The sequence below is a fragment of the Aythya ferina genome (assembly GCF_964211825.1).
Source record: "Aythya ferina genome assembly, chromosome: 2".
Taxonomy (NCBI): Eukaryota; Metazoa; Chordata; class Aves; order Anseriformes; family Anatidae; genus Aythya; species Aythya ferina.
In genome coordinates, this window is record NC_140297.1 from 28920512 (window position 1) to 29483051 (window position 562540).

A 562540-nucleotide genomic window follows, 5' to 3' on the forward strand; every position below is an offset into this window, starting at 1 on the left:
TTTTCTAACACTATATATCAATGGAATATACTACTTATATATGTATGTAAATCTGAAATATGGCTGTTTTACTTACATAGATACATAGTGTATACAGTCTCCATCCTTCAAAGATAAAGTCCCAAGCAACCTCACTTGATCTCAGGCTGACCCTGCTTTTTTTTCTCTTCTAAAATTTTCAACAACTTAAACATATACAGACTTAAATGATATGATGAAGGATCCATGCAGCACTTCCTCAACACTGTGCATTTTCCCATTGGCGTGTTTCTCAGAAATTTAGTTCTAGCCATTTAAAATTTCATCCTAGGATTGAGAACTACTTTTATCATGGCTTTTCTCCTGAAATAAGGAATATTCTCTGACACCCTCTTTTTATTCCAGCTGGCACTTCTGTCAACAAAATTTCTGTTTGTCAGAAATCCTGCGGTTTGGAAATCCTCCTTACCCAGACCATAATTTTGAGTCTCACTTTGATGACTCCATTACTTGATGATTACATCTCCATTACAATGAACGATAACCCACTTTTTTCAGACAAATTATGTATTATGGTTTAATTTCACTTATTTCTTCTCTTTATTATATCCCTTGTCTTACCCAAGCTGACACAATTAAATGTCATTGAGTTCTGGCAGTGAAAAAGAAGTTCAGGATCTTTTCCCTATTCCGCTGTGCACAAGTACTTCTCTACTGACAATCAGTTTTGAACCTTAGGAAATTGACTGACCTCTAGACTTTATCACAAACAACACAAGCTTAAACTTGCAAGATGATACATACACAGTATTTCTAAAACATAATGAAGTCTCTTATATATACTTCGGAAAGAAATCATATTTTTGAGTTTATGACCAGTGTGCAATAGAGCACTGATAAGGTTGTATTTTTCTTGTATTGCACTTTTGTTTTTGTACTTTCACTTATCAAGATAATTATTTTTGCATTTCTTTATCTCTCACCATAGATGAAAATTATGATAATTACCAATAAAAAGAGCTGTAGAAATAATGTTTTAAACCAGTGTTTTAATCTGTTAGGCAACATCAGCTGTAGCATTTAACTTGCTTACTCTTTTTCTTCAGAAGGATGACTGTAAGTTTTTGTTCTGTAAAGACCTGCCTGTCTCACCCTGAGAATGGAGATACTGTGTTCATGCCTCATTGAAACCGTGGCTGCAAAGCTCTTCTAGTAGCTACCCTGTTCTGTGATTCTGCAGATGCTTTTGGTCAGTGTTTCATTAAACCTATGTAAGCCAAATACTATGTTAGAAATATAGTCATCCCAAAATATAATCTACAGTGTTTCTACGAAGACTTGTGACCTATTTTTTTTTCTAGGAAGGAAGTAAAAGTTATCATTATAAAATTGTATGTGTGTTTCTGCTTTAGGGTATATCTTGCATAGTCTCCTTTTAAACTAAGATGTATTCACCTTTTTATGATCATTTGAGAGTTCGTCCATGATGTGTATAGCATCTTAATAAAGCCTGAGGTTTTAGTATTTGTTAAAGAAGAGCAGTGTAGCATAAGGTGGTAATTCTCCAGCGAAGCTGTAACCTCGGCAGCTCTGATTCAGCTGAGGCTTCCTGACATCTTTCCCTTGGGTCAGGTCAATTGAGACTAAAAACATTGCAAATGTCACATATGGAGGGCTGTTGAAGACAGATGTGACATTTATTTACAGGCCTTTGGTGGCTGGCTTATCTTTGAAGCGCTATTGATTACCTCATGAGGAGAAGGCTGTATATTCTTCCCCTTCTGCCAACACAAGGTAAGTTATGTGGGCACAGGTAATGGAAGTGATGAATTTGGGGAAAAACAGAGCTATGGATGAAGTCAAGTACCACAGGCACTGATGTCAAGAAAGGTGCTGTGATAAAAAGGGGAACAATCAAAGCTGCCAAGAATTCTTTGGAGTTCAAACTATGCTAGCATGTCAAGCAGTGGAGCCATTCATATGACAGATTATTATATAAACTATCTTTTTTTGCCTTACTAAATTATTCTATAACCATGCCCTGAGAGAAAGCCTGTTTGCTCTGACATTGTATCACCATGGCAGAGTGACTCTAAAGACCTGTGGCTTGTATGTCTTTTTGCAAGTTTTACATGGCAAATGGCTGCCATATCACAACATGCCAAGCAACAGCATCATTAGGAAACCGGGCATCCTGCCTCCCATTCACCTCTCTTAGCATGTAAATACCATAATCAGGGGTAATCCTCCCTACCATGTGACCATGAGGCTCCAGTCACATGGTACAGCTTTCAACCCTGGTACATCAACCATAGAACCAAGATCACATGCTGGCTCCTTCTATACTGCTAGCAGCATGTGTATGCTACAGTTGCATTAGGCATGCTAAAGCAGCTGGGCCTGAGGTAGAACATCACTAAAATCCATTCCCTCTGCCCTCATCCTCTTACCACTCTGCCTCCTCTCCCCACATCAGCTGGGTCTGTTCTTGATAGTGCTTATTTCTTCTGAATCAAAATATTTGTTTTGTCATCACATGAAACAACACTGAGCTGACAGTTATGGGCAACATTTTTCAGCTCCAGTTAATTTATTGTATTAACCTATGCTAAGTAACATTGGTTAGGTGAAGTATGTTGGCTCTGATTCAGTAGAGGCTGCAAGCTTTCCCTAAAAGCTTTTCATGTTTGAAGAAAACAATTCTGTCAATAATCTAGTCAAAAATCCTTGTATAGTCATAAATTCTTTATTCATTGACAGCTTTTCTTAGATCTGTAATACAGTGTTACCCATCACTGCTCCTGCTTCTGAATCTAGATCTGCAAAGCCTTTTCTGCCATAGACTACTCTGAAGCAGAGACAAACGTTGCTTTAATTTCTGAATTTCATTTCCAAAATTTCCATAAATCGGAATCGGTTTCCAATGCTGACAAGTCTCTATACAGAGTTAGATTTGCTCTGGTCCACAATGTGAGTGTGCATGGGCCTACACACACAGAAATACACAAAAATATGTGTGTATGTGACCATTTCCTTAATTTTTGCTTAACTGCATGCCACGAGAAATATTATGTTTTGTTTTTAAACTATATTACAGAGTGATTTAATTTGTAGTGGGAGCTAGAATTTTAATTTCTACTTTGAAAAACTTCTTGGTTTATTTATACGGTTGTCTTCATGAGAAAATAAGAGCTTAGGGAAAAGTATTGTTTTTGTAGAGTTGCTAATACCGTCTTCCAATAGTGATAAAAACTAACATACTTCATAACATCCTAGCTAGTGAGTACTCACAATGAAAACATTTAGAATGTGGTCAAATTACATTTATGTCATAAAGAAGTTGTACTATGATAGAGCTATAATCAAATCACAATTATTTCCATTTGGCAAAAAAAAAAAATTCAAACTCTTGTTGTTTATCAACTTAACTTTGTTAATTGAAGGAAATGGTTCGTATGTCCTTTATAGGACATACAAAGCACATTTGTATTGCCAAATCAAGTTTTTCAAGACAGTTATAAAGTAGTGTGTAATGGCTGTTAAAGGACAAACAGCAGAAATAGTTCTTCGGCAATTTAAGACTAACTCTTTTGTTTATTTTCTTATGTAATACACAATCCATCATATTAATTCAACTTATATTTATAGAAAACCAAGTGATTAAAAAAACTGACAACAAAGTTTTTTTATGCTAATTATACAGTGTGACCAGAGAGGTGCATATAATTAAGGACAGAATATACTGTCATTCTCTGGCTAATTTCCTTATATTTATTATGCTTATCCATAGCAACTCTATAGAATAATAGGGCCACAGCTATGAGAAATGGCATGAAGTTGTTTGCTGCATATGATAAATATCCAGTTTGTTTACATGGAGAGATTAAAATGAGAATTTTGCATGCTTAGGAAGTTGGGGAAACAACATGTTTCTTAGTGTGATTCTGATTTTTTTTTTTTTTTAAGTTCTAATCTAAAAAATTACTTGAAGCATCTATTTTGACTTTAGACATTTCTTAACTATGCCAGTCACTACACAAAAGATTTTTCATTCCCTTGTGAGATAATTCAGCAGAGACTGATTTTAATAGCATCAAGTTTTAAACCAAAACATTTTGATTTCCATACTACCACTATTTATCCCAGCAGGAAAGCTCTTATTACTGAATTTCCCATGGAACTAGCTCTTGTACTTGCTAATTGCTGTACCATTTCCCTGAAGCTTATCTTGACTAAGATCTAAGTTTCTGGTAGAGAGGTTGATTCTAAGGGAAAGCTCAAATAAAGGATGTTTTCCAGTAAAACCTGGTAAATTATAGACCACAATCTCAGAATGCCTGTTATCCTGTAAATATGCAACGATGGGCACACATGCTGTAGTTACATCTGAAAATGCAAAAGAAGTTATGCATTCTGGTGATGTTTTCTCACTTACTATTTGGCTGTTTAATGGTGTAGTATGAACAGCCACATTAAGGGGCATATAAAAACTGTACAGTCAGGTCTTGAATATCAAAGGATGAAAATATATCCTTGTATTTGAATATATGACAGGGCATTCTATTTTTATGTCGGTAACATAAGAAATCCAAACAAGCATAAAGTGAAGCTGTGAAGATTATTAATTGGTTAAAGCTGTTACATGGGGTCATATATTTAATATATATTGTTAAGTTACATACATTATGGGGATATTATTTTAAATATGTCATATTTGGACTGTGGTTGCACCTTAGAGCTTAAGCTCTTTTATAAAAATCATAGACAGTTTTATTTTTATTTTTATTTTTATTTTTATTTTTATTTTTATTTTTATTTTTATTTTTATTTTTATTTTTTTAAGTCATGTGGTAGGTATTTTAGGGGATTATGTAAGGCAAGAGCAGACCAGACAAGACTATTTATCGGCTATTCATCTTTATTTATAATATGCAACATTTAGGTATATGTTTCATTATATTTAGTAGATAATATGAAATGTTGATTTTAACATCTCTCAGATTCATCCCCAAAATGTTTTCTGCTTTACCATGTACATTTTACATGCAGAGATAAAGGTTTGGGGTTTTCTCCTAATAGTTTTTTAGGAATTTAAACATCATATATTCAGGATTTTAATTTTAAAACATAATATTTAATTTAATAATAGTATATATAATTTAGACAATATGAAAAATGTCTTCCCAGGAATACGTTTAATGCTTTCTCTTTATAGACCTGATTTTCCATGCAGCAGGTTGATCTCTGCTTAATCACCAAAATTAAAATTTTCCAAATTCTGAAAGTTACTGAGTGTCACAAAGTACAATGAGTCCAGAAACAACATGTTGTAAACTGGCAAAGCATTGCTGAAAATCAGCCGTCAGTTTTATTTAACTGACATGAGAGCTCCAGGACTCATGGTCCTTTATTTGTAATTGCTGGCAGGAACAGAGGGGAATAGGTTTTACAGTATATTCACTACAAATGTTGGATAATAGCTGTTCCTACTGTTCAGTTTGGTTAGGATACATGTATTTCTCTTAGAAATCTAAGAGTTAGAAATTGTTCCTGGACTGTATACTAGAATGTGCTACTGGGCGTACTTAGTAATTCACAAAGTAAGTTATTTTAACCTAAGAAGCTTTACTGAAGACCTGGGGTCTTCAGCAGTCCCCTTTGTTCTGCTCCCTGTGCAAGTCAAGTCAGAAAGTCACAAAACACAGCTCTGGCCCAGGGTGTTTCTGAAACATTTACTAATATGGTTGCATCCTATCACATTCCAAAACAAGGATTTGACAAGGAGAGTATATCTGCTGGCACCATTTCTTCCACTGAGTTTTCCTTGCTCTCCTCACTATATTTTTTTGTATTTCTCCTGCTAGTTGTAGATGGTTAGCTGCAACCTCTCTGCCATTTTGTTTTGTCCTCTTAGATGCCTTCCTTCTGGAAGGTAAAATTATATGTCCCCTGTAATTTTATAGGGTCTTGGCATTTAGACTTACCTTATGAAATGAGGTTTTCTCATTATGATTGTTGTGGTTTTGAAGAACTTCTGTTCTATCATAAAACAGGTAGAAAATTAAGGAAGCTTCTGCAGGCAGGTTAGATCCGGGGACTAGCTGATATCAGGTATCAGGAGATACCAACTGGATTCTTCTTTTAAAATGATGTGATGAAATTACACGAATTACAAGAACTGTACCCTGAGGAAAAGTGCTTTGGATGGAGACCTTTCTTCAGCTGTTGCAGCATCAGAGCTATATCTTTATCTTCTCAAAAGATGGAGAGACCTGTTGATGTGTCCTTAGTGAATGATAGTAGGAGAGATCTTTTGATCTCTTGGTTTGGAGTACTACCTAAATAACTGTATATCATGTTTGAATGGTTATGAGAATTTTCCTAGTAGGTAAATTTTTTATTTTCTGCCTGTTATTTAATCTTGGCAATAAATTATTCCTTATTGAAAAGTAAATAGAATTTTACTACTTAATTCCTCCCATCACTAGAACATTTCCATCACCTTTCTGCTTGTTTCACTGATCCTGAAATGACACCATATTAATGAGTTTAAGGGTTATTTTGAAGGAGAGCTTTTGTATGCATTGCCTATCTTCTGTTTAACAAATAGGCATTTTCTACTTTGAGGACTGGACTTTATGTACCATTTTTATTTCAGCTATTTCACCATTAATGTGATCAAAAAGATGGTTAATATGCAATTTCAGGAGCAGCTAGAGAAATCTTGTTCAAGTTTCATTCTTGGTCTTTGGTCATCTTCTATATAAACTGCTGAATTGTGAAGGTATTTTTGAATGTGTGTTAAGCAGGTCATGTCAGTCAGTGCAGTCAGATCAAATCTTTTCTCTGCTGCTGACATTGAACTGACCCATGGTGATTTCATGATTTTATTTTATTTTATTTTATTTTATTTTATTTTATTTTATTTTATTTTATTTTATTTTATTCAGCCTTTGTAATTTTGAATGGGTTTGTCTGGTATTGTTTAAGCTTCCTTGTTGCAGTGATTCAGGGTGGCTTTGAAGAATGGCTGCTTATATATCAAATACATAGATGCTTTATTAAATGCCTAGAATAGGCTATACTTTCATCTTTAGTTATTTTGAAGACTCCCCAGAGTTCCTGGTTTTGGTCTTAATTTGCTTTATTCTTTGGAAGCTTCACTGGATAATATCTAATTCATGATACAAAACACTGTACCGTGTGCTAATGGTTATATATAGGTATGGATATATACATATTTTCTTCCCTCAGGGAGTAAGTGGTAAAATAGGGATTTCTCATAGACATATTGAGGCTATCACAATTTTATTTTATTTTGTTTTGTTTTGGTATCTTTTTAAATTTAGCTCTTGGATATGATTGTAGGTACAAATCTGTTAAATTCCTCCCCACATGTATACAAAAAAATTGTTCCATTATTCCACAGACTGTCAACCCAGACTCTATGGGTGTTTAAGTGTGTAGCTTGTCTTACATGAATTTGATGTATTGGGTTTCATTGGATAGTTGAACCCCCAAAGTGGCTCTTGGCACCTGAGGACATGACTAGGGTTCAGTGGAAAAGTATTTAGTTAATGTATGGAGTGCTTTGCCATTTGCAGGCTCCAAGTCTTTCAGGGATTTAAACGCTAAAGTTAAATAGGCAGCTAGTTAACTTAACTGCATTTTGAAAAATTATATTAGTTTTTACAGAACATTGATTTTGCACATCATCAGAATTGTCTGAGGAGTCCAATTTAACTGATCACTTGCACAGCATTTCTAGGTGCAAGCCTTCTGAGATAACACCTAGAAGCAAGGAGAGACGTGTTTCAAAACAACACTGGCACAAAGGGTTGAGGGATTACTGTGAGTGGTATTGCCAAGATCATTTCAATAGTATGAAAATGGCTGATAAAAACCATGGAACAAACCTGCAGTCCCCAGTTCACAGAAGCCTGCTTGTCCAGATAGGCTTGAATGGCTGCCAGTGGGTGAATCAGATGTCACTTGGGTTTACGCATGAGGAGACAATCTGTTCCAGCAGCACCAGAGCCTGAAAAGAGGGAATGAATCAATAGGAAGAGACTCCACACACAATGTCCTTTTCATGTTACCAGAAAAACCAGTTTTATGCCAAATTACTCTGGGATCAGGATTGTGCCATTTACCTTATTGGAAAGCAATAGCTCCCCTTTATCAGTCCGTACAGTACTCATTTTCATTTACATCTTTGCTTTAAAGAAAACGATATGGTTTCTTTGAGAATAGCATTGAATTGGATTCCATTCTGTGAGGACATGCAACTGTTGATTAATTCTATTTGCAGACAGTTAAATCACTGTTGTTTTCATGATAAAGAGAGTTTAGATTTTCTTTTGAATTAGTGGAAATTTTATGGGTTGCAGGTTCTGTTCTGTCCCTGGGGCACTGTCTGCCCCACTTATAAAATGCCAAATTAAATGAGAGCAGAATACATTAATCTCAATTCTGTGATTTGAAGCTTTTCTTCTCCCCCAGAAACTCACACATGCACACACACACATACACACACACAGTCACCATGCTGTCACTCTGAAAAGTGATTTTGGTCATTTGAAGGGCTGCAAATGGCTTGAATTATTTAAAATGGCTGCTGGGGGACCCAGTAAGCATTTGTATTCAGCAGTGGATCTTAACTGTGTTCCTTCTCTGGCTCTAACACTCCATCTTTTCTACTCAGGTTTGTTTTAAATGGTTTTCAGGACTCTTAAATATATTCATTAATTTTCTCCCAAACTAACCTTTAAATAATGGCCACTTTCTCTTAATCTCTCTGTAAAATGTTTATATTGGATGCAGTTACAAAAGAAGGACTTTTAATAATCTATTCTGACATTCTAGGATAGACCATCCCCATGTTTAAGTTTCTGAGGAGAAAGATTCCTGCTGCGTGATAAATTTGTACTTGATACTACCAAGTAGTGTTTGTATGGAAGCAGCCAGTACGATAGCTAGTGGTTCCTGAACAGGGAGGCATGACACAACTATAATTTATTGGCTCATTGCAGAGCACTGTTATCCATTCCCATTGCCTATCTTTCTAAATAAATTTGTTGCTCCAGGTAGGTTATTTGCTAATCAGAAAAACTGCTATCAGGGCAGAAATGAATGGTATGTAAAAGAAAGGAAAGCTTAATTTAGTATACCAAATTAATCCCTTTAGATATTTTTCAAAATACTTTTTTCTCTCGTACCACCTTCATAGCATCTTCATGTCTTGCCACTCTTTTTAATAATTGTCCCTCTTTCTATGCAGCACTTCTCAAATGTTTGTCCCCTGTGCTTTTTTTTATGCATATTTTGTCTGTGTTGCTGATTTGAGCCATAAATATTTCAAAAGCTCTAAGTTAAAAAAATCAATGATGACATACATGTATATGCCACATTCATAATATTTGAAGACACTGGTCTGAAATAGCTATATCAAAGTTCTGGAAAATAAATCACCATAATATTTATTATACAACTGTCTCCTTTATCAACATAATTATTATTGATATTACTATAGGCATTGTATTATTGTAACCTTGTGCTTTTTAGATGGAAGCCTGTTTCATAAGTGCAGACCAAGTTTCTACAGTGTTTTTTTTTTTTTTTTTTTGCCAAGTGTGTGAAATGCAGAGATGTATTTGGGCTTAGCTGCATAGAGGTGTTCCTATGTCTTCCTAATTACTATTTTACTTACCAGTGGTAGTTTCTCCTTTTGAGAGGAGAAACAGAGACCTTCTGTGGCATTGAGACAAGGGTACCTTCTGTTGCCCTGGAAATGAGGGTTGGGACACAATTACCAAATAGCTGTGCAGTGACCATGTTGCTCTTGTCTGTAGGTGCAAATGAGTAAAACAACAGAAAGCATATGCTCCTTATGGCCTCCAGCTCTGAGGTCTCTGAAGCATAAGGGTGACACAAAGGAGACTGTGCTGAAACAGGGCTAGAGCAATATTTGCATATCGTTTCCGGTTGCAGGTCTTTGGTATCACACTTGTGACTCCAAATGCTATCATGAATAAGTGAATCTCACTCAGAGTTGCATTTCCCTTTTGTCATCCCATTCCAGGTGATAATTATGAATTTGGATCCCCTGGGTAAAAGAATATCTTGGACACATTAAAAATGCACATTCTTTTACTGCCTCAGCTTTTTTATTATCTATTTATTTATTTATATAATAATTTATTTATTTTATTATAAGTAAGTTGTCAGGGACTATACTGGAGTTCATTTAGAACTGAATAGTTATCTTTTCCTTTTTTTTTTTTTTTTTTTTTTTTTTAATCTCCAAATAGCTTTACTAGTTCTGATTTTGTGATTCCACAATGCCAAGGCTGAGAGACACCATTTGCCCAGACTGAAAGAACATTTCTGCCCCACCTGGCTTAGTGGAGTCTATATGGGCTGTCTTAGCAGGCTGGAGCAAAACACAGATAGCTCTGCCAGCTATAGCTCTATTTAGATGGATATCCACACTATAACCAACTATAACAATAAAAACGTGCAAGTTATTCTGTAGGAGGAGGACCAGCCTGGTTGCTAATCCTAGAAGTTTTGTCCAGATTTCCTCCAACATGTTCCTCATTTTCAGTAGCAAAGGCTTTGCATCTCAAATTATGCATAAATTTATTGTATTATAAATTTATTAATTTATTATGATAAATTATTATCTTGATGCTGGTAGGTTATATCCAGAGAACTATTTGTGTAAAGATGTCCTCAGAACAGTGATTCTGAAGGTCTGAGATGGTTTAAACCTCAGGAGTACCAGGAATGCTTTGGAGTTCAATGCTAATGGAAAGTTAACAACCTACTGAGGTTTGGTAGCTAGAAATACTTATGGTCATAAGCAAAGAATTATTGTGGATATAAAGCCTCTCAACTTTTGGTAGGTCAGTTTTGAAAGTTGACACAGAGAGAAGTATCTGACAAAGGGATGATGTAAATAACCCCACAGAAAGGTAAGTGATGAAATTTTTATTTTTCATGCACACCCATCAATTCAACTGTTAACAGAGCTGACCAAACATAATTTTCTTTTCATAAAATGGTGAGATTGGGTAATCTGTTGTACTTTCTCAATTAGTTATAATGAGAGACATTTAACTATATTATTGGGAAACTAATATAATTATTGGATGCTGTATTGGAAAATTCATAATGATTTGAAGCTGCTGGCAACATTTAATGAGATTTCCTGTTTTGCTTTCATTCATTCAAGTATGTCCTTTAGCAGTCAGATTGGTAAAGGCTGAAATAGTTTAGCAAGAAAGAGTTCCTTAAATGCAGAATTCATGTATAGTTCATACCCCAAACCTAATCTGATTATAGTGGAGAACCTTTTTTGGCTTCTTTTTTATCTTTTCCCTCACAATATTTCTGTCATTTATGATGAGAAAACTAGATTTTTCCTGATATCAGATTGCTATTTATTCTGCAAATACAGAATGAAAGAAGAAAAATAAGGCTTTATTGGAGGATTTAAATGTTCATAATCTTTTTCTTCAGCGGCAAAAAGGGGCAAATTTAAACAAAACAAAACCCCACAATATTTGTTGTATGCACTCTTGGTTTTAGATTCTAAATACAGCCAGGGACTATACAATGCTATAAGACAGACTTCAAGACTGCATTTAAACATAATGGTAATCCACAACAAAAATATATTTATCCTCTGTTAGAAAAATGACTTGTGAAGAATAAAAATTGTCTCCAGTTTTGAGTAAGCTGTATCTTTTAGTGTAACTTTGAGGTAATTATTTTTATGTTGTATAATGTGACCCAAATATTGTATTTTTGTCAGCATGTCTAATAGGTTGCTCAATACCCTTGTTCTGTACAGGTCATTGAGCCCATTCATGTTCAATGATATATAGTATGAATGTTCATGGGTAGTTTGATACATCTTTAATAGAAGGTGAAAGAAATGGCACAGGTTTATTTTTTGACCTTCTAGAAGTGTTTTCCCTGCTGGAGTGAATTGCACTTCTAGTCTGATCAATGGGAAGAGAAATTCTGGAGAAGAAAATGCTTAATTACTGCAGATAAACCTCTGAGAGCTGGCCAGTCATTTCCTGTGATTACCATTATAAAACAAATTAAAGGAACATTTGTTTTAGATAAATTATTGTACAAAATGAAAGGTCATCACAAGCATTTTCCTCTAACTTCTGAGTTCTTGGATTAGTTTATGCTGCTTTAATGACCTCATCTCTGCCCTCAATGCAAAATATCCTGTATAAGTAGTTCTGCTCAGGGCCCTTAGCTTAAGATGACATGAAGGAACTCTGAATACTCAATCATAATTAATATATATATAAAAGTTTTGTTAATGGACATTAAAAATGTTAAAAATGGACAACTTACTTTTTAGGATGTAATAACATAATGTGTGAAATCATGATGAGACATAATATGAAGATTAAAAAGTCTGTCTAGTCGGAAAAAATGCATAATATATTGAACAGACAAAAAGAACCCCAAAGGTCTAGGCCGAGATGACAAACATTCACTTTGTTAATGTAGAATGAAAAATATTAGTGGGCATTCTGGCCCATTTTAGAATATCAAGTTGCACAAAACCAGATTCATGAGACCCAGGAGAGGCACTCCAGTCATGTTTGCCATCTTTGATGGAGTCCCAGCATGGAGCTGGATAAACTAGTGGTGATTATCTGAAGGAGGGAGATGCACTCTCTGGCTTGTCACTGAGCTGATGGTTGATAGAATTAGTTGGAGCAGCCTGGTGGAGTGTGACTGTCAATCAGGCAAACTGGGTTCATTGTCCATCTCTCAATGGTAATACAGGCTTGATAAGCCTGACCCCATGTGCAATAAAAGAAAAGAAAAATAGATGCTTCTTTGGTGTACCGCTTCTGTGGCAGATCATTGGGCTGTGTCTTCTTGCTGTGAAAACTGTTGTCAGAGGACTGTGGAAAATGTTTAAGGACATTAATAAGACTTGTAGTATTTTGTGTCAGTGTACATGCACATAGCATAGAGGTGTTTTAAAACTTATTGGAAGTGCAATGGCACATAATCTAAAAGACCACTTGATGTGTTCATGTGTTGGAGTGCAGTAGAATAACACGACAGGAAGAAGCACAGAACATAAGTCCATATTTAAGTGTCTTTCAACAGGGTGTGTCTGAGGATAACATCCTGTGAAAAAGAGGTCTTTCCCACTCAGGGCACCATGTTTCCACCAAACAGACACAGCAGGCTGATGGAGAGCAGATTTCACTAATACTTGTATCTTGCATGCAGGGATGTAAGGAGCGGGACAGCCTGCAGCAGCATACTGCAGAGTAATAGCTGAGAATGTGAAATGAGTTAACAGTGCCCCTATCAAAAGTCTTCAGGAAACAAAAGTGAGTTTGATAAAGGACTGATTTACAACTGGGTGATATTTTGTAATGCTTGTAACATTTTAATGTTTTTAACATTTATAACAATTGAAGTAACACTGAGGAAGATGGCTAATGGGCAATTCCGTGACACTGCAGATAAAAACATCAGTGATTGGTTTTCATTTTATGGAGAAATTAGGGTTATGAGCAAGGAAGAATATACATCAAGAGAAAGATATCCCAAAAAACTACTAAAAGGCTGCATACCACTTAAGGACAAAAAGAACAGAATATGTAGAACAAAGATTGCCTAATTACATTTTGCTGAGATATAATGATCAAATATATTGTGAAGCTTGTTCTCACCTTATCTTTGTTAGATTTGTGCTTGGATGTGTGCTCTGCGGTTCTTAGTGTATTATACATTTGATTTCCAACCTAATTGCAAGGGGGTGGCTTTTCCTTAACTATTTATTATTATTATTATTAACAACGATATAATTTATTAATTAAGCCACATTATATTGTAGGCATTATAAATCTTACTATGCACATGTCAGTGTCCTCTAAATTAATCTTATGGACATTTATGTTGAATTTTTGCCTACTCCTTTGTCCAGTTTCAATCTTCAGTGTGTTTTTCAAGCTAGGTTCAATTTCACATTTTAATTTGTTGTTAATTATATAAGACTGACTTAAAAGTCTACTTATAATTGCACTGTTATGTTTTACAGGGCTACTTAATTATTTAGGGGTAAAGTGTTGACAAATTGTTCGCGCTTCATTTTAAAGTGACATTTTTGAAAAGTTTCAAAACCAAGAGTGAAATACTATTTATGGTGGGAATAAGACCAGTATTTCACTCAAGATGAGATGATGCAATAATTCCCAGGCCTTTATTGGAAGTAGGTATAAGAGAAATTACTAATCACCTTGATAATGTTTTGGGGAGGTATTAAATTGACAAAGAATGTTACAGGAGAAGTGGACTGTGTGTGGATGGCCGTATGCGGACATCCCCATAATAAATGAAACACAAGTGTGCAGATTCATTTTAAGAGAGAAGACATTCTCGCTCTGATTTTACATTTGGTGCAAGGTCTTCTGGAACCTAATTGATTCTGATGAGTCCAACTGTGACTGGAACACCTCTCCTCTGAGGAAAGGCTGAGAGAGCTGGGACTGTTCAGCCTGGAGAAGAGGTTCAAGGGGAATCTTATCAACATCTGTATAAAAAACTTTTTTGGGGGGTTTGGTTTTCGGTCATGGTTTGGAGCTGTCAGCTTTTAGGTTGTTTAGGTTCCTGAAGGAAAGGAACAAAGAGAATGGAGCCATGGTATTTTCAGTTGTGCCCAGTGTCATGACACAATGGGCACAAACTAGAACACAAGATGTTCCATGTGAACATCAGGAAGCACTTTGCTGAGCAGGTGACAGGACACTGGAACAGGGTGCCCAGAGAGTCTTCCTCCTTGGATACCTTCAAAGGCCATCTGGATATACTCTAGATGTTCTAGAGCTGGGGGGTTGGACCAGATGACCTCCAGGTGTCCCTTTCAACCTTAACCATTCTGTGATTCCGTGATTCTTTGATCTTAACTTTCCTACCTTTGCACTGCTATAAGAGTCATGGGTATTGGCTATGAGCACACCAAATGAATGGCTTTCTGGACTACATGTTTCACAGGCCCAATCTCATCTGATGTGTGTGGTGGGGGTACCATGGGACTAAAATTAATTCTTTTCTCTTGGCTTTACCAGACTGGTTACTGATTTGAATCAAGAGATCTTTTCTGAGCCCAGGGACTTCACATGTATGTAACTGCATGATCATTAAATAGATGTCAAAAACATTTTTGGTCCCTCGTTCCCTTGATATTTTTTTCTTTTATTTCACAACAGAATATTGGTTGGCCACATACTGAGTTTCTCACTCATTGCAGCATTTAGCAAGAATACTCTGGCAGATAGACTTGGCTTATGAATTCATTTTCATAATGTTACAACATGCACATCATGGCTTTTGTCTGACAAGTGGGAGATTTAAAGAATAATAATAAAAAATAAGCACATTATAACACAGCAGGAAAGATTGTTGCAAAGTTGCATCTTAATGCAGGAACTACATAGTAGGAGACTTTTTAGGTCACTGTAATTGAGCTCTATGGTTGGCTTGGGTTTTGTTTTTCTTTTCTTTTCTTTTTTTTTTTTTCTTTAATGTCTGATATAATTTGATAAACTATTCCATTTATGGTATTTCACAAAGACATCACAAAGAATTAGCAGGAACAGAAGATGCACAACGTGGTGTCAAACTGGAGCAACAGGAATTTGTGTATGTATGTTTTATCTGAGAGCAGTGACCCTCTACAAAGAGACAAGCATTCAAAGAAAGTACTGTGTAAGATCACTTTTGTGTATAGATTTTAGAAAAGCTCGCTGCTGCAGTGTGAGGCAGTTAAGAGCAATCATATTAAACAGAAGGACCTGCAGTGCACAGGCTGGAGAGATGCTGCAAGTTTATATCACGCACAGGAGAAAACAAGGCCGTTATCCTCACAGGCAGTCTCCTAACATATTTGGCCCTCTTTTTTCTCTTAGGGAATGAAGCCATATAGAATGGGGGTAATTAAAGCTTTTCAATGTTTAAGGAGATTTGCAAAGGATTTTACTGATTTATAGGCTCTTTCTCTTACTCAGAAAGTCATCAGAGAATTCTCCTCATCCCCCAAAATTATGGGAGCATACCAGCAAAAGCTGTGCTGCTGGCTATTCCTGCCACAGTTCAAGTGTTGGGCATATTTCCACAAATTGGCAGATGAATTTCTCTCTTCTCCACAACCTTGCTGAAACAACTGGAACAACAGAAAACCTGTCTTCTTTTCACAGAATCACAGAATCACAGAATTTTCTAGGTTGGAAGAGACCTCAAGGTCATCGAGTCCAACCTCCAACCTAACGCTAACAGCCCTCCACTAAACCATATCCCTAAGCTGTACATCTAAGCGTCTTTTGAAGACTTCCAGGGATGGTGACTCCACCACTTCCCTGGGCAGCCTGTTCCAATGCCTCACAACCCTTTCTGTAAAGAAGTTCTTCCTAACATCTAACCTAAAACTCCCCTGGCTCAACTTAAGCCCATTCCCCCTCGTCCTGTCACCAGGCACGTGGGAGAACAGGCCAACCCCCACCTCTCTACAGCCTCCTTTAAGGTATCTGTAAAGAGCAATAAGGTCACCCCTGAGCCTCCTCTTCTCCAGGCTGAACAAGCCCAGCTCCCTCAGCCGCTCCTCGTAGGACTTGTTCTCCAGGCCCCTCACCAGCTTCGTCGCCCTTCTCTGCACCCGCTCAAGCACCTCGATGTCCTTCTTGTAGCGAGGGGCCCAAAACTGAACACAGTACTCGAGGTGCGGCCTCACCAGAGCTGAGTACAGGGGGACGATCACCTCCCTAGCCCTGCTGGTCACGCTGTTCCTAATACAAGCCAGGATGCTTGCCAGGGGCATCATCAATGTCAAAAGGCATTAGAAGAGCCCGCAGAGTCTGGTATGCAGGACATCACATGTGTACAAAACCATCAGTTGTGTCTTCATACACTCACAGTTAAAAAGACACATTTTAGGAGGAGATGCTTGCAGAATATCTTTATTTTGGTAACATCACCTACCCTTTAATTTTGCATTGAAAAACATATTCTGAGCAGTCTGAACATGTAGATTTAAATTATTCACTGTGTTTCTTTCAAATCAAACAATGTAGCATGGCATATAATGTGGTAAAGTGTCACATTTCTTCTGAATGTGTTTTTTTCTGTGTTTATAGAAGGCGTGGCGCAAGTGGTTATGACTAACAAGTTCTGACCTGTACTTTAACAACATCTACTTGGACTACATTGATAGAAATCATAAACAATACATTGTAAGAGACAGATGGTTTTGCATTTTTGCTAAAATAAGTACGGTCAGACTTGTTTTAATGGTGACTGAGAGTGGTGATACAATATGTTCTAAAAAGCTGATGTGTTTGTATGTTTTTTTTTTTTTCAAGAAAAATGTGCCTTTTAAGAGTGTAGAGGAAGTACAAAAAATCACAGAAGTGTCGGTGTAAAAGATGTAATGAATTTATGAGAAATGTTGGAAGATATGAAGGTCTGTAGATTGCCATTATTATAGATACTGTAATGTTTTGCTTATGTTCTGTTAATATTTTAAAATATTTAGAAGTGTTTTCATTTCCTCCTCTCTCATTCTCTAACAAATCTGAAATGAAATAAAAAATGATCAAGACAATTTTGTCTTAGCTGGTTCCAGAAAACAGACCTTTCTAGTCTGAAAAGCCTTCTGCCCATCTGTGTTGCTTTTGGTCTTTGGCATCTTACCCATTGTTACCAGTATGACCTGTAAGTAATTGAAGAAGTAACATCCCTAACCTATCCAAACCTTGATTACACTATATGTGAAATAAATATAGGAAATTTAGCAGAATTAAACTTTTATAAAAGCTCTGTTATAGAGGAAACATTTTTAAGTGTGTGTAAGCAGTAAATACAGTGAAATCATCCCTTCTCCTTTGTTTTTCACACTAGCATACACTGAAAGACTCAACAGAAAAAAAAAAAAAAAAAAAAAAGAGTTTTTTTTTTATTTAAAATTACGCATTTTTCTAACAAAGAGCTGGTTCAGCTAAATTGTTTTTAAATATTGCTGTTTTTTTGTTTGTTTGTTTTTGTTTTTTTTCCCTTTGTGGGTTAATAACACAAAAAGAAATTATAGGCAATAAGGGAAATTCCAATTTATAAATTTATAAGTGGAAGGGGTATCCCTGCTTTTCATTTTGTATTAACAAAGATGACACTCTCAAAGGGCATACTCTTAAAGCAGAGCTTTTGTTCACACAGGACTTCATTTATAGCACTCCAGCTCCTACTAACATTAGTAACTCAGAAATTAGGCAGGTAGTCTTCCTTTGAAACAAAGTTCTGTCACATGAATAATTCATGAATCTTTCTAGACAGATGGAAGTAGAAAACAAAAACTTTCCTTGGCTCCACAAAATGTGCTTCAGAATGAGAGAGTCAATGGGTTATTTTCTAGAAACCTGGCAAAGAATGCTGCATGTTTTGGGAGAAAAGGTCAAGCATTCAGCATACTCCCACAGTGATAAAAAGAAAATTATTATTACTTAATATTAGGAATGATTTTTAAGAACAACTTGAAAACAGAAGTTTCACCTTGAAAAAGTATTCAGCAGTAATCATTATAGGCTTTGATTCTGTTCCACGATAGAGTAAAATTCTTTTTCTATTTCAGGAGGTGGTAAGGGAATTTCATTCAAAGTTCAGAGAAGTTAAAGCAGAAGTAAGCCATCTGAATACTTACCGGAGGTGTGAAAGATTTAAATCATTTCTCTGCTAACTCAGAGAAAAAATACGAAATTTGTGAGTATCCCAAGTCTGCTTTTTGTCACCAGTCTATGCTCTCTGAAAGTGTCCCCTATTCACTCTTGTTAAAAAACAGTGTGTTTCATTTGGAGTGTTTTTCTAGATGATTTGACATTTTCAACCAGAGGAAAAAATTAACCAACCAAAAATTCCCAGGCAACACCTCTGTTCAGCTCCAGGAACTATCTCTAATCTAAAATAGGAAAAAAACACATCTGGTGACGTGAATTGTATCTAGCTAACTCATGGTATTTTGATGAGTTATGTATTTTATCCTATACTGACAAAAATAAATACCTAGAACGTTCCTGAAAATGGAGGAATAGTTGTATAAAACAAGTAAAATATTATAGAGAAGGCATAGCCAAGATAGGGGTTGTTTCAAAGAAGAAATTATTGAAATAACAAATGTTGAAATTGTTCTTTTAACATTTTGGAAGATCTAGAAACTTTCTGTTCAGATGAATTAAGCACATAAAACTCTGCTTTGTGCCTACCCCCATCCAACTGGGAAACATCTGGAAACATCAGAGATCATAGCTGTGCCAATAGAAAATTCTGAGAGAAATTATGTTGATTTAACATTTGTCTTTACAAAGGATGTAAAGTGTCTTTTCTTAATGATGTTTCAATTTCAACGAAAAGAAGAGGAGAGGAGAGGAGAGGAGAGGAGAGGAGAGGAGAGGAGAGGAGAGGAGAGGAGAGGAGAGGAGAGGAGAGGAGAGGAGAGGAGAGGAGAGGAGAGGAGAGGAGAGGAGAGGAGAGGAGAGGAGAGGAGAGGAGAGGAGAGGAGAGGAGAGGAGAGGAGAGGAGAGGAGAGGAGAGGAGAGGAGAGGAGAGGAGAGGAAAAAGGGACAAGACAGTTCAGCACATACACAGGATATTCTTTGAAGTTCTTCAGCAACCAAGGACAAACTTTTGCCATTAAATCATGAGAAAAGTAATAATAAAAATCCACCACCACCACCACCAACAAAAAAACCATCAAACTTTTACAGTTAAAAACTAGAAAGCTTTTAGATGTTGCAAACTGCTGAGCCCCATGTCAGGACAATAACAAAAATTTTTTGCAGCCCTTAAGTCCAAGCTAGGACATAGTCAAATTGATCTCAGAAAGTCTGGAGAGTCTTGAAGGTTTCAGAAATTATTTTCTGCTAATGTTTACCTCTAGTCTTTATAGATGGCTTTTATCCATGCTTCAGCATGGTTGCTCTGTTATGATCTGTCTTAGGACTAATATGAACTTATCCTTTGGTACAAATGTTCTTTATGTAAATTGTAGAAGGAAGAACAAGGTTTCATATCCTTTTATTGCTTAATGCTTCATAATATGGAACAAAGATTTTATATTATGCTTTGGAGATGCTGATATGAGGAAAAGGATAAGAATGTAAATAAATACATCTTTAACAGTTATGGTAATTTATACAAGGACAAATGATATTGGTGTTTGTCTCATAGCCTTGCTAACAAGTCTTTGTGAAATTATTTTAAGTTTCCTATTTAGAGTCAAGCATACTCTCATACTGTTTTCTCCTATGCTGGTACTGCAAATTCCATGCAAGCAAAATATCATTTTTCTTCCATAACTTCGTTAGCATCTGGAATTCAAATAATTTGTTGGGCAAAAAATCATTAATTTTTCTTTATTTCAAAATATTCTGTAATTTACCATAACACTAAATGGTCCTACCAACATCTTCTGAAGAATCCAATCCTTGTTATAGAACAAGACAAGAAGTATTTGTAGATTAATACGACACTCATCAGGGATAGCTCTGAGTAACATGTTCTCATATGTTGCCACTACTTACTGCAACAGTTTTACCATAATTAAATTATTGTTATATATCATTATTACTCTTTGAAAACTAGTAACTAGATAAAGAAAGTATGCATGTCCAAACCTGTCTGAAATAGTTTAGTAGGTTTCAATGGCAATGGTCTGATAGGATTAAAATTATACAGTTATTAATTATATGACTAGTTACACAGTAGTGTGTAGTATATTATTTAAAGAAAAGATACTTGTAGCTTATTTTACATGTTTGCTGCTAAGACACTGAGAGAAGAGCTTCCAGACAGGAATTTTACCATTTTAATGTATGGACATTTTTTTGGGGGGGGGTTGGGGGGAGGAGGAGAGGTTCAAATGTTTCAGTTTGGAGACTGAGAGTATGTTTTAGTATGTGAGGTGCAAAGTGAAATATCCTCACATCCTCTCAGGAAGAACAATTACTGGTCACAAGGTCACAACATAATTAAGATATAAAAAATTATAATCTAGAATCTAGAATGAAATCAGAGTCTGCTTATAAACAAAACTTTCCAAAATACAAAAAAAAAAAAAAAAAAGCTCTTTATGTTAGCATTTTGAAGCAGGAAAAGTGATCTGAAGTGAAACACAACCAGAGACTTGAAAAGGACATAGCAAACCAGTCTAGAATGCTGAAAAGGAGAAGAAATGGTACAGTAGAGAAACAGGTTGCCTTCCTCTGCTTGTTTCTGTTGAATGTATTGACAAAGTACATGGGATTCAACCTCCTCAGTAATTTTCAGACCACCAATTATGTCTGCAATTTTCTTCTTTCTTTCTTTCTTTCTTTCTTTCTTTCTTTCTTTCTTTCTTTCTTTCTTTCTTTCTTTCTTTCTTTCTTTCTTTCTTTCTTTCTCTTTCTTTCTTTCTTTCTTTCTTTCTTTCTTTCTTTCTTTCTTTCTTTCTTTCTTTCTTTCTTTCTCTTTCTTTCTTTCTTTCTTTCTTTCTCTCTCTCTCTCTCTCTCTCTCTTTCTCTCCCTCTTTCTCTCTTTCTTTCACTCTCGCTCTTTCTTTCTTTCGCTCTCACTCTCTCTTTCTCTCTCTCTCTCTCTTCCTTCCTTCCTTCCTTCCTTCCTTCCTTCCTTCCTTCCTTTCTTTCTTTCTTTCTTTTTTTTTTACTGTTTTCAAAATATCTGGTGCTTTGAAGTCAATTGTTCTTGGGATTTAGCTTCATACAAAGGTAAATGTTACAATGTGCTGAAACTACGTGTTTGCTTTTTGTGACATTGTTTAGTAGTAATGGGCAGGTATTTCAAAATGAAATGAATGAAATGTGGCACTAAATAAATGAAACTGGCATTATGTCAGTCCCAGAGAGTTTGCTACCAAATGCACTGATCCCAGTCTGATAGTGTCTTCTCAGGATTAACACTGGTATCAAGAATGGAAATGAGAAAAAGATTAGGTGAGATTGTTTAATGCAACTAGATAAAATAAAGAGAAAAGGGTGACTAAAAGCGATTACAGATAGGACTGCTGTTTTGACAGAAAGGTATTTTCAGAAGCTCCTCTGCTATTTTGCCACTTAGTATATTGGGAGAAATTAATCTTGATGTAAACCAGTATTTCTGTGCCTTCAGAAAGTCTTAAGAAAGTGATAGAATAAATTGTGTAGTACACTGGGACAGTTTAAAGGGCAGCATAGAAGATGCATAGGCAAAAATACAGGAACATTAAAGGATGACAGTATGATATGTTTTATCTTTAATGTCTCTGAATGTATGTGTATCAATACTGAATTAAAATATTTATAATGACATTTTTTTAATTATTCCTTCCAAACAGGCAATTACAATGTCTTCTTGTTGTTCATACTCTGTTTTAGATGCATCGTTTGCAAGAATATTGTTCAAACCCCTCACTGTTCTTCCTTTGAAGTTTATTGTACCAAAAAATATTATACGTCCAAAACTCTAGATTTATTACTGAAGTTTCCACCCAGGGGAATTTTCTATCAGACATCTCAAAGAAGTTCTATTTGTTCTGGCTAGTTTAGCTTTTTCCTACTTTGTGGGTAAAATGAAAGACTTTTCTTTTAAAAGCAATTTTCTCAAATCCTCTATAAAAGTCAAAATCAGTGGGTTTAATGATTCCCTTGGCAACTGGCTCCTTAGGCAACAATGTAGCAATTATAAATAATATTAATATGTTCATTTGATGGCTTTAGATAACAAGTCAATTCAGCATTCCTTTTTTTTTTTTTATACCATGGGGCACTGGTTGTTGAGAAATGCAGTAATATCTGTATGAGTTTTTGCATGTGAGAGAAGAAGAATTGATTTGCATACTGAGCTAGAATATACAACTAGAAAGACAGGATCAGAAATTCATTTTAATAGACTTACTTATAGGGATTTTATGACCGTCATCTCCAAAATAGAATAACAACAAGCAACTAAATCTAATTAAAATGACTTGGTGTTCAGTAAACAGACCATTTGAAAAAAAAAAAATAATTGATTTACTATAATATAAAGTGGAGAAATGTCATGATCAAGGTTTTCAGAAATAACCTGGATACTTCCATTTCTCTTTGGCACCCAGCTGGCAACATCTTTAAAGGCCGTGATAATTTACTAAAGGGGGGTCAGAGATTCCTGGCTTCTGTATCACCAAATCTGACTGGCACATAATTAAGTGCTCATACTTGATAAACAAAAAGAGTCCAGAGGAGAAAAGCTTGAAATCCACATTCTTGAGCCTGCAATTGTATCATGTTGGCTGCAAAAGAAGAGGCATAGATGTCCATGGTGACTAATAAAGCTTGTACAGAACAGTATACAAAGACCTGATATTGTGTAACACTTGTGCATTCAAGAGCTATTATCTGAAGTACAGCTAACCTTCTTTCATTCTTACTGTATAGTTTAGAAGCTTTTGCTGAATTACAGAAGTTAAAGTACATAGAAATCTCATTTCAAATAGCATTTCAGTAATTACAACTCTTAGAGTAAATATATTTATGCAGAACAAATATAATCTGTACATTACAGTACAAACAGTACTTCCATTACTACATGGATGTATATTATGTAACAAAATGCTGATAATAAAATGTTCGCCCACCTGTCTTCTTCAAGCTGTGCATACACAATCACTTTATAGAGATATTGCTCTGAAGATTGGTAGGGAGAAATTTCCTTCACAACAATTAAAGTGATTTTATTGAATGCATAGGTCTTAAAAGAGGTTTCATCTCTTGCCTAGAATTTTCATGGACTCAAACAGTAGCTGATTGATTGAATCTGTATATCAGTAGTGGCTGTTCATCTAAATGAACTTCTACTGTTGTTTCCCAGCCCAATGTTTTGTTCTCATCTCCAGCTTCAATAAGCAATGATTTTCCATGTCTTCTAGTTAACTGCCTGAAGTCATTTAGTACTTTCTAGCCAAAAACAAGCCCTTCAGGATCCAACTAGATAATTAATTCAAATTAACAATTAATTTATTATTACAGTAAAAATTAGCTGCATTGTTCACTTATTTTTAAAATGTTTATTTTGTAATTCACACTATCAGTAAGTACCAAATCAGGCACCTGACAGAAGACTGAGAAAACTTAAAACAGATTAAGTGAACTCAAAACAGATTAAGTTAATTTTCATGGTGAAATATTGAACACCCCCAAAAAACATATAGAGTAATGTTATCTTGACTAGGTAACTTAAAGGGTAACCATTTATCTAAAACTTGCCTTTAAACTTTCATTAAAATAGGAAGACCCCTCTGAAGACAGCATTTTCAATGCCCTGTGCATACATGAACAAGAAGAAATCATGGTCTTCTAGATTAAATGAGAACATGCCACAACTTCTGCTTCCCAGTAGTATACATCACAGTAACACTGTGATAAGCTGTGGGAGATGTTGAATTTCATAGAGTTACATCTCTGTATGTCAGCCCTCTGTCTCAAACAGTCAATGAACCAACCATCATGAACCATGATAAAGATTGTCTTCATCTTGAGCACAGATGTAGGTGCGTAGGTTTCATGTAGTTTGCCCAAACTGACTTAATTGGCGGGCTATCTGGAATGGATAAGGAGTGCTAGAAGTGTAAAGCCTATGTTATATTATGTCAGAGAACAACACAGATTATTCAGGCTGATACCTTACAGGATAGCTCAGATTCAAAAATCACCAATATAAATGAGAACTGTTTCCAATGAGTTTTACAGCATCCTATTTGAAAAGCAAAGGATTTAGAACAGCAACAACAAAAAATAATAATTCTTATTCAGCCCTGTTGTTGATTTCTCCTGTCAGTTATGGCTGTACATAGTGAAAATCAGTGATGATTGTGTTTCTTTTCATTTCTGGATTTCAAGTACTGCAGAGGAATATTTATTTATTTAAACCCAATTGTTATCTTTTCATTGCTGAATGTGGTGGGGAGGGAAAAGAAGTAATTTTGTTGGTTCTGATGTTGTAGTGATAGGCACTGCAATTTCCTCAGGGAAATGACTAAATAGGTTCTCTGAAAGCTTTTAATGCCAGGCAAGGGAAGATTTGAGGCTTTCAAAAGCAGTATGAGATAAGAAACTGAGAAGTAATATGTTCAGAACTTCATTAAAAAAATAATAAATAAAATAAAAAAAAAAAAACGGGTTTATTACTATTTATTTCTGCAAGTCGTTGTTCTCAGGAAGTCATCTCCAACCTCTCCACCCCCCCCGTCTCCATAGGCAAATGCTAGTTACATGTTGTAAGCAACAGAACACACAGGTATATCTGCAGAGGCTTTTGTTTCAGTGCGTGACTGGGATACTTCAGGAAGAGGCTTCAGGAAGAATACGTAAGCAACAAGGAATATGAATGGCTGAGAGAACAGAGCTATTTGCTAGTTAAAGAAGAAAAAGGGATACGTGCAGAAGGTGTAGAGATTATGAGCTATAATCTAGGCTAAATGGGTCAATTATGATGGGTCAATTAATCTTAGAAATGTAAACAAAACATGGAAAATACGGAGTTTCAGGGACCAATGTGCTTTTCCTAGGTATTTTGGGAAGTAATGTGTACATCAAGGTACACGCCCTTGACACCACTGGGCTATGTGTGTATGGGAAAGAGATAAAAGAAATTACTGAAGAAGCAGAGAGACAGGTTTCAGACAGAAGTTGTAGTCTGGCGGAGTTTTGGTGCTGAAACAAGGAAAACAGTATTTAGTAGTTTGTTATTGTCTGTGCAAAGAATGCAAGAATTTGTACTTTCATATAAATATACTGAATTACAGCAAATATAAATGACTTAATTACCAATTTATCTTTCAAACTAAAATAATTCCCAGAGTGTTTCTATCTAACCTGATTAAAAAATAAAAACTAAAAACAAGAATCTCAAAACAATTTTTCCATGCAAAATTGATTAAAGTTTAATTTAAGGGGGCAGACATGATAGTGTATTATGTGTAACCTGATTGGCTAATCATCTGCATAATCTACATGAGAAGTATATTCCATCTATTGCTAGTGGTTTTAATTATCCATAAAGCACAGGCAGCTGTTTAAATTGAAATTCAAAAAGTAGAGAAAATATGTTTGGAAACTCTTGTTCTGCTACTAATAGTTCATGGTACTACTACATATAAACATTATTAATATGAGCAGAACTAAATTTCTTGTGAATATACTGATACTGTGTCTGAACAGTGCATGAAAACTCCCTTAAGAGTGTTACTCCCACTATTTTGGATTGTTTTATTCAAAGGGATTCATGTGTTTCTGATGCAGATTGGAATGCACTCAGATGATGAGGAAAACCTGCTAAATATTCCCAGATAAAATGTCTTGTAAGACAAATGGTTAAAGTAGTTATGAAGTCTTATTTGTATATAATAGCCCATATATAAAGAAAGTAACTAACAAGAGTCATAGAGTGTCAGTAAACACCTAGATTAAATTTGACCAGTTCAGTGGTGCTAAACCTGCAATAGTACTCTCAATACTAAATGTTGAGCATGCTGGAGCACCTTCACAAGTTGAATCAAGCCCAGAAGGCAAGTCTTAAAATTCCTACAGGAAAAGGTTTTCTCAGTTCCATAATTTACAGTCTTTGTGTTTTTTCTTCTTCTTTCTTTTTCTTTTTCTTTTTCTTTTTCTTTTTCTTTTTCTTTTTCTTTTTCTTTTTCTTTTTCTTTTTCTTTTTCTTTTTCTTTTTCTTTTTCTTTTTCTTTTTCTTTTTCTTCTTCTTCTTCTTCTTCTTCTTCTTCTTCTTCTTCTTCTTCTTCTTCTTCTTCTTCTTCTTCTTCTTCTTCTTCTTCTTCTTTTTCGTGTTTCACCATCATTAGTATATTTGAATGCCATTGTTTCCTAGATGACTCCCTGATTGAAATGGGGACCATGTTAGTTCTCCCCATGACCCGTCAGAGATAAAGAATTTGTTTACTGTAAAGTGCTCACCACTTACTCCTATGCACCATCTGCCACACTCACTCACAAAGAGCTGCAATTCTAATAATATCTCTTTTAAGAAAAATAATGCAAGATGTCTCATGTACATGCATAGGATCTAACTGCAATTTTAATCTTACTGGTTGCTTTATGCTTCAGAATTAAAATATGATTTAATATCAATAAATTGATTTATTTTTATATATGCAATCTTTTGCGTAATAGTCAAGGTTTTGCATCATCAAAGAAAATAAGGAAATGAGTATTAATTTGCCCCTAAATTTGCCTCAGCTGAACTTATCTGTACATTTAGATTTCATTAACAAATTAATGCCTTTTAAATAGTAATAGCTTTTTCTCACACTGTATCTGTGAAGTCATATTTTAAGAACAAGGAGATAAGATATGGAGAAATAAGTGCTACATGTAGTAGAATGATGTCTACATGCTACTTGGGTGCATAATGAGTGTGTATCTGGTCCTGGGGCAGAATCCAGACTGATTTAGATGTCCAAGAAGGATTAGGAATGGGAACTGAAATGGGAACTGCCATCCTATAACTAACAAGCAAGAGAGATTGCAAGGAGCATCCGAATTCCTGATCATCTCTGCAAAACTTAGACTCAAGATCAGGATTGGTTGGGAGTACTTCTCCCTACTTAGCATCCTTAGTATATAATTGTTTATATAACGTTTCCTTTCTCATATATATGTATATATTAACAACAAAACCTATCAAAAACAAAACAAAACAAAACAAACAAAACACCAAAATTAACCAAACAACCAACCAGACATACAGAAAAAAAAAAAAAAATCAATCAATCAATCAAACAAACAAACAAAAAAAAACCCACCTTGAATAGGCTTGCCTCTTTAAAATGTATCCGAAAGAGGAAAAGCTGCTTCTAGCTTCTTGCAGTCAAATTCAGGCTGTTCTTTTGGTCTGATAGAACAATCACTAACAACCAGAAATAGCATTGTTGGGTGCTGCCACTGGTAATGACAGCCTCTAGCTTTATATCTGGTAGCCCCTCACTTGGAATTGTTTTTTGTTAGTTTGTTAGTTTGTTTGTTTAATATATATATATATCACTTTTGGCAGAAGCACTACAGATTGGAAGAGCTCTGTTAGACTTGAAGTGGGACATTTGGGTTCATATTCTTTCCTGGCTTTTCAACATGGCATCTCCAGCTTCTTTTGGAGTCTTAGTAACTCTGAGGTTAGGCCAAGTGTGCGCATTTTCCACTCCTTTTTAACTTAGGGCACTGAAGCTAAGTACGCAAGTTAAAAATAGCCAGTGAAAAGTAGCTTGAGTAGACAAATGACATTACATCATTTGTTATTGCAACTGGAGGCTGTTTTGTGTGTTTCACAATATATAACCAACTTTATTAACAGGACAGATTCCTCTCAGGTATTTTAATAACAAATCTCCCAAATAGCAAAACTGAAATGGATTTGGTGTTTGTGGCTGTAAACTTTTTCTGTTGTTTGGCTAGTTTTATATTTCTGTCCATGTTTGCTTAGTAGGCACTGCCTGAGGGAGCTGAAGACTGTGAGTTTTTTGGAATTCAGTTGAAGGATAAGGATAAAGAATTCACGTTTATTTATTCACTTTTTTATTCTCAGTATTCATTGTTTAGGAATGATATATGAACACAACTGCACTAATTTAGCTGAGCCATTCCTGTTCCAAATTAAGCTGCTGTTTCTTAAGGTTTTTAAACTTCAGATAGCTTCTGACTTCCTTAATACTTTTTTTTTTTTTTTTTTTTTTTTTTTTTGACAGAAGTTTCTACAGCTTCATAAATATACACAGTATCTTTCTTTTTTTTTTTTTTTAAACCATCTCCCAGTCTTATCTAGATTTAATTCTAAAACTTTTATTTTTTCAAAATCTCAGTGAACTAAAGCATTTTCATGTGATTTTCCTTGAACACCATAATTCTGCCATCTGTCACTCTTTCAAAATTTTTGTCTTTCTTTTGATATTTAGCACATTTTAGTTCACAAATCACATTTTCTTCATTTATTTCATAGTCTTTTTGTTCCACATTGTCCAGGGCTATATATCTCTTAAGCTTATTTCTCCTTTCTTGGAAGTCATTTAATTGACTGTCTATGTGTCATAACGAGATTTCTTTTTACTGTCTATCCAACTTTTTTTAATTTTTATGTAATAGAAGCATTTTGGTTATTCAGCAAATTTCTTTCTGTATTTTAGCTTTTTGAGACTTATTGTTTTCATCTTTTACATATTTAGTCTCTGAAGAACCACAAATATGTCTGCTCAAACAGATTATTTTAATACTTTCTTGTTTGCAGAATTCTCTTTTCCTATTTGAAGTAATCAGCATTAGTTAAATACCATTAATATGAGCTTTGATTTTATGTACAGTGTCATAACTGTTGCAAAGACCCCAAAATGTGCCAAACTTAATATAAAATATATAAAACCCAACTTGTACTGTATCTCCTTTGTTTTCAAGAGCCTAGGAACCATAAATGCAGGTAAAACAAACTATGTTTCCCAGTTTTATTGTTAATGGTTAAAGTTTCATATTATGTATTTTTCAAAACATCTATTGTAGTGCTGTCTGGACTCATTATGCATTTGTAGGTGCTATGTTCCCATTATCACCTCTTGATGACAGAGGGAAAGTTACTGTGCCTGCCTGAGAAACCTATTTCTACCAAACTGTAAGCTGAACTTAACTGCTGCCACCCTTTATCAAACACTCAACAGGATATATTAAATGCTACATGGATAAAGAGCTGTGGACGATCTGATCTTTAAAGACAGCTTATGTCATTCTTTTTCTAAAAGACAGCTTATTTTCCTCACATCACATAAATCATTTTCCTGTGAAGAGTTCTGTTGATTACCTTTTTTCACCGCCGTTCACAGAAAATATGTCCATGTGATAAAGTAACTTAATTGTGGGGAGCTTTTATTACTGTTTTTCATAAGAAAGGTACAGATGTTTATTGTAAAAATACATGGGGCATCTCTAGAACATTTATAAATGGAAGTCCAACTAAAAAGGACAGTAAGTTAGATTGATTTGATTGATTTGTCTAAGGACAACCTTCACACCCACTTCTGGTAAAGCACCAGAATGTCCTAAGTCTTGAATCTTACCTTCATGTGGACAGGACATCTCTTTTTTTGTTGAGTTTTATTATGGACATCATCAGTACATAATGTTAAAATAAACATAGCTAGCATAGAAAGATATGTGCCTCATGGATACATAAAGACAATGATGAATCATCTTTAATTACAGAAAACTGACATAAAATGGATACTAAGTATATAATGAAATGTACTTAGTACATGAATGAAATGTCACTACTTCTTAATATTAATAAAATAAGTTAATCCATGTTAGTTTAGCATTGAGATGACAAATGCATAAGTTATATTGTGAAACTTGTATTTCTAGAAAAAGAGGTGTAGTCATTTGGCTACATGAAAGTGAAATGCACAGACCGTAAGATGCACTTACGAGTGCATCTTACTTTTCCTTTTATGCCTTATCCTTTTCCCTAAATAACTCCAAAACTATGAATCCTCTGAGTCTGAGCATAACACATATGGAGTAAGAGATGTAAGTCACTTTATTATACTCCTAAAAATAAATCTAAATCTACCAGTTGAAGGCTATACAGCCTTCTTGGTACAGACCAAGAACAAACTGCAATTTTCAGGTGAGCTCAGCCAAGGTCCTGTCTTGTGTTGATTGAATTTGCTCCTACCAGATTATTTTTGACTTGATATCTTCCCTTATTGCCCTTTCTAATTGACTTGGTTACTATGGATAGGAAAAATTATTTCTTGATGAATTAAAATTTAATTTACCAAGCTCTAATAGTAAAAAAGAAAAGCATAAATAAACAAAATAAACAGAAATAATAGAAAACCTAATAAGTAATTGACAAATCAATTCTTTTTCTTAACATTAACTTATTGCTGTGGTTATGATATGATCTACCACAATTCCTCTAAGTCAATCCTTTCCATATTTAATGCCAAAAATCCATGACACGGGTTGGCCACCACTACAGGTTTGCCTAACTGCACACAATGTGGAGACAAAATAATTTTTTTTTAGATTTTAATTTTGTCATGCTTCACTTTTGTTGACTCTCCCCTGACTTATGTGTTATTGATCTGCATCTACCCTTCTCATTATCATCTTGGTTGTCCCTGTTGACCTGATGGCTTGGGGTTTCCTAGAAGCTATTGGGTTTAGCTCAGATCTCTGATCATTGTGTGAGTTTTTATGTTTGCTGGAGTGCACTTGTTCCTGGTCATCATTCTTGCTCTTTCTTTTCTATTGAGAAGTAAGCCTTTTCTATTGAGAAGTAAGCACTCTACAGAGTCCACATGCCTTCATAAGTGGTTTTAAACACTCATCTATATGAAATACTTCATGTTCACAGGTTTCAACCTTAGCCCACTGTCTCTAACACCAGGCAGACTTAATCAGTAAGAAAAAAATAGTTTTTCAGGTCTAAAAGTCTAATTATCAATTGCCAGGATTGGAAATAGAAAACACAATTCTGTAGTCCAGTTGTTTAACTTCTCATGAGCGTCCCTGGGGTTTTAACTCCGTCCTCTCTCTACACTTCCCTGTTTATAGTAGCCTGGATTCTTGCTCAAAACTGTAGACAATGTTGATGAATTACATGTCACATCTATATTGTCATTTCAAAACATGAACTTGGTGGCCTGTTCTTGAAGCCAGATCCATTGGTTATTCATAAGTGACTTCCTATTCTGTCACACAGCTAATGAGACAACCAACTGTTTCTCATACAATATATTAATTTTCACCCTTTTTGTAAGGCTGCTTGCACCTCATTTTAAATATGGCAAGAAACATCAGTTATAAGTACTTTTTTATCACTTTGATTTTTTTTTTTTTTTAACTAGTTTCTTATAGAAACTATGCATGATATTTCACTAATACAGATGTAAACTTCAGCAACAAATTGTTATTCCATGACAACATAATGGGAGCTTACACCATCCCCTTTCCTCTCCTGGTGTCCAGCATGATATCCATTACCCATTGATATCCTTATCCATTTTCTGTTACAAGCAATCAAGATTTTCATTTGCATTTAGGTGAGCTTTTCCATGTTTCTAGTTGTTTTGCCTTCTTCTGTATTCTTTGTACAATGCATTGAACGCCCCTCCATGCAGTTCTCTAGACCACAGCTCCTTCCATATTTAGAAAAAGAAATCTCACATAACTCTTCAACTCTGAATGGTACAAATGCTGGGTGAATAGTAATTAAAGCAAAAACAAGCAAACAAAACCCAACAGTCTCATCAGGTATTAGGCTACAAATTTCAGGCAAGTTTAACCTGGATGTTGAAGAATCATTTTTAGTATTTAAGTATTTCAGGTTTTGCTTTAAAAATGTTCAACTCCAATATATTTATATATGATATAATATAATATAATATGTAAATATAATGATATTAACAATACATCAACTTTAAATGCTTTTGATTTTTTTTTGTACAAAATATATATTTTTTCAGTATCTACAAGAATAATATTACAGCATAAATATGCATTATGCATCTAAATTTTAAATATAAATACATATATGTACATATGTGTGTGTGTGTATGCATTTATATGAAGTCCTTCCTTCATCCAACCTTGATTATATCATCTGGATTTTTTTACCTTCCTCCTGCCCCACCATTGTATATTGGGTAGATATTTATTATGCTGGCAATGTACTACTGAGCTTTCTCAACAAAATATCTGGGAGATCACTGCTATTCTTTTAATTCCACTTTAACAACAATTTTAAAAACAGTTATGTATAGTCATTGCCTTTGTGATTACAGCAGAATGTTCTCATTCTGCTGTATTGCTCATTCTGCTGTATGTTGCCTATCTTCAAAATGATTCTTCTAAAAATTAAGCTCCTTTGCATTAAAATATTTGCAGTGATCAAATCTGAAAATTAAAACAAACAGTCTTAAAGCATGTGGAAATAGGGAGAAATATAAAGTATTTTTCTTTATTTTACCAGGTTCACAAAGGGGAAACTAATTTTTCTTTCAAAGAAAATGCAGTATACAAATTCTTCCAAAGGAAGTGTTATTTTTATTATGCTATTCACTTGATTTACTATACACAAAGGACTTAGAACAGAAGCTGGCCAATGTATAAGCCAAAATGCTAACTTTAAAGAGGTTCTTTGGCTCTAATTCTTACTGTCCTGTGCAAATCAGCAGGGAATATTGAAAGCACATTAAAATTAGTGTTTGAAAGTTAAATCTGTAAATATAAAACATATATTTTTAGTGAAACATATTTTGTAAAATAAAATCAAGCATTTCATTGATATTTTATGTTATTTTTCTTCCGAGAGGAGTAAGAAATGCATGCTACTTATCCTTTCCTATCTTTTTCAGTGTTTGTATCTTACTAATTACCTTTTTGTTTTGGAGGAAAGGGTAAGAAAAATATTAGGTCCAATCTAACTTCATTTTAATTTGGCTAAATATAGTAATTGTAAAAAGATGGTAATTAGAATTCCTAAAAATGATGCAACATGAAGAGGGAAAATGTCATCAAAACAAAACAACAACACCAAACCTCTGAGACAGTAGGAATGCTGTAGGTTTTTCTTAGACTATGGACAATCTTCCTAAGATGTTTCCTAAGGCAAGTCATTTACTCCTTATTACCTCAGTCTTCCAACCCTTAAGTAAGGAATATATGCTGCTGTATTTTAGAGATTGTGAAAGAAATGCCTACAGACTCTTAGAGGCCTTGGATCAAGTATGTTGTAATTGAACAATGCTCACTTTTGCTACTGATTGATGATAATTCATCAGAGAGAAACTGAGGACTTATATACCGAAGTTTTGATCATATTATTTATAATAATTTGTGTTCACACTATTCTTATCAAATAGAAACCGCTGACTTATTTTGTTCCAAAATAGCAGAAACCACTCTTGCCCTGTTCAGTAGCATTTCTTTATTTAACTCCTGAACCTCTCACTAAACAAGCAGTGAACAGGAGGTAAAGTGTTCTGCTTCTTCCAGGACTTTGTGCTGTCCCTCTCAAGAACTCAGTCCCTCACCATCAGCATCTCTGGAGGATACCAATTGGGCCAAAGGCAGCCATATCAGGGCTCATGGCTAGCATGACTCTAAGCACAGCCAGGAATGTGGCTTTCCATAGTCAGTATTTGCTTGAAGCCAGTCCTTACAGGTACCAAGGACTGAGTTGTTTTCTTTATCATGCTTTTTTTCTATACCTGCTTCCCACAGAAGGAGGTTTTAAATTGCCAGAGTTAATAAGGAAGCAGTTTAATAATTACTTTTGGAAAGTGAAAGTGCACGTGATTAGGCAATTTCATTTTCATTTTGAAAATATGGTTTATTTCTATTGTTTCTGAAAAAGGAGGTTGAAATTATGCTTGCATTTAGCTGAAATTAGTTTGTGTGACTGGTTAGGTATTTGATTATTTGAGCATCTGTCTTTAATAGCTGAGATAGTGATGTTGCCTTAAGCAGAAGTCAGTGAGGTGAGAACAGATAGTGGGAAAGAGACAAAAATTGCTCTCAGGCTACTTGTCACATTAACAGGAAGTCTAGTTGCAGCAGACAGAATCTGTTGGACTCAAATGGTGGATGTAATGGGAAAATCAGAGAGAGACGCTTCTAAAGTGCACACTTTTGCAAGTAGAAGTAACTCCAGCTGGTAGTAATCCAGTGTGAATTTTTCCTTCCCTTAGATGTAGCACCATGAAAGTAAAGAAAATCCATGATAAAGGAAATAGTAGATGAAACTTTAGTGAGTACCCCTTGTTTTCCCATTTTACAATAGTCTCCGATGTGTGTAAATGGACAACTTTTCTTAGAGTATGGCCCTTTGAGGACTAGCTATTTCATCTAATTCCTCTTACCTTTTTCAGGCCACATGTTCCCTGCCCCACAGGAACTTAACAGACACATTAGACATTGAAATTCAATACTCAGAAGAAAAAAAGTGATTTATTGTTATTTTAAAATATTTTAAAATCAATGTCTTCATATTATTTTTCTGTTTTAAAGAAATCAGTTTTTGCATTCATGGAGCAGATGATTCTGGCTATAACATCTCCTCCCTTTCTTCCAGTGTAGGTCACTCTTTTTTTTTTTTTTTTTTTTAATTATTATTATTATTTTTTTTATTTCCAAGTCCCACAATCACAAAATGAATAAGGACAAAGAAACTGACAAATGCAGTTTGGCAGCCTCTCCTAGTAAACTGAGCTCAGAGCTCTGCTGATAATCCAGTTTTTTACAGACTTGACATTTTTTGCCCTCTGCTAGGATTAGATGTTGGATACATGGATCAGGAGTGTGGCATGGGAGGTAAGGAAACAGGTAAGCTGGTAGTGTGGTAGATGTACTGGGTCTGGCTGGAATGTTAACTTTCCCTGCAGCAGCCCATACAGTGCTGTACTCTGCACTTGTAGTTGGAACAGCACTGATATCACACCAGTGTTGTGTCTACTGCTGAGCAGCAGTGGCACAGCATCGGGCCTCTCTCTAACCCTCCTAGGGGGTGGGCAAAAAGTGAGAAGAGAAACATCACCAGGGCAGCTGACCTAAACCAACCAAAGGGATATTCCATACCATGTGATGTCACACTCAGAAATAAAAGGTGGAAACAGGAAGAAGAGGGCAGGGGTGGGCTCTCATTGTGAAAACATCGGTCCTCCTCCTGAACACCGGCTACATGTGTTGAGGCCCTGCTTCAAGGACGTGGTCAATCATCGCTCATTTCTGGGAAGTAGAGAGTAATTTCTTTCCTCTGCACTTCCACATAGCCTTCATTTATTTTGTTTATTTTCCTCCCTTCTTTTTATTTTCCCTTTCCCTCTCCCTTTTCCCCTTTCCCTTTTTATTTCCCTTTAGTTAAATTGTTTAGTTCATAATAATCTTTATTTAATTATTATTATTATTTCCCTTTAATTAAATTATCCTTATCTCAACCTGTGAGTTGTTCTTTGCTTTACTTATCCCCCTCCTCATCTAAAAAGAGGGGGAGTGAGAGAGCGGTTGTGGGGTTTAGCTGCCCAGCATGGTAAAACCACCACAGTAGATCAAATGGGAGAATGCTTTGCTCTGTTGGAAGAATGAACTGAAGAATATAGCACAGTCATTGCTATTCCTCATACAGAAAAAGCAAAGCCTGAGTAGATGATAGTTGTAAGATCATGAACATCCTAGCTGGGGTGGGAAATACATCCCAAACGAGCCAGAAAAGGGCAATTTTTGTGGTACAGCTATTCAAAAGATTTTCTTTGCAGAAGTGAAGGACAACACCCCCATGACTGAAAGGATATGCCGTCTGCCAGCCCAGCATCTGCCTTCTGGCAGAATCCCCAGGACCTTAACCTTCAGAAGCCAAAATATCTGAGAGGGAGAGAACATTCTCCACTTAGTAAGACAGCGAGCATATTTGAGTGATAACTAAAGTTTCTCTTTACAGTTCATATAACATAGCTATCCTGCATCAAGGGAAAGGACAGAGTTTCTCAAAATAAAGCAAATGATGCATGAACAGCAAGTAAAATATGCCATGTCATTTCTGTCCAAACCTAGGAGTATACCATGCTTTGTTACACAGCGTGGTACATTTCTTTTATCTCCTCTAGAAGAATGGCTAAAATGTGTGAAATATAACAGAAGCAAAATTAGTGTCCTCAAATCCTCATCTTTCAAAAGTGCCACAAAATTAAATGGCTCAGCTGAGACCCACTTCAAAAAAGTTTGATGCAGTATCTCTCTTATACAAAGTAGTAGTATCTCTATTATTTGAGAAGCTATTATTTGAATGTCATTGTAAGTTAGAACTAATAAAATGTAATATGCAGCCATGAAAACTTTCCATTACCAAATGAATAGTCCTGTACGTGAATGGTCCAGAAAATAATGAATTCTGGTGGTAGTTTTTTTTTTTTTTTTTTTTTTTTTTTTTTTTTTTTTTAAGTTTTCCATATAGTATCAAAGACTATCTGTAAGTAGTGGAGAATATATTCTTTCCTTTTCCTTTTTCCTTTTTCCTTTTCCTTTTCCTTTTCCTTTTCCTTTTCCTTTTCCTTTTCCTTTTCCTTTTCCTTACTTTTCTTTTCAAGGAAAAATAAATTTGATCACATTTATCGTTAAATTATGGCTACTAATATATATTCAGCCTATTATCTGCAACAAAGGAAGCCATTAACTGGTATGGTATGTGTTAAACAGAAGCAAACCGTTTTACTTTCCTGGGAAGCAGATTGGAATTGATTGGAAAATAGATAGTAGGCAGGTGGGAAGTGTATCATTACCTAAAATGCAATTTCATAAGTGTCAAACATAGGCAACTACCCTACAATCCTCTGGCTAGCTCATATATTGTCCCAAGTGAGTGTCTATCCACCAGTCCAATATATCTCCTAAGTATCAATGTTCTCTTGCACTTCTGTCTTTTGCAAATGCTTGCAGCCTGTCACATACAATAGGGTAGTGAAATAAACTATTAACGACTGCAAAACCATGATAACCCACAATACAAAGTTCCCTAGAATTTGTAAGGGAATTTTCTCCCTCCTCCCCCCTAAAAAGAAGGATTATGAAGAGCAGAAACACTTACCAATCACAAAATGTCCAAAAGAAGTAGCATACATTTGCAGATAAATCATTTTAGCTCAAAGGGACATCTACATGATGGCGATACAACATGGAACTTCTTTATCAGATATTTTGCAAACTGCATTTACAAACATACTGAAAAGAATGTATGGTACCCTATTGCTTTACATTTGATAACACCTGAATTTTACATGTTTAAATTGATTTAGGAATGGAGAGAGGGGTCACATGAATCACTGTTGTATCTATATCATTGTTTTAAATATCCTGTGATTATGGCTAAATAAATAAATAAATAAATAAACAAACAAATAAATAAATCACAATCACCCATTGAGCTGTACCCAAAGGCCTTGTTGGGAAATATTTTTTCTACTACTTATCTGTGGTGGGACCACGTGGCCCAAACACCCACACAGCTGCAATAAATCTTCCAGACCATGCTAGTGATCCTAGCATGATGAAGTTCTGGTATTTCAGTGAGTTTCAAGTTTAAAATAAAATAAAATAAAAATGCATATAGCAAGAAAAAAATAGCATATATGTTTTGGTTTGTTTTTGTTTTTTAATTAATTTATTTATTTTCCTTAATTTGTCCATTTAAAAGACTTTTCTGGCTTCTTCTAAAACCTATCTTTAGACTGGAAGATGCAAATTGCTGTTGTTTGCATCACTGGTTTCTTCAAAAAAATTATGTGACAAGATTTCTGCTGGAGCATCGATCTCACCCCAGAGTTCTGTGCTGAGGTTGTGCTGAGGCTTTGAGACTTAGTCTTGAAATGACAAAGCACTGGTCAACCACTAGAGCTGTCCAGATGACTTCTTTATTGATGACACAGTTTTTTAACACAATTCTGCTGCTTTTGGAAAAGAAAAGGTCAGCAATGACTGTTTAGTTTCCTGTCTGGTTCTCCCTTAACTGTTCTTTTGATTATTCTGGAAGTTGGTATCAAAGAGGGAATCTGAAAGACATATAACAAGTTTGTCTCTACAGGTACGGGGGCAGGGGAGTGAGTGCAAGCATCATGCTCTAGCAGTGATAAATACTATGATTTCCTAATTCAGTGAGTGAAAGAAGAGCCCATGTTTCATCTGCAGATGTTTTACAACTGATTTGAGGTTAATTGACATGCATGATAGCTAACTTTTCTAAATCACTTAGAAAATGGAACAAATCTCCTAGTTCTCCAAGCACTTCTAGTATTTAAATATTTGTTTGACAGTTTTTTTGTTCTTTCTGCCTCCCAGCATCTTTCTAAATTTCTGCTGTACTGGGCCTGTCTTTCACAGAACAGGACAGTGGTAAAAACCCAGCTTTCAGTACAGCAGTTCATTAGCTAAAAAATGCTAATGGAAGCAGTCAGACATTTCGTCTGCTTCAGCATAAATTGAAAGAATTTCAGCCTAATGCTTGTCATGGCTCCTTACACAGGATCAGCTAAATCAAAGTATCTATGTTAGACACAGACTTTTCAACTCAGTGACAGGAATTGATTTAATGTTTAATCTGACTTTTTAATCTAAAGAAAGAACCATGTTCACTTTTTTTTTTTTTTTTTTTTTTTTTTTTTTTTTTTTTCTTCCTCAGTGCTGTTGCAACTATTAGGGTGTAGGTATTTGTTTATTTTTTTCTTCACATGGTGAATTCTATTCTCCCTTTTTCCAGGGTGATGCATTAGGATTTCTTGTGTAGTTCTGTTTTGCTTTGGCATTAGAGTTGTCATAATTGTTCCTGTGCCAACCTGTAAAGCTCTCACTTGAATTACAGGATTTATGAAAGTGCAGAAAGCATTCAGCTGATGGCATATGTGAAACTCCAGTTTTCCATGACTGAAGAACTTTTTTGTTTTGTTTAGGTTTGTTTTGTTTGGGTTTGGTTGCTGGAATTTTTAGAAAAAAAAAAGTAAGCAACCAACCAAGCAAAGAAATAAAAAACCTCCTCTATGTCTAAGGGATGTTAAATCCCTTTTCTTTTTGTATTTCTATACAAACTTATAAAAATGCTCATATTTTTATGGGCTACTGATGAAAAACTTTATAAAAGCATATTAAAATGGCAAAAACAACTTTATGTATGAACTTCTTTTCCCTACACGTTTAATTTTTCAAGTGCTCTTAAAATAATTACTGAGCTGTTCTATCTAAATGTATTTTGACATATTTAAATGCCTAACCATGGATTTAGGTGTTCCATAACATATCTGTGATACTGGTAAGAAAAATACATCCTTTTCCAAATGAATATTTTCCTAAGTAGCTGCGTGGTAAAACATGTTTCATATTTTTTTATGTAACCTTCCCTAATAGTTATCATATGCTTCAAGTAGCTGCTTTCTGCGTTGTCAGCTTGGAGTGACATAGCAGCCTCCCTGGCATCCTGGAACTGCTCTTTTACCAACCGCCTGGGCTTGTTTTGCATTCATTACCTTTTTTGAGTATATTTGGAGTATATTTGGAGAAACAAGAACAGAAGAGGAAAAAGGATGAGAAGCAAGCAGATCCACGTCATTTATTTCTCAAAGTCAAGTGTATACTGCTCTCTTGTGGAACTTGGGAGGTAGTTACCAGCACTCGATAAAGATGCCCTTGACTTTCTTCTGTTTTATCTTGTTCCATTGAATACTAGTAAGGGATATATAGTGCATATGATGTAGCAGGATTTTTGTTTGTTTGTTTTTGTTTTTCCCAAACTCTGATATTAATGCCAATCTTTCCTATTAAAATACTTTATTGTATTTTTTCTTTGACAGTCAACATATATTTTTGACACAGGTCTGTGTGCTGCTTTTGGAATTATAACAGATCTGTGCTGTTTTGCTAAAGAAAACAAAACAACAACAACAAAAAACCACATTTGTTAGTATTGGGAAATTGCCCTTTCTTTAGGTGACACTGAAATACAACTGTAGCTTTCTCCGGTTTGCTCTTTTAATTCAGCTCAGCAAGAAAACTAATGGCTTAAAATGGCATAAAAACTGTGTATTTGGCTTTATGATTGTTTATAGGTGTGTTGTTCTAATTTTAGACTCTAAAATGTTAGGAAACCAAGTGCTGAGTGCAATTTTTAGATGAACTCTGCAAAATGCATCATTGTCCAGTCAAAGAGCAGAGGAGGTCTGGTCACATATCCACTGTCTCTGGCCGAGCTCCACAGGGCAGGGGAACTAATGCCTGTTTCCCTGACAATTTATCCTAAATGAAATCCCTGCTTGCCTAAGAATATACGTTCTTGAGTTTACAGGGCAGCTGCTCCATTATTAGGAGCATCTTGCTATCTTGCCATCCATTTTTCAGACAGAAATAGTTGAGGTTGTTGTCTTCTGCCAGATATGGCCAAAAATGTTAATTGTGATTGAGGGCTAGGGCAGCAGAGCAGTTTTATTACCTTGTTTATAAAGAAAACATAATATGGATCTATTTGTGCCTGAACATGTTCTACTTGTTCACATGACACATATCACATGGCACATTTTATCCAGCAGGAGACCAAACTTCCCCCTTCTGGCTCACCTGGAGAATTGACTGCAAACCTTTATCCCCATCTGTTTCTGGAAAGGCTACTTGAGCTCATGTGTGCAACACATTCACAGAAAAACACGGCTACATAGAAACACTTAATTCCCCTGATACAAATTCTTGCTGCTGAGAAAACAATTCTCCTTAGTCCATGTACTTATCCCCACGAGCAGCAATGATTTTTAGGGCAAGTTATGTAAGAGCATCACAGTCCTGAAAGTCACACCAGCAGTTTTAAGCAGGCTGAATTTACTCTTACGAAGTAAGCCTTTTTCAATAAGCCTGGTATGAATTCGACATTTGCTCTGCTCTCACCCTTGGAGGAATACAGACCATATTCAAAAGGAAGCATGTAAGGCCCTGGAGGTATCTTTAGTTCAAACTGTGCTTCCATGAGGCATCACTGCAATAGCCAACGCACTGTAAATGCAGCCCTGAGCTTCCTGCACACCAGCTTCTCTGTGTAGACAAGCCTTGTATTCTTTTGCTTGTAGACTGGGTATTCTTCGGTGAAAAGAGGGTGTCTGAAGAATGAAATCATAATCAGTGTGCTTTTGTGAGCCCTGTGTAATAGAGTGAGGGTTACAAAGGAAAAGCAAGTAGAATCTGAGTGTACAATATTTCAAGAGAGATTGGGAGAGGGTGTTTTTACGATATTCTATTATGTCTCCTCTTTAGAGAGAAGCTAAGCCAGTGCCAAAGGAATAGTTTCCCGAAGTGCTATTTGTTCGCAGGATGGATAGGAGCTGACAAGCCGACCATCAGAACAGCTTCTTTGTCCTTGGAGCTCCAGGTGGTTTAACAGTATAGAGAAGTTGCGTGTTTTTACCAAAATGACTGCTCATTCCTTTTTAGATGGCTTTTCAGCACTTTTCAGTGTATTTTCAAGGGCTTTTAAAGGAAAAAATGAAGTAGTATGTGAGAGGAGGGGGGAAGAAAGGAAGGGCAAGGTAAGATGGCATACATGTGCCATGGAGAGGGTTTTTCTTGCCCTTCCCAGAAGAAAGTGTGTCTGGAGAAGGCTCAGGGGTAGAACTGATATCTGTAACCATAATATTGATAAGAATCATGGAAGAATCATGGAAGAATCAGCTTTTCTAGCATCAGGATTAACATGGCTGTATTGCATTCTGTGCACTTTCTGAAAGCATATTTAAGGATGTAAATAAAAATATCAAAATTATGCTCCAGAGCCTTGCAGAATTTTCTTTATAAACATAAATTTTCTTTATAAACATTATTGCTTATCAGTTTGAATAAAATATTTCGAATTGCAGCCCTTTACAACAAGTAAAGAGAATGTGATAATTACCTAATGTAGAGAACAAACAACATTGTTTGCACTCATCATTTCACTCCATGTATTTTGTTTTATTACTATTAAAGAAAGAGGAAACATGCTTATGTAATACTTTTGGTTCTAATTCTGACCATGTTGAAGAGATATAAATCCAGAACAGTAACTTGTATGAAAATATTACTTAACATTAATATAAACTGTCTTGAAGGTTTTATTAATTTGTTTTGTTTATAGATCAGTTGAAGATAGCTAAAGGCTTGTCCCAAGTACCCTATGGTAGTACCAGCCCACCATTTTAAAACAAAAATCAGCAAACAAAATAGTGATCTCTCTGTGGTGTTGTTTATCATGAAATGGGCAGGCAAAGGTGGTGCAATGACTGCAGGTGAGGTTTCAGCAGAATAATGGATATGAGCACATTTTCATGAGCATATTTCTGGTCCTTATTCCTTTCTTCCATTTATTTACAGAAACTACTCAATAGTGCATATGATTGAACCTGCGCTTCATCAGCAGCCTGAGCTGTGCTGTGCTTTGTACCATTTTGCCAGAAAATTGCATTGGATTCTGTTTCCGTCTGTCGTTTTAAAGCACATTAGGACTCTTCTTCCATGAGGAGTCACTATTGCCAATGCATACGCACAGCCAATACATTATCCTTCTGTCTTTTTAGAGCACATTAATAGGACTGAGACTTCTCCTTGAAATTCCTGTGTGTTAACTAGGCTCTTACCATGTGTGCCAATCTGATTTTGGATGGGAGATGTACACACATGCTGATGATTTACACGTCAGTGTTTGTAGGGGTGCTGTATCAGCAAAAGAGGAGGCGGCAGTGGGGACAGCTAAACCCAGACACAACAAGAGCAGGGCAAGAGCAGGGATGTGCCCGGTGCACCGCAGCAGGCAGCGCAGCTCTGTGTTCAAAGCCATGTGAAAGGAAGCAAGAATAAAATAAAATAATAAAATAACATAAAATAACATAAAATAAAATAAAATAAAATAAAATATAAAAAATGGAAATATCGGTCTCTGCTGGGACTTCCCAGTTCCCGGAGCGGCCCTGCCCGCGGCCAGCGGCGGGGCAGCAGCGACACCAGGCGGGGAGGCACCGCGACAGCAACGCGCTGCACCGCCGGGCGCTGCCGTGGGGACAGGGAGGCACCGAAACCCGGCAATTCATCTATCTATCTATCTATCTATCTATCTATCTATCTATCTATCTATCTATCTATCTATCTATCTATCTAATTATTGTTTCACAATATAATATTAATATAACAACAATAGTAATAACAATAATAAAGACTAGAATTATTTAAAGTCAGATTTCATAGGATTTTGCAAAAAGTAGGACTTCTGAATTTGCTACGTGATACCTACTTATATTTCTTAAACTTGCTCAATACTACCTTTCCCTTCCCTTCCCTTCCCTTCCCTTCCCTTCCCTTCCCTTCCCTTCCCTTCCCTTCCCTTCCCTTCCCTTCCCTTCCCTTCCCTTCCCTTCCCTTCCCTTCCCTTCCCTTCCCTTCCCTTCCCTTCCCTTCCCTTCCCTTCCCTTCCCTTCCCTTCCCTTCCCTTCCCTTCCCTTCCCTTCCCTTCCCTTCCCTTCCCTTCCCTTCCCTTCCCTTCCCTTCCCCCTGTTTCTCTCTGTCTTGTTTTCCATAGTTAATTGACACTGTAGATTACCACCTTGCTGTAGCAGAGGGTACTTCTGTAGCACTGAGGGGACAGTTTCCAGGAGAGCCAGACAAAGGCAGTGATCTGTTCATGCCAGACCCCCAGCATGCCATTTACATTAAAGCTCAGGGTCATAAAAACTCAGGTATTGCAGTTAAGTGGGGAGGACAGGTAAGGTTGGGGGTGGGGAGGAGGTGGCGGGGGGACACAACACGACAACACATTTCTAAGAATACTATTAAAATATTTTATCGCTTCCAAAATATTCATCACCTAGGGTTGGTGATGAATACTGGGAAGGAAGTTTTTCAGATACAGCCAAGGTGTTTTCATGATGGAAACTTCAATACTTTTCAGATGATAATGATGCCCTCTGATATAAATCTTCACACAACTGTGGAATATTTTCGTTACCCTTGTGTTCATTTCAGCTCTCAATTTTCACATTTTTCTCTTCTCAAAACACCAAAGCACATACTGCCCAGAGTCTTATGAACTCTGTCTCTTGTTTTTATTACCTGCTCTTCTTTCCTCCTATTTAAATCTAGTGCACATTTCAGTGTCAGTGCTGTGATGGCACAACTAGCTCGGTGAAGTTTACCTTAGCACCTATTCACTGTAATTTGTCATGAAGATTGGAGAGTCTTCAGGTTTTTTGACAGCTGCTTTGCAGTCGATCAAAAGTAGAGGCATAATTTAATTCCTGTGTCCTTGCTAGAAAAAGCACTTTCACTCTTATACAGTGGGAATAGCACGGGCTACAGAACGAGGCAGGGAACAGGACAGACGCTTCAGTTGTGTAGCTTCCATCCAAGCATGTGCCCTGTCCATTATTTGTGTGCCCAGTACAGGAGGTCTCAGACCCATCTGGTACTGAGTAAGGAACTGGAAATAGCTGTTGTGCTTTGGGATGATTCTGGCACAAGGAAAGGGTAACAAAACTCTGCAAATAGTGTTAATAACTGTAGATTTTATATATAAAAACAGTTCATGACTTTCAGTTCTCTAAATAAGTTGTCAAAATAAATGTTCCACTCATGTTTCTCTGCTGCAGGCTTATTTTCCTAGGTCTAACCTCTTGCAAAGGCAGGTTTATCCTGTCCTGGCAGGACAGTGACCACCCCACCTCTCACCCCTTGCTCCAAGGGAGGCTGTTCCTTGGTCTTAACTTTAATTTGGCACATGGTACACGTGAGGCTTTTGAATTAGACCAATTTAGTCGTTGTGGCTTTCACTCTGAGTTGGATAGTGCTTACTAGTGGTAGTAAAAAGAGATGTTCCTTTGCTTGGTAGTCATTACAGTTTTATTCCTGAGAGAGATTATTTGATTTTTAAGATAAGAGAAAGATGACTGTAAAAGCAGACAGAGATCCTCACTGGTAAGGTGAAGCTTAAAAATAAGTAATGATCTTTCTGCTGTTTCAAAAAATGGCCAGCAGCTTTTCCTGCAGGTGTAACTACTTCGTAAGCCCACAATTAAAGCCAGGCAGAGCCAAGGAATGCCAGGCCGCCACCTGGAGGCTCTCAGGTATTGGGTGCTTCTTTTACTCTGCACAGAGTGAAAATGTGGCTGTTGTTATAGTTAAGTATTCAAAGAGGAAGCAAATGTCTTTGAAAAAGCATTGTCCTCCACGTATCTCAAAAATTGCCTGATGTCTTGGGCTTGGGAGCTTCTTACCTCACTAGTATCAGCTCACTAGCTTAGACAGCTGGTGGTACTGTTTGCAGTTCCTTTTATTAATGGTGTTGTTAGTAGAGTTTCCATAGCTAGTCCCCTAGAAACAGATGCTGGACATATGCAGACTGAAAATAGCTTATATATGTAGAGAGGGTTCTGATTAAAACCCTTTCTTCTTTCCCCATGCTCTTGTACCAAGTTATTATAACACATTAGTAGTTCCAGTGTCTCAAGATGTTTTTATCCTAGCAGATCATGTCTAAAAGATAAGCAAACTTTTTTTTCAACAGCCCAAAGATCATAATAATTAGCACTTGGAAAATTCCACAAAGTTTTTCACAATTCATGTTTTGATGTGTAAAGCCTAATGTTTATGCTAAATGCCATGCGAGAGACTCATTGCTTTCATTTGCACCTCTACTTGATTAATCATTATTTTTCTTGGACCATCACTTTTTTGTTTGTTTGTTTGTTTTCTTTTTCATTAGTTATAGTACTTTGCTCTTAATTTAACATCTTTGATGTCCTGCTTTGATTCAAAGAAATGAAACTTGGATGGTAATGTTTGAGAAGGTGCTATTCCTCTTAAATGATGAAGTCATTCTGGTTCAGTTTATTCAGTGCTAGGTCTCCTTTTGGCTAATTGGCCCTATGAAATGTAAAAGTGGCTAGTAGACACCAAAAAGTGACAGAAAAAGTGTGTCCTTAATTTGTTTTAGTGTTCTAGTAAAGTTGTCTTAAAAAAAAAAAAAAAGTTTTTGTTTGTTTGTTTTTAAGAGCTTAGACATCAGAAGAAGGCCTTATTAAATTGTTTTTACCTCAGACTACAGGGGGTTTTAATAGAAAAGGGAAAAATGTTTGAAACTGTTGAATCTTTGTTCTTTTTACAAGGCACAAACAGTCCACACAACTGGGATTTAATAACTGGGCTTATTGCCTTCACATTAATGAAAAATGCCTGGGTACTGGGCAGTAACAGTTTACTGAACTGGTTAAAAGGATGCTAAGCAATCCCATACACTATATACTTGAAAAAGCATCTAGAAGTATAAATACATTAATTGTCAAAATGTTAATTAGTCCGGTAGGACATACATGTATGTAAGAGGTCTAAGAGGGCATTCACAGATTCTCTCTACATGGTATTTTGCAAACTTACCAGTACGACGGTGACACCTGGAAGAGCATCTGCATTTCTGAGAGTACCTGAGTCAATAATAGACCCTCTAGAGCCTTTGAGGATCCATCTAAGATGATGATGGACATCTAAGGTGTCTCCTTCAAGACTGAGAATAAGTAGCATGGCATATCTTGCACTGACAGAGTTGCATTTTCCCCATTGTCTCTCCTTTAAGCAACCACCAAGAAAGCCATCAGGTCCCAGAAAGACTTTGTGCATGCTGCCTTGTAATGGCTGTGCTGTGCCTCCATGTATGCCTCGGCACTGCCTGGGAAAATGCTGACTGCCACAGGGTGAGTCATCTTTGACAGGCAGTGCACGGCCCCTGTACATAGAAGGTGGAGTGTGAACCTCTGCGGTACACAGCTAGGGTACCTTGGCACGAGACAGAGCAGGAGCACAAGGATATTTACAGTATATAATTTTGAGTCAAGAGGCACACATTCTTTACTAAAAATCTTTTAAGAGTTGAAATTAGCGGTGTCATGGAATCAGGCACAGCACTGATTTTTTTTTAATGACTATTTCTTCCCTTACATTGTGGTTTAACCAGGCAGGCAGCTCAGCACCAAACAGCACTCATTCCCCCCCAGTGTGAGGGGGGAGAGAATCAGAACTTGTGGGTTGAGAGAAAGAGTTTAGTACAACAGAAAACAAAGGGAAAATAATAATAATGATAAAAATGTATGCAGAACAAGTGATGCGCAATGCAATTGCTTACCACCCACTAACCAATGTACAGCCTGTCCCCAAGCAGCAGCAGCCACGCCCCTGGTCAATCCCCGGTATTTATTGCTCAGCATGATGCCATATGGTGTGGGACATCCCTTTGGCAGGTCTGGGCCAGCTGTCCTGTCTGTGTCCCCTCCCAGCAACTTGTGCACCCCCAGCCTCTTCACTGGCAGGGCAGCACGAAAAGCTGAAATGTCCTTGACTTAGTGCAAGCACTGCTTTGCAACAATCAAAATACATGTATTGGTGTGTTACCAGCATTATTCTCATCCTAAATCCAAAACACAGTGCCATACCAGCTACTAGGAAGAAAATTAACTCTATCCCAGCTGAAACCAAGACACTTTGTAATTGAAATAAATGCTTCATTTATTCCCCTCTAAATTAAACAGTTAAGATACCATAGTATTCTCTGCAGACTCTATGTTAGAATCATAACTAATGAATCTGATATTCTCTGGTATTGCCTCTGGGAGGAGATGGTTGAGGTTTTTGCACTAGTCTGTCCATGTTCTTACTGTTTCTTACATTTCTTCTTGAAAAATCACTAGTGTTGGACAAGAAAAACATGCTATTTTGAGAGTTCTCTGTGTCAGGCTTTCTGCCTGGTTGGCTTTTTCTACTGTTGCTTCAGGATCTCATAATGCTATTGTGCTCTGAAGGCTAGAGAGATTCAGTGTTCACTTCAACTGCAATTTCTAGTGCATGCTGTAAGAACAAAGCCGATATTATGAACAAGTTGCTTGCCTGTTCCTTCATTTCTCATATCATCTGTCAGCTCATCTCCTGAATCCTGAATCATTTAAGCTCTTCTCAACCTGGCATTGTGTGGTGGTGATGGCCATTGTGTGGAAAAGATGACTCCAGCTCAGACAGACCCAACACGCATTGCTTTGGTAATTTCTGTTGTTTTGCCATGTAACCAGGCACCATCATTTGTTACTTTTATTTATGAAACAGAAGAGATCTGCAATCATAAGTGAGTTTGGTGCTAGAAGGTTTTGTGAAGTTTCTATGGTTACCTAGGTGTCTTCTCTGCTAGTTTAGTTGGAGTCAGGCTGAACAGTGAGTTTTGTTCATCCTTAATTCAGTGAAGCTGGCATCTTTTTCACCCTTTGAGTCATTAGCTATTACATGCTTCCTACATATTTGTATTGATGATCCATCCTCTGCTGTGCTACTAAGTGTGATGTTTTCATCCTAATGGACAGGTAAACACCACCACAACTGCTCTCTCTCTCCCACTCCTCAAAGGAACTGGGGCAAAAAATATGATGGAATGGGCTCAAGGCTTGAGATAAGGACAGGGAGATTGCTCACCAGTTTCTACCATGGGACTCAGCATAGGGAGATTAATGTAATTTATTGCCTATCACTAGTGGACTAGAACAGTGAGAAACAAGCAGCAAACTAAAAACACCTATCTCTCATTCACCTTCTTCTAGCTCTTCCCCCCAAGTGGTTGTGGGGAACTTGAGGGCTGCGGTCAGTCCCTAATGCTTCATCACTGCCTCTCCTTCACGGTCACTCTCTGTCCCTGCTCCATGTGGGGTCCCTCCCACAGGATGCCATCCTTCCCAAACTGAGCCTTTTGGGGCTGCCCACAGGCAGCATCTCTTCAAGAACTGCTCCCACATGGTTCTGTACCATGGGGTCCATCCCCCAGGAGCAAACTGCTCCAGCACAGGCGGCAGCTCTCCCCAGGCCTCCTGCTCCTGCGTGGGCTCCTCTCCATGGGCTGTAGCTCCTGCCCGGGGCCTGCTCCTGTGGGGGCTCTCCATGGGCTGCAGCCTCCTCCAGCCCACATCCACCTGCTCCACCGGGGGCTCCTCCATGGGCTGCAGCGTGGAGATCTGCTCCATGTGAGACATATGGGTTGCAGGGGGACAGCCTGTTCCACCAGGGGCCTCTCCAAAGGCCACAGGGGAACTGCTGCTGCATTCCTGGAGCACCTCCTGCTCTCCTGCTGCACTAACCTTGGGGTCTGCAGGGCTGGTTCTCACGCCTCTCTTCCAGCTCGCGTTGCACATCATTTTTTTTCCCCCTTCCTTAACTCTGCTCTCCCAGAGGCCCAACCAACATCACTCCCTGGCTCGGCTCTGGCCAGCAGTGGGTCCCTTTTGGAGCTAGCTGGAGCTTGCTCTGATCTGATATGGGGCAGCTACTGCACTCTGCTCACAGAGGCCACCCCTGCAGGCCTTTTCTCCCTACTCTCCCTTCCTCCTGGCCTTACCATGTAAATTCAATACCATAAGCAAAGCAGTTTTCCCCTAAATTTTTACTCTTTTTCTACTTGTATGATAGCTTACAAATCATTCCAGTGTTGTGGCTCTAGATTTATTTTCTGTAGGCTTACACAGTTATGCTCCATTTCACTGTACACCTGGACTTAGATCTTGTTACCCAACCATTGTGTCTTTGCCCTGTGTTCACCAGACCACAGGGAAATTTCTATCAGAGACAAAGCTGTGTGGACCCATTCTGTAGCTTCAGACTTTATTTTACCTCAAGGTACTATTTACTTTGCCTGGCACACCAAGGCATGAGAATGCAGAGTATTAAAGAGGGCTTGAGACAGCCACACCAGCCATTGTTACAGGTGGTCTGAGTGAAACCAAACCAGTAATTTAACAGTTTATCTTGCAGCGTTATGGTAGAGAATAGAAGAAACAGATACAAGCCTCTGAGCATTCACTATTCTAATATCATGAAATTTATATATATATATATATATATATATTTTTTTTTTTTTTTTCCCCAAAGACATCATTCTGATGTAGCTACATACTCTTCTACTGAAATCTCCAGAAAATTTATATTGCCCTCTTAGATGAAGATAAAGGCCAAGACTGGAAAACTATCAAAGTGTTGGCTGAATTTGTTAGCTTATTAATGCATCAGATTCTCCATCCCAGAAGTCTCACATATGTTTGTTATAAAACCAGTGTACAGTGCGTGAAATAGCCTACGCTAATTATAATCTAGACAATGCCGGGAAATTGGAGATAATTCAGATAACTTACTATTAAGTCATCTAACGTGGCAGTATATGCCGTGAGATAGAATTGCTTGGATGCAGACTGGCAACAAGGGAAATATTATGTGTATTATGTGGCAAGATCATGCTTTTTTTTTTTTTTTTTTTTTTTTTCTTCTTTCAGCCAAGAAATTAGAAGCTCATTTGAAAAGTCAGCTTAATTTGATATACTGATGTGGTGATGCCAACTTGGACAGCATTTAGCTCACAGGAAGCAAATCTTGTAAAAGCGAAGCCCAAAATCTGCAGCGACAGAATGTAATTATTTTGCAATCCTATTTCATTTTGGTGTCTAAAAATCTACAGTTGTTAAGCTATAACACCTTTAGGTTGTATTTTCACTATACTTTAGGTCCATTTTATAGGCAGTGAATAAATATGCTTCTATATTAAACAGTGTATGAAAGAAGTTGACCTCTCTGGTTAATTGAGAATCTGGCAAATGGACAGATACAAAGGCTATATAAAATATATTAATAAATAAATAAATAAATAAAATAAAAAAAATAGATCATGCAAAAATTTGGGCAGTTTGCAGCTGTGTTCCTTGGTTGCTCTGCTGTCCCATTGCATACTAGGCCGGACTTTCTGATTTAGGACTCCTGAATTCTCCTCTGAAGAACTCTGTCTTGACCCAATGCATCCAATGCATTTGGCACTGTATGTAACAAGTTTTGCTAAAAGGTTGCTAAAACCTTGTCCTTTCATTTTAAAGATTCTTTTCTTTTCTTTTCTTTTCTTTTCTTTTCTTTTCTTTTCTTTTCTTTTCTTTTCTTTTCTTTTCTTTTCTTTTCTTTTCTTTTCTTTTCTTTTCTTTTCTTTTCTTTTCTTTTCTTTTCTTTTCTTTTCTTTTCTTTTCTTTTTTCTTTTCTTTTCTTTTCTTTTCTTTTCTTTTCTTTTCTTTTTTCTTTTCTTTTCTTTTCTTTTCTTTTTTCTTTTCTTTTCTTTTCTTTTCTTTTTCTTTTCTTTTCTTTTCTTTTCTTTTCTTTTCTTTTCTTTTCTTTTCTTTTCTTTTCTTTTCTTTTCTTTTCTTTTCTTTTCTTTTTCTTTTTTCTTTTCTTTTCTTTTCTTTTCTTTTCTTTTCTTTTTTCTTTTCTTTTCTTTTCTTTTCTTTTCTTTTCTTTTCTTTTCTTTTCTTTTCTTTTCTTTTCTTTTCTTTTCTTTTCTTTTCTTTTCTTTTCTTTTTTCTTTTCTTTTCCTTTCCTTTCTTTTCTTTTCTTTTCTTTTTTCTTTTCTTTTTCCCTCATGCTTTGATACGAAACTCCTGTCTAAAGAAATGTACTAAAGACACAAAGAAAAAGACTCTATGATCATACTGTTTGATATACCCCACACAGATAAGCTATGAGAGAGAAAGCCCTTACTAAGACACATGTTGGCTTTTAAAATTTGGAAAAGTAGATGATAAAATTATTTTATTTTTCTCCTTTTAATTTAATATTTTTCCTCCCAGAGATCTTAACTTTCTATGATTAATTCATTAATTTTGTACAACAATTTTGAATATTTTCCAGACCCGAGGAGAGTACATCCTAGCTTACTCATGGGTCTGAGAAATGATGATATTGCTCATGTTTACACCTGGGAGTATTATGACCTGTAAAACAAAACTTATGATCTCTGTTAATCTCACTAAGACTTACATGAATCCTATCTACCTCAACATCTGAACAAAATGCAGTCATACATGGAGGCAAAAAATGTACATATTTTAAAATACTATGAGTTATATAATCTCATAGCATTGTTTTCTTATAGAATCCAACCTTTGATCACTTCAGATAGTTGACAGTTACAGTTCCCTTCTCTGCTTCTGCTTCTCAGTTTTTATCCTCCTCCTTACATTTATCTTTCCTCTTGCCATTATGTCCTCTTAACCTTCTTCTGTCTCTTTAATGTACAATGCCAAAGAAATCTTGAAGGAGTTCAGCTTCCAATGTTCAAATAAGTCTCTTAGACAAGCAGGAAATGAAGAGAATGAAACCTCTGTCATTTTTCCTGATTTGAAAGATTGAAGAAAGGCTGGTTTTGATGTTACGGTCAGTTCCTCCTCACACAGTTCCCCTGTTCTGAGTTCTTCTCCAAAGTGAAGAAGCAGTAAGACTTCGTAAGAAAAGGATTGTCCTTTTTTTTTTTTTTTCTCTCTCTTTTTTTTTTTTTTTTTTTTTTAATGACAAAGTCTATGTTATCCAATTTTACCTGAAACTTTCAAAAAAATAAATAAATTATAAAGGTTAAAGAAGGTAGAAGTAACTGAAACAAGTTGGTATAATGGCAAATATTGCACAGCCTGGACTCAGAAGTGTGGCACTGCCTAGTGACAGAGACTTGAGTGCTTTCCCCTGGCTAGCAGGATTGCCTGTCTCAGACATGCTCCTCTGATACAGGTATTCTTGCCCTGGTGCTTTTTCAAGGTTATATATCAAAGTCTTTTTTCTCTTCATGCATGTGTATTGCATGTTTTTGCTTACCTTATTCTCCATGTACAATGAGTATTTGAATGTGTTGGGATTTACTTCTGTTCTTCTTTCTCATTCCTTCAAAATCCTCCTTTCAAAAGACTGTTGTTAGCTGTCTTCAGCTCAGAAAACTCTTTCAACCATGCTGTTGGTGGGCAGACGTTTCATCTGTACACTGTGCTGCTCAAGGAAGAGCCACGCTGTGAGGAAAGAAAAGGCAGCAGCTTCTGCTTCTTGCCATTTGTGAACATACAGCAAAGGTACCTGCTCTAGACGTACCTTAGATCTACTTCCTACTCATGCACACTGGAATTATTAGAAGAGTAGTGGATGCTAGGAGGCAACATAAATTCAAAAGCAAATTGTTCGCTTTCATGGAAGAAAAAGCCATCTAAATCCACTAGATACAGTGGCTGACATACAACTGCTTGCCCGGCAAGTGCTGAGCCAAATGATACTTGACTTGATAGTGTAAATGCAAGAAATCCCTCCTGGATGTTACAAAAAGAGGCATTTTTGTTGTTGTGCAAATATTCATTTCAAATTTCCTACCCATTAGAATCTTTTGCTAGTCAGCTGTTTCCTAAAAGAAGATGCTGTGCTCCTACTTGGCAAGTAATGCTTTGCTTATGCTGTCCCTGTCTTCCCCAGCTGTTTGGTTTTATAGTTCAAGGCACTATTTGACTATTTTTTATTGCAAATATAAATTATTTTGAAATCTGCTCTGCTCTTGGGGCAGAGAAGCCTCACAGCACATGCTTTGATATGCCTTTGATCATATCAGATCTTGCTGTGGTTCATTGCTTTATGACATATTTTTCTTTGCTCTTATTTGTCCCCCATTGCTATCCTGCAGTTTTTTACAGTGACTCCTAGTCACTCTTTAGCTCACTCCAGGCACTTCTTTGTTCCAGTTGGTCAGAATTTTACTACTTTCAGTATCTAGCTTACAGGATCCTTTACCATGCCTGCTCAGTATATATGTATAATTTTAATAGCATTATAGCAAGTTCTTTATTAATGTGTCCTTATTGAACATATTTCTAGTGTGGTGTGTTAAGTGAACAAGATTAGTTCAGTTGGTTATCCAGGTGACACACCATCTGCCATCTTGATATAGATAAAAACCGTTGCTTATGGTAATGCATATTTTAAATATTTCCTACATCAAATATCATTGTTGATTTTTTTTTTTTATCATCACATTGTTTTATGTACAGTATAGATTTGGTCAACTTAGGATTTTTTTTTTTTTCAAATGAAACGATCTTAATAAACTATATTAAATTTCTCCAGTAAAAAAAAAAAAAAAAAAAAAAAAAAAAAAAAAAAAACAAGACGTGTCCTTAAGGTAATAACAATCTTTGCTTTCCTTTTACATTTTTTTCTAATGACTTGAAGTCAGAGTGCTTCTATTTGCTATTCTATATGCTCTATATGCTCTTCCGTTTCATATTTAAATTTGATGTGCTAAGAGTGCACATTGATGTTCATATAACATAAAACTGTTTGAAGAATTAATGCATCCTTTTTTATTTTTTTTTCTCATCCTTCTGTCTTCTCTGCTGCAGCAGTTTTGTTACACTTAAAACCTTGCTTATGGGCAAAGAGGTTGTACACCTTTTTATCTAAGTAAAACTAAGAATTTATTGTTAGTATAACTGAAATTGAAGCAGTCTAATATATACATGTAAATATTTTAATAGTGTTTATTTTTTTTTCTTGTTTGAAAGCAAATTAATGTATGATTAAAGTATAGTGAATCTGCTGGAAAAATCATCAGTCTTGTTGCAAATGTGTTTCTTATATACATAGTTTAATATAGTTAATGTGGGTGTTTTGCATGGTAATTGGCAGCTGCTGGAGTAGGACTTAAAAGCTTTAAGCAACAAAATAATAATAAATGTTATTATAACATATCATTTTCTTATGATCTCTTAGTATTATTATAGTTATATAAAGCCTTAAGTAATAGCAGAAATCGTTATACACTATAAGAACTTTTTAAACATAAATACAGTTTTTAAGAATTGGTTGTCAGGCTTTTTTTGATGAGGTACATGAAGTATTCTGGAGAAACAAATTGCATTGCCATTTCATTAATCTAAGGTGGCAGGTGTAAGTCTTGTCATCTTCAGTACCACGTCATTTCAAAGAGAATGCATTAACGGGAGTGGTATTTAGTAATTTGTAATGTAAATAATGTTTTGTGTTTCTGAAAGGGCCCATTTACAATTTTGAGGCTATTAGACTTTTGCCCCAGCTTTTTTAGCACTATTATTCTGCAATGAGAGACTAGAGAGCCAGTTTGAGATTGACAATTAAGTTCTTGTTTGTGCTGGCAGAGCTTCCTTTTATATTTCTGTAAAACTGAGCAAAACGCTGCTACTAATGTTTTGCTTATCAGCTAGCAAGTGGAGGCCATTTAAAGCAGAAATGTAGAGTTTAGCTCCAGCTGCTGTTCTAATGTTGCAGAAAGCTTTTGCTGCAGTTCATTAAATTCAACTTCAGGCAGTCACAAAACTGCCAGCTAATTATTTTTTTCTTTCTTTTGCTGAGTGAAACCTTGTGTCACCAATTTCCACTTGTAAAATGCAGCTACAGAACTCTTCATTCTTGGAGAGTGAAAAAGCAGAGCACCAAGGAAGACAGCAATATATTCCTTAAAATAGCAGTTAGCTTTGAGCTGAAGAAACTTTATTTTCTCTCAAGTTGTCAGACTAATATGGGACTACATTTGCTTTGTATAGGACATTGTTTCCTTGCTAGTAGGTAACATTAATAACTAGTATTTTATGGCCTGGGGACTAATAACTAGTCATGCTAGCTCTCTGTGCCCAGCTAAGTCTGCGTGAAGACAATGATTTCAGCAAGAACTGGTCCTTGCAGAAGTCAGTGAGGGAAAGAAGAGAGGGCAGCGTTTGCATGGCCTCCTCAGCCTCCTAGAGATGTGAGGTCAGCTCTCTGGTTCAAAATGAGTAGGTCTACAACTCAGAATTAATGTTCTTCAATGTTCTTCAAATAGCTGGAGTGTTTTAGTCTCTATTATCTTGGTTCAGATCAAATTAAATTACAACAATCTCTTTCCTTTTGTGGAATATCAATGATATAAATCCAAATCAAAAGTTTAAATACACACATGTAGAGATTCCTGTACTGACCTTAAGTACAGAGTATTTGCCTGAACTGAGCAATGTGTTATCACATGTAGGATGATACGCACTTCTGAGATATTGTTTTAAATATCCCTTGAGATCATCTGTGCTATGTGCAATTTTAAGTTGTTGTTATAATTTATAGAGAAATTAACTAAAAACAAATAATCAATTTGTGTTTAGGGTAACATTCAGAAACATGAAATGTGAGTACAAATCCTCCTGCTATGGAACTGCTCATGGCAACAGTCGCCTTGATTGAAGTTCTGCAGTTGATGTAGTCTTCAGGGACTTCACAAATATGTAACATTTCCAAGCTAATCCACCATGCTTTCAACCCAGAATTATCAGAAAAATAATAGATATTGAGTGTGCTGCTATTAATGAATGTTTATTGTCATATCACAGTCAGGTTTCCAAAGGTGTTCTCCATTCTACTAAAAGGGTACTGTCGTGGTTCCGCTCGAGTGGGCAGCCGACCTCCACCACAGCCGCTCTCTCACTCCCCCTCCTCAAAGAGGAATGGGGAGAAAATATGTGAAAAGGGGCTCAAGGGTTGAGATAAGGACGAGAAAATCACGCAATAATTATTGTAACGGGCAAAACAGACTCGGCATAAGGAGATAGTACGATTTATTGCCTATTACTAACAAGCAAGAGAAGTGAGAAAACAAAGGAAAAAAACAAACCAAAAGCACCTTCCCCCCCATCCACCCTCTTCCACCTCCTCCCCCCGAGTGGCGCAGGGGAACGGGGGAATGGGGGTTATGGTCAGTCTACAGCAGTTTTTCTCTGCCGCTCCTTCTCGGTCACTCTCGTCCCCTGTGCTGTGGGGTCCCACCCACGGGATGCAGTCCTTGATGAACTGATCCGGCGTGGGCTTCCCACAGGCAGCAGCTCTTCCAGAACTGCTCCAGATATGGGTTCGTACCACGGGGTCCATCCCTCAGGAGAAAACTGCTCCAACCTGGCTCCCCCACAGGCAGCAGCTCCTGCCAGATCACCTGCTCCTGAGTGGGCTCCTCTCCATGGGCTACAGGTCCGGCCCAGAATCTGCTCCGGCAATGGTCTTCCACAGGCGGCAGCCTCCGTCGGTGCAGGGCCACCCGCTCCACCGTGGTCTCCTCCACGGGCTGCAGCATGGAACCCTGCTCCACCGTGGTACTCCATGGGCTGCAGGGGGACATCCTGCTTCACCATGGTCCTCACCACAGGCCGCAAGGGACTTCTGCTCCGGCGCCTGGAGCACCTCTCCCCCTCCCTCTACACTGACCTTGGCACCTGCAAGGCTGTTTTCTCACTCCCTTGACTCTCCCAGCTGCTGTGTGGTGCAGCGTTTTTTTCCCTGTCTTAAATATGCTCTCACAGAGGCGCAAACAACATCGCTTATTGGCTCAGCTCTGGTAAACAATGGGGCCCTTCCCAAACATGGGGTAGCTTCTAGATCTTTCTCACAGAAACCACCCCTATGGCCCCCGCTACCAAAACCTTGCCACGTAAACCCACTACAGGTACATGCAGAAGAGACAGCCCTTACTATGAACTTACAATGAAAATCAACATAAAACAAGTATAACAACCAAACAGTCAAGAAAAAGTGTATAATAAGAGCAATAGAATGGTGTGATTGAAACTTAAATATGTATAATTAGGTATCCCTAGGTTTCAAAATATGTAACCACCAATTTGTTTGAAATAATAGAAAGAACAGATGATTTCAGCCTCAGAAATCACATTTTAACTGTGGATATTTTTGCATTTGGTAGCATACCTGTAAGAGGTCATCTGGTAACTATTGTTCCCTAACCATGATCTTAAGAGTGAGAAGATGCATCAAAGAGAATTAAGACTTTGACAGCAATCAGTGAAAATCAGAAAAGTTCCAGGTAAGGATGAAGCCTTTCATTTATTTCAAGCACCTAGACACAATGGGGACATAGAAAGAAGGTAGTTAAGGGGATTAGGTCTAGAGTATGAAAGCAAGATACAGTATGGGACTTGTCATCCTTTGTTTTTCTGTGCCTGAATCCATATTATTTCTGTGAGTACATGTTATTTAAATAAGTTTGTGGTTGGTCTGGGAGGAGTTTTGTAGGACTTCATTAGGCAGCTCATAAATGTAATATGTCCAGACTGGATGGCCACCAAACTGTGAATGTACATTCACAGATCTGTTAACTAACTCTGGTCATGGGTCCAAATTACATTCCTATCTCAATGTATGCATCTCAGCGAGCAGTACTGGGAAGAATTAAAAGCTGAGATTTAAGTCGCAGCTTGCTGTGTACAAGTAAGAAGGGTTTTTGTTTTTATAATTGTTAAGTGAATGAAAAAAATAAGACTTGCTTTCAAACTCAACACTGAATTTTTGACTATAAATATTTTTATTTGTAAACTAGCAAACTATATTTGAAGTTAATTGAGAAGAAAACAAGTGATACTCTGCCACTTTAAAGAAATACGATAGTACAAAAGGTATTTTTGAAAATAAACAAAAACTCATTCATCTATTTCAATTTCAGAATAGAATTCTAATAAACTTCAGGACTATGTTCTGAATACAATTCACTAAATGTTAAAACACATGTGAACCACCAACCCTTCAAATAGACAAGTACTGAATCTTGACTTTCTCTGAGAAGATAAAGGATTTGTGAATGCATAAACACACAGTAATAATTAAACAAGCTTAACTTTGAACTGTTTGAAATGTGATTTTTTTTGAATATGGAAAACAGTAATAGCCATGATCATAGACCACTGAAGTTTTAGCTTCATTATAGTGATGACGTGCAGAGCATTTTTTCTTACACACTCTACATGTTGTTTACCTCATATGCCCTCAGATGATGATTACAAATATCAAGGTGCCATAAACCTGATTTTGTTGTTATGGCTGAAATGGTTAGTTTAAAACCTGTGGACCGCGGTGCTTCAGTAAAGTCAGTCAGCAGTTTGGAATTAATTTGTGTAGCATGAATGAGAAATATATCTGAAAAGTTTGCTATGATGGTCACTACACTGGTCATTGTCACCATGTGATTAAGGAAAGATGATCCCTGTAATGACACCACCTGTAAACTTCACTGAAATTGCTGACAGGCAGTTTGGAAAAGACGGTCTACTCAGACTGACAAATCTATTATTAGCATTTGTGCATTCTGCACTATTTTCCACAGAAAAACACTCCTACTTTTTCTAACAGGAAATCCACCCATTTCACTGTCAAAAGAACACCCTACTGTGATAAAGATTATTAAAAATACAGCAACCCACAGATGGCAAAACACTTCAGGGACAGCTGCAAGGGCTATTTCAAGACATGTGAAAAGAAACCATACTAAATAAAGGCATTCAAATATTCAGCAGGAAAACATTAACTACTGCTAAATGATGCACACCAGAACCATTTACCACTTAGCAGCAAAAGCCAGGACAGCTGAGATCTTGAGGAAGCAATGAAGAGGCAATACCCTGGCAGATTGGCTCCATGCTGGCCCCACAACAAACAAAAGAGTAAAGGCCACCTACTCCTTGACATCTCCTCTAAGCAGTCCTGCACTCAGGAATCCCACAGAGAGCTATACTCAGAAACAAGAGGCACTAAGTGATTGAGAGTCCTCAGATATAAGAGCACTTGTGGCCCAATTCTTGCTGTTACTGTTAAAGTAAATTGGATTATTAATGTGGAAGCAACATATATTATGTAACACTCCACTTTGGTGGCCCAAATGTTATATAAATGAGTTAGTTTAGGCTATTAAAATGATTCTGAGCCATTAAAATGATTCTGTATCATTAAAATGACACTACGTCTATCAGTCTGTGTCATTAAAATGACACTACATCTCAAGTGAAATGATTGAATCAACTTAGGAAGTCTAGCCACAATTTTCTTTGTCAATAATATGAATGACCTGCCTCCACATCATCTCAAGACTATTCCAGTACAATAATGACAAATGTGTGGCTTCAAAAGACAGCAATGTCCAGAAATGGAAGAACAATCTGAAGAGAGGTTTTTGGAAGCTGTGTGTGCCACTCTGGGATGAGTTTGGCTCCATCTTCTCTAAGACCCTCTCTGCGTAGAGGAGGACTGCAACTAGGTCTCTTCTGCAGGCTAAACCTTTTCATCCCCTTGGGGATTCCATGTGCACTGCGTGCCCTAGTCCCTGACCATCTCTTCAGCTTGCTGGTCTCTCCCTTGTTCTGGGCACCCCAAACTATACACAGGGCTCTCCACAGAGCCTTTTGAGGGCTGACATGAGGGGACTAATGATCTCCTTCAAGCTTTCAAGCTCTTGCTAATGTAGCCGCATGTGCAATTACCTCCCTCACTGCCAGGATCAGCAATAGAGTCATGGTCAAGTGTGCTATTCCCCAGAAACCTCCCCCACCCCCAGGTCCTTTTCAGCACACCTTAACCAAGGCATCCCCAGCAGGGCCAAGGGCATTAGGCAGCAGCCAACAGTATCAGCTTGTCAAGGCAGCTCAGGGTATTAATAGTGGAAATGGCTACACATGGGGCTGAAAGGGTCAATTTAAGGCATGGCCATGCATGAGTAGCAGCAGACCAGTGCTAACCCCCTGCCACTCAGAGACCATTGCGCTCTCACAGTACTCAACCCTTTCCCAGTGCAAAGGTGCCTGACAGCAGAGAACACAAGACAAAACCTAAGAACACAAGACATCTGTCAATGTGTGCCTCACAGTAAGCCTCTCAGCTTTTTAGATCAAAACAGGACTTAGGCAGGATGCCAGTTTTTGCAAGCATGGAGATTTTTCACTAGCATGTCACCAAATACCAACACTCTCCATGGCCAGTGGCACTGCCCAAATGAGGGTAAGCAAAATAACTCACATACTCCTTCTGTCAAAACATAAGCAGTCAAGTAGAAACAAAGATCCCCCCGACCCCCACCCCACCACCCAAGCCCATTTTTTCCCACTCCAAAAATTCAAATTGTTCATTCATCTGCCTGACCACTAGCTGCTATTTGGATACATATTCAGCTTTGGTATGCCTAATAAAACAACTAGAAGACTCAGAAATAACCTTTTACATTGCCAAATTGTGATTACCGATGCCAGACAGATCCTGAACGGCTGCTTATGCTTATTACTGTTTCAGCGAGACAATTTTTTTGACTCATTACTGTTGATCTTTACATTACTAGAAGGCTAAATTATGCATAGTGCTTATGTAAGCATTCTGACTTAGATATTTATTCATCTTCTTTCATTATGCTTGTATTGGAAAATTATATTCTATTTTTTACATAAAGGAAAATTCCAGTCTGTAAAGTCTGTAAACCCCAGTCCGTAAGCCATTACTTTTGAAGTCTTGCAACCAATTGTCAAAGTCCTATTACAAGTTGTCGTTACTGAATGTGAAGAACTTATGATCTTAGCATACAATAGGTAATTCTCTTCCACAGAGCTGAAACGGGAATTTTATTCTTGGTCTTCCAAGTATTATTTTTTAACTGTTTGTAGAATTCTGTCTGTACTGAATTGAACAGCTTTAAATGACTTAAAATCTTCATTTATTAAATTGCAGATGGAAAGACAATTTCTAATGCTTCTGTAGATTCCAGCAAAAGAAAATAATGTAGATAGTAGGAACTTTTGGAAATTCTGATACGCCTCTAAAATCAGAGTTGTGTGCTCTCAAAGTTGGGTTGAAACCTGTTTAGGGTTAGCATGAAAGAGTTACTGGGGAGGTAATTAATAAAATTGGACTGAAGTCTGGCATATAGAACTGGCATGTAAATATATACTATTGATTTATTGGATATACATATATTGATCAAGTAAATATGCATTGTAAACTTTTATGTGAACAAGGACTGCAGGAATGGGCTTTGATCGTATATCAGAAAGTATTTTTCTTTCTTTTTTAAGACAAATACTATTTTAAAGAAAGTACTTTACCAACTTCTTTCAAAAAAATAAGACTATTTAAAAGGTGGTCATATCTTGGCTTTTTGGATAGCTTTTATTGTTGCTCTATCCCAGAACAGTATACTTCATCCACTAAAAAAAAAAAAAAAAAAGACATGAAATGATTTTGTGTTTATATTTATTGTCAGCAATACATCAGTTATGTAAAAATAACCCAGATGAAAATGTAAGACTTGTTACATTTTCATGTCATCTGTATTAACTGAATAAAGCTTAGTGACAATACACACAAATCTGCAGTTGTACGTAAACATTTTGTGCTTTAAAAAAGAAATGTATATAATTTAAAAAATAAAAATGCATTACACAATTTACAAATCAACAATAACAAAAAAAAAAAAAAAAGTAAACATTCCTCAGACAGCTGCCTCCTTGTTCTACAAAATAAATATTCAAGTAAATTAAGTTAGGCAAAATAAACTCTTAACTTTGGGTGACCACAATTTACATAAAGGTAAAAAGACAGATTTCCATTTAATTCAAGGTATATTTTACAGTGATTTATACACAGAGTTTTTAAATTGGTCTCTTCCGATTGTAATACTGGAAAACAAACTTTATTACATTTTGACAGGAGGAAGGGAGCTTCAAAATGGATACTTTATACTAAATATAAACAAGCTTGTGCAGTTGCACCAAAGCTTCAAAAAGGAACTGCTCCAGGACTCAAAGCAGACACAGCAATCTAGAAACTACAGATTTAAAAAGGAAAATACAAACCACCACATCAACAGGAAAATGTCTACTTTGCTATTTTCTGAATGATTTATTTGATCACTGGAAACGTTACTTTCACAAACTAACAATCTACGGTAGTGGCTGCTTTAGGCACTGGATTTGTAGAAACACTCTGATTTTTAAAGCAAATTGCTTTTCATTCTGTACTGATAGCTCACCTATTATTTATTTCTGTGTCAGTGCTAAGGGGCTTAGTCACCTTTGCAACTTCTAGCTTTACATACAATTTCAGCCCTCTTTATAGCCTTTTTTTTTTTTTTTTCTTGATAAAGAGGGAAGCCATTCTGGCTTCAAGTTTCTGTGCACTTTGTTCATAAATAATAGAGATAAAAAATGCACTATATATTTTAAATGCAGCACTAGTATGATGCAGATGTGCATCAGCAAAATTCGCTGATCAGATATAAAATGTGATGCATACTAAAATACTTGCATGGATTGCAAAGGCCAAACATATTTAAATAAACTCCTATCCCTTTCTTTATTTTTAAGTACTATTTAGGGAGAAACAGGTATGCCTTTAGCTTCATTTTATTAACTTAGATTTTGGGCATAGAAATCTTCAAGGTAAAAACTAGACAACAGCTTCTGCTAAAACCAGCCTGTATAATGCATAAAGTTGTCTCATTGCCAATGAAAGAAACCCTGTTTCCTCAATTCACTATTAGTTCAATACCATTTGACAACACAAAATCAGACTTTTAAAGTACAGAAATAATGATAAAGCTTTTTGTTTCCACATTTTAACTATTCTTTAAAACTTTACAACTTTTTTGTCTTATTTTTTGCATGTCTGATAAAATAGGAATCAAACAGTTTTTTCTTGTTTCCTACTCAGGAATGCTGAAATAATTAAATACATGAAGATTTGTTTTTCTTTTTTTCTTTCCTATGGATCTTTACAGAGAAATGTAAGACTGAAGCCCCCAGTTCTGCAACACATATGTGAATGAACCACTGCTGAGGTAGGGGGCCATGGCACTTCACCAGCTGTGGTTCAAGGTGTAAAATGAGAAAATAAACATGTACAAAAGATTTTTACTATCATTCCTCTCTGCTTATTATTCCCATTCAGACAAGTACTTATGCAGTGGCAGTAAGATCATTTTCTTTTTACAGTAACACCACACTGGTAAGGTAAGTTAGCTTAGTTAAAGTAGGGCCATACTTTTTCTTGGACATTGCACAAAATTAACATTGGTTCTATATGGAATAAAAGTAGGTAATTTTAAAGATTGATGTTATCTGTTGACATAAATGAGAGTTGTCATTGATTTCAGTGAATACTGGCCAAAGTTTGCAAAGCTACAGTTTTATTCAGTGTGCAAAGACTGGTGCTTCTTGAGTACATAGTGCGATGAGTAGGCAGAAATGGTTTAGGTTATAAAAAAGACCTGAGAACCTAATACTGAGCTTTACATTTTTGATTATTTTTGACAGGTTGCCTGATAAAATTTTGTAATTGTATTGCTTAATAGTGGCACAGTCACTTATATGTTTGCGTCAGGCTACACACAGAAGCCATTTTATGAGAATAACCCTTCTCAGGTCATGAATCACATCTGTTAGAGGCATGTAGATACAGTGGCAAGTCAATAAGCTTCCTGTCAGAAGCGTAACACTGAAATGCCATAAGCATGGGAGAGGTTAACAGTGAGCTTTTATACTGCCGGAGTTTTAAAAAAAGTTATGACTATTAAAATGGCAAAACTACTATCTTACTGTTTACTTGCCAGTACACTCAAGAGTTTAACTGAATAATTAAAAGAGTCTATCCAATTATCCTAATTAGAAAAGATAAAAAAAAAAGGGCTCTGAGTATTGCACTGTCAGCAACAGTGAAAATGCTGTCATTAGTGAAAGAAAAAAAAAGCATAACCTTTTTCTTTTAGTTGAACAAACAATCAGAATACCTTTTTAGACAGTAAGTATGTCACTCAAGATTAGAGGGCAACTGCTTTTCTTTTTCTTTTTTTTTCTAACAAAGTTAACAAATATAAAAAATCTAGTCATAAACAGTTTTCAAAGTACAATTAGAAACCAGCAGAACAATCTATACTTGTATAGGTAGATGGGGCAAGAAACTAGACACTTGTATTACTGCCATGACATAGACTACAAATGGCCGCTGTGACGAGACATGGTGTATGCAGTACACGTCTTTAGCCGATTCCATCCAGTTGCAGTCCAAACTGAACGCTACTCTCTTCAGGATTCAAGACCAGTCTACTTGACACTCCTTGCACAAGATACATCATCATCCTTTCTGAAAAGAGGCGGTTTCTATGGCAATACTAGTTAAGTGCATATCATGCTGCACTAATATAGTGCAAAAAATTGCCTTACATGTAGCAAAAAAGATGCAGGCAACAGTTTGAGTTAGAGAAAGTAGAAACGTATTGTAACATTTACAATGGGTATTCTTTTTTTCCAGACAGCAACTGCTAGAAAATCTGAGAACGCCTCCTTTCTGGATGTATACGTGAGGCCTTTATACTTTGGAGTGATAACAGGACAGAATTTTGCAAGTGAGTCTTTGCCCTCTGAAATGCAGGTTAACACAAGTTATCATCAACTGCCAGACTGTTGAACTTGCTCGTGGGTTAGTCTCAGTTAAAAGTTAATTTTGTATTAAGCACTAAAATGCTCTTTAACAAGTATATAATCTGGTAGAGTAATACATATGGTTCAACTGAGTATATATGTTATGCTTGAATATAAAGAGTCATAGACAGCTTGGTACAAAGTCTTCATGCGTACTGATTATACTTGGTTAATGTTGCAGGGGCTTTCAACTGTTAATACAATGTCAGCTACAGTATTCTGGAGACAGAAGCGGTGCTTATAGCTTGTAAGATTGAGGAAAGACCACAAAAATCTCCAACTGCAGTGTCTATTAACATGATTCTGCCAGATTTCTCAGTGCTGATGGTCTAAAGTAAAGCAATAATACCTTGAATATCCATAGACATTATGAAATCCACCTGTCTTTCTCCGTGGTGCAGTTACCAAAAAGAAAGAATTAAAAAAAAAAGAAAAAAAAAAAAGAATTCAAAACACTTAATCCACTCCATAGAAAATCCCTGTGGCTTTGGATACCTTCTGATTCCAATCCAATAATTAAGACTCCATTTGTCACCATGAGAAGTTATATTCTACATATCTGCATCTCCATCATAAGCCAAGGTTAATGGTTTCAGTCGGTTGTTCTGCCTTCTCTGAGGCTTCTTTGGCTTTTTGCTGAAACAATAAGATAATTTGTAAATAGAACAAGAAACTGATGACATAGAAATGATGGATTTCATTCTTAAATGAAAGATGACTGTGTCATTTTAAGATAATGCATTCAGTTGTTCATTTGTAAAAGCTACATACCTAAAACCTTCACTTGAATCAACAATTATCTCTTTATCAACTAAAAGCAACACCTAATTCAAAGCTCAGTTGTCCGGAAACAGGCTGTTAGGGTGCTGACATGACTTTGGTGAAATCCTTGGCACATAATTGTGCAAGATCAGACAGTTTTCAGAAAAGCCCAGAGCAATATTTGGTCATGTATCAAAGCAGCAATCAGGTTCTTATAAATTATGTGATTCAAATCTTAAGTTCTCTTGTCATATCAAGGGTTTCCTCCTTAAAGTTCCATCTTGTAATTAGTTTTATGTCATTATACTCTCTATAGTAACTAAAGGTAATTCTAGATTTTAAAATCTCAATTCTCAATTAGAAGGAATATGGTTTTGAGCCATAATCCTTCCCTGTCTAGCTTTGAATTTGATTTTAATCCAGCAGTATTTCCAATACGTTTACCATAGTTTTAAAAAGTCACCAAGCCAAAGAAAAATGTGTAATATATTCATTTTATCTTTAGTTAGATTATGTGAGCTTTAGTTCTTGACTTATTTTAGACAATACTACAAGCATTTCTTTAAATTGGGCCTCTGTATCCTCATTGTTTTCCAAAAAGTTTATCTCAGCTATATCAATCAGACTGCTCAAATCAAAACCATTGTTTCCAAAATATGGGATTGCAGTGGCCTCATTCTGACAAATCTGCAGTGGAGCTGTAGGCTAATGGATTTTCTTTCCCTCAGAAAATACAATATTTTCTTCCTTACTTACAGATAAGTGAGATTTGGGGGAACATTTACTAAACAAATAACAAATCCAGAAGTCCCCCAAATGCTGCCTATGCAGTACAGCCAAGAGCCCGCTGTCTAAGACCATACTTCTCTCACCTTCTACCTTCACAGTCATTTGAATCAGAAATTCCAAACAGGATCAAAAAACTTCAGGGAGAGCATTCTCAAAAATTACTTGCTTTTGCAAAAAAAAAAAAAAAAAAAAAAAAAAAAAAATTCACTTACTCAGCCAATAAGATTTTCAACAGAATATGATTTCATCTATGAAAAACACATGAGAAAACTTCCAGCCTTATTGTGGTTGTATATCTCTATATCCTGTCAAATATCAAATCAGACTTGCCTGGTTATTAAATTTCCTTCTTGCTATTTTTCTCTTCACTTTCTGATACAGCTACAATGAAATTATCATGGACACAGTACAGTCATTCTTAACAGAGATAAACTAAGCAAAAATAAGCTATACACTGAGATATGACGTATTTGCAAGAAGTTCTCCTGACCTCAAGACAGTCTGTCAGTTTATCCATCATCTGGGCTACAATCAGAGTTCATGAACCTCAGCTTGGACAAAAGAACATGGGAATTTAAACATCACAGTTCACAGAAGACCCTGCAGTTGCTACAGCTGCATATATAAATGTTTGCATTACAGTCTGTGTGGGACTGCTTGCTTGTAAATAATTAAAGAACTCACCAGGCTAGATAGATCATAGAAACAATAAAGATGAGTAAAACAAATGCACCAGCAGCTACACCATAAACCCAGGTCTTCAGCCTCCCATCTAAAAGGAATGAATGTTAGTCAGTAGTGTTTGAGTTAGTCTTGTTGAATTATTAGTTCTGATATGGTATAGAAATACTTTTATAATCCAAAATAAATGTCTTCACAAGCAATTATAGCTTAATACTATTAAATTATAACCCATAATAAATGTCTTCACAAGCAATTATAGCTTAATACTATTAAACAACTGAGCAATAGCTTTTCTGTGTACTTCTGTTCTGCTTTTCAGCTGAAGTCTGGAAAATCCAAACGGAGCTGAGATGTGGGGCAGAGGCAGCGTGGCAGCAAGTGAGAGACCCAAGGAACCCAGTCCCTGGGCCCAGTGGTAACAGGCAATTCCTTCAGCAGGATGGCAATGCAGCATGTCAGCCTAGAGATCATTTATGCTTTTAACACTTTCCATTCTACCTCTGGAAATAGTTTGTCTGCTACTTTCATTCTTGTAGCTACTTAATTTTACATTTTAAAATATGTTTAATGCTTGTTTTACCTCATCAAAATCTTAGCTGCACATACACAATTTTCACCAAAGCAGAAAGTAATAATTTTTCAATTTCTTCTTATACCAAATGCAAGTTTTGTTGTTATACAACTTCCCCTCACAGAACAAGCCAAACATTACCAAAAAGGACAACCCATGCTCAGAAATAAAGCGACAGTCTGTTTCTAACAAGGACCGTACTTATGTGCTGCCTGTGCAGTTTGTATTTTGGACATGATGTCTCTGCAGGCTGAGGTATACATCCCCACTCTCCTGTTTGCCTTGATCCTAGATGCTTATCCTTGGAAATCTAAGGGAAGAATCGTGTGACTTTGTCTTTTTGTTTGTTTTTGTTTTTGTTTCCCTTTCTGAACCCCAAATGAGCAACCCAAGGTTAGAGCATGCTGTTTGACTCCCTACTTTTATGTGGCTAATTTTACACGCTGCTAAACTGCTTTTTGAAAATATGCTTTTACATGGGACTTGCTAGCCTTGTTGCACTGCCTTGAAAATTCCATTAAAAGCTGAAGTATTTCATTTGCAAGGGGCAAAATCATTATTCCATGAAGCCATGTGTATATTTGCAACATCACAGTAAGCAAACGCAGCTACTCTTTTTCTGACCAAATACTTATTGCTTCCTGATACCTCTGTAGAACCAAAAAAGACATAACCAATGCAGCTGATGTTTCTGCAATTTAATAAGAACAAAAGTCATGCAGACTGGCTTTGTTCAGATTCACAGTATTCATCGGTATTCATTCAGTATTCACCTCTATTGCTGTGCAGTTAATTTCAGGCTTTCTGTTCTCTAACAGTCATGAACAACTTGGTTAAGATTAATATAAAAACATTTTAGCTTCATTATACTCATCAAACTAATAACATTATAACTCATATAGTGGAAATAACTGATCCATTAAAGATGGATTAAACAATAGATTTGACCTGATATATCCACTGATATGATAGTAGGAATAAGAGGAATTTAGACTTCAGTACTTCTAAATAGGTAATTTTCTTCCCTCCTTGGTTTATTTCCATTGGTAAATGTAATGGGTTTGGGGTTGTTCTGGGTTTGTTTGTTTTAACATGTATTCTGTTTGTATGCTTGTATTATCTCCTTGAAAGAAGACTGACATTATTTTGTGTATAGATTTATTTAATTTTGTCAAAACAGGGAACTCTGTTAATGAGGTCATTCATATTATGCAAGCACATGCATCTAACCCAGGCACTCTCAATTCCCCTGGGATGGATTATTTCTAAGTATATGAGGGAATGGGTGTCTCAAACTCATCTGCTTTGGGTAATATATCAGCACAGACCAAGGACAGTCTAAATACCTTCCTTTCTGGAACTGCAATATAATATGTTAAAGAGTGTGAAAGACTTTAAAACTATTTAAGACTATTCTAAACCTAGACTTAGTAACTGCATGAAGAGGAATAATCACAGTAGAGTAAACCAAAACCTTTTCATAATTACCTAATCCTGGAATGGAAACAATCAAGTGTAAAACTTCGTCTGAAGTGCCAAATGTTTACTGTCTTACACATTTGCTCATACCTTCACTGGAGGTATTAGTTCTATTTAGTACTGTTGTTTATATATGAGCTGAGCTATGTCTCATCTCCTTCCTAACTCAAACCAGGAATTACTGGAAAATTGGTGAGGTTTCATGAAATCTGTCAACCATTCCTTGTTCCAAAAAACATGTGTTAGATGACTTGAGCATCCTCGTTCTATGTAGTTAAAGGAAACTATCTGACATTTGGTTATTGTCAGCACTCCTACTGCTACAGTCCACCCTATGGCATTTTTAAGTGGAGTTAGCTAGAGTGAATAAAAAAAATAGCATATTTGGTAAGATGTTACTTTTTTACAGGAGGACCAGAAAAGTTCAGTTTTCTTTTTTATTGTGGATTAAAGTACTAACTAGTTGGAGTAAAGACCATTTTATCGCAGGTATCAAATATAGTATCACAGTACAAAAAGCAGTCAATATTACTAGGACTAATGGGACCTAACTGAAGTACTTCTAACCCAAACATGATTTAATCTCCCTATTGGAAGTATTGCTGCAGTTCTCTACTTGCAGCATTTTAGGGATTATGCGTGTAAAGATGCTGTTTTCAATCTTCAGAATTCAAACATTCACAAAAGTTTCAGTAAGAAATAAATACTAAGACACAAGTGTGGAAGGATATTTAGCTCTATGTAATTTATATTTTATGAAAGTTTTATTTATATCAGTGTTAGTATCAGAAAATATTTACTGAAATTTGATTACATGATGGACTTTATCAAGTATTTTTTAGTGAGATAACTGTCAATATATTTCTTACCACTCAAGTGCTTGCTCAGCTCTGAAGAACACAGTCAATCATATGAGCAAATGTTGCCTATAGTGATTTAGAGCGTGTCTATGCTAAATATCAAGATTATGGCCAGTTTTTGTCTAACATGAATTAGTTTAGATATGGATATGGAAGAAAAGCATTACCATATCTATACTGATTGTTTCCCTGCAATTCTTGGCGCGACAGCAAACTTCAAGCAGCCCTTATCCTCTACAGATTTCAGAGCCTCCTCACTCCTTTTTCAACAGCATTATTATGATAGCATAATCAAGTATCCTGGCTTGCACTTTTGAAATCAACAAATTTCTAATTTCAAATAGACTCTGTGAATTTTAAGTAGCAGAGATTAAAAGAAATGTTCTGTAATACAAGATGTCATTAAATATATTGAGAAGGGTAGGGATTTACTTATGGCTCTTCCTCTGTTTTCAGTCAAGGCAGATGCCCGTCTTCTTAAATGAACATTTAAGGATTTTTGTTTCCTTCCTTGGCACCACAAAAATGTAAATGCCAGGCCCTGCAGCAGTAGTTAGCATTATGAACTGCTCATTGCATGACTTCACCTGGCCCAAAAGGCTGTAGAAACCAGGTCCTTCCTCGTCCTGACTGGTTACTGGAGGGCTGGGTAGGGTTCACAGCTCGACTGGTTTTCACATCTCCCTTTTTGTCCTCCATGGTGGGGATCACCACCACCGGGATGAGAGTACACTGTTCGAGTGTGCCATCAGAGGACATTACTTCAGTGTATCCATCTTCACAACTGCACGTTCTAGTCTGTAGGGAACAAGTGTTTTACACTGTGTAGCAGAAAAACAGTTTCCTGTGAGCTATAAGGCATAACAACATGGATGACTGGAAGAGAAGACTGTTTTGATGCCTGTTAGCCTGGAGAGTACCTCTTCATATATTTTTATGCAGGATTGCACCAAATCAACAGAGATTATTCAACATTTAATTGAAAGGTGGAAATTGGTCTGAGGTTGATTTTAACAAATAACGATTAGCAGAATCTCTGAAAATACTTTTTATTGGCGCAATCTTTAAAATGCAGGGTGTGGGAAGCCCTCATGGGGGTGTTTAATGCTCCAATGCAGTAGCACATACCTCACTGCAGTAAGCGTGGGGTTGACTGCACGGTGGATTACATGACCTGTCAGCATCTGGTTGGCGCATCACTAAACAGCCCCCTGTAGGACAGAAAATCATATTTTGACATGGTAACACCTCTCCACTGATGAAATTACTGATGTTATTATTTGCTACAGTATGTCATGGATTACCATTTTATTACTAATTTGAATTTTAGAGTCCTACTCTTAATTCTAGGTGAAATATTTTATTGGTAGAGTAAGGATACAGCTTACTTATTTCCACTCATGCGCATTTTAGAGAACTAATATTTGGCAACTGAACTTTTTTTTTTTTTTTTTTTTTTTTTCCCCCTTTGTTCATTTGCTGTTGCTCAGAAAAGTTTAAATGTTTTGTGCTCGGGGAAACATTTTTGTTTCCTAGGTCCCTCCTTAAAACTATCATATTAAAACTGTGCCACAATGAAAGGATATCTTTTATTTATATATTTGCCTATCAAACTGAAAACAAAATACTCATCCAGTTTATGAATGGATACCTGTTTTCTGATGCTCCTCATTACTCACTTTTACACATGCTATAGCTTTGCCTCTTATGAAGCCATGCTAGTCTAAGAGAGCTTTTTCAGAAAGAAAGAACACACACTGAATGCTATGGTACTGATATAACTGTTTGCAGACTTTCTTCCTTTTTATAGTATTCTAATTCTCATAGCTACATCTTTATGTACAGTGTAGTTATTGTTATGGACCAATGCACACAATCAGGCTTTCACTATCATTTAAGCCAGAATGACTTAAAAATATATTTAGAATCAGTTTGAATGTACCTGGCTTTCCTTCTATCTTTCAGAAGAGGAATATGTATTACATACTTTAACATTTATACTACAATGGGACAATTTATTCTGCATCTCCCAAATTAATTGCCTTTTTATACTGGTGTGATATGATAATGAAATCCTGATAGCTGAGATAGGTCACAACCATAGCAGATGCAGTTAGATGTGGTTACATAGACCCAAGTGTTAACAGGATGGCTGATGAAGAACAAAGTAAACTGCTGGCTGACGTAAGTTTTTCCCACACCCAGAAAGGAAAATTGTACATCCTAGCATACAAATCACATGCCTGTGAGCATCTATGAAATAAAATATCAGTCATCCAAGCAAGCTGAAGAAGGAAAGAGTTGCTTCATCGCCCATGGGAAACAACACCTTCAAGTAAAAAAGAACTATTCAGCACAGTAATATTATACAAGAAAATAAATAAATAAAGGCATTAAAATACCAGCATAATAATAATGTCTAAATTAAAATACACTATCTTAAAGCCAGATGCACAACAATAAGGCAGTAAAGAACTGCCTTAAAGTAAAGTCATCTAAGTAATGTGTTGATTCAAGATCAAAATAAGTAACTTCTATCTAAATCAATCATGTATGTGTACCTGTTAGTTTGATCTCTTAAATATTGCAGTTTATACAAAGCATTTTCAAAAACAAACAAACAAACAAAAAAACACAAACGTGTATTTACAACCTGCTTAACAATTATATACTTAATTCAGAAAAGTTCTCACAGAACATCATACCTAAGTGATTTGTTTGAAAACAATCAAGAATATAACAGAAATATATTTTGCATTGTATGGAAACAGATGATTACAGTTTCTGGAATTTTCCACTTGTCTTCATTTCAAATCAGAAAGGTACCATAGCTTTAAAAACATACAGGAAAAAAAAAAAAAAAAAAAAAAAGTAAAAGGAAAAAAAAAAAAAAAGTAAAGAGGAACACAATATAGAACCTAGATTTGTCTGCCTAGGAAGTCCTGTGAGGATTTAGTATGGTTCTCAGATCCTTTTTTCCATCTATGTAGTTATGGCAGTTTTTTGTTCCTATTGTTAACACAAAAAGCTATGAAGTATGTTTCAAAGTAGAGGATCTTCCCATCTTTTTCCCTCTTCCCATCTGTTTCTCTCTGAACACTTTTTCTGAAAATGGATGATCAAGATATTCATAGTATTCTGCAAAGGTCCCACCAACTGCAGGTAGCAAGAATATGAACTAGTACTTTTTCTTAATAATATTTAGCTTATTTTATTACTCATTCTTATAGTATTTCCACCTTTTTCATATAATATTATAGTCCTCCTCTGGGGTGAACATATTCTCAAATATTTTATAACTATGCTTTGGGCCATTTAATTAAATTAATAAGGTAAGACTTTGGACTAAGCAGGTTAACTTACCCTCACAACCAGCCATTCTCTTCTCAGTTTTAATCTGTTACAATCTGTCTTTCTGATAGTTTGTTATATGTTCTGTAATTTCATCTCTTTAAAACTGACCACTATAAATGCACAGGATAGCTCATCAAATATTTCTCTGATATTCTAAATAAACTAAAGCTACTACTTTTCCTTAGTAAATAGGCTATTTCCATATCCTTGTTAGTCTGATATAATATTCCTTTGGTAACTAAGAGTAATGTATTATTATTATTGTTGTTATTATTATTATTATAATTCCTATTTTTCACATATGGCTGTGTTTTATAAATGCCAGGTTATCATTTTTATTAAAAGAATTTTGAAGAATAAAAAAATGTTTAAATCAGAAAATAATGATGAGGCTATATTAAATACTAAATTAAATACTGCTAAACTCATGGAACTTACAGTACAGAAGAATGTGTTCCACTTACCCATTTATTTATGCTTATAAAGGAGAGAATCATGAAAAATCTGTCAGTAACACAAATTCATACATTTCTCTTTCCTGGAATTTATCACGTGGCTGTATTCAGTCACATGAGAACAAACTATTATTTATATGTGACTGACTGTGATTTATAAATATATTCTGCTTTTTAACATTTCAGAGCCATAATCTTCAAGATGCTATTTATTCTGAAATTCTATAGGACATTTAATAGATCACATATTACTCTCTCTTTTTGAGAGAGTAATATCACATATTACTCTCTCAAAAAAAATTCTGACTTAAAGTTTAACTTACCATATAAGCATCATAGCTAAGCAGGAAGCAATTAAGGTACATAAATAATGCCCCGTTCATTCAGTGCGATGCATTTAGTATTTCTGCAGCACAAGGTGACACTTGCAAAAGAGACTTTTGGCTATCAACTATTATTTCAATACCTTGTAAAAATAATACAAATGCTTTATTTCAGTGACAAAACAGATTTTTGCAGTGAATTCCATCATTAAGAAGTATGGTATTGGCAGTCCATCCATTAGAGCTCAGCCTCTTTGACTGACCTGACAATAGCTGGAATTGAGGATGTACTTACAATCAATCACCTTGGTTGATATCAAAGCTATTTAAACAACAAATGCATAACTCTCATTAAATAAAACCCTAATTCTGAAAAATAAATGTGTATGAAGAATTTATTGAATTCAGAGACCTCAGTCATTCTTTATTTATTGTGTTTTGTACTTTGGCTTGTATCAAAAGTAACTACATCTAAGAGCTGTCTATGGAACTATCCTGCTAAACATTTATGTCATTAATGTAAAGTAATACATTTATATCAGCATATTTATTAAAATCTGTTATTTTGTAATTATAAGGAGGTATATGATATGTGCCTGATATTATCAAGCTTTCTTTCTCTCTCTGCATTTGTATATGCATTGTGTAAAAGTTCTGCTTGTTGTAGGTCTTGAAATGTGAAACCCTAAATTTAGATGCATGTAAATGACTTGTAAAAATATACAATACAAAATATTTCAGGTCCAATATAGAAAACAACATTTGTATTTACTTTTACCATTACATGCTGTATAATTCTGGAAGAGAACTGACATCTTTAGTATGCAAAAATATAACGATTCAACAACAGTATATTGATTCATATATCAAGAATGAGTGTTTTTAGCAGATTCTTCTTCCATTCATTGGAAACAAAAGTGTTATCCACTTGTTTTCCAGGGTTTTGTGTATATATAAAATGAAGTTACCTGTGACGTTTAATCCATCTGATCTTTGGCACCACACAGTTCGAGAAGATCCCTTCCATGGGCTAGCCATCCATTTGTATTCATAGCACTGGCCATCTACAAAGAGAACATCTACTTTTCAAGAAAGTTGGTGATAAGGTTTTAGGCTACCACTGGCCACGCTCATCAGTAGACCAGATGTGTTAAATTTAATGCTTTTTACGGGGACCTTCCCTCACCCAGAAACTTAGAAAGGTACACTGTACACATGGAGGTCTGCACATAGTGGATACATAACCTGATAGACCAGACATCTTCTGGACACTAACTATAATGTTCATTACACTGTATGTGGAGTAAACCCAATTCAGTTAATGGGCAAAACAGACATTTCCAGACATTGTAATGGTTGTGGCCCATCTGTTGTGCAAGAGCCATTTAAGAGTCAGGTTTCTTTCCTGGTAAGCTGAGCTTCGGTCACTGCTCCAGTGAATAGTAAAGTAGGCTGGGCTGTATCTGGCTTCACATCTCTGCTCTGCTGTACACCTCTCTGGGATAAAACAATCAGTCTTAAATCTTTCTGTACCTGAGCTCACTTATAAAATTCCTTTTTGCTCTATATGTCTAGCATCTCAATGGACAGGAAATGATTTTTCTTAGATACTTTGTCCAGAACCAGCAGTATGGTGGATACTTTCTAAAGTCATTGTCATGTGATTAACAAAAATTCAAAGGGTAAACAGAATTCTAAATTCAGTTATGCATCAAAACTTAAAAGACCTTTTTTTTTATTAGGAAGTTATCAAGAAGATAAGGCAATTATTATTTTTTTTCCCCAAACCACACAAAGATATTTCATTATTAAAAAAGGATTAAAAATAACAGTGGTTAAAGTGGAAACATGTGATAGTTAACATAAGTTTTTCTGTTCGGAAAACAAAAAAATTGAGTGCATTTCTCTGTTCCCATAATTTCCCATATTTTCCTAATTTTGATAACCTCAGCAGAAAGAAAACAAACTTGCTGTAGCTCTGTATTTTTTTTTTTTCTTACAGGAAGGGTAATGGTCTTATGTGTATTTTGGTGCTTACCATTGCATGGTCTTGTTTCCAAAGCCTGTTCTGGACAGAGATGCTGATTCTCTAACTCCTGAATGATGACTGCTCGAGACCGGACTTGTATCCCTCCAAAGCCAAGATCCTCACCATTAACACAGGTTAGCTGACAAAGGCTCCATTCTGACCACTCTCTCAAATAACAGTCCCCTGTCAAGCAGTAATTTTATAAGGTGAAAAGTAACCAATATGTGAAGAGGTTTTGGCAATGAGTATGTCTTAGAAAAAAAAAAAAAAAAGACCAAATCCTCAAAACCTTTTATTAATTTTCCCACTTTAGGTGCTTTCATTCCTATTTTTAAAAATGACTTATACAAAAAGGAAAAGGGAAAGCAATTAAAGTGTCTATTCTGCCTATTCCATGCTATGGAGAGATGCAGGATGTTATAGCATAAAACTGAAAAATAAAATTCTACTGGTGAAATAAGTTAGTGAGTTTGGCTAAAGAACATTAAGGAAGATCTTAGGAAGAACATAAAAAGAGCATTTTGTTAAAACTGCAGTATAAAATGGAACTAGACTGTACACAGACTCATAAATAAACCTCTTAGTTCTCATTATTTCAGTGAAAGAGCTATTAAAAATTCATGCTACCTTGCATTACACTGATGACAGATACAATCAGTACTGTGTTGACCAGATGCCTGATTAATGAAGGTATTTTATTTGCTAACATTAGGAAAGCATGTGAAGAAATGAATAATTGAAGAACTGATGTATGCATAATAGGAAAGCAAGTAGTGATTTTTGGAAACATTAGTTGGAACATGTCATTAGCACATCCCCACAGGGCAGTTATCTGTACTGGCTAAATGTGAGATTGTTGAAGAACAGGTTACTGCTCAGCAAAATTTAAAATCAAGCAGTAAGCAACATCTTTTTTGTATATATATTTGACTAATAACAAAGCATAACAGCATTTTATTTTTCCAATTCTTATTTAAAAGGTAGAAATATGTGAAAATCATGCAGTTGGAATGCTGTGTATAGTCTAGATGAAAGATTCTATATAGTGTATGAAGCTTCTCCATTTTTAAGTACTTTGTATTGGAAAATGAATCTGAAATTAATTGGAAAATTGTTCTGAGAAAAAAGAGAGTTGCAAAAGGACAAGAATGTAGTACTGGAACAGAATGTTAGCTACATTAATACTGAAGGAGTTAATCACTACTTCTGAAGACACATCACTAATGACTCTGCTGAACAAGAGAAATATACTTAAAATTCTACAAGTAAGCATTTGAAATGAACTGGAAGAGCTTTACTAGAAATTAAATAGTGCTATAGGCTCTTAAACCTTCTCAGTAGCAGTGTCAGTAGGAGGGGATTCAGTCAACGTGCAGTAACAGTGAATGTCAGGTCCGCAGAGTTTAAGTACTAGAGACACTCAAATTTTCTCAGAGATCAAAATATTGCTTTCATTTGGAAAAGCCCCTTTAAACAACAACAAAAAAAATAAGACTCCGTAGCTTAATTTCCATAGACACCCATGAAACACATTGTGTTCTCAGCAACCATTAAAAGTGTTAATAAAGCTGTTATGTGGTCTTATAAGCTTAAAGCAAATACATAGCTGTATATCAGCATTCTTTCTTCAAGAGTTTTATTTCAAAATATTATTATGAAAAAAATACATTCATATTAGTTACAAACTGTGGCTGAGATGCATTTTATATTATTTAAAAAATGGTATTTAAACAAATAATAATATATTGTCTTTAAGCCATAATTCTATTGGTCATTTGATGGATTAGTCAAATCAGTAAAGCACATGAAAAGGATTTTATTTCCTGCTGCTCACTGAGGCACCAATAACAGTAAGGATACCTGCCAGTCTTGAAACACAACATTTATTTGAATAGCTTTCTTACCTGGACAAGGAACAGTGCAGGTTTCCTCAAGCACCATCTTCTTATTACCATCTATAATAGGCTCTATTTCTCCACAGAATTCCTCATCTACTACTTTACCAACATCTTCAGTGGATCCGTCAAAAACCACGCAGGAAATGTTCCTCATTCGTGTCCCCTCTCCACACTGAGCATCCTGTGGAAGGAAATACATGGATGCTGGACAGAGACAGTACCAAAAGACTAAAACTGGTCTGTGTGTCATTATCTCCTATTATTTTTTTGCCTAACTATACTACTCAGACATTCATTTGAGTAGGAAAAAGGCATTGTTCTTTACTTTTGAAACTAAAAAAATATTCTGCTGCTACCACTGTTAAAGTACTCAGCTAGCTTATGATTTTAAATTGAAACCACAATAGTATCTCAAGTGGAGATTTCTTCTAGTATGAGGCTTTTTCACTAAGGATGCTTATCTATTTCCACAGATATACTTTTACACTATAAGGATTTTGATTACTAGTAAAAATGCTGTGCAGCTACCAAAGTTTACCTTCATACTTTGAATATCTGTAGGGCATTGTTATATCTGTTGACAAATATGAACTCTAAGAATAAACCTTCACCTTTTGTATAAGAGATATGGAAGCAAATTGGTTACACTGCTTTGAAGCAGATATCCAAGCTTGTCACAAATGAGCCTAGTTATACAAGCTCCGTAACTTCAAAGTCCCCTATGGCTTTTACCTCTACTTTGCATGCAGACCATTGACCATATTGCCATCGATAACAAGGTTTTACTAGACAAGGTTTGAATTGCTCCATCTGAGAAGGACAAGGCCTCCCATCACCCTGAAATGGTTGATTTATGGTCCTTCTTCTGATCATTTTTCCTGTAAATGAGAAACAATAATATAAATAACAACAAAGTGATTAGATTGATTTGTTCTTCAAGATGGTTCTGTGTTGGTGAAAAGCATTGTGTTTTAATAATGTAATTTTTTTTTTTTTCATATTTGAAAAATCAGACTGTAAAGCAAATGTGCTGGCTCTTGCTTGTTACATGGATTTATATTTTCTGAGACAGACACCTTTTATTCAGTACTGCATGAAGAAGGATGTCTGATCAGGATTTCAGATTGCTCCTGTAACAGCAAACAAAAGTAGGAATTTCCTAATTCAGAAGCCTTGGGAAAAATACTTCTGAAGGTAAAGGTTTGTGGCTCTTCTGTGGATATTCTTACTGTTTATCTGGAATTTGCTCCTGTTTTTCCCTGAGTTAATACATATTGTGTTAAAACACAATACTAATTGTATGTTTTTTAACTGTGGGATCCCAGCACCAAGGAGCAGTTTGCAACTTTCCCTGTCCATCCATGAAGATTTTGCAGCGGTTCGAGGACTCTTCACTCAACCCCAAAGAAAAAAAACATAATAGGCTACATCAGCAGGACTAAGTAAACTTTGTCCCCTGCTGCTCCAAAGAAGCATTTCCTCATGCCTGCCTGTCTCTGTAAGCACTTTCTCCTCTCCACTGTTGGTGCTTTCCTTGCCAGAGTTTCTGTTTCCTTTCCTGCCTTTCTTAGCTCTTCCTGCAGTCTGGATGTCTTTCTCCCTGGGGATGCTCAGTGGCTCCCCAGAAAAATAATTGCTATGGCAGTCCCACTCAGTAACATCACTTCCTTTTCTAAGGAATATAGCATAGATAAGAGAACAAAATATAACAGCTACTGCCATTTTCTTATCTATATTTATACTTCAGGCTCTTCCATGAAGATCGATTTACTCTGAGCCTAGTAGCTGAAATGGCATTCCATACACTGCTAACTGTCCAATAAGGACAGTGACATATTCCAGATAGGTTGTGGAATAAAGAGGTTTCATAGCAGAGCTTCCTCCTTCCTATTTCAGCAGTATGTATATCGTAATTGCCTAGTACAACAGTACTTCTAAGTCTTCTGATACATATAAGTACAAATAAATAACAAGACTCCTCCATAACTAGAATTGCATACATACTGAAAAACTTGCATATTAATCAGCAACATTTGGGAAAAATCAAATTAATGTGATCACTGTGAAAGCAACTCTCTCCCCTGCTTCTTGTTTTGTGTTTAAAAATATGATATTTTTTGTGGTTCTTGAAGTTATCGTTTCTAATCACTATGTACTTCTACATGTTTTGTTGTTCTAAAATCACCACTGGTTAAATTCAAGAGGAAATCATACACCCTGTCCTCCCACTCCCTGAGAAATAAAAATATTTACCTCAATGTTTCTTTTGGTCTCAATATATCATTCACCATATCTCACTTTGTTCCTGGAGTCAGAAACTACTTTAGGCCAAATTCTCATTCTCCTGAGTATGATCTCATCAAAACAATATTTCCATGAATAAAGTTGATTTAGATCCCCGTCATTCACCCTAACTACCTACATTTTCTAGTTCTGCATAAAGAGATATTACTTCTTTTACTTAAAACAAATAAAATAAAAGAAAATGAAAAAAAAAAAAGCTGTTTTTAAAATATTCTGTAAATACATACAGACCTGCAAGGCCACATGTCTGAGAGCACTCAGACCAAGATGACCAGTCAGAGAGCTGGCAGTTTACAGGACATTCCACCACACAAGATGTATTCATTTGCCATGTCTTCTCCAAACCAAGCTAAAAGAAAACATTCAATGGTCAGCATGTAACATCCAGTATGTGTCAACAGTGCAGTGTATGCACTGGACAGGGTGAATCTGAAACAAATAAGCTTTAAGGAAACATGAAGTCATTACTAAATAAAAAGTAAAGCAATTAGGACATTTAGAATCTAACTTCATAGAATCATAAAATCATCTAGGTGGGAAAAGATCTTTAAGATCATTAAGTCCAGCCACCAACCTGACTGAACGAGTCCCATCATTAACTCATGTCCCTTAGTGCCATGTCCACACATCTCTTTAATACCTCCAGGGATGGGGACTCCACCACTTCCCTGGGCAGCCTGTTTCAAAGCTTGATCACCTCTCCAGGAAGAAGTTCTTCCCAATATCCATTCTAAACTTCCTCTGGTGCACCTTACACCATTTCCTCGTGTCCTATCACTTGTTACCTGAGAAAAGAGACTGACACTCTCCTCACTGCAACCTCCTTTCAGATCATTGCAAAGAGTGTTGAGATCTCCCCTCAGCCTCCTCTTCTCCAGACAGAACAACCTTAATTTCCTTAGTTGCTCTTTATAAGCCTTGTTTTCTGGTCCCTTCAACAGCTTCATTGTTCTTCTCTGCACATGCTCAAGCAAGTCTTTCATGTAGCAAGGGGCCCAAAACTGAACACAATATTTGAGATGTGGTCTAACCAGTGTCATGTATGAAGGGACAAACACTTCCCTAGTCACGCTGACCACGCTACTTCTGATGCAGGGCGGTAGAGAGTGTGATGATGTCTGAATGTCAATGATCACAGTTAATAAGCTTCTCTCTGACCTGTCTTAAATTGCATTTGCAATGTTGGAGTCCCCACATTCTCTGACAATACAATAGATAGAGGACAAAGCAATTTGTGAAGTATCATTGAAGTATTTTGAATTAGGAATATAAAAATACTGAAGTATAAGCTATTAACAGCTGAATTTAGTTCAAGGCTGCCCCTAGTGCTAGAGAATGCTATTCTGAAATTAGCATTATTTAGCAAGTGATGACAGAAGCCAGGTTCAAAACTAACAAAAGGAGGAGGTTGAGCATACATTTGATAGTCTGTTTGTCAAAGATGTTGCATATGTAACAAGTTTCTAAGAGCTTGAGAAAGACTGAAAAAGTTAATGGTAGAACAATCTGAAGGTTTAAACAAAAAGAAAACACATTTGGTGAGGACAGTCCAATAGCTGAAAACAGGTGCTTGAGCAAACATAATCTTGTTTATAAAATAATGCAGTCCCCACAGGAAAGATATAGTTCTATGTCTGTGCTTAGATACAGCACAGTGGGCTACATGGGCCTTTGATCTGACCTTGTAAAGCCACTTATAAACTCCTGTGCTGCAGATTTTCTCCATCCAAGGCGGAAGAGAGATTCCGGCTAACACACATGAGAATATATAATGCAAAATGGAATAGAACTGATGGCATAAATATTAGCATGACAATAACAATCTCTTCAGCCTGCACAGCTTCAGAATGAGTTAAAAGAATATGTTGATTATTAGGTGTATGATATAAAATGTGAAAAAAAAATCAGTTCTGCCAATATGAAGAGATATGCAGCTTCCCAGCATAAAAGACTGTCCTCTTCACTGGCTCTCACCAGTGAACCTTGATCACCATTGAGGCCTTTCATAATCCCAGACAGCCGTGGATATCTCCAAGGAGATGACTTTAAAGAAAAGGAAAAAAAAAAAAAAAAAAAGGCAAACTAGACTCTTCACAACTTATTAATTTTAATGACTGCAAAGGTTAATGGCATAAAACCCGCAGTTAAGACTTTAAAAAGGAAGTAAAACCAGAATTTCCTACTACATGCAAGCACAGAGCAATAATTAGGCACAACATTAACATATTCTCCACAAATAAACTACCACAAGTACTGTAAATGCCTCACCATGATAGACTCACCAAGTCTTAAATTTGCATTTGTAGTACGTTATATTGAGACAAATTAGATTTTAGACTTCTGTTCTGTTTTATACATCAAAGAACACGTTCTTGGCTTTTCTCTGTAGCACAGTATAACCTTGATTATCTAGCTGTCGCATAAAGTCAATACCTTAAACCTTTGGATAATCTGTAATTTGGATAATTAGGAAACCAGAGAATAGTCTTTGAAGTTGTCTTGGCATTTGGGTCATCTTCTGATGCAAAGGCTCAAAGCCTGCTGAATTCATTCCTGGCAATTAGAGAAACATGACTTCTCTCTTTTAGGACTGGCCTTCTCAGCTGGACTTTAGCAACTACAGAAGGAAAAGCCCAACAGAGGTGAAGAGGAGAAAGTCAAAGGCCAGATTACCCCTAGGGATCTGCCATTTGCACATCTTAGACGTTGATGTGCTGCTGAAGTGGATGTGGGGAACAATTTGCAGGCTCTAATTTGATATTAATCACATATTCTTTTCTCATCCCTCTCCGTCCTTCATTTTGTTATATATGTTCATCTGATTCGTGTCAGTATGGAACAGTGTTAGGGCTGCATGGTATAACATTTATAACAATTTGAAGGATCAGAGTTCATCTTGCAGACCTTACAAAATCCATCTGAGAAAACATTTGGAAAATTGTTCAGTAGTTCCCTTATCTGAAAGGGCTGCTGGATGAGTTCTGTATGAGTTGTGGTTTCTGATTAGAGAATGCCAAACACTGGAGTTACATTGAAATGCTAGTGCTGAGCATCCTGTACTCATGGTTATACACGCCAGGGGCAGCCAGCTGCCAGACCAGCATGTTCCATAAACCCTGTGATCCACAGAAAGCATCTATATTTGTTTCTAGGACTGTTTGGCACTGCAGATTAGCCTCTGATGGAGGTTAATCATGTAATCTGACAGGCAGACTATTTGTCAATAAAACAAAGTTTTTCATTTGCTTACTAATACAAATAAAACTGCTGCTTTTCAGGCTTTTGTGATCTTTAATTTCAGGTAAATGAACAAAAATAAGCCTATAAACATGACCAGGGCCAGCTTGCTTTAGGTGATTTTATTTTCAAGTATTCAAGGTAAAATGAGTTTTTGTCATGTGCTAATTTTGTGGAGCTAGAGACCAAGTAATGCAATATCACTCTGTCTTGAGAGTTTGAAGAGAAGTATGTTAACATAACTAGGACTTGGAAATAAGCTCTAGAAATTGATTTATCCTGGCACTAATCAGGATGACTGGTTAGCTTCTTAGCTGATTGACTGAAACAAACATGAGATCACATGAAATGTATTAGGAAAGCAATAACCACAACTCAGGAGTTTAGAAGAAATTTTAGACCTGGAGATGGTCGTACTTGAAGAGGGTGATAGTCAAAAGACAGTGTGAAGGGTGTTTTTTAATATATGGCTTTTATTAGTTTCTTGAACCATAAATTATAAAGCAAGTCAGACATTGCAGTCAGGGACCTTCATTTTTAAAGGGATCAGAATAGGTTTAGCTACTGTGATCTCCCTTCCTTGCATATATTGACAAGAATCTTAATTCTATAAATGTATCTACACATAAATTTAACAAAATGTCTGCTTTATTCAGACAGCTAATATAAAGTTCTATGATAGCCCAGGGAAATTTCATGAGTTAAATCATTACAATATTATCTCACCTTTCTCTTATCATAAGTCTCTTTAACCACACATACCTTACTTTGAGCTTAGTATTTCTGTACTACCCTTATAATGCAAAAAAAAAAAAAAAAACCAACAAACAAACAAAACAAAACAACAACAACAACAAAAAACACACCTGAAGGACCGCCTGTGATTAGATTACTGAGAAGTGCACGGTGCATGTACACGCATTTTGATTTCTTCAGCACTCTCCTCTCATGGCCTGGAAGGTCGCACAGTTCACTTTCACATCTTTAGAATGAAGGGGCTGGTAAGATCTGAACAGCTTGGCTTTCTTGTTAATCAGGTTAACAGGTTTTACTCCTCACAGTTATTGGTTCAGCCTTTGACCTTGCTGTACTACTGCTTACAAATCCATTATTCAATAAATAGCTTTAACAGTCTGACTTGGGTGTGGATAAGAGCTTTCTGCAGGAAGATGTATCTCTATATGGTCTAGCAAATCAACAGGGCAAATAAAATTGTATCACAGTGATGTCTGTTTGCCAGTCATTTACGGCAAGTTGTTTTTGAGATCCCTGTTATCTCTGTTGCCCTAATTAGTTCTCTGGGAATTAACTTTCATTTCTTCTGGAGCTGGAAAGCTCCAGAGGTTTTCTGCAATGAGATTTCAATGTATAAAAAAAAAATTTGTTCTAAATGTTGCTTAAATTAATTTTTTGGTTAACAATAGGAATAATTTAATGTCTTTATGGAATAAGAAATATATTTCCCCTAAATATCTAATAAAGGTCATTTTTTTTTCTGCTGAAATATTAATGTAGATGGATATTTTATATTATGTTTTCGTATGAAATAATCAATATTGCTGTCTCCTACAAATAAACCAAGAGCCAAAATTTTTATTTTAATGTATTAAAACATTAAAATAATGCATTAATGCATTCTGCTATTAACTTCAGAGAAACTTGCTGGCAGGTGGGCAGATCCTGATTTTTTTCCTGAGACATAAATTATCATATTACTAGATTTGATTTTAATCCCAAGATGTAAGGAGAAACTTGGCACAAAAGCTGGGTGCCAAGCCTCAGCTGAAAACTTCTGCCTTTTCTAAGAACCTATGAATTTAAGAATCCAGGATTAGGGAGGGAGTTAGAGAGGCCTAAATAGATCTAATACATTGCTGTAAAACCATAGTTCAAGGCACATGACTCCCTCTGCTTCTGACAAGACTCCTTTCTCTACAGGTACGTCCTGAAGAGCAGCTACTAGCCAGGAAGGTCCAACAGAAGAGGTGTCTGCACCAAAGCTGCTGTGGAGGGCACTCCACCTTAGTCCCCCATTGCAAGTGATTTTGTTTCTGATGTGGTGGGGGAATGGTTGCCAACGCGAGTTCAGTTAATTTTTACACAGATAAGACTTGTGTTGTTTTCCCCCTTTCCTTCATATTACTATCTCCATGTGACTAAAAACATTAGGATCGATGCACAAAATACCATAAAAACAGTCTTGTAAAATATGAAGATAATTTGAACATTTGCAAAATCGGTCTTTCAAAATGTAAGGGTTCCTATCTGCTGATTACCTCTCCTTTTTTTCTTCCATTTCATTAATATTTCATTCATGCTACACATTTTTTCACACTAGCTTGGGTACCTTTTGCATTGCACAGCTGGATACGAGAAGTTAACATTCAACCCAGCTGCCGAATGGCATGTGAGAAATATTTTCCAACACATTGAGTAAATGATTGATACTGGCAGCTGTCCAAAGCTCCATGCAGAAATTGTATCAAATTAGAATGATGATTAGTGTTCTGATTAAGATTTATTACCTTTATTCTACTTTATTAATTATTGTTTCTAAGTCATTTCCTTCAGGACATAATAATTAGCATACCTTCATGGAGGCACTTAAAAGGAAATTGTATAAAAATCACTGTTGATGGCACTGTTCATTTCAGAGGTACTTAACAATCCATGAATAGCTTTGTGAAACATCTGGCGATGATGGGTTACATGCTGTACAGCTTAGATGGCTCAGCATTAATTAGTACCACTAGAAAGGAGCTTACTCACAGGTACCCACTCACCTCTTCACAGTACTTCAGGTCAACTGATTTGCCATCACTGCGAACACAGTCGAGCATTCGTGTCTTGATACCATTACCACAGACAGCCTTCTCACTGAGCTGACATGTGCTCCAGTCTGCAAATGAGGAATTCATTAGGGCAGTAGAAACTTTAGATAAGACTCATAATGATCCACTTTCCCATTTAATTCTAATTCTGATGTCCTAAAACAGTCCTCATGGGAACTTTTACACATGTAAATGCTCATGGAAGCCAGCTGCTACACATTTTTGGAAGTAGCCACTGTTACTACAAATGGAATGTACAATGATGTCATCCTGAAAAGTTCATATTTGGTTTGATCTGCATGGATTTTGCGAAAATCACAAAACAATAATAGAAATTAATTTCCTGCAGTTACAGCATGGACACTATACCCAAGTTGAAAAGTCTCCAGTAATATATTGTCTAAATCAAATAAAGTGTATCAGTTCTTAGCACAAGCCCCATGGCTCACTCTGGATAAGACTGGAAAGCTGAAAAATACATCCTATAAGGTGAATGGAATTCAGTCATAGTCCTAAACTGTCACTACATATGAGACCCAAATACCTGTCACATTGTAGTCATAGTGGTAGCAGTTTTTGTTCAAAGTGCAGACTTCTGTCTCAGTGGCAGGAGGGCAAGACTTTCCTTCATCTGGTTGTCTCAGCAATTCAGCTGACCTTTCACGAACATTGCTTCCATTGCATGGCTTGAAAGAGAAATTGGAAAGAGCGTTGATATTTCAGAACCCTGATGCCTTTTCAGGGTTCAGATGCAATACTGTAACAACCTTTCAAGTATCTTCACAAAATGAAAATGTAAAATAATGGGCTCATGTTGTTGCCTATAAGAAAGTATTTCCTTGTTATTTCAGAAGGAATTTAGTCTGCTGTTTCACCTTAGTACCACCCAAGGTGAAATATACTCTAACTGGATAACACCTTGGTATTTTCCTAACTAGTTCATATTTCACTAACAATGCTTTGACATTATCTCATTCATAAATTCCAGATGCTCACTTTCACTACAGTGCACCAGAGTCTGAATACTCAGAGGTCCTGAAACCTTATTTTTTTATTATTTTTTTTTTTTACTTGGAGATTCCTCACAGAAAAGGAAGGGGAGACCCAGGATTATTTTTTTTGTGGTCAGTGTTAATCTACAGACTTTGCTCTTTACGGGATAGTGACGTTTTTAGTACATTGACTATACTCTCCTGCTACGGAGGGGATCACAGCTAGACACAAGCTATAGTTGAAGCTATTCCACCACACAGAACCTACACTACACTGAAGAATGCCCATTTGTGACATTTTTATTTAGTAAGAGGTACTTTTTGGGAATAGCTTCACTGAATGAAAGATACTGGCACAGTTCATTTGCAACCAAGTATCAATGATCCCAAAGATGACAGTAAATATAAATATTTACACATGTACTCACTGCTCAATTCAGCATCTTTGCACAGTAATTCATATATTTTTAAAGCATCCTTCTAAAACCATAAATGTTACACAGAATGGTACACTTACCAAAAAACATCGAGACCATGATCCCCATTCAGACATGACACAATCTTCAGGACAAGGTAAGATACATTTTCTAGCACCAAGTGGCATCTCTTCAGGATCACACAGATAGTCCTCCACAGTGTCAGAAGGACCATCCACAGTGTTTAGCATGCACCTGGAAAAAAGAACTGCACATAAACTGCATTTGCCATGGATTTTGTACAATTACTATAAACCGCAGGATTCTGAAGCTTTTTAACAGTTTGTCAGCACATAATAATCAAGTAATTGAAGTAACAGAATTAGGTATTAATCTATGAATATTCAAGCAAAGCTGAAGAGACAAAAATAATCCTTGTTTTTACAGATGACTGCCATATGACAAAATGCACAGAATTTACACATTTCTTGTCAATTATTTTCTGAGAGTTTCTGGGTAAGTGATTTACTTGACGTTAACCTACTTCCTAAGTCAGAATAATGTGAATCATGGATAGTTTAAAAATATTTTGAGAATGCTTCAATGAATAATTTCATATCTAAAAATATTAAAAATTTTGTTGTATATTCTTAGTGTTAATCACTAATTTACAGCATGAGCATATATTTCCTTCATGGAGTTAGTACTCTGATCCATTATGTGCTGATAAATGAAAATTTAGAGGTTTTTAGTCCCAGAGGGATGAAATCTTTATATTTCTTCATTTTTGATGATAGTTTTGAAGTCTATTTTTCAGCAGAAATACTGATTAATTCTGATTTTTCATACTGGAGTATTTTGAATATGGGAATCTATTTAGATGCTATTGCGTGAGAAGAGTTGTGCAGTCTAATGTTGGTCAAGCAAATATTAAGACTAGGACCCTCTGGAAGTTAATCTTTAAACTGAAGAAATGGTGTTATCTTGAACAAAATCTAGTGAATGTGCCAGTTCCTAAGTACTTGTGGGAGGAAAAAAGAGAACTTTTAGCAGTTCACTACATATAGTTTAAATTTGGGACCTTCAACATGGAATTCATCTTATACTTTATTATTCAAATATATAACCTCAAGTTGTGTGCCGTGTTGCAGTTAGCTATAAAACAAAACAAACAAAACAATAACAAAAAAAAAACAAACAAACAACAACAACAACAAAAAACAAACCACAAAATCTACTGCTTTACCTGCTGTGTACCATACCATGTGAGACTAATTTTAATTAGACTTTGATTAGAGGTCTAGGATGATGAGCAAGCATACAAGATGCTTAGATCAGCTTCAACAGATCACTAAACAATGGAAAATTTATGGACTCTTATTTTATTCTATTCACTTTTGCCACTCCTTCCTGTAATAAGCACAATTATTATTCCTGAATGTATATGTACTTAGAAAGTGGTGTTTTTTTTCCCCCTATATCATGGTTTCATATAGAAAGAGGGCCATTCTGAATTTAGAAAAGCACCAAAATTGTACATTTTATCATATAGATCATAGAAGTATCATATACTTCAGTTTATAAACTAGAAATTAAAGTTTGTCTTCAAAATCAGTAGACCAAGTTCTACTGCACCCACTGAAGGTTGCTGATTTATATGAGCCAAATGGACAAACTTAATGCTATAATCAGAATTACATCAAATTAAATACAGCCATGACTGAAAGTTAAGGTTCTTGAAATTGAAGGAGGAATGATATTGTTTTACCTGACTTTCCTTGTTTGAACACCTTCTCCACAGTTCTCTTTCAAGTCCACATTGGTCACCTTGCAGACACTCCAGGGCTCAGTAACCCATATGTACTGGCTGCAGTCACTGTGGCATGGCACTACCTCATATACCTGGAATATACACTGAGTGTCAGTTTTGTTGCATGCAAGCAATGTTGCATGCAATAGTGATCATGCTGACATAGAAGAAGAAAAAAATTAATGTTCTTTTTTAATAAGAATAACAAATGTAATTTGGCATCTACAAAAGTTGCTAATATGGGGGCTGTAATAATAATACAGATAAAGTATTCGATACAAAGCCACAGGAACAAAAAAAAAAAAAGTCAAAAGTTAAAAAATCATCCAATGACAGATTCCCTGATTTCCCTGATTTTCTCTAAACTCATGCTGTATCATTTCTACCAGAAACATCAATATGATTTACATATAAACTCTTATTTATTTATTTATTTATGGTAAACTTTCTCTCCCTTTTTTTTTTTTTTTTTTTTTTTAAGGAGAGGTGAGCTTAAGGTAAATGATATCAATATATATCAGCTCACTTCTACTCACCTCAAGTCATTCTAATATATTTTGTGTTCTAGCATTAGCATTACGCATATATTTGAATACAGACTTGAAATAGTATCTTGTTAATTTATATATGTTTTTCATACATTTTCTTAATAATACATTACAAAAAAAAAAAAAAAAGCAGATAATGTAAACAGTGGAGCACAATCAGGAAGCACATGTTAAGATTCTGTCTATTTTAGAATCTCTTACCTGAGCCTGAAGAAAGTATCATCATGAACCCAAAAGAAAAATGAAAGATAAAAAAGAAAGAATGATTAGAGTGAAACATAGGTATTTAGATAGTTTTTAGTCATTTAGTTTTTGTTACAGACAATATTCTATGACTTCAACTAAGACATTCTCTTGAATAAGTCTTTAATTTCTTTCCAGGACATTGTTTTGATGGAAAAAGGGCACTGATGGTTTGACAGTTTTTCAGTAAACCTGAAGTCACAAAAAAATCCCTGGAACAATAAATGTGCAGAAAATCTGATATATCACTACGTCTATGCCCAACAAAACCAGAATAGTCAGAACATTTGGGCTGTCTATGTAGCCATTAACTCAGATGTGAAGATCAGTGGTGTAAATGCATATTAAGCAAACTACCAGACTCAGTGCACAACTTGTAGTACCATGAGAAGTAGCACTGTATTTATTCTTTTAAAGAATTTCCAAAATGAAAATAGGGAAGCCTTAGTTTAGGGAAATGTCTGGTCTGTATACATCTCATATTGATAAGTGAAATATGTAAGAAATGAGAATTCTTCTTATAAGAATAAGAAGAAATACTTAAAACCTGCATACTCATCAGCTCTCCCAGTAACATAAACATTGGATTTCTTGCCAGAAAGCCAAAGCAGAACTGTATATTGCATTACATATATTTAGTGATGTTACTTGGACCCTACCTGCATTCTGTAACTATGACTGCAGGCCATGACAGTTGGTTAGCACAAGGATTGCATCTGCTGGATAATGGAGCAAATAATGCCTGAAGCCAGGGATTCACTTATCCTTGTTATTTCCTCTAACAACCTCAGATTAGCCTCTTCAATTGCAATCCTATGAAAGTCATCAATAGAATCCTATAAGAATCCTGACTATAGTATTATTGTAATTATGATGACTTTTAGCCTAGTGAAGCAGGTAGAGAGCAAGCTGCATTCAGCTGGAGAGTGGTTTGGGAGCCACCCTAGCATGTGTGGCCCAGGAGTGGACAGGAGAACACAGGCTACATGAGATATCTAGCATTCACTGTGTTCAGCCCCCGACAAAATACAGATGTCAGCCCTGACAGATGTTGAGTAACCTGCTCTTAAAATTTGACAGACATCTTAAGCACTTTATTCCCGTGTTCCACTAGCCTTACCTTTAAAAACTTTTCCCAAGGCTTAACCCAAATCTGTTTGCAGCAGTCAAAGCCTACTGCTTTTTATCCTATCCACGATGGCCATGGAAAATGGATTATTTCCTCCTCCTTTGCAACAGCCTTTTATGTACATGCTTGCATACTGCCTGCATGTTCTCTCCCATCTTCTCTTCTGTGGGCCAGACTACATGTTGCAGTCTTTCCTCAGAGGCTGAATTCTTAGATTTTGCCTACAAGTGTAGCCCCTCTGTACATCATCTCCCAGGTTTTTGAGCTAGCAAAGACCTAGTCTAACCATTATGTTTTGTATGTGTGCAAGTAAACATGTTATATATATATACACATATATAAAACTATATTATATTTAATAATTGAAATAAATATTCTGTAGTGTTACTAATTTTCCAAATGAATGGATAGTGGATCAGATTTGGATTAATTAATTAACTGACAGTTCCCTGGTCATTAGGATGCAGGCATATTCTCCTCCACACATTTCTGAGATGTCCCGACTTAATAATTGATGGTGAATGTATTTAAAATTGAAAGATATAGCCTCTAAACTTTTTGACATTACTACATTATCTGCAGGACTCCCTTCTCATGAAGTACAGTATTTCAATTTCATTTTACAGTAATTACATTTTGAATCATCTGTTATTGTTTGTTAAGCACCAAGTAACATTGCAACAACAGATTCGAGTTAAAGTACCAGTAGAGGGCAATGGTGTTGCATATGAGAGGCAAAATCACCTTCGATGCAAAAAAGATACTAGGCTATTATGTACTATACGAATATTAAAGGGAAAAGACTATTGCATAGACAATGATTTGTTCCTATTGAAATACATTCCTCCTATTTAAAAACATTTTTACACACTAACCAAAATCCAGCAACCTTCCTCCTAGTTTCTTTTCTGTTAAAGTAGATCACAAACTTAGTTTATCAGTTGCAGTTTAACACTTATTATTTTCTAAATTAGAAATAATTACATTCCCTAAAGTAAAAAATTAGATCAACGAGCCATTTCAGTCTATGCCAGCAAAATGTCAATAGGATAATATTAAGTACATGCATTTTATTCAAATGTCAATTGACAGCACACTTTTTTCCAATCTTTGAATATTTACAAAGAAGATCATGTGGTTGTTCAATATGTCTTGGTAAAGTGAATTAAATTCAATGATAATATGAATATAAATCAACTTTGAAAAGTGTAAGTTAATTGAAAAGGTAGTGTTTTTCTTTCTAAAGCTCTTCAAGCAAACAGGAGCAAAAACAAGCTTCAGAGGTTTAACTTGGATTAGTGTTAACTTGGTCCCACGGACTAAATGTTCATTACTGCTCAAAGCACTCCTGGTGTGCTCTGGGATCACGTCTCCTGGCTTAGTTTCATTTGAAGAGTTTTGCGCAGCCTGACTGTGCTGTACTGGAAAATCAAGCGTGGTTAGTGGGACAACTGGGATATTGAGTGCAGAAGCACATTCCTCACTGGAACTGCAAGTATGAGTGCTAGTGTAGCTGGAAGGTCAAGCTCCAGCTTGATTAAAACACCCTAAACAATACTGAGACAACACTCAGAGTGTTTGAGAAGTTTTTATTATTTTTCTGATCTAAGATGGTTGAAGAACATCACTAAGAATCTTAGCAGTTTTTGCATCTGTAATCAGACATTCTGTAACCATTGTAAGAGAATATCTCCAGAAACTTGGTTGCCACAATCTGCATTTAAGATTGTTTTACTGTCTCCAGTCTACACTTCAGATAATGTGCTAAACTCTTGCAGAGGATTAAACAGTGAAAGCAGATCCTACATGTACACTGACTGAGGAAATTTAAGCCATCTCCTTCTGTCTGCATCTGCATCATGCTGTGTAGTTTTTCTGCATCAATACCTGATACAGCTGAAAGGGTTACCTGCGGTATGGAAAAAGCTATATCAATAATGTTAATATGAATAACATTACCTGATTGACGTGATCTAACTTGGGACAGGGTCTTCCACCATTGTAGGGTTTTTCACGGAGCCATTTAGACCGAACCTTTACCCCACTCCCACATGATTTACTACAGCGAGACCAATTGGACCATTCGCTGAGCTTGCAGTCTGACGGACATGGAATAATACAGGCTTCCTCAATATAACCTGCATGAATGGAAAAGAAAGTAAAATCTCCTCAGTATGTCACTCTGTCACTTCTCCCTGAAGCCCTCGTCTAGTTCATTTAGATTGTCCGAAGTTTGACTTGACAGGACTGTGCAAATAGAGAGATTTCTTCATCATTAGGGCTAAATTAAATTCTGCAGAAAATTGACACATATAGGTGGAGACTGTGATAGAATAACAGCTGAGCATCCTCATTCTTATCTGATTATGATTCACATTCACCAGATTTCAGCACTCAAACTTTCTGACAGCCACAGTGTAATTGACACTAAACCTTCTCATTTTATCATTCTTATACCACAAAAACAATACTCTTTTGAATTAAAAATATTTAATTAAAAGATCCTTCCATCACTGAATACAGTAAGTCAATTGTAGTTATACATAAAAAATCCAACTGAATCAAAAGATATGCATCTTATCAGCCTGGAGTGAGGGAACTTAACACCTTGTGACCTTTCTAAGGCTAGAAAAAGAGAGTGGCCTGCCACGTTAATGATCTGCCGATTAACAACCATCTGCCCCCAGTAGCACGCTGAATAATAGCCCTGAATAGAAATGCAGCTGTTTGGTCTGGATAAGTCATTAGTCCTGAGAGGTTGGAAAGGGGTAGGACATGGTCTGCAGGGAGTAACATGAAGCCTCAATTCACTGAGCAAGTGAAAATGTCTTTCTTTCAAAGCAACATATGCCATAGCTCTACGATGTGTGCCATTTATGCCAATATTTATGGCAGAAGCTGTAAGACCTCAAAGAATAAGCTGGCCTTCACTGCATTTTTACTACAACTATATCCTAAACCTGTATGAACTCTCCCCTCCCCTTTCCTGTATCAGTTCTTGAACATATTTACTGTTGACAAATGCTAACTTTAAAGATTAAAAAGATCAATGCATACAGAAATGAATTAAAATCTTTGATGAATACAGTTGCAAAATTAATACACACATGGGTAAGATCACTTTCAAATGATTGGCATAGTTTCAAATGTTTCTCACATATCCTGATTTTTTATTTATTTTTTTTTATCTTGAAAGCAAGCACTGTCATTTTCATCACAGCTGGTGTTAGCATCTTTATGTTCTTAACCTGTACTTCTCTGTAAATTTATTCTGTCTCTTCTGAAAGCAGCCAATATCAACAATCGCATGTAATGTAAAAAATCAAAACACTTAAAAGATTTCTTTTCTGAATACCTATTTCTAACTGCTTCCATCAATTTGTGTTAAACACAAAAACATAAGAGTTATTTTTGTTAAACATACAGTAATATTTGGAATATTTTATAGTCAAACTCAGATAATGGTTTTATTCCAGATAGCTCTCCTCTGTTTGGAAATTTTACATAGTTAAATAAATATACAGATCACATCTTGAATTTGAGTACCACAGAACTACTGTTCATTAAATGTATCTTCCTTAATATGGCTAGAATGCTATTAGCTGGAATTACAAGCATGTTCATTAAATATTCCTCATAACCTCATAATTTGATGGACCAGCTCAGTGATATTGTATGAAAGGTACACTGTGTCAGACAAAATATATTTTTGAAGATCGTATCCTTGTGTACCAGAGGAGGTCACATAGACTGCCCTGCAGTAGTAGATGTAGAATTGATTACATTTCATCTTACCCAACATCTCTGAGTTAGTCAGAAATCAGATGTACCTGACCTCAAAGCACTTTTCTACACTGAACTTTGACTTCATAAATATCAAACTTTATCCTCACCAAAAATGAGCATTCAACAAGTCTTCTTAGATGCTATACAAAATCATCTGTACATACCATTAACAAAATACTGAATGAAAATGTACAATAACAGCAAAGTTAAAAGAAAAAAATAAAAGAAAAAAGAAGTGTTATTTACTGTCTCATGGAACTCTCAGAAGAGTTTACTGTTTATAAGTTTGCTTGAGATTCTGATAGGCCACAGTTTCTTTCAACATAACTTCTCAGTTTTTTTTTTTTTTTTTTAGCTGGAAAAGCCTGTCTCCTATAACACAATTATGCCATTTCACATTCATTAAATTTCTGTCTCTGTGATTAATGTCTGGAAGAACAAATTAAAGCTGCTTTAAATATATTGTACGCCCTTAAGTAGGGAACTTTGACAAGGCTGATTCAGGAAAACTTTGTTTTAAAGATTTGCCATAAACCTCTGAGCTATTTTAAACTTTAATTTAAATTAAAAGCTATGTTAATAGCTTTTTAAAAGCTATTTTAATCCATCTCAAAGAGATCTTCACAGTCTGTCACAGTCATATAAGATCTAAGATATCACTGTATTTTGGGACTTGGATAACTACGCCTATCAAATGGAGCCTGTGTGGGACATACTTAACTAAAATTATTGACAAATTATAAACAATTTTGCTTTATTTTCTTTCAGTTGATCCAAACAACATTTTAATTAGCTGTAGTTCAACTGATGCTACAAAATAGCAAATGGAACCATACCATCACAATGAATGACAGTTTGGGCTCAAAGGGTTATAGTAAAGGGATTACATTTGGCTGGTGACCAGTCACTAGTGGGGTTCCCCAGGGCTCCATTTTAGGGACAGTTCTCTTCAATGAATGATCTGGATGTAGGGTTTGAACACATACTAAGTAAGTTGGTGGATGTAACTACATTAGGAAGATCTGATGACTGTCTCCGTTGTAGAGAGATCTTGACAGTGTAGAGCGCTGGGTAATCACCAAGTGTATGAAATTTAACAAGAACAAGTTCTTGTTTAACAAGTGTTGGTTGATGGGATAATTCTTGATTATGCCTACAAATCCATGATGAGAGACTGGAGAAAAACCCTGCAGAAAGGGGTCTGGGGCTGCTGGTTGATAGCAAGTTGAATATGAGCCAGCAGTGTGCCCTGGCAGCCAAAAGGGGCAACCGTATCCTGGGATGCATCAGACATAGCATTGCTAGCAGGTCAAGGGAAGAGATTGTCCTGGTCTGCTCTGTGTTCCTGTGGCCTCACCTCAGTTAATACGTGTGGTTTTGGGCTCCACAACATAAGGACATAGAACTATTAGAGAGCATCCAAAGGAAGGCTATGAAGACGGCAAAAGGTCTAGAGGAGAAGACATATGAGGAGTAGCTGAGGTCCCTGTTCATTCAGCCTGGAGGAGACCAAGGGGAGTCCTCATGGCAGCCTACAGCTTCCTCACAAGGGGCAGGTGCTGATAATCTCTTTGAACTGATGACCAGGGATAGGGCCCAAGGGAATGTCATGAAGCTGCAACAGGAGAGGTTCAGGGTGAATGTTATGGAAAGGTTCTTCACTGAGAGCGTGGCTGGGCACTGGAATAGGAAGCAACAGGCCTGCCAAATTTCAAGAAGCATTTATACAACACTCTCAAACATATGGTTTGATTTCTGGGTAGTCCTGTGTGGATCTAGGAGTTGAAGTCAATGATCCTTGTCAATGATCCCTTCTAACTTAGGATATTCTATCATTCTATGATAGTCAAAACAGCAAAGGAGACACAAGAGAAGAGAGAGGCTAAGGAGGAATGAAAGAAAGGGCAAAAAAAAAAAAAAAAAAAGACAAGGGAAAGGAAGAGAAAAATAAATGGCTTAAAAATAGTCAAGAGAACAGTAAAGAGATACATTACATAGGAAGAGAAAAAGAAAGGGGGGAAAAGAAATAAACATCCTGCGAAAAGCAATACCTTGGTGATGCACAAACAGAATGCAATGCCCTCAAGAGCCTACTAAGGTATCTCCTGACCAGAGTGAAACCATTAAAAATGTTCCCACGATGAAAAAAAACAGAAGGCCAAGGGAAATAATAAAAAGACTGTAGCATCTAATTTGATTTCTGTAGGTGATTAACGTGCAGAATGAAAATGACAAGACCCCTGTTGTATCTGACATTAAAAAAATTTTGGCATATTAATTTCTTGGCATTTTTTCTTCCTCTCAGGCACCTCGCTATTTCAACTTCACTCAAAAGTCTATTTAGCATTTAGCTGTGCCACTGGACTCCCTTGGAAGCTAGGCAGAAGCAGACTTCAAATTGCTTGGAGATATTTCCCTAGCCAAGAAAGATATCTGGATTTTAAAAGTTACTTGTTGCAAATGACAGATCCCATTCCATTCTAATGTCACTATTGAGAAACTGCTTCAGAAAAGCATTTCATCACCTCAGACACCTTTCTGTGCATCTGATGTCAACAGATCTTAAAATTTCAGGATGATTAAGGATTATAATCTCCAGAAATTCATAGCAATCACCCTGAGAATCAAAGAAAGCAGATGTTCAGGAATTTTGAAAAAAATATATTTTTTTGTTGTTGTTCTGTTTGTATTATATTTTAGGTCCTTTCATATTTGTAAAGTTTGCCTATGCTGTAAACATTTTAGCAAGTGAGAAGAGGGCATACTGAGATATAGGACAATTACACTGAAAACACAGAAACATAAAAACCAAAGATTACATGCACATGAGACTGGTGATGCGGTACATAGCTTCTGATTTGAAAAGGACATGAATGGGCCTTTTTTCAACTTTCAGTCTTGTTTCCACTGATTTAATCATTCTTGAAAGAGTGCCCCTTGTGCTAGACATTGTAAATGCTTATTAAAGAAACAGTTCACTAAAGCCCAGGGATGGGCCGGATGTCAGCATGGTGGAATATCACACCATTATATCACATGTACAGAGTATGTAATACAACTACAGCAAGTGGCATGCTAGTGCGTTGAGGTTTAAAGAACAAGTAAGAAATTACTGAAGCAGAAATATGATAGATACAGAGAAAAGGAAAGAGAATGACAGCAGCGAAGTGGATGTGAAGAAAAACGGGAAAGGAAAGTAATAAAATTAGAGAGGGACAGTGAAATAGCAAACCAACACTGTAAGACTAAAGATAAGTTCACTGGACATCAGCGTGTCATGTTTTGCCTGCTGGTTTTCCTCCTCCTGACAGAAAACACTGCACACTGCCTGCAGCTCTTCTTTCTCTTCACAACATACAAGCGTTGTTGAAGAGATGAGATCTTGGGATACTCTGGTACATGTAGCCTTGTGTCAACATGGTCCCAAAGGGTATGGGAAAGAAACGTCCATCTCCTAAGGTCTATTCTTTTTCCCACTGCAGTTATTTCTCAATTATTTCAGCTCTTTATCAGCTGGACTTCACCAGGCTGTGAAATGAGCAGTTGTCTTTTGTGAATGAGATTGTGGCTAATCTATCATTAAATATTTATTACTGAACCATGAGTTAACAAATGCCTTAAACTACTACATGTATGAATTGAAATCATTATTAAAAGGAAAGGTTTACTGTCCATTGCTAATTGGCTATAAAATCTGGACTCCTAGAACAAAGTAATTAATAGATGTGATGGATAATGTATAATGGAGGACTTTAATGGAATTCGTGCTTAGTCTAATGACCAAGCAGGTTAAATAGGTGGATGTAAGATTCCAGTTTTTCCCCCACAAACTGCACCTTCAATGTATAAGAACAGACCCACTACTTGGGTTGAAGGGTGCAGACATAAAGAGCATTTTAATGTTTACATGAACTCTTTTGTCCTTAGGACTGACAAGAGTTCTACTGCTTTTATGTATAAAATGTCATGTTATGTTTCCAAGAAAAAAAAGCAGTCAGAGTAATAGCTATGTTCTTAAACATATTTTTTTCAAGGAAATACAAAGTCCTAGGATCTCATCTTCCAGGATAAAATAAAATAAAACAACAATTCTTTGTATTTCACCTGTAACAGAATATATATGTCTTTCTTGAGAATATTAATACTTCTGCCTAGCCATGGAAAAATAGATGGGACTCCAAATGTGCGTGTATGTTTTTTTTTTTCCTTTGTCCTTCCCCTCCCTCTCCCCAGCATTGTCCATCAATTGCTCAAAATCTGAGAGCAATTGTTAATACTTAACCCTATTCTTCATCAGCAGTTCTGTCTCTGCTGAACCAAACACAGGTCTTTGGGTTGATGGGTTACTGCCTCATGGCTGATGTGCCATTGACAGAGCAGACGTGATGGCACCATAGTGCAGAGGCCTATGCTAGTGCAGGGCAGCAGGCACAACAGTGTATTCCAAGAGAATACAGAATAGGATGGACAAATATGGCATCTATTATATATAAATAAAAAATAAAAAATCTTAGAAGAGATACAGGCTATGAAATAGCAAAGTATCCTATCATACCTTATTAGAAAGTCCTATGGGAAATACATCTATTTTAGAATAAACACTCAACAGAAAATCTCAGCTAAATTTTAACACTGTCATCATTTGTTGGTAAATTTGCATAACTTTAGGTTAGAATACCGAAAGTGTAAAAGAAGATTTTTAAGAAGTCCTAATACAAATAGATACAGCAAGTTCTAATTGTTATCTTAGACAATGCAGACACTTACAACCTATGAGAGTTTATTTTATCATGCACACAAGCAATTAAATACATAATTCCTTGATTCACATTGATACTCCCAGCAGCTGTTGTAAAAGTACTCACTGATACGCAGATACTCCTCTCTAATCCCCTGCCTTGTAGCCATGGAGGGCTTTGTAGAGTCAGCACAAATCAATGCATCTCATTTAATTAATGCTAAAGGGGGAAATAATCTCACACTAATAAGGCAGCAGACAAACTATCCTGGACTGGTTGACTGTGCCTAAGGTCTTAGCAGTAAACTGACATGAATTAAGAAGGGTAACACGACCTATATAAAAACACTGCATCTGTCTGTCATGCTACTGTGTTGCTTTTGCTATACACACACACAACCACATCCAAGCTTATGTGGGTCATGATTTACAATTGGTACGATGGAGGAAAACTAAGTATTGTAAACAGTATAGTTCATAAGCATGACAGTGGTGTGCGTTTGATTTTGGTGTCGTGAAAATTCCAAGATACACTTTAAAGGGACCATGAAGAGACTCTGTTTTGATTTTTTTTTTGTTTCACAAAGACGTCAGAACAGATTGTTGGCAGATACCTGTCATTACCCACAGAGCTCTAGTATAGTAGTGATGACAAGGATAAAGCTATGAAACCTGCTGTTTTTCTGATGGGAAAAATCAACAGCCTTAGACGTGAGTATCAAGTGAACTGTGTGTTTTAGTATTTCTCCAGTAAAATTACCTAGGTAGTAATAAAACAAAGAAGAAACCAAAGAAAGGGCAGTTCATACATACTCCATCAAGAAAAACAGGTAAACAACAGGTCAGTTAACATTTTGATCTGACACTGCCACATTTGCTGAAAAGAGTCAGCTGTTAGCTCCTGCCCACAGATTGCAGAACTGATATGGCTGAAAAATAACAAAGGAAGAATACTTTAAATGGCTGCTGAATGGTATTTACTTATTTACCAATAAATGTAGCTTAAGTTTGGAAAGAAAAAGAAATGAAAAATCAAAATATTAGGCATATATAATGCTGGAAACAAACAAACAAACAAAAACAAATAAACAAACAAAAAAAAAACAACACCAGATAAAAACAAAATAAGAAAAAATCATCTTTTCATTCTGCAGCTGAAACTTAAGTCTATTTACAGCTGTTAGTTTAGGATTTGTTCTGAAGTACTTGTTAAGCTACTGAAATCTAAGGACCCTATTTGGAAGGACTCTGCCCCTGTCCCTCCAGTGTTCGCACCTAGCAGTAACAACAGATCTAACCACACTTTGCCTTTCTTTATTTTATAGTTACAGGCACTCCAGAGTTACTGAGAAACCCATTCACACTTATGATTTTGTAGCTACACTCAAAATTGTGAATATTATTGCATGAATCCTCTTACAAAATTAGGGGCCTTCCTTGTGTTGCGCCCTTCCTTTAGTTCCTCAGTTTCTTTGAAACTGTTAGTTACCTCTTCTCAAATATTTTGAATTTAGATGTGTCAAGCAGTAAAAAGAGCTCTGAAGTATTTACTCTTCTGTTCCTGTTCACCTTTTCTTCTCTGAGGAAGTCAACTGAACTGTGATTAGAAACACACATTTTTCAAAACAAACAGCTTATGAATTTTTTGGCATTGCACAGTAGGTCTGTCTTCTGATTCGTCTCACTCAAAACAGCATGACTGGTAACAAAAACCTATTCATGGCTTCATAAATTTACCCGGCAGTATTTACATAAAACTTTTGACAGTCTTACAATTTGAGTTTCTTGTGTCATTTCAGTATATCACATGACATATTCCATAATATATTAATAACATCAGTGTGGGTATAGCTTGCCCTTCTTGTCGGATTTAGGGGATGCTGTCACAAATGAAGAAGTACAATTACCCCCATTTCCTACCTCATAATGTCATGAGATAACAGAAATTCAAGTAAAAGTTGGGCACTACACAAAAAACATTTCCCTTAAATAATGACCTTGATTTCTTTTCTAGTCCAAGCTAATTTGCAAAATCATATCCCATTTGTGATTACATACTGTACTACTTGGAAAAGAAATAAAAAAATCACAAGAACTAACAGTAAAACAGATATCTGAACAAAGCAGACAACATAGCAGACAAACCTTACTCTACCTTGGGCTAGGTATAAAATTAGTGAAAAATTCAATGCTACCATTTCCACAGGGAAATAAGCTACTATGTTAGAATTTACAAAAATAAACCAAGCAGGCTTGAGTTATGAGTCCTGTCAAGTTTAGCTTGAAAAACTAAAAGCAGATTGATGGGAAGTTACAAGGCACTTTTATTTGCTAGCAGGTGAGATAACCATTGTGATACCACAGAAGTCCCTTGTTGATTTGGCATAATATAGCTTTTACATTTGTTCTTAAAGACAAAAACATATAGCACACTGAAATCTAGAGATGGTGCCAAACTGAAGAACTGTCATATACCAAAGGCATGAAAACAGCAAGAAAAACATCATAAATACTAGAAAGATATAAAGTAAGATTTAACTGGCAAAACAGCAGCTTATACATGTTCAGGAAAATAAAAACAAATCATAACATAATCCATGAATACAAAGCAGATATTCAGAAAAGGCAGCAAACATACACTGAAAATAGATTGAAACATCTATATCATCTGTTCTAGACCCTTTTTAACTGCAAAGGTATGCTAAACCTTGAAAAATGCTGGAGGCAAAAAATAAATTAGATAAGTCTTAGAAATAGTCTGTAATGTATACAACACCTATCAATAATAGATTTTTGTTCTAGAAAGGCTACTGGAAAGGAAACCATAATTTTAGCAATATATTCCTTAGCATGAGTTCAATTCCTTAGCATCAGGGTCAGATTAAATATCTCATTTCCTGTACACCTGAAATTCCTGTCAAATGATTTTAGAATGCTCAAAGAATGCAGGATTTGTTCAACAGCAATTCCAGGCTTCATCTGCCTATGCATTACACCATGGATAAGAGAAACACAGTCACTCCCTTAAATGGAACTGATGAGAAAACACACATAGATGCCTTGTGCTTCACTACCAAAAACATGTAATGAAACAGGGAAAAAAATTAAAAAAAAAATCAAAGAACCAGATACCCTAAGATTTTTTTAAAAAGAAACAAGAATAATAAAAATTCATACAAAATCAAACACACACACACAAAGGAACGAAAACCAAAGGCTTCAGGCTTTCCAATCTAGAGTAAATATAGCAATGACTCTAAAACCTTTCCAGTTTACAAAGAGTAAAAAAAGAGACTTCAAATCTCCAGTGAGAAAAAAAATGGGGAAAATGGGAACTGTGGAAAAAAAAAATAAAGCTATTTTATGTTTGGGGAAGAGTCTCTCTGGGGTCTACTAGTGCTAATGGCATGTAAACGGTAGTCTTGGGTATAGCAGGTACAATAGGAATATTCTGTCAGTAGCTTTTCCACTGTTTCATTATTCATTGTGGTCACTGCGGTCAGTGTAGGGGACATTCACTGATAAAATCCATTAGAGTGAAAGAGTTATAACGGTAAACAAAAAATGGTTGAGAAAAGGCTTTATTTCCCTTTTTTCTTCCTTTTTCTCTCTGATTCTTGATACAGAATTATTTTTTTATTATTATTTTTTAAAGCTTTGGTTTAAGCTATTTGCTATCATTATGGTTATTGAAAAACACATTCAGCTCAAATTATTCTATAATAGACATTGTAAAGACACAGAAATATAGTTAAATATGTTTATTAATCACTGCTGCAAAGAGGAATATTGCAATAAAGGCAGGATGTTGCATACTGTACAGAAAGAAATAAAGCACGTGTGGTGGGAAACCTGAGCTGTGTAACATAAAATTCTGTATACCACAGTGTGTTGGTATCTGGAATATCCAACTCTCACCACCAGTCATATATTGTGAGATATTTTACCTCTCTTTGGGTTTATGAGGTTACTGCAAAAAAAGGAAGCAGATAATCATGTGACTTCCCATTTTGTACCACTGTGGCAAGCACCTCAAGATGCACTGCCAGGGTTCAAAAGCAGAAAAGTCCAGGCCTTTTCTATGCAAACAAACAGTTCCCACTTCTTTTTGCAAGTTACCTGAAGCAGCACTTTACCTGTCATGTACAGTACTCATAATTTGCCCTTGGACAGACAACTGCTGCTTCCCTTGCATGTTTTCCCTCAGCTGTTGTCACAAAAAATGAGTCCCTCCCCATTATTCAAGTCAACAACAAGGTCTTGCATTGGGCCATCAGCCACTCTGGCTTCCCATGGACTTCAGTTATTTTACCATATTCTTTCTACTTTTCACTGACCAAGGTCACTCTGGACTCAATGCTGAAATAATATGTATTTCTCACATGGGGTCACATTTAGTTAAAGTTAAAAAGAATAAAAAAAAAAAAAAAAAAAAAGGAAACAGTTTCAATGTTGTATTTTATAATGGTAGCTTCTGACCAATTCAGATTGTTCCACAGCTTTTTCCAGCTTTCACTACCAGCTTTCTGAAGACCTATCTAATTCCCTCAGGACAACAACCAAGCCCATGCACATTTGTGTTCACACAGCTGCTGGTCATTAGAGAGCATTTTTTTGGTTTGATATTTTTGTGGTACCACAAAGCTGGCAAACACTCCCACTCAGGCCTAGAAAGCTTAGCATGCTCTTTTAGACTATACAAAAGAACAAAACCAGGCCTAATTCTCTGTGGGCCTCAACACCGTAAGCAAACAGCTGAGAACATAACTAAAGAACACTGTACTCAAAGCTTAAAGAGAGGTTTCCTGTTCCATGAGAGTTTAAGATCTAGGTATTTACCTAGATCATCTGAATATACATTCAGATGTATTTAAACAAATTTTGATTGCTTATCCTTCAGTATATATTAACTGCAGCTAAAAAAAAAAAAAAAAAAAAAGAAAAAAAAGTAATAACGGGGTAAAATAAACATTGGAGAAAATTATTCACAAAATTATCTTCCAGTTTTGCTTCGAGATATTAAGTTGAATGCTTGCTTTTCCATCTAATCACAAAGATGCCACAGCTTGACTTCATGCATTCAGAGTTTCTAATTTACCCTAGCTCTAAACAGGAATTAATAGTGCTAATTAAAATCTCCTTAACTCATTCCATTCCTTTGATTAGCTATTTTAACTCCATTCAGGTAAATAAATGAAATTTCTGTTATCCTAATTTAACATATAAATTAGAATACATATACAGATTAAACTTATATTGACCTTTTAATGGCATTGAGACTAACATCCAATTTTTCATACCAATAGCTCAGATAAATTTTTGCACTGCAAGCAGGGAAACAAATGTACACAAAAACTCCACTGATATAAATTAGCACATTTCTGGGTCACTGAAAATCAGAAAATGCCAGTTTTGATCCTAATACTACAGATACGTCTTCAGGAATGCAAGTATTCCCTCCCAGAGCAATGTGAATATAAAGTCTTTAAGCAACCTACATTTACACATGACAGAATACACAGAGAAAGTACTGCATCCTGTTGAACTCAGGTCAACGCATATCTATTAAGGCACTAACAAGGAAAGGGTAGAGATAAGGCTATTTAAGGAGATTAAAGCTATCTAAAGAATCTGTGCTTATTTCACAGAAAAAAAATCTTTCTTTTCAAAACAGTCCTATGCTGCCTCTGTTTATTTTTTTGCTGTTCTGACTCTTCAAAGTGGTTTCATTCTCAAATTCACAGGTACAGTTTTCTGGAAAAATGACAGCATTAGCTTTTATTTATTAAAACACTTAGTTGGTATTTTACCATGATTTAACATTTAAATGTTACTCTGTAGTCATCAGTAAAAATAAAGTTTTGTGAGTCAGCAATAAAGTATCTTTGTAGAAGCTTACAGTATGTGTATTGTGTTTGAAGGTATCTTGGGATAAAACATAGCCTTAGCAATAAATATCAATCTGCTATTTCTACCTGTACAGATATTATATTAAATGAAATAAAACAGACAGATAAGTTGATGAAAGAAAAGAAACTTCTAAATACCGTGACTGTTGCATCGTGATGTTTCCACAAGTCGACTATTTTGATCATAGCATGCCATGGCCTGGTAACGATAGCCTTGTCCACATTCCTTAATGTCTCCTTGCATCTTCATTCCCAGCAATACTTCAACTTTACCCTCTGGTAAAATACAGTCTGACCAATTTCCCACAGGCTGAGCGCTATATTTATCACATGGACAAAACTGATTCTCAATCAGAGGATACAATTGAGAATTTTTGCATTTGTCTCTTTTCTTACTTTTTCCTGGAAAGAAGAAATAATTATTTTAGAAAGTTTGTATCAGTTTAAATCTCAGTTTAAATCAGTTAAAAAAAAAAAAAAATTAGCCATCTGTAAATTAAAGATAAATCCTCCAAAAAAGAAAAACCTAAGGCCAAAGTTCGCAAATCTAAGTTCTTCAAAATTCAATATGTGTTCCTAAAACTACTTACATTCAGTTTTATTTATTTAGGTTAATGACTTGAATTTCTTAAGTAACAAATGCCTACAGTTTGCACAAAGGTAACTTATGATAAAGCCACATATTTATGTTTACTTTGGATAAAAGTACATGGGGTGTACAAGCACTTTGAAAGCAGTTTGAAAAAGTTTGCAAATAAAGAAATGCATGATTTCCCCCTATTCGATCAGCGGCATGAAGTCCAAAATAAATAAATATCTGGATAAAACTTTCTCAAGTTGAAGAAAATTGCAAGAGGAAATAACATGCATCTTCGTTACAATAGTACCTTCTTCCAAATGTCAAAACTGTTTAAATTCACCACCTGTTACAACACATTTTGTTAATAATTACCATTCCTCTTCCCTATTAGAGAAGGCTCCTTCTGTGAATTTGTTTCTCGTCAAATATCATTTTTCTTCTCAAACTGCAGTGTGCCCACCCAACTCACCTCCCAACCCCCATTAAATTTATTTTTAATTTTCTCTATGGTTAACTTTGCTCTATTTTCCTTTCTGTATATGACAGCTCATGTGTATTAATTAAGAAGTCTCAGAAGCAGTTTTAAAAAATCCCTGCTACTCAGATGTTATAAATTATTATTTTACAGTATTTTCTTTGATTGTCAAAACTAAGCACTGGACACAACTTTGCAGCCCCTTTAGTTCTTATATTTACTACTGCCTTTATTTACAATGAAAAAGAGGGCATGTGAAGAAATTAGTTCCTTTTTCTTTTGATAATAAAACTTTATACTAAAAATATCCTCCTCATCATCATTTTCACTAAGGATAATTATGAATGCACTCCCAGTTACCTGTATGGTAGCTCACTGCAACAAAGAATGCACCATAGCACCTATCTGTGCTTTAGCAAATCTGAAGGGGTGACTTAACATACAGAAGGTAAGAATCTCACAGTATTGATAGTGTGGTAAGAGTCTATTATTTCTTGCCTTTTTTTTTTTTTTTTTTTAATTGTTTTTTTTTTTTCCCCATACCCCCACATGTGGCAGCAACCTTGGCATAAAGTTCATTGGCGTTGTAAGACAGTCAAGACAGTCACTATGAGCTATGGACTTACTGGACAAAGTCCATCAGAGAGCTATCAAGGCCTCGAGCACCTCTGCTATGAGGAGAGGCTGAGAGGGCTGGGACTCTCAGCCTGGAGAGGAGGCAGCTCAGGGGGATTCTTATCAATGTCTGTAAATACCTGGAGGGCAAGTGCAAAGAGGATAGAGCCAGGCTCTGTTCAGTGGTGCCCAGTGTCAAGACAAGAGGCAATGGACACAAAGTGGAAAGCAGGAGGTCCCATTTAAACATCAGGAAGCACTTGTTTGCTATGCAGGTGCTCAGTAAACCCATTTATGAAGTGTTTAAGAAGCACGGGCACAGGTTACCCAGAAAGGCTGTAGAGATTCAGTGATTCTGTGAACCTTCTTTACCTCTTTGTGCACAGGCTGCAGAATCAGGATGTGGAACAAGCAAGTTATGAAAACCTTTTAAATACCAAAAAGGTATAGCCCTTTTGCTGTAAAGACAATGGAGTACACAACAAAATGCAGGTAAAGATATTTTTTTTTTATTTCCTCAGACGCTGCATCAGATTGTTGGTTTATTATGCCGCCTGAAGTTTTCCGCCTCCCTACAACTAGAGATAATGTTGACTTATTTGTCAGAAAAAGAAATGGTCTGCTTTACACTTTACTATCTATACACCATAGAGCAGAAATGTCAGCCTCCTTTGTCTTCCTTACTTCTCTCTACCCACTTCACTATGATCAAGTGTTTGATACATAAAGCAGGAGTTCTCTGTTTTGTTGGTGTTGTTCCACCAGCTATATAGAGCATTACAGTATGAATGGGTCTGCTTTCTGTTCCAATGACAAATGTTGCTTGCTTGTCATAAGGGAGCCTCAGAACAACTAAGGCTTTAATCAAAACAGTAGCAGCAATTAATAAAAGATGCACTGTTTTTCTTGTTACTCTTACCAACAAGAGTGCGTTTTCTTGTTCTGACTCCTCCACAGTCCCCATTACAGGAAGAAAACTTTGACCAGTTTGTAAACTGACAATCATCTTGGCAAGGAATCTGGCACGTCTGTGTTAAGGATGGTAAGGGGCCAGCATATTTAAGGCACTCACTGATGTCAGCCTGTCCTCCATCTTGTCTGCGACAAGTAATTGCTGGAAAGAAAAAAGGATGGGGTTTAATTCAGCAGATTTTCATGGATGCCTCTAATTTAGTAAGTCTACAACATACTACCACAAACTCACATTGAAAGCCCATATATAAAATTTTCATATATATGAAAATATATTTCATATATTGAAAGCTATACGACAGCCTAATATTTTAAATCAGTTACATCTTGAATTAATACATTTGATATTTCTAACTTTTTTTTTTTGAGATTTTCTTTAAATTACTATTTATCAATATTTACCAGGAAAAAAAAAATAAACAAAATTATAGACAACTGTAAATATTATAAAGATCGCACCATGTTATCCATACTGTTGTATTGCTTTTCACATTATCATTTTTCCTACAGAGATAGGCTAATACTCAGGCATTTAAAAACTTGAAATACCATTTTAAGTAGCTGAGTAGTGCATAAGATATAAAATTGTATCAATAACATATATTTTAGAAAAGGGACAGACATAAAATTTAGAAATATATTCTAAATACTGCTTAGCCACTTGCAGCAGTATTTCTGCTCAATGTTCTTCAGAAGGTTTTGTTCTTGTAAAAAAGTTGAATGACTAATCATGTTTGCTGTGGGTGGGGTACCAACGTGCAGGGGCACAAATTCTTATAGGACAGCCACAACCTGAACAAAATCTTCTTAAAATATTTTTCTTTAAAAAAAACACAGCTGGCACAAAAGGAAGTATTTTGAATACAAGGATTTACAAATAGGGCTGTTCTGTTAATATAGGCTTTAACAATGTTCTATTGCTGTTCTTCATGGATTTTTTTTTAACATGGTTGCTTATCTATTATTCTAACCTAAGCCTCAGTAAATCTCATTTTATTTCCTTGCCCCAAAAACCATAAAAGTTATTATGCAGTAACTAGATTGGAAAGTTCTAGTTGTTTGTTTACACAATAGAATCATATTTATGCTTCTTGGCATCTGACAGCACACAGTATATGCAGTATCTCATAATGACTGTGAAAGTAATTTGGATCACCAATTGTTGCAGCAACATTACACCCAAACACAATATATCATTCTCTATACATATGACAGAATATCATGTTTTATATTACACACTGCTCCATAATTTAAACATAGTACTTCAATTGTACTGACAATAATTGTTTTATTGATATACGAATTGAAAAAAAATGTGAATTTTACCATCCAAACTATTATGGTATAATCAAGTTCAACTGTTGGAGAAGAAAACATGTTTGAATGCAAAGTTTCAAAATAAAACAGAAAATAAAACAGAAAATGAGCTATACATGATTTTTTCCTTCCAGAGGAAGGAGGAATATTTGATGAAACGCATGTATTTTTTTTTTATGATTGTTTCAAGGCAATTGGAGGTCTTTTGTGACCTGTGCAAAAACCTTTTTTTCTTTCCTGATAAAGCTTTTTTCCTTCTGATAGTTCTAAATTTCTACTTCATGATGACTGTAGGAAGTTGAACTTGATGACCCAAATGGTCTGTTTCAAACCTGTGTGCCTAGTAAAACATACCTAAAGGCCCTAAGTGAATTGTTTTTTCCACATCTGTGGTAAAACACCGTGAAAGAGGGGGGAGGGTTGTTCTTCTAGAGATACTAAGCAAACAACTTGCCTGATCCTTGACTGCCCTTTGGTGTAGGGCTGCCAGAAGTGTTTGTAATAGGCTCAGGACTGCATTAATTTGCGCTTACTGGGGGATCAACCAGCTGTACATTGTCTCATACAATTACTCTGTCAAATCATATTATTATTGGTGGATGTTATACAAAGAACCTCCCCCCCCCCCCCTTTTTTTTCCAGATATAACAATTCAATGAGCGAAACCAAATATCTAAAATTTTAAATTCCATATAACAACAATTTTAATGATGTGTGTGACCCATACCTCCTGTAGGATTTCTACAGTTATCCAAATATTACAAAAAAAGCATAAGTCAAACCAGTATTTTCTAATGCAGACCTGGATTATGGTTTGGGATTCTTGTGAGATACTCTTTCCAGCTAATAACATACATAAGATACCCCAGGGGAAAAAATAGTTCAGACAAGTTCTACTACGTAGAAATTTCCAGAGGTCAAACCTAAATCCTCTGTCTTGAATTTGACTTTTGCACTCATCAGCAAAACTAACTGCATTATCTTCACTACGTTCTCAGGGAGATACAAGACACCGTTTTTAGCAATGAAAACTGTATCTAGCAAAGGGCTAAAAGATTGTCCATTGATTAACACAACAACTTTTAATAACCAATCTCAAAAGTTTAATACCCATTCTAGATACCGCCTCTCCATCTTTGAGAGGCCATAAACACTGTCCATTGATAAACATTCTTTCTAGCTAAATTGAGTTTTTCTAAAGTCAACATTCATTCTATCTTCCTTGGTCATTAAACACTATGCTGAAGGCAGATATTCATCGTGTCATATTTTTTTTCAGAATCATATTAGTACATCAAATTTACACCAGGCAGACACAGGTGAGAAGTTCTTTTGGGGTTTATCACTTTTTTTTTTCCCCCTGATTAACTGTCAGTTGAACCGTAGCAATCAAAGCAGGAAAACTTCATTCTTGAGACCAAAATATTTCACCTTAATAACAAGACAAATTAGAAGACAGCTTGGCATACCAAATCAATTCCCAAATCTTAATTTTCAGAGTGACTGTACATAATTATTCATACTATTCCTATTTGACAGGACCTGGATCCATTTTACTGTTGTTATTCCACAGATTAGGGTATACATTTGAAAGGTTAATACTCCTTTGACTGTTAGAAGAGTGGCTCTTTTTTCATTACTTAAAGTCAGGATTTTGACCAATGCATACATACCATTAACACGCCTAGGGAGGTTGTGGAGTCTCCTTCTCTGGAGATATTCAAGGCCTGTCTGGACGCCTACCTGGGCAGTCTGCTCTGAGGAACCTGCTTTGGCAGGGGGTTGGACCCGATGATCTTTTGAGGTCCGTTCCAACCCCTACAGTTCTGTGATTCTGTAATTCTGTAATTATTTTGGCTAAATGTCTTGCTTGACATCAGCAATGCCCTTACTTTTAATGGAGATGTTAAGAGTACATTTTTCACACACAGCCTAATATGGGCAAATTCAGCCCCTGCATCTTTGATCAAATGCAATTCTGTAATTACATTCAGTAAATGTCACTGAGTTCAATGGTTAACTTATGGTTAACTTAGTATACAAAGCAATGTCTTCAACTACTATAAAGCCATGCAGTGCCAGACTAATTATTTTGCCTATACAACCATGTCACATTTATTACAGACGTTAGCAGTAAATGGAAAGAGTGCAGTTCTTCTGTTACTAAATTAAGCACAAGTAATTGTTAAGTGAAAACATAAAACAGGAGTATGGCTAACTGAAAAATCAAATTTAACAAGGAAACTATTCACTTAGGAAATTGTTTTGGTATTAAACAATTATTATCTCCCAGAAGAACGGTGTGAAATAAATGGCAGTCCAAATTTTCTGGACAAGGGACTTTGATGTAATTAAAACTTTATCTGATAGCATTGTTTCCACTAAGTCACAGGGGACTACAGGCTAATACATTTGTTGGTGGCATAATGAAAAACAAGACTGTATTTTAACAAGTCTTGTTATACACAAATTTATATAAAGATCTTGCCAACACTGTTCCCATCATTAATGTACTTCACTGAGATACAAGATTCAGTGACCTCACAGACACCTAAAAATAGCAGTACTTTGTAAAGAAAACTGACAAAAGAGTACGTTGTAAAGAAAACTTGAGGTCAAACTGACAGGCCTATAGTTTCCCGGGTCTGCCCTCCGGCCCTTCTTGTAGATGGGCGTCACATTTGCTAGCCACCAGTCAACTGGGACCTCCCCCAATAGCCAGGACTGTTGATAAATGATGGAAAGCGGCTTGGCCAGCTCCTCTGCCAGTTCTCTCAGTATCCTCAGGTGGATTCCTTCTGGCCCCATCGACTTCCGTACATCCAAGTGCTGTAGCAGGTTACCAACCATTTCTTCATGGATAGTGAGGGCCACATTCTACTCCTCATCCCCTTCCACCAGTTCAGGGTACTGGGTATCCAGAGAGCAACCAGTTTTGCCGCTAAAGACTGAGGCAAAGAAGGCATTAAGCACCTCCACCTTTTCCTCATCTTTCGTAACTAAGTTCCTCCCCCTGCATCCAGTAAAGGATAGAGATTCTCCTTAGTCCTCCGTTCTGCATTTATGTATTTGTAAAAACATTTTTTGTTGTCTTTGACAGCAGTTGCCAGATTGAGCTCCAGATTAGCTTTGGCCTTCCTAATTTTGTCCCTGCACTGCCTCGCAACATCCTTATAGTCCTCCTGAGTGGCCCGCCCTCTTTTCCAAAGATTGTAAACACTCCTTTTTCTCCTAAGCACAAGCCACAATTCTCTGTTCAGCCAGGCTGGTCTTCTTCCCCGCCGGCTCGTCTTTGGGCACGTGAGGATAGACCGCTCCTGCGCCATTACGGTTTCCTTCTTGAAAAGTGCCCAGCCTTTCTGGACTCCTCTGCCCTTCAGAACCACCTCCCAAGGGACTCTACCAACCAGTGTCCTGAACAGTTCAAAGTCAGCCCTCCAGAATACAGAGGTTTTACTGGTCCCCTTCCTGGCAGAATGGAGAACTCTACCATTTCATGGTCACTCTGCCCAAGACAGTTTCCAAACACCACATCTCCAACCAGTCCTTCTCTATTTGGGGCACCTCCCCTGTTAGGCTCACTAACCAGCTGCGTCAGGAAGCTATCTTCCACACTCTCCAGAAACCTCCTAGACTGCTTTCTCTGGGTTGTGTTGTGCTTCCAGGATATATCTGGGAAGTTGAAGTCCCCCACGAGAACAAGCGCTGACGATTTCGCTACTTTTGTCAGCTGCCTATAGAACTCCTCATCAGTCTCCTCATCCTGGTTCAGCGGTCTATAACAGACCCCCACCAAGATGCTTCCCTTGTTGGCCTTCCCACTTATCCTAACCCATAGGGACTCAACCTTATCATTCCCAGCCTCAAGTTCCGCGACATCGAAACTCTCTCTGATATAGAGAGCCACACCACCACCCCTTCCATTCTGCCTGTCCCTTCTGAAGTGCCTATAGCCAGACATTGCAGCACTCCAGTCCTGAGAGTGGTCCCAACACGTTTCCATGATGGCAACCAAGTCGTAGCCTGCCTGCTGCACGATGGCTTCCAGCTCCTCCTGTTTGTTACCCATGCTGCATGCATTGGTGTAGATGCACTTCAGTTGGGCCATTGCCTTCTCTCCCAGCCTTGCCATTGTTCCCCCGGCACAGCTCTAACAAGCCTTGTTTCAGCCCCATCCCCCTTCTCACCTAGTTTAAAGCCCTCTCAATGAGCCCCACCAGCTCCTGGCCCAGGATCCGTTTTCCCCTTAGAGATAGGGACCCATCTGCGGCCATCAGGCCAGGTGCTGAGTAAAGCACCCCATGGTCAAAAAAAACCAAAATTTTTGTGTTGACACCAGCCTCTGAGCCATGTGCTTATCAGGTGGGCTTTCCGCGTCCTCTCTGTACCCCTCCCTGCCACCGTAGCGATGGACAAAAACACCACCTGTACTCCCGCTCTATCCACTAACCGTCCCGGTCCCCTAAAGTCCCGTTTGATGGTCTTCAGGCTTCTCTCTTCAATGTCATCACTGACAGCCTGGACTATTAAAAGAGGATAATAGTCAGAGAGGCAAACCAGGTTGGGAAGCTGTCTGGCAATGTCCCTGACCCTGGTCCCAGGGAGGCAGCAGACTTCCCTACGGGTAGGGTCAGGCCGACAAATAGGTCCCTCTGTTCCTCTGAGAAGGGAGTCACCCACAACAACCACCCTTCTTTCCGCCCTGGTGGAGGCAGTCCTGAGGCGTGGAGTCGACTGCCTCGCCCTAGGCATCCTCCTGGGTAGACTTTCTACCTCTTCCTCAGCTACTGGTCTCTCAAGCTCCAGGGCCTCAAACCTGTTGCATAAGGGCACCTAGAAAGGTGGGGCTGGTGAGGGGGGCATCTCCTGCGATGTCAAGCAGGGATCTGTCTCTATTCCTCCTCAACTCCTAGGTCCCCTGCCTCTGCCCAACAGCAACAGGGCAGAGGGTCCACCCCCATTTCGGGTGTCTCACCCCGGTGCCTGCCCTTCAGGCCACACAGGGAGTTGCTCTACCAGTCTACCTCCTGCTCACACTCCCTGATATCCCTCAACCTCTCGACCTCCTCCTCGAGTTCTGCCATGGGGCAGACCAGGTCATCCACCTGCTCACACCTCACACACACAGTCTGTCTGCCCCCCGCAGGTGGTAGGTACAGGCTCAGGCACTCCCTGCACCCGGAGACCTGCACTGCCACAGTTTTGAGCGGGCAGCCGTTCTGGGTGTGTACAGACTTCCTGGAGAGCTCACTGTGCTTGGTGGAGACCATCACAGCTTAGCTAGCAGTAGACCGCCGTTAGAGGAGCTGTTTGTATGGGTGGGGGGCACACTCTGCCCTTCCTGCTCACCCTGCCTGCACCAACTGCCGCGCCACTCCCTTCTGACGCCCCATGCCCTGTTTGCCCTGGTCGCCACACTCCCTAGGGGCTGCTTTTGAACGGTCAGGGAGGGGGCGCTGCTGGCTCCGCCTACACCTTGTCAGCCTCCCTCGCAAGGCCTGCTGGGTCCTGGCGGCTCCCTCAAGTGGGCTCGATGCTGGAAAACATAGCCCTGCTTGTCCGATTCCCCGCTACGCTGCAGAACGCGTCTGCTTGGGAGCCGATCGCCTCAGCAAGTGGTGATTTTTATTTTTATATAAAAATTTTATATAATTTTTATATATACATAATATATATAAATAAAATTTTATATAAAAATAAAATTTTTATATAAAAATAAAAATCATGTAAATAATGCTTTGGAGCACTATTGTCCAGTTTTTTCAGTAAAAAAACCTGAAGCTCCCTGTTGTCATCTGCAGTGACCTTTTAGTCATACGAACCAGAGAAAAGGGACCTCATCTGTTAAATCTCGATGGTGTTAAAATGGTAGTTTATAGCTCCATCAAGAAGCAGCAGTCTTTGTCATTTTGTTTCCTTTATTGTGCTTTTGATGAGGGCATGCAAGTTTAAAAAAAGAAAATCCCCCCTCTAAGTAAGCAATACCGAGAGAGGTAGGCTACTGTCCCTACTTAGCTGCAGTGAGAGGAAAATGTTTTTGACCACCAGCTCTACCTGTGAGCCTCCTCACAGCTCAAACAAGTCTGCAAGGCCACCTCATGCTCACGGCAATCCTAGGAAGCTTTCTCCAATTCCCCTGCTTCACAACCTTTCAAATAACTCCAGACACATTCTGTGAACAAAGCATGGTGAGACGTCAGGATCAGACCTTTAATAATGGCCAATTCCCAGTGACATCAAATATAGCTATTCAGAGATATTTTGTCTGACAGAAAGGTTACATAAGCTTCTGCTTAAATTTTATAAATAACCTTCCTCTTGCTGTTACAGAATCTGCTGACAGATTTCACAATATTCATCCCATTCCTCTTATAAAACTCTGAGGAAGATTTATGGTGGCAAGGACTACAGGCTGCACATCCTTTTGCAAATCTCTTTTCAGTAGCCCTTCCCTGTGCATCCATCCATATACATCATGATGTGATTAGGCTATTGCGGTTTGGGCACTCTAGCTTTTTATCTGCTATACATCCTCTTCACTAGCACTGGGATGTGATCCAACAAACCCTACTTAAACCCACAGAGGCTACTGGCAGGACAACCTCTTTTATAAAGCAAGTTTCCTAGGCTTTCCTGTACAATTCAAAAGGGATTTGAACTGCATTTCTAAGTTCCTTCAGACTTTACTGGAGCTGAGGCTTACTGACATAGACGATTAAGATGAGAACATGACATCATGTATAACTGCTTAAGCTGAAGCTGTTCACAATTTCAAACTATAAATTAATCTATGTCACTGAGCAGACCTCTGCTTTGAAGTTATCTATGTGCTAATAAATGTTGGCAGTAAGAATTACAAAGCAGTCCCTCTTAGCACGCTAGCTGGAGCAGGTTCCTCTCCTGGTCCATAGTGAGTTTCATAGCCCACATCGCCATCAAGTACCAGAAGCCTGTTTTTATCAAGCATTTGCTCTCTTGTTCCAGATTCTGTATTCTGTATTTGCTAACATACCATGTTTCTCCCTCCTGGGTTTCAGGTGGCTCATCAAGACTTCTGGTCAATTTACACTTGTTAATTAAGAAACAGTTTACGATAATAAACACAACATAAATGCTGTTGCAGTAAAACACGGTTTCTCTCTCTACTTCTTGTTGCTTTCTGATAGGGTCAAGCAGACATTTCAAATTCCTTGCTGATGCACTCATAAGACCCTTTCATGAGGGTTTGGAATAAGAGCAAGTTAGAAGTCTTAAGTCACAATTACAGAATAATTCTTGCTCTACTTATCCATTGTTAAAAGGCATTTTAAATGCCTTTAAAAAAGGCATTGTTAAAAGGCATTGTTAAAAGGCATTTTAACAATGCCACAATTAAGACTGCAAATTTTCATTCATTATTCAGCACAATTATCATAACTATCTGCATTGTTCAAATAAGTTAATGACTACAACAATGAATTTGCTTCTCAAATATTAAACGCAATGTTACAATGCTTGGGTTTAGATATAAATAGTTTCCCAACATTTGAATAAGTAATTAACATTTTTTTTCTTAAAAAAAGTCTAAATAAAATCTGTTCATATAACAAAAAGCAAAAACACCAAACCCCTTCCTTCTCTTTCCTCTGCATTGACCCAAGTTCTAATTTTCTGACATGTTCATTTAAACTGACATGATTTGTAACAAAACCACCATTACACAAGACAGCTAGAAACAGAGCTATCTTTAACAATGAATCACAATTCTAAATTTTATGATTCACCCAAGCTTCTCTTCTGTTGAGCAAGACCAACGTGGCAAAAAATCTGAAGAATGGAAATGTGAATAGTAAAGCTGTTGTATAAAGCAAGGCATGCATACACTCTGTCTTTATTCAGACATTCTTAAGATCAGTCATCTAACCAGTAATTTTAAATGTTTTCTAACTTCTAGTTTTTCCTTCAGATGTAAACATCTTTCTAGATAACATATGAACAGTACAGACTATTTTGTTGAATCACAGAATCACAGAATTTTCTAGGTTGGAAGAGACCTCAAGGTCATCGAGTCCAACCTCCAACCTAAAAAATAAGCTGCAAATGACTGCATAGTCAGATGTGCCTATTCCCTGGTATACCTTCCTATTCTTTCTTATTTAACACCTTTGCTGTTACTATCTGTTACAGTGTTCTTGTGTAGGCAATCACATCAGAAACAGGATAAACTAATGGCATTGGCAATATCTCAGACTGAAAAAGAACAGAACTATTGTCACATACAGGAATGACATTACTGCTCTATTGACTATCAACAAAAAATGAAATGACAATCCACTGGAAACTAAAGGACTGACTTTCATAAGAATTTTGTTTCACTTCATCTTCAAAAGTAAGTTAATAGAAACAAATGAATGTGTGATTTCTACATTCACGAGCACCAGAAATTTCGAACTCCTTTTCCATTGATTTTTTTTTTTTGCTGTTTACATATATATTCATAAAATTGTAAACATTTGTAGAGAAATCAGCAACAAATGCTTAAATATACAGTTCAAAATATCTGTATTCAGTATCACATTATAAATGCAGTATCAAAATATTATACCAAACAGATTTCATATTTCATTGTTTAGCATTTCCTGATTTTGGGGTAGTTCAAAGGACTTGCACAGTAGTAGTTTTGTCTTTTTCTGCATCTATATCACAAAATAATCTTTAAATGAATGACGTATAGTACAGAACTTTTAAGAATATACTAACATACAAAGTTTTCCACAGCCTGTAGAAACTTTATATTTGAGAAGCTAAGTATTCAGGAGGTAGCTAAGAATCAACAGGGAGAACGGACAAAGCCTCTTCAAGAATCTTCCTTCAAAATCTCATGAAATCTTTCTAACACTCCAGAAGGCAGAACCTAATCACCCAGAAGGCTTGCATTCAGGTCAGCCTCCACTCATGGAGCACCCTGCATGAAATCAACTCTTGTAATGGGGATGAGAATAATGTGCACCACTAAAATTTCACACATGGCTATTTTCATGGCAGAAATTATAAAGTAAGAAGGGAGAGGGAGTACATAATACCCTGTGTAAGAGAAAACCTATAGAAATCTACCAAATCATACAATCAGTAATTCCAAAATCATGTATTGCTTAGTATATGTGTAATACACATGATTGAAGTTGGAGCTGAAAAAACAACAACAAAAACCACAACCAATCAACACGCAAAAAACCCTGAAACTCTCATGACATGGAATAATAAAATACAATTTGCACGCACAATAATTGGCTGTCCTTTATTAATGAGTTTGAGGCCAAGTCATTAGATTGAGGCACTGCAACACATCTATAGAAAATAACATTTTGTACTGAACTCCTACCGCCAAAGACAGAAATCTTATTTTCTCAGTGTGTTAAATGAATGTATCCTCCAGAGCTGCTAGAAATAGATTGCATTAGTGATAGACCTCTGAAAGAATTACCACAGTCAGAAGTCTTTTATATTAGCAGGCAATACCTTCGTGTTTCATTTCATGGTAAGTCCTAAATTGATCTCTTGTAACACCTTCTGAGTAAATGGTAGAAGTTACTAGTTTAAGATTTACTCTTTTCAAAGTATACCATAACCTCATTTAATACTGCAAGGAAATTAATGACCATAACATTTCATTTCTGCAGTTAGCAGTGTCCTTGATCAGGAATTCTACAATTTGCTGAGACAATATTATTTTAACAGATAGAAGTTTGCACTCAGCAAAGGCAACAGAAAAAAAACCTTCCTGAAATTCAGGGTTGACTAGTAGTTCAAAGCAATTCAATTACTAACACAGTAAGTAGGAACTGTAATTATTTTCATACTGAGTTTATTTAATGCACCTATAAACATCACCTTACTATAAACAGTCACACATACACAATTCTATTAAATCTACAAAATTCTCTGTGAAAACAGGTGACAGTAAAGCTGGACGTGGCTGTTAAAATTAATTTCTATTAAATGCAAATAGTGGAAAAACATTTGGGTCACTGGTCTTGAAGGGTCGGTGGTTTTGAAGACAAATTGGCAGCTGTTTAAGAGAGCTACACATCAGTGGTTAATTCCTGGGCCAATTCTGTTTAGCATCTTTAACAACATGCACAGAAAGTGCCCTCAGCAAGTTTGAGGACAACACCACTTTGAGAGGAGCAGTCAGTACCTACCTGGAAAGTCTGGCTGCCATTCAGAGGACCTTGACAGCCTGGAGAAATGAGCTGGCAGAAACCTCATGAACTTCAGCAGTGTAAATGCAAAGTCCTGCACCTCTTGTGCTTCCATTACTCTCTACAGCTACCTTCTTTATACCCGATTGAAGGGTATAAAGAAGAGAGAGCCAGAGTCTTCTCAGAAGCATATAGTGAAAGAATGAGGGGCCACAGACATAAATTGCAGCAAGTGACATTTCAAAGCATGTATTAGGGAAAACATTTTCAGCACAAGAGCAGACAAGCAGAGCAAGTACCCAGAGAAACTGTGCGATCTCCATCCTTGGAGATGCTGAGAACTCATCTGGACACATACCTGAGCAACCTCCTCCAGGCTGGGTGGGATCTAAGTTTAAAATGAGTCCTGCTATTGTTGGAGGGTTGGACAATAGGACCTCCACAGCCTTCCTCCAGCTCTAAATTATTGTAGGGTTCTCCAATCCTAATTCTTTGAACACTCCTTACAGGGAACAAAAGTCTTACATTTTGTCTAGCAGACATGCTTATAAACACGTCCAGAAAGGTTGCCCAGAGAGGCTGTGGATGCCCCATCTCTAGAGGTGTTCAAGACCGGGTTAGATGAGGCCCTGGGCAATCTGATCTATTGGTTGGTATCCCTGTCCATGGCAAGAAGGTTGGAACTAGATGATCTTTGAGGTCCCTTCCAACCCAGGCCATTCTATAATTCAACGTCTTCACAAACTTGCTACCTGAAAAATGTCATGTTTTAACAGGTGAAATTGCTCCTTTTTTTTTCACAAAACAAAGACTATAAAGTGACTTATTGCCTTTTTATTTTATTTTTTTAAATTAATTAATTTATTAATTACATTCAGAGAAAACTTTCCAGAAATGTGCTTCAGGTAAGGATGCTGAAATAAACCTAACAAACAATACCATGAATTAGTCACTGATGTAGTATCAGTACTTAAAAATAAATTAAAATTAATATTATATGAATAAAGCATTTGCCAAATACCAGTTCGGATGTACTCTATTATACTAGCATTCAATATTTTCCTCTGCTGAACCCCAGAAATTTAAGTAAAATTAATGCTAAATTACAATGAATTTTAGGCACTTCCCACAGCATTACAGCCATAGACATCTGCAGAATAACAATAGGTTCTAACCTCTTGCTTGTAGCCCAGGTCCACAAGTCTCATGTGCTCCTGGACTGTCTTGGCGCACATACCATGGTACTAGCTGGCACCTCCGCCACTTGTGGGTCTTCCACCTGAAATGAGGAGGAAATAATCAAGTAGAAACAATTCATCTAAATATGTAGCAATAAAAATCACAAATAATAAATTCCTTTGCCAAGCTTCATCTTCTTATAAATATACCAAAAATGTGAAATCAGGAGCAAAAAATTACCACAGACACAGCAAAGCACTGGGACAGTGAGTTTAAATGACTGCAATGGTGCCTCAGGAGATCCCAGAGCACTTAGGTCTAGGGTAGCCGGGTGGCAGCACCTTCAAAATGTGGAGCCAACCAAGAGATCCAATGCAGTGCATGGGCCCAGATCATATCAAAATAAAACAGTCAAGAAGATGTTGAAAAAACCTTTGATAAAAAGAGAAATATTGTGCTGCCTATATTATTTAATCAGTAATTTAAACTGCTAAGAAACTTCTACAAAATTCTATTCTAGTTTTGCAGAATACTCTAGGCCTTTAAATATAACTAATCCAGTTAGTGTTGCAACTCCAAAATAATCCAGAGTGTTTTGAACTACTCAGAGCGAGGGGGAAAAAAACTAAATCCACTGCTCAGATCATCTTCTGCTCTTTTATATATAGTGATCAAATCACTTACCTCAAGTTTCATTGTAACCTGCCTCTGCTGGCTAATATCTGAACTAATTCATGAGAAAATCTGAGTGGATGAGTCCACCTGTCACAGCATGTGTACAGGTCAGAAAGATACTAAAGGAAATATGCAGAAAATGTGTTCAGTATCAGTTCACGTCACGAAAATCAAATCACCTCATTTACCACTCACTAGCAACTCTAATTGCTACTTATGTCTACTTAGCACATCATCCTGTAGTAGCTCAGGTAAAATTTGGTACTGAAGATCCTAAACAGATGAGGAACAGACAGTATTTTAAAGGATATAACTCTGATGCTGGTATTGACTAGAAAAAGATTTCAAATTACATTTCTCTCATGCTTGGAGTACTCACTATGATAGCTTCCCAATGCTGTTTTGCATATTTTCATATCTTTCAGTTATATACAGTGTTGCCTCCAAATGAATTTGCAATGATAATTCTTACCAGATGATGAAAGCAACATATTACTTTAATCTCAATCTGTTTTGGCTAAAATAAAATTAAACTATATTTGCACCTCTGCAACAGAGTGTTTTCATGGAAGATAGCCTTATTCTCTATCCACTGGGAAAAAAAATGGCTTCCAATTCAAATACATAAATTATACATTAAAAATAACCCTCATATTTATTATCAAGTACATCTAAGCTTTCTCATGCCACTCAGAAAGATGTTGCAAAACTGCCCCAAAAGTTTTCTTAAGCAGTTAAAGTGGTATTCCCCACCTGCTAGAATTGTCAGCCTTCTCTGGTGAAGATAGGTCAACACTGTATGTTAGGGGATGTATCAATGGGCGAGTCATCTCTGGGTTGATGGGAATGGAAAAATGGAGGGTATGTTTCTGCATGGGAGAAGAACTGAGCTCTTCTAAATAAACTCTGCATTTCACTGGCTTAGATAATTTAAAATAGATTTTTTTAATCATATAGAATTTCAAATAATTGCAAGGCAAGATTTATCTTGGAAAGCAATTCTTATTAGTTGCAATGTTCATGCAAATAAACTGTTTAAATAAAAATTAAAAAAAAAAAAGAAAAAGAAATAAAAACAACATAATTTCCCAATTCAAAGGAAAGAAAATGTTGACATGTTGGTCTTGATACACTGAGCCTAGCTGAGTGTACATATCTGTTCAGAAACCTTGATTTAGCCATACATCTTATTTTTCTTAAGTGGAATTCAACAAAATTTAGAGGTAGGTAAAGGTTGAAAAATCATACATAAACTGCCCTTGGTTGATAAACACTACCTGTAGCTATAGCAGACGGGAGAAGCTTCACATTCTTTTTCCTCAAACAAAGTGTCTGGGCACTCACGACCACCATTAGCAGGGAGTTGGATAATGACTCGGTGACGGGACTGTTTTTTTACTATGACATCACCTGCAAAGGGTAGAAAAACTTGTTTCTCCTGCTACAGTAATTAGAGAAAAATAAGATTTAACATAACAGGTATTTGAGTCAATCATTATAATAGTGACATACTACTTTGTCCATATTCAGAAAATTAAGCATAATAGATAAAACACTTTAATCTCAGCTAAAGACCTAGAAGCAGAGTGAAACAGAAAGCAACAATGCTGTCCAAATGAATATATAACCGAAGTGAGCACACTGTTTAAGGGAACAAGAACAACCATCTCAGTTTGCTGCTACACATTAGTTTCAAAGCATAAATTTGCTTTAATCATCGACTTGCAGAACCAGAAACATAAATTAACAGCAAGAAATTATTATATTTCATAATTTCTCCATTCACTAAGTGTCTCAATCAGAAAATCTAAATGCCTTTTGCTAATCTCTACAGCCAGGAATATAACAAATTTAATTTACACTCCTGGTTATCTCCAGGATGGGCTTTAATTCTGCTCTTTATACCCTCAATTCCCACAAGCACCAAGATCCACACAATATTCCAAAAGAACATATTCTACGTATAACGGTGAACTTTTATTTTCTCAATCTAGAATTTACAGTTTATAGTTTCTAATTATTATAGTCATTCATTATTAATGATAAATAGTAAATAGTTCCCATAAGAATTTTGATTTCAATCAGCTTCAAATACCTGTGCTTCAGGCAGAACATGAAGGGAAAACCCACAAATTTGTATTAATTTCATAGGAATAGCTAATGCACAAATATTTAAGGTAAAAATCTTGGTTTTGGTGTTGTTTTATTTATTTTTTACTTATTTATTTATTTTCAGAGAGCTGTAATGCAGACATTCGGTTGACTGGACTGATACCAGCTTTGGTGGGTTACAACAGCAGCTGCAGCTTGTCTGAACACAGAAGCATACTGGACCATAGCCAAGCAATCATAATTAGGAGCAAGCAGTAGGAGAATCCCGGCAGTGGCTCTCCACCACCTGGCTGCTTTTTGGAATTGAGAAAAACCTCTGCTCCTGAGTCAGTCAGCTCCAGGAGAAGCCAGGGGCTGGCAAAAGAGACAAGACAGACGTGCTGCCCAAAGCCACTGCTGACACAAATGGGTAAAGCCCATGGAAAAATAAATAAATAAATAAATAAAAATCGTTTGACCCAGAGAGTAGAAAAAATGTCCATACTGGTTAACTAATACCCTATTTTATAGAAGAATAAATTGTAGTTTGTGGTCAATATTTATGAAAATACATTCAACAAATCAAGAACTTTCTTAAAATTGGAAAAAGGACAACATTTTTGTCCAAGATGATCTACCCCAACAAAACCATTTCAGCAAGAACCATTAATATTGATGTAAAAGAACATGGTATTTAATAATGAACAAGTATATAATAGATTCAGTTTTCATGGTCTTAATTATCTGGTGTTTTTCAAAGGTTATAAATTTAATCTTCCTAACCATTCTTTTATTTGTTAGAATGAACTAAGCTCTACTATGAATTACTGTGAAAATGACTTTGTTTGTGTCCTTTGTAAAGCATTAAGAATAGACCGTGACTGTGACATTTGAAGTACATATATTTAATGTAACAATATCTTACATTCTGATAATATGGTAGCTGTGAGTAATCATCACATCCCACACAGGGATTAGCACCCTGTGGAACAAGGACTATTACAGACTTTGTCCGTAATGGTAGATATTAGAAACATACCTCCTCTTAAGCTTAAAAAAGAAAAAGAGATAAGGCAGAAAGATGCAGGCAATATTAAGCCAGTCATCACTTCAACTTCATGTACAATTATAAGGTCATAAAAATTTGACCGATACCTGCACTGTTTCTAAGGGCTTTGCCAAGTGTATTAAAATTGCAATGCATGTTTAAATCAGACCATTAATACCAACTAAAAAACATCTTATTCTTATTAATTTTGCTTATTAACTTTTCTTCCGTTTTCCTTGGGGTAGAAAAAAACAGCACAGGCAAAAGTGAAAGTTTTGCCTAAACTATATAGATATACATATATATCTTAGGATACACAGCCTCAGGCTTTCTGATGAAGAAGCAATGTATGTACTTCTAAAGGCAAAATCTGACCATTTTATAATCTGATAATTCAAATGCAGTTTCTACAACTGCAGAAGTATCTGTTTTGGTGCTATACTAAGAGATATATGTTTACCCTGTGACTAGTCATGATGGTGTGTTCCCCCTTCCACCCCTTCTCGCCTGCAGTCCAATGCTGCCTTGCTCAAACACTGGCCACTACACCCAAGGCCTTGCCCCAAGGCCTTGTGATCACTATCTGATCACAGATAGTGATCACAACATTGGCTCAAGATGGGTACTGGAGAAGCTGACAGACAGATGTTTTCCTCAGCAGCTGAGGGCTGATGGAACATGCTCCGAAACAAACAAACAAACAAACAGTTAATATTAGTCCATCATCTTACCCCATAAACAATGAGCAGTCCAAGAGCCCTTTAAGCTCTTCTGCACACCATCTGGTTGCATGACAGGATCTCCCCTTGAGCAGGGATGCCTCTTAAAGTCATGCCTGCTGCAGAGATCCCTTACTCCTTGTGACAGATTTCTTGCCACAACAGATCCTCGGTAAGTGATTAATGGCTTGCTAAACGCTGTGAGCTTTGTGAAGAGTATATCTTGGATTGATTGTGCACTTATAACCCTCAAACTTTTTCATATAAACCACCAACTAAGTGGCTGAACAGCCCAAGTGACTTCAGCTCCTCATACACGTCTTCCCCTCTAGACCCTTTACCATCTTTGTTGCCCTCCTTTGGACACTCTCTAACAGCTTTATGTCTTATACTGCGGTGCCCAAAACTGCACGCAGTACTACTCCAGGTGCGGCTGTACCAGTGCAGAGAACTCCTTGTGCTACCCCTTCCCTTGACCAGCTAGCAATGCTGTGCCTGATACATTCCAGGGCCCTCCTGGCTGCCAAGGCACACCACATTTAAGCAGGAAAAATGGAAAAAAAAAAAAAAAAAAAGATGCTTATGGAAAATACGGAAAAATAAACAAAATGGAAAATAGAAGACATCCTTCAACAGGCCTTTGAGACAAGAGTCTCTAACTAGAAGTTAAAATTGATTTTAGAGGCCACTAAATAAATTTTCTACACTGTTCTATGAGCAGAAACACTACTTCTTCCCTGCAACTGCTGCATCAACTATTACATGTCCACTGTCAGAAGAAGGTGTGCATAAGCATTCTGCCAAAAGTGACTCCAGATCGGACCATACTTCTTTTCTTAAAATCTCTCTACTAGCACACAATGGATAAAATTACCATCTTGACATGAAGAAGGACACAATGTCCAGTCACTGAATGGAGTCACAATACAATCCTTCCTACAGGGAAGCAGACATGGCCTCACTGTTTCTGGTCGGAGATTCTCAGGACATCTGAAAAAGTGAAAAAAAGAAGCATTATCAAATAAACAATCATTCTGCAATGAAGTGGTGAATCATGAGAGATACTGAATGTCTGCAGGCACACGAGGGGAGTGCTAGTTGCCCAGAACTCACCAGGACAGATGTCAAAAACCCAAACCTGTTAGAATTGAAATATCTCTGGTGGAAGCAAGCCAAAACTGGTGCATTCTGCACCTGGATATTGAACTAAAAGAAGAAAAAAAATAATGATTCCTCATCTGCCATTTCAGACTCTTTCCTTTTCAGTGTTATTTTAAAGCTTCAATATTATTGTAAAGAAAAGTCATCTAGCTTAGTCTAGCAAAATACATTTCTACCTCTTCACAAAAGTACTAGAAGCATAAATTCTGGCAAGAGGCATATCTGGCATAAATAATACTGCTAACTCAGGAATATACAGGTATAAATTGGCCATGATTATGACGGAAACCGGAAGCAGTTTGAAACTACCAGATCAATAAGACTGTGGAAGACTGTCAGAAGGGACAGGAGACCTTGATTATTTTAAGAAGAAGCTTGATCAGTATATAAAAGGGATTATTAGACTGCCACATATGGGACTCATTAACCCAGGTCACTTTCCCAGTTCTGCTTTTCCATTTTTTTGTTAAGAACAAACAACCTTCTACACTATATTTTGTTTTCAAAAGATGCTATAGCTTTTGCAGAAGTACTGCAAGTCTTTAAAATAATTTCAAAATGGCTATTGCCCTAAAAGCACACAGAATGTGGACTGTCAGAGGATTACATAAAAAGGTATGAAAAAACATCACTTCTACATTTTGGAGCATGATTAAAAAACATTACTATGATTTTCGTCTTGTTGGCTGCCAGGCACCTTGGACCAGAGAGATAAGAGACCAATTTTATATTTGGATTGGATCAGCTGGGGAAGCTTGGGGAAGCATGAGGCATTCAGGCTGGAGGGACAACTGACAAGTTTAATGATGAGTTACCAAGAAAATGTGGCCTCTGTTGTTGATGGAGAACTACACCTGTGTCAGCAAGGGAAGAAGAACTGGCAAGAAGAGAAGAAAATTGGAACTGCAGCTTTACAGGAAAATATTCTTCAGCAATAACATTTGCTAGTTTACTGTCTGTTTCTGAGTTTTCCTGTCGATTCACATACTCCTTCCAAAGTATGCTCCATTCCTGTGAAGCTACACCAACTTGTTGCCCATAATGAGGCCTCTTGTAATGATATCTCCACCCTTTAAAGAAAGTTTATCTCCTAAAATACGAATGAGAAGAACCGTGCAAATTATAGCAATAGCAACAAAAATCTTCATAATGTCTTCATAAGCCCTGTCTATCTTTTTAAGCCAAATTTTGCCTTTTATTTTGTATGGGATTCATAAAATCAGATTATGTATGCATGGGTGTATTATATGTAGTGTCAGGTACACTTTAAAAAATGATCTGCCACCAATCATATACAGTGACTATGTTGTCAGGAATTTTCTCTAGGGACAAAATTCAAAATACTTCCGAGCAATACAGAACACTGGCTTACTAATGGTTTCTCCCTTAAGGAACAACAGAAATTTTAAGCATACAGAAAAGTCTGAGTTATATACTTTCACTGTTTCACTAACAACTTCATCCTTCAGGAGCACTGTACATTAGAATTCTTTTTCAGATCCTTGTACAAAGCAATTAGGTCAATTAGAACACCATTTCTATCTTTTTATATTGTTTGTATTTAGTATATGTGGCTTAAAGCAATGTATTGATTTTTTTGGCATTCCTTACTCAAGGTCAAATTAAACAGAAGAGATACAAGCTGAAGTCTGTAACTTGTGAGGTAGATAAGGCCAATAATATTGATTCTATCATTCCACAGTAGTCCTTTTTATTAAGGGAAGTTTAAAACAAGGTTCCTATTTACATTTTCATGTCAAATGTCTAGTTCTTTAAAAATGATTTGGTAATTTTAATGTGACAATCTGATGGATCAACCAATACTTTTTTCTCATTTCACAAAATCCATTTATGACACAATAAAATAGTCATACTCCCAAAAATTTAAGGTCAGATCAAAGGCGAAGGCATTACAAGATTTTCAAAAGAAGATAAAACATTAGAGTGTTTTTTGTTTGTTTAAGGAAAATGAGTAGTAAATAAAAGATATAGTAGCGTTGTGACTGAATAGAACACAACTTAATGTAGACATAGAACAATTTAGGTTACTGAATGGGCTGGTGTAATTCACTGTAGTTCCATTTAAAATAAACTAGGAATAAATCTACTGTTGAATAAAGCAAGAAATGGTAAATATTTAGTGTGAGAATAGCTGCCTCATGACCTTTCTAAAAGACCTCTGCTCTCATCTCTTCCGGCTCTGAATCTCTTCTGAACGGGATATATTTACAGATTGACAAACTGCATAAAGATACTATCAAATGCATTTTTTACTAGTAGCTAATCCATATTTAACCCTGGTTAAGAATTTAACCCTGGATGAGAATTTAAATCATCGGGCAAAAGGGATCTCTTAGGAAAACATGGATATGGGGGAAACAAACAAACAAAAAAAAACCAAAAACCTCACAAAGGAAGACTGTCAAACTAGTGTTTAAACTAAAGTTTCAAGCTTATGCTGCGTCAGAGCTGTACTATGCTTGACCTCTTTGGTCTGCTTCTGAGAATGTGCACTTTAATGGGTTGTACTGTATTCAGACACAGAACAATATTTTTATGTGGAATTGCATGAATCCATACACCACACCCCCATTTGGAACTAACACAAGGATCTCAGAAATGGTGCTGCACTGCACACACACACAGCCCAAGGAATTCACTTTGACTCAATTTGAAGATGGTAAGGAGCCAACTGGACTTAGCTGGTAGCACAATCACCACTCTAAATATCACGCATAAAAATCAAGTGTGAAAGGTATTTCACGGTCCTTTAGTAGCTTCAGTTTTGTGTTTTTGAAAGACAAATTGTTCCTTTATGAGAACACAAAGATTGGGAAGGGGTGGGAGTGTTGTCTCCACATGCAGTCACTTGCTGTATAAATTTAGATCAGCAAGATCCAAAAAAAAATTCCAGAATGACAAGATAATTTTTTAAGATCTTTACTTTTTTGGGCCCACTTGTCCCACGTTGACTCTCACACAGATAACTTTTCTTGTCTGCATCCCCACAGAACAGGTGGCCTCCCCATTCCAGCTGGCAGAGGAGTTGAAAGCAGACACAGATGCGTCTTCTATGCACTGTCCCCATGGGCCTGTCTGCCAATGATACACAGTGCAAGAGTGCTCATTACAGCTGCGGGTTTCCTGTAGTGCACTACTATTTGGACACTGTATTCCTCCTGGAACAATAAAAAAGGGCAAAAGTTCATGGAATGGAAGAAAATAAAGCGAGAAGAAGAGAGAAGAGAAAACCTGAAATCTTGTTAGCTATATGTTATCACTTTGATTACATGAAATAAGTGCTGTACTTCCTTCCTCCTCTTCATATGCCCAATACTCACTTCGGCAAACTTCAGTGAGCAGAACACACAGAACAGAATGTACATGGATGGCAAATGTGTATTATGAGGACAGTAAAATAATGATAATTTATATAACACACTAATGTCTTTTGAGTATTCTACAGAATTTTTATTTAGGGATTCCCTAAAAAAAAAGACTGTAAGAGATAACATAAGGAATTAGGATGGCTCTAGGCAGAAGAAATCGTTAAGCGTTCTAGTTATGCATGCCTGGAGACCACTGTTTATGTCTAATTCATGGATCAATTAAAAATATTTTTGGAGCTCTTGTCCTAGGTCCCAGTGGATATTTATCCATGTTACATAATTACCAAAGAGGGTGTCACAGCTGGTAATTTCTGGTGCAGATTGAGATAACAAAGGCTGTTTCAGGTTAAGATTAAAATGCATTCATGTGTCAATAATTGTGAAGAAAAGCTCAGATAATGCTATCTTTGTTGTGTCTGATTTCAGATAGCGTATTCAGTCTTTTACATTCAAGGTAATTTAGGCTTCTAATCCTACATAAGCAAAGAGAAATCTTTCTTACTAGACTTGATCATAGGCTACTAGATATCTAACATTGTGAGTATGTATCATATCTGCTGGATGCTACCGTGCTCTGGTGCTACTAGATATAGAGAATCTAGGTTTAATAATTTACATAAGTTTTCATATTTAGGAACAATACAATAGGACTCCTAAATCCATATGACAGAAAGCCAGGGAAAAGCTAAATAATATTTTATGTCTTTCCTAAAATACTAGATCTGTAAGAAAGATAACTGAACGAGACATTTTTTATTAGTTCCTGCATATGAACCATACATCGCTTTTCTCTGAAAAGAAAAATGTGTGTTCACACCAAGCACATATCAGAAAGCACATCAGCTTTTCTGTCCCACCACAGAACTTTAGGTTGACCTCTTGTCCTACAGACAAACAAGAAGGAAGTGGTTTTAAGCACTTATTACTGGTAGTGATTAAACAAACAACAAGTGTAGTAAGACACAATGGATACTTGAAGTTCTCCAATGTGAATAAGTGTCACAATTAGAATACATTCTAACTGATACCCTAAGCTGGATTTGTGAAACATCTAGTTCTGCAGCAAACACAAGGAAAGGGATGCTCTAATGAAATCACAGAACAAAATCCAAATCCTCAATTTTCTGTTTTCATTGAGATATTTTAAAGTTCTGGTTCAGGGCTAAAAATATTAATGCAACCAAGCAACAGTAAATATATTAACTAAGAAGTCATGAAAAAGACTAGCTATTCATAAGTTTAATAAAGGGGGGTTAGAAACACCTAACAACTTGTGAATGCAATTAAAAAAATACTAAAATTGCATTGGTTTGGGCTCAAAATTGATGCAATTCAAGTCCATCAGAATTGCTTTAAATATATTTTCATATGCACCAAGACAAAGCAAATTATTTACATTTTGAAAAAAAAAAAAAAAGAAAAAGAAAAAGAAATGATAAAACAAAATTATGGTTATGTGGTAAGTTTCAAAATGTTATTCAAACATCTTCCTTCGGGAAATGAAAATCCTTTCAAATAGCACCAGCAGATAGCAAGATAATTAGGAAGTATTGTAAATTAAAAAATAATAATAATAATAATGAGAAGAAGAAGAACTGTAGTACAGTCTCAAATTATTTTGCATAAGAGAATACTGATCCACAAGAGAAGGGGACTAGACATGTTCCACCAGTACAAGAGCTAAAGAACAGACAATCTAGAAGTGATAAAAGAATGTTAAACTACTTCTATCTGGTGTTACCTCAGAAGAAAATAAAAAAGGGGAGGGTGAGGGGGCATTCAAGGAAAATCATATATTAAAGGGAGAAGGTAAGGGTTGGGTGGGGGTGAATGTTTCCCAAGGAACGGATGCCATATCCATCATTTCCTAAGTTCCTAATGTATTAGAGAATAAAATGACAACTTGGATTCAGTTTTGACAGCCATGCAAAAATGTATATTCAGGGAAAAAGTGAGAGTGACATTGACTTGTAATAGAAAAAATTTGGGGTGTGAATGTCTGTAGCTCAGTGGGAATCCAGTTCTGTTCAGATAAAACCAATAGTTAAGAAAACAAAACAAAACAAAACAAAACAAAAAAAAAAGTGGAAATAATACTACTGAAATATGATGCAACTATCAGCAGTATTAAATAGCAGTATTAAAAGGAAAATATTTATGTATAAATCACTGTGCCATTCTCTTCAGGAAAATAACATTTGCTTGTGCACTCTCAAATTAAAATAGGTACAGGAAAAAAAGAATGGTCTAGAAAACTGGCAATTAGACTTGCCCTTTATAACATCTACATAGGGATAACAAGATCAGTGCTGCTAAACTTTAAGAACATTTCACTAAATGAATGTTCTGTAAAAAAATGTTTGACAGAAACATAAAAAAATAATATCACAGAAAAAAAATTATCAGAATACATGAAAAAGATTATACAATACTAAATACATGTTATGTTATACATGAATAGATGACTGTAAATAATTCCTTGGCAAAACTAAGTAATCATTTCAAAGTATAAAAACCAGTTGGAAATGAAGCATTTTTTTTTTGTTTCTGATTACTTAGACAAAGCACATTTGGAAATGAAACGTTAGTTTTACAGGGGGACTTGCACAGTACTTATAAAATAGCACAGATAAGATGGTAGTTTCCTTGAATGCTTTTAACAGAATTGTCAGTCTTAGCTTGCTTTTCTGCCTGATTTGGAGCTCATAACAGGTAAGACACATTGCTACAGGATATTCAAGGATTGGACTTTCTAAATCTTTTCAATGACACTGTCATGATAACTTACAAATTTTGAAATGCTTAACACTTTTTAAAGCATTTAAGGATCATTTTAATTAATCATTTTGCTATCACTCATTTTACAAATGCATGTAATTGTATATGTGCATTCTCAAACTTAAGGTTTGAGAAAAGAGATGTGACTGACATGCCTTTTTTGTAATCTAGACATGTGTTACTTATTTGTTTGCCCTAAGAATGAGATTAGGCAGTCCTTGAAGTAACTGTATGTCTTGAAGACACATGTGGTCAATATGTGCAGACCATAGCAGAAGACCCTGTTGGTGCCTACTCTTGTTCCAGTTCTGCTTCCTCACCCAGTGCATGTTAATTATACAAATCAAGCTGAAATACTCTACACAAGCAACTTTGAGAGACCTGACTTCAAAAAAAAACACAGGGTAGGAGTCAACATGCACCTATGGAAGAGGAGAAGTCTGTCCTCAAGTCTTTCTGTGTATAGGACTTGAACACCAAATCCCCGACACTAGGCAGGAATCTGAACTGAGGGACTTCTGAGTATAAGGGGAAGCACGGTAACATCCTTTTCCTGGCATTCTTTTGTGCACAGGTGCCAAATAGCTTTGCAAGTTTAGCTTGAAAATTCAGGCTTCCCAGTTCCAAAGTTATGTATTTTTCTTTTTAATTCCCTTTTCAGTTGAAATTAGTTATAATTTATGAACATATTTGTCTTATCCAAAACTGAACCCTTGGCAAATAGGCAGTCTGTTAGGAAAACAATTACTCAATTCTGCGCTCTCTGCTTTAATTACAAAGCATTATTATTTCAAGCTAGACAAATACAAAAATTAAAAACAAACCTAATAAGCATAGGAGAAATAAACAATTTTAAAAGCTCTAAGTATAACTATTTTTTTTACAGCTATGAAGTCAAAATGCACTGGAATTTTATCAGTAATAAAATTTTAAAGCATGTCAGCCAGAATTTTCAGAGTTCAGAAGAAATTTCTTTGTTCCAACTATTCCTTACAGGTTCAGTAAATCAGTCTTGTAGATATATGAGAAGTATGAGCTATTTGCCCCTGTCAAACAAAATACCTGATTAGATAGACAACTGATATTTTATGCTATCTAAGTCAGTGATGTTTAATAGTCTGTGATATATGAGGTCATACCGAATAGTGTTTCTGGCATAATAGTCTTTCTGGCTAATCTATGAATGTACAATAGCCACAGTAAGATATTGGCATGCACACGCATCACTGCCCTAAGAGAATGTTTTAAACAAAATCAGAGTTAGATGAATGTAATAAAATCATCCTTTTTATTTTATTATTTGCTTTTAATTTTTTTTTTTTAAATCTTTATATTTTGAAAATGAGTATCAATCATTTACTACTGACAAACACTTGGAACATATACCCATTAGTTTTATGCTATATAACACTACTATAATCAATACAGAATCAGTCTGCATATCTAAAACTAGACACATTTAGTAGTTTTTAGTCTGAGGTCGAGATCTATGCCAAGTAGTCTTAGTGCATATTACTAATTATATGATTTCCTGTAACCAGAAAATAAAGTTTAAAATAAATCATAAATAGAAAATAAAAATAGACAAACTGTACATTTGATATAGGCTGAAACGTGTATGATGCTTTTACTGGACTTCATATGTAAAACTATATGATGCAGCAGGTAACACCATCGTGACCTTTGCTGTCACTTAAAATTTGGAGACAATGATTTTCCTGAGTTTCTTACTGTACCACGAAGATGTATTTGACAGTGACACAAATGAGCCACCACTATAGGCATGCTCACAGATGGACAAATTTATAAATAATTTCATGTTTCAAACCTTCAAGTTGAGGACAACAATCTCAGAAAATATATCAAAAATTGTTATTTTGACACCTGTTTTCATATGGAGTCATCTCACAAACTACATACAATCTTGAGGAAAGAGACTCGTCTCTCTTTCCCTGTTACCCACTGGGTGCATGTAAATAAGCTCATCCTGGGTGGGCATAACTACACTGTGCTTGAGGCTCTGTAAGGTATTGTTTAACCACACAGAAGATATGTTATTCTGGATAAGGGAATGCTTCTGAGAGCATATACAGCAAAGGTTTGAGGAGAAGTTTGGGGCTGGAGGGGCAGTTGGTAGCAGGAGATGAGCTTATTAGAAAAGTTTATTACAACTGTAAATTACATATAGGTTCAATTTTCCCTGTGAAGCTATTCTTGTAACCTAGAAGTAATAACTACTGAATTATCTCTACTCTAAATAATCAAAAAATAGATTATACAGCAGCTCTTCCCTGGTGGTCTAACCTGATGGCTTCACTAAACCACTCCAGCAGCATAGATAACAGGGAAGTAAGAAGAAAAATGACAGCTTAAATATGAAATGCATAGCTCTATCACAGCATTAACAAGCAAAAAGAAAGTATATAGTACTTTTTATTTCAAAGAGGAGAGAAACTGAACAAAAATAATACCGTGGTAAGATGCCATCCAAGATCCAAATACAAGACCATATTCAATATGTTTTTACAGACCCTCAAAAATGTCAACAGGGTATTCACGTTTAAGTATCCCAATGAACAAGAATTAACCTCTCTGGATTGTAATAAATAGTCTGCATGCAATGCCTGTAACTCTTTGAACTTGCTAGGTTTGTAGGCTGAATTATCCATGACTAGCAGTAGAATGTGTATGATCAAGAATTCACAGAGATAAACTAGGACTACTTATGCCATCTTAGAGAACATATTTAGTGTATTTATGAGTTGACAGCAGACTTGTACTTTCTTTCATTAATTAATGTAAAATCTGATGTCATAGGAATTGTGTATTTGTATGCAAGAATTTTTATTTGTCCTACAGCGTTCTGAATTAAAACTCCCAAATATCATTGATATACTATACAGTATACTATACTACGAAATATCATCCCTAACCTGGCCTGGCTCTCATACCAGACATTCAAAAAAGGTTCAAAAATCCAGAAGGGAACACAAGTGGGACTGCTTGCCTGAACAGAACTAAAAGTTATTTTCAGGACCCAGTTTTAGTATGTAAATGGAATTACTGGTCTTATGTTTACTAAACTTGGGATTGTTAGTTACATAAGACACTTAAAGAATTTTCATCAACAGTAACATATTTTTGATAAGCTCTGAACAAAACAGAGAACCATATTCTGTGTCTCAGAACATAAAATGACCTCCCAGCACTAACTATGCAATCAGGGTTTTACATTTTGGTAACGTGGCTGATATCTGTCATGCAGTTCCAGAAGTGAGAAGTTATTCAGTTATTTGTCATTTGGAAAATCACTAAAAGATATAAGAGATTTAAGAGAAGAAAAATGACAAAGTCTAATTGCAGTGAAACATACACAAACACAAAACATAAAATGAAACTTTTGATCATAATAGAAGCAAGAGTGAAAAGTACATTGCAACCAGAGTTGTGACTACATTCTAGCCTTAGGTTCCTTTATTTATATATTTTTATTCTCTGGAGTTTTTACAGAGCACAAAGGACCAAGATGTGAGTGAATTGCTATAGTATAGATAGAGATACCAGCTTGTATCCTTAATTAATAAATAAATAAATAAATAAATAAATAAATAAATAAATAATATCCTCTCTGAGTAGTGGTAAGGAGGCCAGGGTTATAGGAAAACAGAAGTGCTACAACAGTTAGGTAACAAATTAGCTTTCTCAGCCATAGTTCAGGGCTCTCTTCACTACTGTCTGTGTGGATTGAGACCTGTCAATCTTCTTGGTGCCAATTCTAGTCATTGCACAACAGACATAAATAAAATTCCTATACTTAAAATTCAGCCTACACTTCACTGCTTTGCTGCATCTGCTGCCTTATATATTATACTGAGATGTGTTAAGTACCAAAGTCAGAATGAATAAAACAATAACTTTTTTTTTTTTTTTTTTTTAACAAAAGAAGCATAAGAACAGGGAGTCATTTTCTGGAGTAAATCAGATTTTCACTTCTGTGGCATGGCTGTCAGGATGTCAAATTTCTATCTCCAGTAAAACTGCATAAGTATATGGAAAAATCTATTATCTTGACCTATATGGAAAAGCAAGTAGCACATATATATATATATTTGCATCATCATTTGAAAATATAGCTCTGTATTTCCCTCAAAATGAATCCATTTGACACACTATAAAACCAAGGCAACATAAAAACAATTTCCTTTCTAATTTTAAGAGTATTTTCACTTTGTGGCATAGATCCATCTAAGTAATTTATTATCTGAATCACCTACTGAAATGAGCATAGTTCTGATTGCCTTTTACACTTCTAACAAAGGTCACTTTCAGGGAAAAGGCTGAAGTGCCTTTCTTGAAATTACCTGAATTCTGTCAAATACACAGTATACCTTGGCAATGAAATCAACTGTGTTTGCAAACAGAGAGGTGTTTTGATATACAATGATGCCTGTTCCTTTCCTTCACTTGTCAGAAAGGTTATTTGCCTGCACTACTTCCATATCTTACAATTTTGTATCTCAGCTAAATTTCATCTTATTCACAAATGAGGATTCACAGGGTAAAACCAAAGTTTCACAATGAATAAAAATGTTAATGTGGTGGCAGTAGTTACCCATTTGGGCTAAGAATATTTAAAGCCTTTTGTTGGTGTTAGAACCCATTAAAACTCTTACCTTTTCAGCATTTGGACTCATATCTTTACAAAACGTAACCAAAATTATAACTAGGGTTACCAACAGTCCTCTATAAATATCTTTCATTAAGATTTGCGTAGAACAAATAGAAAATAGGAAGGAAAAACAGTAACATTATGCAAAATATTAACAAAAAAGTAACATCAACTGAAATAAGTGAAATGAATCTTTAAAACAGTTTTAGGTGTTATGTTTAAATTTAGTATTTAAATTAAATTAAATTTAGGATTTAGCATTCAAATACTATTTCTATTGTTTAAAAAAAAAAAAAAAAAAAAAAAAAACACAAATGAACAAACAAAACCAACACAGCTCCATCCAATAATTCCAAAAATTGGTCAAAAAATTGCTTTGGCACTGCCAGGACAGATGAGAATTCACAATCAAACAAAAGTCTACAAAAGTATGTGACCCTACCTTCACCTGCATATGCTAAGATTGAGCGGGCACGCATCTGCTTTCCTTCTGTGGTTTTCCCGGAGCAGGTGTGTGAGCAGGAGGACCATGCAGACCACATGCTGAGCACACAGTCCTTTGGGCATGGAGCTTCACAGACAACAGGGATTGGGTAGATCGCATCTCTGCACAGCTGTCTGTCAACCTCTTCTCCTGGGAAAGAAAAGGCCAGTAGCAGTCTATCATTTGTTAAATTAACTTAAAATGAGCAATCTAGCCCAGATGGGCACACAAATAAATTAGATTCTGTTCTTCTATATAAACAAGATAAATAGATTTCTTATTACAATGACTTGTCTCCTCTGTCTTGATGTCAGAAGAACACACTGAAACCTTGTTTAATTTGATATTCTGCTGAAGCAAATACCAGCCTGGGTGGTCTTTAGGCTTTTGCTTTGTTATTGTATATTTGATTCCACAGAAAGTCCTCATATAAATAACACAGCATATAATACAGCTACAGAAAACTGCACATGTGGAAATGCAGGTACCTAAATCACTTAGTCTTTATCCATGTTTGTGGGAGAAGTGGAAAAATATCATAACTTTCAGCCAGGACAGTTTTATAACCCACAATTTATCCTCTGAATTGCAGTTGTGAATCAAAATATGAAGAGAGTTGCAGTAAGCTGCAGTCAGAGACTGTTGTTTGGTTATAAAGATCACCTTTTATTAGATATGCCAGTGACACATCACTGTCATGGAAGTACAAAAGGATCTCCACATTTATATTCTGTCACAGCAATGTACATATTTCATTCTAATAAAAAGATCCAGACTGGTATAAATTGTTTAATGAAATACTACCTACTGTTTAAGTACTGCTTTTATTTTTGGTAAATAAATCACACAAACTGTGTCTGAGATCTCTCTGAATAGCATCCCAATCACAAAGTGGTTACTTTTGTAAGGTGCCATATCATTTGCTGATCAAATCAGTTAATATCAATTAAGTGAGGGTAAAGGAATGACCAGATATTTGGAGGTCAAAAAGTCTCACTGCCAGTGACAATAGGCTGAGGAGAAATCTTCACTTCGGAGAAGGTACAGAAAAAAATGAAGAAAGGAGAGAGAGACTTGAATCCACTGTTTTAGAGTTATAGCTTTGTAATCATACAAACCAATTACAGAAATTGCTTTCCAAAAAAAAAAAAAAAAAAAGGATCTCAGTTCAAAAAAAAAAAAAAGGATCTCTGGGAATGGAGCAGTAGCCCAATATGTAATGACAGTTTCAAGGAACTTTGAAAAAGTTGCATCTGAGAGTGAAATGTATTTCTGAGGCCTTGTTAATCACATACAACCAAAGCATGGAAAGAGTCAGTCTAATTTATTAATAGGAAATCTGTTTTTCTTAAATTTTCTGCAAAGCATATCTTTTCAAAAGCAGCTGAATGCCTTTCACATTTTCTGGAAATAAGGATTAAATGCTCTATAATTTAATGATAAATACATCAGCCAGTGATAAAAATCACCACGTGGATTCTGAAATGCTAAGTCATTGAGAAATGTGGATGCCATAAATTAAGCCAAAGACCTTCAAACACTGCTTTCCCCAAGCCTCAGATTAGGCTTTCATTTCTTAACAAAATAATAAAATTCATCAAGCAGTAATCTAAAGAGAATCTACGTTTTTTTTAATTCAAGTATTACAGCGACTTAAAACCTCTCAAATAAACCTCTGATAAACTAAGGTCCTGAAAATTGGACATTCTCTAGTACTAGCAACATATCTCAATTCCCAGAATTATTAAAGACCAAATTCTTTAGAAAAAGGAAAAGATGAGAGCCATCCATCCAATATCCCTTTAACCAACAGCAAATGTTTTATTCACATAGACTAGTCACAACAGAACTGCAAAGATGAATTTTCCTTGGCCTTGCAAACCAGTGGAAGTCTTTTTTAAGCTCATGCCTTTAAAATAGCCTCAAGTAGTCATATTTATCTGAATTATAAAGATCTTTGTGATCAAACTAAAGGGAAAAAACAAACAAACAACAACAACAACAAAATACAATAGCTGTTTTTTCCCCTACTACAGGTAGAAATTTGAGCCCTGCAAAAGACTTCATGGATTTCCCACATTGTGTTCTGCTTCTCTTGTTCCTTCTCTTGTATCACAGGTCATTGCAGCCTGTCACCAGCACAGGAACGCTTCTTGTCTGCTTCATCGGAATGACACAGTGTTTATCTTAAAGTACAAGAGGGAGGAGCAGCCTGCAAACTCCCTTTCCAAATGAAGGAAGAAAAGGGATGAACATTACTCTCAGACTATTTCACCACCAGGTAAGTTTCAATGAAGTAAGTTGTGGGGTCACCTGCGTGTCTTGAAAGAAATACTACTATTACAATAAAGTTTGCCATAGTATGAATATACAACACTATATCAAGCTTATTTATCAGCTGCCAACTAAGGTGACTTTAACTCAAAACTCAAGCTTAATTTGGCGTCATGATGAGAAATTGTGTTTAGTTTCACTAGTTAATTAAAGGACTATACATTTAAAACTAAAAAGTCTTCACTTTCTCTCAAATCAAAGGTCTTATCTTTTCCTTTTACAGGGAAAGTATTCTAGATATAAGTATGTTGCATATTAGCATTTGGATTTTGTCAACAGTCCAATTCTTATCTGATGAAGACAATAGCATAGAAATGCAGCTGAAAAGAATATTCTATAATGGGTATGTCTTCAGGGAGATATCTTATTTAGACAAAAGTGTTTCTGACATTTCACTAATGATTTTATGAACTACTTGACCTTTGTTGCCTTCTTTATAAAGTACATAGTGTAGTCAACTAACAGGAATCACTCAATCATATGCTGGGAACAATGTCAATATAAAGATTAAAGCCACGTGGAAAAAGTCCCATTTGAAAAAGTTTTTTATCTCTAGTCTAACAGTTTAATAGAACTTTATGGGTATACGTTTATTTCACACAAGATATAAAGACAAACCTCCAAAAGCATGTGTCAAAGGGCCCTGCCCTGAATTACTTATGTTTAAACCAACAGAATGACAAACAAACAAAACAGAAAGAGAGAAAAAAAAAAAAAAAAAAAAAAAGAGTATGAAGTAAGAAAGCTGTTGACCACTGAGCAGTTCATTTGTCCTTTAACATTTCAAAGCAAGCAATAGTCCATATTCAGAAACAATGCTTATGTAGCAGAATGGCATTCCTCTCATGCAACAGATACTTTGAGCTAAATTCTCCAAACTGCACTAACAGAAGTAACTGCATGTAGAAATGGCTGGAGGCAAATGAGATTTTCAATGATTTTAAAATGTCAGAAATTGTTTAAATCTTTATTGTGATTTTTACAGATTTGTTCCATCAGTAAAGACTGCTGAGGAAATTTTATCCTTGAACTGTTATGCCGGCTCCAGCTTGACAAGCAGCAAAGTAAGTCACTACAATAAAACTTCCTTGTGGTCTTCATGGTGTAAAGACCTTCTAGTCTGTGTGCATGCACCAGAACGACTAGGGAACTACTGAAATATTTAACTGCTTTAAATAATAAAAAATAAAAAAATAAAAAATAATAATAAAACAACAACAAAAAAATGAAACTACTAGATAGGCTTTTTTTTTTTTTTTTGCAGATTAAAGGCAGATAGCTTGTGACTAACATGCAGGAGGAACCAGCTGTTTGTAAGTATCAGACTGCATTCATGTCACTGTTCTTGTTTTATTACATTCATAAAAGAGATACAGCATGTAAAAATTTGGTTTAGATGCTAAAGGCTGGCCTACAAGGAGGAAGACACATTCTGTATTTAATGTAATCAAACCATGCCATTCCTTGGTTTTATTTTAATTTTATTTTATTTTTACTCATCTGTAAAATGGGTCTGATATTTAAGTTTCTTGTAAAATGGTTTAAGATCTTTCCACTGGGAAGCATTCCTAGAGCTGGTAATATTAGAGAGATATGGCAAGGAAGAACTCTTGCTTCTTCTTCATCTTTTAATAAGGTACATGCTTCAGTGCACAGCAAAAACTTGCTGTCAAATTCTGACCTGTAGTAAATGGAAAGGCAAGTGCTTAACAGAGGGCAAAATTATTTTAAAGCTTTAAAATGGACAGTAAAATCACTGCTGGATTCAATGAGGCATGGAGAAAACCTGGGAATAAAATCAACATAAAAATGCTGTTGGGTCCTACGTAATAAGGCAATGAACTTGGCAAAGTCCTGTACGAGGAAGCCAGCTATTGTCTCTGAAATTCTGAAATATAACCTGATATAAATTGTCAAAAATTGAAAATAAAATCACAGTAAATGGGATCAAATCAAGAGAGGGCTTTAAACATTAACATTGTAAGTGATGTTTAAAACACCTGTGGAATCAGTAAAGAACAGGAATATCACACAGTGGTAATATAAACTGTACACTTATAAAGTTCATAAAGCAATTAATAACTGCAAGTGAACCTAAATGCTAAAACTGCAGACTTCAGCATCTGCACTACTTAGTCAAGTGTGTCAAATTTACTAATATTTCTGTGGCTAAGAAAAGGAAAATAGAACGATATCTTGTTTTTGTGGTTTCTGGTAGCCATCTATGATAGTCTGGTTTTAAATAGACCACGGGTTTTAAATAGACCACGGGAAGCTACAGCATCATTCAAGTGGTTTTAAATCTGCAAGTTTAAAATGAGAATGTAAAATACAAAATCATAGAAAAGATAAACAGTTCAAAGCACAACATGATATGGATGTACCGTTTATACATACTAGGGGATATATTGCATACATGTCACAATATCTATAACTGGTCTCTCTGCTAATACTTCTATTACCAATTTTCTTGTCTTGCCAGTGAAGTTGAACACTGTGTCATCCATTGGAAAACCTCTGTACACCTGAAATTCTTGGTGAGGCACCCCCTGAGCTTTTGTGGGTGACGAAGGCCTGGTTCACCAACTTCAGTAATGCCTCTACGCATGGAGGCTTTTTTTTTTTTCCCCAGCAGGAAAAAATGCATCTAGTTCATATGTTATTCTATTTCATGTTAAAATCTATGAGTTGCGATGGTTGTCATTTACTGTTTCCTTCCTTCCCTGTTCAGAAAAAGAATCAACAGAGAAGTTTTACACTGCCTTCTGTATGACTTGGAAAGGCTGAAACAGACAATGAGACTGCTCTTCATCCTGAATTCCCACACAGTTTTTCATATACATTACTCCCATATGAAGATTTGTATGTGTCCTTATGCTGGTGCCCTTTTCAGCCTTTGAGCAAAGCAGCTGAGAAGCTGTGAAAATATGCTGTATATATTCAAAGCTCAGTAAAATCCAATCTACACTATGTTTTTTTTGTTTGTTTGTTTTTGTTTTGTTTATTATTTTTTTCATATGGAACTTACTTCACAGAATCACAGAATGGCTTGGGTTGGAAGGAACCTTAAAGATCACCCAGTTCCACCCCACCTGCCACGGGCAGGAACACCTCCCACTAGACCAGGTTGCCCAAAGCCCCATCCAGCCTGGCCTTGAACACTTCTGGGGATGGGGCATCCAAAGCTTCTCTGGGCAACCTATGTCAATGCCTCACCACCCTCATAGTGAGTAATTTCTTCCTTATATCTAATCTAGACCTACCTAGTTTAAACCATTTCCCCTTGTCCTGTCACTACACTCCTTGAGTACAGTGGCCCTTCCCAGCTTTCCTGTAGGCCCCCCTTAAGTACAGTAAGGCCATAATAAGGTTTTCCCCAGAGCCTTCTTTTCTCCTGGTTAAATAACCCCAACTCTCAACCCCAACTTGCACTCCATGCCCAAAGCTAGTAAAGCATATACCTCTCCATAAAGAGTTTGCATATGCTACTGTTTTAAAATTTTTGCATTTCCTCAGATATACAAAGACAGCTTAACTATCTTTGGCATAAATGCATTTAAAAAAACACAAAACTTACAGTTTTGAAGTGCCTAAATATCTGTTTTAATTATGACTCAGGTCAAAAAATAAGCAAGAAAATACCAGTCATATATAAAGGCCTTGAAATTACAAGAATATCATAACTAGATTAAAATAATATATATATAAAGTTTTTTTGTTGTTGTTGTTGTTGTTTTGTTTTGTTTTTTAGCTACCATTCTAAAGGAAACATGAGGAAAGAACTTCAGGCAAACCACTGAAATAAAGGAAAATAGAAACTTGTTCAATTTTGAAGACTTTCATTACTAATAACCTTGTCTATACGGTGACTGATAGAATATAAAATGGGCAATTCTTCATGTAACAAAAACACTATTAAAAACATCATTAAAACCAGACGTTTCCAAATGATAAGGCACCTTGTATCTGCTAAAAAGGAAATAGTAATCAAACACAATAATAAACTAACATTATCATTTTCATTTGTAATGCTATTATACTAATTTCAAATCACCAAGCAATTATCAGTCCTCAAAGTTCACCAGAAAAGGGTAAATCCTGTCTCCAGAGCATGAACTGTCATAGCAATTTAACTTTTTCTTCCAAACCACAGTTCTGCAGCAGTAGTGGAGTGGGGATTTTTTTTTTTTTTTTTTTAACTCATCAGAATAAGTAGAGAACTATATTGTGAACTATGCACAGAATAAATGTGGAGGCTTGTAATACTTTCATTTAACTGCCCTTTTGGTGCTTGCCATACCTCCTGCTTATTCATGGCTTTATCATAACTGCTGAGTGCAAATTCAGTCACACATAGTGACTGAATTTGCGGGGAGGGGGTGTGTGGGGGGGGGCAATTTTTTTTTTTTTTCTTACACAAAAGGAACTAAGTAAAGCTGTCTTTCTCATAGCACATGTCTCTAAATAAAATGCATACACTATTGCAAAAGGCTGACCCAGATTTTCCTGTAGGGAGAATTTAGTAGTTAATCCCTGAAAACCTAATCAAATAAGCCACTAAAAAAGGGAAACAATAATATTTACATGCAATTCATCATTAACTGCCTTGTTTGGTAAAATAATCTTAAATAAGAGTATTTTGAGAAAAAAAAAAAAGGAAAAAAAAAAAAAAAGGCATGTGCAACAGTATCAGAATGACAGACCAATCTTATTTATTTTTGCTCTTGAATCAATTCAATACTTTATATATAATGCATACTTTGATAGACATGAGGAAACTCTGAAATGTTTTATTAATTCCAGCAGCCTTCATAATATCTTGACAGTGTGTATTTATATCTACCTCAAAGATAAAGGTTGTCAATGTAAGCTTTAATGTTAGTAAACCAGCAGTGTCCTTGAAAACAATAGCAGCACTACATTAGCTTATACATGTATAAAATTGGTTTCTGTTCTAGTCACAGGATCACCAGCTGCCAAAAAAATCTCTCTGCATGAGGTAGGTAGCATCTTGAAAATTTTTAAACCTCTCTAATTATTGAGCATTAAATAACATTAAAATATAATTCATGTTCTCAATGTATTCTACTTCATTAGCTTCAAGGTTTTTCAACACAATGTAAAAAGATGGTGCAATTATTCCTATTATTGTTCTTATTAAGTGAGGTTTCTGCATTCAGTTCTATTGCTTAGGTGCAGGTAGCTCTTAAGTGTTAAATCAGTTGGCAATTCCCTAATCACATACCTTTCTCTCAATTGGTTTTGCTAAGTAGCATTTGCATTTAATTAAGTATGTCTTAATTAGTTGATGGTTAATATTCGTGAAGTCTTTTTCTTCTAAGAAGCCTAAGTAGAAATGGCACTGATTTCAATGAAGACAAATACTCCAATATTTCTCACATCTGTTTGTTATGCAAAAATGTAAGAATGTTGCTCTAATAGTATAATGATATGAATGCATTGCTTGATCATAAAGTGACTGGGCAATTTGTGTGTGAAAATTTACTGTTGTTTTGGTTCTTTCTGAAATTTCAAGCAGTAACACACTATTACTTACTAAAAGAAAATTATGAACACAACACTTGAACTCATTATTAAAAAGAATCAACATCATGAATTTCATAAACAGGGATAGATTTTTCTTCAAATGAGAAACTTGCTAGCACAAGTACATAAACCTTCATATCATTTACATGCTTACTGTGATGGCACACACAAAACAGTGACACACAGAGAAGATTACTTATGACTTTCACTTTGCAAACACTAGAAGACATGAAGACCTTTAAAAATATAATTTTAAAATGTGTTTTTGGCTTTTATAAAGCAAACATTTGCAATTGTTCTGTTCATGGCATTGACTGTTCATGACATGCAAAAGGAAAATGGCTGGATCCTAGAAACCTACTACATTGAGTGTTTCTTAAATCAAAGATAAGAGCATGAGTTGAGAAAAAGAAATCTTCTTGAGATTTTCTATTTCTTAAAAACCACATTTTTCAAGCATGCAAATGTGAAGTAGTACATTTTACTAGCAATAACTTCTCAATGCTGGCCACGTGCAATCTTCACTGGGTATTCACCTTAGGCAAAAAATATTTTTGAGGAATGGAAAGGCAGTGACTTCAAGAATCCCCATACGGATGGGGAAATCCAGTTACAATCAGTATCTGATTGCTTCTGTTGCCTCTGTCTAAGCAGACCACTACATGCTACTGCTACACTTCAGCTCTAGCTTAATTGCTAGCCTGTCTGCTAACCTGCCTCGCAACACAGTGTATTTACAGCTTTGTAGAAAGAATGCAAATGCAGGTGGCACTATTCAGGTGGTTGATAGAAATACTGGAAGATTTGAAAGCCATTCTGTTATTGAGATAAGCCAGCTTTGGTTCTAAAAATGCCTTTCCTGCCCTTAAGCTCATCCAAAGTTTCAGTCATCCAATTTTCAAGAAAACGGAGTCACTGCTAAGAAATCCAGGTCAGTATTCTTTCACGCATCAAGTAAAGGTAAGGCTTTGCATCACATGCATAACAGTTACAGGAACAATCAAACCCAGAGCATTCCTTACTCTGAAATAATGAAAGCCATGAAAGGACAACTCTGAAACAAAAATGAAGAATACGTATATTTCCTTCTAATACTGTTGCAGATAAAAAATATCTCTGGATGTTGTTTAAATATGACTGGTTAAAAATAATGAACTCACACATTCAGACACAACGTTAATTCTTCCAGTAATCCCATTTTTACATCTAATAACAAAAGAACATATGTATCTCCAGTCATATTAGAGTCATCTATCAGGATTTCTGTCCTGTAGATACAGTCTAAATTTGACAAAGGGAAATAAAAACAGGGAAAGGAATAGTATTTCTTTATCCAAATAGTACTTTTACAAGTAAAATGCAATGCCATCTGTCACATGTAGGAAGGCCAGAGTAAACAGCAATATGAAACATATAATATTCTATAACTATGTTAGCTTGGAAATATATAGTGCACAGTCACCTGAGGTATTTGGCTGGGGAAAAACAAACAAACAAAAAAAAAAACAAACAACAAACACAACTTAGACTTTTCCCAAAACAGTGCAAAGCTCTTATTTATCCTTGAATTCTTTACTCAAGAAGAATGAAAATAAGCAAGAAGAAACTGTTCTGCTCTCTTTGTCAGCTAATAAGAAGAATGTTTTGTGGTATCTATGTTAAACTTTACTTATTCCTTTATATAATCTCTTATTTTTCGTTATTCTCTGACAGATTTTCTCAGGTTAAACAACCAAATTAAACACATTTCACCTAGAAAATATGGAAAACAGTTTTCCATTTCTGATTGTATTTACATACTGAACTTTTTAACTGGTAGTTGTGATAAAAAGGGCAGTATCAATTCCACAAAGCATGCAGAAATCACTTGGTTACCTGTGAAGTTTTATTAAACTTCAATTAAATAAAAAAAAATAAAAATAAATAAAAAAGAGGTACAGTGAAGGTGTTGTACAGCATATTTTGCATTATGCATGCTGTCAAAGACTCTATTATTGCAAATGATAACTCTGAATTTTTCACTAATTCTGATACCACTGAATATCCACCAACGAGAAAGGATGTGAGTGACACTGAAAAAAAAAAAAATGGTCTGAACAGGAATACTGAAGAATTAATCCAAATTAATTAAAATGTGACTTTGAAGGAGATTAGTTTAACTCTATTAACATTTTGTATGTGATCCTTATTCAGAATGAAAGAGAAAATTCTTAACATATAGAATTTAGGCTATCTTAATTCTGAATAGGAGGATTCGTATGAACATTTAATATAGTTTAACTGATATATTTTTGTATTTAGTTTAGATGCTTTCCTATGCATCTCCAAGTAAACGAGACAAAGTAAACAAAATCTGAAACATTGCAGAATGGTTGAGGGTGAAAGGGACCTCTGGAGGCCATCTGGTCCAACACCACTGCTCAAGCAGGGACACCTGATGTTTAAACAAAACCTCCTGCTTTCCACTTTGTGCCTGTTGCCTCTTGTCCTGGCACTGGGCACCACTGAACAAAGCCTGGCTCTATCCTCTTTGCACCTGCCCTTCAGGTATTTACAGACATTGCTAAGATTCCCCCCCTCCTCTCCAGGCTGAACAGTCCCAGCTCTCTCAGCCTCTCCTCATAGCAGAGGTGCTCCAGTCCCTGGATGGTCTTGGTAGCCCTCTGTTGGACTTTTTCCAGCAAGTCCATGGATGCCTTGTAGTGAGGAGCCCTAAAATGGATTCCAGTCTTCCAGGTGCAGCCTCAGCAGTACTGAGTGGAGGAGAAAGATCACCTCTTTTGACCTGCTGGCAGTGCTGCCAAATGCAGCCAAGAATACTATTAGCCTTCTTAGTGGCAAGGGCACACCACTGACTCTTATTCACTCCTGGTGTCCACCGGGACTACTAGGTCCTTTTCTGCAGAGCTGCTCTCCAGATGAAATGGCCTCCAGCACATCCTGGTGCATGGGGTTGTTCCACCCCAGGTGCAGGACTTCGCACTTCTCCTGGTTGAACTTCATGAGGTTATTGTTGGCCCATTTCTCCACCCTGTCACGGTCCCGCTGGACGGCAGCATGGTGTATCAGCCGCTCCCCCCCAGTTTTGTGTCCTCTGCAAAATTGACTCTATCCCATCATCCAGACCATTATGGAAGATGTCAAACAGGGCTGGACCTAGTATTGACCCCTGGTGTACCCTGCTTGTTACTGGCTTCCAACTAGACTATTACCCTCTGGGCATAGCTATTCAGTCATTTTTTGATCCACATCACTGTCTACTCATCCAGTTCACACTTCTCTATGAGGATTTTATGGGGAGGATTTAAAGTGTCAAAGCCTTACAGAAGTCCAGGAAGACAGTATCTACTGATCCGTTCTTATCCATCAGACTGAACATTTCTTTATAGAAGTTTATCAGGTTGGTCAAGCTTGACTTCCTCTGACAAAAGCATGCTGACTACTCCTGATGATTTTACTTTCATACCTGTTTCCAAAATTAGCTGTTCCACTGCCTTCCTAGGGATCAAGGTGAGGCTAACCAGCCTGTAGTCCTCTGTCTCCTCCTTCTCACCCATCCTGAAGATAAGAGTGACATTTCCTTTCCTCCAGTCTTTGAGAGCTTCTCTCAGTTACCTTAGTTGACCAAAGATTTTAGAGAGTGGCTTTGCAATCAGATCTGCCAGCTCCCTCAGCACTTGTGGGTATATCACATCAGGGCCCACAGACTTACAAATGGCCAGTTTGCTTAAATATTTCCTGACATGATCCTCTTCTGCTATGGGTACAAACATGATATGCTTTTAGCAGAAAATCAGCTGTACTTTAAGGCTGTACTTTAAGGCAAAACCTACCACAGAAACACTAGTCCAATATTGCCAATAAAGAGCCCAGTGGATAACCTACATACTTCCTAACAACAGAAGTAAGGTTTTTGTACCTTTTGACAGGTAGCTGCAGCATTTTCATGGTTCATTTGCTACTGTGGTCTTACTGAGAATAAGGAACAGAGAATGCAAGTGTATTGATCATAACCAAATGTGGTCGCCTTCTAGCATCAAATAAGCCAATCAAACATCATCTTGATATGAAAGAAAAAGTAAGTTCGATGACAGGCTATGGTCCCATTGAGAATAAAATCAATATTAGTCTTGGGACCAAGTGAGATCAATATGTCAGACCAATAGGCCATTTTAAGCTGAGTGGAGAAGGGAGAAGAAAAATACTGACAGAGCTATAAGGAAACAAGAAGACAGTGCAAGAAGATCAGATCATTTTAAAATTCACAGTGTATTTCTCAGAACACTTGGCAAAACACCAGCGCACCTTAAAAAGATACAGCTTGTCCCAAGATAAAATGGACATTCTCATAAACTTTTTCCAACCAAGCCACAATTTATACAGCAAGAAAAAGATACAAATGTATGGCCTCAAAAATAATAACAGTATTTAAAATACTATTTATATTTTAAAAGTATAAAAAAATACTCAATTTGTTCATAGAGTGTTACAGAAATTCTATTGTGTTTAACAGTGAAAAAAATTAATTTGACAGATTCTAGAAATATTTGTAGTGTAACTGTGAACTTTGGTCAGATTTAAAATGTATTGACTTTAAAATGCAAAATGTGTCCATTTTAGCATAGCACTATGTCTTTTTGTTTATTTAGAAAACGGGAAGTTTTATTATTCACTGGGAATTATATTATTATTTTTTCACTACTGGGTTTAAATCAATTTTTTAAATTCATCAGACATGGACAAGTAGAGTGTTGTACACTTTAGAAAGACTTCACATGCATTTTACTGTAAGCACTATTTTGGATATTTTGCCCTTGCCTCCAATAAGCTCAAGATTTAATGGAGAACAAGTCCAGGAAAGGCCATGGAATGCCAATGAGTTCAAATCAGTTCAATCGGAAATGACTTAATTTTGATGTGCTGATCTAAATTTGATTAGCATTCAGGAATCTGAAGTAGGAATAGAAGCATAAGAATGAGATAATAGGCAAGACTACAAAAATGGTAGCACAAAAACAATGTGACAACTCCACTAACGTCAGTAAAATGACAGTGCTTGCCACAGTCAATCTTTTCAATAATCCCTACACTGAGATGTGAATCTCTGTATTTTAAGCAGCTACCTTAAATGGACTGTTTTCAAAGTAACAGTAAATATCTATAACTTAAACGAATTTCAGGCTTCTAATTTTCTGCTTAAGTATGAATTTTGGAGTATAACTTTATAAATTTAAGCTCATAAGTTCTCAAAGTTGCATCATAAATTAATAAATTTCCTGGAACCCGGTCTCCAAAATTTAAATGTTCTTCTCTCTGATGCAAGACCATAACCCACAGCTGAAGAGAATGAGTAAGAACATGCAGTTGACAGAACATTACATGAACTTCTCAGTTTTTCAACTATCTAGTATTTCATTACTATAAAATGGTGAATTTGCAGTAAGTTAACAACTATACATTCATAATTACCTTCTTGCCACAGAAATATACCTGTAATTTAGAAGGCGTTTTAAGAGAAGAAGAAAAATTATTTTGCATAGTAAAAGATGATTATAAACATTTTCCTTTGCATTATTCATTCAGCTGTAGCTAGTCACTCTAGAGACTTGTCACTCTATATGTAATATGACAGCTCAATTCAATCACAGTTAAAACACAGCACTCGAGAGGTGTAAAGGAGATCACTGCCACTGTCATGTTTACACATTTCTGAGAAGCGGTTTTATAATTAATTTCATGGATACTTCTGTCCATGTCCCACTACTGGCAGATAAAATGCAGTCTTCAGAGAACATCTTTTTATCCATCCTGCAGTGAATATCTTCTCATCATTACAAGTGGAAGGCACAGCATGCCCTTAGGCTGCTCAGACTATGAATTAATTTTGCCTTTTTGAAATATTTTCGTAACTGATTCTTCCCTAGAAGACTAAAACTAACTTGTACATTTGCTTGTTTCTTTTGCCAGCCCCTCAGTATATGGATTCAGAGAAAAAGCTCTCAGGAAAGAAACCAGAGATAAATACCACTACATCTTAAAAATCTATACTAAATTAAAGAAATAAAATAATAACACAGCAAAACCAACAGAAACAGGAACACATCTGAAAATATAGGGATGTTATAACTTTACTGCTTTGGTAGTAAGTTATACCAGCAAAAAATAGTCACAGATCTCCCTACAGACTTGTACTTACTCAAGAAATCAGCTGTAACATGGAGACAAATTATATCTTCCCTCTGCTAGAAGGGTATCACTGGTTTTATAGAAGCCTCCCTCCAAAATTAAGAACCTTCTATCTAGCACTATTCTTTTTCCCATCTTTAAAAAATTATATACGCTCTGAGATAGAGTCTATATAGAACAAGGAATTTAATAATCTATTTAATATTTTTTCCTCTGGAAAACACTAATGCAGTAACTTGCTATTTATAAAATAATATCAGTACCAGTAAGTGATGTCTAAAATCGGTAAAATTTAAAGCCAAACATCCAGTATTTCCTAAAGCAATATTTATATTGTTAATCCATTTACCCCCAAATTTATATTAAGAAACCAAATAATAGTAAATGGTAAACTTGAAGTATTAAAGTTGCCTTTGTATAATGTGTTTTTTATTTTTTAAATTGCATAATCACATGCTTCCTATTTTTCCACTGGGCCTCTTCCTCCTCCAGTTCACTGACTGTAAACTCCTTAATGAGAATCTATTTGGTATTTTTAGTTCTATTCTCTTTGTTCAAGGCCTAGGCCTATGTTTTATTTAGCATACATTCATTAAAAGTGTTATTAAAGCAGAACTGGTAATTTTATTCTTAAGATCTTTCTATGATAGCACTGATGAATTTATTTTCTGAACACTCAAGATGTGGTAGGTCAGTATTATTTATATTTTGCTGATGGTGAAGAAAAGGAGAGCAAAATTAAATGAAGAATGAGACAACCACAGCTAGTTGTCTCAAAGACAAAGCATTCATTACTACAAAAATGCCCACTTAATCCCCAAAGGATTATATCCATTTCACAAATAAGTAGCAGGTTCTGTGGGGAAAATGTCATGTAAGCACAATTAAATAATTAAAGACTTCATCTGCTATATTTGCATAAGGATCAGACAAACAACCTAAGTTTCCTAATGTTTAAGGTCTTGACTCTGCAACCTAAGCCACTTAATTTTGACTTGGTATTTCTTCCAATTTTCTAGTTTAAAATAGAAACCAAAGGAAAAATAGTAACTCTGCCATGGGTATTAGACTGATCCTGGACACTGACTGCTCTGGCCTTATGGGACAAATGCAGAAGTAGACTGTAACACATTGTGTGGAAAATTGACTACCATCAAATCTAATGGGTGGATACTATCCTAGAACATTTTATCGTCAGTATTACTGATTTGCGTTGTGTATTTCCAAGAAAATATTTATTTTATAAATATATGACAATATTAGTATATGTAACACTATTATATGTAACATTATTTTTATTAGTATGTTTTGTAAAAAGATTTAAAGTATTTTTGAAGTCTGCTTCGAGGCCATTAACCCATGACAAAAACCCAAACCCAAAGAAGTTCAACATTGGTTCTATAAATCCAGTTTTATAATCCACCCATAAGTCCATAAATATCTTTTTTTTACTTCTTTCATAACAACATAATTTAAAATGACAAGGGGAAAAATGTAAAGCATTAAACTGATCTTCCCCCAAAACAAGTATTTTAAAATGTATCCACAATTGCCACTCTCGTATTCTCACTATGACAGTTTGGAGTCAAATCAGGATTGAATTTCTGCTTTGCAGACTGCTATGCAAATCAAAATTCAAGCATCAAAATTCCCCCTCCTAATTTGCCCACTGCTATTACTAGCAGTTACTGTAATAGCCTGCTTTTCCATCTGGTGATGCCATCAAAACCAAAAGCAAGTTACTAAGAGGGTACATCACATGAAACATGTAATTGCACTCTCTGTTTTACATTCGGAAAGTATTTGTTCGTCCCACTACAGCAACCTCTACTCCTTGATGTCCAGTAAATTTTAAGTACACCAATACTGCATTTTCTGTAAAGTTGTTATAGTAAATTTTATAAGTAAACATGCCCAAACCCAGCAAAATTATCTCACTACGGCAAATTATTATCTATGACAATAGAAAAAGATTTTGGTAATTAGGATGGCTCACCCATTTTTAACTTAACCATATTCATTATGAACATTAATGTCACTTATAAGCATTGTCCATACCAATCATTACATCACATTCCAGGCTAACTATAAATACATCATTTGCTTTCTCAATATCTTTTAAGTAGATATATATTATATATATATCTATATATATATATATATATAATAAAATCAAATAATAAATAAAATCATATAATAAAATCAAGTCATGTTCTTATACAAACACTAAAAGCATCCATTCTGATACAGAATTTAATAATTTCCACTTCTCTAATATCAAGATGAGAAACAAAAAGGAAATAGTATGACATACTGAATGTGACCTTTCATTGACAGAATTATCAATTATCAAGCTTCCTGACTACAGAACTGAAATGGGATAGTTTCAGCAGTACCGTGCAGTAATTTTTCCTTGTATTGATTTATATTAAATAAAGCAAATCTTGTTAAATAAAAATGTCTTAAAAATCCAATGCTCTGAAACAGAATGGCCTGAGAATATCAATTCTAAGATCCTTTAAACAGACAATTTTACTGTCAGTAACAAACTCTGATGTATAATAAGCATCCAGTAAAATACTGAATAATTTTTATGTTGCCAGACAAACCAAAAGAAAGGACTTAGTTATGCATTTTACCTTATATATTTACAGTGAAGAACAGAGTATGTGTCTTACATTTGTTTAAATGCCTAAGATGGTCAGCCTAAAAGCTGTCAGGAGGAAAAGAGCAGTTCCAATCAATTCTGTAATGACATTAGCTAGGAAATTAATATTGGGAAATGATGACTAATGCACACATAACCAAGTTCCTGTAAGCGTAAGGCAGTATGTGCTGAAAGAAACTGTCATTAGCCATTGTATTTTTCGACTTAATGACTGCTGAGCATTGGCCAGATTTTGATCTGGGTTCTCTTCCAGAAATAACTCAGTAATTCAATGTAATTTGAACTTGAATTTGGCTCTTCTTTCTTTTTAAAGAACACAAAGTGACAAAAAGTAGGTATTTTCTTTTTAAAATATTCATCAATAATCCAATCAGATTGATGATTTCTTCTTCCAATCCAAATAACCACATAACAGAAAAGGCAAAAGAAGTAGAATCTTTATAACTAGACAGTCCTATAAACTTTCCATTGATTCACTTATGAAACTGAATGAAGACCAACAGCTGCTCATTTAGCATATATGATTCAAATCCTAGCATATGTAATGTAATGATTTTAAACTACCCACAATATTTTAAGTGAAATTGGTTGTATTAGTATATTGGTTGTTTCTTTCCTGAAGGTTACTCTATATATTTAATTAGATGCCTATTGTAAGAAGATGTAAAGCCACAACCTAAAAATTAAGAAACAAAATACATGTGTTAGGAAGCTGTGAAAAAGAATTTAAAATACATGAAGAAATTTTATATGTTTTTCTGCAAAGTTAAATTCAGTAAAAGGAAAACAGTATTTCAGAAATGAGTATTTCTGAGTCTGGAGAAAAATAAAGTGACTAAATCCCATAGGACCATCATATGGCTGAAGGATGATGTCTTCTAGTCAGTCATGCTATCTGAGAATAACAGAAATAAAGGAAAATTACACTGTTCCACATTGGAAAGTGCAGTGTTTGAATCACTCTACACAGAGTAACTTACCTCATCTGTTTGAAATGTTCATATCTGAGTATCTTAACAAAATAGGCTTGCCCACTTTCTGCATGTTTTAATAAACTACCAACACCATTATTTTGCCTCTCAACACTGCAAACAGGGTAGCCCACCCCACATCACATAAGGATATTTTGTTATCACTGTTGTTGGAATTTGTACTCCAGTCTCACAAAGACCAGATCTGTGTCACCCACTTATGTCCAGATACCAGAAGAGAACTTGGGACACTCAGCTCAATGAACACACATCTCTGCCTACACAATTTAAAGAACAATTTTACTATTTCAAAGAGTTGCAAGAATTTGCACACACATGAAGAGCCTTGTTGTTACCATGGCTCCCTCTTCTAAGCCCAGCCATCTCACCCAGTTGAGAGACAGAACAGCAATGAGTCCTTCCCTCTCCCTGCAGAGCTAACCGTAACCCAATAATTACTGAGCTTGAACAAGGTCCAGAGGAAATTTGCCCTTCAAAAGTAAGATCTATTTTAGTGAAAGACATGTGCAGTGGTACAAAGCCCATTATGTTATAAAGGCTATAAACTGATATATTATTTAAACATTCCTACAAAACGAACAAATGATTTCATGCTAGTATCTGGGATTCAGAAACACACTGCTGACACCACAGCCACTGCTGGTACCCATGCTACAGAGTTCAGCCCCAAGGTGAAAACCTAAAAAAACATAGGGAGTGAACCATCATTCCACAGGCACTTTCAGCACTAGTAAATGTTGCAGATTTTAAGGAAATGCTGTCCAAATTAATTTTGCCCTATTTACATATTAGTAGCATTAAATGATACAGAGGGGAGAATTGGCCATCTTTCCTACCATAAAGACTATCTAACATACACAAATATTTTTGAAACAGTATTCTTCATAGATTTCCATAGCTACAGAGAAATAGAACAAATTAATCTACTGTAAAATCACTCTTCTAAACTGTATTAAAGGATTTAATAATAGAGAATATATATATATTTATGTGTCTGCATGGATGCAAGTACATCTTATAGATATTGCATACATATATAAACACCTGAAATAACTTTAATTTAAAAAATAAATCATCCTAAAACTAACCTGTAGCATGGAACATTAGCCACAGCTCTCTAATTATTACAATATTTTATACATACCGACAATTCTGATCAGTTTCTGTTTAATCCTGGAGTTTCTTTACCAGAAATTAGCTTTTTCCCTTAAAGGAATTCCTTTGTAAAATTCCCTGAAAGACTAAGAATAAATATTCTGCAAATGTTCTCTCCATAGTAAATGTTGAAGTTCCATTTATATAATAAAATACATCTAAGTTCATTATAGCCTCTGGAATGACAACCTGGAATACTGACTCTCTTTTTTTTTTTCAGCCTGAATGAAAATTCTGATTACCACTGTGGAAAGAGAATGACAAACACAGGCCTCCAGCAATAACACTGGAGGATAATCTATTGTTTGGTATGATCTCAAAGGTTGTAATGACTCTTATCTTTACAAGAAATTAAAGAGAGAAACTCATTCCAATTATATAAAATAACCTCACAAACACTGCCATGTGATTCTAATTGTAAAGTAAAACACCCAGGTCAAGTCAAGTCATCTCCACTGATTATGCTTTAAATGTATATAACAACGCAACAATCAACAGAAAGAGAAGATACTTATCAGTGTGGGGTTTATCTTACATGAAAGCAGTACACTTACAGTACAATGCTTATTCTGAAAATTAAAACCCCATCTTTTTTCATTTTATATAGCAAAAGCCTAGTGGAAAACACACTTTTGTTTTAATATACTGTAGTCCATTTGATTCAACTTCTCCTGTCCAAACACTGATTGGCTAATTAATTCATATGAACTCAAAGAAAAAAATATATTGAAGACACCGAAAAGTATTGTTAAGCAAAGATTAGATCAATTTTAGTATTTCTAACCCATAATAACGATTTTTTACATGTTTCTTTGCACATTCACTCCTACCTTTAAAAATGAATGAAATTTCCTTTATGTCATTTAGATTAAAACTATGGTAACATATGACTATTATGCAAATTATGTATCCACTCAATTGAACTGGATCAATGTAGTGCTCTCCAAAAATTGCTCAAAGGGTAATCAATATCCCAAACTTCATATGATGTTTATTTTAAACCATGATGGTTAGACAATGCAAGAGTAGTATTCTCCAGATTTTATTTTACTGCAAACTATCTTGCAGCCACAGGTCTTGATGTGAAATCACCTTGATTGCAAGGTGCTGCTCTCCTAGATTTTATAGAGCATGATCTAGATGCCCACAACGAGAGGGTTGTGTGCATTTAAGTGAGTATTTAAGAGTTGCATACAGGATTTTCAGTGGGGTGGGTGCTTTTGCAGGCAAATTAAGGAGATGCTTGAGAAGAGCTAGCTTGGCAGGACACCTAATGAGGCTGGTGGGTCCTTTCTTTGTTTCCTTCTACAGTATTGTGCTAATCTTTCTCAGGAGTGCCCTTAGCAAAAGCTGCTTGGCGATACTGGTGAAGATCACAGGAGATCCTTTACTAAGAGAAGGAAGGGATTACAAGGAAGAGTCAAGACAATCCACTACATTATCCTCCAATGTTTTTACACACCTATCACAAGCTATTGAACACATATCATTGTGGGTGACTGGATCTTTACAAAATAAACCATAACTGCAATTTGTTTTCTCCTGTTGCTGTAGCTGTACCCACAACTATTTAATCTGAAGGACTGACAGGCACATGGACAAAGCTAGACTTTTTGTTCTTAAGAGAAATTGTTGATATAGATAATGTAAAATGCCATATAATTCAGAAAGACTCAGGGAAAAAGAAAAGGATTAATACTGGGGGTAAAAAATATGTAACCACAAGTCTTCTAAGGCAAATTTGGCCAAATTCAGCCCATTCATTGCAGAGAATCACTGAATCACGGAATTGTGTAGGTTGGAAGACACCTAAAGATCATCAGGTCCCACCTCTGACCTAACACCTAACAAGTCCTCCAGTAAACCATATCACTAAGTTCAACATCTAAACGTCTTTTAAAGACCTCCAAGGATGGTGGCTCCACCACTTCCCTGGGTAGCCCATTCCAATGCCTCACAACCCCCTCAGTAAAGAAGTCCTTCCTAATATCCAACCTAAAACTCCCCTGGCGCAACTTTAGCCCATTCCCCCTCATCCTGTCACCAGGCACATGGGAGAATAGACCAACCCCCACCTCACTACAGCCTCCTTTAATGGACTTATAAAGAGCAATAAGGTCACCCCTGAGCCTCCTCTTCTCCGGGCTGAACAAACCCAGCTCCCTCAGCCGCTCCTCACAGGACTTGTTCTCCAGACCCCTCACCAGCTTTGTCGCCCTTCTCTGGACTCGCTCGAGCATCTCCATGTCCTTCTTGTAGCAAGGGGCACAAAACTGAACACAGTACTCGAGGTGCGGCCTCACCAGAGCTGAGTACAGGGGGACAATCACTTCCCTAGACCTGCTGGCCACACTGCTTCTTATGGATGCCATTGGCCTTCTTGGCCACCTGAGCACACTGCTGGCTCATATTCAGCTGACTATCCACCAACACTCCCAGGTCCTTCTCCACCAGGCAGCTTTCCAACAACTCATCTTCCAGCCTGTAGCTCTGCTTGGGGTTATTGCACCTCAGGTGCAAGACCCAGCACTTGGCCTTGTTGAAACTTCATAGAGTTGACCTCAGCCCATCGGTGCAGCCTATCCAGATCCTCCTGCAGAGACTTCCTACCCTCAAGCAGATCGACACACGCACCTAGCTTGATGTCATCTGCAAACTTACTGAGGGTGCACTCAATGCCCTCATCCAGATCATCGATGAAGACATTAAAGAGGACCGGCCCCAGTACTGAGCCCTGGGGAACACCACTAGTGACCAGCCTCCAGCTGGATTTGACTCCATTCACCACAACTCTTTGGGCCTGGCTATCCAGCCAGTTTTTAATCCAACGAAGTGTACGCCAGTCCAAGCCAAGAGCAGCCAGTTTCTTGAGGAGAATGCTGTGGGAAACGGTGTCAAAAGCCTTGCTGAAGTCAAGGTAGACCATATCCACAGCCTTTCCCTCATCCACCAAGCACGTCACTTTGTCATAGAAGGAGATCAGGTTCATCAAGAAGGACCTGCCTTTCATAAACCCATGCTGACTGGGCCTGGTCACCTGGTTGCCCTGTAAGTGCCACGTGATGACACTCAAGATAATCTGCTCCATGAGTTTCCCTGGCACTGAGGTCAAACTGACAGGCCCGTAGTTTCCCTGGTCTGCCCTCCGGCCCTTCTTGTAGATGGGCGTCACGTTTGCTAGCCGCCAGTTGACTGTGTGAGGAATTTTTTAACAATTCGTGTCCATAAAGAACAATTCTGTTTGAATCCTGTCTGCCTCTGGGCCCTGCACTGGCAATTTAATTCTTGAACCACAGATGCAGTGTGTCCCAGTCTCCCCCTCATTCTAGTCAATTTATCACTTCTTAAATTTATGACCCTGTTTGCTTTTGTTATTCCGGACTTCTATTTCTAACACTGCTATAGATGTGTCTGTGAATGGCTGGGGAAGAATGTTTTAATTACTCGTGTCTGGGAGTTTCAGAACAACTGATAACAACTGGTGACTGTTATGGGATACTATGTGGATCTTTGGTATCTGGTTAGGGGGGGCCGAGAGATAAAGAGGAAGGAGAAAGAAGCTGAAGGACGGCTGGGAGACAAGACTTGAAGAAGATGTTCCGTAAACTTGGGATGGTGCCCAGTAAGTACAAAGGGGGAGAGGAAGACTGCGAGCCTTCAGCATGGAAGACCCCTAGAGACCCCCAGAAGAGACCCCAGAGGAGACTGCGCATGCTCCAGTAGGAGGGACTGCACCCCGGAAGTTAATTTTAATAATCTATTTTTTTAGAAGTAGTAATGAATATGTATTAGTCTAGGAGCATAAAAATCAGCTGCTTGATGTAACTGGTGTGCGTCCTGGTGGAGCGGAGACTCCCGGTGCACCCAGCGCTGTTTGCTTACCTCTATTCCTTTATATTCTTTCAATAAATCCTATTTTTTTATTTAATCCTAATTTGAATCCTGAGCCATTTATAACAACTGGGACCTCCCCCAATAGCCAGGACTGTTGATAAATGATGGAAAGCAGTTTGACCAGCTCCTCCGCCAGTTCTCTCAGTATCCTCGGGTGGATCCCATCTGGCCCCATTGACTTGCATACGTCCAAGCGCTGTAGCAGGTCGCCAACCTTTTCTTGATGGATAGTGAGGGAGACATTCTTCTCCCCATCCCCTTCCAACAGTTCAGGGTACTGGGTATCCAGAGCAACTGCTTTTGCCACTAAAGACTGAGGCAAAGAAGGCATTAAGCACCTCCACCTTTTCCTCATCTTTCGTAAATAAGTTCCTCCCCCTGCATCCAGTAAAGGATAGAGATTCTCCTTAGTCCTCCGTTTTGCATTTATGTATTTGTAAAAACATTTTTTGTTGTCTTTGACAGCAGTTGCCAGATTGAGCTCCAGATGAGCTTTGGCCTTCCTAATTTTATCCCTGCACTGCCTCGCAACATCCTTATAGTCCTCCTGAGTGGCCCGCCCTCTTTTCCAAAGATTGTAAACACTCCTTTTTCTCCTAAGCACAAGCCACAATTCTCTGCTCAGCCAGGCTGGTCTTCTTCCCCTCCGGCTTGTCTTCGGGCACGTGAGGATAGACCGCTCCTGCGCCATTACGGTTTCCTTCTTGAAGAGCGCCCAGCCTTTCTGGACTCCACTGCCCTTCAGAACTGCCTCCCAAGGAACTCTGCCAACCAGTGTCCTGAACAGTTCAAAGTCAGCCCTCCGGAAGTCCAATACAATGGTTTTACTGGTCCCCTTCCTGGCTTCTCCAAAAATGGAGAACTCTACCATTTCATGGTCACTCTGCCCAAGACAGTTTCCAAACACCACATCTCCAACCAGTCCTTCTCTATTTGGGGCACCTCCCCTGTTAGGCTCACTAACCAGCTGCGTCAGGAAGCTATCTTCCACACTCTCCAGAAACCTCCTAGACTGCTTTCTCTGGGTTGTGTTGTGCTTCCAGGATATATGTTGAAGTCCCCCACGAGAACAAGCGCTGACGATTTCGCTACTTTTGTCAGCTGCCTATAGAACTCCTCATCAGTCTCCTCATCCTGGTTCGGTGGTCTATAACAGACCCCCACCAAGATGCTTCCCTTGTTGGCCTTCCGCTGATCCTAACCCACAGGGACTCAACCTTATCATTCCCAGCCTCAAGTTCCACGACATCCAAACTCTCTCTGATATAGAGAGCCACACCACCACCCCTTCCATTCTGCCTGTCCCTTCTGAAGAGCCTATAGCCAGACATTGCAGCACTCAAGTCCTGAGAGTGGTCCCACCACGTTTCCATGATGGCAACCAAGTCGCAGCCTGCCTGCTGCACGATGTCTTCCAGCTCCTCCTGTTTGTTACCCATGCTGCATGCATTAGTGTAGATGCACTTCAGTTGGGCCATTGCCTTCTCTCCCAGCCTTGCCATTGTTCCCCCTGGCACAGCTCTAACAAGCCTTGTTTCAGCCCCATCCCCCTTCTCACCTAGTGTAAAGCCCTCTCAATGAGCCCAGCCAGCTCCTGGCCCAGGATCCATTTTCCCCTTAGAGATAGGGACCTGTCTGCGGCCACCAGGCCAGGTGCTGAGTAAAGCACCCCATGGTCAAAAAAAAAAACAAATTTCTGTATTGGCACCAGCCCCTGAGCCACGTGTTTATCAGGTGGGCTTTCCATGTCCTCTCTGTACCCCTCCCTGCCACCGTAGCGATGGAAAAAAAGCACCACCTGTACTCCCGCTCTATCCACTAACCGTCCCAGTCCCCTGAAGTCCTGTTTGATGGTCTTCAGGCTTCTCTCTCTTCAATGTCATCACTGTCAGCCTGGACTATTAAAAGAGGATAATAGTCAGAGAGGTGAACCAGGTTGGGAAGCTTTCTGGCAATGTCCCTGACCCTGGCCCTAGGGAGGCAGCAGACTTCCCTACGGGTAGGGTCAGGCCGACAAATAGGTCCCTCTGTTGTCCTGAGAAGGGAATCACCCACAACAATCACCCTTCTTTCTGTCCTGATGGAGGCAGTCCTGAGGCATGGAGTAGGCTTCCTCGCCCTAGGCATCCTCCTGGGTAGACTTTCTACCTCTTCCTCAGCTACTGGTCTCTCAAGCTCCAGGGCCTCAAACCTGTTGCATAAGGGCACCTAGAAAGGTGGGGCTGGTGAGGGGGGCATCTCCTGCGATGTCAAGCAGGGATCTGTCTCTATTCCTCCTCAACTCCCAGGTCCCCTGCCTCTGCCCAACAGCAACAGGGCAGGGGATCCACCCCCATTTCGGGTGTCTCACCCCGGTGCCTGCCCTTCAGGCCACACAGGGAGTTGCTCTACCAGTCTACCTCCTGCTCACAGTCCCTGATATCCCTCAACCTCCTCCTCGAGTTCTGCCACAGGGCAGACCAGATCATCCACCTGCTCACACCTCACGCACACAGTCTGTCTGCCCCCTGCAGGTGGTAGCAACAGGCTCAGGCACTCCCTGCACCCAGAGACCTGAACTGCCACAGTTTTGAGCGGGCAGCCTTTCTTGGCGTGTACAGACTTCCTGGAGAGCACACTGTGCTTGGTGGAGACCATCACAGCTTAGCTAGCAGTAGACCGCTGTTAGAGGAGGTGTTTGTATGGGCAGGGGGGAGCGCTCTGCCCTTCCTGCTTGCCCTGCTGCGCTAACTGCCTTCTGACGCACCACGCCCTGTTTGCCTGTCCTGGTCACTACATTCCTGGTCGCTCGCGCTTCTTAGGGTCTTAGGGACAGACCGGGGAGGGGGCGCTGCTGGCTCCGCCTACGCCTCGTTCTCGCCTCATTCACCTCTCTCGCGAGGGCTGCCGGGTCCTGGCATCTCCCTCGAGTGGGCTCGGTGCTGGAAAAATTAGCCCTGCCTGTCCAATCGCCCACTCCGCTGCAGAACGCGTCTGCCCCTCTAGCCAATTGCCTGCAAGAACAAATCCTTCAAGTTTGAAGCAGAAGAGAGAACTACTGCATGCAGAAAACAGTTAAAGGCTTGATGGTTTGTGTGCTCCAAAGGTATAATGTTTACCATTTATTATAGTTAATATAAATATCTATATTACAATTTCTGTTGAAGTTATGCTAATCAAGTGTTAGAAGTCAGCAAATACCACTCCTCAAAAACAAAGGTAAATCACATTATCCAGAATCTAGTAAAGCAAAAAAATATTTTTTTGTCTTATATATTCATTTGCTGTTTAAAAAAAGAAAAAAAAAATATTTGTGAAATGCTCTTATGATGAAAAGGCTATTTTTCATCTGAGAACATTTACAAATAAAATTTAAAATAGTTTCAGTAGTGTTGGCCAGAAACAATTACACTGTCTGAATGGAAATTTTTGAGCAAGGGACATAAAATATAATAGGTTCAATACTGTCATTCTAGGCTAATCTCTTTCTGAGCTGTAAAAATTGTTTTTGTTTCTCTTAGGTGTATGAAGAAAAATAAAGCTTGCGTATTAACTCTGAGGTTTTCAGTTTAAGCCCCAAAACTCAATTATGACCCAAGTTCTTGAGCATGAAAGCTCACGGTTTAAATCTCCCCGTAATCACCACTACTTCTGACCAATCTAATTACAAAGTGTTTTGTGCAGCTGTTAAACACCAGAGGTGTCCCTTTAATTCTCTACAGAGAGTTAGAAGTCTGTTAGCATAACTACACTGTAGTCAGTACAATTATTGTAATTCATATGCTGTTCTTGAGTAGACTATAATACTACTAATGAATAAGGAATATTCTCCCAACATTAATCATGAATTTTCTGTAGATAAGAGTATTTTGTAAGCTGCTTTCAAAATTGGCTTTTATGACTACGTCGTGCAAAATCTGTTTTCCCTCACAGAAGGATAATTGAATAATGGTGATATTCTTTGTGACCTCCTGAAGAAGAGGGACAGCCTGGACTGTCAAATCAGCTTCATAACACACATCAAACTAAGTTTTTTAATAAACACGTTACTATTTTTCTTCCAGCTATCCTTACTGCAATGTGTCTTTATTCACACTTTATTTGGTTTTGGCTTCAGTAGATCAGATTTGTTAGTTGGATTACATCAGGGAATTCAGTCAAGTCATTGCAGGCATGAGTCAGACCTACTGAAAAACAACAGCTGATTTCTATTTACTTTTCTCCAAGTCTCTTCAGAAACCTTTGAAAGACTATGGTGTGTAGCAGTTAGCAGGCCTATCCTGCCTTCCAATACCAATACTAAAGGACATCGCTGTTCCAGATGGCTCTGTCCTAAGGAACTAAGAAAGCTGAGAACAACAAAAACTGCTACCTTTTCAGACTACATGTTAGTATATTCAATCTAGCTGGTGTGGACAATGGGAAACAGCATCTTACCATCACCATTGACACAGACGACAACAGGCACCTGAGTACCAGGGCCACATGGCTTCTCATTGTCGGGAACGCACTCCTCCAGCCCCACAATTCTCCAGTCATAGCATGAGGGCTCTTCACATGGGATGGCTTCCAGCAGGTGAGGACAGTTTCCCGTTCCTCCTGTAGGCTCATTGGTAATGCGCCGTTTCCTTAGTTTAAAGCCTGCAATGTCCGTGAAGATATAAGTGGTGGAATAATATAATTATAAAATGCAAAGTGAAGGGATTTTTATCTATCTTCATCTGAACAAACTGTTATTTCTACTCTGTGTAAAAAAACACTGCAGATGTTCCATGTCATATCACCTTTCTAGATAATTAGGTAGAAGAACTCATTACAGAAAGAAGTAAAACATAGCAAGTGCTTCACATGTTTTGAGCTTATTCAGTACACTTTGCCTTTAATCCTTGTTTGTCCTAGTTGTACATACTCCTCAGGAGACAATATTCATTTCTCATGCTTTGCTCTTGCTGGATCTATCTCATCTAACAAATCTTGGTTAGATTCCTAGGTTGACATTTCTCAAACTTGTTGTTTGTCTTTTCAGGAATTTTCTAACTGTGAAGGATTATCAAGTGAAACCACTTTACAAACAAAGACTAACTTGCCAGAAAAGGCAAGGCATGGAAAGAAAAGGATTATAATTCCAAGAAGTCTTATGAAAAAAAAGAAAATGTTGGTCATTAACATCACAATATTCCCTTGTAAGCACTTACAAAATTCCTTCTGACTATCTAACCTCATTTTGGATAGGAAAAACTGATAGTCCATTATACAGTGTGACACCTGCCAGATTGATTTCAGTCTTTAAAAGCAACTCTGTCCCTCACTTTCAGGGTGGCATATTTAAGAATTCATTCTATAGTGAGACTATGCTAACCAGACTGAATGGGTTCAGAAAAGTTTCTCATGTAATAATTTTCTGTAGTTTCTGATACATCTGAAACTACAGGTGTATCAGATACATCTGAAACTACTACTTTAACTAACATCTTTTCACATCTCTTCAGAGGCTACTTTGTTTTATTGCAATATTCAGGCTGGCTAGTAATACACAAATATTATTTATAAGGCACTGCATATAACTCTTTAATTTTTACCAAGATGCAAACTAAACAGTAGAGAATTTTCACATACTTATGTGCAAGAATTGATCCTATGCTTGGTAATATGCCTCTTAATTCAATTATAGTAAATAATACTTCATAAATATATTTATATTTCTATGCACCTTTGTTTTCTCTGTATTGAAGAGTTTGTCAAAATTAAGACTTAAAAGTTTACAGTTTGCCACAAAAAGCTGATATTTCCAAAGAACACTGGTGTTCTTTCACTTTGTTTCTTTCACCAGTGTTCAACAAAAGAGGCAAATGACAGACAGTAAAGGATCATTACTGAAACATGCAGACAGCCTTTTTGCTAAGAGTGGGAGGGTCTATGCAACTTTTACATCATTTTCTCAGAAGAACTAGAACCACATAGAAAGTTTACCAGGGAAGCACAAGAAAAAATGAAAAGCTGATTTTTATATTATAATGTGTTCCTGGAAAATAGTTTACAGAATGCTGATGATAACTATATGATAACTATAAAATATCTGTGTTAAATAAGGAATGAATGCAATATATTGCAGTAAAACAGATAAACTGGAGTATTGAAAAATGTCATACTGAATGTCATTTTATAGCAGAAAGATATGCAACATCTTTTATATCCTGCGTTTGGCCTATTTCATGTTTATTGATCATCTTAGGTAGGTAAAACTACCCTTTTGAGTAGCATATTAAAAACTCATTAAGCCACAGCCAAAGAGAAGCAATATAAAATAATTTATCTATAACAATTATTTCTGTTAAACATCAGTTCTCGATTCACACAAAACCATATCTACTTCATTCTTACATGCACCAGAACTGAGTTGGCAATGGCACTGCAATTCACATGCATCTCAAATACTAGAGGACAGAATAGGCAAACCAAATGGCAAATTCCTACTCTTCGCAACCAAGAGCTTGACAAATCACAGTTCAGTTTTGTGTCTGTACATGAAGATGTGTTTTCCTTGCAAAGGAAATCAAGACATAGGGGAAAGAGGCATGATACCTATCTGTACAATCAGATACAAATAGGGATATCTGTATATATGAATTACAAGGATATAACTGTTTAGCTAACCTGTGCTGCAGAGCACATGCAGCCAGTGAGACTACAGAGTAAATATTACAATTATCACATAGCTGAAACACCAAAAGCATGGGAACAAAATGCAGCTCAGAGTAGCACAAAGGTAAATGTGCTACTCTCATGCAAAAAGTACACAGTATTATGATATTTTTATACAAACTAATGCTTATGCTCCTATCAGAGGTTTCCTCTTGTCAGTTTGGATTTTAAACAAAGTAATATCTTTGCCCAAGAGCTCCTCTACTGCACAGGGAACCAGCATAAAACTTTAACAGGCAGCTTGTCCCTCAGCTTTGCTCCAACTCTCAACCCTTACTGTACACATCAGAACCCTCAAAACTAAAGCGTAGTTTTCCCTGCTTATATCTGTGGGATTAAAGACTTGCATAAAGTACATTCTAATACATTTCCATTAGGCAAGGGTCCAAATCAGTTTTGCAAACATAAATGTTACTCTTGAAAATGTAGAAAATGTTCCAGTGACAGAACAGCAGCAGAAATAACAGGCTACCAGACCACTGTACTCAGAGGAAACTCAATCCCATCGATTTACACACCAAACTGCTTTTTCTTTCTTGAACTGATCAAGGTTGGGTCACGTTACTCTGCAACAGCATCATAAAACTTGCATTTGCTGTCCAGACTGAAGTGTAGCTAGCGGCATACCAAGAGGCAAACTAGCATGGTAATTACAGTTATTCCTTCAAGGGAAAATACATGGCTACCCTTTCGTATGACCATTTTCAATCAAGGAACTAAATCTGGTTTCTCAGCTTGTGTCAGATAATCACACTGCAGCAATGACTTGGCCAGTTTTTCTCATTTATAGCCAGAAACCCATAGACTTTTTACATGTGGTCCTTGCTCCTGTATTCTTGCTTTCTTCTTTTGATGTCATGTTACTACAATGTGCTTTGTATAGGAATGAACTGTAAACCATATGTGAAAACTGAAACAAGCACATATGTACCATTATCAGTAAAACGGCGTTGCTTGTCAACAGTGAATGATCCTAGCTCTTTGTCGGGGAATGTTGTCTACCAGTCAGGGACTGTATGTCTACCAGAGAATTCTTAAGTTATCACTGAACTGTGTATCTTTGAGTGACTTGGACACTATCCATCTCAAAGGCTGCTTCTGTCCTCCTTTCAAGACAGTGACTGAACTGCGATTGGCATGCATATTCAAACTGTATCCCCTTTAGTTTGAGAGTTGAAACTGGAATTGCACCTGTAACAACCCAAATTAACCTTGAGAGCCTAGTAATCATTTCACATTTTTGCCAGCTTTGCTGGAGCAGTGATGCTAAACATAGTCCTAATTTGATGACGTTTTTGGTGCACAGAGGCACTGGATATACCACATATTAGGATGCTTGCATAGACAGAGATGCCTAGTGACCTAGGAATATGAAATAATTGTCATCTAAAATGCTCCACTAAATTTTACATACCCTTCTTGGCCTGAGGGTCATCACAGCTTTCATAGGTGCATGGTCCCCAGGCTGACCATGCCGAGGTCTCACACTCTATAGGACAGGGGATATGGCACAGCTGGGAGGTGCTTGGAAGGGGTCCTGTACACAGCTTACGGTCGACCGGCCTCGAGGCTGTCAAAACAAAGTCAACACATTTCTCACATGTCACCAGACATGATACTCATCTCTAAATTGACAGAACCATCCTTCATTTGGTAGGGCTGCTATCTCATCATTTTAATCCAATGAAGTGATAGCAAAATGCCTGCCTTGAAAAAATGAAACAGAAGTCAGTTAACTCTCTGCATGAACAGAGCCAAATCCAATTACATGGAATCAGGAAGACTGTAGCAGCACCCTCTTGGACCTAGTCCTTTCATTTAATGGACAGATTATGTTACAACGGTTGTTCACATTGCTGTGTAAATTGATGTCCTGCTGTCTCATTTCTTCACTGAAGAAACTGAATAAAAACTGTATAAATCCCTTTGCTCCTATATGATATTATAACTTCAAAAGCATAGTTAATGAATATTTAGAAGATTATTTTTAAGCTATAACTTGAAACAGTTAAATTGAAGACAAAATTTTGTTTCTTTTACTCTACAGACCTTCAAGTGCACACTCAGCAGTAAGATCTTGTGCAATAGCATTTTCATTTCAAGAAAGGCTTTGTTTTACACAAGTATATGTTTACATATAACACATATGCAATATATATATATATATATATATATATATATATATATATATAACTCTGCATGAAATAACTGACTTTTCATGAATGTATTATTAGCCTATAAAAAGACATCTGTGAAGGCAGAATATTCTGTTTTTTAAAAACGTATAAAGGCTTGTAACAGACCCATACCACCCTGCATCTTTCATACTTTACAAGCCTCTCTTTTCAATTCCTGGGTTACACAAACAATAGGACACCTCTGTAAGGTGCCAGATGAAGTCACAGAACTCTAAACTGAAGCGTACCGTTTATTGCAAGCAAGATTTTAACCCTTTTTCAAAATACAGAATTTGGCAAGACATTAAACTAAGCAGAGAATGTCTACTAGAATGCAAAGTGATGTTTGTCATGTTCTTCTCTTTGGCTGACCGAGGAAACACGTAATTACTAAATATAAAATACTCTCATCCTACTCTCTAAGGACTCCTCTACAGAACTGTAACCTCAGTAATTTTCTGCCACACCTACAAATAAGTCTCTTGATGGAAACAGCTTTGTGATTGAACATATTCTAAAATAAGTTGTTACTCAAATGACGCAAGGTTGACATAACAACAGATATAATTTGAAATTAAACATCAAGTTGTTGAAGTATTTGTAGATGTGTGTCTCTTTCCATTCAGACTTTCTAAAAAGATGATCCTTCCAGTTACAGAAAAAACACTTGATTCTTACTTTTTAAGAGGAAAAGGGAATGAGAAAAAGATCAGTATTCTTAATCTAGTTTCCTGTCTTGCCTCCCTTGGTGCAGATGGCAAATAGTCATTAAACATTACTGCCTCCAGCTCACCAATCTCTTAACACAAAATAATAGAGGAAAAATTATTCAAACATTTGCATAATGCTACATTGGAACTAAACTTTATGACAGAACACTGAATTTTACAATAAGTTTGACATGCACATCTAACATGCATGATGATCAACATAGTATGTATATCTCCTGTAGAACATGAATATAAATAAACATAATTTGCCACTAATTGAGTTTGCAGTGAATAGTTTATAGGAAAATAAATTTAAAAAAAAAAGGAAAAGAAAAGAAAAAAGTAATTGCTAACAGTACTTTTTAACTTTGATTTAATCAGGAAATTGCCCAAGTGAGACAGTTGAAATTAAGGGTCAATTACACCCCTGAGACACAGTCTTGCTTCAGGGAACAAGGAAAAGCATTCAGAATAATGCCTTGCTTCATCTCCAGTTGCATCAGGATAAAGCACTTACCATCACACTAGTTCACAGGATGGCACTCAGAAAAACAACAAAGACCTTTTGTCAGGAAGCTTAAAATAGCAGATTTTCATATCACAGATGTTCCATATCTCAGCCATTTATTATTATTTTTTTTAAGAGTCTGCAAAAAAGAAGATGCTACTGTGCTGCTGTAGCAATCCATTTAGCTTCAACCAACTTTGTGACAGTTGTATTCATCCAAAATATGAAGAATTGTGACTGTTTTAAAGAGACGAACTTATGCAAGAAGGATACTATTTCAACTAAGAATACTACTTCAAATTTTTGTAGGTATTTGTCCAGTAAGAATTCCAGGTCTTGTCAGCAAACATTGTTAATTAAACTTTTAATGAAGACACGTGCTGACAATATCTGCCTTTTCCATCATTTGTAGAGTGTAGGAGAAGGAAGAAGTCCTCTGGGGACAGGTAAGTTGTATCAATAAATCTCAAAATGCTGAAATATTTTTGAAATGTTGGGTTTCAGCACATCAATGATGTCCAAAGGTCTGACACAAGGTCTGTTATGTGTTGTTTTTAAAACAAATGAATTGAACAGTGAGACAGAAAAGTTATTTTAGTATAAATGAGCTCAGATTTTGCTGCTTAGTGTTCAGCAAAGATACTTTCAGAGATGATGATGCTGGATGCAGAAATTTACAGTTTAAACTCTTATCTTATCTCTGTCCTTTCATATTCTTTTGTGTAAGGTATAAAAGTTGTTCTTTATTCCTTGACCGTGATGCTGAATGCTGATTAGATCGTTTGTAACACTACAAGCTCTGTGTAGATTTTGATTCAAATTTGGCCAAAATAGAGAGAAAAGTGAATACATTTTGAAAATTACTTTTTCTTCTTCAACACAGCTAAGAAAATAGACTTAAAAAAATGGGAGAAACTGAAAAACAAAACAAAACTTTTTTTGGTTTATTCTTAAGTCACTTGGCCTATTCCTAAAGCATTCTATCAGCTCCAGTTTTCTGGTAAGGAATGAATTACAGTCTCCATGACATAGACAAGGAGACCACCTCTGGGCTCTTCAGTGCTGGAATAGGCCCCTAACTAAAAGCAGAGTGAAAAAAATAGGATATTCAGACCCCACAGGACTACATTTTAAAAATAACTGAAAAACATAGTTCTGTGTAGCTTTTGCTACATTTTTCAAGTTCTCAACCTCGCCATTCTTCTCCAGGAACCATCAATAGAACAGTGGCCCAGTGGCACTGGTGACCAGGCTGGAGAGAGAGAATGTGTGGCTGCATAAGCATAAGGAGAGACAATTTCATTTTCCTCTTTCTGGTCTGCACTGCTTACACAGAAATCAACAGAAGGAAATCTCCCCAGCTGAAGTGTTCTCACTCCAAAAAGGCAAGAAAAACACAATCTTAAAACTTATTATGATTAGCAATGAAAGAACACACATTCTTCCCTTTTTTCCAAAAGTGCTGAATGGTGTCTTCAAAAGACTGGAGGTGATTCAGGACCTGATCCTCTACACAATTCCATCCACGTAACCTGTTCCTCTGAGTTTAACTGGACAAGGAGTGTGTGTTTGCAGATGTATAATAAATTTCTACTCATAAAGGTACTGTCCTTCCATCCTTTTTCTACAGTGTGAATTTTAAAGGTACTTGGAAAAAGATGACACAGTCTATCTCACAGGTTTGTTGTGAGAGAAGCTTCATGACTAAACCAGTTAGATGGACAGGTGAAGACATGGAACAATAAAGTTAGTGGCAAGTAGATGGCAGAATGACAATGGCCTCTAGGAGTCTCGACTATCATCTGTCTAATTACTTCACCCTGCATTCCAGCCCCTTCCTTAACCCTACATTTATAAATTCTGATAGGTGATAATATAGATTGGAATGCTTTAGGGAATTGTGGTTAAGGCAAGTCTTAAAAGGTAAAGTTCTTACTGGAGCCCTAGCTCGGTGTTTTAATTCCACAAAAAGGATAAGAAATAGCAATGAAGTAATTCCCAAGTGACTGCGGGTACATCAGTCACTTGCTGAATTGGTTCAGGAGTGACCGCAGGGTAGTTCTGAGCTTCCTAGCTGGCTAATTAACTTCATCAGTTTAAATTCAAGCCTGTCACTTTCAAATCGTTCTTAACTTTTCTGAGAATGCACAAATCCATTAAACTATTTTAAATCTACATAAACATGTCAATTATATACATACAGCCAACATAGGTCCCCAAAAGGGACATTATTGCCTTCTTGGAACACTTTTGATTGAAAGGCCAGGTGAGAAGCCTTCATTTACCTACCTGTTATTTCAAAAGTGATCGATAGCAGAGGTGCAGCACTAGCCTTCGACTTGCTCTGTGACTGAATTTCTGAAATAGCAGGGAAACGCCATCATGAGTATGCAAAAATAGAGTTCTTCAAAGCAGCCTTACTGAGACAGAATTAAAACCAACTGCACACTGCACTGAAATGAAGGCGTTTCCCCATGGCTAATGCTGGTAGGTGTCTTCCTGGCTTTGATCCATTCTCAAATTACCCCTAGTGTATAAATTGTGTCATTTCAAGAGGTATTGGTTTGGTTGTTTCACAGAAGTGAGTGCTGGAGCAGCTCTGGCCTGCCCTGAATCTGAGGTGTGAGGAGAGCAGGGAGGAGGGGAGAAGCAGTGCCTTTTAACCCTGCCCCCTCATACAGAAACACCCCAAATCTGCTCTTTAAGCAAAGACCCACTTTGCCCTGAGTTTGAGGTCTTGAAAAAACGTTCTCATGTTTATGCATCCAAAGAATAGTTACATTTTAATCAGCTTTTGGAGGCCTGCAGAGATTACCTCTGGATGGGCTCTGTGCCTTCCTGTCACACTCTGATAAGGGCCGATTTCACACCCGCCTAAGCTGGCGAGACATCACAGCATATCCAAATCCTAATCACCATACTGAACAGTAAGCTGCCTTGGATTTCATTGTTACCTCTCTTTAGCTGAGAGTTTTAACTCCTTTACTCTGAGGCAGGGGCACCTAAACTTTGTTCTGCAGAGGTGATTTACTAAAAGCCTCTGTATGTTTTCATGTATATTAGATGAAGTAGCTGGAAAAGTCCTTCTTTAATAAATACAGACATGGAATCCTACTGGTCCAAACACTCATGCTGAAAGGGATGTTGGTGGTAATACTCACCACTAACTGTTGGAGAGTGCCTTTAACCCCCAGCAGAAACCTCACTAGCCTGCCCCTTGCTCAGCTCTGCTCTAGATGCTGCTTTATACATGTCTCTTGTAAGGATGTCCCTTCTCCTCGAGTATGTGGCTGTATTTCTTTCTTTTTCTTTTTTTCTTTTTAAATACTCTTGTGTGTTTGTAGAAAATAGAATAGATAAGATAAAACATAATTAATGAGCTAAATGTACTCAGCTTAAGTCACTGTGGTTTCTAAATTTATAGTGATGTATTATTATGCAGAAGTAACATAAAATACTCAAGTTTTCTTCAGAAATTATATTACTGAAATAATTAACTAATATTTCTCCTAAACTGTTCTCTCTTTTCTTACGAAGTTCTACAAGATGCAACAGTGACAAAGAATAATCACTTCTCTCTTTCAGTTTGGGAAACAAACCCATGAAATTATATTGGCCTAAGGTCCTCAAAGTGACTTAAGAACTTAACCAAATCAAGAAAAGAAAAATCAGTTTCTTGAGAATGAAATGTAGTCATATTTTTACACATTTCTATATTGTGTTTACATTCTGTAATTGACATATTCCATCTGCACATCAAACCTCATGTGTACATCATCCACCTCAAGGACACACTGGAGATCTACAGTAAATGAAGGCACCAAAACTAGGATACCTGACCTACATTCCGATGTGTTTTCTTATTGAGAGATGTCCTTCACATAAGACAATAATTTTCAATAAATATTAAGGGAAAGTAATTAATAGCTAGGAATCAACATTTCCAGCACAGAGAATGACATCTCTGCTCCTGCAATTAAATACTTTCTTTTGAATTAGCTTTCATATAAGCTTAGATAACAGTAACCTGTAACGTTACAAGGCACTCATGACAAAAGACAATGACTGTCAAGGAGCACTGGAATGCTGAAGTGCTCTGATTTCACACTAATTCAATTGCAAGCAAATCAAATTTACCTTCTTTTTCCTTGAGGGTATTTAAATAGGAGAGGAGATTTTCATTAGCTTGCACACAGTAGATTTCCCGGGTTTGAATGCCACCTCCACACAGTGCTGTCTGATTTCCTCGCCTTTTATCCTGTTGGCTGAGTAGAGGATCAACGCGGCATTCTGTCCACTCTGTGGTCCGCCAGCCATACCTAGATCAAATTGGGTGAATCAGGTTTTCAAAAATGAAGCCCTTTCACATGATGTTGTTATACAAGCCAAAATGCCTTAATATCTTTATGTATTTTACAAAAGGCCTGACTTCCAGAGTTGCTTGCACACAGATGCATTGTTTGATGTTTTACGTGGGTGGAAACATTTCCTCAGTTATTTGACTTTTGAAATCATGACTTTTTGGGAAGATCTTTCCTGTTCAATTCCTGAAACATACTGCACATATAAATATTTTATTGGAAGTAAGAAAAACTTTATATACAGAAAGATACAGGTCTGTGTTCAGATAAGCTAACTGTAATGATAGTGACTCTCGACATTTGTTTAGAGCTAGACAGTTTATATGAAACAAAACCAAAACATCAAAGAAATGTGCATGCTGAGAAACATAAGAGCCAGAAAAAAAGAGTGAAAAATAAAAACACCAAGCTAACTCCAAAAAAAAAAAAAAAAAAAACATACACAAAAAAAAGAAAAACAAAACCAAGAGTCTCTAATTCATTTTTGATAAAAGAGACAGAAGTTCCTCCTAAATATGAAGGTAAAAAATATAATTTTATTTTATTTTTTATTATCATTACAGAAATCATTTCAGTAAGTTCTTTTTTCACTGTCAAGAGGAAGATGGTTTCTCTGCAGTGCTGAAGCATCCCTGCTGGGTGAATGATGAATGATGAGAAGCTGTGAGCTTTCTAATCAGTGAGTGCGCAGGAAAGAAGATCTGTGACTCTGAGTTAAAATCCCAAGCAGGATTATGAACCACAAGAAATGCCACAGAATTCTTTACCCAACAAGCGCTTTAAAGCTAAATCAAGTGAACTGCTTCCCAACGTGGCTTGGAGATGGGTAAAGATGACATTTCAACTCTTAAATGAAAAATACGTACTGCAGTCAAAGATGCAGATGCAAAATGGCTTAACATCAAATGACATTTACCCAAACCCTCTTGCTAGTCTGATAAAGAAAAAGCACAGTTGGGACTTTAATATTAATCTTGATTAGTTGATAAGGATTACTGCTCTTTCTTGAATTTGAAGTGCCTGCTGTCATTTCTTCTAAACTTTAAACAGGGTTATTTTATTTACCACAAGTGCTAGCCTCTCCCACTTTCCATGTGGGGCCCAGTCCTGCTTTTATTGTGTTAAGAAGAGTCTTTCTGAAAAGACTAGCTTCTAAATCAATATTTATCAGCCCTTTCCTATGACATTTTTTCTGCCAACAGAAAATGATACTGGCAGAAATGTTGTGTAGGGAGATCACTGACAAATTAATACAATTAATTTATTATATTCATGACTCTGCCTGTGTACTCACAAACACATTATCTTTTATAAGGGAACACTAATGAAAAAATAAGTATTTGTTATTTTTTCCTGTACTTGAAAAAAAGATGTAATTTCACTATAATAGCTATAATTTACAGACTTTGGGCTCCTAAGGAGAGCACTGAATATGCAAAGGATATAAAAATCAAACCTATTATTTCTACAGTACCTTAATAGTGATTTGGTTGATATTACCAACCCTGTATGCCTAACTGAAATTCTACATTTTAGTATAGGGTGAACTGAAATGAACCAACTTACGTAATGCATGGTGCTACACCATCTCCTTGAGAAATGCATTGCTCTGTTTCTTCTAATTGCGGGCATTCACTTTCACTGCCAATAGGGAGCTGTTTAATGGTCCGTGATCTTGTACGATTCCCTTTAGGGGTTGTCATGTCAAAGCAGGTTTTGGAGCAGGGGGTCCATTCTGACCACTCTGACACCTGGCACTCCTTTGTGATGACACAGGACTGGAACGTAATTGGCAGCTTTTCTTGCTTGCAAAAGCTGTAGTAAGAGAGAATTACAATTTTCAGTGCACATGCACAGACAAACATGAACTCCTACAGAAAAATGCTGTTCATTGCAACAAGCAAAGTCACTAAATATTTGTAAAGCTCTTAAGTTCCAGTCCACATGTATATGATCGCAGAAAGTCAGGCAAAATGGCTTTTGATTAAACTGACTAAAACCAGACACATACGATTTGCTTTCATTAGAAACAACCAGTGTTACCATGTTTGTGGTCAATATTAAAAATCATCTATATATGTATGAAGTACAAAAGAGAAAATAAATTTTGTCACCACTTTATTTTTTGGTATACTCAATTATTTTTCTTAGAACATACAGGAAGTGAAGGACCAATAACAAGAGATGTCTACACAATGCTTTTCGAAGAGAATCAAGCAGTCAATGTCATCTCATGTGATCTCATTTCCAGACTATTAATTGTTTAAAAATGCAATGTCATATTTATTGAATACTTGGACACTACCACTTTGCTTTGTTAACAGCTGGTATATTGCCACAGTAATGTCTCATGGTCTAAAAGGGGCACAAACTCTCCTGTAAAATAGAGCCTTCTCTGCTACAGTGAAACCATTGCCTTAATTTCCTGTTCCTTGTTGAAGGCTGTCATTTCATTTCCAATCTCCATCTGATTGCTTCATTCACATATTATATAGGTTGTCAGCAACATTCTCTCCTAAATGCCTCTGCATTTTTAAATGTTACATTCTAACCAACTTATTTCTGCTTCAGAACTTGATTCACAATAGGACAATGAGCAATATTGAAGCTAAAATACAATTAAACCGATCGTAACCTTACCTTCTTAATTACAATTACAACATACATATATTTATCATGTCTGTTTTGAAATAGAATTCTGGCTTGTAAAATAGTTAGACAGGAAAAAGATTTATCTGCACTGCAGATAGCATAATGAAATGCTCCGTTCAGTACCACCCCTACAAACAATACAAGAAAGACTTTTTGTTGCTGTTGCTATTTTAATGGAAAGATAAAACTATTTTGTTGCTATATCAAACTTGCTGTACACATATCCAACTTCGCGTTGCATTGCTAACAGAATTTCATAATACTAGAAATAGGGATACTTGATGACACTAACAGGAGAACAGTTAAAAAAAGGTATGTGGAAAGACAGTTGCCATCTTGCTAACAGATGGACATAAGTGGTTTGGACATAGTGTCAGCGGGTTCAGAAAGGGGCTAGGCAAATTTGTGGACAATATATAGATACTAAAATGACTAGATGGGTATACACTTGCCACCATCCCTAATACATTAACTTTGAATACTGAGGAATACTAAGGGAAAGGACTTAAAAATTAGCTAGTTTGCTTAGTCTTTAAATAGCATTCCTTTTCCAACACCAGGGACAGCGAGCTGGAGACACTCCTGGGCTTGACAGACCACTATCCAGTAGATTTCTTATGTTCTTACTATGTGAAAAGTGGAAAACAAAAACACCTAATGCATGATATACACCATTTATTCTGCTTTAGGACAGAAGCTACATGCTCCTGTCTTGGGTTTATTTGGCTAGGTTTTGCTAGCATGAGGGCTACAGGGCTCTCTCTGTGAGCAGAACCCAGCAGCTGCCCCATGTCAGATCAGAGACAGCTCCAGCGGGACCCAGTGCTGGCCAAAGCCAAGCCAGGGAGCAACACTGATTGGGCCTCTGGGAGAGCAGAGTTAAGGAAGGGAAAAACAAAACAAAACAAAAACAAACAAACAAAAAAAATGACTGTGCAACAAGTGCTGGGAGAAAGGAGTGAGAACCAGCCCTTCAGACACCAAGGTCAGTGCAGCAGGAGGGCAGGAGGTGCTCCAGCAATGCAGCAGCAGCTCCCCTGTGGCCTGTGGAGAGGCCCCTGGTAGAGCAGGCTGTCCCCTTGCAGCCCATGGGTCCTACATGGAGCAGATCTCCACGCTGCAGCCTGTGGAGGAGCCCCCAGTGGAGCAGGTGGATGTGGCCTGGAGGAGGCTGTGGCCCATGGACAGCACCCGCAGGAGCAGGCCCCAGGCTGGAGCTGCAGCCCGTGGAGAGGAGCCCACACAGGAGCAGGAGGTCTGGGGGGAGCTGCCGCTCATGGGAGACCCGTGCTGGAGCCGTTTGCTCCTGTGGGACCGACCCATGTGGGAGCAGTTCTTGAAGAGCTGCTGCCTGTGGACAGCCCCCGCAGGCTCAGTTCGGGAAGGACGGCATCCTGTGGGAGGGACCCCACATGGAGCAGGGGCAGAGCATGACCATGGAGTGGCAGAGACAAAGCATTAGGGACCGACCACAGCCCCCATTTGCTGTTCCTCTGCACTGTGCTGCTCAGGGGGAGGAGATAGAAGAGGGTGAATGGGGGGTAGGTGTTAGTTTGCTTTTAGTTTCACACTGCTCTAGTCCACTAGTGATAGGCAATAAATTACTTTAATTACTGCCTGTCCTTATATCAAAACTTGAGCCCTTTCCATTGTATTTTCTCTTTTTTTTTTTTTCTTTTTTCTTTTTGAGTGAGAGCACAGTTGTGGTGGAGTTAAGCTGCATAGCAGGTAAAACCACCGCACCTCCTTAGGGTTAAAGACACTCAAAGCTACTGAGAAAATTTTTCCTAGTGGACCGTTTTTGCCTTTATCTAGTCTCATCCAGCTTACAACTACAATAACTACTGATAAATTAAATACCGCAATTTCTGAATGTCTTCCAAAACATATAGACTCATTTATCCCATAGAGGAACACATTTTAATGACTGAACAAAGAATCATTTCCTTATGGATTCTAACATGAAGAGTATTTGCAAATCCTTCTGGAGAACATGATGTATCACCTCCTCCCAAGTTCGTTTCCAGTGTAACTCCCATGAGAGCAGATAAAACCAATCTCTTTACTCATATTGAGACAGGTCGCGTTTAATTATAGACACATCTTGCCAGGGAACATGCACGAAATTGCCACTAAAAAGGAGCAATCATGAGAAGTAAAGATCAATTCATGATGTGCAATTTTCTGTGGGCTTTGCGTCTACTTCAAATCATCTTTGGGAGAGGTGTTACATGATACTGACTGAGATTTTCATTATTGGAAGTTGTTTTACTAGAACAAAACAATAATACAAATTATCTTTCTTCATTAAAGCAAACTGCCCCAAACCCTGAAGTTGTCTCTGGCTGCAGTTCCTACGTGGCTTCATGCAAAGATTATGTCCTTCCCTGAAAAGGGAAACCTCCAATGACCATATCATTACTTTCATGTTAAAAGCAACTGAAGAAGACCATACTGAATTTCATGACCTGTAACAGTTTGTGTTGCATTCTAGATCAAGTGGCAACTAAGGAGGCATTATATCGAAACTTCTAGTATCACCAATCCCTCTAAATAAGACTGAGTGAAACTGTTTAGTTAAATAAATGATAAGGTAAATCACACTAAAATCTCTTTGGAGGTAATAGAGTAGCTTCCAGAGCAGATTACATGTCCTTTCCCCCCCTACAACATTTCCCTGTCCAAAGTACATCTATACCTGTTACTTGTAACTAAACTAGTCTACACTTAATCTCACATGGCATCTCAATGCACCTCCTGTTCCTAGGCAGTCTGGGAACAATGAATCTGATGTTCCAGAAGTCCCCTCAGTTTTTTTCAAAGATTTTTTTCTACTTCTTTCTGACTCTTGACACCTTCAAAAGATTTGCAAGACTTTCAAACTTTTTTTCTCTGTACCAAGAAAAATTGATCTTTTCCATAATATTTCAATGCAGATAAATATATACAAACATTCAAAATTAAAATGATTAATTCTCTATTACATAAAAACAGTAGCTCTGAAAGACAAAAGTGACATTTTAAAAGTTCAGCATATGTAGTATATTCACTTAGAAGGTTGGTAATGTTTCCTTTAAATGTCTGGTCTATGAAATTGTATAGATTCATTGAGACCTGGGAATGTCTTTACCACACAAGATAGTGTCTTCTGGTTCTGGTATCTAAGCCTGCAGATGTGATTCACACCAAAAATAATTTAAAGCAAAGCTTCATTTAATGTAAATCACTCTGCACTTCCAAATGGATTTACGCATCTGATTTGGTTACCGAAATTGAATGAATCTTCTGACAGAAGTAAAAGCATATGGGCAGATAACGGATCAGAAGATAAAAACCTCTCTATAAAAAAGATCCAGCATGACCAGGTAAGTAAAGAATGATAGTTAATAACTATCAGAACAGAAATTATAGCATTTCTATACTATGATTATGCGATGGTTTCTGAAAAGGCAAATTCCCAGGTAAAAAGCTGAGATCATTTAAATGCAGGAAGGCTTCTCTGTCTCATGCCACCCCCAAAATGAAGCTTTTGTATGGATACCAAAAGCCTTGAAGTTCTAAACTGTTATTTAACTAAAAAATGTTTAAAACAGGCAAAAAGATCATTTAAATAAGCAAATCTATGTCTTAGATAGTTTGTATTCATCTTTGTAGTATCATCCAAACCACAAAGTTCTGCATCAACCATCTCCATCCTCTATGAACTTTCAGTAACATCTAAGTAACACTATACACAAAATTAGCCATTCAAAATGTGCAGGGAGTGCACAAGCAAGTCCTCACTATCAACCCATACACCACTGTCCATATTGCTTTGGAAGCTCTGAGAAAAGTATGTGAGTTGCATCCAAATTCACCAGGGCAGACTGGATATAAGAGGTGGTGGTATAGGGAAATATGTAAAGACTGCAGGAACTTGCTTCCAACACAATGACTACATAACAGGGACACTGTCCTAAGTGTCTGTCTATTGGCAGGGGAGGGGGCATTACAATATTTGAAGTAAGGCTGTTCTTAGAGGAAGTTCTGCTTAAGACAAAACAGAAAAATAGTGGGGAAATGAAGCTGAAGGAATATAAATGGGTAGATGACAGTGTGGAAAGAAAAGGCAATCCCAAGGAGACATCACAGGGGTGAAATGAGTTTTATTGCTATTAAGCCAACATTAAAACCATTCTTGACCTCAAAGATTTGGATGAGATAAATGAAATAAAGAAAAAGTGGTGGTTCAAAAGTCAAAATACAGGACATAATTACTGCTCAACATCTTTTGGAGATATGTGTCAGGAATTTGTGTTTACTCACGTTCCATAGCCTCACTTTTGCTCCTTGCAGAAATAAATAAAATCTAAATGTTGCTTTGGATAGCTTTTGAATCCCCATGGGGATTTCAAAGTAATTCAGGGGATAATTGAGGCTATGGACACATACAGAATGAAGCTTAAGGCATAAGCCTGGAGCAAATAGCACCATAGTACCTGTGTACTAATGTGCAAGCAGGTGGCTGAAAGCACTCTCTTCACTGAGCTTTTAAATGTGTGATAAATTCTAATATCTTCTACTTTTTCAGATTTTTCCTCCATATCACATTGGACTGATAATTGGAAAGAAGACTTAATGAGAAAAGTTAATGACAAACAGCAACATGAGAATGGCTTCATGGTTCTAACCAATGATCTAACCAATCTGATACCTGCTTTGGCAGTTGCCAGTCGAGGGCAAAAATGGAAAGAGAGAAAGTATTCCATTACACGTCTTCCTGTTTTCCAGCCAACTGGCTTAAAGTCTTCCCAAACACAAGTTATATCTTTGCACTGAAAAACCCTTCATAAAGACTGAAGTATACTGTCCAAAGACTATACTTGTAACTGTAATCTTACAGGGAAGAAATAAAACATATACCACATTGCTTATTAGCATCACAAACTAAAAAAGTCTGGACTTAGACTTCTGAGAAATCTGGCTACATGTGAGTAGATCCACACCCTAGATCTTCATGCTCTTTAACAGAAATAGTCTGGTCAAATCAAGGGTCAAATCAACCTTTGAAATCATAAAATAGCAGAAAGGTTTGGGTTGAAAGGAGCCTTTAAAGAACATCCAGTCCAACTCCCCATCTAGTTCAACACCTCTCACTAGATCAGGATGCTCAAAGCCCCATCCCACCTGACCTTGAACACTTCCAGGGATGTGTTCCACAACTTTCCTGGGCAACCTGCTCCAGTGTCTAACCATCATCATAGCAAGGAATTTCTTCCTAATGTCCAGTCTAAATCTACTCTCTGTTAGTTTCCAATGTATACATCCCTGTGTAAAATTTTCTACAGCAACCTTGAGCTGTACTGGTCAGTAGACATGAAGAAACCCAGCAAAACTCATGCTTAGTTTAGACAGTGCTTCATGTTATTTGGGATTAAATTCAGATGTTAATGTTACTGATGTAGCATCTCCTCATTCTTTATTTGAACACCATGGAACCGTAAGAGATGCTCTCTATAAGTAATAGGGATTTTGGAGCTGACATACAGAAACAAAGAATTAATAAAATGTTCCAATGTATTACAACAAGCTGTTGTATCTTCTATGCAATGTTCTCCTCAGAGAGTTCACACAGCTTGCTGGATGCATCAACTGCTAAAACAACACAGTCAAACACAAACTCTCCACATTCTTGCATCAAAAGTATAGTTGGAATTTGAAATATGTTGTGATAAACAATCTGTGACAAAGAAAAGACAGTTTATTTTCTCATTAATAAAATTAAATGAAAAAAATATATCTGTTTAATGACCATGTGCTAGAGAGTAGGAATAGCAGGAAGCTGATTTAAATTCAGAGTTTAGATAATTCCCAAAAGTTACTGTGAAGATAGAACATGTAAGACATTCTGCATTTTTTCCTAGTAGCAAATGTAACAAGTATCACTCATGACATAGTCCTGATTCATTTTTCCTACAGCTGCAATGTTTATTATTGGTCATATTGTACATTGTTCTGAGAAACCGTTAGTACCCCACAGTATAATGAGCTGTTAGAATCACACAAACAATAAGGCCTCTTTTATTTGTTTACAATTCAAATACTGCCCAGATAAGTGCTTTTCAAAGCAATATTTTCCCATGATTCTTTCACAATTTAAATTAATTCTGCCAAGAAAGTTGCACAGCCAAAATAGTTTTGAAGAAAACAGAACTACTCAGGCTTTCTAGAAAATCGAGATTACAACTACTGTGTCGAGGAAAAATATATTAGCTAATACAGGCAAAGCAACAAGAAATTCTACTATAACCAAACAAGTGGCAACAGCTGCTGTGGTGCTGTTGCATATACCAGCGGAGTATGAGCAAGTAAGAAAGCAGAAGAGTTTAGGTAGAGATAGTATCTTTCACAGTTCAATGACACAGTGACGTGTGCACATCCCATGATACAGATAACTTTTAAATTGCTACAAGAGGTTATCTGGCAATAGTCTACATAGATGGTTTACTAAATCTTCTGAAGAAGGTTCTCTTTTACCAGGGAAAAAATTTGCTATAGAGCATTAATTAGCATTTACTTTCACCATAAGTAACAGTTATATTTATGAAGTTATCAGCAAAAGAAAACCAACAACCCCCCCTCCAAACTTCATGAATAAAAATATGCAACATTGATGTTAAAATTATATTAGCAATATTAGTTGTTTCAGGTGTTATTTTAGATTCACTCCTTCTATTAGTTTTGTCCATGTCAGTGGGTAATTCACTGCCCCATGCTTGAAAAAAAGTGGTCAATATCAGGAGCTAGACTGGACATTTTACTCTCAGTCTAACTATGCTTTTCTGGGGATCTGCAGGTGAAGAAGAACTCAGTGACTTTCCTTCCCATGGAGTTCCCAGTTCCTTGGGGGACTGCACCTCCCAGGGAAGAAGTTATGGTGTTAGACCATAACTTTATAAAGCTCATGGAGAAAATAGGTGGGTACTGTTTGTCTCAGAGCAATGCTTCACAGTCACATGATAGAAAGAACAATATAACTCTAAACAAAAATACGTTCTAATTTGTTACTGATGGGACCATTCACAGACTGTGATATGATACCAATGTAACCAAGTCCAAAATTTAGAAAAATTTTGCTTGGTTTGCATTCTGAGAGTATTCATTTAGGCATATTGAAGTCAATTAGTATATACACTCCCTGACAATGAGGCAAAAAAAATAATACATAAAAGTACACTGTAGACGAAGATTTAGAAGATCTGTATTAAATATCTCAGGGCCTAATGCTGTTTACCATTAAGCATCTAATCTCCTAATAAATAAGGGTAGAAATTCCACTTAGAGCTTATTCATAGAATTCATTCATTCAGAGAATTTATGGTCAGAAGTGAACATCAGAACATGTATTCTAACCCTCATTACATTACACACTATTATATCTTGCTAGGTAAAATGAATTACTTGTATTTAAGTAAAATATTATTCTATAGTGAACAGAACAACTGTTCACTATATGAAAAGAGTTAAAATATGGTGTGGAGAAATAAATGGTTCATTGCTGGTGTTTCAATTACTCAGCACAGTGTGTACATTTCCATCTTAAATCTAGATTTTGGCACAGTATGTTAAACGTAGAGCAATACTGACAAGCCACTGTCAAAACAGCACCCTCAGTAAGATGACAGAGCAGGTACTTAGAATAGAAAGGAAGACCCATTGAATAATATTGTGTATATCCACAGAATCTACTGTCTCCAATAAAACCACATTAAAAATCTATGGGATGCTTCTGACTTTCAAATTCATGGAAATTCTAAAAATACAATGAAAATGGTAGCAAAGCAGTATGTTTGCATCCTGTTTCTCTAACAATGTTTTACATTCTCATATCCCTAGGCATCCGACAATTACTCTGTGGTTTTTAGTTGTCAGGAGCTGTTTATTCCAAGATGATTGTCTTCTCCCCTCTTGTACATTTGTTAACAGCACATGCTCTAATTCCAAGTTAATTTATCAAGACAACTATGTATAGCTCATTATCCATATATGTGATATTTACAGGATATTTACAGGTGCTCTGCTACTGAAACCCTTACAGCTTCCTGTACAAAAACAACTACATAGATGCCTTTCCAGTAACACAAGAAACAGCCTGTAGCTGTGTATGCTTCCAGCTGCTCCTCAACAAACAAGCTAAAGGTTGCTTATGGGCCTTCATCTCTACAACCTGCCCTCTCTGCGTTGCCATCCTTTCCTGAAACTGCTCCACCATAGCCACAACCATCTTCACACTTACCTTCCTTTCTGCCTTTTGTCTCATGAAGCATCAGAGAACCAAACAGATGCTTTCAAGGCTGTTTCTTAGCGTATTACAGGGTCAACAAACTGAGCTGCCATTGTATACACCGGAATTGTCTATTTTCTGTCTGACAGCATATACCTCAGGGTGACTTGCCTGCTTCTCCAGATTAATGGTGTAAAGAAAGTGACAGGCTTATGCTGTGTTTTTTGTAACCCACTTTCTTCACATGTAAAAGGACAGTGAGAGCCCATAAAGTGGAAGGAGACATTTATTGCATGATTTAGGATATGAACACTGGATTAGGAGGTTTCAGGACTGGGAAAGACCAACGAAGTAAAATTGTCATCCCAGAAGAGCAGATTCTATGCCTTTCTCAGCCAGTAATTTCTGAGTATCACTTGCTCATCCACCTAAATGCTCAGCCAGCTGTTCTCTAGTCCCTGGGCATCTGACTTAAGATTTATGGTCAGTAAAAACACAGTGGATGTGCTCTAAGCAGATACAGGTATACAAGAAGTAACCTGAAAAATCAGGTATGATATACATCAAACTGCAAGTCTGAAATTAGTGGGGCAATTCAATAATTTTGGCCTACTAACACCTCTCTTGCCTCAGTTGGAAGAAATAAAATCTCAAACTCTCCCAAACATGCAAGTTGGTAAAGTATAACAATGAGATCATCATGGAAACTTCCAAAGGTGTTTCATTCATTATGAAATATGGATTGTTAAGTATTGCACAAAAGCACAGAATCAGTGAGGATGAGAAGAAATAATAAACTACCCTCTGAGAAGGACAGCTGTAAAATAAATGAAATGCAGCTACACCATTAAATGCATAAATGGGCTAAACCAAGCTGCCCAGGAAATGTTCAGCATATCTTAAATTTGGGGTGCTTTTTGTTCCCACCACTAAGTCCCATTGCTATTATTGTGTACTGTGATTACCCATCAAAGAAATAAGTCCTGAATACAACTAAAACTTTACTGTTGCTTCTTGAATTATCACTTTAAATCATCAATAATGGTCAGCTTCTCAAATAGAACTCTACCACAAAGATGCTGCAAGGGAATAGCAACCAAGCAGTTTTGGAGACTGCAGCCAAAGAGCTGGCAGGTACTGCTTCCTACTTCATCTCCTCCAATTTCTCCCTCCTGTACAGACAGGAGCTTCTTGGTCCCAGCTTAAGCAAGACAAATAAGCTACAACCAAATGATGGGGAAAAAATAAATTAAAATAAAATAAAATAAAGTAAAATAAAAATTATTTTTCTGTGTGTGCGCATTTTGCTTGTTTTAATAGCTACTTACAGCCTTGCAGAACTGCTTTACATATAGTCCCATTTACAGCCATTTGAGCTAATTCCTGGCAGTCGCAGCCTGTCACCATAACTCTGGACCAACCACTAAAGGGCAATGTGATGTGCTTTGCCAGTGAATTTCAGAATGTTTGTTGAAGTGTAGAAACATACAGGTCAAGAAGAAACTCTAGTTCTGTTCCATGTTCCTACAGTTACAAATGCCTATGTCCATAACCTGCTCCTGTCACTCTGAATTTCATATCCTTTCCCCAGTCCAGCAGGATCTTAACAAAACTTCTCAGTAAAATGGTTGTGTGCATGCTAATACATTGCTAAAGCAAAATATTTTTTCCTAGGCTTGTACAAAAATGGACAATACATTTTTGCTAAAATTTCCCAAAAAATTTTGCTCAGGAAGACAATTATTAAGGAATGGTTGAGAACAAATGATAAAATTCTGGCAAAATAGAAGCAAGCAAAAACAGAGTATACATTGTAATGGAAAGTGATAGACCTAACACAAGGCACGAGCATCACAACTTGCAATAATGAAAACAGATTTGTAACTCAAAGTGAATTTTTACACATTACATTTCTCTGTGTTGCCAGTTTTAAGTGTAATGTCTCTCTGTGGGACCTCTGACAAATCCCACTTGCACCAAAAAAAAAAGAGGAAATATTTCAGCGGATCAACACTGTCCCATCCACTAACAGCAACACTGTTTTGGTCTTGTTACATATCCAGGGCAGTCATTTTAAAGTCAGATTTAATTACTGAATTCTCTCTTCTTCACCATTTCTATTTTAAAAATATCTTAAATGCTCAAGATTTTCAGATTAAAGGAAACAAAAAGCAAATATAAGCCATGTAACATGTACATTATTGCAGAATGAGTAATACAAAATCTAATATTTCATCCTTCATAGGAGACGATGTATTGTTCACTAGGCAATAAAGTGTATAAATTACACTTTGATTTTCTTTTTTCACTTCTCTTCACCATGCCTGGTGTGCTGATGTGTCTAGAGAATTTGCCTTTTTGAAGTTTTGCTGACAGCTTTACAGAATCATTTTCTCTGGAGCACCCTTCTGAAACTTGTTTTTTGTAACCCCTTTTATACTATACCAATTTTGCTACCTCTGCAAAAATATTACTCGCCTGAGGGTTTTTTTCTTCTTTCAGTCATGCTGCCAGGGGGCTGATTGTTTCTGATTGCCAAAGTCAAAACTCACTGAAAATGAACTATTCAAGCTGAGGAGCATTTCACATGAGCACAGCAGGTTATCCAGTCACCTTACTTGTCTATATTATTTAGTAACATGGCTGCTATTGATGGAGATTATAAAATCATTTTTGCTGGCTGCATTGACAACTCAGGTAGAAAAATAATTCTATTGTTTGAGATTCTGGAATTGTAATCACTGAATAAAGCATATGACCACAGAGTGGAGAACACAGTATAAAAGAAACAGATTAATATATGGATGACATGTAGAGGTTGGTCTCTAAAGGCCAAGATGTCAGTGCTAGAATTTCTCACAGGAATCATTTAATCAAATTCTCTTGTTTTCATTATGCAACTGGAAAAAAAAAAAAAATCCATGTTGAATTTGGTGGGAAGACTATTACATTATAAATCCTTTGTACATTTACAACATAAAATTATATCCATTAGACATCACAATATCCACTGCATCATTTATATCATTTTCCCTGTCATGAAGAATTGTTCCTACATTGTTTCACTGCCTCAGGCAACAGAATTTCATCCATTTCCCTGCTGCAGTCTGAATATATGGTGCAAATACAGTATGCTGAGGCATCTGAAATTAAGACAATGTTACTGAGCTGAGTGAATTCAAGAGTGAGTTTAAAGATGATAAGAAAAGTACATCATCAACTGCCAATTATACTTTCTCTTTCTTGTACCACCTGTCAGTGCCTCAGGACAGGAAAATTCCTCCCCCAATTTTTTTTTATTTTATTTTTTATTTTTTAAGTACTGTAGTTCCATATGATTGTTTAAACTTAGAAAAAAATGTGGATGTTCAAACAGAATGTCTGGCTGCTAGCTACTAGCCACTAATATGTTTAATAAATGATTCACTGCATTTAAAGGGTAATTATGTTCCTGAGCTGGGGCACAGCATAAGCTGTGTGATGTGAATCTGGGGGAAAGGCAAATTCTTCCTGTAAAAGCCCTGAGACAGGGCTGCAACCAAAACCCAGGACTGCCTGAGCAAGGTGATTTTGAGATTCCTTGTATGGACACTTACTCAAGCACAGTGCAATTCTGAAAGAAGAATTCTGTAGAAAATCAGAGCTAGAGAAGACCTTAAAAACTATGCAGTTAGCCTCTCTTCCCCAGCCAAGGGTTACTAGAGGCGTACATTCCTGACACGTGCATTTCTGACTTGTTCTTAGAAACCTTCAGAGACTTGTGGTGACAAATTCTCCAGGCAATCTTTTCCAGAGCTTCACCATATCCCGTATTAGAAAGCCTAACCTCATTCAGTTACACTGTGATTAAACCCACCATCACTTTTGCTCTGCATCCATAATATACGGAGAATAGTTCATTCCGTCATTCCTTGTGATGGGTTTTTACATACTCATAGATACTTCACATCTTCACACAGATGCCCCACCTTCCATCCAAACAACCCAAATCTTCCAGTTCTTTAGTAGTAACATCTGGAATTACTCTGACCAGTATTTGAGGGGTGTGCTTTGTAGTCACACCATAATATCCTGACATGGAGAAGTAAAAATTTTGTATGAATTTGAATTTTTGTGTTTAAATATACTTGAAAGATGTTTGCCATAATTGAAAACCTGTAATACACAGTTTCTAATAGGAAAGGTTGAAGTCACTGCAAATTCTTTGATTGAACGTTTAACTGGCATAACAGAAACTCCAAAGGAAAAACCCTGAAAAAAGCTCATAAACGCCTACCTAGCAGCAATGGGTGTCAACCTGTTTCAGCAACGTATCTTATTCATTTCACAGCTGAAGTAAACCTGATTAATCGTGTATTGTACTGGAGGGAAGAAAATAGAAAGAATCACATCATAGACAGAAAAAGGCAGAAGAAATTGAAAGAAGATTTCAAGTTGGACAAAAATATTATGGGTGATAAGAAGGGAGAAAACATAAGCTAGCAAGAGAATGCCAGGTAAAACAAACAAGTGGAAAATTATATAGCTGCAGAAAAGCACTTGGAAGCCTGTGGAAAGAGTTATGGAAACATCTCTGACTACTTAAACTCTTTAAAAGTAAAATTAAAAAAAAAAAAAAAAAAAAGGAACAAAGTGAATAATATTGGGAATGAAAAAAAGGTAGGACAAAGGTGCAATAGAAAAAGAAAAAGAAGAAAAGAGTGGGAAAAAGTACATGCAAGAAACAGACATTTCAGTCTCACTTCTAGTAATTTTGCCAAAGGAAGCAAGAAGGACAAATAATATTTCATGTTCTTTTTTTCAAAACAAAGGTACTGGACAGAATAGATGCTGCCTTCTCACGCAGCCTTTTCCTTCCTGTTTTCTGCTTCCATCATGTATCAGACCCAGTCCGCTTTCCTGTTACTTTTACAGGCAGAGCCTCACAGGCAATATCATCATCCATTCCAAACATGCACGACTTGTTAAAACCTTCAGGTAAAAGTCTGCCTCAATCCACAGGTACAGAGCACACATTTGATGAATATCATCAAAGTTTTCCCCCAAAAGCATGTAGACAAACAGAGGCTATAGAGTTAGCATAGTTTACTAATGCACATTTATGTGATGCTTACTATGATCAACATCATAGCTTGCATGTTTCTTGTCACAGAAACATTTTGAAGAGGGATGTTTGCATTCGAAGTAGTTCATGTGCTGCATTAAGATTCAGGCTTGCGTAAAATAAGAACAGTGTGTGCTTATGCTTGCTTTACCTTAAAGCAAAGAGAGACAATTAAAGATGTGCAAGTTAATAAATAGTGATTACCTCAGAGCAGCAGTTTTCCCATTTCTGTGAGTACATGTAACCTGCCTTGTTTGATACCCAATTTGTATGTCCCAATATTTGCTCTCCTGTCTATTCTGTCTGTTTCGATTCCTCTTCTTCTTAATTAATTCACGAGCCTCAGGATCCCGAACCGCCTTTTCTCTGTCCTTTTCTTTGTCTTTGTTCTTCCCTCGTTTCCTTGCTTGTCGTATTTGTCTTGAATGGGGCACTGAGCATGCGCTCCACGGTCCCACATTTAGGCTATACAGGCTTTCTTCAGCAGCACATGGGCTAGACTGGCAGATCTGAAATTCAGTGAGGTTAGGGCAAGCAGACCCACCAAACTGCGGTGGAGCTACCACGTGCCGAGTTCGATGCTGAAGCCCGCTGCCGCAGGTCTTGGAGCACTCCGACCAGGGGGCGAATTCAGCCACAATGCAATCCTGCCGGCACGGGATGAGGCATGCCTGCTCCTGGCGGGGTTTGGGCTCAAAGTACTCACAGATAACATCCTCAGCCGGCACCCCATTGGACTTCTGGATGCAGGTGATGTCCCTTGTCTGGATGCCATCCTCCCCCCTGAGGCACTCCTGGGGCTTCTCATGGCTGCGGGAGAGGACGGGCCGGCACTGGTTCCAGCTACCAATCTGCCAGTCATACAGCTCCTTGTGCCAGTCACAGACACGGAAGCAACTCTGCTGGTTGTCCGGCCGCTCCGGCTGCTTGCAGTTGGTGGGCAGCGTCGTCCAGCCCTCCACATGGGCACACCACACTGCCCGTGTCTGGATGCCACCTGGACCACACTCATCTCCCATGCATCTCCCCCATGGACCTGAAAAACAAGAGAAGACACTAACGTTGCACACATAATTGTTCTTTGGCCATGGTGTTAAGCCAGCCTCGGAGAACCAGTTCTGTATTTCCAACACCTCTAAGAATTTCAAGTCTTGCAGAAACACAAAACAAATACCGGGTTACTCTTCATCTCTTATGATTACGGATACATTTTACTTTTTACCCTAGACAAATTGAGTATTTAAATTCAAGAACGTACACAAGAATTAATCTCATTAGAGAACTAAGAACTGAGTGGTGAGAAAGTCATCATGTGGTTTTGACTAACAAAAAAGGAGACAAAGTCCTTCCCCCCAAAACATGAATGTAATCTCTCTCACTTGCATGAATACCCATTTCTTGGACTGTTTTGGGTGTTGCTTCATGTTTCTACTGTACTCTCTTTGTACTCTCATGTCAACAAATAACCCATTCTCTTTCAGCTGTATTGTGCAAAAGAACAATATAACAAGAACAACATTATACATTTTGAAAACAAAACAAAAACAGAGTTAATTTCAGGTAGACCACTTCTGTTCTTTCCTCTATTATAATTCCTATAAAAAAATAAACAACAAAACTTAAGAAGTGTTTGTTCCAGACAATCTGTGAAATGATTATATGGAACAAATTGTTGAAGACAGAGACATACCAACTGGTAACTCTCCAAAGAACAGAAGTTATTGCTTTTTTTAAATTTCTAAGGTCTATGATAAATACACCACACATTACTATACTTAGTGACAACCAAATCAATGGAAACCTATATCCTCAAAAGCTCATACGGTTGCTTTTTCAATTATTAAAAACCATGATATTCACCAGGCTCAACTCACTAAATCCACAAATCAGAGAGTAAGGAATTGTATTTTTCCTTATTTTTTAAGGCTCCCCCTCACACAGCTCTACCTTAGAAAGTGTTGTTTACACACTGTGCATTGACTTACTATGGAAAAGGAAAAGTGCAAGCAGTTCAGAAAAAAACAAAACAAGCAAAAAAACCACCTATAACAATTTCCCAAAGGAAAATCGTCTACCTGCAGACAGTTGGTCACCCAGAAGGCCTTTTCTTTGACTATGAAGTCCTTATGTTCCATGAAAAATCTGGGACCAATCTACTCAATCCTTATTCATCTGAATGACCCTAATGACCGTACCAAGACTATCAGTGTGAGTAAAGTTGCAGGAATTTCAGGCTTGAGTCTATATTATTTCCAAAGCAGGTTAATAGAAGAACTGTGGTACAGCACAAGAGCAAGGTAAATGAACTATGGTGACAAAAATTATTTAAAGCACCTTCTCTTTGAATGACTGGAAGGCATATGAAGTCATATTTTAGTACTGATTTCCTTGACCCTCAGAACTCTCACTGATTTCAACACAAATATCAGCTCTTGCAGCCCGGAAAGCCAACCATATCCTGGGCTGAAGATAGAAGCATGGCCAGCAGGTCGAGGGAGGTGATTCTGCCCCTCTGCTCCACTCCTACGAGACCCCACCTAGAGTACTGCATTCAACTCTGCAGCCCAGCTGGCTCTAGGAGAGATAGAGAGCAATGACAGTGGCAGAGACCAATTCAGTACTCAGAAACTGCCCCAGTATTTTTGTTTGCTTGTTTGTTTGTTCAGATTAAGTTTGAATTAGGGTTTACAAGATTTAGTTAGAGACACAGAAAAATAAATAAATATTAAATAGACGCATTTCAATTTCCATTACAGCAAGATTACCTTCCTTTTTTTCTAACCAGCCTTCTACAAATGACATAATCACTGTTGCACTTAATTTAGGTGTATTCACACTGAGATGAAGTATCATTTCTCCAGAATACCACTTTGAACATTTGCTAACTTTAAAAGAATAAAATCTGCAGAAAATCAATAACTAACTAAAGCAGAGATATTAATATAAAAGTGACTGAAATAAAGCTAAATTATTCACCTTGCAAACTACAGATTTGTCTTATTAGATCACTGCACCTTGTGTATACCACATGCGTTCACTGAAATAACCCCTCTTCTTAAAGATGAGGTCTTTACTGTAATTCAGATGAAGAGTTACTGCTTTGGAATTCTACCAAATTTCCAATCATTAATTATCCAAGCAAGCACATCATCTAAAACCAATGTTTGGCATCTAAGTGTTTTCAATCCAATTCATTGACATGCTTATACCAATGTGAATGCTAAAAATCTTAGGTTCAGTGTATTAACTACTACCTTTAGCAACGTAAAAAAAAAATAAAATAAATTCCATATGTGAACGTGGTAATTGGGAAAAAATAAGTTCTTTTCACTAGATTAAAATAATCTTGTTTTCAGAACAGGATTTTCAATCCAAAGTAACAATGCAGTGCACAGATAGGCTTGTTTCTTAAACATCATTATTCTGCTTTTGCTGAGTAGTGTGCAATTTAAGAAAAGCCAATGAACAACCAAAGGCATTGACATGGCCCTCTGAGAAAATGATGTAGGTTTATGTAGTTATAAACACATAGCTAATATTACTGACATATCAGATCCTCCCCCTTATCTACGTAAGTTGATTTTAAAATTAAATTTTTCGTTTTCTAAATTAATTTTTAATTTAAAATTATCTGTTTAGGCCAGGCTAAAAGTGTTCCAGCAGCTTAAATTTTCAGTCTGCTGCATGCTTCCTTGTATGACATAGCATGGCCCTAAAGTCAGACACAGCTTTTGGCAGATCTGCGTAGGGTCTCTCATTAGTTAGCTCCCTCAAAAGAATAAGGAGCTTCCACACTTAAGCAAACCAATCTGCATTTGTGCAGAACCTTAAAAACTGGGGTGGATGTAGATGTTAAAGAAAGAAAGCTGAAAGCAAAAGCAAAAAATAAAACTTAAAAAAGCAGGTAGTAAGACTTGTACACCATTCTCTGCTCACTGAGCCTCAGTGGGGTGCTTCCCACCTGTATGGTGACCTTCTGAGTAGCAGCAAACTCTGTCCTGATGTCTCCAATCTCTAGAAATCCTTCTTTTCCCATAGTTAGGCATCTACTCCCTACCCCTCACTCTCAAACTTTCTTTCTTTTCTATGCTCACTATCTTCACTACCTTTGTAGATGGTTCTAGGCATCTTCAAGGCATTTAACTACATTTAACTTCAAGGCATTTAACACCATCAAAGATTAAAAAAAAAAAAAAGTAACTGGTACTGTTCTTCACAACTAGCCACATTTCTCCTTGGGGTTCTGGAGAATACATGTATAGGGAAAAGAAACAAAAACAAACATTTCCATATTTAGTGCTCACTTAGAACGAGATGAAGTTTCAAGCACACTTACAACAAATTAATCACAGACTACATATGGATATCTCAGCAATCTCAACACCTAAATTTAGCCCAGTTATCTTAATGGGGAATGAAGACAGGGAGATGAGGCAAGAGATGGAAACAGGAATTCCCATTTTGTTACATTTATTTAGATTTTAAAAAAATGGGGAAAAATAGAGATGGACAAATTTCTAGCAATACGAACAAAAAATTACTTCGATCAACATTATTCTGAGAAGCAGCAGATCCTTTTTTTATCCTTTTTTTTTTTTTTTTCTTTTGAAAGCAATTTCAAAATCCATATTAGCAAAAACTTCCACTAGTTTTCAGTTGCACACTACTTTCAAATCTCCAGTTAAGTTTATTCCACATTTTTGGATAGGACCATAAGTCACTTTTATTAACCTCAAGCACCTACCAGAAGAGTGCTATTGCAGTACATTTGCCATACAGATCATGCAAAAAGAGAGAGAAAAAAGATCATTTGAAATTCCCTTTACAGGTACCCATCTCTATCTCCAGATTATGAAGAGAGCATACATTAACTCCCATAACTTAAGTGGCCCCAAACACATTGCAAGGATCAATACCAGACATGGCTCATTTGAAAATAATCACAGAAAACATGCAAAGAAATGTCTCTGAACCGTGTAAAATGGCTCTGCAATTTCATCCAAATAACAAGAAATTCATCCCAAAGTAGTCTTAATCCACCGTCAATGTTTTTTCTCCTTTCTCCTTGGAAGAGAAAGCACCCATCCACATGTTTACAACACTCCTTTGACCAATGGTCAAGACATCACTGAAGATTCTTAATACATGATAAAAAAAAATAATAATTTGTGAAGACAGATTTTGAATGATCCTCGGAGATATAAGAAAACCAAGTACAGATCACCCATGACATTTTTTTTATAGTAAATTATTATTACAGGCACAAAATAATTACACATTTTCCTATGCATGAAACTGACCTGCAGCTTGAAATTCATACACGAGACTGCAGAGAACATGAGTATAGATAGACTGACATCCAAGAGATCTCAGGAGGAAATCAGTTTGTGTTCAGCATGGGCCAATGACATTTTTAAATGTGAAATTTGGTGGGAAAATTAATCTAGCAGTAACTAGAATTATAAAAGCATTGTGAATGGGTACCAACCAATGACACTGATATGACCCTCTGAGAGAACTACTTCTCAGCACCTCTAGGGTTATGCAGTTATGAACACATAGCTAATATTAGTGATGTACTGGATCCTCCCCCTTATCTATATATAAGTTGACATTTATCTGAGAAATAAATTAAAAATGCATCTGTTTGGAGTATGAGACTATAAGTATTCTAGCAGCTTACACTTTTCACTATGCTGCACGCTACTTTGTGTGACCATAACAGGGCCCTGAAGTGACACACCTTTGGGTGGATCTGGATAGATAGATAAGCAACTCTGCAGTGCATGAGAGAGAACAGCAGAAGATGTACAGATTTTCAACCACCACACTATGCATAAAGGCTGCAGGGGGTGGGAGGTGGCTGCTCTTTCACAAATCCTCAGCTGATGCTAAGCGCTAGTAACAACAATAGAAACTCTTTAGAAAAGCTGTCAAGCCTAATAAAGGCCTCATATGATGTTTTAATTTGTTCTCTATGAATATTCCTTAGGTTCTCTGCCCCGTTGAAGCAGTTTGTGCATGCTTGCTTTCCTTGCTGTGCACTGGTCCAGCTACAAGTAGGCAACTGGATGTACATGCACTTCAACAGTTCAGTGCTGAGGAAAAATGCTGCTGTTGTGAACACAAAATAGTGCTTCTTGGCATTTTGTTTTGAACAGATTTAGATGAACATGTCATGGGTTACACAGACTGAGCTGCCCTTGTACCCAGAAAATACCATAATTTATCTGCATATTGTTTAATCAGCATATTAGAAATGGCAATTAAAGAAATAAATAGAAAGCTTGTTTCTTTTTCTGTTGTTTGGAGTTGTCACTGAGGTCATTGTGAGTTTAAAATGTCATCTGTAATTCTTTGTCTTCTAAAGAGATTACCGTAAAATACAATATTAAGATCCCTCCTAAGCTTCTAGAGGATTAACATTTATTTTTGTTTGAGAGCGGGAAAGGAAGTGAATTAACCATTACTGCAAGTTTATTCTGAAATTTCAGGGAGAGATCCTAATGGAACCAAAAAATCAAGACAAATACCCCAATGAAGTCCTGATAACTTTGCAGCTGAGAACAAAGGAAGCTATCATAGAATTTAGTATCCTATATATTAATGCTGTTTCAGATACTTAAATTAACATTATTTAAAAAAGAAAAACAAAACTTATTTTGAACTTTGATCCTGGGCAAATAAGGCTATGTGAAAATCCCATTAGCTTTTGTTCCCATATAAATATAAAAATACAAAAAAGTCCCAGTCTATGCCTAAACAACAACAACAAAAACTCAAACTGATTTCTTTTTATATTTTGATGTACTTTCAGTGAGAACTGTTTTTGACCCATTCTGTGTTACTCGTTTGGTGTCTGTAAGTAGCATTAACAGTTTAATGCCAGAGAGAGACTCGGACTGCACAACACAATGAGCAGATTAGTTTTTAGTATTTTGAGAGGATTGTATTTAAAGAGACTACTGGGAGACTGATTAGCAGAAATCTACTTTTCTTAAGTTTAGAAACAAGCTAGCCCTACAAAATATTGAAGACCTCAAATTTTCTTCATATTAAGGCTGTGATGAAGGCCAGAAAGGTTAAATGGGTGACACAGAGCTGGGAGTCAGAAAGACAGAAGTATTACAAGATACAGCTCAAGACTACAAGACTAAGCAGCAAATCTCAAGAGAGGTCAAAAAGACACAGATGAAAAAATCTTTGAAGGACTCAGGGGACATCCAGGAATGCAAACTGCAGCCTCTTATAGGGGAGCCAGTCAAAGAGCAGAACAAACAGCAGGCCACCAAGAATAAAGTAGGCTCAGAGCAGCAGCCAAAATCACTGACAGGTCTGCTTGACTAAATAAAAACACAAGAAAAATCTGTGTAAGTTGATGCAGTATACCTATATTATCTATATTTGCTTTACACAGTTATGGTGACAAAGGAAAAGACACTGCAGCAGCAATGGGTATTTTTTATCACAGACAGCATGTAACTGTGAAGGTCTCATCAGGGAAGTGGGTCTCCCTGATACATTGCCTATTACAATGACAAGTAATACAGCAAAATGGTGCAATTCTAGATAAGTTATCAATAAGTTTTTTTTTTTTTTTTTTAATTTTTATTTTTAATATAGAATTTAATATAAATGCTGCCAACATGACAAGCTGGCAGGATTTGGAAACACAGATTCGATAATTTATACTATCAGGAGTGCCAAGACAGCAGAAGAACACTGATAGACAAAACCTTGATTTTTTTTGCGTCATTCCTGCCCCTAGCAAGTCTCCCTGGGAGCTGCAGGACTTGCTTCATGCTCTGTGAGCCAGCACACTCTCCTCTACAGGAGTGCTATAGATCACCTTGACTGTCATTTCTATTCAATGCTTTTGTCTTTCTTGGCTCTAAGGTTGAAAAGAACATACAAGGTAGTGTTTGATTCACGATATGGAGGTGAGATAAAAGGGGAAAGGATGCTCAACAGAATAAAACACAGCAATATTTGGAACTCAGAGGAAGATAATGGAGAATCAAATGTCTGCAAATGATTACACTCCAAGGTCAAAATTTTTGTTTCCTGAAAGTATACAGGAGAGTGTAAGCCACACTGCAGTTCAAGAAGTTTCAGAATCTAAAGGACAAGTTCAATGTCCTAGGTTAACAGGGAAATATAAAAATTAACTCTAAAAATACAGCAATGAAGATGAATCCAAGATACAAATTTCGTATTACCCTAACTTTCCAGAGCACAGTGTATCCCCAAACAATTGAATGAAAATAAAACCCAACTTGAAACTATATAAAAACAGCCATTTTTAAATCTTTCATGCTGTGCATATTTGCACATAAACATTAAGGCATTTTTGTAAGTGTGGGCCCTTTAGTTTTTCACCTATCAATATCCTTTGGGAAAATACACAATACGCAATAATATTCCTGATATTATTAAGAGTACAGTAAATAACATTATCAATTTAATTTGAAATTTCACATAAAAACATGATATAATACACATAAAATAAATGAAGAAAAAAAAGAAAAACTGTACCAGTTTAAAATTCTGACATTGGAAATCACAAAAAGCATAACACTTAGTGTTTCCCTAACTGAACATTTCATATTATTACCTATCAAATTGCTGGAACCAAATTTTACTTATTTTCCTTCATCAAGTACTCCTTTTGTGTACTAGAAAACTGGTCTCTCTAAAACATGGTTGTGCACTCCATAAGAAAAAATTTGAACTTAATGTGCTTTTGCAATAACGGAGTAATAAAGAAATATTTTTTTCATCTGTTATAAACATGGAGAGAGACAAAGATTCTATTTTTACAATTCAACAAATACATAAAAAAAAATAAAATGGCATTGATATATTTTTCCTTTAATATAATGCTAGTTCTTCCCCAGACAGTCAGTTCTGAAAACATAATTCAGCACTTCAGACAAACAGAACTCCTTACATTTGTTACTGTTTAATATTTATTTTGTTGTTCTATGCTGTACAAACTTGGATCTTCAAATAAACTGCATCAGGGTTCATACTTTCCATACCATACTTCTTCCCAAGGTAATGTTAATGTAAAGAAGCGTAACACCCTGAAAATCACTGTCTATACCAAAGCTACTGAGAGCTTCCAGCTCACAGTAGTGGTGCAACTTGATAATCTGAAATATATGCTAGCAAGTATGCAAACGTGAAAGGCTGACAGCTCACAGTGCAGAACTATCTGGCTTTGTGTTGCTGTCATAACCTGTATTGAAACCTTTTCCTTTAGGCTTATCATAAACTTAACCTAATTCTCAAAATATTATTCAGATTTTAAATCTTTTTTTTTTTTTTTTTTTTTTTAAGCATTGCTTCCTTTAACTATTCATTTTTTCTTTACATAGTATAGCAGTAGCAGCCAAAATGAATATTGAATGAATACACAAAAGGAATACTTAATGGAAGCAGCATGCTTTAAAGAGAAATAGAACTGCTATTTTCTACAAAGCAATTATGTTGCTTTGAGCCTCTAGTCACATTATAATACATGTAAATATTTTTGATATTGTAAGATACTGAATAATACAGTTTCTTTTTGCCCACAGTCTGTTTACATATAAAGCTAGTTCCTGAATATTTCTTTGTTTCATTAGAAGTGACGTTAAACCATATTACTGTATTCCTCTCCTTATGTTCACTGAAGTTGCAGTGCTGACTGAAAAGCCAGATAACACTTTCCCGGTAAAACGACAATTCCCATACACAGCAACAGTCTCATAGGCTTCATAAATTGGATGAAAGGCTTCATTAACCTTTGCTTGCATCCATCCCATATGCATGGTTTGGTTTGGTTTCTCATTACTGACACTTGAAAGCTGCTCTGCGTCTCCTCCTAGGACTTGAGTTAGACCAAGTATACCTTCCTAGCCCAGTGCCTAGCTACAGTGACAAAAAGGAGAAGATTGAAGAGGGCACAGGAAGATGGTGAGCATGTATGATGTCTTCCCTGTTACTCTCCAATCTTCCCAGCATTTTCAGCTTACACATCACTGTAGATATCACAGAATCACAGAATCACAGAATTTTCTAGGTTGGAAGAGACCTCAAGATCACCGAGTCCAACCTCTGACCTAACGCTAACAGTCCCCACTAAACCATTTCCCTAAGCTCTACATCTAAACATCTTTTGAAGACTTCCAGGGATGGTGACTCCACCACTTCCCTGGGCAGCCTGTTCCAGTGCCTCACAACCCTTTCAGTGAAGAAGTTCTTCCTAACATCTAACCTAAAACTCCCCTGGCTCAACTTAAGCCCATTCCCCCTCGTCCTGTCACCAGGCACGTGGGAGAACAGGCCAACCCCCACCTCGCTACAGCAAATATGTTGGTACAAATTTTAGAATAAATGGAAACTCCTAGATTATACCACATTCACCTAACATTTCTCACGTACTGGACAAAAACAACAACAAAAATCCACAAAACAATTCAATCCCATGAACAGCAAAGCCAATTATGAGCAAATCTGTGAAATCTATAGTTACTTCCAATTATTGTAACTACAATTATAAGTTAACATTTTACAATGAAAGCTCTTTCATAATAATACATCAATATTGGAGGTCCAATACAATGATAACATCACCACAAATGATTCTTATCGGTGTCCTTGTAGGTTTTTACTGTTCTGTCTGCATCAAAATCTAACTGTAAGGGACAAATTATTGAGAAAACTGATTCAGGATATACTGACTATTAAAGAGAAGGATTTGATTTGCATAGTCTAATACAAAGTTTTCCCTTTTGTTTTGAACTAAGACTCACTGTTTTCCCTGTCATCATTTTACATTCAAATCACTCACAAATATCAAATTCAGTGAAACTGCTGTATTTTAACTGAAATACAACTAAGAAAACCTCTCACTTAACCTGAAAATCTCTTTGCTAGTGCTATTTGCAGTGACTATATATGAAAATAGAGGGGTTTTTTTGTTTGTTTGTTGTTTTTTTTTTGCACTAATTCAACCAATTGATGCTTGCCCTTCACTTTTCATCGCAGTGAACCCCAATTAGATCTAGAACCACAACTAGTCCATTTGATAACACTTCGAAATCAGCATGTGTTGCAGCACCAATTCCTGCGTACTATTAGAAGAGTTTATTTCTGTGCAGAGTTCAGTGAAATCTCATGGTAATCAGACATATTGAACAGGTTACAGGGACTTTAAATCAGTTCACTTCTATCATGAATAATTTTGCAATTCCATTTATTAAACATGATTTTCTTCAGCAGTACATGCATGCTGATACATTAAAAAGAGAAGAACGAACATTTCTGAGAAGAAATGCGAACATTTCTTGAATGAACGAACATTCAAGTGAATGGTTTTATTTTTATGCTTCTGTCTCATTTTCTGCCCTTTTATTTCTCTTCCTTGTTCATTGCAGCCTCCTGCTGTGGTGCTGATGGCCAGAAGTGCTGGTTGTGAGGCTGCCGCTACCACGGGGCACATCCATCAGCACAGGCCACAGCACTTGTGCCAGCCCAGCGGTTTGCAGTCCCAGTTTCTACTTACAATAGCCAAGGGCAAACAAGTCAAAAACCTTCCTGAGATATGAAGAAATTTACTGCTACAGCTTTTCAGAGAGAATTCAACTAGGCTACTATAGCCAGACATCAAAAATTACATGTAATATCTGTGGGCGCTCACTTTTTTAAAGGGTCAGACTACCTGCATGATATAATGTTAGACATGGTAGCAGGAAATTGGTTAGAAGAAAAAGACTGCAATTTAGTTGCATAAAGTCAGAAAAAAAAAAAAAAAGAAAAAAAAAAAAAAAAAGATTTAGGTTGTACTCCTAGCCTTGCTGCTAGCCTGCTGGATGATCTACATACACCATTCTTGTCTCCTTGCACTTCACTTTCTTCTATGTAAAGTAGGGACAGCAATATTAAATTTTAAAGCCTATTTAGATGTATTGATGAAAAACTGTGCATGAAGTAGCAGTAGGAATACAGTTTCCATCACTGTATCTCTGCAAGCATATAGTTTACTTAATATCTTTCCCTTGAGTTTCATCCTAAATCCCTGTTATGTTGCAAGGTGTGTTTTAATAAGCAAGCAAGAAATCCAGACAGTAAGCAGCTCCTTTCTCTTATTTTTGATAGAAATCTTATTCACAGAGCACAGCACACATACTTCTCATCTGCATCTTCACTCTGCCTCCTTGGTCACAAGAGAGCTAATATAGCTATTTGAGGATCAAATACGAAGATTTCTCATCTCTCTGGATTCTTTAGAGTTGTTTTATTTGCCAGTAATGTAATAAAATAAAATAGGAGACCTGAACTTCATGAATACAGCTTAGATAATGTTCTGGACCTGTCCTCATTTTCGTTTTCTTCTAGTTCACTGGAGCAAAGCAAAGTTTCATAAAACTGCCTCTAAGTACAGAACATTACACAGTGTTTCAATTTTATATATTATTTTTATTTACCTTTAAATATTTCATTATTTAAATTGCCTATGTGTTGGACTAAAATAATCAAGTCATAAATCTTTTGAAGTGCACTATGACTTTATGTCTTGCTGGGAGACATTCTCCCAAGCATATTCTCTGTTCATTTATTATTCATTATCAGCTGCAGTTTGGTGAATTCCTATGAAACCCATTTTCAAGTTTTAAATGGCACTTTCCCCTAAAATTGTGGTGCTTTCATTTTATAGACATAGCACTCAAAACTATAGGAAGTCTATGGGAAAGAAAGCCAACTAAGCCATGAGGATGTGTTCAAAATACAGGTGCCGGTAGAGATCAGATGTGGATAGATTTATATTAGTTTTAAGGAAATCTAGCCAGGATAGTACAAAACTAGTCACTGCACTGTATGCAAAATAAATGTCTTCATTTGAGCACTTTATAATTGATCATTTTAATTCCACACACAACTAAGATAAATAATTCAAAAAAAGTATATATTAGTTCCATCTGGCAAATGTGTTCCACGTATATATTAAACTAAATGTTTTTGTCTATTTTTGTGACGTTGGAAATATCTAAAACTCTATGTATTTTTTTTTTTCCAAATTATTTTGGAAATAAGCAATAATTTCTATGAAATATTAATGTAAGAAGTTATTTGAACATTTCAGGCCATAGCATAACTTTGCCTTTTAAACAGAACTCCCTGTTAATTACAGAAAGGACTTGCACTTAAAAAATACAGACAATATGGCATTATCACACTGCTCTATTAATAAAACACGTTGGGTTCTTGTAATAATGAAGTGGATCACTACTGCAAAATTTAAGAGAACAAGTATTTTAAGGAGCTAAGGAGTGCATCACAAGAATATCAGAAATCTCTGGGAGCTTTTTTGAAATTCCTCTCATGAATCAAAGAAACAGAAGAGAGGAACACAGAAACTCAGAAACTGACCTCTGCTTTAGTGTTCTGTTCTATCACAAAAAAAAAAAAAAAAAAAAAAAAAAAAAGGCTTACATATCCATTGCTAGTACCACCTTTGATTTCTGAATTTACTTCACAAAGGTCGTTTTGTAACTAACACTGTAATTTTAGTAGATACTGCTAGGAAACAATACCTCTTTTATTCTTTCATCTTGATGGACACATCCCTAAATAGTGGGTGGGATTTTTTGTTTTATTCCCAGTATCACCTTAAACATTATGTAGATTAGTTGCTATGTTGGCAAACTTCCCAGTTAAGAGATGGCGACAGATGGAGAAGGCATTAGATGACTGCAAACATGCAAAGCTACAAGGGTGAGGAAGTAACAAGGCATAGGGGCAAACTGCATGACTCTCTACAGAAAGGCAAACACAAGAAATGGATTTTTGTCTTCACTCCCTCTTTGGAAACTAGGCTACATTGTCAATGTTCAGCAATGACGAATATCATTAAACATTCCTCCAAAGTGTTTTTATGTCTCTACTATTTTCCTCTCCTCAAAGATGACAGATTCTCTTTGTCTTCTCCTCTAAACAGGTCCACATTGTCCTCAAGAAAACTGTAAACCTCTGATTTTGTCAGACAATGTAAAAGCACCTAGAAAAGAAAACATGACAGAATACGTACCATGTGGTATTAGTCAGACCATTTTTTTTTTTTTTTACTGTTAAATTTTGAAAGAAATAGAAATTTTCTGAAGCATATCCTGACATCATCTAGGTCAGACTGAACTCATATAGATGATAAAAAGAACCCTGCAGGAAAAGAGAAATTCTTACAAAAATCTCAGCACAAAGTAAAACAGGGCAAGAGAGAACAAGTTGTCCCATGTAAATGCTATTACAGTAAGTAAAGGGACAAAGCAAATTAATCTTTCTTTCAGCCACAATTCTAAAAGCCCATCCAGTAAGGATAATAAATAAGGAAGTACTTCCTCAACCTGTTTCTGTGAAAGGCACAGAAATGTTGAAGTAAATAAAATTGGTGTTTCTATACCTGAATGGAGGGTGCAAAAAGGATAGAGCCATTCTATTTTTAGTGGTGCCCAGTGCCAGGACAAGTGGCAATGGGCACACATTGGAACACGGGAGGTCCAATCTGAACATCAGGAAGCACTTCTTCCCTTTGAGTGTGACTGGCACTGGCACAAGTTGCCCAGAGAGGTTGTGGAATCACCCTTTTTGGAGATAATCAAACACCATCTGGACATGTCTCTTGACAAACAGTTCTTGGTGGGCCTGCACGAGCATGGCGTTTGGACAAATTGACCTCTAGATGTACTTTCCAACCTCAACCGTTCTGCGATTGTGTGAAACACAGACATATCAACATGAAATCAGTATCACAAAGGTCAAAGTATTTGGTTATGCATTTTCCAGAATCTCACTTTCCCACCCCACTATGACAAAGTTTAAAACAGCAGGTAAGGACAAAAAGACTTTACAAGTTCCTGAGTAGATACACCCTGAAAGTAGATAGAAAAAAAAAAAAAAAAAAAAAGCTCTTTGCTAAGGTTTCATGAATTATAGAATTTAGTAGAAAGTCTGTACCTTTCTAGAAATGGCTACCTCCATGCTAGAGATTCTGTATTAGAAAACAGGAAGAAAAACTTGGTTTTTGTTTTTTGTTTTTGTTTAAAAACCAAAAAAAAAAAAAAAAAAAAACTACCACATTTTCCCCATAAACTTAGAAGTGTAATGTGTATTCATGCGTCATCAAATATTAAACATACTTCAGAAATCATTGTTAAAGACATTCACAGTCAACTCCAGTGGAATATAGAAGCAAACATGACAGCAAAATGGCAGAAAAGATTCAAAATTACACATTGAGAAGATATAATGTACCCTTTATGCAATGTACCAGAATCATTAAACCTTATTAAGTTTCATTTTCAACTAGCATTTCAAGTGTACACATATTCATTCTAATTTTTTTCCCCCAACTACCTCAAAATACTTATTTTCCCCATAGTGAAGGAATAGTCCATACACAAGTTTGATTTAAAAGACAAAATACATAGTTGGAGAAATCTATATATTTGAACAAGTGTACCAATCACCCTAACAGAAATTTTAGGAAGCCACTTCAGCTGGAATTAGCAAAACTGTTTGTTTGTTTGTTTTTAAAAAAAAGTGTATGCAAAGCAATTCTGATCAATTCATTAACATTGCCGAAATGATGTTGTGATGTTAGGTTTAGGTAGCTTAATAATTTACTTCACTTCCTTCAACTTTATGATTGATTGGACCTGAACTCCTGTGTGTAACTTTACAACAGAACTTCAAGAAAGAGCAACAAATGTGAGAGTGCCTCTGTGATATAATAATAATAATAATAATAATTTTAAAACAAATTTGGAAAGCAACTGTAAATGAGTGAAGATTTACTGTTACACAGCCCAAGGAGGCTCATCACACTAAATAACAAATCTGTTCATTTTAAGACTGAGCTAACATTTTACCACTTTAGTACAGCTTGTTTGGCTACATCACTTAGGAAATTAGAAATGTCATTCTCTATTTTAATTCACCTTCAGGAAAGAAGGTTAACTCATTGGCAGGGAAATTTTAACAGGTCAGATCTTTCAAAATCAATAATGAACTGGGCTGGAGATATCTTTCAGAAGGGATGACTTCAATTAAAGCAGCCCTCACCACAGATAATGAGTAGAGAAGGAAGGTTAGTGTTGGACAAAGAAATGCTCACCCTCTTACCAAATAGGTGATGCAAAGATCCATATCTGCTTGAATTACACTGAAAAAAAATATATCTTCAAAAGCCTCTGAAAAACAGAAAGGTCCTTTTTTTTTTTTTTTCAAGGAGACTCTCTACAAAGGGGCAACAAAAAGGTGAGAGTGACTGAAAAGTCTTTCCTAATCATTTTTAAAACTGAGTGTGAAAATGTTCTCTGGGATGACTAAGAAAAAAAACTATAAAACTATTATGGGAATTTCAATGTCTCAACAGACATTTACAGTGATCCTATGGCCACTGTTTTTGATTTTTTCTTCCTCCCCTTTTTCTTTCCCCCCTAGAGGACACATAAGTAGTAATTATCCATCCAGGCTACATTTGCAGCCATAAAAATCTCTTATCCTCCTCAGATGCACTAAAGAACAACATTTTTTGTCCAAACAGGGACACATATGCATTTGGCTTAGGTCTCCATTGCAACATAAAATTTGACTCAATTCCAATTTTACTGAAGAACTGGAAAAGCTTTTGTTCCCTTTTAAGATATAAGATTTATGGGTGGACAACAGCAATTTGTCTCAAGGAGAAATTGTTTACCGTAAACTAATTATACATCAAATGCAGGAGCATAAATATGTCTTATGTAATTTGATCTTTGTTACTTTATCCTTGACACCATTGTCAAGGATAACAATTTTTTTTTTTCCTCCTTTTTATTATATCATTTGAAATACCTCTTAGTTGGAGTGAAAAATTGTCACAGTCATCTACGGAATGAGCCCAGATGTTTGTTCTACAACAGGTTAATATAGGCTCAACCCAGTATGGCACTGCTGAAAGACATGTCAGCTGGGTAGCAAAGAATATACTCTTAGCCGCATGCATCTGCTTAGTATATGCAAATAACTGTACTTTGCCTAATTAGTAAGCTCTGCATTTTTTTTTTTTTTTTTAAGGCAATGAACCTATTCCAGAGTAGGAGGTTATAGCAAGAAGAAAACTGATTTTATGCAGTTGATCAGAATTTCCTTAGAATAGCATAGGACCACCTGCATCTTATCAAAGATTGGTATTATAAAATAAAACTTGAACAGGGCGAGAAGCAACAGGAATCAAAACAGAATTGATATTTCTTTTTCAACCGTTCAAACACCTTACCAAAAAGATAGTATTCTCTGCCTAGATGTCTTGAAGTTGAAACTAGATGCTCTTCTGGAAGCTGCACTCAATTGCTTAAATGCATTTTATTAGTCTAAGAAACAACCACGTCTGGCCTTCCTATATTAGATGCTGTGCAACTTCAGAGAAGTAGAGAGTAGGTGCTACACCCAAGGTGTTCAGAAATCACATCAGGCACAGGGGAGGTATATGTAATGCACATACATAATAAACCAGATGATGATTGCAAATAAGTTAGATTTATTTTTTTTCTTTTTTGACTGATGGATTGATATATTTTGCTGGCCTTACCTGTGAAGTTTTAGGTTAAATAGAAATCACAATGGAAAAGAGAAGAGTCAATGAGAAGTGTGAGTGGAGCAACAGTAAGGCAGGAAGAGAGGTTTGAAAGAGTCAAAGGAAAGGGTAAGAGTTCAAAGCAGTTAGTTAATTTCATGTACAAAAAGCTCAACTTGAGCTAATTCTGCAGTTGCTACCATAGGTGGGAGTCTTCAACAGTCTCAAAAACTGAAATGATCTTGCCTCTGTTGAGCAAGAACCTTAAATAATTTTCAGAACAGATGGCAGTTGCACAATCTATAAAATTATAATATAACATTTTGTTTCAGAGCACATAAAGATGTTCACACAAGTAATGGTTTTTACACCTGCCCATATATTAAAATTAGCCACCAGTTGAAAATCTACAGATAAATTTAAGTTAGGTATTAACTTAAAGCAAAAGTGAAAATACGATTAGTGGGTCAGGAAGCATTTGGCCAGCATAAATTTATTTCACTTTTACTATTACCCAACCAAACTGTTATGAAACATACTAACAAAGTAAAATATGACCAAAAAATGATTGAAAGATGTTACAGGGAATGTTTGTGTTTTATTGCCTTCTGAGGAAAAATAAAATACAACATGTGCTGTTAACAAATCACTATAATTTTAAAAACTGCAGAGAACACTATTTTATGAAGTAACTAAATATATTTACACTGATTAATAGATTTGCATTAAATGTATTTAAAGCAATAGCATTTATTGAAAGTATGTTTTGTTTTTTAAATAAGCAGATGGAATGCATACATTACAGTGAGAGGTTTAAAAAAACAGCTATTTTAGTGCTCTTTTTTTTTCAATAATTGAAACACTGATAGCAAAAATCCAACAACAGAAGCTTAGACAGCAATTCTACTGCTCCCTTGGTGTCCTTTAAGACCTTGGTTTCAGTCACTAATCCTGATGCTAACAGACCTTCCTCTATTACTGGGAATGATATCAGAAGCTTTCATAATTACTCTGTAAGAAATGTAACACTTAACCCAACAAATTCAATATTAAGTGCATGTTTCACTTCAAACACTTTTTACAGGCAACAGGCTTCTTACTATCAGCAACTAAATATGTCAACCATATCATACAATTTACAGAGCAGGAATAAAAAATGTGAATGAAAATGAAAGAGGATTTATATAAAACAACCTGAGATAATAGAAGATAACTTGAGATAATAAAACTTGTCTGAGATGGTCTGTATTAAAATGGTGTCTTCTAGTTATTCTTCAGCTCCTCTTTGTTTCTCTGAAACAGCGAGGTTTAAAAACAGCAACATAACGAAGGCAATTTCTCTAACAGACTGGTCAGTAGCGCTGCAATGACCAGGACTGATGTCTTGATTTTAGTTTCTAAGAAACACTTGGGTAGTATGAAAAGACAAATACATTATCATCCCATATCAACTTAGAAAATTTAAGATTTAAGATTAAAAATTTAAGATCAAATAAGATCAAAAAAGTGTTGAATGTACAATTTCTATTGTACAGATAACAGTAATAATGGAGTAAGGTTATTTCTGCCATTTTGTGGTACCCACCTATTCAATATACGCACCCTCCTCCTATCTAGTGATGCTTAAAACTTCCAGGTATTGCTCACACATTTGATGAGGTTATTAGTGAATATGAGCCACCTGGGTTATTAACCATAAGATGAACATGGTAAACGTGATACAGGGTATTATTGTTCAGAAAATGAGAAAGGCAGTGCATAGAGAGTACAACGCTTGAAAACTCTGATGTTGCAACCTGGGATCAGCATTGGTGGGGAGCAAAGCACTAGTCCAGAGACTTCCTTTTTGTCCTGCAAAACGTAAGATTATTTTGTCTATTCTCTTGCAAGTGGTGAGTAGAAGTGATGATAAAAGATACAATTTCTCACTAAGAAATCCATATTCTGCAACAATACTGCAAACTAACAATTCATTAGTTCAATTTCAACAGTGCAGAACTGGGCCCCTGAAAATCTGTTTTGATGAACGTAATTTAAAGAACCAGTGACAAAACCAAGGACCCTCACATTCCAGCATTATGCATTTTGGGTTCACTGGAAATGCATACAATGCCTTTATCTGACTTTGCATATCTGTCAGAAGGTACCTTCAAAGTGGAGATAATACAATAAAGATTCCATATTACATACCATTTCAAGAACAACCATTTCAAAAGATGTTTATATATATACATATATATATATATTTGTAACTGCATTTTAAATTGGTTAAAAAATTCAGTTGCTCAGTTAAAAATAATTCCATCAAGATGTTTCAGAAGTACAGAACCACAGCTGCAAACCATGGTTGCAACCATCAGAGCCTCAGGGAAGCATGCATACATTGCTGCCAGGGAGCCCTCTCTCCCCCATTTCTCTCTGCTTCATAGATACATAAAAGAATCAGGCTAAGTCCTCTCACTTCTGCCCCAGACGTGTTTCTAGTATCCATAACAATTTTACAGTTCAGTTTACTTCTGTCTATATATTTTGAAGGGTCCTTGAAGCTGGGTGATTAATACTCATACAGGGGATGCTTTCCTGACCTGAAATTACAAGTTTGCAGAGTGCTAGACACCAACTAACAAAACAGATTTTGATTCCTGGCAGTTTACAGAAGTGGACAAAATGGATAGGTTAATCCTGTTCTCATGGGTCAATCCCAAGCCAGTAGGCATACCTCTGTCTTCAATACCCTGACTACATTCACACTGTAGCCAAAACAGCATCTCAAGATTGTTTAAAATGAAGCTAGTTGAGTACAATTAAGTTACAACCAGCTGTCAAGAGCACAGAGCTGCATCTCAAAGATCCTAAGCACACACCACTAACACCTGTCTGATACAAAATGACCAAGAGTAACCCCAAGCTTTCTAGGTCACCACAAGACCAGTTAGTGTGTGCTGCCATCAGCTCTGGGCCTTAATCCCAGTTTATAAACAAACCGATGTTACTTATACAGTTGTGGGTTTACCCACCAACCACCACAGATTACCACCTGCAATCCTACCTGGTTTTAATAACCCCTGCTCCCCTCCTCACATCCATCTTTATGGCCTTCTTCCATCCTATTCAGGCAAGCCTCCCTTACCCATTGCCACCTTCTGTCACATCATCTCACTGCTAAAACAGCAGACATCAACGTAAGCTTGCTGGCTCCTCCTCCTCCCCTCCCTCCCACACTTTCTCATGGGGGGAAAAAAAAAAAAAAAAAAAAAAAAAAAAAAAAAAAAAGAGATAAATAAAAATCTAAGAATCTTTAAGTAAAAATTAGAGTCAAAACCACTTGCTTTTTCTTGAGGCCTTTCCTATCTTTCCTGGGGTTGCACAACTACCCTAAACCTCTACCCATGCTTCATAACACACCCATCACAGAGAAGATGTTAGGCCATGTTCTCTGTTCTCATGCAAAATATCCCATTAAGAAAGCTTTCCTTCACCCTTTAACACTCCTGGCAAACCCCTTTTCAACGGTCAACCTTTTATTAGAGTTCTTGAACTGAATTTAAAAAAAAAAAAAAAAAAAAGCAGACATGTAAAACAGCTCCCTTCAGTCCCCAGTACAAAGCAAAGCAGACAGCAGGTCTGCCCATATACTTACCAGTCCTCCCCTTTGCTCTTTAGGTCTTTAAGTGGCCACTTTTATGTGGCAGGTTAGAAGTTTGACTGGGAACAAGCAGATTTCCAGCATCCACCCACTGAGGAAAGTAAGCATGAGGAAAGGTGATAGTCTGCTTACCATCCAAGATTGCAGGGTTGCAGTTGTCACATAAGCGCCAAATCGGCTTTTGAAACACTTGCACAAAATATCCCAAGCTGAAACCCAAGCTTGTGATCTGGAGCAGGCCTGTCGATCAAGCCCCTGTCTGCAGTAGTGATGTGCTGGATGGCTACAGCCTCTGGTTTGGCAGCAGCTCCTGGTATAGACACTGCTGCTGCCAGGCAGGGATCCATGACAGGATGAAGGCCAAGCTCTCAGTAGAGGCCTTCACAACCAAACCACGTGCAGGTAGACAGCATGGCTTCGCTGCCTCTTCTGCCGACATCCTCCTACAGAGACACCAGGAGGACTGCATGCTCTGCACCCTGGTTATTTTAGACCTGCTCCAACAATCATTCCAAGGTCAGCAATTTGACCGCGAAAGCCTCCAAAACCACTGTACAGCAGCACAGTAGGCGCACAGCTAGTGCTCAATCTGCTCCACAACTGTAAAACCATATCACTGTGCTGAAAATTGTCTGCTAAATAAATACATGACATTTGTGGAAAAAAAACAAAAAACAAAACAACAACAACAAACAACTTGAGGAGGAGGGAGCAGGGGGGGCAGCTCACATGCTTAAACTGCCATGGTCAGGATGCTATTCCTGAGGTCTACTCCCCATGAAAAGCTGGATTACCAGCTGGGTTGGCAGAGTATGACCACAGTCTGACTGTGGCTGGTCTCATTTACTGAATAAATACCTACTTCTGTGAAATCCGCTAAGCTCCTGCCCTGATCAACTTCCTCATTCTAAACACCCACTATTTCAAAACAGCTAATATTGCCTAAAGTAAAGAGTTTTAAAAACTTACATGTCCGAATTAGATCTCTTGCTGCAAAAAAATGCATGGATCTGAGGTATTGGATCCTTAGGGACTGTGCTTACCATTTACACGTATACATATGAACAAGATAATTGGGTACAAAGCTGAGTCCCAGAGATTTAGGATAGCCTTGTCTTTCATAAACTGCTTGTTAATAAACAGTGGTGGTTTGCCATCCCTTCTAATTAAGGAAGGAGGGTCTTAAAACAAAATTAGAATAAATTGTAATTAAAAAAGAGCAAAACAACACAAGAGGTTCCTCACAAAACCTGTAAACATATCTTGGGGATAGTTACAGAGGAAAAATTCAACAACAGTTCATGCCCAGAAAAGGATTACTACTGGCTTAGGAAGACCGGGTTTGCTGGAAGTGGGGAGGTGGTATCACTGCATGATTGTCCTCATTTTATACTCTTCCCCAGGCATCCAGAAAAAGAAAGGTCACAGAAGGGTTTTTCAGTTAGATATACCTTGATTTTGTCATGATATGATTGCTCTGATACATTCATCAGCATGTATAAAAAAAAAAAACACGTTGAAAATTTCTTCCTTCTATCCACAAGTTATCATGTATACTTTCAGAAGATCCAGCAAAATCCACGCTGCCCACTGTGTACCAAATATACCATGCTTAACATGGGGAAAGGACATGTCTTATCAGAAAGATGCTATTTTAAGCTATTAGTAGCTTATAGACTGTCCAAAGAGATACTGAAAACAAACAAAAAACTCTACTTATCATAAAATTTTATTATTACATGCAGAATACACAAAATGCTCGAATATGCATTATAATAATTTTCTCCCTGAGAACTGAGAGATGAAGAAAAAAAGGGTAGGAAGAAGGCAAAACTCCCTCACATTGAAATAGTGAAGTAATTTTCTAATCTTTACCATTTTAATCAACGAATATGGAAGTAAAATACATGCAGCTCTACCTAGAATGAGAGTATTTTAAGACTCCATGACATGACAGGCATTTTGCCTAATTGTTTGCCACTCAGAAAATAAGCAGCAGTACACAAGAACCAAGCCTTTAAGGAGTTTGAATATATTCCCCTTTAAGGGAAATAAACCTCTCATCCCATGACAGCAAGACCACACTGAAGAGCATGCTAATTGGCTGCTCCCTTCGGGAGCTCTCCACATTTTATTTCAAGCCTGGCACTGCACCTTAGTGTGAGGTTAGCATATTAGTCAGTTCCTGTTGTGAAATGGTGTGTGTGTGACTACTGTGTGAGTGCAAAGTGAGTGAGATTCACTCTGACTGCAGCATCAGCACAAAGTTCCTGTCACTAGCTATTAAGCAAATGTGATGTGCTAATGTGTCTTTGTCCACCTCATTAAAAAAAGGTGAGGTTTGCTACAGAAATATCAAAACTCAATCTGAATGGTACTGCCATTTTATGAATGCCTGTTGCTATGTCTTCCATATTAACAAGTTATTACCTTTTAATAGAAAGAAAAAAAAAAATAATTCAGTTTTCATTTGTTCATACTCATATATTATTTATTAGATTTAGGAATGCAAAAATATCCTGCATTAGATCATAGCTTTTATATAGGTTTATACCTTTAAGTAAAGTAACGTGGATGTAGGTGCACATTTGAGAGAGATTCATGTGCTAACAGAGACTGCACAAAGCTGTCATCTTGAAAGATGTGAAGGAAGCCAATTGAAGAAAATCAGGAGGGACACAACTGTGTTGTCCATCTACTAGCTGCTGCAGAATGGCCAGTGAAAGATAATAAAGGTGGACATTATCCACTGTAATAGCTTAATCCAAAATAACTAAATTATAACACTCCCCAATGCCTATAAGAACTAAAAACCTCAGCCCCTTCTCTCTCAATACCAGCCAACCATGTGTGTGAAGCCTGGGCATAAGTTAAACAACATCAGTTCTGCATGCACTGAACCATCCTGCTGATGCAATGAACTAACCAATTCTTGAATCATCTCAGGAATAAAATATACATAAATTACATATACAACCTCCCTGAAAAAATATCTACTGTAACTTTTGTCAAATACCGAAGCAGTCTTTATCTACACAGCCTAACTTTTACATAAACACTCCCATTCCATCATACAGGCAAGAATATTTGGGATGAAGTTCTTTTTTTTTTTTTTTTTTTAAATACTTAGGCAACCTACCTAATAGTATAAGAACTATACATATAAAACAAACAAACAAAAAAAGCATACAACAGAAAAATAAACAACACTTACACTACTGCCCCATATTGTTTATTTAACTATTATACATGTATATTAAGAATATATTTAAGTTCTGCTACCTTATAAAGCCCCAATATTTTTTGTTGCTTCTCCTTATTTAAGGAATTTGGAAAAAAAAAAAAAAAAATCCTCAAAAATCCATGTTAGCAGGCACTAAAACTCTAGACTGCTTCATCTTTCAGAGGCTTCCAAAACATTGAACCATGACACAGAAGAAAACTTGTCTTATGAATCTTAGGAAGTAAAATTACGCAGCTAGACTACAAATTAAAAGTGTTTTTAGCATTGCAAAACATTTATAACATCTTTTGATTTATAAATAATTGCTTAGTATCCACTATGCCTCAAAACATCACTCCCACTAAGAAACACCTTGCCCGTTTCTTGTGCAATGCCACCATACAGATAGCATTCAGGGAAATCCTCAAACATCAACCAGGGTATTGGCCTTAGAAAGGGAGGCAGCCATGAAAGGATTTTAGATTTTATTTATCAAACTACCACTCCATTCCATAAGCAGAAACTTAGGGTATTTAGACAGGCACAACATTAAAGGTATAGGTATATATACACACACACATACATCATCTGCAGTCTTAGGAACAAGAGGGAAATGAATCTTTCTTCACATTCTCAGATAAGTGAATATCAGTGAATATCAGGTCCATCACCCCTTAGACCTTGGTTCAGCTGGTATTAGCTCAGAGTTGCTACCCCCTAAACATAATGATATGGTTTTCAAGGTTGTCTGTCTGAATATTCCAGGCAGTTCACTGCAGCAAACATCTATTTCAGTTTTGCAGAGGAAAAAAAAAAGTCTACATTCAAAATTTCACTTTAGAGTATGTGCTTAGAGTTCTGCAAAACATCTTAATAGCTTCACAACTTATATAGCTTTTATCTTACCTACATTTTGCAACTTTTTGTTAATAAAAGAATTTAAGTATCAAAATTGTATTACTTCCACTGCTTTCAGGTATTTTATTTATTCTGATTTTGTATTATAAGCCTTTAACCTAATACCTTTCTTTTTTTTATCCTTACACAAATTTAAAAAAGTTATTTTCAGGATTAGAGTTATTGTGGAGATTATTTTAAGGGATTAGATTGATGTACTCTTCCTTTCTTGGAATAATGATTATTTGCCAGACTTGCCAGCATGCCAGCAAGGCTGTAACAGCATTTGATCTTCTATGATCTCATCAAATTTATACTGACTTTTGCATATAGCCTCTATTTAAAAGCATGAATAAAGATATTTGTAAATCCCCAATCAGCCATTTTTCTATGCTGCCTTCTTTTTTGTATGTAAGAAGGCTATTTCATTCACTGAATGTTTGTTTTTGTCAGTAAGTGAAGCTGGAAACACAAAAGCTTAAAATAGTGAGAAGAAAACAATCACCAAATTGATCTTGAAATAGACTAAGAAGGTTGAATAAATTAGCATATTATTACATATAAGTATTTTTTCTTTGTAATAAACACTTGTCTTAAAATTTATAATTTTTCAACTATTTTGCAATGTTAAGTTTGCTATCAAAGAATTACAATGCTGTTCCTCTGTGCTTCACTTGAGCATACAGCAGAAATTAACAGTTATATACTTGGTTTCTGAAAGAAAAGCTAAAACTCCACTGAAATTTCTACTATCAAGAAATAATAGCAGCATTAAGGAGAAACACTTCATGAACTTGTTTTGACAGTAAAACGAGAACTAATTGGGCTGTAATTGGCAGCAGTCAGAGACTGTTGGAGCAACAAAACTGATTCCCGAAGTTATTAGCTTATTACTTAGTTAGCAACTTCATTCAACCATAAAGAAATCGTGATATTTAATCTACACAAGAAGAATTTAAAGGATAAGTCTAGCTGAATCCACTGCTGTGTTTACAGCATTATTTAAGCCTATTTACACAAAAACTCTGTACACTTAGTATGGCAGAAAACACAAAGATATAGAGAAAACGGGTGTAATTTTTTCATGCCTATTATATAACCTTGAAGATAAAATACAAATCCAAGATATTTTAAACTTATCAGATGAAGCAAAAAGTATCATGAGCTGCTATAGAAAGCCTTCATGGCAATATTTCTTATGATGAAAATACTGTGGATCAAAAATACTATTTTTCTACAGAATTCCACGCAATGTTTATTTCTTGACATCAGTGAATGATTGGGGGACTCACTGTAATAGCATAGTGCTTATACTATTGCAGTTTTTAGAGGGTGTATTCCAACGGCACAGGAAGCAAAAAAGCACCTTTGCAGGCTGTTTTAAAAGCAAAGAGGGTAAGTGATTATTCTTCCCATCCACAGTACAGGAGTTTGGAGGGAGGAGCATGGTTAAACCAAAGCATTAAAAGGGTTAAATTCTCAGAAAACACTCCTAGTGGAAAGGCTAACAAAGTAATGGAATATATCAGCTCATGATGCTACAAGTTCCCAGTGCTGGAATTCCTTAGAAACAAGTGAAGGCAAACCCTTCAGGATGTACAGGGGCAGGTAACACCACTAAGTCAGTCATTCACAGCTTTGTGATTCTGTCTATGCAGTACAAAATCTGTGTAAAATGTAATTCTTGTCACTATGCCATTCAAAGAATTTAAATACAACTCAGCAAGCAGACAATACAAGGAAAGCAGGAATGTATGGAGGTATTAATACAAAGATCATGATCAATGAAAGGATCTGAAACCTTTAGTTGACATAGCAGGGTCTAGCTTAGGTTGCCAGTGAATGGATGAGCTTAAGCTGTTCTGAGAAATCAGTGAGGAAATGCAAAAAAAACACTGGGATGAAGCTGGTCAAGAAGGATCAGAAATAAGAGGCAGCATCCAGCCCAGCTGTGATGAATGACAGTTGAAGCTGTTGAGCAGAGGAGATTACAGAGGAACAGAGAAGAGGGGACGTGCCAGAGAACTGCCTTGTGACAAATCCATGGCACTGTATCAGCAACTTCAATACCCTCTGTAATTCATAATGCAATCTTCCTTGCAGAAAGGGCTGCCTCACTGGATAAGTTGGGCCATGATTTTCTGATGTGTAGAGCCTCTCTAGGGGGTCCAAGTTTCTTCTGTAAATGAGCAGCTACAGCTACATTTGCAGAAAGGAGAGAGGCACACAACAGAAAGAAGCTGTCCTGCATTCAGTGAACAATTTACATGTGGTGCTACAGCTGGAAGCTGCTTACATGGAAGATGTAAGCAGAAGCAAATGCAGTTATTTGGGAAACGTGCTGTTGATAGACATATTTGGATTCTGGTCGTGTTAGGGTGGATATAGTGGCAATCAGCATGGCAGTGAGAGAAGATGTAGTGGGGGAATCAATTCTTTTCAAAGCACTGTTAGAAGCCAAGACCCTGCCTTACCTGCCAATCCCCTCATATTCCACAAAATGTAAAGACTGAAGAAATGTTTTAAACAACATTTTAGTTAACATTTGTTGCTTCTAACTAAGATGGGGGCAAATTTACTTGACACCCCAATTCAATAATAAAGTAAGAGGGAGGAAAGGAGCTGAAACCATGTGTATTTGTGGCATAATTTTAACTATGTTTTTCCCTCTTCTTTTTTTGCAGTCAGTACAGTTATTTCTACAATACACACACACTATATTCATATGCAGCATGAAATGGGCAAAAAGGACAGCTGAACTGGGTTGGCTCAAAGAACAGAATGCATTGCTGCTGGATGATTAGCAATTACTATCACATCTTCTACACATTTGAACTTCCAAGCCAGGTGAATAGCAAAAGCAGAAATTTTTTATGGAGTAGTGTGGACAGTTGCACAATATGGATATAATAAAAAACAAACAAACAAAATAAAAAAACAGAATGTTGATTATTATTTTGGCAGTATTCTTCTAAAAAAAAAAAAAAAAAAAAACAACAACAACAACCACAAAAAAAACAACAAACAACAAGAAAGAAAAGGAAGTAAGAGCGTTAGCAAACACAAACTGCTACTGTATAGGGCAAATAAACTCATGTACTCTCTCACATAACTGTTTCATGTACGTTTTGAATTTTTTTTTTTGTTATTATTTTTATTTATTTATTTAAAAGGTGTTATATCATTTACCTTAACTGCTTCTACTGGTACAAAACCTGGAAACCTGTACTTAAGTCTCCCTTTCCATTTCTGTTGTCAAATCATATATATATATGTATATCGCTATCTTAAATCTGTTTATGCATTATTGGTTGTTACTTTTTGCACGTACTGTTCTGATTTATTTATTTATTAAGTATGTTGGAGCATAAAAGTGAAACATATTCCCTCTCAGTTTTCACTCAGCTTCAGTAAATAAAGCAACCTCATTCAAACTCTTCCTGCAAGGCAGGATGATCATCTCATTGATGCTCACAAGTAGGTGTTTTATGCACCACCCTTACAAATTGAATAGTTCCTCATGATTTGCTTTATGCAGAATTAATAGATTAATAGAGTAATATTACTGTAGAAAATAGCAGCATTTTAGCTACCATTTTCATGGCGCATTTTCCGTAGCTATATAGAGCCTTCAAGACAGATTCCTAACATTAAATTCCTCCAGTCACACTCCCATGTTGGGTAGTAATGACACAGAATTCCATGTATTTAACATATTCATAGTTTTCAGTGAATATTATTTTCACCACATTTTAAACTTTTCATTCCTTGAACAAAGTATCAAGTATTATTCTTTTGCACTTGCCCCAGTTAGTTCCTATGACTTTTTTTTTCCTTTGAGTAGATAGAAGATTGACAATGAAATCAATCTTACTATTATGTTTGATATCTGATTATTTAAAATGATGTGGCTGTGACACATTGGTTCTTATTGTAAGAGCTTCGTTATAAGAGCTTTCACATGTACTGGCAAAAAAAAAAAAAAAAAAAAAAAAAAACACTGAAGTCATCCCATCATTTTTAAGATCTTTAACAGACCTAGTTCATAGAACTAGTTCAAAACCAGAAAGAGTATCAGTACATAATGCCCAGAAGGCTAAATAAAGGAAGAGCCACAAAAATACCCTCTTGCACATAACATTCTCTTTTGGCATTTCTGTAGTAATTGAACATTGTTGCCAGCATTTACTGCTGGCTTTTTGAAGTCCTAATTGAAATCTGACATAAAAATATTCTGTAACTTGTGTGGCAATCAAAATGCAAATCTGCAATGATTTAAAAGCAGTAATAAAAGGTGAGGAAACATGCTCGTTACATAGAGAAAAATGTTGAATTTGGAGGGAAAGAAGGTTAAGCAGGAATTATGCATATATTGGATAATAATGCTTTTGCAGCCTTCATATAAAGTGTGGTGCTGTGATCACTCGAGCTCTGCATGCGTCACCTTATGTCCAGAAAGCATATATGCATTTTCTCCAACAAAAAATCAAGCCTCAACATCAGCGCTCATGATTTTTTATAGTAAAAGACTCTTCAAAGCTTTAGGACATTACTGAATCTGCACAAAATGCTGATTTTGTTCAATTTATGTAATCCAGACAGACTTCTATTACCAAAAAGATTCTCCAGGAGATGACTTACATTTTGATTTGACAACCTGACTCTATCCCAAAGGCTATGCTCAGTGCTGTTGCAACACAAATCCAATCACATCTGTACCAAGCTAAAAAGTAATCACCTTCTGTGAAGACCATTAGCAGATTAAGCCTGGTTTAAAAAATAAAAATAAAAAGGAAAAAAAAAGTTACATGTACTTATAAAAGGTCAGAGAACCAATGGCTTGTACATAAGCCATCTTTTCAATTGTATTTAGGTAAGTGATTAGTCTTCCTCTTATCACTATCATCTTACTATTTGACTTCACTACAGCCCTACTGTGACCCAAATACAGTTAGATATATCAACAACCTGATCAAGTCTTATTCCAGCTGCAGGCCTTTTACATCTACTGATATATTAGGGATGACTGATGGTAGCTACCTTGCTTTGCTTACAAATTATTTTATTCAAATTTAGGGTGCCTGTGAGAAAAGTATCTCAAATTCTAGAAATCATTTTGCTGTACCAGCTTGAACAATTGAAAGGAAAATGGATCATCTGAATGAACTTGAACAGTAATGAAGTAAATACATGTTGTTATCATACTTTCAAAGGCTGTAGTGTTACAAAGTTACTCGGTTCAGGTCTTGGTTAGGAACAGCGAACTGTTTATCTGTTCCTAATGACTTGAGATCAAATCCTGATATTCTGGATTGAGCAAGACTTGCAGGGCAAATGACAGGAAAAAGTATTGTGAGGTTGCTCTGAAGATTTCCTTAGTGTCATCTTGTCTGAGAGAAGGAATGAGTTTTTTCCAAATAAAGTAGGCAGCAATTCAGCCCATAAACCTCTTGATCTTATGAACCCTTTGAAAACAGGAAGCCATCTGCCACAGACACTGTTTCCTCCATGTGCAGCATTCCTAGCCTTGCCCTTTGATTTACATGATGCTGTCAGAGCTTCTCCCTGACACTGCTAAGAAAATTTGGAACATACAGATCCTGAAACCACACAATAAGAGAATATTCCTTTTCTCTCCCTTTGTATTTTTACAGTAGCTTTATATTCATTGGAGGCCTTCTTTCTCCAATGTGAACTTTCTCTTATATTTTAAAAAGCCACTCATTTTTCTCTGGCAAGGTTGTGTTGACCACAGCTACTATTTTTTATTTTATTTTAAATACAGCCTTTTTTTTTTTTTTTTTTTTTTTTTTTTTTTTTTGTGGTGTGTGTTTGTGTGTGTGGCTTTTGCCTCCTCTTTTACGTAGTCTCTTTTGCAGGCTCCATGGGCAAACAAAACATCTTTGCATTTTCTCTAGGGCTGACACTTACAGACTTCCACCTCTCCCAGTACTGTAAAATATGTATCCTCTACCATTTTCACTGTTAGTCTTAAGACATTGCTCACACCATGCTTATCGGCTTTGGCTGTCACAGGACTATAGGAGTCACTACACAATACTGTTTTCCTATCTACATATCTTCCAGTCTAACTGATATGGATTGTAGTTTTGGAGGTTTTTTTTTTTTTTTTTTTTTTTTAAATGATTTGGTCACCATTTGGTACAGTGCTAATGTTATGAACTCCTAACTGCTTTCCACCCATTTGTACTGCAGTTCCCATTAAGGATCTGGCTGTGTCCTTGTCTCTAAAAATACAAGTCATGTAATTACAGAGTGGGTGAATGACATCTATCACATATGCTTTTCTTTCTTTGCCCTCTGATTAACCTTGACAACAAAGTCAGGCTGTGTTTTGGATCCTAATTTACAATATGGAAATACAGATATAATGCCATGAACCATACAGACCATATATCCAGGAGCTGAAACCAGTGTTGAGACCATCAACTTGCCAAGTAGTTCAGACACAGCCGCATTTCTGCCAGGACTATTTTTGTCTTACAAGTCAGATCTCCAGGTTAGATAACAGTTGAAGCACACACATGCCCACATACAGCTATAATTAGTACTTAGCACAGAGACACACAAATCCAAGCAAATATGTCAATCCTTAATACTTGTCTTTGTCTCAATTCCCTTATTTCTCTAAAGCACTCTCCACAATAACTCATGATCCCCAGACTCTTATCTATTGGAGTCAGCAAAGTCAAAACACTATGCACTACCCTCTTGGTGCATAAAAATAGCTTTCTGATCCTTCTCAGGGTCCACAGAATTCCTCCTAGACCTGAGCCTTTGGTATTCATACAACTGCTTTTATTTTGTCAGATTATTCACTTGGATCTCTCTGCAGAGAAGTCAGGACAAGTAGGCTCTGGAACAAGACTTGCGTGAGAAATGGCATCTGAATGGGCAAAATAGCAGTACCTGAGAGATGACATCGCTTCTATTGATTCATATCACATTAAAATTAGTAAAGTTTTCTATACAATTTCCTAACATCAACCCAGAAGTCAAAAATTACCTATGTTATCAATCATTTACTTCTAATCTTTGACAGAGAGAGTGATGAGTAAATCCAACACAAGGACAGTCAACTCCAAGCCCATGGATTTATACAGAAAGTCAACTTGGTTGTAGGATGCAAATAAAACCAGAAATTTTAATTGAAAACAACCACCCTCACCCCACACAAATGCATGGTTTGGGTTAAATGCTCAACACCAAACAAAAGTATCCCAAATTTCACAGTACGCAGATGCAGCTGAGAACTAGCCATCCAATAATCCCACTGGCAACAACACTCATGAGATCTAGTGCTGTCTTATGGGATGGTCAGTTACAAGCAGCTGGCTGCAGAAGACCAGGAACCACCTTTTCCATTTGAACCTTGTACTTCTGTACAATGAGCTTCGAGCTTTAACCCAACTGTGGGACATGCAATTTTATTACTTGAAGCAAACATAACATCTTTCCATGATTCTGCATACATTGTAAGGGATCTCAGATGCACAGGCTCTATGTTTTCTGTCTGTATCATAGCCTTTAGTTAACAGATTATTTATTTCTTCAGTCCCTCGGCAGACTATTACCTCTGTAGGGTACAAAATTCTGTTGAGGAACAAGAATCCCATCAAACATGACTTTCAGAAAAGAATGAGTCATTTATTAACAGAGTCCCACATGTGGGAACTGTGGTGATTTTTATTTTATTTTATTTTAAGGTAGATGGATCTCCTTTTCAGACTCTTCTATCTGTACACCTCACAGCATCTGACTAGACTGCAGAACTAACTACTTCCATCAGGCATGAGCCATTTTTGTATGTCAGCCGTCAGCAATTTTTGGCTCAGTTGAAACATATACGCCACTACCAGAGGCCCAAACACCCCAAGGATCTTTCTGCAGGTTTCAGCACATCAGCACTTTTACTTAGCGCAGCTGTCTTTGATCTCTTTGAAAAGATTTGGCTTGTGCTGAGACTGTTTCTCCAAAAAGGAGACATTTGTAAAACAAGATGTTACACAACATTAATTCGTAAATACATTTGGAAAAGAAAAAAAAAAGGTCTCACCTTGTTTTAAAATACATGGTTTTCCAAAAAAATCTGCAGGGCAGTGAATCAAACTCTTGAGTTTCACATCACTTGAGAGCATTTCAACGGCAGCTGCCACCACCAGTGAGTATGCTAAACAAGGATAGTGTGAGACTTCAAGATGTGGGAGAAAGTCTGCCAACAAGGGATCTTGAAATCATTAGCCAGATCATCTTAAGGACTCTCAGGTCCCAGAATGACCCAGCAACCCATTATCACTTCTTATTCTTGGGGCACGTCGTCCACCCTTGAAGTTATTAAATGCCTGTCTTCCAGCTCTCTGCTGCACAAAGATAGATTTATTCATTTATTTTCTGTAAAGTCAAAATTACTGCTCACTCTCGCTCGGAGTTCTTACTTCCAATATTAATGATATGATTAGACTGAAAGTGCATGGTGATCATGTGAATGCGCACATATGCTGACACATCAATGTTTCATTGTTATTTGAATACTCTTTATCAGTTTTCATACTCTGAATAGAGAGCTCCAGGCTCAGCATTGCTAGTCATCAGGTGCGTAGGAATGGTTATAACTTGAGTTCATATTCCACATTTGCACGTAATTCTTAGAGTTTAAAACAGCCTCGTTACACTCTGCATTTTGATAAAATGCAGACTTAAGAATTCTACTTAATCCAAAATAAACCACTTGAAAGTAAACAAAGGTCTTGCCCAAACATCACTGCAGTGTCTTCTGGGTTCTTAGCGGACATTATTTGTTTCTATAGTTTTCTAATGCAAATAATCACTCTTGGGTAGGGGAGACAGAAAGCATGAACATATCTAGGTAAGAAAAATTGACAGTGAGAACCGTCACCATTCATTAGAGAAACATGTTTACTTACAGTCCATATATGTTTGCCAAATTGAGTGCCTGATCACTCAATATTTCTGCAAAACGTCCATCTTCTTGATGAGAAAAGAATTTTTATATCAGTACATACATGGAGCTCTGACACCACAGATGTATGTATGAAAAACACACCACAACTTCATTTTTTAAAAAATATATTGCTATATTTAAAAATATATGGCTTGAACTATGAAGTAGATTTTTGAATTAACCATGATGCAGCTTGGATTTGTTCTGAGTTAATGTTCTATGACAGAGGTTAAATGATAAGAGCTAACAGTTAAATTATTAGAAACACCAGAAAACAGTGGAAAAAATAGAAGAAAAAAAACACTATACACTTCGTGGATTGCAGGTATTATATAATTGCTTCCCTCCTACATCCCACCTGCTAGTAAACTTTCCAAACTGCTGCTAAAGGAAGAATTGCTCTCAAATGTGGAGTTCTCCCTCCTCACACACTCCTACAAAAAATAGATGATTCAAGGTCAGTTATGGGTGTTATTCAGTTCTGAGCCAAGTTCCAATTTACACTACAATATATCATAATTTTTCAGTGTCAGAAAAGTCAGCACTGTTATTTGATTAGCTGAATCCATTCCAATCTGAAAACGCCTCTGGCTTCACTGTTCTGACAAGATTGTCGTCTCACTGAACTCTAAACAATACACACATTGACCCCTGAAAGGAAGGGCAGTTTAAGGTGCTTGTGTGATCTAGGGGAGAACAGGACCAGACACGTAGCATGTAAATATGATTAAAATTAACAAAGTGGCTTGGCACGTATATAAGCAAATATCAGAGCTTTCAGACCATAGATATCAAAAATGTTAACACTAAGCAGGAATATATTTGTGATACATTGTGCTGCAGCACATCACTTATTTCACAGTAAGAAATCTCTTTGAATGAATTTCACATATACAGCTCTGTTGAGATTCAGGTTTAGAACTATTCCCAGAGCACATAGGGGAGGAGGCTTCAGATATTTCTGTAAGGTACAGCAGAGGACACAAAGACCTTCAGAAGTGGATTATCCAACAACATGGCTTCCAAACCCATTTGCTTATCTTTCTTGGCCTTTCATCCTCTAGGATCATGAGAGAAGGCAAACTTACCTAAAGCAATACTTATACCTAAACAATAAACCCCATAACTCAGCTTTTCCACCAGTAGGATTAAAAAACGTTCTTTAATACTCTGATAAATAGCAACTACTAATTAGTCTGCAACCAAACAACAGATTCAACACATTGCTCTAATCCATCGTTTGTTTGAAACTCAGGTGCTTGTTCCAGACTCATACAGCTCTCTCTCTCCCCCCCCACCCCCCGGGGTTTACCTGCCAACTATTTTAGTCAGCCAGAAAAATGAGGAGGAAAGGCTGGATTTTCTTCCTTTTAGAGACACTATAGTGGTGACACACACTCTCAGACCCGTAGCATTTGGTGACACGCTCTCTCAGACCCGTAGCATTTAGCAACACTTACCAGTTGTACTCTAGAAGACTTGTTAAGCATGACTGCCCACAGAATTTCTCAAACATCTGATCCACACATCCTCTAATGACTTCTCTGAGTCCAAGCAGACTAGTAGGCATAGTTAAAGGAAGCCAAGACAGGCACGTTCAACAGCACCATAGCTACTTATTCTTTAGTAGGTATAGATGCAGAATCTGCACAATTGCAAAGCAAGCATGACTTTGTTTTCAAGTCACTGACGGAAAACTAAATTTTCCAGGAAAGAGCAATTGTGAACCTCTAGTGAAAGAAGGAAAACAAAACAAAACAACAACAACAACAAAAAAACCAACTGAGAAATGGCAAGCATTGCTGCTGACAAGGTGGTACCAAATAATTATTTGCGTTTTGTTGATATCATTAGATGGGATCATGCTGTGATTACACAGAGTTCTACTGCATACATACACACAGATAAGCACACAAGAAGCCTCTGTGGATGAAAATGTAAGTCTAAAATCACATTTGAGTTTGATTTTACTTTTTACCATGAAAAACTTCAGGCTTTGACCACAAACACTGTCAATAACTAGCAAGAGAATATATCAGTTATTTTTTTCAGTGACCCTACATCAACAATAATTAAATATATGTTTTCCCCAAAGACTGGTGGGATCACTACTGGATTTTATAACAACGACCTAAGATTTTATTTTTACCTTTTATTTTCCCCCCAAAAAAGAAAACACAAGTAACCTACCACTTTAAAAAATAGTGAATAATTAATATTGTGCATTGCTTATATATGTATTATTATGTACGCAATGCTTATATATATTGCATATATATGTAACCAGTATATGCTGGTTGCACAGCATATATTATCACGAAAGGAACAGGAATGATGATTCCATAACTGATTACAAGATCTATTTACCATCCTCTTCCTAAAAATGAGCAATTATTGTAGCATATATAGTGAGGTTTATGCCCACTACCCTCCAAGTGAAAACCTTACATTGGAAATTTAGTGTCAAACTACATATAGTAACCCAGTCTTTTTATTTGTTACTAGATGAGTTTATATGGCTTTGTGTTTTTGATCAGAGCTACAACAGCATCTTTTACTCTTCCCTTATATACAAAATCAACTATCCTTAGTCTTTTATTCACATTATGTTGCAAAATACTGCTTTGTTTTGATGTTGGGAGACTGAAAGGTGAACCAGAGGTCACCCAGTTCCCTGAGGTCAGCCAGCACTAATAACGTCAGCCTCTGGAGAGCACCAGCAGTGTCCCATTTCTCTGAAGGTCAAGCAACTGCTGCAATCATTCAGCAAGGGACTAATAAGACAATTCACAAGATTCACAAGTCCTTTTTTCTTCAGGGATAAAGGACACACAGCCATGCTGTTCCAATGGTTTTAAATTTTTGTAAACAAATTTTCATTCACAGAAAAGGCTTCTGAGAAATAAATATGGTAACTACTGCACCATCATCACTGAGAATTCTGAGAGGTTCTCAGAGAATAGTTTTGCTATCTGATGACTCAAACTAGGGATTCAGTCAGCCATATAGGTTTCCTTTAGGTTATAGTATATACACAACACTTTATCAACAGCAGTTAATGGATGATGAGAGCTATACAGATGTATGGAAATAAATTTCAAAGCAGAAAACATGAAAATCAAAGTAGACTTCTAGATAGAGTCAATACAATGAAAAGCTGAAACAACTTTTCAATTCTTTTTATATTTTTTTTTCCATATCTTCTCAGCAATATCTCTGTGGATGACCTGAAAAAAAATAAATAAATAAAGTAAACTGCAGCTACATATAGACAGCCTATGCCTACATGGAGCCTGGAATATACTGAGCACACACATCAGAAGGTACAACTCTGCTACTGCAGAAAAGATCTGCAAAGCTTCATCAGCCATGGGATCCCAAGCAAGCACTGTGCTCTTCTCCATGTGCATCGCTGAGTGGATGCAGGGAAGCTGTAACTTCCTGTGTTGCTTGTACACTGCTGTGAAACACTCACTCTCTGGGAGCACTCTCCACAAAACATTAGTTGCAAAATTATTCCAGCTGATCATCACATTCCCTCTACATTCCCTCTTCCCAATCTGTAGTTAAGCACTTATTTCTGGTGCTTAATGCCTGCTGAACTGTTCTCTGCCTTATGCTTTTTGACTTTTCCTTTAGCAGTGACTAGCTGCATTATCCCTTTGCAAAGTCCCTGGGCAGTCTCTCTAGAAAAATTGCATCGCTGTACTAAACAGGCGTTATTCCTGCAAGGATTCTCTTTAAAGTCTCTCCCATATGCTTTATCAATTACTAACAACAGAACCAAATCTGTGCACTTAGGCCTTAAAATCAACACCTACTAGTAAGAGAAAAAAAATTAAACCAAAGCTATATATTAATTTGATTACCAGAACAGCACACACGTTCCTGCCCTACTGAGGACATTGGATAGGTGTACCCATGGCAGGTACACACACCCTGGCTGTGCACAGCCTCCCTACCCACACCTCTCCTGCTCCACTGTATCCAACCTCTGCCTTTGCAGAGCTCCCTTTCCACAGCCTGGGTTTGCTAGGTGTCAGCACAGAACCCAGATGTATGCTACAAATGCCCTTCCTCCTCCCTTCAGAGTGCCCCCAGTCTCCTCCTGTTTTAGTCTCCCAAATTCCACAGCATCCAATACAGATTGTATTTCACAGGCAGCCATGCACAGGAAACTGCACACAGGAAAGCGATGCATGAAGGAACAGGCAATTAGTAGCCTGAACTTTGGATATCAGAAAATCCAGCATCCAACTCTAAACCACTGAGAATAATGCAATCCACTTTGGTAGAAAAGAAATAGATTAAAACCCACTTTTCTGAATAAAGAAAAATAAACAGAAATCAACAACTTCCCAAAAACACAAATACACACAAAAACCCTAAAGTATTACAAGCATCAATTTACTTAAATGTATGTGCAACCAAATTTAGAAAAACAAAACAAAGATAACATCCTGCGTCTCTCTCTCTCAAGTACCAATTTACTTCATTAATAATATTCTGTTTCTGTTTTATGGTATGGTATTTTTAACCAGAGCACTGCTGAAGGTGAAATTGGGCAATCAGTTACCCAAACTACTTTGATTATATTTTATCTTAATACACTTTTTGACACTGGCACGCAACCCAAAACATCAAAAACCATCAGGAATTACAATACCAGCACCCTGTTTTTAAATACTGCTCTTTATAACACGACAAGTTTTGAATTTGGAGCAAGTTGCATAATTTATGTGCTCTCTTGCAATGTATTTGGCTTATTATTTCACCAATTTACTTCAAGCCTGTGGAGAGACTTTTAAGCATCTCTGTTAGAAGACACTGACTTTACAGTTCTCTGAAAAAATGCAAACCACAAGCGAAGTATTTCAGTCACAATAAAACTATTTGTGAGATTGCAACCTTGCAAGGAAGAGCTTGTCTTCACCTTTCCCCCCCCCTCCCACCCCCTCTTATTCTACAGCAGCTGGCAGATTGTGTGAATTTGCTGAATTTAAAACTCAGATTGTTTATTTGTCTATTTTTGGTTGGAGCAGGAGAAAAAAAAGTTAATTTCATTTTTTTTTCTTGGGTTTTGAATTTGGGAAGTGATATATGATGGAATACAACAGCAGCTCCTTCCCCAGACACACATAATTACTGATGACTCAAAAAAAACTTTTTTTTTTTAAATTTATTTTTTCCCCTTCTTCTCCCCCCTCCTTTTTGGGTTGGGGAGGAGAGAAGCAGAAGTATGGAACATACTATCCTTCTACATATTACTGTAATCTCTTGATAGGTAGGTGAACTGGACAAAATGAGAATTTACATTACAAGACCAAATATTACAGGGAATGATTTCCACCAAATGGTTGAAAACATTTTTCATGCTGGAGCTACTCATATATTTTATGAAAACTAACCATCTAGGTTTTAAAAATGCTTTACTGTTTCACTATACTTGGGACTGAAATAACATTTACACTCAGTGAACATTTCAAGGTTGATTCTGTCTAAATCATCTCTGTTCATCAAAATCATGTATAATGATTATACATGTATATGTATATACATATATATACATAATATATGTGACTCAGAAATCAAGCTGCACTTGTAAACATGCTTATCCAAAATTAAATGTTCATTACTCACATAACAGAAGACACAAAGAAGTATTTCATAAAGAATCAGAATTTCCTTTTGACTACTTTTGATCTTTAATCTATGTTGGCCTGAGGTCAGCTGACAAATAGATATCATGCACTGATTTTTGTGTATGTATGTTAATGATGCCCCTTTCCACCTTTTTGCCCCAAATTGTCCTAAATTGTCATCAACTATTTTTCCTCAGAATTGCCCTAGTACTGGTTATAGATAAAAGTTCAGGTGCAAGAGAAAATAAATCCTGATACCACGAGGGTTTCCTGAAATTGATCCTGATACTGTTTGACTCTGAGTAGCTTAACTGTATGCAATGCCATTCATTCACAACATCCCCTCTTATAAGTGCCAGTACATTTACTATTTTAGCAAAATCCAGATATCTCTATATACACTGGATCTAATTTGCCTTTTAAAACAGATGACAATTCACTTTTAATGACACGAGCCTAAGAAATTTGAGCCCTGAAGAGACTGGGCCCCTTTTTTTCTTATGATGTAACTGCATTAGGCAATATCACATGCTCAAAAAATTTATTCATGCAGCATGACAGATGCTTACACAGTTGCTTAACTTCTCAAAGTGTTTTTTCCACGCTAGCATCACTTGCTGTGTTAACTCAGAGATATCCAACATAAAAAGTGACACTTCTCAAGTAATTAACATGACAGAAACCTACATGGGAGCACATAAGCAGAGATGGCTAGCATAAGGTTTGCTCTTCGCTACCATTTCAAATAGTTTACTCTACAGAACCCCAATCAACATCAAGAGAAGTGTGTAGTCCACGCCTAATTACTGTAAATCTCCATGGACCAAATTATAATCCCTGCATAAAGCCTTCCCTCAAAGAACCACCACACTTCACATTGAGCAGGACAATTGCTTGGTTGCTGCTGGGCAGAGTGCAGAGTCTGATTCCAGTATCATTTTTGCAGCATTTGAGATGATAAACTGGAAGCTGAGCGTTTGGAAGAACAAACTGCAAAGCATGCGTGTTCTTCTTAGGCCAGTAGGTGATTCCTTCTTATAAAAAGCTGGTCTACTGGTCAGACATTTATGAATTACTTGCAGGAAAATTTAACAGCAAATTATCCATCCAAGCCCTAAAGGTCTTAAATGGCCACCTCCTGCAAACAGAAGCTGCTTATTCTGTAACTGAAACAGCAAACAAATAGGACAGAATACCACTGAACATTAATAGTTCTGATTTAATTCTCAGTTCCTCTTTCAGACTTAAATCAGCTATCTTTTCTCCTTCTATATTAAAGCGCATGATCTGAACAATGTCAATATGTATGTCATATCATATTTAGGTATTCTAAATGCCAGGATTGTTTGAATCTGGAAAATTTACATACTTATTAGGAGAAAGGTTAACATAAATAATTCTGTTTGGATTCAAATGCAACCTTTTTGGGTCACAGCAATGTAAGTGCTAACTCCCCTAATCAATAGCCCCCCAAAAGTTTATTTTTACTGCTCCAGTTTCATATGTTGAAGTAGGATGATAACAATAAATTGAACTTTAAATGTTTGTTTTATCTGACATATGCATAGAAAACCTTTGAATCTGTTGTTATATATATAAAAAAATATCAATAAGGGATTCTAACTATCATTTCTTACAATCTGACAAATTGTATTCTACTCCTGCATACGGACCTTGCTCATCCATTTTCATGGACTTTCAAAGAAAGCTGAATTATGCAGCTGTCACTCAATTTAAATGAAATTAATACATTACTGTCCACAAGAGAAGTGAATGTGCACCTAGGAAACATTTCCTTTTGTACAGAGAAAATGTAAGAGCTGCATGACATTCAGGAACACTTGGAATGATAAGAGAAGGAACAGAGCATAAAAATATTAACCTGTCTTTCAAAGTATACAAGTGAAAAATGATATTAATATTCAAGCTCAGTTAACGTCCTGAGTTTTGGACTATGCTGCTGAATATCATACAATTAGCTGAGCACACTGAAAACGTTCAGTTTACCAAAATAAGATTTACACTATATATGGCATATATTCCCTAATCTATAGGTTCTGCGTGTAACATCTTTAACGCATGCTCAATTAAGTACACTGTGAGCAGCAAAAGGAAGTTCAGAGAAAGTGTGGGTTGGATGTGGGCTGTTTAGTGAAGGACGATATGGCAAAGACTGATGTACTTCAATGTTTTTTTTTTTTTTTTGGTTGGGGGGTGGGGGAGGGGGAGTGAGGTGTGTCTTCAATCCTCATAGGCCATAACAGAGCAACATTTGGGAACGAGGACAAGAGCCAACAATGGAGAATACTGAGGCAGAAACTACTTGGAGAAATTGGATACACTGAAACACACAGGATTCACGTGTGGGTGAAAGGTGTCTAATGTGACTTTGAGGCCCCTGTCTATAAACTTAGAAAAGAACAATAGTAAAAATGATGATGCTGGGCAGACCCAGGGACCACCAGGCTGAGAAAGCCCCAGTGCAGTCACAGGAAAGGTCAGGAAGCCTTCATGAATGTTGCTTACAAACACATGAAGGACAGTGAGACAGTACCATTAATATTCAAAATTGATTTACCAAGGGAAGACTCATCTGATAAGATGGTCAGCTATGCATGAGGGAAAGCAGTGCAGTATAACTTGACTTCAAGAAGGCTTTTGATACTGACTCACACAATGTTCTCATTAATAAAATGAGAACTGAACAAATGGATTGTTAGATTGTTTCAAAACTGTGTGAACTGCAGGGCTCAAGAACTGGTAAACAGTGGCCTGAGTTGTGTATATTGTGCTTGGCATCAAGCACTGTACACCAGGGATCAATGCAGGGGCTCACAATGTTCATACTGCATTGTAATTGCAGACAATAGTGAATTAGGAAGGGTGCTCAACACACTGAATGGCAGTTTCAACCCACAGGCACCTTCAGAAGTTTGAGGTCCACTCAAACTTTTCAACTCAACTCAAACCTGTGTTGCTCACCCTTTCTAATTCACTGGACCATTCCTATAACATTCAGTACCTGCGGAGTACTTTCTACTGAAAAGCATTTAATACCAATGAAATGTGTTTTCCATTCATGCATGGAAAAAAGCTGTGGTAGTGTTTACTCCATTATCCTACACTACAGACATTAGAAAATTAGATTCTCTATCTCAAATCAACAACCCAGAACCACTTTGTATTTCTTATTAACAGCTTTCAGCCAATAAACACAGCTTGTCAGAGCTGTTCCTGATTTACACATACTTTCAGGTCTACTAAAAGTACACACATTTCTAATGAGCGAACTGTTGTATTAGAAAGACTGCCCCTCTTACCATCTTATTTACATTGGTCTGTAACTACTGAATTTTGATGAAGGCAGGTGAAATCAAATTTGGAATAGAAAAAGCCTTCATTTGTGGTTAGCAACCCACAGTTTGAGTTCCACATAGAAAAGGAGGAAAATAATCAAAAGAAGTCTACAGACCTTCATGGCATCCACTTGCAATAAGAGATGAAGTGATACAGAAGCACAACTCACACAGGTCAGACCTATTGAAGAAGGCATTAACATCATCCCCAGTAAGCACAACTACAGGGTAGAGCAAACTGCTAACACATCTACTTTTATGCCTTCTGTATCATAGGCATGCAAGGAATATCTCAGAAACTGGAAAAGCTTAGTGATCACAGAATTACTCATTCCAGTCCCATATACATTACTTCTACTCAGTAAGGGTGAAACTGAGGTTCTCAAACAAGCAATGTCAACTGTAGCAACAAATTATTGTTTGTTTTTAGAGGACTAGCTCTGGTATGGTCCCATGCAGGAGCCACATCAAGTACACTCTCAAAGAGCATCATCCAGTTTAATTTCACTGAAAGGAAATCAGTTTGTGTAACTTGTTTTCCAGTATAACTTGTTTTCCAGTTATGAGTTTTCCAACTCATAATTCATTCCTGTTCCATGTTAAAACATTAATGCAGGTGTACTTCAGACACCATTATACCTGGCTCACTGGTGTTGCTTTTAAGAAACAGAGGTCCCTCAGACTAGTAACCTCAAAATAAAAAGGTTAGGTAAACTTTACCAGAAGACAAAGATCCAGAATGCTTATGAAAGTCTCAAAAAGGCCTCAGAATTTGGCTTATCTAGGTAACTGTCTTCTACCCATTTCACAATCATGGCCTAGACTTCTTGCAGATGTGAGTTTTTGTCAATAAAATAAAATAAAATAAAAATATCTTAAAAGGATAGAAACATTATAAAGTAAATATAACAAAAACCTAAAGCTTAAAAAAATCATTTGCTCTCGAAAAGATAATCCCATTTTATGTTTCTTTATAATGTATGACAATGGCCAGTTCATATATTAAACTAAAATTTTAAGAGCAATTAATTCTCTTCACAGTAGCACTCTCTGACCTTCCCACTTCTCTCTATCCATCCACAGTTGTATAGGATGTGCATCTAACCAAAACATACAGCACCCCAAAAACAAACCAAACCTTAAGTCTGGCAACAGAAGGCTCCCCCCACTTCAAACAAAGTTTCTATTTAGTCAAAAATGTACATAATTTCAGGTTTAAAAAAAAAAAAAAAAAAAAAAAAAAACAACCAACCAAACAAACAAACAAACAAAAAAAACCACTATTGTGTCATTTGCACAGTGATTTATCTCCTTTGAATCTCGGGGGGCAAGTTACCGAAAGGCAACAATTCATTCAAGGTGGCATTTCTCTTACCCTCCTACCACTGTCAGCTACTGAAAAACAGAATAAAGTAATTCATACTTACCTAGTGACTGTCTATAATGGTAGCATGATCCTGTTCATTCATTTGACAATAAGATGCTACTCAAAACACATTCTTCAGAGAATGCAATTTTGCAGTATGACTGATTATTTTTCCTCAGTCAAAAGTCCAACTTAATGTAGCAAGTATATTACATGTATTTTCTTTTATGATCTGTACAGGATTATGGAATTTCATAATTTACAATACTGTAGAGACTGTCACGTGCAATAAGACTTCAAATACTAGGACAACTTATTTGCTAGTTCTGCTCTGATACTTTTGAAAGCTTACCAATATTTTTATGGAACTGATTGACACAATACTCAGTAATCAGTCACATTTTTATCTGTATAAATCAATCCAGAGATGTAATTTCAGAGTTTTTAAAGCTGAACTGCAGTGTAAATATTTAATCCATCATAAAGTATAGCACATAGTATTCCTATTAAAAAAATAATAATAACAACTTTTTACAAGTTCTTCTCTCATTACCAATCAATTTTGCAAACAAATCCCCAGCACCACAAGGTTTTTGTAATCTGAAAATGGTGACCAACAAGAGGAAAGTTCTCCATATTCATTTAACTGTAGCTTTCTCTGTTTCTCCCTCCATAAACTTTATTCTCCTTTTAGGATCTTTGTACACTTCCAAAAAAGGTGGATTAAAATGTGAGAGACATAATAAGTTAAAATCATAACTTCCATAACTAAGCAAGGAGAATGTTTTCATCTGCTTATAGTTCCCTCCTCCCCTTGCCTGCTGTATTATTCAGAACATGCACTGGACTCCCTACCTACCTCAATTTTATTTTCCACTCAGTTCTCTGCTGTGCTGGAGTCAGTTGTGTGCATTAGTAAAAGATCACCTTTCTCCATTCAACAGCATTGCACACAACATTATTAGTTCAGACAAAAACACATCCTGATAACTTCCTAAAATTTTGATATCTTCTTTTGTTCTCCTCATTTACTAGACAGTTGATGATGAACAATGATGATGATAAAAAAGCAAGAACCTGTTTTTGTGCATTCACTTGTATGGATTTTTTTTCTTTTGTTTTGAGAGGCAGAGGAAACACAAATTCAAAATATGGTTTTGGGGATGGACAGATGAAGGTGGATGGGAGGGAGCATCAGGATTGCTATTAATGCCAGCTATTGAAAATGTGACTTGACCTAGCTTTGGTTTAACCCAAAGCAATCAGGAATATTACCCTTGGTATTATTCCATCACTGTCATCTAACTTGTGTCTTTTTTACTCCACAACACATTATGTTTATTTACTTCCTAAAGACAGAACACAGACAGAGATAGAATTTTGGCTCAGGCAGCCAAAACTGCAACTTTTGTTAAAATGCTGTAAGTTTGTACCCAGAAGGAGAGGATAAGATCATCACCATAAATAGTCTAATTCTGACAAGTTTGTCAAACTGACAAGGAGGCTGATGAAATGATCTTATTAAAGGGAATAAAATTAACATATTACTTAATTTTGCTTTTAAAAACATTTCAACCACATTCTACCCTCCCCTGGCATCTCTAACAAAAAAAGTTTGGAAAAGATTTTTCTTGAGGTGGAACTAAATGTTCAAAAGCCTACTGCAAAAAAACTAAAATAATACATATGTTAACGTAGACTATGGCAGAACATAACAGACATTCAGTAAAATTTTTCCTTTGTGAAGTAAGAGAGCAAAAAAAAAAAAAGTCCATTGAAAATAAAAGCAACAATAGACTTTTGTTTTCTGGAAATTTTTGTTGACCATTAGGAAGTTAAAATACAAAAGAAAAAAAGATGTGTTTTAATAACAAGACAATTAACACACTATCAGATTGTCTGTGGATACCATGAAACCTCTACTAGTATAGGTTTAAGATAAATTAGACATGACTTCAGTGAAGTTGAACTTTCCAAGGCTGAACTAAATTTCTATTTTATTTTGATTTTCTATGGTGCTAAGGCTTTGCCTCTTAGAACTATACATTTGGAGATTAATAAAGAATAAATTACAAATTACCAGAATTTGTGATCAGAATTGCCATCATGATAGATTTTTAATAAGCTAGAAATTAAAATACTGAGCTTTGTGAAACAAAAATGACCACAAGCTGAGCCTCCACAGTAGTCTGATAAGAGAGACCCTATTGTTAGGTATTGTAGAGAAGGACTGAACAATAACAGGCAGTCCTACAAAACAAGAAGTCCAACAAAATACAAGAGCAATGGCTGACATAACCCAAAATTCACACCAGAAGAAATAATGTTATTGCTGCAGTACAGAATGATGTTTAAGGAACAACAAAGTGGAAGTCAGAATTGACAACCACTTAAATTAAAAAGAAAAGTTTTATTTGAATACAGATTCTTCAAACTGCAAAGCTTGCAAATAAATTAGTCCTAATGAAAACAAGTGAGAAATATGCATGAGGACACAGAAGAATTAACACCGATTACAAATTACAAGCAAAAGATGACTAAAGATGGAAGAATTCAGAACTTGGTAACTGTGAATGATAAGTAAAATTTATATAAACTAAATATAACAGCATAACCTTAACCTCTTAACTGGAGTACAAATGCAACTTGCAGTTACCATATATATATATATATACATGCACACACACAGGTATATTATGTATTAATATCTCTACACACACACACATATGTTTGATTCCTTCCAGATATTAACTTACAAATGACACATCTTACTCTTGTTACAACATTTTAAGACAAATTCTTATCCAGTAGTATGCTTCTTCAGAGAAGCACCTTATAAGTGGTGAAACAGCAGATACAGAGCACTGGAATGGGTTGCCCAGAGAGGCTGTGCAGTCTCCTTCTCTGGAGGTGTTCAAAACCCACTTGGATGTCATTTTGTGCAACATGTTCTGAGTGACCCTGCTTGTCACTCAGTCAGGGTGACTCAATCTCCAGAAGTCCCTTCCAGCCTCAACCATTCTGTGATTCTTTGAACTTTGATATTGGAAAAATATGTATTTTTAACAGTAACTCCCTGAAAACAAAAAACTCCCTGAAAATGGTTACATATAACTATATATATTATTTCCCTGTGGCCATACTTTAAGGATGCAAAAAAATCCCTCTCAACAAATATTCCAATTTTGCATTTCAAAGTGTCAGAAACCAAAGCACACATTACCAAATACCCATTATGGATTTTCCTACTGACATACTTTTTGCAGGAAAAAACTGTAAACAGAATACAGGGCAAAAAGAAACGTATGCAGAAGGAAAGATACTTGAAGGCTTGACTCTAGTTTACAAAAGAGTTTGTTGTGCCTTAAAACAGACAGGTGGAGAAAGACAGAGACAGGATAATCATGCCAATCACATTTCAATTTGCTAGATAGCAGTTCTGACTGGAAACAAGTCACACGAGGTGAAGAGCCAGGTGATACTGGGGGTACTGAGAGGAATTAGAGGCTTGTTTTTTGCCCATCTTGAAATGGACGTGTGATTACAGACTGCTACTCCAGGCAACCTGTGGCAGCGTTCAGTTCAGTGTTTCCTGATGTTCAGATTGTACCTCCTGTGTTCCGGTTTGCGCCCATTACCTCTTGTCCTGCCACTGGGCACCACTTAAAAGAGTCTGGTTCCATCCTCTTTAACCCCCCCCCCTCTGTGGTATGCACATGGATAAAATCCCCCATAAGCCTCCTCTTCTCCAGGCTGAACAGTCCCGGTTCTCTCAGTCTTTCCTCAGAGGACAGATTCCAATCCCCTTTCATTATCTTTTTGTGTCCCCTTCACTGCACTCTCTCCAGGAGCTCCGTATCTTTTGTAATTGGGGGCACAGAACTGGACCCAGCACTCCAGATGAGACCTCAACAGTGCTGAAGAGAAGGCAAGGATGACCTCCCTCAGCCTGCTACCAATGCTACTCCTAATGCAGCCCATGAGGCAATTAGCCTTCATTTCCACATGGGCTCATTGTTCAATGTGGATGCTCAGCTTGGTTTCCACAGGTCCTGGACCCCACAGGTCCTTTCCTGCAGTTTGGTGTTCCCCACCATATATTGGTGTATGGGGTTGTTCCTCTTCATGAGGTTCCTATCAGCCCAATTCTCCAGCCTGTCCAGGTCACTCTGGGTGACCCTCTGGTGTATCAACCACTCCCCCCATTTTTGTGTCATCTGCAGAGGGTGCACTCTATCCCTTCCTCTAGATTGTTAAAGATGATGTTGGATGCTACTAGACCTACATGTAGTATTAACCACTAGGATACATAATTCATAATTAGTTATTGGTCCTCAGTTATGTGCCACAAATTGTAACCAGGATAGTAACTTTCAGACCTTTTTTTTTTTTTTTTTTTTTTTTTTTAGCAATATCTACACTACACCGCAGAATGCCAGAGACGGCATTTTGTGCCAATGGTGCTGGTTCTGTTTTAAATGACATCATGAAGAAAAAGATATTTTTTAAACCAATATGCAATACCTCCATGAGAAGAACTTAAATAATTTGCCTCAGCATAGTACTGACATAAAAAAAAAAAAAAAAGAAACAGTGGGACAGAGAATTCATCCCTCTTTTATGTAGCTATCACAAGAAAGCAGCTCTAGCAGCCTGAGGGGTCAATGGTCCGCATATTAAAGTTTTCATTATAATTTCTTTTTGTATCCATCACATTCCCTCTCTGCTTTTCTGTCTCTGAATTCCTGTTTTGCCTTGCACTTTTATCTTGTTTATTTTGTCCTCCTCCTGACCCTTTCTCTTTGCACACCCATAATCATCCTGTCTCCCAGTTTTTCATAAGTAAATACTACTGGCTTTACATTACATTCGAACTTTTGGATATCTGGTCTGGGTCATCCTGTAATGAAGCCAAAGAGATATGTACCTGGACACATATATGCAAAAATTTCTGAACAAAAAAAGAATGCAGAGATGAAAGCATAGCATTACATAATGCATTCAGCATTAAGAAGTATTTTACAGGTTGCTCAGAACTTCAAGTCAAATGTCTTCTCAGCTCTCCTTCTGAGTTCTACGCATTTCATTACCATGAACAGTTTTTGACATCATTTTTCCTCACACTCTGCACATTGCTGTTTATTTGTAGAAATGTAGGATGCCAAAATCCAATGTTTATATTCACTGAATATCGAGTCCTACCTTACAATCTCAAGTGAAGATGTGACTTGTACAAACATCCCAAGTGTCTAACAAAGCAGCTCGCTTGCTACCTACAGTCATTAGTACCTTCACCACAAGTGGTGCTCTAGAGTTAAGATATTTAGATATTTATTTATAAGATATCAAGATATTTAGGGGCCAGAGGAAGTGTCATACATCTTGCCATTGCTGTCAGAAGTCTTGTAAGCTGATACTTGCCATGTCTCAGTAGATAGTTTGATTTTTATAAGCTTGTATTAGAGCTGGGTGCAATAACTACAGCATAGTGGAAGTTTTTCCTCCAAGAGAAGAAGCAGTTTACTGGTCATGCCAAAGCACGCGAAATGCCCTGAAAGAGCTCTCCAGCTTTTTTCAGATTGCTGAGTGTCCGCTATAATTGTTTAAAAACCTGACTAATGCCTTGTACCAGCAGCTTCTTAACACAGCCTGCAAATCTGGCAGCGTTACACAATGTGCAATGGCTTAGAGAGGAAGGGCAAGGGACGTCCTGGCTGATTCAGCCAGGACATGCATTACAGCCACCCACAGATTTTCTCCTGAGTGATGTCTAAGCCAAAATGGCACAAAGGAACCTGAGTCCACAGTGCCAAGCTCACTTAGCCAACACCACCCACTGGCATAGGCCCAGGGCAAGGAATGTGAGACTCCCTGGTCTTGTGTTTGGTTTGAGCCTCAGAGCTTGGGAGGCTAGGGTTAAAGAGGACACATGAAAAAGTAATAGATAAAAATTGTGAATTTAGGATAAGTCCTACATTCCAGCTACAAGATGGAATTGATATACAATATAGCAGAACTGATAGACAGTTGAACAACAACGTACAAGTATGGCCAATACATGTAAAAGCCTAGTTTCACCTGATTTCCCTCAGTGGGGACACTAATTTGTAGTTTTATTTCCTGAATACTCACATTTTCTTTTTTTTTTTTTCTTTTTAATTTAAGAAAAATCTTTTAGTCTTTGAAGTTTCAACTTTTATTTCAGATTTAAATCATTCATTTGATAATTTAATGAAGTCCAAAATTAGTCAAACAGGTAACAGAGTCAGTTTCATAGAAACACATGCTACAAGAGGTACAGGCTTTGGGGAAAGGGAGAGCAGTGTCAAGGAAAAAAGAGTGGGAACACACAACAAAATCATTTGCTTGTGCCATTCAGGGGCTTCTCCTCAGCACATGCTCATGTAAATTGAGATGATCTCTGGTTTGAGAGCTTACATGCAGACAGATAGCCCAGCTCAAAAGTTGTATTTTCATTTTTGACTAAGAATTCATTTTATACATAAATTCTTTGACCTTTAACATTTAAAGTTTTATGTCATGTTAGAATTAAATTTAGTGCTGTTACTTAAGGGGCAGTGTAAGGGCTAGCCAAGTTTAAAACAATTGTGACATTTGTAAGAGATACTTAAACAACTTGTTATTGCCAAACTAGACACTCATTAATTTTACAACATATGCTATTTCATGTGTATTTTTTCCCAGTACTGCTTAATTTTGGAGTAATCCATTACCAACCACCCAGCCTGTAAGAACATAAATTAACTCCAGGAATTGCTAAGGTTTGGGATTTTACGAGGGCTGGATTCAAACTAGTATCCTAAGTTGTACAGCTCTATCCCAAAACAGTAATTTCCAGATGTTTCTCATTTACTACATTATTTCAATCATATTAAGCAGCAATAAAAAGAATGTGAGGATGACAACTAAGGTGGCATGCTTACTAAAAATGATTCCACAAGCCTTTCGACACAGGACAGTAAATATCATCTTATAAGAGACCTTGACTAGATTCCTAGTACTAAACAAAACAAAAACAAACAAACAAACAAAAAAAACCACACATGTAACAAAGGGACAATTCACATTTGTCATTCAACACTAAGCTGATGGCAAACAGAATAATGAAGCTCTAAGGAAGGAAATGAAGCAAGGGCACTGCAGGACCTTGAGGATGAAGACTTCAGGGTATACCTTCAGCACTGTGATAAGAGGGACAAAGAAAAACTAGAGGTAACAAAAGCAAGGTCAAAAAGCAGGCCAGCAAAAGCCTGTATCAGAGAGCAGATCATGCTAACACTAAAGTAATGTGATGTTATAAGCATAAGATCTTCGGACTAGAAGATGAGTTCTCCTAAACACCAAATTCATATATTCCTGACCAGTTAAGGAAAATGTATACACAGTTGAGGAAATATAGTGTGAAATAAAACTATTTTAATTTAGGTGCAGGTAATGTTGCCATCAATGTCATTAATACCTCTGCAAGACAGTGACAAATCAGTAATAAATGGGGATTAAAAATTCCAGAATGTTAGTATTGTATATTGGTACAAAAAAAAAAATTAGGATAATAATAATAATAAAATATAACTGGGTAAAACAATCATGCATGTACATCTGAAGATATCTTTGTTTCTTTCTTCACTTTTTTTCTTTTTAACCCTACAAACGTATGGGTTTCAAGCAGAACCCGAAAATATAGTACTGTACTTTAAACATTTGGTTTCAACTTACAGAAGCAAATCTGAAGAGCACCAAAACACTAATTTTTCCATGTTTTTTATGTAACCTTTAAAGCCTTATCAGAAATACTGCTTATGAATGCAAAATGAAAACCAAAAACACATGAGAAATGACTGGCTGAAGTGGAAGAAAGGACAAAGAAAAGTTCTTTCTGAAGAACTACTATTTACAGCAAAGAAAACAGACAGGAAATTGAACATGTAACAGCACAGTTTTCTGCTTAAACATGATCATATGTTGGATCACATCTGTGTTTATAACTCAATACAAAATGATCTCAAATGGTTGTGGAACCATGGTTAATTTAGACATATATAAAATACATCCTTAAATATCTATATTATACATAAATATATAATTTCAGATTAAATGCGATAAAAATGATCTGTTTTCAAACCAAAACAATGGTGTTGCACTGATAACAGACATTAGGTTTTCTTAGCTGGAAACAGTCAAAGAAATGAGTTGGAAGTGATACTATCTTTAAAAGTTCTGGTCTAATGTTATAAACAGAAGTCAGATAGGCAGGTTCATGTGAAGCATATTTTCATAAGTACATATTATTTATACTGCTTACATTCCTAATATTTTTGCTCTCATTTTATCTATTTATTTTTAAATTAATTAGTGTATCTTCAAGAGTGAAGTGTTTCCTTGGCTTAATTACCTGTACCTACAATACCCTTTTGCTTTCCCATGACACTACTATCAACAACATTTTCTAGGATAAAACTTGGCTCATGGTTTCCTTCTAGATAGGAAAGGGAACTAGATCTTTATGTGTTTTCTTCCCAGATGGAGCAATATTAGAGCTGTCCTTTAGAAAGTGTCAAAGCTGCTGATCCACCTTTATAAGGTATCAACTGCCCCAGCCCCATTTTCCTTCTGTCCTTTAGGTGACCACATAAACAGACATTTTAAAACTAAATCAGTAAGACTGTTTCTCAGTCCTGTTGCCTTTTTTTCACAAAACACACTTCTTCATTCAAGATATCCTGTCCATTTTCAGAATATGGGCATACACATGTGTAACATAGCAAATTATCTTCTCTTTGAGTGAAGCATGAACAAAACCAAACAAACACAAACTTGAGCAAACCACTCCAGAGTTCAGACAGATTTCTTAGCTTGTGAGTTCAAATTCATTTGATGCTCTTTCTACCATTTTAACTGCTAAATACCATTCTCCTGCAATGGGATCCTTATTAGTGCAGTACTCTGAATGTAAACATCCCAGTGCACACATCTCCTGCAGTGACAATTCACTATGCAAACTGCTGCCTCATGCTTGATCATTACCGATGATGGGCAATATTTCACCGTGTCAGCAAGAACTTGGCGCGGGGGGAGGGAACAGCTACTGCTCATACACAGACTACACTTTTATCAGCAAAACAGAAGTAGTTCTAAATCATGAGCTTTGTGGTGCAGCTGACTCTTGCCCTGCACCCTCCAGGCCCAAGCAGTCAGAGTATTTATGACTAGACTGGTCTCTGACCCAGATACAGTACTGATTATTGCAGCTTTCATTTAGCAGTAGTAATTCTGACCTACTGTGCTAATAATTTTGCTGATGGGAACTAATTAACAACCAGGCAGTCTACAGTCTCTCTTTACACTAGCTGTTAACAAGTTCATAATGAAATTTCAATCAAGTCACACTGTGCGCTGGGTAAATAAACAAACATACATATGTGCATGCATAGACACTTGCTGAAATGATAACTACAGTCATATGTAAAAAGTGAAAGTTTAATTATAATTAAGTAAAACATTCTAAAATACAGTCCAAGTGTCCTGCGTTTCTTACCATTGTCAAAGATATGGAGAAAAAATGGAAGTGGCTACATTTCTCCCTACAGATATTTCACACAGGTCAACACAGGCCAATCCAAATGAGACTCAAATCTCACAACTGGGCAAACATAGCCTTTCTCTGCAATGATGCATCAAAGAAATGCAAACAAATTTACCTAATTACATACAGGAGAAAATGAATAAATGTTTATTAGATTACCTCAATGATTTGAAGTAATTGGATATCCCTTGTTACTGTCCAAACAGTAAGTTTGTTCTAAGCAAACTTAAGCACTTAGCTTCGATGCCTAGAGCAGAGTGTTGTGAGTATCCTCATGTTAGGACAGACTGGGTCTGTCTCTGAAACAATGTTTTCATCCATTTAAATTGTTGCTGTGCTAACCCACCAGAAGTCACATGTCACCCAGCTGTACTTAGAACAGAGCTAAATCTTAAAAACAATACAAAACAAACAAACAAAAAGATATCCAGTTTGTCATATTGAAATTTAGGGAAAAAAGAAAAGGAGAAAAAAGTACCGTTACAGTAAATAGACAACATTACATGCAACATTCTAAGTTCTAAACATTAATGCAACATGCTAAGTAAATTCCTGTATCTCTGTATGCATAGATCAGCAGCAATGAATCGATGAGATTAGGTCAACAGTGAAAGCAGGAAAGAAAATAACTGTTAACCATTCCCTGCTAAAACACTTCAAGATTCTGAATAATCAAACAGAAAATAATCTTAATGGATTAAATCAATATATATTGAAGAAAAACATGCAGACTGATTGCTCTTCATTTCCCTTTGATGGATTTGTGATTCAGCATAGAAGCAGTAGTTAACACCATGCGAATGTTGTAAGTTCTCCATCAGCAGAAGAGCTTTAGAAAATAGCCTGGATAAATTCATCTATAGATCACATTTTATCTGATCAATATCTACCAATTTTCCCCACAGACAAAGGTTTCTCTCTCAATTCTATGAAATAGTAGTTATATATATATTAAAGGTCCCCCACAACTTTATAATAAAACTAAACTACCACACCTGTGAAAACTGAAAAGAAGCCCAAAACTTTTGGTTTTGTTTAGCACTTACAAACTGACACTCTGGATGACACTAAGTCTTCTACACCACTTGTTTGCCTATACCAGATGCATTAATACCCCTGTTAGATACTTAGTTACATCCTGTACTTTTATTTCTAAAAAACAACACTAGATCTAAACTATCTTAAATCACAATCTTTGACCTTTTCTTATTACTAGTGCCCACTCAACCTTCTCAAGATAAATGGCAGATATCTTCATCCAAGACAGTTCATTCAGCAATTACAGTATTTCCTATAAGTTAGATAAATTGAGTGGTCACTTAACAGGGAGAGAGGCCAACATCAATTGCAGCAAAGGTCATTCAGTCCAGTTATCACATACTGTATTAAATTGTCATCTGATCTGAACAGCAATTTCATCAATAACCCAACCAACTAGAATGACTGTGAATGTTTGAAGCCATCCACACACCCTATGGTGGATGTAGAATAGACAGGGAACTCACACAGCTCTGTAAAGCAGCAATAACAAAGGTCACTGCATAACGAACACCAGTTCTTACCCACATGCTGGGGGAAAAGAAAGTGGAACAGAAAGACACTAAAAACTAGATACTACACAGGATAGTTTTTCACTGTACTATAAACGCAGTCCTATATGCTACAAATGAAGAGTAAACATTCTTTCCACGAACCCTGGAGTCGGACCTTTACAAAAGCACAGTGTCTCTTCGAGTCATAGGAAAAGTAAATGATACACCAAGAAAACAAGACCAACAGGAAGATGTACGTTCTTGATATAAGAGAGAACGTAACTACCCCCACCTGCTAAGGTGTTCAGCTTGAAATTTTGCCGTGTCACAAGATTCTGGGTGCTTTCAGAAGAATATGGAAATACCTTATTTTTCCTAGCCCCTCAAAGTCACTGGTCAGTTCTGCTGACTCAGCTTTCATAAAGGAGCAAGATTCAGGAAAAGCAATATTTATTAGAAACGTTAGATGAGTACGAGTACTATAGAACCGTTGGTACAGAACAGTTTTTTATTTTGATCCAGATACTTCTAAGTCTTAAATAAGCTTTATCTTACATAATAAGCATGTGTTTATATCATTCGACAAACATTATTTTATGATTTTAATGAAATGAAGATAATTGAGTAGATGTAAAAATCCCCATAAATGTGAATAGTTCAGGTATGAAATACACACTTCAAACATATCATGGCTCTTTTTAATATAAATATGTAAACTGACTCTATAAAGAGTGCTTTTTTAAATAGATTATTTTGAAAGACTAATAATTGTTTCAACATGTATATCTTTGCAAAATAAAAGTGATGTCTACGCATCACAAAAAAGCCGCACCATGTGGTGCTTTTATTTAGTATACAAGGCTGAAGGCAGCTAACTGAAATTACACATTTTTAAATAATATCCATATCCATAGATCCCTCTCGTATTTTCAACTAAATCATAACCTAATTTTTAGACAATCCATGCTGACAACAAATCTGAAAGTAAATGCCTGAGCATTTACAGACAAAATCTATATTGTCTACTCAGGAACTTGCAGCATAACAGCTGGTGTTACATCCAATCAGTATAGACAGGCAATACCATATGGCATATTTTTCTAATACAGTTCAAAACACTGAATATCCAGAATAGTGTATTTGGGAGGTAGGGTAGGGGGAGAAGAAGAGGGTTGAAATCCATCCTTCATTAGTAATTAGCCTACTTTGCTCTAAATTATTTATTCCTAGCATGACCTCTCACCTATAATATTTAGGTCTAACAATACCATTTGATAGTAACACATCAGTAAAACAAAATGATTTACCATTAATAAATACTTGTTTAGGAAAGAGGGCACAAAAGTACAAAAATAAAAGCTTAGACTTCATGTAAACTCAGTATTTTATATTTAAGATGTTTTGTGGTTTTTTTTTTTTTTTTTTAGAATCACTGAATTACTGTTTTGTTTACATTTAATTAAATGTTATTTCTGAATGCCAGGAATTAGTCAAGAGATTATCTTGAAGCTACACTTCCAAACAGGAACAGCCAGTCAACATTCTCCTCTGTGATGCAAACAGCAGCAGAAGCTTAGAAGAAAGTTGAATTACACCAGGACATACAAACACTGACAACACAACTAACTCTTTTTCCCTTCCAAAACACTCAAAACTGATGATAATAAAATTGAGGCCCATAGTTGACTGCATCATGGCATTAAAAAGGAAGCACTCAAAAATACAGGTTTGATCAACAAACATATATATATTATATATATATAAAATTTTAAATATGTTACCTAAAATTTGTTCACAACAAAGCACAAAACACAAACAAATTTTTAAAAATTGTCAGAAAGGAAGGTTACTCTAAGAGCAGAAGCTAGCAGTGGCTGACAGATACATGTATTTATAGAGATTTTGATATTACTTGTATATTCTGAGATGCAGTTACAGCAACCCATCACCAAATCATCTGGATAAATGGCAGAATACTCTGGCACAAAAGGAACATTGCATGAAAACAACATGCTAATAAAGTAACATTAGTACTGTGAATTTCACTTACCATCAAGCTAAAGAAAATATAGCTATTGTACTGATAGTCTTAACATATTTCAACAACAAACAGCAAACCTCTTTTGCGGTTATGACTTCGCGTGTATAAAAGGATGTTTTAAATAAAAATTGAAGTCACCAATGTTTTTCAAGTCTGCATTTTTATATTTTGCTTCAAATTTTCATGAAGATAATTACAACAAAAAGACTACACAATAGGTAAATAAGTTGAAAATCCACATAAAATAATCTATTTAATACATTTCAAACAAAACCAAAAACCACAATTTCTTTATTCTCAGGTGCTAAGGTTCCCTTTTCTCATGTAAGATTATTTGAACTTCTCTTAAAAGTTGTAAGGGACCTACTTAACAAGTGAAATGAAGTTGTCTTTTTGATAAATGAGTATTTTAATGACATTAACATTTTTGCACAATATTATAGTGGTACTAGCTCTATTTCACAACAGATTTTACTGTTCTAAAGACTGTTATGTGTTGCAACTGCAACAAACAGGACTGAACCCATCTGTCCCACCCCTATTCCATAGCTAAGAATGAAACAGATAAATTCCAAACCTTCAGTTTGAGTTTAGTGATTAAAGATCAAGGCTAGGGCCATCTGCTAAATTTCAATAATCTGTTAGGATTTCAGAAATCCTGACAGTGAAAAAACAGACAGCAAAGATCTTTCAGCAGTGAAAACTATATTAGATAATTTTATAGCATCGTCATGATGGTATAAGCATTTCCAAGAAACTACTTTTATTTAATCACCAAAAAGTATTAAGAATATTTTAAAACAGAAGTACCAGACCACACTGGTGAAGTGTATTTTTACAAACATTATTGAATAGACTTTAATAATTTGTAAACTAAGAAACTCAATTGCACTGGCCTAAAAAGAAACGCTACATACATGTCTAAATATGTCACTCAATTTCTTGTTCATAAATAAAATAAGAATAAAAAATAAAAATCTTATTAGCTACTTGGAAAAGATGCATGTAATTGAAACTGGAGGCAGTTATAAAGCTGGAAAAATGGTCAGAAGTTCATTTTGTGCAACCCTCTATCTCTGTGGTAAAAACATCGCTGAAGTTCTCATGTTGTACTGAAAAGCTAAAGGACACTAAATCAAATATGGAACGAGCTTAAAATTCCACAAAACCAAGAAAGACCAAATTTATCAAAAAAGCTTAATTACTAACTCATGAAAACATTGCACATTCATGACCTTTAAAATTAAAGCAGGCATTGCTTTCATGCTGCTAGGAACAATTAATGTATCTTTATCAATGCTGAAGATTGATGCACTATTATTAAGGCAGATAAAAGCAAAAGCTTAAAATCATACTGTAATGCCTCTGTTTACAAGTGGCTACCATGAATTAAATCTCAGTTTGAAAGCTTTTCCATTAAACAGACTTTACAACAATATTCTTGTTTTGAAACTTTTCCTAACACCAGTTATTATTAAATACACATGACATTCTCTGCTTCAAAAATTGAATGATAATGAAAAGCTTTCTCTAAATACAAAATCACTTCCAACAGCAGATGTACAAGAGTCAACCAGGCCAATGGAACTCATCTACAAGATTTCAAAAAACTTGAGATTTTTTTTTGCAAACATGAGGAATAAATTCCTTTTTGCCCGTATTGTACAGAAATTTAAAATTACTTTTCTCACCTTAGGGGTGAGAAAAACCACATGAGTAAAAATTGTTTCCATTACTTCAGTTCTACAGAAATACAACCATTTTGACAGATGCAGAAGGGAGATGGAAATAGGTTAGACACACAAAAAACTGCATAACTCCTACTCAGAATCTTAAACCATCAGCCAAATTGCAGCAACTACAGGAACTAGCAAAAACCTATAACTTTCCTGATGATATGATGAAAGGTTAACTGAAAGAATACGGCTTTCATTCTAACTGGAAAAGGAATAAAACAATCTACATTAATCCAAAACTCCAGTTTAATAAACCTGCCTGCTAAACCTATGTTGGCATTATGCTAGAGAATCAACTTTAACAGTCACTCATATTTCTGAGGGATAAAGGAATAACCTTTTAAAAAATCTTCCAAAATGAGAGAAAAATCTTGTTTTCTCAGGAACTAGCTTGAATTCATCTTCTGCTTCTCATTCTTTTATTGAAAGGATTAGGTGCTACTCCTCAACTAAAGCAAAATGAGTAATCCATACATTACCTAAGATTCTCCTGGAAAGAAAAGATCAAGACAATCATTTTAGACTTTTTTTTTTTTTAAATTAGGTTTTATCATGGCTAGTAACCATGGTAATTACCTTTTTTTTAAAAAAAAAAAATTATATATATATATATATAAAATTATATACATGAAAGCAACTAATACAAATTCCACAAACTAAAACTGAAAGTTCATGAGCTTCTGGGAAGCTGCTCTACAGGATGTTCTTGCAACTAGAGGTAAATGCAATGACATAAGAAGAAATAAGGTGAAAGGCCTTGAGGGGAAGACGTACGAGGAACGGCTGAGGTCACTGGGCCTGTTCAGCCTGGAGAAGAGGAGGCTGAGGGAAGACCTCATCACAGTCTACAACTTCCTCGTAAGGGGGTGTCAAGAGGCAGGAGACCTTTTCTCCATTAACACTAGTGACAGGACCCGCGGGAACGGGGTTAAGCTGAGGCAGGGGAAATTTAGGCTGGACGTCAGGAGGGGGTTCTTCACAGAGAGGGTGGTTGCACACTGGAACAGGCTCCCCAGGGAAGTGGTCACTGCACCGAGCCTGTCTGAATTTAAGAAGAGATTGGACTGTGCACTTAGGCACATGGTCTGAACTTTTGGGTAGACCTGTGCGGTGTCAAGAGTTGGACTTGATGATCCTTAAGGGTCCCTTCCAACTCAGGATATTCTATGATTCTATGAAAGATGTTTCCACAATGGGAAGAGTCTCATCATTATGACCTATATCAAACTTTAATAGATGCTCTATAGGAAATATCAGTGTATTGAGAGCTGCCTGCACTAAGCTCAATATTTTAAAGAAAGTGATACTACAAAACACATATTGAAGAAAAAAAATGGCATAAAGTACAAATTATAATGGCAAAACAAACACCTCAATATTTTGGGACTTCTCAAAGAGAGCATTTCCCCCTTTCAATCCAACAAACAAGAAGCTGATTTTATATATTTCTTATCTCAAATGTTAATTTTCAAATTAAAATAGAAAATATTATCTAGTATAGATATTAGTATTAAAAAAGTACCTCCTCTGTAGACACCTAAAATTATGTCTGGGCAAAATATATATATATATATATATATATATATTTTTTTTTTTAATCTTCTGATTCTTACATCCCTGAATCGAGAACTCACTGAAGCATTAGCTCGAGTCATGGCATTAAAGTCATAGGAGGTAAATGCATGTAAAATTTTACTTTCTCAATGGAAAAATCCTCCAGAAGTGCACATATTGTGATCTGTATAGCAAAAGAGAATATGTTCACATTATATATATATTGCTAGAAATATTCAGATTTACCTCTCTTAACCACAGTAAAAGGATAAAATTCAGAATTATTAAATGAAAAGGAATTAGGAAAAAAAAAATCCTATGATTAAAGACTGCGTAAGTATGTGTCACACTTTGTTTATTCAACTTATAATAAAAGTTTATCAGCTTTTTATGAAGTGAGGAAAAAGATATGATCTCTTAATGTCACATACATGTATATGATGACATCAAGAGCACTGTAAGTGACAAGGTGGCTTGTAGCCCAGGAACTAGAGCATAGCAAAGCACTTGGAGTTTTGCTCTAATCTGGCATTCCAGGTCATCTGCAAGACTGCAGGCTCTCTGGAAAAGTCAGTAAATGTCTTCTGAAGTACCAAATATCTCCAAGGACTGCAGCTGAAAATTCAAATGAAGGTTTGCATCACCATCATGGTGTGACATTCAGGGTTTGTAACTTAAAAATTTAAAATACCATTAACAAAAACAGCAAAATGGTTCAGAATTTGTTTTCTAACTTCAGTAGTTTAGTTTTGATAAAAATTCTCAAATGTTGGCAGCCTGAGGAAAAAAAAAAAAAAAAAATCTCTTATTTTTCTCTTTGGAAGTTCATTAATACAAGATGACCAAAAGGTGAGCTAATGTTTCTTGCTGCAGGTAGGGGCCTATGGTACTATGGGTACACTTGTTTTCTAGAATTCCGAGAAGTTATTGAATGAGCAGTTATCACAGACATTCTTCACAGGGACAAACATCTCAATATAAGATCTATTAAGCCACTGAGATACGAACAGGATATTATACGGAAGAGTTAATACATGTCAGATGAGACATTGTGGTGAGGAGTTATGGATTATCATACCTACTAAAATTAAAAAAAAAAAAAAAAAAGACTTAAAACCTCTGTATATACAAAAACTGCATCTTAAAGAACTAGTCTGACTGCTTCATTTCTTATGTGACTACAGCGTTGAATCCCTTTGCAACTCGAGATACCTGAACAATCTGTACTGCAGCTAGTATTAAGAACATGTATGCACACTATTTTTAGTGTGCATAACATCAAACTGATATTGAAACACTGTAAGAACAAGTAAAGGCTCTCTATTCCAATAGTCATAGAATATCCTGAGGTAGAAGGTACTTACAAGGATCATTGCTTCCAACTCCTAGCTCCACACAGGACCACCCAAAAATCAAACCATATATCTGCATATATCTGCAAATATTTCTTGAATTCCACCAGGCTTGGGGAGCAGTTCCCTGGGGACACTGTCCCAGTGCTTGGCCATCCTCTCAGTGAAGAGCCCAGTATGTTTCTGTGGCTTTTTGTTTCCTTTTTTTTTTTTTTCCCCTCTTCTTCTTCCTTCCTTATAATGGGTTCTCCAGGACAAATCCCAGCTTCCGTGTGCTATATAACTTAATTAAAGGACTGATTAACAGTCAACTCTGTAACTGGAATGTATACATATTTGGGCAATCATTGCGTCTCAGAAGGAAATAACTCGCAACCCGAAGTTAGGAGATAAAAGTCACATTAAAGCAACTAGAGGAACCATTATGTAAATGGCAGATACTGTGTTGCTTGGCACAACACTAATAGGTTGATTTATCAAGAAAGATTAGAGTTCACTAAGCACAGTTCAGCTAAGTGATAGCTGAGGGGCATGACAGCTGACAAATACTCTTCTTGAGGAATCTAGTCACGAAGGGAAAAAGGATTACAGAAAAAAGCAAAACAGCTATAAAATACTGCAACATGCAGACAATAGTGTAGTCTTTCAATTACAGGGATAGAAATCCTACTGTTTAAAATATTTACAATAAGCGTAAAGTAGAGATTGGGAAAGACATGGCAGATTGGGAAGAAAGAAAAAAGAAAGGGTAATTATTCAGCCTCATTAAATTTTTCATCAGAAGCAGCAAACTATCATAGTTTGAGCATTTCCTTTTTCATTAGAGTGCTTTTTAATATTGACATCCAACCAATTATATTCAAACTAATTCCCAGAATACTGTGAAAATGTAGCTACTTTCAGAAGTTTTTCCAGATTAATGAACTGCATTATTTTTTCATTAGAAGCTGCAATGTGCTCTGAGACATACAAAGTGAGGAACAAAAAGCCACCCTGAACTGAACGTATTCTCCAAAAAGCCCTTGGCTTTCTTAATGAGTTTCTTTCTTCAGGGAGCCTTCTTCATCTTTAAAAGTTCAAAACCAAAGCAACACTACTACTTCAAATGGACTCCTTGCTTATAACCAACTATTGCAAATGAGACTAACTCTGCATCTATTAGCTTCAGACACAGGTAAAGTGATATAACATAAATGTAAATTCTTGTTTGTTCATTGTTTTTTAATTGCCATCCTATCTTTGATGTTCTAAACTCCAAATTTTATGTAGTATCTTCCCCCCTACGTGCTATTCATTAAACTGTTTTCCCTTTCTAGATTAAACTAGTTCTGAAAGGTTCTAAACATTTAGTAAACCTTCACCAATAGTAACTTGTTTATTTTTAAATACTTTCAGTGAAAAAAAAAAGTTAACAAATATGCAATATATTACCTGATTCATTACAAAGTAAGCAGGACATCTTTGTTTTATAGCTTCTTAATGTATTTTATCTTTCCTTTCCATAATAACTCTCTCTCAAGTGGTAACATTTACATAAAAGGTGAAAAATGTCTGTCTTAAACTGAAAAGAATTTGCAACACTGAATTGCATTAGCAAATGATGTAGGCATCACAAGACTGAAGACTCATTTTTTGCTCTTCCTGACTGTCCCCAATTAAGTTGCACATTTTTTTCATCTCAGGTTCTCTTTACATCCATGTTTTCTTTAATGAATGCCAGTCTCTAGGAGTGCTATTAATTTCTCTAAAGGGATTATATACAGACTGGGTTCCATTCTTAGTATAACAATGGTGAGTTTTCTGGATAATGGTGTTTTTACTTGCTGAGAAAATATATTTGAAAGATATAGTCATATATGTAATATTGCCTTTAGTTTACTGAAGTAGGAAGGTCTTAGTTCAGAAAATGTACATACAAACCTCAGAGCAACATAAGCTTGACTTCAGTAGCAAATTATCTACCCACTTTCTTACAATGGCTTACACCCAACTATCAGTAACAGTAACGTAACTTACTCTCAGAGATACACAGTCACTATTTCATCTGTTTCTAGTATAATACTAAAGACTTCTCATCAGATCGAACACAGCTATAAGATACTTTTTAAATGACATTGATGAAGGCATTATATAAGCAACAGTTTTTTTCTCATTTTGAAATATTTTTCCAGTTTGTATGGCAGAAATTTTTTGTTCACTGAATTGCTACTTCATTTCTAATGAGAAACATTAGAACCATTTATATGCAAGGGTTCAAAATGAACAACAACAACAAAAACATTTTGGAAGAAGTACTTCTACATCCAAAAGGTAAAAATATTGACTACTCAATTTCAGCTTTAGTTTATGAACCCTGATCCTTAGAGACCATTAACTTTTGTATTAGGAGAGAAACTAGGCACTGCACTGTTCAAGAGAAATTCTGAAACACTTTAACATAGCAAATTCAATATTTTCAAGGGTAGGTATTTACTACATAACATCCTCAGCACAATATAAAATACTTGTAGAGTAAGTATTAGAAAAAAACAAAAACATTGCTATCTAAAAATAAAATCATGATTTTAGTTACTTCTATCACATGTGATTGATGGCACATCTGAGAAAATAGCTCAAATCTGTGCTATAAAAAAGAAATCAAGTCTCAATTATAATCTGTACATATGCTCATCATCTTGATTTATTCCATAAGGCTTTTAAAGCATTTTAAAACTCAACAGTACAATGTATTTCTGCAGCTCCCCACAAACACAGGGCATAGAAAGTAACTTGAAATTCCTAGTTTTATGGTTCAGGTACCCAAGGTGTTCACACTCATAAATCAAGCTGAAATATGGAGAGCCACAACCCATTCATCCACGTCAAGTTAAAGACTACAAATCTTCCTTGCATGTTCAGCTGCTTTATCACTCCCCCTCTTCTTCCTTTTATTATCTTTTGCATGACACCAAACATGTCTCACAGAAACAAGCTGGTCTTTCCAATACTGCTGTCTGAAAAGCAATGCTTTGACTTTCATTTAGGGTTACAAGAGAAAAAAAAAAAAAAAAGCTTTCAATGACAGCCTTCAAAGTATTCCTGTTAATAATAGCAAGCAACAGCAAAGCTGGAATTTCTTAAAATAAGTTAGTGGTATATGAAAAACATACTTCTGTTATTAGATGAGACGACAAATTCATGATGTGCTACATTTTCAGTCAGACGTTGAAGCCTTAGGTCTGAAGACTATTATATTTAAAGGTAGTGCCATTGGATCCATACAACAATGTATGGATATAGTATCTATACATGGAAGAACGAACACACACACACACACGTAATGTTGGAAATGTCCTAAGAAAATAGATTCAAGACAGATTCATTAGAAAACTTGTGTTAGTTAAAAGATATTTGTATTTGTTTATGTAGTAATTGCCTTAATTCTCTCAGTCCCTTGAGATTTTAATTTCACATTCCATTTTAAACATTTGCATTTGACAGAAAGTAGCTGCTGATTGCTTGCCCTTACTTTCCATGGTTTTGATCTTCACTCCTGTAACTTGTTTCTTCCTCTTTCATCTTTTTTTTTTTTCTTTGCATATGGCAAGTACTACACATGTGCTAAAGTAATGGTGTCTTGGAAGCAGTAAAACTGAACCAAAACACACAGCACTCAGTGTTTCTATGACATATTTATTTTTTGCACAGACACCTACAGAATATATTATAATGCAACTATTGTAAAGTTGCATTATTTTGAGCAAAAGTCACAAGTAAATCAATAAAAACAGAATAAAAGAGGGCAAAACACATTGCAATAAACAGTTGGTTCAGTGAGTCAGGAGAAAATTGCAAAACAAGTAAAACCTGTTTACATAATCCAAGTGATCTTTTAGGATAATCAAGCACATTCTTATTAAATTGAAACAAGAATTTTGTTACATGCAAATAGAAAAAGGGATGACTGCCAAATCTGCCAATGTGGAAATGCTAAGTAACATTTAAAAATCTCTCTTTCTAGGAATGTTTTCTACTGAAAACATTTTTCTCCCAACATTTTGGAACTACTACATCGACAGAACTGCTTCAAAGGTTTTTCCTAGCATTGTTTTCCTCTGAAAACATTTTTTTCCTGTTCTATCTTCCAGTATGATATCTTGAGTATCACCTATTTAAACTATTTGTGGCACTTGAAATTATTTGAATGTTCTTTTAAAATGTTAATAATTTATCTTTGTATCTTTGTGAACAGCCTCTTTAACAAGTCTTAATTATATCATTTTGTATAAAGCTGTGGTACATAGGAACACCAGCAACTGAGGAGAATTCAATTGTGCTAGGCACTGTACAAACACAAGTCATTATAAAACAATCTCTCTCTGTTCTATTCCTTATTTCTCTTATGGCTTTTGGGTAAAATAGCTATTCCCCAATACACATAGGGAGAGTTACATTATTGCTCAGTAATATAAACATTTCATTTTGCATAATACAGGATGTAGAAGCTAATAACATCTCATTAGGAAATTTCTCATTGGCTTAGGAGTTGTCATTAATTTTTTTAAGTACATCTCATCACATTAGAAACCCTTTCCAATTAATATCCTCAAAAAGACGGTGCAATATAAACAGTCTACACAGAACAGTTATTTATTCATTCTCTCTTTCTTTCAAAATACCTATGGAAAACTCTTACCAGGATTTGGATGTTGGAAAGCTAGCTCTGTTTCCAGCAACACCATTCTCTATTGGGCCAGTAAGGGCTATGTCTACAGGCACTAAGCTCACACAAGCACATCATTTTTTTCTTCTCTATTCCACAGACCTAAAAATACCAAAACAATCTTGGAACACACACAAAATGGAAAAAAAAAAAGATATTGTGACAACCTGAAATGTCAGCCATGGCAAAAGGCACGGTCCTATTTGATGCTGAGAGCACACTGATTGACACAGTATATGTCTTTTGGATTTTATTTGAAATGCCAGGCACCGGTACGTTTAACGTACATGAAAGTGGGAAATAATGGGAATGCTAGGGGAGTTTAATTTCTGATAGTTGTAACAAAACTGCTTACATTAGCTTTTGTTTGACTTGCATTTAATAACCAGAACAATATGGCTATGCTAATTGTGATCATTTAAAATCCTACTTCCTAGTAGGATCTCGTCTTTTCTGACAGGGAAATTCACAGCTCAGAACAAGGATAACTTTTACCAATTACTGTGATTTTTGAAATTTTCTGGATGTTTCATCTGATTCTTCCATTATTTTAATAACTATTATTTCAGTATATTATTACTGCCTCACTAGACAGAAATAGATTTTTCAAAAAATCCATAAATAAAATCCCAAGTCAATAATACTACTGTTATCTCAACTTTAGGCTATGCCATTCCAGTACCTCCTCTGAGGCTCCGTGCAATACAACTGAGTATTTCAATTCTGTCAGTCTGAATTCAAAGAGATCTTTAAGCAACCTAAACCACCTAGGCAACCCAAAATGTTTTTTTGTTGTTGTTGTTGTTGTGTTTTTTTTTTTTTCCAGCTTCTTTTGTCTAAGATAAAGAAACACAATAGAAACAGAGATTTTGACTAATCAAGAAATCAGGAAAAGAATTTCCCTGGGAGAGAGAGGCTTCTGCCTCCCTAGGCCTGGAGACACCTTGTTTGTGGACCAACAGAGGAATATAGGAAAGGAAAAAAAAAGACATATATAATGAAGAAACTTGTGAATGCAGTAAAGGACCTCCAATAAACAAAATAAATACATGTGTTGTCCATAAACTAGAAATAATTCTCAGCTACAGTACTTAATTGAATACACGATTTAGTTTACACCATGACAAATGTCAAAATTACTACTTGACTTTCAGAATAATAACCTTTATACTATGGGAATTGGGATTTCTATTAAATCTGTAGTTATGTTGTTAAAAGTTAAATGCTTCTGATATGAACAAGTGAGTGGATGAACACCATAAAAAGACGACTTCAACATCAAGTGGAGTTGGGAACTAAAAAAGCTAAATCTTGTAAAGCTAAATCTTTGACTATAAGATACTAATAAACAGATTTAACCCAACACTAGAGCAGCCAGCCTTAGAACAACACAACCTACAGCTTTTAGGGGCTTCTCTTATTCCAGTATCCCCATAAACTGAGGGATTCAGCTTATCCAGTTAGCATAAGCACTCCGGGGCACCTGCTAAAAACAATACAGACATTCTTAGCTGCCAGTACAACATGACCTGCTGCCATTTCATGCTTTTCTGACAACTTGAAAATGCTATCCTGCAACTAAAGTCAACCATTAGCCCAGAGCACACCACTTCTCTATGTTAACAAAAGGCTTACAATATCAGCCACACTTCCATCTATTTCCCTATTTCAGATATGGTAAAGTAACTGGAAAAAAAAAAAAAAAAAGTCTTTTTTTTTCCTCCAATCACTACTTAAATATTTAATTTAGTTTTGTTAAATAAGGATACATTACTAAAAAGCATTTAAATAATTTTCTTGAAGTATGCATTTTCTGCATCTCTGCCAAATGTTTCATTGCTAGGCTGCACTAAAAACCTTTCACATTGATCAAAGACTGAATACTTGCCTTGTACAATTTCCATTCAATAAAAAATCTGAAGGGATACTTTATAAATGAGCCCAAAGAACAAGAATGATGAACATGTCTAAAGAAAATGAGTATTTCCTTATTCAAGTCATAGACAACCCCTCACCCCTTGACTAAATAAAAGTCAGATTTAATCGGGAGACAGACAGTAAACAGTGAGGTTGCTTAGGTACACATTACAGAACGCAATAAAAGTGATAAATTTTAATCCTAATTAATATGAATTTACACAGGGCATATGTAACCAACACTTAACCACATTCAGTCTTGGAGGATCATTTATATTTAAGTCAATGATGCATCTTTAACACATTGTGTTTGAACAATTTTTATGCTTTGAAAAGCAGATGAAATGCGGCTTTTACTAAAACTCCATTTATCTTATTCTGTAACTGAAGGCCTGAGAATCAAGATGAAGCCCAAAAAACACCTTTTATGTTAATAATTTAAAAATTTTGATCTCTAACCTCACAGATATGTAGGTAAGAACTCTAATTCACCGTATCATAACTAGAGATCTGTTTTCCACTGAAGAAGTCCTCATTGCTCTCTTTCATCATCACTAGAGACATGTGAATTCCCTTCCTGTCAATCAGGCCTGAAGTTAAAGTATCTTTTCTCATTCACCATTTTCCCTAGCTCTTCCCATCTAATCCGCTTCTTCAGATCATTTCTTCGTAATCTCTTTAAAATCAGGAGTTTTCTATTTACTGACATAGGCTTATCTGTCTCTCATCTCAAGTTGTGATTACTGCAAAATTCTTTAGTCTACTTTTGAAAAGAAAAAAAAAAAAAAGAGGCACAATGCTGAAACGTAGGGATTTTTTGTGCTACATGATGGAACACCCTCAACAAACAAGTTGATGGTACAGCCTTTGAAAGGTAAGTGCTTTAATCAGAGAGCTGTTAGTTAATATTTTCTCTCCCTCTTCCCTTGTGATCATCCCTGTCTGTGCACATTTAGGTTCATTTCGAAATGCCTGCTGGACTGAACTTCTAGGAAGGACTTCTGCTTTCCCTGCCCTGTCATTCCCCCCATCATATGAGTACGTGCTAGGAGCACTCAGTCCTGCAGCAATAAATACAGTCCTAGGGACATATGGAAAATGAAATGAACTTTTTATTCAGTGAAGTTTAGGTATGTTACCCACCAAAGGTGCTGGATGAGTAATTTCAAAGTGTTTGAGCCCTCTTCTCTCTAACTCCACTTCTGGCACCAAACTCTTTTAAAAAGATCTGGGCCTTGGAATTCATGACATTATAAAACATGATAAGTATGCAACAGTACAGAGGTTGTGTTCTCTCTGTGGCTGAGTGTGAAGCCAATGTTAACACAGGTTAAAAAGTCAGAGGGGCTTTATGATCTGAGTTCTTATCAAGTAGTGAAGAAGGATATGTGGTTATAAGATCAGTAACATCCTGAAATGACAAGAAAAAACTGTTCATAGGCTCTTCAAGTGAGGAAAGATGTTCTTGCACAGTCCTCCTCCCAAGAAGCACATAAGAGTCAAAAATGTTGGTGCCTGGAAAAGCTCAGAAAAAGCTTAAGGAGAGCCCTTAGCCAGCAAGAGTTTGTAACACCCTTGTAGTTCCACAAGAAACCACTTGGCACACTGGTTTGAAACCAGGCATCCACTCCCCCAGGTGAACCCTTGATCTTCTGTACATTTTCTATATCTGTAATTTTTTACTTGTAATTTTAAAAAGGCACTTACTTACACTTACAGCAACTGTATTTAAATTTCTACTGTGGTTTGTTGGCAAGAATAGGAAAACAGCCATCAGCAATTGTTACAGAGAAGACCAAGTCTTCATCATCATAAAACAGTAGATAACTCAAATAATTCAGCAGACCTATACTGATTTGTACTATCTGAGATTTGATCAATAGTCTTTAAAAGACAGTGAAGGTAAAGACATTACCTCCTGGACTTTTACTGATGATTTATCTTATTCCAGAGATATCAACTCAATGATATCTTCCACTTCAAGAGGGTAACATGCATTACTTCAAACTGTCGGAAGAAGCAATTTTACAATGTGATCGAACCTTGCTGATCTTGTGCACTCTTCAGTAATTACATTAGTTCCTGTAGGCAGGCAGTATACCCAACACTGACAGCACATCACAGATCATAGTGTCAGTTGATTTGAAAAACAAATAAATAAACGAAGTACAAGGTAGAAGTAAAAGATAATTTTGATGTGACAAGAAATACCTGTGCTTAGTCAGTTGTGTATAAAAAAATAGCATATATATCACCTGCATTATGAAACTACAAACCAAGAAAAAACATACATCTTCTTGTTTTGAAAGAGTGGTAACTATAGAAATATTTATTTCTATAAATATTCTTAGTAAATATACTCAGTTTGTTCACTGCAAGATGTACAGTGAGATCAAAATCTTAGCCTATGGAGATGGTATAAGCAAGAACATAAGTTGTTCTTAAATATGAAAAAAATCACTTTAAAAGAAGAAAAATTAACAATAACAATCAGTAGAAGTTAATGGAAGCAGCTTATACTGAATTATGGCACAGAATATTTTCTCCTTTTTTCGGCTGCATACAAAGAAACAATTCAATAGATCATTGTAATAGTTAGAATAAAATAATAATGAAATTCAAAAAATTTCATGAACACCTTCAAGTTCAGTGTAGTAGTGCACTAACTGAACTAACAAACCATTCATTGCAACTCAGTCAGCTCTGAGAAGGTCATCCACTGATGAAGAGAACAGGTTGTTCAGTGGAAGCAAGGTTTCCAAACGAGCTAGAGAAGTTTACATTTTGAAATAGATCATTTGATTATTATTATCACTGGTGATTTATGTGTTAAAGTGTTCTTGGCCCACAACAAGTATTCAAAATGAAAGTGTGACTGCATCCCATTTTTACTATAACTTTCTTAATCTTTCATGCTTCATGGAAGTTTTCATCAAGCTTTCAGCTTTACTGTGTTTGTTTTGTATGCAGTTATCAGTTTTGTATTATCCACAAACATTTGTGTTGCTCATACCATCTTATAACAGTTTTACATAGATATTTTTAAACATTGTGAGCCATCATCATTACATTGATCATCTAGCCATGAGTCATTCACAACACAATGCACAGAAATGTGCTTATTCTCCCCCCCAGTGTAGTTTCTCCTATACAGACACACCCCCTCCCCCCTCCCAGTTTGTACACCAAGCATGTTTTTTCAGGAAACAGAGATAATCTCCGTTTCACACAACTATTAATAAATAGTAGAGTTCAATGCCCTAGTTGGTAAAAATTATTTCAACTTCAAAACTCAAATGCTCCACCTCACATCACAGGAATCACTGCCTCTCAATACAAGAAGTTCTGTTTGATGAGTAGTTAAAGACTGCAATTCTCCACCTCAAGTCATAAAGCGGACAGACATAACAATCCAACTCTAGTAATTTAGCTGTTTCTTCATTTTGCCGTACAGACCCAGGTATTCTGCACAGATGGAGACTTTGCCTTAGTTTATGTTAAAAAACTAGATGGCTTTGCCCAGAAACCAGTAAAATTAAGCCAGCTGTGTATTTGTACCCAAAGAAAATGCACACACTGGGTCTACATAGTATGGAATGTGAATGTTTGGCAAGAAATCTAAAGTTTAAAGACTAGTAACTGTAATCAACTATATCCATCTCAATGTCATGCAATACACTGGAGATCCATTCATACACCATAATTCCAGCATAAATATGCAAAAGCAAATATCATTTTCATCTCATATTAGATGAAAACTTCAAAAATTTATGACAGTCAAAACTTCATTTTCAGTTGGAGAAGTAGAAATGACTTTGTGATGGTATCCATACTGCAGAATGGTGGAAGGAACCTCTGGAAATCATTTAGTCCAACCTCCCTTCCCAGAGCAGGTTGTTCACAACGGTGTCCATGCTGAATTGAAGGTAATTAAACCCCAAGAGGGTTAAAGAGTATACTCTCCTCATATTTTTACAGGAGAATAGTGATAGGAAGAGTCATGACCCCCGAGAGGTTTTCAAAGGTTCAAAACAAACGTGAAATTTGAATTAGAAGAACAGCCCCTGACCTCATCCCATCCCTATCCCAAAAAACAAGTATCAAGACACTGTAATAGGTATCACAATTTTATAAGAGAAAATGTCATAACTCAAATTCCATAAGCCCTGTATATTATTTTCCAGGGCATTCTTAAAATAACACACTGCAGTAAACCTGCTTAGAAGTCATGGAGCAGCATACACTAAGACATTATTTCAAAAAAACTTTAGAAATGAAAGTCAGGCACACTCAAGCCACTTACAGTAGCTAATGCCAAACTAAATTTAATAACAAAAGTAGCATGTTTCTCAAGAAAACGGACATACTTCACCAATAAGGGGTGCCAAAAGGTATACACACACACTCATGCCAATTTCCTAGACACAATTTTAGCCTTGACTTATATTTCTTTCACAGAAAGAAAAGCTGAAATATTGTCTCAGTTGGATAAGCTCACTACTGTCCAGTTCAGTTTTATTTTCCCCTCTGATACTTTAGCTGAACTTTAGATTCATGCTGGATATACATTCAGATCACTGATGAGCAGTTATTCTAGTTCACTTTCTAGAACCTCCCACAAAGGACGGAAAAAAATAAATGGATGCTATGATATTAAACATTGTGCAGAAAACAGGCTTATCCTATTCCTTATTGTGGGTAAAACAGGAGAAAGGTCAGAAAAAGAAGAGCTTAAAGTAAAAACTAGCTCTTCGTTACACAACATGATTATATCGTACCTATTCTAAACAAAAGTTATTCAAGGAAGGCAGAAAAGGCAGAGGAAAAAAAGCCAAGCCAGTTTCCTCCTTGCTAGTTTAACTACTTGACTTCAGAACACGTGTGCTATATTCAAGGTAAACCAAGTTACCCCATAGCAAATTGGCAGTTCATTTTCATAAGTATTAGTTAACTACAGTTGTCATTATTCTCAACCAAGTTACTATTAACCTTTTAAAATTCAATCTTCTAAATGGAGACATAATAACATGCTGGAGAGTTTAATCTACTGCTGCCTAGCAACGTAGTTTAAATGCAAAATGCTTTATGAAAATGCTACTATGATCACTACATTTTTCTATAAACCTACGTATGTATTTGATCTCTTTTTAAGTGTGTAGCAAACATTTACAAAACTCTAATAGAATTGATCACTATGTTTTGAATTTGTGAGTGGTTTAAAAGAAGAAGAAAAGGAAAGGGTCATCAGTGTCATTGTGCTACCCATCTTTCAGCAGAAGTGAAAGTTGTGAAAGATTTTCCCTTCTTCAGATTTCTCTTTATAGTGTTATTGGAAAGCCTGTCTTTTTGTTTAAATGAATTTCCTTTTAATCTCCTTGAGCTGCTGGATAGATGAAGCCTCTAAAAAATTCAGGATAACACTGTAATTGTGAATTGATCTGTTTTTGTTTCAGAAGGCTGGGGCCCTCCATCCAGGGGAACACACTATCTTCTCAAAGTTGCTTTTCATACAAATAATGAATTTGCACATTCGTTTTCTATCGTATTATCCCTTAATGGAAATGCATGTCTTAAACAACACTCTACTTTTTGTATTGGTTTGTTCCTGGCAACATGCCAAAAAAACCTGCTAAAGTCAGTGTGAAATATTTACTGTCTTGAAATTTTTAAATTTCCTAAAGGAGTTTTGGAAGCTTATGTAGGAAGTGTTACTATGTTAGAGAACTAAAACATATGTGGTCCTCATTATCAAAATTCTGAATTAACACAATATATTGACAGACGCAAGAAAACTCCCCATTGGTTTTTAATGCAAAGTTAAGACTGGAACAGTGTTATGGCTATGCAATCTTTAAAACAGACACGTAACTCATTAGTGCCAAAGTAGAGGAAATTATCTATCTAGTGTGGTGCTGAATCCACATAGCCTATTTGCCTTTGGCTCTTTGGTTATGAGATCTGGCATCAGTTGGATTATTTCACCTAATCCATCATTAGCTTTCATGTGTCCTATATACTGTGCAACAAACCTAAATTTAACAAACCCAACTCCCCATCAATTACCACACTGAATATATTACATGTCAGCACAGAGCATGAAGATTAGACATGCTGCATTACATCTTTCTTTGTGAAATGTCAATATTTTTAGAGCACTGTTAACGTTGCTAACTCCAACTGTAACAAATGTTCCTTTCCATTGTGAGCAGGCACTAAAACCCTGACCTTTGCTATTTACATACAACACAGAGCTACTAAATAAAGCAAAAAACATCAAAAGACTCAAAGATGCATGAGAGATCCCAATAACAGCATGACAGTCACATTTTTTTTTTTTTAATTGCCTTAGTTGCTTGGCCAGTGAAATACTGGAAGGCGACCTGATTTGTTTTCCTAGAATCCTGCAAATAAACATTACTAATGTAGATTTAACTTTCTCTCTGCATGTACACAAAGCACACAGAAAGGTTACTGCTTACTTACAACAAAAAAATAATCATACTGCTGCTGTGTTAGTGTAGCATCCTTACTTACCAGTCTTCCACAAATACACAGATGAAGTTTGAAATTCACTCTGTGCCCGAGCGTCCCAGGCTCCCACCAGCAGAACCACAAGAACTCCCACGCAGCGGGCTGGCACAGCACAAACCCTCGGACCACGGGGGAAAGCAGCGCTCCCCTTACTCAACCCCATGCCTCCTCCAGCAGCCTGCTCCCACATCCAAAGCCTGCAGCAAAACCGTGAAACCTTCTTCAAATAATATTCCCCTCTTCAGAATTTCTTCATGGGGAGATGCAGACTGGAAAGCTCTCTCCTGCTATTGTGCATGCCAGTTGAAAAGGAAAAACTGTTTAACACTAGGGAACAATAGAGTCCTTGCTCGCTCTTGCTGCAGCGGCTGCTGCTAGTATGGTTGCTACTCCACGCTCTTCCATTCAGCGGTTAGTTGCAGTTTTCCATCAGCTAAAAGAGAGACAGCTGTCCGCAGGGGGCTCCAGCTGACTGAGCAGGTTATCTTGCGCTGAGAGGCGGCAGCAGTCATTTACACCAGCTGGAGAGAGCGAGAGACAGAACAGGGATGAGGAGAAACACAAATAACCCAGTGCTGTAATCTCAAGGCAGAGAGTGACTGTGAAAGCCTGGTTTCCCAGACATCTCTCACTGGAATATCCCAGATGACACACATTAAGAAGAAAAGAAATCATCATCAGGATGTGCTTCAGAAACACAAGTTGTACAACCAGAACAGATATCACCAGAGCAATATATATTAATTAGGAAAGCATCAGACACTTGTCCTGATAATATATATGCTGCATTAACCATTTTGTAAACAACAAACAATAAGTGATTACTCATGCATTAAATAGACTTTTAAGTCTTCACAAAGGGAAATGAAAGGAAAGAAAAACATAACTTTTCTTGTGTATTTGTCAAATCCAATTCAGGTAATAACACACAGTTGTCTGCTGTGTACGGAGGTGTAAGCACACTATCTCTGTGGTAGAGAAAGTCTGCGTGTAATATATAATGCAAAATAACATCCTTTGCTACCCAGCAAGTATGTATACACATACATATGCATAAATGTCAACTATGTAATTTAGAATAATTTGAAGATCAAGTTATCAATCACTTTTAAAGCATATACCGAGTTTTACATATGAAAGTATTCAGGATACATTAGGCTGTCGTGATGATACAAAAACGTGGAGAGAGACAAAGCTTTTAAAATAGGCATCTTTATCTCTCCCACCCACTGCCCAGTGAACAGATGCAATAACAAGCCTAAAGATCAGGTTTCAGACATCTATAAACTGCAAAGCAAATGAGATATTTTCAAGAAAACTGCTACCATATCCAAAATGTTCCATTCAAAGTGCAAGCAGCTACAGAAACATGCTGTAGGAACACAGGATCCAGAGTTTTAAAAGGACAGAGCTATTGTTGTTTAAAGAAACCTTCAGTGAACCTCTCTTGGGACGGCTGTCATTTTGCACAACCTTCCCAGAGTCTGCCTTTTCACATGCATTAGATTAAAATCAGCCATGATCAAGTAATTCCCAAGTCCTTGCCTGTTTAAATATTCTGACATCAGAGCAAATTAGCAATGTTGAAGGTTGCAAATTTGTCTTTGTTTACTTTCCACTCTGTTACGCCTCTAAGAGGGAATTAAAGGCTCAGGGAGCTCTAGCACTGTGAGGCTGTGATTAAGAGAGATAAGCAAGTGTGGATTACTGTTCTTCAGCTGTTGAAAAACAGGCAACAATCAGGAGATTATAGGTTGATAAGGGATACATAGAAAGCCACGATCTTAACAAATTTATAGCATCCTTACTTGCAACCTCAGCTAAAGCACTTCTAGAGATACAATTTATTTATTTCTGCTACATCATACTGCATTCACCTTAGGAAGCATGGAAACCCCTTCATCCTGTCTTTTGCTGACCTGGACTACTAAAACAAAACACTCTCTGAGTTTATAGAAGTACAGCAATTCCACAGGAAAATCTGAGGTTAAGTTATTCACATGTGCATTGTTTTACATGATACATAAGAATATAAGAATATAAAAATAAGAATACACTTGAAAAACTTAAAAATAATCCCATCTTCACAAATTTATGAAAAAAAATGAAAAATTATTTTCAGTTATTAAAAAAAAAAAAGAAGTCCACACTGAATTTAAGGGCTTAAAAAGTCTTAAGACCATCAGGAAATCTGTAGCAATACCTTTATTGACTTGCATAGTTACAATAAGATATATATAAGATATATATAACATATATCTTTGAAGAATTAAGAATAAAACCCTTGGCTTTTTAACTGGAGTTCCACACCAGGGGAAAAGTTACATTTATGGGTTGACTAGGGGAAAAGGGACCTTTTCAGAGTTATTGATTGCAATGTATTCTATCTAGATTTTTTATGAACGTCTAAAGAAAGCCTCTGAAAATATTTTGTACATGACTCAGATCATCTGGAAACATCATCAGAAAACAGATCATCCATGCAGTTGGCACAATGAATCAAAGTGGGTTTTGACAGCAGAACAAAGCAGTATCATGAGAGGGTGAATACACATACACAAACACTCAAATGGTTTATATTTATGCAATAACAGGACCACATACTTTAAAAAAATTAGTGAAATATAGATGATTAAAACTCATATTTGCACACTACTTTTAATGGTTTTACTGTGCTTTTATTATTTTTTTTTTTCTTGACAAAAACCAATATCCTATGGACAAGTAATTTCATTTTCATTCATTTTGGTGACAAGCTATGATGCATTTAAAACTATTCAGAAAAACATCAAAGGGAAAGAACGGAGGCATAATTGGGAAAACTACAGATTCCTGAAGAGCTGTCTTTGGTAAACACTCATTTCTGAGTGCATCACTTCTGCAGCCCAAACAGTCTTCTTTCAATTGGAGCAGGAAAAGATCAGTGAAAACACAGGCCAAAAAAGGTGGATGCCTGGAGATACACTAACCTATCTGCAGGAGTTAGACTTCAGGCATAAGCAGCAGCATATACAGATTGCAAGCTTCAACTTCTATTAACATGAATAATCCAGAGAGCTGCTGGTATCCTTTTCCACCCCAGTGTGCCCAACATGCTCTTACGTACTTCCTATTTGCTACAGTAGATGAAGGGCCGCCCTCCCAGTTAATAATGCAGCCACTATTTCCAGCCCACACTGACAACCCACATTCTAATACATATCTAAGGATCATAAATTATCAATTGTTTGTGGTTTACGCATTCCCAAAACAAACATTAAGTACTTCTGAAAAGAAACCTCTAGACAAAGCATAAAAATAAACTGCAATCAACATTAGTCTCTGTATCAGTAGGAACATATAGTATTGTCAGTGCTGTACCTTGGAGCATCAACATATGGGTCTCAGTAGACCTGTATTCACATACATTTATTTATCTGAGGCACTGCAGCTATGTTGAGTCTGTAAACTGCTCTCTCAAGTGATTGACACATTAGCACTTTTTTACTTTCTAGGGAAAAGTGACTAATCTTGAAGACTTTCAAGAAAACAAGGTAGAGTTATTCAGAAAATATTGGAATTATTTTGTTCATGTTTCCTAGAATTAAAAACTTGGAGGATGACAAAACAAACATATCATATCTTTTATTTAGTGAAAAGAGAAATGAAAACAAAATACAAATTTCATAGCCGCTGGGTATGAAAAGCTGCCTGCCAAGCAGAATCATCCCGCTAGTAGTAGTGTATTCCTGCGCTGGTAGGCAGTCGCATTTCATAAACCTGTCTCTGTGAAATGCCATGAATAAGTGCTTCAGGATCATCTTATATTCTATCCTGAAGACATTGTATTTCTACACATACTGGACAAAGTCAAAGAGCATAGAGAGAACAAGGCACACATATGGCACATTGGCTTCTAGGCTCAACATTCGATAAGGGGTGTGTCCAGCATCACTTTTGTCCACCTTTAACTTTGTAGGCTCTGCGTAAGCCAGCAGTTCTTAGTAAAGCTTCAGTCTCCATTCTTCTAGATCCATAGATGTTTATAGATGGAAAATTCTATAGTTTTCTCCCTCTAAATCTTCTGTGCTGTGTGAATACTAGAATACCAGAAAAATCACCCAAATTCTAGAGAATGAAGTGTTTCATTTCTTATGTAGGAAATCCAAATTCCTCCTTAACTGAACTCATTGGAATTTATATCCCCTTCACTTAAGTATGAAAAGGACAAGTGTTGCCACAGACAACTAAGTTGACTACCTCCCTAGAAAGAGCTCTAGAGTTAGAATCACAGAATATTCCAAGCTGGAAGGGATCCACAAGAATCATCAAGTCCAACTCCTGGCTCCACACAGGACCACTCAAAAAACAGACCATATATCTGAGAGCGTTGTCCAAATGCTTCTTGAACTCCAGCAGGCTCAGTGCTGTGAACCGCTCAGTGCTGGGAAGCCAGGGGAGCCTGTTCCTGTGCCCAACCACCCTCCTGGTGAAGAACCTTTTCCTAACACCAGCCCGATCCTCCCCTGTCCCAGCTACATTCCATTCCCTCAGGTCCTGTCGCTGTCCCCAGAGCTTAGCGCCTGCCCCTCTGCTTCCCTCCTGAGGAAGCTGCAGGTCGCCGTGAGGCCTCCCCTCAGCCTGCTCTGCTCTGGGCTGAAGAAACCAAGTGACTTCATAACTCAAATGTCCTGCCCTCCAGACCGTTCACTATTTTCATAGTCCTTCTTTGGATACTCTCTAATATTTTTATGTCCTTCTTATTTTGTGGTGCCCAAAAGTTCAAACGGTACTCAAGTTGAGGTTACAGCAGTACAGAGTAGAACAGGACAATCACTTCCTTTGATTGGCTAACAGGACTGTACCTGATGCACCCCAGGGTATGGTTGTTGAGTTTCTTACAGATAACACCTATCTGATAACAATTTCCAAAAAGCCCCCTACATTTTTACCATACTGATCTGGTTCAATCACTATATTAGGAGACCCTTGGCTATTTCTACTTTATGAGATGGAGTGGGCCCTTGGATATATCCACTGCACTCCCACACAGTGCACTGTATGGGTCTCACACCTGAATTTTAAAGAAAGTATTAGAGGTGGCACGTTCCCTTTCATGCTTGTTTATTTTGCAAGCTTCATCAACTAAAAATTCCAAAACAACAGCTCAAATGAACTTATATTCTCTATATACCCCTGAATAAATTCTCTGGCCAAAATTTCTAACTCTGCATTTTTATAGGAGCCTGACTTTCTTGCAGATATTTTACTACAGACAGAAATGTATTTAAATGATTCTCTTGAGCTGGGATCTTCAAGAATTTTAAAAGATTTTCAGAACTCTGAGCCAGAATAAGATGTACAGGGTTCTTTAGGTTTTTCTGTGGAGTTTTGAGCATTTATCAACACACTCAGTAGTGGTCTATTATGTTTCTTCATATGAAAGCAAGTGAGCATAGTCAGGGAAGCCACAAAAATATGCTAAATGTGAACAAACTAAATATATATATATATATTTATATATATTGTAATGCGTATATGTTGTAACATACTTAATTTCTCAAAGTATAGTATCTGCATAACTTAACTCCCAAATAAAATATGTGTTGTGCAAAACTTGTAGCTGAAAAAAAAATATTCTTTAGGGAGCCTAAACATCTGGCCTCTAGGTGTCACACTTGTCCATGTCATAATACACTATTTATGGATTTCTTATTCTTTCATAGCAGTTAAGAGACCTTAATTTTATACTTTCAAGGAGTGATATATGAAATATTCTCCTTTCAAACTTGTAATTAAAAACAAACAAAAAAACAAACAAACAAACAAAAAAACCACAAGCAACTTTCATAAAAGAAAACCTTGTTTTTAGAACATGAATAAAGACTCTACTTGCATGAATGCACAAGCAGCAAACATCTCACACAGGCTTTACAAATGCATTGTTTTTATTAAGGAAAATAAATGATGCTTGGCCAGATTGCTCTCTTTTTCTTTTTGTTGTTGATGCTGTTTATTTTTAAATCTAGTTGAAATCTAGTCCATAGGTCAAAGTTTGCCTAGCCAACCTTTTTTTTTTTTTTTTTTTTTTCTGCAGTTGCAAAAAGATACAATTTAGCTATTTATTTATTTATTTTTGTACTGCTGTTCTTGAGTAGCTGCCTCAGTTTGGCTGAAAACCTGGCTGTTATATTTTTCATTGATTCCTTTGGTAGGTGATTATCAATACCCCCAGCCTGGAATGTTCATGTAAAGAAACCATTCTTTGTAAAAAGGAACATATTAACATACCACAAGGATGTATTACCAAGAACTGCTTGCTAGAAGATAAAGCTAGAGAACTGCAGAAGGTCAGTCAGACTAAATAAACTAGTTCTACCTTTTGGCCCTAAGCACTGTGAATGAACATTTTCCTTTCTTCCCAGATTATATGCGTTCCATCTGCAGACTGCATGAAACAGAACCTTTGCAAGTACAAAACTGGCTGTAAAAGTCTCTGTGAAGTTCCCTACCACGAATTGCCATCTCTATCAAGAATTCAAGCTCTGAAACTTTTCTCATCAATTCTCTTTAATATCATCTGGTGCAGCTTGCCTACTAGTAGGAAAACATAGTGTGAATTTTTCACTAGAAAATCAACTGCATTGATATGGTAGCTTGCTGAAAGAGATTTTGAGTGTGTTTATATTCATCCAGAATTGGATGTAGTAATCCCTCATACGTGAATTTTCTCTTGCAGAGATCATACATACAAAATAATTCTAATCATACTTAAAATCTACAAACAAAATACCAATTACAGTTAGAGTTTGTAGTGAGGTCTGCATCACTACTCTCTCTCAAATATATTAATATTTTTTTTTAAGACTGACAAATTCATAGTTCCATAATAACTTATAATGGATAAAAATAAGAAGCAGAAAAGGAATATATATATTTATTTTTTTTTCATCCTTGTTCCAGTCATTTTAAAGAAGAAGATAGACAATCATTACTTTATTTTGTTAATAAAAGAGAAAGAAAGAAGTTCCTGAGTAAGGTTGTGAAATTTTTCAGTTAAAAGCTTTTTTGATTCTTTGGGGGAGAAGTTTGAAATTTGCTTCTGCTAAGAGTGATCAGTCACTTCTCATCACAGCCTCTGAAATCTGCACTCAATTAGAACCCATTTTGAAATTGTGTACCAGTATGCACAGATAGAATCAGTGTTCTATCACCAAGCCCATTGCACTAAGTTTTCACACAGAAAACTAAAAGGCAAGACTTTAAATGGGGCTTTCCAAGTCAATTCTATTCCTCCAATGTGTGCACATACTTTTTGAATTTGAGTTTCTAAAGTCAATAGGATCAATGTCAGCTAGCCCCTTTGCTGACATGGACCTGTGCTGAAAATAAATAACCTTATCCAGGCAATATGTTCACTGGAAAAAGTAACAGTTAAAACTGATAGCTGTAAGTGCAAATAAGTAGAATATACACAGTACTTGAAATGCAGTCAGGGAGATTTCAAAGACAATGGTGAGGTAAGTATTGAAATCCCTGGCAAGGGGAACAGAAAGACAGAGAATGGAATAAACAAAGAAAATCAGTGCCCAATATTGCTTTTGAAAATCCTCTCCAGGGACAGCTTAGTAATTTGCACATACCAAATCACCTTTAAACAAAAGCCACCTTCAGTCAATTTTAAGCCTTTTCTCCTTATTAAAATGCTATTGATTGATCATTCTTCATCTAAACGTTTGACAAGCCAATTTCCATTTTCTAGGAGGGAAACATTGGTCTTCTTTTTCAAGCCATAAATCACTCAAACATTCTGTTATCAATTCTCAAATTAGTTAAATTATACAAATTAATAAGAAAATTAAATAAGACTGCATTTAAAAAAAAAAAAAAAAAAAATCAGCCCATATGTTTAATGGCTTCCAGAAGTGGATGGGTCCAGAAGTACCAACAAAAACAATATAGTTGGAAATAGCTTTCAATGATTTGTTAACTTCTTAAGAGTTTCAATTTAGCTGGCCAAAAGTACAGCTGCGTGTTTTGTGCAGGCATAAACAGATCAATAAACAAGAGGAGTATAACTTCAAGAAACTGGTTAAAGCATCTCACACCATTTTGACATGATGTGAGGTTTAAGCCATATTAAATTAAGGATCATGCTTCAGCTGTGATTTACTAACAAACCAAGCTCTAAGCTAGAACTGTTATGTAATTAGCCATCATATTTAGTAGCACCTTGTATGGTAATTATAGTACAAAAGAAAAGATCTGAGAATAAATCCTTCCATCTTTAGCTTTATACAAAAGATTTACAAAGGTATTCCATCTGTCACATTTGAATTGTATAGTTGTGCTTTAACTAGAGGTTCAAAAGGACACCTATTCCTACTGACCAATCTTCCTATTGAAAATTTTAGGTCACTGAAGTCAACTCTGTAGCAAAATACAATATAAAAACTAAGTCTAAACAAGGGAGGCAACAAAAATATTGAATTATAAGACCGTATTAATGATAACATGATTCTATTTCAAACCATTTCACTATTTAATCTTGAACATGAATAACTAGATCCAAAATGCTGAGTTATATCAACAAAATCTCCCTATTCCTCTAAGGAATCAGGAATCCTCTAAGGAATCAGGATTCCTTCCTGATCTTTCTTCCTCCTCCGCTGTTGCAGCAGTCTCCTCTCCTACACTCCATTGCAGCAGTGTTTCAGTGGCAAAAATAAAGCAGGTAGCCAAATCTATGCAAGTGAGATAGGTTACATCACAACTACGTATAATTGGGTTTTATTCATACGGACTACAAAAAGCACATTCTGCATGCTACAGAAAACTTTTCTCTAAATTATCAGCATTAGTGTTAAAATTAGAGCTTCACTATGGGGGATCAAACCAAGCTTAAGGTGATGTGACACTTTTGGGATGGGAAAAAAAAAAATCATTAAATTGGCACAATTGTTCTCCACTATGGCGACAAAAAGACATTATTACCAGTTTTCTCCAATCACTATTATACTTGCATCACCAAAAAGGAAATAAAAAGATTTCCGATTATCTGTTAGTGGCAACTCTGGTACTTCCACAAGTTGCTCCCATGAGACTCAAAACTAACATTGGTCTAAATAAGTGACAGTTCTGTAATCTCTGCAGGATATATGACAACTTATATTGCTCACTGAAGGAAGAAACAGGATGGAGGAGATAAAAAGAACAAGGAGTTTTCTCAATGATTGTCCTATTACTGAAGTAGTGTAGAAACATACAATGCAGATGGCTCTTGATCAGAATTGAATTCACTTGCTACCACACAATTAGATGAGTTGAGCATGACTTCCCTGGGACAAAAACGTAATCTACACATATGAAGTAGGGTGGGCTATGCTCAGAAAATGAAGCACTATTAGCATTATTGAACCACAAACAGCAATATTTGAATGATGCAGAGTTTGGGTTAAAACAAACAAACAAAAACACACTGAAACACACTGAGGAAAGGTGCCCTCCTAGACCTGTTGCTAGAAAACAGAGAGGGTCTGGTGGGAGATGTGGTGATTGGTGGCCGCCTCGGTCATAGCGACCATGAAGTGGTTGAGTTCAAAATTTATGGTGACAGAAGGAAAAGTGCCACCAAAACCTCATCCCTAGATATGGGGAAAGCGGAATTCAGGCTGCTCAGGGAACTAGTCAGCAAGGTCCCCTGGGAAACTGCTCTTGAAGGCCTCGATGTCCACCAGTGCTGGTCACTCTTTAAGCGATGCCTCCTAGAAGCACAAGATCAGGCAATTCCTAAATATCGCAAGTCAGGCAGGCGGGGCAGGAGGCCGGCGTGGCTGACCAGGAACGTTCTAATGGAGATTAGGCGGAAACAGAGAGTGTTTCGCTACTGGAAGGAGGGCCAGGCGTCATGGAAAGAATACAGGGATGCTGTTCGTGTTTGTAGGGAGAAAGTTCGTGTGGCCAAAGCACAGCTAGAGTTGAAGCTGGCTGTGTCTGTGAGAGAAAATAAAAAGGGTTTTTTTAGATATGTAAATGGAAAAAGGAGAACTAAAGAATACATAGGGCCGCTCCTTGATAGGGAAGGTCTCCTCACAGACGATGACGTAGGCAAAGCAGAGACGCTTAACGCCTTCTTTGCCTCTGTCTTCAATGCCGATGATGGGCTTCGGGACCCAGGGTGCCCTGAGCTGGAGGACCGGGACGGTGGGGATGACAAACTCCCAACTGACCCTGAACGTGTGCGGGATTTGCTACTCCACCTGGATCCCTACAAGTCCATGGGTCCGGATGGGATTCATCCCCGGGTGCTGAAAGAGCTGGTGGACGTCATCGCGGAACCTCTTTCAATTATTTTTCAACGATCCTGGGAATTTGGAGAGGTCCCGGTAGACTGGAAGCTGGCAAATGTTGTGCCGATTTTCAAGAAGGGTCAGAAGGAATACCCTAGCAATTACAGGCCTGTCAGTCTCACGTCAGTGCCTGGTAAAATCATGGAGAAGTTGGTTCTCGAACTTATTGAGGCGCACCTGGGGGACAAAGCAGTCATTGGTCCCAGCCAGCATGGGTTTGTGAAGGGTAGGTCCTGCCTAACTAACCTGATTTCCTTTTATGATAAGATCACCTGTATGGTGGACCAAGGGAAACCAGCTGATGTGATTTTTTTGGACTTCAGCAAGGCTTTTGACACGGTTTCCCATAGGATCCTACTGGACAAAATGTCCACCATACAGCTAAATAAAAACATCATACGATGGGTGAGCAATTGGCTAACGGGCAGGGCCCAAAGGGTTATGGTAAATGGGGCTGCGTCAGGCTGGCGGGCGGTCACCAGTGGGGTCCCTCAAGGCTCCATTTTAGGGCCGGTACTTTTCAATATTTTTATAAACGATCTGGATGTAGGAATAGAGGGTATTTTGAGCAAGTTTGCTGATGACACCAAACTTGGAGGAGTTGTGGACTCAAATGAGGGCGTAAAGGCCTTACAGAGGGATCTGGACAGGTTGGAGAGCTGGGCGATCACCAACCACATGAAGTTCAATAAGAGCAAGTGCCGGGTCCTGCACCTGGGACGGGGAAACCCTGGCTGCACATACAGACTGGGCGATGAGACGCTGGAGAGCAGCCTAGAAGAGAGGGATCTGGGGGTCGTGGTAGACAGCAAGTTGAATATGAGCCAGCAATGTGCCCTGGCAGCCAGGAGGGCCAATCGTGTCCTGGGGTGCATCAAGCACGGCATCGCTAGTAGGTCAAGGGAGGTGATTGTCCCGCTCTACTCTGCGCTGGTGCGGCCTCACCTCGAGTACTGTGTGCAGTTCTGGGCACCACAGTATAAAAAGGACATGAAACTGTTGGAAAGTGTCCAGAGGAGGGCTACAAAGATGGTGAAAGGCCTGGAGGGGAAGACGTACGAAGAACGGCTGAGGTCACTGGGCCTGTTCAGCCTGGAGAAGAGGAGGCTGAGGGGAGACCTCATCACAGTCTACAACTTCCTCGTAAGGGGGTGTCAAGAGGCAGGAGACCTTTTCTCCATTAACACTAGTGACAGGACCCGCGGGAACGGGGTTAAGCTGAGGCAGGGGAAATTTAGGCTGGACGTCAGGAGGGGGTTCTTCACAGAGAGGGTGGTTGCACACTGGAACAGGCTCCCCAGGGAAGTGGTCACTGCACCGAGCCTGTCTGAATTTAAGAAGAGATTGGACTGTGCACTTAGGCACATGGTCTGAACTTTTGGGTAGACCTGTGCGGTGTCAAGAGTTGGACTTGATGATCCTTAAGGGTCCCTTCCAACTCAGGATATTCTATGATTCTAGGATTCTATGAATTCATGTAAAGAATCAAGTTTTCCAGTACAAAAAAAAAAAAAAAAAAAAAGAAAAAGAAAAAAAAAAAAGAAAAGCACATGTCACGCATAAAGCAGAAAAAATATTAGAGAAAACATTATAAACAACCTGCTTTGTAGACCTTGGTGGATGATTGCATGTTCAAACACCCCCTGATCATTTCAGTTCTTCCTTCTTCTTACAGACATATAGTTGTACCCATAACATACACAGAAGTTTGCCCTTATTTTATTGTCTAAAGAAAGAGTTTAATTATTTTATGCTGTTGAATGCATGCTAAATACTGAAACTTGCTGAAAAGCAGGGCACACTGTACCTTACTTAGGCTGATTTACAGTTCAATAAATTACACTTCTGTACAGAGTTGCTGTAGCAAAGTATCACACTGATAGGATTCAGTAAAGAATTCCCTTCATTATGTCAAACATTTAAAGATGCATACGCCTACCGGATGTCCCCTCTCTCTGTCAATAACTGGTTTACTGGCAACCAACCAGAAATACTGATTGATTGCTGACCTTGTGAATCATATGTTTTTAATGTAAAACTTAACTATATTGAGTTATCTAAACTACCACGATCTCTTATGCAAATTACCCTAGATTTTTTATAGGCAGTTTGGCAGGGCTTCTTCTAAGCTCCTAGCCAAGATTTAATTTTCATTTCAAAAAGACACTGGGAAAGTGCACTGCGGGTTCCTAGCCTCAAAAAAAAAAAAAAAAAAAAAAAAAAAAAAAAAAAAAGCCTCAAAAGTCAAGACTTCCGACTTCAAGTCCTAATTATATAGGTGAATACATAGTTTTCACAAAGGAAATAAAAACATATCTTGGATCTTTGGAGGAATGGAGGACATCCATCTACTTCTTTATTACATATATGCAAATAATAAAAAAAAAAAAGTTGTTATTGCTTTGTTCAAGATAGAACTTCTTATTCCCATCAAGCACTAGAAAAGTGTAAAGTTCATTAAAATATGAAAAGGAAATAGCATTTTTATTGCATTCACATCTTCAGAATATAATTCAGAAACCTAGTCTCAATTTTTCCTCAATTCAAATAAAGTTCTATTTTTAAAAATGTGCAAGAATTTTATTTTTCATATTCTTTTTCACATTGCTATCCTTATGTTAACCTGCAATTTCAAGTACTGTTTTGCAGATGCTAACATAATGAAATGATCCCAAATAGTTTTCTTTGGTTTTGCATAATGGAATACAAAAGATTGTATTCATTTGATTTCAGAATGGACCATTAGCCACTGTAGTCTTAAGGCATTAAATGAAAGAACTTGAAATCAAACAATAAATAACCCTAATGCATACCTCTAAGCAGTAAGTAATTAAAATAGATAGTAAACATTTGCTTTATTGTTTGTTTTTCCTTCTTAAATTATGATTTTTGCAACAGTTCTTTAAATGGTTTTCATTTTAACTGCATTGCAAAAATGAGATCATATTCATTCTATGCTCTTCATTAACTCAACTGATAGTGTTTTAATTCCTGCAACTTACAAAGCCTAGTGTTCCTTTTGCAATTCAGCATAGCTAGTGTGTGTTAAGAATAATTAGCTTCACTATGGTAGAACAAGTGATTTCTTTGCAAAATACAAACACTGCTTTTGACAAAGATTATTATTAAACTTTCAAGGTATTTCTTTTTCTGCAGTAATTTCATTTTTAAGAAACTTTTCTGTACCGCAGTTTCCCTAATGAATTAAAAACCCACGTTGTCTCTGATGGTAAATACTTTCAACATATCTAGAAGCAGATCAGAAAGGATACTTAATGCAAGTTTTTTGTCTGATGCACCAAATTACTTCAGCTTTATTATAAACAGTGAATGCAGTTTAAAAGACTAAGGGTTAGTGAGAAAGACAGTATCATGGAATTTCATTACAAATTATTATACTGTGATAATGTTTTGCATAAGACTTGCCATAGAAAGCCAAGCACCACACCTACAATTTAGAAGGCATGCTGTCTTAACTTACACAGATATATAGCCAAAACTGAACAGTCACACTCTCACACAAAACTATTCTACTCACCCATTTTCAGAATTACAACATAGGATCCATGATGTGACCTCTTGAAATTTGCAGTTATGTTAAAATAATAAATAATAAATAATGAGTTGTCAGTGAAGCATCTTGACCTTGCCTTGATCAAGAGCTGAGTATAAGCCATAGCTAAAAGGCAGTGCAAACAAGAACTGAATGTAATAAATATCAGTATAGGCCATGGATCAACAAGTAACAGGAAAACACCTGAAACTTCTGTAAATACCCTGATACTGTCAGTAGCTGATTTGATCAGTGGTCTGTAGCTCTTTGGCTAGCCCCTCAACACACAAATATGGATGATAGAGGAAGATTGTTTAGAGGTCTAATGCCATGTTGAACTGCTGCCCAGAGCCTGAAACAGGTGTAAATGAATATTGCATTCTGTACACTTTGTACACATTCTGTACACTGAATACTACATTCAATACACTTTGACCCAGTTCACCTGTGCCAAACACTGCAGTGCTAATTGGGATGGGTCTGTTAACTTTCTAGATATGTCTGCTTACATGTGCAAGAAGCTTCCCTGACACAGTCCATCCCTACTTGCTTGGTCCACTAACAACTTGAGCACAGTAGCACCACATTGTTTGGTGTACAACTCCCCTTCCCACCATCACAACACAGTTAGAATTTTCTCAAAAAATGCTGGCATTTTATGTTCTTCATAATAAAAATAACATATGTAAAAAGAAAAGTAAGCATTTAAACCTTACTGTATTCCCTAAAACCCTAAAGTAAGAGAATTAATGTTGAAGTCAGACAACCTCCTGCACATAACTTCTATTCCTTAGCCTCCCCCCTTCTAATTCCCCTCCTTACCAAAGACATTTAAGGTGTTTCTACAGAAGCAGCATTACTAATCTTCTATTATAGTAGAAAAGAGATGAGCTCCATCACATCAGTCAGATGAAGCCATTGGACTCTAGGTCAAAAACACCACCTTGAATATTAGACAAGACAGTCATTATGATCTTAAAAATAAATAAATAAATAAAATATTTCTGGATGCAATATTAACATTACTTCATTGCTTAATTAGGAAGAATAATTCAAATTATGTTGGCAAAAACAAGAGAAAAACTCCATCAACGTAAATCAGAATATATATGTGTGTGTGCATATATAAATGAAAACCTGAACTTAACAGAGCCTTCAGATCTTCTAGAGGAACGAACAGAAACACCAGCCTGAGTTAATGGAGGTAGCTAATATAGTAGGTAAACTACCATAAGTTTGCTAATGTTCAGTTTGAACCATTCAAAAGTTAAACTACCAACAGACCAACTTTCACTTTTCTGTAATATTCTAACATTCCACATAAAACAGATGGCAAAAAGAAAAAAGGAAAAAAGGAAAAAAGGAAAAAAAAAAAAAAAAAAAAAGAGGGAAGGGAAAAAAAAACACCCACTTTGAATATTGTTGTGGGTTGGCCCTGCAGGCAGCTAAGCACCACATAGCTGTTTGCTCACCTCCCACCAGTGGGATAGGGAAGAGAATCGGAAGAAAAAGTAAAGCTCACGGACTGAGAAAAAGACAGTTTAGTAGGACAGAAGAAGAAGAGAACATAATAAATAATAATAATAATAATAATAAATAAATTATTAATAATAATAGAATACACAAAGCAAGTGATACACAGTGAAATTGCTCACCACCAACTGACCAACGTACAGCCAGTTCTCAAGTAGCAGCAGTCCTCACCCCAGCCAACTCCACCCTTTTTTATTGTTCAGCTTAATGCGGTATAGTATGGAATATCCCTTTGGCCAGTTTGTGTCAGCTGTACTGATTGTTTCCCCTTCCAGCCTCCCCAGACTCTTCACTGGCTGGGCAGTGTGAGCAGTTGAAAAGTCTTTGATTAGTATAATCAAATACATAGTATAAGCACTGCTCAACAGCTGAATATCAGTGTGTTATCAGCATTAATCTCATTCTAAATCCAAAACATGGCACCATATCATCCGCTAGGAAGAAAATTAATTCTATCCCATCCCAAACCAGAACAAATATAATCTTGCAATAAATGCACTGATTTGTGGCAGACAACCGTTCAAACAACCCAGAGTTTGCCTTCTGTACGAGGTGAGATACCTTCTCAACATGCTGAGACCAATCCCAGTACTCAGGACCTTGGACAGGGTCTGGTGAAGCTCCGTTGACGTCACAACCATTCCTGCTACTATTTGATCATTAAACAGAGCATAAGGACTCTGTTTAGAGCATACTGCTTATGTGAAAAGATAATGGACTGTTTTAACACACATGTAGCTCGAAAAACAAACTGAACTGGCATAAACTTGAGGTCATCCATACCTGGATTTTTACAGTCACAACAAGGAAGTTTTATAGTCTAAGATTGCGTTATATATATATTACACATATTAAAGTATATCTATGCAAGAATATTGTACTTAGAACTCTTTTGAATAGAATATTGTACCCTTATGTACCTATTGTACCCTTAGAACTCTTTAGCTCTACTGTACAGGAATCAAAACATTGTCTTTGAACTGCAGCACTGTTGTCCTTCAAGGTTAAAATATTTCTTTCACTGTTTAAGATTAAATCAAAAAAAGTCAAACTATCAAATGAACACAAAATAAAATTAAGCAGATATACAAAAGGAACTAAAATTATACCTCTATTAAGAACATCATGGCTTTAATGGAAAAACAAAAAAAAATCCACTTCCTTAAAGATGCATTGTAGGGTAATGTTATCAAAGTTAGGAGAAAAGAGTTCATGGAAAGGGAAAGGGGAAATCAGAATCAGTATAGCAAGCTTATTTTAAAAAAAAGAAGAGAAAGGAAGAGGAGAGGAGGGGAAGGGAGAGAAAAGAGAAAAAAAAAAAAAAAAGAATTGTGGACTTGGACTAAGATTGTTAAGATTGTTTGAAAGGTACCCCCACACACACCCCCAATGGCAAAACTATTCAAATTAATCATAAAAAATTTAAACATAGTCATAAAAAGTTTCTTCTCTTCCCCCATGAGAAAAAATAAATAAATAAATAAAATTTATTTATAAATAAAATGTTTATTTTATTTATAAATAAATTTATTTATAAATAAAATATTTATTTATAAATAAAATAATAATAATGCAATTTTAACATTGAAACAATTGTGATTTTATTGAGCCAGTTAAAATTTTTATTCTTAAAGTCAATGCAAAGCAAATTGAATTCAAACCTCCAGTTATCATGTAGATTATACTTGGATGAGGCATAGGAGATTTTTTTGCTGATGTTCACTGCAACAAATCAATGTAAAACTAAAAAACATATATATTCATTTTAGAGATGCTCTTAAAAATAGGCTTAAAAATTATTATTTGGATCCACCTGCAGGCCATTTCAGCAAGATTGCAGCTGAGGGGATGAGACAGCAGGGAGACCCATTCAAGCTGATCCAATTTAGATATGCAAATTTTATCTTGTGTGTTTGAAAAGAACATTATGGCACAGCATAATTTGTACCTTGAGTTCCAAAGAATAATATTTCTAATCTAATGAAAACATGCCTCCATTGTTCATTTTCCCAGTCTCCAGGTTTGGTCCAATCTACTGCTCTCCTACCTATTTAAACTGTTTTTTGTTTGTTTGTTTGATTGATTGATTTTTGCTTGTTTTGTTTTGTTTTCTCCACATATAAGACAATTAACTAACATTAAGAAAATGAAGAGGGAAAATAGAAATGTATTTATTATTGTAGTTACCTAAAAAAGACAATGCTACAAGTGCCTGACTGATGTGTGATAAAGCCTGTAATAGCGATGGGCCTAATATAAGCCCTGTTGATGATGAAATGCTAAATGAAGCAAGCAAAGTTTAAGATCATGTGCCTGACATAGTGCCCTGATAGCTTAATTTTATTTTTCTTGGTTGTTCCAAATAGTGGTATTTGCTTAATGATAAACTTCTGCCAAAATATACTTTTTTTTTTTTTTTTTTTTTTCCCATCAAAGTGAATGGAACAATGCTGAGATTTGTTTTCGACAACACTGGCCAAAAACAGTTTACTATTATTTCTCCTGATTCAGCAGTGCAGTGTTATTAACAAAGAAGAAGACAGTATGTCTTATAATTCACAAACATACATATCATCTTAAAAAGAACTAGCACAGCTGAACTAGCATGAACACTTATTACTGTTGAGCTCAATAAACTCAATGCTTCAAAGTAAATTTTCTTCTCAAAGCTGCAGAAGAAGCGCTTATTGTCCTCCCTGCAAACAAATCTAAAGCATATGTTTCTATAATAACAAGCAACAACATATCTGAGTAAATATGGTCAGGAAAACATTTAAAAGGAGATTCACAGAGGACTTTTTTTTTTTTTTTTTTTTTTTCTATAAATACAGAGTTGGACAGAAACTGCTCTTCACTTTAAAGAAGCTCAGGGCTGTGTTAAAGCTCCAAAGAATAGAATATTTTAAAATATTGAATAAGAAATGGCATATCTGATGCTGTAAGGTACAGTCAGAAATCAAATCCATTTTGGAAGAAATACCTAAAAGATTAATATACATTTAAAGTCATATTATAGCAAACTAAAATGTTAAGTATAGTCTCAGAATTAGATCATGTACTCAAGAAACACTTATCAATCCTCTCACTATCATACAATTATATAATTTTAAAAGCAAGAAAGAAAAAGAAAAATAAAAATACTGTAATTACTGTGAACTGACTGATTTAAGTGGAAATTAAAATTTTGAAGTCACTAAAATATTACTTGATGTTCATAAAATTGTATTCCAGGTATGCCCTGAATTAAAAAGGTGCAGAGGTGTTTTGATTTAAGAAACATGTTTTGGGGAAAATTCAACCTTCTTGTTGAACCCATCTCACTTAAGACAGACTCTCAGGTCTTTTGTTAACCTGCCATTACAGTAAGTTAATTGTAATATTCAGCTCCCATGAGGATAAGCAAATAACAAGCTCTGTTCTGATAAAACCTCAGGATCTCATTTGTTTCATGGACATAAAACTTACCTATTCCTTGCTTTCCTTGACTCTGGTCATGGTTTTGGCAAAATAACAATATATATTTTATATATAACTATATATTATTGAAAATTACAAGTCCTTTGCCTGTTAACCCAACTATATCTAACTGATATTCTATCAACACAGATTATAAAAACAAGCAAACAAACACACACAAACAAAAACCCAACACAACAGGAGCAACCGCTTCAGCAGTAAATTGCTTCCAGGCCTCCAGCACATATAGTTTGTCAGACTGACAGTTTAGTAAAAACATAGTTCTTAAAGTAGAAGTACAAAGTAGGAGGGAAGGGTAGCCACAGAAATCTGGAACCTCCAGTTTCTAGGAGCATGTCTGCTACCATTACAAAGCTTCTTATTCATTTAGAAAAGATAAAGTATTTTTGTAATATATAAATTTTGCATGTCAAACTGCAATTGGAAGACAGAACAGCAAATAAGCAGTTAATACACTGAAAATTAGCTTAATGGAGGTCTCCTCCTAAACTCTCCATCCAGAACAATAACTGGAATAGCCCCAGTGTTGATGTTAGTGTGAGTTGGCACAGATTCCCAATCAGGAAATCAGCACAGGAAAAGTTGAAGGCTTATGCTTGTGCTATCCAAAACAGAAAAGCCACAAAAATAAGTTTGCAACAGTAAGTTTTTACCAGTCACCACAAAGGAATGACACTTGGTTTGACACGTGCTGAGCTACCCTGGCCTGTGCTGAGGTGAAAGAGCACAGGGGGTGCTGGGGGATGCCTGAAAGCAGGACAGCTATTATGATAGCTTCTTGTGCTTGATTACAAATTGCTTAGTGGAAGTTTAATAAACATATGAGGAAAACAGAGGAAATTAAATTATTTCAGAAGTCACAAAGCTAGACACAAATTATCATACTACAAAAGGGTGCAGAGGAGACAAGTTGTGAGAACACCCTATTCAGATGGGGTTAAAGAAGACACTTGACATCTCTTTGAGTCAAGAGCACTTAGCCATGTTTGCAGTGAGAACCATGCCCATCTATCACCAGCATCCTTCAACTTGTATCCTATGCAATTTCTGTAGCTACGCTACAAAATTTTTGAAAATAAAAAACACTTTGGAGAATTAAAAATCTTAAAAAATAAAAATAAAAAAATAAAAAAGTTTTTTGTTTGTTTTGCACACATGCTAAACTTTATAAAATGAAAGAAAAGTTTCAAGACTGTAGTCAAGGTAAGCATTCAGAGACTCCAAAATATAACAATATTTTTTCTGAAATTACTTCTGGAATTAATTCCAGAAGGATAACTTTTAAACAAAGAATACAGAGGGATTCATATAAAAAGAAAATAATTCTTATTAATATCATAGAGTCATTAAGGTTGGAAGAGACCTTCAAGGTCATCTGGTCCAACCATCAAATACTGATACCTCTCAAAGTGTGTAAAATTACCAATGTAAGACTTCAATAGACATCTTGACAAATAAAATTCACTGCTCTGCAAGATTTTGCAAAGATTTTTTTAGTGTTTTTAAGACTCTAACCTCAAGTTAAATTTTTATTAATTCATAATGTAAAGAGAAACCAAATTACAATCCAATATTTACTTTATTTACTAAAATGTGATTATATTCATGACAAAAATGATACAGAAATAGGTACTGTTAAAGCAAAATATAATTGATATAATAAACTATTTAGCACTGTCAAATGCTTTTATTATATATAAACATACTCTGTACTGGAAGAAAAGCCTTTAGCTAATTGACAGTCAAGCATATCTTTGCTTCTTGGTCATTTATAAAGCCTATGAGATATTTTAGCAAAATATGATACTATGATACAATTTGTATTTTCCAACTAAGTTACTTCCTTGCTATAATTTAGTTTATACAGCGACAAGTTAATTCTATAGGGTAATTATGTTCACCAACATCCTTTTACAATTAACACTTTCCTTTCCTGCTTTAAAAATAACCTACATTTCCTTTTAAATATGCTTTCCAGGAAGATTAACAGATTAATTTCCTGCAGATATTTTTCATTGTGCCAGGAGGGGTGTAGGAGTGGGTGAGATCCAAGTTTTCAAAACAAATTGTTTGGCAGGAAACAAACTCCTCAACCAAGTTAAATGAGACCATACTTACATAAGCTGATGTAATAATAAAGTTTAAGCAACAAAACGCCAAAGCACCATTAGGGATTAAAAAACTACTCTGGGGGATTTCACAGACATACATACATATTTGTCTGTAGAAAACTAATGGAAAGAAGTGAATGCACAAGCTGATGGATTTTTCATGAATTTGTATTATGTTCCAAAATATATCATGCAAGTGTTTTGAATCAAAGCTTTTACTCACTTCAATCTTTCCTGTCATTGAAAAAAATCATGTTTTAAGAGTAAATCCTGGATAATCTTAACATTGTCATTTTGCAGGTAAATCTCAAAATCTTTCCTTAAATTCCAGGGAGAGAGAATTCTGCCAGGTTCACAGACATTTGAGCTAGGTACATCAAAACTATTGGTGCAGTTACTACTTCTAAATTTTACCTGACTCTTGACTTTGACTAACTGCTCATGAATTCAGAATAACTGCTCACCACCGCCTTTCAAATCTACCAGATTATCCAGGCATCACAGCATTCTCAGTCCTGTAAATATTTGCAATACTGTATAGCCTCTGTTTTGGTGATTAACAATCCATAAAGAGATTTTAAGCAAAGCTATCAGTTTAATCTAGCGGGGCTTTGCATCCAGTATGCCAGACTGAGTCAGACAGTTTCAGTGGTGAGGCAATGATGCAGCCACAATATCTGAACTAAGGCAGTGAATTTTTAAAAACCCAGGGGACTTACGGCCCCATTTACTCCATCTGTGATACACTATGGGAGGAAAAGCAGCAAGATTTACTCTGTATTTATCTACAAAACATGTTGTCAAAAGGCAATTTTCAGTACACAAAAATCAGTATAATTTTTGGAATGCATATAAAACATCTGGAATATACTTATTTTCAGCAGAAACAATATTTACACATCCTGACAGAAAGTACTTTTAAAAAATAGCATTTGTTCAGTCTGTGTAACATTTGAGACCAATAGTTTTCATTAGAGCTGACTGTACATTTCTTCTATAGTGGAGCCACAAAGGTGTGCCCTTTTATAAAGGAGCAGAGCAGTTCTGGACACTCCAAGATAAGACTGGGGCTGCAGAAATCATTCAGCCCCAAGTTCAGGCTTGGGTATTCTAGGATTGCACTAGCTTCTGACACTATTTCTGCTTTCCTCCTTGCTTTTACACTATCACTGGGTTGAACACTGAGGGTGGTTGCACCCAAATTTAGGAAGCAGGACTTTACACTACTCTTCAGCCATGAACAACTTTTTGCCACTCCATTGGGGCAGTAAAGGGTTATATGACCCCTGCAGCAATCTGACCCATCTGGCTATAATCTGTAAAAGCCTATGAAAACAGAATAGTGCACAACAATTTGCACATAATTAACTTGATAGTTATCCACCTACCATGTCCACATTTCTGCGTGCAATGGGCAAACCTGAACTCCTCCATTAACATATAACAGAACATAATATGCACATCACTTTTTCTAATGCAAAGCAGGGCAAAACATTTATTTCATTTATTTAATTAATGTAGTGCAACTAGAGAAATGCACAAGATATATTTTTCAATTTTGCAATAAACTTGAAACCTAAGCTGTTATGCCAGTATTAGCAGAGGTCATGAGCCTGAAACATTTGCTAGTCAAATGTGACTGATATTTTAGTTTGTCTGTAACAGGATGACAGAAAGCTTTTTAAAAAGAAGTCACAGTAAATATTAGAATTTGACCTACTTTACCAATGCTGAGGGAAATATGGTGTGGTTAAGTTGGCTGCTTAGATAGTGGCTCTAATATCCAGCAATCTTAAGTAACTATGAACACATGCAATTCACGGGGGGGGGGGGGGGGGGGGAGGCAGTATTGTTCTCGACTCGACTTATTTAGCGTCAAATCCCAATGTTTTTGATCATTTTGACCAGGGCTGATTTTTACCATCAATAATAGGTCTTGTAAAAAGAAGATACAGAAAAAATTACTAAAATGATGGCTGAAATAATCTTATTTTTGTGGAACAGCTTAAAATTACCTCACAGTTTTGTTTATTCTTAGTTATTTTGAATAAAATGGGTGATATTTTTAGAGGACTACTTCATACATGTCATCACAGGCTTTTAAAAATTACTGAATTGTTTTAAGACCTGTAAAGTACTCTGAAGATCAAGACAATGTTCAATTATTAGAGAGATAATTCTGAATATACGTCAGATATTTTCTCTCTGAGATACAGCTCTCAGCAGACTGATGTTTGGACTGACTTTTAAACCTGCAAGTTCATTGATGACCAGAAGCTATAAACCAATAGCTAGCTTGCCCAAAATGCCTTTTTTTTTTTTTTTTTTTTTGATGGAGTTTGGGTTTTTAACCTTTTTTGTTGAAGGAAAAAAAAAAAAAAAAGTTGACCAAAGTCTGTCTTTTTCATTTTTTTTTAATCCAAATTTAGAAATTTAAATTTGTTCAAACGCTGTTTTCTGTCAACAGATTTTTCTTCTCATGACTCGGATTTTTCTGTCACTTAGTTCAGGTTCTTCAATGACCTATTTTTTTAACAGAAATATAAGAATTATTCTGATACTCATAAATGACTATCAGCTATTTCCAATGACAGAAACTTTGAGATATCTTTTACAAGGCTAGGATCATTCACTAGCTTTTCTCTCAGTACAGAGTATATGAGAGCTCTTATACTTAAAAAGTACTTTTGTATAATTTTCAATGAATATTTTGAAGAGCAGAAAACATACACCCCTGCACTTGAAGTCTGTTAGTACTTACAACGCTGGGACAAGCTTGCTGGGGACCAATACATGCACCAATAGTAAGCTTAACAATTTCTACAGGAGTAACTTAATTTTCAAAACAGGACTTAAGATTTTTCTTTTATTAATTATTATTATTCTATATCTCCCTATAAAAATTCAATAGTTGCTAAGAGATATTTCACTCTGAAATCTGATACAACTTTAAGAATAACAGGAAAAATATATGGAAACAGGTAAGTTTTAGTCCAGCTGAAGTGCTCCCTGTCTAAAGAACTTCCATGTATTTCTGTTTTCCTTGCTGGAAACATACACCTAGATTTGATTCAATTCTCTAATTTTATAGAGACAGTCATTTCCATTGATGATAGCACTCTATTTTTAAGAACCTAGCACTGTAAGTTAAACATTCAAACTCTCACATCTCCTCTTTATTCGTACTTAGGAAGGAGAGCTCAGATACAAAGATGAGTAGAGACAGGAAAAATATGGGAACTGAAGATCATCAACAGTTTGATTTTAGAGACTAAAATCTGTTATCATTTCAATTTAAAGTGTACCTTGTGTCACTTGGATGACCCAATACCTATATCCACATGAAACAAAATCAAAAATAATTCACAAGCACAGGAAGTGGTTAAATGTCTGGGTTTGTTTGGTTTTGGTTTATCAGTTTCTTGCCTGGAACTTCATGAAAAAAAATACGTGGTTTGTACCAGTCAGTGTTTCTCCTCGGTATCCATGATATTACACTATATCCATGTATTACACTATAGTTTAGCTTTACTTAGGATAGCCAAGTACTTTACAGACACCTTGCTTGCAAACCCAAGTCCTCTAATTATTCTACACCATAACAAACACATCAAGAATGCTGACCAGGCACAAATAAGCAACTTTAGCAATCTTTCAGTCTTTAGTAATTTGAATGTATGAATTACAGTTTAAGAAACGTATATGCAAGAAGATTCTATGGTCTTCAATGTAATTATAAAGAGCTGGGAATAAATTCAAATTCACTGTTGTAAAATCTCCTAATCGAGATCATTAGTGATATCTTTGTCAAGTGTTTGTTACACAAAATGTGAGAATTCTAAGCTAAAAATGACTGCAAAAGCATGTCTCTTTCAACTGCTTACAACTCTTACTAACTCTTTAGAATTAGAGGTAACATTAAGATAAAACTTAGCTCTATAACCTATAAACGGTTCCATCAATAAATAAGAGCACATATAAATTAGAGTGGAATTATATAAATCTATTATTTTACCAAGAGTTGTTTTTTTTTGTTGTGTTTTTTTTTTTTTTTTTTAGTTTGCTGTGTCAGAAAAAGGAACGTGTGATTGCTTAAGTATAGCATTATGTTACTGCAAACTATTCTTGAAGAGTTCTCACACTTCTATCACATTGTTATCTTAATATCTTTAATTTCATTATCAAGAGTGCTAGGCAGGCATGAAAGTGAATGGAATACATTTCCTAATTATGAAAGACAGAATGACACTTCAAATTACTGACAAAAAGTAAAAAAAAAAAAACAGTATATATTACCAGACAATTTATTGTAAGAGCTACTGGAGAAAAAAAAATAATAACTCCATAAAAATAGCTCTTGCTAGTGATGGAACATGTATTTGTAGCTCTGGCTTCTAGGATTCAATCATAGAAAATATAGAGATGTGCAATAACTGTATGCAAAACACAAATTAAAAGGATGTGTTTGCCATCTAAAAGTCAGAAGCCCACATAATTAATTTGTGGTTCATGTAAACAATATACTGAAAATGAGGAAGATTTAATTTCACTACAAACATCCATAGACATGTTTCTTATCAAGATTCAGCTATCATACTGTTCATGTGATCTTGTTTCATGCAGGAAAACAGGCAAAAAAAGAATGCACCTAATTTTTGAAATACAGTAAGAAGCAAAAAAAATATTAGCAAAAGAAGCGAAATAAGAGAACTCATGCTTAAATTGAATATATATACATATATATTATATGCATATTTGGCTTGGAAGCCAAAAAAAACAACCACTAACTAATCACTAAGAAACAAGAAGAAATATTATCTGAAATTAGATCCTTCTAAAAAGCATCCTGAGAAGTGGCATTCTCGAATGCTTGTAACTTATGAAGATAAATAAAGGCTCAAACCTGTGGAAAATTACTGCTGGCCTTTCTTTCACAGTGTAGCTGCCTTACTTCAAAAAACTGGCAGAAAAAAAAAAAAAAAAAAGGAAGAAGAAGCTTAGAAGCTCGCAAAAATAATTTAAAGCATGCTACACATGCTACAGATGTAACATGAAGATGATGCTTCTGATTAAACAAGATTCCACAGAAATCTTTTCGTTTGTTAATACTTCCCTGAGTTTTTCAGTTAAAAGTTTTGAGTTAAATCCTTGCAAGAAATATTCTCTACCTCCAATGGGCCTTCATCATGATTTTGTTAATTCATTTACAATTCCAGCTATTTGCAAAAGCTTTGTTACTTTATGCATATTTAACAAGCTTGTATGAGTATGTATTTTGCTTAAAATTACAACTTTCAGATCACAATTCAGAAGGAAAAGCAGCACAGCAAGAATCTGAACACGCAGGTCGCTGAAAGAATGCATGCAATGACTTCTGGGACACGTGGCAATGTCTGAGGGTGACAGGGCATATGATACCACCAGACAGCACATTTTGGTGACACCTGATGCTGGCACTGCACCAGGAGCAGATCTCAACAGCAAGACAGAATATTCCCAGTGGTGAAAGAAAGCAGCTGCAGGCATTTCCCTCAGCCAGGCCAAACATCCCCCGTCTCAGCTGGGTGCATGAAACACTTGGCAGGTCTGGTTGCACAATCATACACGTTGTCCCTTTCAAACTTCCTGATGCAGATAGGATTAAACTTCATGCCAAAGTACATGACATGACACATTACTTTTAATGGCAAGATGACAATTCATTTGTAGTGGGAGATTAAAGGCATTTAATGGTGCAATAATTCAGCATGCAAATCTAGTCTCAAATCATGGCCTGTGCATATAAGTGCACTGACAGTATTTACAGCAAGCCAAGTCTCAGGCACCCAGCATTCCTGCAAATTACAGAATAAGCATTTGGATTTTCAAATTCCAACACAAACTGTATAAAACTGGGACCAAAATAATTAGGAAACCACATTATACTAATTAATTAATATATATTTGTATTATATAAAATATATGTAATATATAGATATAATTTTATATATATATATATATGTGTTTCCCTCCTGATGACTTCTGAATACAAACATGAACTGATTCCATAACTGGAGTGCTATCACAGCTAGTTGATTTTGGAAACAGAATTTCCACAGATTTTCAATGGATCTGGTAACAATAAAAAAAAAAACATACCATGAACACTGGAAAAGTTTCCTTTACTCTCTGACACAACACCAAAAACATATCTAAAATCTTAAAACAATTATTACATCTCATATGATAAAGTAGTTCAGTGTGTTAAAATGTCTTCTTTAAGGATAGCAGAGGTAAATCAACTGATCCAATGAGTGCCCGATCACTTGGGGTTTACATTCTTTTATTCTATCTGTTCAGCAAAAGAGTAGGTAAGAACATTATCCTTGAATTCTACAATCCTTTGTTTTGCTGCCTGGTATGGAAGCTTGGGAGTTACTGGTGCCAGGAAGATATTAAAAAGGACTTTTCATGGGTGGAATCATCATGCATTAAGACACTCACTACCCTAACCAGTCACTCAATGTTGTGTCTTGTACTTTTAATGAATAAATTAAACTAGCTTTTAGCAGCTTCAATTGTATATTTTGACCTGCACCTAAAACTACCTACTTGCTCCACAAAATTAGAAACAACACAAGCACTTCAACACTTTGATATGACTAATGACTAATGAAGAAAAAAAATCATTACAATACCAAGTGAAAACACCATTGGAAGACTTTCCTTCATTTGTTTGTTTGTTTGTTTGTTGATTTATCTTAAATTCAGACTGTTTGTCAAATAATTTTTTAAAAGAGATAGAGAACCCTACTGTCCATTTGATGGAAAAAAAAAAAAAAAAAAAAAAAGCAACAACAACAACCAAAAAAAAAAAAAAAAAACACAAAACAAACACACATTCTTCTGGCAGCTACCAGAACCCCATTTCCTATTTTCAGTAAGTCACTTAAGATCTATCATTACAATGTAGATTTTTTTTTAGAATGTATCACACACATGGCATTAACACTACAAACCATACAGCCATACAAAAGATCTCAATACTTTAATTTTTTAAAAAGATAAACTCAACAAATGTCAATGTCCGAACTATTCTAAAAGTTAAAAGACAAACAGAAATGCTTTTTTTGTTGTTGTTGTATTTTTTTGTTTCCAGAAGTTAGTAGTTTATCAAGGAAATTTCAAGTGTAAAAAGAAAGTCTCAGTTATGCTGGGTACGTTGGCAACGATTTAAAAATATACACTTTATAAAAATATTTGGTTTCTAAAAATATTTATTCATACTTCCTGTAAAATTATTTTTCTAAAGTCCATAAATAAGTCTCAATATTTCTGCAGAAAGGTATGTGAACAAATACAGAAAGCAAACTTGAGTAAAGCATTGAGCCTTCTTGATTGGAGATCGTTCAGGGAAATGGAACAGAATCATTAATCAGTACTTTTCTCCTCTAGCTCCAAAATACCAGCTAAGGGTTAGTGCTATTTATGATAGCTGGGGGTCACTACCCAAGCCTGCATTTATTATATGCAGGATAGGCTACAGCTGGAGAAAACTACTTGGCTTTTGTTAGAAAGAAATCTTTCATGCACGTATCTGTTCAATCGTATCTGCACAGAACATTCTGAAACAAAAGAAAAAGTTACACAAGCCAGTCTGACCTGCAATTTGAGAGTTCAAAGATAAACAGCACTTTTCAGCATAAATCAGTCAACTATACAATGCATATGAATTTTTTCCTCCATTAATGAAATGCTTGATCTTTCATGTTACTATGCTGGGAAGAATGGATATAATTTTCTCGCAACTATTTCAGAAAGTACATTCATTTTGATGGAAATGTGCAATATTTTACTGCCTGCAGGGGTTCTATGGTACACATCTTGAATAGGATTCATCATTCCCCATTGTTGGTATCTACATTTCCAGTATACTTCATTATAGTTAATAAAGATCTTGTCAATAAGATGGATACAATTTATCTTGCCTGGAAGAACGTAAAACCTATCAGAAGAATCCAGTCCTAACATATCAAAACATTCTTCGTCTATAGAAGAGAGAACCAACTCAGCTACAGATACCTATATCAGATTAAGCCCATATTCTCTGGCTTTCAGATTTGGAGTATTATTTCCCTTCCTTCTAAAAAAATAAATAAATAAAAATGAAATTTATTTATAATGGTAATTAAGGTTCTTTAACACTTTAATTCAAAAACCACTCTACTTCCAGTTCTTAATGTTTCTCATAAGCTTCCTTTTCAGCCAGTCATCTGTCACGACTGGGAAATGTTTACAAAACTTTGACCATAAACATGCGTTTCCAGTATCTTGAACCTTTTCTATGCTTACAGTTTGAAATACAAATATAGACAGCTTGGTAGGCCAAGAACAGAAGAGACTGTACAACCTGTTAAGAGAAACATAACTCTACCAAAACAGCTTCTTTGCTATCCATCCTTCTATCCGTGGTAGCACAGCTACCTTCAAATATTAGTTAGAACAAATAAAATTAAAACAGGTCCAGGCTCTACTATTCCCTCTCCATGCTTCCGTGATCCAGCAGCCCTGTAAATGTGGGTGCCACGACCAAACAAACATGCTCTGAAGCCAGGCTGAAATGCAGATTCAAGAACTGGGGACTTGGCCACATATATGTATGTATGCATCCATCAAGGCAGCAATTTTAACTATTTTAACTGAAGTCTCTACTGCTATACCTTAGGTTCTATCTGATAGCCTAAGTGTATAACTGCAAGATATTTGTCAGTGATGGCAATCATGGCAATCAAATCTGATTTATAACTTTTATGAAAAAAAAAAATATATCACTGTATCAAAAGACAATAGTAATATTTAAATAAATAAAAATCGAATACCCCAAATCGACAAAATGACAGAACTGGAACTTCAGCGTTGCTTACTTTTTTTCTCTACACAGCATCTGAATCACAGAATCATAAAATCATTAAGTTTGGAAGAGACCAAGATCATCTGGTCCAACTATCACCCTACTACCAATATCACCCACTAAAACATGTCCCTATCTCTGACTACATGCAAGATATCAGTCCCCCGAATTTTCACAGGTTACTAGGGTTCAGAGTTCCAGAAGGGTTTGCTGGGTTATTTCAAAACCTTAAAACTCACTGAAGAAGTATTTCCAAATCATTAAATATGATCCATTCTCTAGTGTGCACCTTCCAGATATACATGTACTTTAACAGAACATTTTTTGCACACAATATTCATTTTATCTTCTGAAGTGATTTATGCATCTTACACCCTATAATAATATGATTGTTGTTGATGAAATAAACAGATTTTTTGGAAAGTTTCCTCAAGCATTGTTAATATGACCTTTTCTACATCTTGTGCTCTTCTGCACCCTTTTAAGCTCTCAACATCAATCACCAAGAATTGTTCCAGTATTGATTTCACAGATTAAAGAACACAGCTCTCAACATTTCTACTAAAAGCTGACTTCTAGTCTTTCCTGCACTATTTCACAGCCAGAGACTGAACTAATCTTGATTAGACTGAGAGCTCATTTGTCTGCTCTGATTCCCTAAGTCTGCTTTAGAGTCAGTGCTTTCACCAGTCAAGAATACAGGATCTTTCTGAAAACATGGTCTGCACTTCTTGTTCCTAGATTCATCATTTTGACTTTGGTTATATCAAGTCACTGTCTACAAAAAAATCCGTATTTTCAGCCAGTGCAGATTATTCCTGGGGCTACTCTGTTCTGCCACTCTAAAAAAAAATGTTATCAACTGCAAATTTCATGGGCATTGATTTTGAAGCTTAGCGAAGTTGGTTTTGAAATTTAGCGGCATTGAAACAATACTGCTTTAGCAAACACAGATATTTTTTGTTTCAAGAGAAACTCCACAATACAGTAACATTCCCAGGTATTTCTTTTTGACTGTGACCAATAACAGTTTTTTTGATCCATTTAATGGATTTTTCTTCACACATGCTAATGTGGAGTGCTAAACTTAGAATTTCACAGGGGACTTCATCAAGTGTCTGATCAAAGCCTTACTCATCTTTATCACTTCTTTGTGAATCACTACTAATAGAACTGCAATATCTTTCAGTCTTCTATGAGAGCAGTTTTTTATACATCAGCAATTATATTTTTTGTAACAAATTTTCAAAACAAGTTTGGTTCCAGCCATGAAGAACCACTGAGCCAAATTCCAGAAGAGAAACGCAGAGGAAAATAAGTTAACCTATCAAAATTGTCAGATGGGGACAGTGAACTGCATCACTTAAGATTCATTTAACATGTTAACTAGTAATTAGTTTGTAAAGGAGGAACCACTTTGATAAATAAGGTTAGGCAAGCAAAAAATACTTCCAAACTAAAAGATCTGTGCAAGAAATACAGAAATATCTGAGGCACTATAAGGAATTTATTGACAGAAGAAGAATCTTTAAAAACAAAACAAAACAAAACAAACAAACAAACAAACAAACAATGTTGTTGTATTTTTTTTTTATCATGAATGTGAATGAAGAGCAAAAGAAAAAAAAATAAATAAAATTTTGCATTAGGTAGGGAAGTAATGCACCTGAAAAGTAACAGAGTGAGAAATGCATCAACATTAAAAAAAAATAAGCAAGCAATAACAAGCAAGCAAACAACAACTATCAGTCATTTGAACCCTCCCACCAACTCCAGTCTCCAAATGAAAAAGAAAACCCAAGCCCTATTTTTCCAAAATTCCTACTTTTCCTATGGAATGACAAAATAAAATGACTAAGGGTTCCATAAAAATGAAAAGATGGCTTTTGGAATGTTTTTTTAATATGTTTAGAATGCTTTGCAATTAAAAAAAAAAAAAAAGCCTTAAAAATATAGTTTATGGGAGAAATGCTCGATATAATTTAATAATTTCCATTGAAAGACTGTATCTTAATTGATCATTATTCTCTCATTTTTAACTAATTTAATCTATCTATTCCACAATCAAAAACATCACTTGGTGTGACTCTTTGAGTGATGATTTTGGGGTTATTTTACCTGGATATTATATTTTTGGAGTGGTGAACTAAAAAGACATTAGCTCTGGAAAAGGAAAAAATTAAAATAAACAACTGACTAATTCACTAAAAAAAGGACTATACTGGTATTCTTTCAAGCTAGAACAGCATGAAGTTTAGCAAGTAGAGAGTGTCTAGCACCAGAGACACCTCTTGACCTACTCAAAGTAAGAAAAGACTGCTCAGAAATATAATAAAGGTTTAAAAATCACAAGTCACACAACTCCCAGCAGAGAGAGTAATTGGAGAGCACTGATCAAAGATTTCTTTACACCAATCATGTGTTACCCTGTCTGTCAGATTAATTAGGCAGGTGCCATCCTGCCAGCATGAGAAGCATTGCTACAACAGCCAAGCATAGACATTCCTGGCAATTGCTGCTCTCACTACAAAGTGCACATGGAGCAGCTGCCTCCACGTTCCCAACACTGCATCCAAAAGGGCACATGATGGCAAGGAGGGGAAATAAATTGTTAGAATTTAAAGGATTGGAAAATAAAAACTTAAAATAAAGTAATAATAATTAAAAAAAAAAAAAAAAAAAAAAAAAGAAAGACGCACAAAAAAGAAAAAGATAGGATTGAGAATTCGGAAGAGGACAAAGACTGTGCATACCAACATTGGTAGTTCAGGACTGCAACTGCCAAATCCTACCTGAAATGATGTGGTAAGATAAAGTGTCATATACCCTCAGGGCACACCTTCCAAAACTTTCAGCACCATAATCTACTAAAATAAGATTACATATTGTACATAATTTTAAACATAGTTTAAACACTATCTCCAAACTTTTATTTAATTCACTTGAAATACACATGAAATTGTGCTGTCATACACATTTCTCTCAATAGCAAAACCCACTTATGCTTCATTCTTTAAAATGTAGGAAATCACCTTTCAAATATATATGGAATTTTTAACATCATTTATAGCCTTATCACTACAGTGATTACACTTGAATTTTGTACTTTGTTACTAAATGAAAACAATTCTAGCAAGCAGTCCAAATTTTACCTTTGGAAATTTCTGAGAAGCTGTCCTAGATTATTGCACATTAGTTTTAAAAAGGAATAATAATGTCCAGTTTCAAAAGCTTGCAGATCTGGAAAGTAAAATCTTTAACTAGTCTCAGATTTCTGGGCATATCAAACATGCAGTTTTGGGTTCTCTCCCTAAACAATACAATGTACCATGTCCTTGGCTCTGCCCTCAGCTACATTCAGATATACTCTGCACAAAGCTGTACAGAGCTGTACATAATCTGAAGACAAAGCAACTTTTCTGAAAGCTGCATCTGTATAATGGTCTTCCTGATAATGCAGCTGCCAGACAGGATTTCAGTACATTGTTTTTTAAATATATAGGGAAGATGGTTTAATAATGGGGAAAAAATATTAAATTCTCTTACATGTGTAAAATGAGCAGAAAGAGTCAATAATACGTAGAATTAAGGAAGGGCCATTCTTTCCCCATTCAGTTTTAGAAAAGAACAATTTGAGAAGTGATATGTGATATATTTCCATCCTTAGGAGACAATTCCACAGTTTTGGAATGGGTTGAATATGATTTACATTTAGCAAGTATTCATTACATAACTTTTCTTCACTGTCTTTAATTACCCTATTAAGCACATTGGTATTTGCATTTGCACCTATAGCAGCTGCACTAGAGCTTCAGGGCAAAAATATATAAAACCAGGAAGAAAAATTAATAAAACATTGTCTTTTCCATTTAATAAGTTCACTTTATTTTTAATGGAAACATTTGTATTAGTAGATATTATTTCAGCATTGTAAGGTAATAAATCACTTAAACTGTGTATTATTAAAGCTGACTGAACTGCCAGGAAGAAGTATCATCACTCACTAATGGCATAACTTGCCTTTAAGCTTTTCTCATTTTACTTTATTTCTGAGGAGTCACTTCATAATGGAAAATATTATTCAAAACATAGAAAGTGCTGCAAATATAATGAATCAGAAATCATTCTTGATCTAAACTTTTGACTTAGGAAAGAAGTTATGAATTTACCATGTTTTACATTAACTAATCCAATTAAAATAAATATTTCAACTAATTAATTAAAAAGTCTGTAAGAATGTAACACATTCTTAGAAACAATTCCTTAATTGTTTTATTTTTCAGCAGCCTGGATACTTTACAATATATCCATCATAAAACAGGAAAAATAGTTCAGCCACCTATTATGTCAGCATGAGACCATGCTCTTTAAATAGCATGCATACAATATAAGATACAGAGTAATGAGAAGCACCAATTTATTCACCATTAGCCTTTTTCATCACTGAAAAGGCGATTCCAAATTGCTGGTTGCTGCACCACTAGCACCAGCTGTGTGGAAGCTCCTGTCCCTGTGGAGCAGGCTGTCATGTATTAGAAAACTGAAATCTTAAATGTACAGATGAAGTAAGCAAAAGGAGAATAATTTTGATTTTCCTTGTTCCCAAAGTCCTGTTTTTATAACAGCAATAACAACGTCCTATTTCTGTAAATAAATAAATAAATAATCTGGGAATATCTTGTTATAATTCTTTCTGGTATCTGACAGTAACAACACTATTCCAGGCTTTCTGTCAGCTTCATTAAGACCCTTCTCCTTTTAGTGAAAATCATTCCCATTGAGATCTTTTTGAACCATCTCTAACAGTGGAGCTAAGCTAAGGCAATTATTAAAAAACAGAAAAATCACTCTTAGAAGCATCAGAAGGATATTGCAGCTTGGACTAATGGGCTGTAAAGGTTTTGGTGCCAAATTTCAGATATTAGCTATCATCTTACAGGACTTATCCTAAAAGTTCCCCTCCTACTCAAAGTAGGCCACGTATACAGGGAAAGTTCTTACATGTTTAAAGAGTGGCATATGATTAGCACACATATCACAATATCTGTACACATTTAATAATACTTTGAGTTTTCTGTGTGACCTTTTTATGTCACCACACTAAATGCCTAAGAAACACCCTTTGAAGCTTTTGGAACAGCTTCCTAAAACAGTTTTTACTACCATCCCCCTTTTTCCAAGCTGTTTAATTGCATTGCTTGTGAAGGATTTTGAGGATGAAGGAAATGTGACTCAGCTCAGTGTGTTCCCTTCCTCCAAGAAAATATACACAGAGTAAAGATTCAGTGGAGCTCCATAACACAGACATGTCACACCAATAAAAAGAAAATGAAATTATCACACAGCTTTTTTAAGTTTTAATCTGACTTGTCATCTTATTTCAATAACTGAATTAGCAATACCAAAGTGTTTGGACACAGCGGTCAATTCCTCCCAGCTGTTGGAGAAATATTTTTTCCTTTCTGAAATATTAAATATTTCATTCCTATAAACAGACATGTGCCAGTGGTTAAATAGGGAACATTTTACAAGAAGAACTAAAATTTGTCACCAACACAATGGGCAAATATTGACATTTTTACAAGCACAACCATACCACAATTTAATTTCAGGTTGTAGAGTTCTTGAAGGCCAGCAGCTGCCACCCCGAGAAGCTCAGAAACCCAACACTTACTGCCAATCCCAGTTTCCTAATACGTATTCAGACTGGCAAGAAACATTCCTCCTACATCTCTTTCAAATATTTGACAGCTTGGCCATCCATTAAATGCATCTCATCAAGATGTCACTGTATCACTATATATTTCTTCCTCACAGCTAGTGAAAAATAATACGATGTGTAGATAGCTGGGGGGGCTCCCGGTTCCCATGGTGCTGGCTTGCAGGTCCAGAAGCCTGACAGGCAGGTGTAAAGCAGTAGTAAAAACCAGCAGGGTGAAGGCACAGGACCGATGGGAGAAGGCCAGTAACAGATTACACTGATTAACAGATACTCTTCTTCACTGAGAACGTGGAGAGCAGTGTTAGCTACTTGGCAGGTAACAAATAGAGATACTACTCACTTCAGAGAGAGATCTGAAGTTAAAAGTGATGTAGCCAGTTGCCAAAAGTCATGTCATTCTGAGCAAGAGCAACACCAAGTGCCATAGGCTCACAGGGAATAAATTAGGCAAACTGGGAAAAGGCAAAATAAAGTAATTTAACAACAAATCCCCCAAATCCTATTTCCTCTTCTCTCCTTTCTGAGAACTCCTACAAACTTTCTGAGAAACTCCTACAAACAAAGTAAAACCAACCCAGCTAGCTATGGCAGCTGTGTAGGTATAATTCTGTAATGCCATCTTCCTGAACTGAAAACTGGAGCCAAAACCACTGCAGTGGCTACACACATATACACACACATGTACATAACAGGACATATAATTAAATGCAATTAAAGATGACAAAAGACAGACCAGGCCACTCCTCTAAAAAACCTCTCCTGCCCAAAGATGGGAGATGGGAGAGGAGGTGGTAGGGGTTAATTACCAACCAGAACCCAAATGCTGTATTTTTGACAATTCAGAATGTAAATCTGTTTAAGTAAGTGACAAAATTTTAACTAAGCACTGACACATTCTGTATTAACAGAAATATCCAGCTATTATGTCAGTCATTTTTAAACTTTTGTATGGGTGGTCTGAAAAAATACTTATTTTTATTTATTTTTTATTACACCACTACCCAGAGGATAAAAACTACAACAAAAATTCAGTGTCAAAGACCAAATATTTAGTATAAAGACCAAATATTTAATATAACCACATGAACAGTTTCATAAATGTGGTACTGTTCATACTCAATTCAAGACATTGCACTCTGCAACACAAGGGAAAAAAATGAATCTTATATTACAGGAAAACTGTATGTGCTACAATCACTGTAAAACAGGTCCAATTTATTTTATCAAAACAAGGTCACCTCCAGTAAACACTGCTTCATCTTTTCAGGGATAAGACTGTCGTTCAGTTTGGAAGTGGTACAAGATACCCATGGCACCCTACAGCAGCCATGGTGCTCACTCACTGCACTGTCTTCACTCTGAGGTATTAGTAGAAGACAGAGAGTCAGTAAATAATCCAGAACTTCATCTTGTTAGCCAAAACTGGTTTCCATTCTTACATTTTTTAAACTTGCATTTACATTTGCCAAATGTTCGGATGATGTTTTCAAGTTCCATACGTCCATCAAGCTGACATATAAATATGAAGCTTTAGATAAAACAGTTCAGCCAATTATACTGAAGAAAAATTCATTGCTTTTGTAATTTGACACATACTCCGAATGCTCAAATTTGTAACCTTACTGTCATTTCATACCTATATCCAATAAATTTACCTAGCATGTGTAAATTTTAATAAGATAAAGCAAAATGAGTAGTTAGAGAACTTAGGAGGAAATATTTAACAGCAACAGAAACCAAACAAAACATTGTCATATTTATTCATCTGGTAAAATGTTGGCTTTATACTTCATATTCTGTTACACTACATGAGACTGCATAAAATAACAACACTTATAATTGAACATAGTTCTTTCAACACATTTAACACTTTATTTACTCTATTAGCATGGAATAATCAAAATGCTTTTAAACATTTATTACTTCAGTCAGGTTAAGCATCTATTGGGTTTAGAAGTTTAGAAGTTCATTTTATACTCTCCTGTTCTATGTGAGGAAGTTAAACCTTTTTAAATATTTATTTTTTACTACTCAACAGGTCAAAATATATTATTGCTCTTAGCATTAAAGATTTCTGGAATAAAGGGGAGAAACAGCCATAACTCTTTTGCTTAAATCACTAATGACTTTCATTAAGGAAAATTTATTAGAATGCTTGTTAGAATACATAATGCAGCATTTGGTATTTCAAAATGTAAACACTCACATGAGCTTGATCTCAGAGAATAATGTTTCTGTTAAAAAAGCTAAACTTTTAATATAAAATTAAAATATATGTGCTCCTTTGTACTACTATATTGAAGTGAAATGGAAAAGCAGAAGTATATGCAGCCTTCTGTCCTTTACCAGTCCATGGCTGAATTAGGAAGTCTCATCACAGATGGTAAAGAATATGAAATACAGGGAAGGTCCTCTGGGTTTGCTGTTCACCTGTCTCTTTTCAGCACCACCAAACTCTCATTTCCTCAATTAATACCTGCCAGAATCTGTAAACTGACATCCCTCTACATTATTTAGTTCGACCTTGCTATCATGAAAAAGAACATGTAATTATGATAATGAACCAATTATTTTTATACAATATAGCAATCAAAAAGACTACTACTCCCTCCCTTTTCTCATGATACTTGTACATTCTGGTTTCATTTCATCTTCCATTGCTAACATGCCATCATTATCATTAACATTTTATTTGGAGTTCTTATTGCTTATTTACAAAATAAAAAATAATAATGGAAAAAAAAAAAAAAGGTTTTAGAATATTCATAACAGTATGGAGAAAGTCTGATTTATGTAGGAAAATAAAAAAGTATCTTAGTGTTTGGAATAATTTACAGGTTTTACTGGTATAAATTTTGAATGACAACACATCTGTCTGTTAGGACAACCAACTGTCAATAACGCAACAGTTACACTATCATATGCATTGCAAATTTTTTACACTTGTATAATAACAGTTTTAAAGATGCTTGATAGGATTTTTTCTTAGTAGTTTTCAGACAATTCTGCCATATCTGTCTTCCATGAGACTTTTTTTGCCATCATTTTTATAATTTTCATAGGATTTTGTCCAATAATTCTTATATGAAACCCAATAAACTTAGAGTAATTTTAACTGCTTATAACCCTCTGATTATGAAAATAAAAAGTGTCCAAGTTATCGTGAGGCTAGATCTTCCATGTATGGTGGAAAACCAAATGAATTAAAGTGAGTACATAAAAATGACTTGACTGGTTTTTGCTTACTGAAATATCAGTCATTAAAAAGTGTTACCTTAGGAAGACTACTGACTCTGTCAAAACACTGGCTCCACAAAAAACTCTTGGCTTTGTCCTGAAAGACCATAAAGTGGCAAAAAAAAAATCATGCTATTTTAGAGAAAATAATTTTTCATCTCCTGATTAGAAATGAATCTTTTCAACCTTGGTTGAAAATGATTTATGCTGAAACTGATTTATGCTCAAACTACATATACACATAAGTTGCTGAAGAAAAGAATCACAGAATCACAGAATTTCTAGGTTGGAAGAGACCTCAAGATCATCGAGTCCAACCTCTGACCTAACACTAACAGTCCTCCACTAAAGCATAACTCTAAGTTCAACTTCTAAATGTCTTTTAAAGACCTCCAGGGATGGTGACTCTGAAAAAACAGAACAACATTCTTCTGCTGCCATAATTACTTTTTTAGTCAAAGGTAATTTCTCTGAGACAGATTCACTTCTGACAAACTGTGCAGACTCACAATCAATTTTTGACTTGAGACAACCTAAGTGCACAACAGCCAGTTAGCTATTATTGTCTAGGGAACAGTCTTATTTACTCAGACATATTTATAACTGGAACAAAAATATAAACCTAAAACTCTCAACATTTAATTTAGACAAACTGCAGTTTACTGTTATCCTCTTCAGAATCCTGTCAGCTTTCTTAGTCTACCTGTAAGGCTAGACTTACATACCTTATGTAGAATACTGTAACTCTATTCATAAACTTTGTTATGAAAAAATATGAAAAAAAGTTTTAAGTTTTCTGTAGGAAGTATCCAAAACTTGTTACGAGAGAGACCATCTAGTATTCTACATGGAATTCCTCCAGGTCTAAAAATTTAAAAATAAATTTTTAAAAATAAAAGAAGCTAAACATACCTTTCTGCTACAGGATTCATTCTCTGTTGCCGAGGAACTTCACGAATGACATGATTCCACTGTAGTCATAAAATCTGGACAGACAACCCCTTGCAGTGAATTTATAAGAAAGCTGTAAATAAGCAGATAAAAGGTCAAAAGGTAAAAATTAAACAAGTTGCCCATACAAGTTGCTCTGATGATTCACTAAGGAGAGGGATGGTGTGTTGTGATGATCTAAACTACGTACAGCAGGCAGTAAATTCAGTATTTATATTTACAAGAACAGATGACAATAAGTTTATTTTAATAGCTCTCCCTCCATTTCCAAGCTTACTTTGCCACACATGACCCTGGATGCTTTCTAATTTCCCTGAATGGCCCAATGTTCAATTTTGCATAGCTTTATCATGTCTGGAAGGTCATTCCACACATTTTTTGTGCGTGTGAAAGACTGCTGCCACGCATCTGTTTTGAACTTTTTTTCCTCCCTTTATTCCATTTATGCCATCTGATCACATTACTTATATCCTTCTCAAAGTTCTAATTTAAGAGGACATTTCTCTGAATCATGATTTAGCCTTGCCCATATGTTTCCAGATGCATTGAAAGAGACTTTTATTTTCAGTCTGTAGCTGTGTTAGCAAATAGAAAAGTTTGTTTAAAAGTTAACAGTCTGTTACCTGTCAGTGATTACTACACCAAATGATTAAGATTAAATCTTTACAGAGGCTTATTAAAATAAAGAAAAAGTGCAGACAAATAAACAGGGCCAGGCAACCAATTGGTACAAATTTAATATATTAAGTATGGCGCATTGCCACCAAATAATGAACAATGATTCTGCATTCAAACAATGACAAAGTTCCCTTGGCTACCAGAAATATGCCAGCTAAACAGAAATAAATAAATAAATAAATAAATAAATAAATAAAAACATAACTATCAGTACTATCTTTTACTCCATTTACTCTATGTTACTGGTGAGATCTAGTTGCATTTCTTTTGCCAGAGTTTAGGAACACCCTCAGCTTTATTGCTCACGTAACCTCTCTCTTCTCTTTTTCTCTCTGAACACAGAAGAGCATAACATGTTAACTTAAAAAGATGGACCATGATGAGGACAACTTTCTCCTTAGTTGCATCCATCTTTGCTATATTGAGAAAACTCAAGCTTTTGCATCCAGCATTAGGATTATACCTAATCTAATTTGAGATCTATTTTAGTTTGTGCTGTTAAAAAAAAAAAAAAAAAAAATCAATGTCAGAAAATTTACATGTAGTCAAAACATTTTGTTATTAGGTTTTAACATAATCTAGATCTTACTATACAAATCATTCCACATATAAGATTTAACATTGTCATTTTATTCTGACTTTCGTAAAAGAACTGCAGTAACAAGATGCAATTGTCTTTTCCTTTGCATCCTCATAGTTTGTTTTTTTTTTTTTTCTTCTTTCTTTAAGGTATTGAAGAACCATTTGTTCATCTGGTTCATTATACTTACCCAATGAATGACAATAAAACACACACAGGAGATGCGTGTTTTATCTTAATGAAAATTAACCTCAGAGTAGTCTTACTGATATCTTGAGATAAAGGCCACTTAAATATTCTAAATGATTTTTCCACCAAATTGACAATGTCCTCCTCTCACCCACATTATAATAAAATGCCCACAAGCCCTTACCATATAAAACAGTTTTCACTAGAGGATGGATTGCCTATTCTTGACATTTCAAAATTAGTGAGTTTACATCTAAGGATTCAGTAACAGTTCACATTATTCAGTAACTGTTTATGGCTTTTTTATTATTATTATTATTTGATAAATGTGAAATAAATATCAACAATTACAAATTCAGACTCTTGTTCCCTCCTAAGGTCAAAGCAGAAATGTTTTAGATTTCAGCCATAAGGTCAATAAATTCTATCAAGACTCACATGAGAGCATTATTTAAAGAAAATTATCCCTAACAAAAGCAGAGAATCGCATTCCTGTGACTCATAAATGTAACCCTCATGTCTTATGTAACTCCAATGATTTAATGTACCCGACAGTTGATGTAGATGTTCTTCCCAACCACTCACCCAATAACTAAACTTTAATTTTTCAAAAAAGAAAATGTAGTTCTGAACCTTTCACTAGTAAAGTAAATAGTGGTGTCACAAATAGAATTCAGAAGAAACGCGTATTCAGTAAAAGGCTGACATTTGGTGTCATTTACAAAAGAATCCGCAACAGATTGTACGAAGCAAACATACAGACACCTGAAATTAATTGCCAAGAACACAAATCCCTCAACTTGCAAACAGAAACCTGAATATTAGAATAATATAAGTATCTTAGTTTCCTATTCTAATACGCAGAAGATCATGAGGTAAAAACAATGTTTAACAAATGCACTTTGACTACATATGATTCCCTGATCAGTGTATTCATTACATTACTTCATTAGATCACAACACTTGTACCAATAATACCATGAATGGTGCATTTTTACGTTCTGTATTTTCTGTGTAGATCCCTTAAATACATGTAGACTTAGATTATAACATCTAGAATTTTCACCTTCTGTTCAGTAACATACTGGATCAGGTAATATATTTACACATAGCTAGGCCCTCTTGACAGAAATTATACTTTTCTAACATACATGTGACCACATATGCACACGCATTTTTGACAATATGCTTTTTCCTTTTCCTCTTTTGGGCATAACAGTATTAGAAACGTGTTCATTAATAATAATGAATAATGGCATTGGAAGGATTTCTTCAGATTTATTTATACAATGTGTGGCTTCTTGGACCCAAGTAGGCTTTTGTACAAACATTACTGATACCATATCTAAGCATCTTTAAGTGATGCTGAAACGAAAAATAGTCTGTTTTTTTTTAAAAACCATTACCAAATATTCTTTGTAGAGATATCTGTTCATCTTAACAGAGAGAAAATGACAGGGAGCAGGGCAGAAGGGTAGGAAGTTAGGTGAATGAGTAAAAGGTAATATTAAAGTGAACACCATGTTACAAGACCTGCAAGGTCCTGATACAATGCTAGTGGAAGCAAACTTGAAAGAAATGAGATTTTGTCTGTGCATGTTCTGTGTTCTTTGCACAGTGGGGAGATTCTATTTCTAGCCTTCATACTGATATTATGTCACCCTTGCCACTCCATAAAGAATTTCCATTTCTATCAGTTACAGCACACTGTACCCTTTGCCTACTTGTTTAAAGAAAATGAATAAAGTACTTTCCCATATGAAAATGAGATCTGCTACCCTTTATTATTATTATTATTTGGAACAGGCAGACAGGCAAACACTGAGGGACACCAGTGTGAAAATTTACTAACATCACCATCCCAATTACTCGAAGGGCCAACATGGATAAATAAAAAAGGCAATCATCTGCCACAGCATTTACTGAGAGAATTTAATGAAACTTTCCTTTTTCTCTGCCTTTGTTATACTTACACAGAATGAAGATATGAAATATTTCAATACCTTTTCATGTCTTCACATCATTAAATTTCAGATGACTATCTAGTCTGCTTTGTATCCAATTTTGTTGCCACTGGCTCCAGGAAAGAGTGAAAACGCTCCTGTGGGACTTCACCTAATGATTCTTTCACATTTTACTGCAGGGATTGACACAAATGGAAAAACAAAAAATGAAAATAAAAATATATTGGAGATTTTCCTCCATAAAATAACACTCGTTGCTTTGCAATTTGAATGTAATTTGGAATGCATCAAGAATTTTGACCATAATTTATATGTGCCAACTAGATGTTAATTAATTCTGATGACATTAAAATAATCTCCCATTTTGTTGCTATCGTACACCAAAATATATAAAAAATCAATTCATTCCTACTAGATGTTATTTCAAACTACTTAGAAAAGGATATTACATGATTAAATTTCACAATAATATTCCACAAGGAGAAAGATCTAAACAAGCTCTTCTATAGACCATGAAAAACAGTCACTTGAACTCCCTAAAAAATTAGTTTTCAAATATAAAATGTTGTGCTCTCGATAATAGCTAAAAAAAAAAAAAAATTGTTTTAAAATGTGTAATAGTAAAAAATATTAAATGGGGCACCATAATTTATATTTGGATCTCATTTCGTTGTAGATTCAAGTGATTGAACAGATTAACATGACCCACAACTATTTTTATGTTACTTGATGTTTTTAACATCTAACTAAAGAGACAATGAAGGGTTAAATGTTGACATGTGGCTAAACTGAGCATTAATTAGCAAAGTACATGCATACACGCAGATACAGCTTAATGAAGCATTCTCCTAACAATACTGTGACCATAACAAGAGCTATTTCTCTTTATTATCATAGACCTACTGTTAGACTGCTGCAAATTTTAACCTCAAACATATTACAATTGCGGCCATTTCATGGAAGTCCTGGTAGTCACTGCTGTTCAATTCATGTTTGGTCCTGATAGCAATTTAAAACCAAAACAAGTTGCTGCATATCACCCCTAAGATGAGCATGTACTTCAATGAGCCCTTCATATCAAGCACACAAAAAATAGAAATAAAATAAATTAAAATAAATGCATTGTCACTTTTCTTGTTTTTTGATTGACATGTGTGTACAGGGTTTAATGGTCTTTCTGTGCAGAATTGAAAGTATAAAACCTATGTAAACCTGGAAAACATATGCTCATTAAGTGGTAAACTAAAATATTCCAATCCATTATACCCTGGAAACAGAGTAGGCTTTTTAAACAATGTACAGGGATTTAACTACAGAATTCATTAAAATTAATTCAAGTCATACAGCTAAAATTTACTGCCATTGAAAAAGTTATCTTTAAAACAAATCCAATAAAATTTAAGTACAAGCTGTGGTGCCTGAATATTTTAAATATTTGCTGGACATAAAAATCGTTGTGAGGTGACAGCATAAAGCTGAAGGACAAACACAGAGCTCTGCAATGTGTGTGTCCAGTAATCATGGCAATACATTATTATGTAAGTTATAAATGTCTAATTACTTGTGTTCTTTTATTTCATTTATTTTGACCACTTAAACTGTCTCTAAAGTGCCTATCTACATTTGCATTTTAATGAATAATAATTGATATTTATTCAGCACATTCTATTTGCATCGCAGAGTTTCATTTAGAGATTAATATTTCTTATTACCTAAAACAAACTATTCATAGATATTCAAGATCTGGGAATTACTAGTGAGTGAGCAAGACACTGTGGGTAGCATTATAATTTGGCCAAGCTGTTGGCTTCAGTTTTAGCTGTTGTGTTGCAGTTACTGTCAGTGGGACACCTGGTCTTTAGGAAGTTACATTGCAGTTCCAGGAAGATGAAAAATTAAAAACACAGCTCACTGAGATGCCTAAAGGAAGATTTCAACTTATGCCATTCTTGCCCGAATAAGGTCTGTAAATCACCCAGGAGAAATGAGTGGTAATCACTGTTTTCCCACAGTAATACTTATCAGAAAGAAAACATTGATCAAAAATGAAAAATATAATTTTACCAAATACCATAAGGCTTATGCAAGTTTGTGAATCAGACTGTCAGGTATATATCATTCATAATTGTGCAAATCCAATGAAGATCAGCAAAAAGATGTAGCATTAATTCCAGATAGTGCTTCCACCTGGGTTAGTTTATTTGATTTCTGGTTTAGACAGTTATAATTCAGTAGGCATTCCAGTGATTTCCTGGGTTTCTCTGGCTCTTTTTTTAGGGTAAAATTAATAAAAAGGAAACTTTACTGCCACAGTAAATATCATTACAAAGTTTGCAGCTGTGAATATTCACAATATAGAGAAACAAATTCACACAAACGCAGAATTGACGTATGGATTTCATATTCATGCCTGGTTCTCTGGCAGATCAGGTTTAAATGTCAGGCTTCTGTGAAGAGACATCCTTTTCTGTAAACACAAACACACTGAAATTAATCTTCTCACTCATGTGTTTTTCTCAGGAAATTCATATTCCAGCATTTTAGAAGGTACAATTATTAGTACTTTCAAAGTATTTTTTGTTCTTTGCTCATATGCTTCACTATTTCCTAGGATAATGTCAAACCTAATCTAAAATAAGCACTTTTGCAATGGGTCACCCTAAATCTAAAAGCTGTCCAGTGAAGGCTGCACACCGAACTGAATCTATCTTCAGATTAATCTTTTCTCATACACATAATCTAAAAACAGACATTATGTGGTAGATGCTTCAACTAGTCTCCTAGGCAATACAGCTTAAGGATGAAGTAAATCAATCTCCAAGTAGACATCCAGAATAAATAAAACACACCCTGAAGTGCTTTTTTGTCCTCTCTGGCTGTAACTGGAGTTTACAGTGCCTAACTCAGCCATGCACACCTACATGTACACCATAGACAGTGAAAACATCTCTCTCTTTATGAAAGATAGTAACAAACATTGTAAACCTTGATAGAAGTAACACAATATTTAAAAACACATGTTGTGAAGACATTCTGCCTTAAGAAGGCTGCAGGCAGAGGAAAGTACCCTAAAGGCTAGAGCCAAAAATGTAATCAAATCAAGATAAGACACTACAAATATTTTTAAGGAACTTGGGAAAGATGAGGAAGGATATTACTATATGATATCCAACAGTATAATCTCTGGGAACAAGGATTATCCAAAAAAGAAAGCTAGGATCAAGCCACGTAATCCCTAGTAAGAGAAAATAATGTTCTCAAACAGCTTGCTCTAGATATTTCCTTTAGAGATACGAACAGAAAAAGTGCAGTGCTCAGAAGATTGCAGGTCAGACTGAACAAGCTCAAAAGCTAGATAAGATATTGGAGCTGATAAGGAGATCCAATACTGTTAAGTATACTATTAAAACAACTCCTAATTTAAAATAGATCTTTGTAAATTCGGTCTATTATTACAAACCTAGATTTTTAACTAAACATGTTTTTTTTTTTACCCAATCATCACAGAAACACAGAATCATAGAATTTTTTCCTCATCTTTCGTAACTAAGTTCGCCCCCTCCCCACATCCAGTAAAGGCTGGAGATTCTCCTTAGTCCTCTGTTCTGAATTAATGTATTTGTAAAATCATTTTTTGTTGTCTTTGACGGCAGTTGCCAGATTGAGCTCCAGATGAGCTTTGGCCTTCCTAATTTTATCCCTGCACTGCCTCGCAACATCCTTATAGTCCTCCCGAGTGGCCCGCCCTCTTTTCCAAAGATTGTAAACCCTCTTTTTCTCCCTAAGCTCAAGCCACAATTCTCTGTTCAGCCAGGCCGGTCTTCTTCCCTGCCGGCTCGTCTTTGGGCACATGGGGACAGACCGCTCCTGCACCATTAAGATTTCCTTCTTGATGAGCGCCCAGCCTTCCTGGACTCCTCTGCCCTTCAGAACCACCTCCCAAGGAACTCTGCCAACCAGTTCCCTGAACAGTTCAAAGTCGGCCCTCCGGAAGTCCAATAGAGCGGTTTTACTGGTCCCCTTCCTGGCTTCTCCAAGAATGGAGAACTCTACCATTTCATGGTCACTCTGCCCAAGACAGTTTCCAACCACCACATCTCCCACCAGTCCTTCTCTGTTTGTGAAGAGAAGGTCTAGCGGGGCACCTCCCCTGGTAGGCTCACTAACCAGCTGCATCAAGAAGCTATCTTCCACGCTCTCCAGAAACCACCTAGACTGCTTTCTCTGGGCTGTGTTGTGCTTCCAGGACATACATGTATCTGGGAAGTTGAAGTCCCCCACAAGGACAAGCGCTGACGATTTCACAACTTTTGTCAGCTGCCTGTAGAACTCCTCATCAGTCTCCTCGTCCTGGTTCAGCGGTCTATAACAGACCCCCACCAGGATGCTTGCCTTGTTGGCCTTCCCGCTGATCCTAACCCATAGGGACTCAACCTTATCATTCCCAGCCTCAAGTTCCACGACATCCAAACTCTCTCTGATATAGAGAGCCACACCACCACCCCTTCCATGCTGCCTGTCCCTTCTGAAGAGCCTATAGCCAGACATTGCAGCACTCCAGTCCTGAGAGCGGTCCCACCACGTTTCCATGATGGCAACCAAGTCGTAGCCTGCCTGCTGCACGATGGCTTCCAGCTCCTCCTGTTTGTTACCCACGCTGCATGCATTAGTGTAGATGCACTTCAGTTGGGCCATTGCCTTCTCTCCCAGCCTTGCCATTGTTCCCCCTGGCACAGCTCTAACAAGCCTTGTTTCAGCCCCGTTCCCCTTCTCACCTAGTTTAAAGCCCTCTCAATGAGCCCCGCCAGCTCCTGGTCCAGGATCCGTTTTCCCCTTAGAGATAGGGACCCATCTGTGGCCATCAGGCCGGGTGCCGAGTAAAGCACCCCATGGTCAAAAAAAAAACACAAAATTTCTGTATTGGCACCAGCCTCTGAGCCATGCGTTTATCAGGTGGGCTTTCCGTGTCCTCTCTGTACCCCTCCCTGCCACCGTAGGGATGGATGAAAACACCACCTGTACTCCCACTCCATCCACTAACCATCCCAGTCCCCTGAAGTCCCGTTTGATAGTCTTCAGGCTTCTCTCTTCAATGTCATCCTCTTTTAATAGTCCAGGCTGTCAGTGATAATAGTCAGAGGGGCGAACCAGGTTGGGAAGCTTTCTGGCAATGTCCCTGACCCTGGCCCCAGGGAGGCAGCAGACTTCCCTATGGGTAGGGTCAGCCTGACAAACAGGACCCTCTGTTCCCCTGAGAAGGGAGTCGCCCACAACAGTCACCCTTCTTTCTGTACTGGTGGAGGCAGTCCTGAGGCATGGAATCAGCTTCCTCACCCTAGGCATCCTCCTGGGTAGACTTTCTACCTCTTCCTCAGCTACTGGTCTCTCAAGCTCCAGGGCCTCAAACCTGTTGCATAAGGGCACCCAGGAAGTGGGGCCAGCGGGGGAGAGCATCGCCTGCAATGTCAAGCAGGGACCTGTTTCCATTCCTCCTCAACTCCTAGGTCCCCTGCCTCTGCCCAACAGCAACAGGGCAGGGGGTCCACCCCCATTTCGGGTGTCTCACCCCGGTGCCTGTCCTTCAGGCCACACAGGGAGTTGCTCCACAAGTGTATCTCGTGCTCATGCTCCCTGATATCCCTCAACCTCTCGACCTCCTCCTTGAGTTATGCCAAGAGGCGGACCAGGTCATCCACCTGCTCACACCTCACGCACACAGTCTGTCTGCCCCCTGCAGGTGGTAGCAACAGGCTCAGGCACTCCCTGCACCCGGAGACCTGAACTGCTGCAGTTTTGAGCAGGCAGTCGGTCTGGGTGTGTACAGTCTTCTGGAGAGCACACTGTGCCTGGTGTACACCATTGTAGCTGAGCTAGCGGTAGACCGCTGTTAGAGGAGGTGTTTGTATGGGCGGGGGGGCACGCCCTGCCCTTCCTGCTCACCCTGCCTGCGCGAACTGCAGTGCCACTCCCTTCTCACGCACCACGCCCTGTTTGCCGGTTGCGGTCACTCAGGCTCTCTAGGGGCAGCTTTTGAACGGCCGGGCAGGGGGCGCTGCTGGCTCCACCTACGCCTCGTTCTCGCCTCATTCACCTCCTTCACGAGAGCTGCCGGGTTCTGGCATCTCCCTCGAGTGGGCTCGGTGCCGGAAAAATTAGCCCTGCCTGTCTGATCCCCCACTTCACTGCAGAACGCATCTGCCCCGAAGCTGATCACCTCTCAATGACTCAGATGCATCATTCCATCAGACAAAGTGCAACTCAAGAAAGGATCATCGACATCCACTACCCAAGAGATTGCGCTGAGCTCCTACAACCTGCCTGGCAATCCGCTCTGCTAAAACAAGGTTAAACAAGAAGAGCTATTGTGCTGTGGCTAACTCGGTCAGTATAAGCCTGTTACATTTGGCAAGAAGTATCATAACAGTGAAGGGAGCCTACATCACAGGCCTGTTTTTCACCTGCTTGAAGCTTTTTTGTTGTTGGCTGCAACCTGTATGTTTTTCTGGAACTTTCTCTCTTACCTTTCTTGCAGTTTTCCATACTCAACATTTAGTCCAATGAAGAGGCTGAAAATCAAGGAGGTGCTGACTTAAAAATATTCACAACGTTTAAGACAGAGGTTACAACACAATTGTGCTTTTTTTTTTTTTTTTTTTTGTTTGAGAGAGAGAGAGAATTAAAATGAGATAAAAGAAGTAAGATCACAGGATCGCAGTACCCAGCGGATTTAAAGAATAAATGTAATCATTACATAGTATGAAATGGTCTCTGAATTACAAAAAATCTGGAACCTTTTATAAAATTATTACAGTGATACATTGGAGTGTTTCTGATTCAAAATATCAGAGCACTAATATTGAGTGACATCTTTGCCCTTATTCATCTTAATAAATGATTGCGGCATGGAGATACATAGTTCCCCACAGCTGGATCCCTACAGCTTTACACAGTGGTTCTAGGAAAGCAGTATGACTGCTAGGGAGTTTTTAGGATGAGCCTGCAGCAACTTTTAAGATATGCAGATAACTTTGCTAACACCAGAAAACATGAACATATGATACAGATGATGATGTATGGTCACTTGAAGAGAAATTGGACTTAAGATTAGTAAAGACAAGCCAAATATACCCTTATAAGCTGACAAAAAGAATGGTCTTAAACTAGCCAGCTGAACTTGATAACCATGAATACCAATGATTCTGAACATTTAGATGCAAAAGAGCATTAAGCCTGAAAACACTGATGAAGAAAAACATCTTATCACATTTTAGGCTGTTAACAGTACTAAGAAAGACTGATTTCAGACATGCAAGGCTTATATGAAAGTGGGACATGATCACTTATCTACAAAGGAAAAAATGCATTTGAAAAACATTAAAATAAAAATAACTAACTAAATGCCACAGGGCTAAAAAGAATACATGCTAGGAAGTATAAACAGAGATGCAGATACAAAGAAAACTGGGCAGACCTCAGTGGGCATGGCAATGTCTACATCCACTAAGTTAACTTAAACATCCTATGGGAGTCTGCCTGTGTAAAATCAATATTAAAAACAAACTGATAAAGACCAAGGGCTATTATTGGAAAAAGTACACATATACAGGATACCAAATGACACTTGAGTGACTTAAGAATGGCCAGGAGCTCTAAGCGCCCAGAAATCTGGCAGGAACCAGAGGAACACTGAAGATGTCTGAAGCAGAAAAGGGGAGTAGTACTGAAAAGACAGAAAATAACCAACATGAAGATAGACAAATTTATGATCATGTGCAGTTCCAATTAAATGCATTTGTGTTTAAAATATGAAGTACTGAAGTCTAGTCGAGAACAGCGCTGGACAGAGAAATTATCTTTATCAAAATCTTATTTGACTGTTTTCAGGAAAGCATAAGAAATAGCAGAAACCATTACTATGAGTTTCCAGATACGGCAGACTTTCTCATGTTTTGTAATGGCACAGATGCATCATTTAAAAACTACAACAATTCACTGTTCCTTTTCCATAACTCTTCTCCCCATGTCACCCCAAAAGAAAAGCCAAACACAGCCTTAACTGCTACTACATGCATCACTTCAAAAAACAAACAAACAAAAAAACACTTCTAAATAAATAGTCAAACAAGTTATACATTGCTTTTACCAAACTGACATTATTGTTCCCATACTTCTTCTTCTACGTGCTGTGATTTTTTTTTAATTTGAAGTTCTGCATATTGTGATGCCTGTTTTGTTGATTGATATTGCTCAAAAACTCTGAGGATTGAAGGACATTAATTAATCTTCATTTAAACAGTTTTTCTTTGTGCTTCATTGTACTTTCTAAGTTGTTACTTGGAAATTCATGCAGCAGAGGCTTGTTCTAGGTAGCACTGAATGGAGAGTTATGATGGCCTGAAGACCTAAGTGAGGAAAGGTTGGTAGTACAGGTCATACCTTCCCTCCAACTTCCACCCAAACTGGCTGAAGAAAGAGGCAGAGGAGGGTTTGAAATAAATAAATCAGATCCATCAAAAGAGCTAATTGCAACTTATATGTTGCTCTAGGCAGCCATTTCTGCTTATGTCACAATTTTAATAAACATACACAAAATGGTTGGGCTGTTTATCAGAATATGTCAGGATTCTTCAGGATATACAGTCATTTCTATCCATCTCTCAAATACAAACTTGCTACATAAATTGACAAATCCAAGTGAACATTTAGGCCAGATACTAGCAAAGTTTGTAAAGATTCTATTTAAAAGAGTCATAAATCTTTACATATTGTTATTTTCTCTATATAAAAGTAAATAAAATACAAAACTTTTGCAATGTATAGCTCAAAAACCAGCTACAGCAGTTTGATGTACATCTGGTAGCTGGTTGGTATGGGATATGCAAAAGAAAACAATTACAAAAATTGTTATTCAAGGGTCATTTGGATTTATTGTTCTAGAAATGACTGCTGAAGTTACTAAAAATTGTGACAGCACCCTGCAATCTGTGTAAATGCTAAAGCCAAATAAATAGCTATGAGACACTGGTGAATGTTTTTTCTAGCAAAGCAAAATGCTATAAAAAGACAATGCAAGAACATTTTTTTTATTTATTTTTTTTTTTTTTAATTATTTTTATTTTTTAATTTCTAAAATTGTCTCGTAATTCCTGGAACCAGATGAGCCAAGACAGGGTGTAAATAAAGCCAAATAAAGCCCAAATCATACCTAATGTCACTGTGATTGACCACTCCAGGGGAAAAGAAAAAAAAAAAAAAACACAACCCTTCAGCAGAAAGAGATGGTGTGTTATCTGAGCTTCACAGCAAAAGCCCTTCTGAAGCATGATTAGGACACACGATACACACTCATCACAGAGTGTGTCAAGTCCTATATCCTATACATCCACCTCAGTGCACCTTTCCTAGAGATAAATGATTTCTAATTCACTGAAGAGGAATCCTTTACCACAGAGACTGGATAGGCTGAAAATACTGAGCATGTACGTTTCTTTGCAACACAACCAGGACTTCCAAGCTACTTCTTTATTTAATATCAGGAACCCCAGCCAAATATTTCATTGCATCTAACAGATACAGGTCTGTATGTATATTATATCTAACATATGCTTAGATACATACATATACACAAGTGTGAATATCGTTTGTAAGTAATTTTTACCTATACCTTGCATATTTAAAAAGGTCAAGTCTTCAGCCTTGATCTGGAAATAAACATTCCACAAAATCCATAGAAGACTGACCAGAATGTCTCCCAGAGGGTGTCTAAGGTTCCCAAGAGCCTATTTTGGTCCTGTTTGAACATCGTTGCTCTCAATTTTATTTGAAACTGAAAGTTTGCCCTTTTTCTATGAAAGCTACACATATGTCCCCAAAGGGACATTTTTTCCCAGTACTGTCAGGCAAGCAGACTGCAGCGAAACCTGAGAAGGAAGGTGTGCTCCCAAAATGTGGTAGATAGATTGTTCCATTGGGATTATCAGCATTTTCAGTGCAGAGCCAGCTCAAAGCTCATGCTTGTTTTAATTGAGAATTGAGAAGACAAAAGCGTAGGCCTGTGATAGTAAGTACATACAATATCCCTGGAAATAATGAAGTCTCAGAAAACATTTAGCAATTTCAAGTAAATAAAAAGTAGGCATTCCGTGACAACAGTCACGTAATGCTTCACATTCTTAGATTAGGAACTTCCGTAAGAAATATTATATAAAGGGACAGACGTATATAACATTAAAGCACAACAAAAAATAAATCTAATAATACACATTTACATCTAAAACTATGTAGTACTGGCATAGTATTATGGGAAAAAAAAAAAAAAAAAAAAAAAAAAAAGGCAACAACAACAAAAGTAGCTTGAAAGACTCATATTATTACTCCAAAATTTGGGTCAGAGAATGCTACCATCTCCAGTAGATCCACAATTTTTAGTTTCTTTAACTTCCAATTCCAACAATAGAGGTTCCAACCAACATCAACTTAAAATGCAAAGAATTAGAATGTATTTTTTCTTTTGTCAGAGCATAAATTCAGGCCAAAGGTCGTCATTTTTCCTCCCTAGGGAAGGTTTAGTAATGCTTATTGTCCCATTTTATCAAATTTAGCCCACAGCAATTTGCTTCTATTATGGTGCATACCTAATATTGCTCACATATTCAGCCTAGATTATTTACTTTACTGGAACTCCTTTCAAGAATTAACTGATTAATATGAGCACACAGTCTTAACTGTGGCTACAGAATTAACATACTCACCAAACAAATTCTCCTAGCAAGAGATTTTGTTGTTGTTGTTGGGCATACAAAGGCCTTTAAAACAATTCACCACACATTAAAAAAAAGAGTAAAACAATGATAATTTTCATCACACACCCTCGTGATTTTAGGAAAGGAGTGAATAATATTAGACTATTATTCTCAATAAAAGAATATATGCTAACAGAGCATACTAAACAATTTCTGATCTCTACTGCTGAGTGCACTGAAGCTGACTGAACAACCCCAGATGTACAGTTTGGCTCATGGAGGTTATTCGCACTGCTAACTGAGATATATAACTCTGGCTTGCACCCTAGAGGAATCTACCTCCATTAAAAATTAGGGCTTTAGCTATTAATGTACTGCTTGAAGTAAATGTGAGATGTAGGAGAGGTAAATAGCTCCCAAAACCACTCTGAAAAAAAACTATTATTTGAGGTTTGCTATAATCAGAGAAAACAAAAACTACTAGCCAATGTGGACTTAAACAGGACTGTACAATAATTTTGTGGTGAAATGGAACTTCAAATGAAAACATTAACTTAAATGAGAGGACAGAATTTTGGGCTTTTATCTACTTTTTCTTTTATTTCACATGAATAACTGTAATTTCTATTCTTAACTCCTATACTAGTAATTTCTAACACCATAAAGTGACACACATCATGTTTCCACAAATAGTTCAGAGATAAATTTTATTTACAGATAACAATTCACTAATCTCTTATAAGATAGGAATCTTGCATTCATGCAAATAATCTAAAAGACAGAAACAGTAAATTCTGTCTTGTGAAATGTAATATAGAAATATGGTATTAATTTGTCACAGGAATTAGCACGGCCCTAGACTTCTTTTGTCAAAATGCCTTGAGTTACACAGAAAACTCCAGGCAATTTTCAAATACCCTAGAGCACAACTGTATCCTTGTATTACTTCTCCATTAATTGGAATCGTTAGTGAAGACAAATTCATCATATGCATCTAAAATCAGATTTTAAATAGTAAAAGTATACAATATCATAATTTACTTAAAACAAACAAACAAACAAACAAACAAACAAACAAAAAAAAAACATAGGCTTTACTTAAAACTTTAAACTACACAAAACAGACTACCTACCTTCACAAACGCACACAGTCCATTTACACAAAATGCTACATTATTTTAAGGTACAATGTTTATTTCTTAATTAAATATTTAAATTTATTTTAATTCCAAATCAACTTTCTTACCATTCTTCAGTCAAGTGATGACAACCAAGTAACAATCTTTCTTTGAGTTACTGTACCAGTGGCACGTTTCACTACATACCGTATACTGAATTAAATTCTACCATGCTCCCATAATGTTGATCAAGGAAGGAATAACTACCAAGTCTAGCCACATAATGCAGTTCCTTCTGATTATTTAGGGCTTAATACATCATTCACATAACCATGTTATCTGACATTCAGGGAAGGAAAGGCAACACAGATAACCAATACTTTCAATTCAGCAATGTGTTCATGTGCGTGGATCCATGGCAGTCCAATAGAGGGGCAGGGGGACCCGGAGCAAGGACTGGGTCCAGGAACAGATGGCTTGGGCCCAGCATGATGAAATCAAAGGAAGCCCATGGCTGCTGAGATCAATGGCACTACTGTTGTACATTTGAGGAAGGTTGCCAGGACAATTGCAGCTGGGAACAGCTGAGAGGCAATAACATGGCTTTTGACAGTCACCAGTGCCTTGGTCCTTGTTCAGTGTTGCCAGATGAAGCCTCTTGCTGCCACATTGCCCCAGCCTGGATCAAGTGGCTTCCTGCAACTACATTCATGGTCACACATGGATGGATGGCTGGAGCAGGCACCACTGAACAGACTAAACAATAATTTAAAAAGTACTGAGGACTTGTTGAACAAGCATGCCAAGTAGAAATAATCTTTGTCAAGTTATTCCTGGGTTACATCCAGCAAAATATGCATCAGGGGTGGTCTGTTTATCACACGACCAAACAGCATCACAATTCACGAATTCATTACTAGCACAAAGCTGCACACAAACTTTTTATCTTCACTTGAGTTTTGTGATGGTGAGGCATAGAATAGGGATGTAAGAAATACACACACAAAACCCTTGTCAGCATAAGAATCATAAAACAATTTATCCTTGCTTATTTTGGTTTTAGTCACTCTAATGAGCGCACTATTCTCTTCAAACCGGCAAAGCTTCTTGCCTTAATGAAAACCCAATATTTCTCAGCTGGCACCAGGTAACTTGCTAAACACCCAAAAAGGGTATCTACTGAACAGCATGTAATAATTAAGTCACTCATTGATCCAGTGAGCACAAAACTGTGCTGAATGTAATGCTGTACAGCCAATACCTTTAATGAACACTTAAAATGATAACATTACTCTAAATTAAACAAAAATTGAGCTAACAGCCTGACTGTCTTGTTCTATGTATTTAGTGTTTCCTTTGGAAGGCTTAATTTCAAATTACCTTGATTATATATATACATGTAATTACTATTATTTGGCGATATTATTGATGCAGGTGCCAGCAACATGAAACAAGCTGTGCTAAAATATAAACCAGATCTCTGTATAGAAGTTACAGAAGCTTATCAGTCAGCATCACAAAACTGGTTTCATATTTCTGCCTTGGACTCTGGAAACCTTAACCATTCCATTTCTGTTTATTATGGTGTCTTCCACAAATAGCTCAATCCAGACTCAGAACAGGTATCTGTAGAAATGTTAAACTACACTTGCTGTTCTGAAACACTTAGGAAATGAGAAAACATCTTTTTAAATATGAAATTAATCCCTGAGAAAGAGAAGCCAGCTCTTGTCTCAAGTATCTAAGCACAACACATTAACTTGTAGGCATGTAATGCTAGTACGAAGGACTACTGCAATCAGAATTGAGATCAATGAAAACAGCCTTTCACAATTGCACTCAGCAGGATGAAAGATCAAAACACTAACAAAAGATGCCAAAGCCAAAACTCAGGACACCAGTAACATGACCTTCATGAGATAATTTGATCTATGGCAACTTGAACACAGGAGATGGACACATCCTGTGACACTGGAAAACATAGCTAAGCTTTTTGTGTGGCACTTGTGCAGTATACTGATCATTGGTGCCACTAGGTATTAATATGAAAGCAGAGATATGAACTTTGCAATCAAGTTGTTTTTATTGGGTTTAAAACCTTGAGCAAAAAGGTTTGAGAATACAGATTGGCTCTAATGAATTGAATATTTGAATTATCAGTTTGGAGAAATATTCTTATGTCTTCATCTAATTACAACAGCTAAAAATAAATAAATAAATAAATAAATCTGAATACTTCCATCAACTTTTTCATGCTATGCAATACTTTCCTGTCCAATTAGAGATGAGTCTTCTGCTTTTATAAACTGCATGGTACAATTTGGAAATTTAAGTTTCTAAATCAAACTACTTGACAAATTATTGGTCTCTCATCAGTCTTGTGCATGACAGAAAATATACAAATGTTTCAACATGACACTGCATCCCTTTTTAAAAGGATATTACATTGAGATTTTTGAAAGGTCATAATTCTTGACTACTATGAAGTTGGATAGAATGGGGAAAAAAAATCTATTTTATGCATCTGTAACAATTAAGAGATTAATTTACAATCTTATGATTTTGATCACGGTTAGGATCCCTCATGAAGTAAATCCACAATGTAAGATATCTAAGATTTCTCCAAGAGCTACCTTACATGTGAAGCCCAAATAGGACCAAATCCTACTGAATGCCACAGTAGTTGGAGTATAGTGTTACTGATTTTGATAAATATGATAAGATACAGATAAATATGATAAATATGATATCTTTCATGATAAATATGAAAGATACAGAAAGTGTTATATAAAGAATATATAAGTATTTAATATTTAATATATAAGTATTTATTATTAGTATTTAATATATAAGTATTTAAGATCAAATTAAATATAGCAAAAAATACTGAAAATTGGAGTTTGATCCAAGTTGCAGATTTTTTTTTCATAACAGACTGAAAGAAAACTGCTATATAACTAACACACTCCTACTGAATCTATTTAAACAGTAATGAAATAAAATACATGTTATTGTAGGGCAAAATTGATAATAACACAGCTTTAGCATGAGAACATTTTCTAGCAGGTACAGTGTAATCTACATCAGCTTTCGGAAAATTGTGGCTGTGTCTCAGTGCCATAAGCCCAAGTAAGAAGCTGCCTCCCAACACTGGCAGCTTCGTGGCTGCAGCCCCTCCAGGCACTTCCAGCTGCTTTGGCCAGGCAGGTCCTGCACAGCTTTTGCATTTTACACTGTCTTTAAGGGTGTAGCAAAAACACAACTACCAAAATTCAAACCTGGGATGATTTTTATGAACTGCCATTGTACCTATATACCACTGCAGAAAGGTCTTTGAAAGGTCTACATGCATTTAAATTTTCAAACTGTCAGCAGTCTTTCTATTACAAATATCCACTGAAACAGTCTTTGTGTAAAAGCTATAAATGTTTAATCTTAAATTACAGCTGGATAATTCATTTTGCACTTTGATCTCACTCTCGTGGTATTAGGCATTTCCAGTGAAATATTACTACCTTCTTAATAAAAGCAAGCTTCAAACCATTTTAAGCCATCTCAGTTTCCACTGAAGTTTAGCTGCGTTCTATGAAATAAGCCAGACTGCAATAAAATAAAAGTCAAGACACATTATTGCCTTTTTATGGAGAAAAACAGACTATAAGCAGGAATCTAATTATATGGTTTTAACTGAATATAAGTATTGAATAGTACTAAAAGGATAAAATAATCTACCCATTTGGACGTCTGGACTATCTCCTGTAGAAATTCCCTCTGAGGCTTACTCCAATCTTTTGTGATTCATTTTAGAAGCCCAGTTCATAGTGCGCAACTTGCCATTAAAGTTTAAGTATCACTTTTGAGAAAAGCTCTTTGATACATGATATACAGTCTCTCAAAGCCTATTTGACAGGGTTCTGAAAGAGATTAAAACTAGCAGTAGTTTATACTGCTGCTCCGATCATAGCCCATGAATGCAGAAAACTATTTTTAGGAGCAAGCAGAAAATCTCAAGGCATAGGAAGGCTGTGTTCCGCACCCCAACTCCCAAGCAACACCAAAGCTTTGTTGCCTTATCAAGAGACAACCGAGAGAGGGAGACTATAGTTTCTCTTCAGTTTTTCATCTCCTTGGAAAACAAGAGCCTCTCACCTTGCTCCTGTGCTGCAGGAGAAGCAGTAAGTCCCGCTTTCCAGATCTCCTGCTTGTCTCTGCCCTGGTCAGCATCTCCAACTGTCCTTACACTTCAGCTCATGAGTGTGAGATGTTGCCTCTCTCCTCCAGGGGCCAGCCAGGGCTTTAGCCCACTGCAGAGGAAGGCTTTGCTTTCTGAATTTTGAAATGCAGAATGTGAAACCTTGACTTGAGGACACCTCTTCTAGCACTAACGGATGTCTTTTTTTTTTTTTTTTTTTTTTTTTTTCTCCCTGCTAAACAGCCCATGAAATTCCCTGGTTTTAGAAAACATTTCAGCATTTCAGGAATCATATTTGGGCACAGTGGGCAATACGTAGTTTTCGTACTGAATTATTAAAGATCCATTATAGCAGATAGATAATACGGAGTAGAGAATATATAAACTCAGGCCCAAATTACAGCAATGTGAGTTTCTTTGCAACCTGTGACACACCCCTACATCTCTCTGATATGCTGTGCTGTCAGAAACTCATAGGGAAAATGGCACAGTCATCCTCCAAAACCCCAAAGGTGATTAAACGCCCTGTGCTTCTGCAGAAATCTCAATACTCCTCAACATTACTTCAGTCTTGCTTCACACATGAAAAAAGGTTCAGAGCAACACACGTGCGATCACTTCTGCCCATGTGGAGTATGGCAGAGTGACTACAGATGTGGTGCAAGGACATACTAACAAAACGGCACAGATACACACTGAAATTCAGCTCTAAAGCTTACATTTATTTGGTTAATATTTTCAGCTCTACTACATATGCTTAAATAAGAAACGTTGGTTAGGAAATAACACTTTTCTATCTAAGACATAAAATAGGCTCATGTACTTTGCTCACTATATATTGTATATGTTGAGATAAATTCTCAATGATAAAAACTCAATCAATTGAATAAATGTTATACTATTATTTATGTTCTGATTGAAATGTTCCACAACATATTTCTGCTTCTATTTTAACAGTAACAAATACAGAAAAATAAAATTTAGTCTCACTCTGTGATAAATGTAAATTAGGACCAGGAGCTGGGTAAGCATTCGATCAACCATTCTCTTAGACTATAAATTAGCAAGATCCTTTCATTACTATCATTGCTCTAATATGGATTTTAATCTTATTTTTGCTTGGGCAATTGGTCAGCTAACTGTCTAGCTATTTGCACAATAAAATGCACATTTTTCAAAAACAATTAGGTTTAGACGGTAAAACAAGAGAAATGCTATGTATTAGATTATATCTAACAAGGTCTAAGAGCACTTCGCTTCAATTGGACACGCCTGGTTTGTTGCTTCTATGTTGAAAAAAAAAACACTCCACTGCTACAGCATAGATTGTAGTGGATTTTAATAAACTCCAGTGAGTTACACCCAACAGCAGTCTCGCTGTTATCCATTAGTCATCTGAAACAAGAATATAACCAAAAACAGTACTTATCATTAGATAGCATATACATATTGATAAGTGTATGCCTATACTACATTTAAGGCACTGAAGAAGCCCCAAGACTTTCTCTGATTAAAAACAGTTCAGGAAAGCTTTTGTGTAATCTGATATTTTTCCTTCACTTACATACTATGAAAACAAAAAATTGGGTGGGGTGGGTTTGGGGGAAGGGAGGTAGAGGATGGTAGAGCAAGTATTAAAGTTTACACACAATATTACGATATTACTAATACTTATGAATTCAATGCTGCTAGCACCTCACTCAACAATTGCCCAATTTTAATCAGTAAGATTAACAAAATATTGCTTATTGTGCTGAAACATGCTATTATTTCAACTGACATGCATACATACTCTTTAAAATAAAAATAAAACCCAGCAATTTAGAAAAAAAAAAATTCAGTCTCTTCCCTCCTGTAGGCAGCTGCCTTCTAATGACAACTTTTGTTCCAGATCTTCAAAGTCGAGCAGGAGTTTTTCTGGGACAGCATGCCCTAATTAAATTCATTTGCTGTGGCCCATTTTTAAAGATTCAAATTAAACATTTTTGGTAGTTGAATGACAGTTTCTAAACTTATTTATTATGCAAAAAATGATTCTCCATAGACAGCAAATGGAATTTCAGCAAAAACACAATTCAGCAGTGTTTGTCAGTGTATTGACAAACACTAAAATGTAATTTATATTTCCCAATTTCAGCTATATACCAAAATTGTGTTGCTCTTGAAGAAGAGTAGGAAAAAAAAATACATAAAAGGAGGACTTTTAAGACAAAATTTTTCCTTAAAACATATACCAAGCTGAATTCCAGTCACACTCATTCAGGAGTGAGCATATCCTAGTAAATAAAATATCATATAATATAATAATTATATAATATAATAATAAAATAAATAATATCATATAATAATACCATATCATAGTAAACAAAACACTAAGTTTTAGAATATCATAATCTGGAAAAAATTTAGAACATATTTTTTTCTGTTTTGTGACCTGTAGGGAAAACATCGTATGGTTTACTGGCTGACAGTGATAGAGGAGGATTCAGAAGTCTTGGAAAGTCCTTGAACTCTTTGGAAGCCTTGGAAAGAATTCAGCTTCTGTTCAGTACTTCACCAAACTCTCAGTACTGCTACATATCTTTTATTTTGTCTCATCAGATTTCTTTTATTTACAATATTTCTTACTTCTTTACCACTCATCACCATTCATTACTTTGGCATGAACAAACCAATCAACATTTGTAACTCTGTTCATTCCCACTACTCTGTCAGGGAATGAAGCAGCCAATTGTCAATTTTTACTATGGTAAATATTCTAGCTTTATGAAATATAAATTGTCCTCTATTTGTGTTGTGCAAAGTGTTGGCTATTAATGATTGTTAGCAAAGGTTATCCAGCAGTTTTCTGTCAATCCAGAGATATAAACATTATCCCCATGGTGACACCAACAAACCCTTGCCAGCTCATTGTTTCCTGGGTGCACCTGGAGCTGCACTCACCATCAGGTGAATGCTCTCCATATGAGAACTAACATCTTAACCCTGGGACATGAATGCCCACGTGAACAAGGTTCAAAGTGATCCTGGCACTCTAGGTTAATGAGGAGCTGAAGAAATTAGGTTAGATAGTTAAGGCTGTCCAGATGCAACTAGCTCCTTTATTAACAGAGGTGTATTGGCAGAGTACAATTTACAACACAGAAGTGATGAAAGCATGCCAACACCTGAAGAAGGACAAATGACTGTCATTCAGAAGGAAACAATATCACCTGAGAAGTGTGGAGACAAAAGCAATTACCCATAGGACTTAATTGACAAGCAAGCAAATGGTATAAACTAATATGACTACCTCCTATTTGCTTTATTTACAGCAATAACTGTCTTCATCACCCCTTTTAACCCATGGTTAATGATATTTTCCTTCCAAATGATGCAATGACTAAATATTTAAATACTTAGTAACTTTTTACATTCATGTTTTGAAAGATGTTGCTATTACTTGCCTTAAAGGAGAAGTTTACTTAATAAAATTTACTCTTGATAAGATATAAGTTTTTTCACTGAGTGATTGGACTTATTTTATAACTTTTTTTTTTTTCTATTATTTGAAAATATATACTGCCATCCTATCTGAGAGAGAAGAACACAAAATAATCTTAAATAGTCACAACAATCCTCAATTTTGTCAATAATATAATGATAATGTCCAAAAATTTTGAACAGAGCACACACAAATCACCCCTTTTATTCACCTCCACTAAGATGAGCTAATCTATTTTCTAAATGAAACATTTGTATTGCTGTAACATTTCTCAGTAATGAAAATCACTTCTCTGATCATGCTGATTTAAGGGTTGCAAGCTGTCTGCTTTAATCAACTCAGAATGAATTTGTAGAGCAGATTCTGCAATAATTCACTGTTATGCTGCTTCAATATTCCAGTTTCTACCAGAACTCGATTTATTAAAAGTTAGACTCAAGAAAAAGATAAATTAAATCATAGATGAATTTACACTTAATAATGCAAATTAAATACAATTTTTAGGGTCACGCTTTATTAGACAAAATAAACAGTAATTGTTAAGGCTATGGTTGAAACTATCCTGGCTAGTTTGGTCATGAAAGCACTTTTCAGAAACTCATATGCTACTATGATACTCTTGTAAGTGTATTGAAAGGAACATCTAAGTTATCAAGCAATTAATTCAGAGTTAAAAACTTGGTGTCCTTTGATGTTGTTTTCAAGACAGAAGACAGAAATGTTCAAAAGCTATTTCTCTTGTATTTTAAGGAATTAGAATGGCATATTAGTGTTTTGCTGTAACAATGACATTCTATTTATTCAAAATAAAAAATAGGTTATTAAATAACAATTATTTGAAGTAATATTTTACGCCTTCAGATCCAGAAAACATATAGTGCTCTTCATAAAGACATATAAAGACCAGATTCCAGAACTGAGAACTTGAACTTGGATTCTAGGAGGAGACTAAGGGCTGTCTGGCTGTTGGCAGCAGTTAGCATATATTTTGAAAGCACAAAGAGGACAAACAGAGAGCTCATACAAATAAATTATCTCATACCAAATCTAGTCAAAGTCATTAGATCCCATGGAGATGGATACAGGTAAACAGTACTTTTTTTTTTTTTTTTTTCAATTATTGATTCCTACATTTGCATAACCACCACCAAATATTAAGATTGATCATATCACTAAAGATAACTTTAAGGGCTCAGCAAGGTCTGTATCTTTATCAGGGTCAGTGAAATCATTCTCATATATTAAACCCATTGGGTTAATATATGGTGGCTCTCAAAATGCTAAGAGTTTATTTGCTCCTTGCTTCCCATTGAAAGACAATATTTTATACAACATCGAAACCACTTACTATAGGGGCAAGAGAGTCAGAGGCCTGAGATCTTAGGATTCAGAGCACTGACACAGCAGCCTAATTCATAAAAGATCATAATAGTTCATAATAGTACACACTGTGTACAGAATAATTGAGAGAAATGCTAACAGATTTATTTTTGAGATAAACTGTTTTCAAAACATTTTAGTTTCACTTGCTCTTTTCTTAGCAACACAACATGACTGTGTGCAACTAATGCTCTGTGACAGATTTTGCCTGTTGCAAATTACTCCCAGGAAGAGGGACTTCATGGCATGCTTCTCCTTATGGCAATTTTAAAGCAAATTATATTGATTTTATCCTGAAAAACCACCCCCAGCACAGCACTGCTGACAGGACCCTCAGAGGGACATGGTCCATGCCAGCAGACTGAGATGCAAGGCGCAGTGCTGAGGGCTGAGACAAGAGGCCAGGAGGGAGATGACTCCCCACGCACCAAGGCCTGGGGTATGAAGGCTGCCAATTAAATGGAAGCAAAATCCCACCTCAGGTAGCTGCAGGACCAAAAAACAATGCTAAAATCAAAAGGTATAATGAAGAACAACCAAGAAAGTGAAGTGTTTTTCACAGCAGAGGTGTTGGATCATAAGGCTGAAGAAGGAACAGCAAGTCAACACCAGCTTCTGCAAGATGCCAAGAACGGGCTGACTTGGCAAACTTTCCACAGAGTACTTAACTGGAAGTCAGATGATCATATGATAAAACGCCTGAAGAGGATTGAAGTTTAGCATTTCTTACCCTGTTTTGTATTCAAGCCAGAGGGAAACCTGTAGCAAGAACAGCCTACTGATGGAAAATAGCTCAGGTCTCCCCTAGAGTTTAATAAATGCTCAGCATTTTCTGTACAACTTCTGGTCAGCTGAAAGCAGAGGCAGGATATTAATCTCATTCACAAAGGGCCACACGGGATCTTTAAGGATATGCCACATTATACCTCCAAGCAACGTGTTCATTTTTACAAGTCTAAACTAAACCAGAGTACAGAGGAATTAAAACCCATTTCAGTGGAGTTAGTATACAACACAGGAAAACCACCATCTCTCACAGAAAACTGTCCAACCATTAAATAAACTGTTCTTTTATTCTTTTTCTAATCTTGGGAATTAAAATGTCAGAACCTCCCTTCTCCTACAGCCACAGTTCAATGTGATTTAATACTAAATCATTAATCATAGTTTTATTTTCAAGTTCTCTATCACATGAGAAACAATAAAAGGCTCCTTCATTTCTCCACCTTAATTATTTTAATTATTTCTAATGTTACTAAGTAAAAAGCATTTGCACACAAACAGGATTCCAAGACTAAAAGAAAAACAAAAGCTCACATGAACTTTTCTCCTTTTCCCAGTAGTTGTGCATTTAGACATGGAGCTATGGAGAAAACAGCATCCACAAGGAGGACAGTGCAACATTTCTGGCTCAGTCTTAGCTCCTTCTGAGGCCAACAGAAGAAATGCCACCAGCCTCATCCCCTCAGGCTTTTGACTCTCACATTTCCTATAAAAGAAGTGTTTAATCCTGTGCAGCACTGACAGAAGACAATTAGCAGACAAAAAAACAAGATGCCCAAGTCCTTATTGCTGGTAGGCAACATTAAATCAAGCAAAGATTATATGAATGCATATTCTTACTGTTTGTAAAAATCTTCAGACTGTCTTGCCATCATTGTTTGTATTGGAACTCATTAGGAAAAAAAGCACTTACATCCAGTAAACGGGACTATTTCAGGAAACATGCAAACATTTAGTTCTTCTCCTAACAAGAAGCAACTTTTCTCAGTATGAAAACAAAACACAATTACTTAAATGAGCCCAACCAATGCTTTCCAGTTTATTCTTTTTAAAATCAAAGGCAGATGTACTCTAGTTCGAATTTAATTATAATCAGTATTACACAGGAGGCCACAGTAAATAAATACTGGGTATTAACCAAGCATATCTTAAAAAAAAAAAAAAAAAAAAAAAAAAAAAAAAAAAAAAAGTTTACAATAAATAATAACAATTAAAAAAATAAAAAATAAAGCACCTGAAACATTCTCATCTGCAACAGCTTCCTGCTGGAAGCACTGCGGTGCAGGCTTGAGCAATGCTGGCTCAATCTCACGTGCCCTTCTTCAGCACTGACTGCACTATTAAACTGACTTCCAGATTTCAAACACATTTTAAAAACTCTTCTAGCTTACTTAAATAGAGACCATTGTTATCCTTTTATTTTTTTTTTATTCTGTTTATGCAACCTCTCAGCTGAAAAAAAAAAAAAAAAAAATTGCTTCAGTCCTTCCTGGTTTGTTTCCAAAGTCCAGTATTTCTTAATTCTGTTGTTCAGACACAGCTAAATCCTTTCCTGAAGTGTACTTAGCACACAGAGGCTCTTTGTTGCACTTTACCACTAAACAAAAAAAAAAACCAGGAATGTCCTTACCCATCACGGGCTAAGGACAGTATTTTCATAATGCTTCTGAATTCATGGTTTGGAAGGACACAACCATCAATGGTGGTACCACCATGGGAAACACTGCTACAATCCTCTGAATACTTGAATGCATGAGAAATAGCAGCATTACTATTGCATACAAGCAATAAATCAGATCTCTCAAGAGTACATACTCTTGAGAGAGTATGTGCCTGCTAGACAAAATGTTTGAATCACAGCACTTGAATGCAGACAATTTTTACCTGGGTCTAATGTTCACCCTCACTGAAAGCACTCTGTTGCCAGTGAGTCTCTCCTGCTTTGCTACATGAAAACACGACATGAATGACAGAAAGTTCCCTCTGCCCCCAGCTAAGGGTTTGCAAAGGACACACTCAGATTCCCGTGGATCATGCCAACACTCTCACTGAACCACTGGCTTATGAACAAAAAGCTCTACTGGCACTGTTTGCATCTGTGATGAATACACACATACAGGTGCTGCTTCTCAACCTGCAATTCTCATATCACAGAAAGCTGTTTCAAGAAAAAGAATACATTTAATATTTTTTTGAATAAATCTCAAAATACAATGGCAAGTGCAGAAGGAGCAACCAGAGCCAGGGCAAAAGACAAAGGTATGAATTTTACTCAGCTATGCAGACTGTATTTCTATTGCATGTTTCTTTTTAGAACTTTAGTCACAGCTACTTTTTCCAAAAAGTTACAGAATTATTCCTTATTCATAAGGAATGATTGTCCCATCCTGCTGAAGCAAAATTTATGCATTTAATTGAAAATAGTGTGGTATTTGGGCTACGTTGTTCATCAACAAATGGCATGCTGGAAAAAAATAAAATAAAATAAAAAGGTGGGTGGGGAGGATGTAAAAGCAGAAAGTCAGAAAAATGCAACAGTAAGAGTGTCTCCCTGCAGTTGTCACTCCCCATAATCAGATTGGATAAAAGTGGAGCACCTGTTAAAAACACAGCAAATAGGAGAAACAACACTTCATTCAGGGCTCAGTACTGCATGGGATTTTATTCAAACCCACTGTTACTGAAGGGCCATTCTGTAATAATATTGTAATTCAAAATAATCACAAAAGATGAACAAATCCACCACAGTTGAGAACTAGAATAATACCTACATCACCTTAGTAAGACTGACCTATACCACCTTTAACAACTTTAAATAGGAGACCTATATACAAAGTCTAAAAAACTTTATAGTCAGTTTAAAAGACAACAGTGGTGTATCTAAAGACAATTAATCACAGCCATACAGCACTGGTGTATCATCTATCAAAAAGTTTAACAGAACCAAAAAAAAAAGTCAGTGTTACAAGGAAAGCAAAAGGACATCCCAATCTTGGCAAGCGCAAAAACCTGTCAAATGCAAAAATAATCAGCAAGTTTAAACTACAGGAAGAGTGGCCAAAACAACTTTGGACAACATTTTAAAACAGAGACTAATAATAAGCATAATAAACAATTTCCCCCTAACCAATCAAGGAAAAAAAAAAAAAAAAGTACTAAAGTAAAATAAAGCTATAGGAAAAAAATGAAAAAAAAATTAAATGAGTCCCCTGTAATGGCAAACAGCTCAGAGATTTAATTCTAGAGATGGGTTGTTTGTTTTCCCCTTTTTCTTTGTACAATGAGCTTGAGAAACTTTACAAACTGAAGAGTCAGAAAAAAAGAAAAAAAAAAATGGTTCTAGAACAAGTTAAGAAAATGGATAGCAACAAATCATTAGGACCAGAATGCATTAATCCAAGAGCTCTGAAGGACCAAATATGAAAATATTTATTTCTGAAATGAGAAATATCACTGGAATGGAAGACAGAAGACAGTAAATGTGATGACAATTTAAAAAAAGATCCCAAAGAGAACACAGGGAACATGCTCTTAAGTCTGCCTTCCAAAATTGGCAAATTGGTTGAAAATATAATCAAGAATGGCATTATTCTACATATGAATATAGACATTATACTGAAGAAGCATCAGTATGAATTCTGTAGAGAAAAATCAAAATAAGCATTTACTAGCATTCTTTAAAGAACTTGAGAACTGGTAATGCTGTTAACACAGTGATATTGAATTTCCAGAAACCTTTCTGACTATTCCTCGTAAAAGTCTCTTAAATAAATTATTTTGTTGGATTATTTTAGGTGTGCTTATTTATAGATCATAATTGATACATGGGTATTAATATCTGATTAAGAGACAGGAAAAAAAAGGCTAAGGAGAAGAAAAAAAAGATCATTTTCACAATGATGCAAGGTTATCGGCATTGTACCAGAAGAATCTATAGCATTCAATGAAAACTTTCTGGAAGACGGATGAAGCAATAATGATAGTAATTTAGAATGCTCAATGTTGCAGAAGGATCTCAAGAAAACAATTATGGATGGTTGTAGTAGTAGTAAAGCATAAGTCATTAAACATCATGCTCAAGCAAAAATCTAGACTTTGAAAATACCAAACTGCTGACTACTGGAAATCAATAGTAACCTCTAAGCAAAACATCACTATGTGCTACCTCTGTTTCTTATAATCTTTCCTAAGAATCAATTATTTATCAATGTTGAAAATTTTCTGAGAACTATCATCTAATTAAATAGAAATTCTCATGTAATTTCATTTCTATTCCCCATCAATAATAATTGGAAAAATATTTTGTTTTTACATTTTAATAACTTTAGTATATTCTGTATTTTTAATTTTAATGTAAAAATAAGAAAACTTAGCAATGGTCAGTATTAAATATCTAACATATTAAAAACTCCTTTACACCAACAACATTTTCATTTCATTAAGTTTTCAGGGTACTGAGAGCTAAGGAATCTTATTTGCAATTTATCAAGAACTGCAGAAAAACATGTGTCCAGTAACTGATTTAGAGGTTACTAACATAGTTTTTGAACTAATAAAGGAAAATAAAATAGTCCCCCTTTTCTGGCAGCTGCCATATTATTTTTTATACTATAACAAAAAAATAGAAAATATACACTAAAAAACTCCTGAAGTCTTCAATATTAATTCCTGCAGAAGCATTTGCTAATGTTTCTATCCAACATGACAACCAAGCTCCTTACTTTAAAGTATGTGATGAACTTTTCTATCTTCTAAATGACCTTCAGGAGGAAAGTTTTCTAACTGCAATGAAGCCATCAAAGAACTTCCCCTGAATTATATGATATGTAGTATTTATCAGGACTTGGTCACACTGCACATTTTTGGATAAACCAAACTGCAGTCTAACTCCTTCCATGTATTTACATCCTTCAGTGTCCAAGTCCAAACTTAAATATGGAAGTGTATAAGCTGATACACATAGTTAGAAGAACAAATGACAGCATGCAACTAGAAGAATGTGTTTTACATATTGAAGACTGGCAATTTATTCACTCACTGTAGACTTGCCATAAATTATTTTCTACTGGAGAACCATTCTTCTTCAGAAATTACATTACATAGGTAACAAATGACTATTAGCTTAAAAACAGTCTTTTAAATAATTTCATAACAGACATTAGCTTAAAAACAGTCTTTTAAATAATTTCGTAACAGACATATTTCTGAATTATTAATTTCTTTTGGAAGCCTATTAAGATATAAAGTTCTACGTCAAGACTAGTTAAATAAATGTTTTAGCTGTGACCTTAAGCCGAATTTGTTCCAAACAGCTGATAAAGTCTGAAAGCAGAAATTCAATTTTTTCTTTGTACTGTAACCCAGAGCATGGGAAGGAATTTTCTACTCATTATCATACTTTCCATTTATATCTCTGAGAGAAAATGTCTCCTTTGTTCATGAGAAACAAGCAAAAAAGATGACAAAAGTTAATTTCTAAAGGCATCACAAAGCAATTTTATCCAAAGACATTCTTCCTATACTAGTTGCACTGAACAGCAATTGGCTGCCAGGCTTAAGATGTGGTTCAGAGTATAAAATGACATTACATTAGGCAACTGCTTATAGGACTAACTTCAAGATTATACATAGCAAAGTTTAGATTAAAAAATAAAAAAAAAAAAAAAAAAAAAAAAGTTAAGCAACAAAAGAATTCTAATTACTTCATCTGAATAACTTGAATTTACTTTTACATCATTACAGTAAGTGTTGTTAGTCTCCATTGTCTGCACTTTTTATTTAGCAAGAAGTAGAAGAAATAGTAATAGAAAATGGCCTTTGTTTCATCAGTAGCACTTCTATGACAAGTTGTGCCTTCAGCATACACTCATTCCAATGGGAGCCACTGCATTCAAGGCCAGGATGGATGTGGCTCTAGGCAGCCTGATATAGTGGTTGGCAACCCTGTCCAGAGCAGGGGGGTTGAAACTAGATGATCTTTAAGGTCCTTTTCAACCCAGGGCATTCTATGATTCTATGATTCATATGGGAGGCATTTAATTCCAGTTTCCCATAATTAATCCTTCTCTTCTTCATAAATTCATAACGTAAAGTTATTTGTAGCAGAACTATGTATAATATTTGCTCTTTTTGCCAAATAAGGTTGCTTCTAATGATTTTGCAAGTTGACCAAGCATCTGGGTCACCAAAATTGCTACTTGCATGTCAAAGAACTATGAAGTTCTCTTCAAGTCATTACCAGCTTCTTTCCTAAATCAGAACACACACAAAAGAAGTGATAACCCCAAGTGTTCCTAAAAACTCTAGTGGGGCAGGGGAACCTGCATCACAAAACCAGTAAACTTTTCTTAGACAAACAAAGCTATGTTTGTTGTAGACCAAAAATCACAGATCATTGGAAGAGGTTCACCTAGAAAGTAGTGCAATTTAATGGATTAGAAATGGTCTGAAGAGTACATAAAAGTCATTCAAGAAGATCCACACCAATGAAAGTCTTTCCACTGTCTTTGGTGTCAGTGGATCAGATCATGCCAACAGTTTCTGTACTCTGGATGCTTTCTATGCTTATTTTTTTCATTTATGTGAACCTTGTACATGCTAACAGAAAACTTGTTAAGTCTGACAAGGTCAATGTGTAAAATATCAAATTACAACAAAATACTAGTGTCAGTGCCAAAAATCTCAAGTATCACTCATCTTCAACCATTACAGATTCTGCTGTATGGCAAAGACTGAGGATATGCCATCCTATTACGCAGCAAGTTTAGGAAAACAAAAGCTTACTAGAGGATCATGAAAGGCCTGGAAAAGGTCAGACAGAGAAAAAAAAAAAAAAAAAAAAAAAAAAAGGTTTATAACAAAGTATTTGTGATATAATAACCTACTGTTTTAAAAAGCAAGACAGTGTTTTACTTCAAAAACACTACATTCCATTACTAAAAAGCAACAAAACCTATAAGAAAACTAATTTTTAGACATACATGATCTTTTTAGAGACCTACCTAGTTGCAATTTGAGCAACCCATGCTCTTACACGAGCATAAAAAATAATTTTATACAGTGAATACGATTAATTAACAAATAAAATGCATATTTAATACACAGACTTTTGAGTGGGAATAAACCAGTGACCAAACAACATTTCTACACACAGAAAAAAAGTTTAAAGAGCTTGATTTTTGTCAGCCCAATTTCTGAAGTCCCAGTTCAAAAATGTAGGTCAAGTTTCATACTGATTCCAAAGTTTCTCAAAGTCAGCTTGCAGTGAAAGCCTGACCCATTTTGAACAGAACCATCAAAAATTAAAAGAAATTATATGAAAAATCAGGCAGCTGCATCACTTTTGATAATACCTTTTCTCATTAAAGGGCTCACATATGAAGTACATTTTCATAGGAATTCCATACTCTGAAGGAGAGGTTGCTGTGATAAACCCATATGCATCTCAAGGCTGATTAGGCATCTCAAAATAGATTAGATTAAGATAGATTTCTGTGTCTTATTAATAATTACTTTTTATTAATAATTCCCACAGTGAGCAAGTGCTAATATCATGGTTGAGCACAATGGAAAATTACTACTTTTTCTGACCTTTATGCACTATCCATAAATAATAAAACACCAAAACCCAGAAAATATAATCTTCCTTGCACCTAAGTAATCTAAAACTGTCTTCTTTTTCCCATTTTTGCTTGGATTTCACTTCCACTCCAGAAATATAACTGCTATACAGCTTCATTCTTTCAGAAAAGTTAAAGGATGACTACTCTAAATCAGTTCTATCGTCTTCCTTTTTAAGCATTTGAAACAGAATAATGGGAAACATTAGATATGGTTTTGGACAAATTTCTTCTAATCAGTAAAACTGACCTAAATACTATCTCAGAGGATATTTAATTGGAAAATAATCTTTTGCAAATTTCATCCAAAATGTTTGAGCAAGAAGATTTCTACACTAAAAGTCATATTTTCTGAGGCATTTTCAAGAATAGGTTAATTCTGACTATTAAACAATTTTATTATGAAAAACAGTTGTCAGATATTTTTTCTCCCTCATCCTTCCTTAAATCAAAAGTAACTGTATTGAATTTTCTGCTTTTAGTACAGCAAAAGAAATCATTAGTCCTCGCTCTTTAAAAATTCCTGCTAATACACTTCAAAGTGTTATTTCAGGTACAAACAAGATTACAGTTTCTTAATACACACACTGCAGTTTTACTTTGAGGATAATTCACGAGAAATTCAGGAAAAGTCCTCTATTAAGAACAGCTGCTCTGGTAAATGGACTTCCCTAGCCTGAGAATTTCTAGCTATAACCTTTGCACTTTACTATCACAGAATACAAACTAATACTGTACCTGGGATATAACTCTTTATTAATAGCTAAATATCTTTTAGTAGAGCAGCTCTTAAGATCATTTTTAATATCAACAGGTTGCATTTTCATATTAAGCTATCATTTTCAAGGACAAGACCTCAGGTCTCTCAAATTGATGGGATAATATCCAAAACTTCCCTTTGCAGTCAGATATATCATTAAGATACATATATGTATATAAGTATATATATATATATATATATATAATCTTATATATATATCTTATATATTAGTATATACACACATATAAGATATATATGTATATATATATATTATATATATACACATTTATATATATATATACTTATAGATATATAAACACATTTATAAATATAAATGTATAACTTATCAAGATAACTATGATTTTGAGACATACATATAAGGCTAGATGATAGATCAAATCATCTGCCATCAATGGAATTATATCAATTACTTGTGGAGAACATTATCTGAAGCTCTCTGAAGTTGTACCAGAAGATGACTTTTGTGCAGAAGATAAATAGTACAGCCTTCATTTATCTTAACATGTTCTGAAAATCTGAGGTGAAAATAAAATTTCTTCTGCAATGGAATCTTTGGGAAAAAAAAAAAAAAAAAAAAAAAAAAAAAGCTTTTTGAACTATTTTACTTTATACAGAATATACATTTCAATAAAGTCAAATATTCAGAAAGAATTACTTTGGTTGAAAACTCTTACTGAAGACCTTTAAAACTTCCAGCCTATTAATTTTAGATATGGTACCCAGGCCAGATAATTTATATCAGGAAGAAAAAAAAAGCATCTGATTAAAAAAAAAATTAAAAAGTTTTTCTATTCAAACATTTATTTTGCAAACAGCACTAGTTCACCTTCAGTGAAATCGATTATGCTTACCATGCAATATTTGAAGGGTACATTGTATTGTAATTTACCTCTTTCACTTCTCTAAGCATGCACTTCTCAAACTGTGCAGATTCAATTTGACCAGAACATCTAAGAAAGACAGCCAAGACAGAAAAAAAAATACCATTTACAAAAAATTATCTCTATACAAAGATAGACTAACCTTTTCCTCAACACCACCAGCTCATGAACTCAAACAGGGAGAACAACATTCCTCCTCTGCTGAAGCAAAAGGGAACTTTAATACTGACTACAAGGAGGTTGGATATCAACCCCTAAACTAAGAAAAGATGTAAGAAGTTTAACTGATTACTTATTTAGGTAACTAATCTTTTAACAGGTTGTCCACTTATTTTTAGATACTACAACTAATTTAAAGTTTCTTTTTCCATAATTTTCTATATGCCTTCCACAACCTAATATATGCATATCTTCTGTATTGCATCCTACTTCCAAGTGTAACGACCCTCAAAATCCAAGATTGATTTTGGCTTTACCCTGATCAATATTAATCTCCAAGATATATTAGACTTTACATTGACCTAAACAAAGAAGTCATTACATGTATATTAGTCAGTCTCCAAAACATTTATTAAATTAATTTCAGAGACCACAAAAGGTGTATTGTTACCACCATTTCTATCTGGGATTTCCATCCATCATCTTTAAGAAGATTTACATGCGACCAATAATTCACATAATCACAGTCACTATAGTGGATTTGTCAAAATGTCTTGACCCATATGCTATTATTCTGAGATTAATCTTTTTGTATTTAATTGGAGGAACAACACCAAATTACACAGCTATTGGACTATTAGAATCCAATCTTACACACATTAAAGTCAATGGGAGAATACATCTCCTCTGTTCAGTAACAGCATTGAGCTCAAAGAGTGGCAGGAGATTATAACACTGTAATTAGACTTTCAGTCCCACTGAAAGCAAAGGGAGAGAAACTTTTTCAATAAAAAGACTTCAACCGCACATTTTTAAACAAAGAATCACAGCACCCAGAAGTGTATTTATATAAATCTAATTTTTGAAAACTAGATATTTCTGACAACCTTTTTTTTATGATACTGGCTAATCTCAAGATAGGAATATAAGACCTATATACACATAAATGTTAACATAATGACAAAATTGTTACTGACCTATTCTGGGTAATCTCCTGATCACTTTCATTCTGTTTCAATGAAACAAAACCAAGACTTCCACATAATAAAAACACAAAGGGGAGAGAGAAGAGAGAGAGAAATACAAGCTACATTTCATAGATTTTACAAGTAAAACTAGTGATTTCATTTAAGTCATTCTTCCTTATTTTGATTTTTTTTTTACACAAAATGTAAATTTTCCTCCTTATTATAGATTTCAGTAGAATCATTTGCATTTCAGATAGATAATACAATTTACACTTTGCATAGCAAAAACCTCATATTGTAAATTATTTGAGGCAATAACCATGTGTTTATTCTCTCCCCCAGGCACTTTAACCTAAATTAAATAAATAATTCTACAACCTTGCTGAAATGTTATTAGGCAAAACTAATATTAAACATTCCATGAAATTTCTATTCAGAAGTCTTAATATAATAAAAAACAATATAATGCCATTTATTTTTAAATACAGACACTTAAAATACTAATACACACTATATACTTAGAAGTTTGACACATCAGAAGTATTAGCTTAAAAACTTAAGTTTAAACTTTTGATTATTCCAGCTTTGGGGATACAGATATCAAAAGACATCGGAGTAGTCAGAAAAAAAGTTATTTGTAAACACAAAGGAAGAGAAGCTGCTTATGATCTGAATCATAAAGGTTGGAAAAGACCTCCAAGGTCATCTGGTCCAACCACCACCTTACTGTCAATGTCACCCACTAAACCATATCCCTAAGCACCAAATCCAACTTTTCCCTGAACACCCCTATGGATGGTGACTCCATCACTTCCCTTGGCAACCTGTTCATAACAGACAACAATAAAAAATGGATCCATCCTGGGCTGCATCAAAAGTAGGTCAAGCAGGCCAGCAGGTCAAGAGAAGTGACTCTTCCCTTCTGCTCTGCTCTCGTGAGACCCTACCTGGATCACTGTGTTCAGCTCTGGGTCCCCAGCATAAGAAAGACGTGGGCCTGTTGGAGTGAGGCCAGAGGGCCACAAGGGTGATCAGAGGGCTGGGGTACCTCATCTATGAAGACAGCGTGAGAGAGTCGGAGTTGTTCAGGAGAGAAGGCAGCTTCAGGGAGACCTTACAGTGGCCTTAACCACTTAACTTAGGCCCACCTTAACGTGGGCCTACAGGAAAGACAGGGAGGGACTCTCCCGGGAATCGTAGTGCAACAGTAGACAGGCTGTAATGGTTTTATACTACAGGGAAGAAATTCTTCACTCAGAGGGTGCTGAAGCAGTGGAAAAGGTTGCCCAGAGAAGCTGTGGATACCCCATCCCTGGACATGTTCAAGGCCAGGCTGGATGGGGCTCTGGGCAACCTGGTCTGGTGGAAGGTGTCCCTGCCCATGGCAGTGAGGGTAGAACCAGGTGATCTTTGAGGTCCCTTGAACCTGAGCCGTTCTATGATTCTATGTCTAATGAACAGTTGAAAGCCAAATGTTGACAGCTTGTGTTATAACCTGAAATGCAATCAGTTTTGCTGAAGATCCTAGCATGCCACAAAAAAAAAAAAAAAAAAAAAAAAAAAAAAAAAAAAAACAAGACATTTTGTTATGCACATTAACACTCTTCTAAGCTTGTCTGGACTTTCCTTTTAAAATTCTCTATTGATATCAGCGTTCAGCTCCACAAACCACTGGGAACACTTTACTAACTGTTATTGATGAGAAGAATGTCTTAAAACATCTACACTATCTATTTTTTTAATGTTCATCTTACAAAAGGATTCTGATTGGAAAGAATTTTAAGTATTTTGCATTTTCAGGAGGAACTGATGAGAGCTCATCAGTTAACAAAGAGGGGGAGCCCATCTCAAGCACAGTGTGAGGAGTGAGAAAGCAGGAGACATTCATCTCCCACTTGACTTGACGGCTGCTGGAGGAAAGGCAAAGGGAAAAAGAAGATAGAGACAGGCTGCACACAATATGGCTTTAGCCTATTCAGGCACAAACAAGCAGCTTAAATAAATGTAGAAGAGGAGAAATTACTTGAGGGGGTTAAATATTGGCAAGAGCCAAAAAAAAAGAAGAAAGGATTTCTGAAGCTGCATTTTAAACAGACTGAATGGGAACTGGATTGGCACATTACATGCCATGAAATTTAAAGCTTTGACAGAAGTTAAATGCAACAATTTCCCTGGGCCTATTCTGCTGCTGAACATATAATTCCCTCTGTAAAATAGAAAAACTTTATCTCAAAACTTCTTTAGTGCTTCTCTATCCCTCTCTGCTGCCACTGAGTGCTTCAGAATCCACTTGTTCTAACAGGAAAACATTTTGTAAATTTCTGTAGGAAACTTTATTCAGGGGCAGTACATATTCAGTTGTTCTTGTGCAACAATGTTTTTTGTGAGGCACTGGAACAGGCTGCCCAGGGAAGTGGTGGAGTCACCATCCCTGGAAGTCTTCAAAAGACGTTTAGATGTAGAGCTTAGGGAAATGGTTTAGTGGGGACTGTTAGTGTTAGGTCAGAGGTTGGACTCGATGATCTTGAGGTCTCTTCCAACCTAGAAAATTCTGTGATTATCACCAGGTTCTGCTCCCCATCTATCGATCCTCTCCCAAAGCCACAGATTGTGTCTATAGCTTTCACCTCACTTGGAAGAAAAAAAAAAAAAAAAAAAAAAAAAAGGAAAAAAAAAGCATCTCCTATATCTCTAGGGCAAGGAAAGCTCACTGCAGACCATCCTGTTAGCTCTTCTTGGCACCTAGTCCAATTTCACTTATTTCTTCTTGAGCATGTGTGATCACAACATTTTGCCTCATTGTAGGTTTTGTGAGATGACATTTGTATTTTATTAGATATTTCAAAACTCTCTCTTCAAAGGCATCATAAAACTGTATTTCCCATTACATCAGCAGCTCAGGTGATTATTCCTTTATTTCCAAACCACCCTCTAAATTTCCATTACAGAACAAAATTTACATATGTTATGAATATGTGTGCCAATTTATTACAACATCATTCCAAAGCCTCAGCTTCACCAATTTGAACATCAACATTTTAATAAAAAAAAAATGACTTTGCAAAGAGAGGTTTGGTTTTCTTCCAAAAATTTTAAGAAAGCTGCTACACATCCACAAACCACAAGTCAACCATGTGAATATTAAAATGGATTCTCATTTTGAATCCAAAATTTTGATGTAAAAATTTTACAACAGTAAGTTTCAATCTGTAACATGCCAATGACTTGCAAGTGGTCTACTATACATAGTTAAGAAAGCAAGGCCCACTGACAACAAGTTAAACATTAATATGGAAATCTCCATACTTCCACTGGAAAATTTTTAGTGGTCTGCAAATTGAAAAAAAGTTGAAAATCACCTCTGGTATTACTGGAGCATCCTCCTTGCCTGTAGTAGCCTGCGGACAGGGCACAGTTCTGACAGGCACTGTGTGGTTATGATAAGTAAAGCTGACAGCTTAGGGAAAATATTGAATATACTTATCTCATGCATAATTTTACTTCTGGAAGAAAGGGTAACTTTTACATCAGAACAATCCAGAATAGCATATCGAAAGCTGTGATGCTTGTGCATATTAGCATTCCAGACCATCTTTTTCGTCATCTCCTTCACCACAAATTTAACCTGTTTTCAAACTTTGACTTGTAAAAGCAAGCAGATGAGAGAAGAAAGGAAGCAAGATTTTTTTTTTCATGTTATTAAAGGAAAGAACCCCAAGATATCCCTAGTATCTTCTAGATACTGTTTTCTTATGCAAGTGAAATACAGCTGGAGAAGGTAGACTATGCTATAGATGTTAAGATTAAAATTAAAATGCTTTCTCTTTCTGATTACATTCAGAGTACAACTTGAATAGCTTGATTAAGTACGGATTAAGTGCAATAGAGCAGTGACTTGCACTTTTACAATCTAAAGTGGTAAGGGAGAGGTAAGCATCCAGGAATTTCACCCAATTGACATTGAGCAGTTACCGAAGGAACTACGAAGAGTGAAAAGCAAGGAATTTTCAATATTGATTTCTCCTTTTTCCACATTATTTTTTCAGTAGGATCCAAATAAAAACTTTGTTGCTCACATGGATTTAAAGGAGGAGTTAACTGATGCAATCATAGTTCCCTTCCCCCACTGCTATGGCCAGCTGTGACACATACAGTGTGTAAGGATGCTGTAATATATAGTACACTGACATGAGATATAGCCCATAGAATTACTATGTCAGAATATTATCACTCTGTCAGCTTTCCACTTCTCCCTCTTGTCATAAAACACACAATGTGGGAAGATAAATGTGGATCCAAGTGCCTAAACACAGCTGGGATTTCTGCTGTACGTATGTTGTGCGTTCTGGTAAAACACATTTCAAAACAGGAGGAATAAAGTGATAGTTTCTAAAGATGCCCTAAATACCTCAGTTTAAAAGTACAAGTAATCTACAATATTAATCCTCAATCCAAGCCAATGACAATATATCCAAGCAAGGTCAAGTTCCATCTCATGAGAACAACTGCATTATACCTGTATAGCCATAAAATCAGTGAAACTTCTGAAAACTGCAGATAACAAAAACAAAAATTTCTCTACTGGTCTGCTGAATCTCAAGTCAGAACAGGTCTAACAAAAACAAGTAAACAAAAATCTTGATAAAAGAAGTCAGAAGCAATCATCTAATATCATAATACCAATGGCCTTAGCAAAATACGTCATTCCAAAAATCAGATCAATAATATGGCCAAAAGAGTAACAAATCTTGTATTTCAAAAATCCTCTGCTATTAAATTACAGCATGTCATTCTCAAGTAATTTTGATAACATTTGTCCCCCTGTCTTCTAAGTGCCCTTCAGGAGATCTGTCAGGGAAAAAATAAATAAATAAATAAATAAATTTCAACGGGATCTTTGAGAAAAGACATGTAAAACTAGGAAATGACAAAATAGGTCGTCTGACCTATACAAAACTAGCAAATATTTTTAATGCCTTATTCTACCAATTAAGAGATGACCCGATCAGTTTTAAAAAGTGGACATTTTTTAATGAAGTGCAAAGGTCTAGTAAAATAAATTTCTCTGGTACAGTTACATCAAACTTAGTGCTGATTTATAAATTGCTATTTGTAGCTGTGGCAGAATTTTAACTCAGAATTACCTATCACAACCTCATAACGACATCAAATGGTGCCTACCACCCACAAAACTGCATCCATAACCCAGAACCCTTCTTGCATTTTCCATTAATTCCACAGATTTGCATTTCACTTAAGCGGAGCTATTAAAAGAAAACACCATCAGCTGGAATCTAACTTTATGCCAACAGCATTAACTATGAAAGTGATTTTTTTTTAACCCTACCTTTTTCTTTACTTTCCTTCTGGTTGTTTAAGAGTGCTCCAGAAGAAATCTCTGTGGGAGGGGGGACACATCTGTCCCCATCCCTGCTGCTCTCTTTCCACATGCCTGCTTGCTACACTTCTAGCCCACCGAGCCTGTTACAAAACACCCCCGGACCAAGCAAGTAGCAGCACTCAGCTCCTCCAGGCGCAGTGCCCTGGGCCCTATTTCTGCTGGCAACTACAGCCCTGTGACACGCACTGAGTAATCTGAAAAATAAGATTGCTGTCCCACGTCCTTCAGACAACAACTATTTGCTTGAACAAAGCAACTTGACAGTTTCACTCCTAAAAAGCAGGCTTGGTTGTGGAGAGCCTGGCAAACCCTCTCTTGCCAGTTTCCTTGTGCCGAGCGTATTCTTTGGTGTTTATAGAAGTGGCTCCACGTCACGTTGTTGTTTTTTTTACTTCGCCCTCCCGGAGAGCGCAACCGCGGCCGCCTTTAAGCTTAAATCGTCACTTCAAATTCCGCGGAACAGAAATCACGGGCCGCGACTCGCAGCAGCAGCAGCACCAGCAGCAGCACTCGGCGCTGATCCCATACGGAGCCAACTCCCGGCTCCTTCCCTTTCCGGCCCCCTGCCCCTGCACGGTGCAGGTGAGAGGCGGCTCCGCACCTCGCCGCTGCCCCCCATCCCCATCCCAATCCCCATGCCACCCCATCCCTGTTCTCATTCCCATCCCTGCCCGCACTCACCGCTCCGCTCCCGGGGCCGGGACAGGGCGGCGGGTGCCTCCCTCCCTTTCTCTCTCCCTCCCTCCCGGGGCGGGGCGGAGCGGAGGCTCCGCGCCCCTCGGTGCCCCCCGCCGCCCCCGCCGCCTTCCGCGGGCATGGAGCCGCCCCCCCGCGGCATCACGCGGCCGTCCGCCCCTCCCCGGGAGCCGCCGGCTCCAGCCGCAATGCAGCGGCGGCCGGACCCGATCCTCCGCCCGGCTCGGCACGGCACGGCTCGGCACGGCACCTGCCCGCCGCCCCCTTGGCTGCCGGTGCCCCCCAGGCAGCGCCCCACGGGGTGCGAGAGGAGGGAGAGGGCCCGCAAAAATAGGGGGGCAAAATCATCCCAAAGGAGTTTTGCCCGCTGTTTGGGCTCCCCGCACCTAGGGACGGGCCGAGATTAATTGCGCTGCTTGGCGAAGAAAATGAGGGGTACCGTTAATCAAGGAGGCTGTAAATCACCTGCGCTGGTAGATGGGATTCCGAGATTTGCCAGGGCAGACGCTGGCAAAAGCACTCCCCAGGTCTGGTTTAAATCACTCCACTTCTGGAACTGTAAACAGCCCTTGACAGCACCTCGTGAGTTTTCTTCAAGAGAAGTGTTTCTTAGGAAGATGAATATTCACTTCATATTGCCAAAGAGTGTTTCCAACAGCTTTTACGTCTCCCTGTCTCAATAGTTAAACTGCTGGGTTTTCCCTCCTGTATGTCAGAAACTTCAAACCTGCAAAAAGAAGACTTTTCACATGAATATCTTCCAGACGTGGCTAAAAAACAAAGATAGGCAAACTCTACAAGTACACAAATCATTATTTTAATGCCCTGCTTGCAATAAACACAAAGCTCTTGAGTTAATAGCTGTGTCCTGCTGTCTCCAATAGTTATCCCTACCTCCAGCAACTACGGCACAATCAAAATTTTTTCCAAGCTTTATTTATTGTCATGCACTTTGAGAAAAGCAATGAATCAATGCCACTTTTATTCATTGCTTCTAAAAGAACATCGGGCTTTCAGTGGGATCTAAATATTCCAGGTGGGGAGAAGGCCTTTTTTCATTAGTCTGCCCTAAATTTGTTTCACAAAGCAAAAATGAGTTATGGCATGATCAACTTCAATCAATTGTGCATGGTATCACATTGATTGCTTCGTCAAATGCTTGTCTAAATATAAGCTTAGCACCAATATCCTTGACTGAGTAATTGTGAGCTTGATTGCATGTCTTGCAATAATGTGATCAATTTACAGTGGCATTCAGAACTTTGCAGAAACCTGAGCTATAAATTAAAAATAACAACTATCTCATAAAATGGACCACTATCCAAAACATGGAGTTTAAAATAATTATTTTAAAATTACTCAGATATTAACCTCATAATACATAAGATGTTTAGCATGCTAACCAGTTTAATATTACTAAAGATTTCTTTTGGTGAAATATTGGAAAATTGGTGTTATTTTTAATTTTATTAAAAGCTATGTACAAAATACCAAAAGATTTATTTAACTTATGCTCAGTATTTAGATTTACTGAGCACTGTCCACTAAGTCATCTTTATATGGCTTCAGCACCTGACAGAGAAACAGAGTTGTGCAAGTTGTGCAAATCTAAGGGAAAATTATGTTAAAATTATTTATTTTTTAAATCAACTAAACACTTCAAGTAAAAACTAATACTTCAAGAGGAAAACCAGGTCATTTTTACAGCAGTCAGAATAACTTCGGTTGGAGAAGACATCTAGAGATGTCAAGGCAGGGCAACTTCAAATTAGCAACTTCAACCAGGTTCCTCAGCACTTTATCTAAAGAAGTTTCAAAATTTTCCAGGAATGGAGATCCTAGCTTTTCTGGACAACCTGTTCAATTTGGACTATTGCTTATTATTTTTTTTTTTTTAAACTAGAATTCTAGAATTTCCCTTGCTGTTACTTGTATCTGTTCCTACTTATCTTTTATCTGTGCGCCTCAGAAGCAGAGGTTCAGTTTTGCTGTAAGCAATCACTAGACAATAGAAGGTAGCAAGTAGATCCTCCCCCTCAGCCTTCTTTTCCTCAGGCTAAGCAAAGCCAGACCTCTCAGAAATATCATGAACTGTTCATAAATTCACAACTCCATCCCATTCCTTTTAAATAAATCTCATTGAATTTAATATTATAAGGTAAAACTATAAATGGTGTCATTTTTTAACTTATTTTTTATTATTTTTTTGCCATCTCTCAGAGTACTAAAAATGGATATCTAGGATTGACTCATCCAGCTTCTGAAAGGGGTACTCATGATGAACCAGACACAAAACACAATGGTGCAAGTAAAGCTTCCTTCTAATTTGTCACTAAGAACAAAGATTAAGTCAGTAAGTTACATCTCATATTTTTAATTACACAGCATAATTTTAAGGGTATCAGCAGCATCTAAAAAAAATAAATTAACTTTTCCCAGGTGTTACATGTAAAAAAAATATTCAGTATTGATTTTTTTATTTTTTTTCCCCACTAATGGTAATGATATTTGCCTGAGATGCAGTTTCTCGGGCATATTTGAAAGTTAGTACACATTTTTATGTAGCCACAGCCTGTGTACAACAGGGATGTGGCTAATGCCAAGATCAGTCCTGAAGTGAAACTGTTGGGAATGGCAGATCACAGAGAGATCAGGAAAGTGGAGAACTGACAAAAATGGTGACCTAGGTTAAAACTGCTTTCCCTTTTGTTCACACAAGCTTTAGTTTGTCTGTCATCTCCACTTTTAAAAGATAGAAAACTACATTTTCTAGCCATTGTATTTATAAATAATCATGAACTCTTTGAATTGTTTACAAATATCCTCATTAATACCATTTGCATTCCAAATTATTCTCCTTAGTGTAAATTATGCACTCTTTCTACATATCCACATGTAATTTATCAGAAAATATAAGGCATATAATGTTAAGCATCTCATGGATACTGACACTCTTCTGTTAAAGACCCCCCATCTCACACTAGTAACAAGCCTACAGGCATCTCTGAAACCTGTAATATTGTGCTATACTGCAGAATCACCACTTCAGTCCAAACAAACGTAGAAGCTTTGCAAGCTGTGTTTTTTTTTTGGTTGTTTGTTTTGTTTTGTTTTGTTTTTTTCCCCCCACATCAAGGAGGAGAACTGAAAAGAAATTGGATCAAATGTTCTTGGAGAGTGTCTTTAAAGAACCAAGTGAAAAATTCTTCTTAAATCTGTAAAGAACTTGTGAAACCTTTCAGAGTTTTTGTAATGATGCAAAAATAGGAGGGAAAAATCTTCCCTGAGGGACTTGACAAGAGAAGATACATGTTCATAGCCAAGGAGCTAAACAACTCAATAAATTGGAGTGGGATAAGGAGGCTTTCACCTCAGTTCAGCAAATCTGTGATAAATTGACTAAGTTGTACTATTTTACATATTCTATGCCTTACGTGACATTAATTAGTTACTTCAGTCCAATTTCCAGTGGGCAGAAGCCTACCCAAGAAATCACCAGCACAGCAGACACTAATTGGCATTCCTGTTTGCCATCTATATTTAAAGCATTAATTTTCTAGCACTTTGTGGACACACAGAGTACACGCAACTCTACCACTGATTACTTTGAAATGTTTAAGGCACAAATGATGGTAAAATGCAGGCAGACTGATATTGCCCATGCCTGTGATGCAATTCAGTGCTTATCTGTGCTTTTCTGAACCTTGACATAAGAAATTATTGAACGTCTTTTTCCTTCCCCCATTTGAAATGTTCTTCCCAACACAAAATCAAAATCTGTTAATTTATTATTATTATTATTATTCAAGGATTACTACAATGACTGAGGACTATGCCCTACAAGAATAAACAGATTCAATTTGAATCAAGTACCACTCCCTTGGTATTTTGGCCATATGTCCCAAGGCAGAAGAAACACACAATACTTAATTTCCCATCTATTTAGGGCTATCTCTGATTTTGCATCAGAACCAAAATTATATTTTGTCATAGCTGAAACATCCAAACTGGAAGACCTTCTTTCTGATAGTTTTCCTAACAGAAATACATTTTTTAAAAGACTTCTACTGAAGAATTTTTCTATTTTGGGACATCTAATGAATCATTAACAATGCATTTGATGCATTTCTATTTTTTATTATTGCTATATTTGATGCATTGCATTAACAATGCATTGCTAGACAGATTTTTTTTTTAAATGCACTTGAATGGAAGCAGATGTTGATCACTTCTTTTCTGTTCAAATCACTACTTCTGTGTGTCCCATAAAAACTAAACACACGAAAGCACTGGAACTGGGTGATTATGTTCTGTACATGTTCTTGTAACAAAGTTCTGCCATACCATAAAGGCCCATCTTAGAAAATTATCACAGAATCACAGAATATCCCAACTTGCAAGGGACCCAGAAGGATCATCAAGTCCAACTCCTGGCTCCCTGCAGGATCACCCAAAAAACAGACTATATGTCTGAGAGCATTGTCTAAATGCTTCTTGAACTCTGGCAGGCTCTGTGCTGTGACCAGTGCCCTGGGGAGCCTGTCCCAGTGCCCAACCACCCGCTGTGTGCAGACCCTTTCCCTAACACCCATCCTAACCCTCCCCTGTCCCAGCTCCATGCCGTTCCCACAGGTCCTGTCGCTGTTCCCAGAGAGCAGAGCTCAGCGCCTGCCCCTCCGCTCCGCTCGTGAGAGGGCTGCAGGCCACCATGAGGCCGCACCAGCACAGAGCAGAGTGGCACAATCCCTTTCCTTTACCCACCCGTGCCTGATGCAACTCAGGGTACAGTTGGCCCTCTTGGCAGCCAGGGCACACTGTCGACTCATAGTTAACTTACCAGAACCAGAACTCCCAGATCCCTTTCTGCCCAGCTACTCTCCAGAATCTTGTCCCCGAGTCTGTACATATACCCAGGGTTGCCCCTTCGCAGGTGCAGAATCCAGCATTTGTTCTTTTGTTGAACTTCATATGGTTGATTGCCCAGCCCTCCAATTTGTCAAGATCTCTCTGCAATGCCTCTCTACCTTCACGGGAGTCAACAGCTCCTCCTAGTTTAGTATCATCACCAAATTTACTTCATAGGCATTTAACTTCTGAATCCAGATAATTTATAAAAACACTGAAAAGAACTGGACCTAAAATGGAGCCCAGTGAAACCCCACTTGTCACCAGCCTGATGTAACCACCCCATTTACTTTAACCCATTAAGCCCAAAATGTCAACCAATTGTTCACCCACTGTATTTAGTATTATGATGATATAGAAATCAGCTTTTAGGTGAGACACCATGATATTTTATATCTGCCTCTAACTCCAACAATATTATGAAGGTCAAACCAATAAATAATTCCAGCTGTCGAGATGTAGAAATCTGAAAAGATTTATAGGGATGGTATTAAAGACTGGAGAGCACCTATGTGTAAGGGGGGGTAAAAGAACCTAAAATCACATTGCCCAGCACATGGACAGGAATGAGCAGAGGGCACAAGAGCAGAACACCAATGGTGTGGGCAACGTGGCTGCTGAAAGCTGAAAATGACATTTATGTAACTAAATCAAGAAAATGTTTTCAGGACAGAACTAGAAAATTTTTGACAATTTTTGAATTTTTAAGCTGCTGCACAGGGATTTGGCTTCTCAGGTAAATATGTTTTGCTTTAGGCCTGCAAGCTTTGCTGTTAAGAGCTGTGTGCAACAAGCAGTGATAATTTTATTCAGATCATTGAGGTTAAAGGAATCATTCCAACACTTTCCACTTTAAGAAGTTAAAAGAGGAAATTAAGTTATAAGCATTAACTTTACATTATATCTGTGGTCCTCTGTGGCTTCAAAGCCAATAAGTGCGTGGTCTCTTGCTGCTTTAAGAATCTATGCCATCCCTCATGACCAAGTATTCTGGGGTCTTTCCTAGCAAGGATGGGATAGCATGGATAGGATGACCTACAACAGGATAGGATAGGATGGCATACAACCATTCCAGTAGAGCTGTATGTCGTTGGCCAGTCCTAAGACAGGAGAGCTCAAAATCTACACTACCCTTAGAAGAGGAATATAAAAGTGCCTGTACAGAAGACTGCATCGTTACAGTGTAGCAGAGCATCCAGTCATTATTCTCGCTGGTTTCTCCAAGTTTCAGCTAATCTAAGGATACTCACTGAATCTTTAATTTCTAATTGAGTAATTTACCAGAAACAATCTCAAAACATGAGATCTCCCATGTATCTACATATTTTAATGTTCTTTATGACATATGAATTAGAAACATATTAAAAACTATTAGAGAATTATTAATTTCATGAAATTAATAATGCATTAATCAATGCATTTTTACAAAGGGATATACATATATGTATAAGCACATACATACCTGATAATCTGTATTCCATAGGGGAGAGAAAATAGATGGTTTCATCCCAAATTAATGTCAGTATTTTGACCCTTCACCTTCAAGCGAAGGAGTGGTGGTACTGAGACTGTTAGGACTACCCAGTCGTGGATCCAAGTTCCGGGAAAGTGCTCTGTACTGGACTTAGCACTTTTATTTGACAAGTACTTACCTGGGAAGTTGAAACTCTGTCATTCAGTGCACATCCAGTATATACCAAAAAAAAGCATGTCAGCTTTAGCATTATAAAAACTGATTTAGTAAAAAAAGAACCTTTACTGCACACCATTAATACACTTGCAATAGCTATATGAAACCACAGATGTCTATTACCCTTATTAATGATAATAAACCTTCTTAACATTAGTTAGCTACTAAATAGAGGAGTACTTTCTTGACATTTATGATGTTTACATCGGAATTAAACTGGAAAAAGGACGAGGTAGCAAACATTCATTTTTTTCACTTTTTTTTTTTTTTTGGAGATTAGAGAAACACCAGGGAGTTGGCAATTCAGCATATAAAGGTCAGTTTCTGTTAATGATACACAGAATATACATAGAAGGAAGGAATTTTCATGAAAAGCTGGCCCACTGTGGACTAATTGCTCATTACTTTCATCATCCCTAAGGAAACATGCAGATAATCCTATTTGAAGACATACAGCTTAGCTGAAATTTAAGCAGAATGAACAAGGCTTGAGTCTGCAACAAAGTGCTGTATATTGAAGATACAAATAGCCCAATTGAAGATAGAAATGGCTAAGTCAGGAACTGTAAAAATCCAGTCTGTTTACAGAAGACCAGGGAGACTTTCCTGGATTTGCCAGTAGCAAGCTCAAACTGCATCCCCAGCAGCGTCCTTTAGTGTGCTGTTAGAAGTCACTAATTTATCAGTAAGAGCAAATATAGCATCACTCATTCCAGCCTTCCTGGTGTACTGCTTTTCTCTCAAGGGAATCTCCTTACATGGCTATGTGGAAAAAGACCATGCTCTTTGATTCTGAGAAGGGAATAGACTTGGTGAGAAGAAATCACCTAGGCTTTCATTTTGTTTCAAATTTTTGCCATAAAATTATACTGAGTGTACTAAAGACATGTATTCTATGCAGACACAGTCATACATATGTTATGTAAATGATTTATAGGATCTGGTCTGACAACATAAAAGTTCATTGGCATCTTTTCATTCACTGAAAGCAGGTACAAGATCAGCTTACCACTTACACACATGACCACTAAATGTGGTCATTTTTTAAATGTGCTATAATCCAGACAAACACCATTTTCAATTTTAAAATTCTTATGTCATTTTCTGGTGTGCCCATAAAACACAGGAATGTGTTTCAACAGTGAGTTTTCTGTTTGCTTTATCACTTTTATTGCGACAATACGTTCTGTACAAAAGATTATATTATTTTCTACTAGTCTGGAATGTGGCATAGCATACGCAAATACCAACTCCACAACTTTTTAATAGAGCATTATTCTAATGCCACAGAGCAGATCTCATGTTATCTAAGCTGACTTAACCAGCAATACAGCATGAACTCTGCACGGTATAGAATAGCCTATATTGAATTTTTGTGAAAATGTGTATATAGACAATTTAAGACATTTTTAGATTCATATATAATCTGAAAATATTTTGTTATGGTAGTCTTTAAAGGCATTTTACTGTCAGGCAGAGTACTGTCATTTTGTAAAGTGGTATCATATTACCATAACAAGATAAATCATAATGAAAATAGCCCAGCAGAAATGGTTGCAGGGTTGTGCATATAACTATGCTTATATCCTCTAAAATCCCCTAGGTGAAAATCACTCTGCATGTCTATTCATATGACTGGGTCTTCTGAAACATTAGGGAATTTGCCTTTCCTGGCTATAGAACCTCCTAGTGACTTTTTCTAGGTTTACTTCTGATCAGAGTTGAACTTTTTGGGTCCTTCAATAAGGACCTTTTTGAGTCCTTCAATAAGGACTCAGCATCTAGCAAAAGAATAGGTGTAGCTCAGAGGAAATATATAAAAAACTAATTTATATTACAAAAATTTCTGCTCACAAGTACTACAGCTGAAATCAATATCATTAAAAATTGAGTAAAAATGTCAAAAACAGGATTCATAAAAACAAATAAAGAATAGGCATTCTAATTCCTATCCTTGAAGTTGAAAACAAAGTTTCCTGGATTTTTTCTGAGGATATTATTACTCTTCTACTATCCCTGCTACATATTTACCTATTTAAAAAGCCAGAAAAATGGATAAAGGACTTAACATCATTGACTAATGCATCATATGCACGTTTAATAACCCAATTAATAATACAAATTTCTTTTGTGAGCTAAACTCAGTATTCAGAAACATATTTTTTTTTTCAGTGTACATCTGTATGCTTTACAAGTTAGTATTTTGTTTTTGTTTGTTCATTTGTTTGCTTTAAATCAGCTAGACAAATCCAAAACTACAGAGTTAAGGGTTAAAGAGTGGGGTGCTCAGCTGATCTTTAGACACAAGGCTGAATCCTTTGGACTAATAAGTCTGCAAGGGCCCCAGGCTGGAAGTGGCCTGGGATATGCATTGTTCTTTCCATGGCTTCCAACCTTCCAAACACTCAACATTAATAACCCACCCAGAAAAATAATCAGACCAGGCTAGACTGAATCAAGAGGAACATTGTTTCAGTAGCTGGGAGCTGGTGGGATTTGGGATTTCAGTTACATCTTCTTACATTTTTCTTGCATCTGACACACACCATTATAGACAAGACTGACAAGCACGATCAGAAACAGGTCTGTAGGATCTGAGGTGCATAGAAAATTATGCAATTATTTTTTAATACAAAATGAAGCCACTACTGGCAGTTATACATTCAAGGTTGAAGTCTTTTTTCAATTTTAATGTGGTGAACAAAAGTTATGAGATCATTGGTTTTAAACGTTGTGAATATGATATCGGCTAGAAAGCAACAATTTTCAACTCTATATGTGGCTTTTCCTTATTTGTTTCCTCTTACAATTGCCTCAAAGCTTTTTTGAACAAGGATAATACTGACATCATCCCTACAAGGCAGACAAAATCCTGAGAGACTCAGAAAGAAATGAGAGAGATCTGGAAACCTCTCTCCTACTTCACAATGTACAATGTTCATTACATTTCAGTTTAAAATTTATTTTAAAAAGCCTTCAGGGCTATGAGTTTGTCACTCTGGAGTAATCATTCTAACACAATATGGAGAGAACGTAAAAGAAAGGAGCTGGAATCATGCTTAAGCCCTACTTTTGAAAAGCACTTATGATGGCTAATTGAAAACCCTTTGAAAAGCCATACTTAGACACTTCTTAAAATTAGAAAATTATACCAATCTGCCTAAGCAATGATTTGAATGTCTGGATAACTATCTGGCCTAATCAAAAGCTGTTCCTCCCTACCCCCTTCCCTTTCCTATAGCTGGAAAGTCAAGAGCATGCTTCACAAAGCCCCTAGTGGCACTAATGACGCTATTGCTCCTTTTTGCTGAGCTGTCATTTCTCCTAATTATCATTTATATTGGGTTCTGCTACTTTCTGATATTAATGTTGCTACATATATACTTTAATTGTTAGGCAATGCTACACAGTGCTTATTCATAAGAGAATTCCAGGCCCCTAGACTTCCCTGAAGCCTTGAAATGTTGATGGATGTCTTTAAGATGGTCCCTGCTTAATGTTCATTAGCAGGGGATGAGCTAGCTGTCCATAAAACCTTTAATTTTGTACATGCAAATGGCCATTGTTTGAGCAAAATGGATAATTGAGCATCTAATTAGTGAATACCTGCCTGCACACACAATTAGCCAATTTGCAAGAGCAGATGCTGGCTTATGAATGCAGTAAAACTAGTTGCAACAGCATTCAAGTTCCCTTCATAGATGCCTCCCTTCCACCTCTTAAGTGTTACATTACTCTCCTTTTTCAAAGGAGTGGGGAAGAAAGGAAATGACGCTATTTCAATTATTCCTTTTAATATTTTGTACTTGAAAATAACAAATTGTGTAAGGGGTCTTACACAAAAAAGAAAAAAAAAATCATAGAAAAAAAAAAGAAAAGATTAGATTGGACCTAAGCACTGTCTCCATCACCTTCATGGTGATGCTCACCTTGCCTCTTCATATCAATCTTAGTTACATGGATGGTTGGTTGATTTAGCTACTTAGTAAGTGTCAAGGTTTACTCAAATTCTAAGTTCTATAATGAAACTTCAGTAAAGCCATTGGTTAACTCCTGCAATACATATTTTCTAAGACTGCTTGTTTAAATCAATAGGTCACCTTGTTATCTAAGATATAATTTATGTATGTCTTCCCCCGGAAGAGAGTTTAATTTGCCTTGCTTTGACCAATTCATTTTCTACAAAGGAAGTTTGCTGACTATGCTTCCACAGCATAATCTGATCAAATTCATTATTTTTACAGAGTTGGTCACATTGTCTGGTAAGGACAATTAATGTCATTATTCCTAAACACCTCATCAGAAAGCAAAGAGCAGGTTAAAGAGAAAGAAAAAAGGAAAGAAAAGGAATAAAAGAATAGAAAAAGAGAGGAAGAGAAAAAGAGAAAAAATAGAGGGAGAAAGAGAGAAAAAAAAAAAAAAAAAAAGAGAGAGAAAAAAAGAAAGAAAGAGAAAGAGAAAGAGAAAGAAAAAAACAATATTGAATCCAGCTTACTATGCTGAGAGAGTTGTTCCCTTTGTTTAGGACATAGTGCAGAAAGCACTGGCATAACAGATTGTTTTTTCTCTTTGATAAATTTCATTTAATATTTTCATATACAGCTATTTTAATAATTGTAGTTTATGATTGTACCAATATGAGTTGGTGGAAATGCATGTGTATTGCTATGTAAAAGGTGATTGAAATGAAAAACAAGGCTTCAGAAACTTATGTGTCCTTTAGATACCTTTACAGGCTAGTTTTCTTCTTTTCTTCAAATTTCTCCTTTCTTGTCAATGTTAAGTCATAGCAAAAGAGTAAATTATGGGGCAATTTTAATGAAAAAAAAATAAAAAGGTAAGAAAGCAATCAGTGAATCAGAAAAATCAGAAAAGGTGGTATGTGTGTACAGAATGCAATATTCTTCTTGTAATTGAAGCTAACCTACACAAGAAAAGTTAAACAAAACTTCAAGCCTGTGTTCTTAATGCTAGAAGCTCAGATCTTCAAGATTTTAGCTAGTATGCTAAATAGCATAGCTAGTAGCATAATGTTGCTCTAAGATGTCTAACATCAGATCTTTAGGTAGTCTCAGAAGTCCATTCTACATGTTAGCTTTATGGGCTTAGAGATTTCCAGTTTAAGAGTCACTTGGTCAAAGTGAGATATGCTTACCGCATGGTCTAAACAAGTGTTTCTGGAATAAATAACAGCCTGGGTGTAGTCATAATGGTAATTCCTGCAGATCAGAAGCAGTGTGATTGTACAACTCTGCAATCAGTCTTGCCGCAGAACAGGATATTTATATTCCTTAAGACTTCTGACCTTAAAAGATGCTCTAAGTGAAAATATAAAACATGACATTCAGATGATTTCTCATGCCTAAGCCCAAGACAAGCATTAGATGTTCAGGGCACACTAGGCTAGCTCCTCAAGCAGAATTTAAATCCACAGTGATCTGTCAATATGCAATTTTGGCACTTTTCAACCACCAGGGCCTGGATCTATAGCTTTTTGTTGTTCTTTACATTAAAATCAGACTAATATTTTTCTAAGACAAGCATACTAAAATGCCGGTCTGGTAGCTGCTTCCCCATCACCAGAAATAGTGCTGCACAGACACACTTACCCAACACAGTCACTTTGCTGTTGGACAACCACTGATGTAATCAATCACCATTATCAAAATCTTACTCTTAAAGAAGAAAAAAGCATGAAACTGGTTTAATATAAGTGTTTTGTCTTTTGTATAAGTGGAATTGTAATTAGAAAACATGCTAATATTTGAAGAACTTCTATATACAGAAAACCACAGCAGATCCTGAGATGTTAGGTCTCTCAAAAATCTTCCCACTTTAACTTAAAGCCTTTGCAATAACTGGAGTCCTTACCTTGTTAAAATGGATGTATTACTTTCCCTTCCCAGAAGTGGGAAACATCTGCGGTATTTTGTCATTTTAAAAGGATAATCAACACAAATCAAGTATCTCTGAAACAAGAAGTTGATGTTTTAAAGTACATTTTTTGTCAAGAGAGCTAAGGGCACAGATGCTCTATTAATTAGTGTGAAACAGAAGTAGAGTTTCCCATAAGCTTAGGCAGAACTGTGACTCACTCATTTTACTAATACAAACCTGATCAATTCTAATTTTGTTTTCTACAGAGATGAATGTGCTGATTACATTTGATTTGCATGAATAAGATTAAGAAAAATGTCAGTTTATAATATCAAATACTGAAAGACTGTCTAAGTTTCTAAAACTAGATTTTTTTATTATTATTATTAATTGCAAGGTTTAATTCTAGCTCTACTTTATGATCTGTAGAACTGAAAGTTGCTTAAAGCAGTTTTCCAAATTACAATGTTGCTGTATTTTCCCTCTTTGGCAACATTGCTCAAAAGTCTACCTTGTAAAGTAGGGACATTTAAAGACATTTGCTTTAATGCTACATGGTGTGTTTGCTTTAAAAAATAAAAAATCAAAGAATATCTACAAAAAAGCACTAACCTTGTTGACCTTGTTGCAAAAAAAAAATAAAAAAAAAATAAGTAAATAATAAAATAAGTAAGTAAAAAAATAATAATAAAAAATAAAATTAAATTAAAACTAAAGGGAGGAGGAGAATAAGAGACAGCACAACAAGATGCTCCAGTTCACACTTAAAATACATGCAGGTTTTGAGAGCACAGGTGCGCAGGATCACAGGAGTCTTGGCAAAATGGTTGCCTTGCAGTCTCCTGTTGAATGCTAGTCTTCCCATATAGGGTTAAGTAGCAGTACAAATTATTGCAACATGAGAAAACCATCAGACTGGTTAGATAGGTAGGGGAGAGAAAGAACACTTTATCCAGCAGATCACAAGAATTCTTATAAAAGTACTCTCAGCAGCCAGTAGGACACTAAGAAAAGTGTACATTAGTCAGCACGTGGATATGCTATCCCAGGAGCAATGAAATGGAGGTACTCTAATGTTATCAAGCCAGCTGTCTTTCACTTGTGAAGCAAAGGGATGTCCCTGTATTGTACAAAGACACAGAGACTTTTATATGGACCAACCGTGTAGCCTGCATCAGAAGCTATTCATAAAGAGCTGTAGTCTAAAATTGCCCCTTTCACCACTTTTATCTAATTTAGACAATGTGTTTCTAATTGTGAAGTGATAGTACTGATTCATTATAGTTTATTACTCAGATTTCCTGGTGTTCATTTTAATCTGAAGATTGGAAAACTAACCACACTTTGTGTTTTGGAAATAATACTCTTTCTTAAAATGCTAGTCTTTCAAAATATCTGGAAACTTCTGGACATTATTCATCAGCTCAGACTGTAGCTTCAAAGCACAATTAAAACAATTAGGAGGCATTTCTTCTCAGAAGGAGTGGTCAGGCATTGAAATGGGTTGCCCAGGGAAGCGGTCAAGTCACTGTCCCTGGGGGTGTTCAAGGAAATCATAGAATATCTCAAGTTGGAAGGGACCCGTAAGGATCATCAAGTCCAACTTCTTGCTCTACACAGGTCTACCCAAAAATTCAGACCATATGACTAAGTGCACTGTCCAAATGCTTCTTGAATTCTGACAGGCTTGGTGCTGTGACTGTGTCCCTGGGGAGCCTGTTCCAGTGTGCGACAGCCCTCTCAGTGAAGAACCTGTTCCTGATATCCAGCCTGAACCTCCTCTGTTGCAGCTTGACACTATTCCCGCGGGTCACTAAAGAGAATAGAACCTGCCCCTCCACTCCCCCTCGTGAGGAAGCTGTAGACCATGATGAGGTCTCCCCTCAGCCTCCTCTTTTCCAGGCTGAACAGGCCAAGTGACCTCAGCCGCTCCTCATATGCCTTCCCCTCTAGGCCCTTCACCATCTTAATAGCCAAGGAAAGGTTGGATCTGGTGCGTAGGGACATGGTTTAGTACATGACATTGGTAGTAGGGTGATGGTAGGACCAGATGATCTCAAAGGTCTTTTCCAACCTTAATGTTTCTGTGATTCTGCCCCATCATTAAAAAAATAAAAATAAATCTGAGAAAGAGCCTTTAACGGGATATATAGAGCTGCAAGTGCTAAGTACAGTCATTTTCACTGAAAAGTAGCCCTTTAGCCACAAGGACATTTATTCTTTAACGACAACCTGCAATGCATCAGGCAATGTATCTATTGGTTCTGCTCAAAACCAATAATGTAATTAGTAGCTTCAGTACATCAGAGATGTTGCTATTTATGCACTCCACTTAGGTATACCAGTTATCAAAAACCTTTTTATAGCTTAGCAACCGGTTTCAGACATTTCATCACCTGTTTTCATTGTTGGCCATGGTAGCTTTGTTTTGCTGGAGTTTTAACGGTGTGTTTTTAAGTCCTGGGAGCAAAATACTCACCACATAATGGGCAGTATGCTGGTGCACTGCTAACTTTCATTTGGCTTTCTACACTTTCCCTCCAGCTGCTCTTCAGTTCGGCCATTTCACTGTTACATAAGACTATAGCTTACTTAGTAAAGAGCAAGTAGAAAATTGGTGTTGGTATCACAGTTCAGAAAAGAAGCTTTCAGATGAATGGTTGATCTTCTAAAGCTACAATTAAGACCACAGAGGTTAACCTATACTCTAACTGTATGTTAGATCAAAATAATGTTAATTTCAGAATTTTACTTGAGGGCTTTACTTGAAGCTAAATATGGAGGGCTCATTAATTTCTCAAAAACATACAAACAAATAAAAAAAGAGTTTTAGCATAAGATTCAATGAACAAACAAGCATTAACATAAGCTAACTCACTGGGCTTGAAACTCCAGCTAAGCATTCTTAAAGTTCACAGTTATTCCCTATAATTACCCGTACGACAGTTATTTGTTATTTCCATTTTTAATTCTGATAATTCATTCTACCCTACTTTAACCATAGACCATATTTTCTGTTGATACCTGGCAGAATTTCCACTTAGTTTCCTTGTGGGAGCAGGTGGGGAGAGATCCTGAAGGAAAGCCATGAAAAATCTTTTCAAGAACCAGTCCAGAATTTGTATGTCGAAACACTGAAAGCTATACTTTAGTTATACTGCAAGAATCTGACTGAAAGTGTAAAGTGGCTGGGAGATGTCTAACACATGGCTTAAATTGTTCTGATTTTTAATTTTATTTTACTTTTTGTAGTACATATTCCCTGTGGGGAAGTACTCATATTCACTTCATGAGGAAGCATCAATAGCATCCTTTAGAATGCTCCTGTCCTTTTCCACAACATGAAGAGAATACACCATTACCTGCACTGTCATGGGTGTTATATCATGATGCAGAAGACAATTTATTTAGAAACTTAAATGTCTAGAGGTTTTGAAAAGCTCAGGATCATACATTCTTCTTGGAATCCTAACTGTTCTGAGGCAGCATTCAGGTCAGTTAGAAACATGCCAGACTAGTCTTCCTACTCACAGGTTCTTCCTTTCCAAGTCAAGTTTGTATTCAAAAAGGTGTAGGCATGTGCTGCCTAAGATGGCTCATGCAGTACCGGGGGGCCATAGGCATGGCTTCTTTGAGAAGGATCTAGAAGCTGCCCCATGTTAGGTAAGGGCCCCACTGCTGACCAGAGCCGAGCCAATAAAGCGATGTTGTTTGTGCCTCTATGAGAGCATATTTAAGAAAGGGAGAGGGGAGGGGGGGAAATAAATCACCATTTCACAGCAGTCGGGAGAGTGAGAGGAGTGAGAAAGCCTTGCAGGCACCAAGGTCAGTGTAGAAGGAGGGAGAAAGGTGCTCCAGGCACCAGAGCAGAAGTTCCCTGTGGCCTGTGGAGAGGCCCCTGGTAGAGCAGGCTGTCCCCCTGCAGCCCATGGGTCCCACATGGAGCAGATCTCCACGCTGCAGCCCATGGAGGAGCCCCCGGTGTAGCATGTGGATGTGGCCTGGAGGAGGCTGCAGCCCATGGAGAGCCCCTGCAGGAGAAGGCGCTGGGCAGGAGCTGCAGACCATGGAGAGGAGCCCACGCTGCCGCCCAGCTGTGGGGGACCTGTGCTGGAGCAGGTTGCTCCTGGGGGATGGATGGACCCCGTGGTACCGAGCCATGTGGGAGCAGTTCTTGAAGAGCTGCTGCCTGTGGGCAGCCTGCAAAGGATCAGTTTGGGAAGAACAGCACCCCATGGGAGGGGCTGGAAGTGGAGCAGGGGAAGAGAGTGACTGAAAAGGAATAGCAGACACAAAGCATCAAGGACTGACCACAAACTCCATTCCTCCATTCCCCTGCACTGCCTGGGAGGGAGGAGGTGGAAGAGGGTGGATGGGGGGAAGGCGTTTTTTGTTTCTTCCTTTGTTTCTCACTTCTCTAGCTTGTTAGTAATAGGCAATAAATCTTACTATCTCCCTACTCTGAGTCTGTTTTGCCTGTTGCGATAATTGTTGAGTGATCTCCCCATTCTTATCTCAACCCTTGAGCCCTTTGTGTCATATTTATCTCCCTTCCCCTTTAAGGAGAGGGAGTGAGAGAATGGCCATTGTGGAACTTGGCTGCCCACCCGAGTAAAACCACCACATGAGAGAGCACTGGAAACCCATGAAAAAAATCTGTAATTTTTTCTCTTGATTCCTGTAAAACTTCCCGTGCTAGGTCATCTCTCCTTCCATTATCAGCCATGAACTTCAAAACCTCTGAGTAAAAGAGCAGCAAAATTTAAATAAACCAGAGGAAACTTGCCCTCTCTTGGTAACACTGATTAGAAGATTTAATTGAATTATAGAGCCTTAGATGTCATGAACCAAAAGCAGAAATACATCAAGAATCACTTTTTCATGCAGAAAAGCCATAAAAGTGTGTAATGGTCCACAAGGTAATATTTATCAGGGAATAGATGGCAGAGCTACAAGGCATGAAGGATATAAAGTGTAATGAAAAGAAGATAAACTGATAAAGAATAAATACACAAATATTAACCCACACATAACTGGCACAGCTATCATTTCTTTGTTCTTCCAAAAACTTGTTCATTCAAAAATGAAAGCACCTAATATTTAAATTATTACTTCTGAATATTAAAATTAAATGTCATTTCCTGTTTCCAAATCTGAAAATACTATCTGCACAGTATACTTCATCTTTTAATTCATCTTTTCAGAACACATTGGAGGTTTTAATAAAGCTCCAAAGGGAAGACATTACAATAGATTTTACTTTGCATGTCTTTAGAAAACTCATCTCCTGATAAGTTAAGACCCTCTCCTGGTTTAAATCACCATCTAGGAAGTTATGCATATATATGTATAAATTCATTCATTCTGAAAATGACAAATATCAAAAGAAAGCACCATCTCCATCTGTGGGCTATTGTATCTAACTGCATCTTCATGCTCAAAACCACTACACTTTCTGGTGATGTTCTGAAAGATGGTCTGCTCATGAATACAGTAAGTTACAATATCTAATATTGTTGGTCAAGATAAAAATATGTCGAATCCTGTTAATTATAATACTTACAAATATGTTGTTTTTCCCAGGGTGATTGGCTGCAATGGATCTATTCAGTTATATGAAGTATGTTTGTAATCATTTGCAGCATTCAGGTTACATTCTGCATGCTATATTGTAAAATATTAAAAAGTCCTTTTATGATTTATGCCTAACAGCTTATTTTTAAGACCTCAAGAGACAAAAAAAATAATCCTTAGTTACCATCTGCCTTTAGTACTTTTTAGAGATGCATCATTTATTTTTTCATCTAGATATTCAACAATTATTTTTAATTCTTCTTGGTTTTTGTTTTGAACTACACTAAAAGATAACTTGGATGTAAGTCGTCTGTCTAAGACTAGCTTTAGTTTTCTTGAGTGACCCTTGTTAACTGAAGACTGGACTTTACCTATAGCTTTTAAGTGAATTTAATTGGAAGGTAAGTCATTACATACCATACATGACTAGACAGGAAGAAGCACTTGTTTATTCTCAAATGAGTCAGGGCCATTAGTTAGAAGCCTTTTACTGTGCATGAGAGGAGAAGAGAATAATTGAGCCACAAAGAAAAAAACTTCCATCTTTCTGAGTTTCTGGTAACAAGAAGCAATGTTGTCTCATTAAATCAACAGCTCGTTCCTTTATTAAATTACATATTCACTTACATTACCTACTTGGTGCAACTGCGTCTACTTCCATGATCTCCATATTCACACGAAGCTGGATAATTTTATGGTTGGAACATTTGTATCTCTTAAAGAGATAGGATAATCAAACCTCATGCTGCAGGTTGTACAGGAATTACCATAGGGCATCCCTCCCACTGCTGTGGTCAGCATGGTGAGGTGGGTCTTTGCTCTGCACTGCCAGCCATTAGCTGCTGCAAGTATCAAGATGCATCATTTAGCAGGCATTGAAGCATTCTAGATCCACCATGGTGTCACGCTGGACATGGTTTTGGGGATGACTTCGAGACCAAATGAAGGGTTGCAAAAAAAATGGTGTGTGGGGGATAGAAACATTTTCCGTATGCCATGATTCGCATTTTCTCTATTTGCACTGCATATGTATGTATGTATGTGTGTGCTGTATATATATGCAGTATGCACTGCAGTGAAGAAAACAAAATGGGCATTCTGTCTACATGTTAGCAATACAAAAAAAAAAAAAAAAAAAAAAAAAGAAAAAAAAAAAGTTCATACATTTACATCCTCTTTTCCAAATGAGTTGGAGTTCCCATGTGACTTTTTGGGAATTTCAGTGGGGATTTTGTCCGTTTGCTTTGTCTTAAAGAATACTGCAGCTGACCTGTTCAAGAGCTGACCCTCTTTAATCAAGCCTTGACTGCCAGTGCCACACCACTTTTTTAACATAGATCATAGACCTTGTCCTTTGTATTAAGACACTTAAAAAAAAAAAAAAAAAGAGAGAGAGAAAAAAAATAAATAATAAAAACTCCACTTCCATGTTCTTGCCTAGATATAGTTATTTCTAGATGATGTCATTACTTAGAGGTAAGTCTGGACCGAGTTCAGAAAAACGCACTACTGCATTCAGATTTTAAAAAGTTTTAAGACTCATGCTAGTGTTATTACAAAAATTTAGACAGTTCCCTCTCTGTATAGATATATAACCAGACCACCTGTTTGCATGCTGACTCATGAGCTTTTTTTTTCATTGATTACTTGTCTAATGCTAAGACTAAGTATTTGTGACTAGCACACCATATGCAAGGCAAACTCAAATAAACATAACACAGTTTTTAGGAGGGATGTTTTCTTTTCTGGATCTCCTGCTACTTAAAAAATAATACATCTTTAAGAGTCTGCTCTCTCTGAATTAATTTTGTTTTCACCCTGATGCAAACAGCACCCCTGCACACATACCACCATGGAGGTGCTGGTGCCTTTTGTGACAAAGCTTCAGAGCTTAGCCATTTCTTTCATTTTTTTTTTATTTAGCTGGGCAGAAAGTTAGAGCATCTCTTCTGTTTTTCAGTTTCTTCAAGTTCTCTTTCATAACCTATAAAAAATAAAAGCAGAAAATGGGTTAAAAAAATGGCTCATGGGATACAATGAGTGAAGAGAACAGTGTAATTTAATGTAAAAGGATTGGTACTGAGATGGAACTAAACTTAAGAAGATGTCACCGTCATTTACCTCAGTAAAATTAATATGATATAGAGTTGGGCCTCAACATTAAGTGCTGTATGTACCATTGTTCAACACCTTACTCAGGAATATACTTTCATTACTGCTTTAATGACCACATAGAATTAATGAATGCTTAGTCTGTACGTTTAGGTGCAACGTTACAGTATTTACCCAAACATATTTGCAACCTTTTCCCCAATATTTGTGGAAAAAAATAGTCACATCATGTAGAATATGCACATTATTATACATACTATTACACACACACTAGTCAGATGTTTTTACTGTTACTAAGAATCATTTACAGTGTTTTCATTTATTGTTCATTTTAGTTTAAATCTTGAAATGAAGTAGCTCTCATTGTAATCCAGGCTACACATGAACTGTTTATAAAAATAATAAATAAATAAATAAATATAACAATAAAAATAACAATAACAATAAAAATAAAAATGAAAATGAAAATAGGCCAGTGTTTTTACAAGATCTGTTTTCTGATTGTAAAACATGGTAAATTTTAGCAACATTTTCACTTAAGATGGGAATGCAACATATGAGCATAGTATATTCAATTTGCATACTCAATTTTATCTGGAAGAAGAAACCCTAGGTCTTCATTAGAACAAAAGCTGAAACAAAAGACTTATGTGCAAGAAGAGTTGCTGTAACTGAGATCTTAGAACAACCTCTGCAGAAATTAAAAGAAGTCAGCAAAAAATGCAAGGAAAGACAAAAAGCCCATGTACCTCTTAGCTAACCATGAGCATACAGATCCCTAGACTTCTATCAGTGGGCATTTGCTATAGCATTGCATTTGCCCCCAGATCCTTGGCAGGATTCTTCCTTTAGCAGGAAAGATCTGAATGAACTCAGTAAACAGTGAAGCAGAGGTTGGAAAGAACACAATTGATCTTACTGTTTTCACTTGCAGTCATCTCACAGTAACTCACCCTTGTGACTATGTGCCCTTCTCAGCAGCCTCTTGACCACAATAAAAGCTCCTTTCTGATTCATCAATTTCTCATTTTGTGCTGTACTAGACATTTTGTGCTGTCTAACTACCACAGTGAGCTTCAGTACTGCTTATGATATGTTCACATTTGGATTACACTCTTTCAAGACACTTTTTTCTTTCCATGGTTGTGAGACATATCAGCATGCTGCTCTGTGTTAATAAAGCATAATTTTCAGTTTCTTGCCTTATCTGTCTGGTTACACTGCAATAGGCCTAATCTGTCACTGTGGGTCTTTTGTAACAATTATAATTCCAGAAAAAATGTACAGGCTTAGAGGCAAGGAACCTCCAAAAAAAAGTACTAGGTTGATTAGGAAAAGAAATGGTATTTTCCTGAACAACTGTGCAAAAAGCTCATTGAGCAAAGAAGTTTGAAGCCCAGAAAATTTCCACTTGTAGCACAGTTGTTGTTTTGTTCAAGAGGTCAGCAGAGATGCAGAAAAGCCCCAATTGCCTATCTGTTATTCTTAACAACCTACAGGCTGGAGAATTCCCCATTAGGACCTGTGAAAGTCTTGCTTAGTTAGCAAGGTGACATGGCTCACCTTTAGCTTTGATTTATGGTGTTAGGAGTTAACCTGACATTACTCAGATAATTTGCATCACTTTAATTAGTTTGCTAAGACCAATAATCAAAATTCCTTCTCTCTTTGTCTTAGGGCGGTCATCAGCTTTTGTTTTTCTACAGGCTGGCATCAAGTAAGGGTCTTCTGTACTGGGCCTCGCAGTATGAGCCCATCATTTGCTTCCCTTCAGATATAATGCCCCAGAACTAGCCTAACAACTTGGAAACTCATACAACTGTGACAAAGAATTGTGAAGAGATGCAGCAATTACTGAAAGCATTTGAAGTTTATGATAGAAACTCAGCTGTAGCATTGGCCGTGGTGCTAACTGATAATGTCTAAGAACAAATTATAAATTTTCTAGGGGAAATGCCCACAATTTGCTGCATACTGGACTCAGTAATCCAGTCTCACTGGACTCACTAATTTGGTTATTATTAAATACGATGAAGTAATGCACTAAAATGACTGCTCCCACACAATTACCCTTCCAAAACACTCCCCTGAAAAACAGGTTCCTGCTCCAGCAGCCAGAGCCAGGCAGCAGCTCCTCCAGCTCAGTAAAGCCCAGAGTACAGCAGCTGCCCTGCAAACATAGCAGTGGTGCCATCCCCACAACCTTGCCTGGAGCTCATCTATGATGGCTGTGACTACAGTTAACTTGGACTTAATTTAGAAATGCTGATTATAACTTCAGTATCCTCTGGTACATAGCCACAGGAAAAAGTGAAGAAATGAGCATAGGATAGCTAGGCACATGCTCAGAAAGGAAGCAGAGCAAAGCTCCATACAGTACATTTGTGTCATTAGTATTTTTTATCACTGAGGTCAGTTTGACCCTTGTTTCAGAAGCCTGTAGCTTATGCAAATTTGAGAATAGTTACTGCCTAGTGGACTGTTGGTGGTTTCTATTGGTCATATGGCAAAGAGGATCCTCTGAAATTTGTGTTCCCTGTGGTAGGGGATTTCCCTCAGAGAAGCTGAAGGAAACCGCAGCCAGCAGGAGTCACAACATCCACAAAGGCAACTCCGGTAGTGCTCAGCTGCTTCTGCTTTTCCCTCATTACCACTTCCCCAGCAGGGGTGCACCAAAAGCCACAAGTGAGGCAAGCTCTGCTGCCCAACTTCTCCCCTCTGGCCAGGCATGGCCGGGAGGAGCAGCCCTGCATCAGGGGCTGCCCCTGGGCTTCCTCTCCCTCCTAGGAAAGGTCGCTGTGCTCCTATGCCCGAGCCCACTTACTACTGTGGGTATGAAGGCAGGAAATCCATTTGAAAGGAGTTCTCAGGAACTCCCTTCCTGTTGTAAGGAACTGGGACCGCAGCTATGTTATTAAATTCAATGCCGTTACGTTAGCAGCTTAAAAATGCAATGAAATCACAATGAAATTATCCAAGCCATTGTATTTGTCTAAACCAAGTAAAAAAAAGCAAAGGAGTGGCATTATTATTATTATTATTATTAATAATAAAATAATTAACATGTTAATATTCTTTCCCATTACTATTTAAAATGTTACTGTTAACATGGAAAGAAGTATTTTAAAAACATGCTGAATTTTAGCAGCATCCTATAAACTGGGAAGTCATCACCCAGGCTCTGCTGATAGCAAGCAGAGCTGTGGACACAGATCTAAAGTGGGTAGCTGCTTTATGGATGCGAGGCAGGTAATCCTAAAGCAGAAAGCGTGTTAGAGATCAGAAGGCCAGTTCAGAGGCTTTGATTTTTTTCCAGTTTGTGTTTTTTCTTTATTCTTTATATATATATATATGCTCATTTATAATATTAGGAAGCCAAGAGTTGTTTTGTTTTGTTTTTTTTTAATTTTATTTTTGCTTTTTTAAAAGGATAAGCAACCAGTAACAGTAGTTAGTTTCCCACATGGCACTTCTGCAATACCATTTTCTTTCAGAATTTTTTCGTTTTCTTTTTTGTTCAAATACAACCCACTGCAGATGAAACTGCATGCCTGTCTTCTGTGGTTTAAACCTTTGTTTATGCACTAATGAATCTAACTAGGTGTCATAGCACACTCTAATGAGCATCACTCGCTTTCATTTAATTCTACAGCTTGCCATTAGACACTTTAGAAGAGCTGTTGGTTTATTCATAGCAATCACTAGATATTCTTTTTCATTAGATAGATACCAGTTTTCCCTGTTGTGCCTTTCATTATTAAAGGAACTATGAAATGTTAATACTGGCCTTAAAATCCAGAGCAAAAATGCCCCCAATCCCATCTGAAATGTAATCGCTTGTGTTGTAAATGATCTTAAAGATCAGAGCACAAACAGCTTGAAATGTTATTCATTTATTTATGAAAAATAACTAAGAAAAATCAAGGAGGGGGCTCTGTATAACCCACTCTTCTGATTGACCTTGTTAACTAAATTTCTCTTAGTTAATTTAATCAGCAGGACTCCAAATATAAGAGTCCATAAATAACTATTAAGAGCTATCATACTCCTATCCAAATTCTTATGTTTAAAATTTAAACCCAGAAATGCTTACACTTTTCAGAGCTTAGCCCTGAATCAGTTTTGAAAGGGCTTTTCTCTAACAAGCCATCTCTGAATTCTTCTCAGATAGGAGGAATACTCCAAAGCAGCTTTCATGAAATATGTTTGTGTAGAATTTGCTGCTACGGCCTACGGCCAGACTTCAAATGTTTAATTCAGCTAGAGCTGAGCTCCTTTTTCATGCCAATGATGCCTGTCAAAAGTTTATATTGATTTTACATGATGTTTTCATATCTTATAAGTTTAGAGTTTTTTAAGAATTTACATTTAATTTAACAATCCTTTTGTTTTTAAAAGGTTTCTTTACTAATGATTTCTTCACCTTTCTTCCCTATTATTGTAAGTTTGATAAATTTAAAACAAACTAACAGAAGTACTACTCTTCAAAACTTTGAAGAGTTCATAGATCAATTTTTAAAATATTTATTACAAACCAAGTGTCAACTTTCATAGTACTTTCTCATAGCTGTGCCCCATTTAGTATGGCCAGTTTCTAAATTAAGATAAATGTAGCTATTATTTGTATTTAAATTTCATTATTCTGTCACTTCACACACTGAAGACTGAAGGTACATTTAATTTACTTGACATTGCAGTCACATCATCCCTGTACATAATCTGCTACATATATTGCACCCTAGAACACATCCTAGAGCATTAATCTCAACAAATTTATTTCTTTCTAGATCATCCCAGTAAATGTGACTAAACAGCATTTGTATTTTACAGTGTTTTACTTCTACTACACAGTTGTTCCCTGAGTACAAGAGCACCAAGAAAAGCACACACATAAATAAATAAATAAATAAATTGGTTCTTGCTTCTATAATATCACAGAAGTTAAAGGGTAATAGTGGAAGTTATCTTAGTTTCTGTTTTAATTACTATAATTTTATTCTTCCAACTTCTATTGTTTTTGTTTTAGGTAAACCCAAAGACTGACATGTTGTATTAGATGATTATCAATGAATCTTTGGTCAAATCCTTGACAAAGAAGTTGGCTATATTGTGTTTTGATTTATTTATCTTTTATACATCTGAGTGACAGGACAGTTGGGCCACTGTGCTGTGTTTCCGGAAATTTTGTATTCATTTGTATGTTAACTTCTAAGGTAGCAGTGCCAGAAAAAAAAAAAAAAAAAAAAAAAAAAAAAAAAAAAAAAAAAAAAAAAAAGCTTTGGATTATATGTATTTAACATATGCATGCAAGCATGTAATAAGAATTCCAGTGCAAAATACCACTTATCTTATGAATTTACCATGATGGGCAAAAATTTCACATAAGCCAGCATAAAAAGCTCTCATTAAAATGTTGTGTGTTCTTTACACTGAATTATTGCTGGCTAAAAAACTAAATTTCTAAATAAATAATGAAAAGGTATGCATAAATTCTGTCTTAAAAAATATTGGCTGGTCATGCCATTATTCTCCAATACTCAGACATCTAACTGCTGCCACAAACTCTTTTCTTGTGAAGTAAACTTTCTGATAAGGGCCCTGTCAAGAACACCTGTGTAGCTTTAAGTAAATCTTAAACATTTGGATAATAATTTTTAATTGAATGAGTCCAAAACATTCTTCCTCCTCAACTGAACAGTCGGAATTAGGAAGTTTAAATTTAATACATGTACGTGTTAATATTCAGCCAAGTGTCTTTAATATAACACAATACAAGAACTGGAAGACAGAAACCATTCTGACTCAGGCCATTGACCAGTGGATTTGCAACATGGGTAAGCAAGAAGGAACAAGTACTCTGACTAAAAGTATTTGAAAATGTAAATACATCTCTTGAATATAAGAAATTCTTTCTGTCTCTGACTAGTAAGAGACTACTTCATTCTACTTCCAGCCACGTGGTCCCATTGGCCTAGGCAACCATAATTATTGCTGAGACTTTCTACCTCCACTGCTTGTCTGGGTGTATATGAACATAAAATACACTGAATATCTGCCCTGCAGATAATTACTTGGAATAAGAGATGATTAGAATACCACCTTGGATCCTGCTACACCCCTCTGAAGGAGAAGGTGTAATTCCTGAAGAACCTGAAATAACTGATAAGTGACTGTTTATACACTGGATATTCACAGCTGTGAAGCATGTTACCAGCTTCTCACAGTGGAAATGAGCAATAGGCAAGGACACACTTATTAAAGAGTTCATTTCAGCAAGTATTGGATATAAGAAATAGAATTCCTCTCAATATCTATAAAGCATTCATAGAAATAGTAAAATTGACTCCTTTATCTGGGTGCATACATGTGCTACAGAACAATGGATTGGTAGAATTATGAGGTTTTCCCTGGAAAATCAACCCTTCTCTCAAAAAGCCAGTGGGTTTCACAGGTTGGCTAATGAACGGAAGAGACCACCGGTGAAAACATCTCTACAGTTTGAGTTACACACAAACCATTTTTTTTAACATCAATATCTGATCTAAAGTTACAGTCTAGTTTGGTGGGATTTTGATTGTATTAATTTAAAACTTTGGAAAGCCTACCCTTCGATAGTAGCTAGCCTGTTCCCCAACTGTGGGCCATATAGAAATACTCTCTCAATTTGCTCTGGATTCTTCAGTATGCATTCCTGCCTGTTCTCTTGAAGAGATATAGTTATAGAAGCCACATCTGTATCAAGCCTGTGAAAGTAGCACTAGAATATGAGGGAAGGAGCACAGTACACTTGCTAGACGGTAAGAAGCTGAGCTTTATTGTTATGCACTTATTTTTGTTAAAGAGGGAACTACAGGATCCCAGTTCTGAGCATACAAGCCTCAAAGAGGTCTAATTTTTTGCTTTCTCTATCTCACCTTGACTGTTTGAAGTCAGGCTCATCCAGTTCATATGCAACTTTACCTAGTTAGTATTCACTTTCAAACATCTAATTACTGTAAAGCGAAAATAAGATGAATCTGGTACTGAAGAGGAAAGACCAGGTTTACATTTGCATTGAATAGTATATGATAATATTGCTGTTCCCTGACAATTTTTTTGAGTAAGCTAAACGTATCTGCAAAATTACCAGATTACTGCATGCCTAAATTGCTACCATTAAAAGAAAGCACCCATGCAGATGCAACTACATCAGTACCAACAAACTAGGCTTTGTCTTTGTGCATCTGCTTCACTGTTGTATGACTCCCCAACAGAATCTATCACAGCTTGGAGTTGGCAATCCATCAGCATTTAAAGGCAAAATAACCAGTCTGGTAAGGGAAGGGATGAGAAGGGGGAGATAAATCACCCACATCTTGCACCTGTGATCTCAGCCCTTCTCTGCAGGCAATGTGATACCCAAGAGGGCTAATAGCTAATTAGTCTCTCTGCTCATTTAGTGTGGGGCTTCTAGTGAAACAAGACTCACTAATTTAGCTAAATTATGCTTTTAAAACATTGTATATTCTCTGAAGAATAGACTGGAGACTAAAAGTTGCATGTTGGGCCTTGAGGAAGAAAAGGCCACACATGCAAAGAAATGGCCCTTTGCATCAGTGTTAGAAATTTCACTTGTAGGGCAGAATGGGCTAGTATAAGGGAATCTGAAAATCCCTATGCAAAGAGAAACCTTTGGTGTTAAGAAAGATATATTGAAGAAGTCCAGAGGAGAACTTCAGCGAATCAGACCGTGAAAATGCTCAAATGTTCATTGAGTTCAACTATCATTACTACATATTTCATGATAATATATAATAAAGCACTAACAGCTGTAGCATGAATTTGTAATTGGATTTCAAAAAATTTATAGAATATATATATAAGTATTAGCATATCAAATTTTTAGAAAGAGAATTGGCCTATTAAGTAGTCAAATCCCATTTCATCATTTCTAGTCTAGCTCAAACCAGGGGCGAACACTAAGTAAGATGACATGGTAGACACTGATCGATGTAAAACGAGTTGTTGATCTCAGGCCAAGTCCTAACCGACAGACATGGACCTCACCAAACCATCTGTAGTAATTGGTCCCCTGGGCCTTTGTCTTGCAGATGTCAACATGCAGTTTTGTGCACATGAGCAGCAGCACTGGCTCAAAGACATTCTGGTTTTGGTCTTGTATTCACTTGAGCAACTCATATTCATTAATATCAGGACACATATAAGCATTTGCAGTGTCAGAGTACAGGTTGACAACCTCAGAAGACTTGTCAGAAATGGAAGGAACATGATACTTAAACTATCCACTCACCTGTTTATGTAAGACCTCTAATTCTTAATGGAGTGTTTGGCTGCCTGTCAGTGTGTGAACTGTTTCTGTTCCTGTTCTGTGGATAGGTTTTCTGTGGAAAAAATGTCCTGTGGAGAGCATCTTTACACTTTTAAACTAGAAGATGTAAGCTTTTGTTTTAAAAAGAAAGAAAAACAAAACTATAAATAAGTTTATGATTAGGAAGGCTACATTTTTAAAAGTGAATACTGTTGCCTTCCCTTCTGATACACATGGCAGAAACATTTTCTATTTCATTAACCCATGGACACAGTAATAGTGATTCTTCTTGTGATTCTTCTCAATTGAACCTTCAAGTGAGGTTGACCAATAAATGAAAACTTCTTACATGTGCATGAATACTGATTCCGTCATACCAGTAACTGAAGAGACTGCATTGCTCTGTGCAAGCTGCAAGAATAACAGAAATATTTTGTCACCATATCTGTACATGAACAGATAAAAGTCCATGTGACTTAACCTCAGGAGACTGCAGTATATACTAGCACAACTCTTCTTCTCTTGTAGTTTATGGAAAGTCAGTGGAACAGTCATACCTGTTAGATCAGATGGGCGAACCAGAGATGGTTGTGCCTTGCCAGTGCTGGAGCAATAGTGTTACCACTACATTTTTCCTTCTTTTTTTTTTTCTAGAAGCATAAGGACATCTTTAACACAAATTACAAACACATATAAAATAAAATAAAAGATTTTTAGAAAAGAATGTTGACCTTTACACATCTCTCAAAAATATCTTAAACTGTAATTTTCTCATGCATACATTTTGCACATCATCCACACTTAAATGAGAAGTTACTTCTATCACATCAGATTTTCATCTCCTGCTACATAGATACACCCAGCTTTTTTAAGACTATCCAGCAGTCCATTAGACATCTGTTCTTAAAATTTTAGCTCTATCACAAGAGAATCTGAAAGAATAATCTGCAAAATCAGTGAAGTTTGATATGATCTGAGTGTGTTAGCATGGCTACTTCATTCACAGCTGCCCAGATACACTTTCATAGTTTCTGCCTCTGTGCTTTTTGTGTATCACAGTGTATGTGATATAGCTGTGCTAGTATAGGTGATCTAGCCTATAACCTGTCCTCAACAGTGGCCAAAGAGGGAAGAAAAGGTAAACATCTGGTGCTAATTCCCCAATACACTCATTTTTTTTCCAGAGTTCTGCAGCCAAGGACTTCCTCAACCAGGAAGAGCAGAATTGTAAATAGCTTGTAAATCAGACTGCAGGCTATGAAAATTTGTACTAATGTAATTCTATAAAGGTTTCTTATTGAAAGAAATCTCTTTGGTGTTGTAAACACCATCTTAGACCACTGCAACACATCTGTCTCTGAGGACATAAAGCCAGAACAGCTTAAAAATGGGTAAACCCTTCCTCCTGAAATTCCAGCGTGAACTTATGGCAGGTAAATAGCTCTTGATGGGTTTTTCTTCTATGAATGTGTTGAATTGCTTCTGTACCTTTGTAAAGTTTCGGCATCCCTAAAAACGTACAGTAATGATTTTCTCTGAGTAATTTGTACTTTCTGAAAGAACACCTCTTTCGATTTCTTTTGAGCTTGTCACCTGATAACTTAATTTGATTTCATTTCTTAGTTATATTGAATAGTCATTCATTGCCTATATATCATTATAATTACTCATAATTTATATAGCCCCATTACTCATCTGTCTTCTCTTTCTGAGGCTAAGGGGTCCTACCCTGCTTATCTGTTTCTCATGTTCAGTATGCTTGTTGCTATTCTCTTCACCCTTTCTAATTTCACTGTGTTAATGTGTTAAATGTTTTCTTTAGTTGCTGACACATTATTTATTTTAAATATCAACTTTATCAGTGATATTAGTGATTTTGACCCTCAAATTTCTTTTAGAGAAATAGACAGTAGAAACAGCAATATAATATTTTATATTTATGTTTTCACAATAGTATCAGTAAAAACAAAAACAAATAAGCAAACAAACAAGCAACAATAAATGGAATTTTAATACTAACAGCAGAAAAACAAATGAAATAACCAACCAAACAAAAAATGAGTGGAGATGAGCTGAGATGAACTGTATAGCGTGACTCATTCTGCAATGAAAAGATGTATGATGCATGTTCTTTTTTCCTGGATGCAAAAATAAGTGTCACATCTTAATCACATAATAATTTATAATTCAGTTTTGAGTTGAAAGTTGTTTTTCTTCTTCTAAGCTTTGCACACATTAACAGTGTTCTGTTGATTGTATCAGAAGATACGGTCATCCATTGTGAGGCAGACACATTACACAAACCACTAACTGAAGAACCATGTCGTTTGTTTTAGGTTCCCTTTTGATTGAGTTTAGATAAATATTTTGTCATTTTGAGGACACATCTGTCTGGCTGAGCCTCAACATCATTACTAGCTCTTCAACATGCTGTGCTTTGGAACTTGGCCAGCAGGGTCCAGTGTCCCACTGAAGAAGCAAGCAATAATGCAATGCAGTAAGGCAGAAAGGCATTAACATAAGTACAGAACTTAATATTTACATGACGTTCTCAAACACAATGTTCTGAGTTTTCCAATATATCAAATATCTCATATGTCTCCTGAAGCTAGAGCATTTTTTTTTCACTTGTAATGGCAATACATTTAAATAACGTCCATAAAAACATTAATATTATGGGTAATAAAACAGCAATATTAATAATAACGTTACAAATTCTGAACATTTTTATTGGAAGAAGTCATTTTAGAAAAGCAAGGCACAGGTAAGAACAATGTTAACAACAGAAAATTACAGAATGTTTGAAATTACTGAAAAAAATCACCAAAATTTGGTGAAGCTCTGGTTCCTCTGTAGTCTATTGGAGATCGACTACTGTCTTGCATAGCACCAGAAATTCATTCATTGAGACACAAAAACTTGAGAAATGTATAAGGCACCCACTTCATTTCATGAGCGCTTTGGAATTTCAGGAGGATAGGTTTACCCACATTTAGGCTGCTCTGGCTATACGCCCTCAGGGTCAGGTGGGTTATGATGGTCTAAAATGTTATTTACAATACCAAAGTGATTAAGAAACCTTTAGAAGCACCTCAGTACAAAATCTCAGAGCCTTTAGTTTGAGTTGCATCATTATCTAAATAAAAGAACACAGAAAAGGGAGAAAACCTTACCTCAGTCACGTGTATTCAAAGGTTCATACAAATTACATCCACTGTTCATGTTTTAAGTATAACACTTTTTATATTGTAGCTCTACCACTGCAAACACACTTTTAACCTTTTTTTTTTTTTTTTTTTTTTTAATTAAATGCTCTTTCAGTATTTGCTGACTTAATATCAGCAAACCTGAACTACCTTTTACCAACACCTTTTCTGATTGCTGTAATTAGTCTTGGCAGTGGGATACCTTGTTGCTTCATCCCTATCCTCTGCTAAAATGCTTGTGTTTGGGGGTTGTGGATTATTTTATTTTTATTTTTATTTTTTTCAGTAGAAGATGGAGTTGCCAGCTAGTAGTGTCATTATAGTATAAATTAATATTTGATGCCAAGCATTAATTTGAGAGATCATTAGTAAAAGCTGCAAACTGTAGTGAAACCAAGCAACTGGATATCTTGGGAAATTGCAGATAAAATTAGACAGAAATAGAACAGTTAAAACATAATTATTTCCACATATGGAATAATTTATCAAGAGTTATACTAGAAAACTGTATATTCATCAGAAGCTTTGAACATATTCTTACTATATGTAGTTTTCATATACCTATTACTGTGAAAAAAGAAACAGAAAAACAGCAACAACAAAACAGCATTTTCTCTCTTTCTTGTTTATCTATTTTGTACACTTTGTGATGCAGTGTGAAATTGCCTTTGTGCAGTTTCACTGATGGTTAACCATATTTTCTGTTTTATGCATTTGACTAGTAGCATTGATTCATTAGGAACATTGTGATTTACTATTTTATTAGAATAGAACCTAAAAAACTTCATCAAGGGCTGGTTCCCTCTGTTCTAATCATTGATCCTCACTCACACAGAGCTCAGAAAATGTTTGTACATGCTCCTCTCCAGGTTCTGAATGAGACCATTTACAAATAATGGAAACTGATGTGTTATATAGTTTTGTATCTATTTTAATTTTCATGCTTATTAGAATAAGGTCTTTGTAGCAAATTGTAAACCACATTTCCATAATCCCCTTCACTTATATTCAGGCCCAGCTTTGTTCTGTTTGATCTAGTTTACTGTCCAAGAGTTGCTAAGCAAGGCTTTAACATCAGACCACATGATTTGTGTGTTGTCTGCATTCTTGGTGCTTCTTCTTTTCAAGAAAGCCATAGATAAAAGGCAAACTGTGTTTCTGAAACCCTTACGTTCTTGATCTGTAGATGAACTGATGCAGATTAAGTAACTTTATAAGTCTGTAAATCATATACAAAGCCAGAGTAAGAAATGGCAGCAGTCTAACAAGAAACAGAACAAGGAGGCAAAAAAAATTAGCAGCAGTGAGGCTTTCCCTTGAAAGTCTGAATGTTGACTGTTGCTGTATCTGTCTTACTGCTCTGCAAAGCACTTATTTGCAGTAAAAGCATTGAATAATATGCAGGATATTATGAGTCATAATCATACAACCAAGCAACTGGGAACCTTGAGATACACAGCACATGACCAGGGAATGGGGCATGAGTCAATTCTAGCTGTGCATCCTGACCTGGAATACAGAATCAACTTTTTTTCTGTGACTAATATAGCTGGGTTGCAATTAATTATGCCAAAGACATGAGCAAAGCGATCTTACTGATTATCCTGAGGAATTCCAGCAGAATTCACTACGTCAGGCACAGTACAGTAGGAATCTGCCTATGCAATACACAGAGGGCCACTTACTGCTGGAATTCCCCAGGAGCCTCTCTTTTAGGAGAATGCATAAGTCAAGCATCAATGGAGAGAAGAGCAGGTTTTGTATAGAGCCGATGAACCTGCGGGAACCAAATGCAGTGCAGGAAGAGCAGTGCAAAGCCTCCTGGTTCTGCCTTGCCAGAACTGATAAACCCTGACAAACTGGGTCTTAGCACCAGGCAAAAAAAAAGCATTACATCCAACAGTGCACCTAAGTTTTTGCATCCTCTAGGACATTATATACTTCTGTTGCTTCTTCAGCTAATGAAAGCTGACTGCTAGTCATACCTACTGGAGGCAAAATATTATCCCTAAACAAGCACAGTTGGGTTTTGTACTCTCTGCATCATTGATCAGTTATGCTCCTCTTAGTTCCAATCAATAAAGCAATTTGATCTGTGATGAAACTGATCTGTTTTAAATTGACCTTTTTATATTCAAATTGAATATCAACAGTAACAGAAAAGGTATTTGTCAATGAAGAGACAGAAAAAGAGAGAGTTACTTGCTCCAAGTGCTCTTGTTTGGGGATTAATATAGCTTTCAAAGAAAGAAGGAATTCCAAAAAAATTGCCTGTGCTGGCATATTAAGCTTAGGAAGGGATATTAAATAAAGGAAAGAGCAGAGGGGATGAGATTACAGAACCTGACGTTCCCCACAGCACTGCATGAATCAGTGGCATTGCATTTTAGAACAGAGCCACAGCATAAGCCCCTTGCTCTGCACCACGCACTTCCCATTGGTGAATCATAACTTTGGGGAAATTTCCTCACTGTTCAGAGCAGCCTGCAGGACACATGGTCTTTGCAGAATGGACTGCATGTTTCCATCCTTCCTGTAGGCACATTCCAACAGCTGAAAACAATGACAGCAGCTATGTCTCTAACCTGCCAGCAAAAATAAACTGGTGTTCCAAAAATAATCTCTTCCTCTGCATACACACAGGCTGAATTTCCCCTCATAAAGCCTCATCTCAAGGTGGCAGGGCTCCAAGCATATCCTCCTCCCTGAAGGTTTGGCTGCCCAGGCTCAGGGCTGATGTAGAGACAGGGCAGCCAGTGACCATGAAACTCTTTGACAAGATGCAGGGAGGCCCCTGGCCCACTGGCTGACATCCTGGCCTGGTCTCAACATATCTCTGTCCCCATGACCCTGCGTGGTACTTCTGGGGCTGAGGCTGACCCTGGTGACTGCCTCTGGACATCTTCCTGTCTTTCATTACTCCACAAGGGGAGCGGAGGGGCAGGCTCTGAGCTCTGCTCTCTGGGAACAGCAACAGGACCCGAGGGAACGGCATGGAGCTGGGACAGGGGAGGGTCAGGCTGGGTGTTAGGGAAAGGTCCAGAGGGTGGTTGGGCACTGGGACAGGCTGCCCAGGGCAGTGGTCACAGCACTGAGCCTGCCGGAGTTCAAGAAGTCCTTAGACATATGATCTTTTGGGTGTGTGGAGCTAGGAGTTGGACTCATTGACCCTTGTAGGTTTCTTTTAACTCAGGAGAGTTGATGATTCTACGATTATTCTGGAAAAGCCATTACCAAAAGCAAGATAGAATCAATCAAGCAGAATTATCTCATTCAAACACATGAACAGAACAAGGGTTTGTTCAAGTGGGAAAAACAGAGTGTAAACACTAAAGGATTAGAGCAAATGTCTAGGTGATGGAAGACTAGAGACAGAGCTGTTGTACTGGCAAAGGGGAAGGTTAAGGGTGGAGGCCCCAGCCAATTCAGTACTGTGAGCTGGATGTCAGTCTGGGGCATCAAAACTGACAATTATATACTAAGACTGGAAGACATACACACCTCTACATTAATATTTTAAAATATAGCATCAGAGATGGTTGGATGATTCAGTTCTCAAGCAGTTGAGTGACTGGTCCTTTTTTCTACCACAAAGATGAAATTTCATCTCCACTGGCTGTCAGATGAATGATCTTCATACAGCTTCATACAGCTTCGTACATCTTAAAATAAGTGGTAAAAGTTGGAGGTGGAAAGACCACTTCTAGTTTATGAGCCAAAGTTTCCACAATACATTTTAACTTGAACCATAACAACACCACAGTGGTGGTACCTTCCTGTGCCTATGCAATTTTCTAGAGAAGCATCTGAAGCAAAGCAGAATCTTGAAATGGTTACATTATTGTAGAGAGGTGGGTGCTCAGTTAGTCACTTTATACAGAATAGCACGTTATACAGGCAATGCAGATGTACCAACAGATAATGAGCTCAGATTGGAAATGAGGAGACATTTCTTCTCAGAAAGAGTAGTCAGACATTGGAAAGGGTTGCCCAGGTGGAGTCACTGTCCCTGGTGGTGTTCAGGGAAAGGTTGGACTTGGGTGCTTAGGGACATGGTTTAGTGGGTGACATTAGGTAGGGTGATGGTTGGACCAGATGATCTTGGAGGCCTTTTCCAACCTTAATGATTCTATGATTCAGACAGCATTGATTCTCTATTTACTCCTAAGGGTAAATGTTCCTGTTCATTGTGCTCTAGCAGTGTAGGATCACTGGTAGGGCTGAAATCAAGCCACGGGAAACACAGACATGCAACTGGTAAGGGGTAAGAAAGAAGGGTCTGTGTCTTCCATAATGTTGAGGAAAATCATGGCTATAAACTATGCTCAGTATTTTGAAGTGAACCCACTTGTGTTTTCATTCATTATCATTTCTGAGCTATTCTGAGCTGTGGAGGCCATTAGGATGCACCTTAATGTTCTCTGAAGCATAACTATGGTAAAATTTCCTTTTGACAAGAATTGACTATTATCTAGATACCCTCATGAGACACGTAACACAATGTCCATTCTGTGAGAGTTTTAGTGGATATTAGCTCATCTAAGTCCATTACCTAAGTGGCTTCTATCTCAGTAGGTGCATTCAATCTCTCCCAAAGAGAGGAATCTCTAGCTCAATCAATAGGATCGTTACATTTGCATCATTCTTCATTGTTAGGTTCATGTTGCCTGTAGTTGATAAAAAGTAAAATAACTGGTAGCAGCCAAACCTGAGTAAATAAATACAGAACAAATTTAAACTGGCAGCCACATGTACATTTAATTGACAAGTATTGATTTACAGTTGCTAGTGGGCTTCAAAATCTTGTCCCAGACTATATCTAGGCTGCTAAGAGAAGTGTTATCTTTACACACGTTTACAGAATTTACTTTACTGGAGCTTTTTATTACACAGAAGAAAGCATAGTCAAGTTTAAACCACTCACAGCTGGATAGTTAAGGCATACGTTGCTTACTGGGCCTTAGAAGCTTGCACTGACAAAGAATGAAAGAAAAATAAATTCTCAGTGTAAGTTCAATTTTGAGCTTTAAATAACCAGAAGCTGCTGGAACTCTGAGCTATAAGAAGATTCATGTGTGCTAGCTTATACCTCCAATGGGGTGCTCAGGCACAGCACTGATGAAGGATTCTCAACCAGTTGAAATTGTCCTATCCCCAGAGAGCAGATGCATTTTGGTTTTATTTAGCATGTATTGGGCAATTACTTAGCATGCATTTATACAGAGCAGGTGGTAGATTTCCTGAGTGCAAAGGGGAAGGACCAGACTATTATAAAAAGATAAGCCTGCAGAATATTTGCCATTAAGTTTATACACAAACTTGAAAGACAGAAAAGCTGACTCAGCCTTATATCTTCTGTGAATATTTCCACGTTCAAAAAACAAATATATTTCTGATTGCAATATGCATGCTCCCCTCCTTCCTTAGCTTCTCTTCAGGCTTTTAAAGCAAGAAAGTGCCTAGAGTATCCAAAAGAAAACTTAATTCATAATGCACTTTATGCCCAGATCCATGAAGCCCCCCTGAGCAGCACCTGCTTCATCTCTGAGGTGCTCACAAGGCATCAGTCACTGTGGTTCTGCACAGACACCAAACTGCCCTTCTTGAGAGCTCAGCATTCACCCTTTATCAAAAGCCTTAGTGAAACCTAGAAATTTAACCTAATAACTCAAATCTAACAACGGGAGGGTGCACAGCACAGATGCGATTCAGCGGCAGAGAAGAACCTTTCATAAAATACTGTAATAGTTGCTCTATTTTTAAAACATGGTTGTAAAAGTGTTCTTCCAACTGCTAGGTAGTAATTTTCAGTGGGATTGATACCATTCAAACGGTGTCATAAAACATCTCCGTTTCCTAAGATAGACTCTAGCGAGGCAAACAATACTGCTTCTCTTTGTTAGGTCAAAATGGAAACTAAATGTCAGACTGAACTGAAGGAAGCCTTTCCTGACACTGGTCATTTTTATTCCCTGTTCAGAGATGCTTAACCAAAACAAACCATTTGGTATACCTTTACATTCGCCCCTGCTGAAACTTGCTTATTGATCTGTTTTAGACAGTAATGGCATATGGTCTTTCCTCTGATCCCGTGAAACAGATAAATAGGCAGAAGTGGGGTTAAATTTGGCTTCTTCAAAAAACTATGCTGACTTTTTGACACAAATAGTCCTTCCAGTGGCTGGGAATCTCATTCAGATGTTATGACAAATTTCCTAATTCAAGGAGGTTAATATGGCCTTTGTTAGATACACTCAGATTTCACTCTCCAAAACTGTGAGTTTGGCTGCTCTCAAAATATATTTAGCAGATTTGATCACATACTTATGCCTGATAACATGTATTTAGCTTTTATTCTAAGCCTCATACTCCCCTGTGCATTTTTTGTGTCATTTTAGTGGCCATTTTAGTGATGTGTTAGCACCTTCCCCTTTAATTTGGTATTCATAGATGTAGGAACACAGAGTGAATGTAGAATACAGGAATATAATTCTGCTTTCTATATCCTTGAAAAGAAAGAGGCTAAGGTGGAAAAGACAGAGCAGGTGGTTTGAAAGCTTAACTTCCTCTGAGTCAAAAATCAAGTAATTTTCCACTTTGTTTTAGTCTTTTTTCTGTATGACACTACACACATGCTGATGATTTTCACATTTGGTGTCAGAGGGTACCATATGTTTGAGGGATTATAGCTAGCTCATTCTGTCTGGCCCTGTGCTTCTTAACTCTTGAACCATATATCAGCTTTGAGGTGTCAGTTATCACAAATCAAGTGTCAAAAGTGTACATTCAGGAATAAAAATGAAGACAGAAAGCAACTTTTCAGCTTGATCATATTGATGGCAAAAAACTATGTCATTCCCAAAGATCCATGAGGTGGACTTGAAATAAGGTCTTAAATCAATGTGCTACTGTAATATATGAATAGGGCTTCCACAAACATACCTAGATTTGTGACAGACATTTCTGAAATCTCTGCTGCACTTGCACATTAGCTTCAGTTATTCTCTGGAAAGGAAAGTTTTCTAATCCTGTGGCATATGTATGTTTACAAAATCCTGTCACCACCTCTGAGAAGGTGCTAAAAAGCAAAGCTATAAACTGTGGACGTACAGACAACTGTGCCATGCAGACAACTGCTTCCTGCAGTTGCCAACACCCTGCTCATCTTATGTTTGTGCTCAGTACAGACGTAGTGTAGATATACTGTGGGCTACAAAGCAAACATGAGGGAAAGGAGGTTGAAGTGGCTGTTAAGGTAAGCTGAAGGTAAGCAGAGCCTGGTGGGTGCAAGCCCCCAGGGCTTTTTCCTTCTGCTGTGCATGCTACTGTTCCCACTCCCAGTCCAACCAGCAGCCAGGCAGTCCAGAGATGCAAACAGGCACCTCTGGCAACACAGACCGATGTGAAGAGGGCAGTGCCTTCACCAGCACCCACACACACTGCTTCACACCAAGAGCACTCACACTGACATGAGCACTTCAGGAAGCTGATCGTGTTCTTACTTGCCAGCTAATGAGGCTCAGAGCTTGCTAGCACATCTCAGGCATGCATGTGGGTCTCTGGCAGCTTACTCCAGTCTCCCTGCTTGATGGTCCCTAGCCCCATGAGTCCTTTTGATGCATGGCCTCTGCAAGCAGGAGCAGGCATTCTGACCTCTAATTTCAGTCACCATCTAGCCTGACATGATGCTCGCTGTTGGTCAGCACATTCACATGGGAAAATAGGTGGGGAGAATAGAGTTGAATAACAAGACAGACTAAGGCAATCAAGCACAGGGCTTGGCCAGACATGCACACTGGCCAGCAGCTTGCTCACACATGACTGACCCTTTTTACCTCCAATCCTCTCTTTTCCCACTCACTTCTCCCTGATCCATCTGCATCTCTTCCCTTCTGTGCATTTGGCCTTCCCTAAACATGACATAATAATAAGTTTTGTTCATTCCCACAATCCCCAAAACATGCCATAATAAGTTTTACAGAACCTCACGAGGCCTCTCAAATACCCCATTAAAAGTTTTCTCTTTCCCATGATATCTATGATAATCTTGTTTCCCTCTCTCTTTTCAGAGACGCAGTTCTGGCTGAACTCAAGGCTGTGCTTCAGCAGCTCCTTCAGTGGCCCATCAATCTGCGACCTCAGAGTTCCTGCATTAGTAATTGTCTTGTTATCTCTCCCTTCTTAGGATCTGCAGTATCAGAATGATTAATTTATTTCTTTTCTTGTCTCTTGTTCTTGCCTTTTATGCTGGGTAGCTGTTAGCCAGATATCCTCACGTTCCAGATAGCCTCATGCTGGCTGCATGCCCTCCCTGGAGAAAAATGGTCTTTTCTCAGAACACAGAATCAAATGAAATGAAATCAAATTGACAGTCTGGGAAAAAAGTAACCCAGTCTCCATATGTTTAATTCCAACTGAGAGATAAAATGTTCTTGTTCTTCACAGACGCTCACAGAAATGTCCAAACACTCTGCTTTAAGCATAAACATTCCCAGAAACACAGATTTCAATGACTGTATTTCAGCAGAGGAATGTTCACACTTTCAAAACAAGCTGTGAACTCCTCACTTAAAAAAAATTGTCCTTCAAGCATTTATTTTCTCTGTTATTCTAGCAACCTCCACAGTTTTTAAATGTGTTCATCTGCAAAATTTTATTTTCTTGGGGCCTAACTTAGGGCAACAGATGTCATCCATTCAATTGTTTGCCTTATGCATGAGCATAAATGTGGTTGTACATTTCTCTTTGAATGTTAATAGGGTACCTGTGTTACAAATCTGTTTTAAAATTCAAACAAGCTAGCTATTGACTTAATTACTTATGAACTCATAATTAGTCAAAGGGGCGTTTTAACCTCTGCTAAACAGTTTTTCAAACACTACACAAATGTTATAGAAATGTGTTTTTTGATTTTGTTTTTGTTTGTTCACAGCTGGCTGCAAATTCTTTCTGGTCATTTTAGATCATTTCTCAGTTTCAGTGGCTCTACCTGGGATATACATGTACATACACATGAGAAAATGAGCATTCAAGGATTATAGGAATAAATATAACACCCTAAACCCCCAGAAAGAGAAGTTCATTGTTATATTTAATTATTAAAATATTTCAAAATTCATTGCTTTATCTAAGACATGGATCCCTTAGCTGCAAATCTATAATCTTGTTGCTGGACTGTGTACTGAGGAAAAGGTAAGGTCAACCAAATATTTGTAAGGCTAACATCTGCAGATGCAAGACAAAAAGGGGATTCTGTAGATTGATCTATTTAGCAATAAATGCATATAATTTCTGGTATCCACCATTCTAAGAAGGGAAGGAAAATCTAGAGGCTAATTTTGAAATCTAAAGCTGAAACAGCAAAGAAGCAATCTATGATTAATGGATAACAGTTTCTATCAGGAATCAGATCATAGAATCAATCCTAGAATCACAGAATCACAGAATGGTTTGGGTTGGAAAGGACCTTACAGCTCATCTAATGCCAGGGATGGGGCATCCACACCTTTTTCTAGGCAACCTGTGCCAGTGCCTCACCACCTCTCTAGTGGAGAATTTCTTCCTTCTATCTAATCGAAATCTCTCATCTTTTAGTTTAAAGCCATTATGCCTTGTCCTATCCCTACACTCCCTGACAAATGGTCCCTACCCAGTTTTCCTGTAGACCCCCTTTAAGTACTATAGGGTCTCCCTGGAGCCTTCGCTTCTCCAGGCTGAGCAACCCCAGCTCTCTCAGCCTGTCTTCATACGAGAGGTGCTTCAGCCCTCTGATCATGTGGCCCTCCTCTGGATTCATTCTAACACTTCCATGTCCTTCCTGTGCTGGGGCCCCAGAGTTGAACGCAGCACTCCAGGTCTCCAGCAGTCTCACTAGAGCAGAGCAGAAGGGGAGAATCACCTCCCCAGCCCTGCTGGCATGCTGCATGCTGAGCATTGACAGCTCACATTGAGCATCTCATCAACCAACACCCCCAGATCCTTCTCCTCAGGGCTACTTTCAATCCATTCTCTGCCCAGATTTTATTTGTGCTTGATCAGTTAGCATGATGTAATAACAAAATAAATGTGGCTCTGTTTATTACATTTTCACTGTGTACTGACCAGAAACATTATTCTGTAGGAACATATTCTGTAATAAGGCCATTCAGGCCAAGGAACATACTCTGTAAAAAGACCATTCAGGTCAAACTACTTTTGCAGTAAGAGATTACACAATAATAGTTTGATTAAATTTTCAATAAAATATTTTGGCATAATTGTCATGGTAATAATGAAAAACATGTTAATAGGATCCTATTTCAAAGAAATGCAAAAGTAGACAAAAAATCAGACATAACAGATTATACTCATTAAGATAACTGCAGTGCAATTAAATGACAATCTATTCCATGACAAATTATTTTCCTGATTATGATAAGCTGAAATATTAATGCCTAATTCCATCTCTTCTGTATGTATCCACCGAAGTTCTGCAGAACATATTACTCTTTTGTGAACAGAAGTTTAAACACTGTCTCTGGAAGCAATTTTTTACAACAACAATCCCAACTAAAAGGATTATTAAAGTATTTTTCTTAAGAAAGAAAATGGACTTGCAAAGTACCAATCTTTGAATAGTTCTTTAAAACAGGTTTATGTATTTATATTTTTATTTGCCTTCACAAATTATGATACTGTTTTTATAATACAACAAGTTTTAAGTTAAGATCTACAAAAGATGAACAGAAAAAAAAAAATTGAAAACTTTTGTTTACTAAAAAAAAAATAAATCTAGAGTCAGATGAACAGGGAAAAAAAAAAATAACAATACCATTACACAGAAGACCCTGTTGAAAGGCAAGAGAATTCAGGGCAATCTATTTCTAGGACATTCATGAATTTTTAGGTCACTTATGAAGCTTCTGAATCTGGTCTAGTCAGTGATAAGTAAATATTGCTATCGCTTGAAAGCTAAACCTCACAAAGTGTACGTAACCTCTGTGAATTGGTTGTCTCTGTCCATTTTCCCAGAAATAAAAAATCATATCTTCTGGCACCTTTACCTGGCAGATTTTCAGAAGAGGCTAAGGGCTGACTGTGACTAGATGTGAGAGGAAAGATGAGATCATTACACTGTTAATGTTTGGAATATATATTCATATATATTTGCAGGTAGGCTTTCTGGCAGGCTAACACACTCCATGCTATTTTAAATGTTGGCCAAACCATCTATCATTTTGCTGTAGTAGGTAGGTTACTGAAGATGTTTTCACATATACTACTGATGAATATGATATTTATTGTTGCAATACACACAATAAAAAACATTTAAGTTAAAAAGCGAGGGGCAAGCTGGCTTTGGTGAAATAATTTCCTCAGTGTTATCTGTTCACACTGGTGCTCCTGATCTGCTATGGGTACAATTTCTCATATTTCAATAGTGGCTCAAAAAAGTACTTTTTGCATCTGTTAGGCTTATGTTATAAATCAATTTATTTGTATAAATGATGGAATAAACTGTGCAGAAGGTCATATTAAGCTATCGAGTCTTCAACCCAAGTGGGGAAATGGAGGAATTAATACCAGACTTCTCCAGGCTTTTAATACCAGACTTTTAATACTTTATTAAAGAATTGCAGGAACTTTTTCAGGTACAAGTGGATTTTATATTTTTTGTGTGTATGCTGATTAATAAAGTTGCATAAAAATAAAACAATAGCACACACACAAAAAAAATAATTATTGTATTGTGAAATACTAATTCTGATGTGTTGACAAAGTCAGTGAGAAACTGGTTATCATCGGATAACCAGTTACTGAGCAGGAAGTTAGAGCTCCTCAAAGGTTTATGCAACTTCTACACAAGTCATTACTTTCCCCAAATGTATGTAAAAGAGTATTCCTTTTAAAAGTTAAATAAAATTTGAAAGTTAAAATACCACATGTTCCATTACTTGTTCATGGTCTCCCACTGGGGAGCTATACAAGTGAAAAAGTCACCAGTAAGTGTGACTCTGCATATAGCCCATTTGGTTAAAGCCAGTCAAGCCACAAATTAGAAATAATAAAGCTAGAATCCCCTTGCTTCTATTTTCCTCTATCAGAAATCACAACACAGATCATATGTAAATCAGATGAGTCTAAAATCAATGGGGCTGCTCAATAGGTATTATTCTACGTCAGTATGCATGGCTGAACGCAGCCCCAGCTGCTGCCACCACCACTCCTCTAAGGTAATGACAAATGCTTCAGGATGTGATTTGTAAAAACCTTGTTCTGAAGGAAGCTATTCAAAAGCATTAAACTATAATCACTGGGTCATTCACCCAATCGATCAGAAGATTTATTATTCTTTGTCTAGATTTGTGGATTGTTGTCAGTTTTGTTTCTCCTCATCAATATTCAGCTTTATGATTTTTTTTTATTAAAAAAAAAAAGTGAGAATATGCAAACAGGAGAAATAGGGGCTATTTTTCTCAAACTATTTGAAGCATGTATTACAGCAAGTGAGCCATAATTCATACACAGCATCAGAACTGTGGAGGAGTGGGCACAAATGATATTCCCTCTTTGTCTATCTATGGAATACAATCATCTCATTTATTCATCAACTAGTGCACAATTTAAGGTTTGCGTATGTGTAATGAACAAAGAGAAACTATGAAGTATACATAGCAGAAGACCATGGAGTCTTTGCAATAATGACAGTCATCGGTAGCTGTGCAATATATCAGAAACACGTCGGTTATAAAAGACTGTTTATGTTTTATTCATGCAGAATAACTCAGTGCACAGGCCCTACCATCAGAAAACACATAGCAATGAAAGTACCTGTGACACACTGTGTTCAGCTATTATATGTATCTAAAAATATTTACCATAGAATACCATTAAAATCAGCATTCCCAAATACAGATAATATTTCAGAAAGAGGAAAAAATGTTTCAAAATCTGAACTCTTAAAAATCCAAACAAATCAAATTAATACACTGGATTTTCAATATACATATTTTTAATTCTTTACATTTAGTGCATCCACAGCCCAAAGGAGCAGTAGAGCACAGGATACAACATCAAAGGTGACTGGTATGTTGCTGATCAAATACACTAGGTGGATTTGGGTCACAAGTCTTTCCTATTGTCCTATTATCCTGTGCCTCAAGTAAGGTTGCTTCAGATTACATACGCCTAAATTTGGAATGACTGGTATATAGCCCAGCAGAATTCTCTCTTTTTCTGTCTGTATTTTTTTTCTTTTTTTTTTTTTTGGCCTGACTGTGACTTCAGCTACTTTTCAATAATGAAACCTGGCACAAGTAACCACTGCAAACACTGCATAGCTCAGTCTGGTGAATGGGACTGGGATGACTTGTGAATAAAATAAGACTGTTGCCATTTTAACGAATCAGGGGTAAAATCACTAAAAATTAGGATTGCTTTTAATTTTTACCAGGATAACTTATACCTCTTTCCCAAGTTTCTCAAAATAAAAATCACATTATAGAGAATCACCATTTTCTCTTGGCTGTCGTTATAAACAAATAATAGAGAGAAGTTTAAAAAAACATGGTCTTTATAACATGTCAGTGTAAGCATTCCTGGGGCTATTTAAGGCAGAGGAAGAATATAATCCACATAGGCAACTGTAGCAGTTCTTCAAATGATTGTTTTCTTTATATAAACCAGTAATAATGATCATCCTAAAGTAGTTATGGGCTTTCTTCAATGCCTTCTCTCCCATCAGCAACAGGTCAGTGGCCACGATCCCCCATATTGCTACTTTATATTCTAGATTAGACAGAAATCACTGTTTTTACAATCTTGTTGTTGGGTTTGGGATGTTTTGTTTGGTTGATTGGTTAGCTGTTTTTGTTTTGGTTATGTTTTTTTTTGTTGTTGTTTGTTTGTTTTTGTTTGTTTTTTTTTGCTGAGGAGAAGTTTCTGGACTTGGAGATGAGTTGATGATACAAATGGGTTCCATATCTAGCTCCGCATTCAGATAGCATGACACCCATTTTCAGCCTGGTAGGCTACATGAAAACAAGGTCTATGCAATCAAACTTTGAAGGTGATAGCCAGTTTCAGATGAGTTTGAGGGATAATAAAGTTTATATAAATTTCATAAAGATAGATAACCAGGCAGAAGAGATGAGGGTTTGAACATTTACAAGTTAATAACTTTCTATCCAGTCAGCAAATTTCTATAAAATTCTGTTTCTGAATGTGGTGGCCTACATGTTACTGCCAGAATACTCTGCAGGAGAAGATGTTAGGTGCATGTGGTCATAACAGAAATTCTTGTTATAATTCAGGTGAATAGTCTGCCAAGGGGTAAATCCATAGGAGACCAGGTTTCATTAGCTTCAGTGCTCACCAAACCAGAGCTTATATTTCTGAAGGGTGAAATAAATGTGGCCAATCTTAAGTTTCTTCAGATAAATAATGCTACTGGGTTGATATTCATCACTGGAGGGAAAGAACTAGAACTAGAACTAGATTTAATTCATCTCTGGTGTTTCTGAGGTCATGCAGGTGCACAGTGGTGCAACTGACTGCTGTGGAGATTGCTAATTCCAGCTCTTTCAAGGACCTGACTCACTTGTCATATCCCAGCCACAAAACTCAACTTGAAGCCAGATTCATCACTTTATTTCTTTACTGATGTACTATCAGAAGTATAAAATGAACCTGGTTAGTGATCTATGAGAACCAAGAGCTCTTATTACTCGCAGCTGTCCCATAACTCAGTCCAAAGGTGATGATCTCAACTTCCCTGTTTCTGCCATTTGACTGTTTCCATTTCATACCCCTCACAGTATCATTCATACCATATGCCTATCACACATTTTTAACTGATTAATTTCTGTGTCTGTGTTTAAGCATGCAGTCCCAGTCGAGTCATGGTTAGCATAATCTAATCAGTTTCATGAACTAGCAGTACTGGATATTGTGCAGTCTGTACTTCCTCAGTACAAAATACCCTTTCCATAACCAAAGGCACGCTGTCTCAATCAGTCCAAGCCCAGTGGCCCACTTCAGTACCACTTCCAAGCACCTCATCACATATCTAAAGCACTTCTAGTGTACTTCTAATGCATACATCTTGCTACCAGTATAGCACATACCTTACGTGTTTTTCAAGCCTGCATAGTGGGTGTGACACTTTACAGGACCTTCATATTATTGCTTATTCTCAGATTTTGTTGCATTACTTCAGCCTACAACAAGCATGTGATACTTAAGATAATTATGAAGGAGCTGAAGGCACCTAATGGGTGAGCAAGATCCTTCCAGTGTTTCTGTTTCTCCTTCTTAAGCTACCTTTAACACATAATTTCTAAATGAAAATAGCACAAAGCAAAGAAATATCCAGAGGTATGTTCCCTTCTATCATGAAAACTTTAGAAGAGAGAGAAGGAAACAAACAAACAAACAAAAACACTTTCTGCATGAATCAAAGCTACAGAAGGAAAGGTGATGGCAAGTTGGAGATGTCTTTAATAAGAAACCGTCTCTATTGATTACACTAACAGAGAACTATCTCAAAAGCCATGCAGATTTCAACTGTTGCAATCTATCATGGCAAGGGAAACAGTTTCCCAGGCAATGTTATAACACCCTGACCTGCATGCATTTGGCTTTATGGATTAGTTTAAGTGTTGGATAAAAACTGCTACAGTCAGAAGTGCAAAAATCTGGTTTGATCGAAGTCTGCATGCTACTTCAAATTCACCAGGAGTATTTCTCTTGAATAAATTTGTACTGAGAGAATTTATCAGACTGAATAATTTGAGTAGCCAGAACTTGGTATGACCATTCCAAAAACCTTTTTCTTAGACTTTTTCTTCATGTCCCTTGGAGGATAATGATTCAGGTCAACATGCCTGACTGTCGTTATTATTTAAAACTGTTCAAAAGGCAAAGACTAAGTGTTCTTACTTTCTGTTTGAACAGCTGGCAACTATGACAGTGTTTGTGCTCCTTGGGACAATATAAAGTTGAGACAGAACCAAAAACCAAGAGCCCATGAAGACAATAGCCAGGCCTACAAATTCACGTAATTTGGCACTTGCTGCTGAACATGCCACGTTCATATATCGGTCCCGAACATGCCAGGACTCTGTTTTTAGTTTCTTACACACCATTTTATAATTAGGAACCCACAAAATACCATGGTCAACCATGCTGCACTGGCAGCTTTGTGTTGGCACCTCAGAAATCTTGAACAGTGATGGGCCAAAGTTTTGGATGAAGGTCTAACTAGAGGGACAAGAACTGTGCCAGTTCTTGCCTCCTGCTTTCAGGATCTCAGTCATGCCTGGCTATAGAAGTAGAGTCCCCACTAAGCAGCATGCAGGCCCCTCCTTTACTTGAACTGGCAAACCAGGGGTAAGGACAATTGCTGGATGTGACCTCTTAAACTCCCAGAAGACACAAGAAAGTTCCAAGGATAAAAGGAATAAATGGAACAGCATTGGCCCTGGTCAAGAAACATGCAGACCATTTTTTTTTTTTTTCTGAGTGCATATTTGTGCAGGTGAGGGTTATTTTTTTTTTTTTGCTTATCATTCCCTGGACACAGAGCGAGGCATGAGCTCTGCCAGCAAGGCTCACACCTGCAGCAGCTCTGGGTTGATGCTGGAGGCCGTGTGTCACCTCCCAGCATCTGAAGCAGCTTGGCACCCTGTCCTGGCCTCACGCCCACCCCATGCTGTCATAATGACCTTGATTCCTTATCACATCCCTTAAAACCTGCCCCATGCTTGCCCTCGGACTTTGTTATGTGGTTTCCTCCAGGTCCTCTGCTCCTCAGTGGCCTGATTCATTTCAGCAGTTGGACCATAGCTCCTGAGCTGGGCCGAGCTCCTCTGGCCCTCCATCTCCTTCATTCCCAACTGCGTCCCCTCCATGCAGCCTCTTGTCCCTTGGCTGCACTGCAACCCCCTGAGTGGTCTCTTTATGTCACCACAGACACTGGGTAACCACATCATGGACCAGATACCGGCACACAAAGGACAGCAACAACCTCGATTTCATTCAGTTTCAATATACTTTACTCATTTTGCTCTGGCAAAATGCTCAGAGCACATGTCACCGCTCATGCCCTGAATAAACATTGGTTGTGCAAGAACTTGCAAAATGCGACGTGAGCTATAAAGCCAAATTGCAGCCCCTGAAAGTGGTGTTGTGCCTCATTTCCTACCACCTTATTTTTTTCGCTGACCTGCTCTAGCTTTCCTTGCTCAAGCTTCTAATTTCCCCAGGAGCACAGTGCGGTAACTTCCTTCCACTAGAGCTGATCAAACAAGGAACAGAAAATAACGATGCTGGCTATTAAGATACCACCATGATCAGCTGGGGAAAGAAAAATAAGCACTTTTTTTTTTTTTTTCCCTGAGATGAAAGCTACGCAGAGCTTATGTGGAGGAGGGGAGACGTACAACCGCAGGCAGGGCAGGGAACTGCTGTTGGAAGTTAGGAAACCCGTTCTGCCCTCCGCTTGGAGGAGGGACCGGGCCAGTTCCTTTTATCTTCATCATTTAGCCTTGGTTTTACTTCCAACGCTTTTCCCCCATATTGGGTTGCTCTGGGAACAGCCCGGCCCCGCGGCGCGCCCCATTTTGTGCTGCGGCAGCAGCAGGCCCGGGGGCTGCCCCGAGCCCCGTGAAGAAGCGACCCGGGCACCCCAGCGCCGAGCGGGCAGGACGAGACCCCGCAGCGGGGCCACCCCCTGAGGGCAGCGGCCCCCCAGCAACCCGGGCTCCCCCCCACCCCAGCAGGCCCGGCCCTTGCGAACAACCGCGGCGCCGCCCTCTGCGCCTGCGCTCGAGACTCAGCGCCGGGGCCGCTGCTGCGTCGTGCCCGGAGCCTCCGGCCCGGCCCGGCCGCAGGTGGGGCTGGGGGGAGCCTCGGGGCGGCGGCGGCGGGGCCTGGGGGGGAGCCGGGCCGAGGGCAGCGGCGGGGCCCGGTGGGGTCGGGCCGGTGAAGGGGGGGGGGGGGGCGTTTGGCGGTGGGGCCGAGCTGGCCCAGCTCGGGCGGGGGGCGCCGTGATCCTCGCCCGCTGGGGTGTTTGTGCAAACAGCCCGATGTGTGCGTGTCGGGGTCCCTGGGGGTGAATGTGGGGGCGTCGGCAGCGTCCTGAGTTGGTTAATTTGGGGAGCGCCAGCCTTCCGGGGCGGGTGGGGGGAGGTATGTTTATGGAGAGTAGGTTTGGGTCGCACATCGCGGGATCTTTCTGCCCCAGTAGGGCAGGTTTGGGGCTGCCAAGTCATGGCTGTGCCTGCCGCTGTTTTGGGAAGCCTGCCGTGCTGCTGATCAGCCACAGCTGGCAGCAGGTTGTGGGGCCTAAAAGCCGGGTGTTATTTTCAAAAATGAAGTAGGTCTCTAATCTCAAGTTTATGTATGTGCAAAGAAGTAAGAACGGCACCCCAGCTGTTTATTTGGGAAAGTAGGGCAGTTTAGTTTAACTCCACAAATTTTTCCCCAAGTTCATAAACAAAAAGTGGTTTTCATAAATTTCACATGTGACTCAGGATGTGGTTGTTTTCTATTCTTAGCAGGTTATTTGGGTTTTGTTTTGTTGTGTTCTGTTGTACTGAAGTGCCAGAGCACTCTGAAGGGAGCAGCCTTAAACAAAACCGCCTTATCACAACGTTTTCTTATGAGTTCTCTCTAACAAACAGAATTCAAGGAAACTAGAGATGAGTTCAGGGAAACTGGAGCACGTACGTGTATATCAGTTACAAGTGAGAGGCTGGGGTGAAGCACAGATATTAATTAAGAAAGTTGGGCTTGAGGTTGTGGTCATGAGATGGAGGCTCATGTACAAAGATGTTCTCAGAGCTACTGTTCAGCATGGAAGCACTGGGTGAAAGACCAAGGTGTTTTTAAGCATTGGTCAGGTGTAGTAGTGGCTCAGAATGCATGCTGGAGGAACATGTTTCACTGGTCTTCTAAGTCTCTGATGGCAGAAAAACACTATTAAATTTTAATTATTGAAACTCAGGTACACTTGGCATTGGGGGATACATCTTCACATCTGCATTACTATTTTAATTCAAATCGAGGGTGTGAAATGAATTTGCGGTTATCCTCACTTGCTGCACTTTGGTTCACATCACAGTGTGATCAGAAAGTGTCTCAGCACTTCATTTTGGAAGAAGTTAAAACTAGAAGATACATGTATGTCTCGGTTGCACGTGGGTGTTCAGTCTCAGCTAGAGGTGGTATGAAATAAAACCTGCAAAACCAAGCATAGTGTGGATGTTAGATCTTTAATAACTGTTTATTTCTAGACTTGCTTTTATTGCTCTGTATTTACTTTTAATGTTGACATAGCCTGAGTCTACCAGCAGTAGAGCAGGTAAATTGAATGTGGTTGTAATGCAGCAGGGCTAGGGACTGATCCCAAAGCTTTCAGACCTGTCAGTGTGATGGCTGTTGCCTAAGCTGCACGACTTGAGTTTTGTAGTTTAAAGGCAAAGCTACAGGTAAAGCAAAAGGTAAGCTACAGGGACAGCAGTAAGCAAAAACCATGTGTGGAATAAATTTCAACTGCTTTTTCAGGAAACTTTTCTTCAACAGCTTCAATTTTCAATTCAATAATTTCCATTATTGAATGACACCCAAACTGCAGTGTTTCAAAATTACTGTGGCAACATGAGTATAAGTAGTTTTCCTTCCCATAAGGGTCTTATTACTTAAATGAATAAAATAACACTGTGTGTTTGCTGAAACAGTAACTGGGACTTGTCAGCAATAGTTATGTTTTTCCTCCTACATTCACCATCAGCATATTTCAGATCTTCCTGTTTTGTCTGGAGTGGTTGGTTTAAAATATTCTGGCTTGCATTGATTCCTTAATCTTCCTCCTCGAGCTTCCTTTCTCAGTGGACCAGCGTGATCATTACTAGCAACCTCATTTAAAAATTCCATTTGCAGTAGGAAAACTGAATGAGTTTTGCATACTCATTTCAAATCCCCCTGTTCCCCAAGATGCTAGTGAATTGTGTGGTTAGGGCCTCTGTGGTGGGTAATTAGAGGGTGTTATGGGGTTAAGCTGAACAACTGATTGCCAAGGCTCAACAGATCTTTTTTTCTTTTTAACTTTGAATTGTTCCACACCTGTTGCAAACTAGGAAGGCTGCCACTTGTATCACTTCCTTGTGGTTTCTGGTTTTGAGTGTTTCATGGGTGTTTTGGTGGCTTTGCTGAAAAGCTATGCTCATGAGAAAAATATAAAATTTGCAGAGGTAACAAAAACTGTTTTGTGACTGACATTTTTGACAAGTTTTTATAAACGCTACATGTTGCCTGCATTTACATTTAAGTAGCTCTCATTTTTCCCCTAGATTTTACTGTGAATCAATCCTCTTCTGGGTTAAAGAGAATCATCAGTTTAAACACTTCAAGTTCTGTATTTCTAGCTTAGAAATTAATAGCTGATCCTGTGTTCTCAGAACAAGTTCAGTCCAAAAAAATTAGTAGAATTGGGCCCATAGTGTTTGCAGAATCCACTGAACATCATGAACTTGGTTTTTAGACCACGTTAAGTCCTGAATATTTTATACAGAGGTCAATGTATTCTGTGCCAGTTCATCCAGTGCTACTCGAGTGTTGCAACGTGTTGGCAGCAGCTGCGTTGTTCTGCCTTGGAAACCTCTCAGTCCTCCTTTAACCTGTGTGTGTCAAAGGACCTGAATGGATGTCTCGTGTAGTTCAGATTCTTAGTTGGAGACTGACTCCAGCTTGATTGGGCCTTTATGGTTTGCAAATCTTAAGGTATCTAACCACACAGAAGGCTATAGGAGCCTAGGCTGACTAGTGACCATAGACTTACAGCTACTTGATGTGGAGGAATAAATTGCAAGCCATATTTGAATTGTTCTCCGTGAAAAAAACTTTCTTCTGCCTTTTATTTTAGACATGGGAAAATCTCTTTCTCATCTACCGATGCATACGTGTAAGGAGGATGGCTACGATGGAGGTACAGTGTCGGATAATATGAGGAACGGGTTAGTTCACTCTGAGCTGCACAACGAGGACGGCAGGTGTGGGGACGTATCGCAGTTTCCGTACGTGGAATTCACAGGAAGGGACAGTGTCACTTGTCCTACCTGCCAGGGAACAGGAAGGATTCCACGAGGTAAGTTTTCTTTTTCTTTTTTTAAACCCCTAAATTTACCTCAGAAATATGTGCAGTGGTAACTGTTATAAGCCCTAGCACATAATTCTCCTAGTAAAGATACTTTTAAATTGTTTTTACATTTTATCACTAAGCATTTTATTGTTATTGCGCTGTGTGAATGAAATGGATATTTAATTAACATTGACTGTTACCTGATAGCTCTTCTCTCTTTGCAATCAAGTGTGCCTTGCTTCTAAGTCTTAAAGTCACACGTAAGCCTAGTTCTTGCAGGTGGAAGTTGCAAACCTTTTACTTTCGAGACATTTTAATACATCCTTTTTAACTACCAGTTGTGAACTATTTGAAGCAATATGCAACTTCACAAAAATAGCTGCAAATGTAGGCAATGTTTAAGTATCGCTAGACATGGGGAGTAAAAAGAGTGCAGGTCTGTGTAAACAAAAGTTGTTCTAATATTTTGACTTTAAAAAAATCAGATTTTTTTTTGTTTGTTTTAAAAAGAAAGGCTACTTACCACAAAACTCATTAGGAGCGCTGCCCCCTTACCGCTCTCTTACATTCTAGTTGTATTGGCATCAGGGAGGCAGGCCAATGGAAGTAAGAGCTTCATAACTCTTAGAGTTTTAAAATAACAAGCACCGCTTCTGAAAACAGGTGGGTGAGTGTGCATAGGGAGGTGCAGTTAACAATACTCAGTTCTCCTTATTAGATCATGCTCTGGACATCGATTGTGGTTGGACGAGAATCACTTGTTTACGTAAAGCTATATACTGAATACCAAATTCCAGAAATGTGTATTTGTTTGTTTGAAAAATACAATTCTGAAACATCACATGCTTCTGCAGAATGACAGTATGTTTGGGATTTCCTTTGTCTTCCTGTTGCTAAAAAAGAATACTTGGGAAGTATTACACATATATGAAAGTATACACATGGATTTTAAACAAATTGCTGAGATGTCAGGGTTTTCAGCACTTGAGCAAATGGTTTGACAGATAAACCCTGTACATGCCAAACGTCATCCAGAGCTGTAACTTACATTAAGCCACTTTTTCAGGTTGCTTGGAAAAGCAATATCTGTAGGGGGGTGGCATGCAAGGTACTGAATTTTTTTCTGAGGGTATGGGGAAAATTGAAAACTTGGTGTGTACCAGTGAGAAAGTGTGTGTACCATTTTTTAATTATTCCTCCGTACATAAAAAATAATAAAAACAATGTTTGGGGTTTTTGAGGGGAGAGGGGGAAATTAAGGGTTGACTGGGTGGCTGCATGAATAGTAGGGAAGACCACAACATGTGCTATGATGTCTAAACTGTATAATAATCATAGGGAATTGCCTTTTGGTACTTGGACCACTTTAGGTTTTCAGTATAATGAAGTTGAGATGAAAATCTGTTTTAAATTGGTACGGCTTTTTCTGAGGCTGATGTTACATACTAGTATGTGCTCAGCATGCTTTGCCCATTTTAACAATTCAGCTCGGATCTGCTTCAGCATGATCAATTAGCTAAGTGATAGCGCTGACCAAATTTGGCATTTGACTTAAAATGGAAACCAGACTTGCTCTCGAGGCTTCTCTGTTGTCGTGTGGGTCAATCTCAATTCCACCTGCTTGTATAGCAAATCGAAAAAGATACAAAGACAGGTGTAGTCCATGTATTTTCAGTAGCTTCTCGGTATTTACGCTCTTTGTTTCTGCTGTTAAGATATCCACCTCCTAAAAACGCTGGCTGGTGGGGTGTCTTGTTTCTTGGAGAAGTTCCAGTGGGCATTTCTTTGGCTTCCAGATGGCTGCAATTCAGTCCCGTGAGAAACAGTTGTATGTACCAGTGATTTCCAGACTGCAGCCTGGGCACAACTTGTGTTGCAAAAGCCACCCAAATCCATATGTGCATATGTTTTTAAACAAACCTGACTCCCTGACTTCCTGATGAGGAGATACACAATGCCTTCTGGATCAGTTCTGACTGCCTGAGCTTCTTTCTGAACGTAGAATATTACTGGATTTTGAATGTTCATCTATATTATTTGATGCTGTAAAGTTCTGAAGGTCACTATTTAAAGTAACTTCAAAAGTAATTATTCTTTGTGTTTAAGTTCTGAAAGGTTGTTTTTATTTCTAGGGCAGGAAAACCAGCTGGTAGCATTAATTCCATACAGTGATCAGAGACTGAGGCCAAGAAGAACGTAAGTTGATAGTTGTGATATGTGAATCCACAGTTATTTATTCTATTGTAATTAAAATTGCTCAATTTAAATGAGATAGCATTAAGGGGATTCAAGCAAAATCACTGGAATGTTTTCCTTCATTCAGTATTAAAGGAACCCTGCTTATGAGTAATATGAACCTTTACCTCTAACTCTTGGAGAGTTGTTTATTAAGGTGTGCCTGCTCCCATCATGCTGTGTCTTATAAAGTTAGTAATACTGCATGGTCACTTCGTGCAGGTAATTATCTGAATACCTACAGTAATTATGCAACCACTTATCAAGCTTTATAGCATCTTAATTGATCTAAGAAGATACGCCTTCACTATTAAATTTTAAGTTAGAGTAAAGGGATTAATTTCTTTGGGCTACTGCTACAAAATAAATCACCTAGAAATTCATTTGAAAAGCTCTGAGCTGCTAGCAGAATGAATAAACTTATCACTGTGATATAGCATATTTTTAAAATATGTATATTTTTCTAGGATCTACTTAAAGGTTTAATTAGTGTTAAGTAATTGTTCTTATATTTTGTAAATGTTTTGATGCTTCTATGATAAACAGAAATGAGTGACAGGAAAAAATACAACTTCACATAATGCTATCTCAGATATCTTGGATCATAGATTTGATGTAATAGTAGTCCAGATTTGAGAAATACTCCCCTAACATTCTGATTTTGAGAAAACCGCAACTGCCATAGAACCTTTTATTTGTATACCTTTGTTATTTAAACTCCCTTTCTTCTTTTAGGTTAGGTTAATTGCATGTTTGCAGTTCCTTAGCAGGGATCTAAACAAATTCCTAACACTTTCCCAGAAAGTCTTTTATGACAAAGAATGTAAGGCTTTATTCTTGTTTTTGGGTATGTTATACAAGCACAATATACTGAAGAATCCTGCACAATGTCAAAAGTTCTACTATAAGTTAATTTTAAAGACATAAAGTGCTTATGTCTTAAAGCACATGAATATTTTCCTCTTCCGTTTACTTCTTTAAATTGTGAATGCTGGGATAACCGTGTGTTTTGGAATTTGTTTCCTGATACATACATACATACATATATATATGTGTGTGTGTATATATATATATATAGGTATACAAGAGTGTCGTCTCTATTTGTGACATAGACATGAAGTGCAGCACAGTCCTTCCCACAACTAATGGAAACTGGAAGTAGGCTGAGATGGTTGTATTAAGCAGTCATTCTTCTTATCACTTAAGCAAGAAGAGTGGTGCGTTATTTTATTTTAATACACTTCGACTCTGAAATGTCTTTTTTTTTTATCTCCAGAAAACTCTACGTGACTGCTTCTGTTATTGTATGTCTACTTCTTTCTGGGCTGGCTGTATTCTTCTTGTTTCCTCGCTCAATTGATGTTGAATACATTGGTGTGAAGTCAGTGTACGTCACTTATGAAGAGGGTAGACGCATAATATATTTAAATATTACGGTAAGACTGTCTGTCTCTTTGGGTGTTTGTAATATATGCAACAGGAGATGCTACTGCAGCGGTTTATTATATGTAGGCTAACTGATAAGCTTAGTGTCTTAAGAACTACCAGCAGTTCAAAAAATGTAGCTGGACTTGCTGTGGCTGGTTTCTGTAGCTGTAGCTGTAGGCTACCATTGGATCTTCTATTTTCATGGAAAAGGTGGCTTTGGAGTTCTTTGCATTGTTTGGGGAATATGAGTGAAAAGTAGAGCGTGTTGTGTGTGCAGAAATGTTATTGAATACCTGGTATTTTGCATCTCTCAAAACTGATTTTGAAGAAAAATTTCCTACTTAGCATAAAACTTCAAGGAGTTCTTTCCACGTGCCTCTTGATTATTTTTTGGTAATGCAGTGAATACAGGATTGCCAAAAGACTTGTGGAATTCCTCATGAGTGTCTTTAAATTAAATAAAGTAGCCATGAGAGGAAAGAGTCCTGGAATAGTTAAATTTCATGGAACAAATAACTGAGGATAGGAAGAAATGGTCAGTATTTCTAGTGGAGTGGTCACAAGTGGAGTTGTGCAGAATTTGGTGCTGCTCAATATATTCAAACGCCTCTGAAAAAGGGGTTGAGTGGTGGTTCCCCTCCATCTCACCCCAAGAAAATCCCCAAAGGCAGGAAAGTATACTTGCATAATTTTAGGTATTTTTGACTCATACACAAATTAAAAAATGTATGTTCATTTAGATACACAGAATGGTTAATTCTTAAAGGATTCTTTGTTTGTTTGTTTGTTTTTCTTTCCTCTAGAACACGCTAAATATAACAAACAACAACTATTACTCTGTTGAAGTAGCAAACATTACAGCCCAAGTTCAGTTTTCAAAAACAGTTATTGGCAAAGCACGGCTAAACAACATCACCAACATTGGTCCTCTGGATATGAAGCAGGTAAATGGGACGGGCTTTTGAAGTTGAATGTATGTTAATCTTTATATTTAAATCTGCTCAGTTGTTTTTTTTTGCCTTTTTTTTTTAGATTGACTATATGGTGCCCACAGTCATACAGGATGAAATGAGCTACATGTTGTAAGTGTACCAGCCTATAAATATTTGCCTGTGTCTTGGTAAAAATTATCATGGAGCTTTTGAAAAAAACCAGCTGAAATATATTTACAGAGATAGTGTGGCATTCTTTGTATGAGTTTAACAGTACTGCAAAATAACTTAAACCATACTCTTTTCAGTGGTATTATACAGTGGCTTGCTGTACCTGGCTCTCAGCACTTTGCATGGTGTCTGTATTCCCAACAGTTTAGGCTTTGGTAATAGCTAGGACCAGCTACTTTAGGGTGTGGAAGTGCATAGGGTGTTTCTTTGATACATTCCTTAATAAGTTTCCAGTAAATTTCTGTGGAGATAGAGGAAGTTAGCCTCTAATTTGTATAGAATTAAATACTAGCTTATATTTCTGCTCTTCAGAACACATGTATACAGTCATAACCAGTGTTTACAGCGTATACTTAAAGTGTAAGCTGTTTTGTTCATAGCTTCAGAAAGTTTATTTGACCAAGGGCTCAGTATATTTTGGTAACAAAACCAAGCATTAATTCTTTTATGCTGAAATTAACTCTTTCTGTTCACTCTGAACTCTTGAGACTTCAGGTCTGTGTGCAGTTCAAGTGGATGCCTTGAACAGCCCCTTTGGTGCAAGAGAGAGTCTTACAGCTTCAAAGAGTTTGAAAAAATTGAGACAGGTGTGAAATAGCAAATTGGCCGCTAACTTTAAATAAGTAGTGTCGTACATTTGTCACCACTTAAAGGCATATAAGTTAGGTTTGCATAAACAATGAATCCCATGAATCTACTCACCCTCTGGATACCTGAAGAATAAATGTGGCTTTCATAGAACTTGTGCTGATGCTTATGTAGTTGTAGTTTTTGACTCCTGGTACAACAATGCATTGAAACTTATTCCATGGTCTGTATTGTTGCCTCAGCTTCTGTAATGCTGAGAGAGTCTGTTGCCAGCAATTGTTGAAACTTAATTTCAAGCTAGCCCTTAGATAAACCTGAGTGACTTCAGATGCATGAAGAGATGTGGATAGGCAACAACTGTTCTGTGTGTGATCTGAACTAAATGGATTTCAGGCCATTCTGCAGCTTGACATCTGCAACCTCAGCAATAGCATGGAACAATGCTATGCTTGCTGCTTCAGCATAGAGGTGAATCAGGCTGTCTTGGAGTGGAAGCAGAGAAGCTACTGTGTGTCTGTGCCTGTAATCCGTAATGTGGACTTTGCCTCCTTCAGGACAGCAGGTGTCTGTGAATGTTGCTGGAAAAGCAGACTAATACATAACCTGCACACATAAGAAAATGCTGCTTGCTTCAGTGAAGTGGTGCTAAACATACTGTAACTGGTAATAAAGACCTGTAAAAGTAGGGAAGTTTGAGTCAGCTAAGGATCTAGGTACTCATACAGGCTGATACAGTAAGGTAGCAGTCATTAGCTAAGCTTGTCAGTAGCAGTCATTAGCTAAGTTGTGATGTGTTTACAATGCATTAAGAGCCACACATGCAGTGGTTTTAGTCCAAGTCTGGGAGGTTATTGTGAATGGGTGTCAGTTCTTTCTGTGTACTGCAAGTCTCAAAAGCCTGGATTCCCTGTTTAGAAAAACCCAGGGCACAGCCAGTGAGCCACCTTACTTTAAGTACCAAGCCAATGTAGTTTTAGCTGATCATAGCAGGTTTTTGTATTTGTTATTGTGTTTGTTTTTTTTTCCCCTGATTCTAATACTAAACTATCTGGGAAAGTCCTTGGATAATCTTTGTACAACCTGCAATACTCTCTTTATTACAGTGAATTACAATATTGTAGGCATTTTGATGTTTCCCCATCTGGTCAGTTTAGGTCTTGGGTTAGGAATAACTAAAGAGTTACTTTGATCCTAGAGAGTAGGTTTCCTGTAAAATCAGCTTCGGTCAAGTAACCTTTGAGATACTGAAGTGTTATCTGGATTCAGCGGACCTGTGTGATGAAATCATCATCCTACAGGGTATTTCCACCCATTTATTTTTAGAGAGTTGGATTTTTGCAGCTTACCTTCAATGTACTTTCCTATCTACCATTTTGTGCTGTGCAGTTTTGTGGTAATGGCGTGTGTTTTGTTTTTTGTTGTATTTTTTTTAAAAAGACTTTTTTTCCAGATAATCGGAACTTAAAAAGGAGTAGGTTGGTATTATATCTCTCTGCTTGCATGTCAATAACATAGTGCTTGGATACAAGATGGCTTTATATTACAGAATCATAGAATAGAATAACAGAATCATTAAGTTTGGAAAAGACCTCCAAGATCATCTGGTCCAGCCATTCCCCTTCCACCAGTGTCACCCACTAAACCATGTCCCTAAGCGCCAAATAACCATTATGTTACAGGTTGTCTGTATTTTGGATTGGAAAACTACAATAACTGAGAATATCTGGCAGTATGGTCCAGCTAAATCCTGTTTCAAGCCTAGCAGTAAAAAAAAAAAAAAAAAAAAGTCAAAATATTTGTCATTACTATAGATACCAATGTAAAACAACTTCTGATAAAAACTGTTCAGTTTGTATTTTCATATCATCTGTATCACCTGTGATTGTCCATTGTTTCATATTTCATTCTATATTTATTTGAGCTGGGGAAAAGAATGACAATCACAAGTAAATATTGTGAGTGGCTGTCATACAGTCTTGTTGCATTGACTGCATGCCTTTCATTCCTGAGCTGATAAATCTGTGATCAAGAGCAACTCATTGATCTGTGGTTGAGCGGAGGGAGGGGAAGTATACACTTATGTAGCATACTATGTAACAGGTATGTAGGTGTCTCGCAGAAAACATAAGTCTGTAATTTTGTCTCGCAAGAAAACAGTCATTGATTTTGCAGTCTCTGCAGACTGGTTAAAGGTCACTTTGCATAACAGAGAAGTGAATCAGTGCAAAAATACCAGGGCTTTCCTAAGTTCTTTATTTCTGGAGCAAGCATACTAAGACTTCTTGATAGAAATTGCTGATCTTACACAACAGGATGCTGAAGCTAGCATAACTTTGATCTTTTGTGGTGAATTTTCCTTTCTATAGTTAAATTTGACATCTCTAAGTGAAATCACAGCAAATTATGCCTATATGCCCTTATAGTTGAATTCTTCACCAGTGAAGGCATGTTGCGATGTATTTCTTGAGATTAAGTTCTGAAAGATGGAACAAGTGGTGTTTCACAGAAGGTTTTTTTTAGGGAATTGTTACATGTAAGTAAGCACGTGTGAATGTGCTTTATGTGAAAGCAAGTCTTTAGTATTCACTCATAGGCAGTTGTTTTTCAATAAGTGTTTTGGTTGCCATTATTAGCAACTCTGCAGGCTGTAAATATACAGGTAGCAGAATTTCTGGATGAAGCAACAATTCTTGCTTTTTAGATAACTGTCTACAAAAGCTGATGCAAATCTAATAGCTCTCTTTCTTTCTTTTGCAGTGACTTCTGTACTTTAGCATCTATCAAAGTTCATAACATAGTAGTGATGATGCAGTAAGTATGGAAACTTCCTTTTAGTTGGAAACAACCTTAGAAGCCATGTAGTTCTCATTGAAATATTACTTAGAAGTATTTAATTGTGGTGTTTGTGTATCTTAGATAAAATGAAATCAACTTACTTTTTAGTGTAGTAGCCTTATATTTCTTGAAACTGAACATTTGAAGTTTTGACAAATTCTGGTAATTGGAACTTAATAGTTCCAACCACTATTACTGTATCTGCTCTGCAGTTGGGCTGTGTCCATGGAGTTACTAAGATATCAAATATTTTGAAATGAACTTATGTGTATCAGCTGCTATTCAAAAATTGCTAAGAACCTTAGGACCTTGAGGCAGTCACATGCTTTTGTGTGACTTTTGTGTGACTCTGCCAGAGTCCACTTTTTGTGTCAGATTGCATAAGTAGCAGCCTGGCTTTTTGGGGGTGGAGAGATGGTATGTAAACCAACCATTGTGTAGCTTCTGTAATCATTTCTGTTCCCCTTCCAAAACAAAGTATTAATGAGTAAACCTTGGCTTTATCATCTTTAGAAAAAAAAAAAAAAAGTCTTTGCTCAGGAGACCAAATTTTTCCCATGGGAATGAATAATCTGTAGGTAGTATAAACTGGTATTTTTTTAGTATTATTTTATTTAAAACTTTGTTCTTATTGTTATGTATTTTGTCCTAAAACTAGCTCCTTAAAAACCCTAGTAACTTAAAAACACGGGTTTTTAGAAGAGGGAGCGTTAAAACCCCTTACAAAACAAATGTCTCTTCTGTTTTTTGTTTTCAAGAGTGACAGTGACAACCTCTTACTTCGGCCACTCTGAGCAAATATCCCAAGAGAGATACCAGTATGTGGACTGTGGAGGAAACACAACCTACCAGCTGGGCCAGTCAGAATATTTAAATGTACTTCAGCCTCCGCAGTAAAAGCACCTGTTAGTTAGTGTGGAATGACTGCTCTTGAAGCTTGCAGAGATCCTTTAAATAGGACTGGTTCTAAGTAAGGGTGAGAGTATGTGCATGTAACGCATAGCAAACCTGGTGGCCTGTTCACTTGAAATGCAAGGAGGAAAAAGGTGCAAAATGTATATAGATGCACTTGTTAAATGTTGTGTTTTCCCCTTCTGTTTGCTTTCTGTTACTGTAAACACTTCTGTCAAGTTGTGTGGTTGGAGGGGGAGGGGAAATTACAGATTCTTGAACTGAGTTGGGACCTTTCCTTACAGTGTGGTACATCAACTTGGAGTAATTGTGTGTATTTCTGTCTGTTTAGGTGAAATGTGTCACTAATGAGCATTTTAGAAAAATTGGTACTCATAAATTTTAAGTTTATACTTTAGTTCTTGATATTTGACTCTTGAAATTTACGGTATAACTACTTAAGTAACAAGATTGCTTTGAGGTATCTGGGTGTGAAACTAGTATTAGTGGCAATAGTTCTTTGTTTTGGGATTCTACTTTTCATTTGCTATACTTGATTAGAGGTGACATGCAGTCTGTGAAAGCCAGGAAAGCACTCATGGATGATGCTATACTTGAATGTGCAACTTCTAGAATCTGGCATCTTTTCTTTCATATTTCCCTCTGCTACCTCTGCGATGTTATAAGGAGAATGTATGTTGTTAGGTTTAAAGTAAGGTTAAAAAAAAATCCCCCAGAATCACTACTGACAAAGGAAAAATTCAAAACTGTGGAAAATGAAGGGGTAAGACTTTGACAGTGTCATTCCAATTTGTTCTTTTGATTAAATTTTGAGTACAGCTATACAAATAAAAATTGTGTAGTCAGGATCTAAGTGAGAAGCTGTTTGAATATGGGTTTGGGTAGGTTGATGTAAATTTACCACATTTTTATTGTTTTAATATACCATGTACTAAGCTACTTGTCAGTGTTCATACGTTGGGGTATGTGCATTTTGTGCACAGACTCGGTAAGCAATGCAGTAGTTACCTGAATCTCCTGAGCGCTCACAGTTCACATTGGTTATATAAGTGAGGATAAAGCAACTCTTTCTGTAAGAATAAATTATGATGTAATCATGAGACTGACCTATAACAAAACTATTAAAAAATAATTTCCTTGAGTTAGTTTGCACAATGAGAATTTCCAGGGCTTTTACCAAACACAGTGATTCTAAATTTGAGGTCCAAAGTTGCTTGACTTTTGAAGGCTGACTATTTGAATGGTTAGGGGCAAAACTTTTAAAACTAACTAGATCAGAATTGTTTTATTTCAGTATTAAATAAGATGCAGCTGTAAGAAAATACTATCGAGAGCATTGCATTGTAATAAATTCTAATTTTTTTTAAATAGGTGTTGCGGTTTTTATGCTGCCTATCTCCGGGAAATAAGCTAATTAAAATGAACTAGTAATAAACACTATGGAAAAAGGCTGCTGAGTAACTTCTTGTAACTAATGATGTTTTATGCTTCAGTAATTCAGTAAAGTTATGTGTCTATTGTCTTTCATTGGCATTCTTTAGGTGGACTTAATTAGGGGTAGAGGTGCTGGGAAACATATCAATTAAGACTGATTTAAAAGAAAATTAGTAACTGTACAGAAAATAAAAATCCTCTGAATGCTTTGAGCACTCATCCACAATGTCTTTTAAAAGTGTGTCTGTATTGGAACCTACACTGTCAGTTTCCTGTAACTTTTGATTGATGAAGATGTTGGCTTACAAGAACTTTGATACTGAAATAATTGATGACTTAGTTATGTTCTGATTTTTTTCTTGTATCTGGGCACTTTTAAACATTCTTTATTACAGCTTATGATCATAAGGCAAACTAATTCACAACTGGCTCTCCTAATCTTCCTAGAGCATAGATGAGGTTCTGTCTTGTGTCTGATAAAACGTGCAGAAGCTGGTCAGGTAGTATGAAAAGATAGAGCTTATAACTCAAGACCAGAATAGTGGGGAGCTGGCTAGGAGTAGGGAAATAACATCTACTATGTTGTCTGTCATAGAAAGGTTTATTTATTTATTTTTTTTTTTTGGAACACAGGGAAAATTCTGTTTTAAACCATGTCAGATCTGAAGTCAACCAGTAAGTGATACGATTTTTTTTTCCTCTATTCCCAAGTATTTAAGCCTCAAGATTGTTGTTTTGTTTTTGTTTTCATTTTTAAGTAGAAAGATCAAGAGAAGAGCTCTAGGCAGATATTTTTTTGTACTAGTTTAAACCAGTTCAAAGGATGATAGATAATCTAGAATAACTGGAATGGCACAGTGATATAGTTATTTGGTCACACCAGTGAACGCTGCTTGAACAAGCGCGTGCTTAGGGATCTTACACTTGTATGTGGTGTTGTGAGACTCCAACTGACATTTGAAAGACTGGCATACATATCGAGCAAAATGCATACTTAAGTCTGTGGATCTTCCATTGCATAACATGCTTGGTGTCGGCTACTTTAAAATAAAGAATGATCAGTGGAATTATACTTTCTGTGTATGTGGGGGAAAAATAAAGCTCTTGTTTTTTCTTACATCTCTTAATCACCTGGGTTATCTAATGGATGTAAACTTTAACACCATTAATTTGTGGTGGGCTTACTGAATAACTAACAGTTCTTACCTAAAAACAGAGGCAATGTAGTAAAAATCCTACTGATGAATCCTCAAAGTTAGTTACAGGAGAATCAAAAGCTTACAATTCTGTGTGTGTTAGTTCGTGCTTGCAAAACATGTCAACATGTTATTAACCAAACAAAGCAACAGTTTGAACTTGACTACTAATTTTAATATAACATCTCTTCAGATAAGCTGATGTGGCATCTGAGTATTCAAATTAGACTTGATTTCTGTGGCTAAGCTTTGAAATACTATGCAAAAAGAGCAAGGGAAGGCAATATGAAATTGCATAACTTTGTAAACAAACAATAAGAAGAGTGCATGCAAATGAGAGACCTATAATAATTTTGTATTTATTTATCTCAATTGTGTTTTGTTTGCTTGTTTTATTAAACAAAGGCAAGCCTTTTGGTTCACTGTAGGCCAATGAGTACAAAGTATAAATTCTTTCAAGAAGGTCAGCTTGAAGAGCCATTGTCTTTTCTGGTTTGTTTTCCCTGTGTGTAAGATGTTTTCTGATGGATTTTTTTTTCCCTGAAGTGATGAATATTTCATTTGTAAATTCCTCTTTATCTTAAAATACTATCAAATACATACATAGTAGCATTGCATTATTATATTTCAAGGAATTTATTTCCAGTATAATTCCTTTCACTTGAACTCTTCATAGCAATTCCTGTAGCAAATGCTGTTGCACTTCAAAACGGGAGCTCTTAGTTATCTGTTGAAACAGTGGTACAGGTGTTGTACTGCCATGGCACAATCAAAAAACAAAATGTATTCTGTATACAATAACTGTAAAATGTCAAAGTTGTAACAAGGTAAATTAATACGAAACACTTAAATGAGTAAAAAATGTTAGCTATTTGGCCACTCTGCCCTGGAGAACGAAGTTATTTAACATTTTAAATATGATGCTTTAAAAATGAATGTATGAAGCCACCAAATGAACTCAAAGATCCAACCATCGAATACCATTTGGAGAGATTAGAAGGGAAACCTTTCTCCTAAGAGGCATAATACCTTGTGCTTATTCTTGAATTCCTGATGTGGGAAAGAACCTGTAGAATCTCATTTATAATTTGTTTACTCATCTTGGTATTTAGGGGCCAATTGTTTGCTTCTTAATCTTCTGTGAAGGCAAGCATAAGAATCTTTTCCTGTGTGGTATGGCTTTGAAGTTCTTAATGCACTTTTGGTTCTTGCATGACCTTGATATTAACATTGTGGTATATTTTGCAGCCTTATGCTGACAGACTTAAGTACATGCTTTATTTGACTTTGTTTCAAATCGTCCCTGAAGTTCTGCAAATGAGTTGATTTCTTCATAGTAGTACATTGCAAACAATACTATGGGCTTTTTAGTGTGTGGTTTGTAAAGCTAACCATGTAAGCACTTGTAGTGCTTGGGTTGAACTTTTAGGGTCTTTAGCCATCTGACTGAAACGTTGTACCCTCGTAATGGGAAGGATGGTGCTTGAAACATTATGAGAAGGATTTCCAAATTCAGAAAATATTAGTGTTATTTCTTATTCACCATTTAAGGCTTCATTTTTTTTTTTTTTTTGGGGGGGGGCGGGGGGAGGTGGAACGTGGGGCTTAGTTGTGGTTTTGCTTTTTTCCCCTCCTCTTTCTCCCCAGTATGTAGTGGGATATCTATCTGTTACCAGGCAGTATCTTATAAAATGGGTGAGTTGTTTTGGAGTCAGGCACCTATGTGAATCTAATGTCAGTGGGACTGGACATCTAGTTAAGAGATGACCAAACCTAGCAGTAATACCTCTGAGAATTCAATTTTTCCATCTCCTCTAATAAAATGCCAAAACCTAGCAGTGCTTCCAGGCTTATTACATCTGAAAGCGAAGAATAAATAATATGAGTGCAGCCAATGCACTTCAATAATGGACTACTGCCACCAGCAGAATGTTTGCTAGTGTTAGCCCTGATCATTTATTTTGGTCTGTTATTTTGGTGACTTTGTATAGGAGGAGGGGAAAGAAAAAAAAAAAGGAAATAAAAACCCAAGCCAAAACCGAACTAAAACCATGTTGGAAACAATCACTTGGATATGTCAAAAACATGTTTTGTCTACTTGAGAAGCCACCTTCCTTTTTGACCTTTAGGTGGGGTTTCTGGTAATGAAAGGGTAGATTGCAGTGCTGCCCCTATAGCTTTTGGCATGGATACCTGATTTTCTGCCTGTGGGTTGACCTGTTGGTCAGGGACTGTTCTCCAGAAGGAATTAGTCAAGTTAAAGCCCTGCAGCATAGCGTGAGACTGTTGTGAGGGTCTTGCAACATGGGTGAGTGTTGTGTTTGGATACAGAAACTGCTTTTCCTTTGTGTCAGTAGGGATGTTTAATGCCAGACATGCAAGCAGATTAGGGTGCCTAAATATTTTGGGTCTGACCATGAGTGACTTAGTCCTTTTTTGTTTTAAGGAAGCAAACGTAACCACTGTTAACATCCACTGTACAGAGTATGCATATAATAGCTTGAGATATGTATAGAAATACTAATGAGTGATAACTATTTTTGTAACTTAAGAATTGTAAACTGTTGTTCTTGTAACTGTGTAGCAAATGATCTATCAACTTCAGCATGATAAATAAACACTAAGTGACTTGGACACAAGCTATCTTAATGCAAGTTAACTGGAACAATGGATCTGTTCTCTAGAGGTTCAAAATCTGGATTTAACTGCATTATGGATATTTGGATATGATGGGATTGTTTGAGTTGAAGAATGCTATTAAATTTTCTATTAAAAAAAAAAAAAAAAAGCTTGGGTCACATATCTTTTTTTAAACTCACTTGATAATATTTTTCTCTTTTACATCTACGTCTCCCTATAACTTTTCCCACAAGTGTTCCTGAACTTTCAATGGTATCATTTCAATTTTTATAACTATTGGCATTCTGTGGTGTAAGAACTCTGCAATCTACCTTTTTTGATATTATGTTTTATTGTGTTGTCTGTAATAAACTGGAGTATCTTAAAGCAAATCACCATTAATATGAATGAATTACTGTTGTCTGACTTTGGGCTGCTAAAGCATCTGGCTCAAAACGCTAGGCTGCTTTGGTGCTGGTTGACTCCAGCAGGCAGATAAGCCCTTCAGCCCGGTTGCCTGTTGACTTCCACTGCACCACACAGAGGTGAAGGAGAGAATCAGAAAGGCAAAACCAAGCTCATGGGATGAGATAAAGACAGTTTAATAGGTGATGCAAATCTGTGTGTGGAAGCAAACCAAGGTAAGGAATTTATTTCCTGTCAGTAGGCAGATGCTAACATAGGGAAGACATGCACTGTAACCTCAGTTGTCCCCCTTCCTTCCCCTTTTCCTGAGCTTTTATTGCTGAGCAGGACTTTGTAAAGTATGGAATATCCCTTTGGTCAGTGGGGGTCAGCTCTCCTGGCTTTGCTCTCTCTCAGCTTCTTCCCCATCTCAATCTACTTGCTGCAGGGGATGGAGAGGTAAAAGAAGGTGGTGCGATGAAAAAGGAAACCTCAGTGCTGTGTAAGCATTAGCCAAGACTTTTGTGTTGATAACATATCAGTGTTACTAGCACTCTTAGCCACAAACCCAAAACATAACAGCCCTTACGGTGCTAGGAAGAGAATTAACTCCATCCTAGCCAGACTCAGTACACCTATTTACAATGTTATTTTAAGAACCACTATTGCCTAAAAGCTTTAACCTTTAACAGCTGGCAAGAAAGAACGTGTCTGTATTTGAAGCATTTATCGCGTGTTCTGATGTTACAGGTACTCTGCTACAGATACTGTGGAATTCTTCAGTGGTTTTTGATTTTAAATTTGCTCCTCAAGAAGCTTATTTATTGTACATTTATGAATTCAGATCACATTGGTGATCTGCTTTGACTTCTAATAGCTAACTAGTGGGGTCTTAGGCTGTGGGATTTAGGAGCTGTTTTGCTTCAGTTTGTGTATTTTATAATTTTTTAAAGGTTTTTTAAAACTAAGGTAGAAAGGGAAAGGATAACAGTCATGCTTGCTGTTTACTGTTTCCTATAGTATTTTTCCTTCCCAAAGTTGTCCAAAGTTTCCTGTTTGGGTAAGGCCTCTGCACGCTATAAATTGGGGAACAATAAACTTCAATCAGTATTTTACTACCTATAAGTAAGAGGTTGAAGATCTGTGAAGAGCTGCTTCTGTCTGTGCTACCTGTCTGGGGACAAGTAAGCAAAAGTGTTTTTGTTTGTTTGTTTTAGTGAAAAGTTTTATTTGGTCCAAATACTTTGGACTGCATGATTTGGATTCCTCTCCTGTTTTTTTCCAGCCAGAACAGTTAGGAGAGTACAAAGGTGAGTTCTTACCATGCAAACTTCAAACACCTCTGAAGAGTGTGAAGAATATACCAAAAAATGGGAATAGGTAAGCAAATATGAATCAGGACAAGTGTAAAGACCCCAACTTGCTAGTTTAGAACACACAATGTAGATTTTTGGGGACATAACTACTGAAAGGTCTGGCATCTTAAAATAACCTAGTTTGACAGTGACAGAAATCTCTGAATTATTTTGTAGGTTTACCTGGCTGGCTGTAGATGCTTCCCTTTTATTTCTCAGAATTTTGTATGTCTTTCTATATGATGGTGTAATTGATCCCATGCCTGGGATATGTTACTGTGCTAATATGCTCACCTGAGAGAGCTTTGGGTACACTAGCAATGAATGACACTAATTGCCTTAGAGTGTGAAAATGATGTATATCTGGCAACTTAAAGAATGTCAGGCCACATGTTTAATTTTGCTGGAAGTCTCTTGATGTCAGATGAGGTAAAGATCCCTCTACATCTTTGTTTGGTTGTATTTTCTCTCTCTCTCTTTTTTTTTTTTTTTTTTTTTTTTTTCTTTCTCCAGGAATCCCTGCCTTTTAAGCCTGAGAGCTGGGATGTCTCACTCATGTTTCCTGTGTTATGGGTATCAGGTGCCACACAGTTTAATGAGCTGTCATGGGCACTGCAGAGCTGACACTGCTCCATAATGGAGCTACTTTTTCATGAGGCAGTGAATTACTTAATACAGCAAAACTAGAACTTGATTAAGGAGCCTCAGCATCGCTGAAATGTAACATTTCACTGCCTACAGTTACAGATATCTGAAAGGTAATGACTGGTATCATTCTCAAGAGGTTTTCAGGAAGAAGTAATGTTTTTAGTAGCCTAAGCCACATAGCTGAGGTGGAGAAATAAACATATTTGCCTTTATCACACTCTTCCTCTGACCCTCATGCGACAATACTGTTGTTTTGATAGTGGTAGTTGGTAACATCTAGTAAAACAATAGGTTAAAAACCTACTGAATGTTTCTCATAGTTTATGGAGGCTTACATTCTAGTGGGATATGTATTATTTCTTAAATGTTAAATCCGTCTTAATAAATACTTCTGGTTTTATGAAGATTAGTGATAAACTGATCTTCATAAAGGGCGATCCCTTTAAGTGGTTGAATTTACTCACTCAGCTTGTGACCAAATGGTACTTATAGTGTGTTTAAAAAAGTTGACACAATAAGTGTTAAAAGATAAAAACTATTCCCACACTGACACTGAACTTGTGAATTTTTCATCAAATATGCAAAGAAATATTAAAATTAACCTTAGAAGTCCAACATATTGTTGCAGAATTTAGATTCTAAAACTTGTACCATCTGCAACCATTTGTTCGCTGCCACTCATGTCCCAGAGATTGGGCAGAGCTGCTATTTCCAAGCCACTTTTAACCTACTGTGTGACTTGACATGCCTGACTGTCTTGTAAGAAATTTATGAGCAGGAGAGGATTGTGGCTGCCTTGACATCTCTGCCACCCTGTGTGCCAGGATCTTGCCCTTCAGTACTGGTAAATATTTGTGATGTTCACCACGGTGAGGTGTTGCCTTGTAGACTTTAGGAGGGCCAGCATTGCTCATAGAGGCTCCAATTCTTTGGTTTCTGGGAGAAAATCGAACTGTTGCATGGACATACCCACTGTCTTGCTCCTGCAGATGGCTAGCGTGGTTGCCTTTGGCTTGTTCTCACAGAAAATGCAAAATAGTAGGACAGAAGGAAGCTGAGATCTAAGGGAGAAAAAAAAAAAGGCACTAATCTTATGTTGTATTCTGACAATTACACTATTTGATATGCTAATAATTGAAAAATCCTATTTAAACTGAAAGCCAAGCTTCTCAAACACAGAAGGGATTCAATTTCTGTCTCAAAAGAGCAGTAGAAATGCTGAATACAGCTCAAGGTTACTCTGTAACCTTGATGAGAGCAGCTAAACCCCAAACCAAAGCATGGGGACTGGGAAAGAATATGCAGGGTTCTTCATTTGAAAAACAGAAGGAACCTCCTGCCCCAAAGATATCCCCATTTAAAAAAAAATAAATAGAGTATCCCCATTAAAAAAAATAAATAGAACAAAAGCACGCTATTGTTGCCAACTTATTAATAGATATAATTGATAGCTTATAGCACAGTCTGAGGCAACCTAGTTTCCATTCTGGTGGTGTTTAATTATTTTGTTTTTTTTGGTGTATGGAAAAGTAATATGCAGACACAGGCATGCACTGCTGCCTTCCTGCAATAGGTGGTGCCATGGTCTTGCTGTATGTGCCGGTGGCTGCAGCCTGGTTAGTGAGGTGGGTGGTGTTCAGGTTATGCGAGGAGCTGAAGAGGGCTTTCTGAGGAGACGAACCTGGCTAAAAGTGCATTTCTTGCTTCCCATCCTTCTTCCACCCCCTGCCTCCTTCCACCACGAGTGCTTAAATGCAACCAGATGCAAAAATAACCTTTCAGAAAGGAGTGGTGCTGCTGTTCCAGTTGAACGGTTCAGATGAAATGGAGAATTAATCTAGTAAATCCAGTATATGGCTTTCTCTCTAAATGTGTGAAATGCTCCCCTTCAGAGGTCGTATTAGGTTTATAAAACATAGGAGATCTGAATGTTTTGACTAAGCAGCAGCATGAAGACAGACTGTCAATGCTGAAAAGTTGGTTTCAGTGAATTTGAGCAACCCAGTTTATATGAATGCAGCTACATAATGCTTATCAAATTCAAAATCCATTTTCCTTCCTCTGTCTCCTTGAGATGGCCTGGTAGCCACAGCCTCCTTTGACATTCGAGCTGAACTGTAGTATTTATTTAATTAAAATCCATTATTGCCCAATAGTGCTGCCTACTGTCTTTGTTCTCTACCTATATATATAAGCGGTGAGTCAATGGTGACAGTCTTTTTCAAAAAACTAGACAACTGCCACAAAGAAGTGTGCCACCAGGTACCCTGCAGGCCTGTACATGCTCAGCTCACTGCCTGCTAGCATACCAGGCCTTTTCCAGCAGAACTGCTCCCTGGACCCACAGTGCCCAGCCTGTCCCACTGCTGGGGCTGTTCCTTGCCAGGTGAAGGGCTTTCACAGAATTTCACAGAATTTCTAGGTTGGAAGAGACCTCAAGATCATCAAGTCCAACCTCTGACCTAACGCTAACAATCCCCACTAAACCATATCCCTAAGCTCTACATCTAAACATCTTTTAAAGACGTCCAGGGATGGTGACTCTACCACTTCCCTGGGCTTTGTGCTTTGCTTTGTCAAACTTCAAGTACTTGTGGCCCATTCTTATCTAGGCCACTCTGAACACTCTAGACTTTAACCTTGAGCATATTAGCTGCCCCCTCCACTTTGGTGTCATCTGCACATGTGATGAGGGTGCACTATCACCTTCTCAAGGTCATTGGTACAGTTTGTTAAACAGTATAGGTCCTAGGACAGGCTTCTGGCACAAGAGTGCTGCCTGTTAACAGCCATCCTCTGAGACCAATCTTCTAGCCAGTTCTTAAACTCATTTACCTGTCTACCTAGCCACAACATAGTGTCCTCACTTGGATGCACAAATATTGTTGGAGATGGTCTTGAAACCATCTAAACTAAAGTGGAGATAAATAACACTTACTGCTCTCCTTTCATCCCCAAATCCAGTCACACTGATCATGATATTCAAAATCTGTGCTGGCTGCTCCCAGTCCACCCATCTTCCTTCCCAGAAGTATCTTCCAGGACTTGTCCTGTTACTTTTCCCTGTGGGCCTGACTGCCTTGTAGCTCCCCCTATGGCATGTAGCTTCCCTTTTGGCTTTTCCTGAAGGTGAGTACAACATTGCCCTTTCTCCTGTTGTTTTGGGCTTCTCCTTATTTCAACAGTCTTTCGAAGATGACGGTGTGGCCTTTTGAGGCCATTGGCCAGTTCTCCAAGTACCCTGGGTGCAGAAATGTGGAGGGTGGGCCTGTGCCATTGGGCCAGTGCCATCTGTGAGGGTCACATGGGGTAACAAGCAATAGGCCCTGGGCAGAAGGAAAGCTTTTGTTAGAGGCTCTCCTACCACCAGGGAGGGGGGTTCCAAAGCTTTCTGAGAAGAGGCAGCAGGATGGGCTGGCAGTATCTGGGACCTCTGTGTCCAGATACCATATGTGATACTTTTTGGCCTTTTCCCATCGCTAGCTGGAGGTGAGCTGTGGGACTCCAAAGGCTCAAAGACTTCATCGCTTTGTATGTTTCCCTTAATAAGTCAGAGTAATGGCTTTAAATCTACACTGAATTCCAGATTATAGAACACTAATATGTACTGCTTGGGACTACAAAGAGATGGAATGAATAATGGATTTCAAAGAGATGAGTAAAAGTTTTGTAAATTCAGCTCTTCTAGTGACAGTGTTTTATGTGGTTCTAATCCATGGTTGCTGCATACCTTTGGGAAAGATGCTGAAAACCTATTTTGCATTGTGCAAATGTATCTATCTTGGTATCAGTTTCTGACCCTGTACTCCACTAGAGGTCTTAATTGGTATTTTAAAGTACATAAAAAGAATATTTAACCTTGAAAGGGACTCTTCGCTGCTATTTGGGGACTGAAATGTAGGACTTAGTCACTCATACCTCTGAGTTTCTCCATCTGATCATCCTTAGATTGTAGTGAGTTGTTAATAGTACATTGAGAAATGTCTCACAAATACAGTCTCTGACACATGCCTGGACAAATCTTATTTCTCAGACATGCATCCATATGTACTTTTTAGTGTACTCGCTCATGTAGTAGACCTGAAGTTTGTATCTGGTAATTTATTTTATATCAGATGTATTGCTTAATGGCTCAGATCCAGTGTCAGAAACAGCATCAAGATTCCCTGGCTCCCACATTGTAACTTTTAAAGAGCAAAATGCCATACTAATTTGAAAAATGTGGATATTCTTACCCCTTTACTACAGAGACACTTAGTAGGATATAACATCTGCAAGATATGTAATTAAACATCACTATTAATTATTAATGAAAATCAGTTCTCTAAAAGTAATTTTCCTGTGGTATAAACAGGAGTCTAGTTGAGAATTACATGTACCAGTGTATCTGGACTTGCATCTTTTTTTCTCTAGACACTTGAATTTGTAGTAAATGGATATCTGACCAATTAAAATAGCCTGGGGTGGCTGAGTTATTTCTTAATAGCTGGGGGGGGGGGGGGGAATTCCCTGGGAAAGAGCACATGGTTAATGTGGCAACAAATGCAGTCAGCAGATACTGCAGTGTTTCACACCTGTGCTCCTTTGTAGTGCTTTACAGACATCTAAAAGCTGAGAAGCACCTCTGATTTTGCAGAAGGTGTTTGCAGTGACCATACAACAGAGAAAGTGGTCTGTGATTTTTTGATGAGGATGGTGTTTTGTTTGATTTTACTACTTCTTTTTTTTTTATTTTCGTCCCCCAATCTATTTGAATAATAAGTAATATTAAAAGGTAATACTACTAAGGGTAATTACATGTATTAAGGGTAATTTGTATGGCCTTGAGCTGACAATGTAATGTGCTCATGTTGGGCTTCACTAAATACATTCTTGAATATAATTTATCTACTGAGTTATGGCAAAGTGATCTTGGCAGCTGTTGTGAATTGCTAATATTGTGATACTGAACCATAAGAAGTGGGTAGAGTCTTAAATTCATGAATACTTCTGGATAATTATTTGATGCTTATAGTCCAAGCAAGCACAATTAACTATTTTCAGCAATCTAGAGTTTCTTTCTTCCTAATTCTCCAGGAAATCATGATTTTAGTTTCGTAGGTGCTATTGTGAGACCCTAGCAGTTATCATATTTCTATACAATGATGCCATGGTCTGTGGCATCTTGCTATATTGCAGCAGTACAAGGTTTGTCATTGGCTTTCTTTGGTTTGTTGTGTTTTGTTTCTGTTTTTTTTGTTTGTTTGTTTGTTTTGTTTTGTTTTGTTTTCCTTTCTTTTCTTTCCCCCTCAAGGTCTGATCATTTCAACAGATAACTGGAGGGTCATTACATACAAATGCACCCAAGTTCCTGGGTTTGGGTTCCTGTGGGACAGCAAGCCGCAAATGATGTGATGGCCTTGCAGTGGTCGCTCCATTATGATGGTTGATTTATAGCGGGAGCTGAGTGAAGCATGGAGTAACTGCCAGGAGACACAAGCTGGGACGGTTCAGAATCTGACCCAAATCTCATCTGAAATGTCAGGAAGAGTAATTACTTTATTATAGAGCTATATGAGATGACTGGTGAATCAGCCAGTGAGTTGGTGCGTACACACACACACACACACACACACACACACGTTTTCCCATGTGGGCTACTGATCCATTGTGTGTGTGGTCTTGTCTTTAAGACTGTGAATTCTGCGCTGCAATCTAAAGGTCAGAAAGTTGATCATTAGCAAAATACTGTACAAAAAGAGCTGTTTTGGGGTCTGTCATTTGAAGGTAGAACAATAATTTCATTTTTTCTCTGTGACTACTCATTAGCTGAAGTAAACAAATCTTGCTCTGAGGAATCAATTCAAATTTTGTGAGTATGAATCCTGATGTCATAAGGTGACTTTAGAGCTGACTGTAACTGATGGTATAAAAGGCAGAGAAGATCTTCCTCTACTCATCACTGCTGGTCATGTAGTTCTTCAAATTTAATTTCACATCAATGAGTGTTTTCACTGAATAACATGGAGTATTCCTAAAGAAATGTGTAAAAAAAAAAAAAAAAAAAAAAAAGTTCAGTATTGCATGTTTGTTTAACTAGTGAAGGATAGCTGTACTTAATGAAAGATGTGAATATGTAAGTATGTACAATATCAGTGAGACATTAAACTTTTATAAAGAAACAAAACTCTCTCTCAAATGAAAAACCAACTCACCTCAGAGCTGAAATGATACATTGCATAATACATGTTTTGGGGAATTCTTTTTGGAAAACAAAGTATTGGTTGTAAAGATATATCTAATATCCCGACGGAAGCTACCAGGAGGAAGAACAGATGTGTTACTTCTGCTAGTACTTTACTCTGAAATGCTGAATGTATATTGGATATAGTGATAGGGTGAACTAATTTTTAAATATCCCACGGAAAGCTAATGAGATTTGCATCTATGTAATACTTTACAAAATGAGGCTATCCATTCAAACAATAAATGAATACCTCCGATCCAACTTCTGAGTTAGGTGTTTTATTCTTGGGCAAGAATATTAATTATTTAACAGATTTAAATGCTCTCCTTTTCTGTTTGACAGGTGGTGACAGAAAACAGTGTGAGCTGTAGGAATTAAATTGTGCAAAGAATCAGAATCGCTGCAAATGAACTAACTTTTAAAAAAAAAAAAAGTTAAACGAGATCATGCATAACAGTACTATCAACATGTAGGTGTAAGAGGGAGGAATTGTAAAGTAGATGCAAAAATCGACTTTACAGCACTGTTTAGCAAAGCGATTCATATAATTCTCGGCTCATCTTTCAACTATGGACTTTTTTTTATTTTTTCCATGAAAAGAAGAATCATGTAAATTTTTTTGTTGTTGTTGTTTTTCTTTATTACAAATCCGATGGTGCTTTCCTTTGTCAACTTAATCATTTAAATAGAAGTATAAAACAAATCATTTAAGTCATTTAGAAAAATTGAAGGTCCTGCTAATGAAATCTTAAATGTTCCACGCATAAGAAAAGCATTCAAATGCAGCAAAAAATGTAATTAAGATAATGTAATAGAATTTCAAGTAGCTGGATAGAAAGATACACAACTCTTCCATGGTGTTTAAACCTTTCATGGATGGTTTACCTTTTGCATTCCTAATTCTATTAAAAATAATATAAAATAATCAGGCTAAGAAGGTAGCTGTGTAATGTATTTTGAACTGTTCAAAGCTTAAGGCACTGCCCGCCTTGTGATTCTATCTGAAAACTACTTTTTTTAAACTGAGTTCTTCCAAATGCATTTAAATGCTGTTTTATTGGTGTGCTAAAAAACTAGGCCTAAAACAAATTTCCAGAGACATATCTGGTATTTGTCACTACAATATCTTGATCTTTCATTTGTAGGCTTATTTATTTCTCCTTACACAGACATTTACAGATTACTGACCAAATGCTTAAGCCAGCATTAAGTTATCGGTGCTGGCTGAAATTTGGTATTAATGGAAATATTTACATTTTATTTGAAATCAGAAGGAAAATTTTAAATTTTCCAGGAAGCAAAATTGTGTTTAAGTTGCATTTTCCTCTGCTGTAGGAGCAGGGCCCCACAGGCAGTTTCAGTTCCTGTCACGATTCCCCAGTGGGAGACCTGGCATACAAAGAGACACCAGTGTTTCTAGGGAGTTTCACAGGCATAGCTCGACCCAGGATTTCTGGGGATCCCATGAAAAACATTTAAATCAAGACAACAAACATTTGAATTTGCTAAAGGTGTGATCAGTCAGTGTGATTGGCTCGTCTACTAAAAAAAAAAAAAAAGACTAGACACCAAAGTCATTTGTACACATGAAGAGCAAGGATAGTGATACTACTGGCATTCTGACAGTTGCTGTAGATTTTGTTTCTCTTCGGTGAATAAAAGTGCACAATTTTGACCTCAGCTTCTATATATGCATGTGCATGTATACATATGCATACATGAACACACGTTCTAGTTATTGAGCACTGAAGGTCCATGATAGAAGATAGGCATTGATAATATCAGATGCTAAGAATTATTGTTTGATTTGTTTCCTGATGAGTAAATTATTAGGCTTTAATATTGTGTTGTCTAGACTTTTTTTATTCTCAGAAGAATTATTAAGTAATGACAGTCTGTGCCTTCTTTGTTATATACTGATGGTCTTGACAGATTTTTCAGGAGACACGTGGGACTCATTTGTTGACCATCCCAGGAGGGATGTCATGATGATAAATAATGACTGAATCATCCAGTGCTCTCTAGAGCAATGTTCCCTCTGGAACAGGGGTGACTGGGGAAAAAGTGGCTAATGGCCCCAGCTGCCTTGACATACGGACTGAGGTTCGCACATGACAGGCAGGTCCTGAATGTCAATATGCATCACCTCTCCTCAGCAAGTTGCTGTCCAAACCATTTCCTGATTTAGTTTATTCAGCAGACTTTCCCACTTTCCTCTGACCTTACTCCTGGCTACAAGTGGTGCAGCACCCATTTGTAGCACATGTGATAGAAATGTCTGGCTTGTTGGCTGTACCTGAAAGCATATTAAGTACAAACACAATAATGCCTGGAGGCCATGACCATGGACGTGTCAGGTGGAGGATGCTGGAAATACAGTTTCTAGTTTAGCTGTCATTTGAGATGCCTTGGAAGCGAATAGTGAAGTTGACGTTTATATAAGTAACCCATGTATTTTCTTGGGATATCCAGAACAAAACTTTCCATCTGTCCACGTATGAAATGCATTTTACAACCTTGCAGACTTTACACCATCATATATAGGTAGGCTTTTTGCCTAGCTGGCAAAGAGCAAGCACCTGACAGTTTCAGATGATCAGTAATGGATATCCAGGCAGGCAGCTAGCATGGCACAGTGAAGGAGGAATAACAAGCATTAAAAATGTCTAGGTTCTGGGAATTAATTACTTGATACCTATAAAGCATGTTTATGGGCTTGAAGGAAAAAAAAAAATAGTTTAAAGAGGAGATGTTCATTCTTAAAGGTTTCTAACCTCCTGTTCACCTCTGTGCTGGGTGTTTTCCAATAGAGCAGTCTCATGATTAGTTCCCTTTCATCAAATATTTGTCATTTCCAAGGAAAATAGTTACATATTTTGCTGGTAGAAAATTACTTAAAACAATGCTTCCTGTGTTGTTTATTTTCATTTATTTTCCTAAAGATATATGTCTGCAAACGTATTCAGAATACACAAGTTATATACAAGACTGTGGAGGGAACTGCAGCAAAAAATATGCATAACACTGCAAAGTCAATCATATTCATTAAATATATCAGCAAAACTTATTCCTGCACCTCTGGCAGTCCTAAAGCATTCAGTCAGAAACATTCTTTCATGTCAGATTCTGCCTAGTTAAACAGTGAGTGGAGAATAAATTGTGCATTCTCTGCTGCAAACTTGCTATGGATTCAGTCCAAGCCATGATGTAGTTAGCAGAGGGCTTGCACCGAACAGGGATTTTTGAGCAGACCTTACCTGAATTGAGAAATTTATAAATATATTTTTTAACTTTATGAGTGTTTTGCTTTTTTATATTGAGTTATTTGGTCAAAATTTACTGGTTTTTTTTTGTTTGTTTGTTTTTATTTTTTTTAATTCAAATAGAAAAAAAAAAAAAAAGGTAACTTCTTTCTTTTGAAGCCAAAATGTATGTTGTAGATATTAGGTAAATCTGCTTATTTTATTTTATTTTATTTTATTTTATTTTATTTTATTTTATTTTGCGGAATCATTATTCTGCTAATGATTTATTTTAAAGTGATCGAGAAAGCCTGGCATCACTAGAGCTGTTATAGCATTTGCTTTCTGCTCAGAAGCAGTGCAGAGCTGCTTGAACCAAAAAACACCCAGAGGTTGTAATGTAACATGTAGTACTGCCTGCACACCCTGACCCCTTCCATTTGGTCATGTACAGGATGTGACAGCTCTGTTGGACAACTGGAAAATAACCCTTAGCTTTGCTGCTGTTTGGAGGACCTTCGAGCCTGCTCATTTGATGAATTTGTCAGTAAGGCTCACTGTGGGAGATGCGAAGCCTGGAGGACGGAGCAGGACTGATGAATTTCAGAGCGCCCACTTGGTTTCAGGTGTAGACAGCACCCGTGGGGACACAGCTTGTGATGTTCCGTGCTCCTCCCCGAGCGCCCGTGACTTCCAGCACACTTCCCCAGCAGGTGCTCTCGATGTCCCTGCAGCTGCCCCACCTGCATGGCGTGGCACTAGGGATGTGCTTTCTCGCATGCCAGGCATGCGTCCTGCAGGAAAGCTCCAGGAGCCTCAGCGTGACAAACTGCACTTGTCAGGTCCTGTCGGTTTTGGTATTTGATGTCTATAGACAGGAGTTGTTTATTTAATCTTAATCCGTGCCTGCATTCAAGGCAGTGACTTTATGCATGTGTTTACTTGCTCCTATATGCACACCCACGTCCTTGTACACTTGGGTCATTGTGCACTAAGTTGGAAAAAAAAAATTACGTGTAATATGCTGTAAAAATTTAAACTCCCCAGTGAGATTTTCACCAAGATAATGTTTAGAAAACCAGAGAAAATAAAAAGTGAAAAATCCTGAAATGACAACAGTCATAGAGGGGCTATTTTCTTTTGTTTGCAGAGCCCCAAGTGAATTAGGTTTCTGCGCTGTTAAATACAATAAGGGAAATATAGTAGAGAACATACTCTTTGCCATGTACCTGCATCTTTATAAATGTCAAATTTGTGGGAGCTCATACTGAAGACATAATTCCCACTCTGTTTTATAAACAGCATGTTCTTGGATGAGTTAGTGTCCTCTCACAAATATAAGCCTTCCAGCAAATTCTGACAAATTTTAAATGTAATGTAATTGCATTAGGGGAAATAACAAAGACATTTCTTAGGCTAAGTGTTTGCACAGATCTGTAATTTCTACCATATAGGTCCTACTCTGCACTGGGCTTTATCCATTGCACCATTTGCTGCCAGTTTAAGTGAACCAAGTCCTAGAGTTTTTTGTATATGTTTGTCACTGTTTTGTTTTTTTCCAAGCCTCCTGCTGGAAAAGTTGTTTTTCTTGTTGTTATGCCTTCAACGCTGTGATTGAATTGTGAATTAATTTTACAGAAGATTTCTAGAGCTGCTGGTTCCTGGCCATACAGGTGCTCTTTGCACTCATCTGAACTGTTGAGCTGCAGAAGAGCATTGTAAATCTGTCCACTTTTTGGACAAAAAATAAAATAAAATAAAATAAAATAAAATAAAATAAAATAAAATAAAATAAAATAAAATAAAATAAAATAAAATAAAAAAATTTTAAAAATTGCTATGTTTAGTTGTGTGAACAAACCTGTGAAAGCACTTTAGAAAAGCTAACAGATGTTGAAAAAGAAAGGTGAAGAGTTTCTCATGAACAAGTTTGTGTGTCATGAGAGTGACAACCCTGACAGAATTCAAGATTTCCTCTTTCCTAGCCCTATCTTCAGTCCCTCAGGCCATAGATTTCTTCAGATAACCAAGCCTTGGCCACAGAGCTGAGCTCAACACAAGTCAACCTGTGACGCTTGTCCATGGGTGCAAGAAGAGTCTCCTTTACCTCGTTTCCCGAACTCAGTGGTGGCTTCTGTAGGACTGCTGGCAGTTGCACCACTGATGCTGCCAGCAGCTTTGCTCCCTGCACGAGGTGTAACAGAGAGACCAGCCTGTCCTTGAGGCCTCTCAGGGATGCTACCAAGGGATAATAACCAGGAAGGGCTGTCCCCAGCTCCTGAGTTCCTCCTGGTGGGAGACTGTCTGGGCAGCTGTGTTTACCCTTGCACAGAGAGGTATTTACCCTCAGTTCTTCTGTGCCTCAATGACAATACCACCTCTTTCATCTTCCCAGAGCTGCACCCCAGCATACTATGTACACTAATGGCTAAAACAGAGCTGTGTGGTGCTGGTCCAAGTTTTGGGCTTTGGATTAAAGAATGTGGTGTTGATAAAACACCTGCTGAGCAAAAACTTTCTCTTTTGCCTTAATCAGCACACCATGCTTGTATCCTCTTTATCTCTTCTAACTTTCATGGTAAAAATAATTGAGACTGCAATCTCAGAAGCTTGGTCTTATGACATTATTAATGGTACCGACTAATTTGGGATTTGTTTCTTAGAATGGTGATTGTTTTGGAAATCTAGGCACCCCTAATTTTCCTTCTTTTAAAACTTCATAGTAGTCAGGAACTTGCTTTTCCATCTCTTTTTAAAAGCAGTAATCATTCTGTCAGAAGGATAAATGAGCAATTCCCTTAGATTAGATATTTAGCAATGTTTACAAAAAGTTTACATCCTTCCTACAACAGGGATATTTTTTGTATCTTTCTGTTTTGTACAACCATCAATTTTTGCTGCACATGTAAGGATTTGATATCTCAACTGACTTCTCCCTCATTCCCATGCTTGGTGGGTAGCATTCAATGGCAACAGGCAGGCTGGGACCAGACAGCCAGACCAAGTGTTCACATAAGCTTTGTTTCTCCAGAACCACGCTAAAAGCCAATAACCCCTCTTTTATTCTGACCATACTGTATTCGCTGCTTCTCCCATAGATTTGATTAACATAATTTTAATTTGGAGAAGCTTTGTAAAGTTTCTGCAGGGCTTCTTTTGAAATGGGGATCTGCTTTACTATCTTTCCCTTTCCCAGCCTTACTAGTCCTCTTCTCCTGCAATTCCACATGAGCTGTAGTGTGGCAGACCCACCACATCCCAAAATCAGGAGAGGAGCTGCAGCGCTGAGCTTCAAACACTTGAAAAAGCAGTGCAGCAGCAGAAGAGGGTGATGCACGAGTCAATGAAAGAGTGCCATGTGGATATGTGAAACTTGGCATCTCTCTGCACTGTGCGCTGCAGGTGCAGGATGTGGCAAATGAAGGGAGCGTGAATGAATGAGCTTATTCTCGAGCTACACAGGCATCTTTCATAAGAGTTCATGTGAGTTTGATGAACCGGATTTGGATTTGTTTTCAGGAACTGGCTTCACTGCTGAGTCACTGTATGTTAGTGCTGGAGGAGGGCATGAATAAGCTCCAGCACAGGGAATCTGTGTCCTGCTCCACCAGTGACTCAGGACTAACCTCAGCAATGCCGTTTGCTCTCTTTGTGTTGAAGTCTTCCCACAGGTGAAACAGAGAGGACTAAGAATGAACTTGCCTTTCCTGGTGCCTGGACATTGGGAAGAGCCTCATGCAAAAGCAGCGTGAGACTAAACTGTTATTCCATGGTGTCCTGTTCAACTTGCTCCTTATGGGAGCTGCCTGAACTTCACGTTGCTTCCTGTGACAACTTTTTGGAGCTACAGAGTCGAGGTGTTGTTAATGCCATCATGTATGCAAGCACAGTCACATAAATAGGCACAATTAAAGTTAACTCCCTCTGTATTTGTCACTGCAGTGAGCAGGTATCTGTGCACTGTATTAACTTCAGCTCTCAGATGAGGAGGAGGCTGGTGTTTTGCTCATCTAGGGGAGAAAGGTGGAAGGCAGAGAGTTAACAGCTGCTAGGAACTGCAATCTTCCCTGCTTTTGATCACGTGAAGTGGAAGCAATGCTGATCCTGGCACTGCTGCCCTCCTCTGGGCTTTCTGGCAGCCTGCCACCTCCCAAAGGGCAACATGCCATGGAGGAGCAGCTGCTTTCTGCTTCACAGTGCAACTCTGTGAAGGTGAACCAGAGCTCGGTGCTTGGACGGCATGTGGCTCCTCCCAGATCCATGGCTAGTGCCTTTCTGAAGGCCGCAGGGAGAAGAATACACCTGGCCTCTGGCCTACAGAAAGTCCAAGGGAGGAAAGAAATGGCCCACAGCACTGGAAGTGTTCTTACCTGCCAGAAATACATCAGTGCAATGCTCCAAATGAAAAACTTTTGTCTAGATTTTTTACATTTTCTCCAGCTGTGTGACTCCAAACTAGTTCATTTGCTGACAGGCTTCACTTACGGCTGTGTAGAAGTGTGGAGTCCTAATTTCTGTTTTTATCTGAAGACCATTTCTAACACAGGCTCTTTGGGAAAAGGAAATGAAAGTGGTCTTAACAGCTCTGTCGGAATGTGCCTCCCAAACCCCTGGTTTCGGGACTCAGGAAAGCATGTTCGTGTCACAAACTGATAAAAACTACAAGGGTTCATTCAGGAATGTAACATCCATTTAACTGATCTATTCACAAATCACCAAATCAAAGACAAGATTTATTAGGCTTTGACATATGGATCGAGTATGCTCCTTTTGTTCCTAGATGACATTTTCCTCCTCTCAAACTTAGTTAAAAATGTAATAGCCCCTCAGTTCAACACAGAGTCACAAACCTCCTTTGTCCCTTCTTGGTCAACCATTGACTCTTTGTAAAGCCCAACAAGGAATCGCAGTCTCAGTGGACAGTGGAATAAGAAAACTGTAGAGTAAGGAAAGAAAAAAGAAAAAAAAGTATCATGAATTACTTATAAAGTTCACTGAGATGCAGCCACTGACAAAAAGAATAATGACTAGCTTCTGGGCTTAGCTACTCTGTTTTTTTCTTCACATAGACTTTCATTACCAAGCCACAAAGGTATAAATGGGCTGAAAGTACATCTTGTATTCATAGAGTGATGGAAAAGCTATCAAGTAATGTGGCATGAGCACATTTTTCATGGCATCATGTTTTATTTTTAAGTTCAGAAATACCAGCTGCTTCAGGAGACCGAACCAACAGTCTCCTTTGAACAAGGAAGACGCTGCCTGTTTCCACCTCGCTATCCTGGCAGCAGTTGCTGGAACTGTTCTGAATCATCAAAATGAGGGAATAAATCCAGTGGGAGATGATTAATCAGGTTTCATCTTAATTTTAGTTTTAAACACTAACCAGATGCCTTGGGACACGTGGGTGAGACTCAGTGCTGTGCCCTGTAAGGAGCGTAATTTGCAGTCCATGGAGAATTGGGCTAAGGTAGCCTTAAGGCCTGTACATGCTTTTCCACATCTGTACCATACTAGGGGCTGCAGTCCCAAGCAGAATATAATCAGGCTCCTAAAATATGCTACACTTGAGACACTGCCATGGAATTACAAGGACTCCCTGTTTCTGCAGTCAGGAACTGCTGGGTGTACTGGTAGCCATAAAATGCACCAGCCAAACCAGAGAACACAAAAACAATTTACAAAAACATTTTTTATTCCTTCTTTTAAATTCTGCTGCACACACAAAACCCCACCATTTCCCCAGTTTTCATGTGTAGAATTTTCTTGCATATCATCTAAGAGAGCTGAGTCCCCTCAGGCTATGACAGCTGCTGACATGGCTTAGGTTGAGGTACAGACCTATGGCCCATAACCCTGAGGAACCCTGTGCAAAACACTCTCCCTGAGGATGCCAGAGAGCTCCTGGGGGTATTTCTAACCAGTTTTGCTCCCTCCCAGCACATCTCCCTTGAGTACAGGTTAGAGGATCACGTGCAGCTGTGTCAAAACCTTACCAAAGCCACAGTGGTAAAATGCTAGTGACAGGCAATATTAATCATGTTCTTCTGCAGTTAACTATAGCAAACTTCAGCTTCCTAATGTTGTTTTCATGTTTGCATGGCCTTTCCATTATACCCTGCCCCAGGAGCACCAACAAGGACAAGGTGTGGCTGATAGCACCAGATGGTGTGTTGGGATGCAGGAGCCCTCTGCTGCCAAGGAGCTGTAGCTGTTCACAGATACTGCTGATGTTCAGCATTAACACCCCAATTTCTGCAGGCATCCTAGACAGCAGAGAAGTGCTTTAATTATCACTCAGGGGACAGATCTTCATCCTATCACCCTCCCCTCTCGCTACTGGTCCCGTGCATGGAGGCGGTACGTTTTCCTGACTGGAAGAAAATTCATTCATTTTATTGAAGTCTGTAACAGAGCCATGCCAGGGAGTTTCTAGTTCATGGATTATTTCATGGCCAGCTCAAACCTTTTGCTTAATTAACGCTGTACCTTTTAGACACAGGAGCAATTGTGCTCAGTTCATTGGACCAGGTGCCCTGAATTTAAGTGCTGTATACCACTTGCATAACTATATAGGGGCTTTGCCTGGAAGTACAGTTTCTAGGTATATATCAAAATAAAATCAAATTGCGTTTGGGTTAATTTCATCTGTAAAAAGGTCTCCAAAAGGCTGACAAGAAGATATTGAAGACAAAAACAAACAAACAAACAAAAACACACAGCAAAGATAAGGTAAAAAATTCTACCCAGAATGTTAATTAACTGCTGAAATCGTTTGCCAAGGAAAAAGCAGATTTTTTTTATCCCTTGAAGTATTATAAAGTAGAACATTTTAGGGAATAGGAAAAAGTGCCATCACCTTTAATATGACTTAACCTCCCCCTACTTCACTATCTGAGCCTCTTAATTTAGCTTGGCTTGTAATTAGCTTCAATTAGAGGTGCTTGTTCAGCAGCACTTACCAGCTCCTATTCCCTTGGTACCACTCAGTGGAAATGCTTGAAGCTCCTGGGCTGGCTCTGGGTGTGAGCAAACCACCTATGGCTCCGAGATAGAAGGGTGAGTCTTGTTCTATGGTATGCACACATTATATACGTTGAAAGTGAAGGCAAATTTTCCTGCTTTCTGGAAACATATATGGCCTTATCCCATGAAATACCAAGTGCTGTTGGTGTGAGGTTTTATGATGATGATAATTATTTTACGTGGTGCTAGAGGTTAAACTGGGATTTCTTTCTTTACATGTAGTAAGGCTCAAATTGAGGTTTAGAACACTTATTTCAACTAAATATGAAAAAGAATGTAAGAAAACATTTAAAAAAATACATATCCATTTTGTTAACAGTTGATTTTTAAGCTATGGGCTCCTAGGTAGAAGTATTAGCCTGTCTTTGCTTTCTGTAAGAGGCATGCTGAAGTTCTCTGGATCAGTGAACCACAGAAAGTACAGTTAGAGCTTTACATTGATTTCTGTGTGAATCCTCAAAAGCATGTAATTTAGGGGGTCATTTACTGCCTCCAAAAGGTATCTGAATTGCTTCCTGTTGTTTTTTGATTGTTTTCCCCTAACTATCTTTGTTACAAAGAGTTGTCACAATATTTTTTTCTCATTTCTGTGTTTTTGTTGTTGTTGTTTGTTTGTTTGTTTGTTTTTTACCTATGCTGTACCTATTGGAAAGACAGATTTGTTTTTCTTTTATTTAATGATTATTATCTACATTGCTGACTTGCCTCCAACAAAATGTAGGAAAAATGATTACTGTTATGAGTAGTGATTTATGTTCTTTTGTAAAGGCTGTAATTATATCTATGTTGTTTTCATGTTAGTCTGCAGACTGTAAACCTGACTTTAGAAGCAGGGCATAAATAGAATATGTGTTAGCATGAGGATGGACTGGAAACTAAACAGCTGTGATAGACAGTCCAGCAGTGCTTTCCTTCTACCTTTATTTACAAGTTTATACCCAGTAAATCAGAGGTACTTCATTCTCCCATATGCTAGAGGATGTTTTCTCTTTCCTAAATCATCGTACCATAGAATCCCTCACAAAGTTGCCATCATAATACAGAAAATGTACTTTGAACTTTTTTCCTACCATCTAATCTGAAATAGATCAAACAGAAGTAGAATATTTTTAGCTGAAAGAGTTTGAGAAGAGAATATTGCCTGCAATGGTATTGAAGAAAGCAAATATCCATATGGATGTTACATTTAATACAAATTCTTCCAAATAGTATTCTATTAATCTGTTCATAGAGCTTTCTCTAGCTCTTCTCATCACATTATCCTTTTAAATTTAGTTTTTATTGTATACCTTGCCATCTGAATGCTGAGCAATTCTTCCTTGACAACATAATGCAGTATTAGTTCCTTCTGCATCTAACCCAATATCATGCCTGTGTGTTTAGGACAGAAATACAATAATAGTATTTGACACACTATTAAATGGCTCATTGCCATTCCTCTGAACTGTAGGGCTCTTTTTGTCACAGGTGGATCAGAACTGGGAAATTCCTCTGTTTCCAAATCCTAATATGGTGACATACTCTATAACAGTGAACTTGCTTGGTCCCAGGATCCTATGGTACGTTAGGGAGTGCTAGAACTGCGGAGCTACACCTAGACCAGGATATTGAAGGCATCCACATCTCTTTGCTGGTAAGGGACCAACAGTCATGATATAGCCTGCCCCATGTGAACTGCCTTGCTCGGTAAAACAATACGGCTTGGCTCTAATACTGGTAGAGCATCCTCTAATTGCACAATTTAGAAAGTGAGTGTACACAAAACAGTAAAGGGAAAAATGAAGTAGGCCAGGCCATGGGGCTGCATAGATACATGCTCCTGCTTCCTCCATGCTTTGACTGTTTGCTGGCCAGACTGCTTGCTGGCCTGACTTCAGCTCGTTTGTTTGTTAGTGCTTTGTAAACCTCCAGCAAGGAATGAAAACCAATCTCCTCAATCCCCCCCCACCAAACAGTAAACTCCGGGTTAGTAATCTATGATATCCCTGAACATATAAAAGATTCTTTCAATAACCAATTTAATGGAGGCTGAACAACCAAATCTGCAAAATTGTGATTTTTCTTCTTGTGAATAGAAATAACACAAAGAAGGGTGAATTTCAGTGAGCTTTAGTTCTGGCTGATCTAAGCAAATCAACTTAAGCATTGCTCATTCTTCACAAAAACGAATAAAATCTGCATGCTCTGTTTGCACCATTGCTATATATATGTTAATATGGAATTGTATCTCAAGATTGGACTATAATCCCAGTTTATAAAAAATATATATATATAAATATAATAATATAAATATATATATATAATATATATTTTATATTTAATAATATATATTTTATATTTAATATATAATTTAATATATAATATATATTTTATATTTAATAATATAAAAATGATAAATTAAAAAAAAGAAAGAAAATAATAATAATAACTTAAATCCCAAGGCATGTTTCTAGGTTGTATTTGTTGTTGATGTTGGGTAGTGTGTTATGTGCTGCTTGGATTTGGTGCTTTGAAAGTACCTCTAAATTGTACTGTAGTCATTTAATGGTTACTAAGGACTTCCAGTACCTATACTGCTGGCTGTGAACAGAACCTAAAGAAACTGATGAATTCACTGACAGTGAAGGACAATCATACTTCTGGCCAGCAAATAATCTAGTAGGTTTGGGGATAAAAAAGCCTCTGGGGGAAAAGGCAGCTAGCTGCCATTACCAAATAAATGGCAGGAAGTCATACTTCACATGGCACTAGAATAACATGAATGACATAGCAAAGCAAAAGCTAATAACTGCAGCCATTCTGCTGGGGGCGAGTAATTGAGCAACATAGGAAGTAGTTTTAGGGATGCTGAAAATACATCATTATTGGCTATTTGATGGGACATGTCAAAAAGCAACAGTCAGCTGCAAACCAAGACACATTTGAATAGATGTATCTGTTGCAGCCTGGACAATATTCCACAGATGCAGAGCTAATGACGTATGCAAGGAAGAAATTTAGGTATTTCCACTCCAGTTTAGCTCTGTTGTATCCATGAACAGCTTAGATCTAAGCATCCACCAAGTCTCAGGGAGACAATGGGATGTACTATATGGGCTGGCTAACTCTGTCTGTTGCAAAGCCATAATGGCCAATACTGAATGCTAGGATTGCAAAGGCGACACCAAATTCTTACAGCCTCATAATAACTCCATTCAGGCTCCTAGACTGTATTGTGCATTGACTTCCACCTCAGCATACAGATAATAGCAGTAGAGGATAAACATCTATGAATATGGTGTTATGCCACATAGGTGTTCTTAGCAGTAGAAAATAGGGAACAATGGTTTGGAAAAATTTGCTTTAGGAACAAAAAATATAACCCAGACTTTCACAGTTGTAATTTTTGGAACTTTCCTTGTTTTGTTTTCCTTCAAAATCAGTCTTACCTGGTTTTGACTGTATACTGCTTATTTTGCTTCTGCAATCAGTCTCATTACATTTTGTAACAAAGAAGGTAATTTACAAAGATAATGTACAAAGGGATAGCTAGTAACAGTAGCATGAACCTACATGTGTCTAAATGTCCACTAAGAAAAATTCATGTGGGTGTAAACAACTAAGGCTTTGACGAGGTTTTTCATACCTTCTGCCTTCTTTCTGAATAAAAAGATGTACTTAAGAGGCTGATGTTATGCATCAAGAGACCTTAGTTTGTGCAGTGGTGTTGGTGCTGGATGGAAAGGGTGCTAAGGAGGCAGGAACCATGAGTCCTTGGAACATCAGCTTTGTGCTCTTGCGTAATGAAAACCAACAAATGAAAAACACTTTTAATGGTGAGTCAAACACAACTGATGCTTCACATTGATTTCTGGGCATAAAGGTCAGTATGAATTGTGCCTGGAACACTGGAGTGAGCTGGCCGAGGAGGGAAGCAATGGCCCTGTTTTTGTGATCTTCAACCCATCCACTCCTCTGAGTGACATTAAAAAGAAAGTGAAACAGAAGATTTACAACTTACAGAAAGAGCGTGACTGCTTTGTCACCATATTCCTCGCAAATACATACTGAGTTGCGTTTGCAGGGCTGGCTTATTTTAAGATGTCAGGGCAGTAGGAAACCAAGTTTATCACAGTAAGTGACCAATTTTAGAAGCTCTAGGAGAGAGCAAAAACAGAAGTTTTCTCCTTTACTTCATAGACCATGCAGTCCATATTAGCTCATAAACTAATATGGTATAAAGAATGAAAATATCAACCATGAAAGAATCAAGTTGATCACCTTCTAACAATGAATTTCCTTAATTTTCTTTCTTACTGAAGTATTTTTGTAAAATGCTATAGTCAACCAATATAGGATGTTAGAAAGAACCCCATGTTTCAAAACATGAGCAGATACACACACACACAAAAAGAATGTTACAAAATTGTTTATGCAGATGTGATAGTTCTTGAAAGATATTGCTGGTAAATATTGTTAATGGCATGTTTGTCACCTGCTGTTGCTGTGGTGAAATACAATTATTGATTAGAAGTAATTTTTATCATTTTGAACTGCTAACACCAGACACAATTCTAAAGAGAGGATGGAGATACGATTTAATTAATACTGTCAGAGTATAATATTTGTGTTGTTTTATTCCATTCTGCTGTGGGGCAGGGGAGTGTCATATCCCTGACGACAGTTTGACAAAAAAGACGATGTTAAAACAGGGAAAGTATGTTCTAGCATTGTCTACTCTACTCATTTAAGGGAAAGGAGGTGCTAAATAATGCAGGACTAGACGTTGTCATCACTGAAATCAGTAAAAATGAAAGATTTCAACATTAATATTAACCATTGCATAAAGGAAGAGGCTGTCTTACAAACTGTAGAATCAAGGCTGGTTTTCAGATTTAATTTTTTTTTTTAACTTCCGTTGTTCTCTTTTCCTAAAATATGACATTGTAGATATGTCCAGTCTGCCTATATATCTGCAGCCAACAATTTTAAGTACAGAAGCAAAATCATCTTACGCATAAGTAGTGTGATCTGAAAGTGCTAAGAAGCTGGGCTTTTATTGTGCTTCCCCAAATTTAATCAACAAATGCTTTATTTTCAGTTGTATGAAACGCTTTTTTTTGAGCTTGTTTCCGGCATCAAAGTCCTATATATGCAGTACATCATCCTTTATACATCTAGCATAGGATCAGCAGGGTGATGTGATTGCTTTGTGCCAGTGGGGTGATGCAAGGGATTGCATTAGCAATGCTTGCAGATTTGCATTAGCAAATGGGGTTTCTTGTGTTTTAGAACTTGATTCAGGATTTATTGACTGGGACTAGGCTAGAATGTCAAGCTACCTCCGTCTCTGTATTCATGTGCTTATGTTCAGAGGTGTGTATGTATGTACAAGGTTCCCATTTTATAAAAAAAGTAAAATTAAGGACTGCATTACCCACCCTAGGAGCTCAAAATACAGACACACACACAAAAAAATAACAGTTTAAAAATAGTATTTTTTAGAAGTCAGCAGAAACTAGGAAGCTTCAAGAATTTTATCTGCTTGAGTTCCCTGGGATTGTATTCTTGAGCTCTTTTTCACAACTATCATGAATTAGAAATGCTTTCAGAGTTGAAACTACTCACAGAGTTCCAGAATCTGAAGATTTAGGCAAAACAAACAACAAAAACATCTGTAAATACCCTTCACAATTGGTAGTATTTTAAATATAAAAACATTACAACTACTACCAAGCAACTGTTGTTAAGTCTTCAGTAAGTAAGTATAGACAAAAGTGTCCATCACAGTTTGTGCCCATCAAAGGGGCTTAAATGCAGGCACAGAGATTTGAGATCATCTATTAAGTGGGCTGTTCAAAGACAGATGGCTATAACAAAGATCCTGTTGGTTTTTTGTGTGTGTGCGTGTTTTTAATGTTAAAAAGTCCTGTATTCCTGGCTCTATTCACTTCTTCCACCTGTTATCACTGTGACCATAAGTGAGTCAGAAGGCCTGCTGTCTGCACTGGGGCCTGCCTCCCAAATAGTTCTTTCAGTGTGCCAAGTGCAGTACTTGTGGTTCTGCGGCCTGCAAAGCCACTAATGTCGTAGTTTAGTGGAAAAGATGTGTTTTGGTTCCATAGTTTCACCAAGCTATGGCATTCATCTGGTCATGTAGGTCGACATTAACTTACTTTCATTGGTACTAATGGCCATTTCACTTGGTTGGTTGGCTACAATGAATTTTAATTCAGCATCAACTTGATTGCCCTGCTGTTGTTAAAGGCCTATGTTGGCAACTCCTACTTTTCAAGTTTCTTGGGCCCAAATTCCAGCTCTTGAGACATGATCCTTTGACATGATCATACCTGTGCAGGCTGGAAAGATGATATCTACTGTGCTTAAGATGAAGGATAGCTTTCTTTAAAAATAAAATATTACTTGACTTCTTTCTTCTTTCGTAATCATTTCCTGGCCAAGCTTGCACAGATCATATGAAATATTTGGTGCAAGTTTCAAATCATGTCAGCACATCTAAAACAAATAATACCCTGTATATCCCAGTTTTGCTGTTAGTTCTAAATGGGAGTTTCCTAACAACTTTCTGTTGCCTCACCATCTGTAAAGAGGTTGTGTTATTTAACTGTCCATCAGGAGTGCTGTGAAAATTAGCACAATCAGGCAACATTTACAATTAACTTTAAACTTGTCAAGTGCTGCTAAGCTTCTAAGTATCATTTGCTATTTGTTTCAGTTTCCACTTTATTTGTTGAGAGGTGGGGTTAAGACACTATGACTTAACGATGTGAAAAACATGAAAACATATATTAAACCAAATTTATTAACCATCAGCTGCCAAACTGAAGTCTTCTCTGTTTGTGGACAGTAAAGAACTGTACTTTTTTTTTTTTTTTTTTTTTTTTTTTTTTTTTTTTTTTAATATAAGGGAGCATTGACAGTGCTGATGTTTTGAATGAATTCCAGCATGAGTAATTACATCCTACCATATCTAAATATCAATTAGACGTGGTCTTTTTTCACTCATTTCCTGTTCCACATTGCTGGGTTGTGTTGCTGAGCACTGTTGAACAGTAGGCACATTCACCCTAAAGTTGGCAGCATTTTTCTGGCAGACAAAGTGATATCTTTATGACCCAAGGATGAGCCTCTGGATACTTCCACAGACACTGGTTTTGCTGTGGGGCAGCTTGTGTGATGTTACTTTGGCTTACATCAGCATAAGAGTGTGTAGGGATTACAGTATAATAATAGCTATATAAATACCGAATGATTAATAAAATTTGAAACCTACTGTGGACAGATGGATAGGTACAAAGCAGAATCCTGTAAGGCACAGACTTAACTTCTGGAACAACATATAAAATTCACTACTCAATAGTGTGGGAGGAGGAAAAAACCTGTCTCAATTAGTATTTACTCTCTTGGGATTTTCCTCAAGTTCATCAGGATGAATTGTGAATATGGACTTTCTACTTCAATTAATTTACAGAACATTAGGTCCCTGGTATTTGTACTGTGTTCAGTGATGTGGTATCTAAGTTATACTCAGTAGTTACACCAAGTGCTATTCAATTATTCTTTTCATTGGATATTGTGCCAAATTTCTTTGAGGGCAAAACATAAGATGCAGTGAACAAAAAAATCATTTATTTATGAGGGACATGGTTGAGAGCCCTCGAGTAGTGAGGAAATCAAATTCTTTTCATTTGCTTGTGAGCTCACTTCAGCACCTTAGCGGAATATATTAGAAAAGGACTATTTCAGTTTGACTTTGTAAAATACCAAGCCCTTTAAACTCCACGTCAAAATTCAAGGTACTTGGCACCTTGCAATATCATGCCTTTCTGGGATGTAGGGCCTGATACCACAGTGTTGAAGACAACAGGGAGACTTCTGTGTAGCTCCAAAGGAAGCTGCATGAAATGTCTAGGAGTTTCAGTTCATCTGGACTTTGATCTTTAGGAGTCATGTCTGTATATGAAGGACGGATTTTGTTTCCACTGAAGCTGATGGGTGTGTGCTTTGTTTGGCACCTTTCAGGTGGTGCTTAGGATGCTTACAGAACTGGGCTAATCTTACAACCTAAAGTATGAGCAGAAAATTCTACTACAGTGAGACTGGCCTCAGCTTTCAAAAGGAATAAAATGGGGCAGTATTTGTGTAAGCACTTGGTCCTTCCTTGTTGGAGCGACTAACCAAGGTGATGGGCAGCAAGATAGGGCCTTGTTTTATAAAATTACAACTTTGAAACAATACTTTGTTTGAGAAATTGGGTAGAGGGACATTGGCCTAATTGCTTTGTAGAAATGGAAGATGTCTTAGCTTAGACATCTCCAAACACTTCCAAAAGATGGAATTAAATTCAACTGTTACCTTAACTCCTTGTTGGAAGTGGAGCTGTTTGCAAGGGAAAGAGACAAGCCTTGAATTTTTTGCTCAGTAAACATATAATAAGTAAAACAAACCTTGTTTATTTTCCTGAGTTCATACATCCGGAGTTCAAATGATGGAGTAGTGACAGAGTGACCTTGGCTTGCCTAAAACAGAGATTTGAAAAGTATTAAACTGTTTGCACTGAGCATGGCTGGTTTTCTGACAATACTTGTGTATTGCTTGGGGATACCCAGGATCTCCAGGCACAGATTTATTCTTCACTGTAACTGGAAATGCCTAGAAAAGGTGACAATGTGAGAGATTTATAACTAATCACAACAATTGAAGTGTTCATTCTAAAATACCTCACTAACAGATTACTACTTCCATGTTTCTATCTCGTAAGCAACATAAATCTGTGAACAAGGATTTCAGCACACTTCAGCTTTATTGTTGGTTAAACATCACATATAGTGAGTTTGCCATTACATGAATAAAATTACTTAATTCTAACAATGGTTTCAAAAGTTTCATAAAGGGCTGGCATCCTTTGGAAGAATATATTTGTTTCAGATAAATTAGGGCTTCATATCATGAAGTGAGGCCTAGATGCACTAATGGAGATGATCTATGTGTAATCCATGCAGGCCCTTAATTTTCAGCTCCAAAAAGAGATATGCATGGCATGCTCGTACATAGTTTGTACAAATATAACTTTTGCTCACCTAATTCACACATGGGCATGTTTGAAAATAAATTATCGTTGTCTGTCTTTTAACAGAATTATAGTGACTTTTGTACATATTTTTCAAATACCTCCATGGCCAATGACAAATCACTCTCTCTTTGAGAGACAAACCAGTATGCCAATTGTCAGCAAAGACTGATGTTGGTCATAAGTTGCTATTATCTGAAAGATTTGGCATGGGTTTGAGTTGGGATACAGCTTTGAACAATGCTACTTAACTGTGTCATTACCTGATGGCTCGTCTGTAAATGATAGAATGGAGATCAAGTTATGCTGAAAGGTACTTATACATGCGCATATTAATTGTGATGCTATACTGATATACAAAATGTCAGCTCTGTATATCTGGATGACACTTATTAGAAATAATTAAGTACAGCACTGAGTCCAGCTGTAGCAGTGCAGTAGTGATTGTGTCAGTGCTTTGAAATTGCACATACTGCACAGTGCTGGGAAAGTAGCTAGCTGTATAACGCCTCCTAACACTACCTCCCACCCCAGTAAATCTACTTAATTAACAAACTAATCCTGCTTTATTATTGTGTAGCACCACACTGCAATTACCCTCTAAAATTTCATAACCTGCTTTCTAGGCTTACCATAGTCCTACAAGTCAGTACTTCTGAGTGCAAGTTGTGCTGTACCATGGCTGGCCAACCAATAAAATGTGAAGTTCTCTGCTAATGCAATGTAATAATTCCTTGAAAATACGCAAGAGACATGTGCGTGTTCTAGGATGGTGAGAAGTGGGATTCCCATGGAGTTGTGGGAGAGCCCAGCCTTGTACCTACCTTGCCTTACATGGAGTAGAATCCCAACTCCACGTGAGCATCCTCATTTCTGCAGTATGTCACTGAGGACCTTGGCTTGGGTTATAATGCAGGTTTGATTTCATCCCTGTATTCTCTAGACTGGAGACCAGTGCCCCTGAAGAGGCAGTTAAACATTGTTATCTATGACTCAGGTAGACATTATAACAGAAGGATTTAGATGCTCCTTCCTCTACTGCTTAAATAAGCAAGAGAAGAGCCCCTTAATATTGTAGTTCTAAAACCGTGAAACATGAACTCTACTTAGCAACTTCAATAACCTTTTTTTTTTTTTTTTTTTTTTTTTTTTTAAATCAGATTGTGCTTCTAGGAATAAAACATGTCTGATACACAGAGGCATTTCTGTTTTCACTGAGAGCCTCTGCTAACATGACACAAACCCTTTAAAATGCAGACATGCACTCAGCAAATTTGATAAGCCCTGAGATGAATTTAGATGCACAAAGATGGTGAAGCAACATAATCCTTCCTACAGAAGATAATGTTTAAACAAATTTATTTCATTCAATGAAACACCTGGGCAAGCTTATTTAGTATAGTCTTTGCATTTAATTAGCTCTGCTGAAGGGGTACTTACCATATTTCAAAATGCGATATATTTTCTTTTGTATTAATTATCTTAAGATCCTCAAAGGAAACCTGGAGAGAGAGGTGGAAAAAAAAAAGGAAAAGGGAAGTTGGAGGGAAGACTCTTAATTAATCTGAGCCATCAGAAGTCATCTTTTTGGAATAGGGTAGATGGGATATGGGATTGAAAATAAATAGTACTTTAAAAGTCAGACTCCCTACATGCATAATGAAGAATAGTCATTAAAACACGAAAAGAATTCTGTGTGAAATAATTGTTGCTAGGCATTGATATCAGAAATGCATGCTTACACGCTAAACTGTCATATGGAGAAAATTCAGAAATAGAAAAATAATTATGTGAAGAACTCAATATGGTCAAAATTATTGGCAAAACTTAAGGAAGTGTAAAATTGTGATGTACCCAAGGAACAATATAGCCCAGAGTCAATGTCTGCATTCTTTCTGTATCTTTTTGTTGTTGCGAGGCTGGCATAAACAAAGCTATTCCTTTTGAGAAGAATTTATTCCCCAATATATTTCTAGCAAGTAATTTTACCAAGAGTGCTGTAACTACGCAATCCAATTACATTCATGCTTTTAAGAGGAAACAGTGTACAGGGAACAGTGTACAGGGAACAGTGAACAGGAGACCCTCTGCAACACAAGTGGAACTGTAATATGAACAAGATTTTGACATTTTTTATTCTAGATGTCATATTCTGTTAATTTTCTAACTTATGTACAAGCAAATAAATCGCTGTGTTTTGGTTTTTTTTGTTTGTTTGTTTTTTCCTGCAGCATCGTTATGGCAAGGGGTGTTTGCAACTTTCACTGCACAGGATGAATCTAATTGTATGTGTATTGGTATCATCTAAAAGTTGCTATGGTTGCCTGGGTACAAGCAAGAGGAGAATTGTGCCCATTTTAGGCAGTTATTCAGTATTGCACTTACAGGCTTCTCTTGTTTAATCATTTAACATGTCACTTTGTTCCTTGAAAAGCTAAATACGGTCTTGTAAAGATCATATTACACTCACCTTAGTTTTTGCAAAAAGCCAGACAGCACACTATCCTATTAGCAGCAGACTTGCCTTGTATTTTAATCCTTCTAGGAACTGTATGTTCCAAATACAGGGATGAAATCCAGTTTTCCAACAGAAAAAGGATTTTTTTTTTTCTTTTATTCTTTCAAGCAATTACACAAACTTTAGTTTCTAATTAAAGTGAACTCACTTATCGGATTGTACCACTCATCCACCTAGGCAACAAGTCCTGTTGTTTTATGCCAGTCGCAAAACTAGTTTGAAGTCAAATCTCACTAGTTAAGTAAAGCTTGTTTATTTTTCTCTAGTTCTTCAAGATGCATGAGGTTTATTTCACTTTTCTGTACACAATTTGTATAAGTGTTTTTACTATCCTTTTATTGCTATTAGTCAATAAAGCTCCCCTGAAAAAATTTCCTTGGGCTCGATCTTGGCATTGAAAGTATTTGCTTTCCCTGGGAACTACTTAAAGTGATAGGATGCACTCATGAAAGATTGGAATAATGAGGGGAAAAAATAGCTTTTTGATCATTTGTGTTTTGTTTTTTTTTTTTTTTTTTCCCCCATGTTCTTGCAACTGAAGATAAATATTTGAAATATTGCTGTTTGATTTTTTTTTTTTCACAGAATTTTATCCAAACAATACATTGCCAGAGACTGCATGTTGGTTGAGGAAGCAGCTTGAAACTCATTTTCCTTCTGTTTTCCCATCTGCAAAATGGCAGTGAGTTTAATAACTCAGCCCTCTTCCTCCCTCAAATTCCCTTTCAAATACTGTCATAATATCCATGTCTGATACTGACTTTCAAGATGATGAGTAGAAGTTAGAGTTTCTAGACTAAAAGAGGTGGGAAGATCAGTCATATTACAAGAGCTGTAGCTACAGCTTACAGATGCCATCCTGAGAACAGGTGCAATGGTCAAAAAAAGGCATGGTTCATGGTAAGATGGGCTCACCTGAACTGCACGCAGCTTAGTCCAGCTAAATGACCACCTGCTAGTTGCTCAGTCATTAAACTCTTTATTTGATGGCTGTGCATCTCTTTCAAAATATGGGTATATAAAGGAAGCTGTGGGGACCTAGGGGTTGGCCTCTTCTCACAGGTAACTAGTGATAGGGCTAGAGGGAATGGCCTCAAGTTGTGCCAGGGGAGGTTCAGGTTGGGAATTAGATGTTTCTTCTCAGAAAGAGCAGTCAGGCACTGGAATGGGTTGCCCACAGAGGTGGTGGAGTCACCATCCCTGGTGGTGTTCAAGGAAGGGCTGGACCTGGTACTTAGGGATGTGGTTCAGTGGGTGATATTGGTGGTAGGGGGATGGTTGGACCAGATGATCTTGGAGGTCTTTTCCAACCTTAATGATTTTATGATTTAGTATTGGCCATCTAGCTTCACGAGCACTGGGTGATATTCTGCAGTCAGGTCTCTGCTTTAACAATCCTCTCTGGTTTGAAAGAATTCCATCAAGCCATGGGTTTTTACACTTGTACTGTCCCAAAGCGTAGGGGTGTGAGACCTCATCCCTGCTTGCTTAGGAAGCCCAGGAGGTGCCAAGGGAGCCCTGTGCCAGCAGGACTGGTACTATGTGGGGCCATCTGGGGGTCGTTTATCTCCCCAGCAGTGGGGCCCGGCCTCTGCCCCACACCACCAGCTACCCGTGAGGGGTGCGTGAGACCGGCTGGGGTGAAAGGGTGAGGAGGAGGAGGAGAAAACTGAGGTGGGGGGGGGGGGGGGGGGAAACGAGGGGGGCGTGCATGAGCGGGGGGAGAAAGGGGAGTGAGCGGGAGCGGCGGGGAGCGGAGCGCAGCGGGCCGGCGGCGAGCTGCCGGGCCATGGCGCGGCGGGCCGGGGGCGGTGGTGGCTGCGGTGATGGCGGCGGGGGGGTCCCCCGGCGGCTGGTGCTGTGGCTGGCCCTGTGGGGGCTGTGGGGCGGCGGCGGCGATGCCCAGCCCGGCCGGGGGGCTGCCATGCCCTGGGGCTGGGGCACGGCGGCGGCCTGCAGCCCTCGCTGCCTGCACGGCGGGCTGTGCCTCGGCAACGGCACCTGCCTCTGCTCCAAGGGCTACGAGGGCGAGCTCTGCCAGCACGGTAACGGGATGGGGATGGGGTGCGGGTGTGGGGCAGGAGGGGGGTGATGTGGGGTGGATGGAGGCAGGGTGAGGGGAACGGTGCTGAGAGCGCAGCCGGCGGTCAGCAGGTGGGTGAAGATGCTCACTTGGGTGTGGAATGATGGTGCCGTCAGCGGGTCGCGTTTTATCGTCTGAAGAGCCTTTAAATGCCTGTTTGATGAATAAGGTTCTGCATTGGCATCCCTTTGCCGTTTTCTCAGTGAGTGTAAACCCCCCTGGGCAAGGGGTGATGCCTTTGGAGGGCTGGCTGCTGTCTGGACCTGAGCAATGTTAGGTGGTGCTGCTAGGTGGGGTCAGTGAGATGAGTGCTGAGGAAAAGGTAAAAATGTGTGTAGGAAGCAGGTTGTTTGCTGGGTCCCTCGTTTGTTCAGAGTACACTGTGTATCAAAATACAGGAGCTTATTTCCTAGATATAACCCGACTCACAGAGTCACTTGCACACCCTGTTTCAGTGGTGGTTAAGTTGGAAGGAACGGAAAAACTTGTTCCTGGTGGTCTCTAAGGGGAGATGTATTTCTGAAAGCATTGCTTGATGTACAAAATGCAAGTGAGAGGAGTTTCAATCTGAACCCTATTTAGTGTAGTGTTCCCAATTTCTAATTGTCTTCTTCAAAAGTTGAGCTCTGGAGCCCTGTGGCTAATAATTGCTAAAACCTGGTCAGTATCAGCAGAAACTGTGTTGCCTTATGTCTTGTCCTGTAGGAAGAGGTAATGCATTTTGTATTGTATTTCTCCTAGTTCTCAGTGCACTTCATCTAAAATGTCATTCTTCTAAACTTTGAAATGGGACGTGTTAGGGGGTGTCCTGAGCGACTTCTGTTACAGGTGCTGAAAATTTCACCCTGTACTGCAGTCACTTGAGGAGCGCTGGTTTATTGAGAACCTGGGTTACCAAGCGGTGGGTTACAGTGCCCGGTAACACACTGAGAACACGCTGCATAGTGGGGATGAGTAGCAGTGCTGTGAGAGCTTTGTCCAGACAAATGTTGGACCCTAGCCCTGTTTGGTTTTAGTGGAGGTGTGGAAGATCATCAGAAATGCAGGTCTGTTTATGAGCTAGAGTGGTGAATGACCTGGTATTAAGGGAACCACTGCTTTCTCTGATAAAGTCATCAATGCAGGGGAAAAAAAAAAAAAAATGAAGAAGAAATGAGACCTCATCCCTTGTTCTGTCAAGAAACCCACTAAATTAACTTTTTATCTTCTCACTCACAGAAATCAGAAATTAAAAATGGGACACTGTCCATCTAAATCTGTGTATGCATGGTAGGGTTATGTCGTGTTTTTTATATGAATATCATGGCTTTGAAATAGTGGAGCAACAAAAAAGTGTTTGTGATGTCTCTAGTCTTCCCTGGCTGTTGAGATAATACAGATGGAAAGGAGAAAATCTGTTCTATCATTTAAAAAGAAATAATCCAATATTTAGGAAAAAAAAAAAGTTATTATATTTTTTTTTAATAGATGGTCTTCAAACTGTTACTGGAATTTGTGGTTGCAAGCTAAATGAATCTAATAACATACATAGATCCTTGTTCAGTGTGGGCTGTGAAATAACATAACCTGTGGAATTGCAAAACATGGACATAACAAAGGGAAAAAGTTGAGTTAAACTTCTCCTAGTGCAATTCTCTCTGGTTGAGTGGGTTGCTCAGAAAAGAGATTTACTGCTTAGCCTTCTTGCTCCACGTGGGATTGCAGCGATATGCCAGGCAAGCACCTTGTGGTGGCAGGTTCTCTCTGTCCCAAGAGCTTACTGGACACTGGGATATTGCAAAATATTTCAGGGTGTTTTTGGTGTAATTTTTATTTTAGTGAGAAGCTGTGGATCCAATTCCTTCCATATATACAGTCTTGCTTATTCTGGGAAGTTAAAGAGCAGTTGCTGATATTTTGGCAAAGCATAAAACAAGCATAAGGAAAAGATGTGCAGTTTGTAGGCTGCAGATTTCAGGACTCTCACGCTCCCTCACGCTGTCCCAGCTCAGTAGTGAAATGCTTTCTAGAAGGTGTTTGCCTTATGGAGAGTCTTCAGCTCTATAAATTCTATAAATACACAGAATCATAGAATCCTTCAGACTGGAAAAGACCTCTAAGATCATCTACTCCAACCTTTAGTCTAACCATATGGGAAAGTATCTGCCTGTCCAAATGGTAATAGTTAGCAGATGAGAATAGCGTAGGGTTCCAGCACTGCATAATACACAGAGCTGTGCTTTTGGGATCTCATTGCTATTCTCTTGGTTCCTTTCTGTCGAACACCAGCTCTTCCCTCTTGCTGTTTGCTTCATGTAAGCATGTAAGTGGTGTCAGATTTAACTGTTAGGTCGTCAGGGCAGAGTTTCTCTCTTGCCCTGTGTATGACTCCACAGTGGTATTTGGATATCGATATTAGTATATTTTTTTAGCATAAATAAAATAAGCCTTATAAAACTGGGAGAAAAAAAAAAAAAAAAAAAAGGAAAGAAAAAAAAAAAAGAGAGAGAGAAACTGAATTTTCCTAAGGTGGAGATACTTTAATTTATGGCATTTCCAATGAGCTGAAAGCATCTAGTAAAACAGTTATGCAGTGCTGAGTGCTGAATGTTTCTTTCATATATGTCTGCATCCTTTATTTACATGCAATACTCATTGTGCAGATATTAATGTATTCTTCAGCTGGATTTGCCCTCATGTTGCCACCAAGCAGTGTGGTGTTATTCAGTGCTTGCTTTTTTCCTCTTCCATCAGTCTCAGACTTCTCACTCATCCAGCCAAAAGACAAAGCAATGTCATGTAGAGAGCTCATCTTGCACCTGTAGGCAATTCAGATCAGACCCTCTGAAACACATAGCTTCCTAAAATTTGGGTGTGAATAAATGTGTGTTTTCTTAGAAACCAGGGGTGATTGAGGAATGATTTATGAAAATCCTAGCAAGGATTTGCAAAATTGAGCTTCTTATTTGCGCCTTACACAACATATCCAAGCTGTCGGCAATGAAATAGTTGTGGAATCTAGGATGGCCACAGATGCTTTTCTCCCAACAAATGATTTAATTGTGACAGAAGTTACATCTATCTTGGATGATTTCTAAATGGTCATTTCAGACAGGTCTTTGAGAGGCCAACTGAGGGGGAAAAAATAAAAGGTGACGAAGGAAGCGATGGCATTTCTCTGTGCACGGAAACTTTTTCACTGGCAGTGTGGGATGGCAGAACAAACGTATCTTAGGAAATGTGAAGGCAAACGGAGTACTCACTGACTAAAATAATGCACATTTCTTAGGTACTTAAGTAATAGCTTTGGTAAGCTTCACCAAGGTTTCTTTGTTTGTCTTTCTTACAGCCACATGTTATCCAAAATGCAAAAATGGTGGGGAGTGTCTGAGGCCTGGAAAATGCAGATGTCCACCTGGCTATGGGGGTAGATACTGTCATAAGGGTGAGTAAAACCCAAACAAGTGATAGCTCGGGAAGACTTCAAGTTTGGAAACAAAATGGATTTGGGACTTGTCAAGTGCAGGCTTAATGTTTTTTGAAATAATGACCTTAATTGCTTAGACCTCTGACTTTACTGTCAAAATATGTATGTCCTATAGGATCCGTGTGCTTGCAGGATAATAGCGTGGAGTATATGTATTTGTTCTTGATTGAGAATTTCTTGAGAGAAATTGAGAGAATTTTCTCCCTTGTAAATGCATTGTTTATGTGTGTGTAAATATTTTGTGTTTTAAATGTTATTTAGCTATAGAGCAGACTTTTTTTTCTAATTAATTTCATCAGATGATTTGTACAGATATGTATTTCTGTGTTAGGTGGTTGAAACTTTTATGTACCTGCAAGATAGTAATACTGAGGGCAAGCTGCTAAAGTTACATGTAGCAATGTGCTGCTGATGGGTAAGGGGAGATGGCAGAGATCACGAGCAACAGACCAATTCTTACAGTTTTGTGAAGCTTACTGAATATATGCACAGGTTGGAAAAGGTGATCCAAGAAAAAGTTGTTTTGTTATGAACTCATCAGACTACTGATATAACTCCTGAGTTCTGCGATAAAAGGTGAAGCAAACTTCAAAACAGTTTAAAAGAAAAACAACGTAGTAGGCAGGATATCCCAAGAGAGTGAAGGAAAATAAATACTTGTTTTTCTTTCAGCAGAAAAACTCTGCGTATCACTTGAAAATTTGTCAGGAGTACTCCATGAAAAGGCACTGTTTAGCTAGTTTGGCTGTTGTCACTACTGAGAACCTGCTAAGCGTTCTTTCTAACTGCAGTCAGAGCAGCCAGAAGCTGGATTCTCTGTTTATTCTTGGTGTTTATTCCATGGGCCTTTGTTATATTTCCTTCCTAACATTAAATAGCTACCAGAGCTTACCTGAAACATAACCTAATGTAGATTTGGAACTTGACTCACTTCTGCAGCTCTCTGAAGCCTTGTTGCTATTGGGTTGTCTATGGGGGTTTTGGAATTTCATGAAGAAAGTGTGACCTGAGCTTACTTAGCACGGTGACGTCTAAGTTTACCGAACCTTAAATTATAGCTCTGGGATGTTAACTACATTGAATGGGAATTCAAATGCTAGTGATAATGTCAAAATTGTTAATGTTATAGACAAATTAGAAAGATAAGGAACTGTCTTCTCATGAAGATCTGTGTAACAATAATGTGTAATGCATTGAGAAATAACTATTCATTTTGTGTAGTTTACAATATTGACAGCAACGAGGTAAACTGGAGCATGGTCAGTGTTTTTTTTCAGCAATAGGATGTGTATATATATGTGTATATATATATGCACACACATATAATTTCTTAAAAAAAACAACTGAAAGCATATGTTAGTAGGGTCTGCATGGAAGGGAAAACTTTATGTTCTCAGAAGAGTCTGAATCAGAAGCAATGTGATAGATATTACATGAACAGAAAAAGCAGAATAGGGAATTGGTTTATTACCATAGGCTAGACTTGGATCTCTACCCAAGCAAATGTGCTGCTTGTGTTTTGTGTGTTCTCCCTGTGGGGCAAAGGATGTGCTTGTGGTCACCTGTAAGGTGCAGTATTGTGGCTTACAGAGCCTGGATGTGCAAACTTGTTGTGAAGAGCAGTGTGCTAATAAATACATCAGCTTACACTGTGCAATAAAGAAATACAAAAACCAGCTCTGAATAGCTTTTCTAGCTGTGCTAGAGTAAACTTGTGTGCCCTTGCGTATTCAGTCTTTGTGCCAAAAATCTGTTAGCTGAATTCATGCTCAAAACTTGTGGTAGAAGAGGGATTTAAAGCTTTTTCTAGGAAGCATCAAGCAGGCATCCTGACTGTCCATCATTATAATGAAGGGTAGAAGTTTCTCTCCCATAAAGTGAAGGTGCTGTATACATTTACATTCATTCTTGTGGAAGGCTGCATTTGATTGTACATAACAGTGATTATGCCATATTTCAGAGATGATAGTGCACTACACAGTTGATACCAGTCATATGTCTGGTATAAATAATACTTCATTAATTAGTCCTTCAGGGCTTTGACATGTAGAACACTTCTGAAATGAGGAAACTTGCTTAGCTGATCTGTGGTAAAGCACCACTCAGCTGCATTATAGTCATAGGTTTATTCGTCAAAGTAATATCCCCTTCTCTTCTTGCTCTTGTTATGTGTAGGAGCTCTCAGGGAAGGAAATATGTGAATTCTTGACCATGTGTTGCTGATTTATCAGCTGTGATTTGGCTAGATCGATAACAATGTGCATGATAGTAGTTACAGTGGTGTAGCAGCTGAACATTTGGTTCACAGTTATCTGGGCGGGAGCACAGCTATTTTGTGCCATAAGGATAATCATGCTTGTTAGTTGGTACTCTCAGGTTAAATGCTCAACAAGCATTTATGCACGTGCTTAATTTTAACGGTGTGATGGGTTGGCATGGTTCTGTCACCATTGCTGACATGATGGAGCTGTGTCTTGCTATGAATAGTCAAAATCTTAGTCTTTGCAGAAATGATAAAACAAGTAGTCGATGGTAGCCAGCTGTTTGAAGATATCTGTTCAATTTCCTCTGCTGCTCCTGAAATGTAGTGTCTATGCTGTCCTTCTGCAGTAAGCTGTGAAGGAGGCTGCCAAAATGGTGGGGAATGCATCTCTGTCAATGGGGTTGTGAAGTGCCTTTGTGCTTCTGGTTGGACAGGATCAAGATGCCAAGAGGGTGAGTATTTACACTAACACGCCTCATCTGTACCACTTAAATGCTGATAGTCCTTAAGCCCTGTAAACAAACCCTGATGGACTCTGATGAGAGAGCAGTAAAAACAAAGATAATTTGCTAGATACACCATTGAAGTAGTCTCAGTTTTTCTATCACTGCATTCTCAAGAGCAGAATTGAGAATTACTCATTTAATTTATATATGTGTGTATATATATATATAAATACAACCTAAACCAAACTAAACCCTGTGTTTCACCTGGCAGAAAAGTTGAAGAAACTCTTATCTCACGTAAGATGCTTGCGTTATTGTGCTATAAAGTAAGGATGAAGAGATGTTGTTATCATGGCATGGGACATGCCAATGTAGTACATTGCGTGTTTACATACAGGAAATATTGATGAAAATGTAACTGCAGTGACAAAAGCATTTTAAAAAGTGTAAGAGACTAATAACTATGGAAATGTCATTGCACTGAAACAGAAATGAGAGACCTGCATTATTGGTATGTATTCCAAAAAAAATAGCACAAATTATTCTGTACTAAAATGTACATTTTTTAAATTTAAACAAAAAATCTTGCACAGTCTATGTGTATTTTCATTTATTTTTCATTCCTGTGGTCCTGGAAATGCTTTTAGAGTAATACCAGTTGAGCATCTGACCTGGAAGAAAATGTTTTTTGCCATTTTGATTCGTATCATCCTGAATATTTCATTCTGTCAGGATTCTTTTATATCAGTTTTATAAATCCTGCTGGCTTACCCATTCTTTCCTTCTAGCAATTTGTCCTCAAGGTTGTCGGAATAATGGAGCTTGTGTGGCTCCTGGGATTTGTAGCTGTCCAGCTGGATGGGTTGGTGGAGCATGTCACTTAGGTAAATAACTTCTGACATTTTTCTTGTATCCATTTCTCTACTTATGTGATTTATACAATACAGTGTTTAAATCTTCAGTGCCTAACAAAGCTGCTAGAAAAGTATTTTAGAGTAGTAAATGAGACGTTCTTCTGCATACTGGAGATCTTATGTGTATGCATAAGGAATAGATGGCTTTTCACATTGGTCAGAAAGACAGAGCTTTTCCACTTCAAGTAACTTCAGATTTAGTTTTGGTTGTCACCAAATTTGTTACTTAGTATATATTATATGTCAGAAATATTTTGTGTAAACTGAGACCATGGTTTAGAGAACTAAAAATGGCCATTACAGAAATGCTAACACTACTGACATGGATTAGAAGCTTCATTGAATTTTATAGATGTGGAGAAGTGAAACTTGCTTCTCACTTCAAGGATAAATTGGGAGAATCAACTCCAGGTGCTTTTTACAGCCAGCTTTCTCTTACCCTTTTATGAGGATTAGTTCTGACTGACATTCCTGCTGAACAACCACTTGCATTTTACCAAATTTTTCTTCACAGAAGCAGATGAATATTATAAAACCTTTAATCTACCTAAAGCTGCGTGTGCCTGTGTGCCAGTAGCAGCACTGCTCTGATGCTAAAGGCAATAATCCCAAGCCTGAAAAAAAGGAAAGCTTTTTGTTTGCTCTCTGGGAGACTGAGAGACAGCTCACTTAAATGTTGCTTTTGAACTAGATAGGATGGGTGCAAAGTCTGTGGATTAAGTCCTCCCGTGTATGAAATATTTGTGTGGCTCTGGGAGTCCAAATTGGCTATCATTAGTTCTGCAATATGTGTATTGTCAAACAAACATTAACATATAAATATTTCAGTGTTCCCATTTGATCAGGAAAATGCTTGTTCTTTCTATTCAGTGGTGTGTTGTGATAGAGCATGATATTAAAAGATAAGTATGGGACATGCAGAGAAACTATGAAATCCTTGGTACCACTCCCTGCACCAGCAATAATGGTGGAAATGTGCAGGTTCTTAATGTCAGAATAATAACCGTGCCTGAACTCCATAGATCTCTATCCGGTTTGACCTCTCTTGGCAAGGGCACTCATAAGGAGATTGAAACCCTCTCATTTGTTTCCTTAACTGGTGTGTAGCTGGGGGACAACTGAAGCAGTGCCTGCTCGGTTCCCTATTGCCCTTCTTTTTTCAGAGGAGTAGGGAAACAGAAGGGCAAGGAGCAACTAGGATGTGGTAACTGTTTCGTGTGTAAGCAGCAGCTAGGATGTGGTAACTGTTTCCTCATGGATGTGTCCATCCAAGAACTGTCTTGAAAACAAGTTCCAGCAGAAATTTTGATTGGTCCCTTGCTCCCATGGAGGCATCCATCTAAAAATAGTCTGTGCCTTAAAGAACAAAGGAAATGATAGTATTTTAAAAGGGGAATGGAGCATGAGTAAGACTAGCTGTACTGTGGCGGTATTCCAGTGAAGGCCACAAGGCCATAAATTGAGAGGCATTGCTTTTTGGTTCTTCCATTATGCTTTTATTTATACAGTCCCTGTGCAGTCTCCAGGGAACAATTCTGCTAGTACAGTGAGACAAAGAAGAAAAATGATCCTGTGCTGTGCAGAAGACATACTGTGTGTCTGGTGTCTCATTTCAGCTGTATGTAAACTACCTTGTCAGCATGGAGGAAAATGCATAGCTCCAAACGTGTGCAGATGTCGACTGCCCTACTCTGGTCTACAGTGTACAAAGAAAAGGAAGGAATGAAGCAACTTCAGCAAAGATAAGCTGCATTTTCTTCACCATACGGAGATGAAGTCTAGGGGAGGGAGAAATTAAACATGGTAACTAGTTGATTTCAGGTAGCTTTTTGTCTTCAGTATATTAAGTGAATGCTTTTCTCTATGAAAGAGAAGTATTGCTGATTGTAACAAAGCTGTTATAAGTATCCAAGTGTGCTTAGTGTGTGGTGCACACTCCTGTGTGTGTAGTGTATGATTTTCTGCTGTTCTCATTTTTCTTCATAAGCAGCAGTATTAGTCTTGGTTGATAGAACTGACCTTGAAATAAAATTTACTCTTCAAATAAAGAACTTCAAAATGGATCTATTTTTTTTTTTTTTTCTGACTAGAATTGATGTTTTATATTAGTGATGTGTTTTTAAAAAAGCACATGAAACAAAGCATCCTAATTCAGATCGTCAGAAGTGGATGTTAGTTCAAGTCTGATTTACCTTTGATAAGATGACACAGTTGCAAGATGAAGCTTGCAGAGTTTGCATCTCTGTGGAATAACAGCAAAGAGCAAAGCATTTTATTAAAACACTGATCCTTGCTTTTTGTGTGCTTCCTGCCCCTCACCCCCAATCAGATTTGGATTTTGATCAGTTAAGCTTTATTTAAAACAAAAGAAAAAAAAATACTTGTTCAGACAGTTCCTTCTGAAAGCTTATTCCTTACAGATACTCTGACAGAATCTTTATCTTGACTACTTTTACTATCGTAGTATCTGATTATTTCTGTGCTTCCAATTTATTTATTTTTGTTATTCCAGCAATATAGGGAAATGTCTTTATCTCCATTTTGGAGATGTAGATGTTGATACATTTCTGCTCAAGGCTGTGTCTTTGCAGAAGCAACAAAATAGGGGGCTACGGGCTGGCAGCAAGGAAAAGCCTTGTTTGCCACGAATCACCTGTGTGGAGGATGCCAAGGTTTGCCTTCTGGCCATGCTCCAGTCTGGCTTCATTTAGGTTTTGCAGCATTCTGGGTGGGCTGTAGATCTGACAGACTTCAACAGGCATTGCTCCATGGTTCAGCTGTGCTGTTTCTCGAAGGCTACAGTTGAGGAAGGTTTTGCCAAAACATGCAAGTTGAACCTTTTTTTTCTAAATAATGTCCAAATCTTTTTTAGATTGATTTTCATTGTGTTCTAGGTAACATGGAATTTTCAGTGGGAGAGTTTCAGCTTTGCATTTTTTTGATCTATTCAAGTATGCATTATTTTAATCCATGTGATAAAAGAAGATTGTATCTGTGAATTAATTCTCTTATCAAAACGTGTACCCTTCATAGGCAGAGTGAATTACATGGACTTGTTTCCCCAGGGATCACAAGCTTTTCTGCTTTTCTGCTCACCCAACATTGAGCAGAAGCAAAAGAAATGGACCATCCTCCTTTACCAAATGTGTCTAAAAGGGATAAACAAAGCATACTGCGGGCAGAGCAAAGACTGTGTTATAGGTCATGGGGCTGCTTTTTTCCACTATGAAGCATTTGCTGTGTTGTGTAGCTGAGAAGCCTTTCTCCTCCTGTGCTTTGGAGGCTGTTGTGTTCTGGTTCAGATGAAACCTGCTACAGGTCCTGTGGAGGTTTTGTTGCCAGAGGTGTGGGACAGAGTAAGGGGACTGTATGGTTTTGTGCTGCTTTTGCTATGATACACTGGATATTTCAGACCTGCTGATGAAAAATGTGATTTTCATGCATGGAACAACAGTTCAGGAGTAGGATATATGATGATGAGATGCTGTGTCTATCGCAGCACACTGCAGTAATCAGGCCCTAATTGAGAAATTCAGGAGTGAAGCTGAATACTTCAGATGAAATACTGGTTGCAGGGAAATGAATAAGGAAAAAAAAAAAAAAGCATCAGATCCAAGGTTCAGACCCAAGGTTTCACAGTAAATAAGCAGTATGTAAATGCAAGGAGGTGTATCTCAGCTCTGTTCCCAAAAAGCCTGGCTTCTAATAATAAAGCCAAAAGTGACAATAATGGTGATTAGAACTGAAAAAAAAAAAAAAAAAAGAGATACTAATATCATTAGGAATATAAGGCGAGGAACAGTCAGTGAAGCAGATCTTTAATTCATGTTCTGAGCTTGCCAGAACAACTGCTGATTTAAATAGTTCCCTGTTGAGGAATGACTAAAGTGAAGTAAGCAGTAATTTGATGGAACACCCGAAGTGCGATGGCATATTTTAGAAATAGCTTGAATGTAGCACCATCTGCTGGCTGAAGGATTTGCTTTTTCTTTTCATTCTGTTGTTTATAAGAAAAATCATTTAGATCTCCACAATATTTTAAATCGATTTAAAAGTGAATTTCCTCGTAGTTATCTTGAAATAGAACAGAACCATAATGTATTACAAATGACATCCATGTCCCCAAATAATTGTTTCTATGGTCCCACATATATCTGCTTGAAGAGCTGTCAGTGCTCATTTTCTTTTGTTTGTTTCTCCATCCCCTCCCACCCACTGGAAGGTTGAACATGCTTACAGCATGTGATTTTTGGAGCTAGGCATATCTTCCTGTGAACAGAGAGTTATGCACACAGCTCAAAGGTCAAGAAAAACGAGACAGAACAGGTTATTTATTGGAGCTAACTACAACACCTTATATAGATGCTCTGATGTTCATTAAAATGACTGGGAAAATTGTAGGGGAGGTCTGCTGGTTGCATTTTTGATATTCTGTCATTTTAGAGTGTGTGTGAAAGAATGAGAAGTGTTTCTTTTTAATGTACCTATATTTGCACTTTACTGTTTATATTTTCTCTTGTTGTCAGTGTTTGTACCAAGAATGGAGCTGCTTGGTTTATCTGTGAAATATCTTTTATTGACAAAGAATTTCAGCAAATAATTTTTCTAAACTGAGCTGTTTGTGAAAGTTGAACAGAATAACCCAACAATGCCATGTGATATTACAAGAGAAAGAGCAGAAACATCTTAAGTCTTGAAAATACTTTCTAACATAAACATTTCTGTGCGATTCTGTTTATATACCCCAGTGTTATTGTTTTAGTGAGAATTTAAACTTTGAATTTTTCCATTTGGGCAAGTAATGGAGTTGGATATATCCAATTTCTCAGGTAGCTAAAGCCTTTATACTTATTTACGTTAGTGTTTGCACTGATTCTTCTTTGAGGGTTTGCTTTTGTTAGGTGGAAATGTTAAATCACTTTCTATTCTCAGAAAAGACAATATATAATTAATTTCTATAAAAAGAGTAATTGTGGACCTTTTTTTTTTTTTTTTTTTTTTTTTTTTTTTTTTTTTTTTTAAAGTCTTAACCAATATGGATATAAATATACAAAGGTGAGTCCTTGCTAAGATTTGTGGTATATTCTGTAATATGAGTGGCTCCTTCCTTCCAAAAATACTCATCATACATCATTTTAAACATCTTGGGTAAAATTCAGTCTGTGCTTAGGAGAGTTTCTACTGGTTTGCACAACAGTTTTAGTCCAGCCAGATGCTGTACATTGGATGATGGATGATGTATATAGGTATCTTCAGTATTTAAAGACAGAGTTCAGTGAAATGACCAGTATTCTTGTATGCCATATTGATTTATTTTTCCTCTTGTTTGTTCCACTTTTTCTCTACCTACTGACTTCTGACTCCAAATCTGATGGAAGAACTGACATATGCAGACTATAACAATGTAATATAATATAACTTCTTCAAAAATATAATATAATGTAATATAATATAACTTCTTCAAAAACCCTTTCCTGTTACTGCAACCTTGCTAATGTGCTAAGAATCAGCACCATTACCAAAGGGTAACTGTTTGGCACAGGTTACCCTTTATTCCATCTGACTGGTACTGTGGCAACTTCTGCAGTAAACCCCTGCAACCCCCATTCCGTGTCCTTAAATTCTTTTTGGCCTAATTTTTGATCAGGCTATGTAGTCTTAGAACAATTTCATTAACAGAAGCTGTTTACGTGCTTCTGCTGACAAAGCTTGCGTTAAACGGAGCAACGTTATTGCATTCTGCTTTTCAAATTACAATAAACAAATTCTATTCCATGTGTATGATGAACAATCCAGAAACAAAAGTTTCATGTATTTCAAAACTGCCTAGTAATTATCTGTCTCTATGCACGTACTAGTAATTTTTCTGTTTCACGTGCTTATTGGAACACAGCTTAACTTTGCATAGAGCATGTAATTTTTAACCAATGTAGCAAAAATTCTTTTGTTTGCTCAGCATGTATTTTGAAGATACAGAAGAAATAATATCCGCTGCTAGAAACATTGAAAATTAATGGGAAATACTACATATTGTGATTTTTAAAAAACTTTATTCAGCCTGAAATCCTAGAAAGGCATCTGTATTGGGTCAGTTTTGTGAATGGAGGGTTGTACAAAATCATTAACCAAATACTGTTCCTGACAGGTGTTACCTTAACTCTGTAGCTAAATGACACATGGAGTAGGGGTTGTTACAAGATGAGCCTACGCATTATCTTTGTGCCTACGTTTTACAGATACTGTGTATTCAGGGCTTCATCCTGAGGCAAAAGCTAGTCAGGTTTTGTTCACGGAGATCATTGTGAGCTGTGAAAAAGGAAACAGTTCAAGTGAAGTAGGTTTTAAATAATAGAACAGTTCCCAGCGTGTCTGGCTACCAGCCACATGGATACTGGATTACAGAAAACAAAACAAGCAAACAAACAAACTGTTGAACCACTGAAACTTAGAACGCAGGTGGGAGATCAAAAGTATTTTTGAAATAAACATCAAGCACTTAGAAATCCATCAGGCATCATTCTGAATGATGCTGAGATTCACATATGCGAACTTACTTTGCAAAATGGATTATGGATTAAGAGGACTACCTAAAGGTGAGGAAAAATCTAGGCTCAGAACTCCTCTAACAACTATGAGTTGGCAGTTGGCATCCAACAGTGGCACTAAATGGCAAGATGAGCTTGATTTTCTTCTCATTCAGAATTAGTGCATGTAAATGGGATATTGGTAATGAGATCAGAAAATAGTGAAGCTTATTTTTTGGTAAGAAAAATAACCCACAGCCCAAAACAAGTCAAAGTGGTAAAGTTAGATGGCTTAGGTAAAGGGAAGTTTGTGTCCATCACCTGAACTCAGTTGCTGCAGGAATTGAAATGGCTTTTGCACCTCTAGAGGAAGGTAGAAGAAAGAAAGAAACTTCAGAAAAACTAAAATTTTATTTGTACAGAAGTTCTCTGGCTTGTGGTCGGTGATAACAATTGGTTGGAACAATTGGTAATGTGAAAAAAAAAATCCATATGGATTTCTTACAAATGGTTTCTGATTTGATAGAGACAGATGACATGATGTGCAGCAAATGACTACTCTTGTTAGTTCCTATTTTAAGGTTCAGCATGGGACATCTCTGAGTAAAACATTGTCATTTTTCTCTAAAAGACTCCATTTCCTCATCTTTTTGAATGCTATTTCAAAACAGAAGCATAAAAGTCTTATGGATACAGCGTTCATCCTATACTCACGTGTGTGTGTGTTTAAGTAATGAAGGAGGCTTGTTACCTTGAAACCAGAATTATTCTGCTGCTTGACTTGGTTGACTGTCCACGAGACATAGGGCACTGCCTGCACTGCTACTACTTAAGTCTTGTTTTGGGTTCCCCTTCCTTCCTCACTACCAGGAAGTCAGAGCAATGCAAATACAAGACGAAGAAAAAAATACCTCTGCTTTTCCTTCTGTATCCAGCCAAATAATATCAATGTAAATAACATTTGAAAACAGAATGTACCATTCACAAGTGATTATGTGTTGCCTACTTTCCTGGAGATGTTCAGCAGATATTACAGTCTCACTCCCATAAAGGAAAGATCATAGTCCAGCTGACTATATCAACAGACTGAAGAATTTTGGGTGTGTATGGTTCATGAAATCTGTGAGTCCAGTGAAGAATCAGAGGCTCTGAGGTAGCAAAAAAAAATATAGAAACACGTGTTACAATTAATACAAGATTGTTGTACTAAAGCTCTTTAAAAATTCATGACTGCAACATGAATTTTTTAAAATAATGTTCTGGATATTCCTTTCATTTAAATAAACTCTGTGAATGCCTTCAAAACGTCTTGCTATTTTCAAGTCTCATACATCTGTGCAGCATTTAATTGGTATACTTCTTTTCTTCAACCATGATGTCTTTGTACCTTGGAGGGAAAAATAAATAAATGTAAAGAGACTTTAACAGGACCTGCTTGTTGAAGAAATAATTTCAATGAATCTCTGCTTTCCTGATACGGAAAGAAACAATGTCAAGGTCAGTTTGTGCATATAGATTTTTCATTTGTTTGAGAAAGTAAAATTTGAGAAAGAAAATGTGCCATTTTCATCAATGTATAGCACTGTCCAAATGACCAGCAATGTATTTTCTAGATTAAAGATATACTAATGCATTGAAGACATATTTATGTAGACATTTAATCTAAATTATTTAATTTTAAGTTGCATTTTGGAAATCTAGACCACAAACATTACAGTTCTATCATCTTTATGGTGACCAATATGTGTAGTTTTGTATTTTCAAAGTGTATATGAGCAGTTATTTATGGTTTCAATTTCTTAAATATATTTACCCCATCTCTGTGCAATTATCTAATTATCTGATACCTGAACACAAACGCTAATGGCATTATATATGGTACTTGATAAAGCAGAAAGAGGATCTGAACTCCCAGTAGTTTCAACTGGGAGAAATTAAGGCTTAGATGAAAGTAAAACTAGTGCTGTTTTTCCCCCCCCTTTTTTTTTTTAAACTTATTCCTCACTTAAAAAAAAAAATAAAAAAAATCTGCATATCTAGTAGTCACAGTGTAGACTTCACCTTAAAAGACAGTACGTGGCAAAGGAAGGAAAGAGGGAAAGAATCAGCTATACTCTGATGCAGCAGGAGACCAAAGAACTGAATATTTCTTTAAAAAACAAACAAACAAACACAGTGCATGTGTGAACAACGTCATGTAATTAAAGATGGGTGTAAAGGAATAGCACCAGCATGCAGTATGAATATCAGTTATGTTCCAGCTCCTCCAAGTGAATTCTACTGTCATCAGAAAAATGTCTAAATATGCTGAAATTAAAAGAAGAAGAAAGTGAGATGATGCAGAGAAATGTAGAATGCTTTCTACTTCAGATGTCACAAAGAAGTTGTAATCAAATGTTTAATTAAATAACTTCAGTGAAAGATAGTGCCCAAGCAAAGGAATGTAACAGAAAATGACTAGGCAAAGCAGAGAAATGGTCATCATTCACTATCATGCAAAAAAAAAAAAAAAAGCAAAACTATGCCCAACCTCATACCTGGGGATAATAAATGTTTGCATGAAACAGGGATGAAATGAATGACAGTGTAGTTAATTAGTTTAAAAAAAAAAAAAAATCAAATCAGGGCTTGATGTCACACAAGCCCACAAGCTAAGCAATTCAGCAGTGGGATACTTTTCCCCAAAATGGGGCCAGATTCCAGAAAAGAATGAAAGTCATTATGAAAAGAGTACATATCAAATCATCACCTGCAGCAGGAAAAGCAATAATCACCTTAATTAGAAACAAAGGAAATTTACTTTAAGCGTTGGAGAGAATTCTGTAAGTATGAGAGTTCATAAAATACTGGAATAACTCAATAATTTTAGGAACTTTCCCTCACTGGAGATTGAAATGAAAAAATTAGACAAACACGCTTGGTATATTTGGTGCTGCTTCATTGGGTGAGGGCTAAATAATGACTTCCAAGTTTCCACATCTGTGATTACATTACCTGATTACATGACCTTGACATTAACTTACCTGAATTCTCTTCCCACAGAGGAGTCCAGTGTAACCAGGACGACAGGAGCATACGTTAGGTGACACACACTTGCCTCCAAACAGACATTTCTGACTGCACACAGCTATACCAAGAGAGACAGAGCTTTAGTAATGAAAACTTAGTGAAGAAAGTGGTTATGATCTCTTCATATTTTGCTAGCATAAAGGAGGTAAGGGCTTGGTAGGTATTTTCACAGCAGAAAAACCCTCAGTGCAAGGAAACCGACAATGCTTTCATGCCTGTCCATTTATATAAAGATACAGATTTAATGTGGGAACATACTAAAAGCATAAGTGTGTGGAGACATAAGTAAGGTGTATTTTAAAGCATCCTACTGTTTCAGGCTATTGCAATGCTCTCTTAGGGTTTTTCAGCAGCCTATGGTGTTAGTAATCCAATGCATACAGCCATGGTCACAGGGAATGTTTGTATTCTTGAGGGCTTCAAAATGGGCACAGGAATATCTACTCTCTGTCCTGCTTTTGGCACAGATTTGGGTTAAAATACAACCAGGGAATAGGACTTCTGGGATTTCTGAAGCATTCTAAAATGTGCTGAAGCAGAAAGAACGATGTGGCCCATACTGTAAACTTACGTGTTTGACACTGGATTCCTTCCCACTGTGGAGGACAATGGCACATGCTTGGTCCAATACATTCCCCTCCATTCTTACATTCCTGAAGACAGATGGCTGCACAAACATCATCACAAAGTTTGGTTATATCCCAAGTTGTTACTTTTACTTATTATATACATTTCAGGTTGCTCAGAAGATGTTGAATGCTTTTCATGCACAAAAGTCACCTCCCCTTCACTGAAAATGTAAGATCAACATGTTATTAAAGCGGGAACCAGAATAAAAAGGCCCACAAAGACACTGAGATGTTCTGATGCATCACAGACAGCTATAAAAGTTGGATATACTGAATTCAGTTAATGCCACTAAATAGTTTTTTTGTTTTTTTTTTTCCCAAATATACCTTTCTAAAATCCAAACCTTAGTGGAAGATCTTTTGTCTTCAATTTAATGCAATTTAATTCATAGTGAGTTAACCCATTAATATTTGATCCAAAATTATTTTCCATGACCCATGTTTTCTGCACATTCTTTCCTGCTTATTAAAGCACAATCTAAAGAATTATTATTTCTCACTTGTTAACTGACTATTTGATGATGAAATCTCTTTTCTACTATGTCCAAGAATATCTAACCCCTGTCAATATGGGTCTTTTTTTTTTTTTCAATAAAACTTTCCAAGAATTAAGGAAAATCATGGGAAATGTCCTTTCTTCCATGTCATTAGAGAACTCACTGGCCACATCAATATCTGAGCCTCAGGTGGGGTACTATGACAGACATTAACATTTTATCTATTGGATTTCTATCATCCATCCTCATGCTGATTTTCATGCAGACTATGCTTTTATTCAAGCTGCCACATTTTATTTATGTGCCATCAATAACTTCATTAAGATACAATGTGAACCACAGCTGTGCTAGCATCAGTCTTATTTCTACCTTTCCTACAGAGTTTATGGCCATTGCCTCTTCTATTCCACTTATTTCCCACTACGTTCCCAGTTTTCCAGTGTTTCACTGTACTTCTCTTTCTATATTTGATTCTATTACCTACAGAACAAATTGAAATTCTTTCATTTCATTGACCTAGCTCTCTGCTGTTGTATGTATTCAGAAATACAGATGCTTCTTATTTAGACAAGAATCGAGAAAGAAACAAATATTATACGCTATGCAAGAGTTAAAAAGATATTTTGGTCTCATGATTTGGACTAAGGACTGCATGGTACTATTAGTTCCCTATCCAAAATTTTATTGCAAAGTTACAGACCATTATTTTCCAATGTATGTATATTTAAGAGTTCTTTGGCACTAACTTCATATTATCTGTGTGGACAAAGTGGTCCTTTAATCATGTATTACATTTAAGGTGGGGTTCTTGTAACTACAATACTTACGTGTGTTACATCTTTTTCCTCCCCACCCTGAAGGACAAGAGCAAACATTTGGCCCTACACATCTTCCTCCGTTCATGCACCTTGGCTCACAGATACCTTGAAGTCAAAAACAGTTGCTGTTTAATACATTTAATGGCTTACAGAATAATTTATCAGTTATTTTCAGACCCTGGAAGGATTTCAACACTGGCTTACTTTTTTCACATCTTCTGCCTGTGTAGCCATCTGGACAAGCACACACATTGTTTCTCATGCAATGACCACTGTTCTTACAGGGTGGGCTGCAGACAGCTAAAAGATACAGAAGAGAAAGCCTGTGGTTTGCATTTTGTTTGCCTTTGTAAAATACTTGTAGGAAACAACAGTGCAACAATAAAATGCAGATAGTTTATATAGATCTTCAGAACTATCAGGCCTGTCTAGTAAAAATCATACTGATGGCCATCAAAAACAAATACGGAATAAAATAAGGAGGTGTCTTGGTTTTGTATGCATACATAAGACTACGTATACAAGTATTATGTAGTCTTGTGTATGTATGCATATACATAATGCATATACATAATGTACAATACAGCAGGTCAACTGGTTAACACTGCTCAAGAGTTGAGTGCAAGACACAGAAGGCAATTTAAAAAAAAGACATCTGTTTTGCACCACTTTTCAGGTATGTGACTAGATTATGAATTCTGTGTCTTAAGCTAACAATGTTTTCTCATAGATTTAATTGCAGCTAATAGGAAAAAAAGATTACCATTTTGACACTGGGCACCAAAGAATCCACGTGGACAGAGGCAAACATCTGGCTTAGTACAGGAGCCACCGTTAAGACACACAGGGTCACACACTGCTGCACAAACAGGGTGAGGAGGAGTAAAAAGTGTGACAACAAAATGAAGTCTATAAGATATCTGCTTCTGTTGCAAGGATTCAGGTTAAATACCTCAGATAAGTGCACATTACACTGTCAGCTTAAAATTTCTACGCAACCTTTGGGATCAGTACTAGATTTCCTAGAGCTGCAGAACTAACATGCAGAGATGAGACATGCAGGAGCTTCCCAGCAGTCAGCAGCCACCCAGTGCTGCTGTCTGAGCCACATGGTTCCAAATTTCAAACTATGAAGAGAGTGTTCTGCATACACTCTCCCAGGACTGTGGAATGTGCAGGAGTCCACAGTGGGGACTATCCTGTGTTACCTGTACTGCATGTAGGTCCGTACCATCCAGGTTTACACTGGCAGGTGTCTGGAGCAAGACATTCACCACCATTTTCACAGTGCCTGTTGCAAACCACTGCCATCCAAGTAGAAAAGGAAAACAATTAAAAAAAAAAAAAAAAAAAAAGTAAATATGCTACAGCTTTACAATTAATTCATTTTTGAGTTCTTTCCCAGATACTATAACTGGAAATTACATACAATTCCACTATTCCACAATTCCAGAGGAATTACTGAACAGATTGACCCAGTCCCTAAGCTCGCACTTATGGATGTATATGACACATCCTTACACATAATTATCCACTATCCAGCTGGTTTTATTCAGTGTTAAAACCCTAAACAAATCTAGGAAAAGGAAATCCAAGACTAAGATATGTTCAGATTACACTATGGATTTGATGAGCACCAAGGAAGGTCACTCAAGTGTCCATTACTTCAGCAAGTGTAGCTGCATGGATAGAGCAACACAAGACTAACGGGCAAAGACATTAAATTACCAGGGCTGTGGAAAACCATGAATCATTTTTTTCAGGACAACATCTCTTTAGTCTTACCTAACAGACTATTTTTGTGTCACAATTGAAACCAAAATAAGGAAAAGTGAGAGTGCAGAATCCTGGGATTTGAGGAAAAGACAAATAAAACTTTCTCAAGTAAAATGTCAGTAATGCAGTAGCTCATTCAGGTGAATTATATACAAACAGCATGACTAAATTTGGAGTCTCTGAATTATATAAATTTCCAGTATGAAATCTACCCCAAATCTGGGATTGCCAAATTGTAGCATGTAGAATTTAGTATATAAAAGATGATTGGTGTGAGACTAATTTCAATTTTTCAGCTACAATCACAGCAAGTTCTCCAATTTTCATGCCAGCTCAAAAAAGACCCCACAATGCGCTTCTTAATTCAGTTTTCTGGTATCATGGTTTTTCTATCTGCCATTCACTGATACTAGCTTCTGGACATATCTCAGCAATTAATCAATTTAAAATTAATCATCTGTTGTGAAGGTAGGCGTCTCATGCTTCACAAGCTCAATGTTTCCATGTTCCTGTTCCCTAAATTAAAAACATTTGCAATTTTTATAGCGCATTATGTTTTTAAAAAGTTATAGATGAATGCTATCTAATAAATATTCATAAAGCCCAAGTTTGGTAGCCTTCAAAGGGGCATAGTTTTACATTATTTGCTAACATTAAACTAAGCACATCAAAAATATTAACCATAATTTGCTTTGTTGTTCCCAAAAAACAAGAGAAGTGTTCTGTATTTTTCACTTATGCTTTTTCACTTACGTGTATCACATCTTGGTCCCACAAAACCATATGGGCAGGTACAGAGGTTTCTGGCCAAGCACGTGCCTCCATTTTTACAGGGTGGTTTACAATGTGCTGCAGATACAGAATTTTGCTGTTCAAGAAACTGCCTCTAAGAAGATGCATGGGTTGGTTATGCTTTAGCAAAAGGGAAATGTTAATAGTTGACAGTGAGAAAAGAACTGGAAATAAAGGAGCATACGTAATGTTTTATGACAAGAACAAACAATGAGAACGTAATTCCAACAGAGTACACAGAGTCCCAACATCGGTGGTCATCCCAAAGAAAGGAAATGTGACAAATTCCAGACAGGACCTTAGTCTTCCCAGTTTTGGGGAGTGTTTAACTTAAAGGCGTCTGCAGTCACTGGTGAACTTTTCTAGTTGCCGTGAAACTAAACCTGGTTACCATCTTTATGTAACTGCACATTACCACAAATACTGCAGAAAAAAAAAATACTAAAGATTAAACCTTTATTATGGTAGAGGTTTAAGCAAATGTGTACCACAAATCCACCAAAGAGAAAGCTGGGGAAGCTCAGAAGTTAGATGTGCCCAGAATTACAGTTAAAATGAACAAATGGTCATTAAAAAAATAAATAAATAAATAAATAAATAAATAAATAAATGTTGGGAGAGAGGAGTTAGAAGCAGCCCTGCAGCCCCCATGGTCAATGGAAAAGGAGGGCAGGAGGTGCTCCAGGCACAGAGCAGCAGTTCCCCTGCAGCCTGTGGAGAGGCCCCTGGTGGAGCAGGCTGTCCCCCTGCAGCCCATGGGTCCCACATGGAGCAGATCTCCACACTGCAGCCTGTGGAGGAGCCCCCAGTGGAGCAGGTGGATGTGGCCTGGAGGAGGCTGCAGCCCATGGAGAGCTCCCGCAGGAGCAGGCCCTGGGCCGGAGCTGCAGCCCATAGAGAGGAGCCCACACAGGAGCAGGGGATCTGGGGGGACCCATGCTGGAGCAGTTTGCTACTGATGGATGGACCCTGTGGTACAGAGCTATTTGGGAGCAGTTCTTCAAGAGCTGCTGCCTGTGTGGGCTGGGGCAGTCCACACAGGATCAGTTCGGGAAGGACGGCATCCCCACGTGGAGCAAGGGCAAAGAGTGACTGTGAAGGAGTGGTGGAGATGAAGCATCAGGGGCTGACCACAGCCCCCATTCCCCATTGCCCTGCACTGCATGGGGGGAGGGGAAGGGGGAGGAAGGTAGAAGAGGGTGGATCGGGGGTAAAGGTGGTTTTAGTTTGCCTTTAGTTCTCACTGCTCTTGATTGTTATTAGCAATAGGCAAAAAATTACATACATCTCCATATGCTGGATCTGTTTTGTCTGTGACGGTATCTGATGAGTTATCTCCCTGCTCTTATCTTAACCCCTGAGCCCTCTTCCATTTTCCTTCTCTCTTCCTTGGAGGAGTGAGAGAGTGGTTGTCATGGAGTTTAAGCTGCCCAGTGGTGTGAAACCACCACAGGGTGTCACCCTTACGTGCCATTAGGAGCTCTTCCTAAGAGAATTTGGAACACTTGTACTTAGAGAAATACATGTATATCACAAGTAAGCAAAGTGGATCACCACCTGAAGACAACTAGTATTCTCTGTACAGTCAGCAGAGAGAAGACAGTATTTACATGCAGGTATTTCAAAATTATTCTTCATTGAATGATAAAGAATTCAGAGGGTTGTTTGAGACATCCTTTTGTATTCTTACCCAAATCCTCAAAGAGATAGAGATTTGTATGTGCCAATGCCTAAGTGAAGGTGTCTAGCTTAGAGGGACTGGATTTTCGCTGTAAATCATTGTCTGCTGGGAATGCACATACATGCACATGAAAGTGAGGTGTGAAAGCCTTCGTTTTCCTAAAAGGTGCTGAAAGGGTGAAGTGGAGAAAGGCAACTCTGAACAAATGTCCAGTGGATAAAGCATAGTAAATTTGCTTACTCAGAAGTGAGTAATAAATAAAAAACAACCAAACAGTTTTCTCATGATTTTTAGATTAGCATTGTACTGAAGGAGCTAGAGGTTAAATCAAAATATGGTATTTTGCTGTCATAACTTACTAAATATAGGAATCTCTGTTAAAGGAAAACTAAAATTAACACACATCTTTCCTGTTAGAATGCACAATTACAGAAGTCATTTACAGTACCCTTTGGATATTTATTCATTCAAAAGTAGAAAATATTTTGTTTACCTTCCTCACAAGTGGAGCCACTGTATCCTGATAGACATTCACAGACATTGGGCTTAATGCACTTCCCATGGTTTTTGCAATCAGGTCTGCATAGAGCTGTGCAAAATCAACAACAATCTTGAAATCATTAATTCATTGATACGAGTTACCACGGACTAAATCAAAATACCATACTCACCAGTCTGACAGTTATAACCAGCATAACCAGGCATGCATTTGCAAATATTGGGCGCCACACACTCCATATTTTTGCCACATGTTTGTCTACATATTGCTGAAAGGCAATTAAGAGAACAATGGAAGGAATAAGGAAACAGACGGTGGCATTTCAGCATAATTGTGTCTTGCCTAGCAAGGTAAACATATCACATACAATCAGTTATGTCCCTTCCTGTACATGAGGAGCCTAAGGTACATTAGAAAAATATTAAGTGCATCCATACAACTAATAGCCTGTAAGCTGTGCCAATGTCAATATGCAGAAATTAGGAAATTCAATGCTATTTGCATTTCAGTGATCACACAGTAACAATGAACTTTCAGGTTAAAAGAGATCATGGGATCCTTCTTCAGAAAAATAAATAAATAAATAAATAAATTTGGTACAGTTATTTGCAATACCTCTGCAAGTGAAGCCATCTCCATAGTAGCCATAAGGACAACGACCACACTTGACATTTCCATCCTGACTTGGCTCACAAGGTACTCCAGGAAAACAGGGTAAATCAGCACAGGTGACTGCTTTAGGAACCGTGATTTCATCAGCATCTTCAGGAAGTATTTTTGGTGAGACAGTCACTTTAACAAGAACAACAGGTAAAGGACTTGCTTTATGCTTGGCTAACAGGTACTGAACCCTGTGAGCATTTCTGCCTCTGAACACTTTGTTTGGCAAAGAAAGCTCTTTGCTTGTATCTATTGTGCTGCTAAAAGAAGCCTTCTTGTGAGTCTCAGAATAACTGTAGCGCTCAGCTTCTGCCCTTGTTTTCTTCTCAGGTGATAAAGCATGGCTCCTTGATGAAGTGGTCACCACAGTGTTCACTAAGGAACTCCCTTCTGTGTTAGAAAGGGGACTGTTGGTGGTGCTGAGAGCATGAGCAACATTTCCAGTACCAGCTGGTTGTACAGAAGCACTTCTCTGCAAATTAAATGACTTCCAAGAGGTGACTGTTTTTACTGTGTAGGAAGGTGGAGTGCTTCTACTGGCCATTTCTATAGAAATGTTTCCCTGTTTCTCAGGGACATCTGTAGAATTGGGAATATAGCTTGAGATGCTGAAAACCTTGTCAAAGGATGACTGTTGAAAACCTACAGGATATTAGAAATAAAGGAGAAGAAAAATACAGAAATATAACAGGACTTATTTCATTCAAGGGTGGGGAACATCTGAGCAGAAAAACATACAACACATTTATTATGTGCTTCAGGAAGCCTATCTTCCTATGTGCTACACCAGAATACATATACCCAGTAGAACATAACTAATTGCTGGCATAATGAGAGTAGATGAAGATACTCTGGCTACCTCATTTCCCACACTCACCATGGCCTTTTCATGGATGGAAGATAAGGAGAAAGCACCACATGTATGAGGCACGCAGCTAGCGGCAATAAAGAGCTTTACTGTCAGAGCAAATTGCCAGCACCATATATTGCTACCACCTAGATAACTGCAACAGAGAGCTTAAACAGAAGATACTGCTTGTTGTTCACGTGTGTATCTAAGTGCAGGCAATAAACCTAGAGTCTAGAAGCAGATATTTAGTCACAAAAAATACTTATATACATTTATACTTACTGATGCATTATCAACAGTATTTACATGAATAATCCATCTCCTTTTAGCAAAAGTATTAAACATTACTTTATCAGTTTAATTATTTCAGAGAACTCTGAGAATTCTCCAAACTTTTTTCTTCACTTTTGTAAAGGTTTTTATTACTGGGATGTTACATGTGGTTTATAAGTGACAGGGATGGACTTAGCCTTTTCTTTGACAGTAGTGTAAAATGAACGAGATGGGCCCCTTGTTCTGCCCAGGAAAAGAAGGTGTTTTGGTGGATTGTGGAAAGGAATGTGGCATTGTAATTATTATCATATAATCAATTATATGGGCTTTTAGCATTATGGGTCTGAACAGGAATTGAGTTGGAGGAGATTGTTCAACCTAACCTAAGATTTGTCCCTAACCCCAGTTTGAACAGTATTAGAAATCTGTCAACAAAAAGTTAAACTTCCTCAAATCTTATTGCGAAGTGCTATTTCTCTGATCTATTTATTTATTTATTTTTATTTGCTGAAAACTAAAAACCGATTTTGCAGTTGATGAAGAATTATCCAGCACTGGCAATTAGTGAGAGAACATTCCTCATGCCCTGCTAACATGTCAGTGATAAAGGGAAAAGACACCCAATGAGAATTCCCTGTGAATAAAGCCCCAGCAGGCACAGATCTGGAAATGCCAGCAAGAGCATTTACAGAGGTTTGGAATTAAGGACATCCATTTGCCATATCCTTCACCTTTCTTTTGAGTTGAAGTATGAAAATGGCATTCAACATAATGCCATAAACTTTTGCTTATCTCATATAACAGATGTCCCTATCCCCATGTTACCTATTGTATGTCTGTGGTTAGTCACAAAAACAAAAGGCAACAGAAAGAATGTCATACATCACCCTGTCAATGAAATGACTTGACAGACCTAAGGGATTTGTTGATATTGACATTTCAGTGTCATTTGTAAGATCAGAAATAGGAATGCAACCCAAGTAATGAATTAAATTAAAACTGAAAAATAAAAGTGAGTAAAATAAAACTTACTCAAGCCTTTAATTTGCCAGCTATATTCTTATCAGTATGAATCAGAAATTTCACTATTTTCATTTAATAAAAAAATCACCTTTATTACCTTCAACTTCTCCTGCGGAATCCTTTCTTTCAGCAGAAATGTCTTCAAAGGTTTCTAAAAACAACAGATGAGGAGGAATGGTAATAGTCACTTTTGTTTCAACAGCAAATAAATTGCAAAGCTTTAGTACATAAAATAAGTCAGAATTTAGAAAGCAGGTGAAGAGTAAAAATTGTTTCTTAAAGGTTTTCAGTTGAGTGTTTTAAAAATACAAGTTATTCAGGACTTGCTTAATAGACAGAAAATAAATGTTTCGGCACCTTATTTCGCAACTGTCTTGCTTTGAATAAACAGTTCTATGTCAAACAGTCTTAGGAAAGTGTTTTGTCAACAACTACTCATATTATGAAAATAATGCAGAAAAAAAAAAATACATCACATGCCATTCTAGTTCTAGATAAACATTTTTGGATATTTTGCAGCTATGTGACCCACTGCCTTCCAATGTCATGAACAACTGAAATTTGATCCCAGCAGTCAACAGTCAGAGAAAGAATCCTTTTTTTTTTGCCAGTTACTGAGCATTTCTAAGTTACTCAGAATATATAGCACAACCAAAGATATTTTATCTGATTACAGTCAGTAATAAGCATTCTTCTGAAAAATAGATCATTTTACCGTAACAGGACTTCCCATCTCCATGTAGGTTATTTGGACATGGACCACAATAATAAGAACCAAAAGTGTTGAAGCAAAATACTCCAGGAAAGCAAGGACTGGAAAGGCATTCATCTACATCATCCTGACAATTTTTACCTGCATTCAAATACATATTTTCATGATATTGTTACCAGACTTTGACAATATGTCTATAAGCGATAAAAACACAGTGTATGCAGATGATGAACACAAAGAAGTGTATCTATTAAGTACATCAAAGTATTTCAGTACATCTACTGTGTACAGACGACTAGGTTTGCTATGCATGTTTTTCCATTATATGCCAAATATCTTGCTTATTAAGGAAAATGAAGAGGATGGGCTCTGTGAACTGTTTTATCTGCAGGCATGGGAGGAACCACACTGTAACCAAACCCACCACTCCTATTTCACTATGTTCACCAGAGGAAAACATGGAAAATTTGCTCTCATAATCACTTGTTCTTTCACTATAATCTACCATTGCATTCATGCAAGAAAAATCTTGAAGTATATCATAAATCACAAGACTTTAAAATTTCTTCATAGAAACAGTAAGCTCTTTTCAGTCAAAAAATTAAAAATAATCAGACATGAAATTAAAAAATCCTATTTGTCACTAAGTGTGATAAATGTGTGTAAATAAAGTAGTAGTTTACCTTGAAGTTCAGGTGGACATTCACAGTAATAGCTGTTTATTCCATCCACACATCTGCCAATACCACACTGGTTAAGTTTACAGTCATCAGTATTCACTTGACAGAGATCACCTTCAAATCCAGCCACACACACACAGAGGTATCTTCCACTTCCAGGTGGGAAATTAATGTTTGTCACACATGAGCCATTATTTAGGCAATCACACGATTTTACCCTGACCTACAAGACATGCCCAATAAGACAGTTTTCTCTTTTTATGAACTACCAATGACTTTGTAATTAGGTATTGTAAACATCTTACTAGCATGTGTCTTTGTACTATAAAATTAATTACCTTTATTTCTACCTTAGTCTCCGCATTGCAGTCATCTGTCAAAGAAAATGTTAATTTATGGGGATTCTTTGACACAGCTTTCCACAAAAGGAGACCTGATGGGGAAAGACTGGCACCTTCAGGACCAGACTCCAATGTGAAAAGAATAGCAGAGCCCTCTGGATCTGAAGCCAAGAACTGATATACAAAGTCTTCTCCATAAAAAGTCTGCAGCATATCCTGAAAAGTTTCAAGCACTGGAGGTTGGTTGTCTGTAACAAAAGAGATATTTTCTCCTTTAAGCAAGAGTTGCAACATACTTATAAAAATAAAAAATGAACATAAACTTCTGTTAAGAAAGTCATATGTGATTATTTCTATAAATTCTAATATTATTTGAATGGCACAGCAAAAAGAGTAGATATTTTCATTATAGATGTGACAACATTAATTAACAAAAAATTACTTTATTCAAGGGCTTGTAAAAATGCATTGCATCTACACACAAAAAGAATTGGGATTTTATTGAAATTAAACACTGTTTTAACTATGAAGAGTTACAGTTTGCAGATCAAAGTACAGAAAGCCATGAAACTCAGAGTTGATTGGCGTTTTTGTTAATAAAGGAACAGACATTGTTAAGCACTACTTGGGAACGGGCTGAAGTTATCTTTTGTTATCTTAACAAGTTATGATAGATACGAAGATATGAAGTTATCTTTTGTTATCTTAACAAAACAATACAGCGATTGAATAAGTAAAGCACTCACTCTTCATAAGCATTTCAACCACACAGCTTACTCACTTCAGAGCTCTAAAGACAACAGGTGAAAATAAACAGGCAAAACCACCACCAACACCAGGACAAGGTCAGTGAAAGATCAGGAAAGGTCAGGGAAGTGAGGAGAAGCAGGAGCCAGGGGAGAGAGTAGGTTTTGCAGCTGGGATGTAGGAAGGGGATTAAGATTATTAAATTAAGGTTTCCAGTGAAGTGACCTGTTTTACATTCTTCTCCCATTTCTGACTTTGGTAATACTGAATTATAGTCTAGGGATCTAACACGGAAATCCCTTGATTCCCCAGCTGCTGCAGGAGTTCACGTTTCATTCTTTTGGAACAGGGATATAGCTACCTTCTTTCACTATGAATTTTCACATAAGGTAATATGAAAAGAATAGCTGCTTATATGCTGCTATTAACACCCTAAATTAACTGTCGAGTGAGTTGAACAGAGCTCACAACTCTAAGCAGGAGGATGGAGTTGATAGTATCCTGAGACCCCTTCTAGTCTGAATTTTCCTATGACAAAATTCTTCATATGTAGGCTATCTAATATTTTTATATAGACTATCCATTCAAATAATGAAAAAAAAAAAAAAAAAAACCAAACCACAAAAACACCGAAGAACATGTATCTGATTGTTGGAAAGTATCTTTTATTCATAAATGTTGAAGATAAACATTTGTGGACATAGCTGTTCCAAACATCAAAAGACTGTAGCCAGCTAATTAGGCTTAAAGAGCTGTTAAATTTCAGCAGTTGAATGGTAGTAAAAAGGGCGAAAAACAAAACACAAATTGACAAGACTAGTCTAGAAAAGAAAACATCTTTTTCAGAAATTAGGAGAAATGCAAGATGAAAACCAAGATCAAATCACAAGCAAAAATAGTGCTTTATCTAAAACTCTTAAGTAATTAAACTCAAAATTTCAGTACTTTCATAGATTTTGAAAATTCTTAGTTTCAAAACTTCTTGGTACTTAAAACAAACAAACAAAAAAAACAAAAACAAAAACAACAACAACAACAAAAAAAAAAAACAGCTATTTAGAACTTACTTTCAACAACTGACCACGTTAACCTTGAGATGTCAGGTCTGCACAGTAAGCAAGGGCTGGTTGGATTTGTGTCACCTTCACCATAACAGAGTCCATCTATGTTGCATGTTTTCTCCTTTTATAGAAATGACAATGTGATTCATTGATTCTTGTCAAACAGTAAATCACAGAAGCACAGGATTTGTATTTGTAATTTTTTTAAGTGTCAAATAAAATCTAATCTATCTTACATTTCCACTACTGTTAGAACTAAACAACTGACAGAATGATTTTATTTGGTATTATATAGAATTTGTGGGTTTTTTTGTTTGTTCTTGTTTGTTTGTTCAAAATTGCTCTACCTGAGCTTCTCTTTCTGTATTTTTTATTTCTGTGAAAAGAAAAAAAAATCCTGCTGTAAACAGGGTATGATTTTTTTTTTTAGATTTTTTTCTATCTGAGGAGATGCATATTTTCATACTAAACACAGAATAATGGCATATATACCTTTAGCGTACATAACCCAGATTCCTGTGATTCACATGTCTGACAGGCTCCATCATATATAATCATTGTTTTAGAGTTGCTATAAATGAATCCGTCATTAGAAATCTGCAAGATGTAGAGTGAAAATGGATTAACCCATATAGGTATCAACATCTCACCAGCACAGATTGCTAGCATGGGATTCGACTCAGTGATAGACATTACATTTATCTTTTTAAACTCTCACAGTAGCAGAAATCTAATCAATCCTGTCAGTAAGTCAAGGCAGATACTTAACTGACCACAGATATGTGTTTACATTATGGTAGACTGAATAATTTCTAGGCTCTGTTGACCTTATTGACTCAAGATGTCTACCTCCAACAGACACTTGTGCATGCAGACTGGGCTTAACTAATTTTTTCCATGAACATGTCTGACATAATTTGATATGCACAGAAGGCTCTTGCCTTCTGCTCTTGAATGATGTGTGCCTCTGTAGATTCTAGGTCATATCTACCCCTTTAGAGTGGACAGTTCCCTTGCAGGACTTCACTCTCAAATGGCACTCAATGCTTAAGCTTAGGTGACAAAAATGAGACCACAAGTTAAAGCAAAATGAGTTCTACCCACAGTACCGTTAAAGAAAAGAGAGTATCTATGGAATATATTTTTATCTTAATAGATATTAACAGATATATATATATATATAAAAAATATTAAATATAAATATAAATATTAACAGATATTTTTATATATTAAAAATATATTTTTATCTTATCTGTAAGTGAACATTTGAAATTTCTACAACTACCTTTATTTGCCACCAGGCAATGGGTTTATCATCAACCAGATCTATGGCATCAGACTGCTGGCCATCATTTGGTAACTGGCAGTCGACGGTCCTGGCATTTTGGAAGGCAGCTGACATAGTTAGAGGTTCTCCAGGAATCCATTGGCTATCACTATACTAAATTTTAGGACAGAGAATCTGTTTTTCAGTGAAATGCAATATGAAAATATTTTTAATCAGAGGAAAAAAACAAACAAATAAATAAATAAAATAAATAAAAGTATTGCATAGTGTTTCAATGTGTCTACTATCTCTGGATTAGAATGTTGTGGGAAATATTAAATGCCAATTTTTTTTCTCACAACTAGATTTCTAGCCTGTTCCTATGGGAGAAGAGGCTGAAAAGTCTTCCCTGGTACTTGGCATGGCCTTACTGAGGAAGAGGAGTGCTTGCATCTGGAGATTAACAGGAGGGTGATCCTCTAGTAGCACTGATCTGATGTATCAGTGCCTTTATCCCTCTCCATCCCTGCTCCCAGGAGAGGACAAGCTTTAGTCAAATGAACCAATGAGGTTTTGGCAGGGCTCCGCTATAATTTTAGGTGCCAGGCGATACTGGCAGTTAGCCACTGAACCCCTGCACAAGCCAATAGATTACACCATTAACCCATGTAGACTTCTAAACTACAGCGAGGGCAAGTCATCCACGTCTTGAGAGACCAAGATAACAAAATAGGGATGGTAATATTTGATTGAAGTATTGATTGCAATAGGAAGCAGGGTTAAGCATATTGAAAATACTTAGGCAGACTAAGAATCAAGAGAACAGCAAGTTCAAAATTATTTTGAGCTTAACTAGGTTTTACAGTGCTGGCTACTTTTTTCAGTTTGGAGGCAAGTGAGGCATTTACTTAATCCCTATCCTGAAATGGGAAACATGGCCTTGCATTTTTACTAACAGAAAAATAGTCCCATAAAAAATAAAAAACCTGAAAAGACATGAACTATTTCTGTTCAAACCAATCTTTTTCTTCTTTCATCCTATACTAAGTTAAGAAATTCATGGCAAGGGTGACTTAAAAATGTAACAACTAAATATTTCTAAGTAGGTGTTTCTGAAAGCATTTAACCTTCAAAATATGATGCAGTCTTTTCCTGCAGAAACCTTTTGTTATTAGCTGGAAGCACATTCAGATATTTTTTTCAGAAACATATTAACCATACAAAAAAAAAAAAAAAAAAAAAAAAATTTCTACTAGAATAAGGTTCATACAAAAATTTGCTTCTGTAATTCAACGTAAATAAGAAAAAACTAAACCTCTATTTTTATTTTGGGGGTTTAAATGCACTCTTATCCTGTACAAAATCTAAGAAAATTCTGGATCTGTGTAATTATAGGCTCCTTGGCTATGTTCTACCCAAACCCCTACCAAGAAACATACATTACTTCATCTCTGAGGTATTCCAATACAGACTTCTCTGAATCCCCTCTTTTAGCATCATGAATACACAAGGCCTACATCCTTTCTAACATGGTAGGCCAGTCCATGGACAATGGATTTGATTTAGTCTTTCAAAAGTGAAAATATTAAAAATGATTATTTCAGTGTGCATTAGCTCTAAATTCTGCCAAAATGCTTCTTCTGTGAAATTTTGATCATTTAAGTTTATCTCAAAATACAAGGAGTTCCGTACTGTTGTGACTCCACTGGCATTTGCATAAAACCATCATTATGCGAGCCTGAAAATCAAAAAACAAATCACCTTTCTGTGGTATTTTCAAGAAACAAAACAAAACAAAATACCTCCAAGCCTCTTCCTTAATTTCAGATAGTATCAGTGTTGTTCACTTTCTAACCTGGCTCTTGACAGTAAGAAGATCATCAATAAAAGTGATTAACTAGGAGGTTTGGGTAGTTAGAAGCCAAGTATTCTACCACAAAAAATGTTATACCAGAGTATCTTGCCATGAGTTAAGACTGAGACATTTCAAGCTGTGACAAGTGAACTCCCAATAATTGTCTCACTGTGAGAGTGGTCTAAAAGTCTTTTAACCTAATGGAGTGTAAACGTACTCTCAACTTTCTCATTTCAAGCCAACTTGCAGATGAGTGAATACATATTGTGCTGAGGAAAAAAAAAAAAAAAAAAAAATCTATAGCCCATATTGCTTAATCTTTCAAATATAACTTTAAATAACTTCAGTATCCACTACCTAAGGAAAGGTGTTTTTTTTTTGTGTGTGTCAGGGACAGAAGTTTCCCATTGAATGTTTCTCCTTTTGCCATCCCCTCCCCCAGAACATCACACCAGTGAAATCCAGTTTTACTTGGAAGCTTTTTGCTTTTTCATTCTCATGTCTAACATGATGTAAAAACTTGTAATTACAGATTGTTCATTTCAGGCTAACACTTGTAAACAGCTTGTAATTTTCCCTTGGGCAAATTCTGAGTAACAGCATTCTGTCTGTACAGACTCCTCTTACTTTGCAGTGTAGTATTCTTAATCTCATGTTCAAACCTGGGGTATAGAACCAACATATTATTAAATAGCCATGGCATTCTACCCCAGGGAAATGGACAACACATCAAAAATGTCTTTCCCTTTTTGTAACAGATTTATTATGTTTTTAACAGGGCTATTTTGAGCATTAGATTTGAGACGGAAATCTAGTAATGTCTTTAACCTTGCTGTCCTTTCTCAAAGAAGTGGTACTTCACTTTCTCTCCATAAGCACTTAATAAAAGAAAAAAAGAAAAAAAGAAAAAAAAAAAAAGAAAAATGAACAACAATGTACTGGTAATGTACTGGTTGCTACTAATAGGTCTGCCCTTGCCCTTTCCTGATGGATAGCTGCTGTATGCTGTTATCTCCCTCTTAGCTGCTGAACATTCCCATTATGTTTCCTATTTCTCTTATCATTGAGGAAATAGCAATCTTGCAAAGACTTGAGTGTCTGCTGCAAAGTATTCAGTGCCTCTGCTTTTAGTTTCTACTAAAGCATTAGGTTGTACACACAAATGATTAGTAGATGTCAGACAGTTTTTGCTCATTTGCTGAGAAGTTTAAACATAATTGTTACCATACAATGAGATATACCTGCAACTTGATAATTTCACACTTCAGACTTGATGACTCCCTGAAGCCATGTCCAAAAACTCTCACTGATGTGCAGTCATACTGCCGAATATCACATAGCCCAGCATTTTCCAGTTCCGTAATTTCTGGAGCCTGGTCTTCAAAGTAGAGGTTATAAAATGAAGGTACATTGAACTCATTCATATGCATTGACTTTAAGCAATATGTTTCTTTATCTATCTAACTTAGTAAACTATGTGAACAATAAAACCTGGAACTGGTTGATGAAAGGTACAAACAGAAACATTTTGTGTTGTTAAAATGTGTTTTAGCTTTAAAGCTAGACTTTTTATCTTCTCTTGGAACTTCAGTATCATAAAGCAGAAAAAACATTCATGCCATAATAAACACTTGTGAATAAGTGGGTTGTTTTTTCATCTACGGTTCTTACATCACACTTGCAGTATAAAATATAATTGAAACTCAGACTCTAATAAGAATTGGAAAGACTAGAATTATACAGTAATTTATAATCGGATTTTTTTGTTTAAATATCAAACAAAAACATCGCAGGTAGAGGTTAGTTCATGAACTAAATTTACAAAAATTAGAATATTCAGATTTTTTTGGAAGTAAAATTAACTTATTTGATTTAAAGGGGAAGCTAATATTTATTTTTATTACCCTCTTCTATTTTCCACTTCTTTTTAGAAGTGGAAATAGGTTACTAAAACAAAAATACTATTGCAAAACAAAATATTTTTTTTTATTTGAAAGTGTTTCACATTTTCTAGTACTTCTCGTATTTTTATAGTATAGCTGCTTGCCTGCATTTTCGGTCACTATCTTTTTTTACCGAAAAAAACCCTGCCCAGCTCTATTTGCTATACCTCTTTCTTCACCATCAATTCTGTTTCCACCACATTTAACAGTTAGCTTACAGACATATAGCCACCAAAAACATCCCACTTGCAGTTAATAAACAGGTCCGCAGGACTGTACATCAGATCTTCCTTGAAGAAGGCAGCATGCGGAAACACAGTAATCTCTTGAGGCAGTACTCTGGATTGCAAACTGAGTAGTAATTTTTTAAAATCTGACACACCAGAAACTAAGCCCACGTTTTGCCCTTGGGAAACAAGAAGGCTGAATAGAGAACAATAACGGCTGTATTAAATTGGAACTAGACTGCTGAACAGAGTCCCACGATAGGGAACCCCCTGCCAGTGTATAAAAAGCAGGAGAGAAAGGCAGCAAGATGTTGCACAAATATGGAAAATGTTAAGGAGATCTCATTGCTTTTCCCACTTACCAGATAGTATGCTGCAGTCATATGAGCCATAGCCTTTAAAGCAGGCACAACCCCAGTCTGTACATTCTCCGTTACCACTACAGAGACTGGGACATTTCAGCGCAATAAGTAGGTTCTCAATAGAACCTTGAAACTCCTGTTGGTTGTCATTTATTTCTTCTAAAACTCTCTTTTCACATTCATTCTCTAGAAGAGCTAAAGAAGCTTCTGCCCATCTGAGGTCATCTTTAAGCAGCAAATCTTTAATACACATACTGATTGCATCTTCTATTCGCCTGCCAAGAAGGCCACCACAAGATCTTCCTATACTGGAATTGGCTATTGCTTGCTGGCACAGTCCCAAAGCTCTAGACTCAGTGAGCCCAGAAGGTGTGGGCCAAGAAGGAAGAAACTTCTGGTCTGTGTCAGTGGCATGGTCCTCTGGGAAAAAGTACCTGTAGCCCTCCAAGTCTGTTTGGCTAAGACGTTGGAATAGAAATACTGGATGATATTCGTAATAACTTTGGCGCTTCCCTCTACTTGTAATAGATTGACTTTCCTGAAGATTACTACTGTAACTGGGAGAAATTATTTTCATTCCTGATCTTGAAGTTTCTTCTCTTTCTGCACCAGAACTGACCTGTGAGGTTGCAGAGACACGTGTGTTTACTAATAAAGTTTTGTGAAGTATGGTTTGATTATCCTCCCTCTGCAGAAGTGTAGAGGAATCCATTTCATGTGCAGGTGAACGTTTCTTTAAGCCTCTGACAAGCTCAACAGAACTGAGATACTCAGCAGTGACATCCAGTCCTGGTATCAAAGAAAGAAATCTTCCATTTTCACTTTCTTTGCAAGACAGAGAAAGTTCTGATTTAGAGACTGTCTCTAGTTTATTCACTGATTGATATAATCCAGCAACTTCAAGTGTGCAGTCACAAAAGGCTGTTTTCCTAGAAGACGGTAAAGAAGGTGGTATCCTGTCAAACAAGCTATCTCCTGGTGGAATTCTACAGAAGAAACAAAAAGAAGAATCTGTATCTCAATTTCCTTGACCATTTTTTTTCCTCATAAAGAATCAGAGCTTGTTTTACTTTTTGTTATTTCATACTTCTACAGGATTGATTACAGAATCTGCAATATACAGCTATGATTATGGACCCCAGTTAAATCACAAAACCCATAAGAATAACTTTAATAAAATAGTTAAGGAAAAAATTAGTTTTATAAAAAAGTTTAGGAAAACAGATCTTTTCTGATATTTTCTTCAAAACCTGCTCAAACTAATCTTACATCACACTTAGTATTTAAATACTAATTTGGCACTTCAGTCTGATTTTAACTTAAAAAGTTGGAAGGATTTTTTTTTTTTTTTTTAATTTCAACAAGTTTTTAAACAGCACAAGGGCAAAGCTGAACCAAAACCGATGATGTTTGATTGAAACATAAGTGTTTTGTTACCTCCATTCCTTAATAAAAGAAAAAGGAGCATTAGAATTGTTTGGGATTTCCACCCCACTGGCAGTGTGATAGTCATTCTCTGCAATTCCGTCAAAGGTGCCACAGAGTCCCATTGTATTTCTGTAATCTGAACTGGGTGCCCTAAGTGTTATGCTCATCCCCCATTCACTCACATCAGCACGAACAAAAGCTCCAGAAGAAAACAAAACCTAAAAAGAGATTGATGATATCATTGTGAGAAGCATGACTTTTAATTTACCTAATAAAATCAAGTATGTTTGTTGCCAAGGAACAATTTGCAAAGCCAGCCATACCAAGTTATCCCATTAAATTTTGGCTCTAACTATTCTAAATCTGACAAATTTTGTTGTTTCTTCTTCTGGAGAAATGCTGTAAATGCAAATCCAATGCATCTCAGTCTTAGCAAGCAGCTAGATGGTGCACTACAGGTCAATAAGCTTCATCCATCATTATCAGATATACTGTAGAAGGTCAATGACTACAAAACTACAGGGAATCAAAGATCAGCTGGGCAAAGCAAAAAAAGGCCACTCACTCTTCATGTGTAAAGGGATAATTCTGGTAACGTGAATTGACTTTTGGGGAGCACCCTTCTCACTTTCTTTGTGTAACTACATCATTCTCTGTGTTAGTAGCTTAAAATAAAATAACTTTCTACCTGCAGATGCAACCCTACGTGTTCTAGACAGACTAGAGTAGTCTCAAATATTCATTATTTTATTCTACAATGCTCGGTAATTCTTCCTGATCAGGAGAAATATTACTATCTTGAATATAAACTGAGAATTGAAATTTTTAATTTACTAATCTGAAGAATTAAAAAACACAATCCAGATACATTTTTACTCACAGAAAAAAAAAAAAAAAAAAAAAAAAGAGAGAATAAAAAGCTTATGAGTGTTGTGCCAAAGGAGAAGATGCTCTTTTCCACATAAAGGAGAAAGAAACACTAATCATTAACGGGAATCCATGGAGAATTTTATGGCTGTTGTGAGGATTTAAACTTCCAAGTTGAAATGCTGTTTCTATTATTAATGGTGCACAAACCTCAGTAAGTCACTTAATTTTTCTGTTTCTCAGTATTTTTACCTCTAAAACATAAGAAATTTTATTTCTCCATTGTCTAATGACATCTTAATATTTAAAATCTGAAGTCTTCAGATAACAGCGAAATATTTAAAGTATTCTTATGCTAATAGCCAAATCTACATTGAAAAGGCATATCTGTTTTTATGGCTTGCTTTCCAGACCAACAGAAGGATTAAGAGCAATTCAGTGTTTCATTTTAAAATTCTGCTTTGTTTCAAACTCAGTAGAGTCCTATGGCAATTTTATACAAAAGAAAAGCTACAGGGAATTATAAAAGCAAACATGGATGTTTTATCTGAGGGCCAAACTCTGTAGAGAAACCACCTACACTTCTAATTCTGTGGATATCACCTGGCATACTTCATTATGTGCCTACAATATCTTCCCATATGATACTGGTGTGAGCAAACAGCACACAGAAATCCCATTTCAGAAAATTAGAACTGCTAAATAAGTGCATATTAGATCAGAAAACTGCACTGTCCACACGAAGGCCATATATTGCGACTGACAACACTGTTCCAGAAAGGTGTGCACATTGACACATCCTTATTTTTGAGGACAATGTCCATCACTTACAAGCAAAACATTGGCTAAAGGACTATGATCATAAAATAAACATTATGCTATTGCTTAATTGCAGAAACTAAAGAATGTTTTAGTTCTGAAGTTGGTGTGAACTGGTAAAAATAATTGCTGAAGTAACTGTTACCTTCATAAGCAATATTTACTTACTGTTACTTTCCTTCCTAGGTAAGATTCAGTGATTCTGACATGGCTTCCTGTTGTGTCTCTACTTATTATGGATAAGTGTGGCTGTGACTCATGTAGCTGACCACTGCACATGTCAAATGCAATTATATCACTCCCTTCTTTGGCTACAAAGCCACAGTTACAGGATGCTGGATAGTGAAGACTTCCACAGTCCCACTGGCGAACATGAACTTCAAAATCTCGAGACGTGCTCTTAGAGAGAACAAATGTTCCTGTTTTAAAATTGTCATAGAGTCTGGAATCAAAAGAAAAGCATGCGATGTCACTTTGGTTATAAAACAGTATTACCATGTGTCAGAAACTTTACCTTAAATCAGATTTATATCAGATTTATAGTATTTGGTGGGCTTTGATACCACAATTCATTTTCATGCATCGGAAAAAAAAAAAAGAAAAAAAAATTTCAGCCCACAAAACAATGCACAACTTTGTTCCGAACAAACACCATTGTATCTCCTGTGAAGCTCTAAATCAAAAATTTCAAACCTGTTCTACAGCAGAAAAAGAAGGGAGAAGGGTCACAAGTGGAGTATATGTAGACAATGTTTGCAAATGGAAATGTAACCATAAAGCCACTTTGATTCTTTGATGTTTTTTAATTGTACTTATGCATACCTTAAAAGGGAATCATAGGTGCTTCTCACTCTTTGTGTTACTGTTGCAATGCACCCAGACAGAAAGAGCAAGAGCTTAACTGTGTGCATGTGGGGGGCAGGTGCAGAAGATTGAACAAGTACCCTTGAAAAAATGATTTAGAAAGTCACATACTTTTTAAAAGGTCTGCTTTATTAAGATGGAGATGGGGAATGCGTATTCCCAAAGATTTGAAAATGATTTAAGATGAAAACCATAAATAGTCACTTCCATTTTTTCCCCTTAGGGTTAGCCATCTGTTCCCTGAAGCAAGGTTAGAATAGCCAATTTAATGATTCAGTGGTGAGAAGGAGGAAAAAAAATAAGAAAGGAAAGGAACAACAAAGAAAAAAACTTTTGCAGCAAGTCTAACAGCCTCTTGGCTATAAATGGCATTTGATAGTTAATTGCAGGATGGTGATTTGCTTTCTGTTTAAAGGCCCAGCAGACAAACTGCAGATGGCTACCTTGCTGGGACTGCACGAGATTACCTGTGATTCAGTAAGGACAGCTCCCTTTCTATTTGTTTCCCCAGTTTGTAAAATAAATTAGCAACACTGTTTATCATTAAAAATAAAGTTCCTTCCCCGAAGCCCCATGCTTCCAGCAAGAACATATCACAGTAAATCACCGCTTCACAAGAAAGCTTGATCACAATGCACTGAATGTTAAAATGCCCACTGAAGGCATCCCTATAATTTCTACTGAAGAAAGAGCTGCAAATCTGCATTACTCCTCTGACTTTATTATTAGTACGAGTCACAGTGCTATCAGAGCAGCCATTACAACCTGTCTTTTCCACTCTTTTATCAAATTCACAAGAAGAACCATGCTGTGGGCTGAACACCCTTATTTGGAGGCAATACGTCTTCTTCTCACCCTGTCACTTGAAGACATGCCTCTGTTGAGCAGGGAATACACAAGTCCCTCAGATGGAAGCTGTAGTTGTTTTGATTCCTTCCATGCATTTGAAACACTTAGAAAGACAGAAGCATACCAAAACCATGCCAGCTGTGGCTAAGGAAGCTGTCTTCACTTTGGAAAGAAGGTTTAGTGATGTGCAAGTGACAGCAGTGAATAAATTGCTGTCATTGCCATTAATGAACCTAGCACTATGTTATACAGACAGTAGATAGCTTCTAGCAACTTGATCCTTACAGGAATTCGGATACTTACACCGTAAATATGGAAACTATGCTGCAGACTGAGAACACTTTTGCATTAGAACGGTTTTGCCTAATTTTATCATTGTTCATACTTAATGATATTTCCATCTTTCATATTCAGACTGTACAGCCACCATTCCTCTCATGGCATACTCCTCTGAAAAGGGAAATAGTTCACTTGCTTCCCCTTTTTGGCACAACCTAAATCTTATATTTTGAAATATAAATATTACAAACATACTAGCAAGCTTTAACTAACTGAAGCACGTTTATCATTAATGTCCAAGAAAGAGTGTAAAACACACAGCACAATTACAGAAAACTACAGTTTGCATCATCAGCATAGATTAAAACAGAACACAAAAAAAGAAATCTTGAAATTAAGAGCAACTATCCAGTGATTACCTTCCATCAAATGTAATTATATGAGGGTCAGTAAATGAGTAACAGTAGGCAGTTGGTAGATCCTTCACTGTAATCTTCAAAACAAAGAAGTACATAGTTAAGTCATGTCAGGTTAAGACATAAACAGACTCAGGCACATAAATTACTATCATGAGACAAGTAACTTTGTAATAAATAGGTTATATTATACTTTTTAACCAAGCTAAGTGATTATATTAATATTCAAATATATAAAAAATTAATCCAAATGAAAATGCAGCATTTGAATAAAAATAAACCAAGAGAAAATTGACCGCTTAGAAATCTTGGTGTGATCAGCATGTCACAATTGAAATAGAAACCTTATTTACATTATATTTCTGGCCTGTTGGTTTTACAGAGCTTAACATGAAGATTTTCAACCTGTATGCTTTCTGGAACATAGCCATTCCACAGAAAATTCTCACTGGATATAGGTTCAACAGCAATTCTGGTAATTCTGTCTCCATCCTGCATAAAGTCTGTCACAGCAGTGAAATAAATTATAGCTTGACTACAGATTCCATTATTGCAGGGTTTCTGGAGAAGATCCACATGACAAGAAGAAAGAGCCAAGTTTAAACCTAACTGCTCTTTACCTGTTTTAATGAAAACACATCATTAGTGATCTTTCCTCTAAAGAGGTCACATTTTTATATTACTGTTAACATAAATGCTGATTTATTTGCAAATAGCAAAGATTTTTGTGTTCATAAATTAAAATAACTATGCATTTTCCTTGGGTTTGGTCATGCATACCTATCTCTCTACACCTTCATGTACACACCCAAGAAAATGGCTTTAACTTTCCACAGTGATAGCCAAATTAAAACCACAGAAGTCTTGCTGATGTGACAAAAATGGCTGTCTGTATAAGCAAGACTCCTTGTGAGGTTCTTGGCTCACAAGTGCCCCTTGTGTGGGACTTGGGCTTGACAAAGTACTACAGAAAAAGATAATAATTGTAAAAACTGAGGACTTCATGACTGTATATACAATACTTCCAAAACAGGTCAAAAATGAACTAAATAATAAATTTTGTAAGCATTATGGTACTCTGTCTATTCAAATCAATGTGGCTCTGATAGCCAGAGTTGCCAAATCTATTTCTCCTTCTACTAATGGATTACGGCCACATTCTTCCATACTTTCAACAATAGAATATACAGTCTGTGAACATTTTAATATTTTAGGAAGTATTTCACAGTATTTTACAATGTATCTGCTTCTGCCAAGAAGCAGACCAGAAGGAATATTTGGAAAAACACAACAAACATACAAAATGCAACACATTAAAAAGCAGGATAATACTTACTTACCTTCATCAACAGTACTCAATGTTAGTGATATTTTACAATCACTTTCAAGCTGGTTAAATTCAGGGCAAGGAATAGGAATTCTACTTTCTATTGCCAGCCTGTATTCCTTGCCATCTTCTGATATATCATATGTTTCTGGATGTATCTAGCACAGAAGAAAGTATACTTAAAATGCAAACATCCTTTCTCAACTACAGCACTGCTACTGACCAGGTAGAAATAAATACAAAAAACTAAAGACACAGTGCATGGCCCACCCTACTTGATCAGGGTTATCTAGACAGTCTGAAGAGCAGTGGCATACTGGGAAGAAGATGAGGACACTGTAACAAGAGTCTGGAAAGTGTGAGAATAAGGGGTAAGGATAAAGTAAAGCTAGCTAAATAGGCAAGGGATTAGCAAAGCACACTAACACTATTAAAATGCATTCTCTGGATAACTTCTGGAAGTCAGTATACAAGTAATTTACTGTCTTATCTGGGAAAAAAATTACATACAGCCCTCACATAAAAAGGAAATGCATTCAGATTTTATAGCATGTGCTACTTACTTGCACTTACATGAAATTAATCTGGCCCTGATCCTGCAGAAAGGTAAATTCTTTATGGCAGGCAAATCCTCACTCAAATCAACAGGATGACTCCCAATATGTACTTGTGTGCAGCCTGTCCTTGTGGGATCAGGGTCCCAACTCCTGGCCAGCAAACTAGTACATAAATCTACAGTACAAATTAAAGTTTCCTTTTGGACCTGTTCTCTGGCCACTTATCAGGTGGCATCACACAGCCCATATCTACATAATTAAACTTTTTCCAGTTTTTCTCTCTAAACCCAAAGTCTTCTTCCCCACAGACAGCTGTGAACAGGCCTTATGTCAGCCATGCTCTGGGACAACCACTTGGCATAGGCCAAAATCAAGCCAGAGAGGGTAAAAGTAGCTAAACATAATGGCCAAAATATGCCAGGGCTCAAGTCTGATTCATGGCCCTCCTTAGTTTACAAATACAGAGGAAGCAGCAGAATTTACTCTAGTTGCTAGAGGTCAAGGCTTTCAGTGGGTTGTTATAGCTTGCACAAGTTCTTCATTCAGTCTTCCTGCATTTTGATTATATGGGGAATACAGAAACATCATTGACTCAGTTCACTACAGCCAATAACGTGTTTTATTCATTAACAATTAATAAATTGTGAGTACCTTCTAGTCAGAGGACTCACTGTCTGCTGTGGCTATTGTGATTTACTTGCTTTTGTTCAGCATTCTACATGGTCTTATCAGACTGGAACACACAGTAATTGCATAAATGTTCAAACTATCTACCCATGTAAATGTTCTAGGGTACCCACAGAAAAAGACCAAGTAGTTACATATCTGCTGCATTCATACGCAGAAAGACTCCCACTACAATAAAGTAAAACGCTCTTTTCTTTTCAAATTACCTTAATGCCAGCAAAAAATTCCTTGCTCTCAACTGGAGAACTTTGTATGCCTGGCTTCTCAACGAAAAAAGCAGAACTGCTACAGTAGACCTGTAGAACAAAATCAACATAGTAGAATACATTTTTTGTATGAAGTGGTCACGTGAATACATAACCCAGCCATAATACCTCAGTTTGATGAGCTCATCAAACCTGCTCTTCTGTTTGCATCAGAAGTTACCAGTTGCCAGTGGTGCTGCTTAATTGATTGGATTAGATTGAATATTCTAAGATCTGTTCCTGGCATACTCCACTCATGACTCAGACACTTCTTGAACTAAAGGCTGCATAGAAACCACCATGTTTAATAAGCACCTAAATCTCCATGTATTTAACTAATCCCTTCTGGAGCATTTCTGCACTCCACAACACCTTGTGGAAATGCAATCTATACTTTCTTAAACGTTATTTATTTCTTTTTGTCAGAATTATGTTTGTTGCCTTTTAATTTTGTTGAGTACTCACTAGATCATATATTATGCAAAACAATCATCCTCTCTTTCTCTCTTCTCAGTACAGTTTTTTTTCCTGGTGTTATGGGCCAGGATTATCTTTTTTAAGATGAGAAAGTTTGCTGTGATTTCCCTCCACTGAACCAGTTCCATGCTTTCTATATGCTGTTTTTTTGTTGGTGGTAGTTTGTTTTGCTGTATGCTTTTTTTTGAGATGTGATGACCATGCATGCAATATTTGAGATCTTGAGAAAAGCAAAGATTCATCACAGCAGCAGATAGTTGATAACTGTGCCTTTTCTTTTGACTGTCACTGAGCTAACACCATCAGGCAACTATTCACAAATTCTCTGAAGGATTTTTGAGGATTAGCAATTACTATTGCCTGTAAACCATTCAAGCAGCCTGCTTTTGGCTTGAACCCCACTGCACTATCAACATAAAACAGCTTGGGAAAACAGACTTCAATTGGGTGTTAGTATATGTACACAAACACACACACAAACACAAAACTTTCTTATGTTTTTTATTTTGGCTAAGAAAGCTTAACCTCTGTTTTGGTATATGCAGGTAGAAAGTCTATGGACTTTCCAATGCTTAAGCTTCTCAAAAGTTACCATATAAACCTAGATCTTCATTCTGCTATGACTGAAGTTACTTTCTCACATGTACTGTCTAATTACTCACACTGCTTTTGAGAATTATACTATTTAATCTGATACCAGAGACAAAATCATCAAGCAGCAGCTCATTATTGATTCTGAAAAAAATAAATCTATCTGCTGAATAAATAGCACAGCTTCTCAAAACCGCTACCTCACATAGCTTCTCAATTAGATAGTAACATCAAAATATTCTTAATTTACTGTATCAAACAAAATTGTAGTAAAGGTAAAGAAGATTCAACTTGAATAAACATTTATCTACTGACGGCACAGTATACTGTACTGACACAGTCTCAAAATGATAATGGCACTGATAATTATTGATATATTCTGTGACATTTCCACATTCATATGGACACTGTTGATGTAAACAAGAACTAGAGGCAGTATATTTCTGCCAAGAAAAAAAATACAGAAAGATGCTAGGACTCCATCCCTAACAACTGTTAATATTTGCTGATCATTTATGAAATCATAAACCTTTAGACAAAACAGCTGCAGTGGAGAAATAACACATTTACAAAAATAAAAAGAGATTATAATCATTTTTAACATACTCTGTCTCCAAGTCTGATGTTTATCCCATCTAGCTCTAGAAGTGAGAATGTATGAACTGCTGTCTCACGTTTCAGTTCTTCTTTGATACCTTCAGGAGAAAGTCTTGACCAAGTCACAATGAATCCAACCGAGCTGTTTGCAAAAGGAACGTCAAAGGTACACCTTAGGTAAATGCTGCCTTTGATCAACTCTGCTACAACCTCAGGAATGTCTGGTAGTGGTGGTGACACAGATGGAGATGATGAAGGAGCCAGCTTACCTAGTTAAACAAAAGTGTGGTTTATGCTTTTTATTCTGTGCAAAAATGATATTAGATGAAACAAGATTGGCATATACTTTATCAATTAATACACTAATAATATTTACCTTTTTTCACATGTGGAGATCTCACGTAATTGCTTAGGAAACCAGAGAAAGTATGTGTTTTGCTTTCATTAGTTATTAAAATGAGAAAAACTGGTTATATTCTATACCATACAAAGGTGCTGAAGAAGAAAAAAACTGAGTGAATTAAATGCTATGAATAATTTTACCAGACAGGAGATAGCAACATCCAAAGGAATTTGCCTACTTATGAAGAAAAAAAAAAATAGAACGGGCTATGTAAAAAAGGAAAAGAATAAGCAACAGTATGATTCCTTGGGAGTTACATATAACATGAATCTGCCAATCAAAGTAATCAATAAATTAGCATTATTAAAACTACTTTTTAATATTACAATACTTACTCTGAACACTATGTTGAGAAGCTGCTTTTGCAATTGCAGTTCTGAAGTTACATCCTAACTTGTCATTTTGCATCAGACCAAGCAATACCATTGATAAATGAACACCTTTTTTATTTAAGAAAGTGTATATTTTAGAAAGTGTTTCTAAATATTAGAAAGTGTTTAGAAAGTTTTATTGCATCCTGGATGCAAAGAAAGTCTCAAAAAAAAAAAAAAAAAAAAAAAAAAAAGAAAATACTGCTACAGAAGCCTTGAATTTTCATTCCCTCAGCATCACAGGTCTGTGGCTTTGCATCTGCAACATCTATAAATTCTTCCTAAATCAGATATCAACATATGTACAGAATATTCCTATACCAAAGCTTAGAAATTATTGCCCCAGGTTAAATCAACAACAACAATGACAACAACAAAACAAATATCACAGGACACTAACTGATGTGTAACTTCCCAAAAGACAATAAATCTTTAAACTGGATTCATACACAATTACGGTAGTGGTCAGTACAAAACCCTAAGCCAGAGACCACAAGTTGCATGGCTGCATCTAGGAGCAAGGGTACAGAACATTTTAGCACTTTCACATCTTTTTATACAGATGTACCCAGCAAATACCTGGAGATGTTGCTAATAATAAATAAATAAATAAGGAATTAAATTATTCTCTATAATACCTATTTTGTCTCCCAAAGTCCCCATCTGGATGCTTATTTATTAGTGGTAACCTATGACAGCCAAATTGAGCGCAGACTTGCTTTGTAAAAAAATATGTATCTTCCTACATGGGCCACAAAAAACATATTCATGCACTGCTATTGTTAGCTTTGATGGTCATTAAAAACAAACACAACAACAACAAAATAAACTACAGAGGTAGTTTATTTTAATCAAGGTTGATTAAACATGTAAATTAAACATGTAAATAGCAGTATTTTGATTAAACATGTAAATAGCAGTATTAAACATGTAAATTGATTAAACACGTAAATAGCAGTATTTTAGCAGGAGTAGGAAGAGGTTATTTGTTCAAAGTTGAAAGGGCAGCAGCAAAACTGAAAAACTCATTCATTAGAAAGAATGAAAATCAGATTTTGGTGTTCCGTGCTTCAGCAATACATTTGTATTCCTCAGCATGTACAGGAGTAACTGCTTGAAAATCTGCATCAAGCATTTACAGCTATCAAGCATTTACAGCTATCAAGCATTAAAGGAAAAATGCAGTACATATGGTAGCCTACATACAAAAAGCAGCACAAAAATACAGAACACTTAGCATGCAAAAAACGTCACCTTAGCAAAGGGCTTTTAAACTCAAAATGTGTTTTGGACTTGGAGTATTCACCAGAGTCAACCCAGAGTTATGTTTCTTCTCTGCTTTGAAGCAGTAGAAATTTGCTAGCCAGCTGCCTATAGTTTTTATATCCTCTTTCCTCTTCATGAACCCATCATCCAAGGCAAATACAAAGTCATATTGTGCAGGCGTTCTTTGTTGTTTCAGTCACTTGCATTCTGACATTCAGTTCCATTGCTGGCATTTTTTTCTGTCAATAAACTCTTAGAGAATGACTTAACAATTGGTCCTAAAGGGATAATGATGGGCCAATAAAGCACAGTAAAAACTACCAGCAGTGTCGCTACTAAGCTTTTGCAAGCAGTCAGTGACACAGAATATGACTTAGAGCAATACATTATTTCATGCATAAAAGTATTGCAAGTATTTTCATCAAAAGTGTTTTACAGAACTAATAAAAATCTCCTACCACAATGGCTTGTCACTATTTATCATTATCCATAACTGTGAGTTTAGCAATACTTTCCTTAAGTTATCGAAAGTATCCAGAAGGAATAATGAAATACTCAAGTTTCAGATTGTGAACAACACTGTTCTGCAGCACAAGGGTTCAGAACATCACAAGGCATTGCAGAAGGACTCACTTCAATTCTTTCTCACCATACTAAGAAGTGTGTATCAGTAGAGTATTTCTGTGTTGAACTTTCTTCTGGCAACAATGAATGTACTCTCCAAAAATAAGATAAAAGAATTAGAGCAAGAAGGATATGCCTAATTAAAACAAACAATAATTGACATAAATATATTTTCATCAAGTTCTTAAACAACATTTACTTTTATACATGGCTCTGTAGACATTCAGTAACGGTGATTCATACAGTATCAGTGCCAACACAGGTACTCTGAATTTTGACTTCTGGATGTGTCTTATAACCCCACCTGACTAAATGGAAAAAATAAATTCCTAAGATTTGGAGCTTTGTACAACTCTTGATTGCCAAATGAAAATTAAAAAGGGGTGGTGTGATTGCACTTGGCTATAACAAATCATTTTCTATCGCATCAAAACTAAGAATGTAGAAAATATCTGTATAACTATTGCCAGACATGCTCAGCAAAATAGCTTATAAAATACCATGTTTTCACTGAAACATCAGTTACTGTTTTTATTTTGTTATTTTCAGCTATTTTTGAATAACTAATCAATAATCAATAAAATAATCAAACACCAGAGAACAGCTACTGAAGATACATTATTTTTAAGAAGGTTAACGTGAAAGAAATGCTGAAGTGAAGAACACCGCTGTTCAGAACGTGAGAAAACTTGTAAAACACATTAATAAACATATACTCTTAATTGAGTTACAGCGTGTACTTTCTCACCTTCTGCACAATACCCCATGCATCCTTGAGTGGGCTGCAGCAGGTAAACAAAGAAGTCTCCGCAGTTCCTCACACTGACAGGGATTTGAAAAAGACAGCAGTCTCTTGAAGTGCTGAAGAAGAACTGCCATGTCGCACAGGCTGTTAGCTGCTTGATCTCACCAGGTTGGGGCATGGATTCTGACTCCCTCAGAGATAACCAGACAGGGGCTTGAGTACCACAGTGATTCATCTGAAGCACCAGAAAAAAAACACCAGAAGATGGTTAATGCTGTAACAAATTGTTGCTGGGGTTTAAGGAGGTATGTATTCAATTTCCTGCTTGAGCTTTTAGCAAAATTCAGATAATGTAATTGAGGGTTTGCTTTTTCCCCTTCAAAGTTGAATACAAATACACACAAAAGAGACTTAAGTCCTTATTTGGGTCTCATGAATTTGGCTTTCTAAAGACAGGATAAAATTTAGCCCCTGAAGCAGGAGCCACCACACATTAGCTTTCTGCCCCAAAGAGCTACCAGTTGTGTTATGGCACAACGAGTTAACCTACAGCAACCGACTGTGTGAAGGCTATTGGAACACAAAGGGTAGAACATACCTACACTGACTATCAATTAAGGGTATTAAAGCACTTTACTGCCATTTGGTATGGACTCAAGTCTCAACTGAACTTCTAGATTTCATCTAATCATCAGATGATGCAAGGTTACTCGCTTGCACCCTAGCTACAAGACACCTATTAAGCATTGTCCGTCTTTCAGTTCCCTACCTCTAGAAGTGAACATGCTTGTAGCACCCCTGCACCAACAACAGTGATTTTGTAGAAACCATAAATCCTTTGGTGCTTATGAAGCAGTGGATGTTACAAGGTCTGTGGTTCAGATGCTGATGCAGCAGGTGATGTAAGAGTTGTTGCTTCCTTTCTTCCAAACTAAAGTCTTGCTTTATGCCAAGGTGTGAGGAGAGCTGTGCTGTGGAATAGCCCCCGTCCTCCTGCCACCACTTTGGCTATATGAGGTCTTCAGGTCAGGGAAGCTGCCATGCAGGTCACCACAGTAACATCCCTCATAATAACCAAAATCTAAGTCTGATCTAGCAGACATTGGAGTTTAACAATGGAATACAGAAAATTAATCCTGATGAAAGGAGATGAGGGAATCTGGTTCACAGGTTACCAGAATGTGTTCAAGTTCACAGCCTGTCTTGTGATGCAGAAAGCAAGCACAAGAGAAACACAGAAGGACTGTGGAAGTAAGTATGTTATTTTTCCTCACAAAAGCTTACAGATTTTTCTCAGCTAACCAGTAAACCAAAATAAACTCAGAATTTTCTGTGAAAGTTCCTAAAGTATGTAAAACCCAGGATTTGCAAAATATTTACAAGATAACTATAAATTTGAACTTTTAAGATTCTGAGAACCTCTTTTTCTTCTTACAATGCCTCAAATACTCTTTGACCTGATAGTGAAACAAGGTCTCAGATCATCTTAATACCTCTTAGTCTAAAGTCTAAAGACTATTGCAGGCTCGTTGTACACAAAACTCATCTCAAAAGTACATTTTTCTTTATAGTGTCTGAGCCATCAGATCAAGCGTCAGACAATCCATCAGACAGACACAATCTATGAGAAGTAGACACAAATGGGATGGATTGTTTAACACAGCCTGAATCTTTGACAAGTATTAAGTATAGCTGTAATAAAACTTCTCCTAAAGGGAAGGAAAGGAGGAAACTTCCCAAAGAAGATATTCATTTTAGTTCAGTTTTAATGTTTTGACTTCAATGCTTCAAAATAATTGTCTTGGTTTTGTTGACACATGCAAAGAGGCAGTTGTCAGAGCATAAATTTCATTTGCTGAATAAGATTCAGATCAATCTCTTGCCAACAGTAATTACCTGGGCTCTTCTGTATTTGGATGGTAACCTATTTTTACTATACATTTACTAAGCACTGAGAGTTTGGGTCAGATTTTTAATACTCTTCTAGATTATCTGAGTAGGTATCCTGATGGTTTAATCCAAGGCCAGGTTGGATGAGCCTTTGGGCAACCTGATCTAGTGAGAGGTGTCCCTGCCCATGGCAGGGGAGTTGGAAGCAGGTGATCTTAAGATCTCTTCCATGTCAAACCATCCTGTGATTCTATGAACCTGTGTTCTGAAAAACACTTTTTTTTTCCCCTGGTTTATCATATTGGTTCTTTTGTAGATGTGTCCATTTTGAGGAAATAAAACTATTCAGCTAATTTGTTTCTATTAAATCTAACTGATAATGAGGTCTTTCCTTCAGGTAACAGACTTCGCTTAAGCTTCTTGCAGTATAACAGCATAGATAACAATAGCCTCTGCAACACAACACTCTAAATCCTTGAGTCAGCTGCACATTAGAAGTATTTCAGTGGCTTTGTAATGCTCTAAAGATTAAAAAAATATAAATAAAAGACAAGGTGTTACAAACTCAATTTAATATTTGTATTTATTTATTTATTTAACTGTTTTGCTTTCCTTTTATAAGGGTTTTATTTTATTGTTAAAGCAACTGAACCCAGGCAATTTCAACTCAGAATGAAAATCACAAGATTACAGGTAAAATATTCTAATGACACTTAATGACTTTTTTTTTTTTTAAATAATGAAATATTTTCAAATAGGAAGCTACAAAGATATCTCCTTCAAATGTAGCTATTACAAAGATGTTGAAATAGCTTCAAAATCAAGCACCACAAGTCTAAAGTGTTAAATACTCTAGTGTTGTTCTTGAGTCTCAGTGGACCTGCAGATTATAAGGGAATTAATCTGCAGTTAGTTCTGTTAGTTCAATTTATTTTAGGAGTAATCTCTTCTCTCCGACATGATCATTTTTTAAAAGCTCCACAATTACTGGGATTATGTGGCTGCAAGTCTTCATACTACTTGCACATAGCTTTAGGAAAAGACTGACCATCACACAGCTGCAGCTTTACAACATGACAACATGATACCCCTGCTATGCTAGCACTGCAAAAATCACTTGTAGCAGTGACTGTCAATGACATTTTTTGAACGTGCTAGAAGCGATTTATCATCCTCTGCCATAGCCCATTCAGTGTAAAATTTTTCAACACATAAGACTTTATTGTTCAGTTAACATACTTTAATATGCCACACACTTACAAAAAAAGGTGCTTTACTTTCTTTCACATCAGTCTCCATAACTGTGTCACTTTTTATATCTATCTTACTGAAAAATTCTTATGAAAAATATGTATATTTTTCATAAACAAAGATATGTATATTTTTCTTAAACAAATGAGATGTAACAATACCTCCACACACTTGGTCGGCATCTCAGCAGGCTTATCAAAAATCATAAAGCGATACCAGCCTGGTGTTAGGGAATGGTCACAGATTAAATCCTGAATAGCTGACTGCTGAATGTAGGATGAGTCAAAATCGACACTTCGGTAAGGGCTCTGCAGGATCTGATGTCCACCAGGATGGCATGCAAGAACTGCGGGGAAAGAGCATTGAGATGAAATGTCAAACAAATGCGTTAAAAAGATTTCAAGTATTTTTAACTGGAAAATATGGAGATAGCGCAGAATGGTACGAGATCACTTTTACTGAGAAACATATTGAAATCTTAGTAGAAACAACAACAACAAATAGCTATGTTAGCACTCTAAAATTTAATAAAATTCATCACGTGGTAACATTCCTTTATTTAAATGGGCAATAAATGCAGATTAATATGTATGCTAAGTATTTACTCCAGATGTTAAAAAGGTGGAAAGCTTTTATAATTTAAACAGTGTTTAGGCTTTCTCTCTGGATTTTGACTTGTCACTGATGTTTACAAAACCTAATAACCTGAAGAAAAATGAGGTGTTTGATACATAAGAGGAACAAACTCTTACTTCAGGAGGAAAAAGGATTATCCAAAGGTCCATCTTCGCATATAAGCTACCACTTTACAGGGGCTCTGTGTATGAAGTGAAGAATTCCCTCAAATGGATGCAGTAGTTGCACATAGTTTGAATGTATAAATGTGGATTATACTATAAGTACCTATCCGTTTCCATACTTTATTACACATTCAATTTGCATAGCTGGCATGCTCAACTGTAATAAATACAAACATATTTTGTGACATTTAAATGACCTTATGGCCTCAAAATAATCTCAGATCTACTGCTAGGTAAAATTAGGATTCGGAATCTGAAAGAGTATTAGCATCAGTTTTAAAAATGCAGACTCTTCCTTTTAAAAGTGGATACATCTGATGCTGACTGTGAAAGGAATTTCAAGCTATACTAGATGATAAAGTTGATCACAATTCTTGCCTCTACAATGAATTAAAAAATACAGCTGTAAGCAAAGCTCCATAATATTATATTTTGAGTATTATTAGTCTGATCTCTCAGTTCTCAAAACAGATTGTTTGTTTTGTTTGGTTGGTTTTTATATATGTCCCTTATTTTGCTTGATCTAATTGTGTCACGGATTACAAAAACATTTTTGGTTCAAATAGTATCTAGCATAGTCTTTCAAATCATTGTTTGGATAACCAGAATTATAAGACAGTTCCCAAATCAGTGAATTCCCACCCTTTAAATGGAGAAGATGCACTAGTGAAACAACAGACCTTTTCTCTTTCAAGCACAGGGTGAGAATCCTATTTTCCTAGTTTCCTGGTTTCAAAGACTAAAGATTTAATCTGATATAGCTTTAGGCTACCCAACCAGGTAACAATAGCTTTATCTTCTATCCTCTAAGGGCAGATGGAAGTCAATGTGATTGACTGTGCCACCACTGTGCTTCTGAGTTGGCTGTCGTAGCCTGTAGGCTATTCATGTCCATACAAGTTGACCTTATAGAGAACTTATCCCTCGATGGAATTTGAAGAAAAGCCCTTGAAGAATCAAAGGTCAGTCGTGTGTGTTACTGAAATGTTTCCCAAGCAAGCTTCAGCACAAGTAGTTTATGAGCCATGGTGAAAGTTTATTCCTGTCTTCTATTTTTTATTGGAATTCTACATTTCTTATAGCACCCTCATTAGTTTTCTTTCCTGTAATCGTAACACTCCTGAAACAATTAATATCCATTACGTTTCCCATTAATAAATCAAGCTAGACATGAGACAAGTCTTTATTTTTTTTTCTCTACAGTTTAATTAGATCATCGTTTGATAGATCTCTAGAACAGCTGACTGTACTCACTTGTAATAGGGTTATAAATCCTACTAAAGATCAAATTATATGTTTCTTATTATTATGCACATCACTTTAAAATGCCACCCAGCTCTTCATATATTCTCTCTTCCTTTCTCAAAGTATGCTAGTATCTCCAGAGCTATTCCTTAGAAATCTCATGTTGTCTAACCCTGCTTGATTTCTTTTCTGTTTCCTCACCCACTCTACAAAACAACTGAAAATAATGCCCCACACAAACACCCTATATGCTGTCTCATAGCTCTCTGCTGCTCATTAACAGAGGTCTCTGCCTTTCAGGAAGAATGTGATCCCCTATTTACTGTTTCCTGACTATAGTCAGGATTAATACAGTGAGCTTTGCTTGGATCCCTCCCAGGTCCTGTCAGATACTGAGAAATGTGACCCTAATCCAGAAAATAATTTAACTTTTGCAACATCTTAAACACAAGGATGGCATTGTGCTAGAGATAAGCAATAGGAAGCGCTCTGCTTGATCAAGACTACTGCTCTCAATTAAAAGACTGAGGCCTCATTATTAAATCCAGTCCTGAGCTTATACAACAAAAACTTGCTTAAGCAGTACAAATAGCTCAGCTCAGGATTAATAAATCATATTGGTTAATGCATCTCTGCTCCATTTGCTCCCATACTTCATAGTATCTATTTGTTATGTCAGGTTATTCTGAGAGCTGTTTTCCTGGTTGCTTTCTATATTGGGCAGATTTTTCTTATCTCTATCTTTCCATTCTCTATCTGAACAGATTAAAATGCAAAAACTGAAAATAAAATAAAAGATATGGATTAGGCCTTTTTGGAAGACACAGAATGAAATTTCCAAAGTGACAATGGCAATCGTTTCTGGAGGATTTTCTTCTGAGAGGCATGGCTACTTAAGCTCCATCCAGTCAAAAATATTAAACTATTTTAGGCAGATCATTACGCTGAGTGTCAGAGAACTGCACTCTTAGACTTGCTGCCAACACACTGGGGTTTGTACAGTGACGGGGTCAGGTAACAGGTACCCTGAACACGAACAAGGTAACAAAAGGTTCTTGAAAATAATGGGAGCCCATTTTCCACAAAGAGATGTTAAACAGCTTCCCATTGACCACCTCCATGGTGCTCAAATGGAAAAAAGAGTTTTAGAAAGGAAAGACATTTGAATTCCCCCTTCACATCTGCAGGGAAGGGCTGATACATGTTTTCCACCTGCTCTTGGGCAGGGTCCAGGCTAAGGAGCTGTCAGGAAGTGCTGGGCACAGGCCAAGGAAGGGGAATGGTCCCCAGGGAGCAGTGGTCCAGGCACTGACTGGCAGCGCAGCTACTCGGGTGTGGATAGCCCAGCAGTTTATATCTCCTGCTCTCCATGTGCCAAGATCTGACCAGTGACTGTAAGTGAACCAACATGAACATAGTCCATGCCAATCTCATCTTATGTCCTTATTATTGCTTCGACTGACTGCAAAGGACACTGCGTATCAGCATCCCACAGCACTAATTGGAGGTAGGACTGCTTCTAAGAGAGGAGAGCTCAGATGGATTTGTGGATTTAAACTCCAACAAAACACCAAAATAGAAAGAAGGTGACTTTTTGAAAGAAGTTATCCTAAGATTATTATTTAGGGAAACACTTTTTAAAGTGAAATATAAAAATAGATGTAACTATTCACCCAAAATATACCCTTTGCTTGCATGAGACGCATAAAACCCACAATTATAAATGTTGTAGCAGTTACAATGTTGCAAGGTGGAGAAACAGGAAGATGAATGCTCTACAATAAGCAACAAAACAAGTACAACCAGCATGCACACATTAATACATCCTTACAAGAAGCACTACTTGAACAGGCGTTAAAACACTTTCCACCACTCGCATTCACTTACGAGGAGATGCTTTGAAAAGGTATTAAAAAAAAAAAAAAATACACGTAAGCATATGCTTACAGACTGTTTTCGAGTAGTTTCCCGTACAGAACGCTGTTGCATCTGTTCCTTAAGTGGGCTTTTCTCCCAGAAATATTAAACAACACAGACCGGGAACACCATTTCCCTGCCGGGGGCGCTGCCAGGCCGCCCCCCAGCACCTCCCTGCTGCCCTGATGGCGGCCATGCCCCCCCGGCCCCACTCACCTGGGCGGCGGGCGGTGGCAGCGGCCAGGCAGCCCAGCACGGCCGCGCACAGCCAGAGGCCGCCCCCCGCCATGGCCCGGCCCCGCTCCGCTCCGCAGCCGCCGTGCTTGTGTCGGCTCTTGGCGCCCATCCCCTTAATGCTTTAATGCCGCCCCTCCCGAGGGGGCCGCGGCGGGGCCGGCCCTCAGACCGCCCCCGGCCCCGGCCCCGCCGTGAAGGTGATGAGGGTGAGGGCTGCCCCTCAGGGGCTGCTGGAAGTACCCGGCGGGGTGCTACCTGTACTTCCCTAACGTGTGGTAAAGTGTTAGGAAAGAGACGGTTTCAGGTTGCTCGATATGAATCCTGCGGTCCTTTCCTTAAATCACCAAAGGTGTTTGGTAACTGTGCTTTAATAACCACAAACTCCTGCGTTGGACACCATTAATGCAAGGTGTGTTACAGCAAGTAGCTGGTGGTTTCAAGCACGTGGTGCTTCAAGGCTTGATGGGAAATGCACCTCTTTGGAAACCTCTAGCGGAGGACAGAGAAGTGGCCCAATGTTTAAGATTTTGTAAATTTTTTTGTTATTTTTATTTCTAGGCCCCCAGCCCCTGCAGACACCAAAGCATTTCACACATGCACGGGTGTACAGCAGACCACAGAAATGCATCTCACTTTCTTTAGGATGTGTAGACCTACCTGGAACATGTAGCTGCTGGTGTCTGGTGAGTCTCCGAGCCCTGCACACCAAAACGCTGCATCCTGCCACCTGCTGAACCTCTGCAAGGGGAAACATTGGGCGAGGGCTGCCTCCAGGAGGTGCTGGCATTGGTGGCCCCTTGCAGAGCAGGTGTCCCTGCAGCAGGTCCCAGGGCAGGAGCAGAGGCAGAGACATGGCACCCTAGTGTCTGCAGCCTCCGTCTTCTGTGCACACACCCTGAGCCTCTTCGCTGGAAGAAGCAGGTCAGCTCTATCAGACCAGCAAGTTTTTAAAAGGCATCACTGGCACAGCCTGAGTATTGAATTCAGTCCTGTGTTTCTGTCAGTTCTCTAAAGCATGTAAGTTTCTCCTAAGAGAACTTTCTGGTTTGTTACCAAATATGATAAACTTATCCTAGAAAGCTGCAGGGCTGAAATTACAATTTGTTTTTCCTAAAGCATGTATTTGTAAAGAAGACAACAGGAAAGAAAGAGATATTTTACCAAACAAGTCACAAAATAAAGAACTGGAAATAGAGACACTGTGAATCTCTGACAAAATTTAAACATTAAGGTACTTCTTTGACCCCTGCTAATCATGATGGAGTGGTATTTACAGGAGGATTAACACCTTTCATCATGGATCATGCAGGAGACCAAAAGAGACAAATAATACCTGCTGGAGTAAAGAAACCTTTCATCTTTTCTTCCTTGGTTTTCCTCTACCAGCTCCCTCTGCTGCTATCAGCCTTGCAGTCTCTTACAGCAACAGGAGAGCAAGAGCATAGTATGGTTGAAAGAGCTGACAATTGGCCAAACGTAGTTCTCGGCGCTCATGGGGACAGAGTTGTGTCAGTGACAGTGGATTTATGAAAAAATAAGTAATTCTAGGGCAGGTTTATGTCACTATAGGTCTTTGCAGCAGATTGCAATTTCAAAAAAAGAAAAAAGTTTTAGACAGTAATTTATTGACATTGTTTTATTAAAGCATACCATAGACTATGTAAAACAGGTTTGCACTATGGAAAGCACCCTTCACCCATGATGTAATATGAAATCATGCTACAATTTTGCAGCATACTACTAAGTAGCAGCATATTTGGGAAGAAGAAAACAAGGCCGTAGAGTGGAGGACAAGTTTAAGATACTGCCCATGATTATGTAGTGCAAGACATCACTGTTGTAAACATTTTAAAGCTTTCCTGAAAACACTGCATAGGGAGCAACAGTATCAACGCTAAGAAGCATTTAGACGTTACAGCACAGATTATATGAAGACATACGAAGAATGAGAGAGGTAAGTTTAGCTCTGAAAATCATCCCAGGGCTAACTTCCAGTTTAGCGATCTAAGTCTTTTCAGTGAATATAAATTTAAGGTGGACTCCTATGTCCCATCTATAAATGAACTTCATTCTTTGCTTAGCCTGAGCAGAAGTGCTTTTGCTGACTTATTAAGGAGGGAATAGGATAGTGATAAACTGGAGAAAACAGCCGTGTTGGATGACAAGGAGCAGGGACTTAGGCAATGCTGAAAGTAGAGTTATTGCAGATGTTTAAAATTTCAGATAAAAAAGAAGGCTCTGCTGATACGAAGTCTCAGGCACTGCAGCTAGGTTGGACCGATTTAATGGTTATCTATATAAGTACATGACTGTGTACTTCACAGTCATGTGTGTACATGTAACAGGAATCCTTGAGAAAACATTAAAGAAAGAAGAGTCTTTCTCATAAATACAGACAACATTATTGACAGCATGCTGGTGATCTCTGTAACAGTGCACCTTAGATCATTCATATACGCAAAATGCATGTCTTTTACAGTATTTAACAAGATTATATTATCTCAACTTGCATTTGGGGGAGCAGGCCAGAGTAGGCAGCAGGCAAGTGACTATGGATAAAAGAGTACTAGCTTTAAACATTTTAGGTAAACAGGTCAGGAAGATTAACCAGTGTCATTTGCCAATACATGTACATTCTCAAATAATGTGCACATCGATATTCAGGTATGAACTGGAAACGAGAAATCACCTGTGAGTCTTAAAAGTATTTAGCTCCAGACTAAGCCACAAATGCTTTTTGTAGTTATATTCAATCCCTAAATTCCAAAGTAAATAAGGGGATCATCTAGAACAAAGGCAGTGCTTGTGGCAGGCTAGGTGGATGAACAAGTGATTAGTGTGAGTGCTGGTGCACAGAGGCAGGGAAACAGGGGTTGAAAGATGAGGGCAGCACTTGGGTAGGTGGTTGTTGTCTTGAGAGGTGAATCCCCAGCTCTGACACTTACAGGCTCTCAGAGATATTTTGTAAATAAAGGTGAACAATTAGAGAAGAATCCAATTAAGTTTAAGCTAAAACTGCCCACTGTATGTGATTTATTATAAGACTTTTCTTTCAAACTGTGAGCATGAATGGAAGTCTGTCTTCAGTGAATCTCCAGTGCTATACCATTAATCCTGTCTACTATTGTCAGCAAAGTAAATTTGAATAAGCCCTTTAAGCCTATGTTGCTGTACTTGCTATCTGTGCAGAGATAGAACATAGATGGTAACTCCAAATAAAGCTGTGAGCAGAAATTGGAAGCTGGGGAAGATTTCCCTGCAAAGCTTCAAAGGGTCATTGTAGTAATGCCAAATGCAGAATGTTTGGAAATAGTTGCCTTCAGCAGATAACATCCCTCCTGTAAGGAGCAGATGGCTGAGAGATAGCCCACAGCTCTGGGCAAATCCAAAAGCATCTGAGAGCGACGAGTTTTCTTGCCCTTTAGTGTTTTTAGTTCTTTCTGTTTGTAAAAATAATTTATTTTTCAGTTGTGCCAGGTTGTATATGTGAATGGTAAGCGAACTTGTCCTTTCTGAAACAATAAATCGCTAACATTCTTTGTCTAATCTAATCAATTCTGTCCTTAAAGTCAAATTCCAATCTTCCCTTCAAATTGTGGGTTATGTGACTTCTAACTTAGCTAAGGTTCATTGGATTTCAAAACATGGTCTAACAGCTTTAAAACTAATGTCCTGAAATGTCCCTAAGACACACTAAGACGCTGGCAGTTTCAGTTCAGAATGAGACATTTGATTCTGTCTCCCATTTCTATCTTCAACACCAAATAAATAGAAGCAGAGAAACAGTAATGGTCATATGCATTTATTTATTTTGATTATTCTTTGGCTAACTTTACATCATTACAAGAGGTTAAACTTGCTCATGTTTATTCTGCTGGCAGCTTTTTCTGAAAATTGCATGGCTGTTGAGTGGCATTTGTTTTTCAAAACACTTTTAAAATTTGTAGAGAAGATTTTTTAAACTGCTCTGTAAATGTACTCGGTGTTGACAGTCTGTTTAGCTTTCAGAAGTAATGACATCTTCGGTATGTTTTAGCTCCTAATCCTCTTTCATATTTGACCTTTTGTATACACTACATTTGACTTATGCAGTAAAGGACTTCAGTGTAAAAATCTAATGTAATTTGGTTTGGATAAGCAGTATAAGGTTTAGTATAAATCAGAGGAAATCCATTTCCAGTGCTTGAAGGGGTTATTGAGAGCCAAATAAAATCAGTGGTAGGCTTTAATTAGCTTCAATTGCTTTGGATCAGCCCCGTGCTCTTTTATGTTTCTCAAGTACTTTTGTATTGCTTATTACATAATAGCTTGAAACTTAACTCAAAGGCCTATCAGCTGTATTTTTGCAGAATGTGCTGAATGTTCTGAAGTCTGGGAAGTACTCTGGCTGATGGGATATTAAGGGAATAATCTTTGTTTTACCCATACTGAACTGCAGCAGTGACATGTAATTATATTGATCGCTTATGTATGATACAGCTCTCAATTATCATTTCTTCTCTTTCTATCTCTGGTGATATTTGTGTAATTAAACTTAATAAGTTGTAATTTTTAAAAAGTAGAGAAACATAGAATTAATTCTTTAGCCTGTATAGACTGTGTACACTACTATGTACACTACTTGGATAAGGTCCAAAGCATTAGTCTTGTGGGTAGCCATAAACTTCATATTCTTCACCTTACTGACTGTAGTGTGTTTCTGTTTGAACTACTATGTTTGATTTTTGTCAAATAAAAATTAATATTACTGGATAAAAGTCTTGACTAAATTATGTGCTCTACTAAAATGCAAGTGAAGAAAATATTCTTGACACATATAACCTTTTCATGTGATAAACAACCAACAAAATATGTTTCTCAAATTTTCCGATTACCTTTGTTAGTATCAAAGGCTTTGGTCCTACAAAGACTAAAATGCATTTTGATGAAATCCCTCAAGAAGAAGGGGGATTTTAAAACCAAACCTCACAGACTGTAGTGTTAACAGTTCTGTTCTTTCTTTCTGGGCCTACATTTCTCATCCAAGTTTTTACCTTGTGCGTGGGACTGGCTTACTTGGCTGCGAGTCTCACTGAGTAGCCAGCTCCAACTGTGGCCAAACACGGACATGGCACCACTGGTAGCAGTACTTCCAAATTTGCTGGTTAACTAACAACACTAAATATTCAAATAAATAAAGTGTGGCTAGCTCGGCAAGGAAAAGACACATTCACCAAAGCAGAAAAAGCACATTCTTTGGGTTTGTGTTACAAAAAGGTCTGGTTCCTGGCTTGGGCAGAGAGTTTGCAGCTGAGGATCATGAAAGAAAGATAGCACACGAGTGAGGTTTCCTCAGCTTTTGCTGCTGTGCTGTTAGCCCAGCTATGACTGGAAATGGAAATAAGTGAACATTTTCCAGGCAATACTTATAGGAAAACTCATACATTTCTCATAGAAATCACAGCTTCAGCAAAACAGTATATCCTGATTTTTGAAAAATGGTTTTGGAAAATTTCTCGGCAATTCTACTTAGTGTATGTCATATGTGAAGCCAGTGGAATTGTATGTATACAATAAGGAATGGGAAGGTAACAACAAATTCACCCTGGAGGAGCAGAACAGATCATCAACCAGCTTTAGCTGGCTAGAGTTGCACTGATTGAAGCTTGCTGAGGATTCACCCAGAATTTCTGTTTTCATGTGTCTCTTCAAACAGTAAGGAGAAACTGAGAAATAACAAGTCCTCACAGACAGGAGCAGTTTTCCACTGGACTTTTCTAAGGCTTTAAGAAAGTATTTAGAGAAACAGATTCTCCCTATCACACACTAATGGGAAATATGTTTCCTGTCTGTTGCCCAGATAGATCTATATATTTCTCGTGGAGAGGAGTAAGATATCTGACTGCAGATAGCACTTTCTTGGCACAGCAAATCATTAAAAAGTTTTTTAATCATGTGTAGTTTGAAGAAACTGGAAGCACAATCTCTGGTGCCCTCTTAACTTCCCTCTCTGATGGTTTGGCCATCTGAATTTTTAGGTTAACACCATTGTTTTTTAAAATGCTTAAAGGAACGCAGCATGACTAGAACTGACAGAAATCTATTGGCACAGGCTTCATTTTGAAATTGTAATAAACAAAATGTTCATAAACAATTTTGCAAAGTTGTGCAAATGCTGTGTCACTGTCAGTAGTAGAGCATCCTATTCCTATTGATAATCTAAATATATTTCTTTATGAGCCTGAAAATCTCTAAATAAATTTATCTTATTTCTAATAATTTCCTGTTAGGCTACTGTTTGGTTTTATGTTTCAGAGACCACCCATGGGCTTAAAGAATGCCTTCATCAAGTTATTTCAGAAACTGTCAGATGAAATCATCATAAAAGATACCAAAAAAAAATGTAAAAAGCAGAGACAAATTGTACTATTAAACTACAGAAATGTCTGAATGCAAGTTGAGAAAAGAAAGTGAGGAGAAAGGTTGAGGAGAATGGTGAATGCTAGGTGTTGTAAAAGCCCCAGTTACACTGGTGTGGTCCCAGTGAACTGTGTGGCTTGGTGCTGACAGAAATTGGTTATAGGGCGGGATTGACAGGATTTTAATACAGCTGAAGCTATTATGAAAAGAAGACTTCACACTAAAGTGTTTTTTTTTTTTTAAGTCTCATCTGTGGGGTTTTAGTTCTCCTTTGCATACAATACTTTGTTAATGATCTGTTGTCATGAACTCCAAATACAATCCACAAACATAAAATCAAAACATGGGTCTAATGAAAAACACTGGATAATAAAACTTCCCATATCTCCCAACAGTCCTCAAACACCTGTTAAATTTTTGTTTTGTAGCCTGCTCTGACATACAATGGAGATTAATGCTTATGAGTCCCTTGTCAGAATATAAAATATCACAGTTTATAGCATCATGTACAGGTCATCAGAGAGTTTATACCTAAAATGCATCCACTACGTCCCACTAAGACTATTCCTAGCTGATGCCCTCTGCATTCAGATGAGAAGAATAAGTATCCTGGTCAATGCTGTACTTTAACTATCTGAAAGCAAATGTGATCTGATTATTTACTAAACTAAAGGGACTGTTGCTCAAAACTGAACATATTTAGAATCAAAGTGATCAATACAATGAAACACTTTATTTTTGCTGTATTTAGGCATGTGTGACAAAGGAACAGGCTGTTTTAAGATCTGTTCATTTTTGTCTACATAGTAATACAGACTTGTTCACAGGGAAAAGAGCTCTCAGTCAAGAAGAATGACAGTACTGTAGGGGAGGCAGAGATAAATATTTGTCCCTCTTGTGTGTAACTACAGTCTCCAAACTAAAAGTATCTTCTTAAACCAGCGATGTTCCCTGTAGCATTTTTCCATATCAGTCCTTGGTTTATTTATTTTTTTTGTCTTCTCCAAGTAACCCCACATGCATAGGAGCCAGCTCATCTATATTTTGAGGATTTCAAACTCCCCTACCCATTAAGAGCAGGCTCACTGAAGTTAAAATATCCAATCTCTGAACCCTCTGGAAAGGCAATATAACCAGACATTCCTTATTTGACATCTTTCCCCCTTGATGATTCACATTTAGATTACAGATATTACTTGCATTTGCTGGTTTGTAAAACTAGGAATTCCCTTCTATAGATCTATAACTTAGTGATGCTCTTACCTATCTGTTTTCTGTTTTGCTGCTGTGCTAAGAACAGATATCCTGCTGTTCAGCTGGACCCTTAGCATTGTGTATTTGAAGATAATCCATAGACCACTGTATTTTCAGCATCTGTGGCCATAAAAGTTGCCCCTTCCGAGTGTAATTTTAGGTTTTACAAGAATTTTGCTAGAAGATTTTCAAGCTGTGATTATCTCTTCCTGCTTTGTGTGCTATTGCTAAGGAAAAAAGGTACTAAAAGTTTTAAAAGCCATACATTCTGTAGTATTTTAAGACCTCAAATTTGCAACTAAATTATGTACTTAGCTTTACACACTTGACTTCTTCAGACTATTAACAGCTTACACTGCAGCACGTTTAAGTGTTTGCAGGATTAAGATCCACATCCTCTCTGAACCATTAAATGTTTTGGAATTGAAGAGCAGTTAGATTCCCCAAGGGGTTGTCTTTTATGTATAAACAGAGGACATCCATGGCTTGCATCTGGGATTTCTCATCTTGTTTGTGATCTAATCTCCTTAGTGTGTATGTGTGTATTCATGCACTTAAATATGTAGACATGGTAATGACCAGAATAGGCTTGGGGGAGGAGGGAGAAAGCAGGAGAAGGAAACATCAAATAACATTTGAAATATTTTCACCTATTTTCTGTACATTTAAAAACATTTTGTCTTCTGGCCAGTTCTACAAATTACCCACCACTTCCCTGCACTCTGCCTAGCAGAGGTCAGGGCAATTTTGAATATTCCAAACCATTGACTACCATTTAGTGTACAAACCAGAAAACAGTTAAACCCCAGGAATTTTCCTTTTCCTTTTTTTTTCTCCTCATATTAAATTTTATCTCCAGTTCTCTGAGCCCTGTCCCTTGCCCCCATACTGGTTTGAAGCAGTTCTTTTTAACTTTATATATATATATCTACACACACATGAATTATGTATATATATATTTGTTTGTGTGTGTGCCTTTCACATATAAAGTGTACGTAATGATTTCCAGGATGGAAATGGTTTCCAGGATGATTGGCTTCATTGCCATTTCTGGGATCAAAGGGAGGCTGACCAGCCTGTAGTTCCCAGGTCATCATTGCACTTCTTTAGGAAAGGAGAGACACTTGCTTTCTTCCCATCCTCAGGACTCTCCACTGGTGGCCATCACTTTTCAAAAATAACTGAGACATTGGTCAACTCCCTCAGCACATGTGACTGCATCCCACCAGGTCCCATAGATTTGTGTACATCCAATTTGTTTAAATTTTCTCTAACCTGGTCTTGTTCTACCACAGTTATTTCCAAATCAGTTAAATATTTACTTGGGTTTATTTGTTAGATTTTGAAAATTTTGCATCTTTAATATTTTCTACAGTTGTTTCTGGACCTTTCAGTATCTCAGTAAAGAATTATCAGTTATTACAAAACAATCTGAATAATATTTTTAAAAGATCTGAAGTTTCAGATACTGCAAATGTAATGCCCGCTGGGAATAAAAGCAGAATATCTTCTGATCCAGAGGTCATTTTATTCAGCTGTAATTTCACTCTGGGGCTATTCTCTGTACAGTAAATGTTAAGGCTGCATCTCCAACCTGTGGAAATTTATCTAAATAAAACCAAAACATAATTAACATGATATGGTCAGTCTAATGGAGCATATTTGTGAAAAACATTGCTGTGTGTACATGGAATAATTAACATTCACATATGAGACCTTGTGCCTTGTTCCATGGCAAAATTCACATTTTTCAATGAATGTAACTGCTTATAGTTTACTCTGAGCTTAATGTACAAGTGTAAACTCAGTAGTTTTAGCAGTATTTATATATTTGATTGAATTTTATTTTTTTTTTTATAGCTTGCAGAATACCAATAGCTGTCTAGACATACTTCCATGAATGAAGACAAAGTACTGGAATATGTCTGCAAAGTGCTTGCTTTTACAGAACCCCATCATAAATCAAAAGATAGGTTTTGTAGATTTTCACTAATACTCTAACAAAGAATAGAGCATTTTTCATGACATTTTTGTAAATGTTTGTAACCCACAGGCTCAAGAGGAGTCAACTGACTAATAGCAATTGTCAAAACTGTTTAGAGATGCATTTCTCAGCTGCTTGGGAAGGGCATATTTTGTCAGCAGCTCAGGACAAAGATGTGCTCTCTGACCTTGGCTCTGTGTGACCCTTCTGCTTAGTGGCACCGCCCTTTGGAACCAATAATGTGATCGAAGGCATTCCCCACTAGAAGCCTATGGAACTGAGAGGGCTACACATGCATGCATGTGTGCTTGTGTGTTTGTGGTTATTTCCGTGGTAGGTTATTTCTACAGGTAGTTTTCAGTTAAAATATTCCATTAAAAGCTCAATGAATAAATGTTATAGCCATTACAAAAACACTAGATGGGATAGCTGCAAGCCACTGAGACCCAGTTGTACTAAAAAGTAAAAACATCTGTTTATTTTTATTTATTTATTTATTTATTTATTTATTTTTTACAAAGCTCTGCTATTGCGGGTTTTTAAAACACACACTCCAGAAAATTAAAACAAAACAATACAAACCGAGAAACTGGAAGCATTGCTCATAGCAGTATGATAACAAAATAAAACCTACATTCTTGTTATTGATAGGATTAGCTTTTCCTCCCGTTAAAATGTTGGTCTGCTGTATATTCTGTTGTAAAACTGCAAAAGATTAGAGAACCTTTCAGACAGAAAGGTTAGTTACCTCTAGGAGTTATTGTAAATACCTTAAGGACAAGTTCTGTTTTGTTTTCTCAAGCAGACAGAGCGCTTTGGGCCAAAATTCTACAAAAATGTAAGAATAAACATTTTTCTCATAAGCTTTCCAATCCATGTAGATTGTGCTTACAGAGCTACAGCAGCATCCTGCCATGGAATAATTCTTCCTTCCTTCTAAACACTTTTTCCTGGAGGTTATTCAGGCTCTTTAAAGAGCTGCTGCAAAACTGGAACTGTATCAACATATTCCCCACCACTACCCTGGTATTTACATTATTTCCATACAAGCTATTACGGAGGAAACCATCGTTCAAATCATCATTCAAAGAACAGGATATTTGGAAGAATCTTGAAGACTATGAATCCCATTGAACAGAAGTCCCACATGAAATATGAAATGTGAGACAACGAGACAACACTTTTTTTTTTTTTAATTTTACAATTCATTTTGAAGACATTTTTTATGTCACTCATACAAGATCACTTTTTTTTTTTTTTTTTTTTTTGGTTAGTTTGTTTGTTTATATAGGAATATCTCTTATTTTATGCAACTTTCTAAGCCAGATATAGCAGAAAGCATATGTGGACAAGTGGACAAAGAGGTGACTGTATGTAATAATTTAATTTTCCTATTAAGGAAAAACCTAATGTGCTTAATTTCTACAGTTGGAATTTACTTTAATAAAAGTCCAAATACTCTGAAAATATGAGAAACATTCCTTACATATTTATAGCATTCTTTTACTTAGATGTCAGTATTGAACCAGTTCAGGACCTTAAAGAGAACCAAAACTGTATGACAACATTTCACATATCTCAAAAAATCTTTCTCAATAGAACTAAGTAGAAATGCAGAAGGCATGAAGAGTGCTCTAAAGATTTAGAGCATGGTAGCTTCTTGTGAAGGATATAATTTTAAAAATAGCTTTAATGATGATCTTCAGACAATAATGATGACTTTGAAACCAGCTTTTCTTCACCAAGTCAAATGCAGAATGTACTCCAGGGTAAATGTTTTCCTGGTCATCTTTTCTTTCTGCAGTGCGCATGGACTGATTGAAGGGTATTTTGCTTCTGGTGATGATGAAAAACAGCTCCTTGATGAAGATTTCTAACACAGGGCTCTACAAATGGACAAACTTATTTGCTGAATTAAGCAATGTGATATATCACATCTTATTTTGCTATTCAGCTGTCGTTACTCAAAAGGAAGTGCATGTCCTCATTATTACTTCTCCTTATGACTATACTGTCAGGAATTGAATTTACTGGGGACAGAATCAGTCTCCTACACCCCTGTAAAAGGATTTTACATATTGTGGGGATCTTGGGTTCCTTATAAAAAATTGTTGTCCTGTTGTGCCACTTATATAGACATTATAGACAGATTTAGTTTGAATATTTCAACAAATTTAAAGTTAGAAACATCAATGGGCAAGTTAAATCCTTCATCTGCTATATATGAGTGTAAAAAATCTAGACTCTTAAAATTTTGAATCTCTAGCTGAATATAAACACATAGCTGTTCACTGAGAGTTAAACAGCTTCTGAGGATGTTAGCATGTCATTTCTTTGTTGATGTCTTTAGCATCTGGTCCTACATGGCTCTCAGAACTGGGATGTTAAGATTGTTGTATTCTTATCTTAAAACAGAATCAATCCCACTTGAATTCTGCTGAAGGCAGTAGCACTTATCTAACTTGTAGTTAATTGGCCCATAGGGTTGGTCCTTAAAGGTTTTTTAGTTTTCTGAATTAGGGATTATTGCACCAGATGTAGGCATCTACTAAAGTTTTTTTATTAGGGATGAATTCATGGAATTTTTAAAGCTTGTTTTATTTTAAAAATGAAGTTTATGCAGGTTATATTTGTGCCTGTCTTTTAGTCTCTATCCACTCCAGAGACTTGTTAACCAAATTTCAAGCAAATCTGGCAGAGGAGTAGAGACATCAGCAATTTTGAGAAGAGACCCAAGCTATTACCTCACTGTAATCTAGGTGGTCATTATTCAATTTCATACCCATTTTGAGAGGAGTAGCCAGCTGTGCAATTAGTGTTTGCACAGTGGCTGGGCAGCCTGCAGGTGGAAAACTCTGTATTAGCCACAGAAGCATTGCCAATTGCCTGGGGTGAGCAGCCAACAGTATGGGAAGAGCTGGTGGGTGATGAAGTTGCTTTGCTTCCTCACACACCAGCTTGGCTTCTCACTCACTTATAATTATATAAGACAGTACATTATACAAGCAATCAGGCTCAGGGGAACTCCTTTTATTTATTGTCCAAATAAAGTACATTGACATTAAATAACTGTCATGAAGAAGTAAGTCATTGTCTCCCACAGGGAAGCTGTTCTTTTATCTTGTCTTGGAGATTGATAATTTCAGAGCCACAGACAGGTCTCATCTTCTTTTCCATGTTTTTCCATTTACATATGCTAATGGCTATTCTGGCTGTGGATGTTACCAGTTTCCTAAAGCCATTGTTACAGAAAATTAAATTTCTCAAAATTGATTGATGACACAGTTAAAATTTTAACTTAATTAAAAAGTATAATTAGTGGCATGTGAGCTAACCTTGACAGTAAAAATACAGCATAAGGAGTAGACTTAAACAAGTACTATTGCAAAAATAACTTAATATAATACACAGTTTATTATAACTCCTCAGATCCCATACCAGATAAACAGAACACCTATTGTGTCCCTGGAAACAGTACCAGAATTACTCTCCTCAAGAAAAATCAAATATCAAAAAGTCATAGATGCCGATGCAGTTCATGTGGTTGTACGAGGAGGAAAGAAAGGTGCCACACAGAAATATCTCTTTCACTACTGTGTAATTTAATATGTCTATTTTCTGTGGAAAGTGCCTTGTATTTGGGTTTCATTGTCTCATGTACACAGCAAAGGGGAGGGGAGGAAGAGGCCTTGCTCTTGCAAGGAATTGCCTATGCATAGAGCTCAATCTTCTACTGAAGCTCATATTGCACATATTTGAATTTGCATAGTCTCAAGAAGGTGTTGGCATGGAGAGGACAAAGTGGCTTTATTGGCTCTACCACTTTTCATCCTGTGACAGTTCTTACATCGAAGCTCTCTTGTTGTCCAGCTCTGGAATTGAGAAGAAGAAGAGGTCAGTAAAAGACTGAACAAAGATTCCTTGTTGGCTTTGTCCTGATCGCCAGCTCAGTGGCAAAATCCAATCTTATTTTATTTATGCGCAAAGCTTAGGTTCATTTAGAAGCAAGCTACCAAATCAGTAGCTCAGACACAGGGAAGAAGAGAAGTGTCCATTTGAACAACTAGATAACACTGTGTATGTCTTCAATATGATTAGGAGGAAGAGGGGACAGATTTTAACTTATGCCTATGGCCTGTACCAATGTAACATCAGATTTACATGAAAATTGCAAAAACACATTTGATTTAATTTCCCTGACAAGGTTTTTTACAAGCCTCTCTCCTTCATCCAAAGGAGCATGTCTGTGGGTTTTGCTACAGCAAAGCGTCTTCTCTTTGCACAAATCATGGATATAACTTATCGATTACTGTGTTTTAAGACACGAAAACATTTTTTATGAACTTGAAATGAGGACATTACTTCATCTGATGTCTCAACAAATACATTTGAGTTCCACTTGATTATGACCTACTGACTTGCAGGATTTAGGTTGCATAGGTTTGAGCACTCACAGAGTGGGCTCCTTTCTGTGGAACAGCCTTTCATAATCACAGAATAATCACAGAATATCCTGAGTTGGAAGAGACCCACAAATATCGAGTCCAACTCCTGGCTCCACAAAGGACCACCCAAAAATCAGACGATGTGTCTGACAGTGTTGTCCAAACCCTTCTTGAACTCCAGCAGGCTCAGTGCTGTGACCACTGCCCTGGGGAGCCTGTTCCAGTGCCCCAATTTACTTACAGGTTTAATTACTACAGGGAACACATGACTTAGTTATTTCTTTAGGTTGCAAAACTAAAAATAAAACAACACCTTATTTAAAATGAAAATTCAGCAGTCTCCCTAGAAATTACAGTCTTAGAGTTTTTCTCCATTGCTAATTTAACCTAGCTCTTAGTGAATTCACAGATCTTAAGGTCGCCTTCCTCACCTTATTAAAGACAACATTTCTAACATTTCTCCTCTGTGTCTAGGTCTTCAAGTGCATTGTGCATCTTGCTAAAAAAGTCAGAGTCAATACTTTCATTTCCTGTGGGAAGAACCTACGGATAAAAAAGGTAACCCTCAGAAACTGAGGCTTAGAGTAGAGAAGCTGTTAAATGGGACATCTGGAGGGGCCATATTCTAACAGTACTTCTAGAAAACCTGATTTTTCTCAGCAACTTTGCTTGTGCAGTGTGAGGTAATGAAAGCTCCAACACTTCAATGTACAACAAATTTCCTTTGGCTATAGTAAAGCAGGGACATACCTAAGATTTTTTTTTTTTCTAGTTGCCATGCCTGGTTTTGTTTTGTTTTTCTTTTTTTTTTTTTTTTTTTTTTTCTTCCTCTTTTTTTTTCCTTGGTGCAGCTGTTTGGCTTTCAATAATGAAGCAGCATTCATTCAACCCTTCATCTCCGCTGTGATTTCCTTCAGAGTGATCCTATAAAAACAATGAATGTAAAATTGTACCTAGTTAGTATGAATCTAACTTGAGAGTAAATTTTAGGGTACAGTGACAGTCAAAAGTAGGAGGAAGCTTGGACAGGGCCCACTGACATACTGATATTCTGTGAGAAAGTGATGCCCTCTGTCAATAGGTAAAATGTCCTAGAAACTTAAGGTGCCTTTGTTTGTTTGTTTGTTTGTTTTGTTGTTTTTTGTTGTTGTTGTTTTTTTTTATATTGCCTTTATTTTTCTTACTGACATATCTTCAGTAGCAGGAGCATAAAGGGACACTAGCTTTTAGAAGAGCTTTTCAGAGAGGTATTTTTGCACTGTTTCTTAAAAGATTTTTGAAAATGGGTGCTAAAAGCAGGAGTACAAGTGGCATTGGTCAAAGAGATTGAGCCAAAACACTTGGGAAAAATGAGTTAAAGTTGTTCATGGGCACCCTAGTATGTCTTATGACAATAAGCACATTTCAAGTTAAAGTACCTAAGACATACAATTTTACATCAGCATGCTAGTGTATATATTCAGAAGTCTGTATGCTTTCACAGTCTGAATGCTGCCATGTCAATTGGATAACCATCTTGATGTGCAACAAATAGTTTCCCAGATGTAAACAATCAAGATGGCCAATAACTTGGCTACGCAAGAATGGGTCCCCACGTTTCGTAGCCATGTTAAAAACTGTGAAAATAATAGTTTATAGGGAATGCTATAGTTTTTCCCCCTTCTGGTGATGTTGATACAATTCAAGTTGAGTGTTGTCAGTAAAAGAAGTTCGATTATTTTGCTGCATTGTAGTCATATGGTAAATTTTTATAGCTATAACTACTCTTGCTTTATTTGCAATCCCAGCAGGGCATGGCTGAGATAGAATAATATTGCACAGCAGGGCTGTCTTATTTCACAAAACATTTCATTGAGGGTTTTGAGCTATCTCCTACTAATCAGATTTCACACCAAGGTGCCCACCCACCCAAATCAAGTGTGGTCAGTGGACCTGGCAGGTTACCATGTTCCAAGCAGTTTAATGAATATCCACCCATTTAATTTTGCTTAAGAAGAATCAGCAGGGTGGCTACACAGGGTGGGATTATTGCTTCTGCATCCTGTTGTTCTTGACTGTGGGTTTAATTCCTGCTTCGGCGATGTAAATTGGTAATTGTAATCCGAGACAGTACATTTGATCTTGCTGCTTCTGGCAATGGAATCCCATCGAGCCACCTATTCCAAAACAATGTGGGGAGGTTTCTTGTAAACCTAAATATTGCCTGACATAAAATAACATATCTAACCATGGAGCAACAGCTGGTGTGCTGGGGATATATTCATTTGCAACCTTCTGCACTGCCTCAAGCAGATACTGCTATACATAAAAGAATTGGAAGATGACATAAAAAATATTATTTGTAGAGAGGATATTTGTTTCCACAGCTGTTTTCAGTCCTCTTTCCTTATTCCTAACATTTTGCTGGTTCCTGCCTATTCTTGTTTATCTGATGGTACCTGTGATGCATTTTTGAAACTCTAATATAAAATATTCTTTGCAGAATCTTCCACTTGGTGTTGTCATTTATTTTATAGCTGTTACAATATAGATCACTGCTTACTTCCTAGGCATATTGTCAGACAGCTTTCAGGTCCAAAGGATTAAAAAGTTAAACCAAAAGCAGATAAAAACAGAATAGCAGACTTTGTGGATATGCATTATTTTGCTCTCTGGTTTATGTCTTACACGGTACAAGGCAGCCCAGAATCCAGTGTCAGCTCTATATATAATTTTTTTGATAGCTTTGCTCTAGCTTTATCATTAAGGACTTAATTCAGCAATCATTTATAAACAAAAATCCCATTTCAGTTTCTGAATATGCATTCAGATTACAGAAATAAAAATAAAAAAATAATCTGTAGAAATATGACTGCAAATACAGCTATAAACTAGTGGGCTGCTAAAAGTGTTGCACAGAAGAAGATACTTAGTGTGCAGGTTTTCATCTAATCACAGGTTTTTGTAATATAATAAGAAAGATACAGCTATCTGGAAGATAGTTACATTTTCTCTAAAACGAAGTGAAGCTCTAAGACAGAAAATTAAAGATTAGTATTTTTTTGTGTTTGTTTCTTTTTTCCTTTCCCCCAGTCTGTTTGGCTCAATTACATTTCTTTCCACTCTGCCTCTTATCATGGGACTTGTTACTTTGCAAACATAACTCAACAGGGATTCCTTAACACATTGTCTTCTGAAGACAGTTTGCTTTGTTTGTGGCTAAATTATCATATACATGTTTTCAATGTGACTGTCCTGTGACATGCTCTTGGACTTTTCAGAGAGGAGGATACGTTTAAACACAGATCAGTCAAAAATTAAAAAAAAAAAAAAAATATATATATATATATATGTCGATGAGATGCTATTTTAGAAACTGCAGAGCTGCACTAAGCCTTTATCTTCTAATTGCCACAAGCACCCTTGAAGCCATGATGCTGCATGGAGAACAAATCTATAATTTACACATGGATAAGATCTGCCTGAGCATCATCTCCAGGCTAACAAGTCCCAGCTTTCAGCCTTTTCTCATACCAAAGATGCCCCGGTGCCTTAGTCATCTTTGTGGCCCTTCACTGGGCTTGCACCAGTGTGTCCATCTATCCTGTACTGGGTTGTTCAGAAGGTTGTGCACACTGCTGGACACATTGCTGTACCATTACTAACTGGAAGGCAGATAGGAAGGGTAATATAGCGGAAGCTCCAGTAACATTCCAAAACTATCATATATGCTAGAATTAATGTGCCAGACCTGTGGGTTTCAACAGCTGCAGAAGTTACACAAAAGTGACTGTTAGAAAGCAAGAAATAACTGCTTTCTTTAAGAGAAATCTATGTAACCTGGAAATGAGAATTGGGCATTTTGGATCACCTTTGCAACAGAAATTAGACTATTGTGCTGATGCAAAAGGTATCAATCTCTTTACTCAAGATTTTCCCTTTTCCAGATGCAGTGGCTGGGGGCGGGAGAAGACAATGGCTTGCCTACTGTACTCCAGGAAGAAAAACCTGAGAGAGGAATAAAATGGAGTTATTGAACTAGTTAATGAGTATGCTGAAAGCATCTGTCTTCTCAGTCTGTTTATAATTTTTCAAAAGAATGCTAATATATTTTGACATGACAGAATGAATGAATAGAAAAAAACAACACCACTAGAGGGGGAAAAAAAAAAAAAAGGAAACCAAAGTCTCAAGAGGAATGGGAAATGAGAAAATTTCATGTTCTTCCATAAAGAGAATCACTCTTTATCTAAATTCCTAAACCCCATGTTGAAAAGCATAAAGTAATGCATTTAATTTCCTGGCACTAGGTAGTCATTTATAACAGATCATCTTGGGGTATATTTCCTGTTAATGTAAATGCTGAGCTTCTGGAATAAATCAATCTTTTGTCCCTCCCCCCTCCTAGGACCATTTTCAAAGGACACTATTGAGAGATGCTGTCAAATCTGAATGTTTGGTTTCTCAGCACTTAGAAATGAAACACTTTATAACTGCATATATCATCATCAGGGGGTTAAAAATAATTAATACCAACTTTTTTTTTTCCCCCTTCTTTTGCTTAACAAGTAAGACTGAATCTTTCCTAAGTCTGGAAGCTTTTCATCTATATGCTGAATGTACTGTTCAGCATCAAGGCAAATCCCAAGTTAAGCTATCAGAGCTGAAAAACAACAATACCATCGCCTTATCTAAAGCCTTCCTTTAGAGGATTCAGAAACATTCAGTAAACATTAGCAAATTTAAGTAATTCTCTGTGAAGCAGATAGTCAAAATTCAAAAGCCTGTAAGTGCCAGGAAATCCATTAGCTCCCTGTTATCAAAGGGCATCCCAAAGAGTAAGCCAATGAAAAATAGAGTATGTTAGAAGAAAGTCAGTCACAGATTACACAGACTCTTACTGTCAAAAGTGTATAACTTGAGAAAGAGCTGATGTATGAAGTTAGTTTCCTTTCCTTTCAGGTTCTGATTAAATGTATGTTAGACTTGATAGGAAGCCTCTTGTTTTCATGGGACTCAACTCCCACATTCAAAAAGGATTCTGAAATTTGACCTGACTATTACAATAAAAGCATCTGAAATGGCTTTATTTTATTTATTTGTTTGTTTGTTTTTGAATGTAGGACTGCAATCTCACCCTTGGTCATGTAAAGGGGAGTAATGTCTTTGGTGGGAGCCACGCAAAATGTTGAGAATTCTGGATCACATGCCAAGCTCCTGCTGGACTCTACCCCATGATACTGGTTAAGAGAGATTCTAGAAGATCAAACACACATCAAATCTCATTGCTTCTATAAAACAAATAATCAGCTTTTAGTGGCAATCAGCCTGGAAACTGAACTAAGTCTCAAGTCTCTACACCTCCTTGGTGGGTGGCTATTTAAATTCATCTGAAATCTTTTGGCACAGCATAAATAACCTCTCTAGTGAGTTGTCATTAGACATATTGGTTTTACTCGCCCTCTGTACCTGGTTGGTATAAAATAACACCATCAATCTTGTAAAAAGAACCCCTTGTTTTGCTCCTCCAGCCCAGTTACCACCACTGTCTCTCTATAAGTCATGAATACTCTTAGCACAGCAGGAACACATTAATGATTTAATTTTTCTTGGGAATACCCTTATTACAAATGATTTTGTTACCTTGCTGGGTACTCTCACTGCAGGACGTTGTTGCTAATAGATCCCCTTGAGCATTTGCAGTCTACATTCCTCGTTTAACTGGATCCCAGGTGCTATGCATGTTAAATACCTCATCTATAATCTCTTTAAGCATGAGATTTCTGTCACAGTATCTTTTGTTGGCTAGGCAATTTCTTGTAGCAACAGTAAAAGCAGCACAAGGCTTTTCTAAAATACATGGGAGAAGTTGCAAGTTGTAGTTATTCACAGCTGTCTGCAGCAACAGGCTCATATTTTGGGAGAACATCAGTTCCAGCACCCCTTATCTCTGCCACTATCTATGACTTCTCAGTTTTATGAAATCCTGGATCAGTTTCACACTATCCTGTTATTCTCTTATATGCCTCTCAGACTATGTCACAGAAGTTTGTGAGCATTAAAGCCCAAGTGAGTTTTACCATAGACTGCAGTGGGGGCAGAACTGAAGAGTAAGATTTTTTGAGCAAAAATCTTACTCTTCATGCCTCCTGCAAGATTTTGTTAGTAGAGCCCTACTAACACAGAGAAGGCCTTAAACCTGAGGAAAAGGTTTGAGAGGTAAAACGACACAGAAGACAGCTGGTTGGCTGGTAGGTCTTGCATTAACAAGGTCCTACAACTGTGGGATGTGCTGGGCTAGGCAAGATGGAGACTGTGCTACGGAGGGGAAAGACTGAAAAGCTGTGAGATGTCATTTGGCTGGGGAAGGAATCAGCCAGGAAGGGTGGTTCTGGGTCATACAAAGAGAGGTCTGTCTGGTGGAATTGTTTTATCTTTTTTTTTTTGTTTATAGAGCAGCTGTGAAGAGAATATCTAACCTGAGAGGATATCTGAGTTCGAGTGACCATTTAGCATGTATCTGGGGCATGCAAGCCCCTTGGATTGCACCTTTTATGGACTGCAAACCTAGAGGACAGTGGTACTGAGAAAAGCTTATGCATTGTGTCATTATCTTTTAATAAATACACATAGAATGGATTTTATTTGGAGATGCTCAAGGACATAGTTTATTTTTTTTTCCTGAAGTATTTCTGTCTTGTGCATATTCTTCTATGCTTTTGCACATACTCCTTGTAACTGCAATTGTAGCTTATGCATGATTAGTCAGTCATGAAGAGCTAAGTTCTGCTATTTTTCTTATGTACATTCTTCCAAAATAAGATCTTACTGAATAAAAGTAAAAAGGTAAAAGTGTTTGAAAATGAATATTGCTCCATAGGTATGACATTTTGCATCTTTTATTCCTCTTTACAAAGAATGAGAAAATGTAATTGTAAGAGTAATTCAAGACACTTATGGGAGAGAGACACGTGGAAACAAAGAAATACAGATTGACACGACACTGGTACTATTTATAAACGTAAACTGAATAATAAGCCTTCTGTTTTTCCAAGTAAATGTTAATTCATCTAAGTGACCTACTGTAGTGTTTAAACTATGGTAACACATCTGTTCATATGTGGAGAATAAAACACAGAGTACCATATTTCATCTACAGTATAAACATGAGACATTATAAAGTCTCCTCAGCTTTACAGTTTCCACAGAGAAATTGCTTGCAAAGTTGTCTGGACGTTTTAGTCAGATTCTGAAGTGCTTGTACACTTAGAAGATTCGCCTTGAAAAGAAACAGGGAAAAAAAATTAAATGGATTGTGGAACTATGGAAAGCTGCCTAGAAGGAAGTCATTTGTTTGTGTGTGTAGTTGATAGTTTTTATGCATTCCTTTGAACCTATCTGTAGACTACATGGCAGATGGGCCTCCCATGTCCTGCTAAGCATTTTCCTTCACTTACCACCCTTACAGATAACACGGGTGGGATGGCCAGGGAGGGAATGCACTGCTCACCCAGGCAGCTCACAGGCGTGCAGCCAGGGCTGGCGGAGCAGTATGTCAGCCACAGGGGATGCTCGCTGCACGGCACTGTGCCTGGTGTACATGTCAGGGCCAGGCCTCTGTCAGTGAAGGGATAAAGGACAGCCAGGTTGCTGCTGACAGGAAGGGAGGTAGGTAATGTTGTATGCTGTTGGAAAGAAATGTAGGTGACAAGGTGGCAGGGTGGTGGCTGGAGACATGGGAAAGAGACCCACCGAATTGCTGCATCAGGTCACTGCTGACCTGTGGGCTGTTCTGACTTCCAAACAGTGGCTGGTCAGGGCCTGTTGCTCACTAACTCCTTGTCCAAGTCAGCAACACTTAAACTACAACAGTTGCTGGATTTCAGAAGCTATTCATTGTCCGGCTTACTTTTCCAACAGACAGTATTTTCCTATAGTTAATTAATTTGCAATGTATTTACTTGTTACATCTTTGGTACTTCCTAATGTACATCCTAATTTAATTAATCGCAGTTTACCAAATGCAAGACAGTCCTATAACTTCACAAGCTGTAACCACAGAGAAGCTTTAATGTCATTTATACATCATCTTTACAAACATTGAGCTACGTTCTGGATAAAGACATGGCACTGACTGTAGCAGCCATGGGAATTACAATAATTCGTACGTAGTACTGAGCCATCTGAGATATCTGCAGCCTTCCCCCTCCAGAAAGATACCACAGGCCTCATCTTCAATGTGCTTGTCAGCTAGAACAGAGCAGCACCTTCCCTTCCACCACTGAGGAGACAAAATACACATTTGTTCCTCTCACTGGGACCTTGGTAGGTTGAACAGATGTACTAGACTCACAGTAACTAATCTTTAAATCTTTGTTGGTTTGGGACTGAGCTATGCATTCTCCAGAGCTTCTGTAATATTGATCAGTTCTCCCATATTTAACAAAAAATTATATACAAACTGCATATATTTTCTACAAGTTGAGGAATTTCAATAATGCCTCAGCTGTATAGCACAGCTTGGCTCCCCAGCTCCAGTGGAGTTTAGTTGGAAGAGGTGTACTGAAATAAATTGCAAAATAAGTTTATTTTCTGAGCTGTCAAATATGTTTGCCTTATAGAAAACACATGAAATTCTGCACTTATAGTTACAGCTAACATCTAATCTTTATTTAGTGAAAACAGCTATTGACACCAATGGCAGGAAGGAACATGATAGAGTAGGAATGTTTGGTTTGGATTAAGGTGCTTTTTCCCTTTTATAACCTCTCTCCCAAAGAACAGGGTCATTGAATGAATGGTGTTTGCTGGGACACAATCACTCTTTTTGCTTGAAGACAAAAGGATGAGGGATTAGCAAAGTAGATGCACCCCATGCTTAGCAGATAATTGATCTGTTTTACCACAACACTTTACAAGAGGAATCTACATCCTGTTAGACAGCCAGTGTTTGTTCCACTGAACCAGGCTCCTGCAATGCAAAATGTAAACGTTTGGAATGAAAATGTAATTTTTTATTATTATTATTATTTTTTACATTTTTTTGAACATTTAATGAAAAGCAGCCCCTTGAAACTGACAAACTCTGTCCCTCATCTGTCCCTCATCACTTCAGTATTGGTTTCATGTTTCATTTAATAGGATGCCAGCAGGAGAGCAAACTTGTGGCTGGGAGTATCTCCTCTTCCACCAAAAATATTTCCCTTTCTTAATGGAATACAGGTAGAAGGCATAGGCTAAACTGCTGGAAAACAATGGAATAGCATAACCCTGAAACACTGCTGAATACTCTTACAGTGCTGACTGTGGAACTGTGCCTAAAATGCCTAAAAGCAAAATTGACATGTTGACTCTTCTGTATGGGAGAGCTGCAATAAGTTTAGAGATGCTGAGAAACACTGAAAAGAGGACTTTGTCTGAAAAATCTTATGAGTCTAGGGATTAGGTCCAAACCTGGGTTTACAGGCTATGTTGTGAGCACTGACTTGAAACTGCCTAGTCCTTTCCCTAGACTTTGCACTATATTTTGTCTGGTGACATACTTATAATCCAAATATTCATTGAATACAAAGCGCTAGAATATTTTCATCTTTTCCTTTGATAACATGTTAAAGGGAAATGGAAAATACTGGATTTTGTAGGGAACCATATGATAGGAGCATTATGGGGCAGGTGGGAGAGTATCTTGTAAAGTTCAGCAGTAGCTCACCACAGTGGTTCTGTGTTTCTACACTCTGATTTGGAGGTGATTTGGATGCTCCTGCTCAATTTCAAAAAGACGAAAAATGCTAAGGGATAATTTTGTAGGCTTGTTCCTGCGTGAAATTCCTCAGGCACCGAGAAGTACGTGGCAATTGAAGCTAAGAGTGGGGTTCTTGTGGTTGATGTTCTGGTCTTATCTCCAGATGGTCCTGCAGAAACTGAGTTGTTGTGGGATAATCACTGTTTAAAATACTCAAGAAAAAAAAAAAAAAAAAAAAAAAAAAGTTGGGCAGAAATGATTAGTTATTGTAAGAGGGAGAGGTTATCACAGAGAAAAACAGAAATATGCACCTGTGCTATTCAATATAGGCATAAATAAGCTGGGCAAAAAATTGCAGGAAGCTGAGAATTTGGTGAAGATCCAAATTCAGGGTAGTCAAAATGAAATGGGCCATAAAGAGGTACAGGGAATGGCTGGGTGGTAAACTGGCAGATAAGATTTTGCTTTGATAAATGCAAATAATAAACATGGGACAAGGCAATAATCTTAACTATACATGAAGGACTCTTATTAGTTATTGCCACTCAGAAAAGATAACTTGTTATTGTAGATGGTTCTCTGAAAACTTAATTTTAATGCTCGGCTGCAGTCACAAAGCAGCAAGCAGAATGGTTAGCTTTATTTGGAAAGGAACAGAAAACATTGCTATGACCCTACAGGAGTCTGTGGGATGCCCCACGTCTGAGAGTCTGTGTGTATTCATGTAAAGAGAAGGGTGGTGAAGGCGCCCATGGTAAGGAATTGCTTCCATGTCAGGGGAGAGTCCCTGTGAAGCTAATACTCTTTTGCTTGAAAAAATTTAGCACAAACAAGGAATGTGATAGGGTTTATCAAACTTGAGTGGGAAGAGGGAAACAAAAAGGAAAAAAAAAAAAATCTTTATGTCTTGTAACACAAGGAGTAGCAAGCATTTGGCCAAATAATCAAAACTGCAGTTTAAAAATAAATAAATAAATAAATATATTTTTTACTGTATAGTCTAAATGAATATTTGAAGTACAAAGTATTTAAATTATTTTAAAAAATAATGTTTGGAAAGTCATCAGAGACTGAGCTGTCTGAGGACTATAGCAGAAGAAACAGTGCTAAGATGACAAAACTAGGCCAATATGCCAAGGAAAGTTTAAAAATGACAATTTAGACTTATTATTCTTCCACCTTCCCTTCCCTTCCAGTTCTCAGTAGAAACAAGAGTTTTCTGCATACATGTATATCCCCAATGTTGCTGAAACCTCACTTCACAATTATCCCCAATTTATGTTACTAATCACATTATCTGATCAAGATTTTCTGTGTATTAAATGCTTTTCTCTAAAACATAGGTTGTTTAAGTCTGTCTTTGGTGCGTGCTGTAACAATAAGGTGCAAAACAGTCAGACACTACAGATGGAAACACCAAGGAGTGAATGAGCTGCCCCATATGGCTGCTGTTACGGTTTTAAGCTAATAGGGATGGAACAGCTCCTGCTGCACCTGTATCAAGGCTTGGCTTGAAATGGGCTGTGCTGAAAAAGTGCAGATTTTAATCTCAACAACATTTTCTAGCATGTATCTGTAATACTAAGGCATTAGAAGTATCCATGTGTTGAAATAATAGAGAGTACTAAAAGTGAGTGAATCTAGTTCTGAAAACCCCACAGTGCGATGCTCTGTTTAATTTAGTTATGTGTGCTGGGAAGTCAGGCACCTGGATTCCCTCTACAATGTGCCATTTCCTCTTAAAAGCAAACAGCTACTTTTATCTTGAAAACAAAATCTAAAATTCCCAGTTCTTTCTCAGACTTGCTACATGAATTTGCGCTTGTCTATTTTGTTTGTTTATTTATGTGATTTATAAAAGAGGATACTAAGGTTTTTAAGGCTGTTACAACAAACAGCAAAATTATCTTATTGAGAATTGCAAACTTTGTAAAATAATTTTATGAAGTCTTTTCTTTAATAGCAGGTAAGGAAACACAGACATTTCTTAGACCTATTTATGTAACAGGTTGATCAGTGTGGCTTCTTCTTGTCTTAAAATACATGCATGCATAAATTTTGTACACAAACTTGGAAAAACAGTTACTTTAAAAAAAAAAAAAAAAAAAAGTAAAGAAAATAAAAGTATTTTGTTATGTTGCACAGTTAAGATAGAATTAGGGATAAATCAAAGAGTATTTTTCAGTGAATTAACATTTCTTTTATACAAAACTAAATATGGTTCTCTGGTATCTTGAACCTTATTTTTCTTGACACACTATCTGCCTGCAACTCTGTTATCAAATAAAAGAGTGGTCTTGGGAAGACAAAAAAGCAAATCACAGATGCAGAATTATCACCACAGACTAGGTTGATTATCACAGGTGTTCCAGGTCAGAACAGGCAGGAGTGTTGGTTTCTGAGAACTAATTTTTGAAGTGCCCTTTGCCATGGAGTTGTAAAAAGCTTTCTGATGTTCACAAGGCTTACTTATATGGGTTTTGGCTATGTACACAGATATGCAAGAACAGGAACTACTCAGGTGTGAACTGAAGTCAGCTGTAGACTAGTGACCTGTCATAAATCTTTTAACAAAGTTAATTAATTTTAGGGCCTTTGACATAGGAAGCTCTGACTCTTCCAGAGATCATGATATGCCTAGAAAACTTCCTGACTTTGAAAGGGGAGAGGATAGTTGATCTGTTTTGAAATGTTCAATTAAATTCATATTGTGTAAAGCCTGTAGTGAAGTGCTTTAAAAAGCAATTTAAAGATTGTATTGTTATTTCCAGCTTGATTAATGTATCTTTCAGGACTTAGGTTTTTCCACAGAACCGAAGAGCATGATCCTGCCCAGCTGTATGCATGTATCTCATCACAGAGTATTCAACTGAAATAGATTTTGTGGAAATTCTGTATTTACTAGTCAATGGAAAGGAAGCTTCAAGCTCCACACGAGAGAAAACAAGTTTGGTTCTTTTTAGAGTCATCTTATTAGCTCCTGACAAGGCAAAACCATAATTTCAAGATATCACAGAATCACAGAATTATCTAGGTTAGAAGAGACCTCAAGATCATCAAGTCCAACCTCTGACCTAACACTAACAAGTCCTCCACTAAACCATAACGCTACGTTCAACATCTAAACGTCTTTTAAAGACCTCCAGGGATGGTGACTCCACCACTTCCCTGGGCAGCCAATTCCAATGCCTCACAACCCCCTCAGTAAAGAAGTTCTTCCTAATATCCAACCTAAAACACCCCTGGTGTAACTTTAGCCCGTTCCCCCCCTCATCCTGTCACCAGGCACGTGGGAGAACAGACCAACACCCACCTCACTACAGCCTCCTTTAATGTATTTATAAAGAGCGGTAAGGTCGCCCCTGAGCCTCCTTTTCTCCAGGCTGAACAAACCCAGCTCCCTCAGCTGCTCCTCATAGGACTTCGTCGCCCTTCTCTCGATGCACCTCGATGTCCTTCTTGTAGTGAGGGGCCCAAAACTGAACACAGTACTCGAGGTGCGGCCTCACCAGAGCCGAGTACAGGGGGACAATCACTTCCCTAGACCTGCTGGCCACACTGCTTCTTACACAAGCCAGGATGCCATTGGCCTTCTTGGCCACCTGAGCACACTGCTGGCTCATATTCAGCCAACTATCCACCAATATTCCCAGGTCCTTCTCCGCCAGGCAGCTTTCCAACCACTCATCTCCCAGCCTGTAGCTCTGCTTGGGGTTATTGCGCCCCAGGTGCAGGACCCGGCACTTGGCCTTGTTGAACTTCATACAGTTGACCTCAGCCCATCGGTGCAGCCTATCCAGATCCTCCTGCAGAGTCTTCCTGCCCTCGAGCAGATCGACACCCGCACCTAACTTGGTGTCATCTGTGAACTTACTGAGGGTGCACTCGATCCCCTCATCCAGATCATCAATTAAGATATTATAGATGACCGGCCCCAGTACCGAGCCCTGGGGAACGCCACTAGTGACTGGCCTCCAATTGTATTTCACTCCATTCACCACGACTCTTTGGGCCTGGCTATCCAGCCAGTTTTTAATCAAATGACACGTACGCCAGTCCAAGCCATGAGCAGCCAGTTTCTTGAGGAGAATGCTGTGGGAAACGGTGTCAGAAGCCTTGCTGAAGTTAAGGTAGACCACATCCACAGCCTTTCCCTCAACCACCAAGCACATCACTTTGTCATAGAAGGAGATCAGGTTCATCAAGAAGGACCTGCCTTTCATAAACCCATGCTGACTGGGCCTGATCACCTGGTTGCCCTGCAAGTGCTGCGTGATGACACTCAAGATAATCTGCTCCATGAGTTTCCCTGGCACTGAGGTCAAACTGACAGGCCCATAGTTTCCTGGGTCTGCCCTCCGGCCCTTCTTGTAGATGGGCGTCACGTTTGCTAGCCGCCAGTTGACTGGGACCTCCCCTGATAGCCAGGACTGTTGATAATCGCCCATACGTCAGGGGTACATATGCCCAGTCCTTCGTCATTCTTTTCAGAGACTTCTCACTGAGCCTTGATGTCTTTTTCTATTTCCAAAAGAGGATAAATAGACTGTACAAGTCAAAGTCAGCCAAAATGTTTAGTTCTTCCAAATGAATGGGAAAAAAAAATCAATTATAATTCCATTATTTATATATTCATCATTGTTTGTTGAGTTCTTCACACACACACATGCACACACACAAAGAAATTCAAATTCAAGTTAATAGGAATTGACTATCTAAAATTGCAAGAAGACACTAGCAATCTCAGATTTTTTTTTGTTACTTTTTAAATTTACATTTACTTTTCATGAACTCAAGACACAATCTAAAGTTGTTTGAAGTCATTGAAAAAATGGTGTATTGGGTCAGAGCTGTTTTGTGTATGCATGGTAGGACAGCAATTGAACAAAATGGGGACTGGTAATAAGATTGGTCAATATATGTTAACTACTGTGGATTTCATCTGCTACCACAATATTCAGTTCCTCTGTCCTGTCACTTAGATATTAAACGAATAACTTAGACTTGTCAATAAACTCTGATTTGCTCTGGCTACTGTGTGCTTAGCTCTGCCAGTACAGGTTTGTGCCTTCTCGACCGATTTCCTTCGTAAGGAAAAGAAATCTGATTTATAAGTGAGATACAGTACGTGTAAGGTCAAAGTAGCTCATGTCAACAGACAGATGAGAACTGCAGGGAAAATTACTTAAAACCCATGGCAGGACAATACCAAACCAAGCGCTATTTTAATAGTGAAGGAAGTGAAGCTGATTTCTCTTTAATCACATTTCAGTTATGATTGAAGAGCCTCAACTGAGTTGGCCCAAGCTAATTTGGGCTATATGCAAATGTTGGAAATTCAATTACTTGCTTCATATGCTGCCAACAGCAGTCAGATGTGGCTGGTGAATGCAAGATGGTCCACATTTGTTCTGCTGTTGCATTTGCGATGTTCTTGACTCCTGAGTGGAATGGAAATGGCTGTGTGTTAGAGGAGCATTGAAAGCAGCATCAAACCACAACCACCATCACTCTGCTTGCAGAGAAAGACCAGGAATTTACCTCAAAGGGGACTGACAGACTATCTTGTCTGATTCCTGCCTATCACTGAATAATCACACAGGGAGCATATTTGACTCTGATCTAACATGCATTTAGTCTTAAGCCTTGGACTATGTACAAGAATAAGCTGCTTCTGGTTAAGTACAAACCTCTAAGGAGATTCAGTTATATATTCCATGTCCCACTTGCCTGCCTGGTTGGGACAGACAGAGAGCAAGAAGAGCACAGGGGAGGCTGTGCCCCATATAGCACAAGGGAGCTATGGCTTCAGCTCTGCCCTTTCTCTCTCCCTGCCAAATAAAGAGGGGGCTTAGCAAGTTCTTTGGCAGATGCTGCATTTGTTTTTCACATGAATGTCTGCATCACATCTCCAATTGCTTATGTGTCATGATCTGAACCTAGCACAGCTGGAAATTGTGTAGAAATTAAGAGTTTTACTATCAACAAACAAATTAAGATGGAAGTGAATACAAGGCTCTTTTGTTGACTCTCCTGAAATAGTAGCAGCAGACAGACTTGGAAACTCGGTCCATCTGCTGTTTACTTTACAGTATCTACAGATGAGGAGAAATATCTCTGTTGTTCCGTGTAGGGAAGATGCCAGTAGTAACTGTGTGGCAGCTGGAGGCAGAGTGATACTATGCAGAGCAAAGTCTCTTCAGTCAGACTGTCTGAAGTAGATCCTCAGGAATTCCACATTGAACAAAGAGACACGGGAATTTTTTGGAGAAAGAAATATATTCCATCTATCTGTCCATCCTTAAAGTAAATCCATATCAGAGATGTCAGCAAATGAATTTATTGTCACTATGAGCAATGGGGAATAAGAGACAAAACTTTATTCTGGCTATTGACTTTATTCTGGCTATTCTGTGGCTACCTGATTTTTTCCAGGATGGTGTCATGACAGCAGACAAATTAGGTAGCACATTTCTTATGAATGCTTACAGTATTTCTGTGTCCCTCAAAGCTACTGTCCAAAAGAAATCTGTAACTTTCTGTATCTTTCAGATCTGGGATACATAAACTACCTCTGTATTGTATCTGTATATATACCACTTTAATCTTTGCTATTCTCTACTTTCTTAATTTTATTTTGACAGTGATAGTGAGAGCTTCTACTTCATTTCAATAATGAGCATCTAGCTCTTTTTCTTCAAAGTTCTGGCAATAGCTTATCCATCTCTGCCTTCAAATGTCCTGATTCAAACCAATTTGAATTGAGAAAGGCTTTGGGCAGTGTTTTCTGCCATGATAATTACTGTTAAGTTCTTCATAGAGACTAATTTCCAGACAATTATTGGTAGGTAACTAGTGACTTCATTCTTTTCTAGTTTTACTTTTTTTCTTTTTTTCTTTTTTTTTTTTTCCCCCAAGGAAAAAATTAATTGGGTAAATTATTGGGTAAATATTTCAGAATATCTGCAAACAGGGGGCCATCAATTGAAGACTCACAGAACAGGATTTTTGTCTCTTAAAGCAAGGGATATTTTGTAGCTGATCACTCGATTAAAGAACAGCAGCTCAAATTCCATCTAGGGAGGGATATACACCCAGCTAAGCCTTGCCTGCCGGATGATACGTCCCAGTCTGGATTTAAGATTTAGTCTCTGTGGTTCCACTCCTAAGCTTTCACTGAACTCTGCCATACTGCCCTGGCTTTTAACATCTAACGCTCTTCGTCAGCCCTTACTAAAGGCCGTCTGTCAGTCAATCAAGTGTATAAGATTAAACCTTCTTGCTACAAAAGAATCTAGATTTTTCTTTGATCCCTGTTTGTATGACCACGTATCACCATTTGCTTTTCAATTGGAGACTTTAACTTTACTTTCTGGGTTATGAGCATGCAACCTTTTCTGTGTCAAAGATGATGTCATGTTTTATTTTAATGTAAATAGCTTTTATAAAATTGGAGAAATAAAGATGCTCACTAGATAGCTATTCCTTCTAAAATTTTCACTGCCTTTTGTCCAAAACAACTAGGAGTCAAGCCCTAATACATGCTGTTGCACTTGCATTTAAAAGCATTACATTTGGAACCAGAGGACATAAACAGATACCATACAAAGAATGGTGAATGCTTTATGTGGAGTACCATACAAAGATTTGGAATACCAAATACTAGGTACTGTACTGTGCAGGTTCTTGTTTTAGGACAAGCAATTTAAATCAGTAAGGCCTGTGTAACCAAGCTTGCATTTATTCAGAAAAAGGATTTGATACGTGCTTAAATTTTCACCAAGCAATAAGTTTGATATCTCCTTTCTTAAATTAGTGACTAATTGCCTCATGAATCTTAGGTAAAATAGTAATAAAGTCTTTTTGACAGTTTTGTTGTTATAATCAGATTACAGATCACTCTAACCAATACCTCTTCAATGAGAGCCATGCAGCTGTTGTGAAACATTAGAAAGAGTCAGAAGGACAGAAATGCAACATGAAGGTGTAGCAGATACACATTTTTGTGTATAGACAAGTGTGTACCAGCCCCATGTGGCATTACTGACTTTGAGATGATACAAGATATGACCAGACTTGAACAGTTTCATTCACTTAGGAGAATTGTAGAATCTTCAATATTCTTTGGAAGAAGAAAAAAAAAAAAAAAAAAAGTGTTGAACAGGACAAAGTATTAATGTGTTATGAAGGACAGCTTCCTGAAAAATACTTTCTCTTCCTGCAACAGTTCCTTTACCATAGGCCACAAAGACATCGGCCCAGAAGCCATTCACTAACCAAAGCCATACACATAATTTTCTCAACATTCAGCTTAGCCATGAAAAAAAAAGTGCCCGACCTCTGCAGAGCCACCAACTAATGCTACATCATCTTACCAGCCCTGTGGTGGGAAAGAATAAAGAAAGGGCCTAAGACTAAAACAGAAGGAGAAATAAAAATGTAAAGAATGAACAGAAAAACAGGTCAAAATGGTATTTCATCAAAGGATAGAAGATATCAGTATTCATTCTTCGATCACAAGGGAACTCCAATATAAAGATCTAGTTTGTAAGTGTAAGGGCATTTTCACCAAATGCTCTTTTCAGAAGGAAAATGATTGTGAGTATAAGCCTGAGACATTTAAGAGAAAAAAAAAAAAAAAGAAAGAAAACAAACAAACTAACTAACTAACTAAGAACCTTTCACTGTTGTTACAGAAGTATTTGCTTTTTCCTTTATTTTATTGTTAAATAAATAAAAGCCAGGCTTCTTTGTGCACTGACCTACCTATCCTGATCTAACTTATTCTCTCATTCTCATTGTTTTCCTTTTGTGTGTGTGTTAGCATATTGAATAATGAAAGCAAACCCCATCCACCTTAATGTAAATATATTTTAAGTCCTACAGTGTGACACATTATTGTAATATAGCAGTTGAATTAATGATTTCAATTTATAAATGAATAAGTGATTTAGAGCTGTGCATATACACAATCTATGTGAGTTGCTATTAAGTCTTTGGAAGTAGTGTATATTTATTAGCGCCTGTGTAGTAATGACCTTATGCTTGATTTGGCTTCTGAAATACTGAATAAAGAATCTTGGGAATTCATAACTTTTAACACCATATTGTACAATTTATAATTGCATGTGTTAGAAAATGATTAGTCTATTTGCCTGAAAGGGTCCTAGCTGATCGAAATAATATACAGCCTCTACTAGTAGGATTTTGTATTTACAATATAAAGCATTCAGAATTGCAGATCTTCATTACAAAGACAATGTTCATTTCATTGTTTAATAAAGCTATGCTTAGCTAAAGGAATGTAATGGCTTAAGGTTATTCAGCAGACCCAAGATAATTATTCCCATCTGTTAGAGAAATATGGGGATTACTGGAAAATTAATTTGAAGGAAGAAAGGCCCTATTATATAATTAAAGAATTGTCTTTATTAAACCATTATTGATTTCTAGTAAAATTTTTCTGCTGTTTAACAAATGAGTTTCCAACTAATAAAAATATGCTGCAGAAATTACCTTCATCCTGATATAGCAAATGAGGACAAGGTAATGATTTGAAGCTGTCTCTCAAACAGTTTGCAAAGAACATGTATTAGGTTCATACCTCATTCATGGTGGACAGAGCGAGTGGGGCTTTATCTTTTTCACTCACTGTATGAAGTCCGAGTGCTGTGCTAGTCAAAACTGGTCTCAGTTCCTCCATACAAAACATACTTCAGTGTCTGTGACATTCTTTAGAGCTACTATATTTCCCCTGCCTTCTTATGCAACTCTTCATTTCGTCTCCCCTTTGTACAGCCTTTTAAAGGTACTGGTAAGGATTTCATCATGTGCCCCTCTAGAAGGACTTGGTATTCAGATACCTTTCCATCAAACTCGTATGTCTTTCAGGATGTAGGAAAATACTATTATATCTACTTTATGAGTCTTGAAGAATCTGCAGGACACATCTGAAAGGATGGTTTATGAACTGTACTGCATAGCATTCTAGTACCTCCAAGTCAGGTGTCTGGCTATAAAAGAAATTTGAAAAGCTGAGTTTGAGCATATTGAATAATGAGAGTTGGATATCCAGGATTTGACTTGCAACAATCCAGTGGGTTGTATGAACACCTAATTCAAGAAACGGGGTACCTAAGATAGATCTGTAGCTGTAGTTGCACAGCAGAGTGCAACTCCAAGCTACAAATCAAATGTCCAAAGTGCACTAAGGATGGAAATTTTTCTGTCTTAAATATTCAAGTCATATTTTTCTCTTGAACAGGTTGCCCGGGGGGGGGGTTGTAGAATTTCCATCCTTTGAGTTTTTTGGGACTTGGCTGTAACAAGGCCAAAGTTGGCCTGATGTTATGCGAAAGTCCTTTTTCAAGCAGATGTTGGGCTAGAATATCTCAAAAAGTCCCTTTAAAACAATACTTCTATGATCCTGTAGCCAAGCCTGACGCAACCATAGGGGTATTCCACAGTTACTAAATTATTTCCAGATGCAGACCATTCAAAACAAATATATCCATAAATGGTGAAGAAATTAATATAACCAAGGTAAAATTTAAATTATAGTGACTGAAAAAGTCTGAGAAATGTCCTAGTGGTCAGTGGGATTCTTTTAAAAAACCTAAACTTTTCACCCTCTAAGCTCTAGGAGCCTGGTGTGCTGCATTTAAGGTTCTCCAATTTTCCTTCTTTCATGAAAGAAAGAGGTCCTTTTAACCCCAGATAACAATATGCTTTTCTCAGTCCTAGACTGAGCTTTCTTTCATGATACATACTTTGAAAACATGCCCCTTTCTTCTGGTGTGCTGTTTCTTCTTTTTAAGGAAATACTAACCTTGGGTACATTTCCATTAGATTAGGAATTGTTCTGTATCAGTCTTCATTTGTAGAAGTAGGCCTGAATCATAAAGCTCTGATAGAAATACACATCTCTGTAGTTTAAAGAAACTGAGGTCTGTAGGTTAATCTGGGCTTATTGCAGTTTCCTTAAGGAGAGGTTAGAGCCTTGTATTCCTTATACATATGTATTTAAAGACATTATTGCCCACTCCTTCCCCAGTTAGCTCAGGGACTGTGCTGTCAATTAAGTGACTTGATAGTTTTTGCAGATATGCAAACCTCGTACAAAAGAAGTTTTTCAGAACATTTTTTATGTTTTACACACAGTTCATATCATAGGGTATACCGAGTTGGAAGGGACCCACAAGGATCAATCTAGTCCAACTCCAGGTGTTGTATTTGAACCCATTATGTTATTTTGTTGTGCATGAAATGAATGCTGCAGTGTGGCCTAAATCCTCCTGTCCCATCCATTACATGGTTTTCTCTGAACAGAAATGTAGAAACTGCAGGACCCCAAATTTATGGTATTGATTAATTTATGGCAGATATCTTCCAGTGTGTGATTGACTAAATAAGAGCATATACTTTCCACTGCTATCTTAATGAAAAAATGGTCTGCTTGATTTCACTTTGATGGTTTACTAGCATTGGACTATAGGGAAATCTTTTTGTGCACTTTAGTGTATTAGCTTACATGGTGAATTTTACTGTTAAGCCAAAGATCATTCGAATATGTGGCTTTTTATATACAAAGCTGCATTAGGGGTGTTTGTCAGGGTTTCAGTAGCAGGGCGGGCTGCAGGGTGGCCTCTATGAGAAAAGGCTGGAGGCTGCCCCATGCTGGATGCAACCAGACCCAGCCGGTTCCAGTCAGATCCAGTCAGTTCTAGCTGGTTCCAGATGATTCTAGCAGGTTCCAGCCAGTTCTAGTCAGCTCCACAGCAGCCCCACTGCTATTTTCAGCAGATACTGTCTGTGTCAATACATTTGAGTGAGAGATCTTGTTCTTCATAAATCATCTACATGGATGTACAGACCCTAGTTCTGGTGGTTATTTTCTAGTGTTTTAGGTGGATGGTTTCCTAGCCTTACAGAGGATATGGAAATGTCAGGAAAAGGCTAACTTTCAGAAAAGGTAGAACTAAAACTAAACATTTTGAAGAGTGGGATGAGGAAAAAATGTGATGATAAAGTTAGTTAGCTCATCAGAAATAGGTTGAATTACTTGAACAAGTACATGTAAGCAATATATGCCAAGCCACTGTTGTCTATCTATTACAGTTTCAAGTACTTGGTTAATTCAAAATTCAGGGAATCCAATCCCACTGGAATCAATCTCAGAAAAAGGAACATCATGACTTCAGCAAAACCTAATGTAATGACATTAAATCCACAGCAATGCAGAATCCCTGCTTCAGTTTTGTCAGCAATTTGGGTAACTTAAATCTTGTTAGTGAGGGATTAAGAATTTGGTGATAAAGACTAAGGCTGTAACTTGATTTATTAGACTGAGACTATGTGGTGATAATTGTTTTAAAGTGTAGAAATGCCAAATAAGTACAAACTGATTTCATATATATACACACACTTAAATTTGTGATTCTTAAAGAAAAAAGGTATTTGGAAGGGGGAGGAAATTGCTGTCTGACTTAAATTTGATTTGGATGGACGCTGCAAATCGTAAGAGTGAGCTTTATGCTATCATTTCTATTCCTGTCTATTGTATGTTTATTTTCTCTTCAGTTCTATGCGGTTTGGAAACAACAGAATGAAAGACTTCTATCAGAATGGATTAGAAAAGACAAAATAAGCTTTATGATTTTTTTTTTTGATCAATCACCTTCTATATTTTCCATCCAAATTAACTTTGTGGTAATTCTTGCAGCACAGACAGGTGAGGTTTTTTAGTTATGTGTCCTAGACTATTTTAAAGTAAGCTATAATGGAGATGTTTGAAAGCATAACCAGAAAAAAAGAATAAATTTATAAGGTCTCAAATTTGACAAGTGTGGGAGCCAGCTTGGGGATTCTGATATTTGTGGGGGTTTGTTTGGTTTGGTTCTTTTTGTTTCTGTTTTGTTTGTTTGTTTGTTTGTTTTTTCTAGTTCTGCTGTTCCAGGTAACCCAGTTATTTTTCCTGCCTATTGCATTTTTAAGAAATAGAAGTTGTCCCTACCTCATCTTTTAGACTGTTCTTTTCTTTCATCACTATGGAAGGAATGGTGATAAGGAATTATCCTCACAACTCCTTGTGAAGTGCAGAGAAGCCTAAAATAGCTCTGAGCTGGCTTGCATTTCTTTACTCCAGCACTTGAATGCAATCAAATTATATTTGTATGATGCTGAACATGAAGGCTCATTAGCTGAGATGGATATGTCACCTTGACCTGAACCTGTAGGCACTGATCCTGAAGTTAGCTGGGATATTTAAGAGTTGCATTGTAGTGGGTAGACACTCCTGGGCTTAATGAACAACTACTCAGAATAAGCAAAATTAAACAGCTATTTTAGTGTAAACCAGGATTTATTCTACTGAGTCACTGAAAGGGTTTCAGAAGTAAGAAATGGATTTATGCAAGCTGTGGACTTGTTCCTTATATAAGTTACAGCAAGAGAACAATAAGCCACCATTTGCCCTTATACAGCAAAGGAAATATTCTATTCCCAACATAGGCTAGAGACTGGTTCATTCATTGTCCATTTTCAAAACCGGAAGTAAATCTTTTTATTTCTTTCACTCTTGGGAATTTTAAGCAATTCATATTTTAAAAAATTCTAAAAAATGTTGAAGAACACAGCAAGCTCAAAAGGTCATGATATAAAATATAAATCATAAAAGAAAATAGGATGAAAAATAGTCGATGGGCATATTTTCTTCTCTCTCTCTCTCTCCTTCTCTCTCTCTCTTCCTTCCTTCCTTCCTTCCTTCCTTCCTTCCTTCCTTTTTTTTTTTTTTTTTAATTCCTTCTTTCAAGGTAGAAAGTATAGATATTGTTGGTTACAGTTTTCAAGGATAAATCTGGGTGTGATATTCCATCTGTGCTTGCTTGTCCCTAAGAAGATTTTGCAGCTCAGACTAGATCCCAGCTAGCTTTACTGCTTTTCCTAGCTTGTACTCTTAAGGTCTCCTTAATCTTATTTAAATCTACAAAGGGATTATATTTAGCTGAAAATATGAGGATGATTTTGTGTAGGAAAATTTCAAGCCCTCTTGCTACGCAGCAGTAGAGCAAAAAGATTTACTCTTCAGCTTTCTTGGGTTTAAAAAAAAATAATAAAAATCCTTTGCTCTGTAAAACAGGTAGCATGCTGCCATCTACTGGCAGTACAGCATGATTTCATTTCCTCAAGTTATTTAAGGAACTGTTCAATGGCATTTTCCGTTCAGTAAAACTGTAGGTACCTCAGTAGCATAAGCTTGCAAAGGATCATGCAAATGCATCCTATCGTTTACTCTAAGGCTGCTGTGAGAGTTTTCTGTGTTTGAACTAATGCAAAGTCCTACCACAAATCTCACCTACAACCTCCAATTTTCTTTTCATCTGAAAACCCAAAGAAAGGTTCATTTTCTGAATAGTGCAGAAAAATGCACTCTCTCAGTGTAAACTCTAAATAATACCTGAATGCCTTTCCAAACTAAACAAACAAACAAACAAACAAATAAATAAATAAATAAAGCAAAGGTATTTCCCCAGATACTCTTTAGGCCCAGAATAGTTGATTAATTGCAAGTTACAAATGCTGAAGGAAGTGCTGCATTGTAAGGTTACAAATGTTTAAGGAAGAATCTTTGTTTTTAATTTTCTTTTCTATTGAAAATAGTATACTTATAGAAGAAAAATAAGGAAAAACAAATGTCAAAACTTTTCAGATGTCCCCAAAACAACAAATTTTGTTTCCTCCTTTGTCTCCAGTTAAATCCACTATGTACACAGCCATAGCTCATAGCTGAGGAATAGTTCCTTATGATTTCATGATGAAACATTAAAAAAGAAAAACAAACAACTGAGCCATGTTTACTCAGCTGAGAACTATAACTCATTTCAGACCTGGCCTACTTTACTGGAGTCCTGGCCAAAGTTTCCGCTGTGTAGTGAAGTTCTGCAACCAGGGGGAACAGATTTTATAATGTAATAGCTGATTGAACAAATATCTTTTCCAACAGCATGTAATTACCATATGTTAAGGTGAAATAATACTCTAATGTACTTAGAATTTTATCCTGGAGTTGTGTTCTTATTCATACTGCATTTACACATAGGCAAATTCACAAAAGACTGGGTGATGTAAGTATATGTGTATATGTTAAGTAATCACCCCCGGTTAGTTTAATGGTGATCATTTCAAGGCCTGTGTAGCAATTATTAAATTATTCTGTTGGCAGAGTGCTTGATAACTGAAGTAGAGACTGGAAATGAATTCTGCTATCCTGACTCTTGTGTTGTCGTACTGCACAAGGTGAATATTCAGGAAATAGCAGTGTGAATACTGGTGCTGCTTTGTGTTCGCTTGTTATAATCAATATGAACCTACTCAGAGCACAGGTAGAAAAACATCAGATCTTATAGGTCATAGAAGTATGTTTAGTAAAAAGATGGCTTCGTCCTTTAGGATAATTGGTGATACAACGGCTCTGTTTTATTTTCAAATTACTGTTTTCTCTTCCTTGGTCATATTTTCCTTCTAATATCCTTGTTTTCTAACATCTAAGAGAATCACATTGAACTTGTGGCCTTGTTGCTAGGTTTCAAGATGATTTTATGCAGTCTACTGAGACACTATTTTCATTTTTGAATTCTGAATCAAGTCCCAAGGCAACAGGGCCCTGTTTCTTAGCAACACAGATGGGCAGACCATATATTCCAGCGCTTTTGTGCAAGGGAAGAATAAACATCTCCCTGAATAAGGGTGTGCTGCAAGTTGATCTCTTTGCTTAACTTCCCCTAGAACAGAGGTAGGAGAAGCATTCTGTGATACATCACATGAAGTTTGTCAGGAAGTCCCTGTTTTTGCAAGTCGGTGAGTGGTATCTCTCTTTTCTGTGCAACGCATCTCTTTGGGGTCTTTATTCATTACTGTGCACATGGATCTGTATGTACTTCAGATCAGGGACTCTCAGTTTCAAGATACAAAAACATGCATGGAAAATCAATGGTAACAAAGCTGGTAGAGGCAGGGTGTGTGAAAATACACAGCCCTTTTGCTTTGGTGACATTAATGGAAAATCACAGAATTGCATTGCTTTGGGGAGGAACAGTTAAGACCTGTATATATGTGTATATATATTTTAAACATTTCTCCTGGCTGCAAAACCTTGCTTTTAGGAGAAAACAGGTTGCAGAAAACAGCCAGAGGAATTGAGAGAGAAGGAGGAACACAGTATTCATGTGACTAATAAGTTAGTGATGTACACATACTGATGTCTGAAAAGGAGAAGAGTTACATTTATGACACAGTCTCTGAAAAGCATTGCATGGCTTTGAAATTTTTGACAGTGAAGGCGAAATTTGAATTTTGCTGCCTCCAGACTGTGGGTCAGACTTGGTTATGGGCAGAGAGGAGTGCTGGGGAGAGGGGAAGGGGCAGCTCTGAACACTCACATAGGAGCACGTGCATACATAGCCTTTACATGGTGGCAATAGCAGTAGCAATGCGAAGTCTAGGTTATTACAGTTTTGGCACAGAGCAGAAAAGAAGAAGAGACTTGGCTGTTCTTTCATGCAGCTTGTTGCTGACCATGGCAGGTCCCCATTTCACCTGTACCTAAAGCTGGCCTGATGAATCTGCTAGCATCTCATCTGATCATGGCTTGGGAGCAAAAGTCACCTGAAAACGAAAGCACAGAAATGGGACCTTCCAAAATCAGTCTGGGGGAACTTTATCTCCAGCAAGCTACCTACCCAAAGACTCATTCAGAAACACAATTTCATGTGTAAAGATACATTTCCATTTGCCCTTATCTTTCACTACAAGATTTTCTTTTAGGGAAAAAACAAAATAAAATCCTGTCCTCAGATTGAATAAGCACAAAGAAGATAAAGTACTAAGGCTATATCTTTTCTTCATGTTTTCTAAACATTGAACATTAAGGAAAGTAGGAAAATGTATTGTGTTGGGACCAGTTGTAATATCATTATGACCTGTGTTTCTTCCAGATTTTGCAGGGCACACAAGAAGCTCTTTCAGCCTAAAATTATAGATACAGTGCAAGAAGAAATGTCTGGCAGAGAGAGAGAAATGATATAAGGTAGTTATTTAGCTTGTACACAGAATTAAACACTTCACTGCCTGTTAAGGTGTTAAAGCTGCTCCAGTGGCCTCTCACAGGATGAAAGTACTCACCCTGCCAGAGGCATCTGTGGTATGATAGAAGGGCATCCCTGTCACCCTTTGGGAAGAGATGAAGCTCTGGTGGCAGTGACTGATGAGATAGCCCAGGGCAGTATGTAACAGCTGGGCACATATTGGCATAGCAATGGGGCAACTCTCATTAATTTTGTGGTGTGGGCAATGCATAAAAATTCAAAAATGCATCAGGAAAGGTAGAAACTGGAGTTTTGATGTTTTCCTGATCTGAGTTTTGTCACTCATGCTTGTGCAAAATGAGGCTAGTGTGCACCCAGCTAGCACCAAATCCCTGCTGTGCTGCAGTGCATATGCTCAAGCAATAGCACAGGTTTAGTCTTGCCTTAAGAACGTACTGTTCAATGAGACAAGAATAAAAATGTGAACGAGAGGATGTGTTTGTGTTCCTACTTTGTGATGGGTGTTTCAGGAAAAAAAATTAGAGGTCATGTTCCTATAGAGTGGTGTGAATATGTAGATTCCTGAATATCTGTACTTTTGGTTTTAGATGGGCTTTCTTTAGGGCTCAAAGTTTGCTTTTTCAGGTTACTTTGAAGAACTGAGACACAGAGGGAATCAAGAAGCAATAGTTCTTCATCTAAGCACAGGTACTAAATGATATTGAAGTACGAGTACACATTTATCTTCAATGAATGCATGAGGTGCTAGCCAGACTGCAAGTACAAGGTCTATTGTGTATGTGTGTATATGTTCTGGCTTTCTTTTTGCCAGGGACTGCAGTATCTGAGAAGAACAAAATCCACAGAAAAGCCACTATGTTCATATTCCACCAAAATGATAATCTATTTTTATTTGCATGTCTAATTGAATTATTGAATTGAATTGAATTGAATTGAATAATTGAATTGAATTTTCTGCAAGTTTTTGGGCTTTCTCACAACAACAAACACTAGTGCAGCAACCCAAAAGCCAATATGGCTAAAGCAGCCTCTTGATTTTAGCTGTTGGCTCTAACACATCCAACCCTTCTCAGAAGCCACAAGGAAAGGAAAAAGGGAAAGTGAAGCAAAAAGCGACCTCTGAATCCATAGTCTTGCAACAGCTTTCCAGGTTTAGTTCCGGACTGCACCTTCTTCTCCCAGAAGGGGGACATGCCTGTTTGTCACTCATGCTCCATAGATCAGGTCTCACACGGCCAAAATACTGTTTGTGAAGAATGGCAAATATAAGACTGGTGTGTATGAAGCCCCCAAACCACATGATAATAGGCAGATAAAGTGTCTGGCTTGCATGCTTTCGTAAAGCGAATACTCTGAAATAACGAGTACATGCTTGGGGATAAAGCTGATGAAGCCACTAGATGTCAGGCTTGCTAGCAGGAAAAAAAAAAAAAAAAAAAAAAAAAAAAAAAAAAAAAAAAAAGCAGCTGGGATCTAACTTTGTTACCTAACTCTGTGGTAATCACGAAAAAGACTTCCACGGGGACAGCTGATGAATTCAGGTTTGCAGCTCTAGTTTTTAATGTGCTCTGTAGCTAATAAGATGGGTTTCATTTTGGCAGAACAATTTGAAATATGAAATATGGACATCAGGGCTAACCAGTTCATCTTCACCTTGTTATCTGTGCCATATTTTCCTATACTTTCCACTTTTCTCACATTAATAGGTAGCAGCTTGACATGTTGAATGGAAGGAGCAGCTTGACATGTTGGATGGAAGGATTTTTATGGTATTTTTTCCATTTAGCAGCCCTAACGGAGACCAGCATCTTATTGTGTTATTGTCTGTGTAAAACATATGGAAAACAAATGTCCAGTTTTTGAGATGAAAATCAAATTATGTACAGAAAACATATAAAAAATATGAAAAAAAAAATACAAGATATGACTTGGATCAGTGCATTAAAAAAAAAAAAAAAAAAAAAAAAAAAGTATACTGCTAAAGAAGCGAAACTTCTAATCTAAAGGATTCTAATCTAAAGGATCCTTGCTCAGATTTTTTAAAGATCTCTTCTCCCTTTCATTCATGGATACTTCCCCACCACCAACAACCAATATCTCTTAAAATCTGATTCCATATAAGCAGAGAAAGCCATCATTTATTTAGAGTCAGTAAATTCATACTGTTAACTTTTAATTACCAACCTTCATATTTCTTCTCTTCTGAGCCCTCTAGAGAATCTCCTGCAAAGAGCAATTCAGCAAACTTACTATTTCTAAAATAAGAAACCAAACCAAGAAAGTAAACAAAAACCTTGCTGCTCTGCAAAGCAAACGTTTTTACCTAAGCATGTAGTTTATTGACAAACTGCATTAAGTGGCATATAGCCAATGTCACATTTCCATGGAAAATAATAAGTAGTTTTTCCTCCTGCTTTCCTTGTGAGAGCAAAACTCACGTGCTCATTTATTGTCAAGCTGCTCTAATAAGAGTTTAACTTCCCTGTTTTTGAGTTTGCTTAAGCTAATTAAAACCAAACTTTCAGTTAGCTATTACTGCCAAAAGAAATCTGTCTGATAATAATGTTTACTTGTCTCAAGGAAACTCTGCTTAATTTCAAGATGGTCAAGTTTCCATAACTGTAATTAAATGCAAATTTTTCTTAAAACTTGCTAAATAAAACCTTTCTCTTTGAGTAAATGTGTCTTATTTTTTCTCAAGTCTTGACCTGTAACACGAATTTACAAAAACAGGGGAGGGTTGGGAAGCATGTTTTCCTGCATCTATAATACTGTGCTTCCTAAGGTCAGCACTTATGGAGGTCTGGCAAGATAATGTATAGTGTCCATGACTTAGGAAGTGTTCAGAACATTCCAATTTCAATTTCTCTGATCAGGAGCAAACTAATGCTTTCATAAGCTCCAGAAGCTGATCCCAGAAAGTCCAATAACTACATGACCAAGGGCACCTAGCTGTGAATGTGAAATCCAGTTTCAGATCCCCCTTATGAATCAAGCACTTTGGGGATTTCAGTGTCACCTGTTAGTGCTCTAATCTCTGGCCAAAGCTTTTCTTTTGTGAAATTCAGTCTGAGTGAAACCAGTAGTGATAAGTCAGCATGTCTGAAAAGAAATAAGGAAAGGGAAAAATAAAAAAAATAAAAAAAAAAAAAAAAAAGCAAGTTGCAACCATAAATCCCTTTTTAAGTTCCTGATAACAACACCTCCTCTTTCACTTTTCAGCCAACTGAAACTTCAGACTGCTTAGCTCTAGTGGCCTGTAAACTGTACAGTGATTTGGTATAAATTTGGTAGAAATAAAGACTTGTTTATACAGGAAATTTTACTCTTTCTTCCCAACCCTCCAACATTTCCCTTGGGGAGATCCTTAATGTTATATCATAAGGAGTTTAAAAGGAAATGAGCAATCTCAATGCAAGATGTCTAAATAAAAATGTACCTAAAGACTTGCTACTTTTTGGTCCACAGTTCTGCAGTTCAGACTTCATCTTAAACACACACATGCACACACACACACACAAAGGCCAACACTTCAAGAACTGAGGAGATGGTAATTGTTTTATTTTGGTGTGATTTGCCTTTTGTGCAGCAGTTTCTGTGTTCATTCAGGTGGGAAATTCCTTTTTCACTATTCAGTCCAATGGGAAGTGCTTCATGAAATGGAAATTAGGTCTCAATTAGAAAAAAAATAAACACACAAACAAAACCAGGAAAATAGTACATGTGCAGTTAAACATTCACTACCATGAATCAAGTTTCCAGCATGTAACGTCATGCAACATTTGTGCTCTCTCCCTGATTTCACAGGACAGTCATATTGCTGCTTAGCCTCCACAATTTTGATTTTATCTTGTTCATTTTACCCAAGAAACTTATCTTCCTAGTCATGCAGATGAGACTGATACCTCTAGAACATCATGGTTATCAGTTTTCTGTCTGGTAGGTCACAAGGAAATCAACTGCTTTGTGATACCCATCTCAACCTGTGAAGATCAGGGAAGATTATTAGTCAGATCTGTATGCCTGGCATTGCAGTCCAACATAAATGATTTACACCAGGAAGCAAACTGCTTTTCAAGAATGGCTTGATGGAGCAACCTTTCCCTTCTAAGGTGCCTTGTCTCATAAGGATTTAAGACCAGCATGAATGTTACGCCTATCTGGCTCAGTTTGCAAAACATGGTTTGGTAAAGAGCACTGACAAACTCACAATTTCCTCTTGCAACTGGCAGAAAACATTGACAGCCATTTAAAATCCTATCCAGTATGAATACTATCAAACAAATAACTTTTTTTTTTTTTAAAGTAATTTCTTATTGATGTTAAATGATCCCCGTGTTTCAGCCTTGCTTTCAACCCTCTCAAAAGCTGTCCAGCGACAGAAAGCTCTTAAGCTCATTGTAGTGCACTTGACTGGAGAGTATATTAAAGGTTAAGTTCTCTTGAAAGGTTTGAAAAAGGTTTGAGCTCCATGAGAGAAATAATCCAATATATTTATTTCAAAAAACTGTATCCCCTATGTTTTCTGTATCACAGTTTCTTTATCTAGAAGAGCATTCTGTTTCTGTTACTGCTTCTCATCTGAGCTGTAACAGCTATTGGACTCCTTCAAGATTGGGTCCATGGTGGCAGGGGTTGTGTAAATGAAGAAGTTTAGGGTAATGGAGGAAAGTGGCTCTTGTATGCTCAATAGCTTGATTTGGATAGAACAATTAGCTAAATTTCCTAAATCTTGCATTTTTGAACAGAAATTCTACAATAGTTAAGCATGTGTTACCTTACCTAAATCCAACCTATAAGGTTTATTCTTCAGTTAATGTCAATGTTCTTGTTTCTCAGCATGATGGCTTCATCTGATGTTATGATGTATTTTCCTTTTCAAGTACAGTATGCAACAGATTTACCACATCTTGTGTCAAGTTACTCCAGAGATCCTTTAAATGTGAAGTTAAAATCACATCCTTCCAACAGAGGTAAGTCCTGGCTGACATGTGCGTTCATAAATTAGGAATCAGTACACGAACACTGTGGAGTAAGGAGTATGAGCACAGAACCCCAGTTCTGTGGGGGTTCTAGAGGGGTTCTGTGCTCAGGGTTAAGTTACCAACTTAACATCAATGCTTTCCCTAAATCTCAATGTCAGAAAAATGTCCTCTTCCAAGCTCTAAATAAGAGACTGGAGCTATTTCACAGAACTTACTTATGCAAATACACTCAGTTTTAGGGATGCCTGATACAAGCAGGATTGCTAGCTCAAAAATCTGCTTGCTGATGTACAAATGTACAATGCTGATAAGATGGCAATTGCCACCTTGTAATGGTGGTTTACTCACAGGCAACCAAATCAAGTCCAGTGTGTGCCTCTTCCTTGTAGATAAAATAGTCCATATTTGCAATCCTGCTGTGGTTGGTAGTCCATAATGAGATGTTTGCCCTTTAGAGTATTTGCTATAGCTTTGCCTCTTATAAGGATGGCTTAGTTGCAAATAGTTAACTACACAGTAATTAAAGTACACAAACATACATACAAAGAAGTATAAAACACTGCTATTGTACTTTCACAGCAAGACCGTAGACAGAATATTTTTTTCCTTATAATCTTTACCATATATGTCTGGGTGCTAATTTTTGGGAATCCTATCTGATTAACAACCATAGTTTTTGAAATCCTAGAATCCAGAAATTTTGTCTTTTAGCTTATAATTTGCTTAATATTTTCAGATCTGGGACTTGAATTGCTGAAATGAAAGCAAAAGAGCTTTGTGAACCTGAATGGGATCCTTCCTAGGTTACTGCTACCAAAGAATCCCTGCCTACCTAAATCTGCTTCATTTATGGTTAGAGGCTTTTTGTTTTGTTTTGTTGACGTTTTTAGTCCTGAATTAGATTGATTACATAGTGTTTTGGATCACATAATAGCTGAACTTCAGGGGACAACTGAAAAGTCCTAAGGAAGTCCTGGAGAACTAGCGATATGGACCACCAATTACCAATTTATCTCATCTTCTCAAGAATATATATCTGTTTCCAGCTCTTGTTAACTGTAGTGGAATTAACTTTAATGTGTCTCTGCTCCTCTGCTCTGAGAGACACACACAGCGACTTGGTGCTTACACTGTGTTTTTGGATCATATGGAGGAAAAGCTGTGCCAGGAAGAGGCAGGCAGAGATGCAAGTGTTCATTCTACTACAGTAAGGACACTGGATCCAGTTTTATCCAGAAGACAAACATGATTTTTGTTCTCATTCAAAATACTTAACTGAGAGCTGACACCATTCATTTTGCTTACAGACATTTTGATACAGGTAGATGGTGTCAGATGGAGAAAGATGGGTAGTTTGTATATTGTAAAACATTAATACTTTTTTTAAGTACAGTGTATGTACTTATTCTAGGCTGTTTTATGTTCCACTGAATTAATTTTGGATAATTTTGCTTGAAATGATCCTATGCTGGGGTACTGCAAAATCAGGGCATTCCTTTTCATGATCTTGTATGCCCTTCTGAGGAGGAGGCAAATTTCTCTTTCGTGTCTGGAGTGCCCATGTAGGTTTGTTATTTGCTGATTCTGTTTCTTTGTTTGGTGAGGGAGAGTTTGAGGCAATCAGGATTTTTTTTTTTTTTTTTTTTTTTTTTGAACATTCTACAGCCTAGGCCACGAGAAGAGAATGGTGTGTGAGATAAGAAGTAAAATTCTAAGCTTGTCCTAGACACTGAAGGATTGATAAGGCTAGAGTGAGCAGTAGAGCCTCCTCCCTCCTTGGAAGAGGCTGCGGGTGGTTGTGTGGAGCAACCTCCACTCAAAGCAGAGCCATAATGGGTGGCTTTCTAAGGCAGGTAGAAATTACAACTGCATAGTCTGAGACTTAAAGTATTAGGAAGTGACATTTTTAGCTTCTGATGCACCCCTTCTTCAATGTTTCCAGGCTGTTGACAGCTTACAGCACCCTCCAACACAGCTTCCATGCCTGGCTGCCAGAGCCCTGGGAGGAACAGAAAAATGCCTGAGAAATAAGCCACTATCTGCTTCCACCTGGTCTAGAGTAAACTGCTCAATGGGGGTTTTCACCAGTGAAATCTGTTTGCTGTAAAACTGTATTTTCTTACATGATATTTGGTACTAGGCTGACGTGAACTTGCATGGTGATGACTAAATGTCAATGTTTTTCCTTTCACAGAAATCTCAGATTAAACAGTAGGGTGCTGATGAGAAAGCAATGTGGTAGAGACTTCACAGTCTTATCCATGTTAACATACCAGCCTTCTGGTTCTGTGAAATCTGTACATATGCAAATGCTATGGAGGATGCTAGCAGTCCTGAGTTGTGTCTGTATTACCCTGTTAGGACAGGTATGAGCTCTCTCAGAGCACTGGCACACTGTGACAAAGCAGGCCTAGGTCCTTCAAGCACTACAAAACCTAACACAGAGAGCTCCATTCATCAATGATGTTCAAATATGTTTTTCTTTTATATATATATATATATATATATATATATATATATTCTTATTCTTATTTTTCCAGTAAATACCACCAGCAGTGATCAGAAACACACTGAATGCACTTTGATTTTAATAGAGAGTATTTTATCTCCTCCCTTTAGGTCTTAATTTCTGAAATAACATGGAGGACAGTATTATTGTCAATTTCTACTTAACATTTCTTTATCTATATGTCTATCTGTTTATCTTCATCACTAAAAATTACTTACTGTCTCTTCTAATTCATTAATTCTTTTCTCTCACCAACCCCTCAGTCATTTGGAAGTAAAAAAAATGGCACAGTCCATCATACTCTTGAGGACAAGAGAGGCTGAGTGCCATCATGAGCTTACTTTGGAAACTCCCTGCTCTCTGTACCTAAGAACTGGTGATCAGCTGACTGTGCCAAAACTAACCCTATCATGCTTCCTTTTCTTTCAAGAGGAAGATCTGCTTTGCTCTTGAGTCTGCATCTGGATTGAGAGCTGAAGCTCAGCATGGTCAGGTAGTTTCAATTCCTTTCAAAAAGAGCATGTGAGGATGCTCAATGTAGCACTTTCAAGTCATTGCTGAGGGCTTTGGGGGAATGTCCAGAGAAAGATTTGGACTAAAACCTCCAGATTTAGATTGTAAGTAAACTGAAGAGTATATACTTACAACGTAGCTATTTAGCATAAGAAAATTGCATAGCTGGCTGTTTTGCCCTTTCCAAAAGACAATGATTTATATACCACTGTGGAAAGCTCAGGACACTAGAGACAATTCCTTAAGCAATGATCTCGTAGCTCTGTGTGCACTGGTGTAAAGTTCAACATTTTTCTGGGATTTAACAGATGCAATCCTTAGTGAAGAGAAAAAATTATGTAGAATATTAAAATTTTAAAAAGGCACTTTTTTTTTTTTTTTTTTTTTTTTTTGTTAAACACATCTTCCTATCAGTCGGGGAGGAATTGTGTCGTATTTTCAGACACTAGTTTGGAAAGAATAAAATCTCTGGGAAATTTCCCTGCCTGGAATTTCCCTGTTTTCTGAATGCCAGGCAAACCCATTCTGGTGACTGGTGCTTTCTTTGTGCCCTCTTATGTGGCAAATGAAAGACAGTACAAATTCAACGGCTAGTGAATTTCAGAGGTTAGGATTTAGATCTCTTGTTTGTAGACATAATAGCACTGTATCAATGTTAATCATAGATAATGAGACGAATATTAGCTCAGCCTCACAGTAACAGGGGAGACAGCATAACTCTATGGTGCACATAGAGTTCCTTCAAAGGAATGATATAAACATCCTCTCTTTACAGATGGGAGAAAGGAGGCAAAGAACTACTCAATGAATTGTTCCAAAAGCATGCAGGAAGAGTGTGGTTCAGTCAAATTCTCACAGGTAAACTTAATCTCATAACAGATGTGGAGACATTTCCAGTGCTCCTATGGAAAAAGAGGCTGAGCTTGCCCCTTAACCTCCATGCACAGAACCTCATCTTTCACAACGTAGATGACAGGGGTCTATCTTTGTTCAGGGGTAGCTCTCATGCTTGCCTGCAGTGGGGGTTGAGATAGATGGGCATTTCCTGGCTTGTGCAACTGCAGTCTTTCATTAGAGGAGCCAGAAAAAAAGTCACAGGGCTGCTCAGCAGTGAGGAGAGTGCAAGTTGCCAGACTGTCTGAGGTACAAAGGCTATTAAGGAAACTAAGGTATCTGCAATAAATCTATACTTGCCTAATGCCACTTACTGCCAAATGCACCATAACAGATATCCTAAGAAGCAAAACTGAGAGCTGTGAACCTAAGAGTTTCTTGAAAATGCTGGCTCAGTTTGTTTATTACTTTTATTGCATGTACTATATATGTTTACTGTATACAATATATGTAAGAAAAAAGCAACCATTCCTGTTAAGAACACTGTGAGGAAGTATAAAGCATTTTCTCCAACACCACATCCTTGCTAGGAAGCAGCCTGAAGATCATTATTGCTATGGATAGGACAGATATTCAGCTTCCCACAGCCAGCAGCAGCTCCTGTGAAAGGCAGAAGTAGTTCTGCCAGTCAACTGTGCAGCCAGCAGCCTCCACTACCCTGCCAGGCTTACCAGCACAGTGCGGTGCCTTGGGGTGAAGGAGCTGGAGGATTCTATGATGCCGCAGTTCTGCCTTAGTTGCAATGCCAGCTTGGTGCACTCCAGCAGCCAGCAGAGTCCATTAGGGGTGCAGCATCGCTGGTCTCTCGCTCCATCTCTGCAGGCCATTGCACACTGCAGTGCTTTGTAGGAGCACAGGGAAGAAGCACCCACCTGTACTGCTCTGGCAGCTCTCCTGCTGGCCCCTGCTCAGCACCTCCTCATCCCTCTGTTGCACACCTGAACCCTTTCAGAGCAAAAAGGATGGCTGAAATGTTTGCTGTTCAGGCTGATCTCCATCTCTTCTGGCATTCCTCACAAAGCCCTTAAAGCTCAGAGAAAGGGGAGCTTTTTTTGTTTGTTTCTTTTGTTTTGTTTTGTTTATTTCTTTATCAAGGACTGACTAAAGTGTTGTTCTCATGTCTCAGCAGTTGGAGATTGTAGCAAAATCTCTTAATCCTTTTTTACTTTTTCATTGTCATTGCAGGGGTGAAAATGCACTGTAAATCTCACTGACAGCTTTGTCAGTCATTTGGGCACACAGCTGCAACATGGACACCTCTTAGCCCAATGTGAGAGAAAGGACCAGTATCCATTTACTGAAATGGTCTCTGATCTAAAATCCATTCTTTTCAATTGCTGTTTCCATTGACATCGATGCACTTTGGAACTTGCTTGCGGAAGTAAGTTGTTTTGTCTTGGGAAGCATTATTGGATTGTTTCTTTAGAATCACTTTATAGAAACCTGTACAGCTTATATAAATGCAGAGAGTGAATCTGGATATGTTCTGAAAGACTAAAAGGAAGCAGCAGGCTTACAAGTAAATTGTAAACACTGTGATCTCATAAGTGACCTGAAGAAGTGTTAGACAAAAGTATGCTCAAATCTGCCACCCAAGCAAACTCACTCTAGAAAGACAGATCAGTAGATCTATAAGTTATTAATACTAATATTTTGCATATAAATACAGCATATCCTGCATATCTGTATTACAAAATAGACAGAAAGATTTAAATGTCTCTCTTCAGGACACTGCCTCCTCCCCAGTAATATGCTTCAAATTCACTGTTAATCTGTAATGTTACTTTGGGATAGATTTAACCATGTGTACTGTGATTTCTGGGATTGAGATCCTACTCTAAATTACCATGCAGATTAAAATCTGTGTTTGATTTTTACACAGGGCTTCTAATTCTAAGCTAAGATCTTTCACCTTTTAACTTTGCTAATATATTTTTGCCATGAATTGACGCCCGAGTTCAACTATAAGACCCTCCGTTATAGCTTCCCTCCATCATAAAGCCATTCATTTGAAACCTTGAACACATACACAGAGTACACAGGCAGTCAGTGAATTTTAGGTACTGTAAATAGTCCTAGGATGATACTGGTCATGATGAAAGTACTAAAAACCTTATCATACTAAGCCTTTGAAATGGCAAATTTTACGCCTTTTCAGAGGAACAACATTAAAAAAAAAAATAGAGTTGGATAACAATAGACTAACAATCTAAGGTTTAAAGAATTATTACTAACTTATTAAGATCTTTCTGAGAATGGATTTACAAAAAACGGTAAACATTGAAGATTTTTTTTTTTCAATAAAAAACCCTTGTATAGAACAAAATTAGAATAAACATACTGGAAAAAATCTAAATAATGGTTGTCTGCCAGATAATTCTCTGTTCTGTAAAACTTTGTTTTGAGTGTTATACCTTATGATGTTCCAGTAATAGCAGTGGGGTGATTTTATTACATTAGTCACACCGTTACAATTGCCTAACATTATCCAGAAGTGGCTATTTCAAATATGAAAGGAAATTACTAATTCACTTTAAATAAGTGAGTTTTTAAAAAAGGCTCTAACTCTGCATCAAAAACCACACAGCAGAGACGTGCAATACTAACCAAGGGAAAGAGGCCTAAATGAAAAATCTGGGATGACTTTTTTCATTGACATGAGGACAACACCTTCTTTTACTTTGCCACCCATCACTGTAACAGCTCAGGAAGTGCTGGGAGTGTTCTGCTTGGATTTTGCACACACACTACGCACTCCAGTGGACTGGAGAGAAGGGGGGGGGGAGTCAAAATCCTCAGAAGAGGGCCTTGGAAGAGGCTGTGAGATGCCATCAGCCGGAAGGGCTGCTGTCACTGCAGAATACCTGCAAATGGCTCTTTTAACAAGCCAGTTCAGTTTTCGTACTACACAGTTTCCTCAAATTACAAACCAACAGGCAGTGTGTGAAATTCACAAGGTCTGTTCTTTAGCTGTTTATAACTCAAACATTTATAAACATTGAAGTGCTACTTTTCCTCCATAGAGGCCTTTTCTTGGTTGGACAAATAAAGGCAGGAAATGTCTGTCATGTAGGTTGTCCTAAAATTAAACTTATTGGTAGCGTGGTCCTTAGCTGACTCTTTTTACCTATCTTTTACTTTGTAAAGAGAAACAGTTACAGTTTATTTTCAATTACTTCCCATAGAGTTGAGGAAGATAAGTAAGTAAGGGTGGTATTCCTTAAATGTTCATATCAAGAGGTGGATGGGAGAATAGAAATCACATGGCAGCCAGTGTAAAGTCAAAGCACAGAGCCAGATGCTTTCCTGTACATGTTTTCCTGTGAAGATAATTATTCTTGTTGATAGTCATGTACCTTTGAAAGTGAGGAACAGTGTTACTGGTGAAAATAACTAGGGACAGAGAAAGCCACAGAATACCAAAGGGATTGTTGTTTTACCAACAGAGGAAATGTTCTGGCCTTGTAGAAAAGGCATGAAAGGAAAAGGAACACAAAATCTTGGCATGTTTTAAAACAACGTATCAATACCTGCACTACTCTCTGATCATGTATCTAAAAGCTGGCAGGTATGGCCTACGAGAAACATCAGGCCATGCAAACAACAGCTGTGTAGCCACACAGATAGCCAAGATGTTGGCTATCTTGCACTGAGCGAGCAAGAAAGCTTCTCTTGGACACAGCAAGATTTGGAAAAAGCCTTAAGTGACTTGAAGATCTGGAATTTCTGAGCACATGGTCCATGCACATAATGCTGAGTTGCTGTGTCATTAAAGAAAAAGGGCCAGAATTTATCGAATGTATTTATTAACTGTATTGATCTGGCTTTTTTGTTTGTTTGTTTTCCTGACATGTCTCTGATTATCAGTTTCAGAACAAGGTAGGTCCCCTAAGATGGGCATCCTCCAGTCTATTGTGGTAGCATTCAGGATTTTACTTTTGAAACCAGAAATTTGATGTGTGTACTCCCCAAGTCATATATATAAAGCAAGGAAAGCAGAATGGTTGGGTTAGAGATAACATTTATATTTTATTTCTAGGCAGATCTAGTCAAGAAAGCTCAGGAACAGAGTTTGGAAATGCAGAACAGGAGAGTGCCAGAGACTTCAGAGCATTGCACCAGGATGGTGGGATGGAATTTTTGCTAGCAAGATAAACTGGATATCCAGGGAAAACAGGTATGTAAAATACTGATTTAAGGGAGAAATTAAAGAGTGTTTTACAGCTGTTAAAATTCTATTTAATTCTGGAGGATGAAGTATATACAGTATTATCAACAAGAAGAAATTATGGGGATGATAAATCTTGGATTCATCATGGTTTTTATGTTTGTTTGTTTGTTCATTTGTTTTTTACAGTCATAGCATTCATTTATTCTAAGAACTATGCCTAATGGTAGCAAGGATTGAGAATGTGTAAATAATCTGTGTGCTTCACTGTCTCACATCATTTATGCATTTTACTTCATACTTTATTTTATCTGGTATCTGCTGATTGCTAATGAACAATCAAAATGGAAAAGGAATCAGGGGAACAAGGCCTGCCAAGATAACACATTTGGGTCCCCAAAGACATGTTTTCTCTAGAAAAACAGTCTCCTTAAAACAAGATGTTAAGAAAATCTACTGGTTCCCACTGGACTGATTTTTACATTGGAGTCTAGGGCTGAGGAAGTAGCATGATTTGCTGTTCGGACTTGGGTTGGTATGAAATGTGTTCTGCATACGTAACACTTGTACAAGAAAACACAAGAAAATACAAGAAAACACTTGTTCCTGATGAGTGGTAAAACTAACAAACCAGTGCTCCACAGCCTTCCTTGTCACCTAGATTTAAGAAATCAACTTTGAAATAAATGTTATGTTAACAGTACAGCTCTTAATGTTGAGGCACCTCCAAGCTTTCTATGCATGGTGATTAAAAAACAAACAAACAAACAAAAAACAAAAACAAAACAAAACAAAACAAAACAAAACAAAACAAAACAAAAAAAAAAACAAAAACAAAACAAAAAAAAAAAACAGAGAAATAGAGTCCTTTTCCAGTAAGTACGTCTCAGATTTTTGAAACAGGAATCGGCAGCAAATTTTGATTTAAAATAGATCCTTACTGCAGTCTTCTTGAGCAACATCAAGATTTCATCTTCAATGTCTGCTTCCAAAAGGTGACTATTTTAGAAACTGTCCTGAGCACATTTGCTGATCTCAGCAGCTTTTTAGAGAATTGTCATACTTTCAGTATTTCAGAGGAAAGGAAGGAATGAGTTTTATAAATCAGGTGACTGTGATGTAGAAACTGAAATTTATGGATGCTTTTGGTCTCCTTCAGACTGCTTTGCTTTTGCAACTACTAAACTCAATGTGCAGATCCCCAATTAATGTCAGTGATCTTAAAAACATTAAGATCTTTTTAAGAAGTGTGATGAAGGTTTATTTTCTACCTCTTCAAAATGAAGAAATGCTGAGAGTATTCTTTGAAAGATATTGTGACGGGACTCTTATTAGTGATTAGTGCTAGTGTTTAGTGCTGGTATAATTAAAGTTGGCTAATTTATAATAGCTGACACAGCAACAAAATTCTTAATTCTAAGGCATGTTATTCTTGCGTAGTATGAAGCCACTTTAGTCTTTCATTAGTTGAAGTATAACAGTGCACTTGAGCTTTAAGAAAACACATGGGATCCAGAAAATATTCTCCTTTGGAAAATGTTTATTTTCCCAGGTAGGAGTACCAAATTCAAGAAACCTTCAGAAAGACTTTTTTCAGAAAGTCAGAAAACTGAAAGTTTTCTCTCTCCTTCCCATATTTCCCTTGCCTTCTTTTCTGTTCCAAATATTTGTGTGATTCAAGTAAGAGCTCAGGATCGGTTAATTAAAAACTAATCCATCTGTAAGCAGGTACTTCAAATTTTCTGAGGTCAATGAATGTATTTTAAAAATTAGTTTCAATATACAGGTTCCAAATCCAAAGTGCATTCATATTTGAAATGTGATGAAAAATGTAATTTTAAGTACTAAGCCCAACACTTGCAGATATCTGTTAATGAGGAGTTACTCTGTATTTAAAAAGCAACCATACCACTATAGTGATGCTTAAAACTACACACTAAGGCCCTTTATTTGCTCTGGACTTGGAGCATTGAAACCAGACCCCTCTCTTGAAGGTACAGGAGGAACTGTTATTTTTACGTGAGGGGACTGGCTGGGACTCTGCATTCCTGTACTCTGGTAGCCTCCTGACTCAAGCATTGCCATTTAGGAGGAAAGCCAGCTTTCAGTCTTTCTTCAGAACATCGTAACCTTGTTAAAGCCTCTCCTGTTGAAGCTGGGCTACTGAGCAGGATGATTTGAGGGACTGATGAGTGAATGGAGAGAGTTAGCAAGAGGGAACACAACTTTACCATCTGGTTTTGATAACTTGGCTTTTAAAGCTGTGTGGCTTAATTCTCCTTCCAGTTACACAATTTCAGTGATTTTTTTTTATTTTTTTTTTTTAAGAAGTATATTGGAAATAAAAAATTATATAATATCTGTGAACTGGCTTATTGTATTTGGGATGAATCTGAAATGACTTGGTTGAGCTGTGACTCAGCAATAGAGCGGATGAGAACAGGGTCTGACCCCTGTGACAGTTTGGATAGGAATGTGCTTTTGACACACATACTCTGTGTACACCAAACTTTGTAATATGAAACTAAATGATAAAACAAACTCACATAATCCTATTGTTCAGGAGGGTCATAGAGTTCAGGAGAGTATTTGGCATAAGTGGTGAAGAGGAAATCAGCTTTGTAGAAGGAAAGACTGAAAATTTGAAAGTATTCTCTGCTCACGTTTTCCTTTTGTTCCTTCCATTGTTTCTTCCTGTAGCTGTAATTCAGTGCAGGACATTAGACCTGTAGAAGGTTGTAGACTTAGGCAAACTAAGGTAATCCTACAGGGAAAGATGCTTGAGCCCAACTTCTGGGAGCTCATTTGGGGTCCTGGTGTGCATCACCTGGAAACAACATCTGTTTTTGCTGCAATCCTGATAGCCATAAAAATCAGAACTCAGTCTGTAGTGTTGTGTTTTTTCACATCTATAAACTCTCATGCCCACACCCTGCATATATGCAGTACATGACAACAATGCTTTAAGGAAAAAAAAGATACCACAATAAATATAAGAAAATACTTAGGAAGTAAATTAGAAAAATTAAATGGCAAACTTTTTCATAGTTTCTCAAACTCTCTGGAGCCATACCGATGCTGTAAGCTCAATGCAAATTTGAATCTCTGCAGTTTTAATTACTAGAGAAGGGGCAGGAGCACCTTCTGATATT

At 37.0% G+C, this 562540-nt stretch overlaps 4 protein-coding genes and 2 long non-coding RNA genes across 10 annotated transcripts; 3 read left to right on the forward strand and 3 right to left on the reverse strand.

Annotated features, from left to right (window-relative positions):
* Positions 1-62463: 62463 nt before the first annotated feature.
* On the reverse strand, positions 62464-348948 carry THSD7A (thrombospondin type 1 domain containing 7A). Its single transcript, XM_084510995.1, has 29 exons — positions 348765-348948; positions 307861-307972; positions 268101-268618; positions 192621-193452; positions 177964-178212; positions 176174-176355; positions 170056-170211; positions 166377-166580; positions 139143-139334; positions 130809-131043; positions 127578-127693; positions 124123-124255; positions 122167-122270; positions 109441-109635; positions 106990-107253; positions 94378-94556; positions 90457-90602; positions 88790-88943; positions 87825-87966; positions 87233-87348; positions 81444-81561; positions 79641-79786; positions 78915-79089; positions 77020-77193; positions 75950-76045; positions 71978-72060; positions 71437-71647; positions 67940-68027; positions 62464-66340 (listed from the first exon to the last, which is right to left on the reverse strand). The coding sequence occupies exons 3-29, from the start codon at positions 268285-268287 to the stop codon at positions 66256-66258; spliced, it is 4962 nt and encodes a 1653-aa protein (XP_084367121.1). The 5' UTR covers positions 268288-268618; positions 307861-307972; positions 348765-348948; the 3' UTR covers positions 62464-66255.
* Positions 140701-144647, forward strand: LOC311432535. The gene is made up of 5 exons (XR_014690121.1): positions 140701-141465; positions 142504-142582; positions 142783-142831; positions 144001-144055; positions 144250-144647. It is a non-coding gene; the product is annotated as an uncharacterized lncRNA (long non-coding RNA).
* Positions 348949-398929: 49981 nt separating the features above from the next.
* On the forward strand, positions 398930-413094 carry TMEM106B (transmembrane protein 106B). The gene is made up of 8 exons (XM_084508938.1): positions 398930-399056; positions 402089-402310; positions 404437-404500; positions 405816-405975; positions 406771-406911; positions 407000-407049; positions 410476-410529; positions 411312-413094. Exons 2-8 carry the CDS (start codon positions 402091-402093, stop codon positions 411448-411450), a joined length of 828 nt encoding a protein of 275 aa, XP_084365064.1. The 5' UTR covers positions 398930-399056; positions 402089-402090; the 3' UTR covers positions 411451-413094.
* An 18964-nt stretch (positions 413095-432058) lies between these two features.
* LOC311431974 lies at positions 432059-435630 on the reverse strand. The gene is made up of 3 exons (XR_014689746.1): positions 435553-435630; positions 433441-433526; positions 432059-432600 (listed from the first exon to the last, which is right to left on the reverse strand). It is a non-coding gene; the product is annotated as an uncharacterized lncRNA (long non-coding RNA).
* Positions 435631-449054: 13424 nt separating this feature from the next.
* On the forward strand, positions 449055-458424 carry LOC311431973 (uncharacterized protein). Its single transcript, XM_084510014.1, has 5 exons — positions 449055-449249; positions 452616-452711; positions 455364-455468; positions 456251-456346; positions 457993-458424. The coding sequence occupies exons 1-5, from the start codon at positions 449129-449131 to the stop codon at positions 458100-458102; spliced, it is 528 nt and encodes a 175-aa protein (XP_084366140.1). The 5' UTR covers positions 449055-449128; the 3' UTR covers positions 458103-458424.
* Positions 458425-463533: 5109 nt separating this feature from the next.
* VWDE (von Willebrand factor D and EGF domains) lies at positions 463534-505478 on the reverse strand. Of its 5 annotated transcripts, none has more exons than XM_084507542.1 (30): positions 505394-505478; positions 501377-501561; positions 498078-498309; positions 494675-494934; positions 492962-493051; positions 491525-491669; positions 490590-490804; positions 490188-490261; positions 487945-488218; positions 486100-486308; positions 484663-485648; positions 483372-483508; positions 480294-480449; positions 479501-479605; positions 479015-479129; positions 477198-477448; positions 476863-477082; positions 476183-476320; positions 475565-475618; positions 473277-473963; positions 472834-472929; positions 472656-472751; positions 470443-470538; positions 469122-469217; positions 468677-468769; positions 468118-468213; positions 467923-468018; positions 466541-466636; positions 465924-466027; positions 463534-464287 (listed from the first exon to the last, which is right to left on the reverse strand). In XM_084507542.1, the coding sequence occupies exons 1-30, from the start codon at positions 505464-505466 to the stop codon at positions 464267-464269; spliced, it is 5496 nt and encodes a 1831-aa protein (XP_084363668.1). In that variant the 5' UTR covers positions 505467-505478; the 3' UTR covers positions 463534-464266. The 5 variants fall into 5 exon arrangements, with proteins under 5 accessions (XP_084363668.1, XP_084363667.1, XP_084363666.1 ...); XM_084507541.1 differs by having other exon boundaries at positions 468677-468772; XM_084507540.1 differs by having other exon boundaries at positions 468677-468772; positions 475556-475618.
* Between the last annotated feature and the right edge of the window lie 57062 nt (positions 505479-562540).

Excerpts from the sequence above, each read along its gene's own strand:
- LOC311431973 (XM_084510014.1), top strand. The coding sequence starts at position 449,129 with ATGCCCTGGGGCTGGGGCACGGCGGCGGCCTGCAGCCCTCGCTGCCTG. Across the intron at positions 449,250-452,615 it reads GGGCGAGCTCTGCCAGCACG|CCACATGTTATCCAAAATGC; the intron begins GTAACGGGATGG and ends TCTTTCTTACAG. Across the intron at positions 456,347-457,992 it reads TGGTGGAGCATGTCACTTAG|CTGTATGTAAACTACCTTGT; the intron begins GTAAATAACTTC and ends GTCTCATTTCAG.
- TMEM106B (XM_084508938.1), top strand. The coding sequence starts at position 402,091 with ATGGGAAAATCTCTTTCTCATCTACCGATGCATACGTGTAAGGAGGAT. Across the intron at positions 406,912-406,999 it reads GTCCTCTGGATATGAAGCAG|ATTGACTATATGGTGCCCAC; the intron begins GTAAATGGGACG and ends TTTTTTTTTTAG. Across the intron at positions 410,530-411,311 it reads AACATAGTAGTGATGATGCA|AGTGACAGTGACAACCTCTT; the intron begins GTAAGTATGGAA and ends TTTGTTTTCAAG.
- THSD7A (XM_084510995.1), bottom strand. The coding sequence starts at position 268,287 with ATGTGGGAGCAGGCTGCTGGAGGAGGCATGGGGTTGAGTAAGGGGAGC. Across the intron at positions 124,256-127,577 it reads TCCTTCTTCATGTCAAGATG|GTGATGTCATAGTAAAAAAA; the intron begins GTAATTTTATCC and ends TACCCTTTGCAG. Across the intron at positions 79,090-79,640 it reads GGTCTGCATGCAAAGTAGAG|GATGCTCAGTGTGGAGAGGG; the intron begins GTAAAAGCCATA and ends TTCCTTCCACAG.
- VWDE (XM_084507540.1), bottom strand. The coding sequence starts at position 505,466 with ATGGCGGGGGGCGGCCTCTGGCTGTGCGCGGCCGTGCTGGGCTGCCTG. Across the intron at positions 477,449-479,014 it reads AACGTGGTCAGTTGTTGAAA|ACAACCAACCTCCAGTGCTT; the intron begins GTAAGTTCTAAA and ends CTTTTGTTACAG. Across the intron at positions 466,028-466,540 it reads AGGAATCCAGTGTCAAACAC|CTGTGTGCAGTCAGAAATGT; the intron begins GTAAGTTTACAG and ends CTCTTGGTATAG.